Source organism: Mauremys mutica, chromosome 4 (assembly GCF_020497125.1).
Source record: "Mauremys mutica isolate MM-2020 ecotype Southern chromosome 4, ASM2049712v1, whole genome shotgun sequence".
NCBI classification, from domain to species: domain Eukaryota; kingdom Metazoa; phylum Chordata; order Testudines; family Geoemydidae; genus Mauremys; species Mauremys mutica.
Genome location: NC_059075.1, coordinates 142,463,838 through 143,040,553, shown reverse-complemented (window position 1 = coordinate 143,040,553; position 576,716 = coordinate 142,463,838). Strand labels below are relative to the sequence as shown.

At 44.0% G+C, this 576,716-nt stretch overlaps 4 protein-coding genes, 1 long non-coding RNA gene and 1 other non-coding gene across 26 annotated transcripts; 4 read left to right on the top strand and 2 right to left on the bottom strand.

The window, feature by feature from the left end:
• Positions 1-92,517: 92,517 nt before the first annotated feature.
• On the top strand, positions 92,518-337,954 carry KCND3 (potassium voltage-gated channel subfamily D member 3). 3 transcript variants are annotated; one of them, XM_045016726.1, is made up of 10 exons: positions 92,518-92,532; positions 93,244-93,394; positions 97,405-98,589; positions 290,833-290,995; positions 317,832-317,933; positions 325,786-325,878; positions 330,029-330,085; positions 330,772-330,828; positions 331,181-331,428; positions 335,327-337,954. In XM_045016726.1, exons 3-10 carry the CDS (start codon positions 97,481-97,483, stop codon positions 335,526-335,528), a joined length of 2,031 nt encoding a protein of 676 aa, XP_044872661.1. In that variant the 5' UTR covers positions 92,518-92,532; positions 93,244-93,394; positions 97,405-97,480; the 3' UTR covers positions 335,529-337,954. The 3 variants fall into 3 exon arrangements, with proteins under 3 accessions (XP_044872661.1, XP_044872662.1, XP_044872663.1); XM_045016727.1 differs by lacking the exons at positions 92,518-92,532; positions 330,772-330,828 and having other exon boundaries at positions 92,990-93,394; XM_045016728.1 differs by lacking the exons at positions 92,518-92,532; positions 330,029-330,085; positions 330,772-330,828 and having other exon boundaries at positions 92,990-93,394.
• Positions 337,955-339,626: 1,672 nt separating this feature from the next.
• Positions 339,627-339,699, top strand: TRNAV-AAC. The gene has a single exon. It is a non-coding gene; the product is annotated as a tRNA-Val (tRNA).
• A 7,278-nt stretch (positions 339,700-346,977) lies between these two features.
• On the bottom strand, positions 346,978-356,277 carry DDX20 (DEAD-box helicase 20). Its single transcript, XM_045015404.1, has 11 exons — positions 356,044-356,277; positions 354,309-354,403; positions 353,359-353,527; positions 352,924-353,038; positions 352,658-352,800; positions 352,052-352,190; positions 351,472-351,530; positions 350,556-350,638; positions 349,614-349,719; positions 349,424-349,525; positions 346,978-348,559 (listed from the first exon to the last, which is right to left on the bottom strand). The coding sequence occupies exons 1-11, from the start codon at positions 356,243-356,245 to the stop codon at positions 347,406-347,408; spliced, it is 2,367 nt and encodes a 788-aa protein (XP_044871339.1). The 5' UTR covers positions 356,246-356,277; the 3' UTR covers positions 346,978-347,405.
• Positions 356,278-374,729: 18,452 nt separating this feature from the next.
• INKA2 (inka box actin regulator 2) lies at positions 374,730-397,581 on the top strand. Of its 2 annotated transcripts, XM_045015651.1 has the most exons (3): positions 375,006-375,137; positions 392,167-392,290; positions 395,518-397,581. In XM_045015651.1, exons 2-3 carry the CDS (start codon positions 392,246-392,248, stop codon positions 396,547-396,549), a joined length of 1,077 nt encoding a protein of 358 aa, XP_044871586.1. In that variant the 5' UTR covers positions 375,006-375,137; positions 392,167-392,245; the 3' UTR covers positions 396,550-397,581. The 2 variants fall into 2 exon arrangements, with proteins under 2 accessions (XP_044871585.1, XP_044871586.1); XM_045015650.1 differs by lacking the exon at positions 392,167-392,290 and having other exon boundaries at positions 374,730-375,137; positions 395,518-397,580.
• A 59,817-nt stretch (positions 397,582-457,398) lies between these two features.
• On the bottom strand, positions 457,399-530,107 carry RAP1A (RAP1A, member of RAS oncogene family). 7 transcript variants are annotated; one of them, XM_045015022.1, is made up of 11 exons: positions 529,998-530,106; positions 526,650-526,692; positions 525,592-525,667; positions 492,973-493,033; positions 482,505-482,588; positions 474,697-474,765; positions 473,464-473,520; positions 470,796-470,936; positions 464,000-464,143; positions 460,247-460,362; positions 457,399-458,122 (listed from the first exon to the last, which is right to left on the bottom strand). In XM_045015022.1, exons 5-10 carry the CDS (start codon positions 482,559-482,561, stop codon positions 460,276-460,278), a joined length of 555 nt encoding a protein of 184 aa, XP_044870957.1. In that variant the 5' UTR covers positions 482,562-482,588; positions 492,973-493,033; positions 525,592-525,667; positions 526,650-526,692; positions 529,998-530,106; the 3' UTR covers positions 457,399-458,122; positions 460,247-460,275. The 7 variants fall into 7 exon arrangements, with proteins under 7 accessions (XP_044870957.1, XP_044870960.1, XP_044870958.1 ...); XM_045015025.1 differs by lacking the exon at positions 492,973-493,033 and having other exon boundaries at positions 529,998-530,107; XM_045015023.1 differs by lacking the exon at positions 526,650-526,692 and having other exon boundaries at positions 529,998-530,055.
• A 1,186-nt stretch (positions 530,108-531,293) lies between these two features.
• Positions 531,294-574,135, top strand: LOC123369539. 12 transcript variants are annotated; one of them, XR_006579078.1, is made up of 12 exons: positions 531,892-533,094; positions 535,924-536,024; positions 550,008-550,997; positions 551,474-551,549; positions 557,998-558,715; positions 558,950-559,087; positions 562,680-562,757; positions 563,535-563,724; positions 564,499-564,758; positions 565,454-565,671; positions 571,142-571,289; positions 573,257-574,135. It is a non-coding gene; the product is annotated as an uncharacterized LOC123369539 (long non-coding RNA). The 12 variants fall into 12 exon arrangements; XR_006579077.1 differs by having other exon boundaries at positions 564,108-564,758; XR_006579076.1 differs by having other exon boundaries at positions 563,535-564,758.
• The last annotated feature ends 2,581 nt before the right edge of the window (positions 574,136-576,716 follow it).

Below are 576,716 nucleotides of genomic sequence, written 5' to 3'. Positions count from 1 at the left end.
TCCCACCCTGCACAGCCATATAAGTGTTTGACAGCTAAGGGCTGGATTGTGGCTGACTGACAAAGCAGGAAAAACCCCTCAGCCAGCAGAACGGAAGCAAATCACGGGGAGTTATTTTCCCCTAGTCACAGATGAATGACAGATGCATTGTAATGTGTTCACAGGCCTTCACATCCATGTTCTTTCATCAGTCTCTATCAAAAAGGCCTATAGAACTTAGATAATGGAGGATGCTCATAAGGACAAAAAAAATGAAGCCAATGCAAGGGAGTGTGGGGGTGAATCCCAAGTCACCATTCCCCCTATAAAGCCTGGAATCATGTTAATTGTTATTTCCTGCCTTTGTTCAGCACCATTCAAGCTATCACTGCTAACCAAATATGAGCAATTTCTGCAGCATTCTGGGTCTGTGTTTAATGATGGAATGGGCCAGGTTTCAAATGTCAGATGCAAAGCTGCATTGTGTTAGCAGCCATCTGGGGGGTCCCAGAAACAAGCACATACTAATTTGGAAAATTATTTCATCCCATGGAAGAGATGTATTTCAGCTGGAAAAGGTGGTTATATATTTAGCTAGAGAGCTCCTAGAGGCTATGGGCATTCTGGAGAGAGCCTCACAGATCTCTGGAGAGTAGCAACTGACACCTCATGGAAACCTAATTTATTTAGCATGTGCATAGTCTAGCCAAGCGATGGCCTCTTCAGTGGCGTGATGCAGTTCTCTTCTAGGCCACCGCCGGACCTAGTCAGCAGGCATTCGTCAACAATGTGGGGTGGTGTCTGTGTTACGTCGCAGCTGCACAAAGGGCTGTCATGATGGCCCAACGACACTGGTTGGCTGCACAGAGACCTTGCCTGGTCCGGAACCTGTTCATCAGGGACTATTGGCGATGAGGCAGTTTAAACCCAGGCGGGCAGATTGTGGGTCGGCAATGAGGAACTGGTTGGGGATTATAACAGATATCCATTCCTCTTGCCAGAGTGTTTCCACACTAACATCCTGGCGTGGCAGAGGAGACCATAATGGGCGATGTGACAGAAAAACATGCAGCTGGTGGTTTAAAAAGGTGATTGTGCAGTGGCAGGCTTGAGTTGGCATGTACTTTCTCCAGTAACTTTCCAGTAGCAGCCTCTCGTCTGATGTGAGGAGGAGCAATATTGCTCAGAACTGGGAGCCATGGGGGTGGAGTCGAACGCAGGGTGCTGAAGATGATACGCATGGTGGCACGTAACTGCATAGCCACCAGTTGGGTATGTGATGATTACTGCAAACCAGTTTAGAGTCACTCTGCCACTGAACAGGAGGAGGTGGCAAGAGCTGACGGCCACAAAGTTGGAGCACAAGCACCCCATGACAAACTTGCCAGTTTGCTAAGATTGTTACGCATCTTGACTTTAGCTGCTGTCTTCTTCAGGTGGGCGTGGTAACTAGGTGTGACTGTAGACCACACACGGAGACAGACCAGTTCTACTTCATGCTTCACCTTCTGACCATTCAGATAAACATTCACTTCTCGGGTTGTGCTGGTGTGATGAAGATGGAACAAACTGGAGACTATTTTTATGATGGTTGGCTGGAGGTGCGGATGGAGGCAATAGACCAGGGTCGTTGTTGCGCCACCCGCCAGTACCTGACAGCAATCAGGGAAGCTAATGATCCAACCAGCGAGCACCAGCTCAATGAATCCTGGCACTGTTGTCACCGATAACCCCAACATGCAGCCCGGAGACTATGTCATTGGTCCAGCTCTACGCATGTTAAAACTCAGTGTGGAGGGTGTGTCGGCTGTCAGGCATGATTTACTCTGTGTTCTTGCTCATCGGCATACTATCAACATCATTTGCTTGCAAGAGACACATGGCAACTGCCGAAGTCGAGTGTTACAGTATCAACAGCTTTGACCTGTTGTGCCATGTGGCACACTCGAAGCATGTCCAAGCCACATATCTGCAATATTGGACCGAAGGTACCATTCAGCTGATGTCTGTTGAATTCTGTGACACCATCCAGGGTGGCAGGTTCTGGCTGGCAAATGTTTACAAGCCTCCGAGTGTCAGCTGGAACCAACAGGCCTACCAGGCCTGCCACACCCAGCTGTCTACGTTGGAGACTTCAACAGCCACCACACAGACTACGGGTATAAGGAGGTTGACACCGATGGTGAACAACTTGCAGACTGGGCATCTCGAAACTACCTTGCCCTTATCCATGATGCTAAGCAGCGAGGCACATTCCATTCTTCTAGATGGGATTGTGACTACTCTCCTGACTTGTGCTGGGTCAGTTCAGTTCATGGCCATCCTCAGCCAGCAACATGCCAAGTCTTGGATAACTTTCCATGCAGCCACCACAGACCATCACTGATCCATATCGAGCTACAGCTCCCAGTAGTCAAGAGTTCCAGAAAGAAGCAGTGGAACTTCTGAAAGGCTGACTGGGAAAAATACCGTAAAGCACTGGAGAAGAGCGGGGTGACAATATCAGCCTGGCATCTCTTGGTAAAATGAGACTTAAGATCACAGAAGCGATGGTATCTACAAAACAGCCTGCAGAGCCATCCCATGCAGTTGCCACCCGCTCCACATACCCTCTCTCGACGAGGAGAGCACTGCCTTGCTTGAGCAGTATGAGACATCTGACGACCCAGATGCCGCTGACCATCTGACCAAATCATTAGACATTGCTCGCCGTGCCAGATGGGAGGAGATGACCGAGAGGATGAGCTTTACCCTCTCCAGCCACCAGTGTTGAGTCAGCGCCGATGCGTTGGAGCAGATCAGCAGACACCTGCACTCTGCCAACCCTCAGTGACACCCACCCAGGTAGCCGGACACCCACTTAAAGTGGCCAGAGCAACTTTGGAGACACAGGTGTGAAGACAAGTGAGGAACGAATGGTGTATGTTTAAACATGTACACCAGATCAGAAGCTGCCCAGAACCATTCACTGTAACAGAGCTGGAACAGACATTGGGTAGCATCAAGTATGGAACAGCTGCAGGCTATGACAACATATCTCCAGAATTCCTGAAAAATCTTGGCCCCCCACGGTCGGCTTTGGCTTGTGAAATTTGTCACCGGGGTCATCAGTGAAGGCAGGCTACTAAAGATATGGCACACCACAAAAGTCATTGGCCTCCTAAAGCCTAGAAAGGACCCAAGTTAAGCATCAAGCTATCGCCCCATATAATTACTGTTGGTGTGCTTCAAGGCACTGGCATGCTTGGTCCTACAGTGCATATTACCCAATGTGGAGAGAATTTTGAGCCCTGACCAAGTCGGCTTTTGCTGAGCCATAGCACATGTGAGCAAGTACTCGTGCTGATCACATTTGTTGAAAATGGCTTCCAGAGAAACTTGAAAACAGGCAATGTTTTCATTGTCCTAACAGCAGCGTACGACATGGCATGACATACTGGCCTGCTCGTGAAGGTATCACTGGTCCTGCTACCTTGGGTCACAGGTATCGTTGAACTTTCCTCTGTGATAGGCAGTTCAGAGTCCATATGGGGAAGACGACTGCTTGGAGATGACAGAGCCATGGGTTACCCCATGGCTCTGTGCTGTCTCCAACCCTGTTCAACCTTTACATCAATGACCTGCCAACAGTGGAGTCAAAAAAGTGGTAGAGGCCTGTGTTTTTGGTGATGAAAATCCTGGGTTTACTCATTGACCAACATGGTGACATGAGGTTGCTACACAAGGGTTGCATCTCTGTGCCAACCTGATGGAAGATGGAGTTAGAGGGCAACAATCTGGGTTTATGGTACCTTAACACCCCACAAATGTAGCATGGAGCGGCCAAGCCCTGTATTCCAGCTCACACTTGCTCCCCAGCAGCAGGCTGGAAGGAGGTGGGTTTTGCTTCCCCAACTCTCCATGTTTCATCCAGATAAAGCTGGTCACTAACCCAACTTCATGTAGGTGAAGTGAATTTCAACCCCAACATAACAGTCCATTCTCAGTTCATACAAAGTTTCCCTTTTTATAAGACAACCCAAGTAAGGCTCAGTTGTTTCATTTATAGGGAAGATTGTTTTTAAAAAAAGAAGATGTTTTGTATGGTTGTACCTCTTGACAGAGAGCAGAAAGGCTTCCTGGCTTGAGCAGCATAGCTTATCAGCAGAGGACTATGAACCTGATTTTTCTCCCTACTTATTGCACAAGAGAACTGTAAAGCCTACATGAGAAACAGCTCATCCTCACTTTGGAGAGGAGGGAATCCCCCCCCCCCGCATGATAGCAAACTCCTCTTTCCTATCCCCTTCCAAACAAAGAACATTGTCAAAGTGTATAAAGCCCTTTTACTCAATTCCAAAAACAAAAAACAATCACTGAAGACCCTTTAAATGGAAAGTTAACAGCTTCCTAGCCTCAGACTCATCTTCAGCCCATTACTGTATAAGGACAGAAGTGTTTCTTTCAGTGCCACAGTGAAATTCCAATTCCCAAACAGAACTATCTGGGTAAGGAAGGGCTGCAGGATCAGGATTCTTGTTTTAGAGTAAATGCTAAGGATTAGTGATGTCTGGCACCAGTCTAATCCACACCAAGATTGATACAAACCCAACAAACTTTTGCCTGTGTGTGCACAATATACTGCACAAAGGAGCTCCTTTGCAGAGTCTCACTCAATTTTAAACATCCAGACATTACAATTCTCCATTCCATGCCGTTCTCCTTACCAGAATGGGAAATATATGAATTGACAGTGTCTAGATTATTTATATGGACAAGCTCCCACAGGGCTTCCAGTGATGTACTACAAACACTTCTTGTTATGGCATCCCATCCAGAGCAAAGCCATTCATAGTTGATACAATAATCAGTTGCCCAGGGAACAGTGTTCCTTAAAAAAAAAAATTATGTAGACTTCAAGCATGCAAAGGATGGAGTTGTGGTTTATTCTCATTCTCTTTGTATCATTTTTCTTTCGTGTCTCAAATAAGCAGTGAAATAATTATTATAGAAGCCGTGCATATAAAAACATAATAAAGCCTCATGCTTTTGTTTTCTTGTTCCAGCCATCGATCGTTTCAAGGATAGAATCTCCAGGGTACATGGATACACAGTGGACACACTTTAAACGTTTCTCGCTCTAGCGATACTCCCCATTTTGACTACAGGGAATAATCACTGGAACGCCTCTGAAACCAGAATGGACTTGAGTGCAGATTTCTTCTCAAAGGTGGAGCTGACATTTACAGTATCATGCCAAAGGGAGCCATGTGCTGTGTGAGAGAATATTTCTATAGCCTGAGTAGAGAATAACCTCCTTGGGCTGTGTGAGCTCAACAAACTTCACAAGCTAGCCAGCAGGAGATTACTCAGGGAATAGATAAGGTGCTGCAACATTTTCACAAGAGCTAGGGGTGTTCATCTCAGCTGGCTAAACTGCACATTTGGAGAGTAATCGCATTAGGTGAAATTCACCCTGGTGCGCAGAGAGCGAGAGAGTGTGCACGTGCATGCACACAAGTCCCGTGCACCACTTATGTTCCACTTCAGTTCTCAAAATAGAGCTGGGACTTGTGTAGGGCACAGGCCTACACACAGCGGTGGGTTTCACTCATACTGATTAAATCTAGTTCTGACTATTCACCCATCACAAGTTTGTGTGTCTGTTCTCTCATATACACCAGGGCTCTGAGCCCTATGGAATGTCAGATCAGGTCTTTCACATGTGTATTCAGTGTGTCAAGTTACTGCTGAATGGAAAAAAAGTCTCCTCTCCTGGAAGGCAGCTACACTTGTGTCAGAGAGATGAAAACGGAGAGAAATGAACATTATTTCTTTGCTTACTGCTCAGCTGGGCTCCCTGCTGTGGGGGAAAATGGTTTTACATCAAGCTTGGCCACTACCAGCATTAGACAATACTAAGCTGTGGGTTATGACCCTCTGTGCAGGTATATGCTTGGATGGAGAGAGAGAGAGAGACACACACCACACATACAAAATTGTATATTTATTATATACATAAGCACACATCTCCCTCCACACACCTATGAGGACTCCAACCAAATGCAGCGCTGTAGTAGATCTAATAGCCTCCCATATTAATGATGAAAATAAAGCATCCCCCCCAGCCCCTATGGAGACAAATACTCTAGCAGCGCAAGTGGGAAGACTTGGAAGCCCAAGTCTGTGGGCCCCATAGGGCTACACAACATCAGAGGTTCATTCATAAAGGGACCTGACCAGGCATCATTTAAAAGCTAATGATCTGTGCCAAGAGCTAGCTAACTGCCAGGATTTCACCTGGAATTCTAGGTGCCCTTCTGTTCATTTTTAAATTTCAGTGCGGATCTTTGGAAATGAAACAATGGCAGGAGGCCGAGAACCCCAGGTAGAGGGAGGGCAGATGCCGTGGGAGAACTGTCTCCCTCAGTAAGCAACTGAGCTTACCTCACTCCTGCAGGGTTGGGGAAATGGGATCCTGCAGCTGCAAAGAGCCCAGAGTTTGGGCAGTGCTTATAATGTGTTGCTCGACATTATCAGACAGACAAAGTGCTGCCGATTCAAAGCGCATCACTTTTAGGGACTTCTTTTTAAGTTACTGTATAAATAGACTAGGCCAGTGTTTCTAACCCATGTGATTGTATTGTGGTTGTGACCTTGAGTGTTTTGGTTAAAGCCCCAGCTTCTGGACTCATGTGAAAGTCTCAGCATTCATTAAAAAACAAATTAAGTCTTTAGCCCATATGGCTATGCAGAAAAGCTTGAAAATGGGACTCAAGTGTAATCTAAATATTCAAAAACCTGAAAAAGAATGCATCTAAACTTACGATTTTATAGGGCCTGACTCATGATTTGAGCACTCCGCCTTGGCAATACCTCTAGCCACAAGACCCATTCCAATGGGGACAGTGAAGCTGAACTAGCAGGTTTGGGAGCCGGTACAGTAATCCAGGCATTCAACTGGTGCACACCAACACTCACTTTACCATGCACAAACACCTCCCGCTTTGTCTTGACTGTACACTGAGGCACTTGTAGGGTTTTAGTGAGCACTGAGCTTACTTTTTGGGGCTAAGACGTAAAAGCAAGTTTCTGTATGGACAGATGCAATCCTCTGGCACCTTCCACAAGAGCAGGCTTGAAATCCCTGATGTCCAGGGCAAGCAATAACTCGGGTAATTAATTGCATTCTCCTGAACTGAATTCCCCTGCACTTCTAATAGTCAATATTTCTGTGAGAGCTGTTGTGTGCATGGTTTATTGTGCCCTCTTAAACAGCTGCCACACGTTGCCTTAGAGGTGACTTGGAAAAGCATTCTACACATGCAAGATAGCACTGCAAAAAATAAGCAGAACTGACATTCAGATCACACTGCTCCCCAGATCTCTTCATTACAGCAAAAATCCCTGTCTCCTAGCAGTATCAATAAGAAGAATCAATGTCAGGGTTTCTCAGTCATTTGGGAGCTCTCTTTCAGCCACTGGTAGCATGTGTGAAGCCTGAAGGAGCTTTGCTTACAAAACAGACAAACATATTAACGCATTTGCCCTGAGCAAATGAAAAAGCAGCGGAGTAAGAATGTTCTATTGCTGCTGAATATCAGAACATCTCAGTGAGAACGCCAGACATTAAGCAATGGCAACAGCCCTGCTACTCTCCTTGCATATTACAAACAGTTTGTACAATTGAAGTTAGAGGCAGAGAAGTCTCTGCCTGTCAGTCAGTGCAGGATTCTCCTCCACAGTAGATTTGTCTTTGGCACTTTGTTCCATCCATTTCTTAATGATCCAAGAGATGGGGCATCCACATTTCCCTTGGGAGGCTAATTCCATCGTGGCCTTGCACTGTAGGGCTCACGTAGAATACCCATTACTCTGCTGCTCCTCAGATCTGCACTGCAAAGTCACAAGAGCTCCAAAGCTTTGCCATCTGCCTCCAGCTCATTCATGCCTTGCATTATCACAGGAGGTTCCTTGCACCACTGTGTCCCAAGCTCAGACCTCTCCTTCAGCATCACAGGAGACCCTCAATCCACCATCTCCCTCCTGTGTGCAGAGGGCTTTCCCACGGTCAGTGTGCCTGGTGTCACTGAATTCCCAGTTAAGCACTATTTTGAGGGTGGCACACAGGTATTATGTAGACCTTTTGCACAGGGGTGACTTCCACTTACTTGTATATCAGCTATGTAGAGGACGTTCACATATTACTGAAAAGGTGCTGATCTGGAAGTAACAGACATACCTTGTTTCCAATACTGAAACATGACAAGCTATAAAAGTGCTCCCTTAAGTATAAGCTGGGTAGGAGTTATAAACAAGGGGAGCCCAGGCTCCCTTCCTATAGCATAGGTGATCTGGGATGGAGCTATAAAATAAAAGCAGAAGCTACCTAGAGGGAAGGGTGCACCCTCTCTTCACCCCAGCTTACTGTAGGGTGGAAAGGTGTCCCTTTTGGCTGTTACCAAGTGTCCCAAGTTGTTTGTACATGTTTTTTAAATCTTTTCTGTGTTAGTATAACCAGCCGTGAGGAAAAATGACTTGAACTGAATTACAGAATAGGTAAAATTAAGCCCCCGACTGACAGGGATATCTACCTACCAGCATAAATTGTTTTTCGTTCTTTTTATATTGGAGAGACGGTGGCTCTCTTAGGCTTCCAAAGAACATCTATGTCCTTATCAAGAGCAAGTGGTAGATGCAGTTGTTATGAATATTTAACATACAGTGATCTAATGATTTTAAAAGTGCTCCCTCCCTCTCCCCATAAGCCAAGTCTGGTGTTTTTGTTTTTGTTTTTTTAAATAGAAAGAAATAAAATGACTTAGCTTTAAAGTACTTGAAGCAGTAGCGAATGCCAGATACAACCTATTAGCATAACCTAGCTGTAAGTAAGGCCCCACTTGTAATAGATTTTAAAATTTATTCTTCATTCACTAGAACTATAAAAGGTTCTGTGCACGGCTAAATAAACAGTGCACGCTGTTCCCAGGAGGATAATCCTCCTCTGTAAGAAAAGAATTAAACTAAAGAATGGATCTAAAGATATGGTAAGGCCCATTCATATATTGCTACCATTTATTATTATAAGGCAGCAAGGAGAATGATCCTTGGATCTTTGCCTATATATCACCAGCCAAAGCAAGCCTCTTGTTTTGAATGTTTGGCTCAATTCTAAACTCAAAAACCAAGAGAAATAAATTTTCTAGTATATTGTGCAGTGGACTTCCTGGACAAAGTGATTCTTTTCCTTATTCATATTCAGAAAATTCCACTTCATACTAGAAAACTGCACTCCATGGATTGTGTGTATAAGTGGACAGTGCACTTCTTAGGGGCTTGAAGTCACTTGCCTTTAAGGATGGAAAAGCATGCAGAGCTGATGTTCAGCTTGCATAAGCATCCCAAAATACAAGTGCAATCAATCAGAAACAATCTGAACTATCGAGGACCAGCATGGACATTTTTAAATGCCTAACTAGTTGTATGCAGGTACAGTTACTGTGATTGTGCATGCAAATGAACTAAATGCTTGCTCAGATTGTGGGCTAGATTTTAAGCACAGCCCTGCACTTGGGAGGATGCAGGATGACATTTTGATCCCCGGAAGGCAGAGTGCATCCTAGATCATCCAGGTTTGCAACCCCAGCCACCCCTCTATGGGGTGCAACTTGTTTCTTCTGGCTCAGCCAGCCATTTCTATCACTTAGTGCCAATAGTGGCAAGCAGAACCAGGGCTCCACTCTCAGAAGAACAGGATCACAACAGTCCTCTGTGCCCAGACCATGCAAGGGCTCTGATTCTGCCCGGCACTAACAGGGGCTGAATATGACAAGAAGGCTCCTTGCCCACCTCAGCCTTCTCTGCTACTGTGCAAATGGTCCAACACATGGCATTTCCCTGCCTATACCTAGAGTATTGCCAATCACAAGCAGTCAAGTTATGTCCTCAGGCTCCCAAAAATCTATGAGATTGGATTTAAAATAATGAGATGTTTAAATAAAGTTTGGTTTAATTTGTATTTCCCTTCAGGCTTTTGGGTCCTTAGGGTAAGGTTTTTCAAGCTTTTCCCCCACAGCCATGTGGGCTAGAGACTTATTTATATATTTTGAATGAAAGTTGAGATTCTCATGCAGTAACAGGACTCTTGGAGGTGAGGCTGCAAAACCACCACCCAAAACTGCCAGAGCTGCTACATGAAATTGAGTCTCTCAAGCTAAAAGATATTTGGAATGAGAATCAGTCTGGAAACCCAGCTGGAAATTCTCACAATAGTACGGTCTCAGAAGAGTCACCATTTTCTGCCCTCCCCCCCCGTCGGTGATACAGGAAGGGGCTTTCTGTTGGTGTTTCTGTATTTTTCTCCCTTTCATTTCCCAGATAAATCCCAGAAGTTCACAACTTCAAACATTAAAAAAAACATAACAAGTAGATGACTACATTTTTCTCCAATCTCACAAAATGGGCTTGGGCTCAGTTCTAATTTAGAGCCAAGGTTTCAGCAAATTTTCCTTTTATCCAGGCCACCTTTAAAGACTTTTCATTCCAGAAATGCCTTTGGAGTCGTATTGAATTCATATACATTTATTACAGCTGATCAAAAATTCTTCTTTTGATCCAGTCCCGTATAACAATCTCATAAGCACACTCATTTCATCCAAACCACGCTTCTCTTTAGATGGAAAGGTGCACAACTGGTTGAGAGACTGTAATCAAAGAGTAGCTATCAATGGTTGGCTGTCAAACTGGGAAGGCATATCTAGTGGGGCCCTGCAGGGGTTAGTTCTGGGTCCGGTACTATTCGATATTTTCATTAACATGGATAATGCAAGGCGCTGTATGCTTATACATTTTACAGAAGACACCCAGCTGCAAGTGCAAACTCTTTGGAGGACAGGATTAGATTTCAAAACAACCTTGACAAATGGGAGAATTGATCTGAAATTGACAAGATGAAATTCAGTACAGATAAGTGCAGAGTGCTACACTTAGGAAGGGGGAAAAAAAATCAAAGGGCAGGTCTACACTAAGGGCGGGGGTCGAATTAGGGTACGCAAATTCAGCTACGTGAATAGCGTAGCTGAATTCGAAGTACCCTAATTCGAACAACTCACCCGTCCAGACGCGGCGGGGTCGAACTCCGCGGCTCCCCCGTCGACTCCGCCAACTCCTTTTGCGGAGGTGGAGTACAGGAGTCAACCGTGGCGCTTCCGGAGTTCGAACTATCGCGTCTAGATCAGACGCGATAGTTCAAACTCTGAAAAGTCGAACTCTCCGCGTCGAACCGGCAGGTAAATGTAGACGTACCCAAAGACAACTACACATGGGGAATAACTGGCTTGGTGGTAGTACTGCTGAAAAGGATCTGGGGGTTATAGCAGATCAAACTGAATGAGTCAATAGGTTTCAAAGTGTTTAGTTTCACAGCAGTTCAGCATTCATCTGTGTGTCTGCCTGAGCTACTGTGGTGCCTTATGGGAGTGGTAGCTCAGGTGCCTCACGTCTCTGTGGACCAGGTTCCTCAGATGGACAACACCTTATGCCAGCCAGAGCAGAGACTGTGCTGCATCATGGGAGCCGCTGTCCAGCCAGAGACCTGAGCCTATGGAGAAGAACAGGGTCATGAGTAGCCCTATTGACATCATAGGCTTAAATGCCTTGCTGCATTAGAACCTAAGCTGGACAACCTGTAGCTACATGCCTAGAACTTGGATTTAGGATTATCAGCTACAGGAGAGAAGAGCTTGGAGAAGGCAGCAGGAAGTCAGTGTGCGCACATGGCTGGACTACCAGCTGCCATTGTAGCATCTCTGTAAATAGTTCTTAATAAAGAGCCAGTTTAGTTTTAGAAATATGGAGTCCTGTCCTGTTACTACCGGGCATGTGTTGCATGAAACACAACCCTTATTCCTGATGGTAGATATTTAATTAAGTGTGTAGTACCAGTGGGACTAGTTGTCTGAGCAAGCACTCAAAAGTTCCACAATCCAGCCCTAAAAATTTTAAAAAACAGCATAAAAATAATTCAAGTATTTTTTGTAGGTGTGGTTACAAGACTTCTAGCTTTTTATATCTACAATGCTATTTCTGAACGACAGGTTGAAATGCTGCACAACATGAAACACCCAGAAGACCTACAATTTTCTAAGTAGGAATGGAAAACCCAGCTTTGCGTGAGCTCTGAGTTAATGCAGTCCTTTAAGTAAGTGACTTATGTATATGCAAAACAGAGAGACGTCAATAAAAATCTCTAAGCTTCATCAAATAAAAGAGTAATTATGGTTCATGCTTGTCAGTAGTAAAATACATCAGCTGGGCATACACAAAACATCATGATTTCATTGAAGATGAATGCTAATGTGCCAAATTGCCAGACTAAACTTAATTGCTCTTTTTTATCTTCATTAAATGATAAGCAGCAGCAACAGGAGTGGTTCTGGTGACCTTGGATTTGCATAGGAACTTAAACCACACAGACAGCTGCTGCATTTATTTCTAACAAAGGCCACCTAACTGGGTGCGCGCGCACACACACACACACACCTGTCCTCTGCAAGCTCCACCTCTACTTTTATATCAGATTTTTGCTTGATGGGATAACATGAAGCTCTCAGACTCTAACAAATACTATTTTTGCCTCTATATAAAGGCCTCAGAGTCAACTCTTTCAAAGAGCAAAGCAGTTTTTACTCCCTTTTCTTTCCATATTTATCTTTTGCAGCTTTGGTAATCTTTGTTTTCAGAACAAAAATACCATACAGCTACTTTCCATTTCCATGGCAACACCCTACACAGATTTCAGTTGATAAAACCCCTGCAAACCCATGTTCCTTTAGGTTAGTTGGTGCAGAAATTACACACCACTACTCACAAATAACTCTATAATCTTTGTAATGCTTTCTGGGGAAAAGAGTAATGGCCTGGTTTTTAGACCAGCTATACACAGGCTTCCTTCTTTGTGCCTGCCATTTCATGCACACAAATAATGGCAGACATCTAAATTGGCTAAATTGTGTCTAAGGAGCAGATTTGCAGGTGCATTTAGGTAGACAGACATCTAAATGACTTCAAATTAATCTACAGAGGATAGTGAGCACAAAATTGCACCTGCAAATCATTTGTGCCTTTGAGTTGAAGACAGTAAAAGTAGGCAGTTGTTTAAAAATCTGGTTCATATTTGTAACCAGAGCTGGGGAAAATGATACATAAAAAAGTCACATTAGTAAATTTATTCGTGTCACGTATGATTTCCTCTCCCCCCACGTTTGTGTGTTTTTCATGAGTATTGTGGAGGTAATGTGGTCTAACGAATAGGGCACTTGCCCTGGGTGTCAGGAGACTTCGGCTCTATTCGGGGCTCTGACCCTGAGCTGTTGTGCGCTTTGGGCAAGCCTCTTCCTCTCTGTGCCCCGTTTTCCCCTGCCATCCACGGTCTGCCCTGTCTATTACCGGAGACATCACCACAATTGATTTAATAGCACAAAATTCCCAATGGGACTTCTACTCCTTAGGCACTTCTGAAATTCCCATCCTTGAGATATGAGAGATTATTTCTTAATACCAAAAAAAAGGGCAAGTGCACTAGACTATACTCATTACCGAACTCTTCCCTTCAAATGTATGTTTCCCCTTGGTGAAAATAATGGGGTGAATATTCTGAAGCTACCAGTTCAAAGAGAAGGCCTCACTATAAGCCACACTGGAGCTGTGATGAGAGGGTTAAGTCCCAGATATATTCCATCGCACAGGGGGTGGGGGAGGAGGAGAGTGAGTAAAGGAGATGACTGACTAGGTAAAACTATTAATATCAGTTTCTCTTTATTATTCCTTTTAATTACTTGCATTGGTGGTAGTGCCCAGTCCAGTGTTTCTCCACCTTTCCACATTGGTTACCCCTTATTCCAAAGGAATTTTTTGGGGACACCCTTGTATTTGCTATAGAAAAGAATAAAATGCCTCAATGATTAGCTGATAGAATTAATTCTGTGTGTGGCTTGTTAGCAGCTGAGAGAAAATAGATGACCTTGAAGGGTAAGAATGTACTGGGAGAGGGAAAGTGAAATTCTTTGCTTTAGATTATAAACATTTTCAACATCTTATGACCCCTTTGATTGCCTTTCATGACCCCTCCTGGGGTTCTTGCTCCACCAGCCTACTGGATAGCAATATTATACTATGGATTTTATGCCTGTTTGTTGAACAAGTTTCCACCCCCACCCCCAACCAAAGAAAGTTAGTATTTTTAACAACATGAGTAAAAGTACAACATGATATATAGTGTTAAAATATGTTTAAAAGCTTATGAGATAACTGGGGTAAAACCAGTGTTTTCCAGTGATTAATAATCAGTACAATAGTGTGTTTTTAAAATCATTTTTGACATTACTGTGGCCAGTGTGAATTCATCATAGAGGGCTGAGCTGTAACTTGGCAATCTTCCCTGCGAATAGGGCAGAGCACAGTTGCACCAATCCATTGTGTGGGCAAGTATAGCTGCGACAAACTAGCCCTAGCATGAACTAGAAGTCTCAGTCCAGGCTTTTCCTTGGGTTTGCTTCCAATTCTTATCAAAATGGAAGCGTCTCCTTTAAAACTTTAGCCAAATTTAGTCAGAATGAGATTAAGGACCTTGCTGAAAGGACCCTTCAGGCAAAGTTCAAATGACCAATTAGTGGCAGCATCCACTTTGAAGATACTTAGCAAGCTGGGAAAGTAAGAGACAGTATTCTTTAAAAATGTAAAACTTATCACAGGGCAGATATCACTCCATCCTCCAAACCATCAACACCTGACAGTGGGAACACACTTCTAGGACTAGCTAGCCTTGTAATCCACTTATGCTAGTGGTATTTCAAAAAAGTGTTTGGCAAACTCCCTAAAACACTTATTAGATTCCTACTTCAAGAGGTGGACTGACCAGATATTAGGAATGTAACACTGATCACAACCAGGATTTTTGCCTCACATTATCCTCTCCAGGTTTGTGCTCCATGCTAGGGAGAAGCCAAATAATCCAGCAACATCAAAGTTTCCCCTTAATTTAAAACTTAATAGGCACCAAACATCCAAATCCTTTTGCAACTAACGGCCCAGTCAAGATCCAGAGCTGCTGTTAATGATTCCTTCCTCTGAGCCTTAATTATGTCCAATGTTTGATCAATAGCTGCATACAAAAACAGCACAGAATAGGAACTGCACATTTATTAACCAATTTGCCTGCTGGTTAATATAGATGATACTTAGTGGCCACTCTCTGCCCAGTACCTTTTTGTTTTTTGTAACTGTTCTGAGAGACGAAATCAATATGCTTTATAACATATGAATATCATCTCCTTCAACAACTCCCCCCATCCTTCCCAGGAGAAACCTTGTCACCAACCCCACGCCAATTTCTTCTTAGCACCTTTTAAGAGAATTCTTGCCTGTATTTTTATCACTTCAGTTATGGTCTTGCCAAGAGGCCCCAACCATGACTCGAGTCCCATTACTGTATGTACGAGAGTCTCAGCCCTGACGAGTTTACACTCTAGATTGGCAGGACAAAGGGTAGGAGGAAAACAGATACACAGACATGAAATAATAGAATAGCAGGATTGGAAGGGACCTCAGGAGGTCATCTAGTCCAACTCCCTGCTCAAAGCAGGACCTAACCCCCAACTAAATCATCCCAGCCAGGGCTGTGTCAAGCCAGGCCTTAAAAACCTCTAAGGAAGGAGATTCCACCACCTCCCTAGGTAACCCATTCCAGTGCTTCACCACCCTCCGAGTGAAAAAGTTTTTCTTAATATCCAACCTAGACCTCCCCAACTGCAACTTGAGACCATTGCTCCTTGTACTGTCATCTGCCACCACTGAGAACAGTCTAGATCCATCCTCTATGGAAACTGTGACGTTATTGATATAAACTGGGACCATATAGAACATGGTTTGCAACCAAGGTCCTGTAGTGGCACCAAACCTGATGTAAAGGGGGTCATATAAGGTGTCTAAGACCAGGTTATGGGTTGCTGGTTATGATTATGCTGTCTGTATGTCTGTATCATTTTGTAGTTGAAGTTATGAGTATTGGCTCTATAGTGTCTGTATTTCAAATTTGTGCTGTATTTCTGGTAAAAATCCCAGACAAGTTGGTGTTAGCTCTGCCTAGCCTGCTTGATGGCCTATTAAGGACCATCAGCTACACAATTGACCCATTGAGAGGAGGCAGATACGCCTTGTAACTCAGCAGGGTGTGCAGGAACTTGCCCATGTGACTGCAGACTCCCTTTTGCTGTAATTTTCCACAGTAAGAACAAACAAGTGTTCTTACACCTGGAAGAGCCTATATAAGGCCGATGCCTCATCTCCATCTTGTCTTCAATCCTGCTTCTTACCTCTGGACAGGGCCGGCTCCAGACCCCAGTGCGCCAAGCGCACGCTTGGGGTGGCAGTTTGCCGGCAGGGTGGCATGCGGGTCCGGCGGACCTCCCGCAGTCATGCCTGTGCGAGGTCCACCGGAGCCGCGGGACCAGCGGACCTCCCGCAGGCATGCCTGCGGAGGGTGCGCTGGTCCCGCAGCTCGGGTGGACCTCCCGCAGGCATGCCTGCGGAAGCTCCACCGGAGCCGCAAGACCAGCGACCGGCAGCGCGCTCCCTGCGGCATGCCACCGTGCTTGGGGCGGCCAGATTCCTAGAGCCGCCCCTGCCTCTGGAGGGACTTTGCTACAAACTGAAGCTCTGCACAAAGGACTGATGACCCATCCCAGCGGGGGATGTTCTCCAGAGACTTGATTTGAACCTGCAGTTTACTCCATCACTGCTACAAGCCTGAACTAAGAACTTTGCCATTACTGTATGTAATTGATTCCATTTAACCAATTCTAGCTCTCATCTCTACCTTTTTCCCTTATGAATAAACCTTTAGATTTTAGATTCTAAAGGATTGGCAACAGCGTGATTTGTGGGTAAGATCTGATGTGTATATTGACCTGGGTCTGGGGCTTGATTCTTTGGGATCGAGAGAACCTTTTTCTTTTATTGGGGTGTTGGTTTTCATAACCATTCATCCCCAGGACGAGTGGCACTGGTGGTGATACTGAGAGACTGGAGTGTCTAAGGAAATTGCTTGTGTGACTTGTGGTTAGCCAGTGGGGTGAAACCGAAGTCCTTTTTGTCTGGCTGGTTTGGTTTGCCTTAGGAGGTGGAAAAACCCCCAGCCTTGGGCTGTGACTGCCCTGTTTGAGCAATTGGTCGTGAATTGGCACTCTCAGTTGGGTCCCGCCAGAACCACATCGTCACACCCCCGTTCAGGTAGTTGAAAGCCGCTATCAAATCCCCCTTCATTCTTCTCTTCTGCAGACTAAACAATCCCAGTTCCCCTCAGCCTCTCCTCATAAACCATGTGCTCTCAAATGACTTGCCAGGTCACACGGCAGCACCAGTAATAGAACTTTAGTCTTCTGAGTGCCAACCCAGTGCCTTATCCCCTGGACCGCACTGCCTTCCAATATTAGCATCCTAATCATACCTGGCTGCCACCATAATAAACATACATTCAGAGTTTGAATCATTTAGTGAAATCGTCACACCCTGGAACAGATTGGCAGCTCAAAGTGTTCCCCTCTGCTACGCTGGATTCTCAGCAATGCAACTCCATTGGCGACAGTAGCACTGCTCTGGATTCACACTGGGATGACTGAGAGCAGGTGTGAGCCCTTTGCCCGCAAATAGGCTTGATGTGTAACAGTGACAACGTATGTTCTGGCTAGTGCAACTCATTACAAACCAGACACCAAGCAAAAGGTCTCAGGAAGAAGTTGTGGAATTCATAGATCTAGAGTTTAAGGCCAGAAGGTACCATTAGAACATCTAGTCTTACCTCTTGTATAGCACGGGCCATTAAATTTCAGCCAGTTACGCCAGCATGGAACCAAATAACTTGTTTAACTAAAGCATCTCCCCTAGAAAGGCATCCAGTCTTGATCTGAAGGCACCAAGGGGTTAAGAGTCTCACACTTGCCCTGGTAGTTTGTTCCAATCACTACTCACTCTCACTGTGAAAACTTTGTGCCTTATTTCAGTTTTGAATTTGTCTGGCTTCAACTTCCAGCCAGTTGTTGTTCTTATGCCTGTTTCGGATAGATTAAGGAGCCCTTTAGTACCTGGTATTTTCTCCCTGAGAAAGTACTTATACAGTGTAATCACATCATCTCTCCTTCTTGATCAGCTAAACAGACTGAGCTCTTTCAATATAGTACTAAGGTAGTTTCTCCAATTCTTCCATCAGTTCTAGGGCCCTTTTCTGCACACCCTCCAGTTTTTCAGCACAATTTTTAAAAAGACACACCAGAACTGGGCACAGTATCCAGTATCAATCTCAACAATTCCATACAAGTAAAAAAAGGTCCCTGTTTCTCAATCCATTTAATGCATACCTTAAAAATTAGCACTGTACAATAGCAATAATCAGAATGCCATGAGGTTCTAAGTTTAATGCCTTATAAAGAGTCTAAGTATATTAGATCTACAGTTACCTTTAGCGAACAAACTTGTAATCTCAAAGAATGAAATCAGGTTTGACATGGTTTTATGGAAAATAACTCCTGTTGATGGCATTAATTATATTCCCATTCTTTATCAATTGAATCCAATATCAGCTTCTCCATTATTTTCCCCAGAACTGAGATCAGACTAACCAGCCTACAGTTACCTGGGTCATTCCACTTGCCTTTTTTGAATATTGGCATAACATTAACACTCTTCCAGAATTTCCTGGGTATTCCAAGACTTATTAAAAATTAACATCAGTGGCCCAGAGATCTCTTCAGCCTGCCCTTTTTGGACTCTGGGATGCAAGTTCTGCAGGCCTGCTGACTGTAAAATATTTATCCCTACATCATCCTCATACAATATGATTACATCACTCTGCTTCTTTCCAAGTACAAAACAGAAATATTAATTGAATGTTGGCTCTCTCTGCAATATTAATTTCCCATACCAATTTAGTAATAGGCCTATATCATTTTAGGATTTCTTTTGTTCCTAATAAATTTAAAATAACCACCTCCTTATTGTCCTTAGCTTTGTCAGCCATGGATAGGCTCCTGGTGTCTTTAGCTTCCTTTATCAATTTTATATACTTGATAACTTCTAGTTCTCTCTACCCTCATTTATTACATATTGCTTTTTTTCTAATTACTACCTATACTTCACCACTGAACCAAGGTAAGAGAATTTTGACTAAAAGCCTTTTTCTTGATTGTCTAATCGTGGAGATGCTCTCCCCATTATCACAGCTGTCCTGTCCTAGACTCCAACCAAAATCGAGAGCAATGAGACCCTCTGAACCAGGCTAAGAAAGTCCTGTATCAAAAGCAAAAAGAACCATACCAGTCAAATATGCTGTCCATGAAAAACTAAATGTCAATGAATGACCCTCAAGTAAAGTGATAACTGAACCACAAGAAGAATAGAGAGGGGTCTAGCCCGACTCAGAGCTGAAGCCAAGCCTAGTAGTACATGCATCAGAAGAATTTATCTGCACAGTACTGTTCAGACAACTACAGACAGCTCTGCCTGTCTTGTTTATAATGGAAAACCCTTAGAAGCGAAGGACAGTTAATCAGTATTCAGAATAGCTGGTTGATCGTCACTGAGATGGTCAGTTCAGGGACAGTAGTCTGTTCACATATGTATCTCATTCTGCAGTGAATACTTATGAGTGTAGAATAAATTAAAGTGCCACAAACAGGGAGCAGCAAGAGATTTAGGACAGAAGATTTTACTCCCTGTTTTTTAAAAGAAATTTGAGATTGTCAATGGAGCAAAATTGATTTTCCCCAGCTGAAAGTCTGCCCCAGAACAGTTACCAGGCTGGACTAGACAAAGGATCGATCTACTGCGGTGCCCTTTCTTTGAGGGAGGGAAATGCTGCATATTCCAAAGGAAGATGCAAGAGCTTTATAAAGTTCAAATTTGTAGTACTGTACCATGGGGGTGGGGAGGTGGTTTCCTGATGGGAGTGGGTTGAGGGGGATTTCCTGAAACCGGCTAGTGATAAGTGTATCCATCAGGCATTCCTTGCTCTATGTGGCTGAGTATATAACACCTAGGGTCAAAGAATGAAAGCCACATGGGCTGCTGTTAACTTCTTATCCAGATACTTACTGAATCACATCAGATGCCAGAGGAGAAGGCAGAGCACGCTCTCACAGTGCATGTGCAGTTGCATCAGGGACTACTTCAGAGATTAGATTGTAATGAACATAAAACTAAGCTTAAATTATCCAGTGTGAGCCAGCCAGCTTGGAGTTCTGCTCATACATTATGATTTATTCATTTACGTGCATTATGCAAGAATCTGGTGTGCTCCCCGGATGAACTGGCCACATGGGATTTCCAGTGCTCTGCTGTTCATCTGCAATTTACTACTCTTCAGGACTGCAATGAGTTGCCCAGGCATCCTGCTCAACAACCGAAACTGCACCAGTCTGCGTCAAACTGGGCTTTCATTGGAATAGGCAGACTAAGCTCACAGAGACAGGAAGGGAAATCCAAACTAGAGGTCCACCTATCCCACCTAGTGATTTCAAGGTATCAGAGTTTCTAATGATGTTTACTCACTCATAGGGACCATCTCTACTAAGCAGCCAGCACCTTGCTTGCTCACTTAAGGCAGGTTGGTACGTATTAAAATAATGCTACTTTGACTTTCTCCAGCCTTATCATTTTACCCACATTAACACCTGTGTGAGGTAGGGAGGTATAATTACAACCAGCTGACAGATGGGCTGCCTGCAGCATGGAGAAGTGGTGGGATATGCCTGACCTAATGAGCAAGTATCAGCCAGGAAGAGAACGAGGGATTTTAATTCCCAGTCCCTTGCTCTACAACTGTAGATTCTGTTCTAGTCTATTCAGATTCTTGTATGATGAACGTCATAGTAGTATCTGGATAAAGGTGCTGCGGACAAGTATGTTTAGAGTGGGTGACTAGCCTACCTGGAAAACAATGAGCCCAGGCTTGGGATTAAAACATGTCATTGAACTAAATTTCTTACAGAGGAGGAAAGTATTTATGGGAGAGGAGGGCAAAAGGAAACTCTTCAGACTTCTCAGGCCACGTGTTGCACCTTCATCATTGCACTCGCAAAGGCCCGATTTCCAGCCATTGAAACATGGAGTAGAATAGAACCTGGACTCAAAAACAGAGCCAGTCACGATTTTTGGAACCTTTAAAATTAAAACAAAAATAAAATGCTTGTCTGAAAAATTGTCAGTTCTTTGATCAGCTCTAATAATAAAATGGTCACCACAGTGTCTTCAGCTGAAAGCTAGGGCCCCCCTCCTGCAATGGAGAAGTCGGAGGGGATTTGATTATCTGTAGAGGTTTGCCCATGGTGCATTTTAAAATCCACAGCAGCGTCTCCCTTCCTCTCTGCTTCAGAGCCTGAGCATCTGCACAGCTGTTTTTACCATCGTGCAAGGAACATGTGCCCCAGTCCATAGACCCACGCTCCAAGATTTGCTGCATTGGGTTTTCAAGTGCAATGGACATGTACCCATAGGGTAAATTGCAGAATCAGGGCCTACATTTGTTCCTTCATTCAAGCTGGCTAGTGTTAATGGGAGTTCCCGTCAGAGAAAATTGAGTTAGGTCAAATTCTCCTTTCATTTACACAGGGCAATTTCCATTGACATCAATATCACATTGCAGAACTACTACTAAAACAACTGCAAAATTTTGCTCCTTATTTTTATTGGTGTGGTTTTGATTTCAGAAAACTCTTCTTACATTGTCCTTTAAAAATCTTTGCTGGACGCCTTTCTTCAGAGCCAGGGTTCTCATCTGCTATTGTCATCCTCATCTTTTTTAAAACTGGTTTGCCTTCAAGTGACATACATCAAAGTCACTTTTCATATCAATGGGCCTTCCACTTTACTCAAACAAAATTTAATCAGTTGAGTCTGGTCAAAACCTCTGAAATCTAATCCATTTGCATAAAAAAAGATGAGATCTTATTCCCTTTATTTTGATCAATTGAGGCAGGTGTTACTCAATAATTCAATCACTGGCTATAGAAAGCTGCTATTTAATTAAAAAAGAGCCAACATACTGAATGGGAAGAAAAAGACTATGGAAAAATCCTTGATGAGAAATGATACAGAGCTAAGAGCTGCAAAATCCAGACATTCCTATTTGCATTTATAGCAGGATTTTAAAAATGGATTGGATGTGTCTATGGAAGAGATCCAGAGTTACAACAGGAAGGAGAGGGGGAAAAAGTGTGTGTGCGCGTGCGCGCGCACGTGGGGGTGGGGGAGGGTGCACATGCAAAAATCATGTCCCTATTGAAGTTAAAGTCAATGAGAGTTTTGCAATCAATAGGCCAGGATTTCAGTCCCGTTATCTTGGAAGAGGTCTAAACTCTCCTGCTTCAGGGCATAAACCCACTTCTAACTAGTAGGAGGTTAAGAAAGAAACATGCCTGGTAGGCAAATTGCCCCATCTCTGCCCTCTGCAGGGTTCCATGCAGTTTCCCCTGACTCAGGTGGTAGTGGCCACAGAACAGCACCCTAGGTGGGAGGCAGCATGGCTTAGTGGATAGACCAATAGCCTGGGAGTCACGAGAAAAAAAGTTCTAACCCCAGCTCTGCTACTAACGTGCCATGTGAACCTTGCACAAGTCATTTTACCTCCCTGGACCTCCGATCCCCCTCCCTCTTTTGTCTTGTCTATTTACAGTGTAAACTCTTAGGGGCAGAGACTGGCTCTGACTGATGTGCCAGGCTCAGCACAACAGGGCCCTGATCTTAGTTGGAGCCTGAGACCCACAATAATAAAACAAAAACAAAACAAAAAAACCCTTCATTCATATTATTTTTTTCTCCTGATCTCAATGGAGTTACAATAGGGGTGAGTTTAGCCTACTATTACCCTGCAACACACCTGTGACTTTGAAATGAACAAGAATTTTTTTACCATTGCAAATTCACTTGTTACACACACACACACACACACACACACACACACACACGTGTAAAGTATCCTCACTTTGCAGCATGCATCGTTATGGTCTCCTGAAGAACCAGTGGTTTTGTTTATTTTCAATTGTTGACGCTTCATGGCTCATGAATTGGATAAATATATCTGACTGATGAACTGGATTTTTCTCCTGATTAGTATATTGTAATTAATTCTCTGATGAATCCTTGCCTAGGAGCTTTATTAAATCCCATTAAGACTAATGAATTGTTGTTGTTTGTTAATGACACAGTTGTTTCTAGCTTAATGAACTGTGCATTAATAAAGTTATAGGACAGACATTTTACTCTTGGGGGTGGGGTGGGGGACAAAGACAGGGGCGGCTTCAGACCCCAGCACGCCAAGCACGTGCTTGGGGCGGCATGCCGCGGGGGGTGCCCTGTCAGTCGCCGGGAGGGCAGCAGACGGCTCTGGTGGACCTCCCGCAGACATGCCTACGGAGGGTCCGCTAGTCCCGCAGCTTCGGTGGAGCATCCGCAGGCATGCCTGCGGGAGGTCCACCGGAGCCGCGGGACCGGTGACCGTGCTGCTGTGCTTGGGGCGGTGAAATTACTAGAGCCACCCCTGGACAAAGATAAACAGTTCTTCCCCCTTTGGCTCTGTTTTCTTTCAGTATATCTAGAAGACATTCCCTTTAAATATAGATTCTGTACAGAATTAAGTTTTTTATTTATAAACTAATGATGCTCATAGCAGTCAAGAACTAAAGCTTTCCTAGCACTTGAAGTGAGGTAGCATTTTTTTAATCCATGAATTTTCCTCACAAGTTAAAATTTTAGCACCTCTGCAGATAGTTTAATGTTTCTTCTAACACAACTTACTGTAAAAGCGGCAAAGAATCCTGTGGCACCTTAGAGACTAACAGACGTTTTGCAGCATGAGCTGGAAATTTCCACCACTTGCATCCGAAGAAGTGGGTATTCACCCACGAAAGCTCATGCTGCAAAACGTCTGTTAGTCTCTAAGGTGCCACAGGATTCTTTGCTGCTTTTACAGATCCAGACTAACACGGCTACCCCTCTGATACTTGACAACTTACTGTGTTTTTGTAAGGATGTGAGCAGAAAAATAGTGCGAGACAGTGCTCCTATGACATATTTGACTTAGCTGAGAGAGAAATCCACAAGAAGTTATGCTTGATTTATAGAAAAGTGTGTCTTAGAGAGGACAGTATTACTCTACCCAGACCTGGCTCCTTGTGCCATTGAAATTGGGAATACTCACCTGTGTGGAGTTAAACATGTGCCCACCTCTTTCCCCAACAAAAGCTTGAGATACTCAAGTAATGGACACTATAAAAAGAAGACACATGTGGACAGACAGATGGACAGTTTCCAGGTGTTAGTCAGTTTTAGTTTCTAATAGACAATGGGGCAGGGTTGGTGAATCACAAAAAGCAAAAAATAAATAAATATTATATATAGAGCGAGAGAAAGGTGAGAGATTTTTCAACATATTTATGGATGTCAAATATTAACGCATGGGCCAGATTCACTCCAGCTATTTTGTACCCTTCCCAAGTTGCAATGCAGCCAGAACTCACCAGTGACTCAGACCCATGCTTATTTTATCATCTTCAATAGAAATGCATTTCACAGCAACTCAAAAGTTACATTGCATTTTCCCCTCCAGGAAAGGACTCATTTTAAAGTTAGCAGCTAATCAAAACACCAACCAGGTGTGTTAGTGACAGTTTGCCCCCAAAGTTTCCCTACACACTTAAATTATAGTATAGGAGTAGCATTTGCTTGATTAATTCCCCATTAGCCCACTGGACAAAATGTTCTTCCATTACCAACCCAATGATTGCCTCAGTTACCTTAACAAGCTGAAGTCCTCTTTGGGGCAAAAATAGCCACCACACCACTCGTTAGTGGACAGCTCTGAATGGTCTAGCACAGAGTATACACTTGTCTCCAGGGCTGGAATAAAAGACTATGTAGTCTGCGTACCTGTCATTGTCCCACCCCAGCTTGTCTCCTGAACTCTTTTCCCCAGTCACTATCCAGGCCTCACGGAGGGGAGCCCATCACTACCTTTGTTAACTGTTTCTACGGACCTGTCAAAAGACCACACCAGCTCGACTGGTGCTGACTGCCAGCTGCTGTTCACGTGGGAACGTAGATTGCCATAAACAATGTGCTTTCATTTCCTCGTCACTTCTCTCCTAAAGCTACATATAAATAGGTCTCCCTGTCAGAAGCAGCATGCTGTAGTCTACTTACAATCCACTAGGGTGCCAGGAACTTTAGGGTTCTCACCAGGGCCATAACGAGGGCAAGGTGAGTGAGGCACTTGCCTCGGGGGCAGAAGGTGAGGGGCGCAGAAAGTCTTTCCTTCAGCAGCAATTCAGTGGCAAGTCCTTCCCTCCAAGAGGTACTGAGGGACCCGCCACTGAATTGCCCCTGGTTGTTGGCAAGGGAGAGGGGCAGCACATCCTGCTCTTTGGCAGAAATTCGGCGGCAGGTCCCCCAGTCCCTCTTGGAGGGAAGAATGGCAGCAATTCGCGGCAGGTCCTTCCCTCCGAGAGGAACCCGCCGCCGAAGAGCCAAACGTGCCTAGATACGGCTCTGGTTCTCACCCAGTCCCTCCTACCAACTCGCTGTGTGATCCTGAGTAAGTCACTGAGCCCTTTTGTCCCACTTCCCCCCCATCTGTGAAGTGAGGATGATCCTTTCCCTGCCCCACTCGAGGGAGTTGGTTATTCTCTATACTGTAGAAGTGCTCCAGAGACTGAAAGCAGAAGTGGGGCCCCACTGTGCTGGATACTGTACCCACCGAAGTTGTCAAGGACCCTGCCCTGCTGAGCTCACAAATGCAAACATGTCAAAAGCACCTAAGGGCTTGTCTCCACAAACACTTTGTTCATGACAAGATAGGGTGTGCATTAGCCTGCTGCACACTAACTGGTCACATGGATCCCATTACCACGGATGAACAGTTTGTTAATGTGTTTTGATTTATTCCCCTTTCAAAGAGGACTAGATCAAAGCATGCCATGCAAACTTAATGTGCATCAGCAGGGTCCACATGACAGTCCACAGCAGGCTAGATTCATACCCCAGCTTGCCATGGACTAATGTTCATGTGGACAAGCCCCAAGTGATTTAGGCTCAATGAGACTAGGGTACTTTGGGATTATGGGTAAAATTTTCAAGTGCTAGGTCTAATTCTGGAAGCCCCAAATCTAAAGGATTTGTTGGTGGTGATGGAACACCTGTAGCCACCAGATTCCAGCTCAGTCCCTCTACCCAGCGGCAAAAGGACAGAAAAGAAAGCGATGACTCAGTGTGGCTGTGGGAAGAGGAGCTGTGACTCAATTTTTTTTTTTATTTTTTTTTACTATGTTACGGAGAGGGGTCATTTCCATAAATATTCTCTCTATGAGGTTGCCATAGGAATCCCACGGGAACCTAGAATCTGCTCACTGTCTCAACAGCTGCTTTATCCAGCTAGCCAAGACACTCGTACCAGGTACGCACAGCTATATCTGTGCAAATGTGCTTATCGAAGTACAGTATACACCTCCTATACCCATGTATTGTCGCACACAATTTGTTGGGAAGGGGGAGAGCGCGTCCCATAACACAATTGTGGGTGCATCTGCACTGAAAAAAAAGGGAAAAAAAAAACAAAACAAAAAACCCACCAAACCAAACTCTTGGCAGCGAGTCTCTACGCCCAGTTCAGCTGACTCAGGCTCACACTATGTAGTGGGAACGCCTACACGGCTATTTTCAGCCCCGTAGCACGAGCCCAAGTCAGTTGAGTGGGACTCTGAGACCCACTGTGGCGGGGGTGCAGACGTACCCTATGACACTCTGGGCCAGATTTACAATGACTCTCAGGACCTTCGATGTGTATTTAGCATGCACCTGTTTGGAAAACCTGGCCATTTGCTCTAGTGCCTAATGGGGATGTGATCCCCTTCGAAAGCCAAGTCCCAGTTGTGGGTGCTGAGACCTTAAAACCTGGCTTTGCGCTCTTATGAAAAGCTGGTCCACGGTGTGATCTGGACACAGCACTCAATGCCCCACATACGCACCAGGCACAGCATTGCACACATGCTGCTTCAGCATATTTCTCAGTGACTGCTCACAGAATGCGAGTTGGAGGGGGCATCATATTCCCACTGGACTCCTATTTCAAAGCTCTGATGTTTCCATTCCCCTTCCCATTCCGTGGTGCTGGTTCAGATCTCACCACCGCACTTCCACACAACTTTAGCTTGACACTTCAATGCAGTTACTCCTAGTTTACATGTACCCCGAGCTCAGTCAGGAGAAACACCGCTGGGTTGGTTTTTTCCCCTCCCGTTATCTTCTCTACATTTCTGTTGGGAAGTGGGGGGTGGTAATTTCTTGTTCTTGGTGGATCTGCCCAGGCTCTGAATACTGCAGAAACATTGCTTGTTCTAACCCCAGGCAGTCATTTTTGAGGAACTGCTTTTTAGGTACCAGATGTACTGGGGTTAGGGATCAGTAGGAGATGAATAGCTAGGAGGAGCAGGTTACTAGTTTCACAGCAGGCATTTGGGAAGCGGCAAAGCTATGGATGATTAAAACAAGAGGAACACTTGGGGGAAGGAGAGGAAATGTGGGGATTCTCTCTTGTTCCCTCAATTTTTACTTTTATTCCTCCTTTGAGATGACTTCTGTCTGATACCCATCATGACTTCTCCTGTGCTGGCCAGAGAAGCCAGTCAGGGGAAGTTCTCCCTTCACCAGGGCTGGCTCCAGGGTTTTGCTGCCCCAAGCAGCAAAAAAGGCCAATCACAGTCTGCAGCTCTACTACTGCCGCTTCAGTCTTCAGCAGCAATTCGGCAGCTGGTCTCTCTCTCTGAGAGGGAGTGAGGAACCTGCCGCCGAATTCCCGGACGTGCTGCCCCTTACCGTTGGCCACCCCAAGTAGCTGCTTGCTGGACTGGTGCCTGAAGCCAGCCATATTGGCCAAGGGATGGACTAGAATGTCCTAATAGGTCCACTCTGTCTCTCCCCAGGGACTAAGTGTGCCACCGCTATGCAACTATTACACCATATTTTTTTAAAAGAAAAACTGTTTACAGAATAGCTGGAAAGAGCATTGTCCTGTGGGTAGAACTCTCAGGAGACCGGTTTTCAATTCCCAACCCTCCTAACTTGCAGTATGATTGCAGGCAAGTGACTTGGCCTCAGTACCATCTCCCATGTTGGTGTTCTCTAGTTAGACTAAATTCTTTGAGAAAGGGCCTCCCTCTCTCTCTAGGTGTTAGTACAGCACCTAGCACAAATGGGTGCCTTTCAGCACTTGTGTTGCAACTAATAAAAAAAACAAAAAACTTCATGGCCAACTATTTTCCCCCTTGTCTCCAAATTTCCCCCCCCCCGAAGGTCTTTGTAATATGTTGGAATATTTGCCAATATTGTTTCATTGTGCTCCCATCTGTCTGTTTTTGTTAGTCATCTCATATTACACTTAGGTTTTAAGCTCTCTGGGGCAGGGAACTGTCTTTTTGTTCTGCATTTGTACAGGGCCTAGCGCAATGGGGTCCTGGTATGGTCTACAGCAATACAATTAAATTGCAATCACTCACGCATGGTCCTAAGGAAAGTAAATAAAATAAAGCTTTTTTTACTTCTGCAGAATGCCCAAACCCTTCCTTCATATGTCTATATTATTCTGTACAGAGATATGGCTCCCATTAAAGAGTAACAACATTGTTCACCGCCAGGAAGCAAATGGATTTCTGCTGTGCTTTAATTTATAATGAATGATGGTGCCTAAGCCATCCATCAGCAAAAGTATTTTGCCGCATTAACAATCTTGTTTAATGGCTACTGCCTTGCTTATTGTGCCACAGCTTTGATTAAATTGCTATACAAGAAAATGTTTAAGGAACATAACTATTGGGAATTTCAACCAGAGCTAAGTCATGGTCTCTTGCATCTCAGGAAGAGTGGTCATTCCAACACACAGTGGATATATTCGGGGGGAAGCAGGAGCAAAAAGAAGAAGAAAGTAATTAGAAATATTGGGCTGGCGTGAAAGCTTAGAACCTAAGGGAAGAATTGCAATTCTGGGAGAGGCCAAGATCCACTCTAGTCAGGTCTGTCCTTCCTTTGATATTGGTGTGTGTTTCAGAGGAAGGACAAAAGCCTCTAGAACAGGGGTCTCAAACTCAAATGACCCCGAGGGCCGCATGAGGACGAGTGCATTGGCTCGAGGGCCGCATCACTGACACGCCCCCTTGCTGCCCCTGGCCCCACCCCCAATCCACCCCTTCCATGAGGCTCCGCCCCTGCCCTGTCTCTTCTCCACCTCCTCCCCTAAGTGCGCGGCTCCCCGCTCCTCCCCCCTCCCTCCTGGAAAGTGCTAAGCACCACCAACAGCTGTTTGGCGGCTTGGCGGCGGGAAGCGCCAGGAGCCCTCTGATTCCCAGCCGCTGCGGGCAGCTCGGAGCCTTCTGATTCCCAGCCGCGGCTGGGAGTTAAAGGGCTCTGGGCTCCCCGCCGCGGGGGGCAGCTCGGAGCCTTCTGATTCCCAGCCGCGGCTGGGAGTTAAAAGGCTCTGGGCTCCCCGCCACCGCGGGCAGCTCGGAGCCTGCCGCGGCTGGGAGTTAAAAGGCTCTGGGCTCCCCGCCGCCGCCGCGGGCAGCTCGGAGCCTTCTGATTCCCAGCCGCGGCTGGGAGTTAAAAGGCTCTGGGCTCCCCGCCGCGGCGGGCAGCTCGGAGCCTGCCGGGGCTGGGAGTTAAAGGGCTCTGGGCTCCCCGCCGCTGCGGGCAGCTCGGAGCCTTCTGATTCCCAGCCGCGGCTGGGAGTTAAAAGGCTCTGGGCTCCCCGCCGCCGCGGGCAGCTCGGAGCCTTCCGATTCCCAGCCGCGGCTGGGAGTTAAAAGGCTCTGGGCTCCCCGCCGCGGCGGGCAGCTCGGAGCCTTCCGATTCCCAGCCGCGGCTGGGAGTTAAAAGGCTCTGGGCTCCCCACTCTAGAGCCGGCCCTGGTGGGGGAGCTCCGCGGGCCGCAGGGAAGAGCTCCGCGGGCCGCATGCGGCCCGCGGGCCGCGTGTTTGAGACCCCTGCTCTAGAATATACCTCGACGTCCAATACGCACCTTGGAGTGGGGAGGGGGGAGAAGAGGATAGAGTAACACAGAGCATCCTCTGACCTTGGCCAAGGATTGGTCACTGGGATCTGTTATTAAGGAAGGAGAACCTTTTCAAAAAGGCTGCCGTTTGTAATCCCGAAAAAGTGGATGTTTACTTCTAACCTACAGAGAGAACTGGGTATTTATTTCACAGCCTGCATGATACAAACTAGTGTAATCTACTTGAATATAGATTCAGGCTATTGCTTTTTATTTCAGTTCACACCACATTGGAATTTAATACCCACTGAGATAAAAGTTGGCAGAGTGCTCGCGGAGGGGGAAGGGAGAGGAGTTTGTACATGTGCTGTCTTTGAAAACAAAAGCTTTGATCATTCTTCTGATAGCTCTAACCGGTGTTTTCGGAAGCTTTAAGCAATTAAGGGCCATTTGGGTATTTTCAAAGAGATAAAATAATCTACAGCAAACTGAAGTATGTTCATAACCTGAACCAATTTAAATGCAAAACAAAGCTGGCAAGTTCTGTTATGAAAACTGTTCCATATGCCCTAGTACCTACAGTATCAATATCTGCTTCAGGGAATTTAAGCAGGCATATACTAGTGGAATTTATATGCGCAAGTCCAAAACTGCACAGCATAATAGAATCATCATCACTTCTAAGCAATCACATCATACATCTCATCTGCAAGTTATTAGCCATTGAATTCTGTGTCTTTTTATATAGCCTTTGTTTTCCCAGTGCCTTTTTAAATTGTTCCTTCAATGCAGGTAGCAGCAATGCCCTGCTCAGACATACAGGGTAAAACGAGGGACGAAGCTACAGACTGGCGGTGGCTGTATCCGCCCAGTAACCCGGACATTCTCTCCAGTCAGCATGATCAGGCCTTTTCTAATGTCAATGGCTCTCAGTGCAATGTTTACCTGGGGGTGTCTGCCCTGTGAGTGTGATTTCTGATATCCATCTTACCAACCACCCAAAAGGGAACCCAACACCCCTAAAAAAAAAGCCAATAAAATAAGACAAAAGGCACATGCTTTGTAGGGTACTCCACATAATAGATGGATACACTTAACTTTGACACATTACAGATGGATGCATTAAGTACATTATAGATGAATGAATTAAATGCGATAGCCTGCTAGTGGGTAGCTTCAAGTCAGGTACAGTTATCACCTCTCCTTATCTTCTGCATCCTCACTGGGGCAGCGGTCTTATGACCAAAGGATCGAGACACTTGAGTGACAGGATAATGCTGCTCTGCTTTGACTTCTTGGCCCTGCTGGTGAGCCCAGTTTCTGGTTCATACCACCCCTCCCAAAAGTCTAATGCGTATGGCTAGGACAGCAGCTCCCACCATTCCAGAAGCATTTGTAGGTGTCCCTTCTACAGGGGTGAGACAGTTGGCTTCCAGCACAAACGTTTTCAGGCTGTTTAGGAGGAGTTCAACCACCAGCGCCCTTGTGGTGAGTTTTTACTCGGGCGGGGGGAAGAGGGGAAAAAAAAAAAAATCAAGAATCCCCTACCAATTTTAAAGAGACAAACACATACAAAAGTCTGCCTCCCTCTGCCAAAGCCTAGCTCTGAAAGCCCAGCTCACTCCACTCATGATCGAGTCAAAGAAGCCCACCTCCCCACATGCCACTGCCCAGATGAGCTAGAGCACCCTTAGTAGAAATCCTGACCCACCCACAAACAGCGTCTCTCCCCCCATAGCATTCCCCATAGCACATCCCTCTTCTAGGGTGTGGTTGGTCAGGTGAGGGAAGCAGGGATAATTAACTCATTACCCAAAGCTGGTGCAGCCTGGATACTCTGCTAAGGGTCTGCTTGGCAAGGCAGAGGGAATGGATTAACCCCTTCACAGCCAAATTCTGAATAAAAAAAAGTCTTTACACTTAGCCAGAAGGCCCACAGGTTTCCTAAGGCAAAAAATGCTAGCCCAACAGGAAATTGGATGGCTCAGGTGATTCCTGATAGGAAAGTTATTTGTACATGGAGAGTCAGTGGTGTGCTTGGCGCTGTACAGAATGTAGATTTGTTCTGCCTCTCTACAAAGGAATCCACTGCAATTTGTGTGAGACACAAAAGTCTATATTGCATGTCAAACCATTCACATTGTGTGTACCTTAATCTCCCTCTCCACTCTTCTGTATTTCAGTGCTGGCATTCTCCCAATACTCCAAGCCATAAGCTTTCAATCAGGCCTGCTTACAATACAGAACAGAGACATTTCAACCAATGGAGAATTCCTACAGATTAGAAAACAGTCATTTAGCTCTTGACAACACTGTTTAATGTTTACCTCAGACTCAGGTTAATTAAACCACTCAGCTGAGGTACAGCTTTACCCTGAACAAAGTTTTGCCAACATTAACATTGCTCCAATTAAGAGCAAAGCAAATTGATGACTTTTCACCAGTAACACCACCACCACCACTGTTGTTTCTGTGGAACCGCAGGGATTTGTGATGCAGTCTTAGCACTCATACCTGTGATCTTGGCAATCTGTACCCTGCTAAGTGGAATCAAGGAAGTCCAGCATTTGGATTGGAAGATTTGGAGGAAAATGCAGAAGGCCTGAATCTCTGTCACCTTGTGCAGTCACTTACACCAGTGTAAACGGCAGCCAGTTTGATTTGCTTGCACTTTGCACCCACTTTGAAATTGGGACTGTTCTTTTCTTGTTCTGAACTTGATAGCCCATTAGAGACACACCAAGCCAAACTGTGATGTGTTTGCCAAGACTAGTTAGGATAGGGTTTTTAAAAAAAAAAAAAAAAACAACAAAATATTGTATAGCATTTAATTGCATTAAATTTAATTTAATGCATATTCCCTTTAGCAATGTACTAAGGGTTTTTTTTTTATTTTTCTTTTCGTAAGAATTTAAGAGGATTTGCCTTGCAATTTATAAGTGTATCGCTTTGTAATGCTAAGAAGTATTATTTTAATTAACAGGTTTTCTGTCTGACTTAGAAGTTATGGTTCAATTAGTAGATTTTTTTCCTATTTAAATGTTTTTAAAACTAATTTTTCAAGGATCTTGTCAGTCACTGTATCAATGAGAGCCTGATTCAACAACCTTTGAAGTCAACAGAAACTCCCAGTGGATGTTGGGTCAAGCATTAAATGAATCTTTACTGGCCTACGTTGTATTTTGATAGTAGTGTAATATTTTAAGTACACCTCTACCCCCGATATAACGCTGTCCTCAGGAGCCCCCCCCCCCAAAATCTTACTGCATTATAGATGAAACTGCATTATATCGAACTTGTTTTGATCCGCTGGAGCGTGCAGCCCTCCCCCCGGAGTGCTGCTTTAGCATGTTTTATCCAAATTCGTGTTATATCGGGGTAGAGGCGTAGTACTCTGCATGTGTATAATAAATAAAATCAAGGGAGGGAGGAACTAGATAAAAGGGTGCCCATTAAGCTGGGCTAGGCTAGGGCCTTAAGGAACAATTTTTTATTGAAGTTGCTGTAGTCTCTTCCAGAAAAGAACATAGGCAGGAGTAGTTTCTATTATTCACATTAATTGGGCTGCCTGCTGAAAGCTCAGGGTCACATTCAGACTTCCACTCTCCCTCACCCCACCCCCAAGGAAAAAAAAATTATTTTTAAATTGAAACATTCTCAGAGAGATTCTCTCTGCTAGATTGAAGAGCCCAAGTTCTTTGAGGCAGGTTTTCTAATCCTTCAGCTATTCTTGTGTCTCCTCTCTGAACTATCTCCAATTTAATCCTGACTTATGGGCACCAGAACTGGACACAGGATTCCAGCAGTGGTTGCACCAGTGCCAAATACAGAGCTAAAATAACCTCTCCACTCCTACTCGAGATTCCCTGTTTCTGCAGCTCAGGGTTGCATTCTCTTTTGGCCACAGCACCACACTAGAAGCTCATGTTCAGCTGATTAAAATATCTGGGTGTTCTGGTGGATATATATATATATATATATATATATATATATATATATATATATAAACACACCCCTACAAACCTTCCCTTTAACCTTTATGGTTTACAAGTTTTAGGCTAAATTCAGCTCTCATTTATGGCAGCTCAATTCAAACTGAAATAATTGGGAGCTGCAAGATTGCGCCTGAGACCAGAATTTTGCCCTAGAATCTTAGATGACATGGGATCTCTCACAGTCCCCATGCCTCCATTTTACTGTACACGATCAACCCGGAAAAGTTCTTGCCACTCCAAATCCAAATTGGAACAAATCCTAAATTTGAGATTTCTAATTTCTTTGGTCACTCAGGCCTCTACCCTCCACATTCACCAAAGAAATCTTAACAGAAGGTGAAGTAACATTGAGGAAATTGAAGGAGCATGAAAGTCAAACAGATGTACTTGTAACTTTTCTTAGACCAGGGTCTTGTAACATTAAAAAAAAAAAAAAAGACCACTGCTTCTCTAAGCACAGCTGTGTAAGTTGAGCATTTCTATTTATTTCAACGGGACTCAACCTGAGCTAGGATTTCACGTTTAAGGGTCGCCGGGATCAGGTTTTGGATTTGTGGTTATTTTTTGGTGTCATTTAGTTTCAGAATGCAGGATTTTGTTGACAATTTAAGACACTCTCTCTCGATCTCTACTTTGCTTTTAAGTTTCACAATCTGGCTTGTTGGTTCTGATGTTCAAGATGCCAAGCCTGCCTGGGACTCAGAGCATGTGCATGGCTGAGTGCAGATTGATGTCTGTTTATTAGAAATCACACCTCCAAACTGCAGACAAAACTTGAATGCTCCTTTTTCTTGTGGTTCTAACAGCATAACCCAACACATACAGTTCAGTAGTAACCATGACAACCGCCTATCATTTGTTCTACAACATACAGGAGGTTTCACAGTGTTATTTACAAAGCACAACCCTGAAAATCCACTTAAAAAGATAAGTGGTACTGATATAATCAAATTATTTCTGAAAAACCATCAGTCTCTAGTGATGCACATACACAGGAATAGGAAGGAACCTAGGATTTACTATTGGTTCCTCTTGTTAAGCATCCTGACTCAAGCAATGATTAATGCCTGATGCATCAAAGGAAAGAACTAAAAGCAGTATCATAATGCACCTGCCTAATTGTACAGCGTGGTATCATAAGGGGAAAATATTACAGCCATTAGCTTCTGGTCTAAAATGCGAGCACAAAATTCACTTATGCTCACCATCACTATGGCTTTAACAGCTGCAGATATTAATCAGTACTTGTTTTAAAAAGCCAAATCATATTTCCCTTTTTGTTCTTGCTGCATTGAGTTCTGCAAGTTGATGATGGGCTATATGAAGTAGTTATCTCTCTTTATACTATAAAATACACTGCCCAATATGTAGTTTCAAACAGGTCTTCAGTTCTTCTAATTATGCTGTCCTACAGGACAGTGGAATGTTCTTTTTTCCCCTTCTTTTACTGTGTGTGGGGGGTGGGGGTGAGGGGGGCATGCTTTGGAAGAATTTTCATCAAGATAAATAGATTAAAACCTTGATCTGTTCATTCTGGCTCATTAAACTGGTACAGATAGAAAAAAACAAGATTTTTAGGTTGCTTTAATTAAACCTGTTAGGCACCCAGTATGGAGGAGACAGACACACACAAGTTCTCTTCTAATACACCCCAGAAGCCCATCTATGTTGTTGTATATTAAACTACACAGCAAGCCCATGGTCCTTGTTTAACAAAAAGAAAATTGAACAATAACTATTGAATCACAGAAACGTAAGGGTGGAAGAGACCTTGAGATGCCATCTAGTCCACCACATCTGCTGAAGCAGGAACAATAAACCTAGATCATCTCTGTTAACCTGTCCCTAAAAACCTCCAATCGACAGGGATTCCACAGTCTCACTTGTGACCAAGGGTAGTTAAGCTCTGGAACAGGCTTCCAAAGCCCCCCCTCAAACATCTAACCTAAAGCTTCCTTGCTGCAGATCAGGCCAATTACTTCTTGTCCTACAAATCCTGGAACAAAGGGAAAGGGATCTGCAGTTCAAGTGCAAAAGGAGCCAAGAATCTGAGCCTGACCCTGCCCAAAGAAATCAGAAGCAACTCAGAGGTCATTATCCCCTTCCCCAATTTCAGATGCAGGGGGACCAATCAAGTACCCTCCGTTTCAGATCTGCAAAAGGACGTTCTGCCAATGGCACCTGAGTCATTGCCGAAGGCTGTTCTCTGGGGACTGAAAGTGCACAAAGGTGATCTTCCAGTCAGGTAAGTAAGCTTTACACACCTCAACAGCAAAGAGACTGCCCACACCATTAAATGGCACTTTCCCAGCCTTCCATAATAATAGACTTACCAACTTCTTTAGGATTAGAATAAGTTTACTTACATCAGTGGCTGTTGACCTTTCCAGACCATTGTATCCATATCAGGAATCTGATTTGTCCTGTGTACCCTCAAGTTTCACTTCATTTAAAAACTATTTGCTTATAAAATGCAAGCGTCTCAGCACACTATTACTCAAAAATTGCTTCCTCTTTCATTTTCCCCATGTAAAAAATAAATAAATTGGAATATATATATTGTATTTATGTTTCAGTGTATAGAACAGTATAAACAAATAATTGTCTGTGTGAAATTTTAGTTTGAACAAATTTCACTGGTGCTTTTTTGTAGCCGGTTCTAAAACTAGGCAGACACCCCCTGGAAGGCCTCTCTGTAACCACAGGGGTACGCGTAACCCCGGCTGAGAAGCACTGATTTACATCGCTCCTTCATGGTCCAATTCTGTGCGGTGTAGAGCATCCTCTGGAAGGTGCTAAGCATCCTCAACTGCCTTTGAAACCAATGGGCAGGAAAGGTGTTAAACTCTTAGATTGTAAGCTCTTTGGGGCAGAGACTGTCCGTTATGCATTGGCACAGCACCACACACAATGGGACCCCAGCCTGTAGGCACCGTTACATTCAATAATAAACCCAAGCCCCATGTGTCTCAATCCACCACTTCTCTAAATGCCTAAAGGGCGGTGGGGAGAGAATATGGGTTTTGCAGCATGACCATTCTAGATTAACCAGTCCTGGTTCTGTCTGCATGGGAAGTCGGTTCAGAAGGCCAGGGTCTTTCAGAGAGAATCTCTTACAAGCAGTCCCTTCTTATTTAAACAAAAGGGAGGAAAACTCATCCAATTGCAGGAGTGTCAGAAGAAAGGCAGCCTCATATCAAACAAGCAGTTACCACAACAGGGACTTGATCCTGACTGAGGGCTCTAAGCACTACTGCAACAGAAATGTGAATTCATAACCATGATGAATTACTAGCACTGGCTATTGGATTGCCGTCAAAATGCTAAACATGAAAGATCTCCCCTCACAGTCAAAAGCCTCTGGGGATTTTTCAGGCCAGGCTCTGGATCAGCCACTCTGAGGGGGACACTTAAACATACTTTAAAGAAATTTACACACACACACACTTTTAAAGAAACAATTATTTAAATATTGAGTGACTGAAACCTTACAATACTCTTAAAAATAGCTCCCACCTTTCCAGTGATGCTGACTTTGTTTTCTAACACGCACGTCTTAAATAATGTAGATCCCTAACTTCCACAGAACCAGTATGTCTAAAAATAACCCAAAGAGCAAACTGAAAAAAGCAGAGATGTATTACAATTATTTATAACTTGAGCAAAGAACACGTGTACAGAGAACAATCAAGTGACAGCCTCAGCACACTTTGAAATATAAGTTACAGCTGTAGCAATATGCCTCTTACTCTAGTAAGAGAGCTGTGTGCTTGGTTCTCTTTTCACCTAAACGGAAATAAAAACAGGTTATCTCCTTAAACGTCAGTGGATTTACTCCTGATATACACTGGGTAAGAAGGGAGAATCAGACACTGCAACCTTTTAAAAATTAATTCCTCTCTTGCCTACTGTGGACACAGGTGGCTAGGAAAATTTATTTCAGTCTGAACATTTTCAGTTTTGGATTTTCAACATGTATCTTGACATTCAGCACCCTAATTCCATGTGCCTAGCTTGCATGCTGAAGCAGCAAATTAGGTTCCCGATCCTGCAAACAGATGCATATGTTTAAGAGAGGTCACAGTTAAAGCATTGTGTCATGATGCTGCACATTAGACTGTGACCTCTTGTAAGTGCTCAGCAATAGCAGGGACAGAACTCCAATCCTCCTGCACTACATTAGTCATCTCAACCAGGGTTTACTGTATTTTATCAGTACAGAGACTAGGACACAGAATTGAGCAGTTTTGATTCTATCCAATAGATGGCAGTGGTCTATACATGTGTGCACCCCCCCCCAACACACTTTTACTCCACAAATAGCAAAATCCTGCTATGTTAAGGTTGTCTTGGATTACTATATTATAGCATCCTGTTGCTCTGTTAGCCCAGCCTTAAAGAGACTATTATACTGAGCACTAGGGAACAGCGGAGTCTTCCAACACTATGCCGTGAGCAAATCGAATATAAAAAGATGCAATAATATGGTCAACTATTTGGTCAGTCTTCTCCAGTGCTTTTAACTTTGGTGAGTTAAATGTAAAAATAGGAGTGGTTGCCCTCAGAGAGGTGAGGAGGGTGTTAGACTAATTTGAAACCCTTTGAAGCAAAGTCCTACACCTAAGCACAAAGTGTTATCTTTATGCAACGCACAGTCAGAGGGCCAGATGCTCAGCTGGTGTAAACCAGTAAAGCTCCACTGATTAGATCCTCCGTTGGTAAAGTTTGATATATGCAAAAAAAAAAAAAAAAAAAAAAAAAAAAAAGGGGAATTGGGCCCAGTTGTGTGCATGTAACGTTTTTCATACCACCATTGCTGTAGCATGGGATGTGGCATTTGAGACTCCAGGACAGGTATTTGGCCCACATATGGACTCATGGTATGCTCACAAATAAGGCCTGGAGGCTGTCAGGGCTGAACTGCTTCCAAGCAAGGCTCTCCATACTAAAGGGGTTCCTTAAGCAGTTGATGGGAGGAGAGGTGCCTTTTTACCTTGTGTAAGTGTTTTCTCTTCTCTTTCCTCATGTGGTTGCAAGCCAACCTTTTGAAGTCAGCCACCTAGCAAGTCAGACTGACATCTGAATGCCTGGATCCTGTCAACGCAAGTCCTGAGTACTGCACAGCCAGAGGAAAACAATGCCATTAATATACAGCAAACGAATCCAGATGCATTAGTTACACCCAAGAGAGTTTGCACTGAAAGTCTGAGACAGACACTCAAAAGGCACCAGATGGAAGCGCAGTACTGGAGAGGGTCTGACAAGCATGTCTCTGTTCCTATTTAGGAAAGCTCTGAATCACCTAGACACAATTATAAAAGGAGACACCTTAACAATGACAAGCACTTAAGGAGCCCAGGGTGCTGGAAGCAGAGCTGTTTTTCTGCTCTGGATGGATAGGTACAAGTTAAAGAGATCTCTCCCTGGCACCACTGCTTTTCCCCAGGGTCCTCATTCATGCAGCCCACTCTCTTTTCATGATGAGGGAGGTCAGCTACTGTTAGCACGGCCTCCATTGTTACTTGCACAGAATGCTAATTGCTCAGAGATGACAGTCCCAGAAATTCTCTGGTCTGAGACAGTGGCCTTGTCAATCTGGGATATCTATCCAGCATAGACTCTGCAAAGCAGCGAACAGGAAGGATTTTACCTGGCCATACAAAGCTTAATAATGGAAGTTGTAGAGAGACCTAGGAATTGCCATCCCACATCAGACAAATCACCCTCTAGTCCAGCATCCTGCCTCTGAGAGCATCCAGTTCCAGATGCTTCCCAGGAAGATGCAAGCACCCTGTAACGGACAATCCTACAACAGCCTTACCATGCGGGATATCCTAACCCTAGCCAGGTTGTGGTTGAATTATATCCCTCAGCAGGAAGCCTGGAAGGCCTGGCTCCCAAGTTCGGAGGCTTCCAGCTCACCCATGGTTCTCAGGGCTCGTAGGTTCCAGCTAGCACTCTGGGAAGTTTCCCCAAAGAATAGAAATTCCTGCTAGCTCTACTCACCAGTCACGATCAGGGCCGCCCAGAGGGGGGGGCAAAGGGGGCAATTTGCCCCGGGCCCCGGGCTCCGCAGGGGCCCCCAAGAGAAGAGCGGAGGCTCCCGCCTCCACCCCTCTCCTGGAGCCTCAGCGTCTCCTGCGGGGCCCCTGAGCCCCGCCCCGCTCAGAGCGGCGTGGGGAGGGGGCGGGGCAGCTGCCTCCGCTCGGCGTGGAGCTCACAGCCCCGCCCCCTCACCACGCGGCTCTGAGCGGGACGGAGCTCAGGCCCCACCGGAGACGCGCTCGGTAAGAGGCTGGGGCCGGGACCGGGGCGGGACCCGCCGGGGGCGGGGCCAGGACCGGGACCGGGACCGGGGGGAGCGGGACCCGCCGCCAAAGCCGAAGCGCAGCCCGGTCTTCGGCGGCGGGGGGGCCCCTTCTGTTCCGGGACCCGCTGCCTAGGGGCCCGGAAGGCCCGCGGCGGGGACCCCTCCCCCCGCCACTGAATTACCGCCGAAGACCGGGCTGCGCTTCGGCCGCGGTCCCGCTTCGGCGGTAATTCGGCGGCGGGGAGCTCCTGCCGCGGGTCTTCGGGGCACTTTGGCGGTGGGTTCCGGAACGGAAGGGCCCCCCCCCCGCCGCCGAAGACCCCGGGCCCCCGGAATCCTCTGGGCGGCCCTGGTCACGATGCCCAGTTCTTGGCTCAGACAGAACATAAGAACGGCCATACTGGGTCAGACCGAAAGGTCCATCTAGCCCAGTATCCTGTCTTCCGACAATGGCCAATGCCAGGTGCCCCAGAGGGAATGAACAGAACAGGTAATGTTCCATCCCCTGCTTTCCATATAAACACTGTATTGTATTATAAAGGCCCAGGTGTTGTACAGATAGATGGAACTCAAGAGATTTAGTCCTTCAATTTATGTGCATGTACTACTGTTTGATATTTCAGGGGTCTATAAATCACACCAGGGAATCTCAAGATACTCTGCTGTCCTCAGGACACATCCAGAATTTCCTGTTTCTGAACAGGCCAAAGACATCACAGCATGTTAATTGGTCTATTTCTAGTCTTGAGTGAAATGCCGAGTCACATAAAACGGAGGTGGAGAGATGTGGAATAAAACAGTTGCTCAAGATTTCCAAATTTCAGTATCAATGCAGGTTTGATTTGCATTCCAGACAAAACTCCAGGTTGGTTGTTTCATTATCTGAACTGATTGTTTTTTCTGTAATCGCGTGGAATCTGGTTCACATTTCCGTCTGCAGCCGAACACAAGCATACCAAAAAAAGCTACCCTTCATTCAGATGTATTCAATATTATATTAATATATTTCATTTTTGGTAGAATACCAGAGCCATTTAGGTAATATGAACACCATACATTAATGTCATGTATGCATTATGTGGCTTGCTTCTTATTTTGCTTGACTTTAAACATTAAATGAGAAGGGAACCAGTGTTCTAGTTACTTCAGGGGCGAGAGAGGTATAAAAGGCATACTACTAACAGTTTTCTCATTAGCAGTCGAGTGCTAGAGACTGTATGATTCATCATCCCCTCTTTGAAAAGCTTGCGAAGTATCCAAACAGTGCAAATGGAGTTCCAGTTGCAACAAAACAGCATGTCCTTACACATTAGCTTTGCTGTGCAGTAATCATCATCTCCATTTATTTCATTTAATCCTTTAAGTGCACAAATGTAAAATGGTTCTGTAAGTACCCAAAAGGATAAACGAGGTTAAAACATTCAGAGGCTGTAGAAGGCAGCAAGCTGGCATTTCATATACAGCCCTATCACTTTTGCCAGAGCCATTACTTAGCAATCCGCTTTTTACATTTCAGGCCTTGGTGGTAGGGTCTCTGCACAGACACGCATCTCCTTTCACTAAATGCTAACTCTCTTCATTAGAGAGCAGCCGGATGGAAACCACACTGCTGCTTTAACATACACACGTACCAGCGTGATGCGCACATCACATTGTTGCATATCAGCAGTGAAGCAAGGGGCACATGGAGATTGTGCTGTGTACACATTTTCCAGGAAAGTAGAGGAAGAGACAGCTCTTCCCTGTAGGATAGTAATCTCTCTGGGCCAGATCCTCTGCTGGTGTAAATCACTAGAGTCAGACCAACTGTAACAAGGGTTGCAATAGATATGATACATGTATAGATAATTACAGAGAGCCAGAATCTAAGAGAGGTATGCCAATTTATCCCAGCTGAAAATCTGACCCACTCTGTCTCCACCGATACCATCTATGTATCAAGTGCCAGTCACTGACATTTATACCAATTTCTAACACAGCTGCATTCCGAAGAACTTTACCAAACTCAAAAAGATAAAAATCTATAGGCAAAGGTCGCATCACCCACCACTGCTACGCAGCCACCTTTGGGTACAGCGCGGTAGCTCTTTAACAGGGCACAGGGACTGGAGTGGCTGTAGTGGTTTCACTGGCCAAGGCAGAAAATATTTTTGCTCCCTCCTCCCAGTGGCTAAACTGCACAACAGCACTGCACCCCCTGGAAGTTGGCAGTCAGGGCAACCACCCTGCTTGCCTGCCCTCGAACCACCCCTGCACAGTGACACGGTGCAGCAGTTTAATTCATTTTCAGCTGAATACAGAAGGCAGAATTCAACCAGGCTACTGATGTTAAGATGCTACTCATCCAACACATGACTGCAGCCTGTCCCAGCAGGCCCTCCTGTTTCCATTTTCCTGTCTTTTACATAGGCTCTACCTGTTCCTGCACAGGTGAGCCTCTATAATTAGCTGCCACCAGCCTAAAGATCCCCCATTTGCCACCTAATTAGCTGATTGGGCTCACATGGCCTCATTCAGCTCAGGGCCAGAGTGGAGTGCACACAAAGTGCACATAAAGCCATTCCCAGGGTAGAGGACCACTGTACTGCAAACTCACGAGGGCCATTTGGTCTGTAACCACAGTCTGGGGAACGGCCCATGTTATTCAGTCCAATAATTTCACCCATGCTTCACTATCTAATGACTTTATTGCATCACTTCAGATGATGTAAGGAAGAGAATGCTTATCAGGGGGCCCATACAATAAAATTCAGGACAATGATCCATACAACACCTTCCCAGACAAGCAAAGCAGCAAATGAGCATGCCCAAGCCAAGCAATAGAACTGCAGGCAAGGGATGAAATTCACTGCTGGGCAAATACTTAAACATTTGTGAGCGGTGCTAGTCGTACACAGGGTGTACTAGAAGTTGTATCGAGGGAGAGCAAAAGACGACAACTCGAAGTTGTAGTTCTAATTGAAGTATTTCCGCCCCTTAGCTGCCTACATGGATGTGTTTCTCCTCCCACACCCTTCCCCTTCAAGGTCAACTGTTCTCAGTCATACTCCTACTTTCATAGTAAATATAAAAGGGGGGGGGTTGTGAAAGTTTTTGACTTTGAATAAGGGGTCGCCAGCCTGAAAAGGTTGAGAAATACTTGTCTAGACAATAGGAGGGGAGAGAGAAGTGACCATGCATACGTAAGGGGGAAGCCCATTAATTTTCAGTGGACGGTTATGCCTTCTCCCCACCTACTCCAGCAGTGATGGGGGCTGGACTACTGCCTCTTATGGGTGCAGGGGGAAATATTGGAAGCAGAAGTAAACCCTTAAATACACATATGTACTTCACTTCAGGCTCACCCACCTTCTAGACACAGGTGTGCAATATGAACGTCTCAAACAACAATCCACAGAAAGTGGGGGAAAAAGAATAAGTGAGTCAAAATAAAAAGCTTAAAATCTTGGCAGCCCCTTCACAAGCCAAAGGAAAATGGCACAACTCTTTCTAGCCACAGCCCTATTTTTGTGGGCAAATTACTAATCCAGGGACATGTGTTTTTGTTCTGCCATTCTGCTATGACCATGCATGCCGGCGGCCTTTAATTCATTCAAGAAAATCTGCAATAGACTTGAACAAAAGAGATCCCCAGTGCAGGGCAGCTTCCACCTTCTACTTGCAAGGCAATGGGTTTCCCGTGGGAGCTATTTTAAAGTTGTCTGAGCCCTTCTCCCCCGCCCCCAAAACTCTGGTGCTGGACAGGGCAGTGGCAACACATTGAAAGATAAAGCTATTTTAAAAGTGAAACTCCATTGAAGCTCAAACACATTTTGCCCGCTTGAATTCAAAAGGGAGGTTGCTTAAAAACAAATGGCATGTTATGGCCACGTGTAATTAGGCACAAATTGGAACCAAGCAGCCTTCAGCAGTTTAATAAGTGTGCTAAATATATCTAGCTGGCTGCTGTCATGGGCATGCTGGGTGTTCTTTGTCAGTGACCTTTATTCCACTCAGGAAGCAACCAGCTGTGGGGCCTGTGGGGCCATAGGAGCAACAGGTTGCTCCTCATTTGATGTTAGAAAAGAGCATAGCTTCCCCAAAGTGACTGACATTGCTTCAGAGATGGCTGCCACTAGCAGTCATTTGCATTTCATTTGCATTCAAAAAAGATGGAGGGACTTATTTGCATAGTGTAGATCTAAACAGGGATGCCACTGGGTTAATTTTTATATCAAATGACACATTCATCAGATGTGAACTGAGGATTTATGCCAGGGGTCAGAATGGCAGCTGAGCAACCCAGACTCAGAGAATGGCCAAGGTTCCATCCTACTACAGAGCCCTGCTCAATGCTCTGGGCTTGCAGCAGAGAGTCCCTCTGAGCTATCCTCAGTGCATGTCTTGGAACAGCAGCCCAGACAAGTATTCAAATCAGCAGCATTGACATGAATGGGGTAAAATCTAGAGAGAACTGTGGTGGCGGCGGTGCTGTGATGTGAGGATAAATGTCCGGAGGGATGGGGATAAGAGATTCAAGGCAGAAGGGAAAGTGTCCAAAACCCATTTCTAGACATTTGTTTTGAATCTAAGTCTCTAGAGGATGGGGCTGTTAACCAGCTGCCCCCCCTCAACCGCCCCTGCAGAAAATAGATGACTAGTCTTTAGGCTGATCATTGACAGCGTGTTCCTCACTCCACAGCACTTAGCAGAAGGCACAGGGTGACAGAGAAAGAGGATTGCAGGGCTGCTGGGGGAGCAGCATCAGCATCCCCCAGACTGGAAGTGGTTTCCATCATATACAGGGTTTACAGTTTTGTTCAATGGCTCTCTCTCAACCTACCCCACTCCCGTACACATTGTTCCAACGCCACCGGATGGGCAAGCGATTAGGGCAATAATGGAGGATTTGAGACCCGGGTCTAGCTCCCTGCTCCATCAGGGGGAGGGATAGCTCAGTGGTTTGAGCATTGGCCTGCTAAGCCCAGGGTTATGAGTTCAATCCTTGAGGGGGCCACTTAGAGATCTGGGGCAAAATCAGTACTTGGTCCTGCTAGTGAAGGCAGGGGGCTGGACTCAATGACCGTTCGGAGTCCCTTCCAGCTCTATGAGATTGGTATATCTCCAATTATAAAATATAATAAGTAATTACCACAGCTAGATGGGGTGGGGGTTTCCAGAGCACTAGAGGAGTTAAGTGCCAAACCCCATTGACTGTCAATGAGGACTAGGTGCTTAATTCCCTTAGACACTGGAGAAAAATCCCACCTACAGCCCCTGCCCCGAGCAGTTTACAAGTGAACTTCCAGCTCATTGGGAGTTAAGAGCATCAGAACCCCTCACTGCTACAAACACACCCTTAAAAAGCTTCCACAGTTATGGGCCTGATCCTGAACTATTGAAGCTAATGGGAGTTTTGACATTTACTTAAAGGCCCTAAAGTAGGTTGTAAGAAAGACTGAAGAAGTGAATAGCTCATGCAAAATGGACAAGGCTTTAATGAATTATGCTATGGTTTTCTCCAGATCAGCCATTTCTGAATCACTATGGACTTCACTGCTTTGTTCAATAGGCCTCTGGGGTTGATTAGTCCAGATGTAAGTGATAAACAAGACATGTAATAATTAACATGGGAAGATTTGAGTAGTTACTCTGTAGCCAAAACACCATGAATTTGGAAGCCTTCAGAGAGACAGATTGTAAAAGCCTAGGGTGACCAGACAGCAAGTGTGAAAAACCAGGACAAGGGGTGGTGGTGGGGGCAATAGGAGCCTTTACAAGAAAAAGACCCCAAAATCAGGACATCTGGTCACCTATAAAAGCCTTATATGCAGTTATTCTTAACTAGGAAAACAGATTTAAAACCAGTTCTGAGGGGAGGAGGAATTAATTTTATAAATGCACTAATCACTGAGAACTTTTATATAACCCTTATTTATCTGAGCTTCTGGGGAAGATTCCGCTCATTCATAGTCTTGTGGCATCCTTAATTCCCCAGACACCTCTGGGCAGAACTGAACTTCCTCGTAGCAACACCTTTCATCCTTAAATTCCAAAGTGCAAATTCTTCCAGGGATTCACCCTTTAACCATGGAAAAGAAACAATCATTGTGGAGAACTGGGGCACATGGGGGGTGGAGTGGAAATGCCATGCTGCATTCATCAAGGATTCCCAGAAGAAACAGTTGAAATCCTACACATTTCATCACACTTGACGTATATCTAGAGACCCTACTCAAAATGCAGCTATTCAAAAGCATCAGCGAGAACAGCTGTTCAAAAATAAACACAGGACTAATTATATAGGATTAGGGTTGGGTTTTTTTTTTTAAACAGCTATTTAAAAAAAAAAAACAGCTATTTTTAGCCAGGAAATAAAGGTTTGATGAAACCAAAATTTCTGTGCTCAACATTCTAAGCCAAAATGGAGATATATACATAGATAGATATATAGATATCGATATAGATATCGATATAGATATATATATAGATATATACACACACACACACACACACCCAACAGGGATTCGGTTTTGGGGACTATGGAACTGAAACTGGAGGCCCTGGGGCACCATGAAGCCACCACAGTCTGGAGTGGTTTTAATTTAGCCAGTGATTCACTTGATTAAAAGAGTGACTCTCTTTTCAGGTTCAGCTACAATAGGTGAGTATCAAGGTTCTCTTCATTATCACCTGTGCCTCAGGTCACTTTGCCGGGAGAGCTCTCCTCTCTGAAAGATAGCATGTTGCAGCGACCTCTTCTGAAGATGTGGGAAATAACCAGTGCAGGAGGCAACCAAAAGGTACAGTGACACCCCCCCCTCCCCGAGAAAGATTCTTCACTTTTGCTAGGCTCTGATCTCGCATCAGCATAATTGGCAGAGAATCATAAGAAAGCCTTGACAATGTTTTCTCATCTCCTGTGTTAGAAAGCAAACAGACTCAGCAGAGAGATATTTTAAAAAGAAAGGCAATAAACAGAACAAAGGCAAGGCTGAAGTGAGTGATCAAAGACATCTGCCTAGTTAGATACAGTGCTACCGCTGTAGTGGCAGTCTAGATATTTAATCCAGGAAGAAATGCATTTTAAAGACCAAGGGGAAGGAAGACGGATGCAGTGCATTTACCTGCCAAATAAGCCATGACCTCCCAGTAAACTACAGGGAGACTCTGACACCACCAAGCTCTTATCACTCACTTCTCACCCACAGACCTCGAAACACTTCACAAATGTGGTCAGTATCATATGGGGAACCAGACAAAGGAGGTTAAGTGACTTACCCTAGGTCAGCCAGCAAGCCAGTAGCAGAGCTAGAAGTTGAACCAAATCTCCCAATTCCAAGTCCAGGGCTGTAGCCACAAATTACTTGGCTTGGATGGGGAGTGACTTTTCGTTACGTGTGGGTACAGCATTGGAGCACAGTGGGGCTCTGGTCTATGACTAGGGTTGCTAAGCACGATACAGATAATGGAACTGTTGCCAAGAGAGGCTGTGGACACCCCATCAATACAGCACTGAGAAAATGCAAAATTCAGCCCATGCAGAAAGACCGCACAAGTCCCTACTCAGAGGATTTCAGTGGATATAAATGCTACCTCAGCCCTTTGCTGCACCTCTGCCCAGGGGTATATTTCATCAAGAGGTCAGTAACCTTTGTGCTATTAGGCAGGAAACAAGATCACCAAGTCCTGGTCAACTTGTCTTACTTCTTGCCACACCAAATGCTCCTTATCCTGAATTCCTGGGAGAAAAGATCGTCCTGTCGTTATGGTGCGAGCCTGGGATTTGAGTTCTTCGACTGAACGGAAGACTAAGGGGCTCAGATACTATGGCGTTCGGGGCCCTAAAAAGTACCTAAGATAATTCCATCTCTGTAGGAAGCATGGAGTCTCTCCCCCCACGAGAGAGAGAGTGATACTGGGGTTTAGGGAGGAACAGAAGTTGTGTTTAAGAGGATGTATCCAGCTGTAGAAAGACTAAGACATCATTAGCAAAGCTACCTAGGCTGCGGCATTGTCCCTCTAAATCAGAGGATTGCTCCATAATTAAGGAAAGAATGACTAACATGAAGTCAGGGGAAAAAAAGACCATTATTCATACTTATTGCCCTTGAATTAGCCAAGTAAAACATCATGTTTTATTATAACTTCATAATAATTACAGTGATTACTGAATTCATGCATCTTATTAATTCATGTGCCATTTCATTGAAATTACGTAATAAGCTAATTTCAACATTTGGATATTAAACAATGTCTTTCCAAAAATATATGTATTCATTAGGGTCATGTGATCAATGGGAGTATGTCAGTAACAGACTTGACACAGAAGTAAGTACCTTTAAAAACACTTAACTGTGACATCAACTACTAGTAAGAGAGAATAGTAACAGTAATATATAGTCTTATCTTAAATACCAAAGGATCCTAATGTGCATTTCAAAGTCTGCATAGAGGAATTACATCATCTCACTAAAATGCAGTCCTCTCTGGGATGAACACAGCAGCTGTTTAACAGCTCACAGCAACACTACTAGAAAGCAGAACTCGGGATTTTAATTTTTAGCTTTACTTCCTGACTCCCATTTATACCTCTCTCATACATCCCCAAATAATTCCTTTTCCTTGTGTATACCTTTCTGTTAACTGTAGAGGTCACTCCTGTTTGGACTGGAAGGTAACTTTTTTTCAGAAGGTAGGAAAAGGATTTGTGTGCCAAGCAGCTGCTCTTGTTGCTTAAGGATATGGAGTGTGGCTGCAGAAGTTAAAAGAGGTCAAACTTTACATCAGAAAGTGGGGATTTGGACTGCAAGGCAGGGCAAGCAACTCTAGGCTCTGAGATGTTAGAATACAATTGCTAAATACAAGCTCTCCTTCCTTAATGAAAAGGATAGTAGAGTCTGAATGGTTCAGAACTATTTACGCTGCCAAAGCAAGGTGATCATTTTAACTATTGGGAAGCAATTATCTCTTTGCATATTACCACAGCTGCCATGTTAAAGCAGACTTTTCCCAGCAGCAGATGCAGTGTTCACTTATCACTGGGGGAGAAGTGACAACAGCCATTTCAGACCTTTCAGCTGTAGGCCAGTTTGAAGGCAAAAGGTGACTAGGATGCATTGACTAAGTGCTGAAGCCTCTCACAAATTACTGGTGGCAACCATTCCCCATTGCTTTATGCTCTTGTACAATGGTGCAGTGACTGCTGAAGTCTCTTGAGACTCCACCTGCTCCCCTGCAACAAAGTGCAGTTCTGCCATCAACTGCAGTGGTAGCAACTCAAAATACATAACTGGCTTAAAACCAGCCCAGCCCAACCCAGTCATCCCCACCTCAAGCTTAGGAAAGTAGTAACTAAGACTCGGGCTCAAGATAGCCAACCCCTAAAATATATTTGATTTTTCATCACTCTCCAATGAGAGATCCAGCCCTTTTTAAACCCTCTGATAAAACCAGGTTAAAACACACCTTTCAGATAGTGCACCAAGTGGGGAAGAGATGTCTTATAGAGGCATTCCAGACAATCAGTCACACTCACCCCAGTCATTAAATTGACATGTGCATGGGTAATTGGCAGGTTATGGAAGTAGAAATTCAGTCTTGTGTGTAGAGCGTCCAAACTACATACCTTCAGAATGTCCGTATAACCTAATACTGTATCAGTTTCTACTGTACAGTTAAACTTCAGTCTTCCATCAAATAACTTGAAGCACATTAAAAACCAACCAGGCACATTATGGGAGTAAAATTAGACAGCAAAACTGTTGCAATTCTTAGGCAATTTCCTCCATGGTGCCAACCTACACTATACATTAATATTTCAAAAAATCCCATTGCAATTCAACTTTCTGACCAACTTTGTAAAATTAACCTATTTTTCATTCAGGCAAGAGTTAGCTTGTGACTTAGCAAGAAAAATTCACTTAAACACTTTCTAGACTGCCTCCATTAGGAGAGTTAGCTGTGATCAATAAGCTGTTTGAATTAATTATCTATTTGAAATCTGAGCATGTTTATGTGCGAACCAGCCACTATTCTGCATTGGAAACAGACAGAGAGGCTCCCTATCCCATCCCGGCAACATGACATTCACCCCTGTGTGGCAGGCCAGAATTAGGTCTACATACATTTAAACTTCCTTGCTTTTGAGCACAGGAATGGTGTCCTTTGCACTGCTGCTTTTGGTATACTGAATGCGTCCCAGAAGTAGTACTGACTCCATCAATTTTATGACTCCATGATTGTGTCATAATTTACAGCTCAGTCATGTTTGAAGTTTGCTTGCTTAGAGACTAAACATAGCTAGGTTAGAATTATGCACGCGATTAGGGCCAGCTCCAGACCGCCAGAGCGACCCCGCAGCGTGCCGCCCTGCTTGGGGCGGCGCAATTCCTAGAGCCGCCCCTGCATGCGACTGTGTCAGCACTGGATACGGTGTTATGACCATGAACGCACAGTATGTGCTGTGCTTATGCAGAACATCAATCTTCCTTGTGAAAATTAATGCAATATGCACCTTCCCTCATGGGGGTTCTCTTCCCCCCCGCCCCAGTATACTGAACACTTAACTTTGCACATCTATGGCAGAATTTGTTCTTGTGTAGAAGACCAGCAAAAGGCCTATGCACCACTTACATGCCATTTATGTTCTTAAAAACAGAACTTAAGTGATGCATAAACCATTTGTTGGCTTTCTATACAGGTGCCAATTTCACCAGGTGTTCAACCTCTTTTCAGAAAGCAACAGATTCCATGACAAAAAGTACTAACGCAAAAGATTAAAAGGGTAATCCTGTCCCAGCAGACTTAAAATAATCAGTTCTTATTGAAAGGAAAAGGTTTTCTAAGTTTAATTAGATAAGTATGCAGCTAACTGTTTGCAAACACATGAAGATGCTTGGTTTGTCACTAGCAGACTTTGATTACAATTTGATTGTGTTTCAGTTACTGCAGCATATTATAAAACATGACCCACAGTCATGTGTCACAGTCCTGAGTATCTAAAGTTAAGTGATTCCTAATTCTGTATTTCAACTAATCAACAACTGTATTTTCAGAGGTGGAGGATACATGGGAACTCACTGGCTTTACTAACAGCTGCACTAGAATTCTCAATGTGCATCTAGGAGCTTAATATTTGAGTATTTCAGCCCTAGGTCTAAGGAATCGGAAGGGAGCCTTCTTTTCTGAGCTGGGGAGGTAACAGGTAGGCCGTTCTGTAGTTAGAGCCCAGCAGCCCTGACCCCCTGCTCTATCCCCAGTCTTGGCACTGACTCACTATGAGCCAGATTTTCCAAAGAGCTCAGCACATTGGGTTCTGATTTTTTTTGACGTGCTCAATGTTGGGTCCTGAGCTCTTTTGAAGATCTGGACCATGTGACCTCAGGTAATGTGAAGCTCAAAAAGCCTTCGTGATTTACCCTTCTGCAAAAGTAGGAATAAGACCACCTAATCACCTGTTAAAAGCACTTTCAGAACCTGGGATGAAAAGCACTACCCAGCATTAATGCTGCTTGGAACACTGCAATTATCCAAGTGTCAGTTAGGGGTTTTTGTTTCAGGTGAGAACAGACAGACAGTTTCAGAGTTAGAATTGGATTTTTTTTTAAATGGTGGGTTTTGTTGCAAACCCTATTTGAGATTAGTTCCCAAACTTTAAATTTTGGTTGGGTTCCTGGAGTTAAGCTTAGGGTTGATGGGAGGGGGGGGGGAGGTCAGGCTTGACTTTTCAGATCAGCATTGGGTTTAATAGAATCCTGTTGAAAGCTTCATTTTTATGTATTATCTCAATTTTAGGTTTTAAACTGTAGTAGCAGAGTATCTTCCATCTAAAAATCAATAGCAACAGCCAAATCCCTTGTGGACTGTATGGATTCTCTGGCTCTTCTCCCTTTTGGTGGTCAAAGTTCTGCTAAGGTTAGGTGGTGTGTGTGTGTAAGTAAAGTAAAGGAGTGTTCACATTGTGAGTCACTTATGTTGGAAAGGCTCTCAAAGAAGATGGATAATTTTCTGTATGATTCTGTGTATTTGCATTACTTTATTGCCAACAACCCCATGGTGCTTGGTACTGTACAAACAGAGCAAAAAGATGGTCCTATGTCAAAAGTGATTTGTTCTTTTGAAGTTTGTGTTTAAGAAGCTCCAAATCTTGGAACAGCCAGGCATGAATCAAAACCAGGTGAAACCTTGCTTGTCCAACATTAGCCCTGCTCTGATTGAGAGATCAATTGGAAATCTGCCTTTTCATGCATGGTTTGGATAGCTGACAAAGCCACCTGTAGGGGCTGGAAAATAAGTTCTGCCTCATTACAAAAGAAATTGCATCTAAATGAATAAACATCAGATAATAACTAACATTTGAAAAATGCTGCCAAACTGACAGGTAATCCAATGATGTATAGTGTACACCATGCCTTTGACAAGGGTCACCCTTAATTATTCTGCAACTAAATCCATTTCTGAAGAGGCCTAAGTGTTTTTATTATGACGTGTAAATGCTGAGGCAGAGAATTAGCCAGGCAGAGCCTAAAAAGCTGCATTGGTTTTCATAGGTTGGAACCTAAATATTATGTACTGCAAATAAGAGACATATTGGCCTGGCTTTTCTACATTATTTTGAATGGATTTTCGAGTCATCACACCCTTCAAATGCTTCCACTCCACCCCACTTTGGTTGGAGCTGTCATTATAAACTGACAAGGAATTACTGGAGCTGTTAAATACTCTGAACACGTCAATAAAATTGATTGAGTGCTCTTAAAAACCGGGTGATCAGTCCACACTTAGAGAGATCTCATTTGCCATTGACCTCAACAAGAGTTAAGAGGGCTCACCCCTAGGAATGGGGGTGGGGAGGGGGAGAGAGAATGGATTTTCTAGTTCTATACAGCAGCACCTTGCAGGATCAGTCCTAGCTATGGACAACCTTCCTGTTAGTAACAGAACAGTACTACTTTGGCCTTGTATTTATGCAGAACTATTTATCCAAGTTCATCGTAGCACACAAACAATACCAATACCTCAAGACACCTGTGGGAAGTAGGTACATGTTCATAGACTCTCATGCACAGAGTGGGAAAACAAAAGCAGTGATACAGTGATGTCAGCTCAGCCAGTCATTTCAAATCTATTATTTTTCTGTGTATAACAAACGTTTTCATTTTTCTTTAAAAATGAAAGCAACTATCAATTCTCCGGCTATGGGACCAAATCCAGCTGTGAATTACACTGGTGTAAATCTGGAGTAACTCCATTGACTTCAGCAGCACTCCTCTACACTCGGACTGCTTGCATCCGAAGAAGTGGGTATTCACCCACGAAAGCTCATGCTGCAAAACTTCTGTTAGTCTATAAGGTGCCACAGGATTCTTTGCTACTCCTCTACATTACACCAGCAATATCGAAAGAGAAGATTAAGGGCAAGAGCAAGATTCCTGCAAGAGGAGGCAAGCATCTGAAGGAATACAGCCAGCCCCATGCCAGTCTGTGGGCTGCACACAGAGATCAGGATAAGACGACATTCTGGAAACAGGCAATAGTTGTAAAATGCTGTTTTGACAGGGAGGCTGTACTTAGCTGATGGGGAAAAAAAGTGAACAAAGTAGATGATAGAGTTGGAAAAACAGAATCTAACAGCTGATTAAGCTCCTATTCAGGAGATCCCAGACAACTAGGATAGATTTCACAGACTAAATTCCGAGCTACTTAGCTCCATTACCAACCATCTGCACTCTCTCTTTTCCTTATGATAGTAGAAAGTCACAATCTCCTCTATTTTCCACTGGGTATTTCCATTGTAGCCTGTTTGGGAAGTTACAGTTGATGCAATATTTTGTTTCATGATACTCAAAATCTAGCAGGCAAAGACGCAGTAGGCGGCCATGGGCTATTTGGAATCAGGAACTATTGAAGGAGCATAGGAGTTGTCATATCAGATCATTGGGCTGCCTAATCATGCAGCCAGCTTCTGGACTGGCCAATACCAGAAGAACTTTCCATCCTTAATGCACCTGAGCAATTGTGCAATGCTGCATGTGTCTGGGAAAGGTTCCTCTCTGACACACACACACACACACACACACCCTTCCAAGGGGATCAACTTATGCACAAAAAGCTCAACTCTGCCTATCAGCCCAGCACCCCCTACTCAAGCTGTGCATGGGGGTCCCTGGTGTGGAATATAATGCACAAAGGCTACAGAGCTCAGCCACAACCATTACTGCTGTGACTAGGCTGTCAAAGCCTCCTTAGTGCTCCACAGCCTGGAGCAGCTTAATGGAAACTATCTAGCAGTCAATCCACTATCCTTACCCCCACCCCTTCCTAAATCCCTCTGCCCCTGGGTGCACAGAAACCCATTTGGGTCTGGGGCCAGCACCATGGGTCCCTGTATACTCCCCCGAAAGCCTATGACTCCCTGGTTTACTGCGCAGAACTGCAATAGTGTGGGACAATTCTCAACCATGGATTAGAGGCAGAATTTGCCTCCATTGCAAAGAGTTTATGGAGCTGTGTCATTGCCTTAACCCGAATCACTACAAATGTTACGGATGTTCCTGGAACCCTCCAACCCTTTCATAGGCCTCCTCCCAAGGTAGCTAATTCCACAGATCAGCTGCAGTAGGAAATTTTCCCTTCTGTTGGTTCCCCAAGTATCTGTGTAATAATCTGCTGGTTAGAGGAAGATACTGAGATCTGCTCAGGCTGACTGCAAATACGAAACCATGCAAGATTAAGGAACAAAGGGGCATGTCTGAAATTATTGAAAATGAAACAAACACACACACAATTAGTAATGCTACAGTTCCATAAGTTGCATTAAGATCCTTATTACCTGGCACTTTATAATTGTAGAGTGTTATTTAAACCCAGTTTCTGATCTCAGCTATACCAGAGTAAAACTGGGATAGATATCCGTTAGTCCATTGAGCCTTCTTGGTATATTTAGCTACATCTTTCTATGGTAGCAGTTTTTTGAGATAGTAACTATGTTGCCCTCCTGAGATGTCCCCTCCCAATTCCTGATTAATGCAGTGGAACAAACAAGAGGGACCATATCTCACCACTCATGAGCCCAGTACTTGCAGAGACAAAATTTTGAGGACTTAATCAGACCTGTGTACATGTAAAAGAGCGTACTCACCGGTGGCTTGCCCCCTCGCCGCTAGGCATAGCGTAGCAGGGTCTCTTTCTTCTGTACCCCTCCCAGCTGTCGCTCTGATCCTGCCACAGTCTGACTCTTCTTGTGACTCAGACCCCCAGCCAAGTCACATTTTAATCCCACCTCTTCCAGGGTAACAAAAAGTCCAGCAAACAGTCACCCAATCCTTGTATCTCATTTTCAGCCCTCAGCTCCAGGCTCTGCAAGCCTCAGCTTCCCTCAGAGCGTTATTTGTCCTTATCGGGGCTTCCCATCAAGCAGCTGGCAGAGCACCCCAGGTCTACTGCCTACACTTGGATCCACTCCAGGGACCCTAGGATGAAGAGCTGAAGTCTACTCGAGTGGACATTTTGCCAGTGCCTTCCATTAACATCTCTTCAGGCCTTTTCCCCAAACCCTTCCCTGTCTCTGTGCACTGAGCAACAGCTCCCAGGGTTTCTTCGCACAGAACCAGTACCTGCCATTAGATTCAGAGCTTGTTCTAAGACTGTGTTTTCCCCTCTGTCTCTGAGCCCAACTCTCTCCCCAGCTGCCTATGATCACCAATTATGCCTAAACACTCCTCAAGGTGCCACCCACTGGCTTAATTGGGCTCAGGCTTCTCTTATTCCATGGTTAGCCAGTGTGGAGTGTATACAACCCCATCACAGCGTGACATTGAGCAGTACATGGGCTGTGTGCTAGCTCTCTGCACAGGGTGGGAATTTCATCGCCAAGACCAACAAAACTCACGTTTTGCTGACTTTGCTATCATATTGCACGGCTTTGCCTTGGGAAGCTGCTGGCAGGGGCGGCTCCAGGCCCCAGCATGCCAAGCGCGTGCTTGGGGCGGCATGCCGCGGGGGGCTTTCTGCCGGTCGCCGGGAGGGCGGCAGGCGGCTCCGGTGGACCTCCCGCAGGCGTGCCTGCGGAGGGTCTGCTGGTCCCACGGCTTCGGTGGAGCATCCGCAGGCACGCCTGCGGGAGGTCCAACGGAGCCGCGGGACCGGCGACCGGCAGAGCGCCCCCCGCGGTGTGTCGCCATGCTTGGGGCGGCGAAATGGCTAGAGCCGCCCCTGGCTGCTGGTGACCTGAAACACTCCTGGGGCATAGGAAATTCCTCTGGTGTGTCTTTGGATCCTTTGGAGCAAAGCTTTGGAACTGCTGCATATGGGAAGAGAGGCTAACAAGGGGCCCGGCTGGGATATCCCTCCCTCAACAACCCTCTGATCCTGAACTGTGCAGGGGAGAGCACACGCTAGGGTGACCAGATGTCCCATTTTGGCTGGGACAATCCCCTTTTTAAGTCCTGTCCCAGCTGTCCTGACTTTTTTGGCAAAAGTGGGCATTTGTCCCGTTTGCTCTTGCCGACTTGATCGGTTGTCAAGAGCAAATGGGACAAATGTCCGCTTTTGTCAAAGGAATGCATGGGGGGGCCTTGGGCAGCCCTGCGTGGGGAGAGGGGCTTGGGCACTTGGGGAAGTGGCTCAGGCCAGCCCTACGTGTGTGGGAGGGCGGGGGGAGGGGCTCTGGCTAGCCCCACATGGTGTCCCATTTTCCCTTTGGGAAATATAGTCACCCTACCACACACACACTCTAGGTGTAAAAGGACCCTGTTGGTGTCATCCCTCCCACCCACTATGTGGCCTTGGGGGAAACGGCAGAGAGCAGCCAGAGACTCCAGCTAGCAGGAACTGAAGCAGACAAGGCAGGGACCTCCGGCTGTTCCAGCTGAAATGACAGAATGTTTTCAGACTGTCTCTGCCCTGTGCTGAGTGGCTGGTTTCTCCAAACACCCCTCTCTAGAGTGACTGTCAGTTCCGTTTTGGCCAGGACAGTCTCCTTTTTAAGCTCTGTCCCCGACATCCCAACCTTTTTTTTTTTTGGACAGAAATGGGCATTTGTCCCATTTGCTCTTGACAACTGATCAGGAGGAACATTGAGGGGGGGAAAGCAAGGAGCCAGGCAGTGGGGTTTGGGGGGCTCAGCCCCAGGCACAGAGCTTGGGGAAGTGCGGGGGGCGGGGGTTAGCCCCAGAGGTGCTCAGCCCAAGCCCCAGGCACAGAACTGGGGGGGGGGATGTCAGCCCCAGCATGGAGCTCATGGGGGTCAGCCTCAGCCCTGGGTGGCAGGGAGGGAGGCAGATCTGGGGAGCCCTGTGGGCAAGGAGGGGCAATTTAGGCAAGCCCCAGGCCATCCCATTTTTACTTTACCCCTCCCTCACAGTCTCTTCACCTCTGCTCCACCCCACACCCGCTTCCTTACTCTTTTCTTGTTTGGCCTGTCTCCACCTCATTGTTCACTCTGCTGGTGAGATTATCCATTCCCTCACCCTGGTGCTGTCTGATCTATTTAGATGGTGATCTCTCTTGGGGATTATTTACTACTGTGTTTGTACAGCTCCTAGCACAGTGGGGCTCTGGTCCATGCATGGGGCCCCACAGTGCTACAATAATAAAAAAGGATTGGCCTTTGTCTTTTAAATCTCATTTTCACCCAGGCTCTAATCGTGAGCTTAGAATGTAGGAGCTAGAATTCAACCTTGACCCCTCTGAATGCCTAAATTTAAACACCAAAAGCTACATCACCCCCTTGACTCAGACTCTGTTTGTAAGAATCGACATCAGAAGCCCTTTTTTCCATTATCACCGAGCCAAATCCAAAATAATGGAGCTCTGGTCTGCTTATTTATCTGAACAGAAAATCAAAGCAGGTTATCCAGGGACGTGATGTCTGCTTCAAGAAATGATGCAATTTTCATTCAGGGGAAGCAAAAGCAGGAGTTGAGGCTGACCGGCATGCCCAAGGGACACCCTGTGGAGCTGTTCAACAATGAGATATTTGAGACAGACGTCGATCGAGAAAAGACATGGCTTTCCCTTGCACATTGCAAGACTGATCTACACCATTAGCAATGAAAGAATATTTTCAATGAAGGCACAAGTAACAACAGAATAGGTGCGAGACATTAGCTACTTATCAGTACTCACCTTTGCACTTGTGACTTTTATGTTTGACTTGCTAAGGATTAGTATGAATAGTTAAAATGCCATCTTCCTACTGAGAGCTTTATGTAAAGCTTCATCTGATACATCCGTAAAGGAACCTTTCATTATGAATAAAAGATGCTCGTTACTGGCAGGCACCTACTCCTAAGGCATCCCTGGCAGCCTGGTTCAGAACCAGGTGAGTCTCTCTCTGCCTCAGTTTCCCTTTAGGGGCTATTGATAAGTTCAATGGGGCTTTGTGATGGGATTCTGGGGTGCAATCCTGATGAGTGTGTCACTGCTTGTCCAGCAACCCTGGGTGCCTGACAGTGCTTTGCTGCTGTAGCTCCCAGCCTGCCTACCAGCTCCCAGGCCCCACCCTGAAATGTCAGTGTGCCAGGCAGCCCTGGTTAAGCAGCTCTGACCCCAGCAGCCTGTCGACAGCCCCACGGTCCCAATGTGTCATAGGGTTTCATAAATCACCTCACTTGATAGACTTGTGGTAATGCAGTACTATTGTACACAACCACCTGAGTCACTCACTTATCACTTGAGGTTCAGACCCCCTGTCTTGATAGCAGAGATAAAGTTTCTCTTCCCGGCTGGAAGCTGTCTCCTCCCCTACTTGTTAGCTTGTTTACCTAATATGTCGCTGCCGGACAACCTGGCAGGTCAGAGAAGCAAATACTCATTTTTTTGTCTAGAGCAGGCCCATCTACCAACTCCCCAGGCCCTGCCTGGCCTAAGCACATTTTAGTCATCATTCCAGCATACATCCATAACCCTTAATACACACCACGTATAGACACCACACAAGAATGTGAATGTCAGTGAGGTATTAATTTTCCAACGCCATGTTACAGGACACCTTTTCGATACTGATTATAACCCTAGTGAGCTGGGCTACACTGAACGGGTCACACCAGCTGAAACTCATTATTTGATACCAGTGAGCCCCTTGCTCTCTGGCCCTGGGATGATCTGAGGGTCACACCTCTCCCCTTACAAAGCTGCAGGAGGGTTTGCCATTGCCTGACTCAGAGGCAGCAGGTCAGAGCCCTCTTCCCTGGACAGGGCATCTGCCACCATATTTTATTTCTCCTTGATACAGAAGAAACCTGTTTTTCACCTTTGTTCACAGTCTCCAGGGCATAATATCATAAAGTATCCATAACTTCACCTGCAGAGTTGTTACAAACATGTCACCATCACATTAATGACCAGTGTGTTGTTAGCTTTCAAACGACATATTACATGTCCCCTTTGAAATAAATCTCATGACGTCAGAGTGTGAGGTATAGTGAGTATGTCAGGCCTGATAAGAGTTGCTGACACAGAATAGGAAACCACCAATGGGCTTCTGTGTCATAGGCTTGTCTATAGTGAACAGTGGCCCTTCGGAGGTCTAGTTGATTAAAAGAACAGCCAAACATGATATGCAGTCGTGCCTTCACCCCAGCCTCCGAACAACGTCTATGAACTACTGACGGCCCATTTAAGTCCTATTTTAAGGGCTTAAATGATGTAAAGGCCTTGTGTTGTCCCATTGTACTGGAATGAGTTTCATTTTTAATCTATTTCCCCAGCTGCCTGGGACCCATCTGTGAACTAACAGAGCACTCATCTATTAGAAAACATATGCTGACGTATCGTTATGCTAACTGTTGCTAATGGCTGGTATCAGGTCAGTCTTTGATCCAAAGTCAATCACAGACCTCCTGAAAGCCCATGGCTGTGCCAAGCACTCGTTCAGCCTGACCAGAAGAGTTTGGTGTTCCCCACATGTGGGGTCTGAAGAAGTTGCATCTTGTGGGTTTTTTTGGTTTTGTTTTTTTTTTGATCTTGACAAAAGCTTGAATCAAATTGCTTCCATTTAAAATAGCACCTTTGTCAGGGAATGTAATGTTAACGTTAGTCAGCACACCTCCTTGTGAACTTCAGGAAATTCTCAAAGGGTGGTTTGGGCTTTCACATGGCTTGTATTGGTTTAGCTTCTGAGAGTCAGACCATTATTCAAATGAACAACAAACAAAACACCCCAAACAAACCAACCAGTGTGTCGCAGCCCTGCCAACCCTCAGTGCCAGACACCAGCAGGAAAGATGATCCCTATAGATTGAGATGTCTGTTTGGAACACTGACTATGTATGTTATTGAAGCCCCGATTACTCAGTCAGAAGCAAGGCTACCATGGATAAGGCCCGGACCGGTTATGCCCCTCTGCTCAGACAGGGTCAGGCCTAAACTAGAGCAGGACACTTTCCCTGCACTGTATCAGAGGGGTAGCCGTGTTAGTCTGGATCTGTAAAAAGCAACAAAGAATCCTGTGGCACCTTCGTCAGACACATTCACCCACGAAAGCTCATGCTCCAATACATCTGTTAGTCTATAAGGTGCCACAGCACTCATAGGGCTGGTCCACACTAAGAAGCGGGGTCGAACTAGGGTACGCAAATTCAGCTACGTGAATAGTGTAGCTGAATTCAAAGTACCCTAGTTCGAACTACTTACCCGTCCAGATGCCGCGGAATCGAAGTCCGCGGCTCCAAGGTCGACTCCGCCACCGCCGTTTGCAGTGGTGGAGTACCAGAGTCGACCGCGGCGCTTCCGGAGTTTGAACTATCGTGTCCAGATTAGACGCGATAGTTCGAACTCTGAGAAGTCGAACTCACCGCGTCGAGCCGGCTGGTAAGTGTAGACTAGCCCTTAGTTGCTTTTTACAGATCCAGATTAATACGGCTACCCCTCTGATACTTGACACCATGCAAGGCATTGCATTTAGCCGTATGGAATGGAAATCTATCAACCTCACATGCGTCTGACCAAGTGGGTATTCACCCACGAAAGCTCATGCTCCAATACGTCTGTTAGTCTATAAGGTGCCTCAGGACTCTTTGTTGCTTTTCTGTGCACTGCAATTTATTATTTACAGCACTGGGAAGCCAACATCTTTGTCTTTCACAACAGCATTGGCACAATTTATTTTTGTCTTCTTTATCAGAACAACAAGGCTGGTTAATGGGGGGACCAGTTGCTGTGGTCACTTGATGCGACAAACTCTTCCAGTTGCTCTTTGTGCTGTGTAGCACAGCCTAGGATACATTGGGATTTGTTGCTTTCAGGGAGGAGAGAGGGGAAGAGAGGGTGGAGCAGAACTATCAATAGATGCACGTGTCGTGCTGAATATATAGCTGGAAAGGGCTTTCAAAGAGCTGGTATTTAATTTGCTTTCATTTGACTGTGTTTGTCCACCTCAAAGAAACTTTGAACTTAACTTTGAACTCCACCACACAAGCTGTAATCCTGTTTCCCCCTTGTGAAAATTAAAGGCATCTATTATTTATTCTTAGAAAATGATGGATAATTTCAAACCCTCTGGTCTGCAGTTGCTGCTATGGGAGGTAGGATGATAGGCAGAATGATCAAGGGAAATTATCGTAAATCATCTTCCCCTTTGAAAGATAATAGAAAGTAGTGAAGTGTGTCCTTGGACATGAAATTCACTTTTGTACAGAAGGTCAGCACAAGGCTTGTATTCCGTTGACAGCCCATTTAGAGCTTCAAAATAGGTATCAAACATGATTCCAGTGGTGCAAAAACCACATGCTGCTCATCTGTATGCCATGTGTGTGAATTTCATCTTAATGATGACCTGTTCTGTTCATTCTTTCTGAAGCACCTGGCATTGGCCACTGTCATAGGACAGGATACTGGGCTAGATGGACCTTTGGTCTGATGCAGTATGGCTGTTCTTATGTTCTTAAGTGACACTGGGCAGCACAGATTGCTGGCTATTGTAATAATTACACTATGCAGTTCCTACACAGTTACTGATCTTTCAGCCCATTGCTTTGTAAAGATCTTCAGGTTACAGAGGTCTGGGTCTACCATTAAATTAGATTGATACAGCTACATCGCCCAAGGCTGTGAAAAATGTCTCATCATGAGCACTGCAGTTAGGTCAACCACCACCCTGCTGTAGACATGGTTAGGTTAAAGAAAGAATTCTTCTGTTCACCCACCTACTGCCTCTTGGAGAGGCAGCTTAGCCCCGCTGATGGAAAAAAAACCCTTCTGTCAATGTAGGAAGCACCTACCGTGCAGTGCTATAACAGTGTAGCTACAGCTCCACTGCTATAGTGCTTGTAGTGCAGACATAGCCTGAGTGAGCAACACCAATAGAAAACCAAATCATACTGTGCTTGTTTGTTCACAAGACTCTGGCATCCTGACAACTCCCCGCCCCTGCCTCTTTTCTCTAAAAGAATTCTGGGTTTAAACTGTTTTTGCCGAAAAAGGTCAAGTTCAGGAATAAGCTTCTTTTCAACAACCAACATTTTTCCTAATCAATAGTGTACTGATCTCCTGTCATAACATACCATTCTCATTTGGCTCCAACATCTTGTAGTGAATGGCCCTATTAGCCTTTCAGTTGCAGGGGTCTCTGTGTGGACGTGTATGGGATCAAATATGAAATGAGTTTGAGCAGCTCCAGCCTACTCGTACAGGCTGGAAATGGAAAGGACCTATTAGGGTCCCTAGTCTGTTTCTGCCTGGCCATTACATGATTGTTCCCTATGGCATATTTCCTAGCCAATCATGCTGTCTAACCTTAAAAGTCTCCACTTCCTTGGGAGACTAATAATGAAGCTCACCGAAGAAGATTTTCTTAAAATAAGCGTAATCTTCTATTCCTTAATTTCATCCCACTGCTACTAGTTATACCCTATAGTCTCACCCTAAACAACTGCAGTAGATTTTTACATGAAGTACAAGCCACTTCATAGTTTGGTGAAATGTTGAGGAGATGCTTGTCATGCAAACAGGTGAAGGAATAGATTTGCCCAGGTTATTAATGGTATGTGGAACATTTGTACCTATTATAACCCCCATCAGCAGTGACTGGAAGTTTGTTCCTGACCTGTGCAAAATGGGTAGATTTGCGTCATTAATACAATCCCATGTGTCCATTGCACAGAACCATGGCCACAACTGGCACCATGTAAACCTTCTTCTGACAGCCTCTGCAGATGGGCCAAGGAGATGAATGGGACTTGAAGACTGTGCCAATCTTTCTTACCCTTAGCAATCATCCCTCTACATCATAGTAGAGACACACTGTCAAGGTGACACCTTTCATTGGCAAACAGTAAAATATATGAAAACAAAACAGCAGTTTTCATATTAATTTCTTGCCTAGTTGCTCCAGATAATTTCTATCCCCATTAGATGTTAATAACCCTATAAGACTATTTTGGGTACAATAAGAAGATCTGGCTACCTCTGGCATTTACAGGATGCTCTAAAAATACTTGCATCTGCCCACTTCTGTTGCTGATTACATGCCTTTAAACTATTTTCCTTCCCTTATCACAGCTGTAGTCAGCTACCACAAAGCTGGTATTTACATTTCAAATAAAAGTTAAGATTACACCCATGATGATCTTAACCCATGTTGTTATCCCCTCATTTATTTGTCCATAAGCAAAAGGTGATTTTTACAGAGCAGTGGGGAGATGGTAGAGAGCAGCTGCATTCAAATGTTCAACAATGCTTCTGACACAACATTTTAAAATGGAAGTGAAAATACAATAATCTGATTGTGGCCCTATTGCAGAAAGGGAATAGGAGCGCTTTAAAGTGATGCAACACTATTAAAGAAAACTGGAAATACGGTTAGTATGTTGGCAACAGTATGAAAATGTGCCCTTAAAATTAGAGAGAGAGCCTTTGGAGTGAAATAATTGGGGGTTCACTTAAAATCATGCTCTGTTTTGCACATAGTGACTAACCAGGATATAATACATGGATACTGTCATCTTTAATGCATTAATAGGGTAAAGGTAACACATTTACATGTAGCTAAGTATTTACCCACAAGAGAAGGCTGGACATTTATTTTAGAGCTGATGGTTTCTCTTTTATTTGTGTAGAGCTGAACATAATCTACTTTGTTTCCTTTTAAAAACAAAATCTTGAGCTTACTTTTATATCTGCAGTGGATTGGATAAGTGTATGGGATTCAAACATAGTTGAATGCTGCCTGACTAATTATAATCCACTCATTTGTAGTGAGTACTGCACTTTGCCCACTTTCACTGCTTTATTTTAATACTGAGAACTAATGACTCTACCAAAAATCCTTAGCTAGTCATAACATGCCACTGATTTCTAATCTGAACTCCCCATGGATTCTGTGGAGGAAATCATTCAGGAATTTGCTTAAGTAAGGATGGATTGAGAATTCAGAATTTGCCCCTGAATTCAAGAAAACCTTTAGGTCAATACCATGGAAGGCAATAAAATTTCCTGCTCCACTGATTTTTTTCTAGTATGTTGTCAGTTTGGGTTAAAGAATGACTGGGAAAATATAACCTTGGTTATTCCAGTCATCTGATTAACCTCTGCTCTATAGGAAAATTAGAATTTAAGGGACCGTTTCAGGAAAAATTGAACTGCACTAAGTAGAGCTAGGGTGAGCATGATGCACACAAACAAGGATTGAGCAGTTTTTACAGCAGCACGGTTTGGTTTTATGGTGACAAGTCTTTAATTCCCAATATTGTATACATTCATTGCAAAGAAGTGTTCTCATAAGGAATAGTCCTATCCCTTTTCTTTCCTTGAGAGGTGCTGATTCCAAGAGTGACTAACCAAATGACTCATGTTATCGGTCTCTCATGCATTGAACAATAGTAAAAATACGTCATCTATTTTAAGTTGGCTTTTAAATACTATCCCCATAAGGATACATTTGCAATATATGCAACAAGTAAGCAGGCAGGGGAAAGAAACAAGCCCTTAGTTTGAGTCTCTCTGAAATTCTAAGCATTTAAGTCTTTTTAATTTTAGATCAAGCACAATTTGATTTAGGCCAAGGACTTTTCTCTCTGACCTTCAGAATATATTAAGCAATGGTGTATTTCCACCCACCTCCATTTTGTTCTGTTTCCATGTTCCTGCTCAAACTGAAGGCACAGGCAGCAGTCGACCTACCAGAAGGATTCAATGTGAGCTGTAGTCTCAGCAGAGGGAAGCATTTCCTTGCCCCTGGGGTTGACACAATCCTGCGCCAGAGAAGTAGGTTAGCAATCACACCCCCGGGAATGGTCATGGCAGATCACTCTGATATTTTCTGAACAACGCAGGGCCAAGGTGCACTTCAATATTCAATAGATGGAAACCAACAAATAGTTCCTTCCAGCACACAGTTAAATAGGAATCATGGCACAAAGATTTCTGTTGTGCAATTAGAATTTGTTAGCACCCTTGGTGGCTGCCTCAGCACAGAACTCAAGGACTGAATCGGCTATGGATGCTAATGCCCCCCATTTCTTCCATACATCTCAGCTGCCTTCTGGGAAAGAGTGAGGGGCATTGGCAGGGGGTACTGCAGAGACATTTCATCCCTACTGCCTGTGCTGCAGGTGTTCTCTCCTGTGCAGAGACACAGCGTGAGAAGAAAGCCTGTTCTGAGACTTCCAAGCCAGTTGTGCAGTCTCAGAAGGTTCAGTCAGATTCCTCTGAACTGTTTGGTGCTTTTCTGTACTTACTCTCATTTCCCAGCAGTCTGAAGTTCATTCATTTCTAATTTCTATGGATGTCAAGCCAATGGCCCCAATCTCCAGTTAGCGTGAAGTGGTGTAACCCCAGTGAAGTCAACAACGGCTTATGCCATCTGAGGATCTGACTCAACAACTTTAACCATCCCCTAAATGAACATAAGAAAAATAAGAAAGCCTGAAGGGGGGAAAAAAGCACATTTTAATTCCCTGCAGAATCTAAAGCGTTAAGTTGTATGCGGAAGCAACAGTCAGTGATTTTAAGTTCAGCAGCTTGAAAAAAGCTGTGTGCACACTCAAAGTATATTTATCCAATATGCTAACAAGGGTCTTTGGAGGGGAAGGAATAAGTCAAGGGGCATGCATACAAGATACAACTTTACACTCAGCTCTGCATTAGACTCCCAATGTTATTACACCTTTTCAGAAACCTGACATTTTTAGAAGCAGGAGACAGCTGACAGAGGTGTCAATAAGCTAATTTGTGGCTTGTTAGAGTGTTACACTTGTTTATTGGCATTTAACTAGACAAGACATTGATGTTAAGGCAGTGGGAGGAGGGAAGATGTCTGAGCCAGTAGTGTGTCTTGCTGGAAAATTAATTTGAATCTTCTTTATGCCCCAGACTGTGGAGATAATCCATTACTAAAGCACTGACGTTCTGCTGAAAATGAAATCAGGAGCATGGAGCAGTCAGCAGGTCCTTGAGCAGAGACCCAGTTTCGTTTTAATTTAAGACTCATGCTGGACTGCTAACAAGTGCATTTTGTCCTAGAAAGTTTAAAAAGGAAGAACAATGTTTTCTGACATGAATGGCTTTGTTAACAGCCAAGAACAAGAGTAGCTTGTGGCCAAAGAATAAATGTTTGAAAGCTTAGCAACAGCTCATACAGCACTTCATGCCATCATCTGCCTTTGAAGGATAGCACTGTATTGTCAAGATTATGTGAAGTCATCCTGCATACTGTTTACAATACCCCCCCTCCGCCCCCTTCTTGTATTATCTTCCTGTTTGAAGGGCAATTCATCCCTATTTTGGTTTGTTGCTACAGTGTATGATTAAAAGTCTGTAAATGCCAGTTATTTATTACTAGAACTACTTTTGAAAAGTAACAGTGTATATTGAGACTTTATATGGTGCAGAACACAGTGAATTTGGCAGTGAGAGTAATATCAGTATAGACTGGCCAAGAGGCCACATTCTGTTTTCATTTATACTAGTATTAATCAGGAGTAGCTCCACCGATGTTAGTGGGATTAATCTGGATTTCCACTGGTGTAAATTAGACCACAAGTCAGTGCAACAAGTAGTTGATATACATTAGCCATGTTGGTCATTTCTCCCATTAAAATCATGAGATTAGACCTATTATGTTTGCAACCAAATGTTTTACCTACAGAGAAAATCAAATTAAGGCAATCCAGGACCCTAAACACAATCAGCATGGGGCCCCTGTTAGCCCCATGGCCATCCTGTAGCCATGCATCTCCTTGGGGTGGTAGCAGGATTCAGAGTTAAGGTGAATGGGGCACCTCTGGGAGCTCAGGTTTCAGACTGGCAGGCATGAGGTTACACTCAGTTCTCATTTTCAAATTATTCTTCACATCCATATGGGCAAGAAATAATATTCTTAAAAATTCAAAACTGAGATTCTGATTTCATGGGACTTCAGTCACTGAGGCCCTAGACACAAATTTAGGGAATATATGCCTTAACCCAGCCCTGCTTGAAATGATAGTTTTTTTAAATGGATAGATCTATAAACTTTTAAATATAATAGGAAACCAATGAGGGTCAGACTGACCTGCTATTCTGGAGGTCTTTGCCGGTCCTTTCACTGGTGAATGGGCAGCCTGGGTTTGAACTGCCCCCTAAAAGATACAGATAGTTAGATAAGGAAAAACCAATCAAAAGCTCTTCCAAACTCCTCCACCTCTGCAAGCATGATGGGCCTGACCCCAGCAGCAAGGACTAAACAAGGTACAAAGAAATGTCAGGAACCATTCAAGTTAAAGATGGAAAAGATGGCCTGGATGCTGCAAAACAGCAGTTCTCAAACTGTGGGTTGCCACCCCAAAGTGGGTGGTGACCCCATTTTAATGGGGTCACCAGAGCCGGCTTACACTGGCTGGGGCCCTGGGCCAAAGCCCAAACCCCACCGCCTGGATGTCGGGGCTCAGGTTACAGGTCCCCCTGCCTCGGGCTGAAGCCCTTGAGATTTAGCTTTGCCCCCTCCACTCGGGGTGGTGGGGCTCGGGCTTTGGCCCCCCCATGCAGGCCGGCAGGGCTCGGGCAAGCCCAGGCTTCTGTCCCCCCTCCTGGGGTCGTGTTGTCAGAAGGGAGTCACGGTGCAATGACTGTTGAGAACTCCTGCTCCAAAACCTCTTCTCCTTGTCGGTGCCGGATTTCACTAGTGGAGGGAATGACAAGCAGTGATGCACAAGGAAACTAACTTGCTGCAGCCCAGGCATTTGTCACACCTGTGAAAAAGGCTGTGCCTGAGACAATTGCAGTTTATCAGATCTGCTATTTCTTCCTTTTTAAGAACAGGACTTAATCCAAGTGGGCATAGGCGTCTATGTCAGAACTATGCCCCAGATCTGATCTCCTTGTAATACATTTCCACAGTATTTTCAGATGCGCAACTACCCCATGTCTAGCTTAGCATTGTTTTTTCTTGTTGTATAGAATTTAGCGGTGATGCACGGTATACACCGGTCGTTTTTCCAGATTTATTGTGATGCTCAAATGTTTGCACTTGCCGTTTCATCCCATGCCAAGTAATAAGCTATGTAGCCAACATTCCATCCCTTGCTCACTGCTTGTCAAAAGATAGTGGTAGGCATGCACGCTGTTTCTCATTACTTTCAGATAAGCTTCTCAGAGCTATTACTGCTGGGCCTTCATGAGTTAGGAAAATTGTTCTGCAAGAAGAAAAAAAAATGAACACAGGACTCATTCCTGCAGCCCTTACTCCCATGAGTGGGTTCTTCCCCTTGAAGCCTGAGAATAGTCCGACTAGAGTCAGCCGAACTATTCAGGATTTGGACCATGTTTGCAACAAAATGTCCCAAAACGTCAATAGTAACTTTAAAAACAACCATAATAAAGGGTTTCCTGTAAATGAATTTGAGTAGCACGTGAATGGACACATTCTCCACCCTTCGCTGCTATTAGTGGGATTAAAATGGTTATACTGCTTTAAAATCAGAATTTCTGTTACCAAAGCACCTGGAAGACCCAGTTATGGACTAGAACCCATTGTGCTAGGCTCTGTACAAAAGGGAAAAAAGATGGTTCCTGCCCCAAGGAGCTTACAATCTTATGTTGCCTTGGAGGCTCTGCAATCTTATAGCCATGTTCGGATGGCAAGACATGTGAGAGCTTTTGTCAGCAACTGGGATTTAAAAAACCCCACGTTTTAACAGGGGCTGAGCACTCTAGCCCCAATCCAACAAAGCATTTAGTACATGCTTAACTTTAAGCACATTAGCATTCCTCTTGTCTTCACGGGGACCATTTATATGCTTGAAATTGAACATGTGCTTAAGTCATTTGCTGGATCAGGGCCAGAATGGGCAGCACCTTGCAGTATCCAGCTGTCAGTGCTTAAATATGGAACATGTTAGACCACGCTGGCTCTGTTTAGAGCCATAATGCAATGTTTCACAGTGAGTATATACTAAGCATGCAGCTGGGATGAAAACATGGCTCTGCAGCCACGATCTGGTCAGCTCCTGCCATTCACCATGGGACTTGTCTTCCACCAGGGACTAAGCGATCATGAGAATTCATCTAGCAGAGGTGCCAGTTCCTTTGCATATACATCTGAGCTCCTTGGTTGATTTATCTGCTCAGTCAAGGATTATTTTTGGATTTCCCTTCGCCAAAAACCTACGCCTTATCAAATGGAAATCAGAATCCATTTCTCAGATCAGCAGCTTGGATCAAAGTTGAGGAGGAGTGGAGGTCACATAAGATGCAGACACAGTTATAAATATGTGCCTTGCTTTTCCCCTCAATCTTTAGGAATAAGGACCTGACCCTGAACAGAGCTTAGTACCGCATGTGCGGTGCTGCATGCTCTCAACTCTTAATGAAGAGAATAACTAAGATAATAACCTATAACTTTATCAGTTGTGTGATGTGTCACATAAGATACTGCAAGAATTTTTTCCCATCCCATCTCTTCTTTGTGCTCACATACATGCATTATATGTTATAGTTACAGCTGGGGACTGAAATCAGAACTCCTGAGTTCAACTCCTGAGTGTGATCTTTGACAATTCACTGAACTCTGTTCTTCAACTTACCCATTACTAAAAATAAAGATAACCAGTCTGGTCAAAGCTTTCAAATTGTTGGTGATAATATGCATCAAACATTTCAGTGTAGATTTTACCGGTTTGATTAATAACCCTTCACAGCCTCAAATGCATGTTATGAGGACTGATTAAAGTCTGTAAACACAGATATTCAAGTCAAAGGTGCCATGGAATTGTGAAGGGTTACCAGTTTCAATCAATATTAAAGTTCTCATTCCATCATCCTCTATTTGAAATCAATAACACGTTCAAATGGAAAACAAATTCACCCAAATTCCTGTTTAAGCTGGTGTGCACTGAATACTCTGCTACATCATTCTGGGATCTATTGCTTTTTTCTGACACACAGCTAGGGCTTCTCTATACCGGGGAAACGTGTTGCGTTCATGATGCTCAAAGTGGTTTTGGTCAACATGTTCAACAGTGACTAGGGATTCTGTGTGCTTCAATCTGAGACTCTTAAAAGGTCTGATTTTCAGAGGGTGGGTCCTCAGCGCTTTCTGAAAATCATGTTCTTTTAAGAAGTCTCCATCTGGGCATCCAAAATTAAGGCATTGAAATTTCTCGCCACTTCTGAACATTTTGCCATTTGCCCTTAGGGTGGAGGAGGACAGTTATATTTTAAAATGTGTTAGTTGATTGTGCTTATCCTTATCCTTGCCTGTATTACTAAGGGCAAAATTGTGTTTAACATTATATGAGCTAACATGTTTTGTAACAGTGCCTTTTGCCTGTATAGATAAGATCCAAGAGGCCCTCCCTTGTACTGCACAGTGCACATGGTCGTGTTTTGAACATCAGTACAATTTACTGTGATTAGAGACTCATTCTTGCATCTCAGATGGGTGGAGCTTGCTACTTCTTTTTTCCCCAGTTTGAGCCCAGCTTATACCTTCACTGGCATCACTTGGTGAAAGTGTTGTTTTTGTAGGCACAAGGTATAATTGATATTGCTGGTGGGGGTGATCTAATATACATTTACTGTTGAACCAATTTTTTCTAGCGTAACAAAGACTAAAAAAAACAAAGCCCAAAGCCAGGGAACTCCATTCTTTTCAGAAACGGCGGGTCCTGCAAACAAGGAAAGATCATTAACAACTGGATCTTGGCAAAAGGCCTGAACACACCAAAATCCTTTTAATTGGGTGGAGGTTGGATAGGTCTTCAAGCTTGTTAGGAAGCAAAGACTCAGCTACACTTATGTGATTCAACTCTGGTCAAGAGATTTTCAAGCTCAGAAAGATGTGAGCATTAATCTCTCTTCCATGCCAATTGAGGCGCTTAAATGGAAGATTTTCCAGTCCTGAAGTACTGCATTTAACACAGGACTTATCCAAAAATACTAACATAATTCCCTTCAAGTTATCAGCCATTGCTTCTGTCCTGAGCAAGTTTAAGATAACAGAATAATGAAATCCTTCTTTGTATATCAAAGGTCTCCACTGAGTCTTAAGATTTGAATTCCAGGTTAGTCTTTATTTAACAATTCACACACTCACAAAGAGCCTCCCCCCTTAGCTAAGAGACTGCACTTGGACATGACTAGACAGAAATAATGATCTTAGTGAATCAAATAATTCACCAAAAGTCAGATTAAGCCTGAATCATAGTTATACAATTTATCAGGAGGTGAAATTATTTGTAATCTATTTCAAGAGAAATACATAAATCTATTTTTGCTTATTGGCATTTTTATCCATAATGGCTCTCGGTGCTGGGAGCTATGGACTGACTTGGGGCCGGCATCTTTCTCTGGCATGTTTTGTTTGAGGCCAACGAATCTGAACTGTCTCTGCACAGACCCTGTCTGCCATTAGGAAACAGGCTGAAAGATAAAGGCAGAGCTGGAGGTTTTTCATATTGTATCAACCCAAAAGTCAGAGTCCATGTTTTTCTACGTGAGTTAGCATTGCTGAAAGATGCCAGACTGATCGTCTTGTAGACTGACGTATTTAATTTATCCACAAGCAGGGATGGGGCAGTGTCGGCTTCCACTCAGCCTGTCAGCGTGCATCAGCCCTGCTTGGAAGGGACCTATTCCAGGTCTCAGATGGCAGAGTTATTCTCAGCTGTGACTTCCAGCAAGAGTGTCAGGCTTGTGGAAAAGAAGATCTACAGAACTGAATAGGGATAAAACTGTCAGGATGTGATAGTTTAGAAGTTACTCTAAAGACACCTGGACTTTAAGGAGAGCAAGACATGTCCTATTGGTTCTATGAATTCAGACAGAGGCCTGATTCTGCTCTCATTACACACATTTTACACCAGCTGAACTCTGTTGGGCTCAGTGGAGTCAATCCTGGTTTTTACCAAGGTAAATGAAAGCAGTGGTACCTGCAGCCACATGCATGGTACACATGGTGCAGACCATTGGCAGAGGCACCAGATCAACAGCACTGGGCCTTAGAAAAGCAGCAGCAAGGAACAGCAGCACTGGCCACCCCACTGACCCCCAGGTTTGGCCATCATGGTGAGGGGTGGCACGCAGTGCAGGACCAAAATGGAGTGAGTGCCATTCAGACTTGGTGCATCGGGGTTGCAGCACCTCTCATGCTTATACACTTATAAAGTTTGCGGATGATACCAAGGAGGGGTTGCAAGTGCTTTGGAGGACAGGATTAAAATTTAAAATGATCTGGACAAACTGGAGAAATGGTCTGAAGTAAATAGGGTGAAATTCAATAAGGACAAATGCAAAGTACTCCACTTAGGAACAATCCGTTGCGCACATACAAAACGGGAAACGATTGCTTAGGAAGGAGTACTGCGGAAAAGGATCTGGGGGTCATAGTGGATCACAAACTAAATATGAGTCAACAGTATAACGCTGTTGCAAAAAAAGCAAACATCATTCTGGGATGTATTAGCAGGAGTGTTGTAAGTAAGACACGAGAAGTACTTCTTCCGCTCTACTCCGCGCTGATTAGGCCTCAACTGGAGTATTGTGTCCAGTTCTGGGCACCATGTTTCAGGAAAGATGTGGATAAATTGGAGAAAGTCCAGAGAAGAGCAACAAAAAGGATTAAAGGTTTAGAAAACATGACCTATGTGGGAAAATTGAAAAAATGGGGTTTGTTTAGTCTTGAGAAGAGAAGACTGAGAGGGGACAGGATAACAGTTTTCGAGTACATAAAAGGTTTTTACAGAGAAGGGAGAAAAAATGTTCTTCTTAACCTCTGGGGATAGGACAAGAAGCAATGGGTTTAAATTGCAGCAAGGGAGGTTTAGCTTGGACAGCAGGAAAAAATTCCTAACTGTCAGAATGGTTAAGCATTGGAATAAATTGCCTAGGGAGGTTGTGGAATCTCCATCACTGGGGATTTTTAAGAGCAGGTTGGACAAACATCTCTCAGGGATGGTAAATAATACTCAGTCCTGCCTCAAGTGCAGGGGACTGGACTAGATGACCTCTCAAGGTCCCTTCTAGTTCTATGATTTTATGCTTGGTCCTGTGGCCTCTCCATCCAAACGTGAGCACCACTGCAATCCCCGTGCACAAGGTTGCAATGCCACTCACTCAGTTTTCACACCCCCAGCCTCCATCATAGCAGAGTGGCCATGGGGCCAAACCTGAGTGGGCAGCAGGGCAGCCAGCACAGCTCCTCCTCACCACTGCTATGGGGCAGGGTCCTGCACCAAGATTCTCCCACCGGGGCCTGCCCAACCTCGCCCTGCTTCCAGCAGCCCAGGGCCTCTCTGCTGTGCCTGTAGGACTCGCTCAGCGACAGCCTCAAGAGCGGCAGGGAGTGCCCCCTCTGGGAAGTCAGCCAGGAGAGGGGTGGCAGGGAGCCCTAGGGTGAATCATGTGAAAAATTTCTGGGGGCTTCCCTGAATGAGAGCACAATCACGCTTAAAATTGTATATCATGCAATTAGTCTAATCTGATGGATACCTGCAGTATTGCATTGGGGACTAGCTCCTCATCAGTACAGATCTATAGGAGCCAATAGAGCAATGGTGAGTTACATCAGAGGAGGATGTGGCTAGCGCCATTTCTCTAAAAGCACAAGTGGATATTGGGCTGAATCCACTATAGACTCGTCTCAGCCTGTGTCCTTGAATCCGAATCTCCCTAAAAGCAGATAGGGAGTGCAGAGAGGTAGAATAGATGCAATTTCAAAGGGGACAGAGCTTGCTGAACAATGCATTCATCTCCTCTTCAGTGAGACTTTTTGCTACTTTTATCCTCAATGTGATAATTAAGCAGCAGGAGGGGGAAAATTGCATTTTGCTAAAAGCAGGGCCTTCAATTTTCAATATTTCCCTGGCCTTATGAAAAGTTTAATCAGAAAAAAAGCTGCTTAGTAAGTATGTTACTATAGTAACAAAAAGTCCTTCTTACCCAAATCACACCCGTAGGGTTGTGGATCATGCAATCACCATCCTGGATGAAAGAAAGGAGCATGGAACTCAAACCCACCACAATGAGGCTAGAACTTTAGGAATATGTTTTGGAATAGCCGAGAGTGGTGATTTACAGCCCTGGCTTGCATGCCATCAGTGCTACTGCAGCACTCCTTTCCTGCCTCAGGCCCCAATTATCCCTGAGGCTTGCGTAAGGTGTGTGTGTCCGTGTGTGTTGGGAGGAGACAAGGAGCCAGCCCCTCCCACTTGTATCCCATCTGCAAGGTGTGGGGGAAGTGCAGTTCTTACATTCAGTGATCCAGGGACCACACCCCTGTGTGCCCCAAGAGAAATGGGAAGGTGACAGGGCCCAGAGCTGTCTGGGCAAGGAGAATGGCATATGCTTCTCTATCCCTTGGAATTATGCACCTTCACACTCCTCCTGCTCCAGAAGCAATTGTGTCTCCTGAGGAAGATATTTCCCCTAGCTCCCCCTCAAGGTGGGTCAGCTTTTCTCTGCTCCCGGGACGGATAGAACAGCGGCCAAATGCCACAAGAGAAGCTAAGAGAGGCTCTTAGAGAAGAGTGTGCAGGACCCTGAGCATGCTCTAGTTCAGACTCTGAGCTCAAATTGCGCCAAACCCGTCTTAGCTGGATTAGAATTAGACTCTTTTCCAAAAGGGGGAATGGGCTGGGGCACCTGGAAAAACTGGTGCAGTTGCCCCCAAAAGACTGGAAAACACAGGAATGAAGGATACATTGAAATAAAGAAAAATTGGCTTTTGAGGAGGCAGAGTGGGCCACTACAGAACAGCCTTGGCCACAAGAGATCTGGTGCCAAGACTTACTAAGAACAAAGGGCTTTGCCTAATAAGGGCTATAGTCAGCTCTTTAGCTAAGGACTGTGGAGTTCTGTCAGCTCAGAAGGTCTCTCCTCTTCTGGCTGGTACAACTCCCTCATCTAACTCTGAGAACCTGCCTGCTTCAACTCTCCTGTGCAAGGCAGGATACTCTCTCTCTGTCTTTGTCAAAGAGGGTGCTCAGAAACTCAGCTCAGGAGGGCCAAAATAGACAGAATTCCCCCCACACACACACACACACATACACATACACAGTCTCTTTCTTGTGTCTGCTAATCCAGCCATACCCATTTTAGTGGTAATTAGTGCTGGTAAGTTCCTGCTAATGGCTTCACATTGCTCAGTGTCTCCAATTAAACAAAGAGAAATAAGTTATTGTTCAAGTAGTACGTTAGCAAGAGAACAGAGATTCCTGCACGGATCTTAAATTCAGGAGTAACCACAGGTCTCCTGCTCAGAGCAGCAAATAGGTCCAGGGTATTGCTATTAGTATGTGTAACACAGTGGCAGATGCCAAAGCATTAAGACACTAGGGATAAGTCATCAGCATGTTAATTAATTATAATATAGCATGGTTCAGTCACCTTCTAGGTCCCAGGGACTGGGGCTGAGGTAACCAACATTCCGTTCCTGGCTCTACTAGCGATGGGCTGGGTGACCTTGGGCAAATCACTTGCACAGATAGTGAGAGGAGTTGAGTGACTAGGAAGTCAGTGTCTGAACCAGGAAGAGAACCCAGGCCAGGCGGCTTGACCCCTCGTCACCTCTCGCCTGTAGATCACATGCCCTGCAGCTATAGCATAATGGTCTGATGTGTGGGGTACTGTGTGACATAAAGGAGAGCGGAACAAAAGAGGTAATGGGCCTGATTCTTCATGCCATCCATATTGTGCAGTCAGTTACGCCTGTGGAAAGCACTGACAAATCAGATTGGTAGCCTTTCACCCACTCAGCTCGGGGGTTCCTGACTACATGAAGTACAAAGCCCTGGGCAAGTCAGGCCCAATATATACTTGTTTAGTGTATGTGCCAGACACTTGACTGGGGGAACCCATAACCAATAATAAAAAGCAGAATAAATCAGCAAAGCAGAGGAAAAAAGCTCCCTGTGGTACCGCATTGATTCTCATAAACGAAAGCAAAGCAGGCTGTCTATATTCCTTTTGACTATTGACATGATTTAACACACACACTTAAAAAAATTAAAGAACCACTTCTTAAATTTGCAGTAAATGTATGGTTCCATAGATCTGATTTACTAGTTATGAGCCACAAAGGAACCACAATTGCAATTTACTGTAATGTTGACTCAGGCGTCGAAATCCTCAGCATCACTCCAGCTCTCATAACCATAAAAAAAATCCAATAATTTTAAAATGACGCATTTATCATTTTTCTTCTTTAATTGCTTTCTCAACTTCCAGATAAGTGGGAGATTGCTTTGATGGTGACCATTTAACACAATGATTTTGAAATTAAAGAGGTGCAAGGAGCACATGTTTGGCTTGGTTTGGTGTTTTGCAATTGTGGTTGGCTCATACCTGTAAAGCTTCCCAACTGGGTGGGAATAGAACCTTGCAAAAGAAATTATGTCTGAAGTAGTCAGATACAGAAAGTCCTACTTTACCTAGACCACAAGACAATCAAGGGACAATTTTAGGCAGCACAACACAAACACAGCGTTTTCACTTAAAGTCAAGAGGCCTAATTGTCCTCTCACTCATTTATGCATTGATTTAAGTCCACTGGCTTCAGTGAAGTTATCTGATTTACAGTGCATAAGAAAGGGGAGAATCAGGCCCAGTTTACTGATAATGAAGGAACTGGATTCTCTTCTGATCTGTGTCAGTTTATCCATCTGTAAAAGGGGTACAGCAACATGTTCCTACTAACTAGGGATTTTACAAAGCTTAATTCACTTATACTTATGGAGTGCTTGAGAGCCACAGCTGAAAGATACTGTAAAGGGGCAAAATCCTGATGATTCTGAGAGCCTTATTCTGATCACAGTAACACCCTAAGTGCCAGATCCAGAAAAACTCCACTGGAGCCAGTGGTGTTACTCTGGAGCACCCACAGCTTCCATTGACTTCCTGGGTGGATGCTCAGTCAGCACTTCTGAAAACCAGCCTAGCATAGATGAATTCTCCTGCAGAAGTGATCCTGTTTCCATGCAAAAATCCCTTGTAATAATGGACATCATTAAAGAAATGTTGAATATACGTGATGGAAAAAACAGAGCTGTGTCTAAATGGCTTTCTACAACGCATCCGCATAAGACTTTCAACCAAGTCACACACTGTGTAAATTACATTATCTCACAAGCAGGTCACAACATCCACGCACTCCTTGCTCTGCTAATGGGCCCTGTGCCACTTTTATTTCAGCCAGCCCACCAATCTGTTCCTTAACAGCCCTATGTTCCTTGCTCACCCCAGCTTTGTTTTCCAATAAGACCTTCTCTAGCTGCCTCTCAGTACACGCAGTCCTGTATGTAATCAGGAATGTTGTTAACACTGGACTCTCATTATTTAAATGCTTGGATGGTGATGATGTGGAGCATGGTCAATTAAGCACAATCCCTGATGTGATGTTGCAATCGGGCAGCGTTACTAGCCAGGGTTTTTTACTTCTCTTGCTGCATGAAAAGAAATTGAGGAAGTGTGTGGCAAAGTGCACAGGGAAGAAAAGAATATTGGGTTGAAAAAGCCACAACACATCCCCAGCAATACAGAGCACAATAAATCAAAGCATTGATCCGGAATCGCTACTGCCCTTCTAGGGTCATCTCTCTATGCTATCATGGATGAGCTCTTCTTGAATCATTAAGGTCACTGGAGCAGAAAAGGCTGCAGCTGCTGGCTGGATAGCAGGGCTTCTGCACACCATCCATGGCATTCCCCACACTCCTTTTGGAAGCAAGTGGCAGAATGCAGCTCTCTATGGGGGCTTCATTTCAAGTTGGAAAATATACAAGTGTACTGGGAAAAACTTAACACGCTCTAAGTTGGAGACAACCACAAACCCAGTCCCCCTAAACTCCAAGCACCTGCAGACTGTAGTGAAGTGCAGATTGAGACTGTGCTCCTTAGGCCTCTCTTCTGCCTAAATGCTTCCTCAACTGCCCCTTGGATTTATATAGGGAGAGGAGCCAATCAGGAGCCAGGAGGCTTCTGCCTATCAGACCCCTGGAGGTGGGACTTCCCAGAGTCTGTGTCCACAGCAGGATGTGAGTAGGGGGATGGCAGCCACTATCTTGGTAACATGGCAGCATGGAGGTATTTGCTACCTGGCAGCTTTGCACGCCTGGGTTTCAGACCTGCCGTGGCTTTCTAACTAGCAGTGGTGAGACGGGCTACTGCACCATGGTCTAGTAGTATATTTCCTATGTTTCTAATAAATATACAGGCAAAAAGAATAATTGAAATGTCACAAGGGCAGAATTACCCACACTTTCCTCTCTTGCAGGGTGTTCTTGTTCCATGTGCAGAAAAACTCCATTTGGTGTGTAGTGAAACATTTATCACTCTCCAAGCCTTTGTAACTAGTCACTGCCGGTTTTCTTTAAGCCACAAGCAGCCTGGATAGCATAATTGTTCCTGTTAGTCAGGCAAAGCTGTGAAACTCATTCCACATTCTAGAGCTACTTCCACAGCACACTGAAAACCCCAGTGTTATGTGGTACGCAGTGGAATGCTAGAAACAGCCCAACTGGTAAAAAAACAACAACTAATTTTCATCACTAAACACAGCATCTCTCAGGCAGGTACCAATTTAGATCAGTTATACCCCCCCATGGAATTTCATACACACACTAATGTTGTTTGAAATACTTTTTTAAAGCTTGCAGTCCTTTTAAATGATGGGCTCTGTGGGGCAGGGATTGTTATTTGGTACAGAATGCACAGTTCCTAGCACTATGAGGCCCATATCTGATTGAAGTGCTACCACAACTTAAATGATAAATACCCAGTAATAGTAAACGTGGAAATGCCTGATGCATGAAATACAGCTTGAAATGTCTGAAGTATGGTACCCAAAAGGAAGGGCTTGAGAAATTCAGTGTACTCGCACCAGCTAGCTTCATACTACTCCCCTGTTCCCATCCAGCAGGTACTGTACTAAGTTGTCAGTTTTATCAAAGAGAAAACATACAGACCGTATGTATTTCTTAACACCTTGATCAGGGGCTGATTGTTGTCAGTTCCAGTCCACTGCCTTACGAGTGATAATATATATATATATTAGCTAGATATACAAGTCTGCAAATTATTTGAAATCCTCATTCTGCTGTGCCTAAGGCATGGAGAGACTTTATGGGAAATGATAGATAGGTGTTATCACATTTGTTGGACAACTGATAGAAACTGCTCATGACTTTCCTTCATTTATTCACTTTTAGTATCCAGGGTGGGTGTTCACATGTCATAATGAGAGATACATTAGAAGTGCTACAGGGCGAATGGCTAGATAGTTCTACTCCCTGAATCACAAATAGAAGGTGAGTAAGGTCATATATTTTATTAAACCAACTTTTGTTGGTGAAAAACAAGCTTTCGAGCTCCAGAGAGCTCAAGCGTCTCTCTCTCACCAACAGAGGTTGGTCCAATAAAAGATATTACCTCATCCATCTTGTCTCTCTTATATCCTGGGACTAACACTGCTACCTCAACACTGCAAATGGATAGATAGAATGATAGTTCTTCTACCTGAATTACAAATATCACACTCTGGTTAAGTATCTTAATGTGATATTGATAGATTGATTAATTGATCGATCAATCACTGATTAGTACTTTTATACAACACCTTTAATCCAAGGATCTCACAGCAGTTTATAAATATTTATAAATTCTCACAACCACCCTTTTTGGTCAGTAAAAATTATTATACCCATTTTATTGATAGGAAACTAAGGGTATGTCTACACTACAAGACTATTTCGAATCAACTTAATTCGAATTTGTGGAATCGACCTTATGAAGTCGAAGTTGTGTATCCACACTAAATACACTAGTTCGACTGTGCGAGTCCACAGTAACGGGGCCAGCGTCGACTTTGGAAGCGGTGCACTGTGGGAAGCTATCCCACAGTTCCCGCACTCCCCTCTGCCCATTGGAATTCTGGGATTTCCCCCCAATGCATGCTGGGGGGAAAAATGTGTCGAGGGTGGTTTTGGGTAACTGTCATCATTGAACCGTCAATCACGCCCTCCCTCCCTCCCTCCCTCCCTGAAAGCGCCTGCGGGCAATCTGTTCGTGCACTTTTCTGCTCAGTGACAGCGCGGGCGCCACAGCACTTTGAGCACGGATCCCGCTGCAGTTATGGCCGTTGTCAACTCCTCGCACCTTATCGTCCACCTCTTCCACAGTCAGCTGCTGAGAAATAGGGCTACTTCTCAATGGTGCTGCGAGCACTGGTGGACCATGGGGGACGTTTTACCAACATCAACGTCGGGTGGCCAAGCAAAGTTCATGACGTGCGTGTTTTCAGGAACTGTGGTCTGTTTAGACGCCTGCAGGAAGGTAGTTTCTTCCCGGACCACAAAATAAGTCTTGGGGATGTGCAGATGCCTATAGTGATCGTCAGGGACCCAGCCTACCCGCTAATGCCCTGGCTCGTGAAGCTCTGTGCAGGCGCCTTGCACAGCGACAAGGAACTCTTCAAGTACCAGCGAGCAGCGAGCAGCGTGACCTGTGACTGTTCAGTTTCTTTACAGAGAAGCTGAACCTGCCCCTGTTTCTTTACCAAGTGACTGTTGACTAGCATCTGCAGTTACATACCCCGCCCACCCTGCTTCCCCAACTTCCAACACACATATAAAAATAAAATACATGTTCCACTGTAACTTTACAAAGGTTTCTTTATTGATGACTTTGCGTTACAGGGTTGAAACTGGGACACGGACTGTGCTGGGTAGGGTGTGCAGTGATGTAAAGACCGCCTGTAAACTCGAGGAATGACAGGCTCCTGCTCCCAGAGCGGTCTGCAGTGCCGGACTGGATGTTTCAACGGAGCCTGCCATCCCTCCTTTTTGGGACTCTGTGTGCGGGGGCTATGTGGCCTTTTGGCGGGGGAGGACGGATACAGATTCCTCTGCTGCGTGGCTCTGTGGTCCAGGACAGGGACCGTTGCATGAGATCTGTAACCCCCCTCCCCCGCTACAAAGTCACGTACCCCCCCACCCACACAGAACCTGCAAACCACCTCCCATACCGACCAGGGTGCGTACTGACAGCAGTGTGTGTGTGACCTGCTGCTGATCCTGCCCCCATGTCTGTACCCTGGTAAAGGTAATTGTCCTGTCAAATTACCAACCCCCTTCCCCCCCCTTCAAACACAGTCTCCTCTAAAAGAACATGATGGAAACAGTAATTAACAGAAAAGTATTTTTTATTATCAACTAGACAGTTAGGGGATGAAACTGGGATGGGGGCTTGGGTGAGGCGGGAAGGAAAGGACTTCTCAAAATTTAGGGTATGAGAGCTTTTGGGTACTTGAGCACTCTGCTGGGGTGCAGTGACAGTTTACACGGCCTCTGGCGCCCCTCCTTCTGGTTATTTTGGGTGAGGGGGGTATGGGACTTTGTGGCGGGGGAGGGCGGTTGCAGATACACTGCAGAGGGGCTCTGTCCTCCTGCCTGAGGTCCTGCAGAACATGCACAAGGTGCAGGAGCATGTCCGTTTGCTCCCTCATTAGTCCAAGCAGCATTTGAGTTGCCTGCTTGTCTTCCTCACGCCACCTCTCCTCCCCTTCGCTGTGTGAGCGCTGGCACAGAGAGAGGGTCTCCCTCCACTGGCTCTGCTGGTCCGCCTCGTCTCGGGAGCACCCCATAAGTTCAGCGAACATCTCGTCCCCTGTCTTTTTCTTTCGCCGCCTAATCTTTGCCAGCCTCTGTGAGGGGGATGCTGTGGCGGGTCTGGAGACAGTCGAAGCTGTGTGATGGGAAAAAGGGAGTGAATTCCTTGCAAAGATAAATTTTTGCGAACAATGAACACAGTCTAGTTTGTCTCTGTGAATTCTGGGTTGAGATCCCAGTGCCTGATGGGGCAAAAACCATTTTCACGGGTGGTTCTGGGTAAATGTCGTCAGTCATCCCTTCCTCCGGGAAAGCTACAGCAGACAATCATTTCAAGCCCGTTTTCCCTGGATTGCCCTGGCAGACGCCACAGCGTGGAAACCATGGAGCCTGTTTTGCCTTTTGTGCCTGTCACCGTATGTGTACTAGATGCCGCTGACAGAGGCGGTCCAGCAGCGCTACACAGCAGCATGCTTTTGCTTTTGCATGATAGCAGAGATGGTTACCAGCCATATTGTACCATCTACCATACCATAAATTGGTAATAAGATGGGCATGGTTACCAGTCCTTTTGCACTGCACCATTTGCTGCTGTCATAAGTGCCCCTGGCTGCTCTTAGCCAGGGGTGCAAAAGCCAAAATTGGGAATGACTCCCTGAGTCAATCCCTCCTTTTTGGTATCTAAAAATAGAATCAGTCCTGCCTAGAATATGGGCAAGTGTACTAGAGAACCACTGTATCAGAGAACCAGAGAGTACAGCTGCTCTGTGTCAGATCCTGTAGAAATTATGAGCTGTACGCTATTCACAGGGGGTGCTCCTGCAACAACCCCACCTGTTCATTCCATTCTTCCCCCAGCCTTCCTGGGCTACCATAGCATTGTCCCCCCACTTGTGTGATGAAGTAATAAAGAATGCAGGAATAAGACACAGTGACTTGTTAGTGAGAAATGAGTGGAAGGCAGCCTCCAGTTGCTATGATAGTCCAGATAGGACATTAAGGAGTGTGGAGGAGAGGAGCCCAGCATCCTGCTGCTAGTCCAGGGGCAATTGAATCTTTTCTTTACACATGAAGGGTGGGGGCTGATGAAGCTCAGCCCCCTGTTGCTATGATGACGATGGTTATCAGCCATACTGTACCATCTACCACGAAAAATTAGGACCAGGCGCCCTTGATTGACCTTACCGATGCTAGTCGGCATGGTTACCAGTCCTTTTGCACTGCCTCATGTGCCAATAGGCTGATGATGAGGACGGGTACCAGTCATTTTGTACCATCAGCCATCCATAGCGTGGGGGTAGCAAGGATGTTGGTGTTGAGTGCTGCACCATCGCGTCTATCTGCAGCATTCAGTAAAGATAGGGTGACATGTAAAAGAGTCAAGAGAGGATTGTTTTCCCTTTCACTTCTGGGGGAGGGTGGGGGGGCTGCGTAAATTGCCTAGCTATGCCCTGACCCACCGCGGACACTGTTTTTGACCCTAGAAGCATTTGGAGCTCAGCCAAGAATGCAAATGCTTTTCGGAGACAGCAGGAACTGTGGGATACCTTGCGTCCTCAGTCCCCCCTCCCTCCATGAGCGTCCATTTGAATCTTTGGCTTTCCGTTACGCTCGTCACGCAGCAGCGTGCTGAGTCTCTGCTATGCCGTCTGTCCGGAGATTTTTTACAAATACTTTGGACCAGGCGTAACATTACAGTAATTCCCCTAATTAGATGCAGGAGTCTCCGAGCGAGATCACCCTGAGGACGGTCACTGAAGGAGATAGAGAGCGCATGCTGCGTGAAAGCCAGCACAAACCAGGGGCCTATGCAGCCGTGCTCGGGGAGGCAATGCTTCCTGAGTAGCTCATGAAAGCCTCGCGCGGAAAACTGTGCTACCACGGAGCACCCAATAAGGCAGCTCTCCCCAGGAACCTCCTGCGGAGGCTTTTCGATTACCTCCAGGAGAGCTTCGTGGAGATCTCCCAGGAGGATTTCTGTTCTATCCCCATATATAGAGAGACCTCCTTTTCACATACTTCAGATTGCTGTTATATTAAGAATAAAAGTTTACATGGTTAAAGCACTTACCGACTGCTCCTTCCCCTGATTCAGGATCCGGGTTAATGGCCGGGGACGGTTGGTAGGGGATCTCCGTGACGGTGATGAAGAGATCCTGGCTGTTGGGGAAACCAGCGTTGTAAGCGCTGTCGCCTGCCTCGTCGTCCACAAACCCTTCCTCATCTTCCCCGTCCGCGAACATCGCCGAGGAACTGGCCGTCGACACTGTCCCATCGTCAGAGTCCATGGTCACTGGTGGGGCAGTGGTGGCAGTCTCCGTAGCGTCCGTTTGCCGCTTTGATTTTTTGGTAGCCTTGTCTGGGGTCCTTGATTTTCACGCGGCGCTGCGTTGCATCCCGGCTGTATCCTCTGTCTCTCATGGCTTTGGAGACCTTCCCGTAGGTCTTTGCATTCCGTTTTTTGGAGCGCAGCTCCGAAAGCACAGACTCCTCGCCCCACGCACCGATCAGATCCAAGAGTTCCCGGTCAGTCTATGCTGGGTCCCTCTTTCTATTCAGAGATTACATGAACTCCTCTGCTGGAGAGCTCTGCATCGCTGCCGGTGCTGCTGAGCTCGCCCCGATGTCCAACCACGAAATGAGATTCTAACTGTCCAGACAGGAAAAGGAATTCAAATTTTCCCGGGACTTTTCCTGTGTGGCTGGTCAGAGCATCCAAGCTCGGACTGCTGTCCAGAGCGTCAACAGAGTGGTGCAGTGTGGGATAGCTCCCGGAGCTAGTAAGTTCGATTTGCATCCACACCTCGCCTAATTCGACATAGCCATGTCGAATTTAGCACTACTCCCCTCGTCGGGGTGGAGTACCGAATTCGAACTAAAGAGCCCTCTAGGTCGAATTAAATGGCTTCCTGGTGTGGACGGGTGCACGGTTAATTCGAATTAACGCTGCTAAATTCGAATTAAAGTCCTAGTGTGGACCAGGCTTAAGGAACAGATAACTTTAAGAGACTTAGCTGAGCTCTGAAAGGTCTCAGTGACAGAACCAGACATATATTCAAGCAACTGTGCCTTCTAGGAGCCTCTGAGCACTAGACTATAACTATTTAGATTGCAAAGACTGACTCCTTAGTTTAATCAAATGAGTGATACTTCCTTAATCTACCCAGAATTTTTCACAAGATTCGAGCTGAGCAGGGATTGGCAGAATCTATAGGGCACAATCAAACTACAAAGCTACAGTATTATAGCAAGCTGTCGTTTTAAACAAGCAAGCCAGCTTTATTGCTGTAACTGTTATTACAAAATGCTTACACAGCATAGGCTTGAAGTCAATGCGATATTTACATGCAGAAACAATGCATGATAGTGCTTAATGTAAAGAATAAGCAATAGAAGTACACGACAGAAACACAGACTATAAATACAGAACAAATAACCATGCAAGCTATGGTCAATGTCAGCATTTAAAACCAGTGATTGTTTCAGTTATTTCACTGAGAATATCTCATGTTTTAGTGTTTGCTGATTCTACTTTTCATTAATAGAGCAAGAACAAGCTCTCCATAAAGATTTAACAAAACATACAGTAAATACATTAGGATCTTGGGACAGAATCCTGTTCAAGTTGTACTCTATAGAACTATCAGCAATATAGATAGATAGATAGATAGATAGATAGATAGATAGTGTAGGACTGATCTCTTAACCCTCCACAAGTTTTTGTATAGCAAAGTAGTTCGAGAGTTATTTTCAAGTAGATTACATGTATACTATTTTGATACATTTAAAAAATGATTCTGATCCAATAGGTAAGCATTTTCTGAGAAGAACAGAGCTGAAATCATTTGCAGTTCTTTTCTCTATTACAGTTCTTTTCATTCTCAAAATGCTTTTCAAAATATTTGGCAAATAATCATTCATTCATTCATTCATTCACTCAGCCCTCCCTTGTGAGGTGAATAAGTATTATTATGCCCATTTTATATGGATGTAAACTGAGACACAGAAAGGCTAAGCAATTTGCCTCAAGGTTACACAGCAAGCTGGTGGCATAGCCAGAAGTGAATACAGGACTCCTTATTTGCTACTCAAACCACTAGACCACATTCTGTGGTTCATCTTTAATTTCTGATGGTTGAACTTTTAAAAAATAGACCTCTACCCCGATATAACGCTGTCCTCGGGAGCCAAAAAATCTTACTGCATTATAGGTGAAACCGTGTTATATCGAACTTGCTTTGACCCACCGGAGCACGCAGCCCCACCCCCCTGGAGTGCTGCTTTACCGCATTATATCCGAATTTGTTTTATATCGGGTCGCGTTATATCGGGGTAGAGGTGTACTGAAAAAATACTTATATTTTATTTTAGATCAAACAGGAAGGAAATAAATGTTAATCAAACTGCTTAATGATGTCGGATATAGTTTGCAATGTAGAGGCAGCCTTAAATAGGGGTTAGGGATTGGGGCTGGGAATCAGGACTCCTGGGATCTATTCCTAATGATATCAGTTAATCACAGTGTTATTTTGTACCAGACATAACATCCCTGAGTGCTGATATGGGCACCTCTAAAAGGATATGATGATACATACCTACTGTCCATGGGTTTTGTGAGCCCAGGGCTGTCTGTAAAATGTTTTAAGAGTCTCATATGAAAGGTATTATAATAATGCAGGCTGAGATATTCAAACTCACCCAGGAGATTTGGATTTATCTTAATGCAAAGTGGGGCTGGAATTTTCAAATGACTGTAAGTGAGTAGGTACCAATCTCCCATTGAAAATCAGTGAAATTGGGTGCCTAACTCCATTAGACTCTATTGAAAATCCCAGTCTGGGAGTCCCTGAGGCAGCTTTGAAATTTTCAGCCCTATTAATTTGCTGGGGTGGGGGGAAGGAAGGGGGACATGGTCAAAAGAACCTCAGGATGGCCATAGCTGATCAGACCATATGTTTGTTTTAAAACATGCTGCCTATTAATTTCATTAGGTTAGCCCTGCTTCTTGGGTTATGTGAAGAGGTAAATAACATTTCCTTATTCACTTTCTCCACTGTCCCTTCTCCCGCTCCTGTCCATTTGCTTCGCCAAACAGTGATGACTTGTTATCTAGCTGACTCAAGATGTTCTCATTATTTCTAATAACTTGTCTTCGTCTAGCATTTAAAACAGCTTCCATGTTTGTTTCCAAATATCTGCTAGCGGGAGATGCCTGGTGTAAAATATGTATCCAAATTTCCATCGCTCTCTTCACATCAATGTATGAAATAATTAATGAACCTGCCTCCCTGAACTGACTTTATTAATCTGCAGCTCCGTAAATACGAGTTATATGGAATTTGCTGAAGGTTATACAAGTCATTGAAGAAAAAGCAGAACACTTTCTTAAACAATGCTGTATTTTAGCCCACACAACTGTACGACTCTTTGTCCACACATTGTAAAAGGGCAGGCATTGAGTAATTTTGCACAGGACTGTTAAGTAACTGATTATGATTTCATTCTCCATAAAAGCTACATGTAATCAGATTGATTTTAACTTAATTGTTTACAGTCACAATTTGCATTATAAAGATATGACCCCGAAAACTAATTTAAGTTCAAGCCAAAGGTAAACACATCAATAATTGTCATTGGCTTTTCTTGTCTATCATATCCAAATGGGAAAAATAATTTTATGTTTGATCAAGGTATCCAGAAGAGCCACAATCTTGCTGTGCAACTTGCACAACTCCTGTAAAGGTGAGCAGTAGTTCCTTAGTTCTATTAGTCCTTGATCCAGGAAAACACTCAACATGCACATAACTCTAAGTAACTGTACAGTCTTTTGATAATCTGAGAGTTTCAGGCTGGGTCTTTCCAGTTTCTAGAGCTAACCCAGACTAACTGGTACTAGTTATGTGTGAATCCTACCACCTACCCCTAATTAGCCCCCAGGCAGAAGAGGCTATATCATTCCATGGACTAGCCTCCATTTTGGATTTTCTCCCCAAAGCAACCACGATGCAGCAAAGCAGCTTGCAGCAGGGCGATTTCACTTTTTAACCAACATGATCTGGGGTAGAAAGACCTGACAGAGGGTGAAAAGGAGGTGGCAAGTGATAGGATGCAGTGTTGCCCTCCCTGTGCTAACCCAGTGCCTCTCTCTCAAATCAGAAAGGAACATAGAGTAAGGGGAGGAAAGTAGAAATGGGCCCAAACCTCAATGTTTGGATCCACACGCAGATTCAGACTTTCTCAGAGTTCACAGGAGCTCAGCAGTGAGATTGTGGCTTGGACCCAGCCCTAAAAAAAAAGGAAGTAAAGGAAAGAAATGAATGTTTTGCACCCTCTGACAGAGTAATCTGTGCTATGCTGGGAGGCCATTGGCTGACAGGCAGTATGACTAGTATTATCTAATCCTGCATTCTTATGCTACTTACTGCCCCTGTGGTTGAGTTGTACTTTAAGCTGTGCTGTGTTATTAAAGGGCCTATGCCCTATGCATACTTTCTTCTTCAGGCACTAACCTTGAAGCTGATGTCCTTTCTCTATTCACACAGGCAGGGGCAGAAGCAGTGTACACTCCCCAACGTACTGCAGTCCCAGTGTTCCTCACTGTTGCCCTGGAGGGACCATGCCAAGAACGTGGGAGAGATATTTTGTATCTATGGTCTCGCTTCTGACTGTCAGCCAGAGTGTAATAATAATAATAATACTAATAACAATCATAAGTCTCAAACAGACTGGACCTCATTGTCCTGGGTGCTGCACAGAGTTTATATTCTAAAAGACAACACAAAACAAGTATATGGGACTAAGAAAAGGCCAGGTTGGGATGAGGGAGCTGGGGTAACACACACAATGGGAGGTGTGCAATTCTTAGCCACTCAGAAGCAGTGCTCACCACTTGCCACCTGCTTAGCCATTATCAGGTTGCAGTTTCCTGACTGCATTATCAAAGAGGGGAGTTTTGAGGAGGGACTATAAGGAGGAGAAGATACTGGATTTGCTCTTGGAGAAAGTTTGAAAGTTTCTTGTTAGAGAAGGGGAGAATTGGGTGTGGAGACTGACATCCTAATGGAGTGAAGGTGGGGGATGACATTGTGATAATAGGTTGTATAGATAGAGTAGATTAAACTGTAGAGGGCTTTGTGGCAAATGTAGCATATGGAGACTTTTTTGGTGTGTTGTGGGCATCTGTCCCACTGGATACTGGACTTAACCAACCAACTCATTTCATAAGAGCTTCCGAACAGCTGTCAGCTGGTAGGCAATTTTGGTCACTTCTGATCTGATCTGGACTCAAAGACTAAGGTTAAAAAGACTTCATCTTCCATTACCAGTCTCCTGAGCCACCCCTCTGTCTTTTTTATTTTTTTGTTTTCCAGATATGCTTCTAATTTTCAGACTACATAATTGCCCAGGACCTGCTCCTTTCTCCTGCCCCCACACCCCACCTCTTCCCTGTTGCTATCTTTTATTTCCTAAACTCTTACTGCTCTTTGCCCCACCAGTGGTCTGTCTGCAGCTATCAACAATATTTTACCCCAACTGGCCTTCCATATTTATTTAAAAATAAAAGACATATACACTCAAAACCTCTAAATGCTATCCCAGAGGTAGACAACCTATGGCACGTGTGCTGAAGGCAACACGCGAGCTGATTTTCAGTGGCACTCACACTGCCCGGGTCCTGGTCACCGGTCTGGGGGGGTCTGCATTTTAATTTAATTTTAAATGAAGCTTCTTAAACATTTTAAAAACCTTTTTTACTTTACATACAACAATAGTTTAGTTATATATTATAGACTTATAGAAAGAGACCTTCTAAAAACATTAAAATGTATTATTGGGATGCAAAACCTTAAATTAGAGTGAATAAATGAAGACTTGGCACACCAATTCTGAAAGGTTGCCGACCCCTGTGCTATCCGTTTCTTTTAGTGCACGTGCAAGTTAAAAGTGGCCTAGCTATAAGTGAAGTTCTACAGAAAGCCACAGTTAGGCTAAAAGAAAGAAAGAAAGAAAGAAAGAAAGAAAGAAAGAAAGAAAGAAAGAAAGAAAGAAAGAAAGAAAGAAAGAAACCAGTTTTTCACTGATGTTTGATTTGCAGCTAGTTTGCTTTTGACTTTCATTTTCTATTTAAACATACAAAATTGGGAGCATTAAAAATGAGCTCCCAAATTAGCTTTTTAATAGAAATTGAAAGTTAAAAGGGGGCCGAGTCATGGGGGAAAAGCTATTGAAAATCACAGCCAGGCCACAGCTAGTAGAGAGGGAAGCTGGAGCATGAAGGAACGAGAGACAAGAGGACAGCTGGGAAGTTTTATAAAAAGATGACATTGTAAATCACAACACAATCATTCAAATCAGTAGAAACCTCACTATGTTTATTCTCCAACTTTCTGCAATGCACCTGCTGGTGGACAAAGATGCAGAGAAACAAACATTTTAAGAGGATATTTTGGATGTCATTTAATGACAGATCCAGCACATTTCACTGTGCTGAAGCTTCTTTAGCTGTTGAAGACACTTGGTTTCTGGTCTTAGGTCTTATGTTTCATATTACATGCAGCTATTAATATCGCCCTAAAACAACTCCTTTGGTATCTGGATTCTAAACTTACTGATATCCATCCTCTGTGTAACCTTGTCAGCTACCTTGCAAATATTTCATTGTGATTTTTTCAGGGTATAAGCTCACTGCTGCAGATGTCACTGTGAGAATAGTTACTGTCAGGTATTCCTGATCTGGTGCTTTAGCAGGGGGGTTCTATTATTGGGAATCATCAGATACTAGACACTGCCAGGATAGGGGAGTGGAGAGGCCAGCGTTGCAGTATGAGCAATCCAGTGCTCCTGGTCTAAATTTTCAAAGGTGATTTGGGTGTCCAACTTGAAGCAACTTAAAGTGGACTTTCAAGCACCCACCTTTTGGAAATAAGAGGTTTCTCAAAATTAACAGTACAAAATGGAGGCCCCTCTGTGCACTAGTTTTTGTTAAATTCCTTGGTTTTTTCCTCCTCAGTTCAAGACATTAGTGGCTCATACGATTCTTCGGTTTGCTCTTCCCGTTTGTCTTTGCTAGAAGTTATCAAAGCCGGCAAGTAGTTTTGTTTTACCAGGCTGTTCCGGGGCCGGTCTGAACTCGGTGTGGACTGTGGGACAACTGGATTCTGTTCTCTCAGTTCAGGGCCCTGTGCCATGTCCATCGCTCTGGTGCCCGATGAACTCGCCCCATGCACTGCCCCTGCGGAGTGGAGGGAAGGGAAACCAGGGCTTTGCCAGCTGTTTGCTATGGCAGCCCGGCGGGAGCTGCCGGACCTCGGCTGCAGTTGGGGATACTGTCGAGGAAAGCGGGGTGGGGGCAGACCTGGCATGTTGCCCACCCCCACTGGGCTCTAGCAGGTGAGCCCTGCGGGGGAGACACTCTCCCCAAGCCCCACCGGTGCCGCTCTGCAGACGGGGCTCCCGGCGCCGCTCACCCCACTACCGCAGCAGTTCGGGGCTCACAGCCTGGCGCGGGGGGGACCCCCAAGCCGGGGCTAACCCGGGGGCCGAACGTGAGGGGCAGCCCCAGCCCAGCCTGGCTCCCCGGGCGGAGCTGTCCGCCGCGCGTGGTGCTGAACGCGGCCGGCCCCGCGCTCGCCTCTGCGCCGGGCTGGCGAGGCTGGGGGGACGGCGCCACCTGCCTGCGGAGCGGCGCCGCCGCGGGGAGCCCGGGCGGCCGAGGGGAGACACCCGAGCATCCTCCGGCTGCCCGAGCCCGGGGGCTGCCTGCAGCTGCGCCTGCCCGAGCCCCTGCGCCCCCCGCCCCGGGGCGCACACGCCGCCCGCTGCCCCATGCCTGCAGCGGCTGGATGGCCGCGGTAGCGCCCTGCACCCGGCGCAGGGGGAGAGTGCGGCCGCGCAGGGCAGGGCAGGGCAGGGCACCGCGGCTCCTGCCCAGGGAAAGCCAGGTCAGGCGGGGCGGGGAGGGGAGGGGCAGCCCTGCCCCCGCGCTCCCTGAAAGGTGGAGACGAGATGCTGGGGAATGAAGCGCCGCTAGAGCGCGAGTCTGCGGGCCGCCCGCTTCCTTTGCGGGCACTCCCGCGCTGCTGGCGCGGATGGGGGGCTGCGGCAGCTGAACTCCTGCCTCCTGGCTTAAGTACCCGCGGCGGCTCCGGGGGAGATGACGCACCATGGCGCGGCCGCCGGGCCCCTCTCGTTCATGTAGGTATTGGCCCCGCTTTGGGGAAGGACCCTACCTCGTGCTGCGGAGCATCCGTCACCCGCTGCAGCTGCCCTACTGGCAGGGCAAGAGCGGGTGTTTCGCTTGATAAAGGGGGGCGGGGGAGCGTCCAAGAAAGATTTGGCCCCTCTCCCCCCACCTTCCTGAGAGAGGCGATGAACGAGAGAGTTTATTTTTTGTTCCGAAGAGACCCCTGTGCGGCGGGGAGGGGGAGGGGGACGGGCTCATCTGGTAACAAACTGGAAAAGCTCTAACAGGTAACGCTAAAGTTCCTCCACATACACCCCCCACCCCCAGTGCTGGGCCTATTAGCATGCGGTGTCAGGACTGGTGTGTATTTAATGACTCCATTTGCTGGTGTCTCTCTGGTAGCTCACACCGCCTCTCTCCAGCATCTTGTTTTACAGCCTGCTTCTCTGAGTCTCAGAGAGAGCGAGAGCGAGGGAGGGGGGACTCCAGGCTCAGTCCGTCATCCCTGCTCCAGCTAAGAGAGCGGATTCTTCAGCAACTGGGTACCATTTCCAGCTTGACCAGGCACCAAGAGCAAAGCTGGATTTGAAGGACATGCAAAAAAGAACACCCCCCTCCCCAAAACCAAATAAGCTTAGGGGGGAGGAAGGAAGACAGAGACTCACTCAACCTCAGCAATAACAAGGGAGACGCTGTTTAGTCATTTCTCTCTACTTCCCCAGGGTTGATTATACTTTTTGATTACTCCTGACTGCATTTAGAAAGATTTGAGAGGCAGACAGCACCATTCACTCTTTATCCTGAGGATTATTTTCCCAACGGCCCCTAGATCAGTCCCTGCATTTTGGGGATGAGAGTTTCTTTCCTTGCAAGGTAAGGCATTGCTGTGAGCCAGCAAGATGGGGCTTTTCGTTTGGTCGGGGGTGGAAGGGTAGAAGTTTCCATGCGTTTATGCTAAGCCTGTTGCTGTAGCTTTCCATGCTTCTGCTGTAAATCTCTCGCTGACTGATCAGTTGCAAACATGAGCGGGTAGTTTTATTATTTGATGGGTGGGAGGGGAGTATATAGTTGAAAGAAGATGCTGAAGCTTTGAGTGGCATATTTTGCATTTTAAATGAAAAGATCTTTGCTGCTTGAGCCTAGCCCCAATAAAGGATAAAAAACGGGGAAAGACACAGTATGCCGAGGGTTATTTCTCTCGTCTCTGCTCCAGTTATCCGTGTCTCATCGTGAAACTCAGAGCTTATCATTTCGTTAAAGTTATCCAGATCTGCTTCTGCCATAGAAAACACCATGAGAGTATGCAGTTTTTTTAACACAAGAATGGCCAGAGGCATCTGTTAAGATTGACATTGCCGGCAGCAGTTAATAGGACAAACCACTGGTTATTCCTTTCCCCACACCACCTTTGGGTAAGAAGACAAACTTGTTCTACACCATTCTCCTCCAATGCATTATTGATCCTAGAGTGCTGCTGGTTTTGTGTTTTGAAATTGGAATAAAATCATCCAGTAAAGATACATCAGCAAGCTGGCATGCTCGGGGAAAAGGTCATTTTAGAAAATAAGAGGCTTTGCTTGCAGTTTTATTTATACAGTTTGGGTGGTAGGGTAGTTACTTAGGGAAAACAAAGGCTGCGTGCTTCCATAATGTTGACATTAGGGTAAGTCAAAAGAGCCAAATCTTTTTATCTTATAGAGAAGCTTTTCTAAATGCCACCACTAACCTTTACTAACTAGTTTCTTTCAAATTATACATAAAAGTTAGCTACAGAAGAATTGAAATACATATAAACATGTATGTGATGTGTGTTTACTTATATAAGCAATGTATGCCAGTATGTATATACAATACATATGCTTATATATTTGTTTCTTTTACTTTAAAAAATAGTGTGGCTTGTGCAAAATATTTCTACCAGCCCATTCCTTGCTATTACAAGAACTCAAGTATTTCCATTAGAACCTCAGGAAATTTGCAGCAAGATGAAGGTACTAACAAATCTGATGTTTTATATCTTATCACTATGGACTTAGTGTGCATAGTTCACAACCTCTCTCTCCTCTTTACTCACTGATGGTATTGTTGATTGAAAATCTGACAAAAAGAAGCCATTCCTCAGTGACGAAGCTACTTCACCTTCCCCCGACTTCTCACATCACCTCCTTTACACAAACGTACTCTCAAAAATTGGCCACAAAACAACTTTTGTTTTTGAATCTTTAAAAAGGACTCCATCACTTTGTGTTTCTAGGATATGAAACAGAGCTACTTTGCTACTGACATAATACAACTGAAAAGTAAACCCTGAGCACATACATTAGGAACTTCTAAGTCCATCTGCTGAAGAGGCCCCTGAGATATGGTAATTGAGTTATCAACCTTTATGGACAGATACTCAGCCACCTCATGTGTTTTAATTTCTTGGCCATTTCAGAGAGTGGCAGTTTAAAATTTCTCCATATACACAGCCAGCCTGGAAGGACTTTTAAAAAAAAACAAACAAAGGTTTTAACTCATTAATGGCTTACAAATGTTATCAGTGTTGTCTTAACTATTTAAGCACTTATAGTGCCTTTGGCTGCAAAGTGAGGTGAGCTGGCACTTGCACCCAGGGGTGGGTGTGAGGTTTGTAAGGAGGTGCCCCATTGGACTTGAGAGAAACTCAGGATTCCAAGCAGTGTTACTGCAAAAATCCAGGGATGTTCTATACATTTCCAGCTGGATGACCTCAGTGTCAATAAGACCTTTTCTAGGTAAAATAATAATACATTGAAGGGGTCTATATTGCTTAGGGAAGAGGTAAGGGGATCTGTAGTCTAGATCTCCTGGTTACTTACCCACCATTTAACCCAGCTGGATAATGAGTGAAGTTGTTACCATCCCATGGCATTGTACTAGCTTAGAAAGGCTTTGGTAGCCTTGGTGGCCTCTTTTTAGTTTCCCATCACAAAATCCACCATTGCCATCAATAGAAAGTGGCAGCTTTGGTGGATGGGTCCTTAGAGGTTGTCTCTTCAGTTGGGGATTGAGGCACATTTTTGAAGCAATGTGGATGAAGTTTATACTGTTGTGCTGTGCCTGTTCTGGGAATAAACAAAAGGACTCCAGTCCCCAAAGGTGTCCATGTCACCTTTCTACAGAACTAATTCACTTTTTAGAATAAGGGAGCAAAAGAATGCATTGTAATGCTGAACGAACCCTGCGTAATAAAATAATGTGGGATAGGGATTCTTGTGCCTCTACCATACAGACAGCATCCTTCTAGGAGCAACATCACTACAGTTTATTCTACACATCCTAATTATCAAACTTCTTATGGTACGCTTAAGATGCTTGCCCCAGGGATTTCAATTGTCCTTTAGAAACAAAATTGTACAGCAAGATGCTTTGTATTAAAATGAAGCATGTTAATGCTTACTACACTAGAAAAGCATCTTCTGTGAGCAGTTTAGTCAGAATCAACCTGTGGTGAAACCACTACTATTTTTCAGTCAGTATTTTGATGACCTGTTGAGATCAATAATGCCACGGCCCCAGTAACTGGAATGGAACTATGCATAGAATTAAGATACTTTGTAGTAGAATTACATAGAATAATATTATTTACCCTAAGGAAGCTTCCAGGGCTTGCCCCAGTGGCCACTGAAGTCCATTGACTTAACAGACTTTGGGTAGGCCCCCTAGTACTGCTTCTATGGTGTGACACCTTTCACCAAATATTTGTATGAGTGTTAGAAACATTAAGGAAGTGAAAGCATGGACAAATGACAAAAAAGGTTAAATAAAGCAAGAAGCCTGTCTATAGAAAGGAACAAGAAAATTCAGGGCTAGATTCTAAACTGTTATAAATCAGTGTAGTTGCATTGACTTCAATAGAGCTATGCCAATTTACACCAGCAGAGGATCTGAGTTTGGGATATTTTTCCTCCATTAGATGGGCCACTAATAATGGCAATTATAGACAATGCGCTCCACCCTTTGGTTAAGACACTTTTGCCTTTGTTAGACAGTCAAGGTAACATTCTGGTTAAAAAAAAAAGACAACAAGGTTTTGTTTGGATGCTTCATCCAGTTTGCTCTTCTCTTCCTTGATCAGATACAGTTAATAGTTTAACCCTCAGTGGGCTCCTTTTCACACACCCCACCACAGACACCTCTGAAGCTCACACATCCTGAACAATGTTCCCAAGGCCCATGCCCAGTAGAATGTGAATTTTCCTCTTGCTCATTGGAGTAGTGCAATATTTCAGTACCATAAAACCTGTCTCAAGCAACCACTCATGGGACCATCAAACAAATCTGTAGCCTACCAGAGGTTTCTAACTGAGGTTGAACAAAATTGTACTGCAAACCATAGAAGATTTTAATTTGTTTTTTGAGATGAGGGTTACCAACTGGCATAGTCCTTAGTGCAAGTTTCACTGTAGTTGGAGGGTTGTTTATTGCTTAACAGAAGTTCAACTTGATCTATTTAGGGTTTTTAGTAATAAGTAATTTCACTGGGTGAACTCCCAGCATTTTTCATCAGAGTTCCCAGTTCTTTTTTGACAGCTGTAAGTAGAGAGATGAACATATGATTACACCTGTGGAATCATGAATTAGTCTTGTTTGTAAGGAAGTTAAATTAGCATGTTTATGCTACTTTTAAAGAGGAATCATTTGCAAGTCAAAATTTCAATCTATAATAATGCCATAACCTTCCCACATGGATCATGTGCATCTTTTAATGATTATTCTCCTAAATGGAAGGCTATAACAGCTTAGTTTCTCAGTTGTCAAAGCTTCTATGTGCTTATTCGGGTTGTTTTAATATTGTCTTTTAAGAACAAATAATGAAGGCAAAGCATCCCACATTGACTGTTTTTATATTATATTTTTAGATGGAACTGATCTAACTCCAGACTCCTTTTAGAAGCAGAAGAACGGTCTTCTCCCATATTGAGGCCTGGAGCCATCATGGCAGCAGGCGTAGCAGCATGGTTGCCCTTTGCCAGGGCAGCTGCCATAGGATGGATGCCAGTGGCTAACTGCCCTATGCCATTGGCCCCAACTGAGAAAAACAAGAGGCAGGATGAGCTGATCATTCTGAATGTGAGTGGGAGGCGCTTCCAGACCTGGAGGACTACACTGGAGAGGTACCCGGACACGCTCCTGGGCAGCACTGAAAAGGAGTTCTTCTTCAATGAAGACACCAAGGAATACTTTTTTGACCGGGACCCTGAAGTCTTTAGGTGCATTTTAAACTTTTACAGAACTGGCAAGCTGCATTACCCAAGGTATGAGTGCATCTCTGCCTATGACGAGGAGCTTGCCTTCTATGGGATCCTACCTGAAATCATTGGGGACTGCTGCTATGAAGAGTACAAAGACAGGAAGCGGGAAAACGCTGAGCGGCTGATGGATGACAATGACTCGGAGAACAACCAAGAAGGGTCCATGCCGTCTTTGAACCTCCGGCAGACCATGTGGCGAGCCTTCGAAAACCCCCACACCAGCACCTTAGCCTTAGTGTTCTACTATGTCACTGGCTTCTTTATTGCTGTCTCAGTGATCACTAACGTGGTGGAAACCGTTCCATGTGGCACGGTGCCCGGGAACAAGGAGCTTCCATGTGGGGAGAGGTACGCCATGGCTTTCTTCTGCCTGGACACAGCTTGCGTTATGATTTTCACTGTCGAATACCTTATGAGGCTCTTTGCAGCCCCGAGTCGCTACAGGTTCATGAGGAGTGTCATGAGCATCATTGATGTGGTGGCCATCATGCCCTATTACATTGGCTTGGTGATGACTAACAACGAGGACGTCAGCGGAGCCTTTGTGACACTAAGGGTTTTCAGGGTTTTCAGGATTTTCAAGTTTTCACGCCATTCCCAAGGCTTAAGAATCCTGGGCTACACTCTGAAGAGCTGTGCCTCGGAGCTTGGCTTTCTTCTCTTTTCCCTCACTATGGCAATCATCATCTTTGCTACTGTGATGTTTTATGCAGAGAAAGGGTCTTCAGCCAGCAAATTCACCAGCATACCAGCTTCTTTTTGGTACACTATTGTAACCATGACAACCCTTGGGTAAGTGTTGCATTTTCTTGGGTCAGTCAATAGGCAAACTCACAGTGGTGGCTGGAGTTTGGTTACTTTGTGAGGTTAAGTATTGGTTTCTATGGTATTTGTTCCAGAGGCTTGGGGGGGGCTATTATGGGCCTGAGTCTCCTCTCCCAGGTATAGCCTGTCTGCATTTACACCTGTGCAAAGTGGCTGGAAAACACCATGAGCATTTATACCTACCTTGCAAATACTTTGCACAGGTGCAAAGTAGGGTACAAGAAGCAAGGCTGTGGAGAATCAGGCCTCGATGTTATGGTCTGGTAGCTTTCCACAACTACTCTGCATTCTCTCTGCAGAGGTGGATGTAATGACACAAGGTGCAAAGCAGTTGAGAACTAAGACCTATATTTTTTATTCAGATACACATTTGACCAACCTGAAGGTTTACACAAAATCATTGGGATTTATTTTGTCTTTTTACAAAAGTAAGATTTACTATCATGTATCTGACTGCTTGCAAATGGGCATTACAGGTTTGCTAACTCAAGCAGGCATTACAGATAATCGCCTTACTGAAGGTATTCAGTGATCTACAGGACATGGTTTGTTAATGGAACAGGAAATGGCCCTCTTTGCTGTGTCTACTTGCGAGTTTAAGAATCATAAAAATAATGCTGTAGCAGTTGCAATATTTGAAGAGATCATACAGACAGGTGCCAATGTGATCTGACAAGCATGGGAAATATAGCCTGGAGGACTCTTGCTCATATTTAATTTCTCTCCTGTTGATATTACAGCTGTTTCTGCTAAGGTTATAGATTTGTGTTTCTGGTGCTCAGAATGGAAACCTTCATAAAGGGAAATGAAGAATAGCCAAATCCTCTGACAGGATTATACCAAATAAAGTAAGCTTTTAGAGGTTGCTGCTTCCAGGGGCTAAAACTGCATAAACTAAAGCAATCTTTTTTCATAATTCACACTCATATGCTGAGTTTACATGTACTTAGGGAGATGTTTCCTACTGGAAAATTCAGAGTTTTTAATATTTGGCCTTAGAGAATTCTTTTTTATATTCTGATGACCGGATTTCCCACTGAACTGCTTTTGCGTTTAAACACTTCCCTATGCCTATTAAGTACAAATAATAACACTTTTAAATTATTATAATTCAGCTGTCAGGAAAGCACATGGCATGAGGCATTTGTAAACTCTGGATGTTTTTTGCAAAGTAAAGAATGTAAAACATATCTGCAAACAGAATGATGCCAGAGGAACCAAAGAAGACTTTTCCCCCTTCTTGAGAGTCACTGTAGTCTATCAGTACATCTACGCTGCACTCCCGGGGAATGACTACAGCTCGTGGAGATGTACTCAAGTGGGCTCTAATCTCCTTACCTTGGGTACTGGAGCAGTGAAGCCAGGGCAGCCTGAGTTCTACTGAGGGCTAGACAAGTCCACCCTGAACTCCAAGTAATTGCTCATGTAGCCAGCCCATGGTGATGCCTGTGCGGCTGTATCTTCACAGCTCTTCATAATCTACCAAAGGTAAAGCTAGCTGGGGTATGTCTACACAAGCTGCAGTTATACCCATCAGGCCAAAATTTCAAACTTGGGTGACAAAAGTTAGGCTCCTCAATCCATTCTTAGGCATCTAAATAACAGTGGCCTTATTTTCAAAGGTTCTGAGCATCTTTCCCCCATTGAGTTCAATGGAATAAGATGACCATTTAAGCACCTAAAACTATATTTAGGTATATAACTTTCAGCTCCCAATTTTGAAATGATGGCCCTGTATATTCTACTCTATAGAATTTCTTATACTGTGCTCTTCACCATAGTTTCTGGGTGCCTTCCAGTACTGCATTAAACAAGATGACTAATATCAGTCATGTATTTCTTCTCTCATCCTGTTCCCATGAGAATTGGGTGCAGTGGGGTGTTTTGTTTTGGAATTTTAAAATTACACAGACACACATGTATCTGGTACATGTACTCTGCATTTCTTTGCCTTCCCTAACATGAACTACTTTATGACAAAATGTACATAAGGCTTTATAGTATAATTAATTTTGTTCATCTGAATGAAATGGCCTTTTCTTTCTGCATATAATGATAGTCAAAACAGACTTTCTGAATACTTTAAAGTATTCTCAGTCTACAGTAATCATAGAAATTATAGCTGAATGAGTGCTTTAAACTGGATGACAAGAATAAAAAAATTACAGAGATTGAAATGGGATTTTGTAAGTTCTAGAGGGAAAGATCTATTTAAGCAACAGGAGCTGTGTGTAAAATATTACCAAAGAGATAAAGCATAAACCTCTAGTATTATTGTTTATTAGATTTGAATTGAAATAGTTTGTGCTAGCACAAACTATTAGCTAGATTACTGTGGTATCGTTTTTAAAGCATTGTGTCATATCTTATGAGATCAAAACACTGGATGACATCTTGAGGACAGAAACCTGTGCTCTCACCCCATCTATCATCATCTTGTTTATAACGTGACTTAATGGCATCTAAGACCCAACAACCTCTGTTGCTCTACAATTGATTGCCTGGGTCTTGTGCTAGAGAGAAAGGAGTCATTATTCTGTGTAGCTCAAAGAGCAACTTTCACCCAAGACGTGCTCTGCAGAACTCCTTCTGGACCAGCTTCAGAAAGCACCTTTGGGGCTCATTTGGGGAAGCAGGTCTTTAGGACACCGTTCAAGTCTCAGCTGTGGTGACTTGCAAGATGCATACACAGCAAGGCCTGGAATAAGACAAGGCCCCTTGGACATGTCAGCTCCAGTTTCTGGCTAGTGGATGGCAGGCACAACCATTGCAACACATCTGTGAATATTATTTCATGCACACACAAAGTGAAGTTAGAGATGAATCCATGGGTTTCTGCTCATTTCTACCTTCCATACTGAAACTTTGACCAAGATTATCCATCACAGCTCCTACTCCTCTGATAAAAGCAGAAGGGAGCTCCTGCTCCTCTCCATTGCTTGGGGTACAATGCGGCCCTACCGTGAAACCTGTGCCCCCTTGTCTTTGGCTTCTGGAGTGAAGGGGCCTCCTTTAGTTTCAGTCTACTTTAACTACTGGAAACAGTCAGTGTCATGTTCTGCTGGCACTTCATAACGTGAACCTCAGATTGCTACTACTTTGACATAATGTTGTCTAGTTATGCAATGCTCCCTTGCAGAAAAAGCCACCAACTTCTCAGTTTAGGTGCCTAACTTGGGGTCCCAAATTCCATTCAGCATCCATGTACGCAAATCTTACCCATATTTTCTAGATGGCTGCTATGCACCCAAATGAGGCTGGGACAGAACTGCCTTAGTTTATTTTGCTATAGCAATACTGGGTTGTGTTTTTTAGGGGGTGGGGATAGGATAACCCAGTTTTAAGCTATGAGATAAATGCTATTAAGATTGAATGATGTTGATAATGCACATTCCATACAGTTTGCAGGCTGTTCTAAGTTGCCTCTGGCTACTAGAGTCGTTCCAATAGCCATGTATTGTAGAGGTATGGGGTGCCCTAGCTATGTCCCCCCATTGTCCATATTCTCTATTTCACTTGAGAATCCATCTATAGGGAGGTGTACATCTGGAAGATTTCAGACAGCTCGTACAGGCAACTTTCTGCCTCTTCCCCCTAAGACACCCAAAGATGAGAGACATGGATTCTTGGTTTGAGTTCTTGAAGTTAAAAAATGATTAGGCTATTTAGAAACAACACCACCAACAACATAAAAACCACCATACTGGGTCAGACCAATGGTCCCTCTAGCCTGATATCCTGTCTTCTGACAGTGGCCAATGCCAGGTGCTTCAGAGAGAATGAACAGAACAGGTCATCAAGTGACCCATCCCCTGTTGCCCATTCCCAGCTTTGGCAAACAGAGGCTAGGGACACCACCCCTTCCTATCCTGTCTAAGGGTCAATGATTTTTAAGGCATTGCAGGGAGGGACATGGAGAAATTGCTTCTTTGTTCTTGTTTTCTATTTACAATTTATTTTTTGATTTCTTGCCTCAGACTCCATTACTACAGCTGAACCGTGCAAAGCCTCTGAGGATTTCTCTTTCCCAGGTGCACTGAAGTTAGGAGTCATTTGGCTCTATTGGGAATGAATTTGTTCCTAATTAGTGTATTTGCAATTCCCTACCTGACTGATGTCGCCAAAAATCCCAGTCAAAATATCTAGTGTGTGGCATATGCCAGCATTTTGCCCACATAAGTGATGCGCCAGTTAGCTGCTTGCCTCTGAACAGCGCTCAGAGCTTTTATAAAGCATTTTATAATTTGCTCAGTTGCATTTAAAATTCTAATTAGCATTTGAAATAGGTTTTGACCAGAAGAAATCATGTGTTTAAAAAAAAGAATTAGCAAAGAAAAATCTCTTCTTTTGCCCATTTAATCCAGGTCACAATCTTGGAAACTCATTGTTAACAGATTGGTTTATAAACTGAATTTAGAATGCGCAAGAACTTCTCATGTTAGTAAAACATTCAACTATAAGCACACTTTAGATGAATAGGAAGGTTTATTTAAAAAACAAACCAACCAAGCCAGGCTTTGAAAAGCATTAACATATGTTCTAGTTGACAAGCATTAATACTACTAAAGAAAGCTAGATCAGATCCTCAACTGATGTAAGTCAAAGTAGTTCCATGGAAGCCAAAGTTACACCACTTTACACCTGCTAGGACCTTGCACCTCCTTTTATCCCTTGGTAATGAATAGAGGTGGTCCAGTTTTTATTTAAAAAAAAAAAACCATATCCTTCCCCCACCTCCATCCCCATAAAGATGGCTGTTAAATTCACAGGCCTGAATTTCTGCTCTGTAACACCAGTTTTATGCTGGTACGTCTCCATTGACTTTGATAGAGCGATAAGGATTTGGCCCCACTAAAGTAAGTTTGAGTGTGTAACTTTTTAATTTTCTGGCTGCTGCTACCGAATGCTTCATGTGCACTACACCCACCATGAAGTGGGCTCACAGAGTTTAAGGGCAGAAGAGACCAATGTCTCATTTAATCGGATCTCCTGCCTGTCACAGGCCAACACCACCACCCACGCACCAAGCACAACAACCAGAATTAGATCCAAGCATCACAGCCCTTAGAAGACAACTATTGTGTGCCACAGGCAGAGAATAGGGGATACTGAGGTGCACCAAAGCCCAGGGCTCCTGCAGAAACAGGGAACTGATTTGGTCAAATATATCTAGATGATCCTAGCAAGTGACTTGTACTGAATGCTGTAGAGGAGATTAACCATCTCCTACCCTGCCAATGAAACCTAGGGGGAAAATTCCTTACTGACCCCAAATTTAGTGATCAGACTGAGCAGGTGAGCAAGACGCACCTGCCAAGCTCCTGAGAGAATTCTCAGTGCCACCTCAGAGCACTGGCCTGTCCAGTGCACCATGTCCAGCTGTGGCCATCTCACAAGCTTCAGAGGAAGGAGATAAAAAGATTACAGTTGTGGGGGAAAAATCCCTTCCTGATCCTGGCAGGTGACTGGCTGATACTCAATCATAAAACTAATCAGATGGTGTACCCTACAACTCCCATTGGGAAGCTATTCCAGAACTTAACTCTTCCAGTGGTTAGAAACCATCTTCTAATTTCCAGCCTACACATATTCATTCTGGGTATGTCCAAGCACTACATTCCTGCTCTGATAGTTGCCTTTCCTAGGTGCATCCATCAGAATCCACCAGCTGTACTATTGAATATTTAACTCCTGACACAAAGCTTATGAAATAAATGGGAGTTTTCCGTTGATTGCACTGGACTTTGGATCAGATCATCTGGGTTTTGTAGGTGTCAATGGGGGCTTCCCTTGAAAACCATACAAGGGGTGGGAAGTTAATGCAGCGCTGCAGCACCCCGTCTACCAGCAGCATGCAGTAGACATAGGGTGACATTGAAAAAAGGCAAGAAATGATTTTTTCCCCTTTTCTTTCGGGGCGGGGGGAAGGGTGTAAATTGAATACATACACCCTAAAACACCCAGGAAAATGTTTTTGACCCTTCAGGCATTGGGAGCTCAGCCAAGAATGCAAATGCTTTTCAGAGACTGCGGGGACTGTGGGATAGCTGGAGTCCTCAGTACCCCCTCCCTCCCTCCATGAGCATTCATTTGATTCTTTGGCTTTCCGTTACGCTTGTCACGCAGCACTGTGCTGAGTCCCTGCTGTGGACTCTGTCTATCATAGCCTGGAGATTTTTTCAAATGCTTTGTCATTTCGTCTTCTGTAACAGAGCTCAGATAGAACAGATTTGTCTCCCCATACAGAGATCAGATCCAGTATCTCCCGTACGGTCCATCCTGGAGCTCTTTTTGGATTTGGGACTGCATTGCCACCCGTGCTGATCAGAGCTCCACGCTGGGCAAACAGGAAATTAAATTCAAAAGTTCGCGGGGCTTTTCCTGTCTACCTGGCCAGTGCATCTGAGTTCAGATTGCTTTCCAGAGCGGTCACAATGGTGCACTGTGGGATACTGCCCGGAGGCCAATACCGTCGAATTGCGGCCACACTAACCCTAATCCGACATGGCAATACCGATTTCAGCGCTACTCCCCTTGTCAGGGAGGAGTACAGAAATCGGTTTAAAGAGCCCTTTATATTGCTATAAAGGGCTTTGTTGTGTGGACGGGTGCAGGGTTAAATCGGTTTAACGCTGCTAAATTCGGTTTAAAAGCGTAGTGTAAACCAGGCCTGAGACTCCACTCTGGCCCATAAGGGAATACACAATAAAAATAAACCCCAAAAAATGTGGTCTCATTGAAGGGGCACTAACAATAAAGAGTACTTTTGGTGGTATTATTTCTCAATCAGGTGCCAGAGTTTTGAGAAATCCAGGATGACTTGCATACTTCTTTGCATAGCAAGTGTACCCATCTTTTTGGATTCAATAGCAGTTTGCATGCAGCAGGGAAGAAAACAAAAGGAATCAAATTATACTGACCCTGCATCCCTCATCTGTGCTCATCAGCCCTGGTTTAAGAGAGGCTGTTTTTAATTTAGCATGATTTTAATTTTGCTCAGGAGGTTTTGTAATGAAAGTGTTATTCTTGGGTGCATCTTAAATCAATCTGAATTATGGAAACAACTATTCAAAATTAATTCCAAATCAGCTACCCACTTCATGCAGAAACTCTACAGACCGCTGACAGCAACCTCACCCTTTCCCCACCCTTTTGTCAAACATCATTAAAAATAAATATTAATTTTGCCCCAACCTTGTCTTTTTCCTGTATGAGATTCTGACCTAGACCATCCACCTCCACAATGGCAGCACAGCTAAACCAGTGCTGCGGGCACAGTTCTGGATCCTTAGTATTAATATTTGGAGACAAGCCTCTTCTTCAGTTCTTGGCTAGCTGGCTTGAGCATTGCAGCGCAATATCCAGGCAGTTTTATATCTATATTCAGGCAGTTTAATTGTTCTAAATGGCACTGTTTTGTGTTATCAACATGTTATTTACTTTTAAGTAGCATTTTATTTTTGAGTGGAGACTGACACTGCAGGTAGAGTACCATTCCCATTTAATGGGATTTTAAATACATCAGAGCAATTTTCATCCATAACAGCCTATTTTTTCAAGTTAAGTTGGTTTTTTTAGCTGTTCAGTGAAGACACATTTTTTTTCAAGTGCAAGGATCCTGAATGTGCACTCTTATTTATGTTAATCCATTTGATCCAACTGGATACATTGAGTGATTAGTACAAATAGATACATGCCCCAGCCTGCATTCTGTTCTATGCTAATATGTTTTCATATTGCATGCAACATGGTATCTGCAAGCTTTACCTGGACAGAGAATATGGATTGGAATTTTCAAAGTGGCCAATGTGAGTTAAGAGCACAAGTCCCAGTGGAAAGTCAATGATTCTAACTCATTTGGGTGATGCTGGAAATCCTAACCCCTAGTTCCCACTGAAAAGTTAAATAACTAATTGTCTCCGGCCTCTCTGAAAATACTAAGCATGATGGGAGAGAAGGTCTGGATGAATACTGCTCAATATTCTCTGTGAACATAAAGTGAATTTGCTTCAGTTGTGGCCTTTTAATATTTTTCTTTCATTAACATTCAAGTGGATCCGCAGAAACCAAATTCTCAAATGATACGCACAAGTTCATGCCAGTAATACTTGTGTAATGTTTTAGAGCTCAATTTTACAAGGTGCTGAGCGTTCATGGCTATCAGTGGGGATACTCACATGCTTATGAGGATAAGGATGATGGGGTACAAGGAATAGCCAGCACAGATTTGTTAAAAAGAAATCATGTCAAACCAACCTGATTTCCTTTTTTGAAAGGGTTACTTGCTTAGTGGACAAGACGGGAAGCAGTAATCAAGATATTTCTTGATTATAGTAAGGCTTGTGGTACTGTCCCAAATGGCAGTCTCATAAGCAAACTAGGGAAACGTGGTCTAGATTAAATTAGTGCACAACTGGTGGAAACACCATATTTAAAGAGTAGTTATCAATGGTTTGCCGTCCAAGTAGGAGGGTGTATCTGGTGGAGCCCATAGGGGTCAGTCCTGGATCCGATACTGTTCAACCTCCCTTCCCCCCCCCGCCACCCCAATTAGTGACTTGGATAAATGGAGTGGATGTATGTTTATAAAATGTGCAGATGACACCAAGAGGGGTGGAGTTGCAAGCACTTTGGGGGACAGGATTAGAATTCAAAACAACCTGAGAAATTGGAGAATTGTCCTGAATCAAAGATATGAAATTCAATAAAGACAAGTGCAAAGTACTTCACTTAGGAAGAAAAAAGATCAGTTACATAACTGCAAAATGGGAAATAACTGGCTAAGTGGTAGTACTGCTGAAGCATCTGGGGCACATAGTGGATCACAAAATGAATGAGTCAATGTGATGCAGTTGTGAAAAAGGCTAGTCTACCAAAAGGAGTATTGTATGTAAGACATGGGAGGTAATTATCCTACTCTGCTTGGCACTGGTGAAGACTCAGCTGGAGTACTGTGTCCAATTCTGGGTACCACAGTTTAGGAAAGATGTGGACAAATTGGATATGAGTAACAAAAATGATAAAAGGTTTAGAAAACCTGACCTATGGGAAAAAATGTTAAAAACTGGGCATCTTTAGTCTTGAGAAAAAAGACTATCACTAAATTTAGGATCAGGAAGGAATTTTCCCTTAGGTCACATTGGCAGGGACTTTGTCAGGGAGGGAGGGGGGGACGACTGACAGTCTTCAAATACATGAAAGGCTGTTATAAAGATGACGGCGTTCAATTGTTCTCCACGTCCATTGATGGTAGGACAAGTAGTGATGGGCTTAATCTGCAGCAAGGAAGATTTAGGTTAGATATTAGAAAAACTTTTCTAAGGGTAGTTAAGCTCCAGAACAGGCTTCCAAGGGAAGTTGCTGAATCCCCATCACTGGAGGTTTTTAAGAACAGGTTGGAAAGACACCGGTCAGGAATGGTCTAGATTTACTTGGCCCTGAGTCAATGCAGTGGGCAGGACTGGATGACCTCTCAAGGTCCCTTCCAGCCCTACATTTCTATTGTTCTGGGCTTAAAGCTAAGCATGTACTTGAGTGTTTTGCTAGATTGTGTCTGGAGTGCTCAGCACATTTCAAGACTGAATTTGTCTGAAAAAAATGACAAGCAAATACAACTTGAATTTTGCATGCCAGGTGCCTAATACTGACGCACTGACCTGCCAGTCATCAATCCAGAAAGGAATAAACTTAATTTATGGGACAAAAATTGAATAAATTGGAGGAAATTGCTACCTTATAAGATACTCTACAGGCAAAAAATGAGATTTAATCAGGTAAGTTTACATGAGGCAAATTATCTGCTCAGCAATATGGGAAACTGAGTTCTTATGGTACAATATCCTCTGCTGCTTCTTAAACACTATGGATGGTACCTTCAAAAGAAGTCAGTATTGGCCTCACTCTGCTTCCAGAGTTTCACTGCTGACCTCAATAGTAACAGAGGCATGTCAATGCTGAGAATTTTTTTTTTTTAAGTCTTCCCTCTCACTGCTTAGGGATGAATTACTGTTTTGCTGCTTTGAGAAGCATCAGCACCCATGGGGATTCTGCAAAATTTCATGAAGTTGAGCTGTTCTGCATATTTTGAAATTCATGACAAAGTGTTTTGCTGAATGCAAAGTGGGCTCTTGGAAGATTTTTGGTTTGGAAAAGGAATCTTTCATCAGATTTTCAGTTTACTAGGCCCACCTCTCTCTCAATTCCAATTTTGTCTTGCCAAAAATGGAACCTGGTTCCTCAGGAGACTGAAAATGGGATACAGCTTTTCATCTCAGTGCCACACTGGTTCAAAACCAACCCCAGATCAGTAATGACCTGAAGGTATTCCCTTCCAAGTGCTTCCTAATATGGTGTTACCTACCTAGATATGGATACTATCTACCTATTGATGGTGCAAAATACCTTGAAAGACTTCCATTGATTGTTTTGGATTAGTACCTAAATCAGCAGAGAAGGAGTCCTAATAATGGCTCAGCAGAAAATGTTGCTGTACAGCTAGATGACAAAAGGTGAGAAACCCCCAGAATATTGTGGATAGAGTTGCCAAACAAAATCAGCCATTTATATTAAGAAAAACTAGGAGATGAGGAACATACATATGACTGTTTGGCACATGCCAATTGGCTTGACTTATGTCACTTCACATTAGTGATGAAAGATCTGGAATGTCTTACTGTTAATATCACCAGCTTGCTGATGGAGCAGGATTTTGTTGTTGTCCTTGTTTCAAGATTGTATCCTATACTCACTCTGTAGATGTATGTATGTGAGAGATGGCATTTAGCCAAATGCCTAAAAGAAATGAACAAAACATCAATAGTGTTCATTTGCTGATGGGTTTTTTCTTGCTATTCAACCACGGGGAAGAAATGGGATCAGATTTTAGTAGTATAATAGAATGTTAAATAATGGCAGACCTTTGACAGATGGAGTAGCATACACCTACTGAATACTGACCACATTTCCTGTAAAAGACTGCCAGGTATGTGCCTCATGAATGAAGATTTGTTTGAAGTTATTTCTCTGATGGAAAGTAATAGAAACTAAATCTGATTTTAACTGTCACTCACTTTATATAAATTCAAGGTAGCAAGAAAAGTACAGAAAATAGCAAATCATTTATGGACTAGTCTTCCCTGGGTTCTCCAGGAACCCATTGCATTTTGGTCCATGTAATCATGTGTGTCAGGACTTGACCAAGTATCACTAAAATGAATTAGGAAAACAAAAATCTATGCATGCCGTCTCACACATTTAACCTAGCTGATGGAAAGATGGCAGAGATCGAGGCTACTTCCTTTGTAATGCAGGCCTCTAAAATGTCATCACCATTGCTATTTCCTACACTGCCAAAGAGCTTTAAGAAGAAGTCCAATCAAAACAATAAATTGGTAGAACTGTATGAAGAACTCATTTTCTTGAGGCTTCATTCTCTTGACTCCAGCTTCATCCTGTATGAAATGGACATGAATTGTCTCCCACTAATGAGTTTACAGATATTGCTTGTGAAATTGGTTTTCAATCAGAAACAAGATTTTTTTTTTTTGGCATTACATGGATAAAAACCCAGTCATGCATCACAATTTGACTATTTATAGTCAACAGCACCTCCCAAATACTGAAATCTCTACTAGTGCTAAATGTCTTTGGCTGGACCTATTAAATCCACTGAGTTCTTTTCTAACCTACTGGAAATATTGATCTCTATGAGGTGTGAGTTTTTATTTGTTGATTTTATAAAAAAATTTTGGTAACAAGAATGAACAACTTGTCATTTTCTTCTCTTAAGAAATTTCATGATATGAATGGTAAATTATGAATAAGACTAAATTATAGTATCTGCTAAGTGAACAATAATACAGCCATCAGGAACACCAATGAAAACCTTGGCAAATGTCTGTAGTAATTGGTTTAACATATTTTACAAAGCTTCTTTATTTCTTCCTTTCTTGTCTGCACCATTGCAAGCATAGGAGAAATTCATAACAGTAATGTTGCATTCTCACTGGATAGAAAGGGAAATTTTTGTTTTGCTTACTGGATCTGAGATATTTTTAGTCTCATAAAATGATAATTTTACTTTGTACTCGGTCAGTGCTGTTATTAGTTTACAGAGATCACTTGAAAATAAGGGACACAGTAGCCACTATCAGTATGAAAATGGAGGAGAGGGAAACCAATGTTAAATGCCCCACAACAAATTAGTTATAATTAATTAGGCCTCCTTGCTGTTTGTGGTATTTCACCCAGCTGAAGTCAGGATTGAATTTGAATGATTGTGTGAAGAGAGCGGAGGTCATTATTAATGGTGATAATATTTTCCAGTAAACCTGGATCTCCACCACCTTTGTGACCAGATCTCAGCAGAGCTTAACCCTTTCTGTACTGAAGTGACAGATCCTCATGTCTGACATCCATAAAGTATCTGAGCTTCACTCTGATTGGCCTGGAATTGGTACTCGAGGGGAGCATGGCATCTTTCCCCATCCATGGCTGCACATGAATGGAAGCACAGGCAGATTCTTGGAAAGTGGCTAAAATCTTCAAACATATCAGTCCCATTCTCAAATGCAACTCAAGTAGTAAGGAGCCCAAGTCTCATTACCCAGGTCACCTTTGAAAAATGGGACTTAACATCCTAAGTCATCTAAGGTGCTTTTGAAAGCTTCCTTTCCCCCCAAGTCACCCACCTCGCTTATTTTGAGCATAACTTGCTTTAGGCAGGGACTGTGCCTTCCTCCGTGCTAAGCACGTTGCCAGTGTTCATAATAAGATAGTCACAAACTGGAGGGAATTCAGAGGAGAGCAATAAAGAACTGTTCAGAAGCCCAGAGGGTTTGATTTATGAGGAATAACTACAGGCCAGGTCACCAAATGACGACAATTAGCATTATTCCTTAACAGTCAATGAAGCCCATTTACACAAGCTGAATATCTGGCCCTAAAAAAGCTCAACATTTGCAATTTGGCCAAGATGTTACATGGTGACAGTATGCACATACTAAAGATGCATAGCATTTAGGGTGTTAGGGCGCTCCTAGATATATGCCTCCTGGGAACATTAAGAAAAAATATAGACTGATGACTAAGAAAAAAAATGAGACTAAGTCTCTGCAGATGCACTATTGTTTGTGTTTAATATTAAAGTCAAGACACTATAAATGTGCTGTGAGGAAGTGCAACAGGGTCACTACCTCTAGGAGTGACCTCATATGCCATACAGTGCCCTGTAGTATCCCTGCCTCAATCTCCTCATAGTGGGGTCCACCTCAAACTCCTCCACACAGGTCAGTGTTGCTGATACTGCTTCTCTGGCCAACTCACTAAACACATTTAACTCCTTCCAGGCTAAGGGAAGTAAGTCCAAACAAACATCCAAGCAAACAAAAGCTGCTTCTGCTCTCTGTGCCCCCAGGATATGCTTCAGACCATCTTCTGGGCGACCATTAAGTTCTTCCCCACTCTGGAAGCCTACGACTCCCTGCTCTTCACTCTTATTCCCAGGCCCCAGAGAGTTCTTTGCTTTTAGCTGGGCGCTGCCTTTCAGGGCTTTCTCCCTGGAGATCTTTTTTCCCCCTAGCAGGTTTCATCTGTCTCTTCTCCCAGGAACCATCTCTTGGGACTTTCCTGCAAACCCTACCTCACAGCCTCTCATAGGAGTCTAACGTGCATTCTGAAGCTCCTCATGCTAACTGAATTCTCATTACCATTTTATCAAACTCAGGTGTCCATTGTGCTATCACCTGACTCTTACTCCCAGACTCTCAGGCTGGGAGGCTGCTAATTATAGCAAGGGTGGAGTTGGCCCCATTTCATCTTACAGGGGCCAGTCAGCCAGTGACAGGAAGATTCTTGCACTGACAGGGACATGGACCAGCTCACTTAATGGGTTTATTTACAATTCTAATGTATTAAAAACATTGGCCCTAAACTTTTTCCAAAATATGAACTGAATCAGACCTCAGGCCTGTCGGAGAAAAACAGAGTTCTCACTCTCTGGTTGGGTGCAGCAAATCAGACACTTTATCTCGAGCAACTGCATGGAGGGAGAGAGCTAAACAGGTCTCTCTACAGGTAAACAATTACAGCAAGCATTTATACCTTTTGTTACATACACTAATAAGCAACAGCTGCATTTTGTTTATACATAGGTCATCCTGATATCTTATTTTTCACATCTATTTAGACTCTAGTCTACATTTCATATTTATCTACACGAAGTAGCAACAACTTCTCTCACAGTTCTTTCCCACGCGCCTCACACAATCCTCACTTCTACAAGTCTCGTGTTATTAGGGTTACAGCTAGCCTGAGGTAACTGTTTGCATTAAAATCCCCTTAAAATCCCTGTCAGTTCTTGCTCTACTTCCACACACACCCCTTTTGTGCTTCTAGCACAACAAACATTCTTAAATCTCTATTTACATCAAGCCTTGAATTTCAAATTCTATATCAAATGCTTCAACCTTAGGGGTTTTAATTGGATGCAATGACAATGCATCATTAAGATGGCCATGAAAGGTATTACTATTATCACGTCCTTTACAACAACAACATAATCCTATACCAAACAACAATAAAAGCAGTAACATTCCCACAGTAATAATATGATGGGGCTGTTGTACAGTTTTAGTCACAAAGCACAATACATCAAACTTAGTACATAAAGCAGACATTCTATAAGCTGTATGAAAGGCATTCTTTTCAACTTGATATATATTTTGAAGCATGTGAATTTGCTCTTGTACTTCAGAGATTCTTTGAACCTCTGGTAACAATGAAAGCAAATCTTGAAACCAATCAGGTACTAACCTAGTCCAATTAAAGGGTATCTGGAACCTAAGGGCTACTTATAAAATTCTGTTCACAGGCCAGTAAATAATATTATTGCCTGCAGCAGTAGTGAGATTAAAATGAATCTCTCACAGTGTGGTGGCTTCAACATATACACAGCTATCATTAGCTTGAAAAAGTAGGTGTCTTGTCAGGGTAGTTCCTTGTCCCATATTCTTCCAACAAACGTTGTCATGAACAGTGACAACTTCTCCTGGCTTCAGTTTATGTACAAACTGAAGCTGAGGGGGGAGGGGGTTCTAACAGCCAAAATGTCCATTGACTCATTATTCCTATCCAAATGTTGGGTGTTATTCTAGGGGCACTGACTATAAATCAGTTAGGCATACCAGGTGGTCTAATCTCCCAGATATCACGGTGAATAATCCAGTCCCACATGCATCCTCCCAATGGACCCGGCAGGATTTGGTATGTGGGAGCCCACACCCCTCCTACCGGCCCATATGCTTGGAAGGAGCACTGTGAATGTCTGCACTTTCACCCAGAAAATCTCCAAGTATGTCTCCACGGCCATAGATCATATGGTACTCCTGAAGTGTCTGTAAGGGCAGTGGACCATGCCTCATGCTCGAGATCACTCTGAATGGCCATTAGCTGGTCATTCAGGAATTCTTGGATTCTGAGCAAGCCAGATCCCACTGCAATGCCTTCCCAGCCTCAATGATATTCAGTACCATCTCTGTTAAAACTTCTGGGTCATTGAACTAAGGACTTAACAATATGTAATTCACCCACTCCAGCCTGTACTTGGGTTAGCTGTGCTCCAGAAATAAGGTCAGTGGCCTTTTCTAGTTGCCCCAATTTCTCTTCATGTTCTTGGCCCTTAAGAATATTCCAAATGGCTGCTGCACTATTGGCCCCATCCCATAGTGATATGGCCAAGTCCCTCTTCTTTCTAGAGGAAATAACCCAGGCCCTCTGTTGTGCTAATCTAATGGCAGCCCCCGCCGTGAGCAATTTGGGTATGTAGAGGTGATCTGGAAACTAGATAAGGGCAAAGTAAATTTGACAGTCCCTAGTGTAGTATTAATCACAGTCCATCAATATCCTAATACATCTCTCTTTGGTGTAGTACTATACCACATCTGTTGGTTGTACACCTTTATATATTTCCTGGAGGCATTAATATTAATGGAATAAGAGGGGGGGTTACATTATCAGTCACTGGTATAATTTCAATACAGGTAAAATTTCCGGTGGCAGAACAAACTCTTTGGGTATTTGTTTAATTATTCATTAATTGGGAGACCAAATAATAAGGGCCTTTTTCATTTAACACATTGCACACTCCAGGGATAGCCATCATATCTACTTTACTATAGAACCCATCAATTTCAATTACAGATTCTTGGGGTTTATTTGTAGTGATATCATATACTTTTATCTCCTCTAACCAGTATTTTTCCACTCAATTGTTCGCTTATATGGGATATTCTGAATCTTAAACATTTTTTTCCCTAAAACAATATTTAAATAAATCACTAAAGTGTGAAGGTCTTGGCCATTGGTTTTATCAAATATATGCCATTGTCTGTATTTGGATGTATTACAGAGGTAATAGTGTAATGGAGAAGATGGCAGGGGCAGTGGCAACAAGGTGCCTTTGGTATTTGTCATTTAAAATCCAATTAGGGAGGGCAACACATGCTGAAGGATTTATCCAAAACACAGAGCACAGCCTGTAGAATAAACCCCAACATCCAATCAATACCACATTCCCAAGCATGGGTCCCACAGATTTCTTCCTGCCAGTGTATAATTCTTTGTTTCTTCACCAGGGTCAGTTCTTAATGTCTTTTGTAGTCAGGAATTCCTGGACTTTGGCAATTTCAGCGGAGCGAGTATTCCTTCTTCTTTCCTGAAGCAATCGTAGCTCAGCATCATAGAGGAGAGAGGTTACCAGCACATCACCCTGTAATGGTTTGATTTTTCTAGAAAAATCAAAAGGCAGAGTAGGTCTGTCAGTGGACAAGGGAGAGGTTACTAGCACTTTACCTTGCCCTTTTTCCCTGCTGTCCAGAAGGCACAGAGAGCTAGAAGGAGAAATGGGGTAATCATCAGTAGGAGAATCCTCCTGAGATGGAGGGGTCTTTTTTACAGTGAGAAGCATGGGTCCAGGCAGTCAGTCCTTGGCACTTCACAGCAGTGTTGGTAGTTAGCAGGACTTAATAAGGGCCTTTCCAGCATGGAGCCAAAGCAGTCTGACATTGGTGGACCTTACGTAGACTCAGTCTCTTGGTTTCAAGGAATGGCAGGGCTGTTAGGGTCTTTGGGTAGCACTTCTTTTACCTGTAAGAAAAGAAACCTAACACATTTCATTAATGCCTGGCAGTGTTTTGCAGATTTTACAGCTGCTTGGGCACATTCAAGCCCCCCCTTTTCTTGGTTGTCAGCCAAGTCTTAGCTGTGAGCAGTGTCCTTGAATAGGGCCAGCATCTTATCTTGGACTGAGCTTGCTAGCTTTTTTTTTTCCCCCCAGTTAATTCATTCTGTTTTTTCCTTCTCCCCTTCTTGGCTTCTTTTAAGCTACAAAGGAAACTTCCACTCTTCACTCTTTCCTCAACAACGAACACATACACATTGCCATTATACAGTACATTAGTCTTATTATTCAATGTATGCCATACACCCTTCCAGTAAAATAACTATTACAGAGCTTTGGAGTCACAATCCCGGATGAGCTCCCAAATTGTCAGAGAAAAACAGAGTTCTCACTCTCTGGTTGGGTGCAGCAAATCAGATGCTAGAGATAATAAAGTAATTGCATGGAGGGAGACAGCCTAACAGGTCTCCCTATAGGTAAACAATTACAGCAAGCCTTTATACCTTTTGTTACATACAATAATGAGCAATAGCTGCATTTTGTTTATACATAGGTCATCTTGATATCTTATTTTTCACATCTGTTTAGACTCTAGTCTACATTCCATATTTATCGACACAAGGTCGCAACAAACTTCTCACTCAGTTCTTTCCCACTCACCTCACACAATCCTCGCTTCTACAAGTCTCGCATTATTAGGGTTACAGCTTAGCCTGACTCCTGCTCACAGAGGTGACTGTTTGCATTGAAATCCCCTTCAAACCCCTGTCAGTTCTTGCTCTACTTCCACAGGCCCTATTTTCATTCTGGAAAATAGTTTGGTAATTTTTTTGGCCATTTTGGGCCAGATGCTTAGCTGGAATAAATTAGCATAATTCTGTTTTAATTTCATCATAGAAACATAGGGCTAGATGATCTCTTGATGTCCCTTCTATTCCATCCTCCCCATGTTGAGGCAGGACCAAGTAAACCTAGACTGTTACAGATGTTTGTCTAAACTGTTCTTAACCTCCAACGAGGGGAATTTCACAGCCTCCCTTGGTACTTCTAGATAGAAAGTTATATAGTTAGAACATTTTTCTTAATATCTAACCTAAATCTCCCTTGCTGCACATTAAGCCCATTACCACTACTTCTACCTTCTGGGGACACGGAGAACAAGTGATCACCATCCTCTTTATAAGAGCCCTTAAAATAGTTGAAGATTTGAATGGGGCCTACACCTGATCACAATCTTTGTTACCAATCCATGCAGAAGTACACATGAGTAGAGTTGCCTCAGAATTTCACTTAGGAACTGAGAGGATGTTAGGTTTATTTATCTATTTATTTTTAATATAGCACGAACACCATAAAGGGAGATATCACACTATAAGACTTGTTTTCATATTGCCAGTACAAATACCCTGAGAATGCTCTTCTGTTCATTATTTTGGCAGTAAGAGGAAATGTAGGTTGGTTTTGGCTGCATCTCAAGGCTAACAGGAGGGTTCTGGCAGGAACAATATAGTCTCACACTGTGAGCATCATAGATAAATAGAAGTTGAAAATGAAAAGACCTAGTATTAGGTCAAGTATCCATTTGCCCTCCTACCTCTGGCTGGTAGAATGTTCAATACAGTATATTTTGCAGTTTAATTCTGAGACTCCCAATGGAAATGGTGGGAGTCCAGCTACTAAAGAGAAAAGTTAAGTAGACAGAAATCAGACTACTACATGCTTTATTAGCTTCACCCCATTACTCCTCAGGTACCCCTGGTACCATGGTATGCCTAAGCACTGAGTCACCTTTCCAGAGTAATAAGTGGTGTCCCAAGTTCAAGTAATGTACAATGTTACTATTGTGAACACTAGATCCATATCATATTACATGTCAAATTACCTAAGTACATGTAAGTGACAGGAGGTCCACAAACAACCCAAGTTCCAAAATTAATGTCATCCTGACTTTCCAAGCCATTTTTTCCTCCCCTCACAGCAGCACAAAGAGAAACTTGATAGCCACTAGCCATCCAGAGTTGTTTACTCAAAAGCAACACAACTTCCATGTTCTTATTAGAGAACCACTCCTGGTCTCCAGATCATTGCTTTTTCTTTTTAACCTGCGGAGAAAGCGGACTACAGGCTTTTGGTAACAGTTTGTTAACTAAGAAAGAGTTGAGTTATTTCAGTGTGTTTGAGCAGTTCACAAACTGAATATTTGCTAACTGCAGTCAATTTTTTTATTTTTCTTCTACAGAATGTTTATAATCTGTTTATTCTTTGGTGTCTTGATTTTTATATCAAAAGAATTGTATATCAAATGAGAGTTATTGGGATAAGAAAGGGACAAAATAGTGAAGCAGATCAGTGTGGCACAGGACACATTCCTCTGCTGCGAGAGAATGAGGTTCAGAAAGCAACTTGTTCTGTCCTGAAATAGATCCTTGGGAATTCTGGGGAGTTCTTCACATGACAATTATTTTGGGACTCACAGCATGGTTCAGGTATAACCTCAGAGGTGCATTCAGAGAGTCTCTACACCAAATAGCATACAGTCTAGATAGGCAAAATAAAAGAGTAGAAAGGAAAACAGATGCCCAGAGAGAAGTGACTTGCCCAGGTTCACACAGCAAGTCAGTCTGTCAATTTAGCATCAGACCACATTCAGCTACCATAGCCCATACCATTTGAATTTCAGTTGTTAGGGTAACCAAAAAAAGATGGAGAGCTGTAATTTCATTCGAGTCTCTAGTCAGAAGGTACTTGTGTTAGAACAATAAAGTCCTAGTTGACAGTTAGCAAGAAATGTGGGAATTAAAATCTCTGCCTTTTAGAGAAGCTGTATACCAAAAGGGTTTACAGCTTCAATAAAGTGATGCCTGAACATTTTGTATTGGATTCTGTAAATACAGGTTGAATCTCCCCTCTTCCCACCCCCCCCAAGTGTGAAATTGTATATGGAGATTTCATGTATGTGATATTAGGATAAGGTTTTGGGGATTATCATCAGAAACTGAATTTTAAGTTTGGTCATATCTCCGTTGCAGGTTGACGGATGAGAATATTTTACTCTCTCGTGTACCAAGGAAAGTAAAATGGGCAGCTATTCAATCTTATTTTGTGAGCATACTTCCTTGCTAGGCTGAAGGACAGCTATTGACTAGATAGCTCAGGGAAGCCTGCTGCTTTAATCTTGGCCTGCCATCTGTGGTAAAGTTAAAACCCAGATCAGCTTTTGCTTTTACCCTTTAGGAAATCTGGCAGGTATACCTTCACAATAAGCTCCTGTGAAAAGAGCTGTCGCTTCTAAAGAAGCTAACACTGCAGAATCAAGCTACTGGGCTCTGAAACCTATATTGTAGAGGCCCTGAAACAGAGCACCTACTAATTGTTATGGCTCCTAGAGTCAAGTAATCGTGGCTGTTGGTTATTCAGTGTGTGCCACAGTGGTGGCTCTTATGAGTGCTTCTGTCTGATCTCTGGTAGAATTATATTTGGGGCAAATCATATCATTTATCTGGATAAAACTGTGGTTTCCCTGAAGTTTGCAAGTTGTTGCGTTTGGATTCAACTTTCCGTGTAATATCACTCCTACACCATAGCCAACACATGGTCGCAAATTTTAAGTACACTTAGTGTAAACCAGAGGTGAAAAGGCTAATTTTTTTTTACATACTCACAATTTAACTTTGTTGTTAAATGTTATTTCTCTCTGATGGCGGTAGAGTTGAGATAACAATTGTTGTTAATTTCTCTTTCCATCTTGACCCATTGATCACGTTTCCCCTTGTGTGGGCATAGCCACGCCATCAGATGAGAAAAGCTTTTGTTTACTACCAGGTTCAGCTACATTCACACTGTAAGCCTTGAGGTAATGGCTTTTAACTCAACCAATCATTTGAGTCATTCAGTCCCCCTGCATCCTGTTTGTACCAAGGAAAATACTTAAGATCATTTCACTGTAGTCCTTCCCTTGCCCTTGTCACAACATGTGTTGCTGTATTAGTAGTAAGAGGGATAGAAGTGTGCAATCTGAAGACACCTGGAATCAATAATACATCTTTTGTTCTGCATTGGTACAGCACCTAGCACAATTGAGTCCTGGTCCATCACTAGGGCTCCTATGTGCTACAGTAACCCTACTATTAATGATAATAAAATAGTTTTCTAGCTGAAGGGAAAGAACCAAGCCACGTATCCTTCCAGTCTGCTTTTGGCAGAAATAAACTATTTCCCATAGTCAAATTAAAATGCTAGGAAACTTGGTCAAGATTTTCTATTCTGTTGCTTAGTTACTCTTCTCCTGCCTTGAATTTTAGAATTCACCCTTAATTTAGCCTCTCATTTTGAGAATCTTGAGTTTGACTGTTTTCCGTCGTTGTTTTGACCTTTTATTCAGAGCAGTTTGCTTAAGATCTTTGATAAAGCTCCCACTTCTTGCTCTCTTTATTGAAGAAACAGAGTAGGTGGCTAAGCATTTAACATTCTGGCACCTCAGTTATTTTATTGTACAAGAGTCTTTTCCTAGTAATCAGTGTCTGAACTCAGTGGAAATGGAACTTTAATTTACCACTTAGAGCATGAATCAACGAAGCACTATTGCCAGCACATCTCTTCCTTTGTCAGACCATTTCACTTGTTCTGCTAGTTCAGAAAGATTTAAAGCCCTGTCTCTCAACCAGAATTACACCAGTGAGATATCCTTTTGTCAAGCTCGGTGTTAGATCTCTCCATAATTAATGGAAATTTGAAATCCTTAGCTTCTGGCATGTACATGTTGTGAAGATACATAATTGCTTTATACTTCCTGCAAGACCACTCAAATGGCTTATAAATGGGGAATCCGGGTCGGATTGCAGGAGGCAATCACAACTTTTGCTTGGTGCCTCTTTCGCATTCCTGCCTACATACAGCTGCCCAGCCGTCTGTTCTACAGTCCAGCTAGCATCCACCATGAAGTAAAATGACTTCTAGTGAATCAGAAGCTGTGCTTCGTTTGATTAAATTAGTTGGCACACCCAATATTGTAGTCTTGGCAAGCCTGATTCAGAGGACTCCAGCCCACCTTCAGACATTTTGCAGGAGTAGCAGAGTTGGCTGAATACCAGAAAAGCTGATTAGACAAAAATTCTTGGGTGAAGAAATGGCAAAACTAATCAAATTGAGTAAAAATTACCTTTCTACAGGGGGCTAATGCAAGGGGTATGCACAATTACATCCCACTTCAATTCAAGTGAGTCCACAAAATGGGACTTAGGAGTTACAAAAGCCTTGGGCTAGCCTGCACAGGAGGGTGGGGGAAGGGAGGTGGATTTCAGCCCTAATGAATTCACTGATTAGCATGTGACCAGGGCTAACAAGTAGGTAGGGTTAGCACTTAGCATGGAAAAAAAATCTGACCTTAAAGCAGAGGAGATGTACTATGGACACATCCATAGTACAGGGATAGGAGACAACTTTTTGCTCTGAATTATTAAGTTGACATTATCATCGGTAAAAATACATATGGCACACAGAGCTGTTAATAAAGAAAGATAACATGACACAAGGGGAAACTAGGCATGCAGTGTGCATTAACTGGATGAATTAGCAGACCAAACCATGATAAGCAGTTTCATTAGCCTTAGTTTCATGAAACACTCCTGGCTACTGTAAATCCTGTTCGGAGCATATTGGCACCCTGCCAGGAGGTGTCAGAACATGGCGCGCCCTCACAACTTTCAGTACCATGTTGCACTGAGGACTGATCAACATTCCGCAGAGGGCAACCAGGGGCGGCTCCAGGCCCCAGCACGGCAAGCACGTGCTTGGGGCGGCAAGCTGCGGGGGGCGCTCTGCCGGCGCTGCAGGGGCGGCAGGCAGGGTGCCTTTGGCGGACCTCCCGCAGGCGTCTGGACCGAAGCCGCGGGATCAGCGGACCTCTTGCAGGCAAGCCGCCGAATTCAGCCTGCCTGCCATGCTTGGGGTGGTGAAATGCCTAGAGCCGCCCCTGAGGGCAACCCTGGGCTATCAACACTGCACTAAGCGGGAAGGACCAGAGCTGGGGTCCTGGATTTTTTTAAAGCTAGTTAGGAGCTAGAAATACTGCAGAAGCAGTGCATAGACTTGGGGTAGGAGGACCAGGAGAAAGCACAAAGGAGGGTGCAGCTAGGAGCGATTCCTAGTAGTTCCCTTCCTTTCCCCCCCCACCCACTTCTGTCAATTCACGGGAGCATCACTGACACTCCTCACAGCCCGATGTGTTTTGAGGATGATAGAAAGCTACTTACGACTGGATCAGCCTTATCAAAGAAAAAAGTAATGCTGGAGGAAACAGTCACAGTATAGGTCTGCCCTAGGACTCCTATATTCACACAGGCTCCATCTCATGCAGGAGTCAGATCTGCAAACCCATCATGCCAGAGAAAGCACTTGAGTGATTTGTCTGCTCAGAGGTGCATTAAGGCTCTGAAGCTACATGGTGGCCAAGTGTGAGAAGCTTCAACTCACACATACCAGTGTGGAAAGTGAGTGTTTTTGCCAGCCTAATTCAAAACCAACATGCCTCTGCTAAGCCTTTTCCCCCCCGATGGCTTTTCTGTTTCCTCACCAGCATGCTAGGTTGTAACAGGAGGTGGCTGGGGGTACTAACATGACCTCAATCTGTCCTTGTCACTGCCCTTGCTTCCTTCAGCCCCAGTTCCTTCCTTTGGAGGATGCCACTGTTGCAACTTAGACATGTGCATGAGTCCTGAAAGTCCTGCATGTGAGTCACTGGCATGTGGACTATTTGCATTTGAGACTGATAAGGAGCTACTTAGAGACACAAGGTGGGTGAGGTAAGATGTTATTGGACCAACTTCTATTGGGAGAGAAGCTTTACAGAGCCCTTCTTCAGCTACTTGCCTCCTTAAGTGCTGGTCTGGGTTGGATCCTTTTCTCCATCCATCCTCAGCTGTCCCACATGTGCTACAAGTGCAGTCTGATACTTGGAACTTTTGCTATGGTCAGAAAAAGCATGATAAAAACCAACAACCCTGAATTGTAATTCTTTATGGCAGTTTTGACTCCATAGATTTTCCAGTGTGATGGAAAAGTTAAATTTAAACCAAGATTTTCTCAGTTTAGCTTACTAAATCCCTGCTTGTTTCCCCCCTAACTTTCCCAGGAAGGCAAGATATTTCCTGTTCCCATTTATCAGCGGATGTTCCAATCTGCACTATGGTGGCACTCTCGTAAGCAGCCAGTAACGATCCTGAATCTCACCAGATTTGGTACACAGATTAAACTGGAGCATATGAAGATTTCTGCTCCAGTATGTCTCCACAGAGACTGCAAGCCAAGGCTGCTATATTTGTACGTCCTCGCATGTCTGTCAGTAACCCTGACCTTACTTTTGTGAGCTTGGAAGATATTTCAGCCCGAGTGCCAATTTAAAGGTCTCTGGGACTCGCCTGAGTAAAATCTGACAGCCATGCCATATTGTGGTGGATTTATTATGAAGAAAGGCATAATCCTTTGAGTCGGACATTTAATTCCCTGTCCTCTAAGATCTGAGATGTTATGTACCGATACATGGGTAGGAAGAGAAAAAAAAAGACTAAAAAAAGAAAAGGAGCCCAGACCTGCAGGCATTAAAAGAAAGGCCATTATACCTTAAAATTTGCCTTCTAAGTTTGGCAGAGCTTGGGGTTGGGAAGGGTGGGGTGGTGTTACCAGCCCGTAGGGAAAAATCCTGGTGTATACATTAAGAGCAACTATAAACATTGGGATCAATGTTAAGATTCAGTATGCAGGACACTATTAGATGGTAACAGGCAGTGACAGTAGGTAGGAAGAGCAGTAAATGATCATGAAGAAAGAAGGGGAATCTGTGTTTAGCTATAAAATATTTGTAGAGAGAAAGGAGCTAAAGGAAACCATTTAAAATTGGGAAGAAGAAAGGAGCCAAAGTCTTTTTTTTTTTTATTTTCAGAGAAGAGATTCAGCCTTCAAAGATGTGTGTTCACATTTATACATGCAGCCCCTTAAATGCACACCTCACTGGGTAAATAGGTGTGAAAACAAACTGTTTGCACACCTATTTACCCAGTGAGGTGTGCAAACAGTTTGTTTTCACAAGTAAATATAGGCTAGTCTATGCACAGTTTTTTCACATGAAAGTTTAACACCTAAATTTTTGGATAATAATGGGAATCTCTGCAGCCTTTCTGGTTCAACCATCAGTCATTCTGTTTTCTTCTAGGATTTTTTAAGAAGACAGATTTGTCAGCACTTTGGAATTTCATAACTGTGAATAATAGTCTAATGAAGGCTGATTCTGCTCTCCTAATCCCAGTGTAAATCAGGAGTAACTCCATTAGAGTCAGAGTTACACCGGCATAAAACTGATGCAGCTGACAGCAGAATCCGGCCCCTTGGTCTGGTCAGGGCTGACCAAGTGGAATCTTTGAACAATCAGCTTTTTAATTTAGGAGTGTGGCAGGGCACCTCCTGCTGGTTATCCAGGGAATTAGCTCTTTTCCAGCTCCGTCATGCCCTCTTCTGGCTGATGTCTCGCCTGCCACTGGCCCTCCCTGTGTCTCTCCTGGACCCCGGTGCCCCTCTACATCAGGGCTCTGCCTTAGCAGTAACCCACAATCTGGGTCTCCCCTCCCAGGGGAACCCCCAACCCTCTATCCCCACCTTGCCTCAGTGGGTATTGCTAGTATCCATCTAGCCCCCACTCACTGGGGCAGACTGCAGCCTGTAAACCACTTGTCAGCCAGGGGGTTAGGACCTGCTGCCTTTGCTTATGTCTGGGCTGCACTTCTGCAACTCTAGTACCTGCTTTAGGCCTGCAGCCTGGGTTGTTGTTTTTTTTTCCTTCCTCAGGCTGGAGCTCCCCAGCCCTCCTCCACTCTAGGTACCCTCCTCAGCTTCCCAGACAGCCAGGTCCTTCTCTCTCAGGAGCTAGAGAGAGACGGTCTCTCTGGCCCTCAGCCCTCTTATAGGGCCAGCTGTGGCCTGATTGGGGTATGGCCCCACCTATGGCTGCTTCCCCCAATCAGCCTAGCATTTCTCCACCCCTACAGCTCTCTCCCAGGGCTGTTTTAAGCCCTTCAGAGCAGGAGTGGGGTGACCACCCCACTACAAAGAGGCACGTTTACTGACCGTAAAATTCTTTGACATGCAGTCAGAAGGCCCTCACATCCTACAAGGAGATATAGTTCGTCCTTAATTTTTCACATTTATCAGTGTTTTCCTCAGCTGTAAATGGCCCAAACTTTTAATTCTCACTTCAAGATTGTTTTATTAAAGCATTTTACAAAACCTGTTGAATTTTGTGCACCGGCCATTACTAATCACTCCCCAAGCAATATCAAAAAAGCATGGGCAGACAACACCTATAGTCACTTGACTATACTATAAATTATGACAACAATTAAAATGGTCAGAGAAAGACAGGGCTTTTTTCTGAATCTGTTTGCATGATGAATGCTTTAGCTATAGTGTGACACTTATGATGAAGAGCGTCAGTAACCCAAATCCCTACAGAAAAAAAAAAAGTGTGGAAATTTGTAGGTAGTGTGCATAGCTAATTCACCCTCTCCTGCAGAGAGGCAATTCCAATGAACCTGTAGGCAAACAGCTCTACTCAATGATCACCACAACAGCACGTAGAAAGCAGATACACATGAACATTTTGCAGCTGTTACACTTCTATAGTTAGTTAACTTGTTTATTGTAGAATACACGGCATCTCACATTGTAGCACAACTGATGCCAGTGCTACCTTACAACGTAATAGGGATTAACTGTTGCATTGACTCTAGGAACTGGAGCACTCTAGGAATGGGACAAGCGGCTTTATGTTACATTGCCTTCTGTAATTGCACTGATTACCCTCTGCCTGCCTTAAGCAGCATTGCTGGGATTGTGCTGAGAGCACGTGCGTCTCTAGGGATAAGAGACTGAATCCCTTTGAAACATGAACTTTTGTAGGAAAAAAGGAATTTGCCACATCCTGGCCCTGTGGGAGATGTCCCTCCCTCCCCCCATGAACTACCATGATGGAGCACAAATAGCATGCTAGAACTCATAGTCACGAAGTTCCGTGTAAACTGCGTGGCCGTGCAGCCTATTTAGCACCATGCAGGTGCTCAAGGAACCCGCACAGGTACAGGTGCCTCTCCCCAGGTGCCTCTCTGCTGCATCATGGCCCAGGCCAGCCCCAAGCACAGCAGCCTAGGCCCAGGTGTGGACAAGATACCTGGACCTGCTGGGTCAGCACGGCCAGATTGGGCCCAGCCACGGTTGGGCCCTCCCCAAGCATGGACCTGCTGGGGCCAGGGGAGGGGTGCCTATTTTGCAGCCCCAACCCCAGAGCTGCTGCAGCAGGGAGAGCGCTAAGGGGGAGTCCTCTCTCCACACTGTAGCCCAAGCACCCTCCTGCACCCCAAACCCCTCATGCCTGGCCCCACCCTGAGCTCTCATCCCCTTCACCCAATCCTCTGCCCCAGCCCTGAGCCCACACTCCCACAGCCCCCCAACCTTCTGCCCCAGCCCTGACCACCAGCCCCGCACACATACACGCTGAACCCCTCAGTCCCACCCCCACCACATGAATTGTTATGTGCACCAATATGAAGGTGATGTGTCACACATCACCTCCATATTGGCGCACATAAAATTCATTCCACACACGGGTGGGAAAAATTAGAGACAACACTAGTTCACCAGATAAAAATGTCACAGGGTGGGAGGTAGGCAAGTTCAGCCGGTATACACATTCAGCCAGCAGGTGCTCTCCCCAACCCAATTCTACCCTTAGGGAGGGATGCAAAGCCTAACTGGATCCCTTTTCCTTTGTGCTAGCTATCATTATGATCAAATGAAGAAGTGCTTATCCCTCCTACAAAGTAGGGATATTGGTAACTTTGCTCTTCCATCAGACCTTTCAGCTGAGAATCTGAAAGTATTTTACAAACATTTGGTAACAAGCTCCCAAATTATTTTCTCAAAATCAACTTTGGTTTGAATGCAACAGGGGATCATAAGGCATTAGTGGCCCTCAGTATACCCATCAGTTTTCTGCAAAGCTTTGCATTCAACCTGGGCATCTGCAAAGAGGCAGCTGGGCTAGCTCCAAATTTATACTGAGCTCAGCTGGAAAAGTTGCATGGGAAAAGTCATATCGCAAGCCATATTCCTAGTACTGGTGACTCAGGGAATCAAACATCAGCATGTGACAAATATGCCAAAACTATTGAGCCCAAAGCTTGCTAAAGTGGTGAACAAAAATCATATGGGAAAAACAATACATTGAAATCCAGAATTATGAGCATTTTGCTCATAATTCCACGGTGACACGGATAAATAGTACTACTTCCATTCTTCAGATGGAGAAATGGGAGGTCCACAGAACGGGAGTGGCTGATCTAAGGTCACAGTGAGTCAGCTGTTTTGTCAGCAATTTCCTGCTCTCAAAGAAAACTGCCAAAATGATTTAGTAAAGTACAAACAGAAATTGATACCTTCCCACAAACTGATTTATAAGTCAATAACAAAGTGTTGTAATTAATGCATCTTCAATAGCATAAGGCTAGGAAGATGATACATCAGGTTTTGCCAGAAAAATTGTTATTCAATAAGGATGCAGATGGGGCTATTTCTGTTGAGTTTAGTGAACTATTGAAGCAATTATGTCCATTTCATTTCTGCTTAATCTATCCATTGTTTAAACATCTTTCTTTCACTTGACTGGTCACACTTTACACTAAGGTTCCATTTATAAATAGTTTATACATTTTAATAAATGATTAATAGATGTTCATAAATAGGTAATCAGTTGTTTGAATTTGTTATAAAATCCAATGGTTGGTTAAACCCATGGCTTATAACTATTGGTGCATTTATAACCATTTATACCACATACTGCTCATGGTCTGTAACCTGCTTATAATATCTATTTATTAACCTTTTATAAAACGTTTATACATGGAACTTGAATATACAGATCTGAATCCAACAGGAAAGATTCTCCACTACCCTGTATTATGGATTCCCATTTACAAGGCTGGGCTTTTGGCTCCTAAGTCATTTGGAACTTATGAAATTTTTACCCATTAACTCAAAATTCTCCTACTCTGCAGGAAATGTCCTCACAAGGTGGAAAGCGCCAGGCAGTGGAGAATCAATCCATAAAAAAAACCTGAGGTTTTGAACTGATGTATCAAAAACCATTTTAGTGTGTTCTTGGATTTGCCCTTTTATGATATGTTGGCTACAAAAGTATCCAAACATTTAGCATAATGCTGTGACACCCAGGGCCGCCCAGAGGGGGGGGCAATTTGCCCTGGGCCCCGGGCTCCGCAGGGGCCCCCAAGAGAACAGCGGAGGCTCCTGCCTCCGCCCCTCTCCTGGAGCCTCAGCGCATCAAGCGCCGAGTCTCCGCCGGGGCCCCTGAGCCCCGCCCCGCTCAGAGCCGCGTGGGGAGGGGGCGGGGCTGCGAGCTCTGGGCTGAGCTCAGTTCCCTCCGCTCGGCGTGGAGCTCGCAGCCCTGCCCCCTCACCACGCGGCTCTGAGCGGGACGGAGCTCAGGCCCCGCCGGGGACACGCTGCGGCTGTCGGGTGAGGCGCTGAGACTCCGGGTGAGGAGGGAGCCGGGGGTAAGAGGCTGGGGCAGGGGCGGGGGGGAAGCGGGACCCGCCGCCGAAGCGCAGCCCGGTCTTCAGCGGCGGGGGGCCCTTCCGTTCCGGGACCCGCCGCCGAAGTGCCCCGAAGACCCGCGGCGGGGACCCCCCCCTGCCGAATTACCGCCGAAGACCGGGCTGCGCTTCAGCGGCGGGTCCCGCTTCGGCGGTAATTCGGCGGCGGGGGGCTCCCGCCGCGGGTCTTCGGGGCACTTCAGCGGCGGGTCCCGGAACAGAAGGGCCCCCCGCCGCCAAAGACCCCGGGCCCCCGGAATCCTCTGGGCGGCCCTGGTGACACCACATGGGTCATTTTGCAATCCAGGCTAGAATGCACCCTGCAGATCTAGTCTTTTTTCCACCCATCTTTTAGACACAATATTAATGTTCTCATCAATCAAAGATGAGGTTGAATCAATAAAAAAAGTGCTCTAATATTAGTTTGTGCCCAGAGATTCTAGCATCTCATCTACTTCTGCAGCTGTTGAGGTGATAAATCCAAACGGATTGCATGTAATCATGTCAATGTGCTGATTTTTGAATATTTATTTTACTGTTAATCAGTTATTCGGATGGAACTGTATGAAATGCAAAATTTTATTGCATTATTTCTCCCCCTCTTCTCTCCCCATAACAATGAAACCTGCATTAACGGACATCCCAGCATTCACTGGCCTAAACTTTATCTCAAAAATTTCACCACCACTCTTCACCCTTATCTGCTATTGTCAGCTTCTAAAATATTTACTGAAATGCAGGGGCCTTACAAAATGGCTAATTAACACAAGCAGTCAAGATAGAACTGAATGTAAAAGCCAATTTTACAAGGGAAATTTTGAAAAATATTAATTCCCATGAAAATGTTGACAAAAACTGAACAATTTTACTGAAACCCCAGAATTTCTATTCACAAGGTTTTTTTCCCGCCCCTGTAGAAAATTCTAAAAAACCATTTGACTAAAATGAAAAATCTGCCATTTTTTGGCCAAAAAAAATTGTGTAGATGAAACATTTCAACCCCCTCTAGTCACAAAAATCGGCATTTTAGTTTTAAGAGTCTCTTCCTTTTTATAGTGCCTACAGTATCCAGTGACTTATGAATGAAGTTTATTCTATGTAGAATGCGTGTTACTCTTGCCTAGAGATTAGAGGTTTATGGTTTGGATTTGGTTTGCTTCTTGACTGCTAGTCTGCTGGAGGCAGGTGCTAAAACAAATCCAGCTCATTGTATCTGATAATGCACTTGTAGAAATTAACATTTAGGGGGAAAACTAACAACGCTGAGATTTTCAAAGGAGGCTGAGGAAGGTGAGAGAGTTGGTCACCAATCTCCTTTGGATATCAGTCTAGATATCTGACATCAGGCTGTCAGAAGACACGATACTGGACTAGATGGATCATTGGTCTAACCCAGTATCGCCATGCTTATATTTGGATAGAAAAACTTTAGCAAAGTTAAAACATCCCTGAGCCATGCTGAATGGAAGGAAACAGGTCTTGTATCTGCTCAGCTCTTAGAAGTTGAGAACTGTGCTTACCTAAATACCATCACAGCTGTTTTGCTCCAGATCATCAAGGAATGCTTTGTGGATTCACTTACTTTTCCCAAACTTGGCCACTGCTGCAGGCTTAATGGATTAAGTGCTGATAGATTGTAAGCACAAACAGATAGGTAGCTGTTCAAGATACCACTTCTCTTTCATATGAGCTGGTGTTCAGAAATGGATTGATTTGTAAATTAGAAGACATGGAGCCAAATCCCACAACAACGTGATTACACAGTCATCACTGGAGTTACACCAGAAGTTAATTTGACCCATTCAGTGTGTAGTTTCACTAGTTATCCAGTCCTTTTAGATGGTTAAAAATATCAAGATAGGTGAGGTTGTCCTTGGTAAACACTTGGCACTTTCCATAGTGGCAGATGGTGAACACAGACATCATTGGTTAGTTAGAATCAAGGCTAAAAGCTGAAGAAAAGACTTCAGTGGCATGAAAAGAATGAAAAATCAGGCATGTGAGAGATTTAAGTAAAAAGCTCCTCTTTCTGTCTCTGTAAGGTGGGATAGAATTTGACTTTTAATGGAGCTACAGCACTTCACACCCCGTTAGAACCTGGTCTTATGTTTGTGGGCACAGTCCAGGAATAATAATGAGCTACTGACTGCAATTTACCTGGCTAACATGGAAGCAAGGGCAACAGAAGGTGCAGCTACTGTAAGTTTGTTTTGTTGTTCACAATGCATGTAGATAAAACAAGTGTTTGGGGTCTCTCGCTAAAAGCTAAAGAGTAATGATCTAAAGAAGCACTTATCAAGGATGAAGTTGGTCAGGAAAATGGATCCTTTCAGCAAGGACAGGAATGTTTTATGTCCCAAATTTGCACCAACAACTCTGGTGCGTGAAGCAGAATATAATAGCAAGTGGTGTTCTTATCATTACTTTGGACAGTATCACTATGCAGGCTGACTGCAGGGTAAGCACATGTCTTGAAAGCATGAACAGCCTGTGTCAACTGGCAGAGGACTTCTACCTTTATTGCCATCTTTGTAACTGAAGTTAAGAGCCCCTAGACTTTAAAACACTAAAGGGCAGTTGACATCAAGTGACTGGCTAGATTTTTGGCCAGTTTAAATCTGAGTGTCTCAGTGAAGCCAAGCTGATTTGCACCAGCTGAGGATCTGACCCATCCCAGTTGAAAATGTGATTTCTCACCTTAAACATGTAAGAACTGGACACAGGAGAACACTCTAGAGACAGCCAGCATGAATGTCCTCTCATCCCACCCAATGAGAAGCAGGGGCAACGCTGAAGAAGTCGCTGTTGAACAACAGTGTTCAGTCTCAGTGGAATGTGAATCAGGCCCATCATGGACTGTCCTAGCCTCATTGCTTCTAGGGAGATTAAATCATTGTTTCAGCACCGAGTATTTAATAGATCTTCTCCTTGGGGTATGAATCAGATTTGCCTAATGTAGAAATATTTGCTTCTGGGTCAGGTTGTTCCTATAAAAGTCCTTCCTTTTTCTTTCTAGCAGACCATTATCTAAATGAATAAATAATCTTTGGCCAATGAAATCAGAGTGGGTTTTTTGGATTTTTAAAAGATACCCCCTTCTATAAAAGCCAATTTACGAAAGACTTGGGAAAATCCTCATTCCCAAATGCCTCTTCCTGATAATGGCAGCAGAAGACTCCGTACATGAGAGCCCTATTCAAAGGGACAGGGTGTGTTTAATCACATTATCTGTTGAGCAACATGTTCTAGAGATATGACTAATGTAATGTCCCTGGAGATCTTTCATTATGTTGTTTATTTGCATATCCACTGAGCCACCTGGTCTGCAGATTATTCAGAAGACATTTTGTAGATAATTTTTGAACACTGGTGGATGTGTGGTTTCTTGGCTTCCATGTTCTACCCGCTCACAATTCAAGCACTAGGTATCTCATGGGCAGCAATCCCCATCAGTTCCTGAAAATATTTGGGCACATGGATATCTAAACTGATAGAATTCATACCCTAGGCAAGGATTTTCTACACATTTCCCTATCTATTCCATGAGGCACCCACAGAAAAGCCAACCTACATAAAACTTAGGAACAGAGGTCCCAGTTCAGGAAATCATTTAAGTGTATCTTTAAATGGTGCCCTGAATAGCATTCATAATAAATAGCATCTGATTATTTTCACTTTGTTTGCAGAAGGGTCATACACAAGTTTTAAATTAATCCATTTTTCAGATTTTTTTGGCAGATTTTTTCATTGAATTATTGCTGTACAGTGTATGCACAAAGAATATTTGAAAGATGCTGCGTTGATTATTCACTTACCCTGGATAGATTAGTTATGTTTCTATACTTTAGTTGGATGATTTATCTAACCAACCAAATTTTAGTTTTAAATTGCACAGTTGAGTGTAGATTTACAAGGGCCAAATTTTCAGCTTCATCGATGCTGATTTACACCAGTTGTGGATCTGGCCTCAAAGGTGCAATTCAAAATGTTCTGTTCTACAGGCAGGTAAAAAATGAGCTTTGGGGTCTTGAATCTGCAAGGAGTGGAGTGTTCTTTGCTCCCATTAAAGGCCTCAATTCAGAAAAGCATCCCTGTTCAGGGCAACACACAAACACATTCTGAAGTACTTTCTGGAATCAAGGCCCAAGTCGGTGGAAGCTGAAGGTCTTCAGGAGTTTATAGCAATATTCAGTTCCTTGCAGGAATGAGCCTTTTGGGTAAACATAATAAATTAATCTTATTTGCTTTTCACTAGTATTCTTGCAAATTTGCCAAAACATTAGTGGGATATGAACAGTCAAGTTTTTGCACTCACAGGTCATGGGAACACAGTGAACATGACATTGGTTAAAAAATTTGAATATATCTAGCGGATTGTGTAATATTTGCCCAGCTCTACTCAAAGCATTTGCAAATACAAAGAGTAGGGGGAAATCTAAACTGATCAGATATTTCCTTGTAAAGTGACCAGGCATTTTATGGCCATGCATTTCAACTGGCATATTGTCTGAGCTATACTGCTCTTGATATTCAGAGGTAAAAATCAATGTGTCATTTTCTACTTTGCCCACCACTGAAGACCAGCTTTAAAATTCATAAACAATCCACCTAATCCTTGTTCACTGGCTATTTTTTCCTTGCATGGATTTATCATTGGGTGATAAAATGCACAACATGACCGTCAGCTTTAAGCAATTACAAGCAAGGTGCATACTAGAAAGGTTGGGGACCACAACACAAACACTCTTGCAGCATAGAAATAGGTGTCTAATTTCCCCTCTGTGAAGACTAAATAGTTTTTCTTTAATTTATATTCTATGTTAAGTAAGCTGAAGATAGGTAACAGTCCAGTACACATACTGACTCAAAGGAGATCTTAAGCCCGCTGTGAGAAGTACTGAACTTCAGTGTTAACCCTACTCAGTCTTAACCCTTACTGTGTAAAGCCAGGAGTAAGACAGATTGAGGTGGGAGTGAAGGATGTTCTTGTAGGTTGTGTGTGTATGATGTGACAAGCTATAGGAAACCATCATACTGCTATACATGGTAAGATATAAGCGTAAGAAAGATTAAAGGCCTGACTCGTGCAGTTGTCACCAGTGTGAAGTGAGTTTAACATGCTGCCATTCAGACCTGGTAAGGCATTAAACCTACTTCAAACACACAAGGTACTGAGCAACAGAAAAAAAAAATCAGACCCGTTAAGTGTAGGGCAACCCCAACAGCTCACCAAATAAGTGACTGAGATTGCTGAAGGATAATGTATTGCTCTGAATCTAACCGGACAAACATATTGTCAAACGTACCAAAATATTCCAGAGTTCTGGCTTTAGTTGGCTGGGTTGATCTTAAGAAAAGGGTGGGCTGAAAGAGGAAATGCTCATGGCATTGCCGTAAGTGTTAAAACTCATCTGCTTTGTATGAGAAATGCCTCCTGTTCTCTTTGATATGCTTTGGATCAGATTCCCTTTCCCCTTCTGACTCACAGCCTCAGTTAATGGCTTTATGGCATTTCAGATGCTTCTTGTTGCGTTCTGACACTTGACACTCTTACACAATGTCACATCAGCTTACAACCCATTTCATCTGCCCTGACATGGCCCAAATGTAACCTGGCAGCAATTTACATAAAACTTGCTTCAGACAGTTGTTGTAATCCTAATGAGCACAGAGTGTCTGGTCCTTAACCAGCATGGTCAGGACATGTGAAGCAAATGGCAGTGCTAGTTGATTGGCCAGCAACACGAGCTCACAGTAGTGTGCCTGCAACCTAAAGCAGCATTAATCAATTTTTAAAAATGGTTTAAATTCTTAGACTGTAACAGGAATCCCACGATAATCACCCAAGAATAATTGTGCTAAAGAAAATAACCCAACAAGCCCACATAATGTATTGCTTTGTTTAAAGAAAGGTAAGGGGAATACAGTGATGTCCAGACATACCAAACTTGCAAAAATCATGCAGAAATTGGGCTTGTTTTTGGCTTGAGAGTTGCTTGTTGCCTTTTTTTTTTTTTTAAATCCACTCCTGGCAAGCAGGGGCAAGGGGGAGCAAGCAGGGAGAGTCAGTGGTGCACAGTGTGCCCACCACAGTCCCAGACTGCATGCTGGAGGGATCTAGTCAGAGTTCTTAGGGATTGGCTTGTTTTGAAATGGGATTAGCTTGATTTTTGGCTTATTGTGAAAGTTGGGCTGCTTATTTACCATGTGAAAGATGGCAACTGATGTCTAGAAGTTGAAGCAGGGGAGTAGGAATCAGGACTCCTGGTTTCTGTTATCAGTTTTGCCAATGACTTGTGACAAACATGTCAGAACCTCTACGGACCTCAGTTTAGCCATTTATAAAGTGGGTTTAACAGCACTACCCTTCCCTCTAAGGGGTGTTTTGAAGTTTAGAGTAAGTCTATGCTTACAAAGTTTTGCGAGTGTAGCAATGCCTGCAGTTCTGGTCACCACGCTTTAAAGATATTCAAATTGGAAAAAACTACAGAGTAGGCAAATGAAAATTTGGGGTATGGAACAGCTTCTATATGAGGAGAGATTAAGACAACTGGGACTGTTCAGTTTAGAAAAGAGACTACCAAGGGGGATAGGGGATAAGATAGAAATCTATAAAACCAGGAAAGCTCTGGGGAAAGTGTTTACCCCTTCATATAAGAACCAGGAGTCACCCAGAGAAATTAATAGGTGGCAAGTTTAAAACAAAACATAAGTACTTCACACAACACAGTTAGCATCTGAACTTGTTACCGGGGTTGTTGTGAAGGCCAAGTGTGCAACTAGGTTAAAAAAAGAATTAGATAATTCGTGGAGGATAGGTCCATCAATGGCTATTGGCTAAGATGGTCAATGATGCAACCACATGCTCTGGGTGTCCCTAAACCCAACTGCCAGAAGCTGGGACTAGACAACAGGATGGATCACTTGACAAATTCCCTGTTCTGTCCGCTTCCTCTGAAGGATCTGACACCGACCACTATCAGAAGACAGGATATTGGGCTAGACAGACACATTGGTCTGACCGAATATGACTGTCCTTGTGTTCTTAGGTTGTTTAAGGGTGTGTCTTGTGACATTTCTATGCCAGCAAAAGCCCTACAAGAGAGATAAGAGCATAAAAGGGATTTGCCAGTATAATCTATTTTCCACCCCCAACCGGTATAAACTATATTGTCTAAAGCTTTTTGGGGGGTGTAAGCTACATCTCCTCTAGGAGAGTTTTTCCAGTATCGCTATGTCAGCAAAATAAAGACCAAGATGTACTTAATTCAGGTTTATAAGAGGTCTGAGTTCCTTAATGAAAGGTACAGTTTCAGTCCAAAGTTAATCATAATATGTATGCACATGGAAAATGACATGCAATCCCACAATCAGAAATTCTAGCTTATAGGAATGGAGGGGACAAAAGATTTTTCTCTTCCATTCATATATTCAGAGTCTATCTAGTTTTAAAATGGTTAACAGACCACAATTTGTTCTAAAAGCCTCAAACTCCTAGTGATTGCACGGTAACTCATGCTTGGGTTTTGGGGGTTGTATGAGACTGCTCATGGGATTTACATCAAGACTATGCTAAGAGTGCTGAACTCCACTGGGTATGTGCTGGCCACAGAGAGCAAGGGAGGCAGGTGGCATAGAGAGAGAAATGCGAGTATATACTATACTTTGACACCACTGAAAATATTCAAGGCTTGATTCTCCACTGTATCCAGAGTCCACCTTCATGGGCCTTTCACTAGTGGACAGTGGCATCATTTCAAAAAGAGATTCTTGAGTGGGCAAAGAGGTGTCAGAATCCCTGCTTCTGCCATCCCACTGAGGGGAGCAAAAGGTAGTGTCCTGGTCCTATCCCAAGGAAGATGGGGGCGCAGCAGCTGCCAAGGGCACCAGAATTGTTGGGGGAGGGGGGGGAAGGGCCATTTCCCCCCACACTTTTTAAATAGGCCCCTGGAGGAGCTCCTTCCTTGAGGACATAATGGAGGGGCATGTGGGCCAAATTTCAGTCAGCAACCTTGAGACTTGGCTTGGTCCACCTGCTCTTTTGCAGTCCTGGTACCCTTGGTGGAGGGCCAGGTGAGGGGGGGGGTTCTCATTGATGGCTGGCCCAGGGCAGAGATCAGGACTCCTCTCTCTCACTCTGCACTGCTCTCCAGCCCAGGCCACCACAGCTGCTGTCTGGCTGGCAGGCACAACATGGCAATTACAAGCCCCAGCCTGGCCCACCCCACAGTGTCCCCCACAAGCCAAGAGAAGACACTATAGTGCTGGTTGGCAAGGAGCTATGAAAAGTCAGGAGAGACCAAGGTCTAGGGGGGCAACTGCCCCCTCGAACCCCATAGCAAGCAACTCCCCTGCCAGTGGTGAATGTATAATGGAGTCTCACTCTGCCATGCCCCTGCCATGGCATGTCCCGCCTCTCCTTACATCAGGAACGGGGAGAGCCAGCACAGGAGATGTTGGAGCCAGCAGCTGACTAACACCTTCACTAGCTTACTGCCCGAGATACACACACACACCAGGAATCCACGGTGGGAATATCTAGATGCTTACCTGGCACAAAGTGACCGTGGTGGACCTTGAACTACAGCTGTCAGAATTCACAGCAACAATAAGGCTGCTACTAGCAATTAGAGGATGTTCAGTGGAGTCAGGCAGAATAAAGGGACAATCTGCCAGCGGATATTTAGGACGAGGGGGTTTGATGGGTGAGGTTTAGCACGGGATTTAGGCAAACCCTAAGCAAAATATGGTTACAAAGTTTCACTTGGTTAAAGGAGAAATAGCAATTGTAGCTGGTGACGTCTGCCTGGATTCTGAAAGCCTTCTACTCAGAGGCACTCAGCATTCTCCATCCCTCATTATTTATAATGAAAGACATTTGCTCAGAGACAGGCTCTCTGTTCTCACCTTTCCCCTGTTTTTTTTGCTCCACACTTGACGTCAGAATCCCACTCCATCTGTGGCATCACATTTGGATCTCTCAGAGGCCATTTGTGGTGCCACAAGATGATAGTTTTGATGTCAGGTGGGGAAAGAGCAGCGGAAGCCACTGGAAGGAACAAAGAGCCTGCCGCAGGCAAGTATCTGCAGTTCTAAATAATGAGGGGTGACAAATCCTCAACATCTAGAACAGATCAGCAGAAGCATCACTAAATGGAAGGCATTGCAAAGTTTTCTGTGAGCATTACAGCTCTTTAAAAGGCATTTATCTGAAACATCTGAGAGAAGTTGGCTTTTTGAAATTCAAGAAAGCAATAGAATTTAGTTTAAAAAAAAAAACTTCATATGTGCCCTGCTTCTTCCCTGAGTGGGGAATAAAGTCACTTTAAACAAGAGAAAAGGCAGACTTGGGAAACAGACCCTGCCCCCCCAATGTAAGACTGTAAATGCTTATAAAAAAGATACTTCACAGAGTGCTAAACAGGCCAGACAATCCAATCAATAGGGTGCAGCTATTTATAGCTCAAGTCCAAGAGAAACTTAATTATGATCAAAAGGAGCTATTTAATACCATGCTACTCTAAGAGACTCTCCCTCTCCCCACTAGAAATTAGTCAGCAAAGGTTGCTGACACCAAGGACTGAAAAAACAAGGAAACAGACCTGAGATCTAAAACTGGAAGAAATAAGGGCGGGGAGGAAACCCCTCATGGGCAATGGGATTCTAAAAAGGGAGCAGACAATACTACAGGGAGGATTCCTTTGTCATAAGAAAGCTGAGCTAGGGAACCAGCTAGAAAGGCAATTCTAAGAAAAAAAAATCAGCTTGATAACTGAAGCAGATTTTTTAAAAAGCCCGCACCAAAACCCCAACCAACCAAAAAACCCACAAAACGAAACAGTTGAACACCTTGCAAAATTGCAGTGTGAGGCATTCAAATAGGAGAGGATCTAGGCTTCAGTCCTTGTCCACTGTTTCTGAAAAACACGCGTCAATAAAAATCTTTAAGTGAGTTTCTCACTGGGGTCCGTGGGACTGCTCAAACAAAGGGGCTCACATACATACATGATTTGCAGGACTAGGGCCTAAGGCTGAGATGTGCATATGCGCCTAATACAGCTGGTCAGGAAGATATTTTTCTTCCACCCTGTAAAAAATGTCAAAGTGAACATTTGTCTAGAAACTGAAAACCTAAACTATTTACATTTCCAGTCACCAAACACAAAAAAGTTTGGATTTTGACTGAACAAACTGGGGGGGTGGGGATTAAACCTTTACCAAAAAGCCATTTGCCATCCAAAATTTCACCACTTTCTGTGAATAATTTTCAGCCAGCTCTCATTCTTGATATTATACTTAGGGAGTAGTCACATGGAAGCCAACTCCCAGTGTTGGAAGTTAATCTTCTCAGGATGAGGGCCTTAGGTGACTAATTCTAGCATTTCATAAAGGATGTGGTTGTCTTTAGCTCTTTTTGCTTCGCCTCCTCCTCCTCCCCTTTGCTAGATATAACTAGGATAGTAATTCATATTTATGAAAAACTTCTCTAATTTCTCAGAGCTGTTTGTTCAGAACAGTTTTTCTTCTGCTCATACTTAGCCTGAGTGTCTCCATATAGCTCTCAAGCCATGAAAATAAATATTCTATAACAGAGGAGAAAGAACAAAGTAGCAGAAAGCCTGCCGAGTTTGATATCTTCTCTGTGCATTGCACGGCAACCTGCTGCTGCCAGAGCTCACCCTGATGTGTTCAAACTAGCAGCATTTTGCTGCCCCTGTGATTAAGTGTTTTCCTCTTAAATTTGCTTTGCAGTTCTGTAGAATTAGGCGGCTAGTTCTGGAGTTAAGGACTTCAGTTCCAAGCTCTTCCAGACTTATGGTGGCATTGAGAGCACTGCATGCCCCCCAGCATGGGTATGATAGTGTAGATGGTGGGGCACTGCTTAGGTGAATAAGGCACATCAGAACCTTAGGATAGGTACCCTATAGAGCTCTATACATCCACACTGTGCCCCCCCCCCTCCTCTGTTTTTAATAGTGGGGTGTCCTGATGCCTCCCTGCTGCTGGAGCTTTTCCCTGCTGCAGGGAAAGGCTCCAGCAGGGAGGCGGCAGTGGGGAAAGGCTCTGTCAGCTCCCTACAGTGAGGGAAGGCCCCTGTAATAGGGAGCTGCCAGATCCTATCCCTACGGTCTCCCCACTTGCCTATCATAGCTGTGTTTAGCTACACTTGGCAGTGTGGACACAGCCTGCTTTTCCCTGAGGTGGGTAGCTATATGTGCCCTACATGCCACCGAACAGATAGACGAGGCCCCTCTCTGACCTTGGACAAGTCACATAGGGATTTGTAAAAGTGCCTAAGGAAATTTCATTGGGACTTGGTGATGAATTCCCTTAGATACTTTGAAAATCCCAGTCTTAAGTCTGTCTCAGTTCCCCATCGACAAGATGAGGAGAATAATCCTTCCTTTCTACCACACTTTGTTTTTGCTGTTTAGAATGAAAGCTCTTTGAGACAGACAACACCTAGTAAAATGGGCTCTTGACTTGGGACCATTAGATGCTAATGTAAAGCTAGCATAGGATGGTTTCACTATAAAGACTGAGGGTGAAATTCACCCCTATGCAAAGGAGTGACCCGAGTGATGAGAGTCCACTGGGTAGATTCACTCTTACAGAGAAGGGGAAAATGAAAGGAGAAAACATTTGAATCTGAGACCTCAGCACGAGGCACATCCTGCAGTGGATGGACTCATTACTATGGCAAACCATGCTCAACTGGTGATTATTTAGCTAGCTAGTGGGAAAAATGAAAGCCTGATTCTTAGCACAAGTAAATGTACATTATTCTGATTTTTACCTATAATTTCACTGATGTCAATGGGAATACTGGTGTGAGGGAGGAGTTGCAGCGTGTGGCTTTATTTGTGCAAGAAACAGTTTGTCCATCCATGAAGTGCAGCCTGGTGAAGCTCAGAAAATGTTTATCAGCTGTAGGAGTTTGGAGTAGGATGTAGTGTCCAGTTTAAGTGACAGGAGGAATGTAATGAAGCAAAATGTCATTACTTGGAGTGCAGTTCTAGTCTGTAAAGTGATGGTGTAAAAATGGCGCTGTGGGGTTCCTGTGTTTATGGACAGTCAGTGATTGAGCATCAGATGTGATCAGTTTACAGATAAACCTTTTCTAGAGCTGCCATTTTTATGAACTCCCCTGAGATCTGAGCATGTTACTGTGCTCTTTCCCATGCATCATTGCTAGTAATGACCAGACAGCTCTCATTCAGATGACATCACTTCCAGCAGTAGAATTTCTAACACCACACCATGCTGTGGGTGGAGGCAGCGGAGAGGGTTCATTAGAACTAGATCAGAGGGGAAAAGCATCAGACTGAGTCATCAGCACCTCTTCCTCCTCCATCACTGTGCCCCTACCCCCAAGCTTGCACAGAGGGATTTGGTAATTGTCAGACTCAACAGACCATCAGTCTGATCACTATTATGTATACTGTGGTAGCATGTAGCAGCCCCAGTCATTGATTGGGGTCCCATTGTGTTAGGGGCTATACAAACCCAGAACAAAAAGTTAGGATATCACCTATAACAAAGATATGGTCCAAACAGATTACAACCCAAGTATAACAGAAGAGAAGTGGATTCAGACGAAGAAGCATGAGGAAACAATGAGACAGTATGAGTCAGTCTAAGCCAGCATCCTGTCTTTGACTTTGCTTATTACCAGCTGCTTCAGAAGGTGCAAGAAACCTTGCAATGAGTGGAGATGGGCATAATCTACTACCCCAGGGAACATTTTTGTAGCTTGCATTAGTTAAAGGTTGGCTTATGCCCCATAGCAGGAGGGCATGTCCCTTCCAATGCTGGTGGTTTCTTTATTCATACTATTATAACTCTGTGTGTTCATTATCCACACTGTACATCACATGCTCACACGTGTTTATGGACTGTTCTCATGCCCTTCCTCTCAGCAGATGGCATTAAGATGGGCAATTTAGTGAAGCTAATAAAGCTCCATCTTCATATCACCTTTGGGGGGGGGGTCTAATGAAAGACTCTCCCTTATTGGAATTCAGGTGGCAGCTGTGACCTGAGCTTAATGCAATGATGGATGATCCTTTTGTCACACTCTTCCACTACCCAAGCAAGGTGAATTTGACTTTTCGAAAGGGTTTGTGCACATGCATTACCCAGCCAAGCATTTTCTGAGTGATATTTCAATACTTCCCCTGAATAATCTGGCCTCTGGGATGGTGCTTCTGCTGGAAAAGAAAAGCCAAACCCCATTTTCTAGAAAGTGCCAGAAAACAGAAGTGTCATACGTTGGAAACAGACAGCTCGGGCTTGCTAATAAGGAGAGGGAAGGCAGTGCATTAATAACAGTGGAAGCTGTTTAGGCAGCCAAAATCAGTGCATAAAGAGAAAGAAAAGGCTACAAATCCATCATGGAACAGGGAAGGAATGGGAGTGAAGGGGCAACAAGGTCCAGTGTGAAAGAAGGGCTGGTATTGTTAGGGAAAATCCAAATTTATTACCTGACCCCCTGAAAGTCAAGCTTTTAAACATCCCCTACCAGAGATGATAAATGGGGTGTAAGAAAAAGGGGGATCTCTATATGAAAGTGTGCTCTGACTGCCTGACACCATCAATGGTGATTTCTCTCTTGATCTTGTAACACTTGAAGGCAAGCATGTTCGTGGCTGCAAAGTTTTCTCTGGTTCATGTAGCAGTCCTTCCCTCCTGCTTTTCAAACAAGCACTAGTGCAAAATCCTCCTCTCCTGCAGGTTTGACTATTTACATCTTCCCTGTAGCTCTCACCTCTGACTTCATCTGGTATCAAATCTCAACTGGAAATACATATCCTTTTGCATGATTTCTCTCTGTTGCTGTTATTTAACCCTTCAACAGTATTATGTAAAAGGAAAAACTAACATGTAGCTTAAGGCTACAAATCTTTGTTATATTAAAATAAAGGATTTTATAATAAATGGAGCTATGCTGGTTTATACCAGCTGTGAATAGAGACCTGTATGAGATTCCACTTGACAGTATCTGTGTGAAAGATGCTATTCAAAATGAAGTCAAATCTTTGTGATGGCAGAGAAATGAGATGCAAATATCTTCTTCTGCTCTAATGAGGCCTTGATTCAACAAAGCACGCAGGTGCACACAAATCCTATTCACTTCAATGGGAGTCAAGCATGTGTTTGACTTTAGGAGTGTACTTAGGTGCTTTGCAGAATTGGGGACTTGTGTATTCTCCTTTGCTTTGATATTTGGTGGTGTCGCACTCAGAAGTTTGTGGTTACCTCCTGGGAGAGGGAAAATAAACCTTAATGCAGGTTAAAGCAAACTCACACCTGAATGAAATCAGGAGTGACAGGTAAGCTGCTCTCCAAGGTGTTACCACTTTCCTATTGTGGATGAGTGATGTGGCAGCTTAGAAATACCTCACTGCAGTAAAAGAACAGAAAAGGCATTTAGAACGTCTTGCATGCCAATGAGAGTTCAGTGAATTTCCTTCAGGAATCTAAAAAGGCTCTGAACTACCAGCAGCCTGGAATGCTGGATTTGTGAGATCTGGTGAGTAAGGGAGAATGTCAAGGTTCCTCTCCCACTCTGAACTTTAGGGTACAGATGTGGGGACCTGCATGGACACTTAAGCTTAAATCTGGTAACACTGCCACCATCCAGAAATTTCAGTGTCTGGATCACTTTCTGTCCCCCCAAAACCTTCCCCTCCCCGGGCAGCCTTGAGAGGCTTTTCCACCAAGTTCCTGGTGAACACTGATCCAACCCCTTGGATCTTAACACAAGGAGAATTTAACCATCCCCCCTCCCTTCCCCCACCAATTCCTGGTGAGTCCAGATACAATCCCCTTGGATCTTAACACAAGGAAAAAATCAATCAGGTTCTTAAAAAGAAAGCTTTTAATTAAAGAAAGAAAGGTAAAAATTATCTCTGTAAAATCAGGATGGAAAATACTTTACAGGGTAATCAGATTCATATAGCCCAGAGGAACCCCCTCTAGCCTTAGGTTCAAAGTTACAGCAAACAAAGGTAAAATCCTCTCAGCAAAAAGGAACATTTACAAGTTGAGAAAACAAAAATAAGACTAACACACCTTGCCTGGCTATTACTTACAAGTTTGAAACATGAGAGAGACTGATTCAGAAAGATTTGGAGAGCCTGGATTGATGTCTGGTCCCTCTTAGTCCCAAGAGCGAACAACCCCCCAACAAAGAGCACAAACAAAAGACTTCCCTCCACCAAGATTTGAAAGTATCTTGTCCCCTTATTGGTCCTCTGGTCAGGTGTCAGCCAGGTTTCCTGAGCTTCTTAACCCTTTACAGGTAAAAGAGACATTAACCCTTAACTATCTGTTTATGACAGAGAACAAATGCTCTTTTGAAATAACCCACAGCACAGAGATAAGACAATATTATATTGAGCACCAAAAGCAGCTTAGACCAAGAGAGCAACCTGCCTGACCATAATCCAATCTAAGATTTCAAAGAGATGGGGGGGGAGCAGAGACGTGCTACCTCTTACATGGACACATCAGATAGCTGCAGCTTTAGCTGTTTCTGAAGTAAAACCAGAGTGAAAAGGGTGGAGTTTGGATATATTCCAGCAAAGCTCCGCTTCATGGCTGAAACACCTGCTGATTTTATTTAGCTTTCTTGATCTAAATAGAAGAATTTGTCTGTTAGTAGTTCAGGCACCTTGGGGCTAATGCAGTGAGTCTTGGAGAGAATAATGGTGAGAAGGACATGAAAGGCAAGAATGTGGGATGTCCCGTGTGCAAGAGCTGTTGTCATATTGTGATGCATGATCCCCCTTGCTCCTTCACCCTCCCTTTGGCATCTCAGTTTGGGGGGGAAATTGTGAAAGAAATGGGCAAAAACAGTGGTGGTTTGGGCTTTAATTTCCCACATCAAAAATTAGGGTTGGTTTGAAGCCAGATCTCACATCATCCCAACAAAAGGTTTTAATCCTGGGAAGTAGCAACTCCAGAAAAGATTTGGGGGTCATGGGGGTTAATAAGCTGCACATGAGCTCCTAGTGTGATGCTGTGGCCAAAAGGACTAATGCAATCCATAGGTGCATAGTTCTCCTAGAGATTCCTCTGCTTAGAGAGGTTATTTGGCATGGTGCAGCTGGTGCAGGAAAACTGTCCAGTTCTGGGGTCCACAGTTTAAAGAAGGATGTTGTAAATGAGAGTTCAGAGAGGATCCACGAGAATGACTAGAATAGGAAGGATTCAATTTTTAATCAGTAGATGTCTATTTCACTGCACACAAACTGACAAAGGAATGTTTGATCATTATTGATGACAAATTTATAGATAGGAAGAGTATGAAAAATGCCACTTGAACTGATTAGCTTGATTTAAAGATATTTACTTGGTACGTTTTGACATGTGGCATTAACAATTTATGTTTTAATGGTTAAGGTTTTAACTTTTTAAATCAACATCTACAGTCATTAAATAATTGTCTGACGCTGCCTGTTATCTGAATCCCACCCCCATAATTTCCCACAACTCTGAAGACCTGAATTGATAACGATTGGTGGGGAGTGCTTAAAACCCATAATCTATCTATCTAAATAAAAAAATTCAAATTCTGCCAAGCCTCCTTATAGGGAGACTCAAGGAGCTCAGGCTATTTAGTGAATAAACAGACTGTTAAGGGGCGACTGGATTATAGTATTTAAGTACTTGGGGAACAAATATTTGGTGATGGGCCCTTCAGCATAGCAGAGGAAAGTCTGGCACAATCCATCGGCTGGAAGTTGAAGCTAGACAAATTCAGACTAGGGACCAGATTTTAAGGTATTTAGCTGCTTATTGGGATTGTCAGAAGCATCTAAGGCGTCTAACACCAATTTGAGTGGGTATTTGGTAGTCACACAGGAGAGATGTAGCAGAGCCAGGAATAGAATCCTGGTGTCTCAACCTACAGGCTGGCACCCTAACCACTAGCCCACCCTTCCCCTCTAGGTACTGGTATTTTCTTATGACCTTTAGTATAATGCAACTGTGATCCAGACTGTGCTCTCAGATGTATGTTTGATTCCTATAGGCTACAATGGGAGATGAGTGTCCACAGTCAAAGGCAGAATTTGGCCCTTACAAGCTTTGCTCTTCAGTTATTTTGCAGGAAATATCAAATGCAATGAAACTGGTGAAGTTAATGCAGGGAAAGGGAAAACAAGCAGGCACCTACCAGTTTGTAGGGATGTCTGGCAATTGCTTATAAAGCTCAGTTGTGACCTATTGGCATAAGGAAAGGTAGGTAGAAGACTGACCTTTAGGTAGTTTGTGATGTGCGCGTGATCAGGACATCTGCCCATTTAGTGTGCGAGTGTGAGGATGGAAAAAAAAAAATCTGCATTCTGATCTCATCATATTCTTGGAGCATGTGGATTCCTGGTGCCTCTGAGCCTGCAGAATGGCAGGAAATGAAGTCCAAAGATTAGGCTGATGAACAGATTACCTGCAGATGTCAATAAAAACTTGTATTTTTGCCTCTTAACAAGCACACCCTGTGGGAATGGATGGCTTAACTGAATATGCTATGCCTGTCAGCATAGTTGCTGAAATATTCTAGGAACTTCAGGGATATCGGCTTTATGCCCACTGTGAATAATGGGCTTTGTCAAAAAAGATCTATTTAAAACTAAGCACTGCTCATGGTTGTCTTTGAAACATACACAGAGTTACATTAGCAATTATCAGGCCAGTGCCTCTCTCCTGGCTGGTGGAATGGATCCTCACTGGCATTACATTTCCCCACAAGTATTGGCACAATCAAAACTGTTGGGTTCTGCTTCCACTTCGCTGTGTGACCTTGTGCAAATCAGTTCATCTAGTTTATGTATCAATTTAAAATTTCAACCTTAACAGTATTTGTACAGAGGCTATTTTTGCACCAGACTCGTGGTGTGAATTCTTCCCCTGCCCTGCTACACAGTTGTGCTATTCCCCATGCCAGTGCACACAGACCCACTGCTACATGTATACATTTATAGGATTGGCATCAAAGCATTGTACATACCACCATTAGGCCTGTTTCTCCATGGCCCTGAACCTTATGCACTAATTTACCCCAGTGCAGAGTGGGTGTAAAATGCTAACCTTTGATTTAAGGGTGTTGAACAGCCATTTTGGACTCACTTTCCACTGTCTAAATGATGGCAAAGGATGCAGGGCAACAGTGTCCAGCTCATTGTGTCCTAGGAAATGTGCTTACAAGTCCTGAGCCACAACCCTGCAAGACCCATCCTGAGTTGGAGGCCTGGTCTACACTTAAATATACCCAGCTACATCACTCCAAGCTGTGGAAAATTTCACATCCTGAGCACCACCGTGAGGTCAGCTTAACTCCCAGCATAGATGCAGCTAGTTGGATGGAAGAGTTCTTCCATCCACTTCGTTCCCACCTCTGGCAGAGGGGGATTACCTACATCAGTGGAAAAACCCCTTCTGTCAACATAGGGAGAATCCATACTACAGCTCTGCTGCTCTCCCCTGACAGCGCTGCCAATGAGCTCCCTGGCAATGGTGTGAGCTAGATAAGTGCTTGGATGATGGAGTGGAGCCTTAAGGAGGTGCTTGCCCTCTGTGGCCTGCACCTTGCTCTGAAGTGTACAGTTCTAGTCCAGATGTCAGAATTGATCATTCCCATAGTCCATCTGGCCATTCTCAATGTTCCAACAGGTCTCCAAGGCATGCAGCAGAGTTAAGAGTCCATCTGCCAGAGGAGAACACTGTTGCTCTCCCCTCTTTCTAAACACACACGATACCGGCATCTTTCAAGGTGCTTTGGGACTTTACTAGGACTTATTGGGTGCCCCAGCATTTGGCCATAGCAGCAAGATTTTAATCTCTAATGCTCTTGGGGGTTAAATTAGTGAGTAGCTTCCTAAATTTTAAGCCTTGAGAAGCAATTTGATCATTCTTAATTTTCTTGGTAACCCTGCTACTCCCTTCCAAGCACAAAAGACAGGATCATGGCGCCCAGCCCATGGTTCAGCTGGATCTACAGCCACTTAACTGTAATATTCTCAAGCAAAGCATAGTCAGGGAACCAAGCATATATAAACAGAAGCACATGCAAAGGGGGTGGAAAGATCAGCCCCCAAACCTCCTCCCCCTAACTGCCCTTCTCCCCTTCCTGAAGGAGCACAGTGAACTCTGGTTAGATAATTACATTTTGGATTACAGCAGTGCATTTTTGCAAATCTCATCTGGCCTAAATCCACCCTTTATTCTGTGCTTGCCTTTTAAAGGGTTTGTCTTCACAATGCATTAGTCTGCACCAGTGGGGTATAAATCCTAGTTTGAACCAGTCTTGTGCACTAACTGGCCTGTGTGGACCCTGCTGGCATGCACTAAAAGTTCCCTAGTGCACATTACAATCAATAATGCAAAACCAGAGTCCAGCTGACAGAATACTGGGTTTCTAAGGGTATGTCTAGACTACCCGCCATATTGGCGGGTAGCGATCGATTTCTTGGGGATCGATATATCGCGTCTCATCTAGACGCGATAGATCGATCCCCGAAAGCGTTCCTGTCGACTCTGGAACTCCACCAGCATGAACGGCAGTAGCGGAGTCGACAGGGGGAGCCGCGGACATCAATCCCGCCCCGTGAGGACGAGAGGTAAATCGATCTAAGATACTTTGACTTCAGCTACGCTATTCACGTAGCTGAAGTTGCGTATCTTAGATCGATCCCACCCCCAGTGTAGACCAGCCCTAAAAAGATAAGGCTGAGATGTAACATTCCTCCTGTTACAGCCCTTGAGTCCCACTCGTGCCTCATTCAAGCCCCTCTAGACACTCACTCCTGCTTGGTCACCTACAAGTAGTGGGTTTTAAACAAATAACGGGAGGATCATCCAGCTGTGTGGAACGCTCTTCCTGCAGTGTGCACAGGTCTAAGATGAGTCACACTGTTATTTTGTCACCCTCATCCTCCTTTACACCTTCCCCCTTTCATTTGTTTGCCATCCCATGTCTAAATTCCAGACTGAAAACTCTTCAGGGCAAGGGCTTGCTTCATAGTGCTCCCAGCACATTTTGGAGTGTAGTGCTAAAAAAAAAAAAATCTCCCCGTCTTTTATCTAACTGGTAGAAATTGGACTTAGATGTGGTTGGAGAACAGCCATAAAAACAGCCTGAGTAACGTGTACCCTGCTATCACTTGGAAATTTCCAGCAGCAGGAGGCCTAAGATGATGTGACTAGCTCTGTTCTCAAGCCATATGTCCCTGAGTCTGCATTTTCTGCTGGCTGTCTAGTGTCCTTTCCACTTGGTGCCAGCCTCCCAAAGGTCAGCCTTTGCTTCCATTCAGGGCACGTGCTGCTGTCTTTTCCCCACCACAACTGGCATTGTGTGTCTCTGATTGGTCAATTATTTTTTTTTAAAGGGAGAGTGATTTCTGTGCTGCAGATAGAGCTAGGCTAGGGGAACCGAGTGCAGAGAGGTCTTACAACTAAAGCATTAAAGCAGTTTTAGCACCAGAGAGTCGATAATTCTGTGAAGGCTCCACAGAGGGAACAGCTGGCGTCTGAGACCAATGATGTGAGATGATTTCAGAGACTAATGTTGTCCCAACTCACTATTGACACATGGGGTGGGTAAATGAGATTTACTTTGGCATCTTAGTCACTTCTCAATCTGTCTTTTCCCTGCTCCTGCTCCCCACCCCACCGGCCATGCACTGAAAGGTCAATCAGTTTAATTACAGATGTTAGACATGTGCCATTTGTGTAGATCTGCACAGCATGTTCTGGCACTTGGAACTTTGCTTCACGTGGTTCTTTCCTTCACATGGTTCTTTCCCATGTTGACCTTGTCTCTGTGGGTTACTTACTGCAAAGGAGAAAATTTCCTTGTGATCACTGGATTAAAAAAAAAATAAAAAAACAGTATTTAATTTTTTTTGCAGCCTCACTGAGGCTGTCAAAACATTTTACAAACATTAAAAACTCATTGCTTCCCCAGCTAAGCATTATCCTTGTTTTACAGATCAGAAATTGAGTGTAACAGGGAGGATGAGGGACTCTTTCTCCCCTCCCCCCTAAAAAAAAAATCACATTGGCTGTGAAACAGCCCCAAATCTCTAGCTCCTCTCTGTTTCAGGAACTAGCCTACCCTTCTTCTAATAACCCAGATTCACTCTCCCTATCAGTTTGATTCAACAGGATGTTCCAAATGATTATAGAGTATTTGAAGGCCCCTTTGATGTGTTCATGCAATGAACTGTTTCTTTAAAAATCATGACCTCTGTAGAAAGTGAGCAGTCTGATAGAGAACAGGTAGGATTAAACTTTTCAGCCTTTTGTTTAGTGGCAATCAGTCCCATGCTATTTCCTTCCATAGATTTCTCACTAATCATTGTAACATGCCAGATGGAAATGCAGCTAATCTTGATACCAGCTTTGTTCCTCACATCAGTTGGGTTTTGTATTCCCCACATGCAGACCCAAGGCCCTCAGCAGAGCAAACACACACCCAAAAGGAGTGTATAAACGGACTATTGAGACTGGAACATGGCTTTTGCCTTTTCTGAGAGCCCCAAAATTCTACATGGAGCCGGGAAACAATAGATGCCTAAGCCTCTGAAAACAACTTTATAAAGCATGTTCAGGGACTTTGTTGCAGTATAACCCTCTCTCAGAAATTAAGGGCACTAAGATTTTTAATTGCATCCTAACCTTTCATTAATTGGTTTCTACGTAGCAAGTGATAATAGGTCTACAGCCTGTGCATAGAATGCAAATAGGTAGCAATCAGGGAGAGCACCTGAGAGTTCCAGGCTGCCGTTCTCAGTGGGAACAAAGGGAATAAACCACAAATAGATGGTTTCTAATTATCCAGTGGTCCGTTTCTCACTGGAATTACTTCCAAAACAAAACATCTGAAAAGCACTCCCGCCACACTCCACAAGTTGTGGTATTTGCATGAGAGACAGGCCCTCAACAGCATTGGGGAAGCCGCTTTCTCAGCCATGGTTTTTCAACAGCCCTGAAAAGTAAGATTTAAATTTTATTTCCATAATAATGGAAAATAAATGGTTTTGTCTGAAAGATTTATTTCTACACCTCACTTGTGTTTAAGACAGATTTAGTCATTTATGACATTCCCATAAGGTACCAGCAGCGGCTCCAAGCAACAGCTCTCCAAGCGCGTGCCTGGGGTGGCAAGCCGCGAGGGGTGCCCTGCTGGTCCCTGCGAGGGCAGCACTCAGGCAGCCTTCGGCGGTTTGCCTGCAGGAGTACCACTGGTCCCGTGGCTTCAGCGTACCCACCGCCGAATCAGTGGGACCGGTGGACCTCCAGCAGACAAGCTACCGAATCTGCGGGATCAGGGACCTCCCGCAGGCGCGCCGCCAAAGGCTGCCTGACTGCCGTGCTTGGAGTGACAAAAAGGCTAGAGCCGCCCCTGTAAGGTACTGCTTTTTGTGTTCATAAAAATAACCCCAAAGGCAGTAACTTTGTTTATGCCTTCAGTTGAGTGTAGGTTTATCTACATCTAAGCACTGGGTTTAAGGGTTTGATCCTGCAAGGTGCTTAGCACAGTACTCCTGTGAGATGCAGAGTGAAGTCAGTGGCAGGCAAAGACTTGCAGCATTGCTCATCGCTTAAGTTCACAATTTATGCCCCAGTCCTGTTAAGGTACTTGTTTCTCATCTTTGCTGGGGAGAGCAGTGAGACTCTAATCGAGCTAAGGAAGAAACTCCACACAACACACAGGGCTAGCCAGTCACATCTGTCTCAGAGAAAACTTCCTATTTAAGTCACAGAAAACAGCTAACCTTACAACATTCTCCTCCCCGTATCCCAGGTCTTTACCCAGACCTGCAGCCTGAGTGGCAAAATCTACCCAGGGAATCGGTCTTCCTGTTCCATCAGCCTTTATAACCCCCTCCCTAGAGCAGTGTGTTGTGATTAAGTTCTCCCCATTTCTCACACATGCTGGAAAAGGCAGCACCCTAACAGTACTACAGTTGCATAGGTCTGAGCCAGCTGGCAGGGCACATGGAGAGATGGGAAGGCAAAGGAAGTCACATTACACTATGGCACAGGCCTGAAATAGGGAGTAGCTGGTATAGCACCAGTGAACTTCACAAAACAGCTCAGACCCTAAGGTCACCACTCATTCTTCTATTGCCTGGACAGTTACAATGGTAGTAGTAGTAGTAGTGCTTGGTATTTTCTTCCAGCCACAGAGTTTATTCACTATAAAATGAAGTTGATTGACTTGAAACACACTGAATAGTCTGGGCCAAATTTTTTTTTCCTGGAACTTAGACCATTCTCTAAACATCTAGAGCAGAAGGCAGCATTTCCCTTGTAATCTTAACCCAGTAGCTAGTGCAGTCATCTGGAAGACCTGACTTCAATTCCCTGCTCTTCCCAATGTGCAGCAGGGATGGGAATTTGGGGATCCCCCATTGCAGTAGGATGCCCCACCCACTCAGCTATAGGGTAGCCTGAGGCAGGGTGGTCTCAATCTCTCCCGTTGAAGCTGTTTAATGGTATATAACTAGTCATTGAAGCTGGGGACTGCCCTAGCCACCTGGTTATCCAGCAAGTCTCACTCTTACCCACTAACTATTCAGAAGTTGTGGTGCTCTTTACTTGCACAGGAATAGTGCCAAGCCTTATTTCAAATTTCCTGTCCCACTGACCTTAGGAAACAGTTCATAGATACATGGTCCCATCTGGCCATAAGATCTATTATGATCTAGTGTGACTTCTACATAAGACAGACTAGAGAATTTCACCATAGAATCAGAACTGGAAGGGACCTCTAGAGGTCATCTAGTCCATTCCCCTGTACTCACGGGAGGACTAAGTATTATCTCCTAGACCATCCCCGACAGGTGTTTGTCCAACCTGCTCTTAAAAATCTTCAGGGATAGTGATTCCACAAGCTCCCTAGGCAATTTATTCTAGTGCTTAACCACCCTGACCGTTAGGAAGTTTTTCCTGCTGTCCAACCTAAACCTCCCTTGCTGCAATTTAAGCCCATTGCTTCTTGTCCTATCCTTGGAGGTTAAGAACAATTTTTCTTCCTCCTCCTTGTAGCAACCTTGTACATACTTGAAAAGTAATGTCCCCTCTCAGTCTTCTCTTTTCCAGACTAAACCCCCATTTTTTCCCAATCTTCCCTCATAGGTCATGTTTTCTAGACCTTTAATCATTTTTGTTGCTCCTCTGGACTTTCTCCAGTTTGTCCACATCCTTCCTGAAACATGGCACCTAGAACTGGACACAATACTCCAAGTAACTCCTGCTCCAAGGCCATAGCATCTGCCTGAGCTAGAGAGCATCTTTTACAGACATTCAGTCTTGATTTAAAGACTTCAAGTGACAGTGAATCCACTACTTCCCTAGGTTAGCTGCTCCAATGCTTAATGGCCATCACTGTTTAAAAAGCTGCACCTTATTTCTAGTTTGATTTTGTCCCACTTCAGTTTCCAGCCACTGGATCCAGTTCTGCCTTTGATTAAAGCTTTTTGCTATCGGACATCTTCCCCCATGTCAGGAGTCACCATGTTGGAATCTGCTCCCTACTCCCTGGTCACCCTGAATACTGGGACAGGAGAAACTCCTGTGAGTCCCTGCTTTTCTATGTACTGAAGAGTGCAGAGATGCCCTGCACACCATATTTTGATATCGTAAGATGGACATAAATGTTACATAGCTTTTGTATACACCTTATGAACTATGCTGAAATTTCATCCTTACATCTTAAGGCTGAGATTAAGAAAACCCTCCCTGGGCATTTGAATCTCTTTGGGGGGTTTGAAAATCTCAGCCTACAATACATTCATAAAATGGTACTATACTACTAAAAGCAGGGTCTGCAGTAGATACAATCTGACCCTGCCTCTGCAGAGATGTCTAAGGAACGGACAGTTCCTGATGCCACATTCTTCATCTCACATCCAGCAGGTTTGCTAGGAAAGTTTCCCAGCAGAAGCTAGTTGTCTGTTGGGGATTGCAAGGCCATTTGTTCTAATTCTTGTTGGCATTTCATTTCACAGGTTATTAAATGAGCCTCTTCGGAAAGATGAAATAGAAAATTTGCTTTAGAGGGGAAAAATAATGTGCATGCTTTGGTGTAAAACAAGCTCTTGATTTATGCTTTTGATAATAGTTAACATACACAGAGCTAAGCATCCAGTCAGCCCTAGAGAGCATGGCTGTATTTTATTTAACATTGCACTTGATGACTGAGAGCAGCCACTAATACAATACAATACTTACAGTTGCTTCTCTTATTGGCATTGTGTATGTTTCTTAACTGTGGTATCTTCAGCCCAAACATACTGATCTTTTCCCTTTACTTTTGTAAATGGAGTTGAAATGTTCATTCTATAAACATCCAATTTTGTATCCACTGTAATTTAGTATTGGATAATGGAAGAACAGGTGCAAGGGAACTAAAAAAAAGCATAATTTTTTTAGTTTAGCAATGACATACAGGTCACTTCTCTACTGAGCTTATAAAATAAGCAGATATCTGGACACATTTTATTTCTTATATTGAGCAGTATGAAATGACCTTAGGAAATAGAACAACTTGCTATGGGTAAGTGTGAAATCACCTTCACTGATTAAATGCAGCGCAGAACTAAATACCCATCTACCAAGAACAGCTTGAGAATGAAATCTGTCCTGCCAAGAAGTAGGAGGGGATGGTCTTCACGAGGTGTCTTGGCTGATTCTGTGATCCGGCCAGGCAATTATCTGCTATTGCCATTGACTCAGAATACTGAGATTGATGTTACATCGTTAAAAAAAGACTTACAACCAGATCTGAGCTAACATGATGGCAAAAATGCCTGCTCCATTTATCCAAACAGCTTCTACTATTGCTACCACAGGTGGAGCTGCACAAGAACAATTTTAGAGTTTTGGAGTTTTAGAGTCCCAATTTTTGCAGTGTAGATATTACATATATTTTAATTTCATCTAGTACCAAGAGAACATCAAAAGCTTGGGAGTTTGTTTAGATAAGCTTCATGTATGAAGCTGATGTTTATCTGGATCAGAGATCAAGGTGGAAACTGCACAAGGAGTGGTCTTCTGGAGAGAGACCTGGTAATCCTCAGTCTAAGCTATAAAGAAGTTTGTTTTTTTGTAATTCAGAATTTCCATGGCTTGGCTAAAATGGGAAGCCCAGAACCTTCAGTCATATTTTGTTGATTTGTTTGTGCATCAACAATAGATTAAAAAATCTTAAACCAATTAATCCCAGGAATTGAAACAAACTTCTTCCAAGTTCTGAGTGTCTGAGACAGGAATTAACACATTAACAGATTTTTAGTTGGGATAAACTGGTTTGTCCCATCAATATCTTGTAATAGCCAGATATTAAGTGCTGGGCATTTGGCTCCAAAACCCATTGGGGTCAATGGTAAGATTCTCTTTCAAGGGACCTTGATCCCCAATGTAATGTGTTGAAAATGTTATCCCCAAGTTACTCTACCATGATTTAAAGCTGAGAAAGGTCATTAATATTTAGATCTATTATTCTCTGAATCATGTTGAGAGAAGGGTTTTTTCTTTAAGGATAATTGTCCCACCCTTCTAACTCTGTCTCCTTGTTGGATACATAAGGGTGATGAGTAATAAGGGGACCCATTGGTATATGGTAAATTGACAGTTTTACAAATACCTTCATAAATTTCATTTTTATGGTAAGAGGAGTTTGAGTTTTCTGCACAAGTTATGCAAGACCAGAATGGTAAATGTCAAATCCCAATTTAACGATTTGAGTTCTGAGTGTTTATTTTCCTCTCACATGTTTATTGGGATTATGAAATGGGACCTGTGGATAACTGAAAGTCACCCAGAAAGCCAGGTGATTGTATTTTGTTTGGGTAGATGGATGGGCATAAATGAGTTGGTGCAATTTTATAATTGATAGATGAGGGTTATAAAAATTAAAAGGTTTCCAATAACTTTTTTTGCTGTCTCTTTAATGAGAGATTGTGTACACACCGCTTTTACCTATTCCTTTATATTTCAGCAGCACATACTGAGATCAGGGTCCCATTGTGTTAAGTGCTGCACAAACACGTAGTAAGACACAGTCTGACTTGAATTGCTGACAATCTACATCCTTCAAAAGGTAGAAGGGGATAATGGGGGCACAGAAAAATGTCAAGCCCAAGACCCCAGAGCAGGTCAGAACCCAGGTTCACTTGAATCCCAGTGTAGCAAATTATTCACTGAACCCTCCCACCCCATGTTAGTGATATTGTTGGCAAGCAGTAATGATTTTTCTTGGCCCTTTACATTCTAAAAACTCTTTGCAATCAGTCTTTTAGCTATGCCAGAGCATTTTCAATCACTGGAGTTTGAGGCTCCTCTCAGGATCTTCTTTTCAATTAATGTGTTTAAAATAAACATTGTTCTGTGAAATAAGTGTCCATGTTGAGCTTCCATCAACTGGCAGTGGACAGTCCGTTACTTTCATGAGGTCATGCATTAAGCATCTCTCAGCGTGCAAGCTGAATTCCATTAGGTACTGTTTATAAGGCTCCACTCATGCACCCGAAAGAGGTGGGTGTGGGGAACAAAACACAAAGAACCGGGTTACACAGCAGAAACAACTGTGGCGGTCTCCATAACGGAGCAGCACCTGAGGCCCTTGCTGCAGGTGTGACGTGAGAGCCAACCCTCAGATGGCACTAGGCAGGTGTCCCCATTACAGACAATGAATGGGTTATACATCTCAGAGGAACATTGTTATGCAAAAATAACTGAGTTAGGAATATAAAGTCCACAGGGAGACTCGTGGAAGGCTGAATCTCTGCTGTAGGTCCCCAAGCACTTACTTTATGCATTTAGTCACCACTTGTCTGGTTTTTCCCTGCTATAGGGGGTTCTGGTAGTGTTTGGTAAGACTGCACTGATGGGACATCTCCCTGATTCATGACATATAGACGTGTCAAGCTCTATACAAGTCAGAAAGAATGTCTCAAGCCTTCAGTATAGGCCATACAGGGATCTCAGATGTGGTGCCAACAGATGGCACCCCATTATGCATTCCTGGGGAATGCAAGGGTGCTTCTTTGCCCAAACCTTCCTGAATCCTTTGCAGAATTTTCAATATGTCTATTGATTTATAACTGGTGGCATTTATATAGCTGATGCCACAGAATATGCAAACCATGCTTGAGCGTCACTATGCCCAGCTGATGTAAGTAGCATTCTCTGTTTTACAGATGGATAAAATGGAGGCACAGAGATTGAGATGACCTGGCTGATAAGAGTTGCTGAGAATGCTAAATTACATTTCCAGACCGATTTCAGACCAAAACAATGCAGTTAAGCTTCAGCTAAAGCTTCCAAACTTTCAGATACTTATTCAGCCTGATTGATCCTTTGGAGGTTTGCCTGTCACAAGTTTACAACAGACTTTGAGCACACACAGTGGAACAGAGGGGAAAGAAGGCTAGGAAATATATTTCAGACTTCAACTTCCATGGGAACATCATAAACCAAAGTGGAAAAAAAATAGGTTAAAAGCAATAATTTTTTTGCATGCTGTGAATTCCTTCTGCTCTGAATGTTTAAATCAGGATATCATGCAACCTATTGTCAGCTAAACCACAAGGCTAGTCACTTTTGCAGTGAACATCTAATCACTCACTTTTCTTATAATAGGATATCTGCCTTCTAAATTTGTCAGTCTAATTAGCTCTTTTCCCCAACACACAATATGATTAAATCTGTATTAAAAATTTTGTGCAGAGCAAAAGCAGACACCTGAGCATTTACTAAATTTAGCAGAGGACAATATTTAACAGGTTATTCTAAATGGATGCTGGAATTGTCGCATAAATGAATTCTGATTTGAATTCCACCCCCCCCCCCAGCTCCCTTAAATTGTATATCAACCAGATTAGAAAGAATAATGGGAAAACCTACCTTCTACCATCCATCAAGTGTCTTCTAGTACTAAATTAACAGTGAGCACTTTATGCAAAGTGAGGTGGGGGGAAGTGGGATTCTTTATACTTCGACTCCATCACTTTAGGATGCGTCTTACCAGAATCTGACATAATACAGCCTCATTGCACAATTTTAGACAGGGCAAATATAGGAGTTGGATAATACCTACTGTAATTTCCATAGTAAGCATTTGTTCTACAGTTTGGAAAGATGCTTCTTTTATGGACTGGTATTACTAAAATGCCTACATCTTAGAGGTGATGAAGCAAAGGCCTGATCTTGCTTTAACTTGAAGTCCAGGGCTCAGTTCCTATTAGCTTTGGTAGGAATCAAGGGCAGGCTGAAAATTGCTACAATTTATTGTTTATCACGCACCACAGTTGTGTACATTACTTTATGCACATCAGAAATCCTGGCCCTTGCCCTGTGCCCCTGGCAATTTTAGGACCTTAAGCATCACTATGCATCAGTGTGTGGAGAAAATACCTGCATGAGTGGAAGGTATGATCTCTGCTCACCCCACCCCCCCACTCATGTCTGTGGAGTCTCCTCAACATTCCTGCTCTGCAGAGTTGGAGGAGGTAGGAGTGGTGGGAGGTGGCGATGGAACTGGCCTGCTGTGTATTCTCCCCAGCAAGCCAGTAGAAGCCTGATACACTCCCATTGCAATTGGAGACAGCCACTTCTACATACTTTGAGAGAGGGTGAAGCATGATCTTCCTTTACATTGAATCAACTCCTCTAGCTGGCGTGGATGGGAGAGGGATGATGGCTCTACCTTCTTCCCCAACGCTTTGAGGTTTTAGCATTGCCAGTGGCACTAGAGATACAGGGTGCTTATGCTCACAAAGTGCAAGTATTGGGAGTTGCAAGATTCCTGTGGAGGAGCACAACAAAGTGGGAAGACTCCTTGTAGCTGTTCTACACACATGGTCACTCTTACAGGTCAAGGGTACAATAGAGCCCCAATACATACAGAACATATGTACACTGAGTAATCTGTGTCCATGAACAAAATGCAACCACCTCTGGCATGCAAAGTAGCAATTATGTAACTATACCCAAGAGTTTAGAACAGGAAGAATAAAATATGGTACCTAATTGAAACTGCAAATCAATGGAATGGAATTACTCAAATAGAAATTTGGCAACAGTTCTGGGACTAACTCCTACTGTTGCAAAAAAGTGCTAGAGATTTATTGGCCAAAAATAGCCATTAGAGAGGCAGCCTGGTCAGCAGGTTCGGTGCTGTACTGGGTTCTAATGCCTGCTCTGCAACTGACCTGCTGCATGACCTTTGGCAAGTCACTTCCCCTCTGCTTCCACTCCCACCTGTTGCCTCTTGTCTATTTAGACTGTCTTACTTTTTCTTAAAAAAAAAAAAAGTGTCTGACTGTGGCCTCAAATGGGGGCCTGTAGGTGCTACTACAATACAGCGAGTAAAGACAGGTGTTAGCCTTTTGTTGTAGATCTCTGAAAAAGGGTACTCGAGCAACATAGCACTCACTAAAGTCACATGGGAGTCAGCACTGAACCAGTGGCCCAAAGGATCAGCACTACGTACTGAATCACTTCCTCCTTAATGCTCCGTGGAAGGCTACATGCTGAACCTTTGCTTATGCAAAGGTCAAACAAACCATGCCAGCAGCCATCCATTCCATGCTAATATGGCCAATATTTGTCATAGTGTATTGCATTTTCCTCAGCTAGCCTATTCCTGTCTGGGAGTGGAGTCCTCTATCATAGGAAAACTCTGGGTTGGGATCGCCTACGTTGTGTATGCTGCAGCATCTTGAGCCGATACTCCCAGACTTTGGTGGCAAGAGGCATTGCAGGGTTATGGCCCTTTGTGGCCTCTTGTGGAATAGTATTCATGCCAAGGAGCAAATAGCATTGTTCTCCAAACTTAACAGTGAATGCAACATTCCTAAGGGGTAAGTGAACAAGGAGACAGCAGGAGGGACTAAAGAAGAAGTCAACTCAGTAGACAGAGGGGGAAAGCCCATGAATCTTATTCAGAGCTTTTCTAAACCCATGAGTTACTACCAGTAATTAGTTCAATAATTGTGGTTAGAAAGGAACACTTGTTTGGATTCCTGGGGAATCCTCCACTGCCAACAGAGAGCCATAAAGCCTTAGTATCCCCCTGATTGGAATAATTCCCATTGCCTGTTCAGGAGCTGATCCAAATCATGTTGCAGAGGTGAAAAGCCAGTGCCTGACTCACTTAGCTACACAGCCACCCCTTTCATTATAGTCCATTTGCAGAAAGATAGCCAATTCCATCTTCATAATTACAAGACATGCACTGCAGGAGACATTAAGGTTGTTTCTTACTGAGGACTTGAATTATTTCAATTATTGTGTCTGAAGTCTTCCATTCAGAAAAGCAGGAGGGTTGGGAATACTTTAAAGCAAACAATTTTGCTTGATTGGTTACATTCAATAAAATTAGATGGGAGAGTTTTTGCCCCTGTTAGAGAACAAACTCAGGCTTGTAGGATTCCTATGCCCTCCTCAGGGCAGCTGTTTGAACACAGCAAAGGTACAGAACAGAGAAAAGGCTGAGTATGGCAAGTCCCTTCTCTGTTTCTGTCTTTCTAAAAGGACAGTTAGCCTGAAAGATACTTTGCTCTTGTCTATTTTTTTTTAAAGAAATATACGGACAAGTTGAAGAGTGTTCAGAGGAGAGCAGCAAAGACAATAAAAGGTTTAGAAAATGAGTTAAGGAAAAGCTAACACATTGGGTATGTTTAATTCTGAGAAAAAACAACTAAGAGTGGGACCTGATAGCCTTCAAATACATTAAGGGATATTATAAAGAGGACCATGATCAATTCTTCGTGTCCACTGAAGGTAATGGGCTTAATCTGTAGCAAGGAAGATTTAGGTCAGGTATTAGAACAACTATAAGGATAATTAACTCTGTATTAGGCTCCCAAAGGAGGTTGTGAAATCCCCCCCCCTCATTGGGAATTGTAAAGAACAGGTTAGACACACACCTGTTGGAGTGATCTAGGTATACTCCATCCTGCCTCTTTTGGCCTGTTCTAGCCCTGTACTTCTATGATTTGATAGAATTCAGAGCACTTTGCTAAGGAGGCAAGTGTTATATTAAACTTACAGATGGAAAACTGAGGCACACAGAGGTGAACCAACTTGCCCAAGGTCACACAACAAATCAGCAGAAGAGCCAGAGGAAGCTCATATCCTGATGCCCAAACCAATGACCTCCTGAGTGGAGCAGGCTGCCTCAGATGTCTTTGACGTGAGAAAGTTATCACTACACCCAGATTAGTGCTGGGGATCTCAAGACAAGAGAAATGATTGTCCTAAGACTACATTGCAACTTGGCAGCAGAGCTGGGACTAGAATCTGCAGTATCTTGAGTGCCAGCACCATGCCCTGTCTACTAGATCACATTGTCTTCCAGGCAGTTTTGGGGCAGGGAGCTGTATTTATCGAGGGTTGTTTCTCTCAGCATCTTCCTTTATGGGGACTGAAGGTCAGATTCTTGCAACTGATCTTATTTTTCCTGAATGTCAAAGCAATACAAATCCTCAGGAAAGGTTACTCAGCTGCCTAGAAAGTTATTTTAATTTGTGTTCCTTTAGACATTTTATTAACTCCGTGCTGAATTGAACCATCCATTCTTAATGAGGACTCCCCATTTTAGTTAATGTGTATGAAGTGGCTTGATTTCAGTAGGGGAGTTTGGAAAAAAAATTGATGGGATAAGAACTCTGCACCCCCTCCAAACCCCCCTGTCCTCTCAAAAAAATTATGTTTCCAGATGAGGAGATTTAGGCAGTTCACAGGCCAGAATCAAAGGCATTCAAGGGTAATATAAAATTCTCCCTCTGCCCAGGGCTTTTCCAACCCTCCGGCTTACTCTGTGTCTAAACTCAATTCCTCTGCATCGCACACCATAGACCTAGGCCTCAATTAAATTCTTCACTTTCCTCCAAAATACAAATATAACCACCCTGAAATGGGCTAGGAACCCATGTGACAGGCTGAGTGTTATTCTGTGTTGCCCTCGTGAATTCAGTACTGCTATTCCACAGAGTCTAAGAAACTTGTTTTTATTTCAAGGAAAGCTGAGATTCCTATGAAGTTATAGGAGTCCAGCAGCTGGAGCTTTAAGAAACAAATATCACAAAGCTTGGGATAAAATAGAGAGTCAGCAACACAGGAAAAGCATAAATCTGTACTGATGGAGCACTGAACCTTGCCTTCTGTGCAGACCTATAACTGCCATTGCGGTGCACAGCGAATGCAGAATTGTGCTCTGGGTGTCACATGATCAGCCCCCCTCTTATGTATGTCGTTAAAAGGGCTGGGTCCTTATGCTTGTGGACATGAAAGCCCCTTTCCAGCACTCAGGAACTGTAATTTACAACCAATTTCAGTCCCCTTTGCCCTACCAAAAGGATGAAAAGGGACCTTTGTGCAGACAACACTGAGGTCTCTGGTGTCTATTTCTGTTTCTAGTTGGCTGTGTGACCTTGGGAAAGTCAATTTCCCTAGACTGACCTCCCAGGTAGGGAGCTATCATGAGGCTAAAACCCATTAGTCTTTGCAATGTGCACCAAGGGCCTCAGATGGAAGGTGCTATAGAAATACATAGCAGTTATTCATATTACAGGGGCAACAGGTGGGGAGATAAAGATCACTCATGCTACAGTGGAATATGGAATCTCTGCAGGAAAATGCCCTGTGCTCTGTTAGTGATCCATTCTCAGAGTGGATTTACTTTGAGAGCAAACTCCAAGCAGAAATTTGTCCTCCAGTAATAAATGAAGTTCTCATGGCTCTAATTAAGTTTTTCTCCTTCTCTGCTTGTCAACCATAGGAATACAAAGGACTTGCTTTTAGCATTGTGGGTTCTGTATGCTGCTTTACAGCACTAATGTGTTTATTGCTTTATAAACAAGCTTTCCTCCCATGTCAGCTTTGGCATGAAGGGAAAAAACAAATGTCCTCTGATTTTGGGACTTTAGGAGGATTTGAAATTGGTTCTCATCATAATATTTTAAAATCTAGAGTCATTAAAAAGAAATCTGACAGGGCCCAATTCAGCAAAGCATTTAAACACATGAAAGTGCTTTGCTGTACAGGAGTGGACTTATGCACGTGCTTCAAATTAAGCACACATTTAAGTTAAGTCCATGCTAAAATGCTTCATGGAATAGTGACTTAACCATTTGCTTAATTGCTTTGCTGAATTGGGGCCATAGACAATCTCATTCACCATTGAATTCTATTTTTTGTTAGTACCCTAACTCTATAAACCCTTTTTGGTTTCCACCTTGTTTAATGTCATGAGAGCGTTCCCCGTCGGGACAGAAAGCAGTTTGTTCACATTATTTCCGTCCCTGAGAAAAGCCAGAATAAATGGCTTTTAATTTTGGTGTGACAGGATTAATGTTCTATTTTAATAAACAATGGGGTTTGTCCTGCAGCTTTTTTGGAGGGAGATTATGTTCTTGCTTGAGTACAACACAGAATTATGGAGGTTTCCATCACTGAGGGAATCAGAACTAAAGCCCTGATTTAGCAATCCAGCCCATCTCAACACATGCTTCAATTTAGGCATCTGTTTCAATCCTATTGCCTTAAAGCTAACACTTGGGTGTGTTGCTGAATACAGACTAATTTAAACATGCTGTGCTGTATTAGGGCCTATAACTAGGATTGCACCTGAAAGAGGCAAAACTCTTCCTCAAGAACAAGACAGAGAAAGTTTAGAAAGGAGAATTAATATCATGCACTCCCCATGGAAATTAAGGTCATGTTAAAGCCACTCTCTGTGCGGAAGAATACAAGGTGCTTGTGTTATCTGAAAAGAAAGGTATTGTGAAATGGGTCTGCTAGTGCAGTTGGCTCCGAGGATGAAATGCTGCCTTTCAGTGCTCTTATCACAGGGTAACTTTGTAGTATGCTCTTGGGGTTTGCTTTACAAAGACGTTCAAGAAGGAACCATTAAAGTGGGATTTAACTTGTTTAAATGATTCCATTTCATCTGAATAAAAGGTTAGTAATTGAAATTGCTTTCACATTAGTGTGTTTTTAAATGTGATGTGTTGATACATCAGTTAAGCTACCACTTCCAATTGACTTCCTCATGGCCACAACTTAAGACATCTCAATGTTCATGAAAAGTTGCCAGACTGCACATAGCTCCTAGCAATCAGGGTGTTCTACTATCTATAATTGTCTTCCAGGGATCTAGGTTTGTTTGTGGATTTTGTGTTTTTGTAGGCATTTGTAATGGTTTAGGGAGTCATGCAAAGTAGTAAGATGTGGCTTCTTCATGGTAGTTCCATGCTTGGATAGTTAAATTGGGAATCCTAGAGCTCATATGATCTTAGTCCTATATATAGGCCCATTAATGGCTCTCAAGGAGAGAGGAAAAAACATGAAAATTATAAATCAACAAGAGTTGGATTTGTGCAGAACCCAAAGGAACAGCCTGCATCATAACATAACAGCACACGTCTACAGTATTTGATCTATATAGCTCCAGAGTCAATTCCTGTGTAAGTTTGCCAGGGGTTACTTAGTGTATGAAAGCCATATTCTGTTTGAATGAATCCATTCTGAGTGGGTACGGAATTGCAGCATTACCCAAATACCAAGACACTACTGGCCAGAGATGTGATTTAACCTCCAGTGCACCACACAGGGTTTTCTGAGCTTCGCTAATGCTGGAATTTGGCCCAAGCAATGCCAGAGCATATTTCCAAGAAGGAAGAATTCTCCTAATGAGGAGAAAAACTAGCCTGATCTCAGATTCTTGAAAATGACTCTGGAACAGCTGCTATACTGTTTTCAGGGTCTTTGGCACAGGGACAGCATTTGTCTCCTTATTTAATTTAAGGATAAAATTCTAAATCCCTGTGATGCTTGTAAATGCTCTTGCAGAGCATACATATTGAGACCAATATATTTTAAAGGGGGGCATGGAGATGTGCTACTCTGCCTTCCTTCTCCTTTGTTCACAAGTGTACTTAGGGAACACCTTATGCCTGAATAATCAAATCTACTTCGTAGTCAATCCAAAACGTTGCTGCAGCATAGCAGTGCTGTGACATTAAGAAAAAACAGCTATGGCATAAATTGCATGTCTTGGAATATGTGACACCAAGATCCTGCACTGCAATTTTGTCAGAGCTAGGTGTTACATATTTATAGCACTCCCAGATTTGTGCAAGTCTCCTGGTTCCCCCTCCCGCCCCCCCAACACACACACACACACACCCCTTGCCCAGACAGGCTGAGAGTATATATCCCCTGCTCATCTGGCATCAAGGCTGAGCAACATATCGTATGACGGCAGCAGCACTTGAGGGTTTTGTCCCAGACATGCTCCTTGAAGGTGAGCTGTTCTGAGCCAGCAGCCTGGGAAGGGCTCAGAGGTCAGCCAATGACATGAATGTTGGGCTGCAGTCACTGCTGGCATAACTGGGTCCAGTCAATGAGCCAGATAGTTGGCCCAGTGGGAGTGTGTTTCCCTCAGGAGAAGCTGGATAGCTCTCTGTCTTGGATGGTTAAGACAACAAATCCTGCATCTTGGCAGGAGGTTAGGCTAGATCCTTGCAGTCCCATCTAACCCTCTGGTTCTATGATTCTGCGATCAGATGCAATGTGAACAGGTCTGTTGAGAGAAATGTGTGCCCCCCCCCCAATACATCATGTTCCATTTACACAGACATTTGTCTGCTACCCCTTCCTTATCAGCACTCCCTGATGCTCCCAGCAGTGCAAAGTCCACCTGCAGTGAGGGGCACAGTGCCATAAGCTGCCTGCAAGTCCTCTCCTCTGGGAAGCCTGGAGATGGCCAACCCTGGGGGGTTAAATGATGTATAAACCCTGTGGTGGTCCTTGGCACAGGGGAGCTCACTGTGAGCGACTATAATGCACAGAGGGCCCTCTGATAATTCTTGCCTCTTTCACTATATCCACAAGTCACCATCAGTTTTGCATTTGACTTCACTCGGAGCAGCTCAGGGCCCTTAATGCTTGCACAATATCGGCCAGCTATGGCCACAGGAACTCCAGCTACTAGGAGTTAGTGGGCACTGCAGAATGGAGAGAAATGGCCGGTGTGAGAATGATCAATGCACTGGAAAGTGAGGAGCAGGGCAAGGACAGCCAGGCTTTTTTCATTGTGAGGGTTATTTCTTCATGCCCCCTAGTTTCCTTTACTTATTTGGTTTCCTATTGAACTGTTAAAGCAATTTTAAAAAGTTATTGATTGCTTGCAAAATTCCAGCAATGTCTCCCAGGCCCACATCCTCAGCTGGTGTAAAGTTATATAGCTCCACTAACCTCAGTTTCCATTAGATCCGGCCCATATTGACTACTGCGGGAGTTATGACTTGTGAAGTCCCTGTTTTTCTTTTTACCAACATAGCCCTTTGCGAGTCTATTTGATGTATAACAATTGTATACTCTCTCTAGCCACTCCCTTTATTCCCTCACCTCCCCCCCTCCCCCAAAAAAACCAAACTATTCCAGATGAACATGCCCTTCCTCACTGCTGGTTCTTGACCGCTGATTATGTCTTGGGAGATGATTCAAGGTCAAGCTCCTGATGGATGGATAAGAAGCTACCCAGGGAAAGAGCTAGGAGTCGGATGCATAGCCTTGTCATTTTTCTGGAAAGAGGAAATTACAGACCTTGGCATCTGGATCCTGCAGATGCCGATTGCAAACTGTTGTGGTCACTGGAGCCGGCTTCTAGCTTGTTTTTAAACAGTGAGCCAAGCAAGGAGTTCTATCTATGTATGTTTATGCAGCAATAAAAGACCTGAGGCACTGGGCTGCAGGTCAGCTGACTCAGGCTCACAGGGCTTGGGCTGCAGGACTGAAAATTGCCATGTAACTGCTGGGGCTGGATCCCAGGCTCAGACTCTCCCCCACCTTGCAGGGTCTCAGAGTCCAGGCTCTAGCCCAAGCCCAAACATCTACACTACAGTTTTATAGCCCCACCGCCCAAGCCTCATGAGCCCATCTGTTGATCCGGGCCAGCCATGGCCACACTGGATCTTTTATTGCAGAGATACCCAAAGTGGTCAGTAGCACCAGCACAGAGCTGTGCTGTCAAACTGATGCTGACATTGGCATTTGCACAGCAAACAATTTGTTTTTTTATTGCATGGCTATTTATAGAATTCCTAGCTGTCTCTAGGAAACCAGAATGTTGTCAGCTTCTCATACACATGATATATGGACATTTTCCTGGAGTTAAGAGCTGTTTTGAGGGTACCATTTATCTCTCCTAGTATTAAGCTGCTGAGACACACTTGAGATGGGGAGGGGATTTGGAAATTTGGTCCAGAGGGAAACCTTACAAATCCAGGGTCAATAGGGCCTGTTGATGGTGACATGGCAAAATGCTACCACGGTTAGGGAAAAAACTAAATGGCAAATATTCGGATAGTTTGTTCTGAAATGGTTTGCATGACCAAAGTCAAGATACTTTATTGGCCAGAATGGCTTTTTACCTCCCTGACTTGTTTTCAACCTTCTCTTCCCCTTTCTGTTGTGACTCAAGTATAGTTGTTTAAGTGATGTTTGATACTATCATCGTTGACAGTAGGAGGGGAAAAAGCAATATTAAGGAACATCGCTTCAGACCCTATCATTTGAAAACCATCCTGTGACACTAGAATAATCAGAACAGAGGGGGGCAGGTGGGTCTGGTAACAGGTAGACAGGGCCGCCCAGAGGATTCCGGGGGCCCGGGGTCTTCGGCGGCGGGGGGGCCCTTCCGTTCCGGAACCCGCCACCAAAGTGCCCCGAAGACCCGCGGCGGGAGCCCCCTGCCGCCGAATTACCGCCGAAGCGGGACCCGCCGCCGAAGCGCAGCCCGGTCTTCGGCGGTAATTCAGTGGCGGGGGGGGGGGTCCCCCCGCGGGCCTTCCGGGCCCTTAGGCGGCGGGTCCCGGAACAGAAGGGGCCCCCCGCCGCCGACCACCGGGCTGCGCTTCGGCTTTGGCGGCGGCGGGTCCCGCCCCTCCCCCCCGCCACCGGTCCCGCCCCCAGTCCCGGCCCCAGCCTTTTACCGAGCGCGTCTCCGGCGGGGCCTGAGCTCCGTCCCGCTCAGAGCCGCGTGGTGAGGGGGCGGGGCTGTGAGCTCCACGCTGAGCGCAGGCAGCTGCCCCGCCCCCTCCCCACGCCGCTCTGAGCAGGGCGGGGCTCAGGGGCCCCGCTGGAGACGCTGAGGCTCCAGGAGACGGGCGCCTCCGCTCTTCTCTTGGGGGCCCCTGCGGAGCCCGGGGCAAATTGCCCCCTTTGCCCCCCCTCTGGGCGGCCCTGCAGGTAGATTGCAAGAACTTGTGCGCAGTGGACCAGAATGAGGCCTTGTGTCAATGTTCTGACAACATTAGTGGGCGAGGGCTTCACGCTGTGTGAATTATAGCAAAAGCAACTCTAGACAGGGTGAGGCCCGAGTGGAAATGAATCAGCTGAAAGAAAATCTAACAGGATTCTTACTACAAGGTCATACCTCTAAAAAGGCTGAACATCTGCTATTAAAGTGTAGAATTTTTTTTTTAAAATAGGTCCTTATTCTCATTTATACTTCAGGCTCTTGATACCAGCCTGTCAGTGTAAAGGGGGGACCTTAGAGTGTAGCCAGAGGTCAGGGGCCTCAGCGAGTACAAATCAGTGCAGCTCCACATATTGAAACCTAAGGAAAGCAAAATGAGCAGAGAACAGTTGCTATCAGTCTGATTTTCTCAGAGATAGAGACATTGTAGCAAAGGATAATTGGATTTTACTTCTATGGTAGAACAATGATTTCTAACCTTGAGATTAATTGCTTGAGCTAACCTTAGAATTTTTAGTGTGGCCAACATCAGTGCTTTCAATTGGAGGACAGGTAGGAGACAAAGCTATTACCTCACTGGCTGGTTTTGGGAGGTTTTTTTTGGATGCGTCAAATTTCTAAGGAACATTTCTTAAAATTTTGCTTTAAGACATATCAAAGGTGGATGCCTACAGAGAGGGCTCAGACAGCAAGGTTAATATTGAACAGGGAGAAGCTGTTTCCCCCCCCCCACACACACACACACTTATCCTATGTTTATTAAAAAACTATTTGGCCTGATTCATACTGCATGACTCAGGCTTTACCATCAACTTCATGCTATGGAGTTATACAACACAAATATTTTGGTGAATCAGAGCCTCTCTCTCAAATAATGAACCAGCATTTATCTGTCCATCCCTCCCTTCCTCAGACTGACAAAGAGCTACATGAAGTCAACTATCAGCATATCTATCTTTCTACCTGTTAATTGCTCTCCCTCCCACTCACACCCCTCTAAGAATTAATACCATGTTTATCACTATGGTATCTGAGATCTGAAGTGACAGTAGGATGGTCAATTTAGCAAATACATTTCATAAAAACTTCAAGTCAAAGCAGATTGAATAGCACAGGACTTGGCATTGCTCCCAACAAAATCACATCAGGTTTTAAATTTAGATCCAATAATGAAGGTGCTTGAGGAAGTTCAATCTATGAGCCAGATGGTGCAAGCCCTTCCATTAATAGTTCTTCCTTACAAAAGTAATCCAACTGTCTTTGAGAGAGTAAGGACTTTGTTATGGATCAACAGGACAAACAAGTGAATTCATCTGGAACCATGTAAAATTTTTTTTTTTAATGTACCTATTTTGGAATTCTATTAGCAGTGTCCTCAGACATCTGACTAACTCAACATGCAAACTCATCTATGATCTGTGGTCTTGCTTGTGTGAAGTACTGGGAGGGGAATATAAAAAGAGTTTTTTACTTGTGACTTTCTCCAACACAAATGTAAACCCCATTAGAAATGGTCTGTGCACGTCACCAATAACAGGGAACCTCTAAGTGGAAGGAAGGAGTTTGATACCCACTCATTGCAAAAGGCAATTTCACCTATTAGTACATCATCAGTATCTGGCAATGATTGTTTTGCCCAGTTTACCACTGGTCTATTACACATTTAAAACAATTGGATCCTGTGTTTATTCCAAAAGGAACAACCCTATATCTTATTTTTTCTACTTCTCTCACCCCAGTTACCATGATTCTGAGCATTTCATTGCAATAGCACCTTTCAGCTTGGAACTTTGAGTATTAACCAATTTAGCCTCATAGCCGCTCTTTCAAGATGGATGAGGTAGCATTAGCGCCTCCCCGCATTTTGTGAAGATGGGTAAACTGAGGCACAGGGAAATGAGTGGTCTGCATAAAAACAAGAACTATGTGGCAGAAATGGGAAGAGAACCTAGATTTTCCTGACATGTAGTCACCAGCTTAAGCCACAATACCCTCCTTCCCTCTTTTGTTTAGGTTGGTTTAACTATTAGTTTCCGTGCATCTCTAAACTGCTCGGTCTGGCCCAAGTCCACACACAGAAATGCCAATATATAAAGAAAAACAGCCTTTTCATGGTCTTTTCAGCCAATCCTACACTAAAAAAAATCTTGCAAGAAGAAAGTCTGCTCTCATGAGATTATCTTGGCTACTATTTTCAATCTGAACCACAATAAATAGAAACAAAACTGAAGGCACACTATTGTCTGGTAAACAAAATAAAACTCATTTTCTCATTCCATAAACCCCACAGCTAAAAGGCCTAATATTAGCTAAAAGCCAAGAAAAATGCAACACCAAATCAACATTAAATGCAATCTGCGTGCCCGCCTTTCATCTAGCAGGAATTGTAAACATCCTGATACAGTCTCAAATCAGGAAATCCATTTGCACTTTGCATATTTTAAAAGACACTTAATGTATTTTGCAAGCTACACACTTAATTGCACCCTTTTCCCATTTAATACAGCACAGTTAATAAGAAAATTTTCAGGAGTCCTAAGAGGTAAATAGACTATAATCAAACATGCAACTCAAGGCCCCCACCAGGGAGATGCAAACCTAGTAAGGGGGAAAACTACAACAGGATGAGGGGTCAGAGCAGGAAAAAAGAAAATACAAGAAAACATCCTGAATTGTGTAGTCAGTGCCTGGTTCTGTGCAGTGAATCCAGGCTTCACAGTAAAAATTTTTTTTTCCCTCATTGCTGGTTTTTGGTTCATCTAGTGCAATGAGTGTAAATGTTCCGCAATGACATTGGCCAATTTAAGTCAGTCCTTCAACTCTCTGAAGTGACTTCAACCCTCATTTAGACTCCCACAGTCCCCGCCTAGTCAATGGGACGGCAGAGACTGGTGGGGCTGTTATGCATCTCTGCTTAAAATGATAGGGTACAACCATGCTGTCAAGGGGTTCACTCACTGCTGGTGGCTCCTCCTGCTAGCAAGCCTGGGGATTAGGTCAGCCACCTTGCACTCCCTCTCCAGTGGTGTGCTCACCTGCCTGATCTTGCTCTGCAGCCCTATTCTCCACCAAATCGGTAGTCTCCTCTTCATGGCTTGGCCTTCTGGTCAGGCCACTCAAGTCCTTTCCTTTCCCGGGAATTCACAGTCTCCGCAGACCTGCTAGCTGGCTAGTATTTTTAATACCCCTTGTCATTACCCACTGGTTGTTTGGGGAACCCAGGCCTGCCCTCTACAGGGGGTTCTACCCTAGGGATAATATAATAAGCAGCCACAGTCCCCATACGGTGCTACCCCTCTGCTTCTGTTTCCCCATGCTTCCCCTTCACTGGCTTAGCTAACCTTCTACTCCCTCCACTCAGGAAGCAACTGCAGCCTTTCTTCCTACAACTTTTCTCAGCAACAACCTCTTGTGTGTATCCAACTACCTGACTTTGTACAGGCCCTGCCTGTTCCTGCACAGGTGGGTCTTCCTTAATTAATTGCCTAATTGGTTAATTGGCCCATCTGGCCTTCATTAACCTATGCAGGGTGAGTGTGGGGGTAGACACACATGGGTTTAGTTTAAACTCTCTAATATAAGACAGGCGCTGAGCGCTTACGCACAAGTGACCTAAAGTGTAGCACAAACCCAAAAGACTCATCACATCCACTGCACCTATCTCACTTTCTACAGTGTATCCATTGATCCTGTTGATTGGTGTTGGTCCTGTTTTGAGCAGGGGGTTGGACTAGATGACCTCCCGAGGTCCCTTCCAACCCTAATCTTCTATGATTCTATGATCCTGGCGCTCTTGTGTTACAATTTGAACCAAACCCATTGAAGTAATTAGCAGGACTCCCATTGATTTCAGTAGGTTATGGATCAGAACTTTACTGTAGTTCACATAATCTATTTAAATAAGAATGTAAAGCACATACGCAGAAAGACAGAGAAATATCCCCTCACACAACCACTACAGTACCTTGTGTTAATTCCCTCTCCCCCCCCCAAAAATATATATTTAGCAATTGCACGAGAACAAAGATCAGTATAGGAAACCTCTGAAAACTGATTGGCTGCCTACTTGTCCTCTCCCTAGATAGATGCAAATGTTGCCAAGACAACATAATAGGAAATAATCATAGGTACTGCAGCCTGGATAGATAGGCTGAATAGCTAAAGGAACTAGTGATTGAGGAGGAAGAGAACTGAATCTGCACAGGAAAATGGGAATTCATTTGGAAAGAGACTTAGAGCAAACTCCTGGTGCTATTAAATGTCCCCTTCTCTTTAGTGTGTGCTCTGCAGTGTCTCAATTGTCCTACTTCTGAAATATACTTCTAAACTATAGTCAAACCTGGGCAACTTAGATTTTTACAAAGTCCCTAGCAAATGATATGGGAAACGGGGTAGGGGGCTTGCTTTAATTTTTCAATCTCTGATTACATTTCCCTGTTTCTGCCTGCTCCCATCTCCCTCCATCCCTACACTTCCTAGGGTGGCAGCAGGTGTTTCCATGGCAACATAATATAAAGCACTAGTTGTGTTACATAGTAGAAATGTTGAATGTCTGAAAGGAATTGACTTGGGAAAAACCTGGAAATTCACCTAAAAATAGAAAAGTTAATAATGGAAGGTGGTTGTGGAGAGCTGTCTGGGGAATTCAGAGCTGCCAGACCTTTTCTAGAGGTCTTCTTAGAGGCAGAATGTAATTTGGTGTCTTCTTTGCTCTGACAAGAAAATGAGAGAAAGAAAAATTGTTTCTTGCAAGATGCAGGGAGAAAAATCACTTTCTGTATATTTTTCCTTCATTCAGATGTGGTATTGTCTGTAATTCTCCTTATTCTGTTTCATAAAATAAAAATGATTCTGTAGAGACCTAAAGAGTAAGGAGGGAAAGAATGGGTCCCACTTACCTTTCTTAGGAATTAATGCACTTGAAAGCATATATTGTTACCTGGCAGTAAATCTGTGTAATTTGTACTCTGATCTCTTGTCTGGCTTTACAAGTGACAAATCAATCATCGAGCATCCTTTGATAATCAGTGTGGTTACATTAATTATGATAAATGCTTTTTGCAGTTGCAGTGTGTGAAGGCAATGCATAATTCCATAGGAATAATCTTACCCTATGTCTTTAGGTATGTAAAGTCTCTCAAATACTGTCTCACTGCAGTAGTTGATTTCTGGGTTTACTGTCTATTTTTGCCAATGTATAATTGTAGAAAATGCAGGCCCCATTTTTATTATTATTAAATACTGCTGGATAAAGAACCATTAGGATTTTACAAATTACAAACATACAGGAAGAATGCACCAGTTCTGCCATAGGATTAACTGTAGCCATTTTTGTGGCAACATTATGCAACAGTTTAGGGCAGGACCTCAGGTAATGAAAGTCACTGTATCCAATTGAAACTGCAAAGAAATTTAGTTTGGCAGAATGGAATTACTAAATTTTCAATCTGACCACAATGTAACACGTCTTTATCCTTAAACTACCATAATAATGAATGCTATAGAACAAGAGATAAGGAACTTCTATTCACCATCTCTCATAAAACAAAAACAAGAAAAACAATTCACATTCATGAAATTGAATGGTGGCAAATTTAAAAAAACCTCACGGATAAACAGAAATACTTTTTCAAACATTGTGTAATTGGCCTCTGGAACTCATTGCCACAATATATCACTGAGACCAAGAGCTTAGTATGTTTCCAAAAAAAAAAAAAAAAGGACTGGACACTTTTATGGATAACAAGAATTCCTAGTTTTAATAGTAAATATTAAAAATAAATGAGTTTAGGAAAGGATATAAAGCAACATGTAACTACTGAAGGTTAGAAGGAAAGCTTCTCTGAGGGCACATTATCCCATAACTACCTACTACAGGGTTTCATCCTCTGAATCAGTTCATACTGGCCATTGTCAGAGAAGGAATACTGGACTACATGGACTCCTGGACTGAGCCAACATGATTGTTCTTGTGTTTCTATGTTCCATAGCATCTTTAATAATCACAAGTGCTCAAGGCCTCAGTTTTCAGTCTCATCCAAATGCAGCTTTAGAATGGTTCTTTCAGGGGATTTTGGACAATGCAGTTGAATAAATTTTGCAGGAGACAGAAAATGTGCATTTAATCATGCAGCGTAACAGCTCTGTTATTTCTGCAGCAATGGATATTGTTGCAACACAGATTTTAAGTTCAGTTTTACACTAGAAAGAACCTGGTGACTCAAAGAATAAGGAAATAGGCTTGGCATCAATGCTTACATAAATAGAAAGGAAGACAGATACAGAAAGAGTGAAAATCCTGCAGAAAAACCTACTGCCTCCTTCTGAAAATGCCAGAATGCTTCTTTGAGATTTGATCTACAGTTTCTCCGCTGGCACAGACATTGCAGTCTAGGCCATTGGAGCAATTTGACAAGGACCCCTGATATTTTATCATAACAGAAAATCAGAATGCATGAAACTGTAAAGGAGGGATAGGGGGCTGGTTCTGGCAGCTGAATTCCAACTTTGCCTTTTAAAAAAAGTAGCAAATTGCTGTACAGCCAACATAACTAGCCAGCTCGATGCAGAAGGTCTCAGCAAAGGACTTCCTGTTGTGTTGCCCAGCTGGGGGTTAGCAGCGCACTAAACAAGAAGCATCCTAGATTCTGGTAAGCCATCAGCAGGAGGTTAGGCAGCAGAATGGTATTTAGAGTGTAAAGGTAAACACTGCTGAACTGTATGTACAGGGCCATGTGTCTGTTGAGAAAATGGACTTTTAAGCTATAAAGCTGGTCAAGAAAATTAATGATGTCTGTACTGAATTCTGGGTTGAAGCATCTAATATTGAGATATGAATGCTGAGCCCATAATTACTAAATCAACCACAGTATCCTGCTAAGAATGTCCAGACCACTCCATATCTGCCTCTCCTCATGCTCCCATATGTGATTCTCCACTTCCGTTCCTTGAGATGGCATCAGGGCTGTTTGTACAAGATTGGCTGACACTTAAAAGAAAACAATACATGTTAGATTATGAGAATCCACAAGTTCCTACTGAATACACTGATTGTAAGCACTGCATTTTTTCCTCCTTTTGGTATTGCAAAAACTTTACTAATGGTGCAATAACCCAGTTAACATGTCACACACTGGGGTGTAGGTGGTGAAGCCTAGAGGTTGGAGCAGGAGCCAGAGTCAGGAAGCCAAAACAGGCAGGACAGGAACAAGGCAGGATCAGGGCAAGTTCAAAGTTAGGAGCAGGGCAAGCCCTGGAGAGCTGACAGCTGAGAGCATCGGCATTGAGCAAACACTGACCTGGTACTGCTGCTGGGTATAAGAGCAAGACTGGTGACACCTCTCAGCCAACCAGGAAATCTGGTCAATCAGGGTGTTCAGCTGTAGGTCAACTACCTGGTTCCAAGGTCAGTTGCAGGCCTGATTCCTGACACAGTGTTTCATGTTACATCCATCCCGTTCTCTCTATATGTACATTGTTAGTTGCATTGCCAAACCTCTTGGCATTAGAAGACCTGAAAATAAATTCATTAAATAAATTCAGTCATTTTGTCTACTGCATGATAAGCTCAGATGAGTTTAAACTGATTCATCCCATTTGTAATGTTAAACATTCTTTGCTGAAGCTCCATCATAATGTCACGTACTTTTTAAATGAATAATTCATCCTGCCCACTTCTTCTGAAATGCCAGAAGGATACTACGCCTTGTCAGACTGAAACATATACCTTTGCCAAAAGGCAAACATTATTTATGAAACAATATAAACTCAAATTAGGCCACCTCAAATTTCTATATTGAGATCTGCATGTGGGAGAACTTAGATCCAAAGCCTTAGGCCTTGTCTACACTACAAGACTATTTCGAATCTACTTAAGTCGAATTTGTGGATTCGACCTTATGAAGTCGAATTTGTGTATCCACAGTAAATACACTAATTCGAATTTCTGAGTCCACAGTAACGGGGCTGGCGTCGACTTTGGAAGCGGTGCACTGTGGGAAGCTATCCCACAGTTCCCGCAGTCCCCGCTGCCCATTGGAATGCTGGGTAGAGCTCCCAATGCCTCCTGGGGGAAAAATGTGTTGAGGGTGCTTTTGGGTAACTGTTGTCATTGAATCGTCAATCACGCCCTCCCTCCCTGAAAGCTCCGGCGGGAAATCTGTTCGCGCCCTTCTCTGGTCGGTTACAGCGCGGACGCCACAGCACTGCGAGCATGGAGCCCGCTGCGATCATCGCTGCACTTATGGCGGTTGTCAACTCCTCGCACCTTATCATCCACCTCTTCCACAGTCAGCTGCTGAGAAATCGGGCGAGGAGGGTCCGGCAGCGCGGTGAGGACAAGAATTCACAGAGTGGCGCAGACCTCTCACAAAGCAGGGTACGCCGCGCCGTGGAGATCATGGTGGCAATGGGTCAAGTTCATGGTGTGGAACGGCGATTCTGGGCCCGGGAAACAAGCACGGACTGGTGGGACCGCATAGTGCTGCAGGTCTGGGATGAATCACAGTGGCTGCGAAACTTCAAGATGCGTAAGGGCACTTTCCTTGAACTCTGTGACTTGCTGTCCCCTGCCCTGAAGCGCCAGGACACCCGGATGCGAGCAGCCCTGAGTGTGCAGAAGCGAGTGGCCATAGCCCTCTGGAAACTTGCAACGCCAGACAGCTACCGGTCAGTAGCGAACCACTTTGGCGTGGGCAAATCTACCGTGGGGGTTGCTGTGTTTCAAGTAGCCCACGCAATCATTGAGCAACTTCTCTCAAAGGTAGTGACTCTCGGAAACGTCCAGGACATCATAGATGGCTTCGCCGCGATGGGATTCCCAAACTGCGGAGGGGCTATAGATGGGACTCACATCCCTATCCTGGCACCAGCCCACCAGGCCAGCGAGTACATTAACCGAAAGGGCTACTTTTCAATGGTGCTGCAAGCACTGGTAGACCATAGGGGACGTTTTACCAACATCTTCGTTGGGTGGGCGGGCAAGGTTCATGACGCGCGTGTGTTCAGGAACTCTGGTCTGTTTAAACGCCTCCAGGCAGGTACTTTCTTCCCGGACCACAAAATAATGGTTGGGGATGTGCAGATGCCTACAGTGATCCTCGGGGACCCAGCCTACCCGCTAATGCCCTGGCTCATGAAGCCCTATACAGGCGCCTTGGACAGAGAGAAGGAACTCTTCAACTACCGGCTGAGCAAGTGCAGAATGGTGGTGGAGTGTGCTTTCGGACGTCTCAAGGGGAGATGGCGGAGCTTACTGACTTGCTCGGACATCAGCGAAAAGAATATCCCCGTAGTTATTGCTGCTTGCTGTGTGCTACACAATCTCTGTGAGAGCAAGGGCGAGACCTTTTTGTCCGGATGGGAGGTTGAGGCAAATCGCCTGGCTGCAGTTTACGCTCAGCCAGACACCCGTGCCGAGAGAATATCCCAGCGGGAAGCGCTGTGTATCCGGGAGGCTTTGAAAGCAAGTTTCCTCGGAGAGCAGGGTAACCTATGACTCTCCACTTGCTTTCAAGAGAAACTGACCCTGGGCCTGTGTCTGTATGTGTCGATTTCGATCTGCGGTTACATACCCCGTTCTCCAAGTTTCCCCCACTTCCAAAGCACGTTTTAAAGCAAATTAATTGTTACACTCATTATTAATAAATCTTTGTTTTACTTTGCATTTCTGTTCAGGTGTTGAAACATGGACGCATACTGTGCTGGGCACGGTGTGCACTGATGTACAGACAGCTTGTTCCATAGAGGAATGACATCCTCCTGCTCCTACATAGGTCTCTGGGGTGGGGGACGGTTGCAAGTGGTTGTGCATGAAGGGGAGGGATTGCAGGAAGGGGTGGGTTTGCAGGAAGGGGCGAGTGGTGCCTTCTTTGGATAGGGGTTTGGATGACGGCAGTGGGCTGCGGGTGTGGGCGTAGGAAGGGGTGAGGGGTGTGGGGGAAGGGTGAGTATCTGTCCGTGGATGAGGGCTCTTGTTGGGGCTCAGGGCAGCGGAGAGGCTCGGTGCTACGGTGGAAGTGCATGGTAAGGGCAGCGTGCCTTAACATTAAGGGGGTGGCAGGTGCTAGGACCCTGGACAAGCATACACATCACAGAATGACCCGGGGCAGCATACACCACACAGAGTGACCCTGGTGCCTACTGACTGCAGTGTGTGTGTGCCCTGCAGTTGATCATGCCCCCAAGTCTGTACCCTGGTAATGTAGGCTATACCGTGCAATTATAAATCCCCTCCCCCCCACACACAAAAAAATCCTCTGACACGAAAGACGTGACCGAAACAGTGAATAACAGCAAACAGCTTTTAATAATCTAATACACAGTGGGGGGATGAAACTTGGATTTGGGACTGGGTGAGCCTGTAAGGGAAGCACTTCTACAAATGTATAGCGTGAGAGGTGTGTGGTACATTAGCGCTATGCAGTGGTGCAGTGACAGTTCTCACGGCCCCTACCGCCCCTCCGTCTTGTACTTTTGGGTGAGGGGGGGGGCAGGACTTCTTGGCGGGGGAGGGCGGTTGCAGATACACTGCAAGGGGGCTCTGTCCTCCTGCCTGCGGTCCTGCAGAACATCAACAAGGCGCCGGAGCGTGTCCGTTTGCTCCCTCATTAGGCCAAGCAGCGTTTGTGTCGCCTGCTGGTCTTCCTGCCGCCAGCTATCCTCCCGTTCGATGTGTGTGCGATGCTGTTGACATAGGGTCTCCCTCCACTGTCTCTGCTCTGCCGCCTCGGCTCTGGAGCAGGCCATCAGTTCCGCAAACATCTCGTCCCTAGTCTTTTTCTTTCGCCGCCTAATCTGCGCCAGCCTCTGCGAGGGGGATGCCGGGGCAGTCCGGGAAAGAGCCGAAGCTGTGTGATGGGAAAAGTAACAGATTTCCTTGAACAGATACATGTTTGCGAACAGTGAACACAGTCTAGTCAGTTTCTCTGAACAAGACCATACAGGGCAACAAGTCTCACGAGATCTCAGGACAAGTTCGAGATTTCGGAATACGCTCTCATTGGCTGCGGCATTGCACAGGAGAGCGGACAAGTGGGGAGAGACAGCTGAATCCGTCTAGCAGACAGTCCTGGTAAGCCTTACAGTACATTCTGCTTATCAGTTAATGGATAGCTGTGCCCTCCCGCTAAAGGCAATCTGGAAATCATATACTCTGACCCTTTTCCAGCCACTCCCGCCAGTGCACGGGAAAGATCAATGTATGCTTTTCCTATGTGGCCTACAACACGTGGCTGTTAAGCGAGGGTCATTGTTATGCAAAGTAAAAGTCAACCATTCACAACAGTAACAATACACTAATTGCCCTAATTAGATGCAGCATTTCATGAACGAGATCACCCTGATGCGGGTCCCTCGGAGTCACAAAGAGCGGATGCTAAGGAAAGCCCTGCAGAGACCAGGACCATATGCGGCCATGCTTGTGGAGGCGATGATTCCCATCTACATAAGGATGTCCTGGCGCGGAAGAGTGTGCTTCCACGGAGCACCCAACAAGGCACCTCTCCCCAGGAACCTCCTGCGGAGGCTTTTCGAGGACCTAAATGAGACCTTTCTTGAATTGTCCCTGGAGGATTATTGTTCAATCCCTATATGTGTGGACCTACTTTTCGTATAGTTTTTCATTGAAAATTTTATATATAGCATTTCTATTTTTTTATACCTGTTTTATAAAAAATAAATGTTTACATGTTTATAGCACTTACCGCCTGATCCTTCCCCTGATTCAGAGTCCGGGTTAATGGCCGGGGAGGGTTGGTAGGGGATCTCTGTGAGGGTGATGAAGAGATCCTGGCTGTCAGGGAAAGCGGTTTTGTGTTCGCTGTCGCCTGCGCCGTCCTCCACAGACCCTTCCTCATCTTCCCCATCGGCGAACATCGAGGAGGAACTGTCCAGGTTCACTATGCCATCCACTGAGTCCACGGTCACTGGTGGGGCAGTGGTGGCAGACCCACCTAGAATGGCATGCAGTGCCTCGTAGAAGCGGCATGTCTGGGGCCGGGCTCCGGAGCGTCCGTTTGCCGCTCTGACTTTTTGGTAGCCTTGTCTCAGGTCCTTGATTTTCACGCGGCACTGCATTGCATCCCGGCTGTATCCTTTCTCTATCATTGCTTTGGAGACCTTCTCGAAGGTCTTTGCATTCCGCTTGCTGGAGCGCAGCTCTGACAGCACAGACTCCTCACCCCACACACCAATCAGATCCAGGACTTCCCGGTCTGTCCATGCTGGGGACCTCTTTCTATTCTTGGATTGGCCGGACTCCTCTGCTGGAGAGCTCTGCATCGTTGCAGGTGCTGCGGAGCTCGCCCCGATGTCCAGCCAGGACGTCAGATTCAAAGTGCCCAGACAGGAAAATGAATTCAAATTTTCCCGGGTCATTTCCTGTGTGGCTGGTCAGAGAATCCAAGCTCCGACTGCTGTCCAGAGCGTCAACAGAGTGGTGCACTGTGGGATAGCTCCCGGAGCTACTAAGTTCGATTTGCATCCACACCTAGCCTAATTCGAGCTAGCCATGTCGAATTTAGCGTTACTCCACCTGTCGGGGTGGAGTACCGAATTCGAACTAAAGAGCCCTCTAGTTCGAATTAAATGGCTTCCTGGTGTGGACGGTTGAGCGGTTAGTTCGAATTAACGCTGCTAAATTCAAATTAAAGTCCTAGTGTAGACCAGGCCTTAGAAACAGAAAGAGGATTCTTCTATGCAGAAATTTCTACACAAGAGGTGGCAATTCTGTTACTCAATAGTAGTGAGGCTATATGTTTTATAGCAGGATGTCACGATGTAGCTGAGAATCAGTGACAGATGCAGGTAAGACTCTAGAGGCCTGTCAAGATGCCTGTATCAGAAATTACACTGATTTTCTTCCCATGCTGCTACTGCTCCAGAGGTGGGACTTTGTCAGTTCTATATTTAGCCATTATATTAAGTGCCTGTCTAATAGCTAGGTAGAGTTTTGTCAATTTCTAACCCAGCAGGAATCAGGTTAAAAATCTGGAATTAATGCCACTTTGTGCAAAACTGGTGTTTGCCAACTGGAATAAAATACAGAAGTAATGAACTAAACCAAGAGAACTTGTGTCATAGGCAGAGGAGTTTCCTGCAGCGGGCATTGTATAATGGTGCATTTGCACTCTGGGTCAAGGCGGTGACATCTATCAAGATGTTAAGCAGGACCATCCAATCAAGTAGGCAGATTGCATAACATTCACCAGCAGGTACAAAGCACATTGCACTATCCCTGTGGAATGCCATTTCGTGTGAACAGCAGTGAATGCCACTGGATAGACAAAGGTGTACATATGTGTATGCATGTGCGTTATACACAGTAGTGTGGTCTTAAGTGCTTAAGTTTGCCAGTGGAATCTGTGACTTTTCATTCCAGCAGTATACACCTCTCCACAGCTGTCTCACTGACAGTGTAACATGGTATATACAATTTTACATGAATTACTGTTGGTGAAACTTGCCAGATGAAATGGAAACTGAGACTATACACATACAGGCAGCAATGACAGTGGAACTACAAGCTCACACAAACACACAGTGCAATTCCCTCCCCCACCACATGCTTCAGTCCTGACCTAGAGGAACCACCTCCAGAAATGAGAGAGGATTTCAGTCTCCATAGTCATTACATTCTCTGAGTCCTCTCTGAGACTGCTATCAGTCTCTCAGAGTGCTGGTGTTGCCACCGATTGTTGAGGCTTGGCTGCTTGCTCCATCACTGTAGTGGAATGCTTCATGGAACAGATGGGTTATCACTTGGGGAGCTGGTTCCAGGCCCAGAGGGAAGCATGAGACGAGATGTAAAGCCAAACGTGAGCAAAAGAGACAAAGGAAGTAAAGCTTGAAACAAGACAGGAATGATGCTTGTTTGCCTGAGCAGACTAAAGTCTCTGGAGATCAATGGGAACTGGATTGGGAGGTTTAGGGCCACATTTCCCAAGGAGCTGAGGGCCAGACCCTCAAGTGCACGGTCCCTACGGTTGGGTTCGGATTTTCCAGAAGAACTCATCTTCCAGCTGGACACCTAAACAAAGGGGCCAGGGTTGCAGATGTATTTCAGCACCCAGTAGGTCCCACTGTGACAGTGTAGCCAGATGTCCCAAGGCACTCAGCACCCAACGTGCACCCAATGTGCTGTGTTCCTCCGATAATCTGTCTTTTTTTGTGATTTGACGCGGGAGAGAAATTATTGCCCTCTAGTATATTTAACTTGATTAGCTAACAGCTCCTGACCTCTTGGCTTGTTCTTAAATAGTGCACTGATAATAATGGACTTTCATCAGCCACCTCTCTCCTTTATTCCCTAATCTAAAGGATTACCTGGTTCACAGCACAGTATGTCCTACAAATTATGTATCAAAAGGCACATCACCATGCACCGGAGCACTCCATAATGCCTGCAAATGTATTACCCAGCCTGAGATTTGGGGGACTGAATCTTCATTTGTATTTCATGAATATTTTACACAGACTTCTAAAGGAATTTTTACTGCATCATGTGCAGGAAATGTGACAAAGTCTCTGTGGGAGACATAAAGGCATCAGATCCCTTTTGTTAAAACCTTCTGAACATTATTGGGAGCACTGAACCCTATCACTTGTGGCAGGCCACTTCAGATTCAATCAGGAGGAGTAAATGGAGGAGAGCGTTCCAGGGTAGCAGGCGATGTGCTGTGGGGTGGGGATGTTAGGCGAGGAGTGCTCTCAGAAAGCCAAAAGAGGTTCCCAGTACACCTTGGGAATCTGCAATACTTCAGAATAATGCCCCTCCACCCACTTCATACTCATTTTTAAACAAGTGCCTTCATGCTTTCTCCCATGAAACTCCGGAAACATGCAAGGAGCTCCCTATAAACATCCACACAGCTACCACATTGTTCTCCTTAAAACTCCCCTCTCCAGGGATGCCTAGAAAACAACTTGACTACAGTTAGGAAGCTGGCGTGCCGTAGCCACTGCTTTTTATGCCGATAAATATTGTCTCATTAATCCTTGCCTTCCCTCATCTGTCTGCAGCTGTTGTCTTGTGATTAGATTGTAAGCACCTTGGGGCAGGAACTGTCTTTTTGTTTTGGGTTTGTGCAACGCCTAGCGCAGTGGGGCTCTGCGCTATGACTGGGGGCTCTGGGTGCTACCACAAGACATGTAATAAATGAGAATCCTAATAAATATCCATCAGCTCACTTTTGTCACTAACAGGGAGATTTCAAAGGCACAAAATTGCCCAGTTTCAATGGGAGGAGGGAGCCCCACTCTCTTAAGTGTCTTTGAAAATCCCCACCAAAATACTGGATGTATTTTGTTAAATGGTTAGGATTCATTTGGGTGTATTATTGCTTTGTTTATTTGTATTGCAGTAGCATCCAAAGGTCATAAGAATATCAGAGCTGCCAGACTTGGGTCAGACCAGGATCCACCTTGCCCAGTATCCTGTCTTTGACAGTGGTTCATACCAGATGTTTCAGAGGGAGTGAACAGAATATGGCAATTATGGAGTGATCCACCCCTGTCTTTCACTCCCAGCTTCTGATAGTCAAAGGTTTAGGGTCACCCCGAGCATGGGGTTGCATCTCTGACCATCTTGGCTCATGGCCATTGATGAACCTATTCTCCCTGGCCATATCCAGTTCTTCTTTGAACCCAGTAATATTTTTGGCCCTCACAACATACCATGGCAATGAGTTCCACTAGTTAATTGTGTAAGAACATAAGAACATAAGAAAGGCCGTACCGGGTCAGACCAAAGGTCCATCTAGCCCAGTATCTGTCTACCGACAGTGGCCAATGCCAGGTGCCCCTGAGGGAGTGAACCTAACAGGCAATGATCAAGTGATCTCTCTCCTGCCATCCATCTCCATCCTCTGACGAACAGAGGCTAGGGACACCATTCTTACCCATCCTGGCTAATAGCCATTTATGGACTTAGCCACCATGAATTTATCCAGTCCCCTTTTAAACATTGTTATAGTCCTAGCCTTCACAACCTCCTCAGGTAAGGAGTTCCACAAGTTGACTATGCGCTGCGTGAAGAAGAACTTCCTTTTATTTGTTTTAAACCTGCTGCCTATTAATTTCATTTGGTGACCCCTAGTTCTTGTATTATGGGAATAAGTAAATAACTTTTCCTTATCCACTTTCTCAACATCACTCATGATTTTATATACCTCTATCATGTCCCCCCTTAGTCTTCTCTTTTCCAAACTGAAGAGTCCTAGCCTCTCTAATCTTTCCTCATATGGGACCCTCTCTAAACCCCTAATCATTTTAGTTGCTCTTTTCTGAACCTTTTCTAGTGCTAGAATATCTTTTTTGAGGTGAGGAGACCACATCTGTACACAGTATTCGAGATGTGGGCGTACCATGGATTTATATAAGGGCAATAATATATTCTCGGTCTTATTCTCTATCCCCTTTTTAATGATTCCTAACATCCTGTTTGCTTTTTTGACCGCCTCTGCACACTGCGTGGACATCTTCAGAGAACTATCCACGATAACTCCAAGATCTTTTTCCTGACTCATTGTAGCTAAATTAGCCCCCATCATGTTGTATGTATAGTTGGGGTTATTTTTTCCAATGTGCATTACTTTACATTTATCCACATTAAATATTGTGTATTGTGCGAAAAAGTTCTTCCTTTTGTTTGTATTAAACTTGATGATTATTAATTGAATCAGGTGATCCCTATTTTTTGCATTGTGGGAGAGGGTAAATAACACTTCTCTATTCACTTTTTCCATGCCATTCATGATTTTATAGCCATCTATCATATCCACCTTCTTCATTGTCTCTTTTCTAAGCTGAACAGCCCTAATCTTTTTAGTCTCTCCTCATATAGAAGCCACTCCATACCTCTAATCATATTTGGTGTCCTTCTCTGAAACTTTTCTGTTTCTACTATATCCTTTTTTAAATGGGGCAACCAGAACTATATGCAATATTCAAGGTGTGATACCATGGATTTATATAATGGCATTATGATATCTTATTATCTATCCCTCTCTAATAGTTCCTAACATACTTTTAGCCTTTTTGACCACTGCTGTGCATTGAGCAGAAGTTTATACAGAACTTTCCATAGTGACCCCTAGATCTTCTTCTTGGGTCCCAATCAAAGATCAGGGTTCCATTTTGCTTGATACTCTACTGACAGCTTCTGCCCCAAAAAGGCTAAAATCTCAGCTAAAGAAGAAATGTAACAAATGGATGAATTAAACAAAAGAAGTTAAGGGACAATAGGCTAACAGTAAAACACAAGCACGTTTTGGAATAATGAGCTATACACCTGATCCCTTGAAATTAATGGGAATCTTCCCAACGACTGCAGTAATTCTTGGATCAGGCCCTACATGCAAAGTGCAAAGTCTTAAGAACTACCCTAAGGTCTAGGTAGTTCTACCAATGGTGGTTGATTTAATTTTGATCAGTGGCAATCATTGCAGCTTGCCACCGGTCCACCCTTTATTGTGTAGGTTCGCGTTATATACTCATGTATCTGGTTTTCTGTGATTGTTGTAAGTCAGACTGAGGCTCGTATATGAATACTGAACCTAAAATTATTCTTTTTTTAAGAGTAAAAGACCTTTTGTGCTGATAGAATTAATCTGACCTTCCACCCAGATTTGAAATCCTTTTCAAAGCTGAGCTTCTGACAGTCGCTGAGTACCTAAATATAAAAACATTTCTCTGTGGAACAGAAGAACAATTGACAAACATTAGTTAAAGCTTATAAGGAATAGTTCATTTATTTGATACAGTTTCATTAAGTTGTTAGTTAAATTAATTAGATGATTTTGCATTAAACTATTTTGTTGCAATGGATTTGTTTATATGTTTTATTTTATGCAACAAATATATCAAAATGGAAAATTGTTTGCGTTGAACCATTTTCCCCCAAACTTTGGGGCCCAAGACTTCAAAAGACAACCAGAATAAAGCAGAGACAATTTAATAAGTTACCTACTCATAGGCTCATAGTCTTTAAGATCAGAAGGGACCATCATGATCATCTAGTCTGAACTCCTGTGATCCATAGATTATGCCCTCTTTGGTTCTTACGTGATAGAGCCACTAGAGGACTGGTTAGGTGTTTTTCTTTAGTTTTATATGCCATAATAGATTAATACTAGGGTTGTTAATTAATCACAGGTAACGCATGTGATTACTCAAAAAAATTAATTGTGATTAAAAAAATTAATCACAATTAATTGCATTTTAATTGCATGGTTAAACAATAGAATACCAATTGAAATTTATTAAATATGTTTGGATGTTTTTCTACATTTTCAAATATATTGATTTCAATTACACCACAGAATACAACGTGTACAGCGCTCAGCTCATATTTTTATTACAAATATTTGCACTGTAAAAATGATAAACAAAAGAAACAGTATTTTTCAATTCACCTCATAAAGAGATTGCACTACAGTACTTGTATGAGGTGAATTGAAAAATACTGTTTCTTTTGTTTATCATTTTTACAGTGCAAATATTTGTAATAAAAATAATATAAACTGAGCACTGTACACTTTGTATTCGGTTATCATTGAAATCGATATATTTGAAAATGTAGAAAAACATCCAAACATATTTAAATAAATAGTATTCTATTATTCACAGCATGATTAATTCTGATTATTTTTTTAATCGCTTGACAGCCCTAATTAATACATGGTATTTGCTGGTGAGTATCTGACACATACTTTCCCTTTGCTGCTACATGTGAAATAATATCATTGACTTACCGGCCTATAATCACACAAAGAGGAAGAAAGGGAAGACTGTCCAGTGGTTAGGGTACTAACTAGGGACTTGAGAGATCCTGGTTCAATTCTCTGATCTGCTACAAACTGGCTTGCTGACATTGAGCAAATCACTCAGACCCAGATCCTTCCAGGTATTTTGATCCCTAACTCCTATTAAAAACCAAAGGAATTAGGCACTGTCACAGGGCAAGTACACTTCATCCCATTGTGGGGTGGGGTAAAGGCATTGTAGCCCCCTGGGTAAGTCTGCCTGGCTACCCTTATCCTCAGGGTAGTAGGGCCCCAGTGGCCAGAGTCAATATGGCCACCCTCTTCAGTGGGGCTGAGTGGCTGGGAGGCCAGAGTCAGTATGGCTGCCCTCCTCAGCAGGGCTGCGTGGCCTGGAGACCAGTCTGGGAAGTGGGCCGCCACCTGAGGTGGGTGGTGGCCAGGCTAGAGAGACCCCAGGGTAGAGCAGTTCCTCCCTGGTCCACTGGGTCCCAGCCCAGGGCTCAGTGTTGCCAACTTTCTGATTGCAGAAAACCGAACACCCTTGCCAACCTCTTCCCTGCCCCTTCCCCAAGGTCCCACTCCTTTCCCAAGGCCCCTTCCCCGCTCACTCCATCCCCCTTCCCTCCATCGCTCACTCTCCCCCACCCTTGCTCATTTTCACCAGGCTGGGGCAGGGGTTGGAGTGTAGGAGGGGGCAAGGGCTCTGGCTGGGGGTGTAGGCTCTGGGGTGGGGCAGAGGATGAGGGGTTTGGGGTACAGGAGAGGGCTCTGGGGTGGGGCTGAGGGGTTCAGAGTGTGGGAGGAGGCTCCAGGCTGGGTTTGGGGTGCAGGATGGAGTTCTGAGCTGAGATAGGGGGTTGGGGCACAGGATGGGGTTCGGCGTGCAGGCTTGGGGAGATGCTTACCTGAAGTGGCTCCTGGGAAGCAGCGACCTGTCCCTCCAGCTCCTAGGTGCAAGGGTGGCCAGGGGGGCTCTGTGCACTGCTCCCATCCGCAGGCGCCACCCCCACAGCTCTCATTGGTTACAGTTCCTGGCCAATGGGAACTGTGGAGCCAGCACTCCGGGAGGTGCCCACGTGCAGAATCCCCCTGGCTGCCCCTGCACTTAGGGACCAGAGGGACACACTGGCTGCTTCCAGAAGCCGTGCGAAGGCAGCCACTGAGACCAACCGGACTTAGCTGCCAGGGTCTTTTTTTGCCCAGGTGTTCTGGTTGAAAACTGGATGCCTGGCAAACCCTACAAATCAGGGCCCTGTCAGTGGCAACTTCCTACCCTGTCTCTCAAAGTAGTGATCCAGTCATTTCTGGGATCCCCAAATTCCTGGGCACGTGTGGCTCCTGACAGCTCTGACATCTTTTGGATGTCTGCAGGGACCTGGGTTTTGACATCTCTGGCTTCTGCAGCCTGGGCCTTCAGTGGTTCCCAGGCTGGAGCCAACAACATGCCTCCTCCCTCCTCGGCAGTCAGCCCAGACTGAGCTGAGCTGCTCCCTTTTATACTACTGCTCCAGCTGGAACATGCTCAGCAAGGGCAAGTGGGAGTGGCTTCCTCCACCCAGAATGTGGGGTTAAACCCTTCCTGTCCAGTGCGGGGCAAGTACACCCCGTCACAGGCACCTGAATATCTCTGTGGCTCAGTTCTCCGTCTGAGTAGTACCGCTCTGCCTCACAGAGGTAGCACTAGGATAAATACATTAAAGATGAGTGCTCGGATACTGTGGTGATGATACATCCCTTAGAAAGGCAGGAGTCTTTGTGAATTTGTATGGTCTCCTCTCTGAGGAAGAATTCTTCTATTCATCCCCCTTTCATTGTGTTCTTTGACATCTTTGAGACTTGGCTATTACCCAGCATATCTGTATTAGTGGCGGATTACTGCATGGGCCGATGCGGCCGGTGCACAGAGGCCTCGGCCAATTTGGGGGAGCCTCAGGAGCGCTGGAACTCTGGCCCCATCCCCTGCTCCTCTTCTTCCCCCTGAGGCTGCGCCTCCTGGCCTGGCTGGGAGACAGAGCCTGTGGTAGGATGAACATATTCCTCCCCTGCCCCCACACCGAACTGGCCAAGCCACTCGCCTCAGCCCCTCTCCTTTCTCCACCCCACCACCCAGTGTGGCATGGAGCAGGCCCAAGCCCCTCCTCCCACCCCTGCACAGTGCAGAGCTGGCCTCAGCCCTGCTCCCTTCCCTCCCCTCCCCCTGGAGTTGGCCCAAGGCCCCTCCCCACCCCCATGCGGAGCTGGCCCGAGCCAATTGCCCAAGCCCTCCTCCTCCTCCCCGTTGCAGGGCTGGCCCAAGCCCCACTGCTCCCACCCCCAACCCCCTTTTGGCAAAACCAGGCATTTGTCCCATTTGCTCTTGCCAACTCATCACCGGTTGGCAAGAGCAAATGGGACAAATGTTCAGTTTTGCCAAAAAAAAGTCAGTACATCTGGGGCCAAAATGGGTCATATGGTGACCCTAGGCCAGGAGTCCCCAAACTTTTTTGGTCACACTGCCCCTTACCCAGGTGCACCCCCACCCCTGGGTCCTGGGGCCAGGAGCAGAGCCGGAGCTGTGGCTTTTTCACACAAAAAAAAATCAAATTTCCGTAGGAAATATCTATTTTTCACACACACACACACAAAAATAAAAACCGAGAACTTTTTGGGTTTTGGTTTCCAGTAAACAAAAAAATGTCAGCCAAAACCCAAGTAATTTTGTTTTCCAAATTATATTTTTCCTTTTATTGACAAAAACCCAAACACTTTTCCCATCCAGCTCTAACTATAAGCACTTTGGTACAGGGACTATCTCTTATGATGTGTTTATGCAGCACCTGGCTCATCTAAATTCAGGTCTCTAGGCCCTAGTATAATGTAAATAATAATAACTTTAGTAAGTCTTGAATCTCAGAGAGCACATCACAAACCAAATAAAGTCAGGTGAACAACTAATCTGTGTGGGATCCCCGTCAAGATTTCACTTTTTGTCTTACATTCCATTCCTAATAAGTTTTGTATCACTTTCGGTTTGTTTATTGTCCTGTGCTGTGATATAAGGTCTCTGAAATAGGCTGGCTTTGGGAGGAACTGTGCAGCATCCAAAGAAGACAGTGAAGAGAAGTTGAAATGTGACTTGAGGTTGGGCCTGCAGTGGGCCATTCTGCACAAAAGCAGCAAGAGAGCAGTTGTACAAAAGGGAATCAAATTGTGACAGAGGAAGGGAATGAAACTAGTGAAATGGAGCAACTCTTGCTATTGGAAGTCATCACTCAAAGCTTTGGTTAGGCTGGGGATCAGAGAGAGTTGACGGGAGAAGTTCAGCTACTGAGGATTCACTAGGCAACTACGTCCTCTGAAGAGGCTTAAGAGCTGCTTTAAAAATCGGCACCTCGCCGCTAGGTGGTTTTTCTGAATCTTACACCAGAACTAATTTAAGTGCAGGAAAGGGCTGGAAGGCATCTCGCTGCAGAGTACATTATACAGTCACTAAGAGTATATCTCCGAGGGCTCTGAAGGGAAGGGTCACTGCATTGCACTTCAGCAGCATGGCCTTTAGCAAGCGATAGGAGATGGAAATAACTGTGCCTCATACAAGATTTTTGATGCAATATGTCATGCTGTTCCAGGTACTACGCCTCATGTCCTCCTCCCTCTAAATGAAAAATGAGCCTTCCTCTTTGCATCTCTGAGGGCCGAGGCAGCACCCTTGGAAACTAAAATTAAATCCTCCTCAGCTCGTTTGGGCGGGCAGACTTGTGCTGAGGCTGACATCCTGTCTGCATATTTGAGCACTGCCTTTGTCTGACCCACTTAAAAGGCAGCCACTAGGGGCTTGCCTTCCTTCCAAACGTAATTCTGAAATGGAGCATATGGAGTGGGGTTAAGTAGCCAGCTACTTTAGTCATTCCAGCTTGGGCGCAACAGGAGGAGGTGACTGAGTTCTGTATGCCAGTTTGATGATCACTGAAATTATGTTCCAAAGGGATACAAAACGTTAAAAAAAAAAAAAAGATGAAAATGTCCTCCCACATGAAACTGTCATTAAAAGAGAAATTGTGTGTGTGTGAGAGAGGGCGGGTTTTTGTCTTTTCTCCAAATAATTTGTTCCACAATTTTCTTTTTTTCCCTCCTTCCTCTTTCCAATGCATTCTTTATTTAGCCCAGTCAAATAAAAATGTGTCTGTGTCACAGGCTGTGCATAGTGGCTGGTATTATACCGAGAATCAGGCACAAATATTATTTATCCTCCTAGGCAATAGTGCCTTGGAGCCCAGTCATGGACCAGCATCCCATTCTGCTAGGTGCTGTACAGACACAGAACTACAAGATGGCTCCTGCCCCAACGAGCTCACCATCTAAGTACTAAACCTGCATTTTGTCCAAGAGATAATGTTCATGATGGTACATTATGGAGTTTCAGGCTGGGGTTTCCATAGAGTCCTGAGTGAGTTAGGTGCCCAGTTCCCATCGACTTCTGATGGGTTTTGGGTGCCTCACTCCCATTATTTTATCTGAAATATCCATTGTCATTGAGCATGCTTGGAGGCAGGAGGTTGTATATACTGACGGATTATTCACAGTAGTATGACATACGGCAAGATAGTTGGCAAGATCTATTTTATGTTCCTATTCATCTAATTACTTCAAAGAGTCTCTAACCACCATACTTAAATGCTAACCCTAGTGTGTCCCCACTGGCATTTGAATGCTCCACCGTTTTTTCCCTCTCTTCTCCCAGTCTACATGGGCTGACAGCTGAGGTGGTTGCATTCCTGAAAGCCCTTTTCTACTTTTCCATGTGTTTTAGTATCCCAGAGCATGGGACTAGGGCTTATAAATATTTTTGCATTATAAGCTAAAAAGGGTAAATAATCGAATTAAAATTAATTCAAAGTTCTGCTGGTCTTAAAATTAAGCAAGTGCATAAGTGATTTGCTGAGTAAGGACCAAAATGCTTGGTATCTTGCTGGATCAAGCCCCAAGGTCACACCCGGAGCGAAGAACTGAACACAAATCTGAGTCCTTGTCCAGTTCTGTAACCACTGGACTACCCTTCTTTAAAATGGTGGAGAAAAGTGGCATTTTGGAGCTACCAGAACAACAAAAATAGCCATTCTCCCACTAAGCTGTGGCAATTCCATACCACCAGAGTTTGAGTTGAATAACTGTAGCTAAGGTTTTGCGTCATCTCATTCCCCCTAAGGGCAGATAAAAGTTTTAAATACCCGCAGAATCTTTCTAGGAAGGCATTGATGTATTCATCATTTATAAAAAGTCTAAATCTGGCACTACTGAGGCTAAGATACTCCTGGTTTCTGTTTCAGTCAGTAGGCCATCATGCAGATTTTGTTGGAAGCAGCAATCCATAGAAACATTTGTACTGAAAGACAAGAGAAAAAAATAATTTTGGTGTTACTTTAAAGCTCTGGATCATGTCAGTACTTTATTGACAACTGGGTAGTAGCAAGCAAACCAGGGCAAAACTGAAGCTCAGGTTACTAGTCAAAGCCTGCTGTTGGAAAACTTGACATCATACTGACTTCATTTTCCTTTCCATTCCAATTTCACTTAGTTCCACACATTTCCCTGTGGTAGTTAAATCAGTTTTGATACATTTTGCCATATTTTTATTGCTTCCTGGAGCATATCAGAGCTCATCTCCTACCAGCCTCTTCCAGAAAAAGCCTAATAAAACCCTATAATGAATTCTCTCAGCAGAAAACCTTTCCCTCCATCCACGTTCTTGGCACCTTTCACCTTGTATGCCCATAGAAAATGACCTTTCCAACATTTCATGGTTGTGATCTGTTAACACTGCACTTTTACATTGCATTCACATTCCTAGTGGACATGACTTAAATCTGAACAGAGACAGGAGCAAGAGGGGATGGGAAAATATATATATTTCCAGATTTAGACTTTTTATAAATGATGATTCCCTTTCAGAAATAGAAAATATTATTCAAGGAAAGATAAAAGTTAATAGCTATAAAAATAGATATGTTCACATATGACACAGCTTTTTTGACTTAGGTAGATTTATAACTTACATCATTTTTTATCTCAACTGTTTCAATCGTTCTGTTGTAATGAATTCAGACTCTGATGTTTGGGAATAAACAAATAAACAGAGGAAGAATAGTCTAGTGGTTAAGCCACTAGCCAGGGCCTGGATTCGAGTCACTGTTCTGCCCTGGACTTTTTGTGTGAAGTCCTTAGAAACTCTATGCTTCAGGTCCCCATTAATGATTGTGAGAGGTTCAGATATTGCAGTAATGGGGGCCATGTAAGTAAATAAAATCAATAAAACAAACACTAGTAAGCACGACAGTTTTTGGTTTGATCCATATTACAACCTAACATGTAGAGTAGTTAGCAGGGATTCTGTCCATCTAGGTGACAGATTCATATTAGTCAGCCAAGTCTGCTGTCATCTCTTTTGTAGCAGTTTACATGGGTCGTGTTGGTATCTGTACTGTTACACACACACACACCATGTAGGCTGTTAAATATTTATATGAAATTTCTGCATCACAAAGCCACCACTATAACTGACCCCTTATTGACAGTCATCATTAGAAAAGCCAGTGAGTGGGCTGTGGAGACATCACTCCCCTTTCAGCAGTAGAGGCGATGGCTTCAGGACTTATGCACATTGTTGAGACATTGAGTAACATATATAACCAGCTTAGATCTTCTTCCTATTAGTAAATTATCCCCCCACTGACTGCAGGTTTTACTAATTTGGTTATCATTTAACATTTTTCAACCAATATGTTAAGCAGGCAAGTTTCAGCCTACGAACCACTCTCAAACTGTTGACCCAGAATATTGCTTCTGATATTCAGTGTCTCTGATTGGTTATCTAAGTCATATGGAACTGGTTCCGTTCCCTGACACATCTCTCAAATGGTCACTCCTCGAGTGAATCTTTATGGATTTGCACGATTATTCATTGGACTTTTGCTTTCCACAGACATTCTTATGAATAAATCAGTGCTCACCCCATTAGCTGTGGCATGACCTTGAAGGGGCCTGGAGCAATGCAGATGCCCACAGAGACAGAGGGGTGTGGATAAGATCCCAACCAGGAGCAGCTCAGGCCATGCTCCATGAACTCCCTCAGCCTCTCCCTCTTACTAGCCTTTCTCCTGCCCCTCACCCCCACTCCACTGTGCTGCAGGGCATTGTGGGGAGGGGTACCACATACTGTACCTGGGCACCAAAGCCTGCCCTACCGACAACTACTGCCATTGGCTCTGGGTGTGGTAATGGGACTGGGTGATTGGCTCCTGCCTGCAAGTTGCCATGTTGGGCTCCATGTGTTACCCCCCTTCTCCCCCAATGGCATTGCTGGATCTCTTTCGATGCTAGTCTGATCACCACTTTTGGGGTCTGGAAGGGATTTTTCCCATATGACAAAACTGGCAAACTGCCGTAAGGGTTTTCATCTCCTATCTGACATTGAGGAGGCTTGGGTTTAAATTATAATCATCACAATGTTGGCAATTTCAAATGCCATTGGAGAGTTAGGAGATGTCTGACTGAGGTCCCTATAACTCAGTGGGCTGCCTGGTCCTGGGCACAGCAATGCATGGTGAGGGAATCTCATTCAGCTTGTGGCCTCCCTTATCTTGTCTCTCCTACCACCAGCATGGAGAAGGGAAGTGGGCTGGGACTCCCAGGGCCCCTGGGCAGATCTGAAGATGGAGAGGGGGCATGGCCTTCACATCGGTTGTCAGGTATTGGTGCCTGTTGAAAACCACAATGGAACAACCCTGCCAGATAGTTGAGCTGGTCACCCCAGCTGGGTAATAGTTTTAAATAAAGTTGAGGCTGCTGCATTTAACCATCCTATGGTGTACGTGTCTCATGGTTTCCTTGTCCATATCAGTCACCATGTAAACATTAACGGGTAATGGATAAACGGGGGCATAAATAGATTAAACGTGAATTCATTTTACAACGCATGGCCATGTCTGTGGAGCGTATTGTGCAGTATTCACTCAGCTCTAGTGTGGAAGCTTGCCCTACAAGGATTTCGGTGTCCAAAGTTGTCAGTCTGGTTCAATTAATCGGCACAAAACATTCTCTCTCAAAATATCTCTGACCACAGAACATTTCACCAATTGTTATATTAATATTGATACACATACTCCCACTTTTCAAGAAAGTAACTGAGAAGGTAACTGTGGTACATGTCCAGAAACAACTTCAGGAAGTACTAGGCAATTTATGAAATAACCCAGACAAGCTGAGAAGTGGAGAGATTTAGTGGTGACCTTTCATGATGGCTTACAGAACTCCTGTCTAAACTGTGCTTCCCCAGTCAACTATCTTCAAAGCCGCTGACCACTGGATATCACTGATGGGATGGAGTGGGGTGAAAGGTGTTCCTTTTGCTGTTTACAATAGGGCTTTTTTCAGGATTCTCAATTTTTAAACTACAAACAATTTCACTTTGATGATGATTTGCCTAGGGCTGTTTGCAGTTCTTCAGGAGTCTCTCTTAATGACCAGAGTCTTTTGTATTTGCAGACCTTCTCAACGTTCCATTCTCCATTATTACAACTTCAGGTTTTACTGCTTCTGCATAGAGCTAATGCATGAATGCATTGAGCCTTTTACTTTTGGCTATTCTTGTTTATTCATGTATGATCATCTTTCTCCTTCAACACTTCTAGATGTCAAATAATTGTGTAAATTCAACACCAAATTCTGGTAGATTGGCTGGACTAATTTGGTTAAATGTTTCCTTTTCTCCTGAGTGAATGTTGGCCAGCACATGTGTGATAACCTTCCTCAGGCACATGTTTATTGTTTGATAATGATATTTAATATTTTAAGGTTGCATTTTACTTGCACGTTTCCCTAGAAAACATCTCTAATCTAAATCTTCATGTCCCAAATGTGATTTGGAAACACTGATTTCTGTCTTCATGGCTTCCTGGATAGATTATTGCCATTCTCTTTTTTCCATCAATTCACAGGTTATAATGGTCTAAGATGCAGCAATTTGCATCCTCCAAGATACTAAATTTAATCAGCATGTTACTCTGATTCAGAATCCTTTATGCTGGCTCTCTGTGTGGGGTCAGATCAATTTATAGATTCTGTTGACTGACACGTATTTAAAAACACATTTCAGCTGTATGTTTGCAATACGTTTCAGATGTCCTTTTTCAGGTGCAAATCATTTCAGACACAAACACTAGCCCTTTGCAGACAGGAAGGTAACCATTTAATTGGAAGTGTTTGCACCCACATTATTGGGTGCCCTCTCTTGATTATGGGTGCAGACTCAGTGGCAGGGTTGAGATCCCATAGTCCACATCCAAACAACCTCAGCTGATGCTCTTCTGGTCTCTGAATACTCCCCAAATCTTAAAATGCTTCCTTTAGTCTCTTGCAGCTAGGATTCCCTATCGTGAAGTGGCTTCAGCTTTGCACAGCCATCTCCTTCTAATTCCCATTCTCAGTCTCAGAGTGTTTTTTCCCCCTGCAATACTAGTGGACAGTCCTATTATTGAATGTAAAATTGCTGGGGCTACTTTGCCACTTAGGATGTTGGAGTTGGAGGGTATCCAGTGGCGTATGGCTAATGAGGGCAGGAAACGTCTGCAGCTCATAAGAACGGTCCTACTGGGTCAGACCAAAGGTCCATCTAGCCCAGTATCCTGTCTTCTGACAGTGGCCAGTGCCAGGTGCCCCAGAGGGAATGAACAGAACAGGGAATCATCAAGTGATCCATCCCTGTCACTCATTCCCAATTTCTGGCAAACAGAGGCTAGGGACACCATCCCTGCCCATCCTGGTTAATAGCCATTAGCTCCATCCAGCTAATCAAAAGTTTTCTTTCTTTCTTTCTTTCTTTCCCAATGAGGCCTTTGAGTTTTACCACTGAGTTTATTTTGAGTCTGGCATCCAAATTTGTTTCCTCCCTCCACACAGAGGGGGGGTTTTCTTCCATTTTCCCTACTTCAATCCCTTTTATTTGGTGACACTAAGTAGTGTAGATGCCCACAACTGTGCTTCTCTATGTATTATATATTGAGTAATGCAGCTACCCCTCCCTCTGAAGATGCAATTCATCACTCAGTGGTGTACCTGGACTACACTGGATTAGGGGCAGCTGTAAAATCACTCAAGTCCAGCTCTCATTGCACTGCCTTGCTTCACCAGCTTGTCGAGACACAGGTAGGTTTTCCAAGATGCCTCAGGTCAGGTCCATGTAAGTTTGAAACTTGTCTCTCTCACTAACAGAAGTTGGTCCAATAACTGGTATTATCTCACCCACCTTGTCTCTCTATTATCCCTGGGACCAACACAGCTACAACAACACTGAAAACAACATGGATAGCTAAATTTTCCCTCCCCCTCACAGCTGCAGGCTTCCTATCTTGTTTCTGCCATTATAAACACAGATGTTAAAATAAACAACATTTTTTCTTTTTTTGAGCCCAACCCTGTCCTGCCAGTCACACACCCACATTCACTGATCGTGTTCCTGTATCATGGAAATATTTTCTGGTTGGATGGGATGGATCAAGTTTATCCTCCCAGTCTCTCAGACATCACAGAGTTTTAGCTGTCCCATACATGAAGCCCAAGGTTTTGCACAAGGAAGATCCACCAGGGATTGAGGAAGGAATAAACTCCCCCCATCCCTGGCCCTCTGTGGCTGCTGTGCCCCCACCGAACCCATGGAGTTTTTTTGCCATTGGACCTACATAGCCAGAATCCGTTAGCCATGCCCTGGCACAGCCCCTGGCCTTCTTGACCTCCTGCCTAGCTCCTGGTCAGAGAATCCTACCCCCCTCGCTGTGTCAGCGCTGCAGTGTTCTTAGTGTGTGCGCAATGTGCCTCAGGTGGCACGTGCAGTAATCAGAGCTTTACATGGCCCTTACTCAGAACAGAGGATTTTTCCCCAAAAAGGCCTGACTCGTCTACAAACTGCTAAGTGCCCCCTCTTTTTGCTGAAGTCAATAGGAGTTGAGGGTGCTCAACCTCCTCAGGCAGGCTCAGTTCCTTCCATCTATATCAAAACTCTGAAGTTTTCCCTTAGGTCTGAAATGCTTATTCCTGTCCAGAGGCAACTGTAGGAACCTCCCACTCCCGCAAGACAAGATGCTTTATTTTTGCTGTCACTGGCATGTGAGAGAGGATGATATCAGTGGTCATGCTGGTAAATACTGACAAACGTGACCAAGTGTGGAGTTAAGCCTTGTTGCTTGCCGAAAACAAATTCTGTCCACTTTGGTAACAAGCGCAGACAAGACATGTTCTGTGGCCTGAGCGAAGTCATATTAAATATTTAATGTTACTGGCAGTATACCCTAAAGGTCTGACCCTTTAGCTGATCACTGTCATATGAGGCTTCTGGGGAAGAATACAGAAGAGACGGCATTGCAGCAAGTCAGACTGGACGAAAGGCAGTGGCAGTGCTATCATTCAGCTGGAAAGTAAGACAAATGAGGCCCTGTTAGAGCATCAGATAAGAAAAGATATTTCCTTTATTAAAAAATAACAGTTCATTCTTTACATTTAGTATAAAATCTGCTGTAATTACCAAGCAGTTGGAACGCAATTTGCAACAGGTTTTATTGTTCAGCATCTGTACCGAATTCTCAGGGAAGCATCCACCAGGGAATAAAGTAAAATGAGACACGCTGCAGTAACTGTGATAGTTAAATGTTTGTACAATCGACATTTTAGTAAGGCTTAAATAAGACATAATAACAATTTCACTTTTTGTTGCTGTTTGTTGTTTATTATTTAAGAGGTTGCGGGCCTGATTCTAGCATCACCTTCTCCTATGCATATCAGGAGTAACGCCATACAAGCTAGGAGAGTTATGCCAGTATAAATCAGCTGTCAGAGGCAAAATCATATAGCAGAGAAATTCTATCAGCTATTATCAGAACTTTATTATTGCATATAATCATATCTTGTCATTTTTCTCTCCGCAATGGACACATAAGGTTAAAGATGATTCATAATTTAACTAATGCCTTTCAAATTCACCCAGAATCCCAGACTGACTGTTTCACCCAGTGAAGTAAGTGGGAGTTATCACAAGATTTTGTAGACATTCAGGGCTTGTCTAAAGTTAATGTGCATTAAAATAGGGTGTCAATTTAAATTACATGTGTGGACAAGCTTACCCTGAAAAAAGAGTGGGCTAAACTAAACAGGAATAAGGCATTCTTGTTCCAGAATCAGAGTGTCCACAGATGGAGCTGGTTAGGAATAGCTGGTCGGGAATAGCTGTATATGTAGACAAAACCCTTACAAAAAGTTAAATTCTCCTCTGGGTGCTGCTGGTGTAAATGTGGAGTAATGTCACTCGAGTCAAAGAAGTCAGTGGAGTAGCTTCAGAGTTACACTATTATTAAAAAAGGCAGAATTTGGTCTTTCATCCTCAGCATCATTTCTCACCTGTTTCTCCTCTATAAAATGTCCCCATCCCACAAGCTGTGAAGAGGATAAACCCATAGATACGTGGAATGCTCTCAGATATGCAGTGGTGGGAGTCAAATATTGAGACAGTAAAATAAACAAAACATTAAATCTGATTTTTTTTAAATTAAACACAAGCAAATAGCTACATTTTGTGTTGGCTGGTTTTGGGGGGTGGAGAGGGGTGTGCGTGTGCATCACTGACCCTCACTGGATGGGAACAGAATTGCTTCACTGTATGTCATAGTCAGATTTAATGGTAGCACGGTGCTTAATTTGTGCCAGGGCGTGGCAGGGCTGAGCCCCGGCACCTCTGGGCCTGGCAGGTCACAGCCCGGCACCTGCATCAGTTATGGGCTCGCTGCATCAGTTATGAATGTAAAACAATTGCTTGAGCCCCAGCACCTCTTTCCTTACAAATTAAGCACTAGTAGCACTTCAGGGCATTTTGTTCATCTCAAGTTGGAGGGACTGTGCTTCAAAGAAAGAAGACCTAGCTTGCTCCCCAGTGCTGCTTTGAAGTTATCAGGGGGTGTGGTGTGCAGAATAATACCAGGAAGTTTCTAGAAGCCCGTCTATTCTTTTTCTCTTTTCCCACTAATTAAATAAATCGTTCTGATTTAATTTCAGACTTGCCAAAAAAAAATGTTTCTTTCCAGACAAATACATCTCTTATCCCCCTTTGCAGCCCAAAGCCAATTGCTATGGTCAGCTTAATCCCCCCTGAAAATGGGGATGTTACAATGAAAATGCTGGTAACTCATCATTGAGGAAGGGGTTCACATTCCCTGTAATTGTCTCTCTTCCAGACTGTTGTTTCAGAGCCCTAATTTACACTTTGTTGTGCTGTGTTATCCAGTGTGACAAAGTTCCTCCTCTACCTTGGTGGGGCTGCGCTTATTGGCAGATTTGCTCACCTCAATGGTCTTCCCCACAGTCTGGGTCAACTCCTCCTGTGTCTGATCAGGAGTTGGGAGGTTTGGGGGGAACCCGGACCCGGCCTCTACTCCAGGTTCCAGCCCAGGGCCCTGTGGACTGCAGCTGTCTATAGTGCCTCCTGTAACAGCTGCATGACAGCTACAACTCCCTGGGCTACTTCCCCATGGCCTCCTCCCAACACCTTCTTTATCCTCACCACAGGACCTTCCTCCTGGTGTCTGACAACGCTTGTACTCCTCAGTCCTCCAGCAGCACGTCCTCTCACTCTCAGCTCCTTGTACCTCTTGCTCGCAGCTCCTCACACACACTTCCTCTCCTCTGGCTCCCCCTCACCTGACTGAAGTGAGCTCCTTTTTAAACCCAGGTGCCCTGATTAGCCTGCCTTGATTGGCTGCAGGTGATCTAATCGGCCTGTCTGCCTTAATTGTTTCTAGCAGGTTCCTGATTACTCTAGTGCAGCCCCTGCTCTGGTCACTCAGGGAACAGAACTACTCATCCAGTGACCAGTATATTTGCCCTCTACCAGACTCCTGTACCCCACTGGTTTGGGTCTGTCACACCAATCTAACCCATATGCATTCCCACACCTCCAGCACATGTTGTCTTCTCTACAAAATGCATGGATTAAAACAGAGATGAGCTTCTATTGGTGTAGCCAAGCAAGAGTGCAGGTCTTTTACCTACACTCCAAGGGCCAAATTCTACTCAAGGGGGTTGCATAGACACAATGAAAGCAGAATTCAGTTCCAAATGTATATAGTAGGATGCCATTTGCTTTAATACACTGCCTCCAGGTACGAGATGATTTCCAAGGGGAGGAAATGATTGCATCTGTCCCACCGCTGATCAAGGGGTGAGCATTGATTGGAAGGGCCCTGTCTTATTAGGCTGAATAATTCCCCTTTTCAACAGAAAGGAGGAGAAGTCAGCTAGTGCTCATGGAAATATGATGTACGGTGAGTTAAAAAAGATAATGCAGATTCTCTGATGGGGAAGGATGCCACTGCATACGCTCAGCACTGGTTGGAAAGCCGGTGATGCCACAGAGCAAAGAGAATCAGGCAGATGGATATGAAAATCCTAGACTTTATTCAATGAATTATTAAAAAATCTATTTCTAATCTGCACAGGAGGCCGCTTGATCACCAAAGGGGAATGGTGGCAGCCCCATCGCTTGAGTCATTCAAAATTTGGATGCCCAAAGCAGTAGCAAATATACAGCACAGAACAATCGTGCAATAGACTAGATGGAAATCTCAAAATCAATCTCTTAGACCCTCCCATCTCCCCTCGCCTTCTGGACTCGGTAAGCATGAAAGGGGGGCAATTTTATTAATTTTAAAGTTGAAATTTAACAAACAAGATTTGCCAATTGATAAGAATTGTAGCCAATATTAGAATGGAGTCTAATATAATCCCCTTTTTACTGAGTCTAAGGAGTATTAGCATACTCATTGTAACAGTAGGTTCTTTTCAGGTCAACTTGAACAGTATTTTGCAAATTAGGACATTTGGTTATTCTTAACCAATCAACAATTTAGTAATTCATCCAGAACCACATCAGTATCCAACCAACAGTTCATTAACCAAGTATAGATACAACCAATGTTCTAGGCATGTACTAAACACACAGTACAGCCCTGAAAGTAACTGTCATTGGCTATGAATGAGGCTCAGCAGTTACGCCAAGGAACAATGAAAATCACCAAGATTTCTTCAAGACACTTACCTATGATCATCAATCATCAGTTCTTTAGTACCTAACACATTTATCACCCTTCACATCTGTCTCTAGGAAGTAAGGATGCACTTGTCTTTAGGGTACTATTAAGATTGTGGTGCCTGCTACTTGAATGGTGTGAAAGGCACAAGTTTAGAATATCAAAAGCAATTGCTTAAAGCAGAGGTTCCCAAACTTTTTTTCCACCAAGGATCAGTTTGGCATCAGACTAAATGTTCCCTTTCATTTTTTATACATATTTATATATAAGTTCCATGTTGTTATTATTCTATTAGTCCTGGCATCTATATTTCTCTTTCCCCTAAATAGGGGTATTACTTTCCTATCCCATAGAAGTGTTGTGAGTCTTGACATCTGTGGCAGAAAAAGTACTTCTAAATCCTCACAGGGAGGGTGTAGTCCTGCACAGGCAAGTGCCGATACTACTGGAATGCTTCTACTGGCGTGGGAATGCCCGTGCCAACGTGACCTCTCATGTATGGTGTGTGAGAGGTCATGATGTGCATTTTGAGAGCACAAACACAGCCTCCACCTGGCAAAAATCTGGGATGTTGTTCTGGATCCTTCATAAACCCTGGCCAACACTCCGGGGCTGTAGGGATCCCATTTGGGAACCAGTAGCTCAAAGTTATGGCTCAAATCTCTCTTAGTTCAATTTGCTTGGACTTATGTGGAAAAGCATGCATATCACATTAGTTAAAATCTAAAATACAGTTACTTGATGGCTCACTAGAGAGCGAAGACTAAACAGGATAACCTTCAGATAGCTATATTAAAGCATAGAAGGAGGAATAAAATCTTTGAAATGAAATCTCACTGCTTCTTATTCTGTTAACTCTGGAATTAGGAGCAAAGAATCCTGTGGCACCTTATAGACTAACAGACGTTTTGCAGCATGAGCTTTCGTGGGTGAATAACCACTTCTTCGGTTGCATCCGAAGAAGTGGTTATTCACCCACGAAAGCTCATGCTGCAAAACGTCTGTTAGTCTATAAGGTGCCACAGGATTCTTTGCTGCTTTTACAGAACCAGACTAACACGGCTACCTCTCTGATTCTGGAATTAGGGATAATCGTGTCCACAAGGCTGGTCTGACTGCACAGGGGATTCTGCAGATTCTTTGTGGGTTCAATCAACTCTTGGTTCTTTGATACTGGAGGACAGGACAGGAGGATCTTTCCTACCCAGGGGTTTGGCAAGCTCTTCTGACAAACTCTTTTTAGTCCTATGGCCATGGTGGAGGGGGGAGGCTGTCTACAGGAACTTAGCAAACTCTGAGGTTCAGCAAAACTTTAGGGTTCCACACAGTGACCTATTTTCAGAGCTCATTGCCTTCTGATTTCTATTAGCCTGCTGATTTCTATTGGCCCTTTGCCAGAGGGCTTTCAGCATTCAGCTTTCTCAGTGTCTCTGCTGCTTCCATTGATGTACAGTAGATGGTGTCAGTGTATAAAACATTCCTTTGCTGTTTCTTTCAGTCGGAGGGTTTGATTAATTTCATGGATTGTATTTCATTATTACCCTGATGATCTTTTGGGACCACCCTCCCCCACCATTTTCAGCCATTCTTCTTAATATTCAAACGCTATACCCTGGCAAGATGATTATATTTCAACATTCCTTTTCGTGCTATACAATTTTTATCACTTCTAAGTTGAAACAATCATTTACAAGAAAAACAAACAAAATTCCTTATAGTCTTCTACATTGAATGGACACAATCTATACATTCTTTGATTATATCTCATATCTTTCATACACTTAATATCTTTCAGGGTTCATCATATGATGTGCGATAGTACAGTAGAGAAACAAGGCAGATTATTCACACAGAGAAATGTGTCTTATTCAAAAGCAAACAAAAGTACAATTTCTAAATTGGGGTGAGAGGTTTTATTGTATTAGGCTTCTTGACATATCAGGAAGTTTCTTCAGTCACCAGCAAGTTATTCCTAACTAGTTTAAAGCTACATTTTGTTTTTTAATCTTCTCTGGATCTTAATTAACATAGATGAGACAATAGGCCCTCTGCACAGGAAAGGAGATAGTTATTCTTGCCTGTCATGTGGCAGGAGCTCTCCTTAGCTAGACTAAGAAAGATGAAAGTCTCCTCCATAAATAAGCGATGGGAGTCTTTGGTTTGAGAAACTAACAATAGTTGAAAAAATCCTTATCAAGCATCAGATTTTTCCTTTCTTGGGAAATGTGCATTTTAGCTTTATCTTAATTAATTTTCTCTAGACAAGATGTCCCATCTGTTGATTCTCATTATCTGGAACATGCATACTGGTGATTGCCATCTGATAGTTAAAAGGACAAGAGAGAGAGAAAGTGTCAGCAACATATTTTCCAGGCATTTTTTAAAGTCTTATACAGCTTACAACTCATTCAATGGTCTGATCAGTCCCTGTGCCAAAATCATTCAGGTATCTCTTCAGTCTCTTGCTAAATTCTATTTGGTTATTTGGCTCTCCGGTTTCCTGTGGCAATAAACTCCACAGACAGAGAAACAGCTAATGCACTTACATACACAATTTACTGTGTTCAACACATTCACAGTGGCCAGTAACTAACTACCTCTCTGGAATCAGAACCAGGTCCTCCTGGGTAAAGAGGGACAAGATGAGTTATCAGACACACAGGGTGCAAGTTTTTGAGCACTGGGGAAAAGCTGAACTACTGAATTTCTCTCTCCTGTGAACATTCATATGTAACAATTTCATGTCTCTTGCAAAAGAAATAAAAACCTTCAAGCATGAGATTATTACATTTTGTATATTACCCCTGGCAGAAGATAAAAATAGATCTTGATGGTTGCTCAGTGCTTTTCTAATGATTTTCCTTTAAGGTAAAAATGAGATTTGGTTTGAAAAAACACGGTAGGAATTAGTAATATCCAAGAAAATAGCTGAGTAGAAAATGCTAAGTAGCTGGAATGGAAGGAGCAAGGAGTTTGCTATCAGGTGTTCTTTCCACGAGGGACTACAATGGGAATTCATTTGGAAGACGTTTTAGGCCTTTCTGAGCACATATACTTTATGGGATGTGTAACCCCTTTGGGGTTTAGGGAGCATGGCCCCTTTAAATCTTTTTCCTAGGGGAGAGGGGAGAGTGAGGAAAAAAGGAGGGAAACTCTGGGGTGGGGGGTGGCTCTGGAGCTGGGGCGGGGGGAGAGAGGCAGCAGCCCGCAGGCCCTGGCAAAGGAAGCAGGAGAGAACCTGCCTGAAGCCTGGGAAGCAAAGGGCCGATCGGGGACACCCCAGGAGGAGCCCTGTGCCGGGGGGAATCGCCCGAGAAGGACAAGCCGGAGCTGGACTCAGTATCACGGCTGCCCACAGCTGCATGGGGCTGTGAGTGCTGGGGCTTGTGACACTGGGAATAAAGAGGGAGGCTGTAGCTAGTTAAGTGGGGAGGTGGCCGCTCTGGGTGGCTTTGCAGAGAGAGGCAGAAGGGGGCACCGGAGGGGTTTGTTGGGGGAAAGTTCACTGGCACCAAAGATGACCAGGAGCACCCAAGACTCAGCACTGGCCTGGAACTTTGCTCAGGACTCCTGAACTCTGTGTGCAGACACGCTGCTCGGTGTCTGCCCTGTCAGACTGTGCTACCACTGGGCCCCTGGGGCCTTGGCTTGGATGCAGCCCAGTTTTACTGCTCCCCCTATATTTCCCCTTGTTGTATTGCTCCTCTCATCCCTCTGTAAATAAATACCTCCCTTTGTTATATCCATTGTACTTTTCCTGTGGGCGTGTGTCTTCACTCTGAGGGGGTTGGAACAGGTGCCCCTGGGGTGGAAGGGATTTCTCCTGCTGCATTCCTGCGCGCGCCTTCTCTTGGCCAGAGCTGCCTGCAGAGCAGACTCCATCTTGGCCATGAGGGCGCTAAAGTTACAGATGTAATAGTAAACACATGGCAATCTGAACAAAATCCTCCCCTTCATTAACACAGAGAAGAAATATCCTTAATAGTTCTATTACCATATAGTTATAGCAAATAACTTTATACCGCATTTCTCAGTCAGAGTGTGTCCCAAAACCTTTTCTGCCAACAAAATAAGCCAATGGACAGTATAGGTTACAAGTGACAGAAAACAGATGTGGAAAAAATGTTGTGCAGTGAAAAAACTTAAGCATTTAATCTTCAGGCCAGGGGAAGAGAAAGGGAAGAGATGGAGAGGATGAGTATTTTCAGGAGAACTTTGTAATGAGATGGAGGGTTGCAAAGAAGACAATCACATAAAGGCTGACCAAGGTGGAAGGAACTGCACAGGATCAGACTTTCACTTCTATAGTTCTAAAATAGCCAGATGGCCTGCTGGCCTGGCAGTCAGTTTATTGGATGTTTGAGCAATTAAGCAATGAGCAAGCAGCTTGTCATGTTGCCATTTGTACACCACATGATGCTGCAAAATCCTGTAAGGAAGACAATGTATGTAGCAAAGAGCATCTAATGCAATAGACCTTACACTGGGATCCGGAGAGGCTGGCATCCAGAGAAGTCAAAAGATTGCTAAAATCAAAACAGGCATTAGCTCAGGTGTTCATTGAGTCAGGTTGCATCCCCTGGGAAGAGCAACTAACAGGTGTCAGCAAAGCACTTTCTGTGCTTGGTGAGTGCAGGACCTAGCTTGTGGTGCTCCAGTTGTAATGAACTGAACACGCACAAATCATGGCCCTGTTAAAGTCAATGGTAGTTTTGCCATTGGGGCCAGGATTTCACCCCATTTTTATTAACGCACTCCTGGTTTCTGATACAGCACTGAAGTGACATCCATGGGGACACAAGTCCTTTATTTTTTAACAGGATGGGTTCAATGCAGACTGGGGCAGTGTAAGAATCTCACTACACACCAGTGCCTCTCAATCCTAAGGCCATCTGTGGTGGCGGTCGGTTTTTGTGCTGTGGCCATCTATCAAGTGAAGTTTGGGCTGAAGCCCACCAAGCATGTTTCATGTTGCCCAAAAAACAGTCTGCAGGTGGTAACAACTTCTGGTTGGAATTGAACTGGCAACTTAGCAGCAACAGGCTCTAGCTTCTAGTGCCCTGTCCCCCGAGCTGTCCAGTTTCCCCCTAGGTGTTATAATTTCTAACGGGAATCAATAGCCAGCACACCTAGAGGTAATTATCATGTATCTACGTTCCCAAACCATCTCCTAAATCTCCCACTGCACTGCTTACATACACACTGGTGTTCTATAACATGCAAAAATGGGGTGATCTATATTCCCATATTTACAACAGATGCCAATGAAACACCAACAGCCTGCAAATCAACATCATTTAACAGCTGGAAGAGAGAAACCACACTGAGTGCTCCGAATAAGTCTAGGACATTTATCTATTTGCCTACAGTTGCCATCCACAGACGCACACAGCCTGATTTTGGGCTAGGCAATGCATACTAAAATATAGCTAGCCCTGACTTTCTTGGTGGAGCTCATAAAAAGATTTGGGGGGAGGAGGTTGGTGTTCCAAACTACACACATTCTCACTTGAGTCATCTTAGTTGTTGTGCTTTGACTGCTGCATGAGTTTAGAAAGGAAACAATTGCACAAGAAAATACAGGACCCAAAGTAAGATTTTTCCCTTCCTTTTTCCCAGTATCATATCTAGCCCTGTCCCTATCTAAATATGGCCCCCATTAATATAGTATCTGAATGCCTTACAAGCTTTAATGTATTAGCCTGACTACACTGTCTTGTGGAAGGGAAGTGCTATTATCCTGATTTTACAGGTAGGTAACTGAGGCACTGAGAGACCAAGGCCTGATCTACACTCCAGGGTTAGATCAATGTAAGCTGCCTTGAAATGACCTAGGCGTGGAAGTGTGTAACGGGTCAGACTCACCCCTGCGGCGCCTCCTGCTGGTGACTCTGGGGAATTAGCTCTTTCCAGCCCTGGAGCGCCCTCTGCAGGCCGGTGATCCACCTGTTTGCTATTGGCCCCGTGTCCCTCCCAGGTCCCTGGTGCCCCTTTAACCTTTAATTGGGTTTCCCCTTCCCAGGGGAACCCCCACCCTACTATCCCCACTTCGCCTCAGTGTGGCGACTGCCCAGTCTCTATCTAGCCCCCATTCACTGGGGCAGACTGCAGTAGCCAGCACTCATCATCAGCAAAGGGGGTTTGGACCTGTTGCCTTGGCCTACCCCTATGTTGCCCCCTGCAACCCCCAGTACCTTTTGCCCTATGCTAGGCCGCAGCCTGGGGCTTTCTAGGCTGGAGCTTCCCCAGCTCCTCAACCTTCCTCAGCCCTGCTTCACCCTAGGTACCTTGTCTCAGTTCCCAGCACCCAGGCCCATCTCTCTCTCTAGAAACAGAGAGAGACTGACTGGGCTCCTGGCTCACAGCCTTTTATAGAGGCCAGCTGTGGCCTGATTGGGGTGTGGCCCAGCTGCGGCTACTTCCCCAATCAGCCCAGCTTGAGAGCAGCAGCTCTCAAGCCCTGCCAAGCCGCTTTTAAACCCCTTAAAACCAGGTGCAGGGATCCACCCTGCTACAAAGTGTCTTCACTTAAACTGGGCTCCTGTCAATGTAAGTGCCTCTCTACTCTGATTTAGTAACTCCACCTCCCTGAGCGGCATAAACTCATGGTTGATGTAATTAGGTCAATCCTGTGTCAGTGTAGATGCTGCTTTGCTTACGTTGGTGGTTGCTGGCTTTCAGGAGCTGTCCCATGATGCCCCACACTGACAATACAATACATCCAAGCACTCCTGGTGAGCACCGCACCACCAACATCAGGATCCAAATGTGCACCCACACGAGGGATTTAATAACAACCGTGGCTGTATGCCGACGTAAGTCAGGTCAACATAATTTTGTAGTGTAGTCATGGTCTAGGAGACTTTCCCATGGTCACAGAGGAAGACTGCAGCACAGTAGGAAATTGAGCATAAGTCTCCTGATTCCCACGCTAACACCCTGACCCTCTTTCCCTGCCCAATTGAAACAAATGCTGCAGCATAAACGTTAATAGCTTCTCAACATGTAGAACAGTCCATTCGTATTGGCCGGCACAGCCATTCTAATTATCGGGAGACAGTTTGCAGCCAGTTCCAGTAGGCACGTTAACAAGGCCCCTAGTCTGAAAGCAGTTATTGCTCAAGAAAATGGCTTTTTTTAATACCTAGAGTATGAGTCTCAAAAATTGTACTGACCTCGATGGCTTTCAATTATACCCATAAATCTTTATTATAACTGTTCATTTTCTTTATTACAAAATGATCATCTCGGCAGCTTAATAAGAAAAGCAATTGGTGTTTCCATGGTAAAGTATTTCAGATCCAACAAGAATTGCATGAGTCAGGTAAACAGACTATATTCTTAATACACTGTATTAATGTACAATAAAATGGACCACTTTATTGTGCATAGAATCTGTCACGCCAACCTTATAATGTGCCACATGTTTTAAATAATGTAAGCACAAAGTAAACTCATAACATGGGCTTCAGTTGAAGCTTCAGGGTACACACTTCCTCTTAAAATCAGTTCAGTAGAAAAGTAGCTCTAATGATTAGAGCATGGGATTAAGCAGTGGGACACCTGAGTTTAAACTCTAACCATACAGTGCAAATTGTGACCTTTCCTTGTCTTTCCTAGGGATGGAATACTAGCCCTGTTCAGGTCAATGGGACTTCTGCCATTGACTTCAACAGGACCACATCAGTGCAGCTACATGGATTGCTGAAATCAGGGCAGAACTCCGATTGATTTCAGTAGGGGAAAGACTGGGCCTTTCTGTGACATCCTATTCATTTCTATGGTGCTAGTCTGATGTGTTTTAAGAAGAGAACTGAGGGGAAAGTAACCCCATGCTAGGCAGGAGAGTGTCTTATATAAATAAAAAAATCTGCAATCATTTCAAAGGGAGACCTTGAAAATGTCTGGCCAAATACATGGCTCTTTGTACACTTGTTTCAGTGTAAAAGTCCTTCTCATCCACTTTGTGGCACAGCCAGCTGCTCAGAAAACAGAACTTTTAGCTGATCTGCTAGTAGAGAGATACAGGTAGTGTCAAGTTCCTAAAACGGGCCTTTCCTTTCATTCCACATGACATTAAAATAGAGGAAGAATGGAAGGAAAACAGCAAAAATAACAAGGAAATGGCAAACAAATAGATGTGTGAGTCCCACTGAACTCCAAATGCTGCACTGAGATTTGATTAAATTAAAGTGCAAAGTAACAGCCTGACATCCCCTGGGTACATACACACGTTCCTCTCCTATGGGATTAAAATTAGGAAACTCAAAATGTCCTGTATGTGCAATAAGCTAAATAGCCAGTTTCTTAGGTAGGCAAGTAACTCAGCCAACGCATTAGCAGGAAAATACTATGAGAAATGTGAAATACCTAGGGGTAGGAGATAAGAGTATGTGATATAAGATGGTGTGATATTAAACAAAAAGAAATTGACGTTTAAGAATAGGAAGTGCTTCCTAATATTGATCCTTTGGTCTTTATTCTTTTCTATTCAGGTGCTAATGCCCCATGTCCATCACCAAGGCATCTGAGAATTTCCAGAGTGAGGCGATGGAACCCCCATTGCTTTAGCCTGGAGAAGAGATTACGGAGAACAGTATTGCATTGTTCGAGGGTGTGAGGATGAGGACAGACTTGAGAGGATAGACTTACTAGCTTTGTTCATCTCCAAAATCTGTTAGTCTCTGGTACACATTGAGGGTTTTGTATTTGAGCTAATGACCAGAGTCACCTGGATTTTGAAAACCTGTGGATGTTTGTTCCTTAATCCCTAGAGTCCTATGAAGTTAGGATTAACACTCCAAATCTCCCCGCCCCTCCCCCCAAAATACACTGCACCTTATTTCTCATTTACACTAAGGCCCCTTTACAACTCTGTTGTGTAAAGAGACTTTAAAGTCCGTGTCAATGTTACTTTACAGAGCAGTGTGAAGGGGCTTTAGTGTTAATGAGAATTAGGCCCACACACATTTTATAATGTGGAAGGCCAACAGAGAAATGGGAAACGCCGGTGTGTTTTAAACCTGTGGATATGTCAGTATCAGGCAGAACACCGTTCTTCACTCTGCTTCATTGCAATAGTGCTGTGGTGGTTTTACTGGTTTAAAGACTCCACACATACTTCAGAGAAGTATTTCCCCTAACATATTGTTGCGGGTTAACACCATCAATCATTTCATAATTAAGTTTCAGTGACTCCTGCTGGGTGTTTCTATTTCTGACAGGCTTATTTAAAAGTGGTAGCACTAACATGGCACAAAGATGGCTCAGTAGTTAACACTTCATTAAGATGACTGTGGAAGTTCACAACTCAGCTGGCTGCTGTTGTTTCAAACTCCCTGGCTACAGAGCTAAACAGAGCACATTGCTGTGAATTGCGCAGTAAGGGATTATTCCAAAAAGGAAAGGGTGAGAAATGACTTCCTTATTTTTATCTTAATTTGAAAGGATAGACTCTACAGAATACACCCGAAATCTGCCCAAAGATTTTTCGGCATCTTCCTTCAGGCTGCCTTTGGTCTTGGAAAAACATCACCACTCCCATCCATCACTTCCCTGTATCAAGCAACCCATCTCTTCCTTCAAATCGCCCTCTTCTTTGTACAGTCACCCTGTATAATCTCTTCACTGGAGTTATGGCACTGAGTCTCATCTGAATTGTCATCCTGTGTATTTGATTATGATTTCCACCCGTGGAATTCTGTTCTCTCTGCTCATTGCTAGACAAGATGAGGTTTGGTACTGAGAAGCCATCAAGGCTTTTAAGTCCCAATTCAGCAAAACATTTAAGTATTTGCTTGGTTTAGCACAGGATACAGCAGTGTCAAAGGAAGATTTTAGCAGTTAAGTGTCAGTGCTAGTGGATACATTGTAACCATTATTCTTAGTGATCAGTAATCTTCCTCTCTTGGATTAGATACAGGATTACTGATATAAATTAGAACTCTCTCTCACACACGCAGTTCTTTAATTTCAACATGCTACACTTAAGCACAGAGAATCCCTGGGGATTTTGGAATGAATGGCTCGTTGACATGTTTTAATTTACCATCTCGTATTTTCACTTTATCTATATGGTGTTTGACTAAGCAGGAATATTTGCAAACATAAATTCTGCTTTCCTCAAACGTTGGGTTTCCATTAGAAAATTTTGAGTTATAAACCATATATCGCAAATTTTGTTGCTAATTTTTGTTTGTTTTTCAGAAAACTCAGACAGATTTCAAAGACTTTGTTGTTGTTGTTGTTTTAATTTTCATCAAACTTTTTCATGGGAGGGGGGGGAGGGGGAGGAGTTCTCAACCAGTCTGACCTAAATATTTCAAAGCTAACACAAGACCACAGGTGATCATGCAAAAGGAAGCAAAGAAAGCAAAAGGCATCGAAGCAATAGATTGATGCCCAGAGAGAAATATAGATGAAGACTAATATTTTCATTGATGATGTCCTGTGTGTCTGGATTTAATAGGCTGGATAATTTGATGACCATTACTAATATGCTAATGTAAATGTAATCAAATCTCATGATTCAAGCGTGCCCTGATCACCACAGGGAAATAAATAATTAAATGTTTTGGATTCCTCTGAACCATCAAATGCTGCTGCTGCTGCAGGTAGCGCATACTCGGCTAGATGGACCAATGCTCTTGTCTGTATGGCAGTTACCATATTTCCCCACCTGTTTTGATGCTGTGCATCTGTGGGGAGTGGCCAACAGAAGATGCTCTGTATTTCAAAACTTCCCTTTGGCTCTTGTCATAATTTCTGGGGTTTTGCTCCTTGCAATAATTTCTGGGTTGAGTGAAGGAAGCAGAGTGATCAGGAGGTTTGCAGTGCATTGTTCAAGATGTCTGGAAATTGTAACGCTGCTACGGGGAGCTCATACTTAACCCAGAGACCTAGGAGTTTGGGGCTTGCTTTTCAAAAGATCTCAGCTTCCATTTAGGCTCCTAAATAAGGGTCAGATTGTCAAAAGTGCTCGGCACCCAGTGTGCTGAGCTCTTCTAAAACTTTTGGTCTGAATGTGGGTGTAGAAGTCCTTTCCAAATTTGCCCCTAAGTATTACCTCTGGTTGCTAAACACATTCAATGGCTTGGCTATGCAGAACTGAAACTGACTGGGGTGGGGAAAGTTTGCAGCATCTTGTTTGCTTGCTGCTTGCAAATTATCTTTGTATCTCAAGTCTCCCCTTTCTGTGCTGCCTCCATAAGCAACATTAAAAATATATAACCTTACAATAAGTGGAAATGGGGGCTAGGTTTGCTTATTTATTGATTCATTTACCATGGTGAGTTCAAAACAAAAAAAAGAACAATTGTGAATTCTGGAAATTAGATGACACCAAACCACATAAATTAGAGGGCAAAGTAAAAACAATAAAAACACAGCATGTACATTTGTACTTCAATTCCATTCACCCGCATTACTCGTGGTGCCAAGGGAGCTACTTAGCACAACCAGTCCTGTAAAGCAGACATGGGAGACGACTGCAGTGTCTCTCTTCCTCAGCACATGCTATAGTTCTCACCAGTTTAAAGAATACATTTGCACAGCATAATCACAGTCTGGTTCAAAATCCAGAGCACTGTGGCCTGAGTAACCTCAGCCAGAACAACACAAAAGGGCCATAGTGACTAGCCAGATCATCTGCTGGAGTAAATGCCACAGCTCCACAGCTGCTTCAAATTCACCAGCCGAAGGTTCTGTGGGGTTTAATGGCAGGCACGGCACAGAATAGGGATTGCACAAGGAAATTCTGCATTAGACCAGGGATTTAAAACGATGGCCGCCCTCATCTTAGACCAGATTAGATGCAGTGGAACAGGACAGTGTGAACAGGTTAGACTATGAAGTTCAACCATTTCAGAGAATCAGCAGCAGGGCTGTGAGTTTAGGAAGTAGGGCTGACACTGCTTTTCGGCATTTCTCCCATGAGGCAAGCAATCCCATTGCAATGCTGCATAATGTTACGTTTGGTTTTGTGAGGTATTGTTGCTGTGGCTCGACTGTGCATGGTCTGAAAAAATGCAGAGATTTCAACATGCTCTGAAAATGAATCTTGCTAACCTGAGCTGGAAAAATGCTATTAAAACCATCTCCTTTTCCCACCCTATCCACTGGAAACTGCAGGATTGTCCTTACAGCAGGATATAGGAGGGACTCAGAACACTCACACAAATTTTGGGCCAGGAGATGACCATAATGATAAGATGGGAGCTGTTGAGTATCCATACTCCAGCTTTTGTTGTTGCTGTCTTTTCAGTGGGGTTTTTATGCTTCATATTTTATTCACAACTGTTATGTGAAGACAAATCAGCTAAAGAACAGCAAAGTGAAAATAAACTTTGTTGCAGCACTTAAGTTCCTGAGAGCAACACACATTGACATTGCAGCTGATGGATGGAGGAGTCCTCATTCTCCTTCTAATCTCTGTGTTCTTCATCAATCACACCTATCGTCAGTGTCATCCCTAACACTGCAGGCTCCTCTCCCCAGCAGCTCCTCCTGCTGCTGACCTTTCGCTTTAGCCAGTGTCATTTGGGGTGGGGGGAGAGGAAGCCTGCAATGCAAAAGAGGGATGATGTGGAGAAAGAAAGAAAGAAAGAAAAAGAAACTTTGTTTTTTGCATTACTATAATTGCTTGTCTTTATTCTAAACACAGTGGCAAACATTTTTCACACCTGGGTGCCTGAACTCTAAAGCCATATTTAGTCATATAAAAAATGGCCTGATTTTTCACAGGTACGGAGAACTTGCAGCTTCCATTGCAGTGAATGGATGCTCAGTACATCTAAAAAATCAGGCAACTTTCTCGGATGTCTAAATGGGGCTGCATGAGGCTAACTTTAGTAACTACCTTTGAATATTTTGGCCAACAAATACAAAAATAATCTATATTTGATTAGCTGCTTGATTCACAAATGCCACTGAAAGGAGACATTCTGAAACTATCCTGAAAAGCTAAAGGATTCCAAAATGTGGAATGGGACCTCAAGGGGAAGAAGACATTAAAAGAATGACATCTACAATAGACACCTGGAGGGACACCGATGGCTTCATTTTCAGAGGTGCTGAGCACCCACTGCTCCCCTTGAAATCAGTGAATTTGGGGTGATGCTCAGCACTGCTGAAAGTCAAGCCATTAGATACCTACACTGAGAAGGGCAGTGGGATTATGAAGCCAGCATTCTTCCTGAACAAATTTGCCCTTAATGACCAAACATGATATATGGACCACTAAATTTCAAGAGAGCGCAGCGCCCACAGATGGGGCCAGATCTTCATGATCTCAGCTCCCATTGAGGTGCCAGATACCAGGAGGGCTCAGCACGCTGTGTAAGTGTCATAGTGAGAGCTGAGCTCTTTTGAAATTCTGTCCCTGGTTGCTAGGGTGACCATATGTCCCATTTTGGCCTGGACAGTCACTTTTTTAAGCCCTGTCCCCGCCGTCCCTACCTTTTTGGCAAAAATGGGCATGTGTCCTGTTTGTTCTTGCCAACCTGATTACTTGGGAAAAGCAAATGGGACAAATGTACGCTTTTGTCAAAACAGTGGGGTGCAGAGGAATGTGCTGGGAGAGTGAACGGTGATGCCAGCCCCGCATGAGGGGGGGAGAGGGGAAGGGCTCAGGTGAGCAGTTCAGGCCAGCCCTGGGGGCTTGGAGTAGCCCCATGTGGTTTCCCGGTTTCCCTTTGGGAAATACGATCACCCTACATTGCAAATACCAAGCTCTTGAAAATCTGTTTGAATCGGCATTTGAGTCAATGGCTGAAACGGCATTTGAGTCAATGGAGCTGAACCCATTTACACCAGCATGGAATTTGGCCCATACTGTTTCATTAACTCAGACCCTTATCAAATAATGATTGCCTTTGTGTCAATGCAGCCTTTGAGCACTGCACCAGCCCAGGCCTCTTTTCCGTCTTTTGCATATAGCTTTGCAAAGCCATTTTATTTTCCCCTAAAAAATGAATGTCCCCTTTGAAATCTGAGATAGCAATAAAAAATATGATTTTTAAGCAGAAATGTAGTCCTTTTGGGTACCCACTAGCAATAAAATTTTTACTACCCGAAGCAGAGCTTCTGTCTCCTGCACCTTTCTGTGTAACCCATCACATCCAATCAGTATCCAGAGGTATAAAACACACCTGCACACTAAGCATGATGGAATTACATGTCTATTTCTGCATCAAGACGGAATCATCTACTCTTCAGCAGAAGTGTCCGGGAGATTGTGTTTTCATAATAAATTAGCACCACAAATATGTCTTAATTCCAAGTAAAAAGCAAACAGCTCAACTTAGAATTTGCCTTGTTAACATGAAACTTACAGTTACAAAGGCACAGGCTTAATACTTGGTGTCTGGAACCTTTTCTGGTTCTATTTTCTCTACTTCAAATGTTTGGGCACAAAAATAGCATCAACGAGCTAAATGGAACCTGTTACTCAAAATATCCCTTTAATTTTATAAACAGCACTCAGCAGATACAGATCTCAGCAGCGCTATGTGATTAGCATTCAGGGACCAGCTCTCAAGGAAGGCAGCCACTGTGCAAGCAGCTCTGTCTAGCAAAGCAGATTTCTCAAGGTGACGTGGTGTTGCAATTTTTTTTTTCAATAACAAAAAATGGGCAATGGCCACCATCAATGAGCAAATACCTTCTGCCAGGTGAGTGCAGGAGAAACCAACATCTAGATATCTGGACCCCGTTATGGGGGAGTTGTATTGGGCACCTGCAACATGCGGGTAAACACAGGCACCTCTAGCAGCTGCAGGCGAAATGGTGGGGGTCAGAGTGTTGGAATGGAGATGCTGCTTCACATGAGCACAGAGCAATGGTCCATCAAGGTGTCACGGGGAAACAGCAGGCTGGTTCATCTCATCAAATCCGGCCCCAAATTCCTTTGCATACAACCCCAGTGTGGGGGGTGGGGAAAGGTGGGGCAACAAAGAGAATCTAGAGTGAAAGAGGCTTCACATCTCTTATCTAACTCCGGCACAGTTAGCTTTGCACCGTCTGGGTTCCTCAGAGTGGGGCCATGAGGAACTGTTCTTTGCACAGTGGTGGGAGTTCACAGTGCATGCCGGGTGAGGGAGGAGGTGTGCAGGGAACAGGAGGAGTGGTGGCAGAGCTTCCATGTGCCAGTCTTCCACTGATGGAAAGTTCCTGAGTGACTTTAGCCAGAGGCTTATGCTAGAGCACATCATTAAGGAGCCATGACTGGATCCCAGACAGCCACTCCTCCCTCCCCCACTCCCTGTCATTACATGGAGCTGGACTGCCCTGAAGAATAAAGCCCAAAGTATTACTGTCACGTGTACAATTTAAAATTCTTGCTCTAACAGTGTATTTGGTGCTCCTGCTCTGTTACATGATGAAATCAGCCCCCATTGCCTCAGCTGACCCACTCCTTTGCTGAGGTCCAAGGGGAGGAAGCAGAGGCCCAGGAGTAGGAGATGTGGGTTTCATTCCCACCTCTCCCCTGGGCTACCTGTGTAACTTTAGGCAAATCCCTTCACATTTTCTATATGTAAACAGGATAATAATGACGACTTTCTCCCCTCACATAGAGGCCAGGAGGCTAAAGTGACTAATGTCTGTAAAGAGCTTTGAGGAGGCCGGATCGAAGTACTGGCATTAGAATTTATTCCACAAGTCGGGCAGATTGTAATAAACATGAAACTCAGACACCACCACCACATAGGTGAGGTGTCATTTTCAACTGCTACTGTCTTTGTGGTACTTATCCTTTCTGCATTCATTATTCATTTTATAATAACCATAAAAGGCCTTTGAACACTCCCTGGTTTCCTGGAGGATGTATATGTTTTTTTCTAGGCCACTTATGAAAAGACCCAATAATAATTATCTGAACACTTCTAAAGAAGGGTACATTACAGTAACTAATAGCAAACACTACAGAGGGCAATAATACAAGGTAATAGCAATTTAGTTTGATCCACTTTCCTGGTGAGAATGGCACTGGGGAGGAGAGGTTCATGAATTCCATTCATTGTTCTGTACTGATCAAGTAAAATTCATGGCAAGTGTATTTCCACCTTTGAGCTTAGAAGAATCACATTATGAAGAATAACACATCTCCCAGATACCACAGTGATGGGCACAATCTGTAATCCAATTTTTATCCCTATGTGTTACCTTAGGGTAACACAGTTTTAAAGATGGAGAAAATGTGCTGCAAAGAGGATGACTGATTGTCCAAGTTCACACAGTAAGCAATTAGCAGAGCTTCGAATAGAACTCGAGATACTTGAGTACCAGTCTCCTAGGCCGACCAATGACAAAGGACCCGATGCAAAAGAGGAGTGACTATTGCAAGGAGAATTACTTCAGGATTCCCTGGCATGTAATTGACTTTCACAATGTGCCCCTCAGTCTGGCCCGCTCGATGCATAGTTTGCTACAGATGAGCGGCATCACATCACAGCAGCATGATGAGTGCACACCATACTGTTCAAAGGGTTAATGCAGTTTTTCCCTTGAGCGATATTAAAGAGTATTCTGCTTCACCAAGAGTGGGAGCTGACGTTTTTACCAAACTGCTCTGAAATAATCCATCCTACACAGCAGAGTCAACGTCCTTCTATTTCCCTGTCAGTAAGCAAAATATATTGACTTGCGGGTGTATTTTCCTTGTGTTCAACACAGAGCATAGTGGGGTGTTTGTTAGAAATGCTGATTGTCACTTAGAAGAAAATCTGATTTCTTAAAAGCAAACGAACATAGTATGAGATTTTTCGGTTTACCATCTTCAGATTAGTTATCTGTCTAGGAAACAATTTGTCTACAATCTCTCCTGTGGTCTCAAGTAGTGCTCTGCATATATGTTTGCCCTTTGCAGCAAAATCAAATTGCTAGGATTATAAAGATTAAAAGAGGATAAGAACACTCTACCCATCCTATTTACAACATCCTCCAGTAATCCCATGCTTCTCCCTGGATACCATCTCAGTGGAGATACAGCCATGGGCTTTCTCTTCTGAGCTGGAGTTGCTTCCTTCTGACAAGAGACAAGGATATGGTGTACCAGCAAGGGAGATGCAAGAGAGCTTTAAATAACCAGCACAAAAGTTTGCTAATAATATTGCAGATCTGTTGAAGACAAGAATTCCCAAGCTAAGGTTGATAAAATAGCACTGACTTCTGTGTTTGTGTGAAAGGAATTACAGAGCCACATGGAAATCTTTGACATGGCATCCAAGGGAAGATTCTCACTTCTGTTTTTGTTACTTAGAATATCTGCTTGAAGAGAGTGGGCTATGATTCAGCCTGTATAAGCAGATGTAATTTGATTGAAGTCAATGGAATTACATCCACTTACCATAGGAGCGAATTTGATGTCAAGATGTTTGTATCTTAAGATTCATCTCTTCCAGGAACTTATTCTTCAACATCTGAAGTCATCTAAGAGTCAAGATGGTCTAGTTCTTAGAGCAAGGCAGCAGGAAGGTCAACCCAGCTCTTCCACTGACTCACTGCATGATTTGGGACAAGTCATTTCACCCCTTTGTGCCTCAGTTTAGCCATCTGTAAAACAGGGATAACAACATCTGCCTTACTGGGATGTTATGAGGCTTAATTAATTAAAGTTGGCAAAATGGATTGAGAACCTTGGATGAGAGATGCTAGGTAAATCCAAACCATTACCATAAAAGTCATGCTGTCTTTGAGACATATTATCAGTATATCCATTTAGGAAAGCAGAGCTACACCTCTGTAAAACCTGACTAAGTGAGTGCAGTCAGGCTGACTTCAGGCAGGAGAGAGACTCCTGAGATAACCTGGGCAAATACTGAAAAAGAACCCCAAAGTTGCTGAAATGTGTATTTGCATGAGTATCCACGAACCAAAGATATAAGCAGCCATCTTAAAAACCTTTTCTGGGGATGGGTGTCATCCAATACCACGTGACCTAGGTGATCAATTGTACGACATGGGAATCATCCAAAACTATGTGACTTATCATATGGCAGGAGAGTCATCTGCTATCGTAGGACCTAAATGACCAGTCAATGGCATGAACAGTGAATCATGAAGAGTGAGTTCTCAAAGTGACCATCACAGCAAATAGTTAGCAAACAACCCACAGGGTGAAATAAGTTCTCAGAAAACACTTGTCAAAAGACTATGAATAACAAAAAGAAATTATGAAAATTGAAACTCATGGATCATTTGAGAACAGAAGGAGGAATTAAATTCACCCCAGTGCAGAGGGCCAGCACTACAAGATCTATGCATTCTTTAAGCCATGAAGCTCTTATTTTCTCCAAATTGGATAGCCCAGTGTGCGGGGGAGGGAGGGAGGGAGCATGCATAGGAGTTAAACAGGACTTTAGTCCTCCTTAGGTCTTATTCTAGTCCTCTGCATAGGGGTGAATTTTACCCCCAAAGGCCCACTGAATAGTTCACCCTGCTCATCTCCTAAGCAACATGGGACCTGCTCTCATTCAAAGGTCATTAGTATTTAAAGCCTCGGCAACAGTAACAAATAAAGCCCATAGAAAATATTGGCTATGGCAGCTGAAGTTTCTTAAACTGAATATTTTCCATGAGATACCAGCAGCTCTTTGAGGACACAATGTTAGCCTGGGAATGGCCTGGTTATAATCATTTTAACTCAGGCTCTTTACATATTCAATGTCCTTCAGGGAAGGAAAGAAAATGGTTGTGCTGCCTAATGCACTTGAACACTAGCCCCCATGCAGAGAAGAGGTTTCTGTAGCATGTTTGATCTGTTCAAGCTGCTGTTCAGCAGAACATCTGCTGGAGCGCATGTCCCATTGGAGTCAGGGTGGTGGGGTACAAATCAAAACACACAAAAGATCTGAAAGTGAATGCCTTGCCATTCTGCCTAACTACATTGCTGTAGGATGGGACAGTGCAAAATACCCCAAGCTGATATCTGACCCCCATAACATCTAGGCACAAAAGAGAAAGTTAAGAGGCATGGTGTTCAACCCTTATCTTGGAGTTTCCTTTCTTTATAATAGTCATAGTTAAATACCTAGATATCTATTCCTGTGCAAACACACACACACACACTTTTTTGTTACAACTGTATATAATTCTTGAATGTGTTGCATTTAGGGTCGCCACTTGTCCAGGTTTTCCCAGTATTGCGCCTTTCTTGAGGGAGCTGACCTGGGAAATCTGAGACTCTTTGCAGGACATTAAAAGTCCTGAATTTTGACACCTCCCACTGATCCCACCTTGGAAATGCAATGCATTTAAAGCCAGATTCTTCCTTGATTTCCACCTCATGCACAGACTAAATTGCAGTTGCACAGGGTTTGAGGCAGGGTATAGCCCTTTATCTGTGAGTGGAAGCACCATGGGTTGCAGTCTGGTTTTGTCGATCCCCTGCATTCACCTGAGCAAAGGCTAAGCTGTGTCTTATCCTCATCCGTTAGGACAGGAATGGCAGCTGGGAAAAGCAGGAAAGAGTGTGGCTGGGAGAGGGGAAATGACTGGAGCAATGAAATCTCCCATCAGCACTGTGTGTGGCTGCCAGAGTCCTCAAGGAAGAACCCATCATCAAGACCCTTTGCCATGCTGATGGAGGAGGGATTGCAGATCTTCATTAAAGAGTCAACCTCTGAAACGGAAACATTCACAGCAAGCCTCCAGGGCTCTGGTGTCTCTGAGAGCCTGGGTACAAGGATTATTCTGTTTTCAAGAAGCTTACTTTATTTTACAGAAATCAATGTAATTTGTCCTTCACTCCAGGGCTGGGGCTAGATTGACAGAATGATGTAAGCACTACAGAGCAGGTAGAGTGTTCAGCAGATGGGGAGGAAGGTTTTTGCATTGCTTTGTTTGTTTGTTTGTTTGTTTTGTTTTGACACCTCCACCTCCTGTGGTTGGCACTGGGAACAGTGGTGACAAAGGGAGCTGTGTTCAGCCCTTGGCTCTCCACAGTTAGGCTGGGAATCTCATGAGAACAAGGTTTTCTTTAGAGGTGGGAGGAAGAGACCAGACCACTTAGAGAGATCGTCCAAACACAACCTGTCTTTGTGGTGTTTGGGCAATTGCATTTCTCATCTCCATAGTGAAGCAGAAAGGAAAAATGCATCTGTAGATGTGCATATGTAGATGTGTGTGTGGGGGTATGTACATGTGCATGAGAGTGTGTGTGCATGCGTCTGTGTGTTTGTGCATACACACCATCTAAACTCAAATGAGCTCACTGTTCTCCAGGAATTTTAATTATTAAAAAAGCAGCAAATCCCCTTTAAAAAAAAAAGCTGAATTGGGGAGGAAGAGGTGGGGCTTTGGGAGATTCATGTAGGATAAAGAGAATAAAATGTAAATCTCCCTGCAGTTTGTACTTAGGGCTAATACCTAGCACAACAGATTCATTTGGAAACATGCTCATGACGTTAACTTTGTCAATCCTCCCCTCCTCTCAAAGCTTCTTTCTGCCACATGCTCATATTGGCTTCCCGAGGCCCATACATCAATCACTGCATTTCATGAGCCCTCTTGCTATGTTGTTACTTCTCCTGTTTAATAGCTCTGGATGCTGCTGCTAAGAGTTAGGGTTTGAGCCACAGCAACTGCAGCTGGAAACAAAAGTTTTCACTAAATCAGTTGCTGGCATTGTGGGGAAAAAAATCAAAATGAGTCAAAAATATATGAATAAACATGAGGGGTCCTTAATCTCCGAGCAGCATTAATTGTTCTTGAGTTAACGATGTAGGCAGTTTGCAGCTGCTGCTCCTACGCAGGGAGGAATAGTGGGGTTGTTCTTGTCAGCTAACTTATTAGCAAGTAACTAACAGCTCATGAGGCATTGAGCAATTTCAGTGGCTCTCTCTCCCCTTTCTCTCCTAATTCCAGTATTGGCTACACAGTACAGTGAAACATTGAGGGGTTTGTGGTGCTTTATTAAGCACCAGCTGTCTAGTAACACCTCAACATTTAGCCAGCCAGTCATTTGTGTGAATTTCCACCTTCATGAATGAACATGTGCAGATGTCTCCAGCGGGCTGGATGAAACACAATACTGAATTGGCAGGTGGAGCTGGCACACTGTCCAGCTGCATGGCCCTCAAGGTCAGAATACACAGCTGAATAACGCCAGATCTCAAGAGCAAGTGGGAGCAGTAAACAAACAGGGTTAAGAGGGAAGGCAGAGATTATCAGTGGAGGAAAAGGTTAAAAATAAAGCAGAGCTATTAGTGTATGTCTCAAGTGGCCCATTTTTGAAGTTGTTAACAGAGAATGAAACAAACATGCTCAAAAAAGGAAAATGAAATACAAGGGATTACATCAGGACAAACTGATCGCACACTGAGGCTTGAGAGAAATTCCTGTCTGATTAAGTGCGTTGGAGAAGTTTGTGTCTTCCTCTTAGACATCAGGTACTGGCCAAAGTTGGGAGACTGGATGATGCTAGAGGATGAGATGACTAGCAGTCAATGAAGCCAATGGGACTACTTGTGGAGTAAGGGGATTGTAATCTAGCCTTTACTTTCTAAGAACCTAGGGCAGAATTTTCAGACATCCCTACGTGATTTAAGCATATCGGAGACTAAATTCCATTGACTTTCAATGGCAGTAGGATTGAACGTCATTTATATTCTTCTAAAACATTTACTCTGAACCTCGAGGTTCTCAGGACTTTGCAAGATAGGGTTATCTGTTTGCACACAGGAATGTTGATGCAGTCTTCAGCTCTAACCAATGATCATCCTGGTCTCTGCCGACACCGGTTCTTATTCTAAGGATTTTTTAAAAACAAAAACAAAAAAGCTTGTTTGCTGGGATCTTTTTAATATTAGTTCCTCCTGGGGAAAAGATGCAAACATCTTAATATGGTATCCACTTTTACCCTGGTAGAATTATCAGTAAGGATTAGAATGCAATTTTGAAACATAACAAAATTCCCCAGAATTTTAGTAAAGCCATTGCAAAGCCATATATGTTCAGATATGCTCAGCCCAGGTAACAATGGTCATTTAAGCATCCTGCTTTGCTAAGAACCCAGTACAAAAAGCTTATGCCGTGTGAATCTACATAAATACATTAGCCAGAGAATGAAAACTATGCTGGGATTAGGTTTCCATCTCTTAACATCTATATACATGACAGATGGGATTAGTACATGAATAGACCACTGAAGTAAGGAGGGCAGATTAACGATGGAAAATAAAAAGGTAGATAATCAGTGGCAGCCTTTCGGAAAGGAGACGTAAGGCACATGGCAGAAGTGGATCCGGTGTATTTACTGCATTAAATGCGGGATGCAGAATATGAAAAATAAAAAAAAGGTCTTCCTTTAATCTACCGGGCAGGCTGGGGCAGGCTATCACCTATGCAAAAACATTATGGGCCATTAATGAGAAAAGAATCCTTCCAGCATATCCCCTGCAGCTGTAATCATCCTACAGCCCGGGGAAGCTTAGAATCTCAGTTCAGCTGCAGCTATTACTGTAGAAGTTTTAATCTCCATTCCTATGCAAAAAGAGAGAGAGGGAGAGAGAGAGAGAGAGAGAGGACAGATAAATAAATAACTCATAGAGTGTAGGACTTTAGGGGACCTCAGTAGGTCATCTAGTCCAATGAATTAATCTCAAACTCACACCCTGAAGCGAGGGACCAAACATCTGTAGTTATAATCTAACACTGTGATCTTGGTTGTGGGAGTTTGTTTGCAAGTGATGATCAATGTCAGGGAGAATATGACAGACAGATTATCTTTCTACTACACAAGTTTGTACCAGTGGAACACCACCGACTTCTAGTTAAATCCACAAGGAACCTTTCTGTGCCAATCTACTAAACGAGGAAATGCTCAGATACTAGGGCGATGGATGCTAATACCACACAGATAAATAATCATTAGTCTTCATTTACACCAGCATAGGTGAGAGAAGAGCTAAGCCTGTTAATGTGACTGGGAGAGAGGGCAGGTAAGCTGGGTGTGTATACTCTTTACTAGAGCTGAGGAAATATGCTGTATTGTCAAAGCCAAAGCATTTTGCAGAGCCATATCCATTACAATGAAGTTTTTGTTAGGAAGATTTTGCGAGTGACTCCCACTTTATAGCCTGGTGATTAGAGCACTACTAGAAGACCCAGGTTCATGTGCCTGGTCTGCTTGATTGACCATGGTCAGGAATGAAACCTCTGCTCTGAATCAGGCTGGTGTTTGAAAGGTTATGGATTCATTTTAATGCAGAACAAAACTAGATTTCAAAACCTTGAAAGTAGCCAGGAAATATAATTGAAATCTGATCAACTCCACTGTTTACCTTTGATCATAAGTAGTTCTTAAGTTGAGTCTGGCATCTAGAAATACCTGGCATCTAGAAATACATAGAGCTTTTCATTTCTAAGAAACTTTTTTTGTGATATGTAGGTGCCTTTGAATCATCACAGCTAAAATGACAAGCTGTGAAAGTGTATTAAAGGTGAGGAATACCTTCATGTTTAATGCAAAGTATCCCACAGAGCTGGTTGGACTTTTTCAAATTTCAAATGCATTTTTGAATTTTCTTGGTCAACGTTTTGAATTTTGAACAAAAGACCAAATGAAATGTACATCCTGTTTTTCAACTTGCTCTAGTATCCAGGAATTTTTATCTGGATGTCAGAGTGGAATCCGAATGAAAAGACCCAACCTTTCATCACTACCTCAGTAGTTCAGATCTAACACAGCTGTTAGCATTAACAACAAAAATGTCACCATCAGACAGGTGTTTTGTTATATTAAATTAGCTGGGGATATGAATCTAGTTACTATTGGAGTTGGATCCACTTAACTCTCTTCCTCACTCTGGATGTCCCAGTTTGGGGCAAACTCGGGTGAGCTGCCATAGAATGAATGGACACAGAGAGTCTGAAGTCCACAAGAGGCAGTCAGGAGAAGGCTACATACAATGAGGTGTTTCTGTAAGGAAGTTTGCACTCCTGATGACTTTTTTGTAGGGGTTCTGAAGGTAAATGCTACTTGCCAGTGCTGTCAATCTGGCACCTTTCACTAGCACTAAAACTCACTTACAAAGAAAATTGAAAGCGGTTTTACATGAGCCATTATGGCCTGGGAAGCAAACAGGTTTTAGATTGGTTATGATTTCCTTTATTAGTGCTACCTACAATTTATAAGCTTCTATTTTTCCTGCACTATACAAACCTGTGTAACTCTATTAATCTGTATGATGTGGTGCATGGGGGGCTCCTAAACCAGTTCTTCTCTATAAACCCAAAACATTTGAAGAGACTTTTCAAGCTTTGTGCCCTCTGAACAACACCTCCCCAGAAGGTGAACCCTGAGGTCCTGGTCTTGTGCACTGAACTGACCCTGAAGCACAGTTTGCCGCTTGTTAGTGGATTAACAGATGTGTGAGTGTGTGTACAGGGCAGGGGGTGAATTAAACAAAGTTAAGGTGTGAAAAGTAATTATAGTCTGTTAAAATAGGCCGAGAATAAGAGAAGCCTGTGCTAAATGTCTTTTTTAACAAGCAATATCTATCTTCATTGGCATAAGCACATGGGGCAGCTGAACCTTCATTTTAAATAACAAGTGATCGGAAGCGCCACGCACAGCTCGAAGCGAACAATTGTGTCTGAATGAAGTTGAATAAACTTTTTTCTTTTCACCCTTCATTCATTGTCCACCCCCAGTTGGAGTTACACCATGTGAGTTCCAGGTGTTCCATGTGTCTGATCAACATCACCAGGGACAACCGAAACCACCAAGTAAATGCATGATCCAATGTCCAGCAAAGTCAGTGGGAAAACAGACATTGGCTTCAATGGTTCAGGCCCTAAGGGAGAGCTTTCAATCTGAGGAAGAAGGAGAGGAAAATATGGTCTTTTATTAGAAGGATTTGATGCTCTCCCAAATTTGTGTAGAGGTGCCTGTATCCCATGGGGTTTTTTTTGTCTAACTCTAATAACAGTAAAAACAAATACCCTCAGAGTACAATATAAATGAAGGAAGGGAAATATTCAGTTTCCAAAGATGGTCGCACAAGGAACCTATTAGCCCAAATCTCAGAAGGAAAACTTTATGATAGATATTAGAACAAAGCTTTTAGCAGTAAAAGCAATTGGGCCATAGGAACAGATTTTCCCAAGGGAGCCTGTTGCAGCACCATGACTGCAGATTCAGGAACAGGCAAGATAAGATGTTAGCAGGAATGATGCAGGGACCCATTCTGGAATTAAGCAGAAACATCTGAGAGAGATTCATCCAGATTAGTCTCAAATGGTCTTTTGATCAGAATTGTCTCATTGATACCACTTGCTCCTCTTGATTTCTTTTGTCTTGTATTTAGATAGTAAAATTCTTTGAGGCACAAATGTGTTTTTTGTTATGGGTGAAATCACAGTCTCATTGAGGGATTTTTGTCATTGACTTCAATGGAGCCAGGATTTCATCATCTATGTTTGTACAGGGCCTAGAACAGTGGATCGGGTGCTCCTAAGTGATATTGGAGTACAAATAAATAATAATAATATAACAAAGTGTGTCCTAGTATCTATTACTCTTCAATATTATTTACAGACTCTGGGCCTGGGTTCTCTGGTGCGCTGCACCTCATGTGGTTCTGTACACCAGTGCGATGTGAGTCAGAACAGTCTCGTTTTGAACCCCCTTTGAACTAGCATAAATGTCTGCACAAGGTTCAGGACAGTGCAAAATCAGGCCCATTAGGATTACATTTCTCTAAGCCATTCCTTTAGCTCTTCAGAAACAAAGCTAAACAGGGGATTCTTCCAGCAGAGAAGATCAAAAAGCAAAGAACAAAAACAACATTTAAAAAGAAAAAAAAAGAAGCTCCCCAGCATTTTGGTGATGAGGTAAATGTTTCTGCAAGCTAAGAGAAAGAGTTTACAATGGTAATTTCATCAGTCTGAGGTTATGACTTGTGCATTTGGTTGAGTATTTGACTGATTCTTTATGCATGCACAAAAGCTAATTGTATCCAAGAGACTTCTGGGGCCTGTTGTTCTGGAGGTGTATTGCCATATGTTTGGTGTATACTTAATTAACATCGTGCAGCTGCACTTCTATCCATCTGTATTATAGATTAGATTTCTATGCCTCTTCTAGGCAGGAGTCCTACAATTCATGTTTATTAAAATAATTACCCCAAGAATGTGATGGTTGGGAGGGACTCAGCCAAGTAACCCAGCCTTGCTTTGCACTAGGAATGCTATTTAGTTATGAAGCGTAAATGAACAGTGTGAATATACACGTATTTGACATGCATGCAGTCAGAACACCAACCCCCAGACAGGGGTTGAAACAAGGCCTGCTCAGCATTTTTCACAGACACTGGCTCCTAAGGGATGAAGACTGTTGAAGTGTGACTTGTCAGTACACCCATTTCCAACCCCAGGATCACCTCTTTTTATCCCCCCCCCACCTGCATCAGCAATTTAATCTAAATCATTAATTTATCTGGATTTAAAACATGTGCTTATCAGACCTTAGCTCCATTTTGTTAAGGATCCGATGTCCCGAAAATGCACGTGCCTGTGCTTATTTTTACACATGCATGGAAACTCAACCAAGTGTGCAACCTGCATTTGTATGGGCAAGTTGGGGAGATCTTCAATGACTCCATTTTATTGTATGCAAAAGCAGTGTATATATACACAAAACTTTTGTCATGCACAAAAACAGATGGGCCAAAAATTGCAAAAACTACACATGGTCCTGAGTCACAAAGTTTAGACCCAAGTTCCAGTTCCAATTTCAAACACTCTTTAAAGGTGAGGGGACTTGAATCTGGAGTTCTGACTTGGACTTCTCTCTGGTGGGAACACGTCAGACCTCACCTGCCTCATCTTTGTCATATTAGTTCTCCCCTCTCTCTCTAGGTATTTTAAATAAATCATAAACATAAACATGACTGAGAAGTCATCTGACTGACTAATTAAAGTCCAGATTCACAGAATTATAGACAACAGCTGCATGTCTGGGAACTAATCAATCTTACTTCTTTTGTCCATTCATGAAGTCAACAATGTAATTTTACAAACAGAACAACAGAAGGTTATGCATTTGTTGTGGGATTACACTAATTCTTGGATGGGGAATAAGCATGCCTTTAGCTTCATGCACCTCCAGCACCTGTTCTACGACAATCACACGGCCACAGTTAGCCATGTGCACTATTTATCACAAATAAGATTGAAGTAATAATCAATCCTCTGTATAGCTGCATGCTGGAAAGTGAAGCACTCTGTTTATTCTCAGGTTACTTAGAGTATAGGCAATAGCAGTGCAAGCTTACCTTACAATAAAACCTGCTAAGATACCACATTCCCTGTGTGACGGGTTGGATCACAGAAACCCCCTTGGGGCTGCCAACTGATGTGCCAAGACTACTTCTGCCCCTGCTTTCCTGCCCTGCCAGCTTGGGACTCCAGCACCCTGTCTTGTTGAGCCAGGCGCGCCCGTCTGCTCCAACACAGTCCCCAGGGTCTGAACCACGTGCCTCAAAGCTGCAGACGTAACTTAAGAAGTGTTCCCGTCTTTAACACTCAGATGCCCAACTCCCAATGGGGGCCAAACCCCAAATAAATCCATTTTACCCTGTATAAAGCTTATGCAGGGTAAACTCATAAATTGTTCGCCCTCTATAACACTGATAGAGAGATTGCACCGCTGTTTGCCCCCACCCTCAGGTATTAATACATACTCTGGGTTAATTAATAAGTAAAAAATGATTTTATTAACTACAGAAAGCAGGATTTAAATGGTTCCAAGTAATAACAGACAGAACAAAGTGAATTACCAAGCAAAATAAAATAAAACACACAAGTCTAAGCCTAGTACAGTAATAAAACTGAATACAGATAAAATCTCACCCTCAGAGACGTTTCAATAGGTTTCTTTCACAGACTGGATGCCTTCCTAGTTTAGGTACAGTCCTTTCCCCTGGTACAGCCCTTGTTCCAGCTCAGGTGGTAGCTAGGGGATGTCTCATGATGGCTGCCCCCTTTGTTCTGTGCCACCCACTTATATATCTTTTGCATAAGGCAGGAATCTTTTGTCCCTCTCTGGGTTCCCACCCTCCTTCTCAATGAAAAAACACCAGGTTAAAGATGGATTCCAGTTCAGGTGATAGGATCACATGTCACTGTAAGACTTCATTACCCCTTGCCAGCCCACACATATACAGGAAGACTTACAAGTAAAACAAAGACATCTACAGTCAATTGTCCTGGTTAATGGGAGCCATTAAGATTCCAAACCACCAGTAATGGCCCACACTTTGCATAACTACAATAGGACCTCAGTTATATTTCATGTTTCTAGTTTCAGATACAAGAGTGATACATTTATACGAATAGGATGACCACACTCAGTAGATTATAAGCTTTGTAATGATACCTTACAAGAGACCTTTTGCATGAAGCATATTTTAGTTATATTATATTCACACTCTTCAGCATACTTTCATAAAATCATATAGAGAGCAACATCACCCCCTGGTCTCATGTTCCTGATCCCTGGCCAATTAGTACCAAGTGTCTACTAGAAATAGGACTGAGATCACCAATCATTTCAAGACGCTACCAAACAGATATCTGCTACCTAGCCAATACTTAGCTTGTTGCCTGATGTGAAAGTCTTGGTGGATCAAATTTCCCAAAGGGGCTCCACCTGACTTCTAAATCTGCACCTGTAATTTTGGAAGTACATGTTTTACATACTCAGAAACTCAGTTATGTGCACAAGCTGCATTTGAACTTGCAAGTCAAGTAGGTTTTTAGCCATTCTTTCTGTGTGCAGATACCCTTTGCGCATGGTTGGAACAGTTCTGCCATGCATGGGCGCTCAAATAGGAAGCAACGTGTATGCAATAAACAGCATGTGTAACTCCAGAGGCTGCTTTTGAAAATCTGGACCACCACTGTGTTTTCCATTCAATCCTCATAAAATCAGGGCATTTATAAAAGGGGCAGAAAGTCATTTGGCTACTCTCCTATGGGTTAGCATCTCAGTAACTTCGTGTCACTCGGAGTCAAAAGAACTTTGCCAGTTTGAACCTGAGGAGCCAGTGCTGGAAGCCAGTGGCACCAAAGGAAAGGGGGGAATACAGGGCTGATATTTACTTGTCTCCATATTATACTTATCTTGTCTATACTGTGCTGCCTAATGTCTAGCGTAGGCTTTGAACTATTAGTCAATGTACCTAGCCTGCGCAGCTTGGGCATCAGATAATAACCGCTTGTCTCCAGTTTTCTTATGTGATGACATTAGGTGTCATCACTCTGGCAACAAAAAAAAATGTAGAGGTTTTTTAATGTTATAGCAGGCCCCCAAAGGAGAGGGAGTTGACATGTCTAGACAGTATTCAAACCTGAGCAATAACATTCAGATCTTCCAGTGCCATACCTGTGCTCAGAATAGAAAAAAATATGCAACGTGTTTTGACATTTCCCCTGTCGCTGCATCTGCTTGGTGAGGAAAGGGAATAATATATCCAGGCACCAGGTTGTGGAGGATTAGCCAACCAATATGTGCTTCTCCTCGTTTTTATGAGTACAGCAATTCTGGAAGGAGGGGAATAAAATGTTACTTCAGATTCAGATGATATTAGGGGACAAAATTTAATGGTGCTGCAAATCTAAGAGATGGAGGGGGAATTACTGGGTCACTTTGAATCAGCTGCTTCACCAGCCCTGCTGCTTGGCGTATTAACTTAGACATTTCCAACTTTCCAGCTGAAGAATTTTGGTTGTTTTATGTTTAGATTTGAATTATAATAGTGTCTCCATGACTGGAGGGCAAAGATAGGGAGATGCCTAGAAAATATGCTCAGATCATTGACTTCAGACTGTTTTTCTTCCAGGGATTTTTAAAAACAAAAAACAAACAAAAACTCCAATGTTATTAAATAGTAAAAAGAAAATAAACCCAGCAGCATTTGCTGGAAAAGTAAAGGCAGTTCCACGGATCCATCCCGCAGCCAGGGCTTAGAGGCTGCTTTGTGCATTTGAGCTTTACAAAAATCTCCAAATCCTCAGGAGCAGTTTTAGGGGATTTCATCCATGTGTCAAATCCCCCAACTGAGGTAACATGCTGATAGGCCTCAGCTGCAGAAAGTTATCCTTAGTGGTGTGGAAGGTGGTTCCTGTCACCCAAGAAGGCAGAAAAAACTCTCTCTAAGAATAGTTTTAAAGGCTTTCCCAGATATTTCCCTGCATGCCCTGTTATTGTGTATTGAAATCAGCCTTCCCTGCTGTGCAAATAATTAATGCTCTGTGAGCAACCTGGCTGGTGGTACCCAAAAGTGTGGTACTGTCTCTTAGTGATTAGGCATGAGCTCATATTAGCCAAACAAGTTGAGATGCTCCTCCAAAACTTCTGGGGTTCACATGGCACTTGTGGCTGGGATTCTCAAAGTGGGACAAGAAAGTGGGAGCTGGGCACCCTACTCCCATAGGCTTCTTTGGAAATCGCAGCCTATAAAGTCGGTGAGTTTGAAGGAACGAGGAAGTTGCATGAACATATGTAGTTCTTTTGTTTAAAGAGTGTGGGTCAGACTCAGTAAGGGGCATTCTTGCTGCTTCTATGGGGTGATGTTTTCTTCCTGTATTTCATGAAACTCCGCTGCATAACGACATCCCCTTTGTTGACCAGGTTCCCGTCGGGTATCTATGTGCGGATCTTCTAAATTGGAGCTCTCTTACAAGCTCAAAGAGCTTCCAAGTGTTCCTTTGCCCAGCACAGTCTGGTCTCCTGGCCTTTGTTGAGAGGGATGAGACAAAGAATTTTGCCAAACTTTGTACCCGCTCCAAATTCATGCTTTCAGGATCAGCGAGGAAGAATGGTCCAGCAGCTAGGGCACTAGCTTAGGACTTGGGAGACCCAGAGCTCGTGTCTCTACTCTCCCACAGACTTCCTGTGTGACCTCGGGTGGGTCCCTTAGTCTCTCTACGTCTCAGTTCCTCATCTGAAAAACCGCCCTACTGCACAGAGGTGTTGTGATGATAATGGAGGCTACAGAAGTACTTAAGTTAGACATTTAGATAAGATAGAGCTTGCAATGTATGATGCTTGAGTTCCATTGAGCTCTGGCCAAATATGAGCATTGGGTTGCTCTGGGTCTTATAATTGTTTACCCCTCCCACACACACACAAACACACCAGGGTCTTAAGGTGTTATAGCGTTCAATGCTATACAATTTAATAGCGAAATCTAATCCACTAAGTGTTTTCAGGCTGGAGGCCTAAATTTGCAATGACAACTCAGAGAGAGTTAAAAGACAAAAATAACATTCTCTCTTTGGCTCAGTTCACAACTCTAAGGTCCCCCAAAATCAAGTGACAAGAGAACCATTATTTACACTTGGCTGTACCCATTTAGCTTTCAATTTTAATTAACAATATAATGTTTAACAAACATAGCAATTATGACACATTGTACATTAGGGGCAGGGACAGACCTACAGTTCTTAGAAGAGAGGCATATTTTACAAATAAATCCAATCCTTTGAAAAAGATTGAGCACTTTGGCCTCACTTTTTTCTTGCTGGCTGCTGGTTAATTTACGGTTCTGTTAAGTTTCAGACAACCCGGAATCAAAGTAGGGTTCACTCTGCAAAAAGCAGCTTAGCGTCATCAAAAGGAGTGAACTAAATAAAGTGATGGTGAGAGAAAAAATACAATTAAAAAATATTTACATTACATTAAGAGCGTGTATAGCAAGGTTTACTTTTAACTCAAGAGAAAATCTTTCCCTTTCTCTTGCCCCTTTGCAGCAGGTCCTACTCTCAAAAGGATTATAAAAGATGATGAGGTTATTTGTAGGGGAAAGAAATGATGGCAGATCCTTACTGCACTGTAATCATGAGCTCTCTGTACCATCGCACCTTCAGCAAAGGGGCATCAATAAACATTAAACCAGAGGGTTAGCATGGCAACTTTCTAATTAACAATGGAATCGCCTGCCAAGGGAGGTCAGCTCCCATATGGGGTTGAAGGACAGAGTAGGTACGACACAAATAAGTTCAGTGTAAAGGTCACCTGCATGAATTAGATGATCTGACTAATCATTTCCAGCCCTATCTTCTGTGATTAACGTTTAATTAATAATAATAAATAATAAGAAGAAGAAACTGTGCAGTTTAGCTTCTAGCCAGTGAAATTATTTCATGTCCTGTAAAGCCTCTAACACACAAGAACATAAATATGCTCCCTCTTTTTTCCACCCCCAAAGTGGGGCTTGGAGGTTGTTAGTGGCATGGCAGGGCTAGTAGAAGAGGCTTGTGAAAGGGAATTTTAAAGCCAGTTAATTTTTTTTTTTCCTGTGGGAAGCTTTGAAACTTGCCATTTGGAATGAGATCCAGACTGTCAGAGGCATTCTCCCAATTAACCCTTGAGTTTTCCTACTCAAGTGGGGCTTAAATAGCTTCTTAACATTCACCACAAATTGAGAAAATTCAGGGCCTTGAATCAGCAAACAGCATCTCTCTTTGGGAAAAGAGAGGGATCAGGGAAAGGAGGCAGAACTAACACTAGTGATTTTTCTCTAAGGCTAATTAGCAAGTCTGTTTGGAGATGTCTACGATTGGTTTTGCAGTGTCTACAAGGTGCAGGTCATTAAAATGAAGGATAGTACAAAGAGACAGAAAATCAGAGAAGGCTCTGGTTGCCCCATGTCTACTCCTGCTGCCTCTGAAATCACAGTAAATTGTGCATGTGGAGTTGGGTCACCTGTACCTTATTTATAATCCCCAGAACGGTGCATTTAATTTGAACCATTTCATTCATTCCCTGTTGGTTTGCATATCAAGACCCAGATCCAAAACCTGTGGAAATGAATGGAAAGATGGTCATGGACTTCAGTGGGCTTTTGAGCTGGCCAAAAAGGAGAAGGATGTTGGGAGAAATGCTCAGCGAGTGAAAGCCTTCCAAGGTTTTGTTGGTTCTCACAGCAGTGTGTTGAGGCACCAAAATAAAAGAGGAGCAACACTGCAAATTGACATATTTAATGAATCAAGTAAGGTAAAAATTGCAGCCTAGAGAAACTGTTTAGCAACAACATCAAATTATGATCAGCAGCCATGGATGATTTTGCAGTCCATTCACGAACGCATTAAACAAGCATAAATTCCCATCATATGGTGGAAAATATCACCTCCGCCTCCTAAGTGTATCAATTTTTGCATTCAGCAAAATACGGTACACCAAGGTTACATGGATGATTCGACGCCAAGGGTATGTCTACACTTGGAGCTGGGGGTGTGATTCCTGGCTTGCGAAGACTTACTCATGCTAGCTGTCATCAGACTAGCACACTAAGAATAGTAGCATGGCTGTGATCACACAGGCAGTAGTGAATGGTGGCACGAGACAGACATGAGGAGCACAAACCTGCCTGGACCCCACAGGTACCTACTCAGGACAGCTCCATGCTGCCACGCACTACTGCCCTTGCTAACCCAGCTAAACTACTATTTTCAGTGCTCTAGCTCAATGACAGCTTGTGCAAGGACGTCTCTTTGAGCTGGGAATCACACGCCCAGCTCCCAGTGCATAGACATCGCTCAAGTTGCAGTGGGTTTACTCTGTTCTGATGACCTGCCACAGTGTAAAGAATGTAGGAAAAACTGTCCTATTTTCCACTAACAAATTTGTATCCTATGATGCAGGTGCCTTAATTCAAATGTTTACTACTGTCATTTAAAATATAGACTAACTCGATGAAAAGAAAATTTCCACATGGGCACAGTAAGTGATTTACTTTCTGTTGAATAATGAAAATCACTTTGCAGTGACCTTTGGTGCAGGCAGGATGAGTCTTTTTTAATTAGACCTTGAAAGCAAAACTTCAATTCTTTCTCTACAAACCGTTAGTCTGGTGTGTTTGCAAATAGCTAATTAAGTAACATCGAGCCAGATTCTGTTCTCAGTCACACAGGTGGTAACCAGTGTGGAATTACTCCAGGCTTACACCAATGTAACTGAGACCAGGATCCGGACAAATACCAATGAAAATATCTAAGAATCTTGAGTTGATTCCTATAATATAGGTGGGCTGGTAGTCTAGTATTAGGGTTGCCTGACACTTCCCATTATAAGACACTGTGCTCAGTCAATACACTCTTAAATTACATGATCACATAATATTTTCCCCCCACAGGACACTGCTTCATTTAATGCACAGTGTAGACCTGCTCTGCAGATGACTCAAAACTGGGTCGTGACGGCAACAGTTGTCTATATGACCCGTTTCATTTGCTGTAGCAGTTGGAAGGTGTGCAGTGAATGAGGCGGGAGACTGCAGGAAGAGAAAGGACAGTTTCATGGTTAAGGCAGTTGAAAGCTTTTCTGAAGACTTGGATTCTATCCTTGCCTGCGCCTCAGCATTCCTGTGTGATGCTTGGCAAGCCACTAAAACCAAATCTTGCAAAGGTGGTCACCAGTTGTGTGTTCCTCATTTTCTGGGTGCCTGACTTGAGACCCTGGGGTCTTATCTGCAGAAGTGCCTGGAACTCACAACTGCAAATGAAGTCATTGGAAGCTGTACTTTGAACATAAAAAGTGCTAGAGAATTCTAAGTATGTTGAAAGCTCCTGGGTATCTCATACTGGACATCCTAATTTTGCGTATACTTTTGACCTTAATCTCAGTTCCCCATCAATAAAATGAGTGTAATAATATTTGTGACACACTCAGATTTGATAAGAGCCATAGACAAGGCCATGAGGAAATTAATAATTCTGTCTTCAGAGCAGGATTTGAATAGTTAGCAGCAAGTAAGGACTGGGGCAACAAGGAGAAAGAAAATATTGAATAGCTGCTCATTAAGTGAGCACTGTCCATCCTGTGGAAAAAATGGTACATGATCATGCAATTAAAGACTGTATCATAATGCATATGCACAAGGAGGCTGAATTAAGGTAGCACAGGCAACATTAATTTGAGTGTTTGCTTATTTTTGAGTGCTTGACTTTGTAACCTTAATAATGTTCTTCTAAGATAGTTTGGGGGGGCGGTGGTTGTATACGCCACTCACAACTCTGTCTGGGCTGGAGATATTTTTTCACAGCACTGTCAGAAACCAGAAGTAATCAATAGGATTGATTACCCCATTGTACGTGTGTGTCTTTGTCCATGTTTCTGAGGGAGTGGGGAATGGTTTTGCTTTAGCAAATGCTTTTCCACAAACTGTTCCATTTTGTGAAGATAAATGTAAAGAAGTAAGCACTAAGAGAAGGTGATGTTTCTCTAGTTTGGTTTTCAAGGTCATTGGGTGAATTTGGTCTGTGAATATACAGATCTAAAGTAATTGAGGTTGTGCTTTGAAACACGCTCCAACTTTTGTCAGGACTCCAGAAACTTCTTCTGCAAGACATTGAGCAGATTCTCAAATGGTGCAACTCCATCAAACTCAACTGAGTTAACCAAGCAGTGAATTTGTCCCAGTATATCTAGCAGCACCATGATCCAAACACACACCATTGTCACACCCTGTGTTGTCGTCTCCAGAAACATGGTTGCTGGTGTGTGGTGCTTCAACATCTCCTGAGGGAACCTCCTTCTATGGCGACTCAGCTGGAGCACATGACTTATGAGGAGAGGCTGAGGGAACTGGGATTGTTTAGTCTGCAGAAGAGAAGAATGAGGGGGGATTTGATAGCTGCTTTCAACTACCTGAAAGGGGGATCCAAAGAGGATGGATCTAGACTGTTCTCAGTGGTAGAAGATGACAGAACAAGGAGTAATGGTCTCAAGTTGCAGAGGGGGAGGTTTAGGTTGGACATTAGGAAAAACTTTTTCACTAGTAGGGTGATGAAGAACTGGAATGGGTTACCTAGGGAGGTAGTGGAATCTCCTTCCTTAGAGGTTTTTAAGGTCAGGCTTGACAAAGCCCTGGGTGGGATGATTTAGTTGGGTTTGGTCCTGCTTTGAGCAGGGGGTTGGACTAGATGACCTCCTGAGGTCCCTTCCAACCCTGAGATTCTATGATTCTATGATAAACCTGTTCCCCACAACGGATGACAATGGCAGTGCTGGCCTCTGCTCATCCCACCTTCTGTGGGTAAATTGACACTTGGAGCATGGGGTGCAACTTACACTCCCTGTTCCCATGGCTTGAACTAAGACCAGGATATACAACTTTTTATTCCAAGACCACCTGCAGGATGCAAACAACCCCTGAATAATCACTTGTGGCATGGTTCAGTGTATAACATGATAAATATATAAATACATTTCAAGCTAAGTATCTTGGGTGTAGGTCTGATGGCCTCTCAAAGGGGGCTTGTCTGGCATCATACCTCCAATGAAAAGTCAGCTTCTAGCACACGAGACTAAAGAGCAAAGTCCATGTATCCTAGATCTCATGTTGCCCTCGGCTCTTCTCCTTGAGGGAGCCTGATATCCCTTTCAGTGTCAGTAGTTCTTAAACTATTAATTGTATCTTTCCACTTTCCCTTTCATATCTCCCTGGATCTCTCCTTAAAAGTGCCGCTGGCATTTGTTTAGTGCCATGTGAAATGTTCTGTCTCTCATGACTTGGCTGCCCAAGAACTAGGCCACTGAACAGTTCACCAGAGGAATATTTGTTCTTTAGCACTCTGGAGTCCTGTGTGACCTACTTTCAAGATTTTAACCCACACCAAAGCACCAGGAAACAGGACAGTAAAGGGAACAGTACACTTTTGTTGGTTCATACTAATGAAATAACTTCTAGCATTTTGAAAATATTATTTAAATTGTATTTCATATTAGGGTAAATTAGTGTAATAGGCTGACACCTGAAACAGTCCATCCTGTTTGCAAGTGTTGATGCCACTGGGAAAGAGTTAAGTGGGTTCTGCTGACTCAGAGGTGTGACCCTTCCCAGACTGAGCTAAATGAGGTTTTGGCTTTAGAGCCTAATAATAGCAACTGATATTGTTGTAACCTGCATGGAACTTGGAAGGAGGAGCACAGGTTGCAGGAGGGAAGAGTTTGGAGGAAACATCAGGAAGTCAGTCTGTGTGCACATGGTTGGAATGCTGGCTACTGATGCAGCATCTTTCTAAATACAGAGCCAATTTACCATACATACTCGTTCATAAACCAAATATTTTTGGTAAAAAAATGACACATCAAAGAGCGGGGGTCAGCTTATGAAAGGGTCATACAGTTTTTGCTATTTTTATCTATCCATCTTGGAGGGTCGGCTTATAAACAAACAGGCTAATGAACAAGTATATATGGTAGTTTTACAAGCATGGAGTCCTTTCATTTTATTACCCAGCACTTAGTTCATAAGAACGGCCATACTGAGTCAGACCAAGCCCAGTAGCCTGTCTTCCAAAAGTGGCCAGTTGTGATGAGATCGCCAGGTCCCCTGGAACTGGGGTACCACTGTGCCCTCTTAGCTCTCCAGCCTGGGCTGTCTCTCACAATGCCTTGCTAGTGACAAGCAGCAAACCCCTCTGGGTGCTGTGATCACTCAGCACAACCACATGTAGAGCCCCACACCCAGCTAGATTCATGAATGCTCCCAGAACCACTCATGAATCACACAGAGAAAGGCACCAGCCAAATCCCCCCAGCTCCCAGCCTTACACCCAAAGGTGGTTTTAAAAAGTTTCCATGCAGCTTGTAGGCATTTCACTCTTGTGACTGCTCCTTTTAATTTCTGTGTAATGTAGCTCCCCTTTGGGAAGTTAAATGCTACTGTGGTGGGGTTCTTTGGTATTTTGCCCCCACAAGGATGTTAAATTTAATGACATTCTGGTCACTTTTTCCGAGCAATTCAGCTATATTCACCTCTTGGACCAGGTCCTTGTGCCACTTAGGGCTAAATGAAGAGTTTTGTCTCCCCTTGTGGGTTCCAGAGCCAGATACTCCAAGAAGCAGAGTCATTAATGGTGTTTAAAAACTTTATCTCTGCATCCCATCCCCAGGTGGCATGTACACAGTTAATATGGGGATAATTGAAATCCCCCTTTGTTACTGGGTTTTCTGGTTTTGTAGCTTCTCTAATATCCCTGAGCATTTCACACTCATCATCCTGGTCAGGTGGTCAGTAGTATATTCCTACTGCTGTATTTTTATTATTCAAACATGGGATTTCTATCTACAGAGTCTATGGTAAAGTTTTGAGATTTTTGCTACATTTGACTCTATGCTTTCTTTTACATATAGTGCCACTCCCCCACCCATGCGTCCTACTCTGTCTTTCCTATATGTTTTGTACCCTTCTGTTATCATTCCCATTGATTATCACTGTTCCATCAACTTTCTATGATGCCTATTCTATCAATATTTAGTTGTCTGTACTCTTGTGATGTAACTGGATGGGAATCATTTTTGTTTGACTGTTTCTCTTCAGCTCCTACTAGTCCTTTACCAACTTATATCCTCTCCTCTTTACTAGGATTCAGAATGTCCCCTTCAATAAATCCTCCCCTAAGCAATGCCTTTGTCCAAATTGTGTACTCCTCCACACCTGTCAGAGTGCTGACAGGAATGAACATGTCTGCACTTTCCACTGCTGATTCAGGCAAACAGGAAACAACAGGGATGATCACATTATGAGGACCTGCACAATCTACTGTGAGTGATGAATCAGAGAGGAAGGATGGTTTATGGTTAAGGCACTGGACAGGAACTCAAGATATCTGGGTCCCATTCCCAACTCTGCCACAGACTTCCTGTGAGACCTTTAGTAAGTCACTTACTCTCTCTGTGGCTCAGTTCTCTGCTCGTAGAATGGGGATATGAATGTTTCCTTTTTCCCATCCTCCTCCTGTCTTGACTAATGACTGTAAGATCTTCAGGGCAGGTACTGTCTCCTAGTTTATGCATATACAGCACACTACAGTAATAAAAATATGTTAATAATAAAATGTTGGCAGCATGAGTAGTAAGCAATTTGGAGAATACTCCCACCTATTTTTTTTTCTGATCAGACCAGTGGAGTCCAGTGCCCACCATGTCTTACTATAGAGCACCCCCAAGCTACATGCCTGTTCCTGCAGCCGTTTAAGTCAATGGCAAAATTCCCTGTGTCTACAATGGTGCAGGACCAGTCCGTAAATCCAGAAACCCCCAATAGACCCTACTCACCTCTATCACACTGCAGACACCGTGGATTGTTACAGCAGGGTCAAATTATGTGAGTTCTTCCATTGTTTTCAAATGGACCACTTGCCTGAGTCAACCCTGAAACCTTTCTCCTATCCTGAAGCTGCATGGCTCTCTCCTTGATTTTAATGATGTTATTCTTAGAAGGTGTGATTACCTTTCCTCACTGCTTATGGTTTGCCTGCATCTTTGCATGGGGAGATTTCTCAGAAGACTGGCTAAGACACTCTGCATTGAGTAGATTCTCAGGTTGGAAAACTGACATTAAACATAATTGAACTTGCATCAATATCCAAAGTCCTACCTCCAAGCTGAGAGAGGCAAAATTCAGTGATCAGGAAATGAGATCAGGTAGGGAAAGTCTGCAAAATCTCTGCAATGCTAAACAAGAGACACGATTAATCTTCCTGCCTCCCGCCGCATTCTGTGCAAATCTATGCAAATTAAGTTAGTGGCTTTAAAAATATGTATAGCACTTACTCCCTGTTTTAAATGAAGTTAGTGACTCGGAAATAAAAGACAAGAGCTAAAATCATTGAAGTAAGCAGATGATGCTTAATGCAATATTATCTCTGCATCCATCCCCTCTTCCCATGTGACCCACAATGCCTGACCATTATGCAGATTAGGAAGCAAGGCTTAAAAAAAGACTCCTTGGAATATCAAATATTATTTGTTGCTAATTCTGGTTTGCAAACAACTGCCTCATGTTCCTGTTAAAATGTGCCGAAGCTGTTAAATGCCTGCATAAATAATAAATGGGAAGGGCATGTACTAAGTTTATGGTCCCTGCACCAAGACACAAACTGAGCCATGTTTTATTAATAAGAATTGGAAAACTGCAGGGGGGAAGAAGCCTTCACGGCCAGAATTTTATCCTTAGTCCACTACTAAGCACATTTCAAAGGTTAGCACAGTTTTAACATTATGGATACGGATTTTGCCGGAACACTTAGCTTTGTGTGTTTAGTTTTAATCGTGTTGGTCTTACCTTTTTTTTTTCTTTTTAGTCACACTTTATATTGCAGTTCCCTTTATAAATAATTAATAGATGTTTTAGTAAATGGTTAATCAAATGTTATTGATTGTTATTGAGTCTAGCAGGTCACTTCGTTACTTATAACCATCTATAATGTTACATCTTCTATTGGCGGGCTTATAGAGAACTGTAATACCTATTACTCATGTCTGTCACATGCTTATAACAGTTATTCAGCCTTTATAAATCATTTGTCAATGGCAACTTAATACTAAATGTGACGATCTTTTTGCTTTGCTTTTCACATCAAACTTAGCTCCTTTTGATCTTCCTTTCCATTTGGACAGTTTTTCTTCTCAGCATGCTCTCGAGATGACTTGATTATCCTTCACTTGTCTTTCATAGGGAGGTGCAGAGTCTTGGCCTTCAATATCTCCAGTCTACTTGGAAACTAGTTCCATTCATAGATGGAACACGGTGCCATTGTGCTGTGGCTAGCCATCAAACCCATCATGAGCTGCCACTGCTGGACTAGGACACCAACTTGGCAGGACCACTGGTCTGAATGAGAATGGCAATGCCGATATTCACATTCTGCAGTGTACTGAATACTTCTGAAATATGAGGCGAGTTCTGCCCTCAGAATATAAACTGCTTTACAGCATCTTTGGGACAGCTATAAAATCTTCCTCTGATTTCCATCCGTGCTTAATTGCAATATATTTATGGGAAAACATTATGTCAAGGATGTGCTTACACTAGTTATTTCAGAAAATACAGTCTTGTGCTTTTTGGGGGGGGAAAAAGCCAAACAGTGTCTAAAACCCCTTAGCTGCAATAGGCAGTGACAGATGGATTCAGATTTACATAAAATGACCCAGATATTGAGTTCTCCTAAAACCGAGCTGAAGATTCAAGAACAGCAATATGAAATACTTCCAGCCTTAAGAAGTACACGTACTCAGTTGCAGTACATGTACTCCTGTATTGAATTATAATTCTTTATCCTTCTGCACTTACTTCAAAGATTACTGCTTGGTGTATAGCTCTGCAGCTTGCTTTGAAGAACAATCAACTCGCAGACAAGTTTAATCGATTTAAACAAAACAAAACAAAAAGACCAAAGCAGTTCTTTTTAGCGAGTGGTAGCATTAAGAGCCTGCCCGTGTTTAACAAAAACCCTAAACTATTGTATTAGGGAAAGGACATTATACAGAGCCTTTATTTTAAAATAAAATACTATAGTGCTTTACAGTCATGGGCCTTTTCAAAACTTTTCAAAAAAAACTCAGCTCCTAGTCAGGTACCTAATTAAGGGTCAGAGTTGCAAAAGTGCTCAGCATGTTGGGTGAATGCAGTGTGCTGAGCTCTTGAAATCTGGCCTACGTCTAAATGCTGCAAAAAAACACCGCTTTAGGTTCCACCTTAGTGCATAGTTACTGGGGAATATGGCAGTGTTTTCATAGGGTTCTGGGTACCATCCAGATACCTTTACTCTAGTTTAGTTGCAACGTACTCCATCGACTTCAATATGGCCACACGTGGGGTAATGTTTTAAAGTAGTAAAGCAGCAACAAAATAATTAGAAGGTTCCTTCCTAGCTGGATGATTATATATTGTTTTGTTTCAACTAATAATGGTTTCATCCCCATGACTGCTGCTTGCCATGTGGACCACTGTTTCCTTGTACTCCCCTATCTATCTGTATCCACATATTGCCGCTCATCTTATTCTTACATTATAAACTCTGAGGGGCAGTGACTCTATTTTTGTTATGTATTTGTTCAGATACTTAGGCCTCAATCCCTGATCCTGTCCCCTTAGAGCTACCGTAGAGCAAATAATAAATAATAATGTGCAACCGCCGTTATTACGCCGTACGATATGTATTTCAGGAGTAGTATTCTTGCATTGTGTGGACAGAGATGGGGATTGCACACACCTCGCCCCTTTCGATAGGGCACAGAGAGGACTTACTATCTCAGCATTGCTCCTGCCAGAAGGCAATCTTTTGGCTCACCTGCTAGAACTGCTGCTGAGGACCACAAGGGTCTGAATTCAGGGCCAGCCATGGGATCTCCTGCTAGTTCAATGTGCTGTGTTGTATGGACACAGGTTGGCAGGCAGCGAGTAAGAAAATACTCTCTCTGAAGGTTACTGGCTATTTTATCCTCATAGGACTGATACAGATCTGGCCCTTGATTGTGCTTCTCTTTTTGCCCCTGGTTTTCCTAGGCTCAATCACTTCTTTGCACCCATTTATTTTCCCTGCCTTTTTGTTTTGGCTCTCTGTGCTGTGTATGCAGCAGCCGAGGGTGGAAGAAAATCCCCATGAGAATCCCTCTGTATATGACCACACTCAGTCTGAGCCTACACACAGGGGCGGTTCTATGTATTTTGCCGCCACAAGCACGGCAGTCAGGAAGAGGTCCACCGGTAACACGGATTCGGCGGCACGCCTGTGGGAGGTCTGCTGGTAACACGGATTCAGCAGCATGCCTGCAGGAGGTCCACCGGTAATGTGGATTCGGCGGCACGCCTGCGGGAGGTCCGCCGGGAACGCGGATTCGGCGGCACGCCTGCGGGAGGTCCGCCGGGAACGCGGATTCGGCGGCACGCCTGCAGGAGGTCCGCCGGTAACGCGAATTCGGCGGCACGCCTGCGGGAGGTCTGCCGGGAACGCGGATTCGGCGGCACGCCTGCGGGAGGTCCGCCGGGAACGCGGATTCGGCGGCACGCCTGCGGGAGGTCCGCCGGGAACGCGGATTCGGCGGCACGCCTGCGGGAGGTCCGCCGGGAACGCGGATTCGGCGGCACGCCTGCGGGAGGTCCGCTGGGAACGTGGATTCGGCGGCACGCCTGTGGGAGGTCCGCCGGGAACGTGGATTTGGTGTACCTGCCGCCGAATTGCCACTGAAACCGCGAGACCAGCAGACCTCCCGCAGAAACGTCGCCGAAGGCAGCCTGACTGCCGCCCTCATGGCAACTGGCAGGCCACCCCCGCAGCTTGGCGCTCCAGGCATGCACTTGGTGCGCTGGTGCCTGGAGCCGCCCCTGCCTACATATACTTACTAACTTTTGCTATGTGCTGTACCCATACAAAGCCAAACTAACCCTTGGTATATTAACATCCTTGTTTTATAGCCCCCATTGGCATAAAAACACACCTGTGCTCGGTCTGTTATCTGTGTTAAATAGCACAGACGCACACACAGAATCAGACCCTTTGGTTTATAGCATCTCCTACATGTACACTCTCATTTTCACACTTGTTATACCCCCTGCAGGATGGGTCAGTTTGTAGGCTGTGATCACAGGAAATGGTTCATCTTAAACTCGCTGAAGTTTGAAAAAGCCTCAGCTATTGTTGGGATAGAGGGTAAAACCTGCCCCTTAATTAGGCATGACAAGTTCACATACCTACGTTTTTAAATGAATCAGATTCCATATCAAACAGCAAGGCTCTCAGATAACATGGGAAGCATATAGGTGTCAGGGATGACAAAAGCAAAGTCTTGTACCATTCTTACTTTTAATAAAGCAAATTTCCTGCCCTCAGCTCCTTTGCCAGAGGAAAACGTTGCCTCTAGTTACAATATTTGTGTGTGTGTGTGAGAGAGAGAGAGAGAGAGAGAGAGCGAGACAGAGAGATGCTTTCATCTTAGGGTGTTGTGTGAGAAATGTAGCTCCTATAGAGAAAGAAAACCAAGATCCATCAGCACTTGGAGTTGCTTCGGGAACTGAGTTGCCGTGCTTAGGTTTAATGATGCCTTGGTGCGGATGATTTACAAGAGATGTATTTATTCTGTTAGGCACACACCTCCCTGAGGTCTGCTTATCCCTAGCACTTCATTCATTATAGCACAACGGCCTTCAAAGAACAGGAGGGGCTGACAATGCCTCCATTTCAAAATGTTTCAAGGTTGTTGTTTTTTAAAGATAAAGAATTTGTTTTTATAGATGAGAAATGGGAGCGAATAAACCCCAACTATTGGCAGACTTTGTGAACAGAGGGAGAACTGGATGGGAAATTAAAATTTAAAGAGGAAAAAATCTTAGTGGGAAATTTTCTGTGAAATGGCTGGAAAGGGGAATAGATAATATTGTTGACACTGAAATTGAAAATATCACATTAGGCAAATTCATCCCTGGTGTAACTTCATGGAAGGTTCCTGAGTTTCACAGTCACCCTGTATCACACTCTGGGGTTACATTAAGGAAGAAGTTGGCCCACTGAGTCTATGATAAAAATTTCGTGACTTTATTTGGCATTGAAGAAAGCACCAGCAAGAAGGAAATTTTAGTGAGATGAGCTCCACTGTTTGCACAGTCAAGACTGCAGAGTTTGGCAGGTAATATAAGTCATCGATCTCTTTACAAAGTACTTTAAAGACACATCACATGGACATTCAAATCATGTGCATGCTGGAGCTGAACATCGGAGTGCAGATCCAGGTGTATTTCCACTTTCTCTCTCTAATTTAAACACAATCTAAGGTTTTGAAATAGCGACTGACAAATAATTCATGAATATAAATAAGCTTTTCAAACTTCCTCACTGAAAGCCAGCTTTTACTCATCTATGGAGGTGTGCTGTGTGTTAAAATCACTGAAAGTCAAACTAACCCATTTACTTACCCAGAGGACCTTATAGGAATCTAGGTCTGAAACAGCTGTGGACTAGTACCTTAGTAATATTAATTACGCAGCATGTGCCACCTTTGTGTTTCCAATCACATTTCGTGAAATAAACTGTTTTATCAAGCTCTTCATTAATCAGATAACAGACATTTCATCCTTGACATAGGGTTAGTGACAACCAGGCCATGCAAAGTACAAAGAGTATGTTCTGCATCAAACCAGAAATGAACATGAAAGTATCTCAGTGTGGGACCTTGAAACCACTTGAGAGGAACATGTTAAAAGGGACCCGTGTAATATCTATAATAAATGGACACATCAGTATATGCCCTGTACTGCAAAAGAGCTGAAGGACGTAGAGACATAGAGGAGAGGATGTAATTGTCTGTGTGTATCCTCATTTACTGTCTCTAATTTGCACTATATTGAAACTGACTTTTTTCCTGCAAATATTCTTTTTTCCAAGGACATTCTATGAGCTGCCTTTGGGGGCTGCAGGCTAAAATCAGCTACAATGCTGGAGCTGCTCACTGGAGACTCCAGTCTCGGCCAAAGAAGCTCACACGCTCACTCTTATTTGCCCATTAGGAAAGGGAACAACCACGTCTAAAAGAGCTGCCAAAAGTCAGGCCACCGAGCTGCCAAAAAATTCAGACTGTTCCAAGCGCAGGGAGCAAGAGAGCTACTGAAAGCATAAGGGAGGATTCTGCCAAGTAGCACTAAGATATGAGCATGTTCCCCATAGGATATAATTCATGTGTGTGAATTGGGTGGGGGACATCCAACACCACAGAAGGCAGGCACGGCTACAATAGGACATACATTAGGCCCCCAAATGCTAATATGAAATGATTTCTCCTACAAAAGCAGAGGAGAGATGATAGAAATAGGAAACCTGTCCCCAGACGCCACATTAAAGAGTGTCTGGTGTCAGTGTAGCATCACTGACTGCCACCTAAGAATGTGTGACTTCCCCAGAACTACGGATTTACACCATTCTGCCCCCTATTTTCACAAAGAAAGTGCAAGAAGAGAGGAGCAGCACTGCAGGGCGCAGGATGCTATTATAAAGTTGCTTTTCTTTGAGCGCCAGAGAAACTAGAAAGAAGAGAACAGAAAGGAGGAGAGGTGCAACTGACCCCGTCTAATTTGGGCTTCCAGCTGGCCTAGCCTGTCCCATTCAGTCATTGATTCACCAGGGCATGGGAATCAGGTTACTTCTCCTCTCTGTGCTTCTGGTCTGGAAAATGGCGGTGATAAAACTTAACTCACTGTCATGGCTACTGAGTGAATGTGTTGGAGCAGAGCAGGAAAGCCACATGCTCATCCAGACACAGACCACTCTATAGGTGTACAGGAGCAAAAACTCACTCGCTTTCTAGGGCTTGGATTTATTTACAATCCTTCCCTCTCTCAAGTTCCCAGGATTCATCCCTAAGAACAACTCCGTCTCCACCCTCACTTCCCAGAGGGTCAGTCTCATCTCTCTTATGGAGTGAACAAGCCTCACCGGTTGCAGTGAGTCATCAGTAATTAGCCTGCAGCTTCCTGAAAGGTTCGACAGATGCTAATGGGGAGATCTGCCCCCTTGAAAGAGCCTGTCAGTGGTTCTGAGATGCTCAGCTGGCATTGCAGAAACACAAGGAGATCATTAATCTATATGGGAGAGACAAGGGGCATCGGGGGTAATGGCTTTTATTGGACCAACTTCTGTTTGTGAAAGAGACAAGCTTTCAAGCTTCACTGAGCTCTTCCTCAGCCCCGACCTGTCTCTTTCTCCAACCGAAGCTCCAGTAAAAATATGACCTCCCCCACCTTCTCTCTCTGATATTCTGGAACATTACACTACAAACATATATCTATATATCATTAGGGAGTGACCAGCTCAGGGAAAGCTCATGCTGCAAAACGTCTGTTAGTCTATAAGGTGCCACAGGATTCTTTGCTGCTTCTACAGCTCAGGGGGGTTGTTCTGGGACATAAAGCTCTTGGACTCTGGGTTTCCTGCCCACTTGATGGCAGTGTTTGGTGGCCCATGTTAGATGACAAGAACATGACCACTGGGAATAGTGTTCTATATCTCACTGGAACAGTGTAGGCAGCTTTCGCAGAGAGGCCAAGGACTCAGCTGGCCATGGAGAAACAGCTCCAGGCAGAGGAGGTCTCCCAACCCAGATACAAAATTATTAGTTAAAATTAATAGTTAAAAAGAAATGAACCTTTACAATGTGAACGGTCAGGTGAAATGATGGGAAGAGCAGAAAATAAAATGAAACACCACATTTAATTCATCTGTTTCCCTGCGTATGAATTTTCTGTACCGCACCTGACATCAGTCCATCACAAGTAGGGAGACCAGATAGCAAGTGTGAAAAATCAGGACCGGGGTGGAGGGTAATAGGTGCCTATATAAGAAAAATCCCCAAATATTGGGACTGGCCCTATAAAATTGGGACATCTGGTCACCCTAGTCACAAGGAGAACCAAAGAGTGGTGTGAGCCTTACAAAGGAGTACAGTACAGTACTTCCCTGAGTCAGAGCAAATACGCTGCCCTGCCAGTGATTTCTGCCCTCAGAGTTCTAACTTCATTTCATGCATCATTTATAGCTTGCTACACTGGTTCCAACCTGGTGCTCAAACATGTCCTTTAGTTACACTAGTGCACAGATTTTTTTTTTTTTTGCCTAGGGGCAAGGAGAGGAGCTGAGAAAGTTATTTGTGAATTGAGAAACAGATGTGGTGAGTGAGCCTTGCAGTGGAGTCAGTGAGGTACGCGCCTAGCGCGGCACGGCAGTATTATCTATATGAAGTGGGCTAATTGAGTGGGGATTTCACTATCTCACCAGCTTCCCCAGGATTATTTCTAGATGTCTTCCCCACACACACGTTGTCTAATACACTGAGACTGACTCTCCCCTCACATCAGTTTTACACCAGTGAAACTCCACTGACTTCAGTGGAGTTAACGCCGGGTTTACAGTGATGTGAGAGAAGAAGGCTCTTTGCTAATGAAGTGTTATTGTCCCAGTCCTTTCTATGAGTCACTAGTATCTGGGGACAGTGCTGTCTGCCAGTTACAGGCAGGGACTGGGAGTCAGAGCACCAGAGTTATATTCTAGTGTTGCCACTGACTCTTTATGTTTCCTTGGGCAAGTCACTTACCATCCTCTGCTTCAGTTTACCTATCTGTAACATATGGGTACGGTTGAGAGATGGGTCGAAAATAGAAGCTCTGACACAGTATCACCATTTTTATGTACTTCCTGAAGAGGCGATTACTGTGGGCATTCAATAAGCCATCCTGTAGTTCCTATAATGCACTTGTCCACTCAAAAGTAGGGCTGGCTGGAGAAAGAGAATTCTATGTCAGCAAAAATAATTGAGAGGTTTAAATTTCATTCTGCACTGGAACAAAACCGAGCCCTTTCAAAAAATGTTCACAAAAAAACATTAGACAGACTTCAGAATAACCAGTAGCACAGCGGTTAGGACACTCATGTGGGATACCAGGTTCAAGTCACTGCTCTGAATCAAGCAAACTTGAGTCTGGGACCCCACAGCTGGGAATTGTTCTAACCACCAGGATATTCTGGGTTGGTTAGCTTGCCCTTTCTGACCAGAAATTCCTTCCTAGACCTGAGGAACCAATCCACTGACAAATTCCTGATCAGCTCTATTGAAAACCATTCATGATACACACCTCTAACTGCGTACACCTATTTTGCATCCTGGTCAAACAGATGGCTCGGGTGAAGTGAAAGGATAATAAAATTAGGGTTTGGTGAATCTGCTGGGAAAATTCAAGTCAGTTTAATTGTATAGTATTAACTTTTACCTATTTCACATTTTTCATCTGGTGAATATTTATGAGCAAGTTCCACATTTAATGAGGAGGGGAACATTAATGAGGAGATTGTTGTTTTTTTTTACTTTCCTAATCTGAATTTTTCTGACAGTGCTTCATATTTTCCCAGTTGAATGCTTATAGGTGAGAAGGTTACACTGTAATATTTTACTGCTTACGCCACAGGCTAAATTAGGTATATATATACTGAGACAAACTGAAAATTTTAAACACATAAAAAAAGAGACCCCTAATCCCTCTGCAATTTCAAAGCGCAAACTGTGTAAACCTGATGCAGTGCGTGTGAACAAAGTGAGAACAATAACAATAATAATAATCAGTTTACACTCAATTAGCTCCGTACATTTAAGGACATCAGTTCAATGGAAAAACTAGTTATACTCCAGCAGCAACCCTGTGATGGATAAACTGAGGTGCAGTGGCATTCAACAACTCCCACGCGCCTAAGGAGAAGACAGCTGTAGAACTAGGAATAGAATCCAGAAGTTCTTTCTCTCTGCCCCAGCTCTAGCCATTAGACAAACTTCTTAGGCATCTGAACAGATCCACTCCTGTAGGGAATTGCTGAATCACCTTCAGTCATGAAGGACTTATTAAGTAACTGTCCTGTGTATTTAATGGAATGTCTTATATAAGGTGTGAAGCTGAATGACAAAATAAGCCACAGGAGGGGACTGTTAATGGAACATGGAGCCTTTCACTTCCAGGTTGCTGGTTAAAATCTGGACCACGTTGGTTGTGACTAAATGTCACCCGCATCTGACCGCTAAAGAATGGCCTAAGAGAAAAGGGTTAATGGTCTCAATAGAATTCTGTATAAGCAAACGAAAGGCCCGAGCAATGATTTATTTGAACACTGTTAAATTTAGTCCTTTTTTATATAATGTGGGCCATTCCAGGACATTGGTTTCCAGGCGGAAGTCCTCACTGATTTCCAATGGGAAATTCTGCTTAAAATCTAATTGGATTATGTGGCCTTTTGGTATTATTTGGGTCGCTTACTCTTTGTCAGGACTTTTAATCCAAGGTGAGTCTAAATGTTTATTATTTGTATGACATTTGTACCCATAGACCCCAATATGCTGGCACTGGGCATACAGACTTTCTGTCTTGTTGGCTCTTCATGCCAGGACCAAGAATGGAAGGAAGGGAGTATAATTATCCCCATTGTAGATATGGGGAACTGAGGCACAAACCAGGAAGGCAGGGCTGACTAGGTGGGGGAAGGAAGGACAATTGTACTGGGGCCCCAAGTACAGGGCCTCCCCCCCTCCCCCAAAGTCATAACATCTGTGGAAATAAAGTGAAATGGGAGCGGCTGGGGCCTCAGTAAACATGATCTACCAGGGCCCCACATTTCTCTCAATGGGCCTAGATGAAAGCCCAGGTCCTCAATGGTCTTTAGGTGCCTAACTACCTTTAAGCAATTGAGCTTATCTGATTTGCCTGGGGTCACATAGGTTTGAAGAGAACCCCGATCTCCTGAGCATCAATCCAACACCTCAACTGCAAGACCATCTTTCCTCTCAGAGCTTTTACCTTCCTCAGACCCCCAGAGTATAAATTACTCCAAATTACCCTATCTTCTAGTCTTGTGCACCCAATTACTGGCATTTAAATCGCATGCCCTCCCGCATCACTTTTGAAGTGTCCCATGTTGTATCTTTATGTAACAGGAGCTTAAGCTAGAGTGGTTGCCTAGGATATTCCTTTTAATGGTGGAAAATGTTGAGGGGGAAAAAGATTTAGTTTATCGCTTTGATGGTATAAAGCCCCATACCATGTTCCATGGGAAAATACAGGACAAAAATGTAGTTAAAGCTGGTTTTAACAAAATTAATCTTAAAATAGAAGGATTTAGGAACGCTACCATGATCCCATTGCTTACTTCTAGCACAAGCTGTGCCCATCTTGTATCATATTTACTATTATGAAAACATAAACTGGATTATTGGGGCTTAGTGTTTAAGCAGCCCTTACCATTCGTAAGGCGAGGAACTTAGTGCAGTCAGACATTAGTGATGAGATTTACCTCGGATAGTGAAAAGGCAAGGACCCAGCCTGTAATTCTGTTCTAAGCAGAACAATTTTTATTAAGCAAGCAAAATACATATTGAAATAATGTAATAGTTTGTATGTATAAATCCAGACATGCATGGAAATTCTGAGACATGGTACCTGTCGCCCTAATATTGGTACTCATAAAGTATGTAAGATTATCCACTGTCCTCAAATCATTTTACCAAGGAATATGGGACCTAATCTGCTCCTAGTGAAGCCAATGGAAGCTTTATCATTGTCATCAATGGACAGTGTCATACAATAATTAGATACGATGGAGTGAGTCAGGTTCTTATCTCAGGGTAAAATCCTGGTCCTGTTGAAGTCAATTGCAAAATCCCCATTAACATCAGCAGTGCAGAATTTCATCCCATTTTCTTTCTTTCTTTCAAAATAAACTCAGTGTTGAGTTCTTAATGTTAATGTTTATTATTTGTAATTCCTTTTGATTCTTAATAATATTCAATTTCATACCATTTTACAGCACTAACTCCTATTTGCCAGAAAGGGACTCAACATAACAAGGTTTATTATACAGAGAATGCGATTTTTGTTCTGTGGTGAAAAGGTTGGCAACAGTGCACAATAAACAAATGCATCAATAACCTAATCATTCCTGCATCCAGACTGACTTGCTTAATAGATGTTTGTCACAGTTCAGGGGAACTCCACATGTATCCTCCTTTCTGTGTCCAGGAAGGGCACCCACTCTAGGCTCCTCAGCTGTCACCAATCTTGGGTCAAAGACTCAAGTCTCACTCTCTGGTGACCGAGTATTTTCAGGCTGCACAGTTCCCTGCCGACACTGTGAATTTCCCAGCACTTCAAGCTGCCTAAGCACTCCTGCTTTGCTTTTCTCCTCAGAGGTTATGAACAGCGTAACTACCCACAGCTACAAGGTATCACACAGCTTTTCCTGAGCAAGTACATTTATTCTTAAGGTGAAAACAATTCAGAGAAAACATATTAAAACAACAAAAGAACCTACATGCTTGTTAATAAGTGTATCAGAGATCTCCCCAATGCCGGCAAGAGCTCAAGTAGGAGTCAGTCCTTCAAACCCCACAAAAGGGTTTTCTTTTACTGTGATCACTATATAACAGCAGCTATAATAGTTCAGAACAAGCACTCCATGAATCTGAGAGTCACTCCTTTATATAGTTTGGACCTTTGATCAGCAGAGGACATGAATAGGTCATCAGCCAGAAAATGGTCCCATCCTCAGACTGAAGAGTCAAAAGGCTGGATCTTTGCATAACCCGATACAGTAATTTGCATTCCTCTGAGCCCAGGTATTTCATAGGAGTGCCACTTAACTTTGTTTGTCTGGCACGTTGTTTAAAATAGTCCTCTGAAGCTCATAATACTTCCCATGTTTTCTATTGGCCACATCTCACCCTTAGAGAAGTTGTATATGACCCCACAATAATACATAAACTTTGCAACTGAATACCGAAAATACTTAAGCTTAATTCAGTCGACACTGCAGGATTTACAGCGACACAGCTGTGTCTCTGTAGGACTTGTGGTGGAGATGCTCTAAGCCAATGGGAGAAAGCTCTTCCATCGGCTTAATAACTCCTGCCTCCACGAGAGGCGGTAGCCATGTCAGCGGGAGAAGCTCTCCTGCCAACACAGTGCTGTCTACACCAGCACTTAAGTCGGAATAATTTATGTCATTTGGGGTGTGGATTATTCACAGCCCTGAGCGACATAAGTTATACCTAAATAATCAGTATTGTAGACAAGGTCTCGGTCACACCTGTATAGTCCCACTGCCATTGCAGAGGTTTCACTGAGGGCAGAGTTTGTTCCACCATATTTAAAATAACACTCTTAAAAAGGGAATTTCTTTTGATACATCTACTCAGTAATTTTGTTTCAAACTTAAAGATCTTAGCTGTTTGAAGTGTGGATTTGACTTTTTAAAAACTAAAGGTCTGAGCCCCCAGACAGTAAGATATCTGTATATATCCTTTTTGATATGGTGCTTTTGGAGGGGAAAAAAGCCTAAATCTTTACCAGTATGTCTGGCGTTTGTATGTTTGTGCTGCCTGTAGATACACAAGGAGCAAGGGCCTGATCCAAAGCCTACTGAAGTCAATGAAAAATCTTTACATTGGGTTCAATGAGCTTTTGGATCAGGCCCCACATTTACCAGGAACAGAATGAGTTTAAAAATGGGTCCATTTCCCATTCCTGAAATCGCTTCCAAAAAACAAACGCAGAACAGATCTCTGGCATGCATTTTCATTCTTGTCTTTCTTATGAAAAAGGAGAAGTGTCAGAATTCAGATGTCTTACACAGCAGCATAATCTGTCAAAAACACTGCAGGGTGCCATTTGGCTCTGTCAACATTCGTACTGTGACTGACAACCAATCCACTGCACCTTTTCCCCACAGGTTAATAAGACACGAGTAAGATATGCAGAAGGGGAGAAAAACTCCAATCAACGCCTGCTGGCTTTGACACGAGGCCCTTTTGACTTGCTTGGTAGAACTGGAGGTCATGGCTCAAATCTCATCTGTAGTGGCATATAAGATGCATATGTAGCCTGGCCACTGTATAGGGATGGGTTTGCCCTTTATTATGTGGTCACCCAATGGCAGATGTGACAGGATGTGAACAGGGAACTACTGGAACTGGAGCTCAGCCCACTGTGCTATAGCCTACTAGAAATACGAGCTGATTAAGATTCTCCTGCCTCATCCCTGTGGCAGAAAAGCATGAAATGACACCAAATGAAATTAATTCTTCAGAGAAGAGTTGTTTACAACAAGCTTACATACATGAGACAAATATAATTTTTTCTTGTAACAATTTTAACAGAGTATCCTAGTCATGTGGTTTTCTCAAGGGACTGTTCTTTTGCATTTACCAAGTTTAGATAGATAGATAGATAGATAGATAGATAGATAGATAGATAGATAGATAGATACTTTCAGGAGTTTTATCTGACCTGACTACTTGGCCAAGTTAGTAGGAACTGTTTGGAACTTGTGTCACTTTGTACAGATCTTACAGCTGTCTTACTAATCTGTAGGGAAAAGGTGCAGTGAATTCATTGCCAGTCACAATACAAACACTGACAGAGCCAACTGGCATATTGCAGTGTTTTTTTTTTCCAGAGTATACTGCTGTATGAGACATCTGAATTCTAGCATGTCTTTTTCATGAGAAAGACAAGAATTAAAATTCAAGATGCAGATTTGGATTAGGGTTTGGGGGGTTTGTTTTGTTTTGTTTGGGTTTTTTGTTTTTGTTTGTTGGTTGGTTGTTTGGTTTGCTTTTGACAGGGACCTGACTATTTTGATTAAAAAATTTAGGCTGAGGTTTTCAAAGTGACCTTGAGACATTAGCTTCCAGTATATCACTCCCATGGATAAATTCAAACATTACCTGTTGTGGCTAGTAACTGGCGAAAGGACAGTGCATCAGAACTACTCCCTCTCCATTCCAAAAGAGAAGCAAATCCATAATCAAATCTATTCATGCTATCAAGCTCATTGTAGTACAGCTTCATAGCTACATAGAACAGCTCTTCTTCTCTAGGTGCTCATGTAGCAGAGAGAAGAAAAGGAAGCCACAGGTGGAGTGTTCAAAATTGCTCACTGTTCCCAGGTATCTTTCCCCATATCCTACAGAAAATAAAGCCAGAGCAAACTTGAGGGGTAGAGGTAGTAAGTGGAGATAAATACATATGCAAATAAGACACAGAAAGAGGAGGATTCTTCTCGGTGATAAGGGAGGAGGGAACAAGAAATGATCATCTAAAACTAGGTTTGTTCACATTTAGGATGAATCGGGGGCAGGGCCGCCCGGGGGGGCAAGTGGGGCAATTTGCCCCAGGCCGCACAGGGGCCCCCATGAGAATATAGTATTCTATAGTATTGCAACTTTTTTTTAATGAAAGGGGCCCCCAAAATTGTTTTGTCCCAGGCCCCCTGAATCCTCTGGGCAGCCCTGATCGTGGGGGGGGACCATTGTGACTGGAAGAAAATTAGGAAATGAAACAAGTTAGCAGTGGAGCTGTGGACTCACAATCTCTGGAGATAGTCAAGCCAGGGACCAGACCAAAGAACAAGGATGTATTGGACAGGGCTGTAGGATGCAGTGTAGCTGTAGCCCTGTCGGTCCCAAGCCATTACTGAAATACCTGTGAACAGGCTTCAAAACATGACTGCTTGAGTTTATAAATAGGATTGGCAGAATTTGATATTTATTTTTTATTATTTCAATGGATAATATAGATGCTTATTTTCAATTTTTTCTATTTACATTTTTACAATTGTACAAAATTATGGGGTTTTAGGCTTTTTTCTATTTTTATGTATTTAAATGTTTACGGTTGTGGGAAATTGCAGGGGGTCAGACAATAATTATTTAATGACAGTAGATGTTGAGATTCAATGTTAAATCTTTATAACGCTTAAAACACAAATTGTCAATATCACATATCAAAATATACAAAGTTAATATCCTTAAATAAAACTCTAATAAATTCTCAAGCAGCATTTTTCTTACTTTTCCTACTTGTAAATTTAAATTAGCATCAATGGAAACATTTGCGCGTATATGGTGCAACTGATGTTTACCGATAAAAATCTAATCCTTCCAAGTCTATTTATAAGGTTCAGAGAAAAGAACTCAGGGTGTCCACAAACACAACAGGAGTTTTTTAGTTGGATCCCAGAGCTCAGGCTGCAAATGATATATTCTGATCATTTATTTTTTATCATACAAATACTTTAACCCGCTTAGGAGAAGGATATGTTTTTCTGGTGATAGTTCTTTTGTGTACTCATTGTTTTTATTAGGGAGTTAATTTTCATAGCAAGCCTTCTGCTTTCTCACCTAGAGGAAACAGATCTAAAGGCCAAAGTGGCAAGATCAGCTTTGTGAGTGTTAGATAGGTAGCTCAAGAGAGAGAAATGGAAGTATATGCATTATATAAACTTATATACATATACTATAGATATATGTGTCTAGCAAGGTACTGTATCTAAAATCAACACTTACACTTACAGTCTTTATAGTAGGTGATATTACCAGCCCTGCCTATTGGAGAGAGACATCTGTATGTATTGCCGGATGGACAAATGATTAGCTAAGGTAGAATGAATTGCCTGATTTCATTACAATTGAACATTTGTCAAAGGAAGTTACATTGCCCTCTGAATTAACCTTTGGTAGGGGTAGTTTCCCAGCAGGCTCACCAGATGCAGCCCTCAAGTCAGCAGTTCTCAGAGCTGACTGAGGTGAATGTCTATCACTGAGAATTATGTAAATAATACTTGGAATGATAAGAGTTTCCAGCTCCTCTGGCAAAGAGAGCATTTCTGCACATCAAGGGGAACATGGCATGCATGGCTAATTGGTTTTATATGTTCTTGTGGATTGTGGTGGAAAGCAAATAGGTTTTTTCAGCCAACAGATGATAACCATCCTGTCTCAGAGTGAGCACTGCAGAGAAGCACATATTGCAAGAGCCCATACCCCATGGATAAAGCAGGGTCTTCAGATGGAATTGCCATAGGCAAAGAGAGAAGCCTGAAGTGTTTTCTAAGTCGGTATCTACTTTTCCAGCTTTCAAATAGCACTTCGGCAATATCTTCTGGCATGTCGAGTGTTAGTTTAACTTGGAGTGGCAAAATATGCTTCCCCATTTCTGTTCCATATATCATCTAAGTCACCAAGACAGCTCCCTTTCCCACTACAACATGATTTAACAGCATTTTGCTAGCAGACACCATCCTCAATATGACAGGTTTCAGAGTAGCAGCCGTGTTAGTCTGTATCCGCAAAAAGAACAGGAGTACTTGTGGCACCTTAAAGACTAACAAATTTATTTTAGCATGAGCTTTCGTGAGCTGCAGCGAGCAGCTCACGAAAGCTCATGCTAAAATAAATTTGTTAGTCTTTAAGGTGCCACAAGTACTCCCATCCTCAATATGTGCATTTTCTCAGAGCCAGCCAGGTAGTTTGCTTTGCTTAGTTACACATGCTACCTATCCTGTGAAACTTACTTTCTAATCTGATAAGACATGATGTTCAGAGTGACAGCATGGCTCGGACTGGTGACCTTTTGTATTACACTCAAGGGAATTTTATACCTTGGCAAACTGCCTACCCAAGTTCTGGAGGAAGAAAAAGGGAGAAAACGGGTTTTGACTAGCAACAGCTAAGGCAACACTATCAATCATGAAGAAACTTGGACAACTCCAGTTAATTTTTGCCTAGAATGATAAAACGGTCCTTCAGCAAAGAAAATAAGAGGGAACTCCATCCAGGGCTATGTTTCTTCTTCTTTTTTAAATCATGCTTTGTTAAATCGTTAGTGTTTTTCATCAAACACAAACAAGGGAAATTGGATTTTGCCCAAATAACCATGTTCTTTCAGATAAGGAGGTATCCATGCCTACAATATTTGGGATCAGCACACAGAAAGGGAGCTGATTTTTCTCCAGTTCTCAGTGTATTCTCACAGGGTGAAATTTAATCCTGTGCAGAGGGACAGCATGAGGCATAGGCACCATTAAAGCCTGGAGGGGGAATAAGTGATGTACAGACATCTGCTCATTCTCTACACTGTGGTGAATTTCACCCTGTGGGCAAATTCATGCAGTCTTTACTCGGGCAAACTTCCATTGATTTCAGGGGGAGTTTTGCCCAAATAAGTGCTGCAGAATTTGCTCTCCTTTTTCACATGCCAAGCAAATAGACTGGTTGTCTGGGGCTACCAGTCTGGGGCTGGCATCTCTCTGGCACTTCCCCGCACAGTGCCTCAGTGGGGCTGTCTTTCATACTACATGTGTGATCCTATTCCAAAAGAAGCTTGTTGGCTTTAATTCCATGGGAGAGGAGAGGTTGCTGCTATTTTGGATTTAAGGATCCAGTCCATCCATTCCCATTCAATTGCATGGGAAGAAGGGGGAAAGGAATTTGGTCGATTGTGTTTAAAAGGCTAACTGCATCTTCCAGATTCTTTCTTTTCTGCTTTGCTGCTGAATTATGGCTCTTCCAGTGAGGCCACCCTCTAGCTCCCAGCTTCTGAGCATTGTAAAGGTGAAGAGACATCCATAGGCTATCAACATATAGTTACTGTTTTTTTGTGATTTGACAGCAAGCGATTGTACAGAAAGACTTTCTTCTTTGTTGCTTTCGCTTCTGGATCTCAATTACAGTCATATTCACAATAAATATTTTACCTGCTGCTCCTGCTTATTTGTTATTCATGTTCTGTTGCAAGCAAGATGCATGGGAGCTGGCAGAGGTAGACGTGAACAGACAATTTCTTTTTTTGTTAAATCATTCACAGATTTTTTTTCTTCTTTTTATTTACTTAGTTGTATAAAAATCTCTATAGGCACCAAGACTGGAAATTAATATGCTCAGTAGAAAACAACATATAAAGGATTGCTCGTCCCACTTTGACACATAAATACTAGCTAATACAAGGATAATAAAATTGTTCTTATTATTTCTTTTTATTACACTATTGCCTCTAGGCAGTAACAAAGATCAGGGGCCTCATTGTGCTGGGTTCTAGAGAGCTTGCCAGAAAATGTATTTTGTTTCCCATGAAAAATTCCAAAGAAAACCACCAATTGTTTTCAGCATTTTTGGGGAGGGATTTCTTGTTGAAAACCAAAAAACATAAAAATACCTTTTTTGTCTTTTGACAACTGAACATCCCCTTCACAAAAGAATTGGATTTTTTTTATTAAACACTGAAAATAGTCTGGTTTTGGGGGGTTTGGGGGGGGGAGTTCTAACAAAATGGTCAAAAATGTTGATGGAAAAGGAAGTTTTCTTGTGAACATGTTCATTAAGTTTTCATTAAAAAAATTTCAGTCAGCTCTAGTTTCAAAACACTTTAACTCCCCTCTTGTGTATATCTGGATACCAAAGCACAGCCCAGAGGTGAACTTGTTCTCTTATTCAGAGAAATGGCCTATTCGTTATTAACATTGTTATTTACATAGAGGCACAAATGTACATGGTGTTGTAAAATACAGATGAAAGTGGATCCCATGCCCTGGAAGAGCATATAGTAGGAGTTAAAATGACAACACAAGGACGGGTAGGAAAAAGGATGAATGAGGGAGCAATTGTTTATAGCCTCCAGTTGGTTAGTTATACTGAAGCTTATGGCTACCACACATCATCTTAATGGCTGCTATGTTTCATCACACTACACTTCAGTGCTGGGGAAAGTGATCTCTTTGAGTACTGTGTCTGTCTGTCTATCTATCTATATCACTTTGTAAAGAACTATGGAATCCAGTGATGGGTCCATCTACCCCAGAGTTTTATACTGCCACTCAACACCATATGCTTCCTCATAAAAATCAGTTGCAATAACAAAGTTCCTAGGGTCATGGGTTTTGTTTTATTATTTTTATTTGGATATTTATTAATTTCCTCTCTCTTTTTAGTTTGGGGTTTAAGGAGAGAAAGGGGGCCAGTGTTGGGATTTAGGGACAAAAGGGGATGTGTGTTAGTGTTTAGTGGAGGAAGGGATGTCAGTGTTGGAAGAGGCATTCGTAGGGTGGAAAGGCTTCTTCAAAGAAGGTTTTGCAGCATTTCCTAAAGATGGTCAGTCTCTGGATTTGCATGATCTCCTCTGGAAACTTGTTCCATAAATGGATGCCCTCAACTAAGAATGTTTTATCGCCAGCTCTCATGCACTTCATCCTGGGCTTTGTGTGCTGCATTGTCCGGGAAGAGGGCAACTGTCATGATACTCGTCAGCTCCAGCTGCGACTTGATCCATGAATTGCTTTGAAAATGGCACTGTACTTATCTATAGGACCATACGTATTTGTGGGACATATAGCACTCAATCCTCTGCCGAGCTATTGTGGCCATTCTCAAAAAAAGACAGAATCAGAAGGAGGGATCATTTAGAGTATGTTTCATAGCATCAGTCTCCCTTTGAAGAGACAATACAGGAAGAGAAATAAAGAATCTTGGTCTGATTCGTTAGTGTTGTGAACTTAATAGAATAGTCTTCCACTGAAGAGTTCCATTTGAAACTCACCAGCTTTCTGACAAGGCACTGATTGACAGAGATGAAAAGGCGGTTAGTGCGAGAAAAAGCTATTCATTTTCATCTCCTTTTGTGACAACCTTTTGCTGTCCTGTACTAAACAGGTGTGCAGAAAGGAGCCCACATCCCAAGGGTTTTTATTAGCATAAGATACTTTTGTTAAAGGAATTTGAAATTGTCTAATCTGTGTTTGAAATCATATTGTTAATATCCACAACAGCAATATTTTATATTAATACAGGGCCTTTTACCGAGCTGGTCTCTAAAGCATACAACAACTATAATGATAGAAACTTCACTTGGAGATCGTAATAGCATTATGGGAAACAAATGAATGTTAAATAGTCTCTTATTATTAAAGTAGGGCCTAGAGCCCCCAAATCCAGATTAGGGCTCTGTTGTGTTAGAGTCAGTCTCTTCTCTGAAAAGCTGATAATCTAAGTAAATGAGACAGACAAATGGTGGGAGCAGAAACAGAGTGGTGAAGTGACTTGGCCAAGATCACATAGCAAGTTGGTAGCAGAGCTGGGATGAGAAGCTCAGTGCCTAAATCACAGAACCACAGTGCCTCAACCGTCTATTCTTCTATGTCCTTCCCTCCACTAGGATAAAACTTCTCAGGGATCATCCTGGAATGGGGGAAATAGTAGTTATGCCTTATTTGGGGGCGTCTTGAAATCAAGGTTTATTTGTAGGAAGGAAAATAGAAAAAAGAAAGTTACAGAGCAAGGACCATTGAAGTCGCCTACACTGTAATACAGCGCATTGCTAACTAGACACAGGTGTACTGTACATCCCAGGAGCAGGTGAGAATATAATTGATAGGATAGGATAATGGTTCTGCAACCATAATACAGTCTTCCTAGGGTACGGTTTTGCATCTGTTATCTAATTAGACATTAATATTCATTTAAGCAGCAGCACTTCTGAGCCTTGAAAGACCGTAAAAAAAGGAAGGGGGCAGATTATTAAGCATATAAGAGGAGGCAGAATAAGACAAGTTCATTCCAAGGAAAAGTGTAAACGGAGAACATACAGACTCTGGCCAGCTTAACTGTGTGTTTTATTGTGACAACTGGATGTGAGTGCAAGGTGCAGCAAATTGTCTCATTACATTAGCATTATCTGGCTGGATTAGCTATTTCAGTCCCAGCATCTCTCAGGACACATTTCCTGGGCTGTATCTCAGCTACAATGTAGTTCTGCTTCTTTGCTTTGGATATCTAATGGGATCCAGGATTTGGGAAGGTTTGAGAGTTCCCATATGTTGTCCATGGGCAAGAATTACAAAGGATTTTCAATACCTAACATGCTTAGGTGCTTTTGAAAATCCCACTAGATGACTATTTGGCCTAAAGGCTCTAAATACTTACATCTGGCCCTATGTCCACATCCTTTTGCTCGCTGCCAGCGTGTTAAAGTCATCCCAAAGATTTGTATTCAAGTGTATTGGTGCAAATCCATATACAGCTCAGCAGTGATATGGCTAAGCCCCTCTATGCACACACAACCCACCCATTTCTTCCTTTTTATTATTAATTAACATTTAAATGACCATTGTGTCTAAAGGGTTCAACCAAGATTGGGAGGACCCCACTGTGCTCAAATAAAAAAGTAAGTCTGCCCCCAAAAGCTTCCAGTCTAAAAAAGACAAGATGTCAGAGGCACGTGCGATAGACAAGCAGTCAGAGGTAGAGAAGATAAAATAACAAATAAATATATTTCCCCCTCCTCCTCTCTCCTGTCCCCAACCCACCATATATGTAAAATCCAGCCTGGGTCAGGTCAGAATCTATTTTAAGAGTCTTCCATAGGAGAAGAGAAGAAAACCACAGTACAATGTTCTCTCTCTAAACCCAGCCCATGTGCTGGATTTCCAGAATGCCACAAGGCCTTCTTGCAAAGAAGATTCTTTTCAACTTGTTCTCGCAGTCTATGCTTGCTGCACTTAATGGGTTTGGGATTTACACAATTTTCTCCCTAGATATGATCCATGCCAGTCCTGATATTTATCTCCTGAAAACTTCTGAAGTTGGGTAGGAAGAGGCAATTGGAAAAGTTTAGGGCCAAGGATCTCCTCTCACACTGTAAATCATTAGAGTTACAGTGGAGTAAAGTTGGTATAAGGAGAGAATCACGCCCTATGTTTTCAGCCCAAAATATGTAGGCCAGCAGTCGCATCAATTCTGAGATACCCTTACAGAGAGCCTAATGGTCACATCACCCTACTCCTTCTTTGCTTAGGCTATGAAGCCATGAAGCAGACAGCAATGCAATTACACTCTTCACCTTTTCACCACCAGTTCCTCAGCAGCTGTGGGTTTTGTGATCTAGAAATGTGTATTGTTTTTCACATCCATTATACTATTTTTATGAGGCTTGCAATGTTATTTGTGATTAAACTGAAGGGTGCTAAAGAACACTGATTAAACATCTTTTCAATCTCAGTAATATCCTGAACACACTAAGGTCATCCTTCAAGACCCAGGTTTACTCTTGCATTTCCTGATTTCCTTCTATGTCATTATTAGTATTGGCTCCCTTGTATGTCTTCAGCACATGAATACGCAGCAGTGGAAAACATTTCTGTAGACTTCAGAGCGCTCCCTGCAATATGATCACTGTGATTCCTTTGCTGCTTCTTTGAAGGGATAGCAGTGCAGATCTGGATAATAATACTTAGTACGTACACAGGACTGTACAAACATTAATGAATTAGGGTCTCATCCAAAGCTCATTGAAGTCAATGGGTATCTTGCAGTTGATACTAATGGGCTTTGGATAAGGCCTTTAGGGCTTTTCTACACAGGACATTACTGTGCAGCAGGCAAGGCTGTGAATATACAGCACACTAACTTGCTGCATGCTAATGTCCTATGTGATCACTCTTACAGTGCTGTAGTGGACTTTGACTGCTGCAATTTATGAGTAGTAGTGGCCAAAGCACACTCCAGGACTTCAGTTTACTGTAGCAGTGTCCACATGAGATGTTAATGTGTAGAAAGCCAGTGTGCTCTAGGTTTGCACCCTAGTTTTCTGCACAGTAACATCCCGTGTAGACAAGCCCTTAGTCTCTTATAACCACTGTAAGCGAGTTTATTAGGATCCACATTTTACAGATAGAGAAACTGAGACAGAGAGAGCACGCATGATTTCTACTTGTATTTCAAATTGCTTTTTCATTTACATCATGTCTCTTATTCAAACACTCTCCAAATACTTCACACGCTTTATTATTTGTTCATCATCATTAGATCATGGAACTAGAGCATGTAACATGCTGAATGAATTTACAGAATGATATATTTTTTAAATTAAAAATATTTTGATTTATTATTACAAAGAAAGTGCCTCCCCTAACAGGCTTAAGTGCGTAAACACAACTAACGCATCCAATCCATTCAGATAGATCATAAAAATTAAAACAGCTTTAATCAAACTTCACTCCCCTAACAAATCAGTCCCAAAGCTATTGTTAGCGGAGCGAAGTTTGATTAAAACTGTTTTAATTATATATGTAAAATAGCACATATTTATGTGTGTATGTGTCACTTTACCCAACATGAAAGTGCAACCACCTCTGACGAAAACCATGGCAATTGTTTAATAGTTCACAGCAGGTCTATGTAATGGTAGGACTAGAAGCAAAGAAATATAGCATATTCCAGGGAGGAATGATTTAGGAATTCGGAATCTGCTTACTAACGCCACAATCCTGCAGAGATTTACACAGATGATTATCTTTATGCCTGTAGGTAGTTCTACTTAGGGCAGGTCTACACTACGGGGGAAAATCGATATAAGATACGCAACTTCAGCTACGTGAATAACGTAGCTGAAGTCGAAGTATCTTATATCGAATTACCTACCGTCCTCACGGCGCGGGATCGATGTCCGAGGCTCTCCATGTCGACTCCGCTACCGCCGTTCGGGTTGGTGGAGTTACGGAGTCGACAGGAGCGCGTTCGGGGATCGATATATCGCGTCTAGAGGAGACGCGATATATCGATCCCCGAGAAATCGATTGCTACTCGCCGATACGGCGGGTAGTGAAGACGTACCTTCAGTCACTGTAGCTCTTTGTAGTATCAAGGCCTACAAACAGAATTTGGCTAGGACACCTGGGCTAACATCCAGGTCTTGCAAAATGTGCCAAGGCAATTTGAGTGGCAAGGTCTTTTTTTTACAACCTGTCCACAAGACAAAATGTCCGGCAGCATGGCAGTCCTTAATATTACACTCGGGGCCTTGGTTCAGGGCAGGCTGGCAGGAAAGAATGCCACCACCTGACACCTCGACCCAACTTCTTGCAGATCCTGGGCTGTCCCTTGAAGTGTTCCAGGTGAGGACGGGCCCAGCCTGCAAGTCCTCTGCCTGCAGGGAAAGGCAGGACAATTGTCTCTATTTTCACAGCTTTAGTGTCGCCAGCAAAAAGGGAATTGGATAAAAAACAAAACCCTGTTCATTTCTAAATTTATTTCTATTTAGCATGATCATTTATGTTTAGGGGTCAACTATGCTTTTGTACAAGCAGCCCCATGTATGAGGCTGTGTGTAGCTCTGCTTGCCCAGGATCAGATTGGGAACTGGATTGTACCCCAAATTCCCCAGGCTCCAGGATGGGGAAGCACCTAGTGCTTAGCCCTATATCTGGTACAGACTACTTCCCTCCAGTGGTGCTAGAACACGGAGCACATTGGGACAGGGGAGAGCAGAGTCTCTACTCTCATTTCCTGCCCTTGCCTGCTCGCCCGCATGCTTGGAAAGAGTGTAGCAACCTTGCAGAGACTGCTGTCCCTACTGTGTGCTACCATGGATAGCTGGTGCAAGGGAGTAAGGGGCCAATCTATACTCCCATACTACCTAGGCACATGTTACATATATTTTGCCTAATTTTTGTTTCTAATCAGTACTTATACCTAATACCCCCAAGGAAACATTCCATTACCCCTCACCCCCTTTCTCCCAGCTCAGTCCTCTAACACATCTGGAACCTCCTAAGTACAATGTTTTCCAAAGACTGAGGATTTTGAAAAGTGATTTTTTTTATAAAGGCTCTGGGGTGGAAGATTTTTTTTTTTTACTCTAAATATTTCTGAGATTGCGTTTCATATAATCAGTGTTAGCAGCTCATTAAAATGCATAGTGTGTGTATCATTGAAACCGTGGCTTGGCTCAGCATGGAAACCACAAGCTGATTAAAATAAAACAGAAAGGTAAAAAATATGGGTAAAAGAGAAGCATCTACTATAAACTGACGCCAGAATTAAGAATTTAAGACAAAGGTCATGGGGCCTTCACCCCTGATTTTAGCTGAACAGATTAACTGATAAACATGTGTACTGTCTCCTACAGCCTTTACATTTTCTGCTGAGATTTATTCTATATATAGCGTTAATGGCTACAAAGAAATTGATTCCACTATCAGCTACTTTGAGAAAGTTTTTCATTCTATATCGGATAACAACTTCACCTGGATTAATAGAAGACTGAGTCATCTAAAAATCCTCCAGCATGTGTACCCCATAGATAAATAATCCCTTTCATTTGACACATTTGTTTCTCAATAATATATTGACTCTTTTGAGCATGATGTATTATTCAGTTATTCAGATAGCAAAGTGTCAGATGCCCTTATTAAAACCTAGATAGACAGGCAGATTGATAGATCACCTGGTCAATTTTCTTCAAGTAATAATACATTTTCTGAGCTACTGCAATGTGCTTAGGGCTCTAGATAGTCTGAATGCCAAGTATGTTCCTGACATACATCACCTGCAATTAAGAAGAAAGATATACATGAAAAACTAAAAGCAGCAGAGTCCTGTGGCACCTTATAGACTAACAGACGTATTGGAGCATGAGCTTTCGTGGGTGAATACATGCATTCACCCACGAAAGCTCATGCTCCAATACATCTGTTAGTCTATAAGGTGCCACAGGACTCTTTGCCATTTTTACAGATCCAGACTAACACGGCTACCCCTCTGATACATGAAAAACTAAGACTCACTTAGAGAATCCAATAATGGGGAGAGAAGGGTTGCTCCAAAAATGGAATTTCATTTTAATTACCCTTAACTCCTATCTGAGTTTCCTTGTACAGAGTAAAATCGAGCCCAGTGAGTTTGTGGACAAATTGTAAAGAATGACATACTGGTGAATAGAGCTGCCCAGCGGGGGTGGGGGCAAGTGGGGCAATTTGTCCCAGGCCCCGGGCCCTGCAAGGGCCCCCACAAGAATATAATATTCTCTAGTATTGCAACTTTTTTTTATGGAAGGGGCCCCCAAAATTGCTTTGCCCCAGGCCCCCTGAATCATCTGGGCGGCCCTGCTGGTGAAATTACAATAGTGCTAAATTGTAAATAAATTAGTAAATGCTTCTAAAATGATTTTTTTGAGCACGCTCTAATCACAGGCTGTTAAGGAAAGCACCTCTGGACATTGTAATTGACATTGCAAACTTCTCCTCGCCTGCCTGTGTGGGAACAGCAGTACCTCTAAGGTTAATTGAAATGTAAAAAAATAAATAAAAGATCAAAGCAAGGTGCCTCATTACAACTTAATAAGTATGCAACAGCTGCATGGTTTGAGGACCAAAGAGAACCTGCAGATTGCAACTGCCCTGCGCCACTACAAGGCCTAATTCTTATAAATGGATTTAATTCCTAGGGCCTGCACTAGAATTTAAATTAAATTAAATATTGACCAAGGAAGAGCCTGCTGCCAGTTTCAGGGCAAAAAGCTTCAATACAAGGAAACAGGAATCCTTGAAAATAACATCACACTTTCATCTTCAGAAAAAAGAGAGGCACAGTAAGAGATGGATTTTGTGTCAGAGACCAAGGAGAAAGAAAGAAAGAAAGAAAGAAAGAAAGAAAGAAAGAAAGAAAGAAAGAAAGAAAGAAAGCAAGCTTTGAAAGCTCAGATTGAAAGCTGTGAAAGTACATCATGGGCAATGGCTGCTCTCCCACTGGCCTGCCCATGTGCCCTCAGGTAACAGAGTGCAAAACATTCAGTTGGCAAATCAGAGACTTCTAATAGGTACACAGGTATTATTTAAATGGTGGAAACTATGTTTCATACTAGAGTGTATTTATGACTAAGTCACTGTCTCACCCGCACAAGGACCTTGTTCAGTTACAGTTTGAGAAGCATGGCCTTTTTCAATTCTTTATTTTAAACATCAATCCCCAGAGAGCCCTCTGTTGTGAAATGTGCATGCAGCCTTGGACAGAAAATGCACCTTCCTAGCAAGGAAAACTGAGGCTCCTGATTTTCAAAACTGAAAGGTAGGAAATTTATTCCCCTTCATAGCTCATCAAATTCTTCACCATCTTGCAACTTGCTGCATGATGCACATTCACTCTCAGGTGTCTGATCAATAATGCTGCAGGGGCTGAGAACATGGCCAGATGAAATATACAGCACTTGTCACTTGAAATTCTTTCAGTGCAGAGGCACTTGCAGTGATACAAAATTACATCATCACATTCTAGTCCTTGATTCCATTGAAATTCTTCCTTTTTACAATCTCATTCTGCTCGGAAAAATGACAGTTAATATGACACCTTCGGTGTCCCCTATTAATGTTCCTTAGTGAATTTCAAATCAAAATAGACTCCATTTGGAAACTGGAACAAGATTATTTTAACCAGAAATGCTGCAAATTCAACCTGGCTTACAAAAAGTCTAACAAAAACCTTTCTGCTCCATCTATTATCACCAAAACAGAGGTTTGGAGATCAAAACTTCAGATGACAGCTTGGCTGCTTTGTGATGCATGAGGCAAAATAGAACTGAATTTAGGAATAAGGAGCTGCTGGAGAGGTGACAACTGGAGTTATCTTGTGAAAAACTCAGTTCAGCATTTCTTATTTCGACTGTACACTGGAGTCAAACTTTCTTTTTCTGAATAATTATTAAATCAATAATGCTTTAGTTTTTCCACTCTTTGAAAAACTAGTTAACGCTGCATTAGCCACTATCAAGGAAAAATGTTGCCTAAAAAAATGCGTATTTATCTTTACTGAGTTTAGTACATTATAGCAAACAGTTACTGGTATTAACCTACAAACAGAACATAGAGCCATAGAATCATAGGACTGAAAGGGACCTCAAGAGGTCATCTAGTCCAGTCTGCTGCACTCATGGCAAGACTAAGTATTATCTAGACCAGGGGCAGGGCCAGCGCAACCCATTAGGCAACCTAGGCAGTCGCCTAGGGCACTAACATTTAGGGGGCAGCGACTGCGGTGGCCGGACCTTCCACTGCCTCTGTTGGGGGCGGCATTTCAGGGGCGGGACCTTCCGCCGCCTCTGTCGTGGGTGGCATTTCGGGGGCGGGACCTTCCGCCATCTAGGACGGCAAAAAAGGTGGCGGCGCTCCTGACCAGGGGTAGGCAACCTATGACACGGCACGCGAGCTGATTTTCAGTGGCACTCACACTGCCCGGGTCCTGGCCACCGGTCTGGGGGGCTCTGCATTTTAATGTAATTTTAAATGAAGCTTCTTAAACATTTTAAAAACCTTATTTACTTTACATACAATAGTTTAGTTATATATTATAGACTTATAGAAAGAAGACTTCTAAAAACGTTAAAATGTATTACTGGCACGCGAAACCTTAAATTAGAGTGAATAAATGAAGACTCGGCACAGCACTTCTGAAAGGTTGCCGACCCCTGATCTAGACCATACCTGACATGACACATGATTAATGGTTTATAAAAAGTGATGGGATGGTTCAATTTTCAAGCTGCTCTTTCGTTACCTGCCTAAGGTCCATGCAAAGATTTCTGCACCCAACATCAAGAGAGAGAAAACAGCAGTTCTCTGATTCTATCTTCAAAAAATACATAAGCTGGCAGAGATGAAATAACAGATTTTCTACTTTCCCAGATCTCTTTCTGTATGTTTTTGATTTTTTTAACTAATTTTTTTTATATTAGTTTAGATTTGCAAATTTTAATAGACAATGTTCATTTTTGCCCCATTTCAGCAAAACACTTAAGTAAGCATGTGCTTAACTTTGAAGTCAACAGGAATGAAGTATGTGCTTACAGTTTTGTTTTTGAATCCTGTCTAATGTAACTATGAACAGAGCTGCCCAGAGGATTCAGGGGGCCCGGGACAAAGCAATTTCGGGGACCCTTCCATTAAAAAAAGTTGCAATACTATAGAATACTATATTCTCATGGGGGCACCTAGGGGCCTGGGGCAAATTGCCCCACTTCGCCCGCCCCCCCCGGGCAGCCCTGACTATGAATGTTTTCAGAATCCATGTAAATCATTCGTCTCTCTTTTTTTTTTCTTTTTTTTCCTTTTTTTTTTTGAATCCTCGATAAGCTCTTCATCTCAGTGATGTATTGTGGCCATGAGTTCCACAGGTTAATTGCAAATGGTGTAAAAATATTTCCTTTTATTGGTTTTAAATGTCCTATTCTTCAATTTAATGCACGTTCCCTGGTGATTATGCGAGAGGGTGACTAGCAGTTCCTGATCTCTCTCACCTTCTTTATGCCACTCATTATTTTATCTTGTCCCCTCTTCTTCCTTTCTTCTCTAAACTACACACTCCCAATCTTTTATGTTACATATTGTGGTCAGTGGGTCACACTAAGAAGCTAACAAAGAGGATTGAATGGATCATGAAGATGGCACTAGCTTCTCATCCCTATAGTTGATTCATCTCTAGTCAGGGGCAAGGCACTAAGCAGATAAAGTTTGAGGAGTTCTGCATTACGCCCAGTTATGCAAATGAATTTAGTCTCTAGGGACATTAATCCAATTCCTTTTACAGCCCAAATTGCATTAGCTAACATGAGGTTACCAAAATGAATGAAACTTAAATAGCATCGTTACCTTGAAAATCACTGTTAATCAATTGCTGACCATACCTTCCCAAAGAATCACATGACCAATTTTCATGACAGGCATTAATGTTTATCTGTTGTGCATTTATTACTTCCCATCCTCCTATCAGATTGCCTGATATATGTAATTTCAAAGGAATAGCTAGTAAGGATTACAGCCTCCACGCAAACATTAAAAAATAAAACATGCTGGAAAAAATCCACAGCTGCAAAACCAAACCAAACATTTCAGAAGTTGGATACATACTCAAGGAGCTACACAGCTCAGAACAAGGCAGAAAATAAGTATATTTAATGTAAAAAGAATTCTTGCATGAAATGGGCTCTGTACTTCTCTTGACATGGTTGATTTGCTGTTTAACTTTGTCATTTGACAGCCTGCTGTTGATTCCTTTGCTTCTAATGCATTATGGATGTTGCATTTCTGGGACATTCATTGGCACTTCTCATTCTTTTTAGGAGCAATATATTTTAAAAAAGGAGACAAAGACAAACCATGTCAACTTGTCCAACGTCTATGTCCTAATGAACTTGAGTTTTTGTGCCACTTGAGCCTAGTTGGTGGATCATGTCCCTGAAAGGCTGGGGATCTGAGCTACAATAATAATGCTCAATATTTATACAGTGCTTTACAAAAGGGATTTTCAAAAGTGCATATTTTCAGCCTAACTCTGCTCCCATTGAGCAGTTTTGAAAATCCCACCCTACATTTTCAAAACATCATAAATATTATTAACCTAATAATCCCCCAACACCTTTCCAAGCTGCATAAATATTATTAGTGTCATTTTACAGATGGTGAAATTGAGGCAGAGAATAAAAATATCTTGTTCCTGGACACACAGCCAATCAATGACAGATCCAGGTTTAGAAATCAAGACTCCTGATCCCTAACTCTGTATTCATTCCACTAGAGTACATTGCCTCCATAGCTCCAGAGCCTCCCCTGGCTTCCCAGCTTATGTAAAGCACTTGCAAACCCTCCCAGCTTGGTATTGTCTGCAAACTTTATAAGTGGACTCTCTATGCCATTATCTAAATCATTGATGAAGATATTGAACAGAACCAGACCCAGAACCGATCCCTGCGGGACCCCATTCATTATACCCTTGCACCATGACTGTTAATAATTGATAACTACTCTCTGGAAACAGTTTTCCAACAAGTTTTGCACCTGCCTTATAGTAGCTCCATCTAGGTTGCAATTCCATAGTTTGTTTATGAGAAGGTCATGCGAGACAGTATCAAAAGCTTTACTAAAGTCAAGAAATACCACATCTACCGCTTCCCCCAATCCACAAGGCTTGTTACCCTGTCAAAGAAAGCGATCAGATTGGTTTGACACGATTTGTTCTTGACAAATCCATGCTAACTGTTACTTATCACCATATTATCTTCTAGATGTTTGCAAATTGATTTCTTAATTATTTCCTCCATTATCTTTCCGGGTACAGAAGTTAAGCTGACTGGTCTGTAATTTCCTGGGTTGTCCTTATTTCCCTTTTTACAGATTGGCACTACATTTGCCCTTTTCCAGTCATCTGGAATCTCTCCCGTCTTCCATGACTTTTCAAATACAAAGCTTTGTCTGCAAGAGGATTTTGAATGTGCTTTAGTTGTGCATATCTCCACTGACAGCACCATAGCCTCTATTGACTATGTAACAGGTTAGAGCATGAACGTGAACAAAGGACAACTTGGGATGAACAGCATCTAGCTGTGCTCTGAGTGGGAACCAGGGCCAGACCTTCCCAGCTAGAGACAGGATCTCCAGGACACAGGGCCTAAACATATGGAATTAGAGAAACTAGAAGTTGGTGAGAAAAGGGCCAGATTCCCTGCTTAAGTCAATGGAGCAGGGAATTTGTCTTAGTAGGGGGATCTTTAATGAATACCCTAAACAAAAGACCTTGAAAAAATTGTTGTAGTTTTTAACTGCCAGTTTACTCACTTGGAGGAAACAAGAATTATTTGCCTTTGTTTTCTGCCTGCTATTAGAAGTGACATGGACATTATTTTACTGGAGGTTCAAAGAGACATTAACATGATTGCCTGGAGTTGCCCCTGTTAAATGGAAGGACATTAGCTCCTCTGAGCTGTCATGTTCAATATATGTGGGTTTTGAAAATGCAACTGAATCATTCTGGCTGATTTTTAGAGCTCCATTTTTCTTCATTGAGATCAAAACATTGCACAGTAATGACAACAAAACTTAATGTAAAAAAAGGGACCTTTAGCACCTGGAAAGCTACATGCTAATTCCATACTTCATTCTGTCTTGATCATGCAAGAAGTTTTCAAAATCATATTCCATTGAAGGGTACATTATTCTTCTATCCTTATTGTCCTGAAAGCTGCAATTAATGGGGGTGGGGAGGATATTCTTTTGATTCTGCAATACACGGCAAGGGGCTAGATAGATAAGAAAAATCTCAGTGACCTGTTAATGCCAATCTAAAGCACCTAATGCTAAATCACTTGAAGTAACATTGTTTATGTGTTTCAGTCACCCATTGGAAGCTTTAAACCCTTCATATGTTCTGTATGAAAACCAGATGGCAGGAAATGCCTTGCTACTTTTTTAATGTACCCGACAGATGCAACATGGTCTCCTGGTTACCGTGTGAGACTGGGAACCAGACATTTCTGAGTTCTAATGTTGCCGCTGACACTGGTTTCTTATGCAACCTTAAGTAAGTCAATTAAGCTCCCTCTGGGCCATCCATTGCTCCATGAGGAAGCCTATTGCCACCAGCTGTGGAATAAGACAGTATTCACTCTGAACAAAGCTATTGGAAGCTGGCACTCTGTGTCTGTTCACCTGGGGATCTTACAGTGCGCTAAATGGATCCAGTAGGATTTTAGAGTGATGGAATAGATTTTCTATATAACTTGTTCCCAAGACCTACAGACTATCATAGAGAATGAGACCCTTTCTGTGGGTTTTATGAGTCATCCTATAGAATTGACCTTTCAAGGTCCCTTCCAGTTCTAGGAGATTGGTATATCTCCAATTATTACCTATTACCTAATTTAATAGCAGGGATGTGGCTTACTATTAAACATTGTAAAACGGTCTAAAAAAAAACCTTTAAAAAGTTATCATTTTGATTACATTGTGTAGGACTTTTCCATGATGGTTGTAAGGATTCAGTAGTTAATATTTGTACCATGACTGGAAGGTATAAAGTGCAGGACTGTAAGCTCCTTGGGGTAGGGACTGTTGTTACTATATGTTGTTACAGCACCTAAACAATGAGGCCCTGACCGGACTGAGGTCTCTAAGTGCTAAGCAGCAATAGATTGGGACACCGTCCCTAGGAAAAAAACCTTCTATTAATCCCAGGCAGAAAGCTGAGATACTAGATATACAAACCCATCAACACATTTAATTAGAACAATATTTATTAGAGTCCCTAAGAGTCTGAGATAATGCCCATTGTAGTTAATTAAAAGCCTCCCATTGATGTCAGTAGGCTTTGGCACAGGCTGCCCTTGGATGGCAGTCTAGTAAATGGTTAATGCACTTCTAAATACATGTTCCTGGAGATGGAGTTAAGATAATGTGGCTCCTGTTCTCATTTTGTCCCACGTTAACATGCTGTTCCTCATTTTTTAAATCCATGGTTTCTTCATCATGAGCTAGACAGGGTTTATACCCAGCTAACAACTAGTTGCTCTGTAAACTGTTAGCCAAGTTAATTTAATTGAACAAAGCATGGGCTGCTGCTGGTTAAAAACCTCTTTTTTAAGTGGGGAAAAAATTGAAAGAAAAAAGCCTAGTCTCTAATTTTTCTCATGACGTGTGCAGCTATTTCACTGATGGAATGGCTTCCAATGGCCCACAGAACATAATGTTACTTAACCTCTGTTACAGAGGTCGGATTTTGTGCAGACAATCCTCTAATTGGCTTTATATGTTCTGGGCATGATGGCAAAGGGAGGGTGAAAATCTACTTCTTATCTCTTCTGCCCCTGAAGGAAATGAATGAGAATTAATTGTACAATGAGGATAGTTGATGGAGCTTAAATTTAGATTTTAAAAAGTTTAATTGTTTCTAAACCCTAACATAAATTCGTTAGTTTCAAGTTAAATTTCTAATTCCACCCTAAAATGTAGGCCATAATTTTAGATTTCTGCAGGGACTAATCAGCTTATGGAGGTAGTGATTCAGTTGGCAACCACATCTGTTCTGGCTTTAGTGATATTCTCAGATATGGTCCTTCTTATGATGTCATTAATTTTTCTTAATATTTATGAGTGTCATCAACATAACAATCAATTTCTCTTTTTTAAAATATTTTCTTTTCCACTGAGTCATTACTTTAATTTCACACATTTGTTCCGTATGTCACTTTTTGTTTGCTGGACAAGCTAAGCTGGCCGAAATGCTACTCCTGGCTCCCTTTAGTTAGGGGTTAGGTTTGTATTGTAGGTGGTTCACTGGCTTATGTTATTTGCTATCTGTCTGGTATGTACCAAAACTTTTAGCAATTTAAAGTTGGAAAGGTAGAATTATAGCCTTCCATTGAAACTTAACAGCTGGGAAATCATTTCTGAAACCTAAAATTCCAGGACTAAAAAGAGCCACGTAGAGAAAAATTATGTCTTTCATTCTGCAAAAGAAAAAAAATATTCTTGATAACACTCAATTCTTCAATTTAATCCTTTGTCAGCTAACCTGGGCTTCCTCTCTTAGAAGAAAGGTGGCTGTGTTCTTCAGTTTATATAATGTATCTGTCATTTTATTTAGTGCAGCTAAAGAAAAGCCTTGTAAGCGATTTAACATATCAGAAGGTTGAAGTAGGACAATGGTATTTGAGAGACTTGTATATAACGAAACCAGCATAGACAGCAGGAGGCTATATTACGTGAATATTTTTCATTCAGGGTATTCATGGCTGGTAATTAAAGTCAGCTCTTAGCTGCATTTGGTCTTCTAAGAAGATCTTAAGAAACCTACACACAGTGAAATGGATGGATGGCACAGTGAGGGTTCTTCCATGAGATGATCTATGAAGATTCAAATAGGGTGGCGTGGAAAAAGGGAGGAAATGTTATGCCCCATGGCCGAGGGATGGGAAGATGCTGAAACAGTTCCTATTGTGATAGATCCCCAGATGATATAAATTGAAACTGGTTCCACTGATACCAAATCAGTTTTACATCCGCTGAGAATCAGGCCCACTACAGAAAACTGCAAGCAAGTAGACTGGAAAAGAGCAACCTCATCAAAATCTTCTCATTGCCTTTGCAAAGGCTTCATTATTGGAGCACCTGCTAATGTCTCTATACTGTAGTTAAGGGTCTTTCAGCTTTTTGATTATAACCCTCTATTTTTAGAGTCTGTGCGTGTTGCACAGAGAGAGATGATCATCAGAAGATGCTGCCGGGAGAGCTATTTTTAGACTGAGTCATTTGATGAGCTGTTCAGCACCTTATTTATTGCTGTCTCCAGCTGGAGGAGTTCAAGGGATGTCCAGACAACTTCACCATTAAAACCAAAACACAAAAGCAGTGACCTCTATCTGATAACAATTTCTTAGTGAAAGAGGGATAAAATAACAGCATATTAAAATGTGCAAGACTGATAGTTGCTAATAAGGGTGACAAGTATCAGAGGGGTAGCCGTGTTAGTCTGGTTCTGTAGAAGCAGCAAAGAATCCTGTGGCACCTTATAGACTAACAGACGTTTTGCAGCATGAGCTTTCGTGGGTGAATACCCACTTCTTCGGATGCAAGTGGTGGAAATTTCCTGGGGCAGGTATATATAAGCAAGCAAGAAGCAAGCTAGAGATAACGAGGTTAGATCAATCAGGGTGGATGAGGCCCTGTTCTAGCAGTTGAGGTGTGAAAACCAAGGGAGGAGAAACTGGTTCTGTAATTGGCAAGCCATTCACAGTCTTTGTTTAGTCCTGAGCTGATGGTGTCAAATTTGCAGATGAACTGGAGCTCAGCAGTTTCTCTTTGAAGTCTGGTCCTAAAGTTTTTTTGCTGTAGGATGGCCACCTTAAGATCTGCTATTGTGTGGCCAGGGAGGTTGAAGTGTTCTCCTACAGGTTTTTGTATATTGCCATTCCTAATGTCTGATTTGTGTCCATTTATCCTTTTCCTTAGAGACTGTCCAGTTTGGCCGATGTACATAGCAGAGGGGCATTGCTGGCATATGATGGCATATATTACATTGGTGGAAGTGCAGGTGAATGAACCGGTGATGTTGTGGCTGATCTGGTTTGGTCCTGTGATGGTGTTGCTGGTGTAGATATGTGGGCAGAGTTGGCATCGAGGTTTGTTGCATGGATTGGTTCCTGAGCTAGAGTTACTATGGTGCGGTGTGCAGTTGCTGGTGAGAATATGCTTCAGGTTGGCAGGTTGTCTGTGGGCGAGAACTGGTCTGCCACCCAAGGCCTGTGAAAGTGTGGGATCATTGTCCAGGATGGGTTGTAGATCCCTGATGATGCGTTGTAGGGGTTTTAGCTGGGGACTGTATGTGATGGCCAGTGGAGTCCTGTTGGTTTCTTTCTTGGGTTTGTCTTCCAGTAGGAGGCTTCTGGGTACACGTCTGGCTCTGTTGATCTGTTTCCTTATTTCCTCGTGTGGGTACTGTAGTCTTGAGAATGCTTGGTGAAGATTTTCTAGGTGTTGGTCTCTGTCTGCGGGGTTAGAGCAGATACGGTTGTACCTCAGTGCTTGGCTGTAGACAATGGATCTAAGGGTGAGTGTCATACAGCCCCTGTTATGACGAAGAACAAAGCACTCCTGACATGGATAATATTTTTTCTTGGAACTGAGCCTCCCCAAGTCTCTTGGTTCTGTTATGAATTGAAAGCAGGTAGAGACAAGTATCTGTTCAGTTTATGGGAAATATGCTTTTCTGATAGATTGTTTGTTTTTCTATTTTTTTAATTACTAACAGCCCCAATAGTTTTACTGCTTTCTTAGTAGTTTGAATGTTGCACATACACAGGCTGACTTCCGAGGAGTTATTTTCTTTCTGTGTAGGGGAGGATGAAGAAGAGAGGAAGGAGCTCGCTGTGATTTTTCCTTAAGGGCCCAGTTCTGCACCTTTTACTCACACTCACCTACATAGTTTTATTGAACTGATTGGGGCTACGTGTGTAAGTCCATTTGCTTAATAACAACTCTTCAGTCTGAGTAAAGATACCAGAACCAGGCCCAAAGGGACAGAAAGGACCTGCTTGCTAGCTGACATCTAGCGCATCTTCCTAGAAAGTGTAGGGTTGCTCCCTTCAGTATATTCTTCACTGCTTTGTCCAGTCCATTCCTCTAAGATTATAATCCTGATATCCTTGGACTCTGAAGTCTTCATACAACATGGTCTGTAAGAGAGACCCACCTATGACTGGTAGGACAGTAATTAAGCTTGTTCACCTCCTACTCTGGTACTATGGGAGGCAGCTACCTCTCCTGTTAACCTCAATCTTCAAATGAATATAAATAGCTGAAAGCAGGTATTAAGGAGCAGCAAATAGGTAGTGAGATGTGTTCGTGTCCATATCTAAATGAAACCACTGGGAGAGATAACAAGATGCCATAGGCTCAGCTGCCCACAGTATGACTATGACACACATCCATGTATCTCATTCTCAATGGATTCAACCACCACCACTGCTAAAGAGTCTGAATGCTACAAGAACAGCTGGCGCAAGATGAGCCCAGGCAAGATGGAAGTGATGCTAGTCAGAAAGGGGAAACGCTTTGATGCCCTAGTTGATGTCTCTACCTCCCTCTGAAGGCCCACAGCCCCCATCCATCAGACTGGTGTGACACCTCAGAGTCACATGTGGCTCCTCACTCATCATAGCTGACCAGGTAGCATCAGTCTCCCAATCTGCCTTCCTTTTACCTCCAGCTGGCTAGGAAACTTCATCCCTTCCTCCTGGACGAGGACCTGGACAAAGTGACCCCTGCCTCTGTCACCTCCAGCCTGAGATGGGAAGATAATGCACAGGCTCCAGAAATTACAGGATGCGGCTGCCCACCTCCTCCATGGTTTAGGCCATCGTGAGCACATCAGGCAATGCTCAAGCCCTTCCCCTGGCTCCTAGTCAGTTTCCAGCATCAGTTTAAGGATTTAGTCCTAATTTTCACAGCAAGGAATGGATCACACCCTGCTACACTGAAGGTCAGATTTCAGTCCGTGAGCCACCACAACAGCTGCACACCCCTGGGAGCAATGCAGATCTCCAAGCCCAGGACAAAGCATGTGAGAGCTGGAGACAAAGCTTTCTTTGCTGAGGGGATCTGGCTGTGGAACAAACTTCCAGAGGAGACCAGGTGACTCCAGATTCTGACCATCTTTAGGAAACACTGCAAAACCTTCCTCTTTGGAAGAGCTTTACCATCCTAAGAATCACTCACAACACTCCCCTTTACCCAATAAACACCTATCACCCAAGCAAACAAAACAGAAAATTAATAAAATCTAAAAAAAAACACCTATCCCCAAACAGAGATAATATCCCCAAAAGGGAGAAGTACAAGAGACTCCATGAAACCCATTAGGGACTTCGCTATTGCTATTGATTTTACATGGAATGCACCCAAATACTATGGAGATGGGCAGCAGTACAACACCTAGAAATAAACTGAGCAATATCACAGAGTAAAGAACTCTGAAGTACAGAGCAGCTTCCTATACCTGTCAATTTAGTGCCTCTCCCCACCCCCACACCCCAAAAATCATATTGTCAAACCTTAGCTGATTTACTGTGGAATCAATTTTCAGTGACTTATGCCCATGCTAGATGCTCCAGCAGAGCACTGACCCATCAAAAGCAACCCAAACACTCACTGTAGCTACAACAGGGAAGGCCTCAGTACCATTTTCTTTAGACCCCCTTCAATGAGAAAGGCAAGACTCTATTTGCACCCTACTGAGTAATCCGGGAGCGTTGTATATCCTCACATACACAAATACGGGCCATTTTTTGGCCTACATCAGAGGTGCCTGATGTAATAAAGTAAGTAAATGGAACAGTGTGAATTCTGGCCAGCAGTGAAACAGTAAGTGCGTTTAGACATGCTTTACATCTAATGCAGCCAATTTGCAGCACATATCTCTGGATATGCCTGGTGCCATTTGCCAGGCTGTATTAACTATAGACTTCTAGATCACTGTCATTATTATTTGCTTGACAATAGCACCTAGAGGCCCTGTAGTGCTGGGTACTGTGTATATACATAATAAGAGACACTCCCTTCCCTAAAGATCTTATCATCTAAATGGACCAAGCAGACACCGAGGGGGTTATTCATTGCCATTTCATAGGCGGAGAACTGTGGCACAGAGTGATCACATTATTTACTCAAGGTCACAAAAGAAGTCTGTGGCAGAGCCAAGGATTTAATGGAGGTATCCTAAGCTTGAGTCCAGTGCCTTAAATGTAAGGCCATCCTACCTCTCTGTGACAATCATACTCTATATAGCCAAGCCAAATCCACAGGCTGGTGTTGCTTGCACTGTATGTTCCAAGTTCCTATTAGGCCCTCTGAGCATTAATCATAATCTAGCTCTTTTTTCATCTCGCTATCCTAATGAGCTTATTGACGAATTACCTAAAATGTACTTTCTGCAGAAGTATCTTTTCCTTCTTACGTGATGAGTTGCCTTTTAACAAACAATTAATGGGGATGTCTGAGGTTCTTTGACTCTTGTCAGAAAAAAAAAGAAGGAAGGTTTGGGTTTAAAACGTCCAATTAATGCTCATTGAAAAACCATATTTTTTGATTATTTGGCATCTCCATTATAAATATGCCACAAGGCCATTAGCACCTCGCACTATTGTTCGGGGAAGAAAACAAGTTGTTACTGTAGCAATTAATAGTGCACTAGACTCACATGCCAATAGTGGAGTAGCAGCAACTGTAGTCTTAAGGGTCTGGTCCAAAGCCATTGAAGTCAAGGGGAGACGTTCCATTAACTTCAATGGGCTCTGGGTCAGAGCCAGTGAGCACAGTACACTGGTACCTCACTGAAAGGAGATGAACAGGTCTGGAGACTGGCAGCCTCTATCCAGGGAACAGGCACAACACAGACAATCGTACAAGGTTGCCCATGATGTCCTTTACTTCCAGGAACTGTGGGGGAGGGCAGTTTGAGTCCACTTAGTCCTTGGCTTCTCTGCTACAATTGCCAACAAGCTTCTCCATTGTGGCGGTAAGCTGTATAATCAGTGTCTATTTACATGTCATGGCTCTTTGTTAGCATGTAAGATTGTGCAGCACACAGAGAAAAGAGCCTCATCCAATTACCGCATAATGTGTTGGGGGGGGGAAAGGAGGGTATTAGTTCAGGATAATTAGCAGCTCACTGGAATTCATATGAGCAAGCTGGTAATTTAAATTCCCTCAGGTAGATCACGCCATGACAGGTATTTTATTTTATTACCATCTTTAATCCATAGCTTCAGAAGAATCTCTTAATGACCATCTACATTTGAGACCAGGGTTAGAGCTCATCAAGGCCTGATGTCTTCTTCATTAGAAATTAAAGCTACCCAAAGTGAACTCGCAAAGGCTCTGCATTGTCAAGTGGAATGAATCAACTTGCTCCAGGCCCACAGACTGCTCAGAAACTGATGCCAAAAGGTAGAAGTAGGCGACAGTAATATTAGACACGTTTTAATTATATAGCATGTGTTCCTCTAGTCTTGGTTCCCGAAGTTTTAATTGAACAGGCAGGGGCATGAGCATTACGTAATAAAGAATTCTCCTTGGTGAAGGAGAGAAGAGGCCATAAAGGTTAAAGCAAATGCACTGGGAAGTTTCTGTATCTGTCTACCTTGGGCAATGAAGCTGCCTTTGTCAGCAGTTACTTGGCTTTGAAACCAGGCTTTTTCCAGGCTAGACAGTGATGCAGATTACTTGCTTGTGCAGCGGAGCAGGAGGGAGTCAACTGCCCCCTCCCCACCTTACACTCCAACGAGGGAGTAAAAAGAGCTACTCATTTGCTTCGGGCCTGATCCAGCTGCAGAGAAGTCAATGGCACTCTTTCTATGGACTTCAGTGGGAGCTGGGTTGAACCATTAATCCCTCCTAATCCACACACACACACTCTTCATTCACTAGAGTAGCTGAGCCAATACCAGAGAAAGAACTAGGGGGAGAAAGATCATTTACAGATGTTATAGTCTATGAATGCTAGGACCCTTGGAGCAAGGAGGAACCAGGGGAGGATCTCATTAGACTAACCTCACGCTTGGTAAAGCAACCCCCATCCTTTCATGTATTTATACCTGCTCCTGTATTTTTCAATTCATGCATCTGATGAAGTGGGTTCTAGCCCACGAAAGCTTATGCCCAAATAAATTCGTTAGTCTCTAAAGTGCCACAAAGATTCCTTGTTGTTTTTGCTGATACAGACTAACATGGCTACCACTCTGAAATGTGCTAGAGAGCAGTGTCTCTGAGTCACACTGCCTCTGTTCTAATTGCTGTGGGTTCTTATACCGCGCTCATCAATGTAGTATTGTTGCTAATCATACTGGGAGAGTGACAAATCGACACGCCATAGCCCTCTGCCAATATGGTTGTGTTAATGACACAACACAAACACCAAGTGAAGGTTGTCGAGTGCCAGATGCAGTTGTTTGCCGGTGGCGTCTCAGACTTCCATCACGCCATTCCTGAAGATAGCTCACTAGTCTGGGGTGGTCATTTGAATGTTGCTCATCGCCTCTCTCTCCACTCTCCGTACAAAAGAAGAGTGTCATATCTGAGTGGCCGGTAGTATCTCCACCCTGTCTGCTCCTTGGGTGGTGCAGTTTATGCTTGGAGCTGTGCCTAAAGTCATAACATATTCCCCACTGCCCCCTTTATTTTGCACCACTAGCTCAAGACACAGCTTTGCAGCATAAGCATGGAAAGACACACGCAAAAATTCTCTGGCACCAGGTTAGCATTCTTGACACACTGACTGGCAGGCAAGAAAATATATTGAAATCAAAACTTTCAAAGTATCTGCTCTGCAGGGACTTGGGTAAAACCCTAAACAGCCATGGTGGGCTAGTGTGCAGTGAGATTACACAGCTTCCTTAAAGAAAGACAAGTCCAGCATGCTTTTCAAGTTACAGCACAACATCTTAACTGTCATGACCATGCAGTATTTAAACAGTTATATTGCGCATTATCACAGGAGACCTTGTCTCACTTCCTTTGTTTCCCGAGAAGCAACAAGACAATGATATGTTGCAATACCTCTTGTGGCTTCCTTAATAGCCCACAAACTAACCCATGTCACCAACAATCTGGAAATAAGCATGTGGCTCTGCCATTCAGAGCAGGGCTGAGAGTGTTTATTCATTGTTCTCTACCCTCTCGTTTGAAAATGCTGTGTTTATGGCCCTCTGGTAATGCCAAATAAACAAACAAACTGCATTGTTGATAGTAAATTGACTGTGACAGGTGAGAAAATATGAGGGATTGGGGAGTTTGTTTGTGTGTGTGTGTGTGTTGTTGTTGTTGGGTTGTTTTTTTTTTTTGGTAGCTGCAGCTGCTTTACAGAATGCCGGCTCCCAAAAACATTAGGTTATCTGCAAATCCTATTGGGAAATGAAGGGTTACAGGTCTCTGGCATAACCTGAAACAAGTTTTCTTTGTATTCCGGACTGCACCCTACACAATCAAAGGAAATCATACTGACTTTCATACAGTTACTTGTTTTTTGAAGAGTTAGTGCAGACCAGGGTAGTACCCAGGTACCAAAACCACATCATTTTTATCTCAGCTTGTATATAGGAAACAGGACCTCAATTAGTATGCAAAGTTATTAAGCTATGTCATTTTTAAAATTATCATTGCATGTCATATCTTGTAGGCAGACCATCGTGTACTAAGATCCATGGCATCGTGGCATCATGTACTAAGATCCATATGCTAAGTAAGGTGGTACTGGGACCCTACTACAACATTAAACTACTACAAAATGTGTAGGTCCTGTTGTGATACAGTAAGGATCACTCTTTCCACTAAGTCAATACTAAACCACAATATGAGCTTTACTCAAAATCAGCAGTAAGCCCCAGGGTAGTGTACGAAGCTGGAGGTGCCATAATTCAATCAAGATATAAAACCAAGGCCGTGGCCTTTGGTGGTCATTGAAGATCCCATGGTGATCTTTTCTACAAGAGATGAGGCTGTTAACTCTAGTGTCTGGCTGTGTTCCAACTCAAGTAACTACATTCTACCTCCTGAAATTTCCCCACCAATTGCATTCAGAGATGGTATTCCTCTCCTCTTCCTGCCCTATGCTGTTGCTGTGGAGTTTTGAACATCTGCTGCATTCCAGAGGCATACACATGGGTGAAACAATGTCACTAGATCCCTTATTTACCTCTCACAGGTTTGTGATGCTTATTTAATGGTGGCACAGCCCATGCCACTTACAGCCTGTTCAGTAGCTAGACATAGTCAGTCTCCAGCACTCTCAGTCTGGCAGCTTTCACAAACACTAGGTGCACTTTAAACAATAATAATAGGCAAGTATTTAAAGGTGTTATTGCATCACCACTATTCAGCCACTGTTCTCAAACCTGCATTGTCTTCACACGTTTTGGTTGCATCTATTAGAAAATTTAGTTGCTATGGTGGTTCTAAGCTCTCCCTCGGTGATTCAAAATCAGCTCTGGCAGCTCACACTTCTGTACAGCATTCTGAAACCTGGTGACATGCAGAGCACCTGCTGCAGCATAACCTAATGGTTCAACACTGGCTCACCACTGGTTATCCTCTGGAACAGGTTGAACATTTCATAGCTGCAAACTGAGTCCTCCTTAGCCTCTTTAGCACCTTTTCCACTTCCCCAGAGAAGCAGAAATTATACCAGATGCACAATGTCTTGCCTTGCTTTAGTCATGCCTCTAAAAGTTACAAGTGCACTGTCATTAAAATATGCTTTACATCCCTGCCCCAACCAGGAATGTTTGACAGAAGCTCCATGTGTGAGCCCAGAGACACTTGATTTATTCCAAATGATGCAGCTCAAATTCACTTTGGAAGGATTGTCACAGCAGTAACAAAACAACACAAAAGGAGAACTTCTCCTTTGGTTGCAGTGGGAAGATGTGTAATGAATCACCTACTTGGTTACGTGTATGCATGCTAAGTTTTTATTAAACACAAGGAGATTCACCTAGAAGTGATTTAGATCATAGAGCAACTCCACCAGTTTCCAGGAAGTGCTCCATGTTGCAGCATCACTGAACGGCTCTGTCTCCAGAATTAATTAATGAATTAAATGTAGGTGTGGGTTTGAACATTGTTGCAACAATGCATGACCTTGTCTTTGTTCTCAGACACATGTTGTAGTCAATAGAATCACAGCAGTTTATAGTCACAGAGAAAAGTTACCCTGTAGTTGCTAGATTAACTCACTCTGCAAGCATATATCCAGTAGGGCACAGAGGCCATGTTATGCATCCCAGTGATATGAAAATGGATGGATAGCTGGGTGGATACCCAGGTCTTTTAACCAATGGATAAACTTTTCTTTAACAATCAGCAGCCTAGAAATGGTTCAAGTTCTTTTTGCTACTTAGTTGGTTCTTATTCAATTCAATGCAGAGTTAGCAAATAAAATCCCAGCTTCTCCTTTTTCTTTTTCTTTCTTTCTTTCTCTTTCTTTCTTTCTTTCTTGTTTTTTAAACTTATATTTTATTGAAAAAAATTCCCCAAAATAAGGGAAGAAGAGCAAAAAGGTCAGGGAATGGGAAGGGAGAGGAAGGACAGGTGATAGAGAGGGAAAAGGAGAGCAACATCTTGAGTTACTTGGGACTTTTTAAGTTATCAGCATCACTTTATATTGCAAGACACCAAATCCCAGTAACTTCTCTATATTTGCATGGAAAGTACCATGCAAACACAGAGGGCTGAATTCAACAAAATTCTGTGCCCAGATAGTTCTGCTGTGTAGATGCACAGGAGTCAGCATTGGAGAAAACCTATGAAGTCTCATTCCAGTCCAGCCTACTGCAGCCAGTGCAGAATTGCTCCTTACAGTATATTTCCCAATGTTTGCCCAAGTCAAGGTAAAAATATCTTAAGCAAGCTTCCTCTCCACCCACTATGCTGGTCTCACCCTTTTATTAGCACTTCCTCTGAAGCCCTGAGTAACAGGGCAGCTCGCAGTCGGTCTGTACGAACGTACTAAACCGAATTCATGAAAACGGAGCGTGTGCCAGACAGTTATTACACCTTCTGCGGATGCACAGAAGGTCTGTCTCTATGCCGCAGGTCAGCAGGGTCATGTTTGAGGCATACAATTAATTTGCAGTTCTACTGCGTCCAGGGGCAGCAGGGGAAAAGGGAAAAAAAAGAATCTTGACAGCATCAAATGAGGCAGAAGAGGTTATTGCTTAACAAGAGCCTTTAAACTATCTTTGGTGTAAGACAGTGTCTAAAAAGTTAATAGACGAAGAATGATTTATTGATTAGAGGCATCGCATGGGGTGTTAGCACACTGACTGCAGGTGAATCCAGAAAAAGGCCTCTGCGTGGTTCAATTAAACTTCAGCCAGTCGTGTGAGGCAATTACAGAAAATTCAGAAAAGTGAAAATGCTACAGAGATGTGGAAGGCTGCTGTCACTTGGCCCTCTGTGCCTTAAATAGAGCCTTTTGCTGGAGACAGAGGAATGCAGTAGCCCAGAGAAGATCCTGTCATGATTTTTGATGTCAGATATTGGGCCATATAGCCTATGCACCTTTCAGCATGGAAAGAAAGCGCACAAGGGACCCTCCAGCACAGTCGTGTCTAGACTGTGTGTAATGGACTGGAATAGCAAGCCCCATCTGTGTTCCACCAAGCACTCCGCATTCCACCCAGAGACCTCCCCTGCTGCCAGATTGCCGCATGGACCGGCAAACACCTAAAGAGATGTAATAAGCGAAGCACAAGAGAGCAGGCAAGGGAGAGCAAGTTTTAAAAAAACAACAACATGGTTTTGGGGCTGGGAGTACTGAGCGCTCAGCACTTTGCAGGGTCAGGCCCCATAAGAGAACCCACATTTCTGGCATGTTACTGTGCCTGGTCAGGTATTTTTCTACTAACACATCAGCACAAGGGCACAGATAGTGATGCTGTAAAGTGTGTGTGGCCACCCTCCCAGTGTAACCCCAGGTCGGGACAAAGCTGAAGTTTATTATATATGAATAGGATGGTCCTGGGATGAAGGTGCTGGATTGGGACTCATGAGAGCAGGGTTCAGTTCCCATCTCTGCCCTAGGCAGGTCACCTCTCTGTGCCTCATCTGCAAAACAGAACTCCCTTTCTGCCACTCCTTGTCTTGTTAATTTCTATTGTGAGCCTTCGGGGCAGGAACCAACTCTTTCCATGTGTGGAGCCCTGATCTCAGTCAGGGCCTCTTTATGGTTCCCTAATGCTAATAAGAAGCCACTGCTGGTAACTGAAGTCAGCAAACAGCTTATTTTCCTCAATGAAGGAAGATGCTAATCCAAGCCTGTATCATGACTGTGTGCAGTTTTTTAAGAGATTGCCGCCTAGTGTCCAAATTTTGATACATCTTTGTTAGCAACCGTGTCACACTACATCTCACAGTATACACACTTCCTATTGTCATTTACATTGCAGTAGCCACCAGAGGCCAACCTACCAATGTGCTAGGTACTGTACAGACATGCAGGAAATGGCAGTCCCTGTCCCAGTGAGGTTACACTCTAACTGACAAGACGGACAAAGTTGTAGGGACAAACAAGCGGGCTAGAGAATCGGGGTAGGGGTGTCACAACGGGATGTATGCAAATCTTAGCCAGTCAGGAGGAGCCATCAGAACTGACCACTCCCTTATTGCATTCCAAAGTTACAGACGTGGAGCTGCTTGGGAATTTTCCATCACATGCATTTCAGTTTGGGATGCTGAAAACAAAACGTTCCAACATTTCCAAATCAAAAACATTGGGACCTTTTCATTCTGCAAAAAAGATCAATAATTTCAGCTTTCCATCCCAGTTCAGGATGAAAAAAAAGTTGAAATATTAGAATGCCCCACCAGAGAGAATCTCGGCTTATGGCTCTGCTCTGCACAGCAAGTTTTATCCAGCAAGCTCATGGGTGGTGTAAGCAGGCAGGCAGATTTGCTAGCCAGCAAATGGTAAAAAGGTAAAGCTCATGAGTCAGTTTGAGCCCCTGGACTCAGGGTTCATGGCATTAAAATAAAAAGATCCAAAACATGAGCAACGTGACTCAGGACACCAGGTCACAGCAGCCAGAGACCTTTCTTTCCAGTTTTCAGTAAGCAGAGCGGAGAAGGAACACGCCCTTCTCCTGGCTCCCTTTTCTCCATTTCCCCTGTCTTATCACAGCCCCGCCCGAGATGAGTCAAGAATCAGGCAGGGAGCCAGGGAATCCTTTACATGCTGAACACAGGCAGAGCCTTTCCACCTTGTCCCAATGGAGCTGTGCTCCTCCTAAATCACTTAGGAGCTTTTGAATATCCCACTTCTTGTGCCCAAAAGGTTTTTATCCTGGGCTCTCATTTGCAATAGACATTTAAACAAGTTACAGTAATGATTGTAGAGTGCCTAAATATCGTCTTCTCTGCTTTTTGTTTGTTTCTGGTTTTCCTTCCTCCGGCTTATAGTCATTTGTGTTTGCTCTGATGGTAACATACACAATGAATGCTTTAACAAGGCAACTCATATATGCCAATAAGTTCAGCCGTTAACTGACTTAATCATGTTCCTATTCCACCACATGGGTGCTAACTACAGTGTGACCTTTACTGGCTGCTCTGAAGACACTGTAATTCATTTCTCTGGGTGTGAGTGTGACTTGTCTGCCAGTCATTTGCAGAAGAGAGCACTGAAATCACTTCTAGAGGCAAACTGCATGTGAGCATGAACACCCTTCTCCGGCCGAGGTCACCTCCGCATCCGTTGAGAGCAGGGAGGTTGGTTTAGCTTTGCCAATAGCTGGCACGCCATTAGAATTCCAAATTCTGATATGATTCCTCCGTATCACAGCACAACTTGAGTGATGGGGCAGTCAGTTGGAATTAAGACGTCCAATCATTTGTGATGCAATATAGGGATTGTGTCAGACTAAACTGTAAATTCAAAATCCCAATTACCTTCACTACAGTGCTTTGCCTTCACTATAATATGGCAGTCAGTGAGCTAAGTCAGCCCATCACCTGTCGGAATCCAGAGCAGTTACAGTACTGTTTGTTCCCTTTGGGAATAACAGGCGTGCTTCTTCTTATCGCACTAGTGAGTAACCACAAGTCAAAGCATTTTGGGTTTCTCCACAGATACAAATACAGCAGAAAGCTTTTGCAATATGCAAAATAAAAACCCAAACAGCAGTAAAGTAGCACTTTACTCTGTGGTAGTTTTTGTCATGTGAAATCTAAAGAAGTTGAACCAACATGATTTTCAATTAGTATAAAAATTAAGGGGATTCTTTTATCTCTGCTTATACCAACATTATTCCAAATGCAAAATAAAATTGTTAATGAAGAGAGAGTTGTGCAGAACTTAGGTTGGAGTTTGCTGAGATTTGTTTCAATGTTTTCCAGTTGGGTTCACGTGCCTGAGTTTTTCATTGAGTTTGGGGTTTAAATAAATCAAAAATGTCTGAATATATGTGAAACCAGAAGTGTCCACTGGGATTTTATGTAAATACACCTCTACCTCGATATAACGCTGTCCTCAGGAGCCAAAAAATCTTACCGTGTTATAGGTGAAACTTGATTTGATCCACTGGAGCGCACAGCCCCCACCCCCGGAGCGCTGCTTTACTGCCTTAAATCTGAATTCATGTTATATCGGGTGGCGTTATATCGGGGTAGAGGTGTATATAAATCAACCTACGTTTTCCTTATCAATCCTTAGTGAATACTTCAATGAACACAAACTCAGTTTTGATTTTGTACGGTAAGCCCAGCAGCAGGCTTGGCTTCGGGTTTCAGTCATTTTGCAGAGCTCTAAATCACAGCTTTTCTGACATTTATTGGAGTCGAAGGGCCTAATTCTCTTGTGACCTACCATGGGGTAAATCAGGGGTAACTCCATGGACACCAGTAATGTGACACCAGTATAAAAGAGGTGGTATATCAGGTCCCTCCATTACATGTGATTTGCTACACAGATTCAGATCACTGGTCCTTCCTGTCCAGCATCCTGCCTTCAGCCCTGGCCAACACCTGTACTTCAGACAAACATATGAATAGCAAATCCAAACCATAATGCAGCTAGCCAACAGCATAATCCTGCACATTGTGGGGAAACGCCTTCTTGATCTCTGTAGTGATCATCTTATGCATATACCATGACATGAGATTGCCACTCTCTTTAGTTTCAGAGTTGCCAGTCCTTTTGAAAACTCCAGTTACAGTTTCTGACTATATATTCACTGGGGACCAAGAGGAGGCTGTTCCAAGTTTTTGGTAAGGCTCCTATTCAAGGCCTGACTTTTGCTATTATCAAGACACTCTCTTTGAATCCAATGATACTTTTCCCATGGAGGTAGTATTAGGATTGCTTGGGATGCAATGCACCAATGCACTATTGTTGGCTATTAGACTTTATTGTCCAGCTCGATATTTCAGTTTGTCTGCATGCTCAGTGAAATTACACAGGCTCGTGGCATGGCTGGCTTTGTCTAAAGGAGCGGGCCCTCTTTTTGTCTTTGTTTCCCTCTAGTTATGGTGACATGGTGCCCAAGACGATTGCTGGAAAGATATTTGGCTCCATTTGCTCGCTGAGCGGAGTGCTGGTCATTGCTCTGCCTGTCCCAGTTATTGTTTCCAATTTCAGCCGAATTTATCATCAGAATCAGAGAGCTGACAAGCGAAGAGCACAAAAGGTAAGTCCCATTGATCCCAGACAGCACCTTTCACTGACAGGCTGCACAGTTTACAGCCACACCGCATTAATGGTGATACTGCTTTACTGGTAGTAGCACTAGCAATGCAGACGCAACATGGGTATTTTATCATGATGGGAGTTGCTAGCATTAAGGGAAGAATAAAAGACACACACAAATCACAGGGCTTGGTCACCTAGACCATTCCCCCACAGGGGAAGAATCGTTCCCTGTGATATTGTAACAAATCCATGGTCACGCTGGAATTTCACTGTTGTCCCTGTGTCACACAGCATGGCCATTGGGAACTTTATGGAAAAAGCAGGGATAGAATTCACAGCCTTCTGCTCCAAAAGCCCAACTTGTTACACTTAAGCTAATGGCAAATCTCAAAATCATTGTGTGTAAGTCATATGAGACACAACTGCCACTTCTGTTTCTATCTAGTAAGGGCAGTGGTACACACAGACACACACACACACACACACACCTTACCTACATCTACGCACATGTGCCTTTACTTACACCTATACAAACACACTCATCTGCCCACATCTAAACAGACACACAATCTAGTTCACTACAATGTATTTTCATCTAATCTTGTTTTAAATCTATGAAGCAATGGGGTTTCCATTGCTGCCCTTTATTACACACCAGCCTGGTTCCACTGTGATAAAAAATGTGCATCCTTATTTTTTATCTTTATCAGGAGTTATTCACCCTTTCGGCAGTGTGGTCCCTTTGTAGTCTTATCATGTCCGAGCTTTTTTTAAAAAAAGCTACTGCATGTAATACAGAATTAAAGGCTGGCCATAACCAGTAGCTCCTGGGAATTTCTGGGGTTTACTAGTGATATACTAATACATTCAGTGCAAACATATAACACATGTATTGCATTCTTCATTTTGGACCTGCCAACTTCTACTAGAGCCAGGATTGCAGAATCAGGTTTTTATAGCTACTAGAGACTAATGCCCAGTCTACACTTAAAATTTAGGTCGACCTAGCTATGTCGCTCAGGGGTGTGAAAAATTCACACCTGAGAGATGTGGTTAACCCAACTTAAGCCCCAGTTTAGACTCTATTAGTTGGATGGAGGAATTCTTCTGTCAACCTAGCTACTGCCTCTCGAGGGGATGGCTTACCTACAGCAATGGAAAACCCTTTCCAACGCTGTAGTAAGTGCCTACGCTACGGCTGTGTAGCTGCGGTGCTGTAGCATTTGTAGTGTAGATCTAGCCTAAAGATTTCTTTTCTTCTGTGAAATGTCTGCCAGGAATCCAGTGTTAGGGGACTCGATGGAGGGTAGTAGAAGAAAGATGTGTTATTTCTACCCCAGGCAGGTATCTAGAGTTTGTCTCCATCTTGCATCTCAGAGGAACCGGCAAATTCACAAATGTTGGCATTCTGGACCTATAGGATAGCAACAAGTGGACAGCTGCCATGCAGAAATGAAATGCATCTGCCATATATTAGCTCTGGGTGTTACATCTATATTCAAAATGGATTTGACAGAGTATATATATCCTTTAAAATCTTACAAAAAGTCTCCATTTTACCAGCTATTTGAAATGTAGAGTGTAACACAATGTAATTTAGATGAAAAACATAATATAAATACATAATAATGTAAATATGAAATATATAAATACACACACACACAACTGCCCATTTGGTAAAAAGTGTCATCCACACAGTTGTTTCACATGGCATTAGCCATCATGTGCCTGGTATGAGTCTCTACAGTAATTCATGTAGGACCCAGTCTTGCAATGTGATCTGACTTCAGTGGGACGGCATGTGGGCATAGGGCTCACAGAAGCAGATCCCTTTGGGTTTAAATTTTAATGCTAAGTAGCTTATACAGCAGCGCCTCACTGTATTTCTATTCATTTCCAGTGTTGTAGCTGTGATGGTCCCAGAATATTTGAGAGACAAGGTGGGTGAGGTGATACCTTTTATTGGACCAACTTCTGTTGGTGAAAGAGAGAAGCTTTCGAGCTTACATAGACCTGAAGAAGAGCTCTGTGTGAGCTAGAAAGCTTGTCTCATTCACTAACAGAAGTTGGACCAATAAAAGTTACCTGACCTACCTTGTCTCTGTATATCGATACTACAGTCCTGCCATATAAATACCACAAATGGATAGGCGTGTGGAGGTAGAGCCGACAGACTGGTACATTAGATTAGATTAGATTTGAAAAGCTTTGGTGTGTAGTAGGTTAGTGAGTATTTATATATATCCCCCTCCTCCAAGCACATCAATGATTTGGTAACATAGGCTCTGGTCTGACATCTCTGAAGTCAGTGTACAGATTCTCAGCTGGTGTAAGTCAGCGCAGCTCCAGCGACTCCATCAGTGCACACAGGGGCGGCTCCAGGCACCAACACGCCAAGCGCGTGCCTGGGGCAGCAAGCCACGGGGGGCGCTCTGCCGGTCGCCGCGAGGGCGGCAGGCAGGCTGCCTTTGGCGGCACGCCTGCGGAGGGTCCGCTGGTCCCGCAGCTTCGGCGAACCTCCCACAGGCTGCCGCCAAATCCGTGGGACTGGGGACCTCCCGCAGGCAAGCCGCCGAAGGCAGCCTGCCTGCCATGCTTGGGGCGGCAAAATGCCTAGAGCCGCCCCTGAGTGCACACCAGCTGAGAATCTGGTTCCGTGTGGATTTTGATCAGTGACAGCAGTATCAGGCCCAGACTTGAGAAGCCTTTAGGTAAACTGAGCTTTGGCTTCTTGGCTTTATGTTGTGGTGCAGCCTGGAAGATAGAACCAAGTATCTACAGACTGGAAATCAAACTATCCAGAATTCCAGTACAGCCACCTGGTTGGACACGAGGTTATATTTCAAGACAGCGAAAGTCTAGCCTCTGCTGGTTCATCTTTGCAACTTCTAAATTGCTATGTATGGCATTTATTATAAGACAGGTTGAAGTGTTATGCTCAAACAAAGCACACGGGATCTTTATAGAGGAAGGTAAATACACAGCATTTATTGAGAATATAACAATTAGCATATGCTTTTTAGTCACACACACATACACACACACACACACAGAGTCCTGCCAGTGATGTTCACAGTTACCAGTCTGTTGTAGCTCGAGTCAATCTAATGGCCAGTTAGATTGAGCACGAGTGTGGAGCTGGGCTCTTGTCGGTCACAATCCGATGCTCCTGGAGTGTGGCAAGACGAACCCAAAGTCTCATGGCCAAGCACACTGTTTTTATAGGTTATTTTCTCTGTTGAAGTCTATGGATTTTGCTGTGTCAGTTTGTGACCGGTTACTTCTTAATTGGTGTAAACATTCCAATACACCTCCGAGAAGGTCATCCTGTCCTTTGTTCCGATTTAATCAATTGTCCTTAGGGGTGCCAGCCTCCACCTCAGGGTCGTCAATCTGCCCTTCATTATGGATGTGCGTTGATGATTCTTTGAAGTCCTTTAAGTCTCTTTACTTCTTCTTCCTTGACTCTGGCTATAACAATGACCTTCACACCTTATCTTTTTCTGATGCATACATTCCTCATTCACACAAACAGATTGAGAATATGAACAGTAGTATTTTATATCGAGCAAAAAGGCATTGCAAATTAAACCTTGCTAAGTTTTACAATCAATAACCAAGACAATTTACACTGAGACCCAGGCCTTCAATGTTTCTCTCATCTACTTAACATAGACACAATAGAGAATCAGCTTTGGTGAGCTGCAGCTCACGAAAGCTCATGCTAAAATAAATTTGTTAGTCTTTAAGGTGCCACAAGTACTCCTGTTCTTTTTGCGGATACAGACTAACACGGCTGCTACTCTGAAACAATAGAGAATCCTGTCTCTTACTTACTAAACCTTAAAACAAAGGAATGTATATTTAACTAGAGTGCCTAATTTGTAATACATATAGGAAACCATAGTAGACAATATAACTTATCCTAAAACAAAAAGGTGACCATAATTAGTCATAAGGATTGTTCTGGTCTGTCGTTCCTTTCTGCTATTCAAAAAGGGTGGCTAATAGGATGAAATCAAACCATACATTAATTCTCATAGTACATTATAAAATCCAGCTCCTACAGAAGCAAGTAAGGTATCAATAGGCTACACAAATTCTCAGCTACCACACCGCTCTAAGGCTTTGTCTACACTGGAACTTTGTTGGCAAAACTTCTTTCATTCAGGTATGTGAAAAAAATCACACACCCCCGAATGACAAAAGTTTTGCCGACGAAAATCGCCGGTGTGCCAGCTTTGTTGGCAGAGCTCTCCTGCCAACAAAGCTGCCACTTGTGCCGCTTGTTGTGGATGAAAGTGGCTATACTTCACACCTTATAGTGGCACGGCTGTAGCGGCACAGTTGTGTCACTAAAAGGTGCGTGGTGTACACATAGCCTGAACTGCCTCATGCATATACTCCAGTTCCCATCTGGAGAAGTGAGTGTCTGCCCGTTCATGAACTCCTCACCCACCTACCTGCAGCTTGTTAATCAATTAAGTTAAACTATGTTCCAACCTTGATATTCATAGAAGGTCCTTAGAGAGGAATGAGGCCATTAATCTGAAAGTGGATTTCATCATTATTATCTGTGGCTGAGATCACTGCACTGTTCCAGTGCTGCTTCCTTATAGCCCCGCTGTTAAATCTTTGTGACATTTAATCATATGTAAAATCAAGTTGCTCACCTACCTACGTACTAGTGAAAAAGACCTGAGTGCTGTAGGTAGCAGAGGCGCATGTGCCCCTTGGGAGGAATGAATGTTGTTATGGATACAGAACCATCCTCACACAAGTTTACATTTAATAGTGGAATAATTTCACTATCAAACCAGGAAGAGTGCAAAGGAAATACAAATGACAGTAAAAGCAAAGAGACACCACAGGCTAGCTTCAAACCCCAGAGATTGCTATACAGTAACCGGATGGGTCTGTAATGTAGCAGAGGGGATGCAGTCACGTCTCTGTTCTGGAGCTGAGCATCACAGGAACAGCTCAGGAAACAAGACAACCGAGGGGAGAGAAGAGCCAATGACATCTAGCTCACTGATGCAGACAGTCCATTCCACCAGGCATAATGTTAAGGGCAGGGGTTCTCCGATTCTTTCAGGGTGTGCACCCCATTTTACCATAGAATTGAGCCTGGATCTTCACTTCCTTCCACCGGTGTAAATCAGGAGTATATCTACTGAAAGTCCATGGAGTAATGCTGTTGTAAAACTAGCAGGAGTGAGTGAAGAATCACACCCATTGTCTCCTGGGCACCTCTCCACCCATTCACAATTGCCTACCATTACTCTTCCCAGTGAGTGTGAAGTGCTACCATTCTGAGCAGAGGTGTTTTACACCTCACCTTTGTATTTACTTTACACAGGAGTAAATGATTACATTCAAAGCCAGGCAGGGGAGACCTATGCCTGGTAGGTGTAAATATGCCCAATGGCTTGTGATGAGATGTTAGACAGGGTGGAATCTGAGTTACTACAGAGAATTCTTTCCTGGGTGTCTGACTGGTGAGTCTTGCCCACATAATCAGGGTTTAGCTGATCACCATATTTGGAGTCGAGAAGGAATTTTCCTCCAGGGCAGATTGGCAGAAGCCCTGGGGGCTTTTCGCCTTCCTCTGCAGCGTGGGGCACGGGTCACTTGCTGGAAGATTCTCTGCACCTTGAAGTCTTTAAACCATGATTTGAGGACTTCAGTGTTTCAGACACAGGTTTGACACAGGAGTGGGTGGGTGAGATTCTGTGGCCTGCATTGTACAGGAGGTCAGACTAGATGATCATAATGGTCCCTTCTGACCTTAAAGTCTATGGCCTGGTCTGCACTGGGGGGGTGTCGAACTAAGGTACGCAAGTTCAGCTACATTCGCGTAGCTGAACTCGAACTACCTTAGTTCAAACTACTCACCCATCCAGACGCCGCGGAAGTCCGCGGCTCCCCCATCGACTCCACCACCGCCGTTTGCGGTGGTGGAGTTCCGGAGTCGACGGGAGCGCGTTCGGAGTTCGAACTATTGCGTCTAGATTAGACGTGATAGTTCGAACTCCGAGAAGTCGAACTCTACGCGTCGACCCGGCAGGTAAGTGTAGACCTACCCTATGAGTCTATTGGCTTGGCTACACTGGCGCTTTACAGCGCTGCAACTTTCTCGCTCGGGGGTGTGAAAAAAGCACCCTCCCTGAGCGCAGCAAGCTAATCCCCACAGGGAGGTGGAGTACGTGCAGCACTGGGAGAGCTCTCTCCCAGCGCTGGCGCTGCGACCACACTCGCACTTCAAAGCGCTGCCACGGGAGTGCTCCCACGGCAGCACTTTGAAGTTTTGAGTGTAGCCAAGCCCTATGATATTGTAACCAAGACAGAGTATTTACAGAGTATGTCTACACTACAGGCACTACTGCTGTAGCGTCATAGTGTCAACACTTACCAGAGTGATGGCAGAGGTTTTTCAGTTGCTGTAGTTTTTCCAAGGGGCGGTAGCTGGGTTGATGGAAGAATTATTTTGTTGACGTAGCTGTGTTTGCAGTGGGGTTAGGTCAACCCAGTGACATCACAGCCCTGAACAATATAGCTAGGCTGACCCAAGTTTTAGCTGTAGCCCAAGCCTCGTCCATAAGTATCAGATGCAAAAAAGGTCCAGCTGAATCTTGTTGCCGAGTGGGAACGTTAAATAATGTTCCCTGCAGCAAATCTGAAAATAAAATAAAAACTGGTGATGGGGCTGACTCGTCTTTTTTATGCTCTAGAGACAAATACTCAGTAATTTACTTTCTTCTAACTAGCTTAAATAGCACCTAGGCACCTCCTTGTCTTTTACAGAAGAGGCTGAAGTAAAGCTATTAAGCACTAAAGTGTCTGTTGCTAAGTCCAAGTGACAGCCATTGCAACAAGAGCTGTAATGAGTTGAATTTCTCCTGCAATAATGAACAAAGAGCAATATATTATTAAATACAAGTTTTATAAACAAACACGCATGGAAATGAATAAAATCAAGACTGAGCTGTAGGAGAAATAAGTAAAACATTCATCTGCTCCAGCTTCTCACTTGCAATCAGAGATGACTGTAGAAAATAATTTGATTTTGAATAGAGTTTGCAATAGACAAGGAATCCCAAAGCAATTCCGAAAGCACTGATACTGGTAAAGAATGGATATGAGGCTAAGTCTGATCTTTTCAAAGCTGCCTAAGGGGTTTGGGTGCCCAGTTCCCATGGGATTAGGGAATTAGGTGCCTAAAGCTCTTAAACTTCTTTGAAAAATCACAGTCTAAATTCCTGTCCTCTACTCTGGATGAGCGTTGAAGCATATTGTGGAGTCATGGATGGAAAGCTCCCTTCTCTAAGATCTCCGAGAGTTCCAACTGGCCAGACTTCCTCAGGACTCAGTCATTGTCCACCTTCTCTCACAAGCAACAAAGTGTGTATCGTGAGCTTGCAAAACTGCCTTCTGTGTTGCATCTGTTCTGTGCCGATAGGATTTCAGTCTCTAGCACTGTCAATCCTCCAGCTTTCTCCAGCAGTAAAATCCCCTTCTAAAATTCACCACAAAATCCCCTTTACTGAACAATTCCGTCCCAAATAGCACTCTCCACCAGAATCTCAAGTCAGAAGAATATATTTCAACAGGTAATGAACAGGACCATATTACAAGCATTATAACGGAATATCATGCACCCTCAAAGCTACGTGATAATGGAAAATTTAACTTTGGTTCCCTGGAGGACAGATCCACAATCCATCCCATCTGCGTGCAGAGACTTCAATTTCAGACCTTGGAATCACAACATAAAGAACAACAAAACCATGTCCAATTAACAATTAATTTCCCGGCACTGTGAATTTACAGGTCACTCAAATACCTTTTAAGCAACTAAAAACACAATCCACTCATTGCTAAATAGCAACATCTATTACAGATTCAAATGTCTAATTTAAAAAAGAAAACACCCCCCCATTGCCTTAATTTACAATGTCGTTTGTGACTAAAAAAACATTTTAAAGAGAAAAAAGCCTTTGCAAATGTTGTTTTGGACAAATCCTGCACAATATTATGTTATTATGGCAGCCTCTCTGGGCTCACTTATTTTATTGCAACTAACACAACAGGCCGTAACTGAGACGGGAGCCCCATTGCTAGGTACTGTACATCCAGTGAGAGACAGTTACTACGCTAAAGAACTTACTATTTAAACAGATGACTCACCCATGGTCACACAAGACACCTGTAGCAGAACCACGAGTTGAATACAGATGTCCTGGGTTCTAAGTCCATGCCGTAGCCACAAGCCTATGCTCCCACATTGCTATGGTATCATTTCCATGCAGTCAGGATTCATATTGAAGATTTTTGCATGGATTCATTTTTCTCCTTCTTATTTGTGGTTGGCCGTTGATCTGTTTTGTAAAGAGGATATATGCCGCTAACCTTCATGCTCACATGATTGATTGCTGCTCTTATCAGGTTTGCTGTATTGACACACAGTGTTTAATTTTTTCCCTAGATTTGAATTTCTAATTCCCCTTGGCATTGGATGAATTGCTGGATTTGTAAAGTTTTCTCAAGTCAAAAGCATGAGTAATCCTCACATGCTGATTACTGTAGGAATACTAAAGAGAAAGACACACACAGAGCAATGCACTAATGATAGTCTCACTGGGGATTTGTCTATGGGAGTTTAGAAGCTACTTTGAACATCATGTGGATTCCAGCACCATCCTCCCGGAGGTTTGACTTCCATCTGCTGGAGTAGGACATGGTTAAATGGTTAAATTTCCCACCTAAATAGTAATAGCTCTTTTTATCTGTACATCTCAAGGGACTTTATGAAGGAAGTAAACCATATTACTCCCATTTTACAGACAGGAAAACAGAAGCACAAAGAGGTGAAGTGACTTGTCCAAGGTCACCCAGCAGGCCACTGACAGAGCCAGGAATAGAACACAGGTCTCCTAAATCTCTGTCTCCTGGATCACACATCAAGCTTGTCACTTTACTGTAGCTGGTGAATATTGCAGGAGGACCTGACAGGGGAGAGACAGAGCGTGTGGCACTGGGAATGCATGTCTTAGCAAACACCTCAGGGGGAGGGAGCAGGGTTGAGCTGTGAAGTCAAGAGGCAGCAGGCATGCAGCAGAAGACAGCCTGAGATTGAGACGGCTGGCAGCAAAGAGAAGGGTCCTTGGGAGCTGAGAATAAGACCCCTGGGAGCAGGGTGATGTGTCCTGAAGACAGACTGACGTCATGGGATCCCAAGGGGGGGCACTATGGTTCCTAGCTGTGGCTTGGGGCTGAACTCTGAGCATGAGCCGAAAGGTCTGGAGATAGTGGATGGAGGATGGAGTTCCTCACTCTGGGCTGTGCAGATGGAAGACTCAACACCACTTTCCCTCCCCTCCTCTTCGTCTGAGTGTAAAATAGGGACAAAAGCCCAGGATGGAAATCTGGCTTGCTATAAAAAAAATGAGTTGAGCGAATCTATTTTCTGGGTAAGATAACAGAATATTTAACGCAATGATGAACCTCTCCCTCCCCACACACATGACTATCACTTTAGGAACAACTAAGCCACTGGGTGGAGGTGGGGGGGGGGAGCTGCAGAGCTGTGCTGCACCCTGCAGGCTCAGAGGAGTCATAAGACTAAATAGAACAGTTCTTCCTCAAGGTGTCTAGTCTGCATCATCCTTTAGGGCGTGCATCCTACACCCCCATAGTCCCTGGCGAGACCTCTCTGGAACGTGGGCTAGTGCAAGGAAGGAAGGGTGGGGCGTAGACCTTGCCCACTGAGGGATGCAGCAAGTTAACAATTCTGATGCTTCCCTGAGTACAGGGAGTATAAGGGCAGGTCTACACTACGGGGGGAAATCGATATAAGATACGCAACTTCAGCTACGTGAATCGAATTACCTATATCGAATTACCTTATCGAATTACCTACCATCCTCACGGTGCGGGATCAATGTCCGCGGCTCTCCATGTCGACTCCGCTACCGCCGTTCGGGTTGGTGGAGTTACGGAGTCGACAGGAGCGCGTTCGGGGATCGATATATCGCGTCTAGATGAGACGCGATATATCGATCCCCGAGCAATCGATTGCTACCCGCCGATACGGTGGGTAGTGAAGACATACCCTAAGTGTATCTGGTATCGGAGGAGTTGTGCCAGGAGGGGCGGGATAAAGCTCCTGGCACACGTGCTAGCCCTGTGCATCCACATCAGGGCTGTCATACACTGTTCCCTTTAAGGAGCAAGCTAAGCGATGGCATTTTTTGCGTGAAACACCACAAATGCATTTCCTAGGTTTTGGCTGTGCTAAATATGCCTTGGGCTCTCTCTCTTTTCTCCGTCTGTCACCAGCATGGTAAATATTTTGAGTGTGTCAGTTATTGTAAATGCTTTAAAAGAACTTCAGTCTATTGCAGGAAGCACAACTGTTATGGAACATAAATACATTTTAAAATGTAGAGCTAGAAATGGTTTTCTCCTGTTTTAATGAACTCTTTTAAAAGGGGTAGGCATAGCTGGAGTGCTACCGCAGTCTGGCTCTCTCAGTAGGTCAGCGGTACCAACTGACACATTTTAGGGCAGCCCTGAGGCTGCTCTAAACTACAGCAAGGTTAGGACAAATGTAAAGCCAGTCTGAGAATCAGGACATACCCTACTCTGCTGCATCCCGTGGAGACAAGCCACAGCAAAACATCGGACTCATTAAACAGAAAATCTGTCAGCAGCCAGATACTCTCCCCTTCTTAGTCTCCAACTTAATATTCAGACCATGTATCTAAATTCTCTTCCAAATTTCCCCAGCCTTTGCAGTTTTGCTCAAAAGAATTTCAACTTGCAGGCTCCTAAACTTAGATAAATGCAGCTCAATGCGTGACTTAGACTTGGGTCATCTAATGAGCAGTAATAAAGGCAGAAATAACATGAGCATGTCATATTTGGCTGAATGTGACATTCAAATAGATGTACAGATAGGAGGATAAGAGTGAGATTAAACCTGAGTTCTCCAGCTTAATTTGAGTTTTAGGTGCAGCTGCATTATTTCAGAAAGTTGAGAAATGGGAAGGCATTCAACAGCACTTATGCTTCCCTTTATCATATGCTAAATCCCAGTTGTTGTTGCTGCTCAGGAGGTATTGGCCTAACGCGGAGATGAGTTCAAATGGCATGAGCAAATATTTGCAGAGGTTTATTAAAATCCACACACATGTCCTTGAAAAACAAACTGAGATAAAATTTTGCCTTAAAGAGGAGACAAAAAAATACCCATTATCAGTTTAAACACCTCAAAGATAAATTGCTCTTCCCCCAAACTGTATTACAAGAGAATTAATTACAAGGAGATTTGGCAATCTGAATGCATTGTGCGGTGTCGTCAAATTCTCTCCTCTGGCATGCAGCAAAGACCGGGTCAGCCTCAGTGGGAGATGAATTGATCATTTCTGACAAGGTTCATTTGGTAAATTTGAGGGAGTGATGGGGAATGTTTATTTCTGAGTGATGTTTTAAGAACAGAACTTCTTCCTGACATTGATACAATGCTGCTCTTGAGTGAATGTCACAAACGCCTTTGAGTCTGAGAACTGGAATATTGAAAAGATTAGACAATGGAGTGGCTCTCCCGCTCAGATCAGTATTAGCATCTCTCTCATGTAAGAGTTCAGTTTGTACTCATGCTGGCATGGGCGCAGTGCGAAGAATAGGCAGGTACAAGTATCTGACCTGGGCTCTCCAGGGAAGGAAGAATGAGGATTGCAAATGTTCTAAAGCGCCCTCCAGTGTAAATCAGTAGTAACTCCTCGGAGAGGTTTAAGACAAACAAAAGGAAGTATTTCCTCACACAATGCACAGTCAACCTGTGGAACTCATTGCCGGGGGATGTTGTGAAGGCCAAAACTACAACTGGGTTAAAAAAAGAACTAGATAAGTTCATGGAGGATAGGTCCATCTGTAGCTAATAGCCACAATGGTCAGGGACGCAACCCCATGAGCTGAATGTCCCTAGCCTCTGTTTGTCAGAAGCTAGGAGTAGAGGAGAGGGGATGAATCACTTGATAATTGCCCTGTTCTGTTCATTCTCTATGAAGCATCTGACATTGGTCACTATCAGAAGACAGGACACTGGGCTAAATGGACCATTGCTCTGATCCAGTATGGCCATTCTTATGTTCTTATATTCTTAATATGAGACCCTTAAAAATTCTCAAACCCCAAACAGTTTCCCTTTGGGAAGAGGAAGAGAGAAAGAACAAACCTTATGTGACAGATGTTAGTCATATTATGCAACAGATGTTATGGTGATGAGGGATGTATAGGAACCTGAATAGAAGAGAGAAGATTTTTGAGTGTGGGTTTGATTCAGTTAAGCTTCCAAAGGTTTGGGTGCTTTTGCAGAGCTCATGTGAATGATCCAGACATCTTGAGCCTATAAGACTGGTTGAGAATCTTGAGAGAACTACTTTTCTTGAGAGATTTCTGGCTTTTCCCCTCCTTGGTGTCAGTGAGAATTTAGCCTTCTGGCTTCAAGGGGCAAAGCAGGTGAGACCTAATTAGCAGCAAAGCTCTTGTCTTCACACAAATGCCACAGTGGTGACAAAAACAGGAAGGAAGGCAGCAAAACTCCACAGACAATATTAGATCTGTCGGCTGAACTGCTTCTAAACAAAATGTTTTTCAAAGTGTTGTGGGAGGCTTCATTTCCCCTTAATCTCCTGGGGACATTGACACTTGTCCTTGGTGTCACTTAAATTGTCCTGTTTTAAAAATAACCGGCTCAGATGCCTCATTGAGTTGGAAAGATTCTATCAAGCATAGCAAACAAAGTTGGTTTGTTCTACTGGCCTTTTTTATTTACTGGGACCAGGCTCCAGCAATAACAAGTCTAGATCCTCTTTCACACTGCAAAGCTGATGGGGGGAGAGGGGGCCTGGGGGAAGCTGTTTGTACTAAGTCTGATGCTGCCTGCATGCTCACCAAGCATAAGAAAATTCATTGTACATTAATTGGATAGACACTGTGTTGAGGAAATACAGGAGGTACCTATTGCTGCAAGGTAATGGCACGGGAGGGTGGCAATGTCAATGAAAAGGAATAGAAGGGTTTTGTGCATTAAAGAGTTTTGAAGGGGGCTGTTTAATTAGGCACACTCCTCTCTTCTCTTCTGAGAGCAGAGATATCCCCAAGCTGCTGCAATTACAGTCCAACTAATTATGGCAGTACCAAGCCCCTTGGCTCCAGCATCATATCCCAGGGAGAATGAAGTGTTGGCAAATAAACTGTAGCAGGAACTCTGGGCTCTGTAGAATTATCTGGGGTATGAACTTGGGGCCTGATACTGAGAGGTGCTGGGCACCTGCAAATCCCATTGAAGACAGCACTGCTCCACACCAGACCCAGGGCTGGGAATTCTGGAAGCTGTCATGGATTGTCATGGAATGATAGGTCCTGCAGCCTTTATATCCCAACAGGGCAATGCTAGAGAATAAGGGCTGTGCGATGGAACCCTCAATTTGTAAATTTAGGGCCATTTCTTCCCATTTCCTCTTCCCATTTATTACTGACTAGCCCTAAGCTTTCTATCTAAGTATTTAGATACACTTGCCATATCTGCTCTCAGTGAACCCTTCCGTAGGCTAAGCGCATTCAGCCCCATCTTCTCAGGGCTCTTGTATTGCTTCTGAACAGAAGACCACGTGTCTTGTTTTCAATAGCAAAGAGGCATTGCCAAGCTCGGCAGTTTCCTGGTCACACAATGTCAATGCCCTCATGTCTGCAACGCTAGGAGTCAGGTGGTTTTCACTCAGGGTCTCTTCTTCTTCTTTTTTTTAAGTTCAGTGCAACCAGCCACAAAGAATCTAAAGGATGTTTGCCATTTGTTGGTTTATTTGTTGTTCCTTTGCAAAAGGCACGGCCTGGCCAGTTACTAAGCATGTGGCGTTTGGGGCCCTGGGCTAGTTGGCTTGCAGCCAGTTTTGCAAGGTGAATGTGCAACCTGGTTAGTGTTTCCACTTTTTAAACAAAGGAGACTCAACTCTGTTCTAACAAATCCACTTCCGGCCCCACTGCACATGCCTTCCTCTGGACTGCTGGCAAACAGGGCTGCCTAGGCACTGCGCTCATGTTACACACCTTTGCACAGCCCAGACAGTCTACGTGGGCTCGAGAAGTGCCTTTTCTGGTTGGCAGGTGTACTAGCCCATCAAATATATATATCATGACTTGCTCCTCCGCTTTGCAGACTTCCCACTGCAGAGGGTATGCCCCACTCTTCGCAAGAAACCTCCTTTTGGTCCCACTCCAACGTGGAAGAAAACCTGGGTCTCATTCTTCAGTGCTGTTACAGGGGTGAGGGCGGAGGTGTAAAATCCTGCAGCATGTGTGTGATTTGCAGCATTAGTCATGCAGCCTGTGTTGCCATTGGGCTGTAGTGCGGTGGGCAAACCCCCCTAAAAGCACAGGCGCTGGCAGCCAGCAGTACTTTGGAGCAGCCAAAATGATTGAGGTGGGCAGGAATCTGAGCCAGGCATGTCTCCAATGGCTGCCCCTCCTGAAGCTCTGCCCCTGTGCTAAAGAGCCATACTTTGGAAGTAATTCTGGATAACGTCAGTGCAGCTGGGGGGTTGCTGCAGACAGTAAAACACGCAGAAACTCCTTTGAGTTGGAGGACTGATGTTGGCAGCTATTTGCTGGCTTGCCGAACTCAGTCAAACCTCTAGAGCTGCCCCTGAGGCTCTAAGTTTGGTCAAATGAGATCGCCCAAGTTTGGATGCTCCAAATCTTGGCTTGATGGCTGGTGCTCAGACTGCATCCCAGGAGGTTTTTTTTGAGCTTTTCCAACACAGCGGAGGGGGCGGGATTTGACTGAATGGATGGGGGGAGGTTTCTACACACACACGCAATAAGGGAGAAGTGTAATACTCAGATGCCAAAGTATTCTGTGGACAACACTGTTAAAGGGTCTTTATGATAGAATGGTTCGACTTGCTAAGCAAGCAAAGATATTAAAACAGCTGATATCCTCAAAGTGATTAGCATGGGTTTTAGTGCGGCATTTTGCATGAGCTAATCTGAAATTGTCCACTTCCACCTGAGTATAAAACTTCAGCAGCCACAGAGCTTCCACAAACCTTCAACAGATTCCAGGTCTTCGGTAAATATGCTTTTGAGTACTCTAGTTTAGTGTGCTCAGTATGTTGTATGTATTAGCCAGTGGCCTTTGCTTACAGCCTTTTGACCCTAGAAGCTCAGGAAATGTGTTGTAGAAGCTTTGAAAGCCTTCTTGTTCCATTATGAGCATCCAGCAAAGGACCAAACACCCAAATGTAGATAAGGGGAAGTACTATGTGACAGGAATTAATTTTCTAGAGCAGCTCTCACATAAAACTATATCCCAAAGTGCTTTACAGGACTGAACATCACATGCAACCAAAGAGTATATGGTATAAATTAGGAAAAGCAGTGGAATGGGCACATTGTCTGGCAGATGAATTAAAGCATTCAATCATATGACCAATAACACAGAGAAAGGGGAATAAAGGGAAAAGGAAGAAATAATATATTTTTAGATAGGAGTCGATGAGGTGAACAGAGATACAGGGCAGATTATTCTATGCAGCAAGAGCTACACCTGAGAATGTTTTTCCACTGGCAGCTGTAAATCTGTGGAAAGGATGGAAGAAGCAGCTGTGGCAATGTTTAAAAGGGAATCAAGGCAGCACCAGGAAAATAAATGTCCTTCTGACTGTTTTGTTTTTGTTATTTTCTTCTTGAGCGGCACGTTAGAAACATCTTGTTCCCTGCGTTACAGCCCCCCTCCCCGTAGGCACGGAAAATGTGATGGCAGACAGAAGAGAAGATGAAGAGTGATGATGATGAAGAGAATATTTAACACTAGATTTATGGCATCATCTTACCCCTGAGAAAGATGTCTGACACATCTGTCAATAGAGACAGCATTCGCATATGTGATTTGCTGCCAACCAGATTTGAAATTTTCAACGTGGCTGTCTCATTCTTTTGGCTGACTCGGGGCAGGATGTCCTAGGAAGGTGGTCATCCTCTGGAGCATGGAAGGGAGAAGACTAGGAGAAGCTAACATTGAAACAACCTGGCTAAGCAAGCGAGGCATTGTCAGAACTCTGCTCAGATCCATCAGGGTAGAGGACAGGGAACTGTGATTTAAGGACCACTTAAAGGAAAAAGGTAGATTGCAGAAGGGGAAGAAATAAGGTAAAAATTAGAGCTGGTTGATATCTTTTCAACAAAAAATTGCTTTCCAGCAGAAATGAAAGTTTTTCTTGGAAATTTTCAGTTTTTTTGTCAAAAAAACACAAACAAAAAATAATCAGCATTTTGATTTTTTTACAATGTTTTCCCCCCTTTTACCTCCCACCTCTTCAGTGGAGGAGAGGGAGAGTAAAGGAGGGGGAATACTGAAAGTTATTGGAGGATTTTAAAAAGTAAAACATTTTTCTGATTGTCAAAAAAAATAGCAAAAAAAAAAACCATCAAATGATTCATTTCCTTTGATTTTTTTGTTAACTATGTAACCTTTTCCAGCCAACTCTAGTTCAAACTCCTGCTTGTGTTCCCCAAACTGCATAAGACAACTAGACATCCCTAACCCATCCTCTGAGGGGAGGATTCAAACAGGTGAACCAGAGTTGAAAGGCCCAGTCTCCCGCCCATGTGCACATATTTGAACACTGACCCTCTTTAAAATCATTTCTTTTCTCATCCATGGGGCACTGCACATCTGTTGCAGCCCCTGATAAACACTCCCTTTCTCTACTATCATTCATTACTGGGTTGTAGGCTGTGACACACGAGCACCTGTACAAATCTCCCCCATCCTTTGGTGGTTCCTTGGTCACCCACGTGAAAGGGGCTCCTCTCTGCTCCCTGCAGGGATGCGGCGCTGTGCTTGGAAAGCACCGCCCAGAGAGCTAATTATGTAACGCCGTTGGTAGGATTTGTAATAGTTCATGTTGTCTTCTCCATCTCTGGTGTCTAAACAAACCAAATCTGAAACTGCCTAAGCCTTGTCGAGAAAAGCCGCTGACAACATACTCAGCTGAAAGTACATCTCTACCTCGATATAACGCTGTCCTCGGGAGCCAAAAAATCTTACCACATTATAGGTGAAACCGTGTTCTATCGAACTTGCTTTTGATCCACTGGAGTGCGCAGCCCCGCCCCCCTGGGGCACTGCTTTACCGCGTTATATCTGAATTCGTGTTATATCGGGTCGCGTTATATCGAGGTAGAGGTGTACTGAGGAGCCTGGTACTGAGCTCTAGTGGTGCAGCAGGAACTGTATTTTTGTTCTATGTTTGTACAGCACCAAGCACAGCGCGGCTTCTACTTGCTATGACTGGGACACCTAGGTGCCACAGTGATACAAATAATACATAATCATCATTGTTTGGGGATATTGCCATCTGCTCGTGAGTACTCCACAAACAGAAGAAGCTAAATTCATTGGAGAAATTGCTCCTTCGGAAATATTTACCCAGCTTTCTGCTCTCCCGTGGTAAAGCAAAACTCTTCTGTTTACTATGCAGACTGTTGCGTGATGATAATTTGAGCCACCTGTTGTTCATCTAAGTGTAGCTGCTGAGACCTAACTCAGCATTAACTCTAAACAAAAATAACAATAAAGAGGCAATTTTACATATTGTCCACTGGCTCCATAATACTGCAGCAAGTTCATTTTAGTCCACATAAGAAGCACAAGCTTTGCTAGCTGTTGAGTCAGGACAATTAGGAGCCATTCTAGTAAGAACACGTAACACTGCCGGAATGCAAAAACAAGGGGTAGCGAAACAAGTAACCATGACAACCCTAGAGCTCTCTGCTGACAAATTAGAGGCCCATGCAGAATGTGAGGCGGGTTTCTCCCTGGGTGCTCAGGAAAGCACAGGAGGGTGGCAGTGGCCAGTTTTTTATTGCTATTATTAGAAGGACACGGGATGTGCCATGGGCTCACATTCCATCTTTTAGGACCCTTTTCCTCCTATTACTGAGTGTGACCACAGGGCTGGGATTGCAACGATTTCCCCTTTTGGAAGGCGAAGGGAGGAGACATGTAGTCTCTGGGAAGAGAGGCAGAAACTTGAGCTGCCATTTGCAGTGAACAACAGCTACTCTGACGGACCTAACGACAAAGGAACAATTCTTATCGGCCAGCACATGCTGCTCTTTCCATTAACAGCCCACACCTGTACTGCTTTTTCTCCTTTATGTAGCGCTCCCACAACAGCCCCCACTACCAGCTAAGCCCACAAAGTGTGCACCCCCAATAGGATCAGCCAACACTTCCCCCAGCTCGCGATTCTCCATATAATGAGAAAGGGGTAGCTTTGTGCAGCCAAAGGGTCAGTCACTCCACACGTCTGTTTCTTCCAGGGAGGGTTTGGCCTCACAAGGGAAAGCTCTGGCCCCTAGGGCAAACTGAGCCAGACCCTCTCTCCTCCACACATTCTTCTTGCCATTCCGTAGCTTCCTTCAGCCAGGCCTACGCCCAGTGGCTGTACTGGGGCAGGCAACTGTCATGGAAGCATGGGATAGTTCGCCCTTTTCCTGCTCCCAATGGGATGAGGTTAATAGATCACATTACAATCCGGTATTCTGGGAGGAATGGGGATGTAAAAGAGCTTGTCACCAAATAAATGATAAAACCACCAGCATTTCTAAAAAACATGTTATCCTTGTGGACAACAAAAGTCAGCTGGGGGGTTGGGTTTGGTTCCTTAAATGAGAGGGTTGCATGTCCAGATAACTTTAGGAGACAGACACTTTTGAAATCTGTTGCCATAGTTACGGGACTGAGGTACAAACTAATTTTCTGAAAAATCTTTTTCTTTCTTTCTTTCTTTCTCTTTCTTTCTTTCTTTCTTTCGTTTTGTTTGGCTTCGTCATCTCTCCGGTCTCAGCAAGGGGGAAAGAATGATAAAAGACTAAGCTTGCCGATTGGTGCCATTTGCCTTGCAGAGATGATCGCTCTCTGTGGCTGGGTTATGCCTGTTGGGCACAGCCCATGTTGGGAGAGCACTGGAGGCGGGAGATTGGCCTAAAGGTTACACTGAAGAGAACTGAGAGGGAGCACAGCTCCCCCTCTTCTTCTTGGCTCAGGCAAGCAGCATGACTCATAGCTGCAGCAAGAAAAGCTCCCCCTACTGTTCAGTCTATTTGCAGCCAATGGCTATACCCATCACTGAGTTGTGGCATGCTCACCTTAACTCTGCCCATCTGTGGGTAGGGCTGTGATTTGAGTGAAAGAAGTTATAGAGGCAAGATACAGAAAGACACAGAGAGAAACCACTGACAAATACATATTCATTATCCTGTGCATGTTAGCGTGATGCAGAACCTTCAGTTGTCCTGATGGGAGAAGGAATGCAGCAGCTTCTCTATTAATAATGCAGCAAGGCATGGGGCTGTTTTCTTTAGAAGACATTTATTAAGTGAAAAGTGTCTCTGGTTTGGGGACAGATTCTGACAATCCGATTCATGCGGAATAGTGTCTTCCTTGAGTAGTCCCATTGATATCAGTATTCAAGGAGTCAGGTACTATGCAATGTAAATATGCCTGGCAGAATCCAGCCCTGATTTATTAAGATTCTTGTGTAGCCCTGAAGGAAACAAGAAACATCACCATATAATTGCAGAAGAATGTTTAAGTTTCATATGTTAAATGCATTCAAAACTTTCTATCTCATCAGTCACTCTATGCTTAGTGGAGAAGCCGAAGCCCATTTAATTCCATATTCTGTGTATTGTTCTATAAATAGATTGCAAATCATGTCCTTCTGTGTTGGAAAAGATTAAATGATACACTGCATTTGATATGACGATCTATTGCTTTAATAGAGCCCAGGGTAAGATAAGATTAAAAGAATCACAGAGGAGTGGAGGGGAATCTTTCATCTATGGAAAGCAATGAAGAGACCAAAAAATAAGATAAAGGTCTGACTTTAGGTGGCTCTATCAAATTATATAGGAGTATAATGAGCTCTACACAATTTAATTTCCATATGCAGCTTTACTACAGCTCACCCAAAGCAATAAAGAAAGAATATTTAAACCTGGCTCAAAAGCTGTTTTAATGTAAAGATTTGAGGTGTTCAGAGGAAAATTCCATTTTTTCCTAAGGAAAAGAGTGAGAACAACAGAAATGTGATTTGTAGGAAATACACTGTCCTCTCCATCACTTCATTATAACAGCGCTGCCTGCCCGTTGCAGCATCAAGCTGGATCTGGGACTGGCATGATAATAACTGGCTATCATTACATGGGACATTTGCTTTTTAAACAGTTATTATTCCTATCAATGCATGTAACACTAGCAATTCATAATTTTGCAGTCCAGCTTGTTTCTAAGCTTCATTTAAGGTGTCATGTCAGCTTCTCAGCATCCTAAGTAGAACAGATAATCAGTGTGCACTCCGCTGCAAATGCAGCAGCTTCCTTGAATTTCTTGGCTTCTTTCCTTATTAATTTTGCACCATGCTCTATTTTCCAGCTGCAAAGGGATCTGGCCCATTATTTTTCCAGAGCTCCATGTGTACTCTGGGCTCCAGCTAAGAAGGAGAGGTGAAGTCTTTGACAAATTTATTTTTGGTTTCAGTGTTAATGGTGGACCTGAATGTTGTTGTTGACTAAGGCCATTTTAAGAACAGTTGAAGATAACAAGAGGAATACAAGAAAGTACTTTCTTTCCATCTCCTGTTTACTCTGACACTATAGCTAAGGTGGCAAGAGCCACTGCTTTCTAAATCCCTGATTTGGTTTGTTACATTTTTCCATATGCAAAGGGCAAGCATAGAATTTCTACCTAGAATGCAGATGCAAGCCTAAACTCTGCTCTAGAGAGCTGTGGAGCAGAACTATAGATCCTCAGTGTATACTGGAGAGGGGAATCTGGCCCTTACTGAATGGCTTTCACATTGCACTGTGGAACTAGAAAACCAAATCATAAAAGCCTTCAATTGATTATCTTTGAAGGTGGCTTTCTTTGAGATACAAGAATTTTTTAAAAAATTGTTGTGCAAGTAGTGCAATGCAGTACTCACTAGAGTAGACACCAAGCGTGCCACAGATATTCAAACCATTCATTATTTAGAGGAAAAAATATGTGAAGCAGCTGTTAATTATCTAGTGTATATGTGTTTTCTGCCAAGAATGCCCTTAGTGTGGTTTTAGCTGATAAAATTAGATAGGATGGCTAATGCTAATAACAGCTCCCAGCCCAGTAGGGAGGGAGCAGGAGTGGATGTGGGACTCTTACACACATGACCTGACATCCTCTGCTTGTTTGGGATGGTTACAAAAGACACAACTGATTGTGCCAATACATAAAGAGATTTATTTTAGACCCCAAGCCATACTCTAAGAAGAAATGTGACTTCCAAATTAAGGGTACAGAAAATCTGGAGGGCCACAGGTATCTGGCAAGTAAGAAGTGATGTCAGAGACTAATATCAGATAAACCAACAATAAAATCATTCTCCCTTAGAAATATATGGAAATTAACAACAACAACAGATAGATTGTTCCTAATCCTGCCATCCAGTATGAGTGTCTCTTGGCCTATAACACATGTTCTTTGCACCTTGCCTAGATAGATTAAAGATGGAGTGTTAAGATAGATGACGAGATACTCTGCCTTGGGACAGGCTATACTTCCGGTCCTCCTACGATTCCATTACTGATCCCAATGGACAGTGTAGGAAGGTGACTGCCAGGGTGTTGCCACAATGTAGGGTTTGTCTGTCTATGTAGATATATCACCCTCATCACCATGACATCTGAGCAGTCCACATACAATGTTGTAGGAAAGTCCGAGTGTCCTCCGTGCTCATTCTGTGCCGCTAGATTCTGCCATATTGCATCTTGAAACTGCAAAGGCTAGGGAGAGGATCCACACCTTTACTGACACCCGCCTTTCAGTCTCCTCACTGAGACAAATGCGGGCTAAGATAGCCAAATTAATGCTCTTAATGTGCAAATTGCTGTCATATGATTGTTATTATTTCGAATGAATTATCTTGCAGATTTGGTAATATGCACGTTGAGCTCCTGTGGTTTCCTAGCAACTCTTCCTACCACCTCCACTCTCACACACGCACCAGGGGCTTCTTTTTTCTTTTCTTTTCAGCTCTAATGGTGCCAAGAAAATATTCAGAAATAGTGATCTCAGGCCCTGCCTTTCCCTTTGTGAGTCACAAGGGCAGGTAAGATTTGGAAGGTATGCACCCTTCCTAAAGGCATGAGCAGCGGACCAACCAAAGTACATGGTCCTCCCCTTGTCTGTGCCTACTAGAGCCCTCCCTAACTGAAGGAGCAACCTGCAAGCGTGGGTTTCGGATGACACAGCCAAGCCCACCAGTCTTTAAAATAGGTATGACAAAAGCTGCACTTAAATGCAAACCTTAATCCCTAGGGTCCCGACCCTGAAGTTGCTGAGGTTCTGTGTGGATGCAAGAGTCCATTTCAGAACAAAAGCCTAGACCTGTATATCTGTGGGCTGGTGCACGGTGTTCTCAGGGGAAAGTTATTGCCCCTGGAATTCACTTCCCCGCTTGGTCTGAGAGAGCCCAAGTCTGTTGGCCTTCTGGCACACAGCAAGGTCTTCCATTAACTCAGGTTGCCTTTGGAGTGGGCAACATGGGGAGGTCCTTTTAGTGCATTTTGTTTGGTATTGTGTATATTTACATCCTGGTCCATGAACCATGTCCATGCAATGGGGACAAAGCTGCCCCTGAGGGCCTGTTCTGGGTGCCTGGCTGGAACTCATTATGCTCCAACAACCACTAGCCAGTGCAATGACTCGCCAGCTTGCATAGATTACAGCAGCCATGAGACTTCTTGGACGTGCCCCCATCTCTGGGTCTGACATCGAGCTCAGCTGGATTTCCCAGTCAGGGCATTTACATTGCCTGGATGTTCATGTGCCTGATGAGACACTAAAAGGAACAAGGCTGGGTTTTGTTGTAAATTTTGGGCAGGAGTGAGCAACCTGGACATTACCCAGTGATGTAGACTGTAGGACTGCCCAGAGCTGTGTGAAGATTAGCAGTGGTTTACATGAGCATTTTAGGAGTTTGTCCACATGAATTTTGCACCCTCTGGACTTTGCTTTGAGTTTCTGGGTTGACTGAACCCACCAGATCAACCTGCAATGGCCCATTTCACCTCATTCCATGTGAGAGCACCAAGTGCATCCTGGTTTCTATCCCAAACCATGAATCACAATCAGTGCTCAATCCCAGTTTAGCTAAATGGAAACACAGCCGAGTGATGTCAGGGGGATTGCACAGGGTGTAAATCAGTACAGAATTTGGCCACAAGTGACAATGAGGTGAAATTCACTCTTGTGCACAGAGTCAGTACAGGGTCTTTGCCAAGCCCTTGGTCACGCTCCATCATGCTCGGACACCCACATCCTGCTCACCCCTAAGAAATGTAGGGCTTATATGGGATATAAGTGATGGACAGGCCTTTTGTCTCTGCACCGAGGTGAATTTCACCCCATACACATACATAAACACAGGCACACAAAAGCACATCAACTTCCATGACTGTTCTTCGTGGTCTACTCTTGGACACCACTTCCTTCCCTCACTCACAGACTATAAAAATAGGTTTAAATCACCACTCTTTCCCAGCAATGTTTTATACCCATCTTTTAAATAACAACATCTGTTCCAAACTCTGAAAGCCATGGGGCTTAATTATTTAGTTAGCTTGTGGCCCTGTTTCAGGGAGGACGAGTGAACAGATTCTCAGAGACGAACCGTCCCCAGTCTGTGTGGAGTACAGCTATTAATATTTTATCTCCTGCTAGCCTAGAGGCAAAGGGAATAATGTTCATCACAGGAGCCTAAGACTGAATCCACTTTAACAAATAACTGAACTGATAATGATAGCGACAGAAGATGCTGGTGGAACCTTTTGTGCTGTAGCTAAGAAGAAACTGTTGGGGACTCTTGAACTTCCTGCAGCAAAGGAACTGACATTTTGTCAAGAGCACAGAGGAAATGCATCCTCTGTAATCATCGTCAATTTAAAGACAGAGATCAATGGGCAAAGCTTACTCCTGGTGCAGTTCAGGGGAGGGATGCACTAGATCCATTGTGAAAGGTGAGGAAAATGTACAAAGAGGTGTGCAGGTATGTGAAATAACTTTGTGGAATGCAGGTGAAATGACTCAGTAGAACATGACTGGCCCAGTGACCCAGTGCAATGACTCAGCAGTTGCAATATCCACCTGAACATGCCTGCCAGATGTCTAGGAAGAGAGGTTTATTGCATTTCCAAGTTGTGTGGAACCATTGCTCTCAGTAACGCTCACCCCCAAATCCAATTCAGATTTGCCCTGAGGCAACTGAGGTAGCATCATCAAGAAGCATGTTTCAGCACAGTGTTTGCTGGTCAGCAGCTACTCTGTTTTCCTGAAAAAAGAACAGGAGTACTTGTGGCACCTTAGAGACTAACAAATTTATTTCAGCATGAGCTTTCATGAGCTACAGCTCACTTCTTCAAATAAATTTGTTCGTCTCTAAGGTGCCACAAGTACTCTTGTTCTTTTTGCGGATATAGACTAACACGGCTGCTACTCTGAAATCTGTTTTCCTGGCTTCTCTCCCATTCCCAAGTCAGACAATTCCTGCAAAGACTTCTATAGCTGTGGAGCTGTCATGGTTACAGTCATTAAAATTATTAACAGAACAGGAAAGGGGTGTAAGGAAGGAGGAAAAAAACAGGAAAGAGGGGACATCATAGACTTTAAGGTCAGAAGGGACCATCGTGATCATCTAGTCTGACCTCCTGTGCACTGCAGGCCACAGAACCTCACCCACACACTCTTAGTTATTTTTAAATGCTCTGATGGTGTCAGATCACACACATCGTGAACTAATCTGCTGCCGGCTTGTGGTGCATGTACCTAGGGCCTGCCTTAGAACACGGGGTAAAATCCACCATCCATCTAAGTTAATGGCAGTTTTACCATTGATTTAAGTGGATCCAGGATTTCACCTCTGAGCCTTAGTGTTAAAAGTGGGTGTTGGGAGCCAAAGAAATCTGGCCAAAATTTAGAAAGGCAACTCTTGGTTTTGGGTACCTCAATTTTTGGGTACTCAAATGGGCTCGTGCTGAACACCCACCCTCTGAAAACAAGGTGTGTCAAGGTGGGGGCTCAGAATCACTAATCACTTTTGAATCTCCTGGCCTCTGTCTCCTAACTGAAGTTTCAGAATAGTGCCCAGGACATGCCTGGGAAATTGTTTGTGTGCACAAATTAAAGTGCATTAGGTTGAGCAAACCTTTCAAATCCAGAGTGCTTAAGTCACTCGTGCATATATGGTAATACACTTTCTGGAATCATTATGCACTATAGACCCATCATGGCTTTGCTCTTCCTACACTGCATCCATTAACCACCACTAATTAGACAAGAAAACCTAGCATTCTGTATTATTTAAAAGATTATGCGGTATTTTAAAACACAACCTAATATAATTTTTTACAGTGGTAATTATTTCATGTATTTACCTTTAATGAAGCTTGAGAAATAAATACTGAATTAACAATACATTTTTTAAAAAGCAAATCACTTCACGGAGAAGGAGGCAGTATTTGAACAGACAAATTAGAAAGAGTTAAAAACTGTTTGATCACTTAATGACAGAAGCTAACTGAGCCTTTATATGCTTACATTAGTCTATACCACTTTTCTATAATTTAGTTCAGTCCTCTAACTAGAAGTTATGGGGTCTGTAGATAAGACCAGGCCAGGCAGGGTTAACTAATTATAAGAAACCAAACATTAGGTAAATAGATTTTTTCCCTTATTTCCAAATAGCTTATTTGTTGCGGCAGAGAGAGTTCTGTCTATCTAGGAGGGCAAATATTTTTCTGGAGAAAATTCTTCTCCTGTTACCATATATCCAAGTTAACAAACTGCTGCTGGAGGAGGCGAGAAGGAACAAACAAGGTGTTTTTTACAGTCTCCATGGAGAGAATAAGAGATTAGATAGATAGATAGATAGATAGATAGATCCAATTATTAATCTATGCCAATCAGCTCATAGGTGAGGCAAGTTAATGATCTGCCCTATTCTATATCCTTCTTGTCTCCTATTATTAACCATTAGTATCATAGTTACACCTACAGTCCTCCACCATATCAGGGCCTTATTGCGCTAGGTGCTGCACAAACATATAGTAAATGACTCTCTATGCCACAAAGTGTTTACAGTCTAGAAGATAAGGCATCACAGAGGGATTTCACATGCAAGCAAGTGGGAGAAACAGGGCATAGATGAGTTGCGTGCACAATCTGTACCAACTATTGAAATCTCTCGCTTTCTCTGTTATATACATATCTGAGTTTCACATGAGAAGCTATATATCTACACACACAGGTAACACAATCCTCCCACGTCAGAAACAAGAAACATGTGAGAGGTGGGTGTCTCCAGTTGGATGCCCAAAATATGGAGAAACCCAAAAATATCACTAAGCACTTTTGAGTAGGTAGCCCCTACTCTTTAAGGGGAGGCCATTGATGGGTTGTGAGAGGTCAGCTCTGGTAATGTCTTGAGTCCTCAGATTTCCTTAATCTCCATCATTTGAGTTTTAAAACTGGGTTGCAGGTAGGAAGTGCAAAAGGCTGTGCTGGCTGCTGATCTTCTCCTAGCCATAAATTCCTTGTATTTTCGTCTCTTTGATTTTTTAGGTTCCATGAAAACTTGGTATTTTCTTTCCCCCTATTTTAGTAGAGGTGGAACAGTTGGCTTGGTGTGTAAAAGTAAAAATATGTCACTAAATCTTGCTTCTCTTTACAGAAAGCCCGGCTTGCACGGATACGAGTGGCCAAAACAGGAAGTTCCAGTGCTTATCTTCACAGCAAACGCAATGGCCTGCTGAACGCAGCCTTGGAGCTGACGGTACGTGCCGAGAAAATAATCCCTTTCACAGTGGAGCCTGAAAAGTTCTCCATCCCAATCAAACCTCATTTCGGTTGTTCTTCCCCACCACAAAGACACACCTAATTGCTTGTTATTCAGTGTGACAGCTTCACATGTTGAGTTGTGCTACTCTATAATTATACTACAATTTACTGTGTAAGCTATATGTAGAGACAGCTGGAATTCAGCTGCAAAATTGGAGAGGGAGGGAGGGACTTTCTGGGGCTCTTTCCTGAGCTAGGAAAGAGTCCATCTTTCTAATGATGACAAAGAGCATTAATGGACCAGATCCTCAGATGGTGTGAGCCAACATAGCTCCATGGAGCTGTCCCCATTTATATGAGGTGAGGATCTGGCCCTACCATACATTTCTGTCATCTTTAATAAGGAGTTGCTTGTTTTCAAATCTCTATATATTCGTAAGTGTGCAAAACCTTATTACAAAGTGCCATGCTGTGCACAAACAGCTCAAACCTTGCTAATTTCGACTATACTAATCCATAGACTGGATGACGCACAACCCAACACCTGTGCATGCACAAATTCACGCACACACACAAAATGGACTCACTCTCACCCCATTTCTCAGCAAAGAGACGGCCCTGTAGCGAGTTTTCATATTGCAATCCACCGGCTTCAATAATTTAACGAAATATTCTGCTGATCACTCACCAGCATGCTCTGATATATCACAGCTCCCCCCCCCCTCCAAAATGGACAAGATTTCTGGTAATGCATTATTCTTGATTATCTACACACACAAAAATTGTTCCCCAAGGCTTGAGGAACAAGGGGCCAGCTGCTGTCAGCACCTTTTGCCCTTGACATGAGTTGAGATGCTTGACCTTTCAGTTCAGCCCTGAACCACGGGTGGCTTGAAAGCCACACCGTGCCAGGAGTGGTCCTGGGAAGCAGTGTGATTTGGAGATACCTCTTAGGGGCACGATTCCTTCATACTTCCTCCTCACTCTGGTGGTGGGGCTAGTGATTTGCTGCTGGCACGACAGCTGACTAGTGGGACACAGAGCCTACTCCTCCTCACCACCCAGCTCTTGGGCAGAGGGCACTAAGGAAGTCAGCCACACCTGTTGACTCCTGCACCCCAGCTCTAGCTCACCTGTACAGGGTGTAAATGGGATTCCAACTGCCCTGCATGGTATGCAGTCCAAGTCACAGTCTAGCCTAGGTTCTGTCTTTTACTCTCTCACTAATGGTTCTCTTGGTCAGGGTGTATCAGCAAGGATCTGCTGTCTCTGGGAAATCACACATGGCATTTATTCTTGCACTGTGACACGCTAAATACACCAGGAAGTGGCCTTCAAACTGACACACACACACACACACACAAATTATTTCTCTCCTCCGGTGTTGCCAATTCTTGTGATTTTACTGCGTATCTTGCAATTCAGTGTTTTTGTTAAAGCCCCAGCTCCTGGAGTCAGGTGAATAAATCAGAATCTCAGTTTCTTTGGGGAAAAAAAAAAGCTTCTTACGCTCCTGGTTGCAAAGAAAAGCTAGGAAACATGAACACTAAAGACTCAAAAGCTAGTAGGCAAATAAAAAGAACCAAACATTTATTATTTCCAAAAATCTCATAATTTTTAAGCCTCTCTCATGATTTTGGAACACTTGAGTTTGGCAATGCTGCTCTTCTGTAGCTACGTTACCATCAGGAGGAGCTTGTGAGTAGAAAAAGCCAGCACTTACAGAGTTGGTGAGTCACTAGCATGAGATCAGGGAGCTGTGGAGGGATTCCTGGAAGCATTAGCCCTGAAATTATTACAGGCTCACAATTACTGGATTGCAGGAATGAGGACCTAAAGACTGTCCAGCAGGAGAGGGGAAAGTATCACAGCTCCTGTTCTGTGCAGCTCGGTGGTTTTATTTTTAATAGCAAGGTATCTGGAGGCTAGTATTACCTATTCATGAAAAAGGGAAGTTTTAAGTGCGTCAGATTGCTCGGTAGAATCAGTGGAAATGGGAGAAGGTTGCTACATTAAAGCCTGCTCAAGACCTGAGCAGGAATTAACACATTTTGTGGGTTTAATTTCAAATAAATCAGTCCTCAGTGCACATGGGAAACAGAAATTGCATATTTGAGCCTTGAGAGCTGCCTAATGCTGTGTTCACGCATCCATACTCTGGACCTAATCCTGCAAACACTTACTACTCTGCCTGGTGCTGCTTAATGAGTGAGTGTTTGCAGGTATAAACCCTTCACTTGTACTCAGTTCTTGCCGAGTCAGATGGAACACTTGCCACTGTAAAAGTGGAGCCAGTGCTTCAAGATTTGGCCTACAATGTCTCTCTCTACGTTGCTCATTGGGGCCTGATCCAACTGCTATTTGAGTTGAGTGGGGGCTGGATATAGGAATCACCATGCCCTTTAGGCTGGGCACAAGCTATGCAGCCCCTTAATTCTGCAAGTAGCCCCATTGGTTTCAGTGAGATTACTTACAGAGGAAGAATGTTACTCAAGGGGAGTAAGGGCTGAAGACTCTGGCCCTCAGCTGCCATGATGTCTTTTCAAACTGATTCCAAAGAGGCACATTGCATCAGACACTAGACAGGGATGCACAAGAGCTGGGCTCTGTCAGTGACTCGTGTCATTTCATTTCCCCTCCTCTAAAATAGGGAAAACAATGGTATTTACCACCCTTTGTATATGGCACTGAGATCTCTGGATCTCTGGAGCACTAAGCAAATCTGAGAGCTAAGTTCTCATTTTCCATGTTTGTCAAAACACAACCCAGCTGAACAGGACATTGGGAATTTTGCCACCTCAGCCTAGTGACCATCTATGTCGGAATCCGATTCACCACTGAGCCTTCGATTCTATTGCAGGCAGTTTCTCTCTTACTCTGAAAAGGGTCCATACGTTTCAAGTCTGCCCTCGGGGAGAAGGAGGGAGAGGAGAGAAGTTGCCAACACTACGTATTCTACCCTGGAATTTAGGTCTTCTACCAGAGCCAATGAAGCCTTATTTCCTTGGCTTTCAAATTCCATTCATATTTGCTCTCCAGCATGATGTGCAGAGACCTGATAAGTGGGAACAAGCCCCTGCCTAACCTGAGTTTGTATCATTGATGCTACTTTCCTAAGTAATCCGTTGGCATGGGCAGAAGGGGAGTGGCAAGCTAATATAGTACGATGTCAATGGTTGGAAGCAAGGACAGTATCTCTTTCCTATTGGCTGCTCTCTGATATACTCATGTTAAGCATTTTATTGTTCTGTACACCTCTTCTTCACATAACATGTGGAATTCCAATGAGTTGGAACCTGTTGCTATCTGGGCAATCTCTTTTCTTCTTGCAGTTAGAGTAATGTTTCGCTGGCTGTGTTAGGTGTCAGCTGATTTCCTGTGGATTTCTAAAGTGCTGGGTATTCTGCAGGAAGTGACAGATGTCTGCCTTTACTCAGGGTGCCAATGATAGAGTTTCCATCCTTAAATTTCTACAGCATCTGGCAAAATTTATCTCATGCAACACATTCAGGACCTGTGCAAAGCAGGGAAAAGGCACCTGTAACAGTCTGTGGCAGTCCCTGCTGTAGGCTATTTGCAGCATATTGTCTCTCCATGCGGTTTAAAATGTTTCCACTTTTCATTAGCTTTGGAGCCAGACATAAACAGTAGAGAGACACCAGACTTGAAGATGACCCAGACCAATGCGTTAATCACAAAACCATCCTTCCCCCCAATACAGCTACTGCTACAAGTCAATAACCTGAGAGTCCCTGGGAGCTGAAAAAATGGGTCCTGCCCTCTCATCACAAAATAATCATGTGTTTCACTGCCCATTTATGACTTTTTCTTATGTTGCTGTTCCAAATGGTTTTTTAACACAAATGTCCTGACTGTCCAACCTTTACTGATTTCTGTGAAAAAGCATTCAAATCTCTCTGCACAGATGTCCTGGATCAATGCAGTAAACCTTCAGGTCAGTTTCTTTCTATCTTCATGCTACAAAGCACCTCTGGTTCTCAGAGAGATTAACGTTACTTAAAGCCACCGGTTGCAATGGTCTGTTCCTTTCTTCTTTTAAGTGAGATTTAGCTTTATACTGCTGCATTTGCTTTATCACATACACTGTCCTCCACAGGAGATATTCAGATGCAAAGTTCTTCTCAGTTTCTATTCCTTCTCTCCATCTGGAGAGGTTTAGCTAGTGAACTCTGCAGGCTATGCACAGGACCTATCTGATGTGTTAGTTGACTTGGGTTACTATTAGTAAGAAAAACCTAAACTGTTTGGGTTTTTTTTTAGCCCAACCCTGAAAATACCTTCTAGAAATGTCCCAGCACAACAGTTTTCAAGGCACCAAAGCGGAACAGCCTCCTATCAAGGAGAGATTCCCTCATATCAGTCTATAAATGGTTTGTACAGTCAGTGACCCCTAAGGTAATAATTGGAGATACACCAATCTCCTAGAATTAGAAGGGACCTTGAAAGGTCATGGAGTCCAGCCCCCTGCCTTGACTAGCAGGACCAATTTTTGCTCCAGATCCCTAAGTGGCCCTGTCAAGGATGGAACTTACAACCCTGGCTTTAACAGGCCCAATGCTCAAACCACTGAGCTATCCCTTGCCCCCTAATTATGCCCTGACATGCCCTTGGTTTAGCATCAGTCAGTTTGCCTGATTTTCAGAGATGCCAAGTTAGACATCACAGTACGATCCTGGGTGTGGCTTCAGGCACATTCAAAGATGCAGCCAAATGCTCAGTGTATCACACGAGCCACTTAGGTGTGTTGGACATCAACTGAGTTAAGCACAACTGATTTAAATCCTTTAACAACCCTAGATGAAGTCAGCCGTAGATGCCTAGTTCAAATGTTCTGCTTTCTATCCCATTCCACCCATTTTCTTGCTTAAACTTTTGGATACTGCTGTTATGTGCCAGAAACAGGTTTGCAAGGCACATGTGTCAACTTTTATCTTTCAGCTTCGAGCATCACAGAGGAGTCTCTCTGCCAGGCATCTACTGCTGAGACATCTAAGGAGCTTATGGGGGTCACTTGCAAACATTTAATTGTCATTTTAATATGCCTAATTGTCTTTGACCATTTTAGCCACGGAATACACATAAAGATTAATGAGTATGATCACAGAAAACATGCCATGAAATTGGGGTGAATTTCAGGGTCAGTGGGTTTAAAGAAAAAAATGCTTAGCAAAGTAGTTCTTAAAACTGCAACTATGGAAGGGAAGAATTAATATCATCCTTCTTTTGGAATAGCAGAGAGACTTGCCAAACAGCTTCTTCTTAGCTCCTTTCTTCCCATTTCTGGAGCATAGCCGATTTTCAAATTGAAAAGTGAATGATGCCATGCAACACTTTGAGAAACATGCATTTGTATAAGACACGGAGAGACAGCAGATTCACAGGTTTACATATTGTGATACACCAACCTCGACTGTGGCACTCAAAAAATGTGCCTATTGGAAATCCTCTCTAGCATGTGTGTTTAATCTCTGCCCAGTTTAATGGGGCTCCAGAGAGATCTTAGAGCAGATTTATTTTCTTTAAGTAGATATTTAACCATGCTGAGCAAGCAACTGAGAGTGCTTTCAGATAGCTTCCTTCCTTACCTGACCGAAAAAAGCATGTAAATAGTGAATTTAAGTAACTAATGTTTGTATATAATTAAATTGATTTAATATCTTTCTGCCGAATGATTGAATTGTAAGAACAATGAAAGATTAGACTCTGAGCTCTCTGGGGTTGGTTGGTTGTAGGGTGCCTAGCACAATGGGGCGCTGATCCCTCTCTAGAGTCCTTACGCTATGGCAAGAGAAGCATTAATAATGGCATCATGGTCTAATGGTCAGCGGACAGGCGTAGGCAAGAGGAACATCTGAGTTCTACTCCCAGCTCGGAAGCTGACTTCCACTATCCCCTCGGGCAAGTCATTTTACCTTTCTATGCATCAGTTTCCCCACAGAGATATTAATACTGATCTGTCAGAAGGGTGGCATTGGGGTGAGCTGGTACAGGCCTTTGAAGACAATAAGCTTTGTCAAAGTGCTGAGTGTTATTATGCATACACGGTACTGCAGCTCTTTTGGATTTCACATTCCCTATTTGGATTTGTTATTTGTGGTAGATAGGGCCCTCCTCATTGCAAAGCTAGGCTTTCAGTTTGTCTTAGCCACCGTCTGTGTCGCTCACGAAAGACCATTCAGCAGCAGCTTGAAACCCTCACCCAGTTAGGGGCTTACAGGAGACTAAGAACAGGTAGCATTCCTGCTGCTAGCGGATCATGGTTGGGGAGGCCAGGCTCTCAGCATCTAGGACAAAACTTCTCAGGAAGACAAGATTAAGCAAAAAACTTTCTGTGGGGTCCCTACTTTACTGCAAAGGTTTCTTGTGAAGTCAAAAGAGCGCATGCCCCCCCGCAACAACTAAATCACCACCTCAGGTCATTTTTCTTTTATGCAGCTTGAATACTTATCACTTGCCTGCCCCCAAAATTCACCCCAATGACTAACCCTGCCTGACACCGCCTGTCCTTGCTCCTAAAGACCCATCCTTTTTGTCTTGCCTGCTAGCAGCCAACCCTCTTTTAAAGGTTCTGAGCCCAACGCATCTCAGCTGTGCGTGATTCCAGCCCAGCTGGGAGTGCCTGCCTGAGCTGACTCTAAAGACTCTGCCAGGGAATTTTAACTCAAGAAACCCACCCTGCTGTCTGACTTAGAGAGTGAGCAATTTGGGGCAGTGTTTGTATGGTACCCTGATCCATGACTGGGATTCCTAGGTACTACCACAATACAAATAATGCAATTCGAATTCATAAAAGTCACAACCCCCTCAGAAAACAGGGCTTTTTCTTTTGAGGGGCTGCTGCTAATTCCCTCCAATCAAATCTCTCGTGCCAATGCTACATATTCCCCAGTAAAATCTACTTCACTTCTACTAATAGTGATGATTTATTAATAAATAAAATAATAATAATGTGCACATCTCCAGTGCCTTTTGTCCAAGCTGCTTTTCAAACAAAGGGCTAGAGCCTGTGAAATACCAGACACCACCAGCTCTCATTGAGAGCATAATGGCACTCAGCCCCTGCACAGAAGCCTTACCATACCACACTGCTAGGGAGCAGATGAACATCAGTTCTGTGTTAGCAAACTGAAGGCAGATATAGAGATGTTAGTAGAGCTGGGACCAAAACCCAGGAATCCTGGCCCTTACTACTATCAGTCTATTCAGTAACACCCCACAAAGCCAGTCATGGGCTGGTTTTTCCTGCTCCCTGTCTTCACTGTTTCACTTACGACCATTGTATGTTTTGTACCATTCCCAATCCAAGAGACAGGATCATAAAGCTACATAACACCTGATTCATGAATTATACCCCAGCCACTGGTTCCATTCTCGGTCTAAAAGGAGAATAACAAACTCCTTACTCCCAAGCAAATCACCCCCTTCTTGGAGGCAGTAGGGTTTAGGATGAAATTTTTTGTAGCATTGCCATTCTGAGCCTTCAAAAATCATGACTTTTTTGAAAAATAATAAATTGTGGGTTCTTTTTCCTTGCCTTCTGTTTTCTGGGTCTTTAGGTCACACTCTGGTCATGTTTCCAAGCTCTTCTCCACAACCACAAAGGGCTACATACTTACTTCTTTTTAAAATGGAAGCTGAGATTCTGACCTGAATCCAGGAGCTAGGGCTTTAAGGAAAACACCAACTCCCAAGACTCATGATAAAAACATGAGAGTTGGCAACACTGGAATTGTCACCTTTCCCTCACCTCCTCCCCTGTACAATCTGACATGGTTGTTCTCCTAATCCCTATGATTTCAAGCCTGATTCTTCCTCTGGTTGTTTAGGGATCTAGTGATGATGAGCAGCACATCAGTAAATCCACCTCGCTGATCGAAAGCCAACATCACCACCTGCTGCACTGCCTGGAAAAAACAACTGTAAGTAGCAACAGGACCCTTTCTAAATCTGATTAAATCCTTTCCTCCTGGGTGCAGGCTTCCTTTGGAAAGGACATGGGTGCAGTATGTTCCTCTAAACCAATGCATGCGCTCACAAACACACATCCCCAGTGGGGATAAAAATATGTGTCAGAGAAGTGATGGGTCCTGAATCTCAGAAGTTCCCTGGAATATGCCGCACGGAGAGAGATTCACTTTCTTTTTGTGAATTGCTTAACAAATAAGCATTGTGCAAAATGCTAACAGTGTAAATCTGTGTAAAAGGACAAAGGGGTTGATTGCCCTGTGCAGGCATTTACACCAGTGCACAGTCAGTGCAAATCACTCGCTTTCTAATTGGGTAGCATTTCACTGCCTCCTTGCACTTACTTCGCAACTGGCGCAAATGCTAATACAGACTGCAGGGCAAGCAGCCACTGCGGAGCAGAGAAGCAGCCTGTAATGACCAAAGAGACAGACTTGCGGGCATAGGCTTTAACCATGGTTTCTGAACTAGGGCTAAATTCAGTTTGTCCTCAGCTACACTGGCAGTTAAAGTGCATATATCACGGGTCCCTCTGAACCCACTGCTCACACCCACTACTAATGATGTATAGGATTGCTGGCATGAAGAGAGCTACCGTGGGAAGCTGATGCCAGCAAATTCTAAGCCACATGTATTCCCTACCACAAATAGGCCAGAGAAAACAACTGGGCCATTTAAAGGGAGAAGATGAGCCTTTTTAATGTGATTTAGTGACACCACGCATGTCTTTCCTGACAAGCCTCAGTTAAAGGAACACGTAGTTCATCTGGAGGCCAGTCAAGTAGATTCTACTATAATGACGTTTCACTCATGCACTGCATGGTGCTGGAGTAAGCCCCTAGGAAGTGCTATTTTTTAATTTTTAAAATAGTTCTGTAAGCAGAAGTCCCTGGGAAAATTGCAAACAGATCTTTATCTCATGTACATTTCATTTCCAGCTTTATATTCACAGGTGATTTGTGGTAAAGGGAGATATTATCTATATTGTATATCATGGCTCATTCTGGAAAGACACCAATGGGTTAAGACCTGATAAGATGTATCCCTTTCCTTATCTGCATCCACCATCAGATAGACCTTTGATTTCTGACCTGCAGACATAGTCTCAATTTCATAGTTTGGTTCCTAGCAGGATAACACCATGTAGGTTTCAAAGAGCACATTGGAAGAAGACTACTGGTTAAATACCTATAGCAATGAAATCCCGCAGGTCCTGAAACTCATCATGATGAATTATGAAGCTAATCATTCCAGTGCTGATGCACTATATCAGTGACTGTTGGTTTCATTTTATAGTATAAATAGGGTGACCAGACAGCAAATGTGAAAAATCGAGACGGGGGTGGGGAGTAATAGGAGCCTATATAAGAAAAAGACCCAAAAATCGGGACTGACCCTATAAAATCAGGACATCTGGTCACCCTAAGTATAAATCCGAGCTTGCCTGTCTTTCTGATAACTCTGTATGTTACATTACAAGTAGATATTTCACAACCTGACTCTTCAATTGTTTAGAATTCTGTACTTATCCTTAAGCTTTAAATAGTATATTTCAAATATGGCTCATATCATGTGATTGTTACTACTGTTTACAAAGTGCCATAAATTTGCCTGGTATTTTACAGAAAATCAAAAGATAAGATTCCTGTCCCAAAGCATGTCTGGATCCTGCAAAGTCTTCCACATATGCTTAACTTTACACACTGTGAGGCGTTCCACTGACTGTCAGTGGGTAAAGTTAAGCAAATCTGTAAATCGTTGCAAGGCTCAGGCCTACATTAGACAATCTTCAGGACAGATGATGATAGCCTCACTCCAGAACTGTACTTTTCTCCACAAGTACTCCCACTGATTTCAGTATTTGTGGTATAAATTGCAGCGTAAGGTGAGAGCTGTCTGGCCCAAAATGAGTTATAACAACAGACAATTGGATCCAAGGGACAGCAGCAGAGAGAGGAGAATGCAGGGCAGAAGATTTTCCTTGTATTTTCTCTTGTATTTTGCATTTCTCAATTTATTTTGGCCGAGATGCCAGTACAGAGTTAGGAACAGGAATATAGAGGTGTTCCTGCATTGACTAAAACCAAAGAGAGCCACAAAACAAATGAGGTGAACTGTCCTGCCGTTGCATTGAGATATTTGTATCAGCTGTTGAAAATTTTCTGAATTTTGATTTTTGGACCAAAAATGTCATTGCAATTTTGAATTTGGATTCAATTTGGAGAATTTGGAGAATTTGGAGAAAAAAAATCCACAAAATATTTGCTGCATTTTCCCCACATTTCCAGCCTGCCCCAACCAGGATGAGATTGCCAGCAGTGTTGTCACATATTTGCGAATCACAGTTAGAGCTGATCAAATCATGAATATAACTATTTGAAAATAAGGTAGTTGATGAATGACAGTGTAACCCACACACCTCTTGGGTGTGGTGTTCTGTCCCTTCTAGTGGCGCTGAGCCCATACAGAGAGAAAGAGAGATGTTTGAGTCTGCTCTACAGCCTTAGCTATCAGCCAGTTGGTTTGAGGCTCATACACTAAGTTCCAGAGGCCCCAGGTTCAATCTCACCTGCCCCCAACTGGGGTCTGTTGGTGTTACAACAGCATAAAAAATAATAATAATTTTGTCTTCAAAAAATGCATAGAGCTGTTTGATTAATGAAAACAGTTAATTCTGAACACATTATTTGTTGGATAATGGGGAAACAGAGAAGATAATAAACAACTTGAACAATTTACCAAGTGTCAAGCTGGATTCTTCATCACTGGCACTTTTTAAATCTAGATTGGGTAATTTTTTTTAAAGATCCGCTCTAGTTCAAAAGGAATTATTCTGGGGAAGTTCTATGGCCTGTGTTATGTAGGAAGCCAGACTAAATTATCACAATTGTCCCATCTGGCCGTGGAATCTCTGAATTGTTGAACAAACTCTTCACAGTAGTCATATAATCAGCTCTAACGATGCAAACACCACCAAGATTTCATTTAAGGTGGGTTTATTTTGATTGTGGTTTTTTGGCTCTCTGTGACTCTACTCAGCATTAAGTGGCTGTTCAGTTCTTAAAATCTGAGTGCTGCTGACCTGGAGTATCAAAGTTTTCAAAAAAGAGATTGTCATTCCAGGAGTTAGATGAAGCATGTTTAGATTGTGGTTCTCAATGCATTAGTCAAAACAGTTCAATCAATTTTTGTGTTGAAATTCCTGTACTTCCTTGGCATTCTTAATCTATTAAGATATTATGCAAAAATGTCAAATAGCAGCATATGAATTCTTAAACACTGAAGAGTCATTTTGCAATGTTTCAAAGTTGCAGGTGGAATGGAATGAGGAATGATCCATGTGCCATGGTTACCAACATGTTTCAAAGGGCAAATCACCTTTCCTTAAACTAGACAGAGGGATTTTAAAAGTACATTCTTTATTTTCACAGTATCTGCAGTTGTCACTAGAATAAAGTCCTACAATTTAACAGCTGTGAATGGCCCTCAAATCTGGTGTGTTAAAAGACAAAAGTGGCCTTGAGATGCTTCCGACAATCATAACAAAAAATTCTTTGCTATGTTAACACAAGGTTTTTCAGCTCTGTTCCCTACCCCTGACATTCATATCCTATGCTTTCGCTGGCTGCTGCCTGGGCTGAGCCACATCCTTCAGCCAAAACCTTCCTTCTATATTTCCACAAAGGGCAACCAAAACACAGTCCCATTGCTTGGGTAACCCCTGATCTAGTCACCATACAATCCCAATTGGGCAAGCGCTGATTCAGTGGCTGAGAATTTGTTTTATCCTCTGCTTCTGGCTCTCAATAAATAAATAAAATAAAAAATGAACAACAGCTGTAAATGGCCTTGCCCTTCCACTCTCTTTTAGAAAGAGAAAACAAACAATTAAAGTGCAAGGTTCCAGAACACTATGTTAAGAAAGAAAGAAAAATCTGATTTAGCAAATTTGTTTACTAAAGGAAAGGCTCAATTGCCCATTCAAACTTGGGGTGCCAGGTGGAATGCTGAGATTGAATGGATGGAATGCTGGGACTAAACTTTGGAATGCGGGAATGGACAATCAATCGTGTTTTTATCTTTTGTTGGCATGTTGTCCTGTAGGGATTGTCCTATCTTGTGGATGATCCCCTGTTATCTGTACGAACTTCCACCATCAAGGTATTTCCTTTTTAATTCAATCTGTTTTCTACAATCTCTGTGACACGTCCAGAGTGTTTGTCTCCTTTCTTGTTATTGGTCCTGTTCTTGGGAGTTTGTGCATGTGGTTCATTTTTGCTAACTGATGCCTTTGTTTGCTCTAAGACTTAGTATCTGTGCCGATGAAAATTGATGGTTGCCTTATCTCCAGTTCCCCCCTCCTTCCTTTCCAGTTCCGATAGGGAAAAAGCAAAATGTGTATATTAGGCATCTATGAATGTTTATGTATGCGCCTAGGTGTGTATATACTTTGGCTTTTCCCTACACTGTACTCTACTCATTGGTGCAAGAGGCACTGAAATTTTCCATTCAACTTTAAAGCTCTAGGCTACCCAACTTTGCAGTTCTAGGCTACCCAACTTTGCAGTTCTAGGCTCCCCTTTATCATCATTTCCCTCCCCCTAACTCTTCCCATTGGCAGCTTCCACCTTGACTCCTTTACTTCTGCCACAAATAACTCAGCTGCCAGCCCAGCTTTGAATGGAACTGTAGGTGTGACATACCGTCAGGGATCGGCTTAACCAGCACACCATACCTAACCTTTCCAACTTGCTGACCAACTGGTCCTGCTGACATAAACAGTACACATCACAGCCTTATCCCCAAACACAAAGAAGACAGTGAGCCTGACTCTCCTTTCTATACAGGTTTATAACAGTGAGGCACCACAGACTTCACCAGACTCACTTCAGGGATACAGATGTGTAAGTGAAAGGAAAAATCAGGCCCAAACTATTTATGGCTATGGAATGTGTAAGCCAGCTGGTCCTGACAGGCTGTTATGCCTCTGCCATAGCTTCTCTTATTCCCATGTTGTTGTGGGGGAGCAAACACGTTCTCTTGGTTGCAGTGAGTAATGGGATGAAGTCATCTCTTTCCTGGTTGTTGTTTGCATTTTTAAATCTGGGACCTGTCTAGTGCAAGCTGTTTCAGGCATAGGGGCAGAGAGCCGAGGGGCTGACCTGGCCCACAAGAATAGCAAAAGGTGTTCTGGAAAACGAACCACCTTATGGTAGCTACTGGTGAGAGTGACACTGTTGTTCTTTTCCCTGCCAGAACCATGAGTTCATAGATGAGCAGCTGTTTGAGCAGAACTGCATGGATAACTCAATGCAGAATTACCCCTCCACTCGCAGCCCCTCATTGTCGAGTAACAATGGCGGGTCAACCTCCTGTTGTTCTCGACGCAACAAGAAGACGACTCATCTTCCCAACTCCAACGTGCCAGCAACTCGCCTGCGGAGCATGCAGGAGCTAAGCACGATACACATCCAATGCAGCGAACAGCCATCACTTACAACAAGGTACAGTGAGCAGGCCCTGGGTCCTGACTGCTACATGCAAATCTGCTAAGGGTAATGTCCATCTGAGATGAGTTTAGACCAGTTTCTACCCCCTCAGCCCAGGAGAAATGGGTCCCACCTGGGACTATCTAAGTTCCAGTTCTACTACTATGGTCCCGGGAGAGGTGGCTCCTGGCTGCTCTGTGCAACTCCTGTGGACTTAGCCCAGAGGAAGTTGACCCAAGCTTAGCTCTTTTCCAGCCAGTTTGGACCCAAGAGATGTGACTCCCAGCTGAGGCTCCCATTGATTCAGCCTCAGCTGTAACCAGATTGCTACAGCTCATGCAGTACCATTCCTGCAGCCCAGCAGGCAGCAATATCCAGCTCAGCACAGCTCTTATTTGGTTGACCAGCAGGAGGCAGCTCTCAGTTTCTACCAACTTGGCCAGCCTCATGTCTCGGTCATGAGCAATGCCAGACGGCATTGGTTCCAGGCAATCTGTATGTGCTGCATAAAGTACAGAACCTTCTTCACACTGCACCCCTATGCTGACTTAGCCTGCCAGGGAAACTGACTTCTTTGAGTTAATTGTCCACCTCTGACCAAAGGGTAAGAGCATCCGAGGTGGGAAGAGAAGAGGATTTTCAAAATGGGTTGAGTTGTGCTAATCTAATGTGCGATTAGTAACATAAGTGAAGAAAGGTCTCTCTTTCAATATTGGATTTTCAAATTGATTCTCCTTTTAAAAATAATTTAGTGCATAATCAAGGCATCACCATCACTGTAGTTGAATGAACTTCTGAAGTCCTCTCCCTGTGCCCAGCCAAACATCTTGTGCATTAGGGAGATTTGGAAAAGGAGAGGAAGCAAAGTCTTGCATTTGAAACAGTAACTCCAGCCCTCCCCCTGATTCCAAAGTGTACGGGAACCATTTTACCCACAGCAGAAATGCAGCTGCCTCTGGGGCAAGGAGGATGCAGCTATTCTGCACCAGTGACATGATTCCGCAAGGTGTTTAAATGAAGAATAATGTATCAGATGGGAATGAGAAAGGGAATAGCGTGTGAGTTCATTCTCTTTGGCCCTTTCAACATTAGCTCAGTATTTCCCAAAGGGTGGGGGTACCCCCTTGGTGGACAGGAAGGATAAAACTGGAGGAAAGGACAAGCCTCTCAGTTGTTTCCTACAATCTTCCATTTAAAAAAAGTACATGTCCAGCTATTATGGTTTTAAAGAAACCCTTGAAAAGGTTACCCAAGTGTAATCAACATCTGCCTGAGTCTGCAGCAAGCCTGAAACAATAGCTCTAAAGAGTATGAACTGCTCTGTTCATTTCAGTGGGTGCTAAAACCAATTCCAATTATGACATTTTAAATGTCAAAACTGTTACCAGATGAGCAGTGACATAGCTATGATGATCTGCACCCTCTACTGCGAGCAGCCACTCCTGGTGGGTTGGGCTTTAAGAACACATGGAGAGGTTGCAGTGGGAAAGAGGGACGGGGATTCTTTTAATTTTCCTGAAGCAAAGCTCAGTTTTCTAAGGTTTTGGAAACTCTGCCTTAGCCTCTTCAGCTGCGACTGTGGCTACTCTAGAGAGCTTACAGTAGCAGAACTGCACTGATGCAGCAGCACCACTGGAAGCTCTCTAGTGTAGCTGCTCTCCAGGCAACTTAATTAATCCACCCCCAGCAAGCGGTGGCAGCTATGTCAACATGAGAAGCTCTCCCACCGGCAGAGCACTGTCCACACCAGTGGTTAGGTCAGTGTAACTTATGTTGCTCAGAGGGATGGTTTGTTCACATCCGTGAGTGACCTGTTACACCGACACAAGTGGTAACGTAGACAGTCCGGGTGGGGTTAGTGGTTTACCGACACTGGATGGATTATTACAACAATCTGTAACTTACTAACCCCACCCCTTTATTTTCCTATAACTGCAGATGTGTTGTAACAGGCCGCTCTACTTTGAGTAGTCCCTTACAATATGTGCTAACTACTTATGCTAAACAAGCTGTTGCACCTTGTATTTAGCGGTGGCGCTGGGAGTACCTTTCCCAGGCCTGATGCAGAGCTCGGTGCGGCTGAAAGCTCGTCTCTCTTGCCACCAGAAGTTGGTCCAATAAGATACATTACGTGACCCACCTTGTCGCACAGAAGTACCCAGACACTTGAGACATCAGGACAGAGCCTCTTGGTGAGTCAACCTGTAATAACAGCAGTGACTTTCCAACAGGGAGCCCTTTATATTTTGAAAGGAGAAGCCCTGTGTTTAAAGCAAGCCTGTCGGGCTGGTAACAGAGGACTCCTGCAGCTATGCAGATGCACAGAAAACAGACCTATCATTTTCCCTCGGTAATTAATTATAGGATGCAACTGATGCAGATCTAATAGGAATGCTCCCAGCTGCCAAATCCTCAAGACTAGTGCAGGGGAAACAAGTAGAAAAGATAAAGGGATGGAGGCTTTGAAAGGAGAAATAAAACTGCACTGAAGTTTAAGCCTGTGGTCAGAGAGACCCTTGTGGGCTCATAAGACTTTGGACCTGGTTTGCCTCTCACTTACACCAGGTTTACACCACTATACCCTGTTGGGTCCAGTGGAGTTACAGCTGATTTCCACCAATAATGAGAACAGAATCAGGTGCAATCAGCTGCTAAAGGAAGCAAACCAAGAAATAGTATACAGGGCCAGATTCTCATCTGGCATCAATGGCCTAGCTCCATTGTAATCAATGGACTTCCACAGATTTACAGCAACTAAGGATCCAGCACCACGACGCTCTGCATTACATATTTTCTTTACTGAGTGCTGAGGGGGCGAAAGGCTTCTAAGCAGTAGGAGAGGGTGAGCTCTGACTTGTGCTATAACCACCTTTGAGCTGCTACCTCACTTTCATTCATTATAGTCACGGGCGCTGCTGAAAGCGGAGATGACCATCCCCCACAGCTGCACTCACCCCCACCTCCACACTGTTTGGGGGGGGCTTCTGTTGTGCAGGCCCTCGCCCACCCCATGCCCATGCCTGTGTGTATCAGTCGAAGCATCCCCGTCCATTGCTGTATTCTCCCATTGAAGCTGATTTGATTGTTAAGCTTTATTTTATTTTTTGGGTTGTGAGACGCTCCAGTGAGTTTTTAATCACAATTCTCGGAGGCCCCCGGTGCCTACGCTGAGATGAGAGAAACGCAAACTCACTGCATGAGTCACTGGACACACAAGCATTGCGCAATGCATTAGAAAGGTGCGTAGAACACACAAAAAGACGGGCACACCCCAGCAGGGAAGAGACTGGTTAATTCAGCAGACATAACAGAGCCTGAAGCAAGCTGCCTGAAGCTAACAAAAGGCCACGCTGAGGGATGTTTTCGTTAGCAAACCCCTTACCTGCTCATTGCTGTGAAATAGCTGCAGCCAGCGCTGGGCCCTCCATTGGAAGGCGCTTTGGAGTTCCATCTACCCAGTAATTAGTCACTGAAAAACACCCCCATTTCCTTCAAGGAAAAAAATACTGGGTTGAATCTAAATAACCAGAGGGGCGATTAAGCAGACTTGGTATTAACAGGAATATAGGAACTGGCATACTGAACCCAATCAATAGTAACATCTGGCCCAGTATCTCATCTCCAACAGTGGCCAGCACCAGAGGAAGGTACAAGAAACCCTGAGAAGTCAAAGAAATAACCTGTCCACAGGCAAAGTTGCATACCAAACAGGGGGCAGTTAACAAAGGTTGGTGTTAATCAAGGGACAATAAAGGATGTCCAGTGGTAATCAGGGTCTAGGGGCATTGTTTGGTGATTTCTGCTGTAGCTGGTTTTCAGCACCCTTCCTTCAGAGGCATACAACACCATGGAGGAGCAGTTGCCTTTGTTACTGACTCTTGTTTTAAAAAAAAAAATCCTTTTTGTTTTCTAGTCGTTCCAGTCTCAATATGAAATCAGACGACGGGCTGAGACCGAACTGCAAAACCTCCCACCTCACGACAGCCATCATCAGTATTCCTACCCCACCGGCACTAACACCAGAAGGAGACAGCAGGCCCCCACCGATCAACCCTCACCCCACTATGAACATTTCCACCACATGCAGCAACGTAGTCAAGGTCTCTGCTTTGTAAGGTGGTGTCGTTCGAAGGAAGCAGCTGGAATGCCGGCGTCTCTCCCCCTCCACACCGTCATGTTCCTTTCTTGCTGCAAATTGTGCCTGGATGGACCAACCTGACATTTCGTCATAGAATTAGCAATGGAGACCTAACGAGGCAGCTTTCTTCAAACTTGCATTCATGCCATGGACTGAGAATAGATGAGGAGCGGGAGGACGAAGTGGGTTGGAGAAAGGGTCTGTGTGTGCACGTGCCCGCGGAGAGCCTTGTTCCAGGATATGAAGCAGAAAATTGTTTCTAGAGGCTAGAGAAAAAGAACCGTCATGGCAACAAGAAAGTCAATAAAGAAACAAATATAACACTGTGTATCTCGGCACCTTTTTAAAGGTTTTTAATGGATAATATTTATTCACGTGGAAATGACTGAAAAAGGTGAAAAAAAAACAATGGATTTTGTGATTTTTTTTCTTCATGGAGCAGAATCTTTAATCAACCAAAATTACACATTTTTTTTCTTTTATAGAGAAAGATTTCGACAAAGAAGACAGCTGTCACAGAAATCTATTCCCGTTTGCGCGCGCGCGCGTGTGTATATATGTATGTGTGAAAGAGAACCACATGGAAACGACACACAAAAGTCTGAGCACATTTTCTGGATTTGGTGCACAGTGTCAAACTGATTGCACAAGCACAGTGGCACACGTGCGCGCGCACACGCCCCCACACACAAATAAATCTTTCACCCTGGATGGCATTCTTTACTTAGATGATTTTGTAACCGCCTTTTAAGTCAATACAGTGCCACTGCAAACAGTGTGTTTGTCTGCTAATTATTGTCTGTGAAAACATATTTGTGGAAAAAAAAAAAAAGACAGGCTTTAGTAGTGTTAGTCCCACATGGATTTCTGCTTTCTCTTTTTGTTATCACTTACTTGTAAAGAGTGTGGCTAGACTACCAGTTCTGTATTTTTAAAAGGAAAAAAAAAATGTAGGAAACCTTTTTTAAAACCTGTACACACACGTGGCAAAGAATGTGAAAGCACCAAACTCAACTGCACCAGATCATCAGAAATAGGATAAAATGTAACCTGTCATCTATGCCCATGCTTTTTTATTTTTATATACATGCTAATATTGGACATGCAACCCATTGTAAATCGTAGCCAAGTAGTGTCTGGATCTGTACTTAATACAATTAAACCTGGAGCCAACCATTCAGCATGGACTGAGAGGGTGTTTGGCTTTTTAACACAGTCCTGTGGCTCCTATTGGCTTACTGATGGCATCTGGGTTGCACTGATGTGCAAGTTTAGCAACTTTTGTCCTCCCCTCCCAGCACAGGGGCCACAGTATGCAGGGGGAGGGATACTGGGGTTTGGAATACATGGGATATGTTGTGGAACAGACAGCCCTTTACTTTGCAATTCTATTCTTCGTCTGGGAAAAGTCACACACTTTTAGTCAACCAAAAACTGTAACTCTGTGTGGTACTGCCGAGCTTAATACATCTGACTAGTTCTACGGTGAATACTGACTGTTCTCCCTGAGATCTTTCTAGTAACAATATGGTCTTGAAATACAAGGACCCGACACTGTTTCCTTTATATATGACCGTTCTCCACTTGGAAAAATAAGTGAGAAATAATTGCTTATGCTCCTGCTACACATTCCTCAGACCACCTTTCATTATGACTGCAAATCGTTAGCGACAGCATCTACCAATCCAACATAGTACATGCCATCCACAGACAGCATAACATAGTATTAATTAGCACATCCAAATGCCTCAATCAGGCCGAGAGCCATGTTGTGCGAGGTGCTGAACACACACCTACATGGCCCCAAACAGCTTACCGTCCAATAGATAGCTAGGAGTCATTTCACACTTCCCTTCTCTCAACAGTAAATAGTAACTGTACTAGCACAGCACTATCTGCCACACCACTGGAAGCATAACCCTGGGTGATACAAACGGATGGGGATTTTTTGCCTCTCTCAAAATACATACTGATGTTATATGACTTTAACTTATGCACTATCAATCCACCTTGTCAACATTCCTACCTTATTACTTGGTATCATGTGGACTCAGATAGTTGTTGTGATAACCCAGTAACCTACATAGAAACTTATCCCATTCAAGGAATGATGAAGCTACAGCTAAACATTCAGTAATGTCAAACTAATGCCCCTTTTCTCCAGCTCTGGATAGTATATTCTCCAGCACTAGGTCCAGTCCATTTTTAAATCACTTTGGTGCAGTGGTTTCTTTGCTACTTTCCTTGGGAGGTTATTCTGTAATTTAAAAGATTTTACCATTAGCAATTTTTCTTGGTGCTTAATTTAATCGTTCCTTTGCTTCATTTAGTCCAGTGGTCCCCAACCTTTTCGTCTGGCGGGCGCCAGACGAAGGACCACTGTGGCGGTGGAGCACCCTCCAAAATGCCGCCGAATTTCAGTGGCGACGCCTCTCGATGACGCCACTTGCCGTCAACAAGCGATGTCATCGAGAGGTGTTCCCGCCAAAATTCAGGAGCAACGCCTCTTGATGATGTCACTTATCGACGGCAAGCGGCGTCATCGAGAGGTGTCCCCACCGAAATTCGAGGGGGCGATGCCTCTCGATGACATCACTTGTTGGCGACAAGCGTCGTCATCAAGAGGCGTCCCCGCCGAAATGCCGCTGAAATTCGGTGGGTGCTCTCCCGGGGTCCAGGACGCGGGCGCATTAAGATGCCCCCGTGGGCACCGTGTTGGGGACCACTGATTTAGTCTATTACGCCTCATCATAAACCTCCTGCCCTATCGAACATCTTCAGGCCTAAACAAAGCCTGATTCTCCATTGCCTTGCACCTTATGCCCTCATTTAGATCAGTGCAAAGTAAGGCTAAAATGCTACCATGCTGGCTGGGAATGTATTACTCCCACTGTGCGCTCAATTTGCATGGATTTAAATGGACCAGCTAGAGGGTGACAAAGAGCCAAGTGCTTGCCGTGTATTCTCAGCTCTGCCCTTCTCTTCCCTGACTTGCTGTGGAGTCTTAAACAAGTCTCTTCATCTCTATGTGCCTCAGTTTCCCCATCTATTAAATGGAAATGACGACACCCACCTATGGAAAGCACTTTGTGTACAGTGAATTATTATTAATCAAGGTATTTCCTGGACATTCACAATTTTTGTCAGGGACATAAAGAAACAAACAGGAAAAACAGTGATTGCGGTTCCTCTCTTTAGCTATTTGGCTCAGGTTGCCAGGGTAGCCCTGCCCTTTGCTATGTTCTGCATAGGAGAAGTTATTTTTCTGCTTAATCAAAAGCATGTAGCAGAACATTTCTATCATTACTTTAGCAAGTGCTGCCACATGTAATCACTAGCTTGGCAAAGTTCCTTGTGAAGAGAAGGGGGTGGTCAAAAAGGGTTGATTTCAATAGTTTAAGACAAAAATAACATTTATAATGGAGGCATTAGCCCATTTTAATGCTCATCTGAACAGGATTGGGGCAAATCTGCCCACCTGTAAATAACTGTGTACAGAACTCCCTGGGTTACACAGTGCAACAATAGCCTTGTAGTGAATGCACTTTGCAGTCACTGAAATAGCACGGATCGGAATGAATCCCCATGATATGTTATATCCTACTGTACATATAGCATCCTTCAAATGCTGTACTGATAAACACAGAGCTGCAGAAATGGCTCTGTCTCTCTGCATTTGTTTTGATAAGCACAGGAATTGCTTGGCAGTCAATGCACTTCCAGGGTAATGAGAGGGAACTGACTTGATTAGCTTATGTGAATGTACAAAACATTACTGGAGATAAGGCCAAACCACGCTCCACATCGCACTCTGGGTTAGTTTAGATCAGGCCTGGGATCCAGGCTCTATGGCTTGGGCCCCTGTCGCCCTTACTCAAGTTGTTCTGTTCTCTAACCATTTCTTTTTCCATCCCCACCTCCATGCATAGAGAAGTTATAGCTAAGTAGCCGTCAATTACCTGCACCAACATCCCATTTACCTGAGGCACATGGAATGTGGTTTCTTCAGGAGTGATTCTGCATGACAATACATACAGTAGGAGAAGGAATGTAGAACTGTACTGACTACAACAGAGTTTCTGTAGTGTAGTGGTTATCACGTTTGCCTAACACGCAAAAGGTCCCTGGTTCGAAACCAGGCAGAAACATGATAGTTTAATTTTCCCAGCTTCTACTGGCCTGTCCCTGCTGTTGTAGGAGCAGCAGTGATTTCTATGCTCAGAAGGTCTGTTATACTTCCCCCAGGCCTACTTTTGGAGGAGGGAATGGCTCAGTGGTTTGAGCATTGGCCTCCTCAACCCAGGGTTGTGAGTTCAATCCTTGAGAAGGCCACTTAGGGATCTGGGGAAAAAATTGGTCCTGCCTAGTGAAGGCAGGGGGCTGGACTCAATGACCTTTCAAGGTCCCTTCCAGTTCTAGGAGATATACCAATCTCCAGTTATTACTTTTTATTACCTTTATGTTCCTAAAGGACACCTGACAAGTAAATCCAATCAAAAAAATACCAAACTGTTTTTCCATAATTTTTTTCCTACTTTTTTCCAGAATTTCTTGTGAATTTTTTTTCTCCATGAAAAACCAAAATAATTTGATCATTTATATAAGAAAAAAAAATCATGTTTCCTTTTTTTGGGGGGGGGAGTGTCAACAAAGGTCAAAGGAAACAATTCTTTGAAAAAAAAATTTCCTTTGAAAAGCCATTTTTTGTAGAAAAAAGTCTCAACAAATTTTCACCCAGCTTTACTGATGAGTCTATTCTCTTCTCACCTGGCATAGGGTTGCTGCTTATAGCAGAACTGTATACATTCCAGGAGCAAACATACCCATTGCAAATGATTAGTACATTCCTCTGCCCCAAACTTTGAAGTCAACCTACTCTCTTTGAAACCCTTCTCGCCTCTCTGTTTCCCTAAAAACCTTCAAGTCACTCAAAGAAACTGCCACAAAACCTAAACCACTGTACATAGAAATTAAAGATGGAAGAGATGCTTTAGTCCAGCCCTTGCCAACACACAATTCTTCCCTATAAAATATTTCCTAATGCTTTTTCTAGACTAGATATAAATCTCCCCAGGGACAGGGCTCCCACTGCTTCACTTAAGAAATTATTTCAGCCTAATAGATCTCAATGTCAGGGAGTTTTCTCCTGATACAAAGCCATCATTTTCCCTCCCTTATTTTTCATTCCATTCATTTTTCATTCCATTACTCCTGATTATTTCTCTTTTCACTTGCTAAATAGTCCCTCCTCCCTCCTTGAATGTTAGCTGTGCACAAACATCTGAAGAATATAAAGTCTTCTCTTTGACCAGCAAATTCTAATGCAGGAGGCTGCTTTTGGGTGACAAAGGATTCATATTTTAAACATAAATTGGAAAAAATCATAAAATAAATAAGTTTGCAATTCTAAATTCTTAACAGAAGCAGCTTACCCGCTGAAAAACTTCATTTCTTTTTTCAACACTGGGAAATCACGGTATTTTTTATGGTGTTCAGAGCTGCCAAACCTAATTTTAAAGTTGCAGGTTTTCCCTGAAATAGCTGATGCCACCATAGCATTGAGCCAGCGCTCACTGCTCTGATTTACATAACTGGGGTGTGGGGGCGGTAGGTTCTACCAAGAGCTCAGATATTGTCGGCTCAGTAGAGGAGGAGGTGCTTTTTCAAGTATTTTAGATATAAATCCATTTGTAATCATGTTGTCTGTTATACATGTTCTAATGCTGATTGGGGATCTTAAAAAATCATGTTTAACTGATGGTTTGCAGTGTTCCCTGTAAGAAAGACTAAAACAGGGTCAGTGTTGGATTAAGGTGGAGTTAAAAACCAGCATGCGGTGGCTCAATAGCAACAGTAGTTTTGAATAAAAAGCCTTATCTGCTACGTTTAAAGCTTGGTTGAATAATAATATTTGCAACTATTTTTTTCCCCACATCAATTGTATTTGTGGATAATTAGTCATTATTCTTCCACACTGGAAAGCTCTGTAGCTGATTAAATATTTTTAATTATTTGGCAAATTTATTTTTGATTGTTTTCTGACATTTTGGTCAACTGCACTGAATGGTGTGACTTCATAACTGAGGATACAGGCCTAACAATTAATGATGCCATAATGGTTAAACTTCTTTCCTCATTAGGATTTCCTTCTAGATCCTTAAGATTAATAATGAGATGCAATGTGGTTTAATGATTAAAACTGGGGACTTAGGATCAGGATGCCTGGATTCTATTCCTGACTCTTTCTGAATCAGTGTGTGACTTCAGTCAAGTCACTTTTCTGCTCTATGCCTCAGTTTACCCATCTGTTAAATAGGGATGATACTACTTTCCTGTCTCACAGCAGTGTTGTGAAGTTTAATAAATGTTTGCAAAGTGCTTTATAGATCCTCCAATGACAGGGACTAGAGGCAGGGAAAGATTATATTTGGGATACAAGACTGTGCCAGAAAGATTTCAGGTTATCAGTCAACCACATCACACAAAGATGTTTGTGAAAAATTCCTGCTATAGTCTTGTTTTCAGTCAATAGTCTTATTTTTGTATGTATGTGTTATGTGTTTCTTCTTAAGTTTTGAACTGGCACTAGTCATAGCAGGTCATATAGCTGTTTGGGTGAGAGGTTAATAACCATACAATGCTCTTCTCAGTTCTCTGTTGCAACCATAACTGGAGTTCCAGCTGGTATCTTGGACCAATGAAATATTTTACAAAACAAGTGTGATGGTATATTTTTGATAATCAGTGAGACATTCCAATGCAATTGTGTTTTCTTTAGAGGTTTTATGTTAGGAGAAATGCTTGCCCTCATTTTCTTCTATTTTCATACTATAAATGGGCTTTGCTTACAAACATCACAAATGACAGACAAAATGTACTGTACAAAACGGCAGGTAGATTCATTTGAGAGCACCCTTCTCTAAAGAACTCTAAGTTTCTGTTGTCTTCTTTTTGAATTGTAGTGCATATGTTGAAACTTGTATATCATTTACAGTATTGAGTCTTGTGCCACTGCTGTACCTGATGTATCCAATCTGGATTAAACAGAGTATATGCCACAAATGCTAAGATCATGCTGTAGATTTCTTTTAGAACAAGTTTTTTATTTTTTTTTAAAGGCATACTGTCTTTTTTTTTTTTTAAACATTACTACCACTAAGGTATTTATGATACATAAAAATGTCAGTTTAAACATAGTTCCCTTTATTCTATTACCAGAGTTCAGCCATCCAGAAAGTTTGTTTTCAGGGGAATAGCTTTTGAAATGAATTTTATTTTTATAAAAATCTGAAAGTCTTAAGGTGCTTTTCCCTAGCCCAGCTTGCATTCTTTTTCTTTCAAGGGGTAGTGTTCCTTGCAGACCAACCTCAGCTCTGCACTTTACTACAAATGGATGGCAATGGATCTAGTATAGGGAACAAGATGCTTTGGAGATCTTCCCTTACATGCTTTTTTTTGGGGGGGGGGGGCAACACAGAATTTCCTTTGACTTCATGAAAAGAAATCGAACCTGTCAGCACACCCTCTGCCCTGCCTTCTGTAGTTACTTCCCTATCTAACGCTATTGTAAATATAGTTGGAATGTTGCAAGCACTTTACAATAGAACCTCAGAGTGACAAACTGACCACTCAATCACACACCTCATTTGGAACTGGAAGTATGCAATCCAGCAACAGCAGAGACCAAAGAAAGCGAATATAGCACAGAACCGTGTTCAACGTAAATGAATGAAAATAAAGGGAAAGTTTAAAAAAAGATTTGACAAAGTAAGGAAACTGTTTCTGTGCTTGTTTCATTTAAATTAAGATGGTTAAAAGCAGCATTTTTCTTCTGCATAGTAAAATTTCAAAGCTGTATTAAGTCATTGTTCAGTTGTAAACCTTTGAAAAGAACCACCATAATGTTTTGTTCAGTTACAAACAATCTCCATTCCCAAGGGGTTCGTAACTTCTGAGGTTCTACTGTAGTTCTTGGAGACAAAGCCCAGACAAGCTTCCCTTTTCTCTCATGCTAGGCTACTGCTCAATCACACAACTCTTCAAGAAACTCCTCTCCCTTATTTAGGACCTGACCCCGTATTGGGGTCAAGCAGTGGAAACGGGCCCAGACACTTAGCCCTTAAAAAAAAAAAATCCCTCACATACAGTGTGTCCCCTCTACCTTGCCACTCTAAGCTTCAGTTCAGAGGAATACAGCTTCACAACAGTGCAATTCCCATGGTCTTCCCACCCTGATCAGAGCTGCGAGACTTTGAATAGTAGGTAATTTTTAAAAAGGCAACCTATATTTTCAGCTTATGGGCAAGGCTTGCTTGCAACTTAATTTCCAAGGTACATTAGCGGTAGCATCTCCAGTCTCTATGAAAAGGGAAAATTCATTCAAACAAATAATTTAATTGTCTAAGGACTAGGGGGAAATAGCGTATTGTGTGCACAAAATTTCTCAATCTTCCTTTCTAAGCAAAAGCTTCAAGTACTGGTTCCAATGGAGAAATTTATTTCACCATATGTCAGATGCATTGTCTGCCCTCTTCCCTCACACTCACAAAACCCCACCACCACAAAAAACAACAAAACAGAAACTAACAAAGCAAAACAACAACAAAAATCAAACCACCAGAAGCACAAACTGCTGCTTGTGCCCTTCTGATGTTGAAACTGGAGCAGAGTGTGGAAAAGCAGATAGGGCTACAGGAGGCACATAAAAACAAATCCAGCGATTACTGTATTGCTCACCTCAAGAAAAGATGTTTGGTGTCAGCTACACAACTGCAGGAAGGGTTCAGAGGAAAAAAAATATACTGATTACAGGATGGCTCCTCTACTGGAGAAAAATCTGGTTAAAGTGCATGTATACATATTCTGAAAATAGATCCTGTCCTAATAGCATTGTGAGATTCTCTTGCAACTTCTTCCCACTGATTTAAGAGCTAAAATGACAAGTCAAAGAGAAGACTTTTCCTAACTGCCACTACTGCAAACTCCACACAAACTTTTGAAACTTCAGTGTGCCTTATGCCTCTGAAAGCATTACCCATAATAAAAATTCTGCAGTTGGAAGTTGGACATGACTAGGCAAAACACAAAATACAAGCCAGTTTGCTTTCTCAGCTACGCAAAGGTAATAGTTAAAAAAAATGTTTAGCAATAAAGCCAGTAGATATGACTTTAAAGACACAAGGGAATAGCTATACTGCTAATGAAGTTGCCTTTTTAAAATCACTTTTATGGTTCAAAAATAATATCATCCTTTTAACATTGACTGCTTTATGAGTAAAGAACACATGAAATGGAGAGACCTGCTGACACAGCCTTTGCAAGGAAACAGTCATGCAGAGAGCCCAAGATGCAGCCCAATTCTGCATCCTCCTTTCCAGCTCATTACAACTAGAACAGAATTTATTGTTTTTAGAAACAAACATCACATCAAGGTCTTTTCAACAAATAGGAAAAACACTCAGAATTGCGTGATTGCTATAGTGTTCATTTATCCTGATGCTACAGAGGAAAAAATACCTATAGAGCTCAACTACCTTTTCTAAATTTTAACTAGTGTCATTCAATCAAAAGTTATACTGCACATACCAATGATTCTCTGAAATATAAAGAGACATATTAAGGATGAAGAGTTCTCCTTGTGCATTGCTTTAGAAATGGCAGTTCTGATTCTGCAAGCTCCACACCTGCAGGATTCCCAAGCTCTACATAAATACAAACAATGGGCTCAACCTGAATGTAAGAGGAAGAACAATCACAGCTGATTTTACATCTTAGCCATCAGTACAAAATCTCACCCCCAAAACTTCTGAGTTAACAGTAAAAACCCATGTCAAAATGTCTCTCTCCTTAAAACAGTCTAATTAAAAGCTGCTAATTAGACAACCCCTCCGTAAACATCGAGCAACAGTTATGGTTAAAAATTAAGCTTGTTAATTGTCCCACTTGCTGTGAATCCCAACACCCACTAGGTGCCACTGTTTTTCCTTCTCACGAAAAACAAACAAAAAACAAAAGTGAAAGCAGAGAGCCTTAATTTACCAGCAGACGGGAAAGTGCTACTTTCATGTGCTGTACTATCAATTTTGTACGTTTACCGCAGATGGAAAAGGAAATGAAGTTTGTACTACAAAACTCGACTATTTGCAACTTGACAAGTAGCAAATAGCCAAAGCTGAGATAAGAGCATTCACTTACTAAAATCTGGCATGCTCATGAGTAGAGGTTTGTAAAAGTGCTATATAGAACTATCCACGTCAACAGGCCTGTCTCTACACGTCACTTTGTCCAGAGATCGCCTATGTCTTATGTTTAAAGAGCTTCACTGCACCATGAAAGACCTCTCTGAAGCCTTTTAAGGAGCTTTGGATTGTTTAAGTAGTAAGGGGTGCAGTTTTGCTACAGAGCAAGGGTTTGAAGATTGGCCTTTGCACAAGTATTTTGTGATTGCTTAACATTAACATGAGGTATGCAGTAACTTGGGAATGTGTGCCCATATAACACATTTCAACATGATTATTGCACCAAAGGTACAGCCACACACAACACAGGACTTGCCTGCTGATGCCTACTGGGTCTTCTACCTACATGTATCAAATATCATCAACACTATTTTTAAAGTAACAATGGATTTATATTAAATTACAGTGGATGACAAATGCACAATTTCTCAAAATGAATTGCAAGGTGGTGACATTGAACACCCTTCCATTTGAAGTCTTCTATCGAAGTTTTGTGCATGTAGAAACAGCAAGCTTCCCCCCAGAAATGAATTTTAACTCATAGGTAGGAAGCAACCCTCCCACTAAAAGGACTTCTGGCTAAGTCCTGGCATCCCCACAAGACTGCCAAGAACAGGATCAACTGTGGATGGTTCAGAAATTAATACCTGTGCACTAGGAACCGGCCTGAGACCCAGATCACTTCACAGAGGACTCAGCACAAGGTTTCAGATAGTAATTTTCAAGCATCCTACTGAGGCTGGATTTGAATTAAGAAGCTAGAGTGGAAATATTCTATATCCATTACCAATATCCTAAACCACCCAATCCCCCATTTTTTCCAGGCTTCAGACAGACACAAAACAACATCAAGACCTAAACAAAGAATCCCAATTAGTTTCAGGGCTAATAGGTAATTTCGTTTCTAATTAAAGTTTTCCCTTAAGCATGGCAAGTCTGATACTGCAGCACCCAGGGGAACAGGCCAATTATGATAGCTGCATTTTTTCTGTATATAATTAAAACCTCCTCTATCACATAGCCTACCCTACCTAGCTGTGGAAGTGTTATTTATACAGCTTTAATTAATTCAATTTAAATTAGCAATACATGTATTAATTGAGATAAGCAGGTTTCAATCTGCCACTATTAAATAGCAGGAGCAGTTTTTGCTCTACTTAAGAAGGCACTATGAAAACTGGGATGATGGCTGCCCATGAATAGTAATTTCTGTAGGTTTTTTAATGACAAAGGCAACCTCGCCCATGGAGTATCACAAAAACAGTGAATAGCACAGACAATTATGACAGTATATCTTTGCTGAGTTTGCTTTTTTTAAATATGGTTTCTTACATCTAAAGTGTCCTTAATCTGATTCTGCATTTTTGTTCACTTAAAAGGTTGAAACTGAATATCCCGATATATAAGACAAGTCATTTCTATTTATTGACAAATATCTGTTGCAACACCAGTTCAATGGAATGCATTTAAAACATTTACCCAGAAAGAATTTACTTACAAAAAAAGACATTTTTACTTCAGTCTAAAAACAGTTTATTTTTTAAGTCAATTTCTGAGCTTAGACGATAGCTCTTGGTAAATATATCAGTCCTTCTGCAGTGAAGATTGCTCTCCCATCACCAATCACTCTTCAGCAGTTCCTGAAGATAGACAGAGTTGGTGTGATAAGCAGTCATCCAGTTAAAATGCCTATGAAATTTCCTATAGTAAGAGTGAGAAGCATAATAACTCTGCCATGCTCGGTAATAGGACTTCCAGTATTCTTCATAATTCTGAGTCTCATAGGGAAAGCCAGGAGAGCTCTCATCCTGAGTGCTGTACGAACAGTCTTCCTGGGCTCCTCTCTTTGGAGGACTGGGGGATTGCTGGTGAGGGCTTTTCTTACATCGTTTGGAATTTTGTTTCACCACCTTCTTTTTCACCTGACTGTGCTTTTGGATTTGTGGCATCTGTTGGTGCTCCACTGGGCTCAGGGAGCAGCTTACGCTTTGGGAACAGTTTGGAGGAGCTTGATCTATAATGAGCACATCACTTCCTCTCTCTTGAGTATCTGAAGAGGTTTCAAAGTATGACTTGTTTCCCTTACTATGAGAGGAAGCTCTGGAACTGTATGAGTTACTATCACTATCAGTGTCCCCAAATGAGAGACTGTCTGCTACTGAGTGCATAGTCTCTTCCATCTCTTTTTTTTCAAAAGCACCATTTTTAGGGTGCTGGTACTGCTCTCCAGGGCCTGTGTAACTTCTTATGATTTCAACCCTTTTCTCCAACCCTTCTTTAATGAAGTATTCATACTCTTCAACAAACTCTGCAAAGCTCCATGGAATGGCAGGCTGTGGGTTCTTAAACGATGACAGGCAAGGAATTTTGGGGAGTGTATTTTTTAAGGTTTCCTTGTCCAGATGCTGATCAACATTTTGTTCAGTGGTTTTGCAAGCTGTTGCCATTTGATTTCTCTGCTGTGCGTTGAAGTTTAATGTCTTTGAACTCTTGCTAGTTTCTTCTGCATTTGCATGATTTTGGCAGCCTTTTAGAAGCTGCTTCTGTTTCAAAGCCCTTCTTGGCTTGGACATAGACGAATTTTCACCTGGAACAGCAGGATCACACTGAGGTATCTGAGCACAGCTATTTATGAGTGTGTGCTGCACTGGCTCCTCTGGTCTTTTATGGGTCAAGATATGAGCATTCACTGAAGCATCTGCATGAGCAATAGCTGTGACTTCTACATCCCACTGTGCAAATTGCTCCATCAATCCAGTGGGTACAGGTTCTGCACAACAAAAAAAAGCAGCCATTCAGTCAAAAGCAGCACAAGACTTCTTTCTTGATCCCGAGGAAACAAGTATGTTTTGCACGCTATATAACAAAATCCTAAATCATAACAGATTGTAAAGTGATAGTTGCCAAATTTGCTCTTTTTCCATAAATATTACCAGTATTTCTGGTGGAAGTTTTGTTTTTAAAAAAATACAATAGATGCATTTCTCTAGTAGAACGCCATCATTCTTTTCATAAATTATTCACGGTAAACTATGCCTATTATTCCAAGGGTAACCTTGGAGAAGAGCAATAACTCCGGTTATTAGAAGATATATTTATGGCTAACAATGTCAAACATAATACATTACCACCTCTCTGCTCCAGCATACATCCTAATTAAAAACATCAGTTTTAAGATGTTAAGAGGGGCATGGAAAGGAAAATACAAAGCACTGCTAACAGGTAAATTCTGTTGTTGGGGAAAAGTGATGGTGAATCCATTCAGATTTCCCAGTTCCTTTCTCTTCTACTCCACTATTGTACCCATAAAGCCCACAAGACCTCAGCACTCCATTCTGCAGTTCCCATTGCCTTCTCATGAAAATCTATCCTTAAGTGTACAGTAAGTTTTAATTTTGTATAATTGCAGTGATTTAAAATAAAGGTACAGGTCACCTAGTTAAGAGCTATTTATGTACGCTGTCAGTACCAACACTCTGCCTTACAAGACATATATGCAGCTATTAGACTTCGCATAGTATCTGTATATTAAACCACAGTTCATCATGACCACCTGTTAATTCAACTGTCACATTAAAACCAAAAAAATAACCAAGAGAATATAATGCAGACATATTCAGGAGACAGACTGTACCTGGTAAAGGAAGGAGCTGAAGATTACATTTCTGTGCAATTTTCATCATCATATTCTCTTCCTCCCCACGGCAACAGTATGTCACAGCTAGGCCTAAGGTTCCTACAATACAGGGAGCGAGGGAAGAATTAGCTAGCCAGTTCCACAGATGCACCACTTGCAGCTGCACAACCCTACAACAGTATTTTACCAAAGCGTCCAGCTCTACCAATCCGATGCATGTACGTTTCCCAGTCCAAAGGCACATCAAGGTTGATAACAAGATTCACCTTCTCAGCATCAATTCCACGAGAAGTCTTGAAGAGGGGGGGGGAAAAAACAGAATTAATGGTGACTAGTCATATAAGAGATGCAGTTCATCTATCAGTTCAGGAGGCCCTTCTGTAAATTCTATGTTTTCACATACAGTGTGTTGAAATACTATAAATTTCCTGGGTTGCGTAGGTTAGCTAGAAATAAGTGTATAAGCACTCGGCATTAAGATGTGCAACTGGAGGATCATTTGTATTACCATGGAGGAAGAATAAGCAGATGTCTGGGTACCAAGAGAGCACACATGACCCAGCTTAGGAGAAATATACAGGACAGTAATATTTTTAGGTGGTAGAACTTCAAGCACTGAACTGAAGATAGCAGGAAGGAATAACCTTGCCCAGTCTTTTCATGTTTTTAAGTGTAAAGAAAAAAATTGTACCACAGCCAATACTCCTGTGTCACAGACAAAAGAGATATTGCTACTGCTCTCCTTAAAATGTGAAAGAGGTGTTGTGTTGGTATCACACAAAGGAGAAAAGTAACTTCTGTCCCGCCCCCCGTACCACCACCAAAAGATAAACACTTATTTCTTTGAAATTCATATAGGCTTCCAGAGCCTAACCACAAAAAGGTAATTAAAAAGAAATAAGTATTTAAACTTTATGTTTTTAAAAAGACTTTGAAAATTGGTTTTGTTTTCTGAAGATGAAAACTGGGTGGCAGTCTGTATGCTCCGCAGAGACAGAAAATTGCTATTTTCAGATAAATGTTCTATAAATACTGCTAAATCAGATTGATCTCCAAATCAGCTCTACAATACATGAATTTATATTCTAGAGAACTACTTCTGCTTAACAGAAAAGAAAAAAAAACTCACTAAATCTGTGGAAATCAGGACTCTACAATGGAACTGCTTCAATTTAGCCATAGCATCAAGACGCTGGTTCTGATTCATACTTCCTGAAGAAACAAAAATGAATATTTAGAAACTGAAAGAGTATTTAGGTTAGTTAGCCTTGTGCTGCTCAAAACCCAGGGAAAACAGGGCTCAATAAATTCTATTCCTGAAAGCTCGTGAAGTGGCATCCATCCTTCGGGCACTAATTCTAAGGCATGTTGTATCTACACCAGGAAATGGGGGTGACTGGAAAGTAGACAAATTTGAAAACATGATTAACAAAGTAGGGTATAAAATTACTCTCTTTTTGAGAGATTATCCCTTTCTCAAGTGTTTTAGTAACTTGGGTAACATGGAATGCAAATAAGTTTGATTTACTACCATAAAGATGCAAATATTCTTACAGCAAGGAGAGACTACAGGAAAGGGGATTAGTGTTAATTACAAAATAAACAAAAAAGGATGGTTTGTTATAATTGGGCTGAGCTTTGTTTTATTGGCTTCTAATTGAGAGATATTCTTAAGAGCCCAAATGCATCAAATTACTCCACACTTCTGAACATGTCAAACACAAGAGGACTTTCCTTTTCAAATACATCAATCCATTACAGTACTCCAAAGCATAAATGGGATTCCCTAGTACAGACTAGAAAACAAAGTGAAGTAATTGAACCATCTAACCAATAGGAAAAAAAATAAAGTTAAGCAAATATTTAAGATTCTCAGTGCAAGAAATATGAACGGTCAAACATTACCTGTAAATTATTCATATAAAATGCCCCCAAGTCCCCGCTTATGTCCTGAATACTCCAATGGCTACATTTCTACTGTGATTTTAGGTCAGTTTCGTACAGAATTCCAATTAACAGAAGCAGTAAGTTCCAAATGCACTTGCCTGAAATGCACTCAGCAGGAAAACCTTTGGATGTCAGTACTTCAGCCAGGTGTTGAGCCCTAATACAACATATACATAAAGATTGTAAATAAAATTACATGCTTCCAGAGTTTCTTCAAGATGACAAACTGAAAATGACTTAACAGCCTAAGCATTAGATCTGAACTTTCAACTCTTTTACAGCCAAAGATTAAAATTCCAGCAGTTGTCTCAGCCATTCATCTTGTTAAGTTAGATACAGTGACACTTTGCAATTTTGCAACTGGTGGAACTTTCAGCTTAGACTTCAAAAATCAAGTGTACACAGACATTAGTTCACACAGCACTCAGGTAAATGCAGAAATTGCCCTGATGTCAAAATTCCCCCCTACTCCTACACTCGCTTGGTACTATGTACCACACATTCAAGCTGCAGCCCTGCGTTCCAGAAACAGTAGTATTTTGGAGTTGAAATTTGCATGCAGGTTGTGTAGTAATTTGGACTCTTTATGAAAGGTGCTATAAAAATGGAATATATTATGCCCACTGTTCACAGACATCTGAAAACATCATATTGTTAGTTTAAAGAAGTTCTTGTTACCTGCTATGCAGATTTGAGAAGACCAAGGCCTGATTAAATGGAATCTTGCTGAAGAGCTCCTGCAAGTGCTGCGCCTTCTCCTCAAAAGTCTTATGAGGAAGTGAATGAGAATTCACAATTTTGTAATATTGCTTCAGCCCTGTGCAAGAAATCAAAGCATGGTAAGGTTAACAGTACCAAAAATTCACATAAAACTAGCAATGAATTGGTATTTAAAAGTTGATTCAAATATGTAGTTGTAGCTAGAATAAGCACATTAAAGAACTGGGAAACATTACTTAACCAATATCACCACATGCTGAATTGGAATCTGGAAGGCTATTTTTTTTTTTTAAATGTTTGGAATCTTTTCTTGAAGGTATGGAAAAAAGTTAACCCACAACAGAGAGAAAAATAACCACTCTTCCATCATAGATACTTTGGCTAAGAAAAGTTTGGGTATAAGCACTCTTTTGAACAAATCATGTGATCTATAAATAAGTGATAAACCAAGTATTTTGAAACGTTTTTTGCTTGTATTAATTATACTCGTAGCTGAATGTTAAATACATTCAGATTTTATTTGCCTAAAAACATTAAAGTTATGGATGTGCAACTTATACATACCAATGAGACTTGGGTCAGTGGGGTTCAACCGCACAAAGGTAGGGTCTCTCATGTACCTGGTCAAAGCATTAGCCAATGATTCAGGGTAGGTAGCAGAAACAGCCAGCATCTGTTTGTTGGCTGGCAAAGAAGAATAAATCCAGCTAAGAGAAAGTAAGATATTGAAAGTGAATGTATCCCCACATAAAGCATGTTTTAGAGCTGAAAGATTCTGCATGTTAAAACTACTGCTAGGCTTATGAGAGAAACACTAGTATTTTTCTTACTTGACTTGTTCCTGGAAGCTGCCTTCTTCCAGAAGCTTGTCAGCTTCATCAAGAATGAAAAGGCGGATACTGGCTGTATTCAGACAGTCCAATTCTATGAGTTGCTTTATTCGACCTACATGATAAGAGAGAAGTGAGACACTTTAGCTCCAAAAATATTGAAGAAAAGAATCTGGTTGAGACAAGACACTATCTGTTGCAAATCAAAGACTCGTTACCTAACCCACTTATTAAATAAATCTTTTTTAAAAAGCATATTTAGACTAATCACTCACTAAAAATACTTCTCTGGTCTAATTTTCTTTTGCTTCAGGCTTTGAAACTGTCATGTGACTATGGGACAAGAATTCAAGAGTGCATTTATGTACCAAATATTGTTCTGTTGAAACGTGTGTCACTGAATTATGACTAAAGTACAATGAAGTGTACTCTTACCTGGAGAGCCTACAGCTATGTGGCACTTTTTTAGTCTCATTTTGTCTTGGTTCAAAGGAGTCCCTCCGATGAAGACATGACATTCCAAGCCCTCCATTTTGATTCCAATAGTTGTGATAACAGCATGAATCTGCACTGCAATTTCTCTTGTAGGGGCTAAGACCAGGATCTGAAAAAATAAAGAACTCAGCTTTGAAGGGACAGTAATGGCTCAGTGGATTAGATGCAGTCTTTCACCTCTACACCACTGCTTTAACTACAGCTTAGGTAGCCAGTGACAAAGTTTTTACCATCAGCTGTTTTATGACTTGTTTAACACTTGTTGGAAGTGAAGTCAAGTTCTTACTGGACTGGACTGGACAGGGCCTCCTCCCCCCCCCCAAATCAATAAGTTGAGACTGAATTCCTTCGGTCCCCATAAAAGCTCCCCCGACAGAGTAGACTTGAGGCATATTCATAGGACGGTATAGGTGGAAGTCTACTATCACAGTCCATGATATATTTGTCTTAAGAACATATTTCTATAACTGAGATTGCTGAGCCAACAAGATTTTTTGTGTGCTTGTAAAGCCTAAAAATGACCAACAAGGGAGGCGTGGGTGTTGCCCTTATGCCCCCCCTCCCCATATTTACTTTATTATAACCTATCAAGCAATCTACTACTAACACAAATTCCAAAATAAGTCAACAGCTCCGCAGCACTGCATTCTTATTAGGAGCTTCTGGCATCAAGGCACTGAGATTTAACAGTAAAATACATGATGCACTTAATTCAAATGAAGACAGTGACACAGCCCCCAGATTAAATTGATCAATATCCTGTCTTGCATATGGATCTTAGTGTAAAACTTGATCTGGGTGATGATCACTTTGGTTATTCAAATACCTTGGACAAGGACCTGGAGATGTCCCCAGGCCACTACAAACCACCACATCTTCAGGGCTCTCACCTGGGTTGCTGGGTTTTCCAGTATGAGGGAATCGAGGGCAATGGTCGAGAACACACAGGTTTTGCCAGTGCCAGATTTCGCCTGCACAATGAGATCTGAAAGGGTTTGAAGGGCCCAAGTCAGGCAGCAGCCGGAACAGGTGATGCTCTGTTATTTGGGGCTTTGCGGACTCCCTGCACGCAGACAGGGGCCAAGTCTCTACCAATCTCTCCTTCCCTTGAGAAGCAAACCACAGGCCCCAGCTCCCAGACCCGACCCGCCCGGAGGGGGGGGGCAGCTCCCAAACCCGACCCGCCCGGAGGGGGGGGGGGCAGCTCCCAAACCCGACCCGCCCGGAGGGGGGGGGGCAGCTCCCAAACCCGACCCGCCCGGAGGGGGGGGGGCAGCTCCCAAACCCGACCCGCCCGGAGGGGGGGGGGGCAGCTCCCAAACCCGACCCGCCCGGAGGGGGGGGGGGGCAGCTCCCAAACCCGACCCGCCCGGAGGGGGGGGGGGGCAGCTCCCAAACCCGCCCCGCCCGGAGGGGGGGGGGGCAGCTCCCAAACCCGACCCGCCCGGAGGGGGGGGGGGCAGCTCCCAAACCCGACCCGCCCGGAGGGGGGGGGGGCAGCTCCCAAACCCGACCCGCCCGGAGGGGGGGGGGGCAGCTCCCAAACCCCACCCCCCCGGGGGGGGGGGGGCGGCGCCCCCAAACCCCCCCCCCCCGGCGGGGGGGGGGGGCAGCTCCCAAACCCGCCCCCCCCGGGGGGGGGGGGGGCAGCTCCCAAACCCGACCCGCCCGGAGGGGGGGGGGGGCCACCCAAAAACCCGGCCCGCCCGGAGGGGGGGGGGGCAGCTCCCAAACCCGACCCGCCCGGAGGGGGGGGGGGCAGCTCCCAAACCCGACCCGCCCGGCGGGGGGGGGGGCAGCTCCCAAACCCCCCCCGCGGGGTGGGGGGGGGGGGCAGCTCCCAAACCCGACCCGCCCGGTGGGGGGGGGGGGCAGCACCAAAACCCGACCCGCCCGGTGGGGGGGGGGGGCAGCTCCCAAACCCGACCCGCCCGGAGGGGGGGGGGGCAGCTCCCAAACCCGACCCGCCCGGAGGGGGGGGGGGCAGCTCCCAAACCCGACCCGCCCGGAGGGGGGGGGGGGCAGCTCCCAAACCCGACCCGCCCGGAGGGGGGGGGGGGCAGCTCCCAAACCCGACCCGCCCGGAGGGGGGGGGGGCAGCTCCCAAACCCGACCCGCCCGGAGGGGGGGGGGCAGCTCCCAAACCCGACCCGCCCGGAGGGGGGGGGGCAGCTCCCAAACCCGACCCGCCCGGAGGGGGGGGGGGCAGCTCCCAAACCCGACCCGCCCGGAGGGGGGGGGGGCAGCCCCCAAACCCCCCCCGCCCGGTGGGGGGGGGGGCATCACCCAAACCCCACCCCCCCGGAGGGGGGGGGGGCAGCCCCCAAACCCGACCCGCCCGGAGGGGGGGGGGCAGCTCCCAAACCCGACCCGCCCGGAGGGGGGGGGCAGCTCCCAAACCCGACCCGCCCGGAGGGGGGGGGGCAGCTCCCAAACCCGACCCGCCCGGAGGGGGGGGGGCAGCTCCCAAACCCGCCCCCCCGGGAGGGGGGGGGGCAGCTCCCAAACCCGCCCCGCCCGGAGGGGGGGGGGGGCAGCTCCCAAACCCGACCCGCCCGGAGGGGGGGGGGCAGCTCCCAAACCCGACCCAGCCCCTGCCCCGCCGGCAGCCCCGCGCCCGCTCACCCAGGCCGCAGCGCCCCAGCGGAATGGCTTTCAGCTGCACCGGGGAAGGCCTCAGGAACCCGGCGGCCTCCAGCCCCGCCAGCACCGGGGCCGACAGCAGCAGCGACCCGAAGTCCGCCGGGCCTCCAGGGATCAGCACGTCCCGCGTGCGGAGCCGGGGCTCGGCCGGAGCCGCCGCCGCCGCCGCCGCAGGAGCCGCCATGGTGGGAAGCGGGCGAGATTGGGAACTCTCGCGAGAAGCCGCAAAGGCCCGCGAAGCCTCCTGGGGGGAAACTTTATCAGCAGCCTTGTCGCGCGGACGCGGCCACGGGCGGAAGGAACCACTGTGTGGTGGGGGGGGGGGGAGGTGGAAGGAACCATTGGGGTGATTTGGTGATAGACTCCTGGGGACTGAAAGGGAGGAGGAGGCAATTGGAGAGTGAGAAGAGGGGGGGCAGCAGGGGGCTCCTATGAGGGGGCACAAAGGGGAGCAGGAGACTGGGGGGGGACATAAGAGCGCTGAGAGGTGGGGGTATCCCCCACTCGTCCCCCCATCCCACAGGGCAGCCCCCACTTGCCCTGCCAGTTGCCTCCCTTCATGAGCACTGCACTGCCCCCAGTTCTGGGCACCACACTTAGCATGGGGTATAGCACATGCATCAGCATTAATACACCCGCAAGAGCCTGAGCAGGATTAATGGATATGCCCATCTGCTTGGGCACTGGCCTCTCCCTTGTACAGGGGGACACTTGACAGGCGCGTGGCGTGTTATTTTCTACCACTAACCCTTATGATTTTAATAAATAAAATAAAAGTGGGTGTGATAGCTCTGGATAGCTTGAAAGCTTCTCTCTCACACACCAATAGAAGTTGGTCCAATAAAAGATAGGACCTCACCCACCTTGTCCTTCTAATATCCTGGGACCGACATGGCTACAACCACCCTGCATACAGCAATGTTCTTAATTTGTCCTGGGAAATATCTACATAACATGTAGACAGTTTCTTGTCAGCAGAGGGTGCTGCCACTGCACATTTTGTGTTTCCTTTATTGATTTTGACATAAACATGTAGCTTAATAGGGTCTCTGTGTGACAGGATAGCAGAGTGCACATGGGATTTCCCATGGGAGATGTGGGGAAAATTTCCTCTTGCTGCAAATTGTCACTACCACAGATCTACACACTTGGTTTGGGATTTATATTAAATTTGTGGAAGTGGAACTTACTAAATGGACCCATACAGACTAATCAGGTCTAATAATCTATTGAGGTTAATCTTAAGAAGCTCAGCATTTGAATTTGGAGTAACAAAGTACCAGAAATGTAGCATGCCAGTATATTACTACTCTTGATTTGTATTACAGGACACTTAAGGATCCCAACTGAGACTGTGCTAGGTGATGTACATACAATTAGTAAGAGGCAGTTCCCGTCCCAAGGAGTTTCCAATCTAATTAAACAAGAGTGAAAGTATCAATATCCTCATTTTACAGATGAAAAACTAAGATATGGACAGATTAAGTGATTTGTCCATCATCCAAAAAGTTCATGATAAAGTTACATACTGACCCCAGATCTCCCTGGGTCCCAGTCTGATACCTTAACCACAAAACCATCCTTCCATTCAGTAAGTGCCTCAACTTTTACTTTTCTAGAAACATCAGGAAATATGAATTCCTTGCTAACAGACCTTTATTTATTTATTCACTTAGGTTTGTTAGCTTTTAGCCTCTAGCCCAGCGATACAATTTAGTAGCATGCTCTGTATGGAGCAGGTTATAGAGCTCAAGCAGAATCCCATTACATTTTGTTCCATATGATAAAAAGTCCCCTTCAGTAAACCAAACACTCACGCCATTTATCTCACATTTGCTGCTCAGAAATTGCAGCCGCGTAGGTTTGAGCATAAAAAATAACCCTCCATAACTGAAATTCCACTAACTGAAAAAACTCTGTGTGGCTGTGCAACTGACATGATTAATTACACAATTTAGTAATGTGGTATGATCCTTCGAGGGGGAGGGCTGAGTTTGTTTTGCTCTTTATAAAATCTGGGTCTATTCATTATTGTCCACGGCTGGGCAATAAATAACTTGCCCTGTTTTGCATATGGTTTACTGTAGACTGATATGCAGTTCAACAATAACTTTGTGTGATTTATTAGGTGGGGAAGTGCGCAGTAGCTTTAAAGGCAAATAAGTGGAATTTAATTGATAGTGATTGTCTGTGGCAATGTGCCACATCCAATGTTATCAACTATTGCAGCAATTCCCATTGTTCTCCGTTGGCAGATATGTCAGACTGGACATCCAGCAGTTCTGTTTGTTATTTAATTTTAAATGACCTGGCGTTTTCAATATATAAACCTACAGGTAAAGTCCTGGCCACACTGAAATCGATGGGGAAAAAAATAACATTGATTTCAGTGGAACCAGGATTTCAGCTACAGACTGAACAAAGGGGAAGGAAGATAGAGTGGTGATCCTTGGGATACATGTATCTGTGTGGGACACATTCATTCTGGTTCTCTGAGATTATTATTGCCTCTTGGATCTTTGACCATCTACTATTTTAATCTCATAACTGATGCCAGATTGAAGATTCCTTACCCTAGTAGCACATTAGATAATATTCACCACAGGGAGGAATAGCTCAGTGATTTGAGCATTGGCCTGCTAAACCCAGTGTTGTGAGTTCAATCCTTGAGAGAGCCACTTAGAGATCTGGGGTGCAAAAATTAGTAGTTGGTCCTGCTAGTGAAGACAGGGGGCTGGACTTGACCTCTTGAGATCCTTTCCAGTTCTAGGAGATAGGTATATCTCCACTTTTTTTTCCTTCCTCCTTTTTCTCTCCCTCCCAGCTGATGTTCCAGCACTCTCTTTTCCTTCATTAACACATTTTCTCCATCTTCCATCTCTCTGGAGTACCTTAGTATCTGATTCTGCTTACCAGGGCTTTTTATTTTTTTTTAAACAAAAGAAAATCATATATGTGGCTATGTGATAATTTTAGACCTTCTGCCTGCTCTGCATTTCAGAGCTTTCTTTACAAAGAAACTCTGAGCTCCTTTATGTGTACAGTACTTTGTACCAACTTTCTTCACACATCTTAAGTCCCAGATGCAAGCATGTTCTTTGTATTTGTACGCATACCTCACCTAATGCATAAACCACAAGATTGCTTTTAGGTCTTCTAGTCCATTCATAGCATTTATGTACTACCGTGATGGGCACTCTCCAAATACCACAGATAGATTTTGTTACCTACAAAATGTGTAGTTGAGTTCTCTATGAACTCTGCAGTTCTTCCATAGTTAGATAGCTTAGACAAGTATAAATGAGTACAATGTAGGTGATCACTTTACGCTTGCAAAACCATCTCGAACTATTAGGGATTAGGACAGAAGGCAGATTATCCCACAACTGGCCACTGCAGGGTTTCTCGCCCCTTCTTCTGAAGCATTGGGTGCTGGCCACTGTCAGAGACTGATAGATCACAGGTCTGATCCTGTCTGGCAAATCCTAGGTTCCTATGCTTCTGGTTCTGCAACAGGTTCCAGTTTGGTACTTTAAGCAGACAGCATAATAAATGAATATTATATATATATATATATATATATATATATATATATTTGGCATTGAAGAAAAAGGGAAATTCAGTTTGGAACGATGAAAGCTGAGAAGAGCCGCATCGATTCAGTGCCCGATGCAGCAGAGCTCTTGGCAGAATCACTGCCTCTGGGAAAAGGAGTCCCAGTATAGATGTCTGTATAAAAATTTGTCTCTGCAGCCAGCTGCAGAGGAAATAATCACACACACGTGGAAACTTGCAGTGGGAGCAGGAGAAAAAAAACATCATGGCTGACATGAGCTACCACAGCTTTGGTAGATGTGATATTCTTCGAGGTGCTGTTGAAATCAGCCTGGCACTGCTGCAAGCTTCCTAGCCAAGACTGTTAAAGGAGCCGATTTCTTTTTGAAATTGGGATCCCAAGAGGAAACTGGCTGCATCTCAGGCTGAACAGCAACACCAACTCCTTTCAACTAAATTTCTTTAGCGAGACCAGCAATTCTTTCCTCCCAGCCGAAGTGACGTTGTTGCAGTTGCAGTAGTTCCCAGTATTGCTACTTTCCCACTGTGCATGACATACGTACATACACAGATAAAAGCATCTGTGAGAAAGTGATCCTTAATGTGCAGCCAGTTATCCCTCAGAACCCATGCAGCCATTCACATGCAATTAGTGTTTGTTTTAGGGTTTGACTAGACACAAAGGTTTGCAAGGCCTCTGCATTGCAGGGGTGGATTTAAAACACAAGCAGATGTGGAGATCTCCTCAGCAGGACCAACACAGGAGATTTCAGGAAGTGATCCAGGAAGACAGGGAGGATGCTTGGCACAGGGCTGGTGGGAGGCTGTGCCGAGAGCAGGGGCAGTGTGAAAGAAGACACAAGGCCAGGAATGGGAGGAGGACTCAAAAAGGAGCAGTCAGCTCAGGCGAGAGGAATGAGAAGAGTGTAGGAGAGCAAAGTAGGGAGGGGGAAATGAGAGGAGAGGTATCTGTGGGGGCTGAGTCATGGGGAACCTTCAAGTGAGGATGAGAGGTTTGAACCTGATCATGATTCCAAAGTAGTGTCAACAACCTTCTTCCTACTAGATGCCCTTAAACTAAAGCACCAATAAGTGTGTTAGTCAGGAAAGAAAACAGATACCATCAGTCATCATTACTGCCATGAACCAGAGTGAGAATTGTATCTTCTGAATCTTTTAGCTTATTGGATAGGCCCTGTTTTACAAAACCATAGCCCAGCTGATCAGGGCCACCTCGGGGGGGGGGGGGGGATTTGCCCCAGGCCCCGGCCCCGCAGGGGCCCCCACAACAGTTTTTCGGGACCCCTGGAGCGGGGTCCTTCACTTGCTCCGGGGGCCCCGGTAATCTCTTGCGGGGCCCGGGCCCTCGGAGCTTCTTCCGCTCCAGGTCTTTGGCGGCAATTCGGCGGCGGGGGGTCCTTCTGCTCCTGGACCCGCCACTGAAGTGCCCCGAAGACCTGCGGTGGGGGGTCCTTCCACCCCGGGACCCACCGCCGAAGTGCCGGGTCTTTGGCGGCAATTCGGCGGTGGGGGCCCCCCACTGCCGAAGACCCCAGGCCCCCTGAATTCTCTGGGCGTCCCTGCAGCTGATACAAACAGGCTTTGCATCCCTTCTGAGGCCTGGGTATGACAGTAGTGGAGCTGGGAATCAGAGGTGAATGAGAGAGAAAAGTTTTTAAGAGAGCATTCACTAAAGGTCAAATCCTGGACTGGCTGAAGTGGAGAGGATCGACACTGGTTTCCGGGCTGAGCAGGATGGTCTGGGACCAACATGGCTATAACACTGCGCACATAAATTAGTTCCATGTTTTATTTTTCAGGTGAGGTTGTGTTAGGTGTTTGTACTGATTTAAAAATAATAATAATAATACAGCTCCTGGTCCATTTTTAGTCAGCAGGGCTTTTTATTATTATTCCATGCTGGCTCCTAACAGGAAGTAAATGTCTAACCAAGAGATGATTATCACTGTATAATCTGGGTCCTGAGAGAGACAAGGAGCTTTTTAGAAATATGGACATGGCAAACGGTTTGATTAAATAAAATCCCTTGTAACCCTTTTAAATTGAATTGATGTGATCTAAACAGACAATGAAGGGCAGCAGGAAGCATTTGCTCTCTGGGGGAGGAGCAGGGCAGAGGTGATAAAACAGCAGTTGATCAAATTTATATGTTCTGAGCAGTAATTTTTCTTACCCTTAGTAGGAAGCATCTTGTAATGAATCTTAGGTAATTTAAATATAAAGAATTATTTCTCTTTGTGATGTATTGTTATTAGTGTATTCTTCAGGCTGTAGCCCACGAAAGCTTATGCTCAAATAAATTTGTTAGTCTCTAAGGTGCCACAAGTCCTCCTGTTCTTTCTTCAGACACAGTATCTTAATTCAGAAGGGCACTGCTATTTATTTATTTAAATGTTTCTGGCTCTATACTAGGCTCTGGGGTGGAGGAAGTGTTATTAGAATCAGCCCAATGGCTGTATGCTGGGTAACTACATGACATAACCGGCAGCTTTATTGTTCCACTGATGCTTTCCCTGTAGTGTCAAAGGGTACGTCCAGATTACCCACCGTATCGGCGGGTAGCGATCGATTTTTCGGGGATCGATATATCGTGTCTCATCTAGACGTGATATATCGATCCCCGAACACGCGTCCGTCGACTCCGGAACTCCATCGGAGCGAGCAGCGGTAGCGGAGTCGACACGGGGAGCAGCGGAGGTTGATCCCGTACTGTGAGGACCCGAGGTAAATCGATCTAAGATACTTTGACTTCAGCTACGGTATTCACGTAGCTGAAGTTGTGTATCTTAGATCGATACCCCCTCCCCCCAGTGTAGACCAGCCCAAAGAATTTAGGTCTCACTCCTGCTGCTTTCCCACGTGTAGGTAGTTAAAGGATCAGAGCATGAGATTATAAGCTCTTTATAAACTCAATATTTATCATTTTTAAAATCTCATATTTTAAAGCCAATTTTATGAGCTTTGGGGCCTGACTAAATGTTTTTGAATGCTTAGAATTTGCAATATTTGATAAATGGCACTTCCCAAACCTTGTCCATGAGTCTCTGCTGGGATCCACTACCACTGACTCCTGTGTCAATGCAGAGACCCACTGATGTCCGCATACAGGACTGGGGCCTCACAGTCTAAAGACTGCAACCTGCATCATTACCTTGGTGACTGAGAGCATGGTGTTTGGCCTACAGGAGCACTGCATAATTGTTTTAGCATCCCTATCCGTTGTAGAAACACCCCTGGTCCAGCAGCGATTACACTACCATAAATCAAACTAGCACATACACATTCTGCCCCCAATCACCTAGAGCACAGATGACTCTGGAAATTAGCATTTAGACAATGTACAACTGCACCTCACAAAATATGACAATGAGCAGGTATACTTCCATTTCAGCTTAATCCAATTGCTTTACAAATGCTGCTAGCTTCGCAAATGACCCACAGTCAAGACTACACAGTCTTCAGAGTGGCTTGAAAGAGAGCTCATTGCCTTCTATGAAATGGAATCAGGGGCGGCTCTAGCTTTTTTGCCGCCCCAAGCATGGCAGGCAGGCTGCCTTCCGCGGCGCACCCGTGGGAGGTCCCTGGTCCCGCGGCTTTGGCGTACCCGTCGCCGAATTGTCGCCAAATCCGTGGGACCGGCAGACTTCCCGCAGGCAAGCTGCTGAAGACTGCCTGACTGCCGCCCTCGCAGGGACCGGCAGGGTTCCCCCCGTGGCTTGCCGCCCCAGGCGCACACTTGGAGTGCTGGTGCCTGGAGCCGCCGCTGAATGGAATATTTCTGTCAACCTAGTTTATTTTCTTAAATTGCACCTTTGCCAAGAAATACAGCCACCAGCATTGTAGGGATCTTATATTAGGACAGACCTTCTGCAAGAGAGAGACACTCATCTGAAAGGAAATGTGTATTCATCATACTAAGCCATTATGCTCCTTCTTTCCTTCCTTCCTCCCTCCCTGTGGCTATATCCATCTCTTTATTATTCTCCTCCAACCAGAGAATCTCCCCTGGGGGCTTATGAGCATGTTTCTTTATTTGCTTTCTAATCTTTACGTTTCAAAACCACATTTTCCCTTCCCCAAATCTCCTGGATTTTTCATCATTTCTCCCCTTAAAATTAAAAACTAAATCTGATGAAATTACATGTAAATGCTGCGTTTTCTGGGATGTGCTGTTCTCAGAGTTCCTGACTGTTTTACGGCTGCAGCAGTGTACAAGAGGGATTTCTTGGAGTGGGGAGAGAGGGAGGGAAATCATGGGGATAAAATCCAGGCGTTACGTTGAGCTTCTCAGGGCAACCGTGCAAAAGACTGTGCTGGAGCTTCTTATTCACTCTTTACTGACTAGGGCCCCGATCCTGCAAGCTCTTCCGTGTTTGTAGGCTTACACCACTCCAGTCCTAGAATCTATGAATCTATGAGTGAACAGGTTTCAGAGTAGCAGCCGTGTTAGTCTGTATCCACAAAAAGAACAGGAGTACTTGTGGCACCTTAGAGACTAACAAATTTATTTCAGCATGAGCTTTCGTGAGTTACAGCTCACTTCTTCGGAGCTGTAGCTCATGAAAGCTCATGCTGAAATAAATTTGTTAGTCTCTAAGGTGCCACAAGTACTCCTGTTCTTTTTGAGTGAACAGGGTTCTGCACGGGCACAGGTACTGCCTACATGGATGCAGCTTGCAGGATCTCTGGTTATAGCATGGGAATGGTGGTTTTATGCTGCATTAGAAATAGGGCCAAATTCTAGCCACCAGGAATTTGATTTGGTACATGCAAAAAAACCTGTGGAGAGTGGGGAAGGTTTTCTGTCCCAATCCTCTCTTCCCCTAAAACCAGCAGAGAAGGTGCTCTACTGGTTCCCCCATGACAGAATCCTAACAGTCCGGGGTGGAGGAGGAATCCCACTGTTTTGGGTACACACAGCTACACAAGTACACAGTCCTCCCTGCACAGGTCATTCCTGCACCTATCAGGAGGAAGTGCGGGCATTGCCAGTCTGAACCGGGCACAGAGTATTGCTGCTGTTTGGAAGTGTGTGTGTGCACCTGTTCTAGAGTAACAGATGCAGAGAAGATAAATTTGGTCCATGGTTTGGAGCTACAGAGTCCACTGAGCCCCAGTTACATGTGTGGACGCTAATCTGTCTCTTATTGCCTCCTATATTAAAACAGGTCAGGTCTTTACTCTGTGCCAATGGAGATGCACATTGGCATCTGCATGAAGTGTAACATTTCACACTGGCCTGTGTTCCCATTAACAGCAGCAGCCATCCCCTATCCCAGGTGTACTAGCTGGTGACAGGAGGATCACATGTGATGAAAAGGAAGGTCTGGCTAGCAGGGGCCCTTCTTACCTCAGATTTTGGAGCACTGAATTCCATATTTCAGGTGGTTCCATATTTCAGTCCAGCCATGAGAGATTTGTACAGTTCCACTTTGCTTCTCTCTAGATAATCTGTCTGCAACAAAAATCACAGGGAAGTGTGTTCTAGTACTGACCCTTCAAAATAGCCTCTAGGGATCCTTTAGTTAACCTGCATGATTTGGGGGCCAGAGTGGATCTGGGGGAAAGGAGGTTAGATCATTAGCAGAAGTAGTAATTACAACCATAAACAAGGCATAAAACCTGAAATTTTGGGGCATGAACCCAACGACCAGGGTCTAAGAGACAACTTTCTCTGGGGGCAGGTTATCTCACAACTGCCTAGTGCAGATTTTATTCCTCTGAAGTGGCTGTTACTGACCACTTCTGGAGACACTGGAACACAGGCATTGCCAGACTGAATCAGACCCAAAGACCATCTAGCCCAGTGTCCTGTCTCCATCAGTGGTCGGTACTAGATACTTCATAGGAAGATATAACAACCCTGCAACATTAAGATGTATGATGTGACGAGCTGGGAAAAAGCCTGTCTTACTTTTTATGAATATCATGTAACTCAGGTTCCCTGTTCAATTTGGTGTTATTAGCTGCCTGAATGCACAGAGTTAAAGGAGGCTGTAAAAGGGAGGTTGTTAAGGAACCCAGGAAAGGTAAGACCATGTCCTAGGCAAGGAGCATTCCCTCAAACAACAGCCATGTTCATAGCCATGAAGAGAGACTTCTCAGCCACAATGCTGGGAGGGGGTAGGCGGTCAGATGCTGACCAGGATGTGTCAGTGGAAAGGCTATTTGCAGTGTGGTTGTAGTGGAAAAGGCTGACAGTCTGACTAAAGCTCCCAGAGACAGGGGACCACAGGCTGCATGCAGTGTAGGCTGCTTCTCCCAACTTAGAGATGGGGAATAAACCAGAGCTGCCTGAGTTATGGCTAGAAAAGCTAAGAGTAGGTAAGGGAACATGAATGTAGGCCTCTTAGTTATTTTAAATCTAGTTTTTTAAGCACTGTGTACCCTTTAGGGCAAAATAAATCATGTTTTGTTTTGAAAATGCTCTCTCTGTATACTGCAACCATATGCTGTCTCTCGGGATCTCAAAGAGAAACCTCAGCAGGGTCCAAAGTTGGACCTGCTGAATTAGTCATAGTTGATACCTGTAACCCAGGTCCTGGTCTAAGAGTGGGTGAATTGCAGAATTCCACTCCAAGAAAGGTAAAGGCCTGAGGACTCACACCTTTGTGGGGTGTACTCAGAGAATCCCCAAGAAGAGACAGCAGTGCAGCTACCATCTGTAATGATCACCTAACTAATCTGCCTCCCACGTTAGATCACATCTTATTTTGTTTAATTAATTATGGTAACTCTGAATACTCATATGCATCTCCAATCCCTTTTTAAAATCTCGCTAAGTTATTGTCCTCAATGGCTTCCTGTGGCAATGAGTTCTACAGTCTAACTACACATGGATGTGACAGAGTATTTCCTTAGTCAGACAGGATGGTGAACCAGAGGAATCTCAAGCCTGATTCAGTCTAGCAATTCCTATGAGCTATAACATAATTTTAGCTTATTATTTTTAGCTGTTAAGCACTGAGAACATGCTCAGCACTGTTACAAGATACATAGAGCAGATAGACTCTAGCCCAGAGAGCTTATAATGTGAACAAGAAAAAGAATCCCAGAGCAGGGAATAGCTGATGGAACCTTAGCCTGGCTTTGGCATTCCTACACTGTTGTTAAACACAAATGACATACACTGTTTTAATTCTGCACTAAATTAATGTTCCTTCTGAATGTGTATATTATATATATCTAGTGGCCTTATATAAAGAGAAGTAATCTTACAAACAACTGTGATGTGCATGCTGTGACATTTTATACACTCCCCTATGACCTTTGCTTTGCTAACACAATGTTTAATCCATTTTAAACCCTAATATAATCATTTTTAAGTAAATCATGTTCCAAACTGGCTGACTTTCACAGAGCTCCCATCTGGAAGGACGGAGCCATTCAGAGGTTCTAGCCCAGGCAAAACTGATGTGATTTTTCTCTGCTAAAACGATACTTTGTTCTTTACATACGTACACTATATGATCCCTCTGGCTGGGCTCTCTCTTGTTCTCCTCCCCCTTAGCCTTGTAAAATATCAACCAAGAATCTACAATAAGCTACTTTGTGTACAGACTATTTGGCCTGTAATGGTCAAATTCCAGGTGGTGCTGAGCATAAACACCTGCCATAAAACTCCAAACAGTAAGGGGAGCCTTTCTCTGACTTTGTGGGGGGGCTCATTTGGGATTGCCCCTAAATCCACAAGCAGGTCTTTGCACAGCCATTAATGATGGAGCCAGATTGCTTAGGGCCAGGGCTGTGGTTTGTGGTCTCTTGTATACTTCTGGGCCCTGCTTTAGCCCCCATGCAGTGCTGAGATCCAAACCAGATTTCCAGAGTCTCCCGAGACAGTGCTATAGCCACAAGACTATCCTTCCTCCTCTCGCCATATATTTCTACAGGTTGAACTTCTCTAGGCCGGCACCCAGGGCCGGTGCAACCATTTAGGCGACCTAGGCAGTCGCCTAGGGAGCTAGGATTTGGGGGGCAGCATTTTCTTCAGCAGCGACCGTGGTGGCCGGATCTTCGGCTGCCCCAGTTGCCGCCGGCATTTAGGCGGAGGGAGCTGGGGCAGGGGAGCACGGGGAGGGCCGCCTGCAGCAAGTACAGTGGGGGGGCAGCACGCAGGGGAACTCCCCACCCCAGCTCACCCCTGCCCTGCCTCCTCCCCGAGCACGCCGTCGCTGCTTCACTTCTCCCACCTCCCCGGCTTGCGGTGCCAATTAGCTTAGGAACCGCAAGCCTGGGAGGCGGGAGAAGTGAAGCAGCGACGGCGTACTTGGGGAGGAGGCGGGGCAGGGGGGGCGCCGCAGGGCGGAGGGGGGGAGCTGTCATGGGGGGGGCGCCTCAGGGCAGAGGACGGGGGAGGGCGCAAGGTGGAAGTTTCGCCTAGGGCACGAAACATCCTTGCACCGGCCCTGCCGGCACCCTCAGGACCTGACAGGAATTTGCCGAACCACAGGAGGTCAATGCAGAATGCCAGCAGGTCTCCATAGGCCCAAGAAGTAGGAGTGTGGGGGGTGCTGCAGCACCCCCAGGCTTTGCTCCCAGCGTTGCCTCCTGCCTGGGGGCCGTGCTGCCAGCCGGGGTCCTGACCGCCGGCCCCCTGCCCAGGGGCTCCAAAGCTGTCCCCAGGTCCTCCCCCTCTGTCCTGAAGCTTGAACGCCATGGATCAGCTGTTTGCAGTGCTCCGGAAGCACTGCGTGGGAGGAGGAGGAGGTGGTAAGTGCAGGTCTGCTGGCGCACAAGAGGCACAGGGGGACGAGGGAGCTTGGTGCTGGTGGATGCACCACACCCACTAATTTTTCCCCATGGGTGCTCCGGGGTTGGAGCACCCACGAATTCGGCGCCTATGCAGGACCATGGATGTTGCTGGATCAGGGAGTGCCGGATTAGAGAGGTGCAACCTGTATTACATTAATGACACCTGAACAAAGTTTGCAGTCCCTTTGAAATAATGGGATAAGCCACTCCCAGTAAAATTGCACAGGTTTTCCGAACCATGGTTTGTGGGTTTAAAAAAATATATATTTTTTTTAGATTTAAAAGTTGTTAAAGCTAAACCTGCCACTGCTCCTTTGTTGCCATTTCTCATTCCTTTTTTCGCTTGTTATCAGACTGGCATGTTTAGCTTTGAAGGATTCGCCTTTAGTATCTGAGAGGACACAGAATTATTCAGAACAAATCTTGGTTTCTTTGATATATTTTTTAAGTGAGATAATCTTATCCTCCCACCCCAGATGTGTTAGCAGAAAGACACGGAGACTGCTCAGTCCTCTTCAGCATGTCTGACTCACTCTCAGGGCTGTGGTATTTACACGTGTTTATATTGCCATGGTGACTATTTTTGTTCTCTATAAATCAAAGCACTTTAAAATGAAAAGGGCCATTGATAGTGGCACACACACACACTGACTTCATATCCATGATTGAACATCGTGACTCTGAGCATCCTGTGCATTCATTTTCTTTATGAAGATGACACATGGCAATTTACCAATACGTAACAAGTCTTTGGGGCAGCAGTTACATCTCTGTTGCTTTAAATAACTGGCAAAGTCTTGCCTTTTCCCCCAACAGAACTAGTGTATGCAGCTGCTATAAATAATAATAAATAGAGTCTTAAAAGGCTCAAGCCAGTGCCCTTCTGCTGACTGCACTGGGTCCATAGCTGGGCCTTTCATCCTGAAGGATCCCAATGAGCTTTACAAAGTTTCAGCTGAAACATAAATGATACATAGGGATCACTTCAGATACTATATACTGCTTAAAAGCTCATGGGAACACTATACAGTAATATGGGACAGAAAGCAAAGAATATCGTACAGCCAGAGGAATTTTAGGTAGGCAAAATTTGGCCAGAACACCAGAATTAACACTCCTCACTCTTATGAAAAAGTGCCAGAGGATTTTTAAGGACTATGCATGCTAGGTAAGCACATGATATTACTGCTGTGCCTCTGTTTCCTCTCACATCCCAGCCCCACTCTTTTGTCATCGTCTTCATTACATCATCTGTGAAATTAAATTGTAAGTTATTTCAGGGCAAGGCCCTTGCACTATTTATCTTTATTGCTTGCCGCCGAACACACTGTTGGATATCAGGTAATAATGAAATATTAATACTACACACAGATGAATGGATGTATAGATGCATGTACAACCCATTCTAGTGGCTCAGTGTTTATTTAAAGAGAAAATTCACCCAGGTAAGCCAGTTTTAGGCTCAATAAGCCATTTCTTTGATATCAGCCAAAGCTGGAAATGAATAAGGACTGTTAAACCTTCTCTAGGTTTAAATCAAAATTTAAACATTTACTTTAATTTTAGTAAAATACTGTATGGTTTAAAGTGCATTTTAATTTGTCTAATAAAAAGGTTGCAGGGACATGAAAGCTAGACAGTGAACTATTTGACCAATGATGAGGGAGGGATACTAGGGCCTGGTCTACACTAAGGGCGGGGGTCGAACTAGGGTACGCAAGTTCAGCTACGCGAATAGCGTAGCTGAACTCGAAGTACCCTAGTTCGAACTACTTACCCGTCCAGACGCCGCGGGATCGAAGTCCGCGGCTCCAAGGTCGACTCCGCCACCGCCGTTTGCAGTGGTGGAGTTCCGGAGTCGACCGGAGCGCGCGGGGAGTTCGAACTATCGCGTCTAGATTAGACGCGATAGTTCGAACTCCGAGAAGTCAAACTCACCGCGTCAACCCGCGCGGTAAGTGTAGACATACCCTGAGACATCAACATCATGAGATCAGTGTTAACACAGTTAAGATGTAGCTCTCTTGCCATAAAATTGACCAGTTATATAGCCCTGTATAACAGTTGTTGGTGATACTTTGTTTGTTTGTTTGTTTAGCTATGAGGAACAAACAAACAAACAAACAATCTCTTACAATTCTACAGAAGCTTTTATATGGAAGTCTCCCCAGCTGCTTTTCAACCTACATGTACAGGATTCACATCACCAAAATCCAGTTGTCTCTTAAACAGTAGAGCACACGACAACTTCTTAAAAAAACTGGACATGTATGAAAAATTTCATATCCAGTTGCAGCTACAGGGGGGAATTTAGGGAGGGAGAATGGAATTACTTGTGTTGTGATTTTTCAACATAGGATCTTTAAAGGCCACAATTGCATAAAGTGCAGGTGATTAATAGCTTAACTGGCTAATTGGTCAGATTTTAAGGGACAATTTAACTCATGCCTAAATTATTAAAATGATCATATTCTTAAATTTCTCCTGGCTGGCTGTTCTGATTTACACAAAGCTGGGTGCAATTCCGGCCACACTGAAACCCTGATTGATAAAACATTTTGAAAGGTTTAGCTTAGGAGTGCTGGAAAGGATAGAAAATGAGTAAAGATTCAGAGATAACCCCTGATGGTAGTTCAACAAAGAACAGCCAAGCAAAAGCACAGAGAAACCAGATCAATTAACTGGAAGACAACAAACGCAGATAAAGAAATCTTCAGCGGCAGAGGGAGGGATGTTTTTCAGAGGGGAAGGATTGAGGAATTTTTTTATAAAAATGAATGCACCTCACAGGCATTTTCTATTTCCCCCCCTAAAGATCTTGATCTTGAGGTTTCTCCCTCCCCGCTCATGTGTCTTTTCCTTGAGACCAAGGGCCCTATTTTTCATTGTCCTGTATATTGTGCTAGTGCAAAGTAAGTGCAGAGTGCAGCCATACCAGACTGGATGCAAGGCGCAGGGCAGTGGAGAACCTGGGGCCAAAGTGGTGATGTGGCTTTTTTGTTACAGAGTGTAACAGACACACGCAGAGTAGAGAAAGTCTCTGGAGAAAGAGGTCCAGAGCCTCCCTTCTCTAGTGAGAGTTCCCTGCACATGGATATTAAGGGCTGGATTCTGATCCCCCATACTCCTGTGGAAATTTAACTCCCTGAGCAATCTCACTGGGAATGAGCAGTCCCTAAGGGCTGGGTGGTATCAGAGCAGATTCTGGATCTAAACGTGTGATCAAAATCTTTGACCCAAACTAGACGCAACAAACAGACTCAAAACAAAGGTTAAACATTTTTCTCTGTGTGCTGTCAGACACAGTTGCTGTGCTCTCCAAATTTCTTAAGAGCGCTTCAGAACACCGCTCTTGCCTAAATGCCCATGCAAATGTGAACTCCCGCCCCTGCGTATTGTTCACACGGGGCAATTTAAAACAGTTTAACCCAGATTTTAGTGCTTGGAACAGCCATGTTGACCTTTTAAGTATTTGAATTTTTAAAACACTTAGAACAGCATTCCCTAAATTCCTTGGAGAGCTTAGTATTTCAGAGGAGGCACTAGCCTTCTCTGGTCCTAAGGAGAATCTGCTCAGGCACCACACAATCTTTCGGGATTCCTATGGCATGTCTTACTGACGGCAGGTCTACACTACGGGGGAAAATCGATATAAGATATGCAACTTCAGCTACGTTAGCTGAAGTCGAAGTATTTTATATCGATTTACCTACCGTCCTCACGGCGCGGGATCGATGTCCGCAGCTCCCCATGTCGACTCCACTACCACCGTTCGGGTTGGTGGAGTTACGGAGTCGACAGGAGTGCGTTCGGGGATCGATATATCGCGTCTAGATGAGACTCGATATATCAATCCCCGAGAAATCGATTGCTACCCGCCGATACGGTGGGTAGTGAAGACGTACCCTTAGAGCAGTAGGCTCTGGTTGTTAGGCCTGGAGGTGGCAGCCTAAGGAGAGAAGAATTAAATCCCCCTTGATGCCTGTCTCAGTCCATTCCACGCCTTATTTAATAGACCCCCTGACACTGCATATATTTTCCAAAAAGTTTTGTTCAAATTACAACCCTGGTCAGCCCCAGCTGGAGTCAATGGGAGCTCAGTACCTCTGACAATCAGGCCAAAGACATCAAGGTGAGCATCCAAAAACAAAGGCACCAAAATCAAGGGCCGCTTTTGAAATTGTGTCTCTGCAAAGTTGCCAATCTCTTGCAGGCAGTACTTTTAGTCTGCAAGATGCAGAAAGATTAAAGGCTTGTCCCAGTGAGAAAGTTGCACAGGCATAATTTGTGTGAATTTGTGCATACTTGAATTAGTGCAAAAGGTTGTGTAGACACTTATTTCAGTTTGAAACTGCTTTATTTTCATTTATCTTAAATCAAGAGGTTTACGCTAAACCAACATAAGCCAGGCCTGTACCAAACAAGAGCTTTCACACAGATGTTTGCATTGGTTTAACCATATTGGTTTAGAAGCCTATTCAAGTTATACCAGTGCACTTTTCTCATATAGGTAAACTTAATGTAAATGTTTCTCATTTAGGTAAACTTAATATAAACATTAGAATCACTTGAGATAAACACTTGAGAAACAACAGTCTGGTTCAAAGCTGGCAAATAAGTTCCCTGTTCCTTACTAATGGGGATGTATAGTTACCGGGGATATGGACACCACAGCAGTGTTGTGTATGCAATAGACTATGTTGTGCATGCAATAGACTAATAAAATAAATAAATACACAAAAATAGTGTGTTAGATGCTATCTGCACACTTGACATCATTGATAAAGGAGAAACAACATGCTCTAGTTATAAAACTGGCAATGGAGAGAGGGGGGGAAAAATTAAATCCAAAATCATCCATGGAAAACCAGAATCTGAGACTCCTGCAGTTCTCCCTGCAAGGAGGTCCTTGTATGAGGCATGAAAAAAAGAACAGGAAAGTTAGGTAATCCAAGGTACCATTAATAGAGGCAAGCTTTTCAGCTAATACTCTCAATATGTTGCCACCAGTTCTGTCTTCTATCACTGAGTGGCTCTTCAAACCTGGGAGCTTGGCTGTCAAGGGAAACACAAACCCCACTCCGAACAGGTCCATGTGAAGTGTCCAGCTACAGCCAGCCAAGAGAAATAGACAGATTTCAAGGGAAAGTCTGTAGCTAGGCCCGTTCTTGTTGGCTAACATTTTAGGCAAGAGTCATAGGTTGGCACATCTCCCACTCAGGACAAGGAGAACCCCAGTTGTCAGTTATTAACATTTTGATACGATCACTTCAACATGTGAAACTCACAGCACAGGTGAGTAGATCAGAGTAGTAGGGTGCAGGTTCCCCCTGCGTTCACTTCTGATCCGATAACGAGGGTCTGGCACCCACTCACGCCAAGATCCAGTGTGGAAAAATTGAAACGGCGTTGCAAGAGTTAAAGCAAATTTGAAGCATCCAAACTTGGAGGGTTTCACACTGTGTTGTGATGAGGGTGTGGATTGGGTAGTTCTGGGCTGTTGGGTTCACTCTTGCAGATCAATTTGCAGCACCAGGGCCATAGTGTATATACTCAATGCTAGAACAGGATAATTTGGGGTAAAAATTAGCCCACCTAATCAGCGTTGCGAACTTTCCGATTTTACCACGAGTATCTCAGTATTTGCTGTTTTTCTTAAAGTCACAGCCTGAAGTCAGGAGACTATTGGAGACGCTCTGCTTTCATTTAAAAAAAAAAAAGTTTCTACTTTCTAGCCCTTCTACTTGTAGAGAAAAAAAACTTGAAATGTGACTCCGATAAGCCCATGCCAGGAGGCAAATACAAACCACCCAATGCATGATGTTTAAAGTCTCATGGTTTCGGACGGGGCCCCTGCCTGGGGAGATCAGAAGGGCCAGCCATATTGCCATATTGCCAAAGGGGTCCTGTTTCCAAGGGACCCACCGCCACAGGTTTGGAATTTTGAAACTCCATTCAAGGAGAATCATGTTTTTGCTCTCGGGTGCCTTTGCGGGCACCAGATCTCCTAGAGTAAACGTGCAAAAACACGGCGCTTGGCTGAGCTGGACGAGCGGTCCATAGCTGACCCCATCCTCTGCCCCACTAGCTGCTGGCTCCCGGCTCTGCTAAGACCTCCCCCTCCAGCAGATTTCCCGCCTCTTCCCCCCCCGCCCCCCGCAGCGGCTGCAGCAGCAGCTTGGGATGGGGGATCCCCATGTCACTGCCATGTGCCCGCAGCTGCAGCCGCCGCGGCTTGCAGAGGGGATCTGGTTGCAATCAGCGGGGAGGACGAGCGGCGCACGGGCTGCCTGCTGCACACTGCGCCGGCCGCGGGAGGGGCAGCCCGGGGCTTCCCGGGCAGAGGGTGCAGGCGCGCGAGCCCGGGCTCGCTGAAGTGCGCTGAGCGGCAGGGCGAGGAGGATTCTCTTCCACGCGAGCTTTTGCCTTTGCAAACTCCCCCAGCGCGTGTGCTCGAGAAAGGAGCCCGGGCTGGGTTTGCTTTTCCCCCCCCGCGAGAGGGAGAAACTTTGAACCGTAGGAAGGTTGCACTGAAAATGCTGGCGTGGACGGGCGTGTGAAGGGGAGCCTCCCGGCCCCCCCCCCCCCGGGGCTGCGTGGGAATAAGGAAGCCTTTTGTGAGCTGCATGGTGCCGGGGAAGCTGCTGCTGCGCCTCTGGCTTGTTGAGGTGTCCACAAGCGGACTTGAACGTGGGAGGATGGAGAAGAAAAACATGGATCATTACCTGCGCCGCCTGAAGCAGGAGCTGGTAAGGGACCCCGGGGAAGAGAGGGCCAGGGGTTGATTTGTATGGGGAGAAACGAGGAACTCAAAAACTGCCCGTCCCGTGCATCTGACTGTTGAACAACTCAGGCTGGGGCATTTGCCGGGCTCCGCTGGTCATTTGCTAAACAGAGCAGAGCAGCGATAGACCTACGTGGTTCAGGAGCCAAATTAGCAATCAACATTACCCACAAGAGACATAGGAGTTGCATTACTATACACCTCACAGCAAAACGACGGACCATGTATTCTACAATTGGTTAATAACATAGGAAAAGCAGCCCGCTCCGTTAATTAATCACTCAGTGTTTTTATAGCAGGAGCTGCAGGAGACACATTCAAGAGCAACTTGCAGCCCTAGTGCCTCAGTCTGAGCATCACTGCAGTAGAGTGATTGTTGGTTACCTTCTTGTGTGTCACCCCCTCCCCGTGGAGGAGTTGAAGGGGCCTTCCTTTAATTCCCGTCACAGGGCTTGTACCTGCTCCCCACTCACCCAGGGCAGTTTTTGTCCAGTCACCCCCGGACTTATGTCCCGTAGTGCCTCTTGCAGTCAGTCTGGATCAACCATAAATCCAGATGATATCAATACAATTTTCTGATAGTTTTTTTTTAATTTTCTGGGGAGGGAGGGTTTGAAATCTAAAGACTAAAATCCCCCTAACGATTAAATATTCCTATGCAGACATGTATGCCTAGTAATATTGAAGCCACTTCTAGTCACTATTTTTAAAATGGGGCAATGCTGAACTTTCTAATCACTACAGCTGCAGACTAGGTCAACTCACACATCTCTGCCTGTAGGATTTTAAAGAGAAATTCCCACCACCTCACACCCCAACCTGTTAGTCCCATGCACACATCTGTACTCAGGTAATATTTATGTGCTGGGTAAGATCTGCTGTTTACCCCTCACCTCACCCTCCCCATCCTTGCCAACCATGAACTAATCAGTAAGGTTTTAAACACATCCCTCACAAACCCAGCATTTCTGTCACTGGATATCCCTGGTCAGAATAGTCTGCAGAGCACAGGCATATAATCCCAGGCATTCTGTTTCCCAGCCACTTCATCTAATTTTAAGGGTGCCTACAAATCTGCTCTATCCTAGCCACACAGTTACATGGAGTTGAATTTATAAAGTAACGATTCACATAAGCATCCCTCATATGATTTTTGTGCAAATCTCCATTGACCTTAGTGGAATTACTTCAGTTTGCATTGGTGTAAATCAAAGGGCAGAGTTTAGCCTCTGATTGGTCAGATGTTGTTAACCCAGCTGTCTCAGAAAAACAGAACTCAAGGCAAATTAGAGTCCTAGTGATTTTGTGGTTTGCACTGAAAAGTACACACCAGCGAGGTTGGAAAGTGAAATAGGAAGTCCCAATAGGAAGAGGTTTAGAGGAATGGGATATGTACCATTATTTGAATGGGAGTCTAGTATGTGTGGTTGCAATTTCTAAATCTGTTTTTTTTTTTTAAATGGAAAATATTTGTTCTTTAGGATGGGATCCCTGGTCTAATTTAGCACAGTCTGTTTCACACCCTCCACCACCACACAGATTCTGTTTAGAAGGCTATGTTGCTTGCAGAAACTTGCTTGGGCTTGTCCACAAGCGGGAAGATGTTGATACCCTGTTTTTTGTTACTGGTGGATTAGTAGAAAGAATTGGATGTTTTTTTTAATTAATGGGTTTGAAAGTTCAATAAGAAGCCAGAGGGTGTGTGGGTGTGTGCGTGGAAGGGAAATGCATGTCATACCAATAAATAATAGTAAGAACAAAAGAAAACAAAGCAAAAATGGTAGGTGGGAAGTTGAAATATACAAACTTCCTGATACCAATAAGGTGACTACTACTGCAACATAATCTTCACCTTCAAACCTGAGTTTATAACAAGTACCAAGGTGTAAGGCTCCAAAACTGCAAACATTTAATAACACATGCATAATGTTATGTATACCAGCAATCCCATTGAAGTGGGTAAAGTTACTTACTTGTTCCAGTCTTTGCAGGATTGGGACCTTTTGCACCTATGGGACTGGATTCTGCCATACTGCTGCCTGTTGAAGTAGCACCTATAACTGAGGCTACTTGTGGAGTATGGTGTTACTCTGGCTTGGCTACACTTGCAAGTTGCAGCGCTGGTAGAGGCTTTCCAGCGCTGCAATTAGTAACCGTCCACACCTGCAAGGCACATCCAGCGCTGCAACTCCCTGGCTGCAGCGCTGGCTGTACACCTGGCCGGGTTGGGGTGTAGCGATTGCAGCGCTGGTGATCCAGCGCTGCTCATCAAGTGTGGACACACACCAGCGCTTTTATTGGCCTCCAGGGAATAAGGAGATATCCCAGAATGCTTTTAACTAAATTACTCCCTTTGTTTTGTTATGCAGCCTCTCTTTGTTTTGTTGTGAACCTCCGGAGGAGCTCCGTTTCGCTCCGTTTCTACCGGAGCTGCTTATCAGCTCCTGTTTGCTGTGATCAATCTGTGAACAATCAAATGAGATCCTCCTCCCTGTTGTGAACGAGCTCTGTGGAGCTCCTCCGTTGCAGCTGCTGCTATCTAAAAAACAAACAAAGCTCCTGTTTGCTGTGATCATCTGTACCTGGCTGTAAACAATCAAATGAGAGGCAGGCAGGGAAACAGTGGGGAGTCGTGTTGCCTGCATGCTGTTTGCAATTAAGAGTTAAGACTAAGGGGTCGGAAAAATGTTCTGATTTTTCAAGTCAGGAAGCTAACACACAGTGTTGGCTCCAAAAATCCACTCTCTCTTTCCCCCCGCTCCCTGTCACACTAGACCCCACTCCACCCCCCTCTTTTGAAAAGCACGTTGCGGCCACTTGAATGCTGGGATAGCTGCCCATAATGCATCACTCCCAACAGCGCTGGAAATGCTGCAAATGTGGCCACACACCAGCGCTGGTAGCTGTGAGTGTGGCCACACACCAGCGCTGCTCCTACACAGCTGGATGACCAGCGCTGCAAACTACCAGCGCTGCAAACTGTAAGTGTAGCCAAGCTGTAGTGTGGCAGAATCTGGCCCAGAGAAGGCTCCTTGAAAATGACTAATACTAAAAGGAACATAGTTAGGCCAAGCTCTGCCTCCAAATGTTGGGTGGATTTTGCCACTCTTATTCACATACAGTAGTATTGTGCTCTGCGAGTAGCCCAGTTCATTTCAGTAGGGCTGATCAGCATGAGTAAGGATGGCAGAATCTACTTTATCCCCTTGCGCTTTGTAATACAAATCTCACTGAAAGCTTTTTGCTTGGATTTAAGCATTCCCCTTTGGGAGTCTGTACTGGGCAACATTGCAGCTGTGCCTTAGCTGGCACCTGAGCCAGGAAGGGAATCTAAGGAAAAGTGAAAGTGACCAGTTCACTGGCACTTAGGGTGACCAGATGTCCCGATTTTATAGGGACAGTCTCGATTTTTGGGTCTTTTTCTTATATAGGCTCCTATTACCCCCCACCCCGCATCCTGCTTTTTCACATTTGCTGTCTGGTCATCCTACTGGCACTACACAAGCTGAGTGAAATGCAGAAAGGAGAACTGGACAGGCACATTAGACATTTACAATTCTTTCAACCTCAGCGAACTCTAAGGTGTTACCAAGAACATGGGAAAGGATTTTTTTTTAAAAAACATGGGCCAATGTTTTTGAACCTGTGTGTTTAAAGTTAGTCTCCTAAATTCCTATTTAGGCTCCTAAGTAAAAGCAGCCTGATTATCAGTGCTGCTAACATCTATGAAAATTAACCCTATTGAAGTTAGTGGGAACGCCTGGGGCTCAGCATCTCAAAAATCAGAGCAGTACCTTTATTTAGGAGCTAAAATATGGATGTAAGAGGCACTCCTATTTGAAAATGTTAGCCTTGATTTTTAACTCAACAGCAGTCTCTTAGAACTGGTGCATGTTTCTTGGGGGTAGGAGTCTGATATCCTGATAGGTTCCAAGTCTATTTGCAAGAGGCGAGGGATATTTGCATTTAATATGAAAGCCAAAAATTAGATACTTGAAAGCCTCCAGGAAAATCCTCTCCTTCATCTTAAGTTTTGCCATTATATAATACAGGATAATGCTATTTATGGTAGAAAATATGGCCACACCATATTTTTTTTTAAAAATAGTAGTTTATTAATAAACTAAGGCCTTATCCTTGCAAAGGCTGATGCATACACTTCTCTTACAAGGTGTGAGGTTAGGACCATTGACTTCAATAGGACCACTTACTTGGCATAAATTAAACACAAGCTTAAGATTTTGCAGGATCAGGCTGTTTTCCCCAATTTTTCATTACACTAAGATACAAACTTATTTCAGTAACTGACACTCATGGCATCAGAGTTCACCTTGCACCCCCTCCCTCACCCCAGCCCCCTGCCCCAGGTCAGAACCCCCTCCTGCACCAAACTCCCTCCCAGACCCTGCACCCCTCACTCTCTCCTGCACCCCAACCCCCTGCCCCAGCCCAGAGCCCCCTCCTGCACCAAACTCCCTCCCAGAGCCCACACCCCCTCCATTAATATAGTAGGAACGTGCGGCCCGTAATGACTTACCAAAATCTGTGAAGTGGCCCCCCCTGCGAAAATTACTCGCCCCTGATGCCAATATGGCAAACCTTCTGCTTATGAAAATAATGACAACCTAGCTCTGCTGAGAAGTACATTTACTAAGGTAGACTTGTATTAATTAAAACCATCATAAGAGACATGCCCAACAATAAAATGTTTTAAAATCAATACCCTTCCTTACAGTCTGGGATTAAAATAGGTAAGCTTTCCCTTAAAAGCAGGCAAGCAGTTTAATAGACAGCTGCGACTGTCTGGGCTTAATGGTGGATGGGAACTGAATCTCTTGACCCCGACTTCTTCACCACTTTCTTCATTACCAGGCTGGTCATGGCTCCAGATATTAATGCACCAGAACCAAACACCAATGTGTGTGGGGGGTGTCCCTTTGTACCACCAAATAAGGACAATGAGAACTCTATCTGTGGTTAACTAGGAATCCAATGTTATGGCACCAGTTTGAATATGGTAACATGCTAATTTGCATTATACACAACAAGCAGTTCTTTTCCATGTCAAAAAGCAAGGGAAGGAATAAATGTAACATTGTCGAGAGGTCCTGTAAAGAAGGCCTATTTAAAAAACCAAATCTTGTTAAGTCTGGTTCCTATAGCTAGGGGAAAGATTGAGACAGTTTGATCTGCTGAAGCTTAATATGTCTTTGTATAAACTATTTCAGCCTTTGACTGGTTTTGAGAGAAGTTAAAAAAAAATTGGCAGAGCTCCCAGTTTCATGTAGGGGAGGTTAACTAAAAATGAAATCCTATTCCAGTGCCAGCTTGTCTGTCCCTGTGATTCATGGATTCCAGTACTTTTTTCTCTTTGCATGTAAAAAAAAATATAAATTGATTACAAATAATTGGTGTTTGGTTTGGGTTGCAGGTGTTCCAAAGTGTTTCCACTGCTAGCCCGTGCATCAAAGCACACACTGTCAGTGATGCCTTTCACATGCTGTAACAGTGCCAGGCCGGGCAGAGGTCACACGCAGAGCTTGGATCTGGACATGCTTAAATCGGTTTTCATGTTAACCTCCGAGAATGCATGTTCAAAGCTCTGGCGTGGTTGTGACTCTCAAAGATAAACCCAACCTGGTTCAGTCAGTGAGAAGTTTCTTTCATTCTCCAGTTGTGTATTTTCCATCATAAGCTAATAGTCATTGGCATGTCTAGTATGCCTTGAAAGTAGATTTCATTCAGAGAATTTGAATATTCCACATGCACGTTTTTTAAAGTCACGATAGTCTCAGCTGACACTTTCATTCGTTATAAAGCAGGCACTTTGGCCCCACAGTTATAGGACTAAACTAGAGGTCATGAGACTTGGGCTGTATTCCCAGCCCTGCCGCTAGCCTACAAGGCAACAACAGGCAAGTTACCTCACCCTTCTGTGCCTGGGTTTCTCCATCTATAAAAGAGAGAATGGTACCTACCTCCTTTGAAAGCACTTTGGGGTTTAAGAACATAAGAACAGCCATACTGGGTCAGACCAATGATTCATCTAGCTCAGTATCCTGTCTTCCAGCAGTGGCCAGTACCAGAGCTTCAAGGGTAGTGCACACAGAACAGGGCAGTTTTGCAGAGATCCACCCGTCTTATCCATCCAGCTTCTAGCACTCGAGGTTTAGGATCACCTCAGGCATGGTGTTAGACCCCTGACCATCTTGACTAATAGCCATTGATGGATCTATCCTTAATGAGCGTATCTAGTTCTTTTTTGAACCCAGTTATACTTTTGGCCATCACCACGTCCCTTGGCAAGGAGTTCTACAGGTTAATTTTGTGAAAGAGTATTTCCTCTGGTTTGTCTTAAACCAGCTGCCTGTTGATTTAAGCAGGTGACCCCTGGTTTTTGTACTGTGGGAAAGAGTAAATAACACTTCTCTGTTCCTTTTTCCACACCAGTCATGATTTTATAGACCTCTTCTGTAAGCAGAACAGTCCCAGTCTTTTTAGTCTCTCCTCCCATGGAAGCCATTCCATACCCTTGGGCCTGGTCTACACTAGGACTTTAATTCGAATTTATCAGCGTTAATTCGAACTAACCGCTCAACCGTCCACACCAGGAAGCCATTTAATTCGAACTAGAGGGCTCTTTAGTTCGAATTTGGTACTCCACCCCGGCAGGTGGAGTAACGCTAAATTCGCACTTGCTAGCTCGAATTAGGCTCGGTGTGGATGCTAATCGAACTTAGCAGCTCCGGGAGCTATCCCACAGTTCACCACTCTGTTGACGCTCTGGACAGCATTCCGAGCTTGGATTCTCTGGCCAGCCACACAGGAAATGACCCGCGAAAATTTGAATTCATTCCTGTCTGGGCGGTTTGAATCTGACGTTCTGGTTGCACATCGGCTAAAGCCATGAAAGACAAAGGATACAGTGCCGCGTGAAAGTGAAGGACCTAAGACAAGGGTATCAAAAAGTCAGAGCGGCAAACGGACGCTCCGGAGCCCAGCCCCAGACATGCCGCTTCTACGAGGCACTGCATGCCATTCTAGGTGGGTCTGCCACCAGTGCCCCACCAGTGACGGTGGACTCCGAGGACGGAATAGTGTACCGGGACAGTTCCCCCTCCCTGTTCGCCGATGGGGAAGATGAGGAAGGGTCTGTTGAGGACGGCGCAGGCGACATCGAACCCACTCCCGCTTTCCCTGACAGCCAGGATCTCTTCATCACCCTGGACTCGGAATCAGGGGAAGGATCAGGCGGTAAGTGCTACAAACAGACATTTATTTTTTTTAACAATTTTTAAATATGAAACTAGACAAACAGCAGGTCTACACAAACAGCAATGGAGCAATAGTCCTCTGGGGATAGTTCAAAAAAGCTCTCAGAGAGCAGCTGGAAAAGCCTCAGCAAGAGGTTTCTTGGGAGAGGTGCTTTATTGGGTGCTCCGTTGAAGCACACTCTTCCGCGCCAGGCCATCCTCAGGTACAGGGGGACCATCGCCTCGACGAGCATGGCAGCGTATGGTCCTGGTCTGTGCAGGGCTTCTGTTAGCATCCGCTCTCTCTGTGTGCGCCTGACACGCCTCAGGGTGATGTCGTTGTGGAAGTGCTGCATCTAATTAGTGGAATTAGTGTACTGTTACTATTGTGCATGGTAGACTTTTACTTTGCATAAGAATGACCCTCGCTTAACAGAGTTTTACTTTGCATAAGAATGACCCTCGCTTAACAGCCACGTGTTGCAGGCCACAGAGGAAACGCATACAGGGGTCTTTCCCGTTCACTGGCGGGAGGTGCCGCATAACGCTCATCTTTTCTGCTTTGCACATTGCCTCCAGCAGGAGAGCACAGCTAAGCAGTAACTGATAAGCACTCTGTACTGTAAGGCTTACCAGGACTTTGTGCAAGAGGGATGCAGCTGTCTCTCCTCTCTTGTGCGCTATCCAGTGCAATCGCGCCGCCAATGAGAGCGTATTCCGAAATCTCGGACTAGTTCCGAGATCTCCTGAGACTTGGTTCCCTGTTTGGTCTTCTTAACTGAAACTGACTAGACTGTGTTTACTGTTGGCAAACATGTATTTGTTCAAGGAAATCACCTACTTTTTCGCATCACACAGCTTCGGGTCCTTCCCGGACTGCCCCGCCATCCCCCTCGCAGAGGCTGGCTCAGATTAGATGCCGAAAGAAAAAGACAAGGGACGACATGTTCCAGGAACTGATGGCCAGCTCCAGAGCGGAGGCGGCAGAGCAGAGACAGTCGAGGGAGAGCCTGTGTCAGCAGCATCGCACACACATGGAACGGGAGGATAGGTGGCGGCAGGAAGACCAGCAGGCGACTCAAACGCTGCTTGGTCTAATGAGGGAGCAAACGGACACGCTCCGGCGCCTTGTAGATGTTCTGCAAGACCGCAGTCAGGAGGAGAGAGCCCCCTGCAGTGCATCTGCAACCGCCCTCCAACGCCAAGAAGTCCTGTCCCCCCCTCACCCAAAGTGACAAGACGGAGGGGCGGTAGGGGCCGTGAGAACTGTCCCTGCACCGCAGCACACCGATAATGTTCGAGACAACTGTCGCGCTGTAAATTTGTACAAGCTCTTTCCTTAAAGCATCAACCAGTCCCAACTCCAAGTTTAAACCCCCCACTGTGTACTACATTATTAAAAGCGGTTTTGTGTTACTGACTGTTTCCGTCACGTTTCTGGTGTCAGAAGACTTTCTGTTGTTCTGTGGGGGGGGGGGGGGTTGTAATTTCACTGCATAGCCCACAGTGCCATGCTACAGACTTGGCTGCAGGGTCAACTGCAGGGCACACACAGACTGCAGTCACTAGGCACCACGGCCAGTCTGGGTGGTGTATGCTGCCCGGGTCTTTCCTTGATGTGTATGCTTGTGCAGGGTCCTGGTGCCTGACATCCCAGAATGTAAAGGCAGGCTTCCCTTCACATGCACTTGGACCGTAGTCACGATCCTCCCCGGTGCCCTGAGCCCCAAAAAGAGACCTCATCCAGGGGCAGATACTCACCCTTCCCCCACACCCCTCACCCCTTCCAACGCCCAAACCCACAGCCATCATGTTAACCCCTATCCAAAGACGGCACCCCTCGCCCCTTCCTGCAAACCCACCCATCAGTGCACACCTTAACCAGCACAGAGTGCTTCCATGTTTCAACGAAGAAAGAGAAATGCAAAGTCAACGAAAGATTTATTATTAATTACTAAAACATGTCCTTAGTTTTAAAACGTCCTTCGGAACTGGGGGAAACTTGGTTTATGATCAGGCTCTCTTAAAATCAAGTGGACAGTCACAGGTTACCCTGCTCTGCGAGGAAACTCGCTTTCAAAGCCTCCCTGATGCATATCGCTACTTAAGTAGATTCGAAATAGTCCTGTAGTGTAGACAAGCCCTTGATCATCTTTGTAGCTTTTCTCTGAGCCTTTTCCAGTTCCACTCTAGCCTTTTTGAGAGTGAACTACAAAAAAAATGCCACGTAAGAGCTCGGTATTATTGTTATTATTTGGATTAAGATGCATTGGCATTGCACCAGTCTCTAGAGCCCCTCATAAGAGGCTCTCAAAGCACATTACAGGCCCACTCCAGGTTCCATTGAAGCAAATCGCAAAACTTCTATAGACTCCAGTGGGCCCCCAGGATCTAGAGCTGGCCCTGAGCCTTCCAGTGCCTTTGTGGAGTTCTCCATTTAGCAGAAGGATAAGTGGAAGCACAGAGAGGTGACCTGGCTTTCCCAAGGTCACACAGCCAGCCAGCCATCTGGAAAGCAGGACCCCTCATTCCAGTTTCCTGCTCTGAGCACTACACATCATTGTCTCATCTGTTCTGTGTTTGTACAGCACCTAGCACAAAGGGGGTCTAGGTTCATGTTTGGGGTTCCTAAGTTCTAGACTGCAAGTTCTTTTGGCAGAAATGGTTTCTTTGTTATAGGGTTGCATAGACACCTGGTACAATGGGACAGAGGTCTCTAGGCCCCACTGCAATAAAAATAAGTCATTCTTCAACTAGGAAGCTGTGTGGTATCTTGTCGGGATTTTACCATTAGGTTGCAGCTGGCGTTTATGTGGCTATTAGGAATGAATAGTGATGCTTAGGTCATTGTAAGTAGCAATTTCAGGTTACGTTCTGTCCCAGTATAGGCATGTGTTCCATTTGGCCCTCAGTCAGTAGAGCTGAATAGTAACACCAAATACAAACCCCTATTGGGCTGATTTCCTGCTCATAAGTTCAGCTGTGATATTGAAAACCATGGGAAAAAATGCTATTCACGCTTATGGAAAAAGAAAAACAAACAAGGATCTTTCCAATTTCCTGCCCATAAATTCAGTAGCGATGCCAATGAACTGCAGCAAAATGGAGCTGTGGAAATAGGGACAGAGAAGAATACAGATGTGGAGGCTTTGTAAATTACTTAGGTAAGTACAACTTGTGCAGATAATTATTATTGAAGGTTTTGTTGTAGTATTAATGGGAATAAGATGCTAGCATCTTCAGACATATTTAAATCCTATTAAAAAAAAAAGTGCAAACTCTAGAAAAGTTACACTCACCTAGTTGTGAGGATCAGTCAAAAGATGCAGAAACCTTCATGCAATGGAGAGGTAGCTAATCCATTCCACATACAACCACAACTTTTATTTTGTGAAAGGTTAGCCCGGTGTGACTTTTACCACTGTAAAACATGCTTCTCAGAATCTCCATCCCTTCAGACCTAGGCCCTCGATAGAAGCTAGGTTAAGAAGATGCTTTGCTAATATAGAGCCTGATTCTCCACTGTTTGCACCTGGCAAAGTCTTTTTACACTTGTGCAAAGCAGGTGAAATGTGCTGCCAAATCAGAGTTCTCCACTCACAGCAGGGATACCACTTTGCACAGGTGTAAATCATGATACAAGGTGCAAGACAATGAATGGGCCGAAATTAATCTTAATAAATCTTAATAAATTGCTATTCAAGCGTAACTTCATTGAAGTCAAGAGTTACACTGTTATAACTGAAAACAAAGTCAGGCTCATAGTGTAGGCTGAAAACACTGGAAGCAGTTGCAGTCTAATTGTGTATGTTTTGATTATTCTTGGGGAAACCAGAATGTTTCTAAATATTTTGTGGAAAATATTTTTTTTTAATATATTGTTAACCAACAAATATCACATGGAAGTTAACATTTGCTCCCACACCCAGACATAACATCAAACTTTAGAATTTGGTGCGGTATTTGGTTTCCCTATTACAACAGCTTATCTCCGAGCAAACAGTCTCGTGTTTCTTGGTGTGAATGTCTCACAGGAGTAGAACTTTCAGTGTAAGTGACAAAATGCAGCCCTTTTATTTTTACATCCTGTCTCGCACGGAGTCCTGATTTGGTAACCATGTGTCGTGCTTGCAAAATGCCCCAGTATTCTTTTCCTGAAGAGAGGGCATCTCAGTAAGGCATTCCAGTAACGTTTAGACTGAATTCAATTAGCCACTGTTGCAATAGTGTCTATACAGCCATGGCAGCACTCATTACTGACTGCGCTTGCAAAATTTACAGGGTAAAACTCCTGAGTAAGAGTCCAAACCTGAAACAGAAAAGTCAGGTAAAGGAAGTGGACTCCTCTCTTTGCGTGGGATCTGTGAAGGACACCAAGGCCTGTTGTCTTCAGTGGATATATGAATTCTTCTTTCAGTTGTCATTGTTTATCATTTGTATAGAGGTGGCACCCAAAAGCCCTTTCCAGACATTGTATCTTAGAGGAAGATACAATGCTAACACCAAAGAGCATACAGCTAATGGTGGGCACAGTGCAACATGGGGGCTATGATGACAAATGAGGAAACAGGAGGGTGGGCAGAAGAAATAAGGTCTTGCCACTGTCTCGAACCCAATCCTGCAGTAAGCTCCCAGGAGGAAGGAAGGATGATCCATTGATTAGGGCAGTAGCCAGGGAATCAGGAGGCCCAAGTTCAGTTCCCTGTTCCCTACACAGGGTTCCTATGTGACCTTGGGCAAGTCATTTAGTCTCTCTGTGCCTCAGTTTCCCCTCTAAAATAATAGCACAGGCTTATCTCCCAGGCATGTTGTGAGGTGCTCCAATACCGTGGTGATGGGGGTCATAGACAAGGTCTCAGGACCTGATTGTTATGCGCGTCTTGTTGCTGAATATATTTCCCACCCCAACCCACTGACAGGCCCTTCCAGGGCAAAGTGCTTACCTCACCCCCACCTCCCCAACCGCCCTCTATAGCCAACCGCTTCACCTTATTATTCGTGTTACCTAGCAACAGGAGCCCGTGTCACGGGAGAGGACGTGAGGCGCTAGAGCGGAGTGAAAATGGCTTTTCCACAGGCAGGCGGACATTGTGGGGGAAACGTTGGAGGTTTTCAGAGAGGCAACAAACTTTATTTTTGTCCCCCCCACACACACTTTTTTTCAACTTCTTCGGTGACAATGAGGCAGGGGAATGGGGGCGGGAAGGGGGGGAAATAGAAGAGGGGGGAGGGAACCCCCAAAAAGTGAAAATTCTTTGGCTTGTCATCAAAAATCTGAAATTTCTGTGGAACTATTTGGGGAAAAAATAATTTAACTCGAGCTGCATTAAAACCCGCAATGCCGTGTCTTCCCTGTGGTTTTCAACCTGAGTGAGGAATACACCTGGTTTTGCAGCGAAGACATACCATGTGCCAGTGACCCTGTCTCCACTCTCCTCTCCTTCCCCTGACATTTACCCTTCTCTTTCAAGTCACTAAGTATCTAAAGCTAATGTGGCAGTGCCTGCTATGTGGTAATGTTTTGCCGAAGCAACCAAAAGCAGCCCCTAGTGGAATTTTTACTTGAGAGGTAAATAAGGAAAGTTCTGTCACACAGAGACATGACTCTCCAAAGACAGGAGGAACCCAGCTAAGCTGGGCTGGAACTTCCATTTGGGTTTATATGCCCAGTGCTTCTCACTGTGGGAGTTGAGTCAATCACTGTGAAGTGTTGAGAGAGAAAGAGACCTGTCTGTTTGAACAGAAAAGATCTGCATAGGGGTAAGTTGAGACACAGTCAGAAAGCTGAGTCAGCCAGTCTGTTGCAGCCATTCGTTGTAGGTCACAGAAAGGTGGTTTGTAGTTTAGCAGTGTGATGTCAACCTTTAAATACCTTTGATTCCTGGGACTAAAAGGTAACGCCTTGGTGGATTGGCCTATGCGGAGGTGGGATTAGAACCCTTTGGCTGAATTCACTGCTGTGGTGCAGCATCCAAGGAATTCTCTGATGCAGGGGATTCCCTGACAGACATAGATTTGGCACAGCTGGTTCTACATCATCCTCCAGAGGGGCACATCTGGAGGGAGCAGGGTATAGGCGGGATGTTCCTCTACTGTTATCTATTCCCAGCTTCTGCAGTAGCTCATAAGGCATTTTATAAACTGGGCAAAATTTATGCAACCCCAACGGCTGAAGCAGCCCCTCGCCGTTTCCACACGGGGAAACATATGTCCTCATTTGCACCTCCACTTCACTCTTACATTGCACTCTGCTCAGAAGCAAGGATGAATTGGCCCCTTTGAGACTCCACCATCCTCACTATTATTAATTTTGTGTAGCCATCCGTGGTGTGTCGAGGAAACTCTTTCTTCAGCATTGCACTGGGTCCAGGCAGCAGGAAGGAACTCCGTCTGCTGATTTCCTGCTACTAACAGCTGCTCAATCTAGAGGGGGGGAAGCGATACACAACTTTATTTGCTAGTTTATTCCTGAGATGAATCCCAGAGATTGTCTGGTTTGTTTAGCTCTGAGAGCCCAGAATCTTGGGTGAAGTAAGTGGTCTTGGGAAAGCAGTGAATGGTTTTGGAATCACACTCAGCCTGTTGCATACGTTCAGGGCCCAAAACCAGAACTCCAGGTGCAGGAAAGGCAGAATGCTGATGTACAAAGGAAATAAAAATTGGCTTTGTGCCCTTTCTAGCTCCTTTACAATGAATAATAAAGGCCTGAGAGTTAGTTCTTTGTTATCTGTTTGTTTATTTACTTTTAACGTTTGATTTTGTTTTTTACACTAAAAATTTGGGTCTTGTCTGTCCTGAAAGATTCAGTGTTGACAGGAGAACTAGCAAAAAGATGACCTCACAAAAGCCAATAGCGTGAAAGTTAAGCAACTGAAAGAGAGAGGAAAATTTGAGTCAAACTGTTTGAAACTGGGTTTTTTGTTTTGTTTTTTGTTAACACTTATTTAATGAGTAGTTAACATTTTGGATAAAAGACGCCTTTGTCAACGATTCATCCCCTCTTCCCCACCTCCCTTCAAATTAGCTGTAATCTCACAGTTAACATCCCCAAGAGCTCCCAGAGTTTCTCCTGTGAAACCGGGGAACAACGGATTTGAAATTCCCAATATTTGCATGATAACACACAAGCAGAAATAAGGCAACAAAAAAAAGGCATAAACCCAACATGAAAAATCCTTCTCAAATCACCCTTAAGATAAATTCCCACTGACGAGCTGTGCTTGAGGTAAGAATTCAGGCTCATTAAAAAATAATTTTGTTAGGTTCTGTGTTTTCCTTTGGAACGCTATCTGATCAGTTCAGCAGCTCTAAAGTAATTTTTCTCTTTTATTTCATTCTCTTTAAATACCAAATGTGTTTGTTGCTGGCTCTGTTGCCTATCAACCTGATTATTAAGAGCTGTCACTGCAATTCCTTCTTTCCTTTTCCCTCAGCAATAACTTCCTCTCACAATACCTCTTTTACCTAAGAGTTGGACATCTGTCATCCTCCTCATTATCCCAAACACACCCAGAGACCTTCTTTTCATGTCTCTCCAGTCAGCTGGAATCTGGAATATGTTATCTGTTCTTTTTTTCCCTTTCTTTCTCCCCCAGTCATCACCAAAATATTGCCGTAGTCCTGGGCAACCCAGATGTGGAGATGAACTGGAAATACAAACAACTCTGGCTCAAGGGGCTTAGTTGGATTTGGATTCCAGAGCAGTCCTGTGAATTCAGACACTAGTAGAAAAATGTTAGTTCCCAAAATGGTTAACAATTTTTTTGTTAAAGTGAGAAATTACAAATGAATTTCCCATTTTTCTTGTTCCCCTTGCCCAATCAGTCGTACCCATCCTTTGCACAGAGACATTTGGCTTTGTGTTATGTAAAATAGTGGAATATGAGATGTACATAATCCCATTAGTGTGTTGCTTTTCTGGCTATCCACTGATCCGCCAAAGGATTGCATTTCTGTTTATACAGTACTTTGTCCGGTTCACATATTAGACCCCAGGATGTGTGCATACTGACATCTTACATTTACATAGTGCTTTTAGACTAATATGCTTTATATATGTATGGGGTAAACTATACACAGGAATTCTTTCACCCAGGCACTGAACTGCAGCTGTCACAGGGTGGAACCCAGCAACTGCTAAACACCATGCAGCAGCTTGGAAGCGCAAGTGTTTGGGGAACACACTTACTGAGTGTGCTCACTGACACAATTTGTTCAGCGCACTGGAGTTAACCGGACTCCTGGGTTTGATGGGTGAAAATAAAGTAATATAAAATAAAGGCGTAGCCTCGTGTCTGGGCAGCAGGTGCAGGCTTAGTGCTGGAATCACCTTGACTTACACTTTGGTTTTACTGGTACTCACCTTTTCTGTGACATGGGAAAAATATTGAAATGACCATGAGCCAACCCCTGCTTGCATTAAGCCAGGGCCGCCCAGAGGATTCCGGGGTCTTCGGCGGCGGGGGGCCCTTCCGTTCCGGGACCCGCCGCCGAAGTGCCCCGAAGACCCGCGGCGGGAGCCCCCCGCCGCCGAATTACCGCCGAAGCGGGACCCGCCGCCGAAGTGCAGCCCGGTCTTCGGCGGTAATTCGGTGGGGGGGGGGTCCCCGCCGCGGGTCTTCGGGGCACTTTGGCGGCGGGCCCCGGAACGGAAGGGGCCCCCCGCCGCCGAAGACTGGGCTCCGCTTCGGCGGCGGGTCCCGCTTCCCCCCCGCCCCAGCCCCAGCCTCTTACCCCCGGCTCCCTCCTCGGCCGGAGTCTCAGCGCCTCGCCGGAACAGCCGCAGCGTGTGGCCAGCGGGGCCTGAGCTCCGCCCCGCTCAGAGCCGCGTGGTGAGGGCGCGGGGCTGGGAGCTCCACGCCGAGGGGAGGGAGCAGAGCCCAGCCCGGAGCTCCCAGCCCCGCCCCCTCACCACGCGGCTCGGGGCGGGGCTCAGGGGCCCCGGCAGAGACTCGGCGCTTGATGCGCTGAGGCTCCAGGAGAGGGGCGGAGGCGGGAGCCTCCGCTGTTCTCTTGGGGGCCACTGCGGAGCCCGGGGCGGGGGGCAAATTGCCCCCTTTGCCCGCCCCCTCTGGGCGGCCCTGCATTAAGCAGGCAAGTAGTCCTTGCAGCTTCAGTGGGATTGACACATGGGAGTAACGCAGACAGAATTTGACTTTGTATGGACAGACTGAGGCATAGTTCAGTTCTGGGTGGCTTGAGGCTCCTGGGGCCCTATGTTTAGGTTGGTGGGGTTCTTGTTTTGGTGAGGAGAGTCCATTCAGACCTAAAAGAGTCAGTGGCTAATCCCCATCAGCCCCGCCACCTGCTATTATATAAACACCCCAAGAGTTTGGAAAGAGGTGTAAGGAAGTTCTCCTGTAAATGCTGCTGCATGGACCAAGCTGTGGGCATGGATCAAACCTCAAGGACGATTTGTTGACAATGGACTTTATGTAACAATGGCTGCATTGGCTTATATAACACTTAAAAAATAAAAGCAGTTCCTGCTTGCAGTCATTTATTTATGGGGCTTGCAACTAAATTTGCTGCTGCGGGTGCATTTGTGGAAGCATTACAGAGTGTGGCTGTCATCCAGAACAAGGTCCGGAAATGCGTTCCCACGAGGCTCTGTTAGATGTATCGTCAAGGCTGGGGCAGTCTCTTAGATTTAGGTTTGTGGCAAACGATAAGAAAAATTTGCAAGCCTTTGCAAATGGAGTTATTGCTGTTACTTATTTTTTGTATTACTGTCGTTTTTAGGTGCCTGACTCACGGACCAGTACCCCACTGTGCTAGGCACTGTCCAAACAGAACAAAAGTTCCTGTTGCTGGGGGATGGATGGGGCAGCTTGACACGCCTACCCCTTTGCATCTGGAGATCAGGGTACAAAACCTGCTTTGCTGGGGATTCCCAAATGGATCTAGTCCTTAAACATAGAACCACAGCGCTTACCTGTCATAAGTAGATACTGGCCCCCACTGTTGTAGTAACCGAGCAGCCGTCCTCCTGACACCCCTGTGCAGTAGGGTAGGGCGTTATCCCCATTGTATGGATGGGAAACTGAGGCACTGAGAGACTAAGCCACTCCTCGGTGGAAAGATCCAGAGTGTGTCTCTGTCCCTACAGTTATAGTCCAAAAATCCATTGTCTGCACTTGCAAACAGGGTAACCCCCCCACTCCTTGTGTTTTCCTGTCTAGGATCTGCCCTGAAGACTGCAATCGCTAGATGAGCATGTTGCTCAGACTGTAAATAGGGACTCACTGCAAAATATACAGTACTCAGTTACATGTAGACACACTGATAGATAATCATATTCTGCCTGTAAGAAACCTGTTTGTCACCTTTTGGTGACCAGCCCCACAGACCTTAAGACAATAATTTTCAGTATCTGTACATAACTCTTGACATATTTTCCATACATGCGTTTTGCAATGGTTATGAGGACCAGTGTGACACAGGCTCTGAGTGGATACCTTACATAATACTCTTTGGTGAACTAATACGTAGATGCCAGACTCAGGGGATCCCTGTAACCCTTATGGTGCCCTCCGCCATTTGGCATCAAGAGGTCCTTGGGCCAGAGACATGTTGGGGTATGGTCTTCCCAGGTGTAACTCTAGCGTCAGTGGAGAGACACCATAGAAGTACCAAAGATAGATAAACAGTAACATCGGCCTCGCTGTGCCTCTGTTTGTCCATCTGTAAAACAGGATCGATATGTACCTACCTCAAAGGTGCTTGAAGCTGTTTCTGAGGGGCATATCCTCTGCTGATATAAACGGTCCAGTTGAAGTCAGAGGAACTCTGACAATTTAAACTGGCCCAACAGTGGCTGAGAAGCATTTTGTGTTTATCCTATTAGAGTGGCGCAAAACTTTTTGAAATCTCCATGAAAAACATTTTACCAAAACAACAAAAAATGTTGAAAAGTTTCGGTGAAAATTTGTTACTGCTTTTCAACCAGCTCTGAATCCTAGGCACTCAGAGGGGAAGGGTCCCACAGGTGAAATGAACAGAGTAATGGTAAATGCTGCCTCTGAAATATTAATGGTCCCTGTCGGATGAGGCCTGCATTGTAACGACACCACCCATCATGGGGGAGTTAATTGAATCAATGAAGGGAACAGCACAGCCGTCGAGCATATGCTGTCTTTTTGACCAGTCTAGTCATTACTGCAGGACCCTTGTCACTCATCACTGCTTGATTACACCACTTTGCCTGCAAGGGGATTTGATGTGAAGTGTCCAATGAGGGTCCAAGCTGGCTCCAAATCCAGCTTTGCAAAGCCGCAGATAAAAACGACTTCCATTAATAAGGCAAGAAAGGTTAGGACAAGAAGCATTACAGCAAATCTGGAGAGGTAAGGTGATAGTTTTGTCTGAGGCTTATGGAACATATGGTCCCAGATTTTGTATTGGTAGCGCAAGAGCTCTTTTATTGTAAACGTGTGGGCGTTACTTGTACATATGTGCAGATGTAGCTTTATTTTGCAGATACTAGTAATCTTAGCCTGTAAGGGAGACTTGACTTGTAAATGTAATCAGAGGTTTGAACAGAGAGTTTTTCCATAACTTCACAGCCAGATATCCTTTCTAGCAGGTGAATATGCTTCTCCTCTTGAGCATGAAGCTCCAGAAATAGGTGTCATACTTCTGCTAACTCTGAGAGTCTGATTTTTGAAACTTAGATGGAGATTTGTGCCTGGAACATGTGTTGTGGGGATTTTCACTTTTGCAGCGTGGTTATTACAGAGTGGCAGTGTTTTAATGGCCTTTCTTACCCACTGGTGAGAACCTGCAGTAACAAACAGCAAACCGCAAATAACTGAGCAAAATGATCCCCCCCGCCCCCCCGCAAAAAAAAGTTTGCTTGGTAATGTACAGCCACTCCTGTGTACAAGTGTTAAAAGAAAGTAGCATATTAAGAGAACGCTTGTCATGCAAAGATTGTGATCAGCTTTTTAAACTGTATATTAAAGAACTTTTAGGTTTGATCTTCTCTGAGACATTTATAATCCTGTCTGCCAACCTCTCTACATCAGTGTGACATATCTTTGCCTCCAGCCTGGCAAACCACCTCCTCCTCCTCCCTCCCCCCCCTCCCCCCCCCCGCGCCCCTGCCCTCCGAAAAAGTAGTAGCAGCTGTTGGAAAGTATAGCCCATTTGTTTTATGATGCCGCTTTGGGAATATGATCCAGATCCCACATAAGAGAGAAGGAGAGCAACAGAATGAAAGGGGAGAGAGGGCAATATAGAGGCTATGGAAAATAACTAGCATATTTTAATGTTAACATGGAGAGTTACACCTTTCTATTCAAGTAGAAGGATAAAACACAAGTGTGAATGATGGATCTAGTTTGGAAGCCAAAATAACTGATTTTTCAGCAAATAAACTTGTGATTTCTTGTTTTTTCAATATTACTATTCAAATTTCTAGGACGTCATTCCATGCTGGTGCTTATGTTTCTCAACCTATAATTAGGGTATTATAACAAAGCATTAAGACATATTACAGAGTGACAATGTGGGGTTTTTTTTTAAATATTTTTTGGTTTTGATTTTAACATGTTACAGAAACTAGTCAGTCAAAGGCTGGTTCATTTATAAATTCAGAGCACCCACTTCTAGTCTCAGTTGTTTGCACAGCAAGAAAGAAACAACAGCTGCAGAATAAGTCTAAAAATTGATGCAGCGAATTGTCATGCTCGGTTACATGAATAGAGGTTCTGCTAAGCAATTAACTGAAATTCAGATAAACATTATTTTTGTTGTCAATCAAATGCTTATTTCGGTTCTTGTTAATGGGTGAGGATATGGAATCTTTAAAAAAAATATTTTAATTTCTTCAGAATCTAAAAAATATGTGTGTTTATTATCCCATGAAATGGCTGGAGCACCAGGGACAGGATAGCACATTTAAGTCCTAATAATTCAGTATTAGGGCATGTTTCAGGAGAGACCTGCTTCTTGCCGCTGTCTAGCTTACAAGATAAAAAGGGAACATGTCCTAGCTTTTACTTCCCTATATGTTGCAGGGGTAAAATCCTACTTGTTTTGTCTTGGCGTCTCTAAGCACTGATTCACTCTCCTCTCTTCTTCCCCAAACAGTTATCCATGAAGGAGGTTGGAGACGGGCTGCATGAACAGATGAATTGCATGATGGGTGCCCTGCAAGAGTTGAAACTCCTCCAGGTCCAGACAGCTTTGGAGCAGTTGGAGATTTCAGAGACTCGAAACAAGGTTTCAGGCATTGGCCAGCACCAGTGCTGTCGAAATGGCAGAGAGGTGCCCAGAGCCAGCAGGCAGAATGAGAGGTTGCTGGGGAGGAGATCTTTGGAGGAGTGCAGCCCTATGGTGTTTGCACACTCCACCCAGGTGCCACAATCTGCCAGCCTGTTTGGCCCTGTGACTTTACCAGACAGTAGCCACCACAGACACGTGGCTTATAGCAAAGACTGTTATCCTACTAGCAGACCTTCTTCAGCTCTGACCACAGCAGAGTACTGCCCGCCAAGGAAATTTGAGTCAGCCAGTTTGGGCACAACTGGGAACCAGCTTCATAGAGACACAACCAGCATCCCCCAGACTTTGGCTGGGAGTAGTTTGGGATGCAGAGAATGCCAGGCTTCTGATGAGGCCAACGACTGGACTTCCTCACTAATGTCTCAGAGCAGGAACCGGCAGCCTCTGGTCTTAGGGGATAATATCTTTGCAGATTTGGTTGGGAACTGGTTGGATCTGCCAGAGCTGGATAAAAAGGGGGAGAAAAATGAGACTTCCCTGTCCATCAGCAGGTCTCAGGAGTTCTACAGGAAGTTTTCCCTCACGGCCAACATCTTCAAAAAGTTCTTGAGGAGCGTACGGCCAGACCGAGATAGGCTCCTCAAGGAAAAACCATGTTGGTTCCCGGCGGAAGACAGAGAGACTGAAATTTCAAAGAGATCCAAAAAGGTGAGCAAGCAGAAGGGAACATTTTACTTCGCCCTCCATGGGAACCTACAGAATGCTCACAGCAAAATGGAGAGGTGCCCAAAGGCAGAAGCTAGTAGTGACAAATCCAAGAATTGTGCCAAGAAGGTCCATGGCACCACAGACCACACCCAGTCAGGCTTTGATATGAATACAGCCGTATGGGTCTAAGTTCCTATAAGCGTCTCCTTTGCCAAATGGTTCTGCTTCACGAAAGAGATGAGCTGGAGCGCATACATGCCTGTACGTGATATACCCCAAAGGCCTGCCCCACACTGGGGTGGGGGAAACAGCGTATCCTGTAGTGTAGAGCATGCTGTGGGAAGCAGCCCCACGAGCCCAGCTTTTAAGAGACCTACATCTCCTGGGGAAGGATGTCCAACCAGCAGCTGAATCAGGACTGTGTGCAGAAGCTTTCCAGAGCTGGTGCTTAGGAGAATGACCAGATTTCCTGACAGCGTCCAGGGCAGGTAGCACCATGGATAGCCGCCCCTTACCTGTGTGTGAGCCTCTCTGATCATAGGGACTTCATGTTTGCCAATCCATTCAGTTCATCTCTGGTTAAGATAGCTACGGTACATAAAATGCATTGTGTGTGTGTGTGTGATGTATATATCTTTAAATCAGCTCTCCCTTGTGTGCACTTAATACTGGATTGTAAACCAGGCAACTCGAAAGTTGCTCTCAGAGCACTTGATATTTAAATTAAAAAAGTAAGGTATGAATTTATAAGAGACTGCAGTACTTGAACAGTCGCTGAATGCAGATGTTGTGTGCTCACGTTGCATTTCAGCTTTTCTTTTTCTAAAGCGTTATCTCCAGTGTGCTCTTTACCTGTCCTCTCCTGCATCAGTTAAACGAGTAGTATAAGTAACAGGTCCATACATGGAATTTTCTGATGTCCAGAAATTCTTCACCAGTTGAGCGTTACCCTTCATGGCCTTAAACCCAGATGCCGCACTGAGATATGAAGTTGCAACAGACTTTGTGTTGGGTTGTTGGGGTTCTTTGTTTGTTTGTTTTATTTGTTGTTATGTACAGATTTAGTCTTGAGAAAACAAAACAGAGTTATTCAGTGTTCCACTCTCCAAGAATTACTAATAAAGCGATGTCACGGTCTTCCAAAGGGCAGTGGAATAGTTTGTACAACACGTGATATCTCTAATGGCCAGTCTCTGTCCTGCTTGCACTCCAGTTCTATACGGGAAGCAGAAGCTACAGGAGTGACATCCACAATTACAAACAAGAAAAGGGCTACATTCTCAGTTGGTGTAAATAGGTATAGCTCTGTTTAAGCCAATGGCGTTACTCTGGCTTATACCAGCTGAGTTGGTGTGTGAGTTCCGTGGCATGGATTGCTCAGTTGGGGGACACAGGGTTGAAGAACAGACAAAAGGAAAACATTTTCCACTTAAGAAATTATAAATCATCCAAACAAGAAGGGGCTGTTGGCTGGTCATTTGCTGCGAGGGCCCCACAGCCTTGGAATTTGTTCCCACTTCGGTCTGAAAGAGCCCAGATCTGATGAGCCTCGAGGCATGTTGTAAAGCAAATTGTTTTTCCTAGGCATCTGAAAATCAGGGGGAGGGAGAATTTTTCAGGTGAGAAATTGCTCACAGGGGAAGAGCCTTGGAGTTGTTCAGTTGCTAGACACATTGGGCAGGGTTATGTTCAACTCTACTGCTGCAGCATGTGGTGGTGTTATACCCAGGGCACCTACGCACCCTTTGTAGTATTTCTGTAAAGCCAAATACATAAATGAGCCCAGCGAATCTGGCGAGAATGAAGCCATGAATCTCCTAGTAAAACAAACCCTGCAGTGTCCTGCCCCCAGGTTTGTACAGTGAACAAGCTTGGCTGCACGTCAAGCAGCCCTCATGGGCTGCACGTCAGTCTGTACTGTATGAAGTGACAGGTGCCAGATTCACAGCCCTGCAGGGTGAAGCTCTCACTTCACATGAACAGGCGCAATTCCAAGCCCTCCCACAGTCCCTGCTACCACTCACTCCTTTCCTGGAGGGACCATTCAAAGAGTAGCTTATTTTTTTGAGTCTGGCCTCCATGCCCCTAGCTTTATGAGGTGTTAAGGGTGCTCGGGATCAGGTCTCCTTTTCTTGCTTCTTGATGAGTATCTTCAATGGGGTTTGCTGCAGCGTGAATGGGGCACATGGTATATTTGTTAATAATGGAGAGGGACGGGGGAGACTTCCACTGTCTACTGCTGCCCCTGCATTTTTACTAACTAGCTTTAGCCACGCAGTTCCCGTGAATGGCGCACGGTTATGTTGGTAAACTGTGTTCAGCTCTCGCCACGTTTGGGGAATGGAGGATGTGACTGTTAATGTCACTGTTTTCTACTAGCAATTCTATTCCTGGTCTAACTCTCCAAGGCAAAGAGGGCAGAGGCATGAAGAGGGAGTACACTTTTTTTTTTTTCCAAGGGAATTAAATATAGGCACAAGACAAGCATTGCTTTTGCCCATACAAGGAATGAAGAATTGGTCAGCATCTGGAATTTACGCTGGGCACCTTTTCAGGAGCCTCAGTAACAAGCGAGCATTTATTTCCCATCCTCCCAGGATCTGGGGTTGCTTATTTTTTTTCTCCCCCTCATTTCTTTGAATTTTAAGAGTCTGACTTTTTAAATTATGTTTCTATTGAATGCCAATCCACATGTGCTGCCCTGATGCCTCCCTAGAGGTCAGGGAGAGAGAGATGGCTTTGAAAATAAAATCACCATAAACAGTGTCACATCAGAGACCCATCCTGCCCACCAGCTGTCTCCTGCACAGACAGCTACAGTCCCTGCCTTTGCTGGCTAATACGCTTTTCACCGCCTCCTTTGCCCTTCAACACAAAGGATCTTCTCCCTCCCCCCGCCCCCAACACCACAGCCAGCCAAGGGCTCGACTCTTTTCTTCACACTGGTTTTGTGCAGAGCTAACCCAATTGTCTTACATGGCCTTACTCCAGAGCCAGCGTGAATCGGGCCCATGCTTCCCAGCGTGCCTTTCTGCTTCATGTACAGCAGCCCAGGGCTCACTACAAAGAGGCAGGCTTGCCTTCGTCTCCCACCAGGCCTGCATGTGCTGCTGACACTATAACACTCCCTGGCCCAGTGAGCCTGGAGAGCGAGATGACACGAACAGACCGGAGCCTGGTCTCATGGGGCGGGGCGGAGCATTAACCACGGCGCCACTGGCCCAGCAGCTGCTCTCTCCTGCCTTTTTCATGTATTTGGTTTTGCTGGTTCCATGTTGCTAAGGGGAGACGACCAGTTGTAAAAGAGGATTGTAGCCCTGCAGGGCTGAGGGTAATGCGTTAGAGAAAGGTCCTTTGCAGTGTCCTTGCAACCTTGCCCTGCCAAGATATTTTTAAATTATTAAAATAACCCTCAGCTGTGATGAATGCGATGTGCCGCGGATGCTGTACCCAGCATGAGAACAACACACCATCTTCAGTGATTCACGTGTCAGGCGAGGATGCCACAGCTGTGGCTAGGAGAGGCACTCTTCGACTCCGCCAGCTCTTTATTTTGTTTTATGGTTCAATAGGTCCCTTCAGGGGCCTATTCTGATCTCACTGCCTGGGGATTTAAAACGTGCACGGCCTGCTGGCACCAATGGGAGCTCGGTACGGAAATCCCATTCCAACCTAGGCAAAGGCAGCTCTCTGTCGCTCGAGCAGTTGATGAGAGACAGGGCCAAATTCAAATCTATGGAGAAAGTGGAGGCTGCTGTTGGCCGAGCGCATCATTCAAGCTGCATTCAAGCCTGGGTGGGATGGATGTTAAACCAGAAAAGGGTGAAATCTAGAGTTTAGACTAAACAGGTGGGAAATAAAAATTGAGGTGTTTTCTGTGCTCTACCTCTGATTCCCTCCCCTCTATTTGGTGTAAACACCCGGGCTCAGCTTGCATGTTCACACACGGCCAAGGAACATAGGTTAGGCGCTGCAGATGCTTCATGACTGGGATTTATAAATACAGTAATATGAACTGACTTTGCCATGACACACAGTCCCTCGCAAGTGCTCAAGCCCCCAGAACAACAGCTGTCAGCGGTGCTGCTTCGCTCCCATCTGACGGCAACACTGACAAGGAAGCCAACTGGAACGTCTCTTGGGAAAGGGACCTTTGGCCTTGCCTGCATTTCCTTGACAGCTGCACGAAATGCAACACGATAACGCTCCTTTCATGTGATACAGGGAGAAAAAATTTGTGAGTGTGCAACTTTATCCAGCATCATGCTGCAATCAAATGCTTTATACAGTAACTAAGGACCCTTAGGCATGTTTTTTCCTACTCAACGAATGCAAGTGTCATCGCAAGATCGTGTGTGGAAATGGTAGTTCTTAAGCCTCTTGCATGTCTTCTTTCCATTGATACAACTTCTCGTCTATGCCAGTACTGTACCGTGTGGGCCTGTTCCCATTGAGGTCAATGGGAGCAAATTAGGGCCTATAATTCTGCTATCAGGCCTGCGTAGCAGGTCTCAGGGCTGATATCCCTCTCGCCCTGCTTCCACAGTTCCTTCACCCACATCTGCACCCGTGGGAGATTGGAACCCAATGCTGGAGCTGGGATTCGCTGTGCCGCTTAGCGAGGAGAACCATGCCATCAGTAACGTCAGCCTCATTTGCTGGCTGGCACCAGAGGAAGCCCTGAGGATCAGGGTGGTGTCAGCAGTAAAGGCAGGATGGACCACTAGACTTGAGTGGGGCCATATGAAGAAGGCAGGGTGTTATTGACTAATACCATACAACTGATTATGTCATGTTAGGGCAGCGTGGGGCGAAGTGAGCCTAGGAGGAGCAGACTAGACAGAATTATGCTGCTCTCTGTGATATTGTACATATTTGATACAGACACTCAAGAGAAGGGCCCCGCTCAGACATGCTAATGATCGGAGGGATGGCCATCTGTGCACGTAGGTAGTAGATGGATCAGTCTTTGGGGCAGTGACTTTCGCTTACTAGGTTTACAAATCCAACATCCATTGAAAGCAAAGGGACTCCTTCCATTGACGTCACTGGGTTTAGGCTGGGTCCTATGCATAATGCTAGCAACTATCACAAAGGGGTCCTATGGGTATGTTCAGCACCAGGTTGGAGCCCTGCGGCATTACCTCACTACAAATTAATAATTATGCATAGATTGTAGCTTCAAGGCCAGGGCCTTTTCTCGGCACATTTCTGCAAAGGACTGAGGATGGAGCTATACAAAGAAGAACTAATAACTAATAAAAATCATCACTATAGAATTCACAGAGACTTTTTATAGCCACTACAGTCTCACTCTCTAACATAACAACTTGTATACCCTCTGTGGTATGTGAATTCCTTATACGTGATGTCACTCCTGCTTGTGATTGATAATGTTTTCTTCGGTCATCTTTATCCCTTTAAAATGATCTAATAAATATAGTGAGAATTATAGTCTGTCCATAGAGGTGGTTATTATTATTGATTAGTAAAACATAAAGCAAAAGGGTACAGATCAGAGCTGCTGAATTAATTAAACTGAGCCCATTATGGTGTTTATTTGTTTTTTAATAATGGACTGCATATACAGACAATTCGTACAGATGTCTCAATAAATATGCAATAAAGTTTCAAATGTATTGAAACTTCGCTGCACCTTAGCTATATCTTGAAGTAGTCTATCACTTTGGAATGGGATTTTCTAAGAGCCTAAGAAAGTAAGTTGGTGTTGGGCTTCTAGCGTTCCTTTGACAATTGCAGCCCAACTGTAGATAGGACTCTGAATGCCTAGGAGAGAGGACACATGATAAATATTTCCTAACAAACAGAAAAACAATAAAGAACATTATTCACGCCAGGCTCCCCTCATCACACGCCACCTAATCTTGACTCACACAAGGTCTTGTTGATGGAAACTGTATGAGTTTTTTTGGCTTGGTAGATTTGTGAATTACCATCTCATTTCTTCTGTGATTGTCCCTGAAAAAAATAATGGTTTGTTTCTCTCCTTTTCCTTGATGATATTTCCATAAAATGATTCCCCATTGTTAGGTACGAAACCTGCCTAATTAGCCCTATGACAGTATTTAATAAGGCTGTGGCTGAGTTCTGCAAGCTTGGTAAGACCGGTTAATACCAAAAACAAACACTACACAATAATGCCATTCACCTTCCTCCTCACATTAATAATAGCACATTCTCCCCCTGATTAACTTGCACTTTTAAAAGGAGCAATGATAAACGAAACTCGGGCATTCGGATTTATTAGCAACTGCTATTCCGGAGGTGTGTTAAGCCCACAAAGGATTGAATGATTGAAAACGCACTGAAGTTAATTTGACACTGATGACATCCACTCCTATGCCAGGGATTAATAAACTGGGGAGGGAGAAAAGTTTCTGTTCACAGTGCACCTGCTATTTTCAGCTAACAGCAGAGAGCTGCTGCTAGATTCCAGTCCTATCTATGGCGAAGTCCCTCCTGCAAAGTGCTGAGCAGGTGCACCACAAAGATGAGGGGCCCTTAGTGACTAGTGGACTCTACGCATCACCAGGCCTCAGGGTGGGATTTTTTTTCAAGGAGCCTAAGCAAGTTAGGTGGGTTTTATTGGGAGCGAGGCACCTAACTCACTACTTTGGAAATCCCGAGCTCAGTGCTAGTCAATGGTAAACATGTATAAACCATGAGTATGTTCCGCGTAATGAGTGACTCATTTATGGCCTGATCCAATGCCTAGTTAACAGTGGTACTAATTCAGCTATTTCTTGGGAGGGGGCAAATTCTGGTCCCCTCTCCCCCAGCAGGGAACCCCTGGCATTCAGCCCCCACTTCTTCTGCAGGGCCCGCCCACTTGGCCGTGGAGTCTCCCCTCTCTCTTACCTATACCATGCATGAGGCAGTGCCGCCGGGCTTCGAGTTCTCAGAGTCCTCTGGGCCCTGAGGTACAGGAACAGGCTCCCTGCACGATAGGCCACAGAACCATTTGACCCAGCCTCTCCTCTGTCTGGCCAGGTCAGATTTCAGCAGCACTGCAACCACGTAGCCAGAGCAAAGCTCTGGACCTCTCCGACGGCAACTGTACTGATCTGGTACAGGACCATCATTTAAAAGTGGCCACTTCCCTCTCTCCTGGCTCTGTGGCCGATGCAGCTTTGAGCAAGTGCAAAATACATGTTGGAGGGGTGTGATTCGCCCTTCCCCAAAAGCCACCCCCCAGGCAATTTGGTACCACTGGTATTTAAGTCAATGGGAGTCATTTCATTGTCTTCAGCGCATCAGGTCTGTGCTAATAATTGGCCAGATCCTGCTGCCAGTGACGACAATTGGAGAATTTTGCTATTCACTTCAAAGGGAGCAGAACTGGGCCCCATGTTGGTAAAGGGGGATAAATGATATGCAAAGATGGATCTCCTGCTGGATGTCTTTATGCATCACGGCATTTGCCTCCTATAGTAATTCTCATGCCTGAGCTCAGTGCACAGAAATGGCGTATATCTGTGGCATGCTCGTCCTTGGATGAGGACTCTGATACAGCCAACACATACTGACCCCTTCCAAAGATGAGGTGGTACAGTGCTGACCAATCCCCTTCCTTTCTTTTGGACATTAACCATTAGCACATTGACCTATGTCCCACAGGTAACATCTCACAGCACTTGACTGCTGTGTCTATAAACGTGTAATAAGATCTCATCACTTTCATCAATAATTCATCCCTCCCCTTGTATGCTGGCATCTCATCACCATTGACCAGGCTTCAGACGCCACCCCTGAGCCAGCTGTTCTGCCGCTTGATCTTAATCTGTCAATTCATCTTGAAAAAAGGTATTAGTGTGTGCTACGGTGATCACTCCAAACTGGGCATCTAGAGCTGCTCCGGAGCAGATCTGAACTGGTTCCCCAATTCCCCCATCCTCCATGACCATTCCCTGAGTCATCTGGTGCCCTCACCATGTAATACCAAATCCTCAGCTGGTGTAAACTGGGGTAGTGCCATTGACTTCAGTGCAGCTGGGGAATCTGGCCAGTAGCTTTTAATACTGTATGGTACATCGGGGAGTAAACTGATAACTCTATGAAGATTTTCAGGATGATAATACAACATTGGCTAAGTCCTGAAATACGCAGCCAGCTCTGAAATTACTGAGATGCCACATGACTACAGCTGCTCTTTTTCTCTCCAGCTTTACCTCCCCGTCCATTGCAAAGTCTGGGCACTGCCGACTGCTTTGGAGGCCTTCTTAAAATGATCACTGACCTTGCACTGCTCAGTGCAGCGTCTGAGCTGCTCCTACAGGCTCTCCCATAAAACAAGCTTCAGGGAGAGGCATTGTCATGCATGGGATAGCAGGAATAACAACGGCTTAGAAACCTCAGCCTGACAGCTCACCTAGAGACACACACGCAGGGCTCGGAAATGGAGATGATAAAAAACGAAGCAAGCTTAAGGAGTCTTCGTGCGGCAGGTTTTCTAGGTGGCAATTACACTAACTGTACTGCTTAATAGGCATTGTTTGACATATTTAGGTGCCCCCAGATATTTCATATACATTAATCTCTGTCTCTCTGCTACAATCCCTCCTTCTGCATGGGAGACTAGCTTCTGTATAGCGAGTCAGCTATCCAACCGTGAAAACGTTCACTATATTGATTAGGCTGTCTGATTGGCATGATCACTGGGGCTATTTTATCACGATCACACAGTGATTGTGTCATGGGGGAAAGCATTTGATCCCATAATGGAAGTTTTATAGCTGTGGGGAAAAAAAATCTCCTTTCCCCAACTCAAACTATTCTGGTCCATTTGACGCCCATGAAATGTTAGCAACAGCATCATAACCTCAGCATAATCAACTAAAGGCAGTTTGCTCTGATCACATATGTTTGTTAATTGATATTTGGTAGGGAGTTTTATTATTAGTTATTATTATTATAGTAACGTTCACAGATTCCAAATGAGATCAAGGTGCTAGACAGGGAGACCGATGTCTCAATGTAATCCCTTATCCCTCTCTTTCTAGTGCAGCCACCATGATATAGCTAATAATAATGGAGTGAAATTAAGAAAGGGAACAGGAGAAAACTTCTGACAATGGTAACTATTTGGGGAAGAGTCTCTGAAGGAAGGTGCAGAAACCTCAACGTGTGGGGCATTTGCAACTCGATTGGACAAGATGCTAGAAAACGTGCTGTAGGTTGCAATCCTGCACTGTCAGCAAGATGGACTGGATGGTCTAGCAGCTCTTTCCCCTTTCTAACATCTGTGACTGTTTAGGGCTCAATCCTGGGGGACTGGTGTAATAGGGTGGCACCCACCTCTCATGAGCACCCCCTGGTGAAGTGTGTGTGCCTGCAGTTTTTAACACCACTCTCAGTGCTCCTGTCAGCTGCTGTGCTTGTCAGATGGGTCTTTGGTGACTCAACCCTCCAGCAGGATCACACTCTGTCCACATGTGAAATAAACAAACCCCTTCCAGGGTATACAGTCCAAAATGTCCTGCAGCCCTCCCTAGGCTCAGACTTTAACCAGTCCAGCAGGGCCCCTCACGGTACCCTCGCTTGGTCCAGCTAGGTTGCAAGCCGCCTACTCTGGAATTGAGCAGCGCCCCAAGGGCTTCTTCCCTGGGGACTCCTTGCTTCTACTTGAGTCTTCAACGACCCCAGCCTTCCTGCTGAGCCACCCCTCTTGGGCTCAGTTTGCTGACCACAGCTCCCTGCTGAGTCAGTCCCAGTGCGGCTCCCTTCCTTGGGGTGCCACAGTTCTCATTCCCTTCCTTAGGGCATAGCCACTTCCCCTAGTGGCTGTGGGGGTGGGAGATACCCGGTCCCACCCACTGCTCCAGGCCCCAGCCCAGGGACCCTTTAAGTATAACAGTCCCATGCTGCGTCCCATTTCTAATTGCTGCTCTATGTTTCCCTGGGCCACTTCCCCGCAGCCCATCATAGTTGAGTCCCAGCAGCCAGCCAGAAGCTACTCTCTCGCTGCCCCAGTCCCTGCCAGTAACTATCGGCTTAGTCCAGCAGCTATTCTCAGGCTCCCCTGGTCCCTGCCAGCAACTGCTCTGTCCAGCCCTTTCAGCCCCTGCAGCCAGCCAGGAGCACCTGTTGCTCCCACAGTCTCTGCCAGCAGACTGAACTCACTCTGGCCCTGCAGCTCTTTTTATATAAACCTGTTGGGCCCTGACTGGCTGCTCCCTGCAGCCTCTTTCCTGATTGGCTGCATCCCACGCAGCCTCTCTAGGCAGCTTGGAGGACCCTCTCCACTTCCCTTTTCTGGGGAGGGGTGTGGCAGGGCCACAAGACCTCCAGCAATGAGCCTAGTCCACTCTGTCATACTTGGCCATTGATCTGAATGGGAGCTAGATCAGGCCCTTAATGTTTATTAATAAAGAAAGCTCAACTCTAAAAGTTAATTAAGTGATTTTCCTGAAACTGCTCTGCCCTCTGCATCCCTGGACTCCCCCTAGACTACCAGAACCCGTGAAAACAGCACGTATTTTCCAGCTCAGAATGCAACTGTAAATAAAATATCCTTATTTTCAAATCCATTACACACTTACTCTTTTTTACTATGTGATGGACCAGAGGAAAGGGAAAGTCAGGCTGATTCCTGCCCATTTCATTTTCCTCTCCATTTGACACAGAGTGTCTTATACAGTGAAAGAAAGAAAGAAAGAAAGAAAGAAAGAAAGAAAGAAAGAAAGAAAGAAAGAAAGAAAGAAAGCTTCTTTTAATCAAATCTCTTCTCCTTTAAATCAGTATAGATGCCTCCCTCCAAGCATAGAGCCATTTCTGATAATTCGGATAGTTTTTCCTTGAAACTGTCTTCAAGGCCAAAGCTTGCCTATCATAACAAAGACATTTTCACCCAGACCAGTTTTTTAATGTAGATTCTGTTGCATTTACCGAAACCAAGAGATATTCTTTCACTCTGATCTCCTTGGGATCAGGAATTGAACTAAACAACTGATTTCCCCTTGAATCAAGGACTAGTGAGTGAAACCAATTGTTGTGTTGTTGCTGAAAGCAGAGCATTTTTTTCCTAATATTTAACGTTTTATTCACTCCAACACATTCTTAATCACCTTTAGTTGCAGTCAATGTCTGTCAATACAACTCAGGGCCTCTTTCCTAAATCACACCATAGTAAAGATACTGGAGCCAATATGCCACAATGGAAACTAAACCAATAAGCAACTCGCTCTGCATTTTGGCTTATGCCTAGAAGACCTCTCAGGCTAAACAAATAGGTCATTATCCTGTGCTTGCAAACACTTCCCATGTGGCAGCAAATAGTAATGTGACTGAGTTTTTAAAAGTGCTGCAGCTTAGGGACCCTGGCTGGTTAGAAAGCCATCCCAGTTCCGGATTAGTATATTTTAAGTGAATTTAGTACTATGAATGATGCTGTGCTGACAGCATCGGTGAGAGAATCCTCTGTCTTTCTGTGGAACAGAGTACACGCAGACCATAGCAAAGCAAGATTCCCTTACATACTGGCCCACCAAAGGGACTCATTCCTGACCTGGAGAGATCAGCTCTAGGGGTGAAGAGGGAGGAGATTGAGGATTTCAGGACCTTTCCCCTGAGCCTGCTGTGGACCCTTGCCCTCTGGGAAATGGATTGAGTCTTATTTTATTTCATCAAAGCCACTGAGTTGCTGCCAGACCTTAAGGATGCTTAGGTAGGATTAGAATCAGGAACCAAGAGTGAAGGGCTCCAGATCTTTATTACTAGTCCCTGAGATATCAGGCCCCTCATCCCCTTAGCTCTAAATGATTTTATGTTTGTGTTACCCCCTCACCCTACTCCACCTGTATCCATGGCTACATGTTGTAGCACCCTGTGCAAAAAAAAAAAAAAAGATGGTGTAAATGTCAGCTTTTCACACGTCACCTCCATACCGTCTCCTAGGCACCCAGAAGGCATGGGTCCATGAGTTCATCTGCACAGCCCCTACCCTGTCCATGTTTAAGTTCCTCTTAAAAACCCACCTCTGCTCTGGTGCCTACAGTGAATTTTGTGGATTTGTATGTCAAGTGTAAACACGTTTCCTAGTTTTGTTCCCCTTCGCCTAAGCTCTGTCATTACCTTGCGAGCTCCTCAGAGCAGGAGGTGCCCTGAGTGTTTGGAAAGTGCCTAGCACTCCATGTGCACTGCCACAGGTGAATCATAGTGTAGTGAGTGTCCTCCATTTTGGGTCAACAGCAGGCCCTCCAGCACTGCAGGCAGGGGCCGCTCTAGCTATGGGCAAACTAGCCGGCTGCCTAGGGTGGCAGGGCCAAACCTAAGCTCAAACCACTCACTCAAATTTGGCTGGGCTGCTCCTCCAGCATGACAGAGGGGCTTGTCTCCCTCCCTCCCCCCCACACCCTTTCACCATAACCACCAAACCCTCAGAAGGCTCATCGTCCGACATGACACCTCCCACCCCCCCACCCGGCACAGTTGAAAAGCTCTGTCCTAGGGGATAGGAGTAGGGGTGGCACACTGAAGTTCTGAGTAAGGAGGCAGATTGTCTTGAGCAGCGTCTGACGACAGGACAGATCCCTACCACTTGAGCTAAATGACTGAGCCCAACATCAGGGAGCAATAGCCAGCAGCTATGCTCTGTCCTCAGCCACAGCCAGGCTGACACATTACACACACCGATCAGTGCTTTATATACATATTAAAACCGGTCACATAGTAATACTCAAAATGATGAATTTAAAAGACCTATCCAGCTTCTCCTCTCCCCTCCCCTCCCCCAGTCAGGGGCTCATTTTAGGTGGGGGTGGGGTCAGGTTACTTGTAAGAGTGCTATTCCTCTCAGGTCTCCTCTCTGCTCCCTAACGTGACTCGGGACTATTTGGCCAGCAGCAGCAGCAGCAGCATCTGTTCCGCTTCCTCTGGAGAATCCCTAAAGACCCTGGGATACTAAAGGGTTTCATTAAGTCCCCGGCTGCGCAGGAAGAAGAGTATCTTTCTCTTCCCCTTTGTTCCGGCTCATGCCCGTGTGTTCTCAGATGCCCTTTCTAATCAGTAAATCACATCCCGTCCCCGCTGGCAGGCAATGTACTGTACGATTAAGCAGAGACCGGGCTCTTGTGCTGCAGCACATTGAGCAGCTCCATTAATCTGTCTTGCGCACTCCCAAGCATCTACACAAATGGGGCTTTACCTGAGTGCACCCTTCCTGTTGTAGATGGCCCCGTAAACCCTTTGGTACCAGCCTCTGCCTCCTATGGGGATTCACTATGCGGCTCTAAGAAGTTCTCAACATGTGTGTTGCTCAGGAGCATTTCCTGTAATAACTATATGGAGCAAAGCCCTGTAAGTGGCTCGGCTTTCACTGAGCAGGGAAGTGGGGGAAACAAAATCAATATTGCTGAAAGACAAGAGGCCTGATTCTCCACTGCCCTGTACCTTGTGTAGTCATTTAGGCTCTGATCCAGGAAAGCACTTTAGAGTAAGTTTAATTTTAAGCATGCATTTACCTCCCATCAAAGTCAGTGAGACTTAAGCAGGTGCTTAATACTAAGCACATGCTCAGGGTCTTAAACCAGTGAGAGTGTAAAACACCACTGTTGTGATTTAGTAGTGCCTTCTACCCACTTTGCAATGGTGGACATGACTGCCCCAGGTGCAGGGCGATGGAGAATCAGGCACAATGTGGGTGCCAGAGTCCTCTGCAGAGAGGCTGGTTATAGAGAGAAGAACAGAGCCCTCACTGTTCACCTTCTCATTCCAAACTGTCCATCCAAGTAGGTTTAACCACCGCTTCTGGAACAGTATTGACACCATTTGTCCTGGTCCACTTGCAGATAAGCCATGTCCAGTTTAAACAACACCCACTGCTGACATCCCTTGTCAACCTCCTTGTTTCCGTGTCCTCCACTGTCTGATGTAGTCGTTCTTGTCTATAGTATTATACTTAGATTGTGAGCTCTTCAGGGAAGGGATTGTGTATTTGTTATGTGTTTATATAGTGCATCTAGCGAGTGGACGTGTAGCCACTGTGGGAAGGTCTGCCGCTCATGCATTGGGGTCTTCTCCCGCACTCCTGTCAAGCACCATTGACTGACTGACTTTGTTGTGTTTCCTTTCATCCCTCAAGATGTTGGATGGCCATATTAGTGCCCAGTAGAATGGTGTCCTGACCTCCAGGCACCACTATAATAAATTATTAAATAGCTAATTAATAAACAATATTAGATATTAACACTATAGCTGACATTCAGACATTATAGTATTTTGTCTCCCTTTTCCCAGGAAAATGCCATTGCACCTACAGGCTATAATACGTGAGTCTGAGGATCTAGAGCACGTCAGTACCCAGGAGGCATTGAAAAAATTACCAGGCCTATCTCTGGGGACTGATAGTTGCGGAAACACCACCCCAAGGCAGGTACCTTTCCCAAAAGCACATCAGAGCATCAGCATGGCCTCAGCCTCCTTCTTGCGAATGCATCTTTTGTTAGGGACCTCCAGGACTGGCCGCGATGTGAAGCTCATTGAAGAAAGATGAAACCTGGGGAGGTTACTAAAATATCTGACTTTCTAGCAAAGCTTTGATCCGGGCCCTTTGCTGTAGCTAATTCAACTCATAAGTATGGCTAGGCACATGCAGTGGGACGAAGCACTTCATCTCTATCCTTTTAAAGGTTTCTCATGCATTCTCAGTACATAATGACATATCCATTGGGCAACCCATTGCGGGACTCCTTCTGAAAGAAATGTGAGCGACTCAAATGCCAAAATCCTAGCCCTGTCCACAAAGCCCTCCCAGGAGACCTGAAGGGTGTCCCTGAGCGTTATTACAGCAGGAACAGGTGTTACGTGAGAGCTCCCTGTGGATCGATTTCTTACAAGCCAGAGGAGGAGGAGGTCTCAGGGCTGTGGCTGTTCCATGCACTTTTTTAAAGCGTCAGGAGTGAAAGGAACCGGATGCTAGGAATTCAAGAAGGAGCTTTTGAGTCACACTGGGACAGTGTGAATATTCCATTGACCAGGCTTGAGTTTATCTGTTTTCTTATTTCTTTTCCTGTTGGAATTTCCTTTACAAAGCCAAGGAAGTGGCATGTGAATGGACAACAGAGGTGGTTGTACCTCAGGTGATGTAGGCTAGGGACCCAGAGGGACAGGCGGGATTCTATTTGGGTGGGCAGCCTGAGCCACCGCCTGTGCTGCTGCAGCCACACTGTTACTTTAAGACAATTAAGGGGGATACACTTCTACTCGTGTAACATCAGTGGAACGAGTGGGCAGTTCAGGTCGGACTTCCCCACAGGGCTTTGCTACATTCATAACATCAGGCTGACATTAGTGATGGGACATTTGGAACTGAGTGGTAACGAACATAACATGACACTCTGTCGAGTTTAATTAGTCCCTTTGCTTTGGCCTGTTTCCTGACATACAGTGTATCATTGCCTGTGGCAATCTCTGTGGGGGGTAAACCCAACTCCTGACATCTTGGAATAAAGGAATGTCACCTCTGGTAGTTATCTCAATAGAGGTGATTGCTGCGAGGAAATTAGCACAGGGGAGAAGAGAGAACAGACCCCACTGGGCAGAGATAAGCAGCTGCCCAGTTAGGCTCTTTACTGTTAAAATGGTGATGCTAATTGTAGCCTCTCTGGCTAGTGAGGCCAATTAAGGGACTTTTCCAGGCTCTTTTGCATGTTATTTTGCACTCTCCATAGTTTGCAACTCTTACCTGGAGATTGGGAATATTATTTCCAGGGAATTGGGTGTTTCAGGAGACCAGGAATGGCTGACTGCCTTTCATCTCTTTGGCCCAGACTGTGAGTGACTGAAGGCATCAAAGAATAGCTCTGCAGGAAGCCCTAGTGAAATGAGTTTCACAGAAACCTTTTGGTTTTGGGCCCAGTGTCATTAGCACTATAAGCAGAGGCCCTCGCATAGCACAATGTAGGACCCTGAGTGGACTAGTGCTACTGTGAGTATAACATTCATTCCAGCAACTCTGCTGTGTTAATGAGCGCTATGACCTGGTCAGCAAACAACCTAAACAACTGAAATGTGTCATATGAAAAGTGTCAGCCTGCAAGGAACAACCCACCGCCTAAGAATCGCACCTGGTGCTCAGCGAACAAACTCACGCACTGCTACTTTCTTGCAGTGGGAGGATCCCTGCAGGCTCTAGCATAGGATGGTTAACGTAGGGAAGATCATTCCTCTCTTTAGTGCTGCAAATCACTGAACCCCTTGGCTCAGGTTAATCTATTAAGGGGCTCTATAGGTTCTCAGCTGGATGTGTCAATAGTCATCCCCATCCAACATCCAAGCTCTGAACTGCTCCTTTCCCACCTCCTCCTTTGCTTTCATTCTTTCCTTCACCCAGCCTGCTGGCTGCATTTCTCCCAAACCCCCCTCCCCCTTATATATATTTCCCCCCCACTCTCATCTTTGCACTTTGTTCCCTTCTTTTCAAAACTAATTACTCTCACCGTCCATGCAAATCAGACCATTGCAGCTGCAAATGCAGCTAGCTCGTCATTTATACAGCTCTTTGATCTGAGTGCCCAGCCATGGCAATTGTGTGCACTGAGACACCTGACAATCTAGCCCTGGAGAGGGAATGGATTTATTAGGTCTCTACCTCTGGCTTAGAGTCCATTTGACTTAAAATGGTGCAAGGGAGAATCCTTTTACTCTTTGTTAGTAACTTTTTGATCTGTCTCACTGTCTTTAGAATCATACTTGGGCTTTCCAGAAGTTACATAAATTATTCTCTCTTTCAAGGTCTCTTCTACTGTGATTGGGAACAAACAAGTAATCTGCAGCTGTACAGTGGGTTTTACTGAATTGCTAGAAAATTAAATGTATTACCTGGAAATGCTAAGCAAAAGTGTTCTCACCGGGGGGGAGGGGGTGATGGGGCCACTAAATCTTTCTGAAGACGTCTGAGGCGAAACACTCTTGATTGCTGCCTATAAAATAGCAAAACCCTGCAATTTTCATGAACACCAACCACTACTCCTGTTTCCTCCAGTGATATCTCCCTCACTCCATTTTCTTCTGGTTAGGAAAGCTAATGTCATCTCATCCTGAAATGCATTTCCACGATATGCCTGCTCTTGTTCACTGGCTTCCACTCCCTGCTTGCTGCTTATTCACTTTCTCCACACCATTCCTGATTTTATAGACTTCTATTACATACCCCCTTAGACATCTCTTCTATAAGCAGAACAGTCCCAGCCTTTTAATCTTTCCTCATATGGAAGCTGTTCCATTCTCATAATCATTTTTGTTGCCCTTCTCTGTACCTTTTCCAATTCTAATCTACTTTTTTTGAGACAGGGCAACCAGAACTACACACAGCATTCAAGTTGTGGGTGTGGCAGAGCTCGCTATGTGAGCAGAGCTAAAATGATTGAGAGGGTGGCTGGGTGTTTTACTGAAAATCATAGCAAAATCTAAAAAGTATCATGTTTGCTGGCCTGCTGTTTATTTTCACACTGTCTGTCACCATCTGAAGGAGATTCAGCTAAGTGCATTTCTCAAAAGCAAGACAAAAGTTATGAGTTTACTCGAACATCTTATTGAGTACCTCTCTGGTAATATATTGTAAGAGTGTATTTTCAGCTTTATTTGAAAATATGTCTCTCTCCTTCTATGTCTGGAATCCCGGTGCAATTACACACACAGCTTCAAATTACTGCCTGAGTCCTTCAGAATCAGTATCGTTTTATGGCAATTACCAAAAGAGGGAGTTAATGTCTGAAAGGAAAATAACCACAGACCTAGGAGTACTGTAATAATGATTCACTTGGAAAGCTCTTTTGTCAATTTCAATACCAATATTTTATATTTTTGCAATGCCTTCCATCTCAAAGAATAAAGTGCTTTACAAATCGGGTAGATAGACAGACTCAAAGAGATTGATTCATATAGGACAGACAGAAACAGGGATTAGTTCACTCAGCACTGAAAAGGAGTCACATCTGCATGAAACATGGCCGGTGATTAACAGCACATAGCAACCATTTAGCACTGGAAGGGGAGAAGAATCATTTCCTCTTGAATTTGCTGAGGAGATTTAAGTCAGAAGCACATAATTATCAACACTGGAATTTGAGAATGACACCATGAATAAACACTCCTCCTTTTACCAGTGCCCTGGTATTATTAGTTACCATGCCAGCCCATCAGGACTTGAGTTTTATGTCTCCACTGAAAACATAGAGCAGCACAATATTCTCCCACTGCTATTCTTCCATCCCCAATACTGACCTAGGAGGAGGAATGCCACCTATTGAGTTATTCACACTCTTTCCTCCAACTACTGCATTTCCCCAGAGTCACTGGCCAGGCCCAACCCCGCTTGGCTTGTCAAACTTGACAAGATCACAGTATAACATGGTACATCTGCAGGTACATCTTCACTAGGAAGAGAGGGGTGTTTTTATATTGCTAACACCTGGTAATAAACATGAGCTAAAACCCTAGTGAAGACCAGCAGGGCTGCCCAGAGGATTAAGGGGGCCCGGGGCAAAGCAATTTCGGGGGCCCCTTTCATTAAAAAAAGTTGCAATACTATATTCTCATAGGGGCCCCTAGGGGCCTGGGGCAAATTGCCCCACTTGCCTCCTTCCCCTCCCCCCCCCCCCGGGAGGCCCCGAAGACCAGGCAGGTAAAGAAAGACTATGAGGAAGCCTAGGTTCGACCTGCTATACATTTTCAAACTACCAGCTGCTTTGTCTGCACTAGGGTTTGACCTCATGTTAGACCACACCTTTATTCCTAATGAAGATAAGGCCAGCAAGTTCTTCATCCGTTCTCCAGGAAATGTACCTACCGCTTCTTTTTATGCATTTCTCTTTTAAACTCAGTATTGTGGAAAGACAGTCTATTTCAGGGGTTCTCAAACTGGGGGTTTGGACCCCTGAAGGGGTTGCGAGGTTATTACATGGGGAATCACAAGCTATCAGCCCCCACCCCAGGCCCCGCTTTGCCTCCAGCATTTATAATGGTGTTAAATATATTAAAAAGTGTTTTTTAATTTATAAGGGGGGGGTGGCACTCAGAGGCTCGCTATGTGAAAGGGGTCACCAGTAAAAAAGTTTGAGAGCCCTGGTCTATTTCTTCCAGCCTCTATCGCCAATTCATAAAGAATTTTGAGGGACTGATGAATAGAACTGAATCCTAATTCCAGACTTAATGCCACCGAACATACTTTTTTGTCTGAAAATTTATGCAGGAAGTGTCCTAAAAACAGAGAGGAAAAGACCAACCTAAAGCAAATGAGCTGAGCCTATAAACCCCATTATCTCATCGTCCATGCCATTAGGCAACACTAATGTCTACAGGAGATTTATGCAATGAATTTCACTGCTTACCCAGTATCCCCGGAAACATAAAAATAGCCTTGTCAGCTCCCTCCTTGCTGACTGCATGTCTCTTATTTTCATTGCACAGTTGCTGCACGTTCGCCAATACTCATTTACCTCTGGTTGCTGTGGGGAAAGAATGCGGCGGCACCCCCAGTTTCTTGTCACTGGATCTTTGGTAAGGCAGACTTTGCACTTGCCAGTGGTTTGCACTGTTCAAAGCTGGTAGAAAACCGGGGTGTAATATTCACCATTCCCCCACCCCTATCAAAATTATAATGAAAAAAATGCCATAGAAATTGTAATTTGGAACATTTTCAATCAGAGCTAAACTGCTTTTAAAACGAAGGGGGCAGCCAGGTCACCCACCATAGTAATTGGATGCAGATCCATTAACTTGGCGACACTGATTTACACCAGCTGAGGATCTCACCCAGTATTTTCAATACAACAAAATTTAACCCACGTCTGTCAGGGGACTGGATAGATTCTTCCCTTGCCCCCTTCCCCAGCCGCCCCTCCATGTGCACTCCTTACTCTTCCATTCCAGGGTAGTACTGGGCTAGCGGTATAGGTGGAACACTAAAAAGCCACCTTTGCTACACACATATGCTCATTACTGGAAGTATACGGCTGTCAGGTGGTGAGGTGACTCATAGAATATCAGGGTCAGAAGGGACCTCAGGAGGTATCTAGTCCAACCCCCTGCTCAAAGCAGGCCCAATCCCCAACTAAATCATCCCAGCCAGAGCTTTGTCAAGCCTGACCTTAAAAACCTCTAAGGATGGAGGTTCCACCACCTCCCCTAGGTAACCCAGGCCTGGCCAGTAACTCTGGGGAAATGCAGTAGTTGGAGAACATTGTGCTGCTCTATGTTTTCAGGTGTTGCTTGGGTCCCTCCTGCATCCTTTGGCTGCTAGGGAGCTGCAAATAGAGCACCTGCCCTGCCCTGCCCGACCCCTCAGCTGTAGTGGTGAAGTTCATTGTTCGGAGGAAGATAAATTAAGTTTTCTTTTATGTCATTTATTCTCCCCTCTTTCTGGGTGGGGCACTGCTCAGTATTTAGGTGTCTGTTGCTGAGCACTTAGGCAGGACTTTTCATGCAGAGAGCTACAAAATGTATAGATGCAAAAGATGCCTTGAATATGGATTAGTACGGCGTAGTTATAGTCCTCTCTCTCTGCTTACACACTCAGGAAGCAATCCCTCATTCCTCTCACTAATCACCTGTTCCAGACCCTATTTCCTCCCAAAGGAACTACGGACAATGGAAGATAAACACACATATCCCAAAGCAGGAGACACCTTGAGTGAAGAGTCTCAGATTAACTGAGGCTGAAATCCACATGCTCTAAGAATGAAAGCTCTGATGATTAACAAAGTCTTCAAGCCATTGTTAAACTCTTAGCCCTGAACCACTCATAATTTGCATGTAGATAGAATTCCCATCTCGGCTATCTGGCTACATGGAATTAAATAACAGACCTGGGGAGGGGCTGGGGGAAAACTATAAATCAGATAAACTGTTTAAGAAATAATGTGCTGACAGGGTAGGAATTGGGAAGCAAGCAACCCAATTCCCTAAAGGCAGAGGGGTGTGGCCAACACCAGAAGGCACTGTTCCCCATCCCAAGAAATTTCCCACCTACATGGCAGGTGAGGACACTCAGGCCTTCTTGAAAAATTTTAAAAGGACCTGCCATGGGTACAGCATCCCTGAAGACCAGTACAAGGACTGGTCAGGAAAGTGGACTTTTGCTGTCTATAACAATTATTCCATCCCCATGCTACTGGGGGAAGACTTGGCCAACCATGTGCAGCTAGCCAAGAGGGGGGGAGTGGTCACCCGCAGCCAGGCCAAACAAGCAGGCACTCCCATCCCTGTTCCTGAGCCATCCACCAAGACCCGGTCTGTGTTACCAGACACCCAGACAGAGGTGGTGGAACCGGATCTCATGCCAACAACTACAGCAGCCATAGTACATCCAGTCCCAGGACCGGAACTGGAAAAGCAACCATCAGCAGAACCAGCGCCAGCACTGACGCCAGCGCTTGCAACTCCACCGCCAGGGGGCGCCAACGGGCCTAAACTGGCAGAAGCAGCAAACAACTCTACCCAAGAGGCTCAGCCAGAGCCTGAAATATCACCTTGTGCACCAGCAGAGAGCGGTTCACAGTCAACGGAAACAACCTCATCACCTACATCGCTTCCAGAGGGACCAAGTCCAAGTCCACAGTCTAAGGAGGAACTAGTGTCTCCAGCTTCAAGGAAACAGTTCCAGACTGAGCAGGAAGCCAATGACAGCCTTAAGAAAGCTTGGGCGGCGGCACGCAGCAACCCACCGCCTCTCAGCTCTTCTACCCAATTCCAGTTTGTTGTAAAACAAGGACTTTTATATAAGGACATTTTTTTCTGGTGGACACCAGAAAGGCCACAATCCTCAAAAACAGTTGGTAGTTCCAACTAAGTACCGGTACAAGCTCTTAAGCTTGGGCCATGACATCCCAGTGGTCATTCTGGGGTGAACACAACCAAAGACAGGTTGGGGAAGTCCTTCCACTGGGAGGATGGGCAAGGACGTTGCCAAGTATGTCCGGTCAAATGCATAAAAAGTGTTCTTCAATGTCATATCTTGTTGTTTACATACTTAGTAGTATATGTAATAGTGCATGTGTTTTGTAAATCTGTTTATTTTAAAGTTCTAGAAGGAAATCACCACCAGTAGTTCCCACTGTTGGCGATTTGGGGGGCGTGTCATAAACAGATAGTTAAGGGTTAAGGTCTCTTTTTACCTGTAAAGGGTTAACATGTAGTACCTGGTGACCACCTGACCAAAGGACCAATCAGAGACGAGATAATTTCAAATCTCTGTGGAGGGAAGCCTTTGTCTGTGTTCTTTGTGGGTTCTCTTTTTGGATCTAAAAGAGACCAGTCATGTCTCCAAGTTCTCCTGGAGTAGTTTCTACTAATTAACAGTGAGTATTAATTAGAAAGGCGAATTAGTCTTATGATTTGATTTCTATATTTGCAATTGTGTGTTTGCTAAAGGAAATTCTTTATTCCTGTTTGCTGTTACTTTGCTTTCACTGAGAAAGAAAGGGGGAGAGGGGATTCTCTCCAGAGATTGATAAGGTTATCCCCTATGAGTGTCCAGCTTGGGCTCATAGAGATTCTGTATTTTCTTTTTATTCTTTAATAAATTCTTTCTTTTCTTTGGACTTGGTTAATTCCTTCTCTTGTGGAAATTCAGGGGAAGGGGAGGGGGGAAGAGACAGTTCCTCCTGGGTTTGATTCAAGCAGTTTGAATCAGGTATCTCTTTCCAGGACTAGGGAAGGGGAGGGGGGAAGTGAGTCCCTCTTTGTGTTGAGTCAAGGATTTGACTCGGTGTATATCTCTCCAGAGCAGGCTGGAGAGAAGGAAGAGGGGGAGGAGGGGAACTGGCTGTTTCTCTCTCTCTCTGGTGAGATTCAAGGGGTTTGAATCTGGGTTCCCCAGGGGAAGCTTGGGGGACAGGCAGTGTGTCAGACACTTTAACCTGACTGGTGGCAGCGACAAGGAGACCTACCCTAGGATTTTAGGGTGGGGGGATACATGCTGGTCCTCACTTTGAAACCCCCCAGTTTCAAGTGAGGGTGCAGACCATGACACTGTGGGACCCAGAAAAACTAAAGGTTCCAGAGGTCAAACTTCCTGAAACCCTGTGAAATCCAGACCAACTAACTTTCACCCCAAATTTGAAGCTGTACATGCATCTGCTTTATGTGAATAATCTGTCTTGTTCCTTCAAAATAATGTCTCTTGTTCTATTGTAAGCTCTTAAGGACAAGAAATACTTATAGATATTCAAAGAATGTATGAACTAGGTCCACTACATTTAGAGGAACTACAAAGATACCAGGAATTAAAACATGAGGTCACTGGGGTTCACCCCAAAGTTTACAGAACCCACAAAAGAAGCTGCAGGAAACTTGACCAGCCCTGTGGGCTGACTCTCCCTCTCCTAGGATTACCAGTCTTGAGTAGAATTGTGGTGGGACTCATTTCAGAGGCTGTATTTCTCTTTTTCTTTAATAAGTTCCCTCGCTGAATCAGCACTCTCTTTAGTGAGACTTCAATGAACACTATTGACAATTTTAACTAAGCGATGTTATAGGCAGTTTCCCTTTTGTAAATCCAAGTACATTGGTTTAAGAGGCCTTCCGATAAACCAAACACAAGAAACAGCACAGACCACGTATTCATAAGAGTGAATGCCTTAAGACAAGTGTACTCCTCAAGAGAATTTCTTGAAGAGTGATAAATACGCTGGGGTACTAAAGATGAAGAGGAGAAGTAAATATAAGAGGAATCTTGGGGATTTCTTTTGTTCCTTGGTATAGTGTCTTGTCCCCAACACTGGTCTATGTTGATCAGACGCAAGACTCCATGTGTATTTTGTGTTCAGTGTGTGCCTCATCAGCTGGTTTGGATTTGCAGTGAGCTCACTTCAGACCTTGTTAATGCCCTTCCAAAGGAGTGGCAAGGGGAGAGAAGAGGGACACCTGATTCCGCTGCAGCCTCCCAGAGTCCTTAGTAAGATTGCTCTGTGAGAAGGAATTTGGATGTGGCGCAGCATGGCAGGGTGAATGCCACGGGGCCAGTTGGCAGGTTACTAGCACACATACAAAACTAGCCATACCTTGGTCTCCGGATGCATCGCCCAGATGACTCATCCTCTGGATGTGTCACATCCTACTGGACATCTATGTATCCAGTGGAAAGCGCATATCAAAGTGGACATGTGACATTCAGCATCAAGATGATACACCAGCCCTCCCAGAGTTGAGGATCTCCTTTTGCTGAAACAAACTCTGTCAGGATCACCACTTCAATGCCATGTATGGTTCTTATGACAAAGGTTTGGGGTATGCAGTATTGTTGTAGCCGTATTGATCCCAGGATATTAGAGACACAAGGTGGATGAGGTAATATCTTTTATTGGACCAACTTCTGTTGGTGAGAGAGACAAGCTTTTGAATTTATCCAGAGATAAACCTGTAACTTTCAGAGTGCATGGCAGGTAAATAACCCCTTCCCTCCCTATTAGGGTAGTCTGTTCCTAGCATGGGTATTTGTTTTTTCTCCATTATATGCTGTGATGTGACAAGTGTAATTAGATGGGATGTGCCTTTGCAACAATTCAGCACCCTGGAAAATTACAATCAAATTAGATTATAAAAAAAAACAACAACAAAAAAACAAAGCACAGCAGCTCATATCTTTATGCACATTGCAGTGGAAGAAAATAAACATTAAGCTAAAGACTTTTCAGTTAGACCTTTGTGGGCGTGGAGGGAAGGAACAAAGGCATGAAAACAACACTATAAATGAAATCCAAACCTTGCAATAATGTGGATCCCACTTAGGATGATACCTGTACCTCAGCAGAGCTCCACTGGAGTGAACAGGGCTCCTTGCAGGCGCTGAGGTCTGTCTGTGCATCTCACAGAAGAATTGATGCCTTGGCTAGTAATGAGCAAAAATATAACAATTAGCATGTATGGCTGAGATTTTCTAAGCCACCCAATTCCTGTTGAAATTAATGAGGCTAATTAAATGAATGTAGCTTTATGAATATCTAAGTGGAGATTTTCATTTTTAAAGCACTGTACAGATCTTAATTAAGCCTTGCAACACCCTGTAATTGGCAGATCCTGCTCCCTTTGCTCAGACAAGTAGCCCCATTGGCCTCAGCAGAACACCTGGCCTGAGCAGTGTGTCGGGTTCTCCCACTGACAGAGCTTTCCTTGCATTATTTCCAAATTGTCTGCTGCCAGCCATAGGCAGTGGAAAAGTGCAGAGCAAGAAATTTTCCAAAAATGCTAGTCAAGGCCAACATTTTCAATAACAGGAGCCTAAACCTGAGAGACGCAATGTCACCTAGGAGATTGACACAACCGATTCCCATTAATTTTAATGGGACTGGTCATCCCAAGCTCCTAAGCAACATTGCAAATCTCAGCCTAACAGGTAAAACTTTCAGAAGCACCTAAGCTGGTCAGACACCTAAGGCTCCATTGACTCCAATCATTCTGCTTGGACACTTTGGAAAATCCTACTAGACACTTGTTTGTATCTTTTGCCCCCTAAATACCTTTAAAAATTTGGCCCCAAGTGCCCATGTCATATCTGAAAATGAGTCTTCAGCTCCTGAGTCACTCAAGCACTTTCAAAAATGTTACCCAACATCTTTATTTAAGCATCTAAATAAGGGTTTGATCTAATTACATTGAGTTAATGTGGAAGCAGCAAAGAATCCTGTGGCACCTTATAGACTAACAGACGTTTTGCAGCATGAGCTTTCGTGGGTGAATACCCACTTCTTCAGATGCAAGACTTGCATCTGAAGAAGTGGGTATTCACCCACGAAAGCTCATGCTGCAAAACGTCTGTTAGTCTATAAGGTGCCACAGGATTCTTTGCTGCTTCCACAGAACCAGACTAACACGGCTACCCCTCTGATAATTGAGTTAATGGACACCCAGAATTCGTGGCCACTTTTGAGAACTTGGCTACTGCTTTACCTCAGGTTTAGTAATTAGAGTGAGACACTGAAAAGATTCATTATGTGCATAAAAATTCATGTGTACTTCCATCCTATGGTGCCCCTCATTTAAAATTCAGTTGTTTGAGGAGACAACATTGCATGAGGCATATTTTCCTCACCCTTCATTTGCTGCTGTCTTTAATTGAAATGTCTGGTCAATTAATTTTTTGCAATTAAGGTTTTTACTTCATGCTAATGTATTGATTCCTCTCAAGTTTGGGTAAACCTTTATTTTAATCAGTGAAGGGCTTAGAGGAAAGTAAGCCCATCACGGTGCTGAAATGGTTAAGATAGTAACATGCTAGCTCTGCACTGCTGATGAAAGGGTAAAGAAAAAAACACTAAACTTTGTCTTCTGGCTTCATTCTAGCACTAATTGGGATATGTAAATGAGATGTAAATGTTGATTTTAATATATACATTGGTAAATAATAATCATGCCACAGACAAGCAATGCATCTGTTCAGCACCAAATTTCCAGGGAAGTTGAGGAGACAGCAGTAGCATCAGCCAGCCACGAAGGTCGTAGGAATTTATGGGACAGCAGGACTCACGGGCGAGGGTTCCTACTACATCCTTGTAAGGGAAAGAAGAATGTTAGGGGCTGGGAGGATCCTGACGCATCCACTAGGGATCTTGCGGTTGCTAATCTATTTTACAGCACAGCACAAAGCTCGTGGTGCTGCTCACGCATTTATTTGGCTATTGATTAGGAAGGGCAGGTTTTTATTATGGTGGGTGGAGGCAGAGCAGAAAGAGAGATTGCTCGAGCAATTTGCGGTGCTCTGTTCAATTCAGCAGGGTGCTACTAACGTGTGTCATGCACCCTGATACCACAACAATGGGTGCATACAATTAATTAAAACAGGCACTTCTAAGGAAAGGTTTGTTAAGGTTTTGACGTGCACAAAAAGTAAAACTCAGGGTGGGCCATTCATTGAATGAAGCACTAGCCCGTGTCAATAAGGGACTGCAGGATCAGGCCTTGTGCCAATACCATTGACCAGACCTGGAAGGCTTACCTCTCCCCAGGACTCACCAGTTTTGCGATGGCTTTGTTAGTCCAATGTTTTCTTTTATATATTTATTTATTCTTCCATGTCTCAAAAATTTGTTGGCTCTTAAACAGAAAATGTTCTCGTGCCCATTCTTGCCCACAGCATTCCTTGAATAGTCTCCTCTGTCTTTCTGTGGCAGAGGGAGGAAAATATTTGTATTCAGAAAAGAAAAGCCCCGAAGATTCAAGAAATGCTGAAGAAAGCAGGTAGAGATGGCTCTGAAGATCCTGGGAAGAATTTTCTGCATTAGATAGCGCTAACCTGGTGTAATAGTCTTGGCCCTTGGTCCATTGAGAAATCCCTTCTGCACACTCTGTGCAAGATGCAATAAGAGAAAGAGTTAACAGCTATCTTTAGGCAGAAGAACAAAATGATCTTACATTCATCTTAGGGCTTGGCTACACTTACAAGTTGCAGCGCTGGGAGTTACAGCGCTGGTCATGCAGCTGTGGAAGGGCCAGCGCTGGAGTGTGGCCACACTGACAGCTACCAGCGCTGCAGTGTGGCCACACTTGCAGCACTTTCCAGCGCTGTATTGAGAGGTGCATTGTGGGCAGCTATCCCACAGAGCACCTCGTCCCGTTTTGGCGCCGTTTTGGCGCTGAGTATTGTGGGAAGGGGAAGGAAGTGTGCGGGTCATTCCGCTTCCTGTTTGCCAGCGCCCCGTGGTGCATCGCTTCACATCCCAGCATTCACTCTTTCCAGCAGCGTTTGGCGCCATTGTGAGTGTCTTTCTGTTACTCTCTGTGTGAATCGCGATTTCTGTGGCAAATGGAGCCCGATCTGCTGAGGACTCTGCTGATGAGTGTCACCAGCACAACACGTTTGGCAGTCCAGCTATTCCTTCAGCTCCAAAGTGACAGTGAGGATTCCGACGATGATATCAATATGGATTTGCCTGCCGCGTGTGACACTAAAGTGCTTGCGGCATTTACGGAAATGCTCAGCACCGTTGAACGCCGCTTTTGGGCTCGGGAAACAAGCACTGAGTGGTGGGATCACATCGTCATGGAAGTCTGGGATGATGAGCAGTGGCTGCAGAACTTTCGTATGAGAAAAGCCACTTTCATGGGACTGTGTGCTGAGCTCGCCCCCACTCTGCGGCGCAAGGACACAAGATTGAGAGCTGCCCTGACGGTGGAAAAGCGAGTGGCTATTGCAATCTGGAAGCTGGCAACTCCAGACAGCTACCGGTCGGTCGGGAACCAGTTTGGTGTGGGAAAGTCGACCGTGGGAATCGTTTTGATGCAAGTTTGCAAGGCAATTAATCGCATCCTGCTAAGAAAGACCGTGACTCTGGGGAGCGTGCAGGACATTGTGGATGGCTTTGCACACATGGGTTTCCCTAACTGTGGAGGGGCGATAGATGGGACGCATATTCCTATTCTGGCCCCCCCCCACCTGGCATCAGAGTACGTTAATCGGAAGGGGTATTTCTCTATGGTTCTCCAGGCGCTTGTGGATCACCGCGGGCGTTTCATTGACATTTACACAGGCTGGCCTGGAAAGGTGCATGATGCACGCATCTTTCGGAACAGTGGCCTGTTCAGGAAGATGCAGGCAGGGACTTTTTTCCCAGACAGGAAGATCACAGTAGGGGATGTCGAAATGCCCACTGTGATCCTTGGAGACCCCGCGTACCCGTTACTGCCTTGGCTCATGAAACCCTATACAGGGAAGCTTGACAGGAGCAAGGACCGGTTCAACTACAGGCTGAGCCGGTGCAGAATGACTGTGGAGTGTGCTTTTGGGCGTTTAAAAGCCCGCTGGCGTTGCTTGTATGGGAAGCTAGACTTGGGGGAAAGCAGCATCCCCGCGGTTATATGCGCTTGCTGTACCCTCCATAATATTTGTGAAGGGAAGGGTGAAACATTCAGTGAGGCATGGACCACCGAGGTTCAAGTCCTGGAGGCTGAATATGCACAGCCAGAGAGCAGGGCTAATAGAGAGGCCCAGCACAGGGCTACAAGGATTAGGGATGCCTTGAGGGAAGAATTTGAGGCTGAAAGCCAACAATAATGTTTGCTGCCTTGCATGGGAGTGAATTGCACTGCTTACACTGTTATTCTATTATCCATAATAATAATATGATTTGTAGTGCCTCTTTCTTTACTGGGCTAAGGTATCTTTCACTATCTGCTATAATAAAGACTGTTTTCAAAGCCAAGAATTGTTTTATTGAAAAGAAAAAAACTTCCTTGACAGACAGACAGACACACAACATTTCATGAACACAAGAGGGCAGGGGTGTGGGTTGGTGAACTGTACAGTCACAAGTTTGCATATGCCCTGTCTGGATTGCTGTTTAATGAATCCTGCACTTCAGGGTTCATATACTGCATGGTGATGGGGGTTGAATGCAGAGGGTAAGGGTGGTGGTAGGTATCAGGGCTGGTTGGGGAACATACAGGTGTTGGAGGCAGCTGGTGGTGGTAAGAACCTGGATGCTGGGGAAAGGTGGTTTGAGCTGACATTGGGGCACAAGGCACAAAGGACGGGGCGGGTGGGGGAGTAGCACGGTAGTGCTCTGCTTGCATGGCAACGAGTGACTCTATAGACTCCGCTTGGCGCTCCAGGATGCTTAGCAGCCGCTCCGTGGTTTTCCTCTTGGCCACTGCATTTCTCTTGCGTGTCCTGCTTTCTTTCTCTCGCCAATCCTTCAAGTCCTTACTCTCTCGAGCAGACTGATTAAGAACAGTTTTCAGCATGTCTTCTTTGCTCTTTCGGGGATTTTTTCTCAAATTTTGAAGCCTCTGTGATGTTGAACATCTGGGCAGTCCAGTAGTCAAGGTCACTGTAGAAACAGAAATGACAACATTTAACACGGGCAGCATTGTATCCACTATCTCCAGACATGAATTGTTACACTGAGGGAGTGAGTTCTTATTTAAGCATTCTTTTACCCACACGCATAACACTACAGAAGCCACGACATGGTGAGTGAGCAGTGCTTATATGGGGAGAAGTGGGGCTTGGGTGTAAGAGGGGAGCTGGTTGCTTCGGGTAATCTGGAGTGCTAGAGGGGTTGAGTGAAATGCAGATGCAGGGGTGATCTTATCTCCCTATCTCTTCACTAAAGAGTCTCCCAACATTTTTCACAGGACTTAATCCTGGAAGATGTTTCCCTACTGCGAGTCACTAGGGAACAGCGGGGGGCTCTTTTAGAGCAATGTGGATTCCGCCCGGGACCCTATGCGGCTTGCCTGTGTTCAGAAATGGTCCCCCCACCACTGGCAGAAGAGTGGCGCGGACGCGTCACCGTCACTGGGACAAGGGACACAGTGGCTCTGCCTATAAACCTGCGCAGGCATATTGCCCACGCTCTGGATGAAGCTTTTGCTGAGATAACTGAGGCAGATTACCGCGACGTGATAGACCACATCAACGGGCTATTCCACATCTAGAGGCTGGCATGCATGCATCCATAACCCCCCCTCCTCTCCAGAAACATTTCACCCAGAAAATAAAAGCCGCTTACCGGTAACACGCTCCTCTGCTTGTCCTTCTGCAACTGCTGGCTGCTGCGATTGGGTGCTTTCCTCCTGGCTTGAGAAGAGCTCCTGGCTGCATGCCTCCAGGGAATCTGCGGTTTCTTCCCCCATGCCAGGAGCTTCACTCGCGGTTTCCTCCCCCCCCCACGCCTCCGCCTCCGCCGCCTCCTCCGCCTCCTCCTCCTGTCCCCCAGCCTGCTCAGAAGTGTCCATCGTTATCCTGGGATTGGCAGTGGGGTCACCCCCAAGTATCTCATCCATCTCCCTGTAAAAACGGCAGGTCGTGGGAGCAGCTCCGGATCGTCGATTCCCCTCTCGGGCTTTGTAATAGGCACTCCGCAGCTCTTTAATTTTCACCCTGCATTGTACTGCGTCCCGATCATGGCCCCGATCCAGCATGGCCCTTGATATCTGCTCAAAGATATCGTAATTCCTACGGCCGGAGCGCAGCTGTGCCTGAACAGATGCCTCACCCCAAACACTGATGAGGTCCTGCAATTCACCAGTGCTCCATGCTGGGGCTCGTTTGCCGCGTGGAGGCATGGTCACCTGTAACTGATTAAAACTGATTGCACTCCACACCTGGCTGCAGCAAACAGGAAGGAGATTTTTAAATTTCCCGGGGCATTTACAGGGCGGGTCACCTGAGCCAAGAGCAGTAGAGTGCAAACTGATGTGCAGAGTGGCTGAACAGGAATTCTGGGATACCTCCTTATTCCCTGGAGGACAGGTAAAGCGCTGGTGAGTGTCCACACCTGCTGGGCAGCGCTGGATCACCAGCGCTGCACTCCTTATACCCCTGCCGGGATGGGTTTTCAGCCAGCGCTGCAACCAGGGAGTTGCAGCGCTGGTTGTGCCCTGCAAGTGTGGACGGGGTGTTGTTGCAGCGCTGGAAAGCCTCCACCAGCGCTGCAACTTGTAAGTGTAGCCAAGCCCTTACTCCCTATGCTCATCTAATTACATTAGTTAAGCAGGGTACCCTCTCATTGATTTAATTACTCGCATCATTTGGGAAGTAATTCACAATGCATTCCTGCAGAGTGCCTGTCCCAACTGTGTGAGTCTTATCTGAGATCAGTGATCCCATGATACAGGAGAGAGAGAGAGAGAATCTGGCAAAGATGGGATTCTTAGCCCCTCACCTAGCCTGGTGATGTCACTAGTATAGGTCTCTTTTGTTGGTGTTTTCCATTGCCTCCTTTAGGAAGGGTTAGCCTGGTTCTACAGGATATAAAATTGATTTCTCTACTGTCATGAGAAGAATTTTTATAGAAGGGAAATCAGTCAGAATTGGATCACCAGCTGTTACTTGCATTAGGTGCCTGATTCCTCTCCCATAGACTAATGGAAACACTCTCATTTACTTAAACGGGGGCTGTACAGGGCCCTAAGATAACAAGTTATTTTGTGCATATATTTTGTAGCTTCCCTCTCCTGGTTTTGCTGTGTTCATATCCCCATCTTCATCACTTTTCCTTTCAACCCAAGTGCTTGGTGGCCAGTGTAGCTACTAAAGGTAATAATTGGAGATATACCAATCTCCTAGAACTGGAAGGGACCTTGAAAGCTCATTGAGTCCAGCTCTCTGCCTTCACTAGCAGGACCAATTTTTGCCTAAGTGGCCTCCTTAAGGATTGAACTCACAACTCTGCGTTTAGCAAGCCAATGCTCAAACCACTGAGCTATCCCTCCCCCCTTTCAACACACTTATTGAAATTCACTCAATTTCAAGTTAATAACATCACTTTAAATGTACATCCTGACCTTTGCTCTGTCCTGAAGCATTTCATATTGAAGCCTTTCTTGGTTTTCAGTGCCACTTGTGTAGCTAGAATAAGACACTTTGGTGTCCAAGTAGAATGCCCTGCTATCGAATGCTTAAATCATGCTGGTGTGATGCATCCTCCGTGTTTAATGTTCTGTGTTTAAATATTTTAACAATGGTTCATGGCTTTGGTGAGATGTCAATAAGCAGAAGTTGGCTTAAGTACTTACACAAGGCACGAACAGCAAATGCATTTCAGAAATACCACTTCTCCCGAGATTCTGGCTTGCTCTAGTCCAGATCAAAGCTAGTTTTTAAGGCAGAGGACAACCAAACTTTGCAACACTGAGAGCAGCGCTGGCAACTTGCCGGATCCTGATAGCCCTGTTTCATTTGCGTGCACATTTGCATAATGATCAAAAAGAAGAAAAGGAAAATGTCTCTAGGGCAGGAGGAAAGATGGAATTAGAAAGAGAAAGGGACACAACAAAACATAAGTGAGCAAACTTCAAGCATTTGCAACCCAATTCTGTGCTCATATCAATGTAAATGTGGAATAAGTTCACGGAAGTCAATGGAGTTATGCCAGCGTAAGTGAGGTCAGACTCCGGCTCTTGGTCTTTGAAATCAGCCAGAGATAGAGCCCTTCACGGAGAAATTATTTTCAGTCCTTAATTTCTTATTTGTTTCTATACCATGGGGAGTATAAGATAGATAGATAGATAGATAGATTTGCTCAAGCTTGTCTAGAAACTGCATGGTGGTTGAGCTCAGCAGCAGCAGCAGGACCCTGCAGTTACTCACCTTTGTCCCTATGGTGCAGCTGGGGGCCCTGGGCATTTTGACTTTTTAGCATCCTGGCTAATAAGGCAGGGGCTATCCCCCCCCCCCCCCCAGAATAGGAAAGCGTGCCATGCCCGTCTTCTCACCGAGATGCCAGAAGGTGAGGCACTGCTTCCTAACTAGTACACTATGGCGAAATAGACTCGTCTCCCAGCTGCTGTTGCCTGCCTGTCATTTAGTTTATGAATATATTTCAGGAAGCTCCTGTCTCTCTGTATCCCTCTTTCCACCCCACCCCCACCCTCTTCCACAGCAGCTGCAGATTAATTGGCCCTTTGATATCATCAGTGGTTCTTTGCCAAAGACTGTTGTCTAGCTGAAGGGGGATGGGGAGCCGTTTCCCCTTAAAGAAGACCCAAGCTGCTCATTTTGTTTCCCATGGCTACTTTCCCTTTAAATGCCCTCAAAGCTAGCAGCTCTGCAGCTCCCAGAGGATGGCTAATCAGACAGCCCTGGTAGTTGTAGGCTGCAAAAAATCCTTTTCTTTACAATTCTCCTTTGATTTTTTTAAAGCTGTCTTGTAGAGAGTTGGCCAGTATGGGATTTCTCCCCACCCACCCACACTTGTTTGGTTTGCTTCAGAAGCCTTTGTGAGCTCCCAATTTAATTAGGATGCAAACAATCCCAGAGGAATGTTTAATTAATATTATAAAGCGACAATGGGGGTGATTAAGCTAGTCTGGGCTGCTGCTATTTATACAGAGCGTGCCGGGCTTGTACGAAGCGAGAGTATCAAGGCAAAATGACCCCACAGATATCTCTGTGCAATGCTATTTCTCATTCTAATTGTCTGTTTCAGTCCTTTTCCCCCCTTCATGTTCACTCAAGCAGAGCAGGAGAAACAAGGTTTTAGCTTGCAGTCTCTTGTTCAGCTTAATTACACAGCCAAAGCTTTCAAAGGAGAAATTCCCCACCCCCACTCCAGCCAAAGAGCATCTAGAAACAACCAAACAGACCTCTTGTGGACAACAGTGCCCTATAGCTGATGAACAAGTGGCCTCTAGGAAGTCCCTTCAAGCAGAGAAATATCCTAGAGAAAAAGGACTCGGAGCTGCTTTCAGATTGAGATGTCTTGGTGCAGGAATACCCAGCAAAGAGTCATGGATGACCGCTTTGCCAAGTACAATCATGAGACCTCTACCCTCCAACAGAGAAGGAACTGTGTATTAGCAGGGGCACTGCTCTGACATAACAGTCTTTTACTCCAGGGTAGCCCTATTTATATCCCACCGACTCAATCAGGCCATTTTTGCTTTGGTCCTTAAAGGTTAACAGCAAAGTTCCTGTAAAATATACATGGGCCTGCTTTCTTTGACACAAGTGTGAAACTTCACTGAGGTCCATGGAGCTGTATGGTGATAAGTGTGAGGAGAATCAGGCCCCCTATAAGGTGAACTCTTTAAGGGCCTGGTCCTGAAGGGGCTAAGCACGTCCTGCGAGATACTGAGTGCCCTCATCTCTCGTTGAAAGCTGTGGGAAGGGCAATGAGGGCACTTGGCATCCGTGCCGCCCGCTCTCGCCTCTTGTCCCACCCCCTCCATTACATCCCCATGAGAAGAGGAACAGGGTTTCCAGGGGCAGCGAGCCTCACCCAAAGCTAGAGGAGCTGCAGCTGTCAACACTGGCTCAGCTACAACCCCTGCCGGGTGGAACCGCCTTTGTTCTTGTCAATAATTCATACAGGCAAGGTTTCCATGGGTGCTTCAGAGCAGGGAAAGCAAAGACAGTCCCAGTGTCTGTGACCCAGCACAAGGGTTTCCGGGCCATTCCGTTCCACTCATTGCATTGCCCACCACCGTCCATTCCATCTGCCACAGGCTAGTTCACGGGTTCACTGGGCTGTCTTTTTGCCTTCATAGGCTGAGTATAGGATCAGCTCTTGTGTTATCTGACCCTGCTTTGCCCACCCCTGACTGCAGTTGGTACCCAGGGAGGAGGGTTTCTGTGCTGAGAAGCAGGGCTTTTATTTGGTGGCAGGGCCTCTCCAGGGTTCAGCCTGCTCTTAGTTTTACCCTCCTTGAGCCTGCCCTCCTTGAGCCTGCACTACTGTGAGGTAGTGTCGACGGGTGGGTAGAGTTCTGGACTGGAGCTGAGGACACTTGGGTTTTACTCCTGACTCTACCATTGACCTGCTGGGTGACCTCAGGCAACTTACTTTTCTCCCTGTGCCGCAGTTTCTCCATCAGTAAAAGGGGGATAATGATACCGGCCTCCTTTGTAAAGTGCTTTGAGATCCACTGATGAAATATACTGTACAAGAACGAGGAATGATTATTCTATTATTATTGACTCGGGGGCATCTGGAAGGCGACATGCCGAGCGAGTTTTGGCTACACTGGGGCTCTGGGATGTAGCACAGAGCACTCACGGTCCCCTCGCCAGTGGGGGTGCTCAGTGGCTCAGGATGTCCCCTTGGAATCCTGTGACCTGGGAGTCCTTGGTCAGCTCAGCCCCACACTCGCTCCTCGCCGTGGGGCCGACTGATGCAAACCCTCACCGCATTAGAGTCCTTTGTGCCATGCCCTGCGCAGCCATTGCAAGACTGCAGAGAGAGAGACAGCGCTGAGTGTGTCCACGATGCCTGTTGCACAGAGCGGAAATAAATCCCTGGCTGGCAGGAATAACACTGTAAGGAGACGCCAATTCAGCTCCCAGGGTTGTCAGTGTCTATTTGGGAAAATCACTATGATGGGCAGCTCAGAGAGACAACAGCTGTTTGATGCTACTGCAGCTCTGTCTGACGGCCTGGACACCCACAGGAAACAATAAGCATTAAACCCTTTAACCAGAAATCAGGTCTCTTTCCTTCCTTCCCGCTTGACTTTTTCCATCTATTTGCTTTTCTTTCTTCTCATTCTGCTATGCTCATTACTTCGAGCTGTGCAGCCAAGTGAGCCTAGTGTCACATTCTGGGGTACAATCCAGACAGGTGAGGGGCTGTGTCACCATCTGCCCCACAACCTTGGGTGCCTCACAATGCTTTGCTGTTGTGGCTCCCAACCTGGGCCACTCACAAACAGCATGTAGGTCACACCCTGAGCATCTGTGTATAGCTACAGCTCTGACCCCAGCAGCCTTGACAAAAGAGGCTAGGGACACCATTCCTTACCCCATCCTGGCTAATAGCCATTAATGGACTTAACCTCCATGAATTTATCCAGTTCTCTTTTAAACACTGTTATAGTCCTAGCCTTCACAACCTCCTCAGGCAAGGAGTTCCACAAGTTGACTGTGCGCTGTGTGAAGAACTTCCTTTTATTTGTTTTAAACCTGCTGCCTATTAATTTCATTTGGTGACCCCTAGTTCTTGTATTATGGGAACAAGTAAATAACTTTTCTTTATCTACTTCCTCCACATCACTCATGATTTTATATACCTCTATCATATCTCCCCTTAGACTCCTCTTTTCCAAGCTGAAAAGTCCTCTCCTCATGGGACCTGTTCCAAACCCCTAATCATTTTAGTTGCCCTTCTCTGAACCTTTTCTAGTGCCAATAGTGCCTTTCAATCCATCCTCCTATGCACCCAATGGCAAATCACCCGTGTCTCCCACTTCTGTGTCTCTCTGCCTCCTTGAGGCTCAGCAGAAGGGCCTCAGTTGCTCAGATGAGGAATGTGATGGCTAATTTAAATGGAGAGGATGAGGGTGGATGGCTCTTGGTAACCTGTGTGCATGAGGTCAGCGAACGAGCCTGGCAGCATCTGCCACACCTTCTCTTTTTTCATGTGCCCCTAGTTAGTTATTCATGAACAAAGAAAAGTAGCCTAAGAAGTTAAAAGTTTAGTTGACGCAGGCTGCAGAGAATGCTGGTGAGTGACACCCCCACCCCCTCATCCTAGAGTCATCATCCAGCCAGGGCACATGAGATTACATTTTCCAAGAGGTCCAGATAATTCCAGAGATCAGCACCCATACTTGGGGCTGGATTCTCAACACACTCAGTCTATTGTGACACTAGCCGCTAGGTTTTCAAAAGAACCTGACATGCACAACTCTGAAAATTTGGCCATTGTTTTTGCTGCCTCTCTGTATGTGCTCAGCTGGATGTGAGAATCTGGCCCCAGGTGCAGAGCACCTGAAAATCTGGCTCACTGCCAATCACTGTACCCCTCATTGACACAATTTGTTATTATCCCATTATCCGTGATTTGCTGAGTCTTGTGTCGCACTGTCTGTTCCTATGCATGACATTTTGTTTATTCCCCTGTAATTATTCTGGAATTAGATCTGATTGTGGAATTGTTACAGGAAATCATAATGTTTGAGTCTATCTATTTGGTTAAGATGTTGGCATCATTATATTGATTTTTCAGAAAATTTGTCATTTGCAAGGCATTGCTTTTTGGCTGGGCGAGTTCTTGCTTGCAAATCTGAGGAAATGATCTCTGTTTTTGCTATGGGTTGAATTTTCTCCTGCTGAATGAATAAAAAAATATTTCTCAAAATAAACAGTGGATGATTTTTTCTTTCCATAGACCATCCTCCACTAAATAAAAAAAAATGGAAGTGGCAAATGGAAAGGCAATGGAGTGGGAAAGTGACAATGCTCCCGGAATCCTAGTAGAAATGTGCAACTGCGCAATACAGCTGAGTACAAATGAATGCTTTGCAGGGGAAAACAAATCATTTCCAGGGGCGGGGGATAACCGCAGCATTTAGGTCCCAGTCCTGCAAACACATAGAGAGCTGCTTAACTTCATGCCTGTGAGTATTCCTGGTGAACTCACATATGTCAAGCTAACCATGTTTCCAGGTCAGGCCCTTAGTGGTTATACAGCGCATCTCAGCCATAGATCTGAAAGTGCTTTTGCAAAGCTAGTTAATCATTACCCTTGTTTTACCAATGGAGAAGCTGAAGCACAGAAAGCATCCTCTGATTTAGCATGAACATTCAGAAAAGCTGCCCCTCACCCTTTTCTAACTGAAGGCAGTGAGAGCTACAGGTGCTCAGCACCTCTAAAAGTAGGCACAAAACACTCCAGGTCAGGGACCCAAGACTAAGGCAACTAAACGCAGAGGCTGATTTTGAAAATTTTGACCCAGGATCATATGCTAAGTGGCAACCCCAGTGGCTTTTTCTCTCCCTCCCGTGGGTGAAGAATTGGTCTCCAGCTGTTCCGACTCTCTGTCCCATGCCCTGTTCATTAGCCCATATTTATTCAATTACGTTATTTCTCTCCATGTATCTCATTCTAGATCCTGCTTTGTCACAAATTCTAAGTCATTTACTTCTTGTTGTAGGCAATGGGATGACTGTTGTGTGGGATCAAAGAGTGGAACTAAGACATTAGGGTTAAATATGTATAAAAAGGACAACTATGCAGCATTGGTTGAACAAAGAAATTACCCCACGCTCAGGGAGATGCTAATCAAAGCCCCAATCCTGCAAAGACTGACACACATGCTTAACTTTAGGCACTGGGAGTTGTCCCATGGAAGTCTGTGTTGAACATATATGTTCGTCTTTGCAGGATTGGGGCCCACACCTTTATCTGGAGGCGTTCTTAGCCAAAAGAAACTCTCACCCAAAATAATCCACATCCCTGGACATGCTACCATGAATCACATAAGAGTTTTAAATATACCAAAAGCCCAGTCTGTTACAGGCCACTGACAGAGTCAGGAAAGAGCCAGTGAACATTTGGCTTCAGGTGTTCTCCATGAGAGAAATACTATCACCAGAGAAATCTATGTGATAGCACCACACTGCCTGGTAGCTCATGGTTTATTCCCAGCTGGCCAGGCACATCAGGGTTCACTAACTAAGCCAGGACAGATGCTCTTTGTTGCATTTATTTTAATAGTTCAGTTATCTGTGCCGTACGTGACTGTGATGGGGCATTTAGAACCTGCAGAGAAATTGGCCAAGAAAATGTTACACCTACTCATTGAGCAGAGGCACTTCAACGGGTGTCTGCCCTCTGTGCTGGGATAGCCACAGAACCCAGACACGGACTCAGCTGCAGGAAATTGCACCATTAAGGGGGAAGCAAAGGTTACAAAAGCAAAGAGCAGACGTCAGCCTGTTTTCTTAGGTTTAGACTGACATTGGGCGTCGTTCTGCCTTTATCTGTTTGACTCATTTTCCTGGGGCTAACTGTAGGGGATTTGTCTCATGCACTCAGGTCTAGTTCACCTGACCTGTCCCAGTGGTGGAGGGTTAATGGGTTAGTCTCCCAGTGGGTACAGAAGGGAAGCTGCTGCACTGATGCTAGACCTAGGGAAAGTGGGGTAGGAGCCCACCTAGCCCAATACATTGAAATGCCTACTAGGGAGAATTAAGGGTCCCTCCTTGCCTAACATCTAGGAGGCCCTATCCAGGGTGGGGTCGGGGAGTTATGTTTTGTCTAGCTAGGGCCTCATTCATCTCTAGGGTTGCACAAGAGCAACTGTAAACCAAGATCTGAGGTGAAGAGGACACAATGCTCTGTGCATTCCGGTTTTTTATCTTCTTTTTCTGGCTCTATTCCAATCTCAGACAGGAACCTATCCAAGAGTCTGATCGATTCCTCTGAGCCTGTTCTAGAAGTGCTGCATATTGGGCTTCCTGCGGAACAGCCCCTGTTATAGGGGAATCCCAATTTAGGATAAACCACGTTCGCTTCAGGCAACACTGAGAGGACTAACAAGGCAGCAAACAACTATAGGCAAGATATTTAGCTGGCCAGTCACCTCTTGAGAAGAGTCATCTCTTCCTTTAGTCTCAGTTTAGGGAAAGAGTTCTGGACACTAGATCGCTTAATTTACCTTTAATGGGGGTCACCTGTTGAACAACCACTGATTTGTAGGACTAGACCAACACTGGGAGTCAGGGCCGGCTCCAGAGCCCAGCAGGGCAAGCACCTGCCTGGGGCGGCCCTTTCCCGGGGGGGCGGCAGGCTGGGCCGGCGGACCTGCCGCAGTCATGCCTGCGGCAGCTCAACCGGAGCCGCCGGACCAGCGAACCGCCCGCAGCTGCGGGAGGTCCAGCCGAGCCGCGCGACCAGCGGACCCTCCGCAGTCATGCCCGCGGGAGGTCCGCTGCTCCCGCGGCTCGGGGGCGCCTCCCGGGCATGACTGCTTGGGGCGGCCAAATTTGTAGAGCCGCCCCTGCTGGGAGTCTCCTGAAGAGATGAGATTCAAGAATCCAATACCTGCCTATTACAGAGCGCTTTTCATCGGCAGAACTCACTGAGCCTTATAAAGGAGGTCGGTATTATTATTCTCATTTGACAGGGAAACTGAAGCACAGAGCGGTGAGGTGACTTGCCCAAGGTCACCCAGCAGGTTCAGGGGCAAAGCTAGGAATAAAACCTAAGTCTCCAGTGTGCCAATCTGGTCCATTAGCCATGCTACCCTTTTGGTAGCCAGCTCAGCTGAGACAGAAACAGCTGTTGATTGCAGTCCTCCTGCTGGAGCTTCAGGTACAGCCAAGAAACCAGGGGGATATTTACAGGATAATATATTGCTCACTTTTAAAATCATTATTCAGCTGCCACAGCCTCCCCACTCCACCTCAGTACAAAACCCCAGGACCTGACAACCCAAGCAGCCTTCCAGCCAACAGAACACTTGGTAGATGTTTTTAGCTCAGAGGAAAAATACTGGAGAACAAAGGCCTGTAAATCAGCAGGATGAAGCTATCATGTACAGCCAGAAGTTGACACACTTATTTAGTCTTGCTGTACATCAGAGGCCCTAATGGATTTTGTGTCAGAGCTGAATCAATATATTCAGGTTGGGAACCTCTGCACTAAGGCCAGCTGGAGCATTCATTATCCTTTAGTCCATTAAGGCTTGTGATATAGAGGGGATGAATAAATCTCTCTCAGCATTAGAGCCATGCAGGAAATTGGTGTCTTCTGTCTGTTCTTGCCACCCTGATTTATGTACATAAAGTCTATTACAAGGTTTGTGGGATACCAATGGCTCTTTTTGGGGCTTTTTGCCTAGGCCAAAGGTTCCAGTGCTTTCCCATTAAACACGGTTGGCATTCAATGGGAAATCAGAGTACACAACCCTGCTGCAGCACCTTCCCTCTAAGTCTCTCTGAGTTTTACACACAACAAGTGAACCCCTATAGCCCCATTGGAAACAAGTCTTGCTATACTCAAATACCATGGAGACCTTGTAAATATGGACCTTAATTATCTCCATAGTACAGAGAGGAAAAATGAGTCAGATGATGAATGACTTGCCTGAGGTCACTCAATGAATCAGGAATAAAGCTGGGAATAGAACCCAGAAGTCCTGGCTTCTTGCCTCTCAATCTCTTTATTAACCTGATGTCCTAAAAAAGAAAGCCGAGGTTTGGGGCGGGGCCTCTGAATTAGAATTCTGTCTTACAGCGAACACAGTCTGATGTGGGGGGGGGGGGAGAAGAGTGAAGGTTGTTATGCATTCCAGTAGGAAAACGTCATGAGCCTCTTTGATAAATTTCCCGCTGCCCAAACCCAGGGAGGAGCCTCTGCAACTCCATGTGCCATTTTATCCTGAAAGTCTACTCCCTGCTGAGCTCCTGCCCCAACCCTTCTGTGTCACTTATTCCATGTTCCAAGTGATTATACAGAAAATATATTTGTGGCAAACTGTTGGTTTTCAGGGCTACCTTTTAGCTTGTGTATCAGGTTCTGTTCTGAGTAGGAAAATGTGTATAAGACCAATACAACCTGCTCCCGGATCACTGACCCACAAGCCTTGTATGCAATGCCTCTCAGTCCCTCTTTTCCAGTGACACCACTAGGAGCTTAATTTAACTATTAAGCCCATTCGCATGAGAAAGTCCAACTCCACTTAATTTCCAGTCATTTATTCCCAGGGAAAAGTGGCTCCAAGTAAACTGCCAGCAGTACCGTTAGTATTCCTGAGACACCCAGTATGGAGGGATTAATTCTTAGCCATGATTGAATAGGAAGATACACTTTTAAAGTGCGTTTGGCACTGCTGAGAATTAACTCTGAAGGCCTCTGTTTATCCCCAGCAGCCAATACAGTTCACCATCACCGTGACCCAGTTCTGATCTGGTGGGGGTAAGAGACAGGCCTAGTTCTGCAGGCTAATCCTTGGTCTCTCCAGCGAGGCAGCAGACAAGGATGCCAGTTATGGGGTAGATTCTAGGATGTTGGCATCTGTTCCTTTAGGCCTGGACTGAGACCTTCCAAAGTGCAAGCCAGGCCAGTGAGGGGTTGTCACCATCTGCCCTGGAACCCTGGGAGCCTCCCAATGCTTTGCTGCTGTAGCTTCCAACCTGGGCTGCTCACAAACAGCAGGCAGATCACACCCTGAGTGTCTGTGTGTAGCTACAGCCCTGGCCCAGCAGCTCAGACCCCAGCAGCCTGTCAGCCACACACCAGCCACACTCTGGCTTCCAGCAGCCTTCTCACTACCTGCAGGGTGACCCCTCTCTGTCCTGAATTTTCCCAAAAAACACATGTTCTCCGCTGTCCAGCCCTCTCCTGGAGTCCTTAGATTGACTTGTAAAAGGTCAATCGTCAACAGTTTGCTACTTTAACTGGAATGACCAAACATTTCAGTTTAAACACAAACACTGGTTCTATTTTTAATCTAAACAAATGAAGTTTATTTAACTGCAAAGAGAGATTTAAAGTGAGAACAAGTATAAGACATTAAAGTCAGAAATAGTTACAAGAGAAAAAGATAAAAGGCTTCCTAGTAGCTAAAACTTAAACTAGACTTGGTTCAAGGTAAAATCCTCACCGCATGTTCCCAGCCACAGAGCTCACCAAATTCTCAGGTAGAACACCTCCCAGCGTCCACACGCGTCTGTGTCGTCTTAGGTGAAAGAGAGAGCAAGCGAGAGAGCTAGAAAAAGTGATCCCAGGGTGTTTTTGCCCCTTGCTTTTACAGTCCAGTCCCTCTTTGAAATGCATTTTCCCAAGGGTTCCCCCTAGATAAAGTTCATTGCAGCTGTGAGGACAGAGACATGGAGTCTCATGGTGAAAGAGGTTCCATGTTGTTTACTAAAATGGAAATCGATCTGTTTCTGTCTCCCTTTGTTGCCAATGAATCGCCACTTGACCGCTGATTGCCAATTAACTAATTACACCTGGCTAGAGGCATCAGCTTGTCCTTGTTCTTTGAAAAGGCCATTCACCCACTCACCAGATTTCTCTGGTAAACACATTTCGGTCACAATTTCAGCTTATGTTCTTAACTCTGAATACGCATTGTGAACGTACATTACACAAGAACACTGATGATCAGCATGTTATTAGTTTTAACATGATACCTCACAAAGCATATTTTGCACAAAGATTATTATAATAGTGCATAGGGTGTGAACACAGGGTGCTTTTGGTCACAGACCCCTAGCTGCTCTTCTAGGAATCCTGCTGTCCTAGAGGCCAATGGCTCCATAGCCCCTTCTCAGACGTGAGATACTGATTCCTAAAGAATATGGTTTAAGAAACGGCCTAAGTGGTTTGTCTGTGAGTTCCCAGTGGTGCTGAGAGGCTGTTTATGGACAGTGCAAGCAAACTGGGATCTATCCAATGTATTTCGGAGGAGTTCTCTGGCCTGTGCTATACAGGAGGTCAGGCTGGACAATCACAATGGTGACTTCTGGCCTTGGAATCTATAAATTTGCTGGGGTAGAGCACATCAGTGTCAACACCTGTCAGAGACGGCATGGCCAGTAACCTGCAGGTTTCGCTGCACCTCTGTCATTGATACCTATTGGCAAGTCAGACCCTGTCCTCGGCTGTAACAAGTGGCCAACTACTTACCAGAGCTGGCTGGGAATTGTCTGTTCAAATTATATTTTCTGAGGCCTGGGCTACACTAGCAGGGGGGGGGAGGGTTGAACTAAGATACACAATGCGTAGCTGAAGTCGAAGTATCTTAGGCTATGGCTACACTTGCACTTCAAAGCGCTGCCGCAGCAGCGCTTTGAAGCGCTAAGTGTAGTCAAAGCGCCAGCGGTGGGAGAGAGCTCTCCCAGCACTGTCCGTACTCCACCTCCCTGTGGGGAATAACGTACAGCGCTGGGAGCCGCGCTCCCAGCGCTGGGGCTTTGACCACACTGGCGCTTTGCAGCACCGCAATTTGCAGCGCTGGAGAGGGTGTGTTTTCACACCCTGCTGCAGCGCTGCAAATTTGCAAGTGTAGCCATGGCCTTAGTTTGACTTACCTGGCTGTCCTTACAGTGGCGAGTTGACTGCCGCGGCTCCGCCGTCAACTCCGCTTACTCCTCCGAGGTGGAGTACGGGCATCGATTAGCGGATCGATTTATCGCGTCCAGATGAGACGCGATAAATCGATCCCCGATACATCGAACACTACTGATCTGGTGGGTAGTATAGACGTACCCTGAGAATTGACATTTTTTGGAACTTTTCATTACACAAAAAGCACTGAAAGGGGCTGTGGTTTCTTTATATGGTCATTTCCAACAATATGCAGTGGGGAGAAGAGGCACATTGGCCAGGTGTGGCGATCCCTGGCACGGGAGAGAGGGGATGGACTGTATAGCCAGCAGCCTGAGCTGCCCTTTTCCTGTCAGCCTGTTTCCAAGCGAAGGCGCTGAATCTCACTGATTTATAAAGTAAAGGCAACTTCCCAGCCAGACTAAATGTCAGATTAAATATTTCATGCATTGAAACAGTTGCTGGTCTGACTTATAAGTCAATTGAGAGAGACAAGGTGGGGGAGGTGATATCTTCTATTGAAAGAAGCTTTTGAGCTCCACAGAGCTCTTCTTCAGGTCTCAAGATAAAGAGCTCGGTGTAAGCGGGAAAGCTTGTCTCTCTCGCCAACAGAAGCTGGTCCAGTAAAAGGTTTTACCTCCCCTACCTTGTCCCTCTAACATCCTGGGACCAACACAAGCTAACACTGCAAACAATGTGGGTCTGAAGCCAGGACCAGGGCCGGCTTTATGCCGATTCCACCGATTCCCCAGAATCAGGCGCCGCACTGAAGAGGGCTCCGCGCCTAAGGGGGCCCCGCTCTGGGGGGTCTTTGGTGGCATTTTGGTGCCGCAGGAGCCCCAGAGCGGACCCCCCGCCACCGAAATGCTGCCGAAGCCCTGGACCGCCGCCGAGTATTCCAATCGGGCCCTGCGGGTCATAAAGCCGGCCCTGGCCAGGACGACTCCTGTTCTCCACTGGCTCAAACAAAAGGAACATTATACTCACCGTCCAGAGCACTGACTGTGTTACCTCTGAGAGGAGAGATGAGGGAGGTGGAGGTATCTTGGTGCCCAGGTACCACAGGAAGAGATGCTGCACTGTGCTTAACCATTCATGTCAGGACTGGTGAATCAGGTCAGAATTTAAAGGAGACCCTGGGTGGAGACAAAAAAGCAGAATAGGTAGTTACTGGGCCAGAACCAGAGGTTTGTCTGTGTCCAGCAGCCTCAGTAGAGAATCCTCTTATTATTCATTGCAGATTAATCCTACCATATGAGAAGCTTAAGGCTCATTCAAACTACCTAGCTCAAATGGACAGAGGCAGGACCCCATACATTCTATCCTCCAGAAGCAACAGCAAGTGGCAGTACAGGAGGAAAGGGAAACCCATGCAAGGCCGCAACCAGTGGGCACCAAAGATTGTAACTAGCAAATACAAAAGTATATTGCAGATTATTTTAGCCAGGTGAGATGCTGTGTTTAATTCCTGCACTTCAGCAGACTCCATTCCTTCAGGTCTCATCAGACAACAAAGGGGGTACATTTGTTTTTGAGACAGTGGTACAAGAATTGAAAAAAGGTGCCAGTTATGTGCTAGGGTGCAGGGCCGGTGCAAGGAAGTTTTGCGCCCTAGGCGAAACTTCCACCTTGCGCCACCCCCCACCCAGCTAACCCCGCGGCAGCTAACCCAGCCCCCAACCTGGGGAACCCCCCCACAGCAGCTACCCCCTCCCCCTGCCGCAGCGGCTAACCCTGCCTGGGGAGCCCGCCCCAGCTCACCTCAGCTCCGCCTCCTCCGCTGAGCATGCCGGCGCCGCTCTAATTCTCCTCCCCTCCCAGGCTTGCAGCGCAGATTGGAGGAGACTTAGACTTAGGAGACTTAGGGCTGTGTTCTCAGCAGAGTGGAGGCGATCTGGGGCGGGGAGCGGTTCCCCTGTGCCTCCCTCCATTACTGCGGGTGGCCCTTCCCGCACCCCCCCACCCCAGCTCACTTTCGCTCCACCACCTCGCTTGAGTGGGCTTTTAGGCGCCCCCAACCACTAGGCACCCTAGGCAGCCGCCTAGTTTGCCTAAATGGTTGCACCGGCCCTGCTAGGGTGGGGGGAGGTTTCAGGCAGACAGCCTCCACCAAACTCCTGGTGGGCAAAGCAGCACCTTTAAAAACCTAACTCCGCCATTGTGCCCTTAAGGTACAGCGACATGAGTGCAGGAGGTGAGTTCAAGATACCATCCCACTTATTTTGCAAATGAAAGAAAATGCTCAGCACGAGAACAGAGGCCCTTAGCTGGAGCACTGGAGGGGCTGGCTCATGACACTGCCATAATGCTCAGCTCTGTAATGCTGGCTGCATGAGTGGTGGGTTACGGTGCAGCACTATCAGCCGGTTACGTTACCCTTTGTGACTCAAGCTTCAGCTGTTGCAGTGGAAAGCAGCTGGCAGCTGGGCTCTCCTTACGGCTGGCCACTCAGCTGCCTCTCTGAGAGCCTCCCTTGTGGGGCACACAATGGCTGGACCCCAGCCAGAGCCAGGGGGACTGAGGAGCGGCTGCTCCCCAATTTCCTTTCCTTTCTGCCATTAGCACAATGGGGTCATTATTAGCCGCAGAGTCACTGATGCAAGGTCAAGAGAAATGACTTTTGGCCAGGGTCGCTGGAACAGTTTAAAGAAGCTGCTGTGAATGTCTTAAATCCAAGCGTCCCGTCACACATTTGCAGCTGGTGGAATGGGAACACAGAGGCAACAAGTTTGCCATTAAAGAGGCTCAAACTTGTTTCACGGTATAAAAATGGTAGCAGCTTTCTGGGAAGTGACACTGGCGCAGGATCTGCTAGAGAGGCCAGCGTGGTTCTGGACAGGACACTGCTGGGCAGCCTTAGACAAGTCACTTCACCTCTGCACTCTCTCCCAGGCGTGTCTATTTTGATGGCAGGGACAATCTCTCCTTACAGCTCTGTATACCACTTAGCACAATGAGACACTGCTCACAGCTGGAGCCTCCAGCTACTCCTGGGATGCAAAGATAACAAGGGATTCTACATCGCTTTGAACTTGGTTTCTCATTTAGGGTATTAAGTAAGAAGGGGGCTAAATTCACTCCCAGGATAATGGGGCACCAGAACTGCCAGCAAGTGACTATGCCAGCAACGTACTTCTCCATCAAGCCTTCCCCCGAGGAGTCCCGAGCTTTTAACCAGAGGAATCACTTCCCCTGGTGGTGCCATGCAGACCCCCCTGACTGGGAACGTGAGCTGTGTCAGCCCCCCCCCCCGCCCGGTTGCGTAATACAGACAGTGCAATCTGCAGGCCAGCCTGGGTCATTGGCTCGCTCTTGTCAGTTCTGATGTTTGTTTGTATTTTTGGAGCTGCAGTGAATTTACTCTTCTTCTCAGCAAGGTCAGCCAGGCGCGCCCCTCGCAGCTATGTGCCCTAGTCAGCAGCAAGCCTGCTCCATGCCCCAGTGCGCCTCTGAGGCTTGAGGCAGGCAGGGGGTGAGAGGAAGAAATCAGCCTATTTTCAGACCTCCCTGGGAAGGAACGTAAACAGGGGAAACTGCGGGGACAGAACGGGCCTTTCTGAGTGGGACGAACTGGCTTTGTCCCATACCGGGGAAAATCCATCCCAGCCTTTCCCCTGAGCCTTGTGCCTGTAGGAACAGGGTGCTGGTTATTTAGCAAGTGACGTATGAACACTCATACAGGATAGGCACTATCCACAAAGACTGTAGGTTCATTGCTCAATAGCAAATCTCAGGGCTTTGATTAAATGAGCTCCCAGCTAACCCAGGATCCAGCCCCGCCAGTGACGCTAATTCCTTCCCAGAAAGGGGAACTGGCTTTCCAGGTGACTGGTTCACTAAGCCATCCTAGCACACACTGCACAGTAAACATTTTGACCACAGAATTTCTTCACTGATAAATAATTCAGACTAACAGTGCAGGGAAGCAATGGGCAGTGAACTCAGCAGAGTGGTTATAAGTTTATTTTCTTACCAGGCATGATCAGCTCAGTTTGCCTCTCTCTGTGCACCATCTTCTCTAGAAACAGGCTCTCAGGCCTCATCAGAAACAGGCCTGTATGCTCCTTGGGAACTGTGTTAGGAGGCAGGCTGGCCTTTGGTGGGTTTGAGGAATAGCTATGAATGGCCTGGGAATGACTTAAGAAAAGCCACCTGAGAAAATACCACTCAGGCAATTGCACCAGAACTGGGATACAGGCACAGGAGCTAAATTGCCAGAGAGCTACACCCTGAACCTTCTCTGGCCAGCTGTCAATGAAACACCATGCTGGACGCATTGCACCCTCAACCCCCCACTGACTGGGGACACTCTAAAACAGGGGTCTCAAACATGCGGCCCGCGGGCCGCGCCCGCGGAGCTCTTCCCTGCGGCCCGCGGAGCTCCCCAGGGGAGCTCCGCAGGGGCCCCCAAGAGAAAAGCGGAGGCTCCCGCCTCCGCCCCTCTCCTGGAGCCTCGGCGCATAGAGCGCCGAGTCTCCGTCCGAGCGCCTGAGCCCGCCCCAATCCGAGCCGCATGGGGAGGGGGCGGGGCTGGGAGCTCTGGGCTGAGCGCTGCGCTCGGCGTGGAGCTCCCAGCCCCGCCCCCTCACCACGCGGCTCTGAGCGGGACCGCCGGAGACGCGCTCGGGTAAGGGTGGGGGGGAAGCGGGACCCGCCGGGGCTGGGGCCGGGGCCGGGGCCGGGGGAAGGGAAGCAGGACCCGCCGGGGCCGGGCTGGGGGGGGGGGAAGGGAAGCGCTCAGGGCTGGGGCAGAGGATTAGGGTGCGGGGGGATGAGGGGTTCATGATGTGGGGGCGCTCAGGGCTGGGGCAGAGGATTAGGGTGTGGGGGGATGAGGGCTCTGGCTGGGGCTGAGGATTAGGGTGCAGGGTCCTAGTGCCTGCCCTCCGCCAGTACTGGCAAGGCAGGCTTCCCTTACCCTGAGCCTCTCCAACCCCAAACCCTCAGCCCCAGCCAGAGCCCTCATTCCCCCCGCACCCTAATCCTCAGCCCCAGCCCTGAGCACCCCCACCTCATGAACCCCTCATCCCCCTGCACCCTAATCCTCAGCCCCAGCCAGAGCCCTCATCCCCCTGCACCCTAATCCTCAGCCCCAGCCAGAGCCCTCATCCCCCCGCACCCTAATCCTCTGCCCCAGCCCTGAGCGCCCCCACATCATGAACCCCTCATCCCCCCGCACCCTAATCCTCTGCCCCAGCCCTGAGCGCCCCCACATCATGAACCCCTCATCCACAGCCCTCACCCCACACTCCAAACCTCTTCCCTAGCCCTGAGCCCCCTCGCATCATGAACCCCTCATCCACAGCCCTCACCCCACAGCCCAACCCTCTTCCCTAGCCCTGAGCCCCCTCGCATCATGAACCCCTCATCCACAGCCCTCACCCCACAGCCCAACCCTCTTCCCTAGCCCTGAGCCCCCTCCTGCATCATGTACCCCTCGCCCTCAGCCCCACAGCCCTCACCCCTGCACTACCTCCTATCCCACAACTCCGTCCCAAAGCCTGCACCCCCACCCCCTGCCGCAGCCAGGAGCCAGCAGCGAGCACAGAGCCAGCATCCAGACCCCCACCCACCCAAACTCCCTCCCAGAGCCTTAGGCAGTAAATCTAAGTGCGTGTTTTGTCCTTTGAGTGAGGTGCATTACTGAGTGTATATATTTATTAAAACTGCGCGCGCTTAGGGGAGGAGGTGGAGAAGAGACAGGGCAGGGGCGGGGCCTCATGGAAGGGGTGGATTGGGGGTGGGGCCAGGGGCAGCAAGGGGGCGTGTCAGTGATGCGGCCCTCGGGCCAATGCACTAGTCCTCATGCGGCCCTCGGGGTCATTTGAGTTTGAGACCCCTGCTCTAAAAGGCAGGATGGGGGATATGAATGTCTGCTTCCTTTGTCATTATTTTAATCTATACAAAATGAATGCAGAGCAGGTGTGAAACGCCACCATGCTGATGGGAAAGAGACAAGGCAGGTGAGATCACATTTTTTATTGGACCAGATTCTGTTGGTGGAAAGGACAAACTTTTGAGCATTCTGATGTGGTAGGACGTGCCACTCCTTTGCACGGCTGTAAGTGACAATGGCATGTATGAAGCAGTGGAAAATAAGCTGTCTCTTTCCAGCAGCATCTGAAAGCTGCTTCTGCTCCCTCCAGTTACTCCTTCATGAAGTCACCACAACTAGGATCCAATCAAAGCAAATGTTACAAGTAGCAAGGCAGAAGCTATGTAAATTTGTATCCAGCAAATCAAGACTGGGTGTTCCTTCGTTGTTGTTGACCTAGGGACGTGCTTTCCCTTCCGTGATACATCATGGGTAGCCTGCTATGTGGAAGTAGAGTCCTTACATATGTGCTTGCTTAGGTCAGGCTTATTATATTGATTACGAACAAGATCCTGTAAGATTCTCCCTAAATCACTTTGATTTTATTTTTGTAACCAATGTCAAAGACACCAAGGTTGAATCCCAGCTCCTATAGGGCTCTGGGACATTTAGCAATTTTGTCCTCTTCTCTTGCATTACACTTTGGCTGGAAACATGCAAGGAAAGACCTTCATTTGTGTCAATAAAAGCTGCATTTCAGGTCAAAGCCAATGCAGTCTGGTTAGTCATATTTTAGCCTATATGTCTGAGATACTCAAGCAACTAGCGATAATGCACAGTGCATGTTACATCCCTGGTTCACTTTTGTGTCATGGTGGCAACTGTTTTGGCTATGTGAAGTTGAAGCTGCAAAAATAATGTTACAGCCACCTTATGCAGGGGTCATAAAACTTGCCCAGTGCAGTCATTACCCTGTTTAGCTCAGGATTCAGGGCCAAACCCTCCCCTTCTTTTTAAAGCATTCCAGGGATTTGCTATCGCTTATCCCTTGGTGCAGGGTAATGGAGAACCTAGCCCTTGAATAGCCACCGGCAGCCATGCAGAATAGATGTAAATCACTACTATGCCAACGAGGTAGCATTTTGCAACAATACATGTTGTAAAGCAATGGAAATTAAGGCTCCTTCTCTATCTACTTCCCTCCCCTTGTTTAGCACTGGCCTTTCCAGAATCCTGCCAGAGCCATTAGGAAAGGGATAGAGAATAAGACAGAAAATATCATAATGCCACTATATAAATCCAGGGCATGCCCACGCCTTGAATACTGCATACAGTTCTGGTTGCTCCACCTCAAAAAGATATATTAGAACTGGAAAGGTACAGAGAGGGCAACAAAAATGATTAGGGGTATGAAACTTCTTTCAGCTGAGGCAAGATTAAAAAGACAGACTGTTCTGCTTAGAAAAGAGATGACTAAAGGGATATTTGAAAGGGATCTATACAGTCATGAATGGGGCGGAGAAAGCAAATAAGGACAGAATTTTAATTCAAAGAAAAAAACTGTACAGTCAACCTGTGGAACTCATTGCCAAGGGATCTTATGAAGGTGAAAAATATAACTGGGTTCAAAAAAGAATTAGATAAGTTCATGGAGAACAGGTCCATCAATGGCTATTAGCCAAGTTAGTCAGGGATTCAACCCTACATTCTGGATGTCCTTAAACCTCCGAGTGCTAGAAGCTGAGACTGGACGAGACAGGGGATGGATCACTTGAAATTGCTCTGTTCTGTTCATGCCCTCTAAAGCCTCTGGCACCAGCTACCATCGGAAGACAAGATAATGGGCTGGGTGGACCATTGGACTGACATAATATGGCTGTTCTTAGCCTCTGCAGCTTCTACCTCTCTCTTTGCCTAATTGCTTCTCCACCTCCTGCCAAATCTCAGCTGACATCTTTTCTCTGTGTGTGTGAATGTTTTCACCCTGCAAAGTACTTGGGATACAGACGAAAGATAACACTATTATTGTACAGTAGTTGTCTTTATCCCCTAATTGCCCACTACAAGGTTCCTTGCACCTTTCTCTAAAGCATTTGGTACAGGCCTCTGGCAGAGGTAGGATCCTGAGATAGACGGGGCCCTCGTCTGATCCAGCCAATTGGCCATCCCTGTGTTACTCTGCTACACATACTGCTTCTGCGCAACCTACAGTGGATCAAGCATTTAGTTCAGAGAAGCCAGACATGAGCAGCAGCGCTAGACAGAATATTGGCTAACGTAGGGATGAGTCCCATAGAGCTGGGATGAGTTCTGTGCAATCTGACCCAGGTGGCTCTTACACTTCGTAGGGGATGCTAGTGGGAGCACTTGCAATTCTGCCCTCAGTAGCTCCGGGTGCATGAGCAATCATGCACCCTACACATGCCCATAGATATATAAAAGGGTGAAATCCAGATTTCCTGTCATGTTTGTCTGTTCAAGGCTTTTTCTATGAATAATGCAGCCGTGGATGCTATTAGGAGCCAGCTCCTGAGGCTCCCAGCAGGGGATAAATAGAGGATAAAAAGATAAAGCCATTTCCACACTCATTCCCCAGGCTAGTTTAAAAAAAAAAATTCACCTAGCCCATTAAGGAGCCCTTGCATAAGACACCACATTGTAGGGAAGCACTACGAAAGGGGAAGCTACATTAATAGCCTTCAGGATGAACTCCAGGGGATGCTTCACTGAGCATAAAGAGCACTTAGCAGCTCTGCTGAAGAGCACGCTTCCTTTTGCTCCCAGAATCTATGTGAGCCTCCTAAGGTCTTAGCTCAGCAACCCATGCAACCCTCCCCCGCACACAGAGAGTGAGCACTGTGTGATGATGTTTAAAATGGGCCGTGGCGAACAGGGTGCCCTGCCACCCAAACCTGTGTGTGCACCGGTGAGGCATTCCCAAGGGGCTCAGCCCCAGCACCCTTCTGGGCACATGTCAATCCCCACGAGATGATGTGGTGAAGCTGTTAGACTGACAGGCCTGGAGACAGGGCGTGCTCTGCACCCTGCCCTGGCTGGCTGCAGACTTTTCTCTGCACAGCCCTAAAACAACAAAACAACACATACAGCCCAGCGCAATGAGAGGAGCCAGAACCGTCTGCAAATGCACGAGGGATTCCAGCTCAGACAGATGGCAGCTGACTGCATCTCTCCCCATCCCGTCGCTACCAGTGGCTGATGAGCTGAACACGAAGGCAGGGCCCTGCACTGCGCAGGATGTGATGCCGCCTGGCAGCATGTGGGATAAAAATGAACCCTCCTTCCACAGTGGCTAAAAACCGCTGCCTCACGTGTCCTACCAAACATCTCACCTCCAGCCTGGAGCCTGGCTTTGGTGAGCAGCAGGAGTTTAATGAAACATAACACACGGTCATTTTCACAGCCTGCTTGCCTTATGTACGGGCTCCCTGCCGTGAGCCCACTGTTAGTCTAAGTAAACAAGACTCTGCCCTGCCACAGACTGACAGATTCCCAGGGCTCAGCTGGCTGGGTTACCAGACTGCGCTGTGAACTGGAACAGCCACGGCACAGGGTTAAAGCCAGGAGGGAGCGATCCCAGGCTGTGCCAAGGACAGGAGCACTGGCACCATGTTTGCCCTGAAGGGGTTCAATGGCTTTTGAGGAAGGCGTCGCAGGGGCCAAGCTGTTGGCTATTACTCCAACCAGATGGTAGCGGGGCCGGGGGTCACTATTATGTGCATTACAGTAGCAGCAGCTAAAAGCAGAGCTCTGCTGGGTGGGGCTTTGCACAAACACACACACACAGTCAATACCCACCCCACCCAGCCTGTGCTGTGGATAGACAAAGGGCGAAACAGGCCCAGAGCAAAGTGATCCAAAGTCACCCAGCAAGTCAGTGGCAGGGCCAAGCCTAGAACCCAGAACTGCTGACTCACACTCTGGTCTCCTACCTGCCAGACCACACAGCCTGTAGGCGCATCACCTCGTAGAGTGGCACTGCATAGCCCTGCGAACAATAGCACATTAGCCCTGGCTGGACCCCTCCTCCTTCCTTCAGCTGCCAGGCTCATGGGAGGTGAAGGCCAGCGGATACCAACACAGCCACTTAGAGCCAAAATGTGATGGTTCTCGAGGTGCCTAGGATTGAGCGTCACCTTCTTTCTTCCATGCCTCCAGCGTGAGGGAATCGTTCCTGTGGGAGCTGGGTGTCAGCTCCCTGGTGTTACCAGCCCCTCAGCCACTCAAGCCCTCTCCTCAGTGTGCTGCCAGCCTAAATTTACTTTGCCTTAACAGTTGGCACTTCCCTGGAAGCATCCCCCGTCGTGTCCAGCCCATCACTGGACGTGCTCAGTGACTGCCAGGTTTGCTGAGCTCAAGGGAACAGAGTACGCACCAATTTGTTTAATCAGCTGAGGAGTCACACTTTGCTTAATACCAAAGCACAGAGGGGAATTTACAATACAAATAAGTTTAACAAAGAACAGAGATTCAAATGAGTAAGACTACTGGAAGTAGAATCGGTCACACATAAAACAAAACACCAAACGCAACCCTGGGGTTCAGGAAAGGATTGGGATTAGTTTTCCCTTTTCTTCTACCTTTTCAGCGGCAAAATGGGGGTGGGGCAGAAAAGGAAAACACAAATACTGGAAAGCCAAAAAACTGATTTTTTTTCTCTCCACATTTCAGATTTTTCCCCCCAAAATATTAACTTTTTTTTTTTAAAAAGGTTCACAAAACATACTTGCCATTTTTTGACCGGCTCTGATTAAGTGGACCAATCTTTCATAGGAATTGCCAGGCTGCTCACAATCCATCTAAGCCAGTATCCTGTCTCTGCTAGTGGCCAGCAGGAAATACTTTAGAGGAAGGAAAAAATAAACCCTATAACAGGTAAATGTAGGATGGATAAGATGCCATCAGGGAACATGTTCTCCTGACTCCCAAATGCTAGAGGTTGGGGTATGCCCTGAAACCCGGAGGGTTTATATTGCTTCCAAAACGGTTATATTAAGATTTATTATAACTTTATATTGATATCCATAAATGCCTAATCCTTGTGTGAATCCTCAAGTATATCCTGTGGCAAGGAGTTCCACTGGCTAATTGTGCCATTTGGGAAAAAGTACTTTCTTTAGCATTGGCCAAATATGGACTAGATGGTACCTGACCAATCACTCTCCTCACTACCTTCTCTTATTCGAAATTCTGTTATCACAAATCTTCCTACCTAAATGTTTCTTTGGTGAATAATTAGACAGACCCCCTCCCCTCCATACTAAAGGCAGGGCTGTCTAGTCACAGCAACTGGCTTGTTCTATTCACACCGGTGTAAATACCCCCAGTGCCTGCCTTCTCATTAAATCTGCGTTTCAGGATTTCAGTCGCAGGGAGCACCCATTAATAGCTCAATCACAGAATAAAATAGTCACTTAAAACCATTTAGCTTTGGCTGAAATTAGCATAACAATGCTTCAGTTGACAGGGGGCAACAAGGAAGCTGTCTGCCCTTGTCTGCCCTTGCAACAGGGACTTGAATTACGATCCCAGTGGGAAAACTGGCACACACCCAACCAAAGGGATTTAAATGAAGCATTCATCAGTAGCCTTGTAAAAATTAAATATTATGGGCTCACTGAATTGGAGCGTGCTATAAAACACAGCAATAGGGAGATGATTCCATGTGTTATTTAAACTATAAGGATTTTATTGCTCACGAGAAATAGCTTGAGTCTTAATAAACCCAGCTGGCCAGTGAAGGCGTATGAGGCTGTGGTCTGTAGAAACCATCCAGAACAATAGGAGGTTGCATTTCACAGTTTTTTATGGCGCTTCCTAGTTGTTAGCACTTTCCTCTTTCATTCTGCATAATTTCTCTGTGATAACTAGGGATTCTTGTGCAGCATAAATAGTTAAACAGAGAAAATTAACAGGACATTGCTATCTTAAAAAAGAATTTTCTCCAGGCGCCTTCCATGGGATCTCAGAAGTACCTGAGATGGTTAAAATCGAAAAAAAAAAAAATTAAAACCCAGCTTGCTCTCTATATACATGATAACTTCTTTGCATTTCACCTTGTCTATACTACAAAGGGTTTGCCACTATAGATAGAGTGGTAGAGCTACACCAACAATCCTCCCCTTAGTGGAGAGACAACTTATACTGGCAAAAGAGTAGCTTAAACCAGTCCCCTGAGTGAAATAAGGCTACGTCTGTACTTAAATGCTACAGCAGCACTTCAATGTAGACACCTAGTGCAGTGATGGGAGCGGTTCTCCCATCGCTTTATATGGAATCCACCAATCTGCCGCTACCTACAGTGGGGGTTAGGACAGCTTACCCCAGCGAGACACATCCATGCCAATGTCACTTTTCAGTGTAGCCCAACTACTATCAAAAAGGACTTTCCCGCTGGTATAACTGGGCTGAGACACTAGTGCTTTCACTGGCAGAGCTGTGTGGGTCAAGGGTATGATTTTTTTCCACATTCATAACAGACATAACTATGCTGGTAAAACTTTCTAGTGTGAACTAGACCTCAGCCACAGAAAGTCAATGTAAGGTTCTGCATTTCTGTGGGGCAGGGTTTGTGTTGCAGACTTCATCAGGGATTTTTTTTTTTTTAGGTAACAAAAACTATATCATGCACATTTTGGCCTGGTCTACACTTAAAAGTTTTGATGGCCTAGCTGTCAGGGAGGGGTATACAATCCCCCCCCCAAATTCCTGACCACCAGAGTCATACCAGAAAAAGCCCTAGCATAGATAGTGTTATGCTGGCACAAAAGTTCTTTTGGCAGTACAGCTTACTCAGTTCAGAGAACTGGTAATAGCTATGCTGGTAAAAGCACTCGTCCTGCTCCTACAAGCTGTGTCTTCACTAGGAGGGTTTTCTGAGATATCTACATCAGCCAAGCCTTTCTAGTGTATGTTTTGCAGGATTATTTATATAACCCATGCAATTAATAGCCCCAATTGGTGCTGAAACTGCTGCTGTAAAGCAGTCATCACACACACACACGCTCTTCTAGCCTTAGCAAAACACCTGTCCATTGACTTCCCTGGGGTAGAGTGGGCTGTAAACTAGAATTTGGTCCTCACTTTAGAAATGTTTCTCCAGTTTAAACATGGAGTTTTAGGGTAGTGCTGGATATAAGAAACCAAAAGCAGCAATGGAAGTGTCATGTATATATTTGCATATCCTTACCCAGAATGCCCATGCAGCTCAAAGTTGGCAGGCCACAGGTAGAATTTGGTTTTCTGCAAGGCAGAATCATGCAATAATTTCTTCTTTCAGCCACAAGCCTGTTGCCACATTTGGGTTAAAATCAACATCTGCAATAATATACAGCTCAGTTTTTAGTAAGACAGGAGTTACAGTAATACATATTAGCTGATCAAACTAATGTAATAATCCTTAGATGACTGTCTCCAGCTGAATAAAAGATAAATATGAGCTGATTAATTTTAGTTGGAGAACAGTGTTTGTACAGATGGTGGTAGAAAACATGAACCAGTTCATGAAAAGTGTAACTCTACTGAAGTCAATGGTATTACACCCAGGATGACTTTAGAGCCTCTGTGATTCAATTGAAATTTTAAATGTGCTCCTGCTCTACTAGCTAAATCCTATTTTGTGTTATTGGATGTTAGGAACAGGAATACTTTAAATCAGTGCCTAGGGAAGATCTTTATTTCAACATTTATCTAGAATATTCTTAAGTAAACTCTTACTGAAACTGACAAAATATTAAATTAAAAGTGCTTCAGGATACAGCCTGTCTGCCAGTAAGAACATGCAGCTCCCACTGAAGTGAAGAGCAGAAGTGTCTCTCAAGGCAGAATTTGGGCTATTGTGTTTAAAGTCCATTAGTTATATATTTTTTAAAAAGTTATCCAATGAGAACACTAGATCTGTCTGTAGAATAGTAAGCAAGTGCATCAAGGCATCATTCTGGGGTGCGCCCCATCCATAAACAAGGACTTTTCAAAAGGATTCTGCTTTATAGGAACTAGATCTGAGAGCCCACGAAATCTGGACCAAAATTGCAGGGTGTTCAGATGTCAGGTTCTAACTCATCTCAAACAGGAACTAATTTCACATTTTAAAGAGTTTTTTTTAAATTAGAGAAGTAAATTAAAACCCCAATTTTTAAAAACCATTTTTCTTATACTAGGCATCATGCAAAGCTGTTTTCAAACAGTGTCACCCAGTGGTAAAATGAGAAGTATGCAGAGATTAAAAAAAGGCTAACTCACTTTTACATCTATCGTATTAAAAGTTTGCTATTAATTTTCCAAAGAACATTGTGAGTGAAAGTCAGCCTTTACCTTCCCAGGGATGGGATCCTTAGTGCCAAAGTTTGCAAGACCTGCACCTTACACCCTAGCTTTAAGATGACCTCCAGCAATAAGATGCCTTTGAGCACCAGACTGGGGTCATGGGTTTTGTGTATATCCATATCCAGGGCCAGCTCTAGACCCCAGCGCGCCAAGCGCGCGCTTGGGGCGGCATGCCGCCAGGAGGGCAGCAAGCGGCTCTGGTGGACCTCCTGCAGGCATGCCTGCGGTGGGTCCGGTGGTCCGGCGGCTCCGTTGGACCTGCCGTAGGCATGCCTGCGGCGGGTCCGGTGGTCCGGCGGCTCGGGTGGACCTCCCGCAGGCATGCCTGCGGATGCTCTACCGGAGCCATGGGACCAGCGGACCCTCCGCAGGCACATCTGCAGGAGGTCCACCGGAGCCACGGGACTGGCAACCGCCAGAGCGCCCCCGCGGTGTGCTGCCCTGCTTGGGGCGGCGCAATTGCTAGAGCCGCCCCTGTCCATATCCCTCGCTGTGCTTCATGTCCTACTTCTCCACCTCTGAAGTTACTGCATTTCAGTGCTAGGTGATCCATTTCCTCTACATCCACTGCCTGCTACACACAGGGGAGTTGTGAGGTTTAACTAGCAATTCACACATTTTGTAGCTTCTGTAGAGTACATTGCACCCACAGGGACGTCCTGCATTCTTCTGTCACCCATTCTCCCCCATGCCTGGAGCTCTGTATGCCTTCCATTTTCCACTCCCGGTCCCTCCAACCCCCACAAACTCATCCCTGGTCGCTCTGCACATCCCTGGTTCCCCTCCTATCGCACCCCTCTGGCCCTGCTGCTTTAGTCCCATCCCCTGTATTTTTGTTAGACCAGGCTACATACAATATTCCCAAGCAGTAAATTAAGCTGATGCCTCTGATATGTGAGGACAGCAGGAGGGACCAGTAGAGACATTCTTCTGCAAGCAGCACTGGGTGTGTGCGCACGAATGCTTTTCCTGCCCATCAGGCTTTCGGGGTGCTCTGATTTGCACCAATGAGAAGGTTGGATGGGATGTGCCACATGTGTCATGTGACAGAATGCCATCGCGTGGTGTTACACCTGGCCTTGCTCAGCCAATTAGTTAATGTTTTGAAACTGTGGACTAAAAGATGTTCTAAGTTTACTAAGTGAGAGGGAAAAGCACCACCGAGTTCATAACACCACTTCCTGCAGTGCCTGGATTTGTCTTGGCAGGCTCCCATTCTCATGCTCACCACACCCAACCGTTTCACATGGAGCACGGTGCTTTGGCTAGGTTGTTGTACAGAGTGCGCTACTTTGTTTAGGAAAAAAAGATATTTCCCTTTTTAATGAAATGTTCGGGACCATGATAGCTGTATTACTACAGCACCACCTAGTGGCTCAGTTGATTAGACAATTCAGATTAGATTTCTATTTTTATACAACAGACATCTGTAACCATCATCAGCAGTTACTTTATTACTAAAATCATTATTAAAAATAATCTTACATTTAGTAAAGATATTGACTAACCTCCAGGGACCATGTTTCTGGTCCTTCTAAAGACAGAAGTGCATATTCAAGTCAGTGAAGTGACGTAGCTAAGCAACTAAATGTTTTCCTAGTGACTGATGAGTGTAGACACATTTGCCATATCATTCTCATCCAAATTCTTTCATTCAGTCTTCTCAGAGCTGCACTTAGAACTAGGATCTCTGCATAAATTCAGCAGCTGCACCACCACCACACCTTTTGAAAACATGTTTAAGGAAGTTCCTGCTTTCCTGTAAAATTGCATATCGATCCCTGGACAATCTTTTAGCTACAATACAGTTTTGGATCTCCTATTGTGTTCTTTTGGACAAAAAGGGCTACAATATTGCTTGAATTTACTCCCCGGTCACAACAGCGGAGATACAGACCTTATTCTCTTCTAATTTCGGCAGTGTAGATCTGAAGTGGGGAAATCATGCCCAATATCAAAAACAGAAGGCTGTCATTTTTTGCTTGTACACAAACAAGACTGAGTTTGACAAACACATATAGGTCTCTCCACTCCCAATATCCTGAATTTTGTGAAACTGGGAGGTTTTAAGTAAAACACATTCAGCTCGCTGTACTCATCAGGCCAAGCTCACCAATCTCTTCGATACTAATATTCACTGAGTTTTGCCTAAAAAAGTAATAGCTGGTGGTAGCTTCTGTGCAATTACATTTACTCAAAATCAATTCTCCAGTCCACAGATTCACTTGAGACGCTGCACATAACTTCATTCTTGGGCTCCTGCCCTGCAGATTAACAATATTAAAACAAAGATTCTCTCAGTGAAATACACGATCATGTCAGACTGAAAGATCATAGACCCTGATACAGTATTAAACTAATTTTTTACATACAAAAATAATTATACAGAGGGATATTTTCAGCAGAATACAATCTTTAAATATCCGAACGAATATACAAAGTATTTAAAAGCAGCCTGATGGTCTTTACTGTGTAATCTGACTTAATACATCAACAGGGGCCAGTGTGGAGACAGGTTGTTGGCATAACCACTGTGTGCTTGGGGTTTATTATAACAGAAGACTTTAACTACTGCAGTAGCAGGAAGGAATTCACAAAACATTTTGTTATGAAAACCCAAACCTGAAAACTAACAAAACCACACAAACAAAATTAAAATGTACTAAAATTTAATCATTCATAAAAGCTGTAATTTAATCTGTGACAGTAAAACACAAAAGCAATATTAGAGTTGGTTTAGTATATTATATATTTTTGCTTTGAAAGCCATAGAAATCAGTTATCCCAGTTTTTTCCTATAAAAGACCCATTTTTCCAAAGCATTATGCACAAACATTTTTAATTAGAATATAATGGCAGAATGAAAATAATGATATTCCATAACTTTTAAATATAAAATGAAGTCAATGTCTCAAAAAGTTACTTGCTGCAGTGAGTTCAAAGGGAAAATTCGTAGAGTATATATCTATATAATTATAGATATAAAGTATAATGGTTGAACATTTTTAGTGCTTGATGGGGAAGAATGATGATAAAAAGGTCAATATGAAATTATTTTAATTATAGTAGCAATATCTAACATTTGAAATGCATCCATGCTCTTTTGTATAATTATACACTAGAGTCAATTATATTTATTTTCACATCTGTTAACCGCTATTGCAAAGGAGAAATACTATGGTCTTAATTTCCAAGAGATATACACAGAGCAATTTCTTTTTCCAGGGACCTTGTGCAAACCATTATAAGATCTAAATTCTTCACATAATATATAAAAACAGGAGAAGCCTCTTCAGATATGTTGTTACTTTGTCATTTTTTGACATCTGGAATGCTGGCACTTTCCAATTGGGCAACAGTTCTTCATTCCTGCAATCTAGGATGCGTAAAAGGAAAAAAAAAATTAGGGTCTTTCTTAAATCATCATAGAGAGGAAAGATCTTAAACAAAGGCCAAAAGATCATTGCTAAAAATTGGCCATAGAAGGCAAAGCTGAGAACAAAAGTATACCACAATGGATAGAACTCTGACAAAAGGGGGTTATTTCACTTCAGCATTGTGATTTGTTTCCACTGTAACTTCTCTGTATGGATTTAGAAGTAGAGGAAGAGAAAAAATTGGATTCTTTGGAGACCGTTTGTAAACTCTTTGGGACCAAGATTTTTATTTTGTATGTGTCCACAGTGCAGTGCCATGAAGCCCCTCTTCTGATTGGAACACCTGGGTACTATTGTCATAGCCACATGGTCTGCATTTCAACTGAGGCTACAGTATACCAACTCATCTGGTTTGTAAAAGCAGCAGAGAGTCCTGTGGCACCTTATAGACTAACAGACGTTTTGGAGCATGAGCTTTCGTGGGTGAATAGCCACTTCGTCGGATGCATGCCTGGTTTGTATTCATTCACTAATGCTGGAAATCAGGAATGCAAAAAATTGAGTTGCTGTGGTGGTGTTATATTAACAAAGTAACTATCTGACTAGATATATCCCTTAGGATTTTCTTTAAATGGATAACGAGTTAGCTTAGGTTGTAACAAATCGATTAAACAAATTAATGAAGATGAGGTTCACAAACAATGGCAAGCACAGTAGAGAATCTGATATTTTGAATATCTGTCTCAGACTCAGACATTTCTATTAACACAAAACTACTAGTGATTCATCAACAAAACTGCATATCCACATTTTTACCAGTAATTTACAGCATCAGCAGCATGTAGTCTGTGTGTATACTCACTTTGCTCCTAAAGCTGCAGGTGGAACACACTTGCTATGCTATGTAACCTATCACAGCATTCCATTTGTTCCAATGCAAATTATACTAGCTGCAAAGCTGTTGCAGTTAAGGACCAGCAGCAAATGACTTGTAGTACTGACAGACCAGCAGATGGCGCCTCTTCTAAATGTCACCAGGTAGGCTGTGTTAAGAATGGAGTCTGCTTGGCTGATGATACACTCGCTAAATTCAAATCCATTGCCTGAGGTGGCAAGAAATGGGAGAGGTGTCTGGTACTATTTGAACCATGCTATTGATTTTTGTAAACCATATTCCTTTCCCCTCTTTACTCATAAAGCATTAGGGTCTAGCCTGCAAATCACTAGGAAAGGATAAAGGTAAACTGCATAAAGCCCTAAACCACTAGAAACCAGCAAGGTAGTCAGGTGACTGCTCTAACCCTGACAATCTGAAAGCTATTTAAAGGAGACGCATGTTTACATTTCATGAACTAAGTACATGATAGTTATAGAGAGTACAGAGACCCAGGACACAATGGTTGGGCAGAGGACCAATGATTCATGCAATCTTCAGAAATTAAACAAGTCATCTTAGAAATCTTTCGGGAGTTAGTTTCTCCCCAAAAATACATGGCTGCTACAGGACCAACCGATATGCTGCTTCTCCAGATAAACTCTACCTGTACAACCTTAGCAGAGTTGCAAAACATACATCTATTAATAGATTAGGGGAAAAAAGCAAGATACGTTGTCAGTAAAGTTTAAGACAACTTTAAGGAACTGAAAGTCCAGAGCAGCAGCTGACTGTGTCAAATTAATGCTATCTCTAACTCTTTTACTCTAGCCGGGCAGGGCTACCATAGCTCACATGGTACACAAGAGCATCTGCTTTTCTGGGGTCCTGAGACACAGGCTGCTCTGCATTGCATCAACAACAATGTAAGATTTTCTTGTTTTCTGAAGATCTCTCTCCTGCCTAAGGAAGTCGTTTTTGGAAGCATCTTGCCAAGATACACAGGAAGATTATTTATAGCACATGTCCAACCTTAGTATTTTTTTGGTGGGCAACTTTTCATTTCTTTGCCATTGAGATGGGAGAGGCAGGACGGAGTTTCAATTTGTGATTGTCCTTATATCACCTAAGGCTGCGCAACAGCTGCAACAATACCAGAAGTCACAGGAGGGCCACTAGATTTCAGCAGGGGATAAGAGGGCAAATAGAGAGCTCTGTGTCTTAGGCAGTTACTTCCTTGCACTCTTACCTGGCTCAGAGCTGCTGCATGCTGTGGGTCTAAAGCAGCAGACATGACTTCTTTTTAGGCTTCTTCTTTTCCACTGGTGTTTTTCTGTTTATTTGTCTGACCAGGTCATAAAAGATCTGAAAGAGAAAGGTGTGTTTAGCAAACCATGAGTCACAAACGTAACATTTGAACTACACGGGAGGCTAACTAGGCTGTTTGGCAAGTTGGTATTTTTTCCTTGGTGGCTGCAAATTTAAGTTACGGATTAAAGCTTTTGTTTCATGAAAAATGTTAAGGAGCAGTACGTTCAGTGTCAACTTGGGAGAGCACGGGGGGTGCAAAGGTGACTTAAAGCTCACCTTTGCCTCCTCTGCGCCCAGTGTAGGCAGGTCGCCTTACTCCATGTCAGAGCAGCACCAGGCTGCAGTAATTTAGATGAATTTAGGGCAGGGGTATCCTGACTATAGCACTATTGCTTGAACCCTCTTGGAAGCTGAGCGGGAAGTGGAAAGAGACCCAACAACACTGGGGATCATCTTTAGACAGGAGCTACCCTCCCTGGGCTGATTAATATGGCTTCAGGGCAACATTACACCAATGCCACAGCATAAAGTAGCTTCACCATATTGGAGCACCTGGCCCTCAAGTTCCTGGCTAGTCTCTTAAAACCTTCCTTCCATCTGCTCTGTGGGAGAGCTGCATTTTTCAAGTTCTGCTTTTGCAGTACATGTTGAGGCTATCTGGTGACTTACCTCATCCCTCTTCTCTTTCCCAAAATCGTGGGGAACCCCAGACCTGGCTAATAAAATTAGCATGAAAGAGCAACAGATAGCTGCCCTGCACTGAAACTTATCCATAAGGCACCAGTCTCAGGGTCTCCTTACTGCTGCATAAATGCATTTCTTGTGAACTCCTTTGCTACGGTTTGCTCTGCCTACAATGATACTTGGCAGCTTATTCATGGCAAAACTAGCTTTGCAGGGATGTTTGGAGCTACCTCACAGTATCAAAGAGGATTCTTTATCCCCTCGGAAACCCCCACCCGACTCATTGTTTATTTTTTCCCTTTCCGATGTGGCTGATGGCTCACAAATGCCTGCTGATTCCAAGGAGCTTTAAAGACAAGAAAAAAAATAGCTGGAAAACCGCAGGAAATGTAATATTTTCCTGATATCTCCTTTAAACCATTGAAACACAGTCAACTGATTTTAAACTAAAACGATACAGTCAGCATCATGGTCAAGCTTTAAAAATAAAATATGTTAACAGTATTTAAGTTTCTCACACTCCCTCTCCATTGGGTTTAGTCTTACACAGTTTTATATTGTCAGCTTCAGACAAAAATCAGCAGCTCGTACTCCATTAAGGTCAAACCAGACTGTTCCTAACAGCTAAACATGCTTTGGATGTTAAAGAGATTTGAGGAAAAATGTTTCTGTAGGGAAAGACAGTTCACTAACCGTCCTTTCCCCTGCTAGTGACAAGTAGCTCCCAGTAAAGTCTTTCTAAGCCGGGGCAAAGATTTTTGGTGCCCAATTGAAACATCTTAAAAAAGCCTCAATTTCTGAAAGTGCTGAGCACCCCCACTCTGAAAAAGAAGCCTCCTAATAAGTCTAGGAAGGCAAAAATGGAGGTACCCAACAATCACAAGTCACACTGGAACATCTAGGCTCACACGGTTAGGATGTTTTTAGTGGACGTGAGAGAGTATTGCTAAATGTCTGCATAAAAGATCGCAGCACAGGAAGGACATTCCCTCAAAAAAGACAGTTAGCTAAACCTAAGTGTTATATAAGCCACCAGAAAGGTAAACTTTGAAGAGCTGCTACTGAGTATGTTCAGCATCATCTTTTCAAAGAAAATGCTCAGAAGTTTTCTGTGTACGTGAAAGGTTTAACATTCCATTTTCAGATAATGGCAAAAGGAATTGAATGCCCCTCACATCCATATTTGAATAACATTTAACAACATCAAATCCAATATTAGCCAGAAAAAAAAAATCAAGATTAAGGGCAACACTTCTGCCATTCAACAACTCCAGCCTAAACAAACACGTAGCATAATGGTTTGCTTTAGAAATGGAGTGTTCCTTCCCTTTGCTTTCCCCAGCTTGTGTGTGTCACAACCAGATTATGAAACACACATTTTTGGTATTGTCTCACAAAATCGGAGAATCTTGTGGCAATGTGTCCCACCAGGCTCAAATGCTATGGGGATAGGTGCCTTGGAAACTGGAATATCTGATACAAAGACAAATTTCACAAAACTGATTAAGCTGCCACTTGTGAGTCAAAGAAATCTTAGCTCCCACGGCAATGGTCCCTGTATAAATGCACGTGTAAAGAAGCAATCTTGGGTAACTAGCGGTTCAGATATTTGCCTGGACTATATAAAGATTCAGCCTATAAATCTGTTGAAAGAACTATAAAGCCCCATTAAACAGAGTGCAATGCAGAGATTAATATCCATGGTAATCATCTTCACTCCACTAGCATGTCATAGAGAATACACAGAGAGGGAAATGGGAATATCTGGGTTCACTCATTGGGGATGATTTTATGAAACTGTCTTGTGGCTGCGTTTGATGCAGTCACTCATGAGTTAAACATATTCACTGCGTACAAGTGAAACACTCTCCCTCCTGCACGGTTCCCTGGTGTATGTTAAGATGCCTCTGGCCATGGAGTCCTCAGTCACCACTATGTGGAGTGTGGAAATCTTACGTATTTTCCCCCCGAAAATGATGATTTTCTGATTGTTCTGTGTAGCCCACTGTGAAGTATCCTGCAACTGATGCACTGGGTTCATGGGTATCATTTACACTGCACTGGGGTCCACGTTTTACTACAATTTTAATTTTCACTCAGGGTTAACAGTACCCTCCATCTGGGGCTGACTCCAACTGCCACTTCGTGCACCACGGAGTGCCCTTCTCCTTTTGACTTGTCACGTGAGCTGCCAATCCCAGGTTCTACTACTTATCCTCATCTGTAACCCCTAATATGGGCCCACCTTGAGGGCATTTCACCTTCCATGGCTGCAAACCTGGGCTCTGTCAGCCAGGATATGCCCAGTAGAGGATAAAGAGCTCAGTACTGCTGGAGAACAGGTGGGCCTGAATGCCTGAGCCTTGCCACCGTAGAATGCAGTTCAAGGCACACCTATTTGCACAGGTGTTCTCCAGTTAAACCTGTCACAAACTGCCCTGACAACACTCTTGTGCTGGGACTTGGCCACAGTAAAATAGCGGCTTAAGGTAGAAGGGCAAAGAACTCTTCCTTTTAGAGAGATGAAAGGTGTCTGTTTGGTAGGGGACCAAGGTACTACAATACAGCCGATCAAAATGTGTAAAGCAAATTAATTTTCAGCAGAGCAGACAACACGACTAGAAATATGCTAGGAAATATGCAAACGCCAACATTCAGAAGACGGCCTCTTAAGAAGTTACATATCCACTTCAATAAAGCTCATTTTGGATGAAATCCCTCCACTTATACCCTCCACTTCCTGCTGGAGTGCTGTGCAGGAGCCATTTACACTGAGACGAATCTCACTTTTTGGTACTTTGGAGAGACTGAAGGGTATTTCATTACCGTGAATGGAATACAGCTGTAGTACCCAAGATCAAGACTCCAGAAGCATCCTAAACGATCAAGATGTGTACAATGGCCTGTGCACTGCATTAGTGATATTTATACTGGGGTGGTGAAGTTAGAATATACAAAGTACAAAAGTGATCCATTATTGCCTAGCAATGGAACAGCTGGTAGTTACCTCATTAACATTGATTTTAGACTTTGCAGATGATTCTAGAAAGGCACAGTTACACCACTGTCTTGCTAAGTTCTGACCCTGTTCTTTGCCAACTACGCGTTCATCTTCCAGGTCACATTTATTGCCAACCAGAATCATTGGAACCTGTGTGGAGAGAACAATGAGAAGCATATGAGCAAACACTGTTCCAACAAACACACGCTGCATATACCCTGGACTGGCCCAGAAAAGCCATCAGTGACAAAGGTTATTTCTTCAAAAAGCGTTGTCTCTGTTTGACAGGGCTACATTTCATAAGCACAAGAAAAAATGATATAAGATGGAGTACATAATCCATAGAGTTAGAGCTACATTGAACTCACAGACTAGATTACATTTCAGGTACCTGCCGGGAAGGAGCTGAAGGAAAATTGTGGCATGCAGCCACCATGACCAAGTTTCACTGACAATGAATCACACCATCTAACAAATGGAAATACTACTGTTTAGGAGGTTACATTATACAAGGTTTATTTTGAGGTCATCCACTAACATCACACTAGTCAAAAACAATTTATTGTTAAGACGCTTTCAAGCGACAAGAGGTTAAACTGCATGCCATCTTAACTTATGTTAGACAACAGGGTATACAGCATATTTCCTGAGATACATGCTGAATGTTGCCAGCCCTAGTGACCTGGCAGTCTGTTGTCAAGCCACAGAAAATTAATGGGGCCACCTTTGGAAAGCACGCCCTTGATCTGGAACGAAAGGAACTAGATGCATGCACCATGGCCTTCCACATGTGCTGTCTTTTCCCATCGGGAGTGCAGGACCATGCTGCATCAACAGTTCTATGCACACAAAATGGAAAGACTTCTGCAATAATAAACATACTGGACAATTTCATGTTCATATTTAGAGAGAGAGAGAGACTATATATATATATATATATATAATTAAGCAAAAACTGCAACTAATTGTTTTGTAACAGACTCATAAGAGTCTTGATTAGTAGGACTGGATAAAATGCCATTTCTTCAGTTAATTACACTAATTTTGTTTTAACATTAAAAACTGCTTACTGCATTAGTCATATGAGTAACCTGCACCACTGTATCCTAGGCCCACTGTCGTTAAGCTCTGCTCAGGAGATTCAATGAGTGGAAACAGCTGTATGAATGGTACAAAATGATGGCAAACCATCTGTTAAACAGCCTGATGAAGGAGCTACCAACTGCTGGCTCTCTGAGGAGCCACCTGCCCATTCCCTCAGGACGGAAGAAGTGCCTAAGGGAGCCCATGGTCCTTGCTACATTTCCTGGGGAGTGTTACAGGAACTGGAGTGCCTTTGGAAAGTGACCTTGGCTACAACAAACACTTGTTACTGATTTATTTGCATTAGGCGGAACAGAATGGAGTAGTCTTGACACACATTCAAAGAGCTGGGACAGTTTTTCAACAAGGGTGAAAGCAGACGATGGATGGAAATGAAGGGATTTCTTGCACATTGGGAGAGAGCCGGTAAAATTATTTTCTACTGTAAGTTCTTCGGGGGCAGGGACTGTATTTATCTCATATACTGTACAGAGCCAAGCATGTTGTCAACATTCAATAAATCAAACATTTCCCCTTTTAAGAATATACTCCCCGAAGCTTCCATGGCAAACAATCAAATGATACAATTCAATACCATGTGACAATCTGATAACCCTTAAAAACACTCAATTACTTCAGTCAAAAAATGGGAACATTTTTTCCAGCAGGCTTTAGCAGTAAGACACCTTTGAGGTAGTACCAACATGTGAATCTCAGAAGACTTTTCCTGTTTCCCCACAGCCTTGTGGGCTACTGATGGATATCCCTGCACACCACCAGGGAAGAATGCATTTAAAATGGCAGGGAGGAAAGCCAAAGGAGTTGGTAGGACTTCATATTTAAAGCTGAAAATGTTAAAGAAAAGAGCTCTCACAACACTACAGTGTCTAATCTGTTTTAGATCTCCTGTAAATGAGCTCTTTAAGCAACTACAATATAGTACAGAAAGTCCTGGGCTGCATACCATTCGTTAAATCCTGCATTTCATATAAATCCCAGTTCCTAAAATACTGAAATGGAGTTAAGGTAAGAAATCTCCAGTTCCTCAAGCATTTTTAAGCACACAAGTAACAGCAAGATCTGCACTCCATTCCACTGCTGCATTTTATTTACATGACAAGGCATACACCACTGTTTCCCCATAGCACTGTAAGAGACAAAATTACAGAACTGCTGATAATGGGTGTGCAGGCCATTCCCTTTCTGCACACAAAACTGAGCCCAAAACCTGTACTTTCCGGATGGAAAATAAATTGCTATACATTTCCTTCAATAATGTACATAAGTACTGTAAAATTTCAAATTACTTTTTATACTTAATTTTGCACAGAATTGTTCTTAAGCAGATTCTTAGTCAACTACATTTAAGACTCATTTAAACCTCAAAACAAGATGGTTTCAAAAGAAATCAGACAACATTTTATTTTTGGGAACTACATTTTGCTCACTACAGCAAAACCTGAAGTCATGAAACAGAAACTGCAGGCAAAACAAATCTCTGTTTCAGATCAAACCATTCTACCCCACACCAAATACAAATATTCACAATTACACACACTTAATTAGAATCTCTTTCATTTTGTATGAGACCAAAAGAAATGATCCATTTTCCCAGACGTGGATACTGACGTACAAATGTGAATATCTGAACACATTCAAAACTAACTAAAGAATGTTAAAAAGCGGCACAGCAGAAAAAATGGAACACACAAAAATGAGGTATACATTTGTCTAGATATGGGGAGATACGAGACACATGGTTGTTTTAAATGGCAAGAGTTAACTAACTGCTCCGTACCAAAGAGATTTCTAGACTTATTGCAATAAACTGAATTTGATCAAGTTTGGTTTTGATCATTTTGAAATTCAAACAGCAATTTATATTTTTCTTGCACATAAAACATTGAACAGTTAAAATGCTGAAATTTTAAGAGACTCGTTCCGCTAGCACTAAACACAGGGTGATCTGTCTTCTTTTACTCATGAGTACAAGGCTTGAAGAGGAAAAAATCTTGTTGGACATTTGAATCCATGAACTAACATCCAACTAATTAAAATGAATAAATAAGTTAATTATCATGAAGCAGAATTAAAGTAACATTGTCAATTTTTTGATTAATTTGACCAACCTATGGTACAAATGCCACTGCAAGCAGTGTAGCTGGTTGAACCGCTCAGTGCATTGACCTAAATGCTAATAAAAGAATCATGCTACCTGCAAGCATAATCCTCACATAATGAAGATTACTTTTACTTAAATAAAAAGTTTACCAAGTTAAACCAGAGAGTGGATCAAAATCATTAAAAAGCAAGGTAGCCAAGGTTAAGGAACAATGAAGATTTAAAAGTAAATACAAAAGTTAAGAGACTACCTCAGTTTCAAAACACATTTAGCACCACGGTACCATTTATCCTTCAGAGCAACCTACTGCATTGTTCAAACAGCTTTTTCATGAATGGCTATTTAAATACAATGCCTATGGCTTACTTATGATCTGGCCTAAATATGTGCAACAACTCCAGCTCTGATTACTGATCCTCAGCACTACTCTTAACAGGATGAGTGTAAGGAGATAAAGTAACAATATGTGAATGAGAAGCTACCTCTGGCATCCCGGCTCAGCTACGAGGACCATATAAATGACTGAAGTAATCCAACTTCAAAGAAAAGCAGTTACTTTTGTTGTCAGTGATTAAAATATTTTTCATGCCCCTCAGGGTAAATCCTTGAAAAAGATTACTAACAACTGTATTAGAGTTTAATTTCAGCTTCCTGTCATCTAAACATAAAATGATGAGGGTCACAAAACTGCACCATTCACCCCAACACTGTCCTGTAAAACATCTGCAACTTCAAGTCCATCAGAAGTTTTGGAAATATAGACTTCAGATGAAAAAAATCCATCATGAAACACAAAGCCCCATGCAACAGAACTAAAGCCTCCAACGACAGGAACAGCTCCATCTACAGGGTCCAGAGGCATAGCATTACTGCATATAATCTCCTCCAACCCTGTACAGGCTGATCAGTGCTTTGCCAGCTAAAGGATTCAGGGTATGTTTTTCTTTAAATCATTCTTTACTTTTTTTTAAGTGTTCTAAAATTAACCAACCAATAATTAATTTCTATCATTAGCTGAGAATTTTTCAAAAACTAAAAATAAAATTATTTATTCCACAGCTGTTAGACCCTCTTGGGACTATAAGATTTTTTTAATAGAATAGTGAGAGGGACAAAGAAAACTGTCCTGAGCTTACAAGTCTCAGGAGTTTTAAGAGATATGTATGTATGTATGTAGACCCTTGACCCACACACTTGTAATTCAGACTCAATGTGCATGCTCTCCCTGAGGCCAAAATTCCCACATCTGGGTGCCTAAAGTTAGGATCATAAACCCAACCATCTAAATACAAGTTGCCAGATTTTCATAAGTGATGAGCACCCACATATCCCACTGGAATCAATGGGAGCTGCAGGCTCTCAGCATCTCTGAAGTCAGGCCACATACATATGCAGGTGCCTAAATATGGACTTAGACTAGTATGAAAGTTTTACTCCTGAGTCCCTCCTCCCAGGGCTACCATACACATTTTCAAGTTTGCTATCTAAAACCACTGTAACTAAAAACAGTACTGTGTTCAGGAAACAGCCCAAGACATCCTGCTCTATTCAATCTTAGCAACAAGCTTTAAAGATGAGCCAGCAGGATAAATATATATTTGAAAAAGTAACTATTGACAAACTGCCAGTCAAGTTTAAATGATATGCTGTTCCCGCAATAATCACAAGTTGGTGGCCTTAATGCTCAAAACCAACATTGACAGGTTTTGAAATACGGCAATTTTTTGTTCATTGTAGAGTAAAAAGTAATAGAAACTGAACAGAAGCAACCCAACCTCCCCTAGACCTAAGAAGGATTTATGAAAGTTGCTGCCCAGAGGACTTCAAAGACTAAAGTCCTCTCCTTCACAATGCAGATAGAAACACAGGATTCTCCAGAGAACTGATAATGGGGTACAAAGCCTTTCAAACTCTGGTTTACCTACTGGTCAGTAGTGATTTAAAGTAGTTACCCATTTGCCAGTTGTTTGGTGGCCAATATGAAAATGAATCCTTGGTGGGCAGGTATACACACCAGAAACACTACCACAGATGAAATCCTTATTGGCAGTCTCAGCAGAGACCACAGACCAAAAGGCCATGGAAACTGTGTTACCTCCTCAATCCTAGATGCATGCAGATCACATGCCTTGGACATTCATTTCTACAAGGTAAAGATCACAACGAAAGCACAAATGTGGTTGGTACAGGCAGCTTGTTAGAGACTTACAAATATTAACCGATCGGATTTGAATTCTGCAATACAGTTTGCTTACGTAAACAGAAACCAAGCTACTACTCAGCATCTAGAATCGAGACTTCCTGACCAGCAAGTGCAAAATGAATTTTTTATTCCCCAGAGCAGCTACTACATAACATTATCACTTAGAAGGTTACAATAGGTGTATGACAATCTTCAAATCACCCTAAAATCACTCAGTTGATACGAATGCAAAGTATTTTCAATCTCCAATGAAGACTTGGAGAATTATCTTGTAGAAAGAAAACTGACTTTGACCCAGTTTATTAAGGCAGGAAATTGAATATGTTTTCAAAATGAAGTTTTTAAAAACTAGTCACTGGCCCAAATGTGACTAAGCTCTTTTGGACAAGCTGTTTATCTGTATTCTATACTGTTATAGCTAAACAAAAACCATCCAACACACTGAAATAAGCGAGACCTTGATCTTGGTCATGTTTCACAGAAACTCATAGGGAGGGGGATAGAGGAGGAGTGGGAGGAAACAGAACAGTACTCACTGGAGTAACAGGTCATACAAAACACATCTCTGCCTCATGCAATGTGACCTAAGGCTATGTAATTAAGCAGACTGCTCAAAACTGCCATTATCCATGCAGCTGGAATAAAGGTAAGAAGCTTGGCTAAAAAGATGACTTCTTCCCTCCCACATACTCAAGCTCTTACTTCAGTTTGGTTGCCTCATCTTTAGGACATACAAAAACGTACATCAAGTTAAAAGAAAGCTCACACTTTAACCAATTTTATCCATTACTACGGTTGTGACCCAATGCAGTAATTTGATTTATTTTTTTGGTGAATAGGCTGAGCAGGTCTCCTCTACTTATAGCCCAGCTACAACACATTCAGGATCTGCGGGAAAGGTAGAGGAAAAGAAACTAAAGTACAGTAATTTTTTAAAACAATAATATTCCGATATAACCCATCTAGAAAAAAGAAAATGCCTATACTGGGAAAGAATATCAAAGTTAAAAATCAACTAAGGACAGATTTCCAAAAAAGTTGCGTAACCAGCATTTCCCATTGTTCTCACCAGGGCCGCATGTTCTCAGCACATCTGAAAATCTGGCCAAGTTGTTTGTGCTCCCAATGGGAGAAGAGTTCTTTTGCGGAAAAAAAAATAAAAAATCTACCCCTAATTTTGGATGCCGAGCTCTTGAAAAATCTGCTCAATAAAGTTAATGTAACAAAAAAAAGTTTTTCTAAAACATCTAGCACAAGCTTATTATACAGTAAAAAACATTCTTAGGCAACAGTAGTCTTCAGCCATCCATCAACTTGCTCAAAAAAACAGATACCTGTTTGTTTACTTATGGAAGGATTTCAATGGCTCACAAAGCAAAAAGTCCTTTACTTACATCTTCAGTGTCCTTAACCCGTAAAATCTGTTCCCTCAGGTCCTGTAAGTCATTAAATGTCGACTGTGCTGTAATAGAATATACTAGTGCAAACCCTTGACCATTCTTCATATAGAGATCCCTCATTGCTGTAAATTGCTCCTGTAATCAAATATTTTAAAAAGGTAATTAATTAGTTGTTTAATACATATAACAAACAGTTCAAAAGGAATCCTTTTATTTTAATAGAGATAACAGTGTAGTAGCTAACATTACATTTACATTTTTACCCCTTACAGAAATCCAATGAAGCATATGAATTTAATAAAAACATTAACTCAATTCCTTCCCTTCTTCCTCACCCCACCCTCAGGGAGGAAGAAGAAACCTGTTAGAACAGACAAAAATAGCAAGAAAAAAAGGCAGAGGATGCTATAGAATTAAATCTGATAAATATCTTGTAGTGATAAATATGGACTAACGTACATCTAAAAAGCACACTGTTAACCAAATATTAACACATTTGCAGTGGTATTTCAAATATTATTTTGCTGCCAGAGAAGTGACAATCTGCAAATATGTCCCTGCTCAAGTACTGTGCAAAGACCGCCTAGGTGCCACACACTTGTAGGTTTTTTGTGAACACCAATGGGTAGAAGAAAGAGTGAGCTCACATCTAAGCACATGTAATCGTACAGCAGTCATTTGCTGTATGTAAATGGCTTGAAAGCTCAATGTGATAAAACATAAGGCTATACAAGAATGGCCTGGGAAATCCAGGGTCAGACCCAAGAGCTATCTTTTGTACAGGTCAGTGAAAGAACCTTCACTAGAAATTCTAACCATACTTTGATTTCTATCCACCTGGGCTACTTTCAACATCATGGTCTCTTAAGTGCTTCCCAAAACAAATAGCAATTGTGTTTTAAAACTCTTAAGAAGCAGATTCTCCTCCCATAGTGTTCTCAACCATTAAAGTCCGTTTGTTTAGCTTTCAGAGTAGCAGCCGTGTTAGTCTGTACTCCTGTTCTTTTTGTTTGTTTAGTGACACCCTCCCACAGGATGATAAAGAGGCTTGGTGAGCTTTCAGGAAGCTCGCCTCACAGTAGATGCTAGGAGGAGAGGGATAACAGGGGCTTCCCCCAACATGGAACAGCTAGACAGCACAGAGAATCAGCATGAGGGGCAGTTGACCTGAGCAAGAAGGGATTCCCACAGGAGGTGGGAGGACATCCTCAGCTGCTGCGAAGGAGAAGCCTCTCTTCAAATTTGTGCTCTGGACAGGCTAATGTTTCATCCTGCCCTCCTAACATGGAAAGCAGCTGAAGGAGAAGAATGTCCCTTCCAGCAATATCTGAGGAAGAGCCATTACATGTAAGGTCCTGTTAGTTGGAGGAGGGTGCTCTAAGAAAGGAGGAAGCAGGCCCAAGTGCAGTGGCTTGACAAGGAACTTCGTTTTTGGAGACGGGAGGGGGAAATCACAGTTTCAATGATTCAGCACCTTCAAGTCGTGCCCATTGTTAGCTTATGGAATGGTATGGTTTTATGATGGTCATCCCCCATGCACCTTTGTCCTCCTATAGCTTGTTACCATCCCTCATGCCTCTGACTGCAAGCTCTTTGGGGTAGAGACCATATCTTCTGTGTGTGTTTGTACAATGCTCAGCACATTGTGAACTCTGGGCACCACCACAATATAATACATTACAAATTATCATCCCCAAATTCTAGCATCGTGTTGTAAAGATAAAAATTTATTCCTAAGCAGAGTTGATAAGGTGTTTAGAAATTTGGAGGAACACTAATCCATTCATATCCCATCTGTGAGGGAAATTCAGCTGGGTAACATCTACAATCACTAAAGAGACAAGGTGGGTCAGGTAATATCTTTAATTGGACCAACCTGAAACAACCTTTCAAGCTACACAGAACTCTTCTTCCAGTCTGGGAAAGGTACTAAGAGTATCACAGCTACATACAAGATCAAACAGGTGGTTTAGTGTAAAAGTATCGGGGGTAGCTGTGTTAGTCTGTATCCACAAAAACAACAAGGAGTCCAGTGGCACCTTATAGACTAAACAGATTTATTTGGGCATAAGGTTTCGTGGGTAAAAAAACCTCACTTCTTCAGAAGTGTAAGAATAGTTAGCACATATTGTAAGAGACCATTCAAGGTGAAGTGGCCTGTTAACACCCCTATAATCATAGGACAAAAAAGGAGGGGAAGTGGGTTACAGCTTGTTGTAATAAACCATAAATCCAGTGTCTTTATTAAGACCATGATTTTTAGTGTCTAGCAAAGTTACAAATTTAAGCTCCCAGGCTCATCTTTTGAAATTGTTGTGCAGGTTTTCTTTGAGGATGAGGATTGATAGGTCAGATATAGCGTGATCGCATTGTGAAAAGCATTCCCCACAGGTGATATGTGGGTGTTTTTTATCATTTTCCTACGTGAATTCATTCGAGAGCACAGTGATTGTATGCAATTTTCCTGGGTTTGGTGGTGTTCAGGTGACAGATTCACCACATTGGCTTTTGGGTTACTTAACAAAACACTGCAGTTTATAGTGCAGCAGCAGTTGATCTAACATTTTCTTTTTGATAGGCTACGGCTATTTCACTGACAAATCCTTTTAAAATCCAACTTCATTTTTAACATTAAAAATTCTATATTTTAGATTTTTCTTACTGTCCCTGCTGTATCGAGGATTTCAAGCATACACTGTTGGCAGTCTACTTCCACTTGCTGGAAAAAAAAGGAAGAAACAAGCAACATTAAAGAAAAAAAATGGCCTATGCTCAAAAGTGTGCTAGTGTGAGACATACAGAATTACAACCAAAGAGCCCTTTAAACCCCCGCCCCCAACTCAAACTTGTTAAATTTTCCAAGCATTCCACTTACTAAAAATCATTTCAGATTAAAGAGGGTAATTCCAGAAAAAGCAACTCTTGACTACGAAGGTTTTAAGAATTTTTTCATGTAATTGTCATGCACAAAAAGCACCACTTCCTTTCGTTTTCTGGTTTGGAGCCTTTAACTGTGACAACAATTATTCTTATCTCTAAAACAATGGGGTTCTTACATCAATCTGAGTGGAGAATGCAGCTCCAGGGATAGAATTACATCAAGTTACTGTGTCAAGGAGTCGATCAAGAGCTTCTGCTTTGTAACTGCAAGCTCATTTCCAAAAAGGCAGTGAAAAATGTAAGGAACACTCATTTAAACTAAACAGTAAAGTGGTCTGTTTTTTAAAAACAATGACTATACTTCAGTACTTAAATCTGTGATATGTGTGTTATTTCCTTTACTTACAGTAGGAAATGTTGCAAATGCCATGACATGATAAATTCTGATTCATTTATTTTTAAATGGCAATCAATGTTATGTCAGCATACCATGAACTAAGACTGCATGACATTAAGGGTATGGTTACTGTGATAAAATATCCTGTGGCACCATGTTTTAGAGCCCGGACTGCGGGGCTAAAAATTGCCATCTGGACGTTCAGACTTGGACTGGAGCCCGGGCACCCTCCCCCTTCGTGGGGTCTCAAAGCCCAGGCTCCAGTCCAAACCCGAACGTCTACACTGCAATTGTAGAGCCCAGCAACCTGAGCCTCCTAAGCCACAGTCAGCTGACCTGGTCCTGTCGCAGCCAAGTCACAGGTCTTTTATCACATATACCCATAGGCCCTGATCCTGCAAAGTGCGCTATACAAACACAGGGAACCAGCTGCATGGATCAAGTGCTCTATACAGGCACCAGGGTTCCAGCTGCATGGAGGCTAACAAGCCAGCATCACTACACTAACACAGATCCAAACTCACACCTCTTACTCAGACAAAATTCGCAGGACATGGAGAAGTTTTGGATGAATAAAAAAAAGGGGCTGATAGAAAATAGCATCATTTTATACTGTACCTTTCTGTATGAATCTTCTATTGTGGGGTCATATTTTTCAACAAAAATTCCCTGAACAAATTGTACAGTCTGAAAAACAAAGCGAGAAAAAACAGTTAAAGAATAAACTCAGATATGGCCTACTGACCTTCAAGTAGCAGCTCTTCAAAAAACAGAATAGTATAAATTCTGCATCACATCAGTATTGCCAACCCAAGCATTCAAAGTCACGAGCCAGGACTTAATATAAAAAAATGTGGGTTTATTGGTTGTTTTTAGTTTTAGAATCTTCTAGGTGCACAGTCATATTTTCAAGAATTTCTTGGCAACCATGAGGGCTAGAAACTTATTTTTTAAAGTGACAGCTGAGTGTCTCACAAAAAAAATCTCACAAAGGAACTGGGCCTTCAGGAAAACCACCAAATACAGTGAGACTCGCAATAAAATCCGGAAAGGTGGCAACACTGTAAAGTAGATCGGTGAGAGCCTCTGTATTTGAAGTCTAAGTTTCATTTAGAGTATCTTGGTCTTATTAAAATGCAGTAACTTCGACTATAAGCTCTTCAGGGCAGAGACAGGGTTTTTTTGTTCTGTGCTTGTGCAGCACCTAGCACAGTGGGGTCCAGGTCCATGATTAGGACTCCACGGTGCTAAGATAATACAAATAAATAAAATGTCAGTACTGACAAAGAGATCCAGCAAGATTTCAGAATGACAGATTTAGAAACTATCTGTAAATCATTCATCTTTTAGTAATTGTAATGGTTTTTATAAAAATCAAAAACGAATAAAAACCAACTAGAACAGTGCACCATTCAACAACCACAATTTATATTAAAACAGAAGAAAGGAGATACCACTCGTTTCAAAACTGAAGTTCTTTCCTCCCCTGTGCACGCACTTCGAGAGAAACTAGGATGGGAAGCTTTTGACATGGCTGGTGTCTGGATATCCGGTATTTATCTTAAATTTGTATAGGACCCTATATTTTAACTGTTCTTTTAGAGCTTTTGAATGGAAACTTATGCTTTTCCACCAACCACGCTATGGTTTTCTATTTTTGCCCTGTGAGAGAGATGAAATTCACTTTCACCTATTCTAGGGCTTCCCAAGTGTCTTTCATAGTATGGAGCATATCTTAAAAGAAAGGCATGTGCTTTAGATATTTCCGCTCCCATTTGTGATCGCAGAGCATCCCTGTAACAACCACAGCATTTGCTTACATAGAAGAGTGAGGCTTTTAGCTTCTTTTAATGTGATTTAATAGCGGGAAATAAGGAAAATGTAGCGACCAGCCAGATCTCCGCAGGTCACTATTTGAGAAATTCAGAACTGCTCTACTTTCAGAGTGGCGGCAGGGGTGGCTCCAGGCCCCAGCATGCCAAGTGCGTGCTTGGGGCGGCATGCCACGGGGGATGCTCTGCCGGTCGTCAGGAGGGCGGCAGGCAGGCAGTCGTGGCGTTCCCGCGGCTCCAGCGGACCCTCCGCAGGCACGCCTGCGGGAGGTCCACCGAAGCCGCGGAAACGGCGACCGGCAGAGTGCCCCCCGCAGCATGCCGCCGTGCTTGGGGCGGCGAAATGTCTAGAGCCGCCCCGAGTGGTGGATTTTTTGTTTTAACCAGATACTGCTACATAATCTACTAGATAAACTTGGGTCTGTGAACCAGGAACTACTAAATTCTAATGCTAATCCGTCTCTGACTTGCTACGTAAATATAGGTAGTAGCAACCTCTGTGCCTCCTCTCTCTCTCTCTCTCTCTCACAAACACACACACACACACACACACACACAGAGCAGGGCCCAAACATGCTTTTGCTCCTAAATACATGGTTTCAGATTTTGAAAGAGTAGCACATGGCCAGATATCTCCAAAAGGAATCACTGTATTCTGGAGAATACAAAACGCCCACTGGTTTCTTTTAAACTAGCAAGAAAACAATTTTCTAGCTTTCATGCTTGAGAAGATTTCCTGCAGATGAGAGGCACGTGCCCTCACTCAAAAGCTAAACTCATTCTGTAGTCTAGAACAGTGGTTTTCAATCTGTGGTCCCCGGACCTCTGTGGGTCCGCAGACTATGTCTAACATTTCCGAAGAGGTACAGTATGCACCTCCATTCGAAATTTTTAAAAGGTTGAAAACCACTGGTCTAGAAAGGACTTAAAGTCTCTTCTTCTCTACCATTTCCCTATCACACTGTATGTTTGTTGTCTCAAAGGTCTCTTCAGATAGAAGATCCCAGAAATACCACTTTAAATGACATCATCGGTAATGCAATCAGCCATGGTATTATAGAAGGCAACAGGAGCCCTACCACAACAGGCAGAACTCCTTTAGATTGTGGTGATTATATCCGGAGACTTCTCAATGGTTACTACCAAAAAGGGTACAAATACTTTGTTTTTGGTTAAGAGGCTAACACTGGAAAATGTGATCCAGTTATGATTCAAAAAAACAACTGTATCTCATTTGTATACTGTTAATAGTTTCCCCATGTTTGTAAGTTAGTCTTCACCACAAAGGTGCTAGAACCTGGCAGACCACTCCGAACCTCTTCTTCTAATGTAATATCCCAACACAACTCGTTTTGTAATCAAACATATGGTGCATCTAATGGAAAGTTATTAACTGAATCCACAGGGCCTGGTTTTCAGAAGAAACTATTCAACCGCGGCTCCAACCAAACACAATGGGAGTTGCAGGGATCAACACTTCTGAAAATAAAGTTCCTTGTTTTCACCAGGTACAAGACTGCCCATTACATAGAAACATCACTGTATTTACATTAAACTATACTGTGGCTCTATTTGTTACCTTCCAAGCACTTTACAATATTTATTGATCTCCACAATACTCCTGTGAGGTAGTTAAGTACCCTCACTTTATATGTAAGGTAATTGAGGCAGACAGGAGAAGAGAATTCAGAAGTTCCTGGCTCCCAGCCACACCTTGCTCCGTTACTTATATTACTCTCCCTTAGCACAGAGCTTGCATGTTTGCTCATTTTGTGTTTTTCCAATTATACATATGACCATTTGCAGCCAGATGCTGCTAACTTTACTTTCTCACTGATTGGCCAAAGGATCTTGCTTGCCATTAGAAAGGAGCAGAAGTCCATCATACAACAGATGACTATTAAAAGAAAGCTTTAAAATAATTGTGCATTAGTTACTACACCTCTACTCCGATATAACGCAGTCGTGGGGAGCCAAAAATCCCTACCGCATTATAGGTGAATGTTAGGATATAGATATTCAGGCCTGCCTGCAAATGCCTATACTTTAAGAATTTAGGTGTATTCTTATCACTTAGCTAGTTATAGAGGTATAAAAGAAAGAATCAAAATCACTGTCTGTCTGTGTAATGGCCTTCTCTTACTGTGACAGGCTAAGGCCTTCAGCTAAGCAGCAGAGGCAGCCATAAACTGGGAAGTGTATGGTCACATCCTCACATTCCAAACTAGTCACACTGAAATAAGGTGCTACTGGGTTGTTAGGAATACAATCCTGTCCTGATACTACTATCACCTCCAGAGAAAGGGAAGAGCCTAGAAGATGTAAAAGGAAACTTAGTTTGATAGCATCCTGTCTGGCAAGAACTCACTTATCAATAGCTGGGACATGAAATCCTCATTTCTGTATTGTTCTATCACTGTAGTCTCCACTTCCCTATTGTTTGTCTGTATAATCTCTGTCTGGTTCTGTGATTGTTTCTGTCTGCTGTATAATTAATTTTGTTGGGTGTAAACCAATTAAGGTGGTGGGATATAATTGGTTAAATAACCATGTTACAATATGTTAGGATTGGTTAGTTAAATTTCAGTAAAATGATTGGTTATGGTCAGTGATGAGCTGCCAAAATCTTAGGAACCAGTTCCCTACTGGGCCTTCGGCGGCACGGCTCCGGCGGCTGAAGGACCCACCGGTAGGGAACCGCCCAGTGAGTACACCCCCCACCCACGTCCTGCCCCCCCTCAGAAACCACAACCCATAACCCCCCCTGCCCTGCTCCTTGTCCCCTGACCACTCCTTCCCAAGACCCCCAACCCTAACTCCCCCCCAGGACCCCACCCCCTGCCAAACTTGCCCCGTTCCCTGTCCCCTGACTGCCCCGACTCCATCCACCACCATCCCAACAGACCCCAGGAACTCCCACGCGGCGCCTACCCAACCCCCCCCTTCCCCATCCCCCGTCTGCCCCCCCAGAACCTCTGCCCGATCCAACCCCTCCTCCCCCGCCCCAGTCCCGGCCTCTTACCCCTGCCGACACCGGGACCAGCGCCGGAGCCGCAGCCGCGGGGCCCGACTCCCCGGGCCCGGCCGGCACCAGGACCGGCACCGGAGCCGCAGCGCCCGACTCCCCGGGCCCGGCCGGCACCGGGACCGGCGCCGGAGCCGCAGCCACGGGGCCCGACTCCCCGGGCCTGGCCGGCACCGGGACCAGCGCCGGAGCCGCAGCCGCGGGGCCCGACTCCCCGGGCCCGGCCGGCACCGGGACCGGCGCCGGAGCCGCAGCGCCCGACTCCCCGGGCCGGCACCGGGACCGGAGCCGCGGGGCCCGAGCTGGGCCGGGCCCGAGCCGCGCAGGCGGGACCAGCCCGAGCCGGGGGTGCTCGGCTGGGACCGGGCTGGGGTGCTCGGCCAGGGCCAGGAGAAGCCGTCCTGCCCCCTCCCCCACATGCCTGGCTTACCTGCCTGCTCCTTTTTTCAGGCTTCCCGCGAACATTTGATTCGCGGGAAGCAGGGGAAGTGGAGGAGAAGGAGGGCAGAGCGTTCAGGGGAGAGGGGGAGGTGAGCTGGGGCCGGGGCCGGGCAGACAGCTGCCCGAGCCTTTGTTAAATTTAAAAGCTTTTTAGAATCGGTTGTCCTGGAACAACCGGTTCTAAAAAGGCTTCTAAATTTAACAAATTTAGCTCACCACTGGTTATGGTATAGCTAAACAGAACTCAAGTTTTACTATATAGTTTGCAGTCAATCAGGCAGTAAGGGGGAAAATGGGAACAGGGAGTGGGGATGGAGTGGGGGAATTGGGATCATGTTTTGCTAAAGGGGGGAATGAGAACAGGGGATGGGAACAGAAACAGGGACACAGGCAAGGCTCTGTGGTGTCAGAGCTGGGAAGGGGAACACTAAGGAAGGAAACTGGAATCATGCTTGCTGGAAGTTCACCCCAATAAACATCGAATAGTTTGTGCCTTTGGACTTCGGGTATTGTTGCTCTGTTCATGCGAGAAGGACCAGGGAAGTGAGAGGGTGAAGGAATAAGCCCCCTAACAGTGAAACGCCGTTATATCAGGGTAGCGGCGGCAGGGCTGCAGCAGTGATTTAAAGGGCCCGGGGCTCCCTGCAGCAGCCAGAGCCCCGGACCCTTTAAAGCGCCACCGGAGCCCTGCTGCTACTGCGCTATATGCGAACCCATGTTATATTGGGTTGCGTTATAGCAGGGTAGAGGTGTATTAAGGACTTTCTGTTATACGGCCATTAGTGCCAGAGGGCAGGGCAAGGAGAAGTGGTGCACAATCAGCATTATATTGGGAATTAAGAGTCAAAACAAGAAAGGAGGCTTTGCAGTGAAACACCACCACATTGTATTCTAAACTGTCATTCAAATACAGAACTGAATACCAATACCAGCCTCTCTATAAGCCATTTTAGTTTTGTCACTGGGAGGTGGGGGAAGGGGAGGGAAGAGAAATTTAAAGATTACTATTGGCAGCAAAATACCATCGTTCTATTCTGTTTTAATCTCTTCCACTGTATTATTTTAAAACCCATCTCAGATCTACTCTTCTGATGGCTGTTTGTAAATAATTTGCTATTTTGTTACCTCTCAATGCCATCAGATCTTGACTTGTTTATTGTTAATTTTTTGTTCCCCATTATCAGCGTGCCGGATCAATATTTCCATATACAATGCAATGTATGGTTATATAATGTCAACAATGGCATTTAGCTTACCAAATATCTGTTTATCACTTGAGAGGCACACTCACATTAAATACACTGGATATTATTATTCATTCACTCCAGTTGTATCCCTGGTACAAAGCTGCTGATTAATGGAGTCACCCCCAATTTACAGTGTTGTAGGTGAGATGAGAATCAGGCCATCATACATATTACTTATAACAAACAAAAAACAAATTTATTCGTCCACAGAAAAAATTTAGGAATTAATGAGTCTGAAATTTTTTTTTAAAAACTTTTACCTAAAGGTTAAATATTTGGAAAAACAAAAGTTTTTCATTTAAAAAAAATCTGCAAGACTGAACTGATTTAGATTTTAAATCACAAGTGAGGAAACTTCTTCAAAGTTTGTCTAACCTGCTGTACACACCACCAAAATGTCAGACAAATGTCAGAGTCTCATCATAGGACTTCTAAATCATAAATATTATATTCCTGATGAGAAAAACAGACATACCCTAGGGGACGATGGGAGGTGGGGGTGGGGAACAGCCTCATTATTAATTGCTGACGTTACCATGGAAGAGTAGGGTTTGATACAAACACATTTTTAAGAATAAATTTTTACACCTGCATGATACCACAGGTTATTATGGGGAAGTCAATTAAATAGTGCATCAAACCAAATGTATGGTTTGGTTTAACAACCTGATATGCTTTACACCACATCTGTTTTCTCTCACTCGCCCTTTGGATTCTGCAAGTAACTTACCAAGTACATCAGTTTTTCATCTCCAAGTGTAAGTGAAAGGATGCAAGAGAAAACAATCTTACTATCCTTAACACCTTATTGTTTCCTACATTAAAAACAATTGGACAGCTACTCCCATCCTTAAGTGGCAGGGTGAATTTGCTTGTTTTAATAAGTTCCTACTAGTCCCTCCCTGCCTACTCCTTTCAGTAGTGAGCTGGTTGATTTAGATGTGATACATAGCTGAGCATACAGTCAGCTACAACAAATGACTGAAGTCTCTATTACAGTGCATTTGCTTTGCTGTGAGCACTGCAACACAAACCACTGAGAAGCAACACTCATACTTCAGGAGTAAGCAGCGCCATCTGTCCACAGTTATCCTTCTACACCAGGGGTAGGCAACCGGTGGCACGCGAGCTGATTTTCAGTGGCACTCACACTGCCCGGGTCCTGGCCACCGGTCCGGGGGGGCTCTGCATTTTAATTTAATTTTAAATGAAGCTTCTTAAACATTTTAAAAACCTTATTTACTTTACATACAACAATAGTTCAGTTATATATTATAGACTTAGAGAAAGAGACCTTCTAAAAATGTTAAAATGTATTACTGGTACGTGAAACCTTAAATCAGAGTGAATAAATGAAGACTCGGCACACCACTTCTGAAAGGTTGCCGGCCCCTGTTCTACACTACCAGTGGGCTGTTTCTTGCCACACTGGTTTCAGTCTAGTTCCATCTGCAATGGGAAACACGCAGCCTTTGAGACATGCCAGGTACCCTGCACCTCAGGCATCCGCAATTCACTAGCATTCAAGCCAATACTCTGTGCTGCATTTTATTTTAGATTACACATTTGCAATTTAGAAAATATATATTTATATGCTAGGTTATATACATGCAAACTGAAAATAAAATAGTAGTGTAGGTCTTTTCACTGAAAACAATCTCAGTGCTCCATCTTTAAAGATTTGGTCATTTTAAATGTAATACATTTACAACTACTTGAGCAGTTCAATAGCAGTAATCCAATCAACTGTTGTGTATGCAGAAAGTAACAAAAGTGTCCCAATAGTGTAAAATAATCCTATTTGCAACGAGACACTGGTGAAGTGTTTGATACTGCCCTCCAATGCACAATTTTCAAGTCAGATACTGAACACTCACTCACCAAAGCAGACTTCCCAACGCCTCCTGAACCCAGGACCACTAGCTTGTACTCACGCATGATGTGGTCTGTTCAAATACAGGCAATCTGAAAAACAGGGGGAAAGCATGGAATTAGGAGCAATGTTTGCAAGCATCACCTCAGAAACATTACGTGTTCCCCCAAAGAACCGCTGTCATAGCACGTTTATTTGTAGAATAGACTATTTTGTATAGCTAAGTACAAAAATCTCTTCAGCAGCAGCAAAAAGATTTTTATTTTAAATCTGGGAACCCAAGCAAATGTGTACTTTGATGGCTGTAATTTACTGTACTCAGCGTAGAACCTTCAAATTCAAAAAAATAAATTAAAAACCCACAATGTTCTTTTCACCAGGATGCTGGTAGATGTACAAAGTCTTTTTATTGTTTCTGTTCAATATTATAATACAGGCTGGGATTTACCTTCATTTGTTTTACAGACTTTCAGTTATTCACCTATTTCAGGGAACTTGTGAGGAGTCTGACTCTGGAATTCATTTCTTCCCTTGGGACACCAAAATGTAGACCTGTTAACTTTCTGGGAATACTACAAAGTTTGTCTTTTCTTTCAGGTGTTTGGGAAAAAAGAGGGTCAAATGTGGAGTTATCATGGTGGTATGTTTTGTTGTAATGATAAAAGGGCATTTTGATATGTATCCATCCATGAAGGGGAAACAATTCTTCCCTAAAATCTAGCTGCACAAAATATTACTACTTGCTTATAGTACCTTTCATTTGCTCTTCCAATATTTAATTGCATAAAAATACAAGCAATTAAACAAGAAAATTGAACCAGTGAAATATAAGCATCAGAGTTTACTTCACCCACCCATCCGCAACAGGGAATGATTTAGGAGGTCAGTATTTTCTTTCTGAAAAAGGTCAGGCCTGACTTACTGTTGCCAAGTCAGAAACCTCTCTGCTCTTCCAAGCAACGCCTGTGCCTTTTTATGGAAATCTCTCAACTCCCTATGCAGCACAAGAAAATTTCTCATTCTCATCAAGATGCCCTGACAAATAAGGAGAATGACAAAGCCAGCGATAAACATTTTACACTATGTTTACATTATAAGCCAGGCTTGGCTGCCCCATCAACAGAGCCCAAGCAAACAATGACCTCACCAGCTAATTATCTGTTCATTCTTCCCCTAGTAAAATAGCACTTTCTTCCCAAGTAAGGATTCAGAACTATGAATGCTATGAAACTGGACAGGTTTAGTTTCTCAAAGGGATTTCAGACTAACTTTGCCACATGATTTATTAGCCTTTCTAGGTATAATCTTATGATTTGTTGTAAGAATAAAGATTTATTCTCTGTAGCAGGATATAAAAATAAACCAACTTGCTCACTGGAATTAACAGTATACAGTGGGCATGGACTGTGTTCCCATCTCTGCCACTGATTCACTCTGTGACCATGGGCAGGTAATTTATAACCTGTCTGTGCCTCAGTTTATACATCCATAAAATGAGGGTGAAGGTTGTAACACACAAATTCTTGACAAGAAAGTTGTTCTAGGAATGCAAAGTACTACTGATGGGAAACTTATCCTGAACTCCAAAAATGCCCTGTAGCTAAATTACTTGGGAGTTTATGTTCTTGAACAAGATGAAGAATCCATAAGTACATCCCCATTTGTTTTAAGTTCAAAACTGACATAGTATGAGACAGAGACAAATCTAAAGGCATTACCTAAAATTTGCAGGCTGGTTGATACAGAAACAACAGGTCTGATGTGTTTCAATTAGAGGATCGAACAGTCCCTCACTACAAAAAACACTAACAGCAGCCTTCATGGAAACATGCAAGATTTTGGAAATGCGCATGCAAAATTGTATATGCACTGCTGAACACATCGAGCTTGCTCAAACTCTAATCTGCATGCGCAGGTCAGACGCTGCACGCACAAACCAAAATACATACAAAGGTGTGAACAGATTATAGCACCTGCATTTTTGAAAATTTAGCCTACTATGTTTACTGGCTATGAACAGTAGGGATGGACTGGATTGTCACTTCAGGATAAGCCTTTGTTTTAGAATGTTATAAATGTAACATTTTGCCCTATGATAACTGGGTGGCAGGATTGTGACAGAGAAGTCAATCAGACCCTGGTGTACTACTCAGAGGCTTAGCTTCCTCCTAAAATGCAATATGTCTGCCTACTGCAGTCCTACTGCTTAAATATTCAGTTTTAACCCTTGTTATAACACGCTTGACCTGTGATGCGATGTTGGGAGTAACATACACATAAAATTAATCTTGCCTAACAATCTCTGTGTTTTATTTATTTCTCGCTTTTAAGCTACTAAAATTTACAATGGTTCTACCTTCCTCACAACCTTACACCTGATCTAGCAAAGTGTGCAGGTGTGTCTTTATGTGTGTGGTGTGGTAATGGCGGCAGAAGAGGTGTTTTCTGGATCAGGGCCTTAAGGCTCAGAGTTTTAACAGCTCAGAGTACTGTAGTGAGCTCATCACTGAAGTGAATGTTCATATAAAGGTATATTCATTTAACAAAATATATCCTAATAGATTAGTTCAATGCCACAGAAAATTAAACTACACTTGTGGAAATAAATACAAGTAATTTTAGCAATGTGATACTATAGGGTTTTTTGTTTATACATTCATTTACTCATTAATTTGCAACATTTGATTATCTGCAATGGGGCTCCCAGTCGTGTTAGCTAGAAGATTCTACCACACAATGTCAGTGGAGAAAATTATGCTCCATTATTTACTGCAAGTATCATCTCTGAAGTCCTGTCTTCTGAGACCAAAAACCCACAAAGGAATGAGCCACAAACATTTTTAGGTCAGGTTGATTTATACAGAAGGCTACATCTTATGGCCATTAATGTATCAATGCCCTTTATAACTAAAATAATAAAACTAAAATCTTGGTCACTATTTTAAGGAGCCAATGCCGTAACAACGTACAGGAATTCTTTAAGTATCAGAGGGGTAGCCGTGTTAGTCTGGTTCTGTAGAAGCAGCAAAGAGTCCTGTGGCACCTTATAGACTAACAGACGTTTTGCAGCATGAGCTTTCGTGGGTGAATACCCACTTCTTCAGATGCAAGTGGTGGAAATTTCCAGGGGCAGGTTTATATATGCAAGCAAGAAGCAAGCTAGAGATAACGAGGTTAGTTCAATCAGGGAGGATGAGGCCCTGTTCTAGCAGTTGAGTGAAAACCAAGGGAGGAGAAACTGGTTCTGTAGTTGGCAAGCCATTCACAGTCTTTGTTTAATCCTGAGCTGATGGTGTCAAATTTGCAGATGAACTGGAGCTCAGCAGTTTCTCTTTGAAGTCTGGTCCTGAAGTTTTTTTGCTGCAGGATGGCCACCTTAAGATCTGCTATTGTGTGGCCAGGGAGGTTGAAGTGTTCTCCTACAGGTTTTTGTATATTGCCATTCCTAATATCTGATTTGTGTCCATTTATCCTTTTCCTTAGAGACTGTCCAGTTTGGCCGATGTACATAGCAGAGGGGCATTGCTGGCATATGATGGCATATATTACATTGGTGGACGTGCAGGTGAATGAACCGGTGATGGTGTGGCTGAATTCTTTGCAGAAGTAAGATTATTTGGAAGTTAGCATTTTGAATGAGATCTAGCTCTCACTGTGGGATCTGAGTAACTCTCAAGCAACAATGAATTTATCTTCACAGCGTGTTTGTGAAGTATTATCCCCATTTTATAGGTGCAGATATTGAATCAGAAAGATGATGTGACTTGCCCAAGGTCACACAGGTCTATGGCAGAGCTAGTTACTGAACCCAGTTTGCTCGAGTCCCAAACCAATGCCTTAACCATACACCATCCATCCATGCTCATGTGGTAACGGATGCAGAATACATCACAGAAATCAGAGAGAAAAGACCCGTTAGGTCAAATCCCATCTACTCCTCTGGTCACTTCCTTTTAATTAAACAAAGATACATAATTCATGAATGCTGGACACAAATCAGAACCTCCAACTGTCACATCAGTTCTAGTATGTGCCTCGTGTGGCTAGTGTGTTTAACAATTGATGCATCTGTAGCCACATAAAAGAGTAAAATATTTTGCAAATAACTGCTCACTGGGCCCTATGGATAAAGCACTCTAGCTCTCTGCAGGGTTATGCCAGCAGCTCTTATTGAAAAAATAGTTGCAGCTGATTCTCTTGAATATGAGACTGTCTAACGAGTCATTGTGCTCACTGGTGCACAGGACAGGGAGTCAACACTCCAGTGTTTTACTCCCAGCTCTGCCACAGAATCACTGTGACACCTCAGGCAAGTCACTTCCCCTCTCTGCGCTTTAGTCTGCTCTGTGCAATGAGGCTTCTTCATAAAGCACTTGGAGATGTATGGAAGAAAGGCATTTTGAATGTGCTAAGTGCTATTAGTTAGTAGAAGCCTTACTCCATGTTGTATGGCCTCATTGGCCTGAGGCTCTACCTCTTAATTCACACAAAACTCTGCTAAACCTAGGCCAAACCAAATCCATCTTCGCAGGTGGGACTCCACCTCCTGCTTTGGACAGGAACTCTGTCCCAATGCAAGTTTACCATACCAGACAGAATGGTCATCTACCATCTCTCAAGGTACCCTTACGCTCCCTTTGCTGTGGTATCAGATCACTTGAACTCCTTTTTTTCCCCCTTCTCCTTGTTAAAAGCAGGTTTAATACCCTCTGTGCCTCATCTGATCTTTAATGGCCTAAAGTGAATAGTCCTCGTAAGTTTGTATATAATTGCGTAACTGTAACTAAACATAAGATACTAGCATTTTGGAAATAGTGTCAGCGGACTTGGTAACGTGGAGGGAGGGAAGGGAAAGTAAAGTAAAGCAAAGCAGGAGTTGAGAGCAACAAAGCCTGATCTTAACTACTAGATCCTACAAAGACACATGTCCTTTTTTTTGGTGGTGGTAGTGGTGGTGAGCTAGGGAGGAGTGAACACTAAGGCAGGTTGAGCTCTATGGCACAAAAATTACAAGAGCATCTTAAGTTATTAATGAGCCAGAGCAGAGCAGCAATGCAAGAACACACTGAGAATACAGAAAATCACTGACAATGTTAGATGCAAGCGCTTTTCAAAGGGAGAGCAGTAATCCTCACTGGACTGGCAAGTTAAAGTTCGTGCAACCCAGAGACTGACAAAATACCCGACACTGTCCTCTCTACCTTGTTAAACAACAAGTCATTGGGGAGCTCTTCTTACGTTCAGTTCAGTGCCCTATCCATTGGGCCACAGTTCCTCTTCTTAGGACCTGAACTTGACACAGACAGGGGTTGTTTTGGTTTAAATCAGTACGCCATTTTTGAGCGTAAAGATGCATCCAAGTTTTCTTTGCAAATTCATTTACATGATTTTGCATCTACCACCATTTTGATTGAGCCTCATTTTCCAAAGCTGCAAAATACAAACAATACCAAGGCCAAGCCTACACTACAGACCCATATAGGTATAACCACATCACTCACTGGTATGAAAAATCTACACCCCGGAGCGACGCAGTTATACTGACCTAAGCCCTTACTCACCTACCTGTGGCTGTGAACATCTTAAGTCCTGTAGCTCAGATCTTGCCTATGTTCAGTATCACTGTCCTCCCCAACCACCCAGATTTTACAGCTGATTCAGAGAGGTTGAGATCAAAATTAACTTTGGGTGCCTATCCTTACACAACTTGGGGCTGTTTCTCTAGTGCTGATGAGCACCTGCCACTTCCACAGACTTCCACTTTGAAACTAAAAGCCAGCTGTGCAGGATTCCCCCAGCATGGCAACTAAATATCTAAAACCAGATGAACAATATTTATACTCTGAAGTTAGCTGGCAATATGTTTTTTTGGCTAAAGTTGTGACAACAGTTTATTTACATAAGTTCTTCCACTTGAAAACTTCCCTGAGTAGCAACATTTGCTTCCTTTTTTTCAAAGCCACCATTTTGGACTGAAAAAAGAAGGGGGATTTCTTTTAATTAACTGTCGGTAATATCGAGAGTAAGATCTGTTCTTAGGATTTAAAAGGGAATGGCTTTTAAGGAAAGTATAAAAGAAGCTTGTTTTATCCAGTCTACCCTTTCCTTTCCAGAACACCACACTCTGGTCCCTCCCATTCAAAAACACAGTAATCAAGTTAAGGCTTAGATTAAGCCATGAACTCTTTCACTTCTTTTTTTATAGTCAAAAACACATGTGGGGAAGTTACAGACAGGGGGTATTACAAGAATTCTCACTTTTCTACAGTATTTTCCAGTTACTTTTTTTTGGATGCAACAGGAAATCAAGATCTTGACCTCTTGTGATTAATCTAGGTACTTATACAGCCCATTATGTGGATTAATTATCCATGGCACATTTGCAAGATATTAATATCTGTTTATACAGCACCAACAGAGTGCTAGGGGCTTTTCATATAGGCATTATTACTATGCAATATCCCGGCCAATTTTTCATTTGGATAATTTCATTATATCTAAATTCCCCTTAGGTTTCAGTTAGACACAGTATCATTCATTTCCACCCTTAACTTTCTGTAATGGTACTATGTGCTGTTAAGCAGTGACTACACTTTCATGGTGTATGCAGCGATTTCTCTGTATGAAAAGTACTTCTTCCAGCTCAGTGATGAAGCACATTTGCTATGAGTTTAAGAAATCTTGTATTGCTGCTGTTTATGGTGCGGATAAATAGAAGTTTTCAGTCACCAGGGCTTTCCATCGGGCACCCATCACAAGCACTGATTTCATTTAAAAACAAAGAGCAGAAAAATATAGAAGAACTACAAGTCCTCTCTGGGGAACTGAGTAATAAGTGCTTATTTGACACACGTCCAGTTGAAGGGCCAAGAAAGCCAGTAGGGAATCACACTAAGCACTCTTAAGTTACAAGACATATGTAGTAGACAGCATTTTGACCAGCACATGTTTGGTATATTAGTCAAATAGGCCAGGATACAAATAATTGAATTAGAACTGCCCTACACACCTGCAGAAAAATATTTAAAATAGATACTCAAGGGGCAAAGGGCTGGTTTCCGATAGTCAGCTCTTGGAGTAAGCAGCAACCCTAAATTACAGACTCTCTCAGAAGAGCAACTTTAAAGAATAGCAATTATAAATCCACTAGGTCTGGATTTTATCTGTAGCAATGGACGAACCTCATGGTCGTGTAACCCACACACCGTTTGGGTGTAGTGTTCTCTCCCATCTAGTGGCACCAAGACCATTTTTAGAGAGAGCGAGAGAGAGAGAGAGAGAGAGAAAATGAATCTGCTCTACAGCCTTTGCTAACAGCCAGTTGGCTTTTAGCTCATGCAGTAGAGGTTCATGCATTAAGCTCCAGAGGTCCCCGGTTAGATCCCGCCCGCCAACAACCAGGGTCTGTTGACGTTACAGTCGTGCCACTGAAAATTGGGCATTGCAGGATTACTCTCCCTAAGCATGTGTCAGTTTTTCACTTGCCCAATGTCTTGACCCAACAATCAAAATGTAGCTGTTCGAAACAATGATTTTTAACACACAAGGGCAAGACTAGGCAATGAAAAGAACCTGTTTCTAGAACCAGAATTAAAATACCCTCTTATTTTCTTCTACTATTACTGTCACAAATGACAACTTCCTCAAAAGTGCTTCCTCAAAAGCAAAGGAAACTGGGACATCTGATTGTTTATGCCAGCATCCACAATGCGTGAGGTACTTTGCAGACACTCAAGAAGGGATGGTCCATGCCCTGCGGAAGTCACAGTCTAAAGACAAATTAGGAGAAGGGGAACAAGCGTTTTTTTTAGTACAAGTTAAATAGATGCACTACAGACAGCCTGGCAGAAGGGGGTCTAATAGGGTACGTCCACACTGCAAAAAACTAAACAAAAAAATCACACCACAGCAGCGAGTCTCAGAGCCTGGGCAACTGATTTAGGCTCACGGGGCTCATGCTATGGAGCTATAAATAGCAGTGAAAACATTCCCACTCCCACTGAGACCCACCCCATCACTGGGTGTCATAACCTGGGTTCCAGCCCAAGCAGGAACATCTACATGGCTGTTCTTGGTCCCATAGCGCAAGCCTGAATCAGATGACCTGGGCTCTGAGACTTGATGCTGTGGGAGGCTTTTCTGCAGTGTGGACCTATCCTAAGAGAGGCATAAAGCCCCAGCTTTAGCAAAGCACTTGAACACATGCTTTAATGCCAATACTTTAGCATGTGCTTAAGTGCTTTGCCAAACGAGGGCCTAAATAAGCAAAGCATTAGGTGCCCTGCACAAGGAGTTGGGAAAGGCATGCAGAAGGGTCACGTGGGAGAAGACACACGGGGTATGAGTCCACAGATATTAAATACCCGCAGCTGGCCCGGATCAGCTAACTTGGGCTTAGGCTGTGGGGCTGTAATACTGCTGTGTAGATGCTTGGTTCCAGGCTCCAGCCTGAGCCCAAATATCTACTCAGCAATTTTTAGCTCTGCAGCCTGAGCTCAAGTCAGCTGACTCAGGCCAGCCATGGCCATGGCTCGGGTCTTTTATTCCAGCATGTACGTACCCAAAGAGCACTGCATGAGCTCATGACAAAGACAACAATAAAACCTTTTTAGCAAAAATGCAGCAAAAAGGTTGATGAGATATGATCCCGTTGAAGTAAAAGGACGAGACTCCTGCTGACTAGGTAAGTGAATACGCATATAGGCCTCTTTGTCTATTTTAAATCTATTTCTCCAAGCACTGTGTATCTTTGGGGCAAAATAAGTCACTCTTTGTTCTGAGAAAGTGCTTCTGTGTACCACTGCAAACATGCTCTCAGAGGATCCCAGTGAGGGTCCAACTACTGAATTATTATTATTATTATTGAATTATCATCAGGCCTGTACGTTTGGCCGATTGTTAACTCGGCATGAAAGCAGAATGAAAACTGTTTGTCATATTTATTGGGATCCCAAATGACACCATTTTTCAGCAAGACAGCAGATGCCAGAAGTAGCTCAGAATGCCTGTTTTAATTACACAATCTCGTCACACAGTTCACGCGCTGCGAAAGATAGCATACTATCAGAAGAGGACAATTTTATGTATTGCTCAAGTCAAGCGAAGTGGCCATTCCAGGTTTAAGAATTGTGTCATTTACCAAGATAAGGATTTAATGCATTTGTTGCAAGTACAGAAACAAACACGCATGTTTGAATTGAAAAGGCTGATCAAAGGCTGGAACATACTATTAAAGGCTCAATCCTATGAAGGGGTGACCCAGAGCAATGACAGCATGCAGCACTTAAACCAGCTCTTTACATTTTAAAAACACTCTACAACCGCTAATTAATCCTCGTTTCATCCCTGTGAAGTAAAGTAATACACCGTTTATACGGCGTAAAAACTGAGGCACAAAGAAGTAACTAGCCCATAGCCACAGAGGAAGAGCCAGGACTGTAACTTGAGCAATGGACTGGGAGCCAGGAAATCCAGTCCATTACATCATGTCCCTTCAGACAGGAAATTTTGCACTAAACGGCTCAATCGCATTTTCACACACTTCTGTAATATGTAAGACCAGCTAATGTGCTTGTGCACAGACATTAAGACAGATTTTACACAAGATTTAGGTACATACATGTACTGTAGCACTATATAAGCAGACCAAAAAAATTAAGACATTTGTCAGACAGCCTCTATTTTCAAAAGCATTTCCATGCAGCCATTAAGAGGATTTAAATAATTCTGACTTTATAATAAATACAAAGAGAGTCTTTGGGAAGCCCTTCTGGAACTGACAGCTGGTCCAACCCCTTTTTCTACTCCCTCAAAAAACTCCAGCCACTCACCAGGAAATTCCTAACCTGCGCCTGGTGGAAAAATAAGCAAACCCACCACTGAACAGATGTTGAGTGTAAGAATTTCACACTAACCTGAAATGTGACACAAGCTCTTTCACACATAACTGTCTGAGCACAATTTTATATGTTTGAAGAAGGCGGCTTACGTTTGGTTGGTTCCCCCTTCCTCCAGCAACTGCTGACAGAGCCACAAGTAACATTAGATGTGTGTGTGTTGCTTGGTGTGTGGAGGCCTAGGCAGAAGTGTGGTTTGATGATTTTGCATATCCTGGTGAAACGTGCAGTATGACTGAAGACGTCCCCCCATTTAAGCAAGACAGTGACAAAGGACTTTTTGAAAAAAGCATAGTAAGTATCCACATTGCTGACTGCCCCTTAAAGAATATAGAGCTGCCTTCACAAGTGCATGTCTCGCAACATTGTGAATGAACATAGAAGTAAAAACACACCTCCAACTTTCTGTAACTGCAGGAAACACAGAGGTTGTTTTTTTGTTTTTTTGTTTTTTTTAAAAACACCCTTGTATTAGACATTTAGTAATTCTTAAACCTTCCCTTCTTGTTTCTCCAACCCCCACACTTTCATAATTGGCAATTTCATTTGAATATATGCTGAGAACATGAAAAGCTCATACCTTGGCATACAAGATCTCTCATCAGTGTTAACAGCCCTACTGGAGGTTTTTTCCAAGTTCCCTACAGCGGATTTGAAAGGATAAAAAAAATGCAGTTTAAAATATTTCAAAACACTTTTTAAAAGGATACTGTACCATACAGTTTACAGAGCAGTCATGGTTTTGGTTTGAATTTCAAGCCATTAACTATTTTGTTCCATCAAATGAACTCAGAACAACTTTTGGCTACTGGAATCAAACTACCCCAAACACACACAGGTGCATTGGCATCACCTCTGGAATGATGCAAGTTTGACTGTTTTAACACATGTTAAATAATAGATTCACAGATTCCAAGGCCAGAATGGACCACTGTGATCATCTAATCTGACCTCCTGTGCCCACAGAACTTCCCCCAAATAATTCCTAGAGCTCTTTTACAAAAACATCTAATCTTGATTTAAAAACAGTCAAGACTCCACCATGACACTTGGCAAATTGTTCCATGGTTAATTACCCTTATAGTTAAAAAAATATGTCTTATTTCTCGTCTGCAATTTGTCTAGCTTCAACTTCCAGCCATTAGATCATGTTATGCCTTTTGTGAGGCTGAAAAGCCTATTAGCAAATATTTGTTCCCCGGGCAGGTATTTATACACTCCTTAGCCTTCTCTTTTCTAAGCTACATAGATTGAGCTCCATGAGTCTATAACTATGAAGTATATTTTCTAATCCTTTAATCATTCTTGTGGCTCTTCTCTGAACCCTCTCCAATTTATTAACGTCCTTCAACTGTAGACACCAGAACTGGACACAGTATTTCAGCAGCAGTTGTCCCAGTGCCAAATGCAGAGGTTAAATAACCATGGGTTTATCTTCAACCTTCACAAGGTCCTCCAAGTCCCTAATTTCTCTTTCCCCTTTCACCTCCCAAGGATAGACCGTATTAATCCTGCAGAACTCCTCAACACAGCAGACCTGGGAACAAAGACCCAAGGAAGAGCCTTGAACACATACCCTTCTCTTGGTCCCTTTCTAAACAAAACCATTACTGTTAAGCACATACCCCAGAGGCCAGGGTCAATTAGAAAACCTGAAAGTGAATATAGTTGACTAGTCCCCTGCATTTGTGATCTTCTCAAATCACCCATGGAAAATACTTTTGAAATTGGAGACAATGTATATTGGATTTGGAAAAGACAAATAGCAGAAAATAGTTTTATGGTATGACTTGCAAGCTCAGTCATAAAACACTTTATACAATTACTGTAATACATATAATTAAGGAACTGAATCATTATCGTGGTCATTAAACTCCTCTCTAAAGAGAAATTAAAAGTACAATGCTCCTAGACAGAGGTTTCCAGAAGCTCAGAGAGCAACACACTTCCCCAAATTGCAATGGAACAACATACTTTTATAGCAAGCCAAATAATTTGATGTTCTCATCAGCCTACCTCCTCCCACTGTTCATTCTTACTTCACATTATGCAAATTGCTAAATAAACAGACACTGTATAGAAAGTATTGTGTTATACTAAACCATTACTACAACATAAGGAAGGTTTTTACAAAGTGTTTCTATCAATTGCTTTATGTTTTGTTCCAATATTTACTCTCTAAAAAACTCCAAAGGTTTTTGTTTCTGTTTTTTTAAACTTAAAATCAACTCCACAGTGTCAGGCAAAGGCCATGAAATATTCAGCTGCTCCATAACTAGATATTAGTCTTTCAAGCAAAAACCAATGAAAAACACTGGCCAACCAACAAAGGCAATAAACAAACACTGAATTGAAGGAATGCCAAGATCCCATGCTTTCCAACAGCTGGATTTACAGATACAGCATTGCTCTCCAATCCCAATGGAGCTGGGATAGGCCTTCAGAAGATTTCTAACCCACAGAACTGGGGAGGGCAAAACCGGACCTTCGCTTTAGAAGCTAGCAGGGCATATTGAGAACTACATGATGCTCGTGCTTCAGAGCAAATATTGTAACTTCCAAGAATTACCTGGTTTTCTCCTCTCCACAAGCACACACAAACAATTCACACTATGGTGCCAGTGTTTGTGACACTCGGGATACCATGTTTTTTTCTTATTGCCTCTGCTCATGTAATCAGAGGGCTCCAGAAGTATCTCTTCTTTTTTACCCACCAAAGTCTTTCTGTACCCAAGTGCACCCAAAGGCTCTAAAACCAAAATACAAATAAAAAGCCCAATATATATTTAAATCTCATGATATTCTGGGGCTTAACTCAATTTTTGAACAATGGAGTTGGCAATAGTGTACTCCATTATTGCCTGAGTCCACAGCAACTCTGTATACTACAATCTTGCAGTTGTGAAATTAACACAGGCTACATTACAGGACACCACAACTTGTATATAGCTCTATTTATACTGTAGTTTGCCCTGTGACTCCTCACAAACAAGATTTACAAGCCAAAAGGCACTTAAAGAAAAAAAGACTGGTGGGTACTTAGGGACAGTGGTTCTCAAAGTTTTTCTTATTATGGTGCATGCCTCCATACCAATTCATAGGTTACCTCCCATCCAACTGTCCCAATTCAAGTCAGGCAACTTCCCTGTGGTGCTTGCTTATCTGAAACAATATTCAGTAAATATCATGGAGACAACATTAGAAAAAAAACCACAATGCCCTGGTGGTGGCTGCTTCATTATATCCCCAGTATTTTAGAGCTGTCTTGTTTATTTCCTCTTTGTGACTAGGACTTTAGACTTAATACCGACTCCGACTCCTCCCTCTCTCCCCTCCTCCTCCCCAGCCTGCATCCAATGTTCAGATTGTTAGCTTTCTTTAAAGGTTGGTGACCTTTAATTTTGGGAGTCTAAACTGAATCGCACTTGCCTCTTCACCAAAGAAACATTGAAATAAACAAATCAGCTGTGCAGAGAGCAGAAAGACGCTTTGGTTTTTTGAGTTTACTGGATCCCAAAAGCTCTTGGAAATGCAAAGGGCCAAATTAATTCTTAGTGTAAACCGGTCCAGACTGATTTGCGGAATCCTGAATCGTGCTATATTTAGCAGGAAACTGCTTGAAGACTGAAAGATGCTTCACCACAGGAACAGCTGCAGCTCCATGGACCACCCACAAGGGATTCCATGAACCACAGTTTGAGAACCACTGGTTTAGCTCCACAATGTGACTTTGGGTCTATTAATAAAAATGTTGATCCAGATCCTCAGTCGGTGTAAGACAGAATAGGACCATTCACCTCCAGTTGTAAGAAAAAGTAACAAAAAACATTTTTATTTTAAACTGTTTTCCTGCAGCACTTGCCATCAGTTACTGCAGCATTCAGATAATGCACCAGAAAGTGAAACTGAATAGTTTCTTGGAGCAAAGTGCAAAGAGTAATCAAGTAGCATAAAGAGTGAAAAACAGATGTAATATCTAGTTTTAATGCAGTGTTATTAGTAACAAAACTTTAAATTTTAACCTCCCAGCACCTCTTTATGAACAGCCCTTTTAGAAGCAAACGTATTGAACAGACAAGCTTTCACCGTGAAAAGATTCTTTTCGGATCCCACTTCCTCATACTTGGCAACCACCTCCCCACACACAGGCTACATCACAGCCATCAGCCTTCTGGTAGATGAGTGAAAAGGATTTTCTTTGGAGCCAAGCAAGGCAACTGCTGAAGCTGACCAACACTAGAAACTCCCTTCCTGGAGCCGACTGTACGGCCCACACAGCACCCCTTGCCCTTGGCTGTCCTGACTACAATTAGACCGGGAGTTAAAGAAGAGAGCCACATCTGGGTTACAGCGTGATGTGTGCCCCGAGTCAGAAGGTGAACTGAAATTGCTTTGTCTTAGCCTAATTTCACCAGAACAAACTGCAAAATAATCACCCAATTTTGAGGAGTCTGTTCCTCCCTCACTGTGCGTAGGCCACTACTATCACTGTCAGCGGGAGTTTGGGAAATGGCATAGTAAGTATTTAGTGAGCAGACAGAGCCCCTAACAGGGTCAGAAACACTGACAAGCCTTGGAGGCACTCTTTTTAATGCTGTGGAATTGTAATGTTTATGTTGAAACAGGATTATGTTCCTCCCCAAGCACACGCACCCACTCCAACACCCAAGAGATCCGAGTACGGGTATTTCGATTTAGGCCTTGCATGGATGGGATGGTCAACAACACTCAGCACTGGCCTCACTCTGCTCCCACTGACTTCGATGGGAGTAGCTTTAGGTCAGCATATATTTGAAAGTCCCATTCTACACATCAACCTTGTCTAGCACTCCTCAAGCACTCATTCTAACATGGTTTTTTGTTTGCAACGTAGATGTGACAGACCAGTTATAGAAACTTAGGGATGGATTTCCTAGAATAGTTGTGATGCCACTTCCACACCATAAATACAAACTGTTAAATCCCTTCTACCCCACAATGTGCCCCAGTTAGTACTGTAGTGTTGATGGGACATTGTACTTGTGCCTGGATAGAAAGGAAGAAATACTTCTCTATATCCCAAGCCATGGTGGTCATCAGCTCATTCAAAAACTGGTTGTTATGCGTCTTTCTATTTGTCTCTTAAAATTGGGTATTTAGATGGCTAAATGTTAGCAAATGCACTTACAAAACTGCATTTGCAATTAAATGATAGTATGAGAATAAGGCACAAAATTATTATTAATAATGCACTTTTTATCAGTAGATCTAAAAGTGCTTCACAATCTTTTTCATGTATTGATCCTCACAACACTACTCTGAGATAGAGAAGCATTATCATCCTCATTTTACAGATAGGGAATTCGGGCACAGATAAGCTAAATAGCTTGACTAAAGTCACGCAGGAGGGTCCCGTGCTGGAGCAGGGAAATAAACCTGTCTCCCCCTATGGCCTATGGGGGGGAGAAGAGAAGAAAAATCAAAGTCATGGACTTTCAGGCATACAAGCCATTTGTATTTAGTACAATAATACACAGTCTTATTAAGGCAAAGTCTGCCCCTGAACTTTACAGGACAGGGCCATATCATTTCTGTGGTAGTATTTCTCTCACTCTGTCATCCAACCAACTGAGGGAGCCTCCATATTGATGATGATCAGCCTAATTATGATCGACAAGTCTAGTGCTTTTGAGAGAATAAGAGAATCCTCAAGCACTTACCACCTTGCTTTGGGTAACATTCCTACAATTCAGATATAAGCCTAAAATGACCCTATGTTTCCTCTCTAGTTACCAAGCATCTTGTAAAACGCCCTTGGTATGCACATCAAAAAGGCACCAGCAGCTCAGAATTGCATTCCGATCCAGTCTTCATCATGTCATGTTAACCAGAGGAGAAGCTCCATGACCACAAACTCCCTCAGGGCAGCTTTTTATGTGCTAATCCTGCTGCCTGTTTCTTTAGAAGTTTCCATTACTAGCACCAAGTTAATTAATATATGCATAATGTTTAGTTTTATACAGAAATCCCATAGAAATAATTTTCTTTTAATGGACACTGACACCTACTGTTTTTCAACCACCAGAAAATGATGGAAATAAATCTATAGTCCATAGATACCTGCTTGAAACATTTTTTGCCAGTCTGTGGAGGACAGTAACATTCTCTCTTCCCATGAATCAGTGTAATATCAAATGTTTAAATAGCCTGCCTGCTGTTCCTCTTGTATTCAGCTTTCCTGGCCAAAGATGTATGGAATGTTGTTGCTTTTGTCCAGAGTCATTTGCACCAACCTTTCAGTAGCTAGGTTTATTCTCAAATCCAGATACGCTTCCAAAGCCCTGTTCTTTTCCTTTCCCTTCTGCAATGCCTTTCACTCTTCAGTACTATCAACTTCTAGCCAATAGAGACATTCACCTCTATTGTTCTCCCTTGATTTTAAGTATTCATTTTAAGTACGGTATCTTTTTACACTATAAGGAATATCCTCCAAGGCCCAAAAGGCAGTTGAATGGTCCACCTCCTACTAAAAAAAATCAGTAGGAGTTGGGTATCTAACTCCCCTAGTCTATCTTTGAAAATATTCCTCATTGCGTCCATGCCCTTCTCATCTACTACTGAATTTGTTTTTACAAATACCAAATTTGCACTTTGGGAAAATGTAAACAATTCAATGTAACAGATGGGATGCTTTTCATAATCTCCGGCCTGCAGTGCAGAGGGCTCAGTCTGTATCATGTGTGTCTACCAACAACAGCTATTTGTTGTTGTGTCCGCAGGTGTGCATTTACAGACCATGTTTTTCCTGATTTATGTTAGCTTTAATTATTTTACTGTAGATTGAAATTCACATTGTCATAACAATTTTTCAGAGGAAATTCAAAAAGATAAAGAGCTGGCACTTCTAACTATCCAAACCACACTCCACAAAAAAGTTTCAGGCACTTCGTTGTTTAGGTATCTGCTTAAATGTAATATAATCTAGTAGCAATTTAAATGCAGTACATTCTAATAGCAGGGCTTTGGTAACCTTTGAGAATTTGTATGTCTAACACTTCCCAGCTAAAAACTCAAAATAATTTACAAACATTAATTAATATCTTCAAAACCTTCCCAGTGCAGTAGGTAAGTATGATTATACCCATGATGCAGACAAAGCAGAAGATCATAGGTGAAGCAACTTGCGCAAAGCCATGGAAAGAGACTTAGTGGAAGAGCTGAGATAAGAAACCAGGAGTCCCTGGCTCTTGGCCCTGTCCTAAGATCATACCCTTGTCTATACTTCCCCCCAGCCCCAATGTCTACACTTTTGCTATTAATATGCTGCCCTCGTATATTCTAGGTTAAAAAAAAATACAAGCCAAAATTTCAAAATCATGAGTTATCAACAAGAAAGTGTTATGAGCATGAGTTTGAAAAGAATACGTCAATAGCCTCTGGATTTTACACAGGAGAATATGGCTGCAAGAGTTATCTTTGGTCTCAAATACAATGATTGAGGGGAAAATACCTTTGAAGTTTAAATCCTAAAACCCACTAGTCACTATTGAATAACAACTTTCAATAAAGAGAGAAAAATACATATTTGGAGAAAGAATCATGTCTTCATTTTAAATGAAACACTTGTCAGTCCAAATGCAAGTCATAGCAGCGTATAGTATGGCTATGTTCAATAATGGTAAATCTATGGTGCTGAAAGTTAGCTTAAGAGAAATTCTGAATGGGTTTTGAGTGAATGCTTAGATCCTGAAAATCAGAGCAGGCCATATTTACAACTCTGGAACTATTTCTCCTGCTGGAATAGCACAGGGATAAACTTAGTGGGTCCACGCCCAAGAAAGAAAGTTCTGAGGTGTCCCTTGTTTCCATACAACTGGAGACAAAACTCATGTGTCAAGAAGAAACCTTCTCCTCCAATAAAGACTTATTCCAGAGAAAAGCCGGTTTTGAAAGATCTATAGATTCAGTTTACATCATACTGACTGAGTTTCTGAATAACTGCAGAATCCTCTACTTGCATTAGTTCACTGCATTTCTCAGTGCATGCAATATTATGAATAGCGAGCATGATTTTTAGATACGTTGTGTACATGGCAACTCCCAACGAAGATGGCTCAGTACCTCTGAAAGCCAGCCACAGTATCTTACTGCTTATGTCTTCTCCATATCAAAACTCAGAAGTATTACTAATCTGCAGTTTACTATATTTCAGTGAAGTCAGCTTGCACATATTATACCTAGGCCATTCAGGTTGTTAGCATTTGCAACAACAACAAAATAAAGCTTTTTTTTTTTTTCTGGCACATCACTCCCTGAATCCCAACTATTTAACATTCCTTCAGCATTCCCAGTTTATGCACTTGTTCCTCAGCTCTGAATAGCTCCAACACATGAAACTGACTAGAAATGGCATGAAGCAGACAGGTGGGGATCAAAACAGGAGCGTGTTTTGTGCATGCAGTGACCCAGATTCAGAGTAACCCAAAACAGAATGATTTTTCCATTTGTCAGGATTTTGCAAGTTATTAGTTTAAAAGTTTACGCTGTTAAGTCCGATTTAAATATCTTGACATGTCACACCCACCCACCCACCCACTTGGAGGCTCAGCTGGTAGCTAGGGCAGTTTGCATGCTGAACTGTCTCAGATTTCATCTCCAACCTATATAAGCCAGGAAGAGCGACAGCTGTAATTTCAGGTACAGTAGCAATCTACCCTATAACCCTTTAAACACTCTCACTCTGAAGAGGGCCCTTCGACAGCAAATCATTACCTGTGTCCTTCCATGAAGGATGAACTGAGCAGATTTCAGTGAAGTCTGCTAGTCTGTGCATAAAAACAGCTAAACAACTCCCAAGGTCCAAACTCATCCCAAAGTCCTCTGCACCATTCCAACCCTAGTTAGACTTCAGCTGGAGGTCTGAATTGGAGCTGAGGTGCTACAAGGAAGCCCCTCTGTACTAGAGTGAGTTTCACCCTAGAAAAATGACCCATTAAGGGGGAAAAAAAAACTCTGAAGAATGAGTTACAGCTTCCAGATGAGCAAGTTCTTTTTATTTTAGTCACTAAAAAAAATGAGTCATACGCAAGTAACTTGGCTTTAAAAATAGTGGGGATGAAGGGGCAGGAGCATAGAGGAAGCTACTCATATTTAAACTCCTACTTACCGAAGCGAACCGTGCGTCTTAAACATGCTGTACTATTAACTGGGTAAGACAGTCAAAACAGAGCAGGAAATGATACTGAGAGCGGTGACTAATGCTTCCACTGAGCTTCAAGTACACATCAAATGGAGTGTTTTATATGTGGCCACATCTGAACGGATCAGAATACTGAACCATTTCTGTCAATTGGAATTATTCAAACAATACTCAGGCAGATGGAAATATTTTGTTCTAAAAATCTGTGTGTTCATTATGCAGAATGGACAATGCTAAATATTTACTCGTCTCCCATGGTTTTTGTTCTCCCCAGAGTCAAAGGTCACTAGGTTGCATGTTTTGTTTTTAAAATATGTAAATGCACCCAATACAATATTTGATGGTTGAAGTCTCTAAGTCAGTGTTTCCCAAACTTGGGACGCCGCTTGTATAGGGAAAGCCTCTGGCGGGCCGGGCCGGTTTGTTTACCTGCCCTGTCCACAGGTCCGGCCAATTGCGGCTCCTACTGGCCGCGGTTCGCTGCTCCAAGCCAATGGGAGCTGCTGGAAGCGGTGTGGACTAAGGGACTTGCTAGCCGCCGCTTCCCGCAGCTCCCATTGGCCTGGAGCAGCGAGCTGCGGCCAGTGGGAGCCACAATCGGCCAGACCTGTGAACGCGGCAGGTAAATAAACCGGCCCAGCCCGCCAGGGGCTTTCCCTACACAAGTGGCATCCCAAGTTTGGGAAACATTGCTCTAAGTTATACTTAAGCCACCATTTGTGTTACTAACCTGATTCTCAATTATTTTATTGTCTCCAATGCATTTTGAGAGATGCAAACCAGGTTTACTTACTACAAGGAGTCCATGAGAATAGTTGAATTGGAGCAAAATATTTTAAGTTTATGGCTCAATTGTCTGATTAATCTTAATGTGCAGAGACTGTAGCAAAGCCACATGGTAGATCAAAGTTGCCAAGTGAAAAACTAATTTATGCTATGCCATCTGCGAACTAACTTATCAAAATTGTTTTATGTAGTCTTCCAAGAGACTTTAAAAAGAACACATTCTCATCTCTACAAAAGAAATATGCAGCTTTTCTATGAATGAACAGTAACTTAACACACCAATTGTATTCCGTCTAAAGGTGAGTGGGCAGCTCTGCTACTGAACTGTCATGTAACCTTGGGCTAGTTATTTTACTTCTCTGCCTGAGTTTGTCCAAATGTAAAAAAATAAGGACAGTGATCCTGTTCACCTTTGCCCAGTGCTATAGGCTCTTCAGATGAAAAGCACTGTATAAGAGTTACGTGTTTTTTATTAATAAAGCCTAGGAAGTACTATTTTAGTCAATGGAACTTAGTAAAATTGGGACTATAGTTAGAACTTTTTTGTGAAATCACACTTGACTTTCTGTTAAAGAAACAAGAATTTGTCAACATGTTAGCTAATAACTGAACCAGCCATAAACCACTGAAGATGAAGGGTCATCTTGCTTGTTAAGATTGGCCTAGAAATTGGGTTCAATTGCCAGCTGTTCCACAGCCTCTCTCTGAAACTGGGCAAGTCACTTCATCTGTCTGCGCCTCAGCTCCCCCGCCGCCTATTTAGATTGTAAACTCTTTAAGTAGGGACTATCTCTCACTAAGCACCCAAAATAAGGGCTACTAGGTATTCCTCATACAAATAATAAAAAGTCAGGGACTAACAATAACGTGCCACTTCCCTATCTGAAGGTGGAGGAGGATAGGAACTGAATCCTGACGTCAAAAGATTCCTGAGTGGATGTACCCTGAATGAGCTTGTCATTTGGGTATGGAAAGACATAGACCCAGTTATGGCTATTTTCCAAAATGAGACTGGGCCTCTCTACATAACCATACATTCATATTGCCAGAACCTTCCCTTTGAAGCTCAGGCTGCCAAAACACTATTGCAAACAGCACAGCTCCCCCTCCTCTTCTAAAAGCAGAAGGGAGCTCTCCCAACCTGTTCTCCCTGGTTTGGGTAAGCTGTGCTCCCATCCGCCTTGATTGATCCAAGCAAGAGTTCCCCCACCCTGTTTGCATCTTTATCTAGCAGCTGTAACCCTTTGCGATTGATCCATCCAAAGCCACAGGCTGATGACAGTGGTAACAGTCCTTGCCTAAAGGATGACAAGGGTGCACGTCCCTCTAGTTACAGCACTTTCAATTTCTGCAGAAGCTAAAGAAAGCCCTGCTTTGCATGTGTAATACCATGGTGCAGCCAACTAATTATGTTTCTTCTCTCATCCCAACAAAAACTACATAGGCAGAAAACTAATATTTCCTCAAAGAACTGGAAACAAGAAAAGGTAAAGTTTAGCTCCTACTGACTCCTTCCTTCAGAGAGAGAGTACGCGTTTCTAACCATTCACTGTCCTGTTCTCAACACATCTTCAACCTTTGTGCTCCAATTACAGAATAATGAGTCTTTCCATCCCTCAAATGTAGTAAGTCGACCAAGCAATCCCACACCACAGCAGGATTTTCCCTACTGTACGTTTATCCTTTCTTCATGCCCACTTCCTGTGCGCCAGTACCCATCCCTCTCATTTAAAACCACTCTTAATAATCTGACCCCACATAGACTATGTATTCCAGGCCATTATCTTTTGTACAAAAATTCATCCGAATTAGGAAGACAAGGCTTCTGACTTGAAGAAATTACCTTGGGTTTTTGTAAAGCTCTTTGTACACTTGCAGCATTCTATCACGGTTAAATATTAGCCTTTTAAATGCCTTGAAGGGTATTAAATAATAACACGCAACCAGGTCTTCTCAATTTTAAATGATAGGTAGACAACAGCTCACTTAATTGTACTGGCTCTGTGCAAGTTCAAGGGGTTTCTTAAAAAAATAAATACTTGTAAATGTTTGCTTTTGTTTTACTTGTTATGGGTAATATCTAAGGTGTCCAGAAGACAACATTTTATTCTGTTTTGTTCAGCTTGTTTTCTTTGTGCATTTAACAGCATTTTGAGTATGCTTGGTGTCCCTTTCATCTGTGCAGGGCCCCGAACCTACAAACACCAGTGCCTGGGCAGATTAGTGGGCTCCTCAGAGAGGCAGCAAAGTCCATGGGGCTGCATGAGGGCGAAGCAGTCTGCCCACGTGCTCAGCTATACGATTGGGGCCCCACTCTGTTTCCCTTGTTTGCATGAGTCTTCTACACAGAAAGAGAGAAATACCAACTTTTTGTCAAGTTGACAGTGTCTCTTCAGACCTTATCGACCCCTGGTCCCTACCCTTGCTATGGGGCACCCGCGTCCTCCTTGCAGATAGGGGCCTGAGACATTTTCTTTAAATTTCCCACAAGTGCTACCACCAGTTAGTAACAGCAATGAAAGTACTAGGATCTCAGGCTTCAGTTGGCAGCTGCCATTTTAAATACTCTGTTATACAGTCCAACACATAATAAGACTATATTACAAATAGTTGTGGCCACACGGAGCTCTCTTTACATGAGGGCTCCCATTACTGCTACCCGGCATGAGAAAACATAGGAAAAAATGCTAGTGTAGATGCAGATTTAACAGTCTTCAAATTATTCCTTTTTGGAAGTGCTGACTACCAGACTCCTTCGAAATACCAAAAGCATGAGCACCATCAAAACAAAAATATAGACTACTTTCAATGGAAGCAGCATTCAAATCACACTGGTAAATCATTACACTTTGAACTCAACATTTGTCAAACATGGCATAAAAAGAATCATCACTCAGGCCAAGAGTATGTATACAGTTCTTTTGCTACAAGAGTTTGCTCACAGTTGAGTTACATATACTTGAAAATAGGGAGATAGAATCAAAGTGCTGACACAGACTCAACTATAGGCTTGTAGACAGTGATGCTATAATTAAACACTGTGGATTGCATTTTTCCTGAAGAACTGCAACCTTTACAAAAATTAGACCTACAACCCTACTTTTAAAAAGTGTGGGGGAGGGAAGAAGGGGAAAGGCAGACACCAAAAAACAACCAGCAAAAACATCAACTCCTACAGATAACAACAACAACAGCCACCGAATGTTTTGCTTCTACATGTATTTGCACTGCAAACCAAGATTATTATTCAGTATTTTAGTCCTCCGCTGTTCACTTGAAAGGCTCATATTGTGGCACTATGGAGATACAGATCAGCTGAAGGGAGGAAAGGAAGTGGAAGGAGAGCAAGCATCAACATTTACCAAACTGGCAGAAAAAAAAAATAGATACTACCTCCGTTTTGTACTCTGGCTTTCACATCACTTGTAACACTCTCTTATTATTGGTAGGCTACGTCTGTGCTGAAACCAAAATATTTAAATTTTCAAATGGAAATAAGTTGCCAGTGTTTTAGAGTTTAGGGATAAAGAGACGTTTAAATGAATGCCTGTAGATTAAACTGCCATCAGTTCCTTCAAGCTGTCTATCCTACAGAAACCAATGTCACTTTCTCTATTTCTCTCCGAGAGATGGGCAGACTCTTGGAACATTACAGCCACATGTTCTGGTTATTTTTACCTTGGAGCTAAAGAGTGATTCGTTGCAACTATTACTATAAACAAGCCTGTTTAATTTTTAACATGCGAACATATCACATGCCAAGTTCAAAGTTACTATAAACCAAGTCATGACAAATTTCTTATGATTTCCTCCAAAAATTAATCTCTACTCTCACAAATACTCAAGCCCCAATCTAAAATCCACCATTTTTGGAATGGGAAGTTTTGTCTTGATCAGCACTGTACTAAAACTTCAAGCCCACTCTTCTTAAAGAGCTGCATACTGAAACGTACAGGAGGAAAGATGGTCTATGTTCACAGCACAGGACTGGAAACAGGAGACTTGAGTTCTACACTCAGCTTTGCCAAAGACCTGAGGCTCCCACATTGAAATCTAAGGACGATTACTGGTCCACTGAGAGATAGCAGGACATATGAGCTGGCTTCTCATTTTCAGCTGGTAAACTGTATTAAGAGAAGCTAAAACTCTATTAAATACTTTCCTAATATGAATTCTTCATGTCAGCAATTGTGCAGTTTCCATAAAACATTATACAATCGAGAATGGGAAGGGAAGTTGTCTGTGTAACCATAAATAGAAGGGAAGGTGTCCGTCAGAGTCACACTACAGAGATATGGGTTCATATAAAAAAAATAAAAATTGCTGAGTCCATGGCAGAGATCTCAGTGACACCTCTGGTAAGTCACTTAATCACTACAGTCAATTTCTCATCACTTAAAGGTGCATATTCCATTCTCCACCCTTTGAGAGGTTTTAATGCATTTATTTTTGTGAAGCAAAGAACACCACAAAAAAAAAAATCACTTTAAATGAATGAACAAAGTGGACTTTTAGTGCTATTCTCAAATTGAAATTAAAACATGATTTGACTGACGTCTGTTCATCTCACAGTCTATCTGCATTATTGTAACAGTCCTCATCTCTGTAGTAGTTGACACTTAATAAAATTATCAAGTATAGTTACAGCAGTGGTAAGAATCAATTGCACAAAGACTCAAAAGTAACACAGCTAGAAGTATCTCTATTACCTTAGTTATTTTCAACAGTGTCATAGCCAATATGGAATAAAGTATAACGCAGAAACTATATAATTAACTATCATATACATACTGTATTAAGAGTTGTTAAACCAGTTACTATGCCATAGAGCAGACTACTTACTCTGTACTGCAGATATAACCTTTTCAGTTAATAGGGCATTTTTTCCCTTTTAAATTCAATCCAGGTAATGGTCTACATTATTTCTTTTAAGAACAAGAAAACCATTTAGTTCCAGGAACTCCAAAGAGATCGAATTACCAGTAGCATTTTTGTACATCTGCAAGTTAAACATCAGGCAAGTGGGTTTTTGGACATTCTGACAGAAATTTGTTATTGGGGAGCGCAGACACTTTGTATGCCAAAATTTTCAACTAGAAGTGAATCTTCATAGGTGAGTAATAATGCCTTAAAAATAAGACTTAGTAATAGAATTAGACACGGGACTACTTCAGTGCCAAGAAGCAATTTGATAATGTAGTTAAATTATTTCCTTTAACATATTCATAAGTGTTTAATTCAATGTGAAGTGCAAGTGGAAAATGTATCATTTGATTTAAAAAGGGAACCTTCAGACAAGATTGATTTGGTTATAGCAACATTCTCGTTACATTACTTGCTCAAAATGTATGGTAACCACAACAAATCAGTTTAAATAACTCTTAAATAGGTCAATTAATCTCTGTTTCTGAGTATCAGATACCACAGTAAGTTTCATGGACACATTTACCCACTTGGCAAAGCTAATGACTAGCCAAGAAAACTATCAGCTATTTGAAGATTGCTTTTGTTCTTCATGTACGCCACTGGATATGTAGTTTTACAATTAAAAAAAGGGTAATGCTCAGAGTTCAGTATGTTATGGACATCTCAGGCTACATGCTAGAGCTACTGCTTCTGTACAGTCTCCACTTCATTCAGCTGGAGATGGCACAATGTTCACCTTCAAGCCCTCTTCCATGAAAAATTCAGACAAAAGGCTTTGGACATATCTTTTCCTACAATTCAGCTGAGTATGTGTTCTCTACGAACTATTTCCACAAAGAATCCTAGCGTACGTTTACACTACCCACCAGATCGGCGGGAAGTGATCGATCTATCAGGGATCGATTTATCGTGTCTAGTGTAGACACAATAAATAGATCCCCAATCGTGCTGCCGTCGACTCCAGAACTCCAGCTCGGTGAAAGGTGGAAGTGGAGTCGACAAGGGAGCGGCGTCCGTTGATCCCGCACCACAAGGACACGAAGTAAGTGAATCTAAGTCGATCTAAGATACGTCGACTTCAGCTACGCAACTTCAGCTACGAGAATAGCGTATCTTAGATCGATCCCCCCCACCCCCAGCGTAGACCAGGCCCTAGTTCCTACAATAAACCTTGAAGGATCTCACATTATGAGAGTTGTGAGAATTACTCCCACCTGAGACTTTTATAACATAGGGCCCAATTCTGCAATAAGCAGTCCCAGTCAGCTTCAGTGTGACTACTCACATGATTAAAGTTAACACCTGGTTAAAAGTTTTGCTGATCTGAGACCTTAGTTCCATACTGCAGTTCATTCAAGTTAAATTTGAGAGAAACATTTAAAAGAAGCAATTAATTTAGTCTTTGGAAAAATGATACCTGCCTCAACCTTTTTTTTTTTTTTAAATTAAACTTTTAGTCTGTAAGCATCAAAATATGCCCTTCTAAGAAACTGACTGCCTGCCTCCTTGCTGTGCATTTTAAAATGCTTCCTACCAACACTTTAATCGGGGAACAAATACTCTGTGCATCTACAGCTTGAAGTGCTCAAATGGCTAGATTTATTTTTTGTCCTGTTGGTCTGCATTTACAGAAAGTTGCTAGGGACATGTGCCAACTAGACAAAGACAGTGGAGGGAAAGCCAAAGGCAAAGCTCAGAGACCAACACATACTGCATCCTCAAATTAGACCAAAACACTATGTCACTGGCTGTAATTGGCAGGTTCCCCTCTAAATGGACTGCAGTACCACTGCAGATTTAATACTAACGAGTGCTACTCTGGGAACAGGAGGACAGGAGCCTACCTACGTTGTATGTGTTTTGGGGGAAGCTGGACTTTTATCAATTATGTCTACAGAAGAGACTCAGTAGAGCTGCTTCCACAGGAAGTGCTGTGTATCTCTACTGTGGAAACACAGCATCACAGTGAATTACACAGTTCAAATGTAGCAAACCACACAAGAATAAAAGGGCCTCCTGAGAAGGCATAACACACAGCTGCATTTGGGCATTTCTCTGCTTTTGACCTAGAGCTACTAAAAGTTTTCAGCACAGGATTTTTTTACAATTTGGAAAAGTTCTTGACAGCTTTTCCTCTTCTATGAGGAAGACAACTCAGATCTTTCCTTTCTCCCTCCACCACCATCAAAAACAAGTAAACGTTACAGAATACGAACACTAGATAAATTGATTTTGTGAGTGGTCACCTTCCATCTGTTGTCTGCTGACTCGTACTGTCTGTCATTCATTTCAAATCATATACAATTTTCATGTTTGTTAATCAGGTTGTTGTGTAACTATTTTGAGATATTTGGTAAAAGGTTCAACCTGGAGCAGAGCTGAGGTTGCTTTGTTGAAATGTGTGTTATTCTTACCAAGTCATGTGTTATATAGACAGGGAAAGATTGATGATGTTTTTAACTATTCACTTCCTTGTTTATGTACTTGGGTTTTGTACATGACATGATAAGGTGGTAGATTATCACTCAGCAACCTTAACTGGTTTTAAAAACAACGATATTGTTTCTAAAACAGTCACAGATAAACCCATTGGCTTTCTCTCTTCCAAAAATGGCATTCATCTTAAGAGGAGAATTTTCGACAAACACAGCTTTACATGGTTATTTTTTTAATCCCATATAATGTATCGATACAATATTTTTTTGCCAGTGAGAGCGGAGGCAGGTACGAGTTCTTAAGTATAAAGGATTTTTTTTGAAATTCAAATTATAGTACAATATGATGTTTTAAAAGCTGGGTTTTCATTCTTCAATCATTGCTTGAAGGAGCATTTTAGATTCACACTACATCTTAAATAGGAACATCTCCCAAGGTTAAACCAGTATTTTTTGTAGCAATTAAGAGAGGATCACTTTAAAGAAATGCATGTATGGTTAATATGAAATAGTATCCCATCAACTGTACTTAATGATTGTTTAACGCTATCAAGGAGTTTTAATGAGATCAAACAAAATGAAAGTTAAAGAAGTTTGTTCAGGGCCGCATTCTAACATGGTTAAAAAGCTCACCTTGTCTAAACCCGTTGCCATCTCACTCCTTCTGTGTCTCCTGCTTGAATCTCTCATCCTCCCCTTACTGTATACTTTGTCTTTATCCTCTTCCCCCACCCCTGGTGTTTTCAAGCTATCCCTAGGAGCAACCTGCCAAGCCACAGAGAAGACACTTTGGAAACTAACAGTGACATGATTATGCATTTTAAAATTGCTTTTCTTCTTCTTGCATTCAGGCTACCACAGCTTTCAAGAAAAACTTAGGCTACCTCACAAGAGCTGTATCTTTAAATGTAAGTCTCAGTGGTAAAGAGTAAAGTCATGTACTTTTGATGAAAACAAAATGTATTTTTAGACCGTAAATCTTGCAAATTTGCTTATCCACCTGTTTTGTACACAAAAACCAGTAATCATACAAGTTCTCAGCCAAGATGTCTATACGTACAGAGCTGCAGCGGCACAGCTGTGCCAATACAGCTGCAGCGCATCTGATGAAGATGCTCTATGCCAACGGGTCTCCCGTCAACATAAAAAGCCCACCTCTGCAAGCAGAAGCTTTGTTAGCAGGAGGAGCTCTCCCGCTAAAATAGCGCTGTGCATACGAATGCTTGTGTCAGTGTAACTTATGTCGCTCGGGGGGTGGAATATTCACATCTCTGAGTGACATACGTTTTGCTGACAGGCCGTAGCGTAGACCACAGATTCTCAACCTTTTTCTTTTTGAGGCCCCGCCCACAACATTCTATAAAAACGCTATGGCCCACATGTGCCACAACAAGTGGTTTTCTGCATATAAAAGCCTGGGCTGGCATTAGGGGGTAGCAAGCAGGGCAATTGCCTGGGGCCCCATGCCACAGGGGTCCCTGCGAAGCTAAGTTGCTCAGGTTTTGACTTCAGTGGCAGGGCTCAGGGACCCATGCTTCAGCTTTCTGCCCTGGCCCCAACGAGTTTAACACTGGCCCTGCTTGGCAGACCGCCTGAAACCTGCTCGTGGCCCCCGGACCCCTGGTTGAGAACCACTGGTGTAGACATAACCTAAGTGAGTTCTCATCTCGGTAAACCCTCATTACATTACTAATATACCACAGCACATTTACTAGGTTTTTTTTATTAGAGCAGGGTGAAGTAAGGTAATTCCAATTCGCAGAGAAATTTTTTTTATTTCAAAATTTGGTTTCATTCCAAATCAGAAATGAAATGCTTAGTCTAACTAAAGACGCGTTTGGGTCACATTTTAATGACTGTGATATACAGGAGGTCAGACAGATGCTCTATGGTTCCTTCTGACCTTAAACTCAAACTCCATGCAATTCTCTGCAAAAGAAAAAGGAGTCCAGGGCAGTCTGCCTGGTGAGCCACAGACCTTGAGAGCCCGGGCTGTTGAAGAGCTGTGAGGCAGCACATCCAGGGCTTCCAGGTTCCTATCAGCTCACCAGGCAGGCTGCCAAGGACCCTGCCTGGATTCCGTCGGACCTTTGTCAAAAAAAACCAGTCTCCACAAAACGTTTCAATTCTGATGAATGGGCAAATTCAGATGATAAAGTTTTATCAGAATTTTTTTCCAACAGGCTGTTTATTACTAATCAAAAAACAGGTTCTATCACAAGCAGGTGACAGCTGTATTCTCATTCAATTTTGGTGTAACACTGACATTTAAGTATTCTGGACCTCCCAATCCTCATCTATAAAATATTAGCAGTTCTCTACCTCATCAGGATGTTGTGAGGATAAATACATTAATGATTGTGAGGCACACAGATATCATGGTAATGAGGGCTGTAAGTACCCCTGGAGGAGTGAAGGAAAAGGAAGAGAGAAGCCAAGAAGCCAAGACACAAGGCAAGGAGGGAAGCACCGTTTGTGCACCACAGAGCTGCCACGTATTCTACATTAAACATTTAAAATGTGTTTTACATAAAAGAGGGAGGGGAAAATGTTCAGCCCTTAACTCTAGTTCAGTGTTTGCTAGATTATAAACTAAATTCCAGAAAATACTAAGATTCCTTGAATAGCTGAAGCAGTAATAACCAGGTTGTGTATACATACATTTGATTTAGCTATGCAGCCTGCTCTAAAGGTCATGTTTGCATATGTAAGTCTAGGGATTCTCACTACCTTAAAAAGCACTTCCAAGTTTAGTCTATAAGTAACGCACAAGCAACAAAACTGTCGCTACCTTCTATGCACGCGGGCTAATTAAATGTCTGTTCTAACAATCATTGTTTAATTACCATAAAATGGATGTTTTTCATTCATGAAAAATAAATGGTACACATAAAATTGTTAAATGCCTTGGGTGATGAGCACCCATTTCAGAAAAAGAAACCCCTAATAAAAACAAAAATGTAGTGCTAAAATAAATCTATTCCTAATCAAAGATGCACCTCAAAGTTCTTTCACTAAGTAGCAAGAGCAACACTGAGACTTCACAGGAGTCTGACTTGCAGTAAGTTAATTACTCCACAGAAAAATAGCAGTTTTAATAACTTCACTTTATTGCACGTGAGAGCATCTAATATGCCTGCTAAATCCTTTATTATTCATCTCTCTCATTTAGTATTATTCCCCAGATCCTGAGGAGAAAACCACACACACACACACACACACTTCATTCTAGTACTAAAAGGCACTGACAACTCATACACAAGTTCACTGAACAGGTTGTTAAAACATCAAAATACCAATATCTACACTGAGCATAAAAAGCTCAGTTTTCCCCTGAAACTCTCAAAAAGCAGTGCAAAATTTGTCTTAATTACTTGTTGAGTACAGTGTTCCAAAATCTTTCAAGTCTGCTTTTAAACTACTTATTTTGCTCATAGCACAAAGAACTATGGAAGCTTTAGTTAAAACTCAAATACATCCTCTTCATAAAGGGCTTTGGTAATTGAAGACTACCCATCACCCTGTATCTGTGAATCAGTACAACACTCACGCATGTTGAGGGGATAGCCAGGCACAGTGTGAGCAGGTGGTACCTAACTCCCTCACATAGCTCGACTGCACCTCCATTCTTGAGAGCCAACACCCATGATATTCCAGTCTTGGGCCTTTCTCTAGCAGACACTGCCAACTGTGTGGTAGCAATCGTGAGAGATGCAGGAATGAAGGCTAGGAGGCGACCAAGTTTATTTTTGCTTGTAAACTAAACCTCACACAGCTTTCTATACAGTGGCATGAATTGGAAAGTTTAAGTCGAGTTTATATTTTGTACAGGGCACGCAGCCATGTTTTCACAGGGGCCTGGTTTTATTTGGCACACGCAGTTTAGGCTGGCCTCAGTCACATGTGAAATGTTCATAAACCTAAGTGAAGTAAATGTCTCTAAATTGCCTACCTTCCCACAAATGATACTGGCAACACCCTCAAGCAAAATATTTGCCACTGTAGAGCACCAGGATTACTTTAACCCCTAAATTAACTAAGATCTTCTTTTATATAAGTAAAAGCTACACAGAGCAGGTGGTTCCACACTTGATGACAGTATGACAACATTTTTACAGCACTTTTGCGAAGATCTGATTAAAAGAGGATATACAGATGGAGAAACGAAGGAATTGAGAGGTTAAGTGACTCTCTCAAGATCACACAGTGAGTCAGTGGCAGTGGGGACCACCACCAAAGACAGTTTTGCCCTTTAAAGCATACCACCTCACTGCACTACCTATTTTAAGGTTGGTCTCTTGCTTTCTTGGGCCAAGCCCTGCTATCTTTACCCAGGAAAGACTCCCAGTGACTTCAAAGAGAATTTTGTCTGAAGATTAGACCATTAGCTTTTGGTTTGCAAGGACTGAAAGTATTGCTGGGAAAAAAATACTAGCTCACAGGGAGAAAAAGGGTGCTAAATCACTCTGTACCTACCTCTCTGGCCAGTCTCAGAACCACATTGCCAGACTAGAGTTGGCTGGAAAACTGTTGAATTTCTTTTTTTTTTTTTTGGGGGGGGGGGGGGGGGGGGGTGACAAAAACTCTCTCTGATAATTTTAACTGAAGGAATATTCAAGTCTTTGACAGCTCTATGATCGATTCTGAGGAGAATCGCATTCAGTCTTTCTTGGGCAGCAGAAGGTCCTACAACACAGGCCTTGGATGTTCATAAAAAAGGGGTACCATTACTTTCACGCTGTGAGTTTTAGACCTCTTGCCAGATTCTCTTAAAGATTTAAAATCTTTCCAAAGCTGACAGGCTTAAGTGGACAAAACAACCTTGGCAGTTCACCCCTAAAACTTCTTAGGGAAATTAATTTGGCACCCATCCTCAAAAAGGGGAAAAAGCTTCCTATAGTTTAACACAGTTTTGTAGAGTCAGTGTTAGCTTCTAAAAAGATCATGACTCATTTCAACAGAAACAGCTGTTCAAAAAAAAAATCTTATAGGCAACCTGGTTTCAAACAAGGACACTGAGTTTAACATAGAGGAAAGAGACAGCATCAATAATCATACTTGGTGCATTGATTAGATGATGTAAGCAGCAATGGCACTGATCCAGAAATACTCCCCTGTTCAACAACTCTCCTAGATGGAATTAAAAACCATCTCCAATAATGACACTTGCAGAAGTAATTTCAAGAGAGGTTAAATATGACTGAGGCAGACAAAAGCCAAAAAAGGAAAAAAATAAAATAAAAGTCTTTAAGTGATAAACCACAAGAAACTAGAAAAGGAAAATTTCACCAGTTTTAGTATTGGAGATTCTTGCTGCATTCCAAAACAAGTTCACAGCTTAAAATGCTTGTTCAACATATGCCCTGGAGATGCTCAGTTTTGTACACCTATCAGTCCCTTAGAACACATAAGATTTTAATTTGTGTGTTAATTGTCAGATCCTACAATAGCCTTAATTTGCATGGCTATTAGGAGACCGTTTAATCTTCCCCACTAAACATTCAAAATTAAAAACTTCCATTAAATCATATTTTTTTGAATCACTATACAAATCCAACATTGTAATCTGAGACACTGTGTACCACATAGTAGTTTTGAAAAGGATTTTTCAACCCTCAAGCCATAGGGATGCAGTTCACTCTACAACTAGCTTGGCAATAAAATTATAACATCAACCACAATAAAACAAAGTTTCAGGCTTCAAGCTCTACGTCAGGGGTTCTCAAACGGGGGTCGGGACCCCTCAGGGGGTTGCGAGGTTATTACACGTGGGGTCGCGAGCTGTCAGCCTCCACCCCAAACACCGCTTTGCCTCCAGCATTTATAATGGTGTTAAATATATAACCAAGTGTTTTTAAATTTATAAAGGGGGGGGGGTCGCACTCAGAGGCTTGCTGTGTGATGAGGTAACGCCCAGAGGCCCTGATGTCCTCTAATGTCATGTTGAGCTTTGTAATTTGTAGAAGAGCTGAACTAATTTTAGTATTAAATTGACTTGTGCTTCATCTTACATTTATAGTCAACTTTAAGCAACCCAGTATGTGCAACAGAGACAGGCTATAAAACACAGAAGTTGCAGGACAAAGAAAGCTATGTGCCATCAGCTTCTGCACCATTCTGAGACAGCACCTTAGACTAGAGCATGAACACAGGCCTTCAGAGAGGTTTAAAGGAGATTCCCAAAAGTGGGGTTTTTTTATGCTACATATGGACTGTAATAACCCAACTCAAGATGTCTTATCATGATAAGAGTCTGGTTATTTGCATAAATGTTCCATGTGAGCATGCAGTCTGGGCCAGCTACCACCTGCAAGCTGCAGCTTTAATCTGACGTATTATTTTCCAATTATTTCCAATCATAATTAATGTCAAAACAAAGCCACAACCCAAAACATCCAAAACCATATTATTTATTTATATGTATCTACACATACCTTCAGGCTTGGTAACCAAGAAGAATATTCAAGACATGACATTAATGGATCAAGTTCCATGGTTACCATTTTAAAGTGTCCCTGAAAAGGCTTGAAAGTAAAGCTAAATTGCACTACATATAACCTTACACAGAGGACTGTTTTGCCTTTAAACTATCACGTGCACTTTCACTTCATAGTAGGTGGTATATATATAAAAGGATGTCAGTTGTTTGTAATGAAAGGGTTTTTCTGACTAGCCTCTCCCTAAAACTCCAAATGCATTCACATTAGAGAAGAGAATGCTATAAAAAGGGGCACAAGAAGTGCCCATTTGAACACCAACTGAAGTCAATTCAATAAATCTAGCTCAACTCCTCCTCTTCCCACACAGGCCTTTCCAATTTTGTCAACAGTCCACTGTAAGCTCTATTTTCAAGTAATTTGTCAAAAAAAGGTACATGATACTGTCCAGGTCAACTATAGAAAACAGCAGAGCTCTCACCACAGCCTGATTTCCTGAAGTGCTGAGTACCCACAACTGGGTGAAGTGAATGAGAGCTGTGGGTGTTCAGAGCCTCTGAAAAATCAGGCTCCGTAGCAATTCGAACACAACCAATATTGCAATTTCAATGACAAACATACATGTTCTAATACTGAAGATATTCAACATGGGTGATATCTTTGGATCCAACAAATATTTTAACAAAAAATAAACATTCCAACAAGCCTCTAACCTGTGGTTTCAGCCACTCAAATTAAATGCAACCGGTCTGTTCTCCTGTAGTGCTCTCACAAGCAGCAAAGTTATGCAATGTGACTGATTGACAAACACAGTAACTGCTACTAGGTGTGACAAATTGCCAGAATGTTGCCTCCTTCAACAGCATTTGACAAAACAGTAACAGTTACCTACTAGTCACTTACTCCTTCCAGTCCCTCAACACATATATTAAACACTGAAGCTGCATACACATCCAACTGTCCCATTTAAAATGATGTAATTAAATTTATCTGCTTCAGTCATATTATATCCATCACTGTGATCCTTTCAGCACCTTGCCCCCTTTTTGGAGCATGAAATGTAGGTAACAAGAATGACTTTGTTAACATGGGACCACGTTTGCCAAGTATTAGCTTCTGCAGGCAAGTTCTCAAAGTGTGTCTGACAATTGGGTAAGGATTTAACCATAGCTGCTGTCCTCAAATGCACCAGAAAACATAAAAGACAACAACAGTTTTAAAAAATGATAACTAACACATAGGGCATTAACTACAAGATAACAGAGCTGAAACTCCTGTAAGGCAATATAAGCTCTGCTTATTGAAAAAAAACAAATGAGCAGGCCCCAAAATAAACATGTATGCCAAGTGCTCACATGAGGATAGCATAATATAAAGACCTAGACAGACTCTATAAGGGAAATCCAATTTACATCCCAATAAAGAACTTAGTACAAGAACTAGTCTCAAAAACTTATTTTCTCTTTTAGTAGTGTCCTCTTATCAAAGAAGTGACAGTAAGACAACACGCTATTATTGCTCAGAGCAACATCACATAGCATCTGTACACAGAAATGTTTCACTATAGTCTAGGAAAAGGCATAATAAAGGCCTAATAATAATAATTGGTTTATTTGTGCTGCCTTCAATCCAAGGACCTCAGAGCTTTTACACACTGAATTAAGCCTTGAAACACACTTGAGAGGCAGAAATACACAGAGGTCACAGTTCACCTAATGTAAAGCACCACTGAAGGCCTCACTTAATTAGGCTAAGCAGCTTGCACATTCAGTTGCAAAAATGATTTAGCAACGCTTCATTTTAATGTATTAAAAAAATTGTAAATTACATGCATCGGAATAATGATTAGAGAAGTCTGTCATTAACCAGCTCTCTGGTTAATGGAGTAATTCTTTGCAGTGCAGGTTTTATTTAAGTGTCAGAGATTCAAAATGTCACTTTTCAAAAAACACAAACAAAAAAACAGATTAGGCTCTCATTAATATCAGTGCCAATCTGGAGTCACTCCACTGACTTCAGGTAAGAACTGAACTTGACCTCAGTTGAAAACTGACTTCAGTGGAGACACTCTGAATTTACACAGTAAACAAAACAGAATTTGGCTTTAGATTTAAAAAGTACCTATATGTAGTCAAATTCATTTTTAGAAAGCAAAGGTCAAAGTCAATTAATGTATGTACACATAATCTTGCCCTCATCCTATACAAACAGTCAATATTTTAAATCTGACCATGGCGCCCACCTTAACACCATGATGAGTACAGTCTAAAAACCTAGAAAGATGAAATAATCTAGGCATAGTAGATAGAACATTAACTCAAAGGATAGGACTGACCCAATAAATAGGCAGACTACTCTGTGGTGTTATTGGGACATGAAAGGCACAAGTTTCTCTGCAAGTTTTGTACCTCGTTTAGTTACAAAACCTAACGTTACGGTAATAGAAGCTGACAAGGAATGTATATCCCATCCCCCACCCCCCAATGTTTTCAGTCTGTTCACTCTGCATTTGACAGCATTATGTGTGTAGTTCTTTTTCCACTGTTTCCACAGCACATTTTGCTTCTCCCTAGCTGCAAAGACCATTAGAGCTAAACCAAACTAAAATGATTACTGACCAAAAATTAGCCACCCCTCCACATCTGCCCTTAACCCACCCACACAATTTCAAAATTAGACTTAAAGGTAAACAAACTGTTTCTGTCAAACCAGTGCAAGTTACAGGGGCTCCTCCCTGAAAAGCCTACCCACCCATAGCCTCTTTTTGTTAAACGCATTAGCTAGAGTGTGTCAGATAGCCTTTACTACCATGGTGGTATGAAGGGAAAGGCAGTCTCTCAGAAACCAAGGTCCGACCCATTTAAAGATGTGATAGTTTAAATCTATCATTTTATACTGCATCTGGAAATGAACAGGAATTAGAACCTGAAACACAGGTATTAGGTGCTTCAGCAAGAAAGATCAGTTACCAGCAGGTGGTCAGCTATACCCTAGAACAAGTGAAAGTTTCACCCCTACCTTCTATTCAACCTCCTCCCTCCCCTCCAAAAAAACGAGTTTAGAGAATGGGCAATAATTAACCAGATTATCAGAGTCACAGGGAAGCTGGGACAGTCCTCTAATAATGGGCCTGTTATCTCTCTCTAAGGTTTTATCAACCACCAGAGACATGGACCCAACTCAAAAGTGGTAGCTTGAGGTCCCCGTACCCCACCACTATAATAATACCAATTGAGAGCCAAGCAGAGAAGACCCTGCTCTCCACAGAAGCTAAAAGCTCAGTCTGATCTAATTGATCTTACCCTCAATGTACAACAAAGGTTCCTCATGGCAAGCAATGCTCTGCTACCAAAGACAGCAGTCAGCAACCTTTCACCAAACTATCCACCATTCAATATAAGGCCACAGATCAGAACTTTCTGGATGAGATGGTGGAAGCAAAGTCTCAGTTTTTCATCCTAAACAGTCACAGCATGAGATTAACAGAAATGTTGCAAAGTGTTTTCATAAACCTGTGATATGGGAACAACAAAATAGATCACCTACCCTGACGGGAGAGGTGCAGCCCAACCTTAGTATCCAGGAGGCAGTGGTTAGTCTATGAGAAAGGTCTGGCCTCCTACCCATTATAAAACAACATTTCAGCTAGATGGAGTCAACCAGCAACTATGAAAGTCCTATGGTGGTCATGGCAGCCATAACAAGATACTAAATAGTTTTACACTGTTTGAATAAACTGAAAATGTAAGATGTATGGCCTACATTTTCAAATTAACTAGTGATTTTTGGGTGACCAACTTTAAACGCCTCATTTTAAGAGGGTGGGTGCTGAGCATTCACTGTAAAAAAATCAGGCCACTGGAAGATGTCTCCATTTGGGCACCCAAAATCGCTAGTCACTTTTGAAAATATTGGTCTATGCATCAGAGTCTTTGTTTAATTGGAGTGAGGAGAGCTAGAGAAGAAAGCAATTTTTCAAGCATCCACAGCTGTCTGGAGATTTTTAATAAGATGCTTTTCAGAGTCTACCTTGACCATCCATGTATGAACTCCTTTAATGACTTGTCAAATATGCTCATTTTCCAATACTGCACGCTAAACTGGTCTTAATGTCATTAGCTATCTGCTTTATCTACCAAATCAGGTTTAGTATGAAAGAATTTTTAGCACATGCCAGGCAATGTACACGGAAACCAAGTTGCCAGCTATACCCCCTCAGAACCATTACTCTATAACAAATCTCATCTGACCTTTGAGGATTCTCTGTTGTGGCCTGCTTAGACACTTATTAAGAAAAGCATGATCAAATCAATTCAGAACATATTCATCTGGGGCCTTACAGCTTAGATTAATGCCATTTAATCTTGTAGCTTTTTTCGAACACTGGCGATTCTCTATGAAACAGAATTGAGACAACATGATTTATATACTATAACCAGGTTTTATCCCAAAAGCCTTACATTACAACAACCAATACTATTTGGACTAGTAAACATGACATTTAACATAGTACCTGTGGAAGCAGCATATTACATGTCCCTTTATAAGAATCACAACTTTTTTTTTTTTAAGAAACCTACATTGATCAGACAGACACAACCTATATGTTGCTAGAGGAAAGGAGAGTTAGAAAATAACCTTTATAGAATAGAGAAGTTAATATCAAACTATAGAAAGTAATCCCCTTTGTATAATTCATGAAGGATGAACTAAGCAAATCTAATTAGGAAGGACAGACTAGGACATGTTCATGGACATCTTCACAGTTTTTACTGAGCACAGTGGTTTTCCACAGCATGGCTGAAGTGGGGCATCAGGCCTATATTATTAAGGTAACTTCAATGGAACTACATCAGGAATAAATTTGGTTTGTCTCAAGTCTTGGAGTCTGAGTCCAGAGATGATGTAGAAATGGTAGTTCCCGGCCAAAGTGCCTCCATCCACAGACATCTAGGATTTTCCCTGGGAACCCATGTTAGTATTCCAAGGAGGAGTGGAAAAGAAACGGCCCCAAAATGAAGGAGTAGGGGGATCTTTAGGACCAAAACTGGGCACAAAGCCAAGTTCAGATCTGAGAACCTCCACTTAAATTGTAAGGGAGGAGTCACCAGAAGAACAAACCTCAACTGAATATTTTATGTTTTCCTCTAATTAAAATAATTTGGATGTTGTTTAATTTACAAGCTTTGAGCATCAAATGAGTAATCATTTCTGCAGTAACTTGCTTATATGCCCAAGGATACGTTTATTTTTCTTCCAAAATTAACCCTGAAACACATGAAATGATCTAGACATTCTAACAGCCATTATTTCAACTTAAAATTGATACGATGACACGCTGGCAAATCTAATAGATGTGCAATAAGGTTACTTCTTTTAGTTTGTCCCCTAAACTAAAAAATTCTAAATTTAGTTGAAAGTAAAAATTCAGCAAGATAAGAAAAAGGAACTTGACTCTATGACTAATGACAACTTCTGTTTTTGTACAAGAGTGAAGAAGGGGGAACAAGTTTATTTCTAATTGTATTGATTTTAGAAATCAACTATGATTGAAAACACTTTACACACAAATTAAGTCCCTTCTGTTGGGCTGATCTAGTCAAAATCATAGGGATTTATCATTAGTGTGCGTCATACGTACATGACTGAAAAATTCATCTTGCACGTTTTATGCTCTATTTGAAATACAGTGAACTTCACTATATTTGCAGTTAGCAGCAGAAAGCATATTACATTTTCAATCATATTCAATATCAGCAAAAAGCCGATAATGCTATAATCCCCTTTCCATGGTAAAGAGACCCTTCTTTCTTTGTCCGCACTGCACTCACTGTAAGAGGAAATAGTACAAACTCATTTGAAGTGTGGGCTTTGAGGACATTAATTGGCACTCTAGAGCCAACATGGTAGTTTAGCAAATTAATTAAATATTCCCAAAGGTTGGTTGCCACCCACATGGGCTATGGCAATAAATACATTAAAAATAAAAAACCTAACCTCTCTGTGGATGGCATCTGAACATAGGAAGATTGGGTCAAACAAGGTACCCAGGTAAGATTCAATTTTCTTTCCAACTTCTGACACCCTGACTTATGGGATCTGGTTGGTTGTGGGGGCATATGTCTGGTCTACACTATAAATACACACAATATAAGGCAGCTTATGTCAACTTAACTCAGTAAGCATCTACACTAAAATGTCACTCCCACCAATGTAACTTGCCCACTACATTGACTGAACTCCACCTCCTCGAGAGGCATAGCACTTAGGTCGACATAGTTAGGGCAACACAGTGTCAGTGTAGACACTGCATTGCTTACATTGCCTGTTGCTGCCTTTCAGAAGCTGTCCCACAAAGCCCCACACTGACAGTTAAATCGGTGCAAGTGCTCCTAGTGAGGCTATGCACTGCCGATACAAGGAGTGTGGTGTGGACATGCAAAAGCAATTTAATTACTGCAGTGGCTAGAAGTGGACTTAACTTCGTAGTGTTGATTTGCCCAAGGAGTCGTGTTTCTAGGATCAGAAGCTTTCACAAGTTATGTACAGTTGGCTAATTAAACCAAAAGTTGACTAAGGCACTGAGCACTCTTCTAAAAAGAAGGTTTCACTAGAGTTGTGCTTTTTTTCTTAGCCTTCTGTTAAATAATGATAAACACTTCAATTAAGCTAAACCATACGAACATAAACATCATGAGTTTACTCTGCAGTTGTCCAAATGCATTCTTAATAATAAAATACCTCTCTCACTGCCACATCAGCTCAACACTAAAAACGTAACCGTTGCTCATCAAGAACACTTGCAACTGCTGTATAAACTTATGTGAACATAGGCTACTAATCAAGTTGTCTTCAACAGAAGGAAAAGAAAAGACTTTAATCAGAGTGAAAAAAAATCAGTATCTATCTCATAGCTTACTATAAAGGGATACTCTTGGAGGAATTCTGTGCCACTGCGCATGCGCAGAATTTATGTTCCCTACAGATTTCTTTGCTTCTCCACAGAAAAAATGACTTTCTGAAGGAGAAGCAAAGGGAAGCCACAAGAACAATTATGCGACCCTCCCCAGCAGTATGTTTCGGGGGCCCAGGGCAGCTGGAAGAAAAGTAAATCACTGTGTAGCAGGCAGCGGGACTGGGGAAGACCCAGTTAGTGGCTCCTACCCTGCCCCAGGCTCAGCTGCTAGTCCCGACTGGGCGGACAGGACTTCCTCTTCCTTTGCACAGCATCCGGGGCCGAGTCAGACCCACCCCCAGAGTTCTCCCTCACCTGAAGGAAGCTCTACAACCCCCTCCCCCCCACGCTTTCCGCGCCCATCGCGCCTCAGCTGCAGGGGGCGGGAGCCCTGTACAGGGAGCTGCTTTCCCATCCGCCCAACCCCTGTGCCTCCAGACCTCCACACCGAGCCTCACCTCACTGAACTCGGAACCCCTCCTGATGAGCCCCACTCCCCCATAACCACCCAGACGAGCCACCCGCACCCAGATCCCCACCATGCCCCAAACAGCGGCATCTGGACCCCCCCCCCACTGAGTCCCCCACACCACCCTGCTGAGCTCTCTTCCCCCTATACCCAGACCCCCCACACTGAGCTCCAATCACCTTCACCTGGACTCCTCTGCAGAGTCCCATTACCATTGCACCCAGAACTCCCCCCAACAAGTCCCTGTGCATCCAGATCCCCCCACATCCAGATCCCCCACTGAGCTACCCGCACCCTGATTGCCCCACACAGAAACCTCTCAACCTACACCTGAATCTCCCCAAACTAAGCCCCTCCACACTTGGATCCTGCCTTGCTGAGCCGGCCTGGTGCACCTGGCACGGAGGGGCAGGGCCCTGGGGTGTTTCTGGGACAGGCCCAGTCCTTGCGCTGTGTCAGGTTTGGGTGCAGCCTCACCGCTGAGTCCATGCACAGTGATCTCCCTCCTCTGTGGAGCCAGTGGCCTGTGCTCCCCAATGCCATGGTGGAGCCTCCACACTTATTTGACAAATAACATTTGCAAAATTTTAAAATACTGTGCATAGAATTTTTATTTTTTGGCACAGAATGCCCTCAGGAGTAGGAGAGTCTTCAAAGAACTGCACTCTAATGAGAAGAAAAAGAAAAAAAAAACCAACAAGCTTCCCTTTACAAACGAAAGTAGGCCTACAATGGAAAAACAACCATCTATCCAGACACAACCCTGGGACTGGTTGAATCAGGTTACCTGTCTCCAAAGTCCACTTCTATTAGAACTAAGTACACAAAGTCACCAAAAGTGCCTAAGGAAAATTGAGGTTCATACCATCTCACATTAGAAAATGCAAGGACATGCATAAATGCAGAAACTCTCTATATTAAAAATAATAATCTAAAACCACTCTATTTCTTCAGTTCCAGTACTGCAATCAGATCCACCAATGGACCCTTGCACCCATGCAGAGGGCTCCATCTGGCACATGATGCTACCTACAGCTATCTGATTGCAGGACTGGGGAACAATTTTGAGTTCTAAGTAGGCACCTCTGCAAACAGTATCCCAAACATATGGAGTAAAGATTTAAACTTTAAATATGTTCAAAAGATTCACTTCCTGCATCACTAAAAATAGACACATATTCCTTAAAACCAAGACACTATGATTTTTCTTTTAAAAAATAATTAAATTGATGGTTGATAACTTGTCTGTAGTTTTAAACAACATTAAGTAATCTGGAAAAGAGAGACTATTTATAGATCCATTAAAAAAATATATGTAAAATTGCACTGAATGAATTTATTCTCCAGATAACACATCAAGTCCTCTACGTGGACATAGTACAGGACAGAAGTAATACTATGATATATCAGTACATACTAAATTTTAGATTTCATTATGCATGAAGACTGTGTTTCAATGTACAGTTAAAACTTAGATATTATCATATGCTCACATGTTATATCAATGACATCTAACTAAATTTCAATTCTTTAATTGTATCTGCAATGCCATCCTCATATTAGGTGAAGACGCATCAAATATATCACAAAATAGTCTACATATATCTGTATATTTGAAGCCTTTGGTTTCAATTCTAAACCATTTTGACATATTGTGTAAACACCAGTCTCTAAATGAAAACATTAACATGTCACTGGAACTACACTGTGCTAATAAATTATGCCCTGTTCAGCCTGTATTCCTCTCAAAAATCTTACCAAAAGATACCTGACCTAAATACCACCAAACTGAAGCCAACAGACATGATTAAATATTGTGTGTTTGGTTTAATTTGAGCCCACAAACCCAATATAACCTTTGCTCTTCAAATACCAAGTGGGTCTACTAAATCTAGCAAAGTTTTTGCATTTTATGTAACCCCTAGGTTAGTTCAGTTACAAGCTTTTAGATTTAGCTATCCTAAATTTATAAACCCCGTGAGAAATAACTATGAAAATAAAAGGATAACTCACTTCACTGTTGAGGATCTTAGTTTGATGGAACACCAATATTCCCCTTGTCCCCGTGTGTCCCGCTTTGATGAAAATACTGTGTATGAAAACAGATTATTTTTAGACTCAGTATGTGAAAGCACAGTACTTCCTGTCTCAGCTCCACCTTAAAAACTACACATACATTCTCTTTTTGATTTCTGCAGCCAGTATTTCATAACCCCTGCTATCAAATGCAATGGAGGGGATGTCGAAGGGACAAGGTGTTAGACACCTGAAATGTCAATTCCCTAGTTCATAACTCAGCACAAAAAAAGTTTGGTTAAAATACACTATCGCTCTTAGGCAATCAGGGCATATTAAAACGACGGCATTTTTCATCTGTCACAGCTATGAATAGACTAAAATATTTTTATTTATAACACTGATCTTTTCCATAGCAACAGGATGTGAACATGGCATTCCCAGTGTAATGAAGTCACTATAGCAACATGATAATGATGTCAGAATAATCAGAAAGTATTTCATACTTAGGAGATGGTGTGCCACACTAGCTGTGTATAAATTAAAAAGTTAGATACTGTAGAATCCAGCCTGTTCTGCTTTAAATGTCTCTTTCACTTAAAACTCACAGAAACAACATTAAGGTATAGAGTGTTTGATTATTACTACCTGTTTCTTAGTGACTTCAGTCCTTACTGTCTCACAATTTCAGAAACTTCCATACTAAACATATTTCACCTCTTGAGGAGTCTGCCATGGCCAATTGGATAAAGAATCAAGTGCTATTCCATTAACAAAGGAGAATTTTTTCCAAATATTACACACCAAAACAGGGCAGTTCACAATTCAACCCTGGTCTTCCTCAAAAAACACAATGAGTTAGATTATTTGATGCTGTTAAATTCAAACACATTTGGTGCCACATTTTAGACTACGAACAATACACAAAGCCAAAATTACAAACTACTACTCTGGTTAAAAGCAATTTAATAAATACAAATACAAACAAGAAGTTGTGGTACCATATTACAGATGATTGAAAATGAACAAATTTTTAAAAATCTGGTTTTCATTACCTGTGGTGTTTGTTTACTGTTTGCAGTTCATTCCAATATATGACTAGAACAATGAAAATAGACAAGTCAGCTTCATTTTTGTTTCTAGTCAGTTTCAATTTCTGGTTCAGACATTAACACAAGACTGCAATGCTTGGTTACAAACATTGCAAAGAAAGATTTAAACTCAAACTCAAAATGATCAGCAATTAAGTTTAAAAAATATATATACTGGCAACATAACTATAGCTATGAGGTTTTGTCAAATTTCCTAAACACAAAAATACCCACGAAATTTTGAGCTAAACAGTGTGCCTTTCACCACGAATAATTTCTGCAGTTCAATGAACAGGGAAAAATTAAATTTGATGGTGTCTGGAGGCAGATAAGTTTTTCTATGGAATACTACTGGAAAGACTACCCTATTGGTAATTCTTGTGGTAGTCAACTCCCTATTTTAAAAGTTTTAGAGTGATGTAGATGATTTATTGGGCATGGGTTGTTTTACATTACGTGATGTTTAAAAGTTTCAGTGCCGAGCAGAGGTACATTCTATGTACATGCCAAAGTTAACCAAGAAAAAATTCAGAAAGACTCCTACAAGTCAGAATTTAGCTATCAATAATGAAAGCAGCTCTTGAAATATATACTTGGATGTCATATACTACCCAGACTTGGAGGGCTGTAACTTACAAAATCGAAACAACCTTGTTCACCCTCACATTTAAATAGAAGACTGGCAGAAGGCAAGGAGAGAAGACGATCCCTCCTAGAGTGACACCTTCAGAAAAGTGACAATGTAATAAAATGTTTGAAAATAGGAAGCACTATAAAGACACAACCATGCAAATGAAAGATGATCCTCTTTTCCCCTTTCACCCACTGCCCAAAATAGCAATCCAAAGCTAGCTTGTTGCTCTGAATGCCTTGATAAATTCAGGTAACATTTGTTTTGTTTTTTATTTTGATTTAGGGCTGCAGAAAACTTTAAACTCATGTTGGAGAACAGTTTACAAAGTGTCTCAATGGCCCTTCCCAAACTTTCCTCTTCAAAGTCAGGGAGTAGGAACAGGAAAATAAACACTAAGAATTTAACATTCAGACACCCAAATCCAAGTATCATCCACCCCAAATAGATCTTTCCCACACAGACCACCTAAGCCTTTTCCTCAAGTTATCTTCAAAGACAAGGGATGAGAGAACTACAACAGCCTTTTATGTCCCCTTGCAATGTCTTTGGAAGCAGTGAGATGGCCTGCTCCCCTTCAACTTGGGTTCCTTGGCTCCCTCTTCAGTTTGAGCTGTAAAGCCTCTCTAGGGCTGACAGACACCCCAGACTGCATGGACCACTAAGAGAACTGCAGGATTTTCTCAGGCCCAATTATACAATCTGGGGAGAGTTTCTGCTACTGCAACACTGAACGCACCAGTACTGAAAAGGCAACAGGAAGCGGTAAAGAGTCCAGGAGCCAGACAACTTCACTCCTTCCTCCCTCCACACACCCCAAAATAGGGAAGTGCAGCATCCTTGGCGTCTGATTGTCCCCACATCTGGGGGGCTGAGAGACGCTGGGGAATTCCTGGTTTCACTTCCTCCATTACTATGGCTAACATGCATTAGGTGGGTCTAGGAGGTGTGGGAGAGTGGCTGATGGCAGCAACTCAAGGAATGCACTGAACTACCCTGCTAGCTCCCATGTGTGGCATGGGCTCTGCCAACAACAGGTCAGGCCATCCCAAATATGCCTGACGCCAGCCAAGTTCAGATCCAACAAGGCAGATGCATGCCCCTTGCCTAGCGCAGGAAATCACAATAGAACCGTTTTTATGGGAGGAGAGAGAGAACCGCTGCCCGGCAGTGCTGCCAGCCCAAGAACACCCTGGGGGCAGTGCCCATGTCACCCCATCCTTTCTCCCTCGAGTCAGTGCCCCCCGCACATCCCTGCCCCGCTTCCTAGATCCAAAGCCTGCCCATCGTGCGGGGAGCAGCGCCCCCTTCACCCTGGGGGGGGGGGAGTCCCAAGCGCCCCCTTCACCCTGGGGGGGGGGGAGTCCCAAGCGCCCCCTTCACCCGGGGGGGGGAGGGGGGAGTCCCAAGCGCCCCCTTCACCCGGGGGGGGCGGGGGGGGAGTCCCAAGCGCCCCCTTCACCCGGGGGGGGGAGGGGGGAGTCCCAAGCGCCCCCTTCACCCTGGGTGGGGGGGGAGTCCCAAGCGCCCCCTTCACCCTGGGGGGGGGGGGGAGTCCCAAGCGCCCCCTTCACCCTGGGGGGGGGGTGGCCCAAGCGCCCCCTTCACCCTGGGGGGGGGGGAGTCCCAAGCGCCCCCTTCACCCTGGGGGGGCGGGAGTCCCAAGCGCCCCCTTCACCCTGGGGGGGGGGGAGTCCCAAGCGCCCCCTTCACCCTGGGGGGGCGGGGGGGGAGTCCCAAGCGCCCCCTACACCCTGGGGGGGCGGGGGGGGAGTCCCAAGCGCCCCCTTCACCCGGGGGGGGCGGGGGGGGAGTCCCAAGCGCCCCCTTCACCCGGGGGGGGCGGGGGGGGAGTCCCAAGCGCCCCCTTCACCCGGGGGGGGGGGGAGTCCCAAGCGCCCCCTTCACCCGGGGGGGGCGGGGGGGGAGTCCCAAGCGCCCCCTTCACCCGGGGGGGGGGGAGTCCCAAGCGCCCCCTTCACCCGGGGGGGGGGGAGTCCCAAGCGCCCCCTACACCCTGGGGGGAGTCCCAAGCGCCCCCTTCACCCTGGGGGGGGGGGGGAGTCCCAAGCGCCCCCTTCACCCTGGGGGGGGGGGGCGTCCCAAGCGCCCCCTTCCCCCTGGGGGGGGGGGAGTCCCAAGCGCCCCCTTCACCCTGGGGGGGGGGAGTCCCAAGCGCCCCCTTCACCCTGGGGGGGTCACTGTGCCCATTCCCTGTCTCCCTGGGCCCTTGATTTTACCCTTGGGGTAGGAACCCCGGGCCCTGACTCACACTCCCTTCCCCCTGCAGGGCTGGGGGAGGACACAAGTCAGTGCCCCCCCCCGGAAAGGTCAGTGCCCTCTTTATCCCTCACTCCCAGCGGCCCCGGGGGGGGTCCCTGAATCCCCCACCCCGGGCAGTACCCCCCAGTTAGCCTGGGCCGGGCAATAGACCCAGGGCCCCTCACGTGCCCCCTTCCCCAGGGGTCCCACGGACTCACCCCACTTTACCCCGGGGCTCATCAACCTCCCCCCTCCCGGGGACAGGACCCCTGGCATCCCGCACCCCCGGCTGTGCCTGACCTCCCCGGGCACCCCCCTGCCTGGGGGCCCGGCCCCGCTCCGGGGAGCCGGGACTCGCGGCCCTTCCCCGCGGAGCGCCCCGAGCAGGCCCGGCCCGGCGCCGCCGCCGCCCCACTCACCCGCCGCCGGTGCCCGCCGGGCCGCCTCCTTCCGCCCGCCGCTTGCGCTCGCCTGCTCCGCTCGGGGCTCGGCTGCTGTGCGCGGCGGCGCCGCGTCCGCTCCGCCCCGCCCCCCCTTCCTCCTCCCCCGCCCCCGGCCCGGCGCCCGGCAGCGGCCTGGGGAGGAGCCCGCGGGGCGGGCCCGAGACAGCCGGGAGGAGCGGGGCGCTGGGAGCCGGGGTCGGGGGATCTGGAGGGGTCGGGGGCTGTTGGAGGGGTCCTGGGCTATGGGGGAGGGGGATCTGGAGGGGTTGGGGGCTGTGGGAGGGGTCCTGGGCTATGGGGGAGGGGATCTGGAGGGGAGAGGGACTGTTGGAGGGGTCCTGGGCTATGGGGGAGGGGATCTGGAGGGGTTGGCGGCTGTGGGAGGGGTCCTGGGCTATGGGGGAGGGGATCTGGAGGGGAGGGGGGCTGTGGGAGGGGTCCTGGGCTATGGGGGAGGGGATCTGGAGGGGAGGGGGGCTGTGGAAGGGGTCCTGGGCTATGGGGAGGGGATCTGGAGGGGTCGGGGGCTGTTGGAGGGGTCCTGGGCTATGGGGGAGGGGATCTGGAGGGGTTGGGGGCTGTGGGGGGGTCCTGGGCTATGGGGGAGGGGATCTGAAGGGGAGGGGGGCTGTGGGAGGGGTCCTGGGCTATGGGGGAGGGGGATTTGGAGGGGAGAGGGGCTGTGGGGGAGGGGGATCTGGAGTGGAGGGGGGCTGTGGGAGGGGTCCTGGGCTATTGGGGAGGGGATCTGGAGGCGTTGGAGGGGTCCTGGGCTACGGGGGAGGGGATCTGGCGGAGTTGGGGGCTGGGGGAGGGGTCCTGGGCTATTGGGGAGGGGATCTGGAGGGGTTGTGGTGATCCTGGGCTATGCGGGAGGGGTTCTGGCAGGGTTGGGGGCTGTGTGAGGGGTCCTGGGTTATTGGGGGAGGGGATCTGGAGGGGTTGGGGGCTGTGTGAGGGGTCCTGGGCTATTGGGGGAGGGGATCTGGAGGGGTTGGGGGGTCCTGGGCTATGGGGGAGGGGATCTGGTGGGGTTGGGGTCTGTGTGAGGGGTCCTAGGCTATGGGGGGTGGGGATCTGGAGGGGTTGGGGGGGTCCTGGGCTATGGGGGAGGAGATCTGGAGGGGAGGGGGGCTGTTGGAGGGATCCTGGGCTATGGGAGAGGGGGATCTGGAGGGGAGAGGGACTGTTGGAGGGGTCCTGGGCTATGGGGGAGGGGGATCTGGAGGAGAGGAGGGCTGTTGGAGGGGTCCTGGGCTATGGGGCTTACATGTTGTTTTTTGTTGTCGGTGGGACTACTCCTGTGCTTAAGTGCTTTGCTGTATCAAACCCATGTGCTGAGCAACTTGCAGGACAAAGCCTCACCTAGGAGTAGCCTGGGAAGAGCAGAATGTATCTATTGAGCATGATAAGCTAGGTTTTAGCTATGCCTTCCACTTGTTGGGTGTGAAATTCACTCCCATGTGCCGGGCTAGCACAGAGCACCCAGGACCCTGTTGGAGTGGTGTGCAGAACTTGTGCTGGCCCTCTGCAGAGAGGTGAATTTCATCCATGATTCGGTAGAAGACAAGTAGGATTTTATCAGCATCGAGAGGGCAATCCTAAGAATATTTTCTTCTTCTAGTGTGTCCGGGGCCCACAGCCCAATTATTCTGCTAGTGCTAGGCATCATACTTTTTATTTCAGCCTGATTCAAACCTAGAAACTCTTCTCCGCTTCAAGCATGGATTTTTTGGATAATATAAGGCAGTGGTTCTCAAACTTTTGTACTGGTGACCTCTTTCACACAATAAGCCTACGAGTGTGACCCCCTTATAAAGTAAAAACACATTTTTAAAATATTTAACACTATTATAAATGCTGGAGGCGAAGTGGAGTTTGGGGTGGAGGCTGACAGTTCACAACCCCCCCACAAAATAACTTTGCGACCCTCAAGGGGTCAGGACCCCCAGTTTGAGAACCCCCGATAAGGTGTTCATTGTGTGCACATCATTGTTAAATGGCAAACGGCAATTTCATTTGCTTTTCATACATAAATTTCCTGATCTCTTTCAAAATTCTTTCAACTTATGATGACTTAATAATCTATTTTGTCACACAATTAGGAATAGACCTGGCAAGCCAAACATAGCTGCTAGGCCGGGATAAATTTACAGACAGAAAAAATCATATCAATTTATTTTGGACCATGGTGTAAGCCATTTAATTTTAATGCCATAGCTCAGGTTTAATAAATATAATATCAGGAGAGTATGAAATTACTCAAAGTTCAAGAGTATTATTGGAATTACTGTAGCATCACAGTATAATCATTAAATGTTGTGTTATAAACATCACTTTACACTGAGAGATTGTCAGGCTCCAAAACAATGTAAATATTTACATGGAGTTTACTAAACTTCCAGTTTAGTTGAACTAGTTTTTAAGCCCCAGTTCTGTTAGTATATTAAACTCTCAATTGATTAGATTGTTTTGGATGTGCTGCCTGGTTCTGTTCTTTATTGTTATTTTTTCTTGTACATCACCCAAAAATGCATCACTCCTTACATTACAAGATAAATTGCACATAGTTCCTAACTTAGAGAGTTTACACTCCTTTCACTCAGGATGTAACCAGGGAAACAAGCAATTGGCTGGGGGTTCTGCTGGCAAAGACACAGCTCACACTATAAGATGACATTGTTACTTGTTTTTCAACAAAGGCATGTGGTTCGGCATAGTTATAAAATAATGTAAATAAATATGTCTCACAAATGTCTCAGGGTGAAATTCACCCTCTGCAAAGGGTCAACTCAAGGCCTATTTAAGGTTGAAATCTTATGTGGGACTTGAATGGGAAACAGGACTTTCACAGGGTGAATTTCATCCTAGTAAAGCAAGAATGTGGTTGACCCACTTCATATGATTCCCTTGGTAGAAGTAGATCTTAATGAGGAGTGGGTAATGGCACTCAGTCTTGCTTTGGTTCTCCTTTTAGGCCTGTCTACTTCCAGATCTCATGCTGGTACAACAAACGTTCTGCTGAACTAGATTCATCCATGGTATAACTCCTGGCTTCCCCATACAACAGCAGGTAGGAAAGTATTTAAATAACAAAAACAATCATCATGAAACTAACATGACATTTGCTACCATCTCATTGTTCATTTTCTATATTCTGTCCCTTTCACCTACCCTTTGTCTGTCTTGTCTCTTTAGAGCAGTGGTAGTCAATAGGCAGACCATGGGCCACATCTGGACCTCCAGATGCTTTTGAATGGACCCCAAAATCATTTTATTTACTTATTATTTTTATTATTATTTTCTCTGGAGTCTGGACCTTCACTATACCTTGACCAAGAAATTTGGACCTTGACAAAAAATAATAGACTACCCTTGCTTTAGACTGTAAGCTCTTTGAGGTGAGGGCTGTGTCTTATTCTATGCTGTACCGTGCTTAGCACAGTAGGGGCCCATTCTTGATTGGACCCTACACACTACCATAATAAACATGCTCAATAATAATAGATGAATTTGCATCAGCCAGGGTTTTCTAAGGGGTGGACCAAGGAATGCTGAGGAAAGGGACAAAGAAGCTGAGTGAGGACATCCCAATCAGCATGAGAAGACACAGATAAGGAAAGAAAAACACCCTCTCACTTATCATAGCAAACAATGTGTTGACAGTTAACAGTGCAGGGTGGGGTGTAACATCTGCAGGAGGTATTGTGAAAGTGGCAATATATTGAAGAACTGGTGATATGATGTAAAGTTTTAAAAAAATCAAAAATACATAATAGGATAGCATTAACATTGAAGAATGGGAATATATATTCTTTCATTTCTTCCTATTTTGTTGTATGTTGATACAGTCTGTTAGACTGTAAGCTTTTGGGGGGACTGGGTCTTATGTTATATGCAGAGAGAGTCTAATTCAAAGCCCACTGGAGTCAAAGTAGAGAGTCTCATGTTCTGAGGGTTGTTAGACTTCTTCCCCAGTTCAATGCAACTTATAATTCATCTGTAAAATATAGGTTTGAATTTTGTTCAAGACAAGCTCAGATCTAAGATAAACCAGTTTTACAAATTATACAGAATGCCTGTTTTTTGCCAGTTTAAAGCTTTAAATGCCCCCAAAAGTAAAGCCATTCAGTCTCTCTGAATTTGAATGTTTAGGTCTCAGTGAGTGTTACTTAAAATGCATAGAGATCTTTCTATTGTTTTCAAGCACTGCTTTTTCTAATTACATAACCAGCTGTCAAGGGACATAAGAACCGCAGCCACTATCTCTGGAGATATTCCAGGTTAGGCTATACAAAGGACTCTCAGGCTGCTGTGAGAGGTGATGCTAAACTGCCCTGCAGCAGCTGCAAGCAGATAGAACTAGATGACGCATGGTCCTTCACTACGCCCCTCATTTGTCTATTCTGCTCTTGTTTCACTTCAGTGGATATTAGTAGGAGATTTGCATGAGGACTGATTATAAAATAGTAATACTTTGCACTTACATTGCCTTTCATCCAAAATGCTCTAACAGAGATGGGTACATATTATTAGTTTCATTTTAGAGCTGCAGAAAAGGAGAGGTTAAGTGACTTGCCCATAGCCATACAACCAGTAGGTGGCAGGGAGAAGAATAGACTCCCGATGCCCTCCTCAGCTCTAACTACTAGATAGTACTGCTTTCTCTCACTCCTTCTCTCTGCAGTGGAGATCTATAGTGCAACAGAATTTTGCTTCTAGCTGCAATTCATGGGTTTTGATAATGATCTATAAAGCCCTATCATTTAGGGCTTGAATCTTAGCTACCTGCAACTCGTCTCTCTCTCTCTCCCTCCTTGTACCATCATGACAGATGAATCACTCTTGCTCACCATCCCTCGATTTGTATGGCTCAAGGCAGGCTGTTCTCAGCAGAGGGCTCTCTGAATTCACTCCTTCCGTAGGTCTGACAGAGCGCAGACTAGCTAACCTTGAGGGCACTATTCAAAGACTATCTTTTTACTCAGGCTTTTGTCTGCGGGAGCTTAGTATGGAAGGAGCTGATGTCCTTAAGGAGAGCTCTGATTACAGGTTGGGGATGTTGCCTCTGAGTTTATTTATATTACTGTGGAATCTGTAAATGTAGGGAGTGTTCTTCTGACAGAAAATTACTGGCTGCATAAAGTCGAAAATAGGGGGCCGAATCCTGAAGCCTGCTGCTTACACAGGCAAACAGTCAATGAGAGTTGTGACTTTAACTGCTGTAAAGTCAATAGAGGTGAAATTCAGTCCTGTGCAGATGGCCAGGACAGGGGTGAGGCATGACTTAAATTCCCCTTATTCCCTTATTGGGACTTAATGGAATTGAAGTGCTGCATGAACTTTGTGCTAGGCCTTGGCACAAGGGTGAATTTCACCTGAGGAGTCTCTCTATATAAACAAACAGTGCCCCGATATCTATTCATCTGTTTCCTATCTGACTCAGCATTACTGATTCTTCCTTTATTGCCTCCTGTGAGTTATTCATTGTTATCTATTTCATATCCAGCATTTGGGATCATATTCTATGTTTCAAAACAATAAGGAGGGCTGAGGCGCTCAGGGCCTGATTCAGCAACCGGACCTGTTTAGCTTATGTTGCTGGGAAGGTTGATTTGGCCAAGTTTCTGCTGGTTTACATGGAACCTGACCAGATTGATTGCTGAGTCAGACCCTGCAGGTGTGTGATATCAGATCTGCTGGAATATGTTCTTTGGTAACAAAGCGATAAACTCTTTAAGAGAGAGAGAGAGAGAGAGAGAATGTAAGGCCAGTTCCAATGTCTATTGCAATTAATGGGAATTTTCTATTGCGTTCAGTGGGTGCTAGACTGGGGCCTTAGGTCTGGTAAGACGCACCATCCTGACATCTCTGGAAACTGATTCCCTCCATTTATCAGCAGAGCAGGTCTGGCAGGAGCAGCGTAAGCCTCCATACATGGGGCCTGACTCACCACTATATTACTCCACTATCCCTTCTTGTGCGGTGGACGCTTGTTTGCTGGTAAGTAGATTGAGATGATCAGCTCGCAGTGGTAAATATTATAAACACACCCAGCACCTTTTTGAGATTGGCACATTCTCTAAATGAAAACAAATCAACTCATTGTGCACACACCACTGAGCAGCCATCCCCTGGTACCAACTTGCAGGCCTAGCTATCTTGGGCTGGATCTGAGCCAGCCTCCTTGGCACAAAAGACTGATTTGCTGCTGCTTTGCAGTTTGTGTCACTACTTATACCCATGTAAAGATGGTGTAAAATGCTAACAAAGCCGAGTGGTAGAGATTTACTGACACTGCAGCATGGGTGCCGCCACACCTCCTGGCTTGAAGTGGTTTCCATCAAATACAGGGGTTACACTTTGGTTCAGCACCCCCACTATACAAATTTTTCCAGTGCTCCTGCTTTGCGGTGTACATGACAACACAAGCTGCAGGGCACAGAAAATCAAGCCTTCTATATCTTGTTACCCCAACCCTGAGCCTTCCAGTCCCTCAGGTGATGCTGAATTTGACAGTTTCATAAAGCATTGCAAACTATCTTCAATCTTATTTCTACAAAAGACCCGAGTTGTTGCACAAAATCTTATTTCCAACCAAATCCATCCCTGGTGTAAATCTACTGATGTCAGTGAGGTTACACCAGGGATTGTTTGGCCTGCTATGTTTTGGGACTTGGCAGGGGTGAAAGACTAAATGCCAAACATGGTCATTCTGAGCACCTGCACTGGGCTTGAAACACATCACCTGTAAAGGCTGCACAGGTCTGTGGGTTATACTGATGTTCATACAGACAGATGAAAATGAATCATAATCCCCTGGGATTTTTTTTAAATTACAATTGCCCAATTGGATAAATTATCATAACTTCAACTGATGCCAATATCTAGTTAATATCCATTTGCTGACTTAATGAAATCCAGAAACAATTTGCAATCTCATAATGAGCCTGGATTCCTAGCTGATAGAATCACAGGACTGGAGAAGAGAGGTCAGCTCAGCAAAACAGATCAGTGGTACATTTAAATGAAAATGCGTTCAGCACTATATAGGCTCCTAATATGTTATTATTATTATCATTAAATGAAGAAGTGCTGACTTCATTATGACTGTGTGAGCTTTGCAAACTGTGCAAAAACAGGGTTGTTGGTTTTTTTACCCCCTCCAAGTTTCATGTTTGATTTTTAAAAATACAATCAAGAAAGAACCAGATTAAATAATTGCTACAAACAAACTCATGATGAGCCTTTGAAATGCAAACGCAATTTTTCCTTAACATATTTATTGTAACGTATCATTAGAAATAAGGATTATTAATTATATTATTAGCAATGCATAATGATAGCTAACATTTTTATGGCTCTTGCACACAGTGTGTGTGTGTGTGTGTGTGTGTGTGTGTGTGTGTGTAGAGATCAGAGGCATTGCAAGTGCTCTTTGCCTCATGTCACCATGCCATGCACCACCATGATGCAATGGACCAAAAACATTCCTGCTGGAGATTAGCCGATAAAATCATTTAAATTGTGCCAGCAACCTGCAAACTATCTGGAGACAGGTGAACTGCTAACATACCAGAGCCATCACAAGAGCAGGCCGATGGGCTCCCAGACTGCATAGGTCCTATGCCTTCAGACTGTGGAGGGTCTAAGCATATGCACTGTCCTGTGACTCACAGTCTGCGTGAACCTAGGTGGCTAATAATTCCTTCCCCCAACTTCTGTGAGCAGAGGAGACCCTGAGAGGATGGGTCACTTGAAGGGGCATGGTGGTTGGGGAGGGAGTGTTGATTCCAATGCATCATTCCCTCAGCTGCTCCCTGGTATCCTACGGAAGCACCTCTGCCAATATCCAGTGTGGCTGCTGGAAGCAGGGGCTGGGGCCAAGAAGAGAGGTTTTTGCTCTCTGTGCCATTCTCCTCCAGAGTCAGCAGATTCCCATAAAGCTGCTTGACGACGCATTAGGGGTGGATCCCAGCGGGAGGCCTTGGCTCCAGCAGGAGTTATGAATGCTTAGTACTTCCCAGGCAGGACTGAGCCCTAGCTGAGCCTCTGTGCCTGCACTTGCAAGCATGGGGCAGCTTCCCGGAAGAAGAGGGGGCCAAAAAAGCAGTGTGGGGGGACTGACCATTCACAAGGCTGGGGCTCGCTTCATCCTGGAAATGCAACATCCATCAGGGTTGGAATCTGTGACCTTCACTGATCTGTGCCCTTGAGGGGAAGATAGGAAGGGAACTCTTCAAGATGAGGCTCAAGGAATTTCCTCCTCTGCCTCCTGCCTCCCTTTGGCACGTGCGTCTGGCACAAACTCTCCTTTCAAACCGGCCAGCTTGAGATGCCGAGCAAAGCATTGTCTTATGCTCCTTTCTTGGTGCATTTGCACAGGGAGTCGATGCATCTCCTCAGGGTCTTGCCTATAAAACTCCCAACGGGCAGCTAACTTGCTAGGGAGGGCAGTATAGATCAGGCCTCTTGTGGTTTGACTCTAACAAGACACTGCTCATAAGCACAGACAGAGTTTCCCATATTTTGAGCTAATGGGATCTTAATGGCCTGATTTTATTATTTGCTTTCCACAAACAAGAGCTTCCCTGTGTGAGGCTCTGAAAACTTTTGTGTTTGCTGCAAGGATCCGCTGTTGGCAATGGGAAAAGCCCAAGTGAGCAAAGGATATGAACCTCTTAGCTCTAATTGTGTCACTCACTTGCTTTCTAATCACAGCCATTGATTTCATAGCTATATTTAAAATAGTTTTCCAAGCAATTTGTTATCCAACCCCTACCCATCTCGTCCCAGCAAGTCTATTCATGGAGGAGAGACGTGCTTTCAAAGTGGAGCTTGGGATGTTTATTTTTGGACAGTAGAAGCAATTTTGTACTGCGTAGGCATCAGTCAGCCTGTGGGAGAGGTGATAGGCCCAGTTCTCCCCTGCCTGCCATCTCCTGCCGTCACTCGTGCAGAGTGGGCGTAAGCTATTACCACCACTGGGATGGCATGGAGAATTCTAAGTGGGGAGAAATTTACTCCTGCACTAGGCAGGTTTAAGTGGCTAAACCAGGTGCAATGCCACAGAGAATGGGGCCCTGGGAGTCAGGACTCCTAGGTTCTAGCCCAGTACTGAGATGGAGCCGTGTCTAGTAGGTAACAGGAAGCGACTAGGTGTTGAAACACCTGGGTTCTGTTTTTAGCTCTGCCACTAAGGTTCTGTTTGTCTTTGGGAAGCTCCCTTTTTCCCATTGCTCTCAAGTGGGATGGCATGAGGTTTAATTAGCTACTATATGGAGCGGCACAGGAGAACAGAATGACATCTTTCTATTTCATTCTTCTGTAGTATGGCAAAGTGAAATGCATACAACACAAGGCCTTAAAATGCTGATATAGTTAAGATTTTGTTCAGGTTGAGGTCTAGTTCACAAAGCATTGTGTTTAGAGACTTTAGTGGAACAAAAAATCCCAGAAAATACATTTAGAATGAGAACACCTGGTGGGAGACCTGGATAACATGCTAGCACTCTGCGGTCCCAGAAGGGCATAGCCAGACCCTGCTTTATCTGCACCCGTGCTGCTTTCAGCAGTAAGTGCTTTTCCTTTTCGGTAAGAAGAGCTGCAGTACCTTGCCTGTGGCACCAGAAGTCATGTGATGGCTCAGGGCCTCTCCACTCAGCTGCTATTATTGTTCCACACTCCTGCTCCCAACATACTTGTAAACACAGAATTTTGCAGAGAGAGAGAGAGAGACTACATGAGCAGCGGCGCAAAACTGCCATGAAAATTTAGCAGCCCAAGCACAAAATCTACTCATCTGCCCTTCTCTCTGACACCTGGTGTAAATGAAAATGAATAATATTTTACTCATCCATAAAAGAAGAAAATTACTCACCCCCAGCAAGAATTGTGTGAGGCTGTATGATGGCATGGTGTGGCCCAGTGTTCATTCATAGAAATGTAATTAACAAGAACACAGCAGACAGTGAAACAGGCATTTATACAATATTTGACAACACATCAATCTTAATCTTTTTGCAAATTCTCCATAACGTCTTCAGGCATAAATCCAGCTACCTGTTCCCTTCACTACTATATATCCTTGGACCTGACTCTGCTCTCACCTGCACTGGTGTAACCTGGAATAACACAGCTGAAGTCAATGGATTTGCCTGGTGTGAATCAGGAGTGAAAGGAGATTCAAGCCCCTAAATCTACAGAGCAGTTCTGACACCAGTAAAGGGTCATGGAAGAAATTCTCTCATGTCCAAGGGCTGATATGCCAAGTTCAAAATAGAGAAAGGAGAAATATTATTCCTTCATCTGGCATCAAACTGTGTTTGCTGATTCAGTGATCAAAGGCAGTTGCAGACATACAGTTTCTGCCCTCAACCAACTTCCTGTTGTACCGTACTTTGGATCCTAATATTCGCTCACTCAACTTCACACAGTGCTACTAAGAAGCAGCATCTAATGTCACCACCCATGATCACCTTACAAACTCTTCTTTTTGTATATTCAAAGACAACGTGAGATGCAAAACATTACCTGTGAGCGGACAGCCTGACAAGGTCTCTTTCTATCTGGAAAGTGTTTCGGCCTTCTTGTTGCCAATCAGAGCTGAAATCAGGAAGTGAGGAGGAGTGTGACCATGGGAAGGAGGAAAGGTGGAGAAGAAAAAAAGAAAAAGGTTCAGTGAGATTTTATGAACCTCAGGAAAAATTTTGGAGCTTCAGTTTGAATTTGAAGCAAAGTTCCTCATTTCATGCAACCAGAGGCTGCAGTAATAACAACAAAACAGCAACGGTTTGCGTAAACACCATACTTTACATGTGCTCGTCTCAGACACACCTCTCTCCTTGCACACTGCCTTCTCTCCCTCTCCCAGGGGGTAGGGTGACATCTTGTTATTCCCACTTTACGAAGGGAAAGCTGAAGCACAGAGAGCTCATTCTCTTCTCACACCAGCATATGAGAGAAATAATTCCTCTGAAGTCAATGGAGCTGAAACCATGTGAGAACAAGGTCTGGCCCAAACAGTTCCCTTGAGTTCTGAAGGGCACACACAGCAGGATAACAGCAGGAATAGTACCTAGGGGCTGGATTCCCGATTGCCTCGCACTGAAGGGAGTCACTTACACTTGTGCAAAGGCAACATAAAATGCTACAAATTAAATGGCACCAGTTCACTCTCACTTTGCACCAGCATAAGGCCCCAATTCAGCAAAGCACTTAAGAACATACTTAACTTTCATGGGACTTAAGCATGTATTTGAGTCCTTTGCCAAATCAGGAACTGAGCAACGCCACAATGTTCAAGCCAATGTAAACCCAGTCAGCTAGGATGAGGTGCCTGACTTCTCTTAAATCTGAGGTGTATGTAAGTCACTCTTCTGATCCAGAGCTGGTGCTTACCAGTGTCTGCACCTAAAGATTACAAAGAAGGAAATTGTGAGGCCTCAGCTACTTCACTTTCTGCCTCCACTCCTGACAACCATCCTCCAGGAGCATTAAAGATGGAGCATTTAGCACCTGGCTAAATTAATTGAGGCAGGAGACCTAATTGCCTGGGGTTGGTTTGGGCAGATGTCACCGAGGAAGGACAGCTGTGAGTTAATAATGCAATCACTGGTAACTGGATAAGAGAAGTGGGTTTTCATGTAATGCTGCTGTGATATCCAAGGAGGAATTATTCATCTCACAGCCTTGGTGGCCATCTGGCATGCAACAGCAATGCCTCCCCACCTCTGCTCCTTCAGGTGCTGTTAGCTGCAACGCATCCCGAAGCAGCTGTTTCAGAAAACCTCATTTCACAGCTCTTCCTATTAACTATTCCTCTATAATTAAATTTAAATGATAACAACACTTAGCCTTTCTATAGCGCGCTTCATGCTCTGGAAGCAATTGGAGGATGAGCCAATAATAAATATTTGTGTTCTGTTTCTCCACCCCACAAAGGACAAACAGATATGTTCCTTCAGGGTGACCTTGATTTTAGGCTAAGAGAAGGAAGCAGGAAAGAGAAAAAAGTGCAGCCTGCATGAGAGAGAGCACAGTATGTGTGTGTCTCCTCTCACAGTCTGTATGGAATTAGCAAAAGAAAACTGTCTGCTGAACTCCACACACAGGGTTAGAGTGGTTAACAATTTAACCAGGTAGAAAACAAGGCTTCCTCACCATTGATTAGCACCTCCTGAAAAAGGATGGTCTGGTGGTCAGGGCATTTGGCAAGGCAGCATCAAGAGATGTGGGTTGTACTGTGCCCCAAAATGTCTCTGTGCCTTTGGGTAAGCCACTTCGGGACTGTCTACACTGTAGCTGGGGGGTAGATCTCCCAGCTTGGGTAGATCTCCATGCACTAGCTCTGCTCGAGCTCACACTCTAAAAATAGCAGGGTGGCGACAGCAACTCGGTTCAGCCCCCAGAGTGCAGCCCCTCTGAAGATCCTCGGTACGTACCCAGGCGGCTCGCCCAAGCCACCGCCACAAGTGGATTGGTTGTACTGGGGGGCTAGTCCAAGTGCCCGCTGCCACACTGCTATTTTTAAAGCACTGACTCAAGCAGGGCTCATGCGGGTAGGTCTACCCGAGCTACGAATCACACCACCCTGCTTCCGTGTAGATGTACCCTCACTCTGCCTCTGTTCCCCATCGGTAACGGAGGGACAATATTTCCCTGCCTCACAGGGGTGTTGTGCAGAGGAATACATGAAGGGGTTCAGCTCTGAGGGTAAGGGGGTCCATGCAGTGTAGGAAGGGCACTGGGGGGATGCTGCCCGTATGACTGCATTGTCTGGAGCTGCTCTGAGCAGGTTGCAGCTGAGCTCAGGCCAGATTTTCAGGCATTCAGCACCCAGCTAGCGGGCTGAGCTCCCCTGAAATTCCAGCCCATGGGCGTGACAACTCCTGCAGCTGTATGAGCGTGGTCTATGTTGGTACCTTCATCATTGCTACTACTGAGAACCTGCAAGAGCTGGAAATATCTGACAAAATAAGCCCAACGTAGATCCTCCCAACTTGTAAGCCAAATCCTGAATTCTTCACTGGAGTTAACAGCTTCCTCCTTGCCCAGTAAATAGGCTGCAAGCTGGGAAGTATTGAGCAGATCCGACTCCCACTGAATTTAGGGCCTGCCCAATCAATTGGAAATAGGTGGAAGTTTTACCAGAGTAGCAGCTGGATGGTTTGTCCCTAATTCTCCAAACCTTTTCAGGCTTTCACATCAATAAAATAAATCCATAGGGTCAAATTCTGCTCTCACTTCTACCGGTGCAGCTCTGTTGGCTTCAGATTGTTTGCTTGACTGTAGCTCTGAGCCGAACTCAGCTCATAGTACCAAAATACCTTATCACACCGTGTGCTGACCTGCATTCCCATAGCAGAAGTAGAGGGGGAAGTAGCTGAATCTCCATGAGGTTACCCACAACCTCTTTCATTAGCATGTCACGTGCATTTCTGCAGCGCCTTTGGCAAAGCAGCGTGGCTGCATTTTGGACGTATTCTGGTGTGTTAGCTTTCACCACACTGCTGAGGCAGTGCTGGGAGAGGAAACTGTTTGTTAAATAAAACAGATGGATTTTAAAATAGCTCATCTACCATCCCGGTGTTTAGCGACAGAAATGAGGAAAGATAGCACACTAGAATATGACGTTAGAAATACAGTAGATGGGCTTCTGAATAGCTGGCCATCCCTTGCATTGCTTTCTAGTTTATTGAGCTGCCTTTGTGTCTCTCTCCAACTCCACACAGTGCAGCATTTCAGGCCGGATTGCTTGTTTCCTTCTAAGGTTCAGTTACATGCACTGCAGCTATTAGCACTGACATTTTTTCAGCATGTGGGTGAGCAATTGACTAGACAGAGGCAACCATAATGGAGGTAAAAGTTGAGCAAGCTTCCTACATGCACCTCTCCCAACGCATCTCAGTCCTGATAGGCAGCACCTCCAGATAGCCCTGCCATGTGCCATCACACAGCAATACCAATGTACCTCAGTGCTGACAAGCAGCTTCTGCTACTTCTGTCCTGAGGCTGCTCCTCACTTCAGGCCCCTACCCCTGAAATGTGCCTTCTTCCTAACCAGCAGCACTCCTGCTATTCCAGTTCTGGGACCTCACACAACTCTCTAGAGTCACCTTCATCCCAGTTTGTGGCAACCTGGCTATTCCAGTGCTGGGCGCCTTTTGAGAAGAGACAGCCAGTCACGCTACATTGGCTGGAGGTGGTGTGACTTGGGTAAACCTCCAAGTTCGCTGAACTTGTGACCCAAGGCAGGATTTGTCACACTAACAACTGGATCAAGGTACCTAGAAACAAAACGCTTCCTAAAAGGCTGTTTGCTAATGATTTCCACATTATAAGGAAACATTTAATGACGCTTCAAGCCCACTGAAGCAGGGCCATTTTAAAGACCATGTCTGAAATGAGAAGATTTACACTTGAATCACCCTAGATCTGGTCTGTTCATGACCAGTCACAGGATACGTTCGTTACTTTCCCTGCATACACAAGCGTGAATTAGACCTCAAAAGCTTCAAGGCCTTTTCCTTCACTTTGTAAATTGTCTTAGTTCTTCCAAAGATACTAGACACACAAACTAATTGGATAAAAATGAGAACGAGCCCTATCTTGTCTCCAAAACTCAAACCTGATTGAGTCGGTTCCATCTTGAGGTGCATCTAGTTAACTTTATTGTATGTTTATTTTAACTTTTGTGGCTTGTGCTTCTTGCTTTCAGTCAGGAACAGAAGCAGAAGCATCAAAATGGCTTGAGAGAAGTTGTTCAGTCCTCGAGATTGTGAATGAATTGGTACCTTTTTCTCCTACTTTCAGATGATTGATAGGTCTCTTCCCATTGCCTTTCTCCAGTGGGTATCAAGCCATCATGGTTTTGTTTAGTGACTCGTCATTCACTTCAGACATGCATTTTTGTTGTTGCTGCTTTTTCTCTAGCTTTGCTGAGAAAAGATTATCAAGCCAAAATCCAGAGGAAGAAACTCAATTTCTGCTTTGGGGAAAAGTTCGTGTCTCTGTCCAGCTGATGTGAAATTGTGAGCTGAGTGATTTTTTTTTCCATTTCAGAAAAGTAACAAAGCATTTATTATAAACATTGTTTCAGGCGTTGGCTACAAAGCATGGCTCAGCTGATATAATGATTCCTAAACTTCCTACAGCAGAGACATGGGAGGGCTTTAATTTACTGTGTGTATATGAAACTTCGCAGAATATACACCTGGAACATTCCTGCACTGTGATCTTTCAGAAGGCACAGCTTTGTCATTCGCATTGCTATACAGTTCCCTGTTTCCCTCATTCTATTAACTAATAAAGTCTCCTGCTTATCAGAGAAGAGGATGATTTTTTTATTAATTATTTTTGCATGTGAATTTAGTGCTGGTGAAAACATGGGATTGACATCCATGGAGATTAAAGCCCATAGGCCAGGTGCAGCACAGACAGCATTGGCTGATGCAAGTATGGATACCGCATTAGTAACCCCTTGCTAGCACACCTCACCCACATAAAAGGATAATTCCTTCTCCATGGCACACACTCACAGCCCCAGAATCTGCCCAGTTGTGCCAGTTCTTGGCATTAATGTCACGATGGAAATGGAGCGAGGTCATTGAACTAATAGCACATGGGCCCAGTGTGACCATCTTTTTGATGCAAAGTGAGTGGGTGTTTGAAATACCTGGTACCTCAATTGGGGTGACACCACCAAAATACATGCAGGCAACTGGGTATCCCCCTGTGTGCTTAATACTCCAACAAATATTTTATGCTGCAGGCAATAGCATTGTGAGCAAGCCACAAGTCCTGCAACAGAGTCATTGTAAGGCATATAATAGAACTGTGTTCATGAGACCATCATCCCAAGGAACAAATATGCTGCAGATGGGGGATTTGTTTTCCAGTGGCTTTTAGAGTTGTTTATGCCGACAAGCTGGGGCCTCGTCCCATCAAATACACCAACTTTCAGGGACCCCATGATATCCACCGGCTCATAAGCAGGCAGGAAGCTAAATCTTCAGTTACCGTGCCTTTAAAAGGCTTCATTTGCATTTGCAAAACTAAAGCTCAAATACAGCAAAGATATATCAGGCTGTTTAATCTTCTTATTTTATTGGCTGCATTTTATTATGCATTAAGATACAGTACCTGACTGACTGGTTCTCACTGCAACAGCTTTTATCACCATGAATATATTATAGCTGGGAAAAAATACATGCAGCATTTCAGGCAGAGGCAATCAGGATTCCCTTGTACTAACTCTACAGCATATGTCCATGCTGATTTCTCTCCCATGCAACACATCTGCTGCTACCACAGGACTCCAGCCAATATAGCTATCTCTGCCGTTCTGAATCCATCTAATTGATATTCTAGCTGTGACACTGATCTGCCCTTCTATGGGCAAACAGAAACGCTTCCTATCACCCAAATTACTATCTAGCAGACACACCCACGCAATTGCATAAACTCCAATCAGATGTCAATAATCCTCTGACTCATACCATGCTGGGGCATTGGATCTCTTGCCATTGCTATATCGGGACGCTTGTCATAACCATCTAACAGATGTTCTTGAAACTTGCATTTTTTTTTCCATTGAGGTGTAATGCCCAAAGAAGGGCTGATCTCCCCATAGGTAGGTGCTGTGAAAATGTCCGCTGCATGGCTCTATCTGTGCACCTGAATTTTGACCTATGACATCCCCTATTGTTTCATTCCAAGTTTGCCAGTAGCATGAAATCTGGTGTGGGAGGCCTTGTACCTTGCACATGTGTCCTCATGGACTAAAATGAGACAATCACATTCACACTTGTGACAAAGTCCACTTGGAGCTGAGGGCAGTAGTGCTAAAGCCCCGATCCACTATCCCACAGCACCACTAATTAACTTGTTCATGAGCCCCAGCACCATCCACCTACTAGTGCACGAGTGTGCTGTACCATGAGCTAAGAGTGAGCTAATCCATTGTGTTCTCTATTAATTAGCACACCAGCCCTCCACACGATCTGCACACCAGCACCCTATCACATTTGGCCAACTGTCCTCTGCTAAGTTCACCTTTTTAAGTGCAGGGTTTTCCTCTGCTAACAGCGATGACATCAGTTATGACGAACAATAATGTGAAGAGAGTGAGCTGTTAAGGCCTCAGACTAAGGTCCCCCCCTAAAATAACGGTAATGGAACTACTACTAGTTTTGCCCTTTATAACACGACAAAAATGGGAATTCTGTTGAAGGATGATCTGGTGGGATCACTAGCCAAGAATTCAGGTGAGCTGGGTTCACTTCCCTGCTCTTCTGCATGACCATAGACAAATAACTTTGTCTCTCTGTGCCTCAGTTCCCCATCTGTTAATAACAGCACTTCCCTCCCTCCCTGCAGTGTTGGGAGACTATGGGGATGGGGCCCATAGAAGTACCTTAGAAAGAATTGGGACTTGAACCTAAGGGTATGTCTACACTATGAAATTAGGTCGAAATTATAGAAGTCGATTTTTTAGACATCAATTTTATACAGTCGATTGTGTGTGTCCCCACTTAAGACCATTAACTCGGCGGAGTGCGTCCACAGTACTGAGGCCAGCGTCGACTTTGGGAGCATTGCACTATGGGTAGCTATCCCACAGTTCCCGCAGTCTCTGCTGCCCATTGGAATTCTGGGTTGAGATCCCAATGCCTGAAGGGTCAAAAACATTGTTGCGGGTGGTCCTGGGTACATGTTGTCAGCCCCCCTCCATGAAAGCAACAGCAAACAATCATTTCTCGCCTTTTTTTCTAGGTTCCCCGTGCGGATGTCATACGACGGCAAGCATGGAGCCTGCTCAGCTCACCGGCACCGTACGTCTCCTGGGTGCTGGCAGACGTGGTACTGCATTGCTACACAGCAGCAGCTCATTGCCTTTTGGCAGCAGACAGTGCATTATGATTGGTAGCCATCATCGTCGTCTCCTCGGTGAGGTCTGTCAGGGGCGCCTAGTCAGACATGGGTGCTCCTGGCAGACCCCGGTGAGGTCTGTCAGGGGCGCCTGGACATAAATGGGAGTGACTCCAAGGTCATTCTCTTTTTAACTTTCGTCTCCTGGAAATTCAGTCCTGCCGGCAGTTGTACTGCACCGTCTTCTGGGGAGCAGCCAGGAGACGACGATGGCTAGCAATCGTACTGCACCGTCTTCTGGCGAGCAGCCAGGAGACGACAATGGCTAGGAATCGTACTGCACCATCTTCTGGGGAGCAGCCAGGAGACGACGATGGCTAGCAATCGTACTGCACCGTCTTCTGGCGAGCAGCCAGGAGACGACGATGGCTAGCAATCGTACTGCACCGTCTTCTGGCGAGCAGCCAGGAGACGACGATGGCTAGCAATCGTACTGCACCGTCTGCTGGCGAGCAGCCAGGAGACGACGATGGCTAGCAATCGTACTGCACCGTCTTCTGGCGAGCAGCCAGGAGACGACGATGGCTAGCAATCGTACTGCACCGTCTTCTGGCGAGCAGCCAGGAGACGACGATGGCTAGCAATCGTACTGCACCGTCTTCTGGCGAGCAGCCAGGAGACGACGATGGCTAGCAATCGTACTGCACCGTCTTCTGGCGAGCAGCCAGGAGACGACGATGGCTAGCAATCGTACTGCACCGTCTGCTGCCAGCCTAAGACGTATAAGAGAGATGGAGTGGATCAAAACAAGAAAGAGACCAGATTTGTTTTGTATTCATTTGCTCCCCCCTCCCTCCCTCTGTCCTTCCATGAAATCAACGGCCAACAATCGTTTTGGTGAGGTCTGTCAGGGGCACCTTGAAAAGTTTAATGGAAATTCAGTCCTATCTGGAATAGTGGGAGGAGGGATAGCTCAGTGGTTTGAGCATTGGCTTGCTAAACCCAGGGTTGTGAATTCAATCCTTGAGGGGGCCATTCTGTGTGACAGTTGCGTATGTTTCTTCTTGATGCAAACCTGCCCCCTTTGCTGTTTTTAATCCCTGTAAGCCATGTCATCAGTCAACCCTCCCTCAGCGCTGCTGCAGGTCTCTGTTATAGCCTCTGTCTTTCATGCCCTTAAAGATTTTTTCAAATGTTTGAGCATTTTGTCTTTTGGAACGGAGTTCTGATAGCATGGATTCGTCTCCCCATATAGCGATCAGATCCTGTACTTCCCATTCAGTCCATGCTGGAGCTCTTTTGCAATTCTGGGACTCCATCATGGTCACCTCTGCTGATGAGATCTGCACTCACCTGCATATCGCCATGCTGGCCAAACAGGAAATGAGATTCAAAAGTTCGCGGGCCTTTTCCTGTCTATCTGGCCAGTGTATCTGAGTTGAGAGCGCTGTCCAGAGCGGTCACAATGGAGCACTCTGGGATAGCTCCTGGAGGCCAATACCATCAAATTGTGACCACACTACCCCAAATTCGACCCGGCAATGTCTATTTCAGTGCTAATCTCGTTGGGAGAGGAGTACAGAAATCGATTTTAAGAGCCCTTTAAGTCAGAAAAAAGGCTTTGTCGTGTGGACAGGTGCAGGGTTAAATCAATGTGATGCTGCTAAATTCGACCTAAACTCGTAGTGTAGACCAGGGCTAAGAGTCTTGACTCCCATCTCTGGCTGCTCTAATTCAAGAGCACCCTCCATCCCAGAGCTGGGAGCAGCTGCTGTGACTCCGAGTGCTCTGCTCCAGACACGAGAAGGCACTGCCTTTTCTAGTCAGAGCCAGTCTTAGTCATGAATGAATTACTGGCTCTGTTCATGGTTCGGAGATGCAATAGGCAGGAAATGGACCAGGGCCAGTTTCCTTTCCCAAGGGGGAGAGAGGCAAAGAACACAGAGGGCCTGGGCTACATTTTGCACCGCTGGAGCACATTTCTGCCGTGCTGGATGGCAAGGATGTTGTTCTTGGGCTGTGGGTGGGTAAGCTTTGCCAGCAAGAAGGCCAGTGGCCCTCAGGCTACTGCACTTCCACTCCCTCTGAGAGACTCTTCTCTTCCATTTCACACAGGAAAAGCAGTTGCTTCAGGACTGTCCTTGTGGGGGCGACAGGGTCTGATCTGCGTGCTTCCTAACTGGCCTGGTTTGTGGTGCTGAATACAGATGAACGTGCGGGTGTGAATGAAGCTCTGACCTTTCTCGCCCATCCAGTGAGGGGAAAGGCATGGAGGTGAGCTGGGCTGCATCTGTCATTTACCATGGAGCCATCCTCCCTTTTCCTGCTAGCAAATAAATAAAGACTCTCAGAGCACACTTCTCCACAGAGCAAGGCTATTTGGTTCACCTTCAGCAGCTCCTTCACTCACTCATAGAGGATCCGCTTTCCAAGTATTGAATACAGTTACATTACACAGCGTGCAGCCGCCTCTCCTCACAGGCCCCGTGCGCCCCCTCCCCCCAGCTTTGCTGCAGCGCTCCGGACTGACTGCAGCAGAAACGTAATCCGTTTAGTGACTGCAGCGAGTGGAATTGAAAGTGAACTCTCTCAGGCTCTGCTATGCTCAGCATGGAGGGGTCGGGGCCCGCAAGGATGCAGGATGTTCAATGCATGATTTTTTATTAAAAACAAAAACAAAACAAAAAAAGGAAGGAAGGGAATTGTAGTGTGGGCGGAAGGCACTGGGGTTTCAGCCCTAGAGAATGAAATGCACTGGCGGCAGAACAGGCACAGTAAAGGCAGACACTTCCCCAAGCCTGGCGTAGAGGGAGCAAGTCGTGGGGTACGCAGGTCATTCAGTGTCTTGGTCTATGAATTACTGTGGCCATGTCTATGCGGCAACTGCTACAGCAGCACAGTGGTGGCACCGCAACTACGCCACTGTAGCACCGTCGTGCAGACCCTTCTTCCATCGACAAAAGACATTTTTCCATTGAAGTTGTGCATCCAAGAGGCAGTAGCGAGGTCGATGGAAGGCTCCATCTGTCAGCCCAGCCAGGGCTACAACAGAGGCTAGGTTGACCTAAGTGTGGTGCTCAACGTGTGCAATTTTTCGCAGCACAGGTAGGTGGATCTAATTTTTAAGCATAGATTAGTCCTGAGCATCTCTCCCGTGAATGCCAACCAGGGTGCTATTTAATGCTGCTTGTGATACGGACATAAATAAAAGGACACCGGGGATCTAACGACCTGTCTATATCGGGGACATTTGTACTGGTGCAGTGTATCTCCAGTGGGGTATACACTGGAATAGCTACACCAGCACAAATACCCCTCTCTTCCACTCCCTGCATAGACAGACCATAAGAGAGGGACACAAGTTGAACAGCTGGAAAAAGTCACTAACAGGCAACTCTTCTAGGCTGTGGAATAGTCTTTCTAGGGACGTGTGGAAAGCTCCATCTCTTAGACCCTTTAAAATTGCACGGGACAAAGCATTAGATAACAATGCTGGCACCAAAGTCTTGCACTGTGATGAATGCATAACAGGAAACATCGTGCCTGATTCATCTTTCCTTTGCTGCAATTTTACACTACAGTAATTCCATTGACTTGGAGCAGAGTCACTCATGAATTGCATCAATGTGAGACGAGAATGGGGCCCCGACATTTTAAGTAAGAGCACTCCAGAATCTCATTGATTGTATTTATGTTGATTGATCCTTATATATATTAATGAGAGGTAGACTTCTGCTTGATCACAGCTACTCTCTAGCTAGCAGTATAGTCTCTGGAAAGGCCAAATGATAGACACTCTGCTCCTCATTTGTCATGCAGTCAATATCACCCACACTCTATAAACAGGAATAGTCTCGAGAAGTCCTGGGCTAAAAGAACCTTTTTATTTTGCTAGAAACAGTTTAAAAAAAAAAAAAAAACCTTAAAAGCCAAGTGATATTTGCTCAGCGTTATGTCAAACAAGGTTCTGGATACGGTGTGAAATGAAGCTGCAGCTTTGTATTCCAGGCATGTTTGTGCTGAGCTCTGCTTAACAAGTGCTTAAATAGTCCCCAATTAATCTGTAACTCATTTTTGCCTTGTAAAATGCATGTTGAAGTCGAGGGAGCTCTAAGTTAAACAGTGAATATTTGCTGTCAGAGAAGAGGAAATTATTTACTATGCCTAAACCAATATTTAGAGAAGGAATATGGAAAATGTAGTGCAAGTCAGAGGGGGAGCACATAAAGTGTGTGGGATAGCGTAGACCAATGGTTAGAGAAGGGGGGTGGGCGCAGGACTCATGGCTGAAAAGCTCACGGGAGTGAGCTTACTAGTGGGATTTTGACTACATCCTGATTTCTAATCGGCCAGAGACACCAGTGAGGAATCTTTTCTTGGGGAATTTAAATATTTCCACCTGTGGACCCAGCTGGCATTAGAACTGCAGAGAGGTTTGCTAAAAGCATCCACTGTCCACATATATAATCGTCACATGTTCTAAGCATTGTCCCAATATTCATTAATCCTCCCAGCAATGGTAGGGGAGTGGGCAGCATTAACCTTATTTTACAGATGGGTAAACTGAGGCACAGAGTGTGAAGGCCTGATTTACAGCGGTGCTGGGCACCTGCTGCTCCCATTGGTTGGAGCAGGAGGTTGGGGGCTCACGGCTCTACCGTCTAGATCACACTGCCACTCAAGCACAAAGAGAAATGAAAGGCACTTTCTCCAACCTAAAAAATAATAATAAATAAAATAAAAAATAAAATCACAGGGCCTCAGCTGCTCTTCAGTGTACTAGGAGGCCTCTCAGTTCATCTGAACCAGTTCCGCAGGCCCTAGCTGGCCAGCCTGCCGCCCATGCCCAGAGGTTTTCTGATAACTCAAAAAACTGATCAAAAGTCAGAAGGTGCCTAACGTGACAGGGAGGCCCTGACTCAGTGCCCACTGAAGCTAATGGGAGTAAGTCTAGTGATTTCCAAGGGCATTGGATCAGGCCCTGAATGCGGTACAATTGGTCTGGCCGTGCACTCAGGGGAGCACAGGGACTGATACCTCCATACTCCCGGGCCAGTGCACTGTGCCCCAAAGAGTGAGGAGGAGGCAGGTCCCCGGCTCTGGTGTAGCCTACTGGTCAACGTGTCATGCATCCCTCATGCATCCGGTCTCAGAGTAGACTCTCCGCTGGCGCATCACCTTGTGTTTCAGTGTGGGCCCCCAGGCTCTCCTCACTTGGCTCCCCCTACTGGTTGGCGGCCCATACCCCGATAGGGGTGACGGGCATGAGTGAGTGAGACTGACAGTTGCTCCAGGCCTGCAGCGGTCTACTTCTTTCTCCTTACTTTGCTCATCAGCCTGGTCACATATGGTTCTGCCTCTTTTAGGGTATGCCTATAGCCTATAGGGTATGCAGTCTCAGGCCAGGTTTCCAGCCCAGCAACAGATTTCAGTCCTTTCCAGCCCTTATTTGCTGGGCTTCCATGCCACCACCTTTGTCATTGGGCTGGTAGGGGAACTCACAGCCTCCCTCTGCTCTCCAGGCTAGGGACCCTGCAATAAACAGCTACGGTCTCCCTGTTCAGACCCACTGCTTCCTCCCGACTCAGAGACCTTTCCAGCAGGGCCTTCCTCTGTGCACAGGCGGGATTATGTCATTTGCCTTAAAGGGGGCAGTACATCACATACAGAGCAAAACAGAATCCTCTAAGACTGGAGTAAGGAGCTGGCTTTTCCTCTGTATATCATAGAATCATAGAAATGTCCGCAAGAGTACATCAAGTCCAGCCCACTGTGCTGAGAGAGGACCAAGTGAACCTAGATATTGGCATATGCCATTGGTAAGATCATTACTGGAATACGGTGTCCAGTTCTGAGGCTACACTTTAAAAAGGGTGTAAAGAAATTGGAATAAATTCAGAAAAGAGCCACAAGCATGTTACCAGGTGTGGACAAACGTATCTTACAGAGAGATACTTGAGGAGCTCTCTCTAGTTAGTTTGCCAAAGAGAAGGTTAGGAGGTGATTTGATCACGGTCTATAAGTGGTGAGAAGATTTCTGATCATAAACACCTCTCTAATCTAGCAGACAAAGGTATAAAAATGTCTCAAAGGATGCAGTTTTTTAAAAGTGAGGATAATTAACCCTTAGGATGGATTACCCAGGGCTGTGGTGGATTCTCCATTGTTTGACTGCTTTAAATCTTCCCAAAACATATGCTCTAGTTCAACTACAAGTTATTAGGCTTGTTGCAAGAATCACTGTATGAAATCCCATGGTCTGTGTTGTGCAGGAGGTCAGACTCGATGATCACATTGGTTCTTTCTAGACATAAAATCTATTACTCAAGCATCCAAGAGTTTTAATGAAGGGCTTTGTATGATGTCTTTAAACTTTCCTCTGTTCTTTGCAATCAAAGACAGCGTTTCAGGGCCAGTTTAAGGTGGCTATTAATCACCCATTTGTCCAAGTGACCCTACTATTTTGGGAGCTGATTAAAATGTTTGCCTCTGGTAGCCTAGTAACCTGCAATGCTATGATTTATTCATCTACAGCATTATCTTCCATGGTCCCTTGATTGCATACTTGCCAGACGTATGGTAACGTAGCTGCCTTGGAGAGACTTCCTCCCTTAATGACGCTGGGCAGGCAGATGCTGGGCAGGCAGTGGGAGATGGGATTTCCTCAGCAAATTAAACTTCCAGAAGATAAGGAAATCAAACATTTGCTGGCGTGCAGCAAACAGCATAATAAAAGGCACAGGGCTGCTAAATGCCACAGAGACCTTTTGTTCCATGGAAGCCTCACTCTGTGTCAAACACAGAACTCAGATATGAATTCTGGGGCCAAATTCTGCACTGGAGCCAATGTACTGGTGTAACTGAGAGTCTATTGGATCCATAAGGCCTAAGGCCTGACTGTGCAATCATTAGTCAGGCATATGGATACTTATTCACCTGAGTAGTCTCCGAAATGATGCAGCAACCCATATGTATGTTGTCCACAGACTTTGTCCCATCTCAGATGAACACCTAAAGCTGCTTCCCTGAGTTGCTGCAGCAGCAACACAGACCCCTGAACTTCAGACTTAGCCGGGAAGAGTTTTTCATTTTGCCTTTGGGGCGGATCGTCGTCATCTCCTGTCCAGGGGTGGCTCCAGGCACCAGTGCACCAAGCGCGTGCCTGGGGCAGCAAGCTGCAGGGGGCGGCCTTTTGCGGCTTGCCTGTGGGAGGTCCGCCAGTCCCGCGGCTTCAGCGACAATTTAGCAGTGAGTATGCCGAAGGCGCGGGACTGGCGGACCTCCCGCAGGCACGCCACCGAACCCGCGTTACCAGCGGACCTCCCACAGGCACACCGCTGAAAGCAGCCTGACTGCCGTGCTTGGGGCAGCAAAATACATAGAGCCGCCCCTGCTCCTTTCAAAGCCACCGAGGTGCTTAGCACCTTGCAGGATTAAGCCTGGTGTTACTGGGGCCCAGTCCGACAGGGCGTTGAGCCACTGACTTCCCTGACTCAGGCCATTGTCACTCACATCTCAGCATTAATGGACTGCGTTTCCGCTCCGAAAATGAGTAAAGCTAAAATTAGCAGGTCCCCCCCCCCGAACTTTAGGCAGCATCACAAAAGAGGAAGGACCCAAGGGAATTAGTGATGCCTTATCTTGCTGTATTTCAGGACACACATTCCCCATATTTCTTCTTTAGCAAAACCTTAATGATTGTGCCTTCACCATCTCCCATAAATACAGCTAGTCCATCACCTTGCAGGCTCCTTATTGGGCTCTGGTGTGCTATAAAGCTGTGCAAAATGGGCACTAAATCCCATTCACAGGCCCCGAACAAATGTTTCACTATTATTTAGCAGGCAATCCATGTGGTTTTAATTCCCCTCCACTTAGAGGGAGTATGTTGCAATTTCCCCAAAGCCACCCTAACCTATAGCAAGCGCTTGATGCATTTTTATGAGGCTCAGAGATATATCATTGAGAAAACTGATTGTGAGCAATCTATTTCCCTAAACATTGCTGCTGAAGTCTTGGCAGTGAGTGAGATTAGCAAAACTGAGTTTTCTTCTCCACTGAAGGGAGTGTGCGTGTGTGGCGGCAAAGAGATTTTTGGGTTTTTTTTAACTTAACTGTGTTTTAGAGGAACAGTGCCCATAGTCAAGATGCTTGGAGATGAAAGGAAATTGACAAAGCCTCGATTTCTGATCTACATAACGGAAAGGACTGGATCCAAAAGGCAGACATTAAAAATACAATGATATAAACAGCGTTTCCTTCCCAGAGAGCTTCCCTGGCAAACTCAGAACACTAACAAATTCTCAGAGATCAGGGTGCATCCAGCTTATCTTCCTGTTTGCACAGGGACCACTCCTGAAAGGTGCGGCTGAGCTCTCTTTGAGATTCATAGGAGTTCCACACACTCCAGACCTTTTCAGGATCAGAACTTTGGAAACCAATTTGCTTTCATAAGTGCCTGTGGTGTTACCAAAAAAACCCTTCCCCCTGCTTCACTACTCACCATCCTCATATATGATGTCTCTATTTTCTTCCCAGTGGAAATTGTTGCTGGTATATATGTGTATAGATGGTTGGACCGGCTCATCTCTTTGTACTCAGAGTCAGGTTTAACTTTCTTATTATAAAATATTTATTGCCCCAATACCCCCAGAAACTAGCTGACTATGAAATGAATGTTTCTGTTGCCAGGGACACCACCACTGGATAGACTTATCCAGCTAGGGTTAGGTTTTCAAAAGTGCCTAAATGACCTAGGAGCACAAATCCGCATGACTTTCCATGGGATTTGTGCTGCTAGGTCACTTACACCTTTGAAAATTCCACCACTAGGTTCTTATCTAGCACTTGGCACCTTGGTATCTGAGGGATGGGAGTCAGGACTCCTGGGTTCTATATTTGCTTCTGCCAAAGACCGATTATGTGCTCACATGGCGCAAGTCACATAACCATTTGGGGCTCCAGTTGGCTCCCCATGTAAAACAGGTATAATAATAATAATACTTTCCTACCATGCTGAGGAGTTGTGGGGTTTTCTTATTCATATTTGTAAATCACTTTCACACAAAAAGGCTACATACATTTAAATGACTACTGTTAGGCAGCAAGAAGGTTGTGTAGCCACCTGTGAAGAAACAGACCCAGGAAAACACTTCTTTCAGTTATGGCTGTGTAAACCCAGTGTGATTCCAATTAGTCCCCCCAATTTGAAATCATTGGGGCTACACTGTATTTACACGGGTAAAAGTGAGCACTCTCCTAACTAAGCATTTCATTCAGAGTATTATTTTGGGCTGGAGGGAAGCATTTTAAAAGATATGCAGAAGAAACATAAGCCTCGAGGCACTCAGATACTATGGTGATAACCATGGTATCAGAACCTAGAATAATATAGAATAAAATAGAATCATTACCCTTTCTTGATAATTGCTATTGTGAATAATAATATCTAGCTCTGATATAGTGCTTTTCAGCAGTAGAATTCAAATGCTTTACAAAGGAGGTCAATATCGTTATCCCCATTTTACAGATGGGAAAATTGAGGCACGGGGCAGGGAAGTAACTGCCAGTGGCAGAGCTGGAAATAGAATCCAGGTCTCTGAGGCTCTGTCTAGTACTCTGGCTGCAGTGCCTCCCTGGTGGCCTAACCTAAGAATGCAAGTCAGAGAGCTGAGCCTCACTGCGCAGATAAATAACACAAAGACACTGCTTGTCCCACAGGCCTCAGAATCTAAGAAGTAGACAAAACATGACCGGTGACTACGTAGAGAAAGGGAAGGGTGGGGAAACATCTGGTCAATTCCTGCAATGCGGACTCACGCCTGACTCAGGCTAAACTCCTACTGAAGTTAACAGGGGAGTGTCATAAATTGTCAAAGTGAGCCAAGTCCTGGCAAAACTTTAATGGGAGGAGGAATCCGCTGAGCCGTGTATAGGAAAGCAGGGGAAAATCTCAAGGTTGCAGAGAACGCTGGGCTTAGAGATGAGCAATGTGATTTGGATAAAATAAGAGCAGAGTTAATTCTTGAACCCAGACGCTCATCAAAATTGTTTTGAGGCTTAATATAGTTCAGATCACTTGTTCCCCTTTATTGTTCACTTCCAGGCACCTCAGCACTTCCTGCTTGTGACCAGGACCAGAAGCAGAAATGCCAAAATATCATATGAGAAGTTTGCTTTTGCAAAATGTCTGGCCATGTTTTGCAGAGGGCCTGGATAGTTCAGAAAAGAGCTGGAGAGCATCTGAATTTCTGGCTGCTTCTCTGGCACAATCACACCAAGCTCTGTCCATCATTAACTCAGGCCTCCTGTGTTTATTAAAATATTCATTTTTTATTTAGCATTTACATTGCCCAGAGGCTCCGGTCAGGCTCTGGTCCCAATTATGCTAAGATGTGGAAGTACATAATTTTTCTCTCCGGCTAGCCAGACAGCAAAGCAGAGTCCTCTGAACAAGGGAAAGGACAGAATATTGGAATGCAAAGGTTCTGCAGCAGCTGGGCCTGGAGAACTTGGAAAGTTTGACTCTGGATGCAGTCAGTGGGAGTGGCAGACAGAACTGTGCAGAGGGAACCGGAAGGTGGGGAATGACTGTTGAGAGGCAGAGTCTGAAGCAAGTCAAGAAGGCAGCAGAGTGAGAACCACCACTGAAGAAAGGTGAAGAGGAAGCACAGTGCATGCGAAGAAAATGGTCAGAGCCTTGAAAATGAGCTGACGAAAGAAAAAGGGATGGACCCAAAGAAGAAACCAACAGAATCGGAGCAAGTGAGAGCAGAGAAAGTGGGAGAGGAAGAAAAACAGATGGAGAAACCCCACGTGAGAAGGTAAGTGAGCCCCTGGTTACTATCGCTCAGTGCTCTGAATGCGTGTGAAGAGCTTGCATTGCTGCTGGACTTGTCCTTTGTTTACATAATGATCATTGTCAGTGTTTACCCAGTGTATTTAATGGAGCACATGTGGCAAAGAGCGAGGGAGGGTCCAGAACATGACATCATCCACTGTAAAAGCGAATGCTCCTTCCATGACCAGTGACAACTGTTGTTTGCTTCTCTCTGCAGGAAACAGCAACCGGTGTCTCCAGGTGTGAGCCTGTATCATGGAAAAGCGATGATATTAATTAACAATCTCGGTCCCAAGGCCCAGACAGCCATTTGACATGAGAGGTGTTTACACCGGCCTTTCTGCAATGCATCTAGGTATCTCCAGCAGCATCAACGAGCTTTAAATCAGGCCCCGTCTCCTGTTGAACGGAATTAGATCCACTCCTATTATTTTTGCTTAGTCCATAAATCCCTTTGTTAGCTGTGGGGTTTTTGAAGGCTTTTGCCCCTTCATTTGTGCAACTCACTGGCAGTGGGGAAGGGGAGGGAACTACCTCCAGGGGATTTTGCTGCACAACTGCAAAATGAAGCAGAATTGTCACAAATTTCTTGCTGGAGCAATTAAATATTCAGGGCAAATTCTGAAATACTGTGCCCAGGCTTGTTTGCATAGTCAGGTTACGTGATTGTGCACGGAAGGAAAGAGCTCTTCCACAGAGATTTCTGATCTGCTGAGATGAGGGGCTGAAATCTCCTGAAGCCAGCTCAGGAGATGTCAGGAGATTTCTAATCTGAAACCCTAACACTGGTTCATCCTCAAGACCACACCCCAGGCCCTAGTTTTAATTTAATCTGGATCTACATGGGGATCCAGCTGCCCCATCCTAAATCTGTTTGAGTTCTTACATCATGCCCATCACTAGGATGTATGAGCAGCTGTGTGGTACCTGAGGGAATAGTTCTATCAGACATACGTTTCCAAGGTAAGGACAGTTTAGAAGGATGTTGCAGCAAGTCTCCCATACAAGATGTTTGGGGTCTGAGTATAGTCCCTGTCTGAACTTCCCATGCATCGAAGGAACAGCGGGAAGGGCGTTCTTGGCTGCCACCGCAGCAGACGTTTACAACAGCCCCATGATCATATTGACCTGCTCTTTCCACCACCTCTGCATCCAAAACGGAACTTGCTCTGATCTGTTCTTTAACTCCCCCACCCTGGGGAGCCTGCATCTGCATCCGCCTCCTGCTGCTGCCGCCCCACTGGCTGAGGCAGCATGTGTGCCTGGGTGTTGGCTCAGAAGGGTTTTCTGTGTGCAATCCTGGCACTACTTTGTGTTAAAAGTGAAGAGCTCCATGCGTTACGGTTACTGTCAGCCGGTTGCAGCTGCCAGCATCATGACTTATTAGCTGAGGAGCTGGGCAGTGGGTGAGCAGCAGCTCCTCCAGGAGCACGTGCCAGCACTATTATTCCGAGAGACAGCAATCCAAGGAAGCAAAAATAATGTGGAAGCATTGCTATCTGCTGCTGTCTTCATTCCCTTTGAGTGCACACAATGGATTTCAGTCCCTTGCCTCTGACCTCAGGCATGGGGTGAAGACTTCATCCTTCAGTGCATCACACATGGGTTTAGTTAACACTCTTTGGCCCAGGGTACAGAATCAGAGCAGCACTTGGCTTTGTCTAATGCTGTGCACACACAGTATCCCAAAGAATCGTTACTAAAGCAGTGAGCTACATATTGGCAGAGCAGTGGCTGAGCAAATGCAACAGCCATACTGAATTCAGCAACTGTAGCCGGGGATATTAGAACTTGTCTTAGTGAGAAGAAATTATCTATCCATCGCCTTTTCTAGCTTTCTGTTTCCATATATGCCTGCCTGCCTGCTTTCTGCCTCTCTTTCACCATATCTAATCCTCTGCCTATTTATCATGGTATCTAAATCCCGTCAACCTGGCTCATCTCCAGAAAACAACATGGGACCTTTCCTCTCCACCCCGGCAGCCCTCCCAGGGAGGATCAGCAAGAACCCCGGCTTGAATATCCCCTTCAGAGGGAGGCGGAGATTAAATGAGATTTCATTTCTATTTCTTTCAAGTCCAAAGCCCTGATTCTAACTCTTAACCTGCAGGGTAAGTGTAGGGAAAGCCAATGGAGCGACTCCAAATTTGCACCAGTGCAGCGAAGAGCAGAATTTAGCCTAAATATTTCAGAGGTTGCACAATTCAACCCCAGATCTCCACAGGCTCCTGTGCTTTGCCTCTGAAGCCCAGACAGGCTTACGGAGTCATTCCCCTTGTGATAAGGATCAAAGGGGCGGGCAAGGTGGGCTGGCTGGTGCCCATCTTCACATAGAGGCAGATGGGGGCTGTAGCTGAGCTGACAGCAGTACTCCTTTCTGAGGCGATACAGGCGGGATGGAGGTGGTATGGGATAGGGGACGGGAGGGGAGAGGTTCTTCTTCAGAGGAGCTCAGAGGGATTGACTTACAGCTGGAGCTGCCTTTGTATCACAGCCACTCATCCCTGAGCTACAAAGTGTGGATGCAGATCTGAAATTTCCAGCTGGCCCCAGAGATCTGGCTCAGGCCCAACTAAGGAGATATGTGACTCTCTTCAGATAAAATAAAATCTCCTTCTAAACTGGAGGCCAGAACTCAAAGTGAGCCTGAGCCTCTGGACTTTTCCTCAGGTGGGAAATAGTTTGGTCAACTTTCCCCTCCACGTCCGACTAGATTCCTTTTTCACCATGCAGCCTCTGGGGTGAAATCCTGGCCCCGTGGTTGTTAATGGCAAAACTCCTATTGATTTTGGTGGACCAGGATTTCACCGCAAGTTTCCAAGCAGGCCAGGAGCCCCGGTGGTAAAATACAAGGAAGAAAGCTCTTCCTACAGTATTTCCAGCCCAGGAGGGAGCAGGAAGAACTGGAAATGCTACCTGGAAAAGATGCTTTTTATGAGCCTTCCAGCCCCATTTCACAGACTCACTGCATCTGGATTAGCGCCTCAGATTCTGGGGCTTGTCCAAATGGGCCCTCTTGTCTTCAGCAGATAGCTGATTCTTCATCATAATGGGCCATACCATCTCCTTCACCTCCATGAGTAGAGGAAACAAACACAGGAGAGGACCTTAGGGTCATGTTTGGGTTTTTTTGCGAGGGGGGAGGGTCATAGAAGAGGGAAATGCCCCCCTCTCCTGCATTGTCACCCTGACCGTGAAAGTCCCACAGGACTTTGGCAGGTAAATTAATGGCAGCCCAGTCAACTTTTCCTCTCCGCCCCATACATCCTCTCTCAGAGGAAGTTGCAGGGGTCAACACCCACTGAGGGAGCCCTTTCCAGAATGGAGCATGCTCTTTAAATGCCTGGAAACAGAAGGAGAACCCAAGAAGCAAAGATAGCTCTGTGCCTTTGCAGATCCTGGGGGATCTGCTGATTTTGTGGAGGACAAACCCTGTTACGTCCATGGCGAGACAAACCCAACGCCCTGAGAGAAGAATGCAGAGGGAATTGTGGGAGTGCAAACTCCAGTGTGGGGAACATGCTGCATACACAGTCGCTGTCATTTCCCTTCCTCCAAGCTGATTGAGATCTCAGCTTTGCCAAGAGACAGCAGGATCTCTGCATGTCAAGCAGCATGGTGTGGCATGGATTACCCAGCCTCCCACCACTGGCCTTGCCATGTCATCCCTGGGAATTAAACTGCTCTGTGTTGGTTTCTAAACCAGCCATGCTGATCTGACTGAGGGTTTGGCTGGGCCAGCTCAAACTGTCCGAAATTTGACCCTGGGGAGCTAATCAGCCAAGAAACATAACCCAGACTTTGCAACCAACAAAACTTGCCTGAAAAACCATTACAACACCCCTGACTCACTCCCGGCCCTGGTGAAGATTAGGAGAGTCCTTTCTTAGGCATTTTGTTGCTTGTTTCGCTGACCAACTCCCTTTAGAAATCGTGTTTATTTGCAGCTGGACAAAACTGCAGAGGAATGATGGAGGAACACTTGCAAAGAATCACAACAAGGAGACAGGATCAGCTAGGCAGAGGTAATTGGTATTTTGCAAGGGATCAGAGATTCTGCATGAGATTTTTTTATTAGCACTCATAAAAAAAAATCACATTTTACATTTAATGTGTTCTCTTCACGGTGAAGGACCCCAAAGTGCTTTACAATCTATACTCGAGGATCACTTCACTCATCACTGCACTGTAGCCACCTCTGGGGTAGGATGGCCTGCAGCAGCTGTTTCACAGCACACAGCAACACTACAGAAAAGTTTAGGACTAGAAGAGTATCAACTCCAGTTGAATCCAGAGAGGGATTTAGGGAGGTGGAATGTAATTTACCTGATTTTAAATGTAGTAGCGAAGACAATGGAGTTAAGGCTTCAACTTTTACAGAAAGTTTCCACGGGACGTTAATTTTACATCTGACCCAAGAGTTTGGATCTTCAATCATTTGTCCAAATTTTAGATTTTCAGTAAGAAGAAAAAGCAGGTATTTTAACAGTTAGAAACTGAACAAGTGCTGTGCAGAGCACTTGTTAAGAAGCACTGATATAGGCTATTACCTGGCTGCTTTCTGCAGTGTACAGGTGTGTTTTTATGACTCTGCATTTTTCATACCAACCAAGAGCATTTGTAGGTTAAGCTACAGATAAACATTCAAAACTAAAGAAACATATAGTGTACCTAAGTGAACTTATAAATCTGCTAAAGTGCATAAAAATGTGGTGTGTGTAGGAACTTCAAGAGATTGGTTTATCTATACTGTATATATAAACAATGGAAACATATCATCCATTCTTTAATTTCATTGACAGTGAGAACTTCTGGGGCCCAGTTTTGATCGTGAGTGAAATGAGTTTGGGGTAGGATCAGCTCAGCCGAGTGGACACTTATCCACACCAAGAAACTCCCACACAGCTAGTTTATAACACGTGGTCTTGAATAACAAAGGGCAAGAAGTGCCTCCCAAAAACTAACCTGTGAGTTTTGCGGGGGAGCAGGGAGGTAAGTGAGCTTGAATAGTACTGTTGGTCTGCACCAAGTTGATTTAAGAAAGGAGTATTGATATCCCTACTTGAGAGATGGGGAAACTGAGGCAAGGTGCAGTTAAGTGATGTGTCCAAGGGCACTGTCGGAGCTGGGAGCAGAGCACAGGTCTCCTGCCTCCAATTCCTGAGCTAAAGCGCTGAATCATACTCTCTCCCTCTGAAATGTTAATTTCATCATGATTAAAAATCAGAGTTATCAGCCATCGCCAGAGGGACATGATCAAATGTCAAAACAGTTTCTATTGTGTAATCCAGATAATCGGGATAATTTATTGGGTTGATTTAAAGGCCTAAACCTCTCCTCCAGCACCTCAATTTATTTATTTTTTTAATGGCGAGGGAAGGAAGGAAACTCCTGGGCTACGAAGAGTCATATTCAGTGAGTTGCATATGATTGACAGCTGCCAGAACCCCTCCAGGAGCATTTGTTTGTGGCTGCCTGTCAGGTACAAGGTAACAAGAAAGTGGAAAGGCTTTCAGAAAGAAAGTGAGAGGTAATTTCCTCTAATGTTATGTGGGAGATGAACACTCAAGACTATTATCGCTTGATGGGTTTTGTGTCTGTGTCTCCTGTGCAGCAGGCTAGAGAATTACTCCCAGGAAAGAAACACTCTAAAAAAGGTTCATTTACTGAGCATTACAAAATAGCTAGAAAGAGTAAAAGAAACCATTTCAGTCCTGTCTGTGTTTCTTCAAAATAACCACCTGTTTGTTATCATTGTGCAACTAGGAAATTCAATAGGGAATGGGAAACACAGGATGGAGCACTTGATTACCTGTTCTGTTCATTCCCTCTGGGGCACCTGGCATTGGCCGCTGTCAGAAGACAGGATACTGGGCTAGATGGACCTTTGGTCTGACCCAGTAGGGCCGTTCTTATGTTCTAAACTGAGAGAAAGAGTGACTTTTCACCCTCCCCTGGAAGCGTAGAGCAGTGGACGGAGTCAGAAGACCTGATTTCTATACCTGGCTCTGCTGTTCTCCTTATGGGTAAGTCACTTCATCTCTATGTCTCCTGTTTCCCCTCCTGCCCCTTGTCTATTTAGATCCAAAGCTCTTTGGGGCAGGGATGGTCTCTTGCTATGTATTTGTACAGTAAGTAGCACACTGGGGCCTTGATCTCAGTTGAGGCATCTGTAATACAGTAATAATGATATGTAGTGCCTTCTTCACAAAATGTACAGTCAACCTGTGGAACTCCTTGCAAGAGGATGTTGTGAAGGCCAAGACCATAATAGGGTTAAAAAAAGAATGAGATAAGTTCATGGAGGACAGGTCCATCAATGGCTATTAGCCAGGATGGGCAGGGATGGTGTCCTTAGCCTCTTTCTGCCAGAAGCTGGGAATGGGCTACAGAGGATGGATCACTTGATGATTCTCTGTTCTGTTCATTTCCTCTAGGGCACCTGGCATTGGCCACTGTCAGAAGACAGGATACTGGGCTAGATGGACCTTTGGTCTGACCCAGTAGGGCGGTTCTTATGTTCTTATTGAAAACTCTGAAAGAATTTAATAGGTTAAACTAATAAGGTTCTAGAGAAGTTACTCTAAACACTATAACATTTCAACTCACTGTATTTTCTGTAATTTTTTTAAGCATTTCATAGAATTCTAGAGCAGGGACATAAGTATTAAATTCTATAGTATGGTCCAAAGAACTTACAATTTCCTATTAAATTCTACAGGACTCTGCCCAAAAACAAACAACAGAACTCAAAGATTTGCAAGGGAAATCCTGCTTCCGGGCATGAACCAACCTCTAGCTAACATGGGATAAGGAAGAAACTTCCCCTGGGGCAAGTTAGTCCCACATTTTACCACTACTGGATTTCTTATACCATTCTCAGAAGTAGCTGGCGCTGGCTGCTGTCAAACATGAAATACTGGAATGGATGAAGCTCAGGTCTGATCTGGAAAATGAGACAGGCTCAGCTGTATCCCTGTCCCAATGGTTTGAATAATCTAATAACTCAATGGCCTGCGTAAAAGTGTGTGTGTGTGTGTGTTTGTGTGAGTGTGTGTGTGTGTGTGCGCTACCCATTTCATAACTGACAGTAACTGGCATCGCCTTTGATGCCATCCTCAGCAGAGAGGCCAGATTGTGCCTTTATCTTTTGCCTCTCACCTAGCGCTGGCTGGGCAGTCAGGAGTATATAGTAAAATGCACATTATGCCTTTACTCCACAGGTTGTTGCAGTTTAGTTGGGGACTGACAGGTCTTGGTTAGGTGCTCCGATGCTGGGGTAATGAGGGCTATGTAAGCACCTTCAATAGATATTTAGTTTAGCTCCTGATTGAAACTTCCTTCCTAGTTTCCCCTGCTGAGTGCCTATGGCTGCATTGTGGGGCAACCACATTGGCATATGATTATTCCAATACTTTGTTACCCTTGAAGGCTTAACACATGGCATGCAGGTCACGGCAACACATGTGCAACCGTCTCACCTCTTACTGGTTGGAGGCCAGCATGGAAAATAAAAATTTCCTTTCATCTTTAAAGACAGCAACAGGATATTCCCCTTTAGCTCTAGCATTAACAGCTACAGGGGTTTGGTTGGAGTCCCAGCAGGAGACAGATTCCCTCACTGAATGTAGGGAAATGCCAAGTCTCCGAGATCCCCACGCTCCAGTTTGAAAGCTGTTAGAGTGTTTTCAAGCTGGGAGCTTTAGACATTTATGTTGTATGATCGCAAGGCTTTAGTTATGCAGGTTTTTTCACAACGGGCATGTTGCAGTTGTTTGGTTGGCAGAACTGTTATGCATTAAGAAAGGGAATGGCTTTGCTCTGTAGTCATGATTTCAAGTAGCAGACAAAGGATATTTTGTTAATGCGCTGGCCTGGAGGAATTAAATGCATTTTTGCTGAAATGGTTTGGGTCCATTTCGTCAGGCTTGGCAGAAATTTTCAGCCTAGATATGAGAGTGAGCTGCAGATTCAGCAAAGATGTAGCCACCTCTCCCATATCCCTTGGAACACTGTGATTGTTATCACAAACACTCGCACACTCCCACGCACTTGGACGGATACTAGTACGACACCTGATACACTGGTGGTATCTAAAATAACAACCAGGCTAGGGAAGGATTAGTTCTTTAAATGGTCAAATTAAAGAGAACACACTTAGCACTAACTTGGCTTTGCTCATAGGGTACATACACAGGAGATCTGATCTCAACTGGGAGGAGGGGATTAGATTATCCCTAGCTCAGTGTTATTTAACTTGGCTGTTTAAACAGCTAACCATCCACCAATGGGCCTACTTTGCCAGATATCACATTTTTATCTAGCTGAGTGGTTCTCAAACTTTTTCAGGACATATTCTTTCTTTCTTTCTTTCTTTCTGAGAGCCCATTCAGTTCTGTGAATACAATAGGAACATTCATAATGACACAAAAAAGAACAATAATGTACAATATATGCAGAAAACTTTAGTAATCAGTTCATAATCACAAACAACCCTAATAGCATTATTTGTGTCCTACAGTTGGTGCTAATCAGAGAATAGAATCCCTGCTGACACGATATTTTAGTTTTACAATAGAAAATTAATTTCTTTTGGTTTTGTAACTTGTGTCAGGTGTGCCTGGATAGACTCCTTTTTCTATAATTGGAGAACTCCATCATCGTCATCACAATGATAATAGCAGCCACAGACACGGGCACCAGCCTCAACTCAGTGCCAGCAAGTAATGAGTTAATCATAGAAATCATAGGACTGGAAGGGACCTTGAGAGGTCATCTAGTCCAGTCCCCTGCACTCAAGGCAGGACTAAGTATTACCTAGACCATCCCTGACAAGTGTTTGTCCAACCTGCTCTTAAAAATCTCCGATGATGGAGATTCCACAACCTTCCTTGGCAATTTGTTTCAGTGCTTAACCACCCTGACAGTTAGGAAATTTTTCCTAATGTCCAACCTAAACCGTCCTTGCTGCAATTTAAGCCCATTGCTTCTTGTCCTATCCTCAGAGGTTAAAAAGAACAATTTTTCTCCCTCCTCTTTGTAACAACCTTTTATGTACATGAAAACTGTTATCATGTCCGCCCCCTCCCCCAGTCTTCTCTTCTCCAGACTAAACACACCCAGTTTTTTCAGTCTTCCCTCATAGGTCATGTTTTCTAAACCTTTAATCATTTTTGTTGCTCTTCTCTGGACTTTCTCCAGTATGTCCACATCTTTCCTGAAATGTGGTGCTCAGAACTGGACACAATACTCCAGTTGAGGCCTAATCAATGTGGAGTAGAGTGGAAGAATTACTTCTCGTGTCTTGCTTACAATACTCCTGCTAATACATCCCAGAATGATGTTTGATGTTTATGCAACAGTGTTACACTGTTGGCTCATATTTAGCTTGTGATCCACTATGGCCCCCAGATCCTTTTCCGCAGTATTCCTTCCTAGGGAGTCATTTCCCATTTTGATGTGTGCAACCGATTGTTCCTTCCTAAGTGGAGTACTTTGCATTTGTCCTTATTGAATTTCATCCTATTTACTTCAGACTGTTTCTCCAGTTTGTCCAGATCATTTTGAATTTTAATCCTATCCTCCAAAGCACTTGCAACCCCTCCCAGCTTGGTATCGCCTGCAAACTTTATAAGTGTACTCTCTATGCCATTATCTAAATCATTGGTGAAGATATTGAACAGAACCGGACCCAGAACCGATCGCTGCGGGATCCCACTCGTTATGCCCTTCCAGCATGACTGTGAACCACTGATAACTACTCTCTAGGAACGATTTTCCAAGCAGTTATACACCAACCTTATAGTAGCTCCATCTAGGTTCTATTTCCTTAGTTTGTTTATGAGAGGGTCATGTGAGACAGTATCAAAAGCCTTACTAAAGTCAAGATATATCACGGCTACCGCTTCCCGCCATCCACAATGCTTGTTACCCTGTCAAAGAAAGCTATCAGGTTGGTTTGACATGATTTGTTCTTGACAAATCCATGCTGACTGTTACTTATCACCTTATTATCTTCTAGATGTTTGCAAATTGATTGTTTAATTATTTGATCCATTGTCTTTCTGGGTACTGAAGTTAAGCTGACTGGTCTGTAATTCCCCAGGTTGTCCTTATTTCCCTTTTTATAGATGGGCACTGTATTTGCCCTTTTCCAGTCTTCTGGAGTCTCTCCTGTCTTCCTTGGCTTTTCAAAGATAATCGCTAATGGCTCAGATATCTCCTCAGTCAGCTCCTTGAGTATTCTAGGATGCATTTCATCAGATCCCGGTGATTTGAAGACATCTAACTTTTCTAAGTAATTTTTGACTTGTTCTTTCCCTATTTTAGACTCTGATCGTACCTCATTTCCACTGGGATTCACTGTTTTAGATGGCCAATCTCCACCAACCTTCTTGGTGAAAACTGAAACAAAGAAGTCATTAAGCACTTCTGCCATTTCCACATTTTCTGTTATTGTCTTTCCCCCCCACATTGAGTAATGGGCCTATTCTGTCCTTGGTCTAATGTACAAGCACAAAGGGAAATATATATTTCTGTAAATAAATTATGTTATTTATAGGCATGATGCAACCAGCTGCAGAGTAAATGTGTCTTTCTAACGTCAGTTGCAATGTACACATTATGACATGTCCAACCTTCACATTAAATGATTTATTCTGAAGGCTGGAAATGTCATAAGATCATCCAACCAGCAGTGAAGAAATGTATAAGAAATGATAGTGCAGATTAAAGAGAGGAAGCCAGGGGAGGGGAAGGATACCACAGACAGGGCAGGGAGAGATCAAATCCTGAAGGCCAAATACACTATAAATGCTGTTGGAGAAAGTTATAGACGATGACATGGCTCAACTATTTTTATTTTATTTGTATGCACTGGGAATCGTCCTTATGACATTGCTTGAATTATTATCTCACTCATTTTAATTGTTTTAAAAATATTATGACCAAATTGGCTGAGTTTCCCTACAGGACAATGGGCTGGCAAGATGATATTAGAAATCAGGGATGGTTTTTATTTTATTTTAATGCTTTGTTGATTAATTTAGAATTCACCAAGTTAATTACAAGAAAAGCAAAGAAGCATCAGAAATGGTAAACAGGGCCGGCTCCAGACCCCAGCACGCCAAGCGTGTGCTTGGGGCAGCATGCCGCAGGGGGCGCTCTGCCAGTCACCGGGAGGGCGGCAGGAGGCTCCGGTGGACCTCCCGCAGGCATGCCTGCGGATGCTCCACCGGAGCCGCGGGAGCAGCGGACCCTCCGCAGGCACGTCTGCAGGAGGTCCACCGGAGCCGCAGGACCGGCGACCGCCAGAGCGCCCCCTGCAGCGTGCCGCCATGCTTGGGGTGGCAAAATTGCTAGAGCCATCCCTGATGGTAAACATCCTCTTTTTTTTATAATGGCGGGGAGGGAAGCTGGCCTACATACATCTTTTGCACCACGATTTAGGTGTGTCCATACTAGGAGGGTTTCACCAATATAACTAACCCTGTTCAGAGCAAAAACTGTCTTACATCAATTGTCTCTGATGACATTTGTCTATTGTTTCATTGACATTCCCTCACAACAGGTAGGAAAATGAGTATCATTACCCACATTTTACAGGTGCTTCAGCAAAAAAGATCAAGTGATTTCCCCAAAGTCATAGAGGATTCAGTGTCAAGAATTCAGTCTTTAGAACTCAGGGTCCCAGAGCTGTGGTCAGACCATATTTTCTCTCCCTTAAGGAAATTATCTTCTATGTGAGGTCTTCTCCAGAATGAGATGCAACGTTTTAATTAGCAGCAAATTTGTTATGCTTGATTGGGGGTGTCAAGGCATGCTATATTAATGGGAGTTCTGATGACAAGTCCTTGCCTACCAGTACAGAAGCACAGAATAAAAACCAAAGGAAACATTGTGATTTCCACTTGACTTCCCCATGGGACGGGATGCAATGAGACAAGGACCAATTTGTCGCCGTGCGATGTGTCGCAATGCAAAATATCCGTCCATGCTAATGGAAAAGGAAAACCATGTCCTGAGAAATCAGTGAGGGTGTTAGATACGTGCAGAAAATTAAGTCAATTGCTTGCAATAGCACCTGAATCTTTTCAGCAAGTAACTATTGGGTCACTAGGAAAGCATGGCCCAGCACAGTCCTCTGTCAGCCCAATATATTTCAAAGGCATCAAATCTAATTGGACATTAAGCAATTGGATAATCGGGGGAAATGACTCTTTCATGCTGTTGGAACCTAATTATGATCCGGGTAAGATGGATTTCTGGTGAAATGGGCTCCTGCATTACCTATTGCACCCAACGTTGCAATTTCACCCACTTAAAGAGCTGCATCCATTGAACACTTTTAAAATGCTAATTACAATGTAATTAAATATGAAATATAAACAATCATCCATCTTTCCTTCAGAGTTAGTACCCCTTATTCTTCAGGACGGACTTTGCACTGCAGCCATCTTCCTTGGATAGAGAGTGAGGATTGAACATCGGGAGTCCTTGCAGAGCCCCCAGAGGCCACCCCACTATTGTCCAGGGGGAGTCACCATAGAGCAATACAAGTGAGGCACCCCTTCTCCTCACTCCACAGAGGCTATGCTTTATAATTGCCTGAACTGAAAAAAACCCAGGTCCAATCATGCCCAGGTTCCAGGGTGTTGAAAATCCAAAGCTGAATGACATGCCCAGGCAGAACTGTGTGGGGTGCATCGATCCCCCACCAACTCTAGAAGCCGCTTGTGTAAAGGTTTCGCTTTGGGGTCAGCATCTCCCTCAACCCCAGTGATACGTGTTCCATTCCCAAAGACATGCTGACTTGGGGAAAGCATCCACAATAGACAGAATATCTTGGTGCTGCTGAGTTTCCCTGCAACAGATCAGGGATCTCTGTCTAGCTGTGTCCTCAGAGAGCGTTGGAGCAGCCAGCCACTGAAAGATACTTCTGTGGTTGAAAGGATGCCATCCCCATAAATGGAAGTGGCCATTACAGTGTGAGTTTCCCCAGGTCCTCTGTACTTAAAAGGAGTTAAGTTCTTTTTGCAGCCAGCGTGGGGGCTGAAACTGGCAGCCTGCTCTCTGGAGGTCCTAGGTTCAAATTCACTTGGTATGAAACTTCTGTTCAATCCAGCCTCTTTCTGATCACACAACAGAGCTGTCAACAGCCCGAAAGGCTGGGGCCATGTTTCTTAGAATTGTCAAGTTGTCAAGCAATTAATCCACTCTGGAGTGTCTCGTGAAGTCCCTGGGAGTGATGCCGGAGGCTCTACCACTGTTTACAGTATAAAATTTTCCAGAGTGGGAGAGGCAATGCCAGGTTTGTGAATGCTGTGTCTATTAGCAAGTGAAGGGATCCCTTCAAGTTAAAGAAATAACTCAGAAGTGTCACCAGATCTTAGCTTACTAGAGCAGAGAGTGAGGCCCTAAGGCTCCAGAAGGAGGGAATCCTTTGTCACATACATACACAGGATCTCGCTTGGGGGAATGGGGAAGAATTTATTAGTAAATTGTTATTGAACCATCCCTAAAGAGATGACTTTGACTAGATGGCATCTCCTGCTCCTGTTCTTCCCTCAGTGTCTGAAACCACGCTCACCATTGGTCACTGAACAGATTTGTATTGTGAGCTCTGTGGGATTGTGAAAATAAGGGGCCGTGCTGTCTCTGCAAATGTGGGGTGAAGGTTGCTCGATCAGTTATGGAGCTTAAGCCCCAATAAACTACCTTTTCTTTCCCAGGACTTTTGCATCCCCAGCAAATTCACAGATCAACTCACACTTGTCAGATATTTGTCAGATCACTACTGTCATATTTTTTGAATAAATCATTTGACTGCTATGTTCTTCATTGCTCACCTGGTTCTGTTCAGGGGTCCCTTCAAGATCCCTCTTATTAATAATTCACAGGTTCTGTTTTCACTCTTTTTCCAAGGTCCCAGTTCTGCAAGGCATTTAAGCACAGGTTTAAGTTATGCATGAGCCTAAAAGGGAAGTCAAAAAACGCAGACACAGTTTTCATTAAGGAGTCCGACTGCTCTATAAGCGGATTGAAAAACAGGAACAATATTCCATGAAAAGTTTTGGGAAAAAATGTGCCAAAAGTTTCAACCAGCTCCGCTGCTTAAGTGCTTTGCCAGTCAGGGCCTTATACTTCTTCCAAGCCCTTGCCTGCCACCTTCACTTCGTGGCATGCGTGTCCTATATCAGGCCAGGAACCTGCTCACTGACTGTACTATTCCCTCACTGGGGAGGGGTCAGCAAAGTCATCACTACCTAGTGCACTCTTAAAGAGCCCACAGATAAATACCCAGGCTGTGATCCTGCCAACGTGTGAGTAACTTGAACCATGGAGTAGTCCCATTGGCTTCAGTGGAATTTGTCCTGTGAGGAAAGTTACTCTGGTGCTCGAGTGTTCACAGGATTGTGCCCTTGAGGATTAGTGGTTTAGGTGGCAAGTTCCTTGGGAAGCCAAATAAAGCCCCAATGGTGGTATTTGAGAACCACTTCTCTCAGCACTTGTGTTTGCTTTCCAGGAGCCTGTTCTAATGCCCCAGGAAGTCGGTTAGAAGACAAAAGTAGTGCAAGGTCTGGTCTTGTCACAGGATCTCCACCTCCCAGGAACTGACATACAAAGCAAGCACTGGAGGTCACGTTATTTCAGCCCTATAATTGGATCCTTGAGGCATTAAGAGACCCATGAAAATGGGAGCACAATAAAGATGAGCACATCATTGTCATGATCACTGCTAGGGCTCAGTTTTGTTTACTTTATGATGTTTTAATTATTGTTTATTTACTACTGTACTTTAATTGTCTGCGTGTCATCCTCATGGGCCTGGGGTGGGTTACAGTGGTGCGTGGGGTGGGATTATGTATAAAATGATTTATTCTATTGCTAATTATTATTAGTCTGATCGTTGCTTTGGTGAAATCCCAGACTGATATGCTCTTCTGTTGAGCTTCATTTGCATGGGCTGTGATTCTGCAGCATCCGTAGCCGTGGCGTGCCATGTAATTTAAAGAGAATGCGCCAGCCCTTCCGCAAATGGAAACCAGCATCACTCCATTGCAGTCAGCAGAGAAAAAGGACTTGATCGCTGGAATTAGCAGAGCTATGACACTTTATACCAGCTGAAGATGGTCCCTAAATGCTACAACAAAGCCCTTCTCTGTAGTGTATTGACTACTATGTAAAAAAATCACGTTAAATCCTAAGGGGTTGCCTGGTGCTGCTTGCTGGCTAGGGTGCTCTGTAGGAAAGCGTATGGATCTGTGTCCTAGGCAGTCAGTCAGTCTGCAAAAAGCCCCAGCCTATAGTAAGGTGGGGGGAGTTGTGGCTGTTTTAGGGGGGCAGCCTGCTTCAACTCTCTCTCTTTCGGAGTACTTGTGCATTATCGTTCAAAATTCTAAGAAATAAAGTAGTTACATTGCAACATTGCTGCAAGAGTATTTTATGTTTTTATCTCCCTTTTCTGGGTGTAGGCCCTGAACGTAACATTTTCTAACACTGAGCTGGTCTCTGGGGTGGAAGTTACCTTCCCTCAGCTAACATATCTTATCATCTTTCCTGCTAGTGTAATTGACAGGGTGGCTGTAAAACTACAAGCAGGACTAAAAAACAAAAGCTACAGTCTATCAGATTCTTCCCGGGGATGATCCCCAGAGTCCATAGAGGCTCCTGCAAATGGGTACTATTGGTTTGACTAATTTTTGTCATGACTGTTTTTTCATTAGTATTCAGCAAAATAGTATCGTATGACAGCTACCTGTCTGTGCTTTAATAAAATGCTCAGACAAACCTAATGTTTAGAAACAAAGTACAAAAGAAACAGTGAGCCAGATCCTCATCTGGTGTAAATGAGTATAGCTCCATTGCCTGTCTTTTTCTTCCTTGGCTTCAGTGGAGATTTGCCAGTTCACAGTAGCTGAGGATCTGGTCAGTAGGATGCAATGTCTGTGCATGAACAAGTTGGAACACCTGGGTAATTCTGGAACCCTTTGAACCTCCAGTAGTTCAGTTCTGAGACAGAGTTTGAATGTCACAGTTGTGGCTCATCTCTTGTATTGTCACTCCCTTGCCTAGTGGGAGCAGATGTTTGGAGCTTTGCAGGTTGACTTCCCATTGGAGGAGAAATCAGTGACATAGAGTCAATGTATAGTCATAGTCTAACTTGTGTATTTTACCCCAGTCCTTGAACAGAAGTGGTCACAAACAGCATGCAGGCAATCACCTCTTTCAAACCTCTCAGCAGAATCCCCAATGGCAGATCTCAGGAATCTACTCTGCCCCAAGAATTGATTGTAACTAGAGAGATTAAGGCATAGAGCAGCCTCCTTTGCTGCTTGCCACAGTTGCCCTAAAACAAAACCACCTCACAAAACTAACAACAGTACAACATTTCTTCAAAGGCTGCACATTGCTCACACATGAAGAAAAGTGTAAGAACCATGTAACAGAGCCATCTGGGGGCACCAACCATAACACTATTCATTCTGGGGTGCACTTCACACCCTGGCTCCGTTTTATTGATGGCTGTAAATAATGCAGGACAAGATGGACAGAGAACCTGCACAACTCCCCTGAGGATAGTTTCCTTTAGGGAGCATAAGTGTTGCTTTTTATTCTTCTTTTATGTGTGTGATGAGTCATTTTCTATACCGTGAGCAAGTATTTTCTATTGAAAACGGCTCATGGCAACGAGATGTGTGTGTGTATGAACATGTATGAATGCATGACACTGCGTGTGAACATGTATGAATGTGCGGCACTGTGTGTGTGTATGTGTGTGTGTGAATACATGTGAAGCTCTGTCTGTTTGATATGTAGCAAGGATGCAACGATAAGCTCTGGAGAGATAAAGGTGGTTAAAAGTTTGATCCAACTGTTACTCCAGCCCATGTGCCTTGCTGGGCTCTGTTCCTAAAGCAGAAAGGAAATGCTCAGGAGAGTTGTTTCCTTTCCTTCAACCCTGGATGCTTTCCTGGCTGCACATGCAGCAGTCACTCTTCCCATTGGAAAGTGTGACCTTTAACCAGCAGTGATCCCATCACACTTCAATGAACGCAGGGTCGCACTCTGCAAAAGAAGGAGGCATATGCATCCTGGGGTGGAAAATAGGTATTCGGGGAGCGAACCAGGAGCATATGGCTCCTGGGGTCGATAATGAGACATACATCCATTTACCTCTAAGTCAATAGCTAGAATCCAGTGGTGGCCAAACACTGTTGCCATACGATGGCTGTTCCTTTACCGGTGTAAGGTGAATTGTGGGGCACTGATGGGGCACGGTGGGGAAGCTGGCACTGCTAGTATCTGGGGTGGATGGAGGCTGGCCAGGGCCAGAACCACCAAAATGTAGGATCTCCTCCTCTTTCACAAAATACAAACTTCTCCCCAGCCATCTCCAGGCCTTCCTCTTATTCTCCCACTCTGTACCCCTTATCCTCTTCCCATGGGTCATTCGCTCCGAGCACCTGGATTTGACCAGGATGGGGAATTCTGGCACAATCTGGAATTCTCTAGAGCCTAGCTTGAAATTCCCGCCTGTGCAGAGGGCCCTTTGGACTTAAGTGAGGCTTATCTTGTGCAAAAGCCTTCAGCACAGAGATAGCTTCACCCCTAGCCTGCCTACTGCTGGTCAGGGAATGAGGGCAGAAGAATGGTGGAGGACTTTTTGAGGGGAGTTCCTCCTTTTGACTGAATGTCCACACTGGATCCCAGACTGTCACTGGTTCTGTACTCATCCTGAGGATAAACAGAGTAGTTCACTCTACCAGAGGCTTCACCAGCGCAAGATTCATTGGAGAAGTAGAGAAAGGTGTCAAATTGGTGCTTGGAACAGCTAATTCACCTTTTGTTCGTGAAGAGAAATAAACCACAGATAGGGGAAAGCTCAGGGCACTTTGTCTCCATTACAGAGGTTCCAAATCACTAGGTTTCAGTGGTGTTTGGAACAAATAGATTTTCACTGGAAATTAAATGATGTGACTTCA

Excerpts from the sequence above, each read along its gene's own strand:
- KCND3 (XM_045016726.1), top strand. The coding sequence starts at position 97,481 with ATGGCAGCAGGCGTAGCAGCATGGTTGCCCTTTGCCAGGGCAGCTGCC. Across the intron at positions 330,086-330,771 it reads TACGAACTTCCACCATCAAG|GTTTATAACAGTGAGGCACC; the intron begins GTATTTCCTTTT and ends CTTTCTATACAG. Across the intron at positions 331,429-335,326 it reads CAGCCATCACTTACAACAAG|TCGTTCCAGTCTCAATATGA; the intron begins GTACAGTGAGCA and ends TTTGTTTTCTAG.
- DDX20 (XM_045015404.1), bottom strand. The coding sequence starts at position 356,245 with ATGGCGGCTCCTGCGGCGGCGGCGGCGGCGGCTCCGGCCGAGCCCCGG. Across the intron at positions 353,528-354,308 it reads TGGAAAACCCAGCAACCCAG|ATCCTGGTCTTAGCCCCTAC; the intron begins GTGAGAGCCCTG and ends TTATTTTTTCAG. Across the intron at positions 351,531-352,051 it reads TTCTCAAATCTGCATAGCAG|GGCTCAACACCTGGCTGAAG; the intron begins GTAACAAGAACT and ends ATGTTGTATTAG.
- INKA2 (XM_045015650.1), top strand. The coding sequence starts at position 375,015 with ATGGTGCCGGGGAAGCTGCTGCTGCGCCTCTGGCTTGTTGAGGTGTCC. Across the intron at positions 375,138-395,517 it reads GCCGCCTGAAGCAGGAGCTG|TTATCCATGAAGGAGGTTGG; the intron begins GTAAGGGACCCC and ends TTCCCCAAACAG.
- RAP1A (XM_045015025.1), bottom strand. The coding sequence starts at position 482,561 with ATGCGTGAGTACAAGCTAGTGGTCCTGGGTTCAGGAGGCGTTGGGAAG. Across the intron at positions 470,937-473,463 it reads TCCTCGATACAGCAGGGACA|GAGCAATTTACAGCAATGAG; the intron begins GTAAGAAAAATC and ends ATTTGATTACAG. Across the intron at positions 460,363-463,999 it reads CTAAAATCAATGTTAATGAG|ATCTTTTATGACCTGGTCAG; the intron begins GTAACTACCAGC and ends TTTCTCTTTCAG.